Source organism: Hippichthys cyanospilos, chromosome 11, assembly GCF_059441005.1.
Source record: "Hippichthys cyanospilos isolate Australia breed blue-spotted pipefish chromosome 11, RoL_Hcya_1.0, whole genome shotgun sequence".
Classification (NCBI taxonomy): domain Eukaryota; kingdom Metazoa; phylum Chordata; class Actinopteri; order Syngnathiformes; family Syngnathidae; genus Hippichthys; species Hippichthys cyanospilos.
The window spans coordinates 5,645,661-6,092,500 of record NC_142379.1 but is presented as its reverse complement, the minus strand read 5'-3'; the positions used below and the strand labels follow the sequence as shown (position 1 = coordinate 6,092,500).

The window sequence follows — 446,840 nt, the reverse complement described above, 5'->3', positions numbered from 1 at the left end:
GTTAAGGAAATCTTCCTAGCAATGGTCACAGTAGCTGTGACCAATTCACGGTCACAAGTTGTGGGAGATGCTTGGAGGGTCATGCATTCTTTTGGAACAGCTGCTAACGATCAGGAATGCAAGGTGTCGTTGGAGGCTACATGCAATCCTGCAATTCCTGTTCAAATTATAATCTGTTCACAAATTGGCCATTGTGTGACCAGTGAAATGAGTCACTAGGTTACCTCAGGGCAATGTGTAAGCACTTCATATGATAAGTAGGGTTGTCTGTCTGTGTTCCTGTAGTTCTGTCCTGTGTGCCATTTATGTATACATTTGTTTTAACTTTGTTTTCCATTTCAGAATGGGACCAGCTAGGAGAGATCCACGTTACAGTGTGCAGGATGTGCTTGAAAACATCCTAAATGGAGAGAGTGATGTGGAGATGGATGACATGGAGACAAGTGATGAGGAGTCAGGTGATGATGCCTGTGTGGACAAAGAAAATACCACACAAGCTGACAAACAAACCCAGGCAAACAAACCCATCATGTCCCGTCACAGATATTGCTGGAAAAAAAAGGATTTTATCAGTCCCAATACTGATTTCTCTGGTCCGGCCATCACAGACGATGCACCTGTCCTCCACACACCACTACAGTACTTTGAAAAGTTTGTGTCAGAAGAAATGATTGGAGCTCTGGCAACAAATACAAACGAGTACAGCGTTCAAAACACTGGAAGATCTGTCAACACTAATACCAAGGAAATACAGAAAATGTTGGGGATGTACCTTAGGATGGGCTTGATACAAATGGCGGGAACCTCTATGTATTGGGACAACAATATACGTATCTCCCCTGTTGCTGATGTGATGCCACGCAACAGATTCCAATCTCTGTTGACAAGCTTACATTTTGTGAACAATTCAACAGTGTCAGACACTGAAAAGATGGACAAACTCTGGAAACTCAGACCGTGGCTTGAATCATTCAGAGAGAAATGCCTGCAGGTGGTACCAGAAGAGCATAATTCTGTGGATGAGATGATGATTCCTTTCAAGGGGAAGTTCAGCTGCATCAAGCAGCACCTGCGAGGGAAGCCACACCCATGGGGGTTCAAAGTGTGGGTGAGAGCTGGAATCTCTGGTATGATGCTGGACTTTGAAGTCTACCAAGGGAGCAAGAATGGAATACGAGTCAAATCTGAACTTGGATTGGCAGGTGATGTTGTGATGAAGCTGGCCTCCACACTTCCAAAGGATCAGAACTACAAGATATACGCAGACAACTTCTTCACCTCTGTTCCATTGGTAGTAAAGCTCCTTGAGCATGGAATTCACTATGTGGGAACAGCCAGGCAGGTACGCCTCCCTAACTGCAACCTTGAAGATGAGAAGAGCTTGAAGAAGAAGGGTAGAGGAAGCTTTGATCACAGAGTGGAGCGGGAACACAATATCTGCGCTGTCAAATGGTATGACAGCAGTGCAGTCACACTTGTGTCATCCTTCGCTGGCCCAGAACCCGTGGAGGTGACTCAACGTTGGGACAAAGCCACCAAAACCTACATTGATGTTAAAAGGCCTTACATTGTGGGTTCCTACAATAAATACATGGGTGGTGTGGATCTGTTGGATGCATTTGCATCAAAACACAAGTTCAACCTGAAATGCGGGCGTTGGTACATGTACATCTTCTGGCACACCATCAACCTTGCTGTGGTCAATGCATGGCTTCTCTACAAGCGGGACTGCAAAGCACTCAGGATGCCAAAGAAGGAAATACTGAACATGAGAAATTTCCAGGCACAGCTAGCAACCTCGCTCATTCTGGTAAGAATCTGTTTCTGCTTTTTGCCATTTTTTGACCTGTATCTTCATGCATTTTTGACATGTACATCTATTGATTATGTAATATTAATATTGATTCTTCTCTGTTCAAATCAGGTGGACACAACACTCAACACTCCGAAGAGAGGACGACCATCTTCAAGCACAAGTTCAAGCCCTGTGACAGCAAGGAGTCCCTTGAATGCTGGGAAGAGACCATCCTCAGATGATGGTTCAAACTGTCCTGTATATAAGAAATCATGTGGACACCCTCCCCCCCCACTGGATGTACGCAAGGACCAAACAGGACATTTCCCACAAAAAGTGAAGAGAGGACGCTGCAGAAATTGCAGATCAGGTTATACAAACACCCAATGCAGCAAGTGCAATCTTCGCCTCTGCTTTTCAGAGGACAGGAACTGTTTCTGGGACTATCATTGTAACTGAATGTGATTTTCATTGTTGTTGAAATAAATGATGGTTCATAACAACATGACTGAGATTGTTTTCTTAAGTTATAATGTTCTGGGACAAAAGCAAAAGCCTGCAAATGTGTCCTTTGTTCTCTATTGTTGTTCCGACAATGAGTTCACACTACAGGAAATTCTGCTCCCTCTCTCCCAATGTTGCAACATTACAACACTTCTGTAAAAACAAAAACAAAAATTGAAAACACTTCATTTTCTTCTCCAATGGCCTCCTACAACAACATCTGAATGGTTGAAAAAAGTTTTTGTGTGTTTTTCTAAGTTTGGGTTTTCCAGGGATATAGATGGTTAAAAAATGTTTGCAATATTTTTCTTTATTTGGCCCTCTGGGGGTAAAAGCAACTCACAAACAAACAAAGTATGTCTCGTGGTAGGCCAAACGATGAAGACAAAGATGACAGAGTGGATTCCAAGGAAGTGGTGAAAACACGAAAGACTCGAGCGTCTATTTCTTCAGAAGCTACCACTACCTCAGGCATACGGGCGGGACGTGGCAATGGTTTGCGCCGTTATTTAAAAGATTCAATGACATTTGATGAAGACTCTGATAGCGAATTCAGCACTGCCCAGGGGGCTTCATCGGATGAGTGGATTCCTTTTAAATCATCTCGTAAGAGATACTGGTCCACTGATAGCAACAGAGATTCATCCCCTGAAACTTCTGGAAATAACAAAGGTAAGCACAAACTTGCTAGCTAGCAAACATGTCACATTTGACTTCTTTAAATAGTGAGCACAATTGGACTAGTTCAGTATTATAGTGTTGAATCTCCTGGAAATAATGTTTTGGGCGGATGAGACTATTCAGTCATGCTTCTGTAAATGTGCTAGGTGTGTACTACTGCTAATTTACGGTTCAATTTTTCCATTCCGCGGTTACACTGAGTGCAGAGTTAAGAAAAAAAAAAAGTTAGTACTCTTAAAATGTAAAAAAAAAAACATTGATGCAATAGTTTTCTTTCCAGCTATTCCCAGCAACATAGCAATGTCTCAGTCCCCCTGTTGGAAGGGCAGAAAAACTCCTGTTGGCAGAGACAGAATACAGGAAGAAAAAGGTATGAACATAAAACTACTAATTGTATATATGCACAGACATTGGACCCCCGGGTTACGCCGTCCATAGCTTGTTTTTTTTTGTGTTTTTTTTTTTAATTCCATCCACTTGTTACGTCAACAACTTCTCTTGCGCGGCTAAAGAAATTGCAAAATTCAAACATGACGTTCAGAGGTAAGAGAGACGCTGCCTCTCTCGCTCTGTTCATCACTTGCTCAGTTCAGAATCTCGCTTGTTTCGTAAAGACTTGATCTCGTGTGAGTGTTTGTATTTTATTTATTGTGCGTTTTAGTGCCTAATTCAATCTTTAATTCGATAGCCATGGGACCCAAGATTCATAGTGCTGTTAAAAGGAGAAGAAAGAAGATGATTACCATGGAAACGAAAGTGGAAATTATCAAGAAATACGAAAAAGGCCTGCGCATCGTTGCTCTTGCTAAGGAATATGGCCGTAACCAGTCGACGATTGCTACAATTCTCAGAAACAAGGAAGCCATTAAAGCAAGCAAGTTTTCCAAGGGCATGACTGTTCTTGCCAGTAGCAGGACCTCAATCAACGACGAAATGGAGAGACTCCTTCTACTATGGATTCAAGAGAAGCAAATCGCTGGGGAGATACTCAAGCAATCGGTAATTTCGCGCAAGGCGAGCGCCATCTTCAGCGATCTCGTAGAAGCCCAGAGAGACGGCAGCGATGGACTGTCGCAGCAAGCCTCCCCAAAGTTCAAGGCTTCCCATGGGTGGTATGATCGCTTTAGGAGGAGGACTGGTTTTCAAACAGGCACCAGACATGGAGAGGGGGTCTGGGATGACAAGAAAGCATCTAACGAAGTCCTCACGAAGTTTGTGAAATTAATTAACCAAGAAGGCTACATTCCTCAGCAAGTGTTTAACTGTGGTGAAACTGGCCTTTTCTGGAAGAAAATGCCCCGTCGTACATATATCACAGCGGAAGAAAAGAAACGTCCTGGCCATAGACCAATGAAGGACAGGCTTACTCTTGCGTTTTGTGCAAATGCCAGCGGGGACTTAAAAATTAAGCCCTTACTGGTATATCACTCGGAGAATCCTCGTGCTTTCATGGCACAAAATATCAAGGACAGGCTCCCGGTATTTTGGAGGTCGAATGACAAGGCCTGGGTCACGAGGACCATATTTATTGAGTGGCTAAACGGCTGCTTCGGTCCTGCTGTCAAGAAATACTTAGAAGAGAACAATCTTCCTCTCAAATGTCTCCTGGTACTGGACAATGCCCCTGCTCACGCTCCTTGCCTCGATGCCAACATACATACGGACTTCTCCTTCATCAAGTTTCTCTATCTGCCACCGAACACCAGCTCTTTCCTCCAGCCAATGGACCAGCAAGTGATTACCAACTTCAAGAAGCTTTACACGAAGCATCTATTCAGAAGATGCTTCGAAGGGACGGAAAGTACTCAACTCACCCTCCGGGAATTTTGGAAGGGGCATTTCGACATACTTCAAGGCCTGCAGATGATTGAGAAAGCATGGAATGACGTTTCGAAGCGCACCTTGAACTCCTCGTGGAAGAAACTCTGGCCGGCTGTTGTGGCAGAACCCAACCCTGCAGAGTTCGAATTTTTAATCGATGATGAAGCTGTTGATGATCCAACCCTTGAGGAGGATATTAAGGAAATCATTTCACTCGGGAGGTCCATGGGCCTTGTTGTCAATGAGGCTGACATTGATAACCTTATCGAGGGGCACAGGGACGAGCTTACGACTGAAGACTTGAAGGAGTTGGAGGCCATGCAGGTGGCCATCATTGAAGAGGAGCAGCACTGTAATGGTGGCGTGAAGGTGGGGGAGACAGAAGAGCCAACATCGGCAGAAATAAGGAAAGCTATCAGTTGGTGTGCAAACCTTACTAGGTTCGTTGAAAAACACCACCCAGACAAAATTTTCACAGGTCGTATCATGGACGCTCTTCATGACAGGTGCATGAGTCATTTTAGAAATATTTTGAGTCGCCGTGAGGAAAAGGATTCTTTGGATAAAAACTTCTCCAAAAGAAAAGTGCCAGAAAGCAATGATAGAAGTGATTCTAGTAAAAAAGGTGAAGATGAAGTGCTATAGATCTGCCTCCGCCCACTACCAGCTCACACCATTATAAAGGTAAATACAATTATATTTTTCCTTTATGTAGTTTTTAGCTATAATATTTGATAATATACTGTACATTATATATGTTGTTGCTAATTTTTGATATGAATATAACGTTTTAATGTTTTTACCTGGGGTTTTGCTAGCATTAGCTAATTACGATAGGTTTCTATTGCCCACCTCACAACGATTTCGCCTAAGGATCTCTACTCCAGATCGAATTAATGTCGTATGACGGGGGTCCACTGTGTATGTATGTGCATATTTACATGTATATATTTCATGCTAACCGGTTTACATTCCTTCACAAGGTCACAAGAAACACTGTCAGTGCCATGGATTTAGCTGGAAACCACACACATTCCCCTTCACCTCAATTGCTGGACCCAGGGGTGCTGCAACTGCCTTGAAGTCAAGCCATCCAGTAGACTTCCTGGAGCTTTTTCTTACCGACGAGTTGCTCCAACAAATTGTTTATCAGACCAACCTATATGCTCGACAATGCCTCCAGGTGCACTCAGATGGGCTTCTGTACAGCCGAAAGAATACGTGGAAGCCAGTGTCTGTCGCTGAAATGAAACGTTTTTTCGGACTTTGTTTTCTTACTGCCCTGGTACCAAAGCCAAACCTTGCCTCATACTGGATTTCGGATGGGGATGATTGTACTCCACATTTCAACGCAACAATGTCAAGGAACCGGTACCAAATAATTTGGCAGTTCCTTCATTTCAACAATAGCGACAATGTGGATGAAGCTGACAAATTATATGAAGTTCGCCCCGTGTTAGATCACCTGCTCGAGAAATTCAAAGAATTATTTCAACCTGGACAGAACATTTGTATCAAAGGAAGGATGCTGTGGCGTGTGCGCTTGCCATGTAAAGACCACAATTCAAAGACTGTAATCTACAGCATAAAATCTTATGTTTTGTGTGACTCAGCAACGGGGTATTGCTTCAATATGCAGCCCTATGTTGGTGAAGCTGGTATCCAGTCAGACACGGTCTTCAATTTGCTTGATCGTCTCTCAGGAAATGGCCATACCCTCTACATGGAAAATGTGTGTTATTCCGGAGAGCTCTGTGATCGTTTACTGGGAGAACGCATCAACCTGTGTGCAACACTCAGGGCTAACTGGTGCGGACCTCAAGCAATCGCAGAGGCGAATAAGTCCAGCCTGGGGGTTGGCGAAACATTGGCCCTGCACAACAAGAAGGTGATGGTTTTGGCTTGGCACAACAAGCGGGTGCTGAAGATGCTGACAACCTGCCATCAAAATGAGATGCAGACAGTGGTGTTGCAGAAGGCACACTCAAAAAAAGTTGCCATAGAAAAGCCAACCTGTGTTGTTGCATACTACAAATATATGAATGGGATAGAAAAATTGGAACAAAACATTGCGTGCTACACCTTCATGAAGAAGACGCCCAACTGGCCAAAAAAATTTGTGGCCTATCTCTTCCAAGTGACCATGTTCAACGCCTATGTAATTTACAGAGCCAGAAACTCAGCGGAACCCTCGTCATTTTTTAATTTCATGCGCCAGGTGGTGAAGGTCTGGACAAGACTTGTGATGAACGAAGATGAAGAGGACAAGCACAAAACTCCGCGTTACGTGCCAAGTGCCAAGTCATGTTATACCGACCCAGAAAGCAGGCTGGATGGACAGTTTGCCAGCCACAAACTTATTTCCATCAAGCCCACCAAGTCGAAGACAAAGCCTACGAGACGATGTAGGGTTTGCACACGCAATGGCCAGCGCAGGGAAACCAGATGGATGTGCAAATCTTGTCATATCCCCTTGCACCCAGGACATTGTGCTACACGCTATCACTCAAAACTCATCTATTGGGCACACACGCAGTCATAATAATCATATTAGTAAACATTTGGTGAAATGTTGGAAGATTTTGCAGTTATTGCTCTTTACACATGCGTGCACACACATTCATGAAAATAGCCCCCAAAAAAATGCCGACTGGTAAAATGTTGGTGGCCATGCTTTATGCACACACAAACTTTCATGAAAATAGCCAAAAATGTATAGATGCAGATTGTTAAAATGCTGCTGTTCCCATGCTTTCTTTGCGTGCATTAATTATCTTCCCATCAAACACATTTTGTTCATGTTTAATAGAAGGGAAAGATTGTTAACGTGTTTGAGATGTCACTAAACTAAAGAAAGTGTCAAAATCACTGTGTGGCCCATACCTACTGTAGTAAAAGGTTTTTAGCACTGTCTTTGAACCCGTTTGGTCTGGCTCGTGACCTTTTGGGCCAAGCCACAGTGCTAAAGCAAAAAAAAAAGGCTTGTTCATAACTGGGGCCTCATGGTCATTCCCCATGTGGCTCTTTTAAATGCAAGCCACAGTTTTATATTAGTGCTTGTCTCACTGCCAATATTGCCTTAAAATGTTTTCAGTTCTGTCCACTGCCTTGTTTGAACGAAAAATAAAAATGCCACACCAGATTGCATACATGGGTTTTTGTTCATTTCCAGACATGTTAAGCCTCAAGGCGGCAGTACTTGGCCGTGTGGATGACAGGACAAATTGTTGAAAGATATTTCTCATTTAAAATAAAAGAAAAAACAAACAAATCATCCGTGAGTCAACATAGCTCGCGGCAGATTTTACCAAAGCCCAGCTTGTCTAATGAATCCGGGTCAAATAAATGTAGCGAACCCGACCCGGATTCGTCAGATGAGTAGTTACCGTCTGGATCAACGGGGAGCAGCCAAGCCTCATCCACAGATGCTCCTGAAAGGAATCGAGGTAAGAACTAGCTTGTTAGCAAGCTCATTTTTATTGCTTTGATAGAGGCATGGGCCAGTATCAGAATGTGACATACAAGGAAACAAAGCAAAGGTGTTCCGCTGTTGCAGTTACCATATTTTGCGATTCATAAGGCTTTTTTTTCTCCCTTGGTCAAGAATTTCATTTCCTGTACCAGTTTGTTTTCCTAATCTGCACTTCAGTGTCATATCACCCATTGGCCTTCCAACCCACTATATTAAAAAAAAAAACTGGGCTTGTTGATTGCGCCTGCACTCTAAAATCTGGTGCGTCTTATAGTCCTAAAATACGGTTGTTCTCATAGAAGAGCAAAAAATGTCCCAATTTGGATCCAAATGTTTACCGCAATGCACCTAAAGTGCTTTAAAAAGTCTCCGCGCTGGCTGCTGCATCCAAGTAGCTTAGCTAGCAAGATGCGGTGATGCTTCTCAATGGCCGAAGTTGGCCTACACCATTCGTTCATTGCCGTACAGTAACAAAAACTGCCAATCCCACTGATGATCGTTCAATTTTGATCTCTTTGGGTGGCATTCAAATCACCATAATATACCTTCCCAAAATTTCAACCTTTTTATAGAAGGAGATGAAACAAAATTCTTATGGATGTGGTTTGTATGGTGAAGATAATAAAAATTTTGTTGCATTTGCAGCTGTTTTAAAACCGGAATTTTTTATTTATTTTTTTATGCGGCTGTATACCTTAAAACAGGTAACCAGCCCATGCCTACTATACAAAGGGGATAAGGAGGAATCACTGAGTGATCAAAGCAATCCCCCCTTCTGCCCTTTGTCAAAGTCTCATAAATGTAATTTAGTTTCACTTGTTTTTATACTGTAACATTATACTGATGTGAAGGAATTTTCAATTTACACAGATCGTGCCTCCTGCAGGGGTCTCCATCCAGTTGGCAGTCTGAAGAGGAAAGGTAAAAAAAAAAATCTGCACATTCCATTATAGGGAAAAAAAATTCTTATGGTAATTGTTTCCATGTTTATATTTTGCAGTCGTGCGTCAAGCAGTGATTTCAGTCCGACATCAGTTCACGGCGTGGAAGAAGGTACAAAAAGATTTTTCCTTCACTGTCACCATTGCAATACAAAATATTTAAATGCTAACGGTGATTTTGCTTTTGTGTGTATAATTAACAGATACTGAAGAGAGCAGAGATCATGAGGAAGACGGTACCTGGCATGAGCATAACTGGCAACCAAACAAGTTCACCTTCACAGCATCTCCTGGACCTCGGAGTACTGCCGCAGAGTTGGATTCCAATCTGCCAGCTGACTTCCTGGAGCTCTTCCTAACTGACGAGCTATTTCAACTTATAGCAGATCACACCAACCTTTGCGCCACTCAGTATTTTCAAACACAGTCCAAGAGTCAGCCACATAGTAGAGTTTTTGCCTGGAAACCAGTCTCCGTCCCAGAACTGAAAACCTTCTTTGGACTGACTTTTCTCACCAGTTATGTCAAAAAGCAAACCATCTCACTATACTGGAGTGTAGATGAGGTAGACATAACGCCCCATTTTGGCCAGACCATGCCAAGGAACAGATTTCAGGTTATATGGAAGTTCCTTAATTACAACAATAGTCTGCTACAGGATGATACTGACAAAATGTATGAAGTCCGCCCAGTGTTGGACTACATTGTGGAAAAGTTCAAGGAGATGTATCAACCAGGGCAAAACATTTGCATTGACGAGGGTATGATGCTTTGGCGGGGGTGCGTATCCTTCAGAGCTTACAACCCAAAGAAGCGTGTTAAATATGGAATCAAATCGTACATACTATGCGATTCTGCCACCGGGTATTGTTTCAATATGCTGCCTGATCTTAGGGAAGCTCTTACAATGGCGGATATAGTCTTCTCTCTTCTTGATCGTCTACCAGGTCATGGTTATACTCTGTATATGAGCGAGTCGTACAATTCCATAGCAATGTGCGAGCTTCTACTGAATGCTGAAACCAATGTCTGTGGAACGCTGAAGAAGAACAGGGGCCAACCCGGGATCTTTTCAAAAGTAACGAAGAATAACTCTAGGGTGGACGAGAAGGTTGCTCGCCACAATAAGAGGGTGATGGTAGTCGCTTGGCAGGACAAACAGTTGGTGACTACATGCCACGAAGATAAAATGCAGAAAGTTGAAGGGTTTCCGAAGGGATACCCCGACGAGGGTCCCACGTTCAAGCCCGAGTGTGTTGTCGCGTACAACTCCTCCATGAATGGGGTGGATAAGTTAGACAAAAACATGGCATACTACCCCTTTGTCCGAAAGCTGGTTAACTGGCCCAAGAAGTTTGTCGCCTATCTTTTCCAAATATGCATGTTCAATGCCCACGTCATCTACAGAGCCAGGCACCCAGAGGACTGTAAATCCCTCTTGGAGTTCATGCGTAGTGTAGTGAAATCCTGGACGGTCAAGCAGCATGTGCAGCCCCAGGCCAAAAAGGAGGCGTGCGCAAAGTTTGGTTTGAAAAGGGCACCCTATCGAAGCGATCCAGACAGCAGACTGGACGGGCAAATTGGCAGACACAAACTCGAAAACATGAGGAAATCGAGCCCCACCGCAAATCCAACCAAGAGATCGAAAAGGTGCCGGGTCTGCTCTCGCAGAGGCCTGCGCAAAGATACACGAATGTGGTGCGTAGGCTGTTGTGTGGCCTTGCATCCAGGAGAATGTTTTACTGCTTACCACACCAAACAGAACTACTGTGAGTAGATGTGAAAAGCCAATTCCTTATTTTTGTGACAGGATTATGTTCAGTATCTGTAACACCTTCAAAGTTGTTTTTTTTGATTGTACAAATTGTTGTTTGTAAATAAATTATCACGTAACATTCCTTTGTCATTCATCATTTGCTTGTGTAGGCGGGAGATAGTCAAACTTGTGAGATACCTTAGAAAAAAAACAAAAATACGTGGTTGTTCCGTGCTGTGATCCTATAAGCCTCTCAGTGTGGTGTCATGCATGCATGGATCACTCACCAAAAAAATATTTTTTTTTTTCCATTATTCATGGTGTGGTTGATGATAGCACAATGCCCAACCTTTGATCCACGGGCCAGTTATCAAGTAAAACCTTTTCTACCAAACCATCGTTGACAGAATGGGCACCATAAGAAACTGTTGTGCATTTTTGGCGTGTGCTTTATGATGCGCTTTTGAGGGGTGCTCCTTTCAACCAGCTGGGCTTGACGAGCCCAGCTTTGTTTCCTACCAACCACAATATAAACAATTTTTGATACAGATGAAGCTTCACTCAGAACAGTTCCTGCCTTTCCTTGCTAGTAGTTGCAAGCCGCTTAAACTTAGCAGCAAACAGTTTAGTGCTAGCCAAAGTTACGGCGGCTAACCGTTATATTCCTCTTCAACTAGTATTTTTTTTTTCATGCTTTTAATACTAATGAAACTGATGCCTTGGCTGTACATTTCATAGCAAAATGGTCAGACTTTCTCTGTGACTTATTTGCAGGTATGCTAAATATGTGATCAATAAAGCAATTTCAGTCTTAAGAAAAGGGTAGAAGTTGATGGACAAATCGTTTTAAAACCTACTGCGTCCCAGTACAGAATAGAAAAAGTGACTTTTTTTCCTGATTTTCTTTTGCTTTTGTTAGTGTTTACAAAATTGTTAAAAAATGTCTTGTTAGGTTTTAAATGGTAAGCCAATTGTCTCAAAATTCTGTTAATGTTACAGTGTTATCAATGTTGTTACAACTAACCATGAAAATGTTTCTCTATTCTTAAGGTCTCGCACGCCACAGCCGCCAGCAGAAGATGAAGAAGAGAACATTGATGACACTCTTGTTACTATCGATACATGTAAGTGTTAGGTGGGGCTCATTTATATATTCCCTTAAAGGATACTCACTAAATTATCACTTTGCTTTCAGACAACTGTGATCTGCACTTCAAAGTGTCCCGAGATCGCTACAGTGGCTACCCGCTGACCATCGAAGGCTTCGCTTACTTGTGGGCTGGGGCGCGGGCCACCCATGGGGTCAACTGCGGACGCGTGTGCTACGAGATGAAGGTAAGCGTCAAAAATTGATACTGTCTTTTTCTAAAGAACTATCAGAATATTCAGCTTTTTTTTTTATTTCTGCACTTCAGCAGAATTTCTCCCCTGTAAGGGGTAAATGTAAATGCACCTTCAAGTTTGAAAAACTTTGCAGTCGAAGACATATTGTGCTCGCCGTTTCCCATGAATCACCTGCCTGTAGGCTAGTTGCAACTATTTTGGATAGTAAATATCCTCATTCAGTTATAGATTAAAGCAGACTGATCTTTCTGTGAAAGGGTGTTTTAAAAATCTACATTTGCTTTGGAAAACACATTAAAAATGTTGCCTTTTTTTTTTTCCTCGTCACGGACCAGTAATGAATCTTAATACTAATCATTTTTTATGTTTTGCGCTGTCAGTTTGAACAAATGTCCATTTCTTAATAAAGACCCTAAACAAAGATTTTTTTTAATCCAATTAATTGATCAATCAGATTAAACAGATGAATTAATCAAGTAAGGGCCAAATTCAACGTTTCTCTTTTCCTTCAGATCAATGAGGAAATTCCTGTCAAGCACCTTCCCAGTTCGGAACCGGATCCGCATGTGGTTCGAATCGGATGGTCACTCAACCACAGCAGCACTCAGCTTGGTGAGAGCAACCACCACGTGGTGTAAATAAGCCTCAAAGCCAAATCCGCAGCTGTTCATTCAAACTGCCCTTGTTTCTCGTCGTAGGAGAGGAGCCCTTTTCTTTTGGATATGGAGGAACCGGGAAGAAATCGAGCGACTGTAAATTTGCAGATTATGGAGAGAGATTTGGAGAAAATGATGTTATCGGCTGCTACATTGTAAGTGACAACAACGTCAAACATCAGCGGGTATGCCCAAAAAAAAGCTAACACCCGCCATGATATTGTCAGGACTTTGACCAAGGCGAAGAAGTACAGATGACTTTCTCCAAGAATGGCGTGGACCTGGGCGTAGCCTTCACGACCACCAAGGAAGAACTGGCGGGCCGTGCGCTTTTCCCCCACGTTCTGGTGAAGAACTGCGCTGTGGAGTTCAACTTTGGACAAAAGCAGCCATACTTCCCTCCGCCCAGCGGCTTCACTTACATTCACAGCGTGGCCCTGGAACAGAAGATAAGAGGCACAAAGGGACCTGCCAGCAAAAACGAATGCGAGGTAAGACACAGGCTGTTTTTATGTTTCTATTTGGGGAGCTATGTTTTCTTCAACTGAACCAGAGAAAGCATTGGGCAAAAATATCACTAGAGGTGAAACCTCCCCTGGATTAAATAATGTTAAAGTTCAACTACATTCTCACTGGTTTGAAGCAAGCCTTTGTTTCCATATAAGTTTTGACACTATGACAAGAAAACCTATTAACTGGTCTCTGGTGCCATCATCATAAGGAGTAACACACAGGTCATCCTTGAAATTTCTGTTCATTTATCTCGACCACCGCTCAACAGCGTGGTGGAAAAAAACTGCATAAAATGTTATATAACAAATAAGTTTAAAATGCAATGAAAAAAGCATGAACTAGAATGGGGTTTAAGTTGGAAAAATAACCATTTGTAGTTGAAAAATTAGAGCGCCATGGTGCAACAGTTTAGAATTTGCAGCACGGTTCTTTTTGGAGTTACTCTGTGTGAGTGGGCAATTGGCAGCTAGGCTTGTCTCACTTTTTTCAAGTTGTGTATTTTGCCGTGCGTTTCATTAGATGCGTGTGTAAACGTGTTCTTAGAAGACATTACGTTCACACATTTCTTGCAATTACTTTTCACTTTTCACGTGAGCATTCTTTGCAGGAAAATCATGTTGCAATCGCTTGCTGGTATTTTTCATTATTTGAAATCACGCAAGCTTGCATATTTTATTATTTAAAATAAAATCATGCACGTTTGTATCGGTTTGTTTGAGCGAGACGGGGCGGACAACGTTAATGTCGGTATCTCAACATCTATTTGAGGAGCATTTGAGACTTGTTTTCCAATCGACATCGGATTGGATAGTGACATTCTACTTGACCTTGATAACCGGTCGCTTCGCCGGCATCCATCGGACCCGGTATTCAACATACAAAGATGGCAGGCAAATTTTCTACTATGCAGGCGAGAGCGGCTATCGTGGAGGAAGGTGAGGTTTTTTTCCGAGTCTGCCGACGCATCTGCGGATGAGAGCCAAATTATACAAGTGAATCTTCCAATGAAGACGGGGATACTTGTGGGGATGAGGAGGAGGAAGTAGAAGAAGAAGAACAAGACGATCACAATGACGCGGATGAGCAGAAGATAACTTGGAAGTAAAAAAATCGAAAGATCATTTGGTCGTTGACCAGTGAAGTGGCCGGACACTTTGTACCTCCAAAGCTTCCAACTCCCGGTCCCTCTTGCTACGCCATCGCCAGGATCAGCAGCCCGGCCACCGCCTTCAACCTTTATTTCAATGACAACATCGTGGACACCATAGTCAAGATGACAAATCTTCAAGGGCAGCGGACCACCAGAGGATGGTCCAATTTGACAGTGCAGGAGTTTCGTGCGTACCTGGGACTGCTGATCCTGGCGGGTGTGTATAAAGCAAAGCATGATTCAACTGTAGATGTCAGATCTCTTCTGACATCAACCTCCAGATGTCAGAAGAGAAATGCTGGACCACTTTCCATCCTGGGAAAAGCGCCAAAGGTGCAGGCACTGCACAGGATACTTTTCCCATGTGCGCTGTGGAAAATGCAATATCCATCTCTGCCTGAACAAGGACAGGAACTGTTTTCATGCTTACCACATGGCATAAAAAAGTGAAGGTAGCATTTTGAGAATTGGGACGATGTTTTTGCCTGCACCGCTGTTTTTATTCATGGTTACTGTTGTTCATAATCAAAGGAAAAATAAGGTAGCAATTTGACATAGCCCAGGGTTCTTGTTGAAAATCGTTAATTTCTGTAATTATGTTTTATTAAAAAAAAAAGTTACTGTTAAAGGTAGGAGTTTGCAAAACTAACAAAGGCTGAGGTTATTTTTGTTTTTTCTATTCCTGATTTGACAATTATTCTTGCAAGTCTTTAACAAACCTCAATTATTAATTAATTATAGGTATGAATATGTAGGAAACAAGATGATTGGGACAGTCAACTGTCATGGAATAGAACCCATTTCAAAGTCATCTTAAATTAACCTTAAAAATACATGTCTCACATATGATTTAGTTTTAATCAAATGCCCCAAAAAGTGTGTGTGTTATCAAAACAGACATGGCAGCTAGCCCCTAATTGGTGCAAATGTGCCAACTCCAATTGAGACTCCTACTTTTGGTGTGCTTGTTATCAGATTCTGATGATGGTCGGCCTGCCCGCTTGTGGAAAGACCACCTGGGCTGTCAAGCATGCTGAGACCAACCCTGAGAAGAAGTACAACATCCTGGGCACCAATGCCATCATGGACAAGATGAAGGTGAGTGGAATGCAGTAAGCTCGAAAAAACAACTCTCCCCCACCCAAAAAAAAACAACGGCCCCCCGTGTTACAGCATCCCTGGCTTACGTTGTTTACATGTTGCGATGTGGAATATTGAGTTATTTTTCATCCCCCCTTTATGGTATTTTCCCAGTTTTGCGACAAAAACAACTGTCATGACCCTTGAGGCTTGGCTGTATTTGTGTTGTTTTGCAGGCGTTTTTAGGTAATTACACTTATTTTCAGTCGCCATCACATTTGCCTCCCTGCAACGCGTCACTACAATTCTGGTCTGCTATTGGTAGGCGTCTCCTCACGGAGATGGTGGTCTGATATTGGTCGGCCTCACTCGTTTCACTCTATTGATAAAATGCATTCTTATTACTACTTTTTTGTCAATCATCAGATTTCTATCATTTTTTATTTATTTTTTTCCCACGCACATTTAACATGGCGCTGCGTTGTTTAGATGATGGGCCTGCGGCGCCAGAGGAACTACGCCGGCCGCTGGGACGTCCTGATCCAACAGGCCACGCAGTGTCTGAACCGCTTGATCGAGATCGCCGCACGCAAGAGACGCAATTACATTCTGGACCAGGTAGCGTACTGGCGGCCGCGCGCACACTGTCGACACTCGCAACCGTCACTCAATGATGACTCTCTCTAATGGAATATCTATTTATTTTTCAGGGGGGCTCTGTGTATTGTAGAAGTAGTACAAGCCGCATTGAATCTCACCCTCTTTTTGTCACTTTGCTTGTCTTGTATTGTAAACCAAAGTGACAGATTATTTATTTCATGTTGTCATCCCTCGCTATATACATTTTTTGCACTTGCTATCTCCTGTCATAATACAATACTGTTTGTCTTGTGAACTGCGACAATGTACAAGTAGACCATGACATTGTAAAGATGTTGAGAAACAAGTAAGCTCTGACTCTGGTGAGTAAGAAAAACACCTTCTGTTGCTAATTGCTAAGAGAGAGCTTTTTCACTTTAAAAGCTGTTTTCATAAGTAGAAGTGAGATACATGGAACTGTTGAGTGTGTGTTTTAATGAATTGACCCCCAAGGTAAGTAGTGACTAACAGCGTTGAGATTTTCAGGTCCTTGGTAGCGGGGGCTCGGCAAAGGTAGGTAGGGTCAGATGGCGACGTTTCCGTGGAGACGTGAGTATCCGCAGGTGAGTTTTATCTGTGTTGTCGTGTCAAGTGGGACAAGAGCTCCATGGGAAACCAGGTAAGTCCAGGTAAGTCTAGGGGGTTTGAGGGGGACCCATCATCTTAAACTCGATCAAGCCGTGTTAAGCTTTGTTCATGAGGGCTTAATGTTTTCGTATTCTTTCTTAGTGCAAGTTATATGATCTTATTTTGCTTCATTATTGTTAACCACGATGAGATTTGTTCTTTCTTCCTGCCAAATTGTATCGCGGGAATTATCTCAATGCTATGGCAGGTTTGTCTCCTGTAACTACGATTCGCTGCTATTATGTTTTACCGCTACTAACGCCGGTCTTTTTTAAAAAGCCGCTGTGCCGTTGATGTAACATTTTTAAAATAATACAAATTAAATAAGTGTATTCTCTGCTTGTTTTGAAAAAAGCTTGTCAATTGTGCAAATTAAGTCAGATGTTTCCAACTTATATTGTTATAATACGGACTACATACTAATTGTCCACTTAAAGTACCTCAGGTGATTTCCGTAAATTCCGGACTCCGATATGCATTTGATTTAAAGCCGCAATAGCTAAATATAGTCATTAAACCTTATCAATTAAATGGCATATTTGCATTCAATTTGACTAACTTTTAGTTACTCTAAATACCATTTTATCATTTTTTTTTTCCTCTCCAAATAATGTCGATAATTACACAGGTCCCTTTTGTTGTTAAAAGGAATATTAGCAAAGAAATAGCTCACACAGGTACTTTTTTGCAAACTTTTATATATTAGGATTGTTTGTGACTTTTTTTGGGTATTTCATTGATCAGAAGCGACGAGACTGGGTAACCACTTGACTCTGTTCAGAAAAAAACCCACAGAAATAAACTATTAAATGCTGCAGGGTTCAAAACGTTGGAAAAAAGAGTCTTCCATTCTAATAATATATGCATTTGTGGAAGTTATATAAAATAATAACTTCCCTAAAATGGTGAAAACGATGTAAGTTTTTGCTCGTTTGCCAAAGCTTTCTTAGTTGTTGCAATTCTCAATTTTGAAAGCCTTGTTTATAACGCCAGAATAGGTCATCTCTTCTATTTCACGTAAAGCAGTCAAAGTTGATCACACACACCAACAAAAAGGAAGGAAAACTCATTTAATTCTATGACACACATTTGCACAGCTTGCTAATAGCAACGAAAAAAAATTGAAAAAAAGCATTACAAATTTTTCCAACTTTCAGTCCTGTGCACTAATGCCTCATTAGTGTTGTCTTCAGTCTTGTTGGTGACATACTGGCACTTTTCGTCATTGAATTCTTTGTAGTGGTTTTATTAGGAACAGTGTCACTTTCAAGATGTGCGTGAGACCTGCGTTGGGTAATTGTGTGTGTGTGTGTGTGTGTGTGTGTGTGTGTGTGTGTGTGTGTGTGTGTGTGTGTGTGTGTGTAAAATCGATCCGATAGCTTTTTCAAATGTCTATTTGCTTAAAAAAAGTAAGCTGTATCTTCGGTTCTTAACAGAATTCCTGTGCCGGTTCGGGCATTTTTTCAGGCCGATACTAATACTCAACTTTTGAGAAATCGTCGATACTGAAATTTGAGAAATCGTCGATACAAAGTATTTATATCACTTGCGACCGATCATTTTAAAGAAAAGCTAACCTGTTCCAAGATAACGTTTTCCTTAAAAATTCATGGAATAAATGGCAATTTTCCATTCTTCTAAGTTGTAGTTAGAAGTTTATCATAGGCTGCGAGTATTTTAAAGGGAAGGTAACAGCTTAAGACCAATACCTGCTATCAGTACTCGTCGATCCCTGATGATGGTGTAACACCAAATTGTATGGAAGCCGCTAATGTAGTGTTGGTCATATTAACAAGTTCGTGTAATTCCCTAAATATATGACATACTTTTTTTCCCCAAAAAATGAAAGCCAAAATTTATGGGTGTGTCCTATAAACCGTAACTTAGATTTTTTTTTTCAACACCATTTGGAGATGATTGATCTTTAATCCGCATAAGTTTTGATACACAGATGTGTATTTTTATACTGGCCGTATTCTTACAATAATTGCAGGAATGGGACGAGCTAGAGGAGGAAGTCAGTTGGCTGTTAGCAGCAAGTGCCTGTTGCAGCTAACAGCGGCTTGTGTTAGCTGAGGTTGTTACGGCATTATTTTCAATGAAAGAAGCGAGCAGACTGAACCAACGTCCGAGTCCCTCTTTGTTCACGCATAGGAATAGCACTAAAACGGAGAGGATTATGTAAAAGTTAGGATGTCTCCAGCTGATTCAAAGAAGAGTGCACCGGTGAGAGAACACTAAAAGGTATTCCGTTTGACTCGTTTATTAATTGATTTTTTTTTTTTTTTTTTTTTAACTGCGGGTATTCACGGTTAAATGAACTTGAGCTGCATCGCTAGGAAAATGAAAAACAACTTCGAGCACATTCAAAGTTCCACCGGCGAGGCGCTCACTGACCGCTAAAATGTGCGCAATCTGAAACACGCTTAACATGCAATAAATCTACAAGGTATAGACATGAACGCAAAAAACCATGAAGGGTTTACAAAAGATGAGGTTCATTCTGCCGTGCTATAGTTTTTACGTTGTTGCCAAAGTGTCAGTGCTTCTTATACACCGTAACAGAGAAAATACCTTAATTTGACCCCAAAATTATATTTGGTGAATTATGGTAATAATGACATGAAAACCATTTGTCAGGACAGTACATTAAGTGTAATACTGATCTTTGCCTTACATTTTTTTCAGCTAATGGTACAATGCTTTTACACCTAATCAATACAAATGTTTTTAGAATTTTGTTTGACTCACGTGCGCTAACCAATCGCTAAGGTATCTTGCCAGCATGGCGACTTATTTTACGTTTTCACGTTCAAACTGCTTCACTCACTAACATGGTTCAAAAGGGCAATGCGGTGTTATTGAAACGAGCCGTGATTCTTTTCTGGGTCCCCCCCTTTCCCTTTATCGGGCCACCCGGCGCGAAGGACAGGCGGCGGACACTGCAGGTAAGCCTGGCGAGCGACGCGGCCTCTAGCAACCGAGCTAACCCGTAGCCTCATCCCAGCCAAACAAACCTGTGTCACTTGATGATTGCAGGGTTCCAGCTTCCCATTCCAGCGGAACGCCTTTGCAAGTAAAACAATAACAAACAAGCTTCTACCTCTTTCTTGTCGCCATTGCTAGACAAATGTATATGGATCAGCCAGGAGACGAAAAATGCGTCCTTTTGAGGGTTTTCAACGCAAGGCTATTGTAATTTGTCCCACGGACGAGGATTTTAAAGAGCGATCATTAAAGCAAACCAATGAGCAGGGGAAGGATGTGCCCGATCATGCTGTGTTAGAAATGAAAGGTAGGACTGCTGTGGATACAAGCAACAAAACACCAGATCTACTTTTTGTTTTTCTGTGTAAAAAAAAAAAAATCCAAACTTGGAAGATGTCCCCCCCCAAATACCCCCTTTTCCATTCCCCCTGCCCCCACTAATTTATCAGAACCGGACATTTGTTTTTTTTAAGTTTTTTTTTTTTCTCTCTCTCTTCCAATGATCCTCTTTTTGCCTTTTAGTATGTGCTGCAAACTAAGTAGTGGCCTAATCCCGTTAATTTCACTTTCAGTAATCCCCGCTAAATTGGCGGTTAACTATCCATCCAAACGTTTTTTTCCCCCGTGTAATATATCCCCAGCTGTTTGCCATTTTTTGGCTTTTCTTAAGTTCCAGTTGAAAATACATGGCGCTCCATATTGAATTGTCTTTGAAAGCGGTCTGAAGGGAATGCCACATTTACAAATCTGACATGTGAAATAAGAGCAGGCAACTCATTGCGTGTAATTACCAATCGTAATCCCACTGAATTGAATCGGATTTTTCTCCCCAAAATTCAAACCTTGAATACCAACAATAATAATAATAACTCATGTATCGATACTTATCAACATGCCTTTTATTGGAGAGTTTCAGACTGTGCAAGTTTAATGTTTGATCTTCCCAATGGAAACTATTCAGCCAATCAGAGAGCTTCTCAAGTAGCAGACTTAACAAAAGTGTAGATGCACTCCTTTTCGAAACAAAGGTTTTATGCTAATTTGAAGGCATTCTTTTGGTACTGTAAATATTTTTATAGCTATCTGACAAAACATTACCTAATATGACCATTTTTCTCTCTGGAAAAAAATCCTAAATTTCTTTTTTCCACTTGAAGAAGAATCTATTTTCAAGTGGGCCGGACCAATGAAATCATGGTATATATTTATATCTTTAAAACAACAACTTAGAATTTTTTTTTAAATACTGTTCAAAATAGTACAATCACAATATGATATGTTAATGAGAAAAAATAACATGATTAATCAAAAAAAAAATAGTTTATCATTTATTGAGAAAAAAAATTAATTCTGGTAATTTTTATACTTGACATTATAAAATTATCTTGTGGGCCATAATACACCCACTTGCGGGCCAGAACTGGCCATAAATTTGATATTCCAGACTTACTGTATGTCGGCAGCTAAGATTAACCCCGGTTGTTAGTTTTCAACAGATAAACACACGCACTTCCGATACATTTTTAAAAAAAAAAAAAAGATCTTTTACCATTCATCAAAGCGATTGTTGCAAGTTTTCTTCTATTGAGCGTTTGAACGTCTAATTGAGGAAACTATAAACATGAATATTCCTGGCACCACCCTGTAAACTGGATTACCGTTGGTTTTAATTTTCTCCCACTTCACCGTAGCTCTCTTGGTTTGCAGCAGTCATTCTTAGCCCACCCGCCCCCGTTTCTCTCCTTTGTCGTTTACTCAAATGTTGCCTCCACGGAGGGAACGTTTGCTCCTTGTCACTTAATCTTTGTGCTCTTTCCGCCTCCTCTACGTGACACTAATTAGTCTGCTCTTTGTTTTTTTTGTCTTTTTGTGGTGTGGCTGCTCTTGTCCTCACTACACCCCCCCACCCCCACCCCTTTTCTGTCCTCCTCTCCACCCCCTTCATGGGCTTCCCCTCCCAAAAGCCAACTTCAGCCTGCCGGAAGCGTGCGACTTCCTGGAGGGGGTCACCTATGTGGAGCTGCAGCGCGAAGACGCAGAGAAGCTGGTAAAGCAGTACAACGAGGAGGGCCGCAAGGCGGGCCCGCCGCCCGACAAGCGCTTTGACAACCGGCAGGGCGGGTACCGCGGCCGCGGCAGCTTCTCGCGCTACGACAGCCGCGACTCCCCGCGTGGCGGCGGTGGCGGATATCAGAACCGCAGCGGGGACGGGGGAGGATACAGAGGTGATGAATCTTAATTTTTTTCCTCCCCTTTTTGTCACTCCTAACGTCAAACATATTTTCTTCAATGTCGTCTGTTTTCTGGATTCGGTCATGTGATGTTTTAAACGCGATAAATTAGCCCGTTAGATATTTACGGGACGACATTTGTAGTGGTCTTTTATTTGTTTATATCAAAAACTCGAGAAAATAGTTTAACATCTAGTTTTTCTGGCTCATCTGACTGAAAATTATTCTAAATGACAATACGCATCCACGTAAAACTAAAATAAGGCATAAGGTCTAAAATGGTTTGTGAAGGAGTTATTATAACATAGTTCAGCAAAAGGTTGTTTTATGTGCCAAGCAGAAAATTATTATAATGACAATACATATCTGTAATACTTAACAAAATTCAAGCATACAACAATGCTTCTTCCTGTTCTGATTAATTTCATCTCAATTTGAAAAGAAAGCTCTATTATTTCTGTCACCACATTACAAAAGCATTAAATATACTGATACCTGCAGAAACCCTGTCTAAATTTGGATTCTTCTGTTTGATTATTCTGGATTGATTCTTACTCCACAAATGTAATAGTAATATGAGTACAATGCTTGGACTAGTATAAGACTGTCTCTGTCGAATATTTGTATAACCAATTTTCCTATCGATTTTTCCCTGAATATTAAGATAAAAGTTGTGTTTTGGGGGGAAAAATGACTAATTGTTTTTTTCCCTATTTACTGTTTATTCACTATTGGTGTTTATCTAGTATTGTTTACTGATTTAAAAAACTGCAAAACTAAAAATTAAATTGATTATTGTACCCACAAAACTTGGAAATTTAAATCGGTTTGGTCAGTGATAAAGTCTGTTTTCATGAAGGATGACAATATCCAATGAATAATTACACATGCATTCATTGTGGATTCATCAATTAATTTTGACAGTTCCACTTGTGAGGACTTATTTTAGCAATCTGCGTATCTGGCATAAAGTTGTAGAAATGACAAGATGCCCGTGATCTCCTTGTGTCAGGCTACAATCGCGGAAGCTACGGTCAGAACCGCTGGGGGGGCAACAACGGCGGCGGCTACCGCGACGGCGGCTCCGACTCCCGCTCCGGTTACCGCAGCCAGTCGTCAGGAGGCAGCTACAACCGGCCGGCTCCTTACAAGGGTGGCTACAACCAGGTAACGCTCATCTTGTGCCAATTCACCTTTTTGCGCATTGTTTTGTGCAACTTAACCTCATCTACTTGCTAACATCACTAATATTTTTCTGCTCTTTCTGATAAGATTCCTCAAGACACCTCAGACTTGTCTAATAGGAAAGTAGTGATAGGTGTCAGTGAAGAATCTTGTGGTGATGCTGCTCAATTTTAAATATTTTAGTATTTTAAAATACTAAGATAGGGCATAGAGCAAGGTATAAACATCAAATAAGTATCAGAGCGCAGATATGAACTGTAAGTTGGTAGATTATGTACAGATGCCTACAATAATGTGCAAGATAACAACAGGAATGTGCAACTGCTCATGGAGGTTCAGATAATGTGCATGTTTTCATGACTGGTTAGGTACAGCTATTTACAAGTGGTGTCCATAAGGAGAAGTATGAATAGCGGAAAAAGAATTGTGCATATTCTTGGCATCATCTCGGTTGTATGAGATGTATGAGCGTGATACCATCAGCTGTATTGTGCTGCTAGTCTACTAGTTTTGCATTTCATATGACTTTACCTCTAGCCTGACGGGAGCAGAGCAAACAGTCCGTGTTGGGGGTTGGTTGGGGTCCCGAGGATGGACAGGTAACGAGAGGTGGCACATGAGAAGTTGGGTGAAACCATTCTAATATGTGGGAGAATCTTTCTTTTTGCAATAATGAAAATCAATAACCTTTTGTTTTATGAACTTCTATTTTCCTGAAACATTTAATTCAATAATTATTTTTAAAAGATTTTTGCATGTTTGTTAGTTCTTTTTTAAAATCTCCAGTACCCCCTGAAGTTCCTTTGAGTACCTCACTGCTATAAGCAACTAATTGAAGGAATCGTTTGTTTTGAGATGGTCAACCACAGTAGCAAATGTTAGCAAAAAGCACAACATGTATATATTTCCATTTCACAGGCATTTGGAAGGAGTCAGGTCTGGAACCACTTCACAAAAGACTCAGCAGGCGTTGGATGCAACTACTGCCATGCGCTAGTTAGCCAAGGTTCCGACACCAAACGAGGAAAGAATACGACAAATTTGTGGCACCACCTCCAAAGATGTCGCAAAGAGATATTTAATGCTTCAAAAGCCGAAGCGATTAAAAAAGCGCAGACGACACAATGCAACACTCTGCAAAAAGTAGTCAAGTCAAGAAGTTCACAGGACTTTGACAAACTCATTATGGAGATGATTGCGACGGATGTCTTGCCTTACTCCATTGTGGAGGGCATTGGATTCAAAAGATTGCTCGCACAGGAGAAACATGTTGTAAAGAGTGCAAACTATTTCCGTACTCAGGCCTTGTCCGACCTATACATGCAAGTTGTTGTGAAGATCAAAGAGCTTCTGTCTGAGGACAATGCCGGAATCGGTATTTCTTTCACCACAGAGTCTTGGCCCGGCTCCGCCGACGAGCTCATGAGCTTGACGGCTCATTTCATCGATCGAAACTGGGAGAAGGTCCAGCTTGTGCTCAACGTCAAAGCCACGTCGGCCTCCCACACGTCGGAATACATCCAGCAGGTCCTTCTCAGCGTGCTCCAAGTCTGGAATATCCACGCGCGGCGTGTCCACTTGGTCCTCTGCGACTACTACATCTCCATCACGAACGGCACGATGACGGCGGAAATTCGTGAAGCCAGCTGCTCTGCCCACATCCTCAAGCTGTGCGTCGACGAGGGGGTCAAGGCGCAGAAGAATGTAGCAGACATGTTGGATAAAATGAAAACCATCGGCGGGCACTTGAACAGCTCGGCCGTGGAACGTAGTCGTCTCGCCGCCACCCAGGAGAAAGTCTGCGTCCCCTGCCTCTCGGATATCCCCGCCTTGCCCGCCAAATGGACCTCAACGTTGCACATGCTCAACAGCATGCTGGAGCATAAAAAGGCCATCAGCACCTATTTCATTGACCACGGAAATTTCGTGGGTCCGACAGCAGAGGAGTGGGATTTAGCGGCCGAACTGGTCCAGATCCTGACACCGATTGAAGTCGTTTCCAATGTCCTGAGAGAACGTTCTTCGTCCGCCTGCATTCTACCCAATATCAGCGTGCTGAAACGGCTTCTTGAGTCAGAAGAAACCTCAGCTGGAAGAATCCAGACCTTCTGCGAGACAGTGCTGTACCACCTGGATAAGCGTTTTGCCAAAGTCCTGGCATCCAAAGAGGTTGTACTGGCCTGTCTCCTCGACCCTCGGTACAAGGAGCGCCCTTTGTCGCCGGAGATGCTAGCCCAAGCCACGGCGTGGCTAACCGAAGATGGGGGCGCACCTGCGCTAAACACACCAGCGCTAAACACACAACAAAACAAGGGCCCTAACAATAAGATAGCAGGAGGTGGTAGTTTGCTAGATGATCTCTTCGACCAAATGCTCAGCCCAAGTGGTCCGAATGAGGGTTCGAAGGGTATCCTGGAGGAACTGGGCGCATACCTGCAGGAGCCGGTCCTAGACCGACGAAACCAAATAAACCCGCTCAAGTGGTGGGAGCACAACTCCAAGCGCTTCAAGGGATTGGCTCTCCAGGCCAGGAGATACCTCTTGTGCCTGCCTTCCTCCGTGCCGAGTGGGGCTAATAGAAATAATTATGACGACAATTGGAGCTCCCTCGACAGAGAGAACGTCGAGAAACTTTGCTTTTTGCATTATAACCTGCCGTTATTAAAATGGCAGTATTGAGAAGAAAATTGCAACACTGGGAGAAATGTTTTTTATACCCTCAAACTGGTTCCTTGACATAAGGAGGACACAACTTTTTTTTTTTTTTTTTTTTTTAACCACATTTTTCCAGATATGAACTGCCTTTGACTTGCAAGAACAAATTTGGGCAATCCAGTTGGAACAAGGGATGTGCGTCACACTGGCCTGCTCCTCTCAGTTCTAGTCCACATTTTCTTGAAACAATCATAAAACCTGGACTCACATTTGGGCTCTGCTACCATTGGACCAAAAAACCACGGACAACAAACAGTAGCATCTGCATAGTTCTTTATGCTTGATTGCAATTCCCAGCCGCTACCAGTCCCGAAACTCTGAAATGATGCAATACCAACTTGTGACCACTAGAGGATGCTGATAACCATTTTAGCGAAAGGTTTTATTTGTATTTTGCATATAGTCGACTGAAACTTTATGTACAGTAGACAGGAAATGTCTGTGTGGAAGGCGTGCACGCTATTGGTGGATTTTTGACTTGACCTATTTTGTGGTCGACATGCCGAGGTGGGCAACGCTTTTCTGGAGCTTTAAATATCCTTCTGAGATCTATTCATTTGTGTCCACGCTAGCGGACATTAGTTTTTGGTCTATATCTTTTGACTCATTTGAGCTACCCACCTAAGTCCTAGTTTGCACAGTAGAGGGCGTCCCAGGCTTTCTTTGGGTAGAATTGCTGAGTCAAAATGAACAATGCAACTAAACAAGAGCTCAAAGAATGGGTCTCAGGATGATACAACACATTTCACAGTTATGCATTCTTTATCCTCTGCAAGGATCTGTGACAGAAGAGCTTAGATGTTTAGACTGTACTAACATTCTTGTACTGTCCACCTTTTTCATCCACCTTTGTTCTGCCCTCCTGGCACAGGAATGGATTAACTTTTCTGTTCTATTAATTCAGAGCTGTGATTTGAGATACCTGTATTTCAAGGCACTACTGTATAGGATCTTTAACGCTTTCAGTGCCATAGACGAGAATTCTCGTCTTTTAAAATAGTTTTAACTATAATAAAAAATTCTTGTCAGATACGTTTTTTATGGAGGGTAGCTGACAACCTTGGCCAATGTTTACCTAATATATAAGCCACTTGAGCACTGTAGTGATGGCAGTGTTTCCACACATGACATGCAATTTTAAGTAAGGAATGGAAATCATTCTTTCGTTGGCTTTTTTTTTTTTTTTCTTTTTGTATTGGATTTTTCTCGTTAGTTCCGGAGTGTTTTCATCTCAAGTGTGTATATTTACGCTGAAAGTACCAAATAAAGATGATTATTCTGAAACCTGAGAAATGTTCACTTTGTTGTAGAGGCGCTTTGCTAATCTCTCCTTTGACTTACCTCGCATACTTCCTCCCCCCGCAGGGCTATGGCCACAGCTACAACCAAGGCGGCTACAACCAGAACTACTACGGCAGCTACAGTCAGTACCCGGGCTACAGCCAGAGCTACAGCCAGCCGGCCGCCGCCCAGTCGTACAGCCACCACCAGCCCCCCCCTCAGCAACATCAGGCTCCCCCGCAGCAGCATCAGGCTCCCCCTCAGCAGCAGAGCTACAACCAGCAGTATCAGCAGGTGAAAACTTTCACTAAGCTGCACGAAAAACTGAGTCGTTTTTGGTAAATGGGAAGTTGATCCTAAAGAATGATTTCAATATTCTCAATGGGCCCGCTATTTACTATAGCGATACTGTAACATAATATCTGGGTTGTCACGTTGCAGACGATTAGTTGTTGGTGTATGGCGTAAGATCGCCGTCGACAAAATGTGAATGACTCGCATATAGACTGACTTTGCCTGGTAGCTTGGCGTGACCTCATCTGAATTTGCATATTCAACTCAAACCCCAAGGCTCAGAATCACGAATGCAAAAGATCAGACACGAATCCAAAGGAGAGATTCATGCAAAGACGTAGAGCTGCACGATTATGGCCAAAATAATGATTATTTTTAGTCAATATTGAAATATTGCTTATTATTCACGATTATTCATCATGTTTGGTCAAGCATATCGATTTATTGCCCCTTTTTTTAGAACAAGCAGTATATAAACAAGGCATCAAGGCTTGATTCTTATAAACAATAATCATAAAATAAAACATTCACCCAAGACATGGCAAAAACACAGGCAACACAGCTAACTTACTTGCAAACCAATGAAAAAAAACCAAGCTTACTTAGAACCAAGCACATTGTATACTTTTTAGCAAATTTGAACCAATTGGCAGTCAAAATTGGCAGTCATTTTTGGTCATTTCAAACCAAATGTATTCAAATTTTGGGTGTCAATTGACAGCTAGCACTGTATATATCAGGAAACAGTCGGGAAACAATTTGCCATTTCACACTGAAAAATATATTAAGGAGGCTTTTGTCATGCTAACATGTGGGAAACATTACCCCCTGGTGGTAGGGTGACAAAGTGCTTGATTTGACATGTAGGGTTAGGGTTAAATCAGCCTTTTTAAATATTAGTATCCCTGAGGATCATCTTAATTAATCATGGCGCCAATTAATTATTAATTCATCGTGGCGATTAACTGGTTCTGCTCAACCATTTGGTAGAGCACATTTTGAGTCGCTGTATCTCATTGAAAAGTGTGTTGAACTTAACCTGACTGAGCCAACTCTACAGCCCGGATTATGTGTGTAATGCTAAAAGAATCCCCTAGATGTCACTGTGTCATTACTTTCCCTTCTGACGGGAAGTCATCAACTACAATACAAAATCACTCCTGACACGAGGCCTCTGTTTGGTGAAAATTTCGAAGGTAAGCATATTTTTTTATTTTATTTTTTACATATTATGGTACCACCGGTTTAGTTAACAGAATTATGTAACTTGTTGCAACAAAAAAAGTGTAATGAGGGTCAAAAAATGTTTTTAAAAACTTGCGCTTCCAAACGGTTGATTTGGCATTTCATGGTAAAGATACCAAAGCCAAGCTAATGCAATGAAAATTGAGAATTTGCTATGAAATAAAAATGAATTTTGATCATTTATTGTTGGTAATATATATAGAAATCATTATTTACTGTCTAAAAGCATGCTTGACCAAACAGTTCAATTTTCATTTAGTGATAATGCTATTACCAAGATAGAAAATGTACAATTAAAAACTTGCTCTTCCGAACGGTTGATTTGGCATTTCATGGTAAAGATACCAAAGCCAAGCTAATGCAATGAAAATTGAGAATTTGCTATGAAATAAAAATGAATTTTGATCATTTATCGTTGGTAATATATATTGAAATCATTATTGACTGTCTAAAAGCATGCTTGACCAAACAGTTCAATTGTCATTTAGTGATAATGCTATTACCAAGATAAGAAAATGTATAATTTCTTTGTAATAAAAAGCCTGATGAACATTCACCCTTGTTAATGGCATACATTTAATATTACTGCATAATACATTTGATGAAAAAATTATAATAGTATGATTTTTCACAATTTTTTAGATGTTTTCATAGTTCCATAAATATAACTATGAAGAATACGTGGATGTATTTACTAGTACTGTTGATACTGTTAATTTCATGGTAACAAATTGATATATATTGTTATAATAACATATTAATAGCATTGTGGCTGTGCATAATTGATCATTTTGATTTTTCCTTTCTGTTTTAAAAATAATAGATGCAACCATTTTATGGTGCAAGGCCACGCACGCTTCTGGCCCTTGTACCAGAAAATCCTCAAGACTCTGATGCTGATCTGAGCGATGACGATGACCAAATTGACGATCCTGATTATCAGCCAGTACGAGCAGAAGACAGTGGGGACACTTCTCTTGAATCTACGGATGAGGAGGACGTTCCCTCAACAAGTATATCCTCTAAACCGTATAAGAAGAGAAGAAAAGGTCAAAACAGCCTAAAAACTGTTTCCTTGGAGGAGCCGGAGGACACCCCTGACACTAGTCCACCCTCAGGCCCAAAACAAAGCACTGGGAGAATCTGGAAGCATGAAGACATTGAGGCAACCCAAGTTCCCGTTGCAAAATTTGAACCCCCTGAAGCTGTGAAGACACCCTTCCAGTATTTCAAGACACTCTTCACCGATGAGATGATTGAACATATTGTTCATCATACCAATTTGTATTCTGCCCAGGAGTTGGGGGATCCAATCAACACTTGCCGTGAAGAGATCGAAGATTTCCTGGCAATGCTACTCTTCATGGGTGTCTTCAACTTTCCAGCGATGGATGACTACTGGCACCCCGAGTCACGTTTCAGCGCGGTCGCCGACATCATGCCGAGAAACAGATTCAAGCTGTTGCGTCGGTTCATTCATTTCAATGACAATCGGCGGTGCGGTGACAGCCCGGACCGATTCTACAAAATCCGTCCCCTTTTTGAGATGCTCCGTGCGCGGTGCCTCCTTATCCCATCCACTTACGAACACAGCGTAGATGAAATCATGGTGGCGTATAAAGGCACGAGGGCTGGAACTCTTCGCCAATATATTGCCAACAAGCCAGACAAGTGGGGCTTTAAAGTCTTCTGCCGTGCCAGTTCATCTGGCATTGTCCATGACCTACTACTTTACCAAGGGGCATCCACGTTTTTCAATGTTGCCCTAAGTGAGCAGGAGCAAGAGCTCCCTCTAGGGGCCAAACTGGTGACAACGTTATGCAAAACCATGGCGCCGCCACGGCTTTCGGTCGTCTTCTGTAACGACTATTTCACCAGTTTCCAGTTGATCCGGAACCTGGGCGCAAACCTGGGCGTCAAGTGCGTCGGCGCGGTCCGCTCGAACCGCACGGGTGGAGCTCCCTTGATGACCGACAAAGACCTGATGAAGAAAGGACGTGGAGCTTTTGACTACAGATCTGCTGAAGGGGTGATCGCGGTGAAATGGTTTGATAGTAAATGTGTCAACCTTCTGAGCGATGCCTGTGGGATCATGCCTCTGTCAAATGTCAAACGCTGGAGCAAAGAGGCCCACAGAAAGATCGCCGTCCCATGCCCATCGCTGATTTCCGCATATGATCAACATATGGGAGGCATTGATCTTTCTGACACGCTGGTACACTTGTACAAGTCCCCAGCCAATTCGAGGCGATGGTACCTCCCCCTGTTTGGATACATCCTGGATCTCTGCATCTCAAACGCTTGGCTGGTCTACAAGAGGGACTGCGGCCTTTTGAAAGATAAAACAATGCCTCTGAAAAGATTCCGACTGGCAGTTGCCCACAGTCTGAAGAAAGTCAACAAGCCAGCATCCAAAGTTGGCCGACCGCCACCCTCCTCTCCGCCCCGCATGAAGAAGAAACGCTACGCACCAAGATCCTCACAACCGCAACCGGATGTGCGTTTTGATAACTGCGGACATTTGCCGCTTCACTGTGACAAGCGGGGGCGGTGCAACCTCTGTCCGAAGGGGGTGTCAAGATGGAAATGCCGGAAATGCGACGTTTACCTGTGTTTGAATGCAAACCAACGGTGCTTCGTAGATTACCATGAAAAGTAAAGTGGGTCACATTCCCCAAAAAGACAGTTGAGCGTTTGCTCCGCCACACAGATGGACAATTAGGAGTTATTCCTGCTAAAGAACGGCATTTTATTGTACTTTTCAAAATGTTTTTGATATTTTCAAATGGATTTCTACTTTCACCGTGAAGAGCCATCTCGACTGTTTGGTAGAGGCCTATAATTAAGAAATAGTGTGGTCTGTTAAGTTATTTTTTTGGAGGGGAAATTTTTGTTATTGCCCCAAGGAAATAAAAAATGCAAAGAGATCATTTTTCTCTTGTTTTTTCTTCTTTTGTCATGCTAACATGTGGGAAACATTACCCCCTGGTGGAAGGATGACAAAGTGCTTGATTTGACACGTAGGGTTAAATCAATGTTTTTTTTAAATGTTAATGTCGCCGAGGATCATCTTAATTAATCGTGGCAGCCCAAATCATGATCGCGATTAAAATTGGATTTATTGTGCAGCCCTACAAAGACGTAAAGTCGTCTCTCGCAAGTCGTACTCATACGAACGGTGAAACACACGTACGTCTTTTTGACGGCGATTTTACTCAATAGTTGTGTTACCTGCTTTCTAGCTATGCTAACGCGGATTCCGGTAGCCCTAGCGGTAGATAGATAAAACCCCACCCCCGATGCCTCCAAGCTTCCATAAAGTTGTAAACACTTTCGATGCGCTATTAAAAAAATCTTTTTTAACAAACGATGCTTGACAACTTCCTAAAAGTTACATGTTGCTATGAGGAAATATTAACAATAAGAATAAGCCTTTTTAACAATGAATTCTTTGCCCCGACTTTTAACTTCAAATATCATAGCACTGACATTTGATGGTATAACATAAAGAAATTTGACAAAATGCAAGTTTTATGTATTTTTTTTGTTGTAGTATGCTCAGCAGTGGCAGCAGTACTACCAGAACCAGAGCCAGTGGAACCAGTACTACAGCCAATACGGCGGCTACCCCGGACAGGGCAGCCAAGGCTCGTCTTCCGGCTCCCAGTAGCCACCCGCCCGCTCCTGAACCACTTCCTGTGTGCTCCCAGTCACTTCCCACTATTTTTCACCATCTTGCCCCCCACCCCCCTCCCAAATCAGTCTTATATAAAGCGGTGGCATGGTGGTAGATGCTAGCTAGCCCCGTGCTAACGCTTCCAGCGCTTTGTGGATGAAGAAGAATGGTGCTTTGTAGCCGCGGGTGAATTGTAAGCAATTTAGATGGGGGAGCTTGAGAACAAAAGCATGCTTTTTACTTTTCTTTTTTTTTTTTTTTTGTCACATTGCCATTTTAGTAGCCGTCGTGTTAAGATGTTGACCATATTCAGTAAAGGCATTTTTTGAGTTTTTTTTTCCTCCTTTTTTTTTTAATCCTCTTGTGATTGCTGTAGTTTAAATTCGATTCCGTTCCCAAAAGATTTCTTTTGTACCAGTATGAAAAATCTGATCTGTTTCTTGTCTTTCTAAAAATAAATGCCGTTGTATACACCTGGATCCAATGTGTCGGGGTTTCGCTCATTTTTCAGGACAGTGGAGCCCTGGGTTACGGCGTCCCGAGCTTAACGTTTTTTTCACGTTACAAAGTGGAACACAAGTTTTTTTATATCTTTGTTTCGGCATTTTTTCCTGCTTTACGGCATCAACAACAATCACAGATTTCAAACTTTCACGGTGCAAGTCGCACCGTGTTCATACGGAACCGTATGCGTCACTGCATACGTCACTTAAGATGCTGGTCTGCTATTGGTCGGCGTCACTAAGACGCTGGTCTGCTATTGGTCGGCGTCACTAAGATTGCTTACGATATCGTATTTACAATGCATTTTATTGCTCAATTCAAACTTTGATTGGTTAGCCACGGGTCCCAAGATTGCGAGTGATGTTAAAGGGAGAAAATGATTACTATGGAAACGAAGTTGGAGATAATCAGGATAAAGCAGGCAAGGCTACCTTAGCTAGGGAATATGGCCATAATATGGAATATGGCTCTATTTTTTTTTATATATTTGTGATGTTAGTTAATTATATGCATGTATATTATATGTAAGTAGTACTTGCCATAGTACTTTGTTACTGTTTTTTAATATGTATATAAAATGATGTTTTTACCTGGGGTTTTGCACGCACTAGCTAATTAGCATAAGTTTCTATTGCCCGCCATACGACGAATTTGCCTGATTATTCCAAATCCGAAACATTCATTTCGTATGGCGGGGTTTCGTATATGAGATGGGATGTGTGCTGACTATAGAGATAGAGCTACCCCCTTAAAACAAGCTAATTTCAAGATGTTTTATTATATTATTAATCCTTCTGATGTTTTCACAAAAAATATGTAGCAAATTTATTAACACACATGAGAACTGTTTTAAAATGTCAAAATCCAAAGTTTTGTTTGTGGTAGCTGCCACACTTTGAAAATAAAAAAAAAAAAAATCATGGGAAATCTGCTTTAGTGTTCATTTCCCTCCACGGACTCAATCCTGGATTCGGAAACTGCTCACGTGACATTCCCAAGAAACGTAGCACCAGAGACAAGACGACAAGGATGTGACGGGCAAGGTAATACGACCGCATTGTCCTTAAATTAAACGGCGAGCAAAAATCCGATGAATGCGTTCGTTCGTTTGTGCGGTGGAACGTTCATCTTTGGCCCGTGGTCAATCAGGCTCCCGGTTCTTCTCCTTGCAGAGGTGTAGCTCCTCCAGCTTCTCCTGCAGGAAGGAAATGGGCATGGAACACCCGCGACTCCTGGAGGAGGGGAGCGTGTTGGCCTGACACACACACAAACACGCATTTGAGAAAAGCAGGTATTTGTTCTGACTGTTTTGAGGGTGTGCGCACTTTTGCAATCACATTTATTTGACATGTCCTAATTTTCGCAGAAACCAGATGTCTCACCTGACCAGGAAGGATGTGGTTGTACGCCCTGCGCTCCTTCTTTTCCTGGGGGGTCCACACGCCGGGGTCCGTCTGAGTGGAGCGGTCCCACAGACCCGCAGAGTCTGCGTTTTTCCTGAAGGGGGCGCATCCCTTGTGGAGTTCCGAGTCGTTGCCGTGGGGAAACACGAAGGCCTCCTCCTCAGAACCTGACGGGGGAGAACGCAGGTGTGGGCGCTTGGCGTTCCGAGTTGGGATGTCGGGGTGGGTGTGTTGTGGCACCTACTCCACATGTTTCCCTTGGCCCGAGAATCGGGGGTGCACGGGCACGAGCCGCTGGTGTTTTTGTGTTTCTTCAAGCACTCGATTCCCACCAGATCCCGGCAGTGCCTGTGACAGTTCATCCCGCAGCCTGTTAAGAAACGCGGCTTTAATTATTACTATCCTTTTTTTTTTATTTTAAACACTCATGCACCAAAGTCAATCTTGGGCTCTGAAATGTACATGTGATCTGCCTTTTGAGTTCTGAGACAGGCACCTTTTTATTCAGCTTTAATTATTATCATTTCTGATGTTTTCTTGGGTACATTATCTCTGAATGGAGGTGCCCTCTGGTCGTCGCTACAGTGCTCACAAAAGTCGAACAAATAGACGCATTGATACCCCCCCCCCAAGAAAAAAACCCAAAACAAGAACACACTGAAAATATAATTGATTCTTATTTATTGTTACTATTCTTTTCTTCTATGTAGGTTTAAAGGTAGTTAAACATATTTTAGTAGCTCTGTCGCTTTAAACATTATTATTACAATGACGTATTTTTGTCTTAGTTGCTATACTGAATGGACGTGATTCTAGCTTACCTTTGCAGTGGTAACCTTGTTTGATGACCCCCCACAGCTGTAAGACGATACAGCAATGTTTATTTTTTCATTGCTGATCATATTCGTATGATTTTTGTACCAGTGGAAAAGACTGACAAAACGGCCGCAGGTGTCGCAGAATGTGGGCCTCTTGTAGGTGTTCTCGTGAAAGTTGTGCGTGTCGTTGAAGTTGTAGCCCAGCTTGGCGCACACCGACATCCCCCGCATGAAGTATGACGTCATCTCCCCTCGGCTGATTTGACCCTCCCTGAGAGGCGCCGACATTTTATTTATTTATTTATGTCATTTTGTAAATGCTAGTTTAATCAAAAGGAAAGTTACCTGTCAGTTTGCTGCGTGCAGAAGGAGAAGGGGAAGTTGGCGGCGATTTTCTCGAAATCCTCCAGCGGGATATAACCGTCCTGTTTGTGGTCGTAGTTCTTCATGATGGACTGAAGGGGGCGACAAAGAGAATGGCGCGTTGACCACTTCTGCTTTGCGCTAATAAGGAAGTGAAATTTGTAGGTGTGCTAAAGGCCTGTCAGTGACATTGATTCAGGATTCCGTTTCACTAACATGGGAGATGATTTCACTAGCAAGCATGGGAGCACTGAAGTGTTTGAGAGCAGTTCTCTTTCATTTGTGCGTTGAAGGCATTCAAGTAGGGTTTGCTCTCAAACCCTTGTAGTGTGGCGAGAGAGCGTTTCAGTTTGGAGTTAATTTTACATTAATGTGCGAGAGAGCAATACAGTAGGCCGTGTGAGAGCATTTCAGTGATGCACGTGAGAAGTTTAGTAGTGTGCGTAAATTATTTTCACTTACACAGCAATTCTCTCTCACTACTTATTCTTTTATGCCTCCGCATGTTGCAGAAATGCTCTCATGTGAGCTACTGATACGCTGACAGAAACATATCCTATTCTCCAGAGCAATTAACTCCTCTCACACACCATGCTGTAATTCTGTCAAGACGCGACTGAAACACACAACTGAAATCCTCTTTCACGCAAATGAAATGGTGTCATGAAAATGAAATTCTCCACGCATCATACATACTTGCTTTCAAATAATATCCTGAAACCTCTCACGTATTCCTGAAGCACTCTTACACATAAGTGAAGTGATCCTTCACACTACTGAAACACTCTCATACTCAAATTGAAAACTATGCTGAAATCCTTGGACACACAATACTGAAATGCACTCATGGATACCACTGAACTGCTTTCAACTGTTTCATCATAAAACATTTCGCACACTACTGAAACACTCTTACGCATTGAGATCCTCTTTCACACTACTAAAACGCAAATTGAAATCTGCCCATATGAACTGACATCCCCCGCACATAATACTGAAATACCCTAATGATTCCACAAAACTGCTCCCATATATCATAAAAGCTCTCACATACTACTGAAACACTCTTACATATTGAGATCCTTTTTTTCACACTACTGAAACACTCTTACACATACCTGAAATCCTCTTTCACATTTTTTTAAACACTCTGAGATAAATTGAAATCTGCCCATACGAAATTAAATCCTCTCACACTTAATACTGAAATGCTCTCATGTATACACTAAACTGCTCCTATATAATATCATAAAAGCCCTCAGACACTACTGAAAGAATATCACACATGATTGAAATCCTCTTTCACCCGACTGAAACAGAGACAAATAGAAATATGCCTGTATAAACTGAAATCCTCTCACACAAATACTGAAATGCTCTCATGAATTTCACTGATCTGCCCTCATGTAACCAAACACTCAAATACAGAACATCCCAAATCCTGTGCCGTACTTACATCCACCATCTGTTTCACGTGTTTCGAGATAGTGTCGGGGTCCAATCGGGGCGTGACCCCTGACCCCCACTCTGCCACCACCGGCGGTTTAACTGGAGTGACGGGCTGCGGCCATGAAACAAAAAAATTCAGTTACACAGTTACACACACACGGAGTCACACCCCAACTTGACACTTTCATGTGGTTGTGTGATGGTTTCGTTTGCACTTTTCCTGCGAAGGGTTCACACCCACACTGCTGTGTGTGTGTGTGTGTGTGTGTGTGTGTGTTTTGTTGATCATGAAGGTGGCTGACCTGGATCTTGGGGTTCTTGGGTTCCTTGGTGTACGAGAGTTCATAGATCTGGTCCTCGGTGTAGTAGAGGTCTAGAGAGAGCTGAAACATTTAGGACATCAATGACGACGTTCCATGGGAACTCCTCGTTGTGGTCCGGGTTCAGGTCCGGGTCTGGGTCTCCTACCGTCAAGAGATGCAGGAGGTCTTTGTTGGCCTCGAAGGGCGGCGTGAGCGCATGAAGCTCCAGGAGTTCGTTGATGTTGCTGTGGAGATGCTGCAGCTTGCTCAGGTTGATCTTGTCGCCGTCCACGTAGTCGGGCAGGACCTCGTTGAGGGAGATCAGGTCCTTGAGGTGCACGCCCAGGATGGGGACCTTGAACCCGGAGCACTCGCCGTACAGACGCCGATAGTTGCTGTAGTTGCTGCGCGACGACAGGAGCTCCGTCATCTCGCTCAGTGCCTGACGTCGGCGGCGCACAAAGGGCGTCAACACCAGTCCGCTTTAGTCGGGTTTAAACTAGTTTAGTCTCATGTACTCTTGTTAGAGCTCGTCTCGTTTAGTTGAGTATTTTTAAGCCTCTTGTAGTTTAGTTAGATTAAGGACTATTTAGCCTTTTTAAGTCTAGTTTAGTTTTTCTAGTTTAGTCTCATTAAAATAGTTTTGTGTTTTTGCGTAGTCCATTTAAATCTTGTCTAGTATCATCCAAAGATGACTAGTCCGTTGTGTAGTCCCTCCTAACCTAGTTTTTTTGACTAATTGTAATCTCATCTAGTCCATCTTAATCCAGTTTGTGCTGTTTAGTCGTCGATCCAAATCTAGTGCAACTGTCCTGTCTTGTTTAGTTTTGTCAAACCTAGTCTAGTGTTGCCTCGTCTAGTCCAGTGTTGTCTCATCCAGTTAGCGTTGTTTTGTCTCTTTTTCATTCAAGTTGTGTTCAGTCTAGTCCAGTCGAGTGCAGTGTGTTGTGACATCTGTTTGAATCGAGTTTACTCTCAACCTGTTCTGTATTGTGTAGTTTAGTTTTGTCGAGACTCGGCTAGTCTCAGCCTGTCTAGTCTCATGTCTAATCTTGTCCATCGTTGTCCAATCTAGTCCAGTGATGTCTCTACTAGACTTGTCTAATGCAGTGTTTGTTTAATTTCTCCTAATTCCGTTTATTCTAGTCCTTAGTTCTAGATTTCCTTTCTAACTTCTTTGTTTAAGTATTGTTGAACCCAGGCTAGTTTATTTTTTTCTTATTTAGTTTAGGGTCATCTTGTTTCACTTCTTCTGTTTCAGTTTAGTCTCATCTTTGGTTCAACAGTTTAGTCTAGTCTAGTCTTGTCAGGGGTTGTCGTCTCATTGAATCAAGCTTAGTCATAACCTGTTTTTTTCTTGTCTAGGTTAGTTTTGTTGATCCTACTCTAGTCTCATCTAGTCGAGTTTTATGTCGTCTAGTACAGTATTCTCTCCTCCAGACTAGCCTAATCAAGTTATTTTTCTTGTTTAGTCTCCTATTTCAGTTTAGTTTCGACTTAAGTCTCTCAGTTACTTTTTCCGAATTTATCTACAGTATTTGAGTGTTGTTAAATCCAGCCAAGTTTATTCTACTCTAATTTACTTGAGTCTAGTCTTGTTCTGCCTTTTTTATTTCAGCTTGGTCTTATCTTCGGTCTAACGTTGTTACGTTAGGTCTAGTTTCTTCTAACTTTTTTTTTTAATATAGTCTTGTTTAATATACCTTGTCTTGTTCAGTCTTTCTGTATTCAACTCCGTTCTGCTCAAACTGTAAATCATCAGAGTACCTTGGTGACGTCAGGAGGCAGGAGGTTGTACGTGTCTTTGAGCCGGGAGATGGCGCTATGGCAGAGGCCGCCGGTGACCGCCATGAGCGTGTTGAAGTTCTGCAGCGCTCGGAGTCTCTGCGCGTAAATAACGTCGTGAAACGACATTGAAATCACGTCTTTGGGATCATAGTTGGAGGCATTTAATATGAGTGATGCTATCGCAATTCAAAGGCTTGATGAAAATGACTCTCGCTAGACGGCCCACCTGAGCCACTTGGATGAATTTGGTGAAGACTTGCGCCCTCTGCTGGGCGGTGTGCCTGTTGAGGATCATGAGCTGGACCCACTGCGATACGCCATTGCACATCATGACAGAGCGCTCCAGGGCCGGATTGTCCCTCACGGAGCCTCGAACCACGTAACTTCGGTAGTCCAGGAACTGACCGAGACGTCAAGGAAGAACACCCGTCATGTAAACGATCAAAAGTGGAAAAAGGTTACTCTCGTTCGAAATTTAATCAGGAGTACATCATTTGGCTCCAAAAAAAAAAAAGTAGGACGGAGTGTTAACCTCATGTGTTTTTGGATGGTAGTTTGTTTTTTATGTTGTATTCACAATTTGCACTGCTATAATTGAAATGTATCAAATCAAATGTGCTAAATGGGGTCTCAGTACCAATATTACTGTAAAAGTAAGGAGAACAGCGTAAAATTTAAAAAATGACAATTTAATGTGAGTTCTATACAATACGAGTTGATATTGTCAGAGAAGTAACGCAAATAAAACAACGGTCTCACCGAAACGCTGCAGAAGTTCTTGAACTCCAAATAGCTGAGGTGCTCGGCCATCTCGTCGGCTTCCATGTGGTCGAAGATGAGCGATACCTTCCTCTTCTTGACGGATGGCGAGCGGGCCTGTGACACGTTCACGTGGGGACTTCTGGGAAAAGAATGGCATTTTTTGAAATTATTATTATCACTATTATTGTATTTTACTTGCGATTTGTGATTGTAAAACTGCTCCGAGAGAGCCGTCGAGTGATAGGACGGGCAGCCATTGCAATAACTTGAAATAAGGCCAGGTATCGGCCAGATACCGATACTTGGCATTGGGACACACCCATCCCTCCTAAATTGTGTTTTAAAATAAAAAAAGGTTGATAGCCACTGTACTAGATTAACTCGAATCGGATTATTTGCGCAAGAACAGCAAGGACCAATTAGCAGCGAGTACAATTCAGAGTGATAGCTGCTAAAGGAAATGCAAGGATTTTGTTTCCCTTTCATTTTTTTGAAATGAACATTGAAAACAAATTCCAGTAATGGTCCCACCATGCATGTGAAAGTATTTTTTATTCAAATGCAGTTGAGGTGTCATTTTTTTCATGTATATTTTTATGACAGTTTTGGGAGATTTTACTGCAGGAAAATATGTAAAAAAAATATGTATAATAGCTATTCGAATCAAACTGAGAGTACTTTTGACTAATGCATTACGTCAAATCCAGATCGTGAGGTTCAAGTCAAAATGGGGATTGTTTATTTAAAAACAAGCCTGAGCAGAAGCGTAGTGTGGTAAAAAAAAAAACACCAACAACAACAAAGAAATAAAATCTCACGGGCACGACGTGTCGATGATCTGCGCCTCTTCCCTGTCGGAGCGCACCAAAGCCCAAAGGTCGCCCATGGTCTGCTCCAGAAGGGGCTCGGCCTCGAAAACGGCGGGGAACTCTCCGATCCAGGTCCTGTGGCCGCCGGGGCGCCACAGGAAGAGCGTGTTTAGTAAGCACAAAACAGGGCGGGAGCAAGAACCGGTTCTGTCAGGACTGGAGTGCTTGTGGCTCACCTGACCAGATGGCACACTTGACCCCGCCTCAGGCTTCGCTTGTCGGGGGTGCAGTCTTTGTATGTGAGAGATTGTCAAGAAGAACATATTCCTTCCAGATTTGTTTTTTTGGAGGTTGTTTATCCACTTCATGATTTCGAAATCTCACAAACATGACCTAAGTATCCAAGCAGTCATTTACAAATGATGATTTTTTTTTTACCTAGTTGGCATAATGTGAAAAAGTTCCCCTTGCTAAATCGCATTTTAGCGCTAATTAAGCAAGACTTTTTCATTCCTTTCGCCCGCACTCTCGACTACTGTCGTTACTGCCAGATTTGTTGAGTCAGGAAATGGCGTCTTAAATGGTACCCGTCAAGCTAAGTCAGTGCTTCTCAAATAGTGGGGCGGGCCCCCCTGGGGGGGAGCGGATGATCCCAGGAAAAGGCTTTGTTTTTGTCATGTATAATGTAATTGCAATAAAGTAATCATTTTCATCATTTTCTTATGGTTTCAGGCACTTTGGTGCACTTGCTTCTTTTTTTTTTTTCATTTTAGACTAAGCTATATTCCGTATAAACACGATGAAAATAATTAACTGTTGTTGAAAGTTGATTTATATGGCGTTTTTCAGTTGTTAATGTTAAAAAGGATACATGTGTAGGTATACTTTAACAATTTTCATCAATAATAATCTTATTTATATGCAGTGCATTGACTGGGGGGGGGGGGGGCGCAAAAGGTTTTCTCTTTTCTAGCGGGGGTCTGGCAAAATATAGTTGAGAAACACTGGGCTAAGTGAAGTGGGCTTCAGAATCGCAAAAACTAACGCGTCATACCATGAGCTGAAAAACCCAGACCGAAAGCCCCTAAAAACGGGCTCAGTGAAGATCAGTATTTATCACACAACCACAACAAAGCCACCCTGGAAAAAATGTCACCCGTGGTAGTGTTCCAAGATAAAAAACTAATGCTGACGTAAAAGCTCCTCTGGACGATTGCTTTTGGAGATTTCTTCTGTGGAATGAATATGCATTATATGGAAATGTATATTTTTCATAAATATAATTGTAAATCAGCATTTTATATTTACCTAGTTTGTCTTTGTGGATTATTTTTGTTTGTTTGATGAGTTGAATGTAAACAATGCCCAATACAAAATATGCATATGAGGTACAGTTATTATTCTTGTCCACTTGGGGTCACTATCGTTTTACACTATAGAATGTGTGAATTTGAAAGTATATGTTTTTCAAAAGATGAGCGTCAAGTTTGGCTGTCGTAAGCTCACGTTTAACCGGCTAAACCTTAGCAACTTGCATATATTTTTATTTTAGACATCCGAGTGTGTAAAATATGTTAGGACTCTTAGGATATAAGGCGAGGAGCTTCTGGGCGAAGGTCTGCGACGAGACCACCCAGCTGTGCATCATCAGCGTCATGTGGACCATCTGGGACCCTCGCGGGCTGCACAGCTTCCCCTCCGAATCTGGCGTAGAAACGCAACACATGGATTTAGCCTTGAAAATTTGAAGCGAATTTGGAAAACAAAGAAGCGATGTCGGAGATAGCGAAGCTGCGCCCGTTTCATTTTTAGGCTATTTTCTACGAAATTCACTGTTTTGAAGTGTACAACACGGAATATAAACGTACGAACGTTGTTTTACGTTTTTCTTGAAACGAGCGTTCCTAAAGCAATGGAGTTGAAAAATTTGAAAAAAAATGACACGTGAAAGTAACATATTACATTATTACATTAGCACTTTAGTACCGAAAGTAGGTGATTGCTTATAATACTTTTTTTTACCCAAAGTAATCAATTTCTAACATAAGAGGGTCCTGTCTGACCTAAAGTGATTACTTTAGTACTTGTTTACCTGAAATAATCAATTACTTTAATAATTACCTCAACTAATTGATTACTTTAGTACTTAATTAATTTACTATGAGCCATTTTAGGACCTTTTAGCCCAACAGTTGGAAAAAATGGAATAAAAAATAGATATGTACTTGGGATTGAATGTCTTGAATGTAGAAAAAATATGAATCAATAAGTACCTTGAATTGAATGTCTCTTTAAAAAAATGAATGAAATTCAAATATGTCTGCTTAATGTATATTTAGCAAGAATCATGACGTCAATGAACATGATTTGCATGTTCTGGCCCTCTGGCCTTAAGTTTGACACCTGCTCTTTAAAGGTTGATCAGTTTTTTGAAGTCTTTTGAAATATTCTCCAATGTGAGCGGTCCCTGTAGCCAAAATGTTTGAGAAGCCTTCAGCAGAACAAGAAGCTCCATTGTACGCCCCCCCGTACCCCACTTTGGCCCTCATTTACATAACCGTGTTGTGCTAGAGATGCGTGCCACTGACCAAAGCAGCTAAGGCAGCGTAGTATGAGCTCATCCAGGGTGGCGGCGCTGGCGCTGGGGGCCGACGGGGGGCCCTGCAAGGCCCGGCTGATGTCCAGGGGATTGGGACATGTGTTGCGTCTGTGCGGAACTTTCTGGCGCGGCGACTTCCTGCTCTTCAGCGCGCCAGGACTCTCGCAATTGGGCTTCCTGAGAACATAAAGGGATATATATATATATATATATATATATATATATATATATATATATATATATATATATATATATACAGTGATATTGGTGAAAATTGGTACTATTCTATTGTTCCTGAAAAGGTTTTCTCATAATAATGATATAAAATAAAAATACAAATACACTATACTTGTATTTACCTATAAATTTTACACATATTTGGTCCTTTGAGTTTAACTAAAGCGAAACACAAAAACACTTAAAGGTAATATTAATTACATTCGGATTGAGCATGTTGATGAATTATCCACCTTAATTTTTCAATTATATCATGATTTATTTCGCGCCCGATTGCTAAATCTTCCAGTATTTCACGCAACAATTTATAAACACAACAATATCAACATCCGAATATGCTATTGTTTTAGTGTCATATTTCATTAGATTTTGACTAATGAAAATTGTCAAACAGCGCGATTGCGCCTGCTTACCTAACAAACTGTTCTGTTTATGTAATTTGTTTGTCTCCTTCATATCGTGTAGAAATATGTGCGTGCACACACGTACGTGTGTGCAACTGTACTGCCGCTAACTAATATTGTGACATTATCAGGAAACTGTGCGAGTTCAGAGAAATGACGACAAGTTCCCTGAATGGCCTGATCTACATCCCCTTCTCTTACGCACACATGCACTAACGCGCACAAACATACACATGTTTACATGAGTGGTAGTGAAATATTATTTGAGTCCAGTGATATATTCATATTCACATTTTCAAAGAGATACTAAAATGATTTACTCATTTTCAACAGTGCAAATTTGTCTATAATTTGATAACTAGTATTTTTTTGTGTACAGGAAATACTTTTAAAAACAAATTTTGCCATTTTGCCATTTTTAGCAGTATAACAACTAAATAGCTTTCAGTCTGTTAGCTCAAAGCGAGCGCTAATTAGCCTCCCCGTTAAAGAGGTTACGCCACTCCTTTTGCTTTTTTCAGGAGTAAAAAGTTATTAATTTGATGAAAACAAAATTATTTACTTTTCAAGTATATGTAATACCTTTAAAAACAAATGTTGCCACTTGCTGTCGACTAAAAATGACATCACATGTGCTCTAGGCTCAGATAACGACCAATCATGAATCACTCGTTTTCTGCGTTTGGTCATGTGACGTTCGCTAGCAGAGCTGCAAACGGTTATTACCTGAGCACATGTAATGTCATTTTCAGTCGACAGCAAGTGGCAAAATTTGTTTTTAAAGGTATTACATATACTTGAAAAGTAAATAATTTTGTTTTCATCAAATCAATAACTTTTTACTCCAGAAAAAGCAAAAGGAGTGGCCTAACCTCTTTGACGGGGAGGCTAATTAGCGCTAGCTTTGAGCTAACAGACTGAAAGCTATTTAGTTGTTATACTGCTAAAAATGGCTAAATATGTGAACTACCACTTGAAAAGTTATTGCAACGCTGATGCTAATAGCACTGGTATTAAGCTAGCGGATTGAAAGTCGTATTTTTTCGCGCTGAAAACGGCTAAGAAAGCGGACTGGTGCTTTGAAGGCAATGCGACAGTGAGGCTAATTTGCGCTAGGAATAAGAGCAAAGTGAAAGGCTAAGCTATTTAGTTGTTTAAGTGCAAAAAATGGTTAAACTAGACTACAACTTTAAAGGGACAGCAAGCGCAAGACTTAATTGGCGTTAGCATTAACCTAGCGGACTGAAAGGCTAAGTTAGTTGTTTTAAATACTTATGGTTTTGGTGTCTTTCTTTGATGTTATATTTAACGACAAATGTAAACACACACGCATACAAAGCAGATGAGAAACATCTTGAGGATCAACTTGCGGCGCTCTGAATAGAGTTGCGACTGAGGAAGTTGTTCACCTTTTCCTCGTCTACGTTTTTCCTCTTTCTTCATCCCCCCGCAGTCTATAGAAGTCGGAAAACTGCTTCCCTTTTTCTCCCCCCTTTGGAAACCCCCCTTTCTTTTTCCCATCTATGTCGGGACTTCTGGCAACAGAACCTCACCCTCCCTCTCCTGCTTCCACACAGGCGGAGGGATATGCAAATTCCTGGCTTTCTGTCCTTAATTGATTAATTGAAGGCCCTTTGAAGGCAGATATTGTGTGCCCCCCCCCCCACCCCGGCCCCCTTTCAGCACCCTCAAAACCTGCATGAAGGGGACACTTCTTAGCCTTTCAACACAACACTAATGTGCATCAAACCAATGAAGAGGGGGACACAATATTTACTTTTTTGCCTCATTTTTCTATTTGAAATTGTTTTCATGGAAATTATTTTTATAAATGAAATGAAACTACCAGAGTTTCTTCAGTAAATCGACTATAGTTAAGATTGCTTAAACTAAAATACCAATTTTTAATATTTTACTTTGCAAAAACAAACAGGAATGAGATATCATAATTTCCCAAAATATAAGAAGCACCTGTGTATAAGATGCACGCTTAATTTTCAAATTCTAGTATTTTCTATGTTATCCCGTAAAAGATGCACCAACACTTTGGCAACAATATAAAAAATATAGCAAAGCGGAATAAATCTCATCTTTTGTGAGCTCTTCATATTTTCTTATGTTCATATCCGTAAGTTATATATTTGTTGCGCATTAAGTTAACTGTGTTTCAGATTTCCCACATTGTGAGCAGTCAGTGAACGACTCACCAGTGTAGTGAATGCGCTCAAAGCAGTTGTTTTTCCTTTTCTTCACGATGCATTTTTAGCACCCGTGTTTAAGCAAGTTTAGGATTGTGTGCATATGCCAAAAGACCACAATTAATAAACGAGTAAAATGGAATACCTTTTCACGTTCTCTAACCAGAACACTCGGCTGCATACCGTGCATACCTTCCATACTCTTAATTGAATCAGATGGAGATATCATAAATTTGACATGATCTTCTATATCTTAGTAATATTCCTGTGCGTGAACAAGGATGGACTCGGACGTTGGTTCAGTCTGCTCGCTTCTTTTAGTGAAAATAATGCCGTAACAACCTCAGCTAACCTAACCTCGACCTAACCGTCGCATGACCATAGTCTGTGAACTACTTTTTTTTTTTTAATCCATCATAGAAAACATATAAACAAAAAGATATTTGGCACCCTTTTAAAGTTACCTTCTATAGAAGAGATGCATGGTGGGATTCATGGGATATGAAGGGAGATTTACGCTAAATTACACTTACTGTAATGTCAACATAGAGAGAAAAAGGCCAAAGGTCAGAGGACAAGACAGGAACAGGTGTGAAGACAGCTATGTTTTTAACTTTTAAGTATGTTGTCATTTTATTGGTGCAGAGGTAAATATTTTAAAATGTCTATAACCTCTCATTTAATGAGAACATTTAAATTTGGCCTCGTAACTCGTGGGTTGAATTTTTTTTGGTGGCGCTTGGTTTGAGAACAACTATGTCCTCATGGAAAATATTTTTGGAACGTGCAGGCATGGGGAGGGCATGCAAATGCCACAATACAAGGTCAAACTGTTAACTGAGGGGCAGAAGGCAAAACCATCGATGCAGTGATGAATTTATTCAGGTGCGTAACAGGAAATAATACTCGAGATTTTAAGTAAAACAAACAAACGTGTAAAAATCATTTTAAAATAATTAGTGAATTAATTCATTGTTTCAGGAAAATAATATCATAAAACAAATTTTATGTTCAGTAGGTTATTCAATACAATCCATGTAAAAAGCCAGATTCTCCCCCACACTAGACTAGTTGGACCCAATTGTCATGTGCCACCGCTCGTTACCTGTCAAGTTCATGATTTATTTTTGTGAACACATCTCTACTATGATCCCAAAAGAGGACACTTTAAGTTTAATATTTTTATGTGGACAAATATTTATTTATAATTATTTCCTATTGAGAACAGGTCCGACAGTTTATGTTGATTCATTTTGTGGACACATTTATTAATAATTAAGTTAATGATTTATTTTTGTGACCAGACCTCTATTGTAACCCCAAAACAGGGTGCTTTATGTTTAGAATTTTTCTGTGGACAAATATTTATTCACAATCATTTATTTAGTACAGGTTTGACACTTTATATTGATTTTTTTGTGGAAAAATGTTTATTAATAATTCAGTTTCTTTTTGATGACAGATTTCTTCTATGATCCAAAAGAGGTTGATTATATTTTGTGGACCAATACAAATAACGTTTGAAGCGGTCTAAAGTATAATAAATCAGACACTGAAGGAATGCTTTAAGTCTTTTTTTTTTCCTACCCAAAAATGCTTTGCATTGGCTGAAAAGATATTTTCCAGGGGGTACATCACTGAAAAAAAGGTTGAGAAGCACAGCCCTAACAAACATAAATGATTTTCAATGAAAAATTATTTAGACAGTACTGTACTATGCCATACATGTTTGATTTAATATTTGTTTGATTTAATTTCTGGCTCATCTGCCAGAAAATTGCATCTTTAATGATAATGTGCATCTGTATCTGTAGGCATACAATGTTTTTTGTTTAAAAGCACAATTTAGTGATAGGTTGATTCATGCTGCAATTAATTTTCTCTTAATTTGAAAAGAAAACAGCACTGTTTCTGTCGCGGCAAGCCGCACATTAGATTTGCTGATTCCTGCAGAAACACTGTTCAAATTTCATTTGTCCCTAAAGTGCCCTCACCTGCCCCCAAGGGGTACACATACCCTCATTTGAGAACCCTTCTTAGGTGTTGCCACTTATACTGTAGCTTCCTTTTCAACCAAATAGGCCTAGATTTGACACAGTGGAGGTCAAAATATGACGGGATTGTCTTTTTTTTTCCTCAGTAAATGTACAAAATATCTGTTTGGCCGTGTGCCTTGAGAATTTGAAACGCATTATTTTCTTTTAGTACAATATTTTGAAATCAAAAAAGGTGACCTCGGTTGGCACGCAGAACTGTTGAATGTTGAACTATGAAGACAATGTGACATGTTGATATGCAGGTCAGATAAATTAGCTGTGACCGTGAGTGTGCGCGCGTGTGTGTGTGCATGTGCGTGTGTGCATGCATGCAACCTGGCCTATGATACTACTTTTGCACCGCAACACTTAAACGGCTGATGCAAACATAAAAACCCCCAAACAAATTAACACTTTTTTTTTAACCACACTGCCTTACACCGTATGAGTCATGACCTCAAAACCTCTGCTGCACACACACTCACACACAAGTTTGAACGCACTATTTGTGTTACCTCTTGGTCTTGTTCATTCCTCCTGCCCGGCATCTGAGCGCGGCGTTCCTACAAGTCCATACTTGACCCCTTCGCCTCCTCCTCTTCGTCTTCCTCCTCGAAGTGTTCACCTTTCAGCCATCCGCAAAACTGCCCCCCCGCTACCCCCGCCTCACTCAAAAAGCCCCTCTGCCAACATGTGCGGTGAGCGCAAATCAGAGGAGCCAGAGTTCATGCACCTGCCATCAAGGAGGTCAAAAAGAAAAGAAGGCCTCGCACCAGTGTGGGTGAACGGAGCGGCGGAAAAAAAAAAATCACTTGTTGAGTCTAGGTAAACAAGTCAGCATCTTAAATGGAGGAACTGGCTCTGGCAGATAGGGGAACTTGCATCAGTTTCTGTGTGTGTGTGTACAAGGGGGAGGGGTGAGGCCACGGAGAGAGAATGGCGCACAAATGCAACGCTTGTAAAGGAAGGAGGGGAGCTGCAGGCAAAGAGGGAGGGAGGGAGGGAGGAACAATCAGCAGTGGACCCCAGGAAGCAGCATTTGCTCGACTCGTCAAGGCACTTCCAGAGGAAATCGTGGAAATAGGAAAAAAAAAAAAGACGCTTCCATGAGCCAGCTGTTGCCAGCTTGCAAGTCGTTTTTTGATGGAGGTGGCTTTTTTATTACTGAAAAAATAAGTAATAAAAGGAGACTTTGTTTTGAATTAGTTTTCCATGCTGCCAAATAATCAGAATTTCCTGTTAATTATTTTACAATCTTTTTTACTAATTTTTTTTTCTGTGTATCCTTGTGCGGTATTTTGACCACATTGGGTCATTTTCCTCCACATTATTCTGGCAGTAGTGTAGTCAAGGGATGGCACGCTCTTAGCGGTGTGATGGTCGTGCTATGCTATGCCAACTTTGAGATGTTTTCACCATCTGGGTAAAATTTCAGCTCCCTAGTGTCTTCTTTCACTGCTTTTTTTATGTGAAATGCCTCAGATGTAAAAATGAAAGGATCGGACGAAATATGGCACAAGTGTAAACTGTGTTATCGGGGGGGGGGGGGGGGGGGGGGGGGCTCATTTTTTACATGTGGACACGTGGATGGTTGAAAAGCAATGTCTGCCTTTGGTGAAATTTCATACGTTTTTTTATTTATTATTACTTTCATCAAATTCAAGTTATTTCTGTGACTACTGAATTTTCTTTCATCAAATGAAGGCACTCACTTCTAGTTCTCAACCTTTTTTTCAGCAATGCACCCCTTGTGAAAATTTTCTTTTACCATTTTTAGATGGAGGAAAAAAATGTTAATTTTATAAAATATGGAACAAAATATGTGTTGGGATAAGTCCACAAAATGAGTGAGTGATTAACATCTTTGTTTTGTTTTTGTCTTGTTAATACTCGTCTGGCGGAGAATTGTGCCACTAATGACATTTGATGTTTTCGTCCTTCCAAAACAGCAGATTCAAATTATCAGCTCATCAGCAAGCTCAGCGGAAACCTGATAACAATCGTGCATATTTGTATCAGGTGCGTTGGAGGACGGAAATATCAAAAACATGCAGCGTAATGGCCCTTGAAAACCAGATTTGGACACACCTGCTATAAAACATAACAAAACAGGGAATGTGTGTTTACAAAGAAGGGACTATAGCACATAAGTGGTTTCATATTCCAATTAATTTGCTCTTAATTAAAAAAGAAACCCATACTGTTCCTCTTACGGCATTAAAATGCATTAAAGTAGATTTGCCGATACCTGCAGAAACCCTATTAAAATTTCTTGTACCCCCATTTGAGAACCACTGGGCTTAAATATTGAAACTTGAAACATGAAAATTTGAAGGGTTGAACCCAATCCGACCTATGACTCACTGACTTTAGGAACTTGTGTTTCCACCTGACGTGTTTGGTGTTATTTTGCAAAGTTGTCGTAGTAAACACTTACAACCAAAACATTCATGTATACAGTAATCAGGGCTGTTGAAAGTGGGGACCTGATGGTGGACTAATCGCAACCACGATAACAGTTGTTTGAATGTATTGTTTTTTTTTGTTTTTTTTACTGTCTGGATTTAGATATCAGACTGCCCTTTATGACCAAATTATGCAGGAATTCATGGTTTCACACTTTTGCCTCTAATGTAAAATGTTTAAGAACCACTAGTGTTATTGTATGTACTGTATGGATTCAATTTGTTGCAAATTATCATGACCACTTCTAAGCCATGGCTCGCAGAACCCCAAGGTTCCAGGGACCCCGTTTGGAGACCCCTTGCTCAACGATACCCATATCAGATTTCCCACTCTCATTTCGTCTTTCTTCCCCCCCCCCCCCCGCTGTCATGTCTGAGGGTGGCAAGAAACCTCACAGGGCACATAGTGTTTGCACTTGTGAATGTGGCCGTGCAGCTGGACAGGGGCGGCTCAATGGCATCCTTGTTTGAAGATGCCACCAGGAGGAAGAGGCCACCATACAGGGGACATTAATGTGCCCCGAGTGCGCATAGGTGGCCTCTTCTCGCCGCAGGAAGCTGACTGCCTTGGCACAGAAGGCGATATGGCATCGAGACCCAGGCAAAGATGCAGAGCAGAGCGGGGCAGGCGACCTACAGTCCATGCATGCCAAGTCCCACGCTGCTAGACTGAGGACAAAAATTGCTATTTACACTGCTCCTAAGTGGAAATCCTACAGGCATCTTGGAGGGGAAATATGATGGAAAATGGATTATTTTAAAAAAGCAAACTGTATTTCTATTGCATATTATTCTGTATATCATGGGATTTTGTGATTATTTTGCCCCATCTGTGATCTGATTGGAGGAAGTGCTTTGTTCTGTTTTTCCAAGTACAGAAGGTCGCTGTGCATAAGTCATATAGTTTGAAACATATGACGTAAGAGAGGTTGACTTCCAGCTCTTTCTGATACAACAATGCCTTCGTAGTACCACCGTTGCAGATGAAAATGAGTCCAATTCTGGTCAAGTCACAACATTCATTACAATGGCAGAGATTTTGGAGTCAGAAGCAGCCAAAAATGAGGTCGCCACCAATGGTTAATTGGCTTTATCTAGTATTAACTGTTTGTGCCTCTTTTGTGCCCATTGTGAGAAGTGTTATAAAATGAAATTATGGGCCTAATATTATATTCGTTTTGTCATTTTCAACTCAGTCACAATAATAAATAAATATTCTTCGTTTGAAAAAAAAAAATCTCATGTCTGTGTAGCTTGAGGCATCTGGTCTTTTAATTGGTTGTTCTGATTTTATTTTTATTTTTTAATTTGAAAAAGTTCAAATATGACTAAAATATGACACGTAACGAGCAACATGTACAGGTTAATTATTGTGATAATTTTGTTTGACGGTTCCGGTAGTGACCGGAAGTTACGTAAACCCTAGGGACTGACTAATTTATGTTTTTCTTCTTAAACCAACTAAATATTCGTGCACTAGTCGGCTGGTATTAAACAGCGATTCGCAGATTATTTAACTTAACAAAATTAAAACCACTCTTGTAATTTTTCAAATAGACGTTTGAGTTTGTTTAGGTGTCGTTGTGAGGCAAAGTTTGATGTTAGTTTTAAAATGACCCATCAACGCCAGCCTGTTACCACCATTCTTTAATTGCCATCTTTCCAATTCCGCAGAAAAGTGTTCCAGCCTGCCACTGAGCCCAAATATTTACACAATGTCGCCACTCGCTGGCACAGCAACGCAAATGCACTACAAGCAGCCAAGTCATGACTTGGGCATAAAATCAAGCCACCAGTGATGTGCTGCGCCTCGGACTTCAGTTCCCGAAATGCACCTTGAGGCGTTTTCTTCAGTGGCGTGCCATAGGCTTGTGTCGAGAGTTGTGTACCCCAAACGCTTTCCCCTTGCCGCAGTAGGAGATGGAGGAGAGGATAACAGATACCAGATGGATCCCGAGCAGGTAAGGACGTGTTTGAGTGTCCGTGTGTCTCCATACGTGTGCGCGTGCATGTGGTGCATCTGCGTGAGGACTTTGCCAATGACAAGCATGCAGGTCCACCTTTCCTAAATGCTATGTATATTCCAATGTTTCCCAACCCTTTTTGAGCCAAGGCCCATATTTTATATAAGAAAAATCCCTCCCATACAACAGAAATGACCCATTTGCTGGTACTGTTCTCAAATTCACCTATTCATGTGTTCTGGGGAACGTGTTGTGAACTATTTGCTGCAACTCACCTATTTGCATTGCGTTTTTTCTGTAACGCCCTAAGCTGCCACAAGATGCCGCCAAAACCCCTATATAATTGGAAAGAGATAGTTGATGTCAAGAAAGTCTGCTTAATTTACGTTTTGACTTTTTATGTTGGGCAGACGTCAAGTCCGTCCCTTCTCGTTTTAATTACTTCTACTCTGGGGCTGGTTTTCATCTTGCATTCACTCACGTGTGAGTGATTAAAAATCTTCACTTTTTACTTGTCCCTACACACTCTTTTGCAGACCACTAAGCTGTTCTGTTAATCTTGTGTATTTGAATAAAAGAAACCCTAAAGGACAATTTGTCTTTGCAGACTATACAACTAATCTCCACCACATTTATTTATAGTTTAAACTGCTAGAATTGCTAATTGCAAATTGGCATCGATTATTTTTCTTTTGGGAGTGTTCTGGGTAGTGAAAAAAAGAGCCTGTCTTAATTGATTCTCGTCTTAATTTTAAGAATAAATAAGTGTGAAATTTCTATTTTACAATTGTGGATATGTACACCCTCCCCCCTCCCCCACCCCTTCAATCATTTTTTTTTTTGCCTCAGACATGATGAAGGAGGGGAGGGAGAGAGTGAGTGTGTGTCGTCGTAAATGTGTGGCACTCCTTCTTCTACAAACTTGGTGGCATGGCAAAACGGGTGCCATGCAGGGGAGGGGATGCCCCTCCCTCCCTCACGCTCTCTCGCACGGCACTTTGAGAGTCGACCCGGACGGGTGCTGTCCTCCAGCACACCCACACGCTCTGACAGTGAAAGACACTGGCAGAAACGGAGAGAGGGGGAGAAGGGGGAGAAGAGGAGATAAAACAAAGCTAGAAGAAGAGAGAAAGCTAAGGGATCTTGTCTTGTCTTTGGAGGTGCTGCCAGTAACGAAGGATGGCGGAAGGGGGCGAAGGAGAGGAGGAGATCCAGTTCCTGCGAACGGTGAGTCCGCCTTACTTTTCACTTTTCTGCAAGACTGGAAATGGCCAAAAAGTGTTGAGAACGATCCCAGGCACGTCACTTGATCCAATCAGCAGTTCAACCTGTTGGTACATCCCAAAAAAAGGAAGTTAAGTTCTTGTCATATTTACGAGCTTCTGTCTTACTCATTTTGACCCACATAAAAAAATGACTTAAGTCATGAATGGGAGTTAATGAGCTAAACTTGGCATTGTGCTGTAGCAGAATCAATATCCAATAACATGACACAAGAGATATTGATTATTCAATGTATTCAGATCACAAGTGATTACAGATCACATTTGTTTGAAATTGGCTGTGTCAAGTTTTGCCCTGGACAACCAATAAGAGGACAGAAACTGCTGATGTCAATGAGAATGGGCTAGCTGAACAAATCAAAAATCTCACTAAAATGGTTAAAGGTACAATGATCAGCATTACTGTTTTCTGGCGGCACATATAGTTGAAGCTGCAATCTCATTGGACAACACCAAAAAATAAATAATCACTGTAGCAAGCCTGTGTGGACAGACAGACAGACAGACACACAGACAGACAGACAGACAGACAGTGGCTGGTGCATCTGTTAGCATGGTTCTCTATTTTTATCCAAAGAAAGCAGAGCCTGAGTGAGGAAGCTAAAGGGGCTGGAGGAGTCTGAGTAGTTAGCGTCTAGCAAAAGAGACAGCTGATATAGTGGATGCGTCCATGTCACACTCAATGGGGGGGGGGGGACCCCCCAAAAAAGACCCCAAAGTGCTGACCTGTTCGGTGTTTTCCAAAAGCTGAGGAGAGGATGCTTGAGGAGTCTAGCGGCCAGATGTTAGAGTCAGAGTGGAATCTCCAAAGGCTTTTGGTGGGCTTCTGATGTGTGCCGCGAGCTTCATGATGAAAGTGGTGGCGCTTTTTATGAATTTTTAATACATGGTGCGCTTCAAGTTCAACGGCGCAGTGAAGGTTCAAGGGCCAAAAACTCCTGAGTCTCTTTGAACTCCCATTGGTTTAGTCCTTGTCACATGGTCTATTATGGAGTTTAACGTCAACTGTACAGTACTATGTAATGTAATGAAACTTGCACTCATAATGCTTGGAAAAATTTCTGGCAGACCTTTGTACAGTATTTAAAATTGTATGTTTTATTCTACTATCGCATCAACTAAGGGGCCTTAAAAAAACTAAATTGGTGACAGGATATGCTAAACATTAGCATTAGCATTGATGCCACAAACTGTTTTGATTTGGATACTATTCGCATAAAAAAACAATATTATGTGAATGTGTTTCCTATTATATTCGTGTATTATAAATCGTGCATATAAATATTAATACGTTTATCATTTATATTCATTTACATCAACTCATTCAATGCCAGGGACGTATTTCCATGTTTTTTTAAGAGGGATCAGACTTTCAATCTCCGATGCTTAAGTAATGATTTAATAGCTAAGTATTTAAAAATTAAGTAGCGATTTAATACTTAAGTATCTGGGATTTAATGTCCGGACTCTTAAAAATCGTGAAAATACGTCTCTGGCATTGAATGAGTTAATTTATATCCACACACCATCTCTGGTTAATAGAGATGTTAAACAGCAGCTAGGTCAATAAGACTTGTGTACTAATGGCTAGTTGAACCCATATCCAATATTGATAACGGATAGATCTAGCATGTCGATTTTACTTTTGAATATTGCCTTTCGTCATACCTGCTGTTGTTGAATATTTTTTTAACAACATCACTTGATCAAGTCTCATTCAAGTTAAAAAATAAACGAAAGCCCGCGCCATATCGAATTGATAACTACATAGGACAGTATGTACTCTAGGCTGCAATATCGGTATCGTATCGGAAGTGAAAACATTTTTACACCGCTACTCACTTATTGCATTTGCATTAGTGTTTTAAGCAGAGACGTAACTAACCCACAAATCAGCTAGCTTATTCCTTTGCACGTTTTTAGAAAACAATCATAACAACCCAAGGAAAAAAAAAAAAAGACACTTAAAGTGACATTTTATCCAGATTTGCTTATGAATGGTAAGTAAAATAATCCGCATTGTATTCATACAACCGCCTCCTCATTTTTTTTTCTGAGGAAGTAAAAGCTGTGTCACTGTTAGCACTGTATGCCTCGCGCGGTCCACAGACGCTTTCAAGTTGTGTTTGAGTTTCAGTCTATAATTGAAGCCTCTTTTTATAGTTTGCCACTATAAGTGTGCGCCCTAGAGGGAGAAGCTAGAGCAGGCAATGGCCTACTTGCTAGCATCTTTTGGGACATATCCCTAAGTGTGTGTGTGCGTGTGCGTGTGTAAACACCTTTTATAAATTGACCTTAGAAGCATCTTGAGGGGAAAGGTTTGCATGTTGCACATACAGTATGTGCAAGTATGTCAACAACGTAACTGTTAGGTGTTACTTTCACTGCATGCAGAATTTCAAACTATAAGCCGCTACTTTTTTCGCTTGCTTTCAACCTTGTGGTTTATATTCCGGTGTTCCAGCCACCAGAGGGCAATCTCCTGGTAAACAAAGGGAGACAGAAGGACACGCTGTCAACATTTTCATTTTGAGTTTGAACCGCTATTTTAATAGCCACTAGGGGGCATTCTCCTCTAGTAAACACAAACAGGGATGTTACTGTTGTGTTGGTGCAGTAGTCTTAATTCAAAACATGCTGGCATGTTCAGTCTGTGTTGAGGGGCATGATGTTGCTGTATCCGAACAATTTGAAAGTTTTAAATAAAAACAACAATTTAAAAAAACTTCCATGTACCATCTGCTTAAATACCTGATGTTACAACCTGCAGTTTATAGTCCGGTGCGGCTAAACTCAAAATTCTTTTGCATATTTGTGGGTGCGGTTTATACTCTGGTGCAGTCAGAAAAATAAGGTAAGTTTTTTCTTGTGTTATTATCTGAAGGAGTTTTGTGTGTGTCCTTATGTAATAATGTGTTTTAGTTGAGCCACAGTACAATAAATATGTACGTTAATCCCCACCATCAATCCCTCCTCTCCTTGGCGTGATGACATTTTCATCTTCATTACTCAGACACTGCAGCGTTTTGTCTTTGCGTAAGCTGTTAAAGAAAAAAATACTCATAAAAAAATCATTTGACTGAGATGTGGATGCTGGCTTGATCCAGAGGATTTTGCTGGGAAAGCGGGGCTTGAGAAGCGTTGAGCCCAGCAGATGAACACGTGCATGCACACACACGACACCTGTTGTTGCGTCAGTGTTACATCATTTACACAATGAACAGGTGGGCTTCTCTGTCTGACACCAGGCTGATGAGATAATTGCCGTGGCATCTTGCTAAAGAGAGTCAACACTAGAGCCTGATTGATATGGATTTTTTAAAGTCCCTGCTGATTCTAATACTTCCTAGAATATTGTGCAGATTATTGCTTAATCAGCCAAATGATTAAAAAAAAAAACATAGATTGCCTGATGTTTGACTATTTGACCTAGCTGTATAAATTTCCGACATGAGTACAAAGTATTGATTTACTGGCTTTCTGGTTCATTGTCATCCATTTGAATTTACTGGTTGTCCTGAACTCGGTCGTGCTCCTAAAATGAGTTGCTCTCTCCCCTGAAGCCAGCGACCGAGTATCTGCTGGTCAGCAGAAGAAGGCAACGTGATCTCGACAGGTGCAGCCACCGAAAATAGTCGAAGCGGAGTGAAGGGCTACGGCCCGTAGCGCAGGGGAAGATCTGATGGAGCATAGAAAGAGCGAGAACAGAATGCATCATACTGCTCGCTGACGCATTTCAAAAGAGAAAGAGAAACTGTAACAATGTTTCAGCTCCATTAGGATTTTTTTCTTTGCTTTTTGGAAGCAGCATGCAGCACAACCTTTTAGTCACCTCTATGTGATGCATCACGGTAGTTCACCGCTAGATGAAAAATGAAATAAAAAACATAATAGTGACTAACACCTTCCCCTTATTTAACTCTTTCACTCACTCCCTAATACGCTTTCACACATTTTTTTAGGAGTCTAGAAATTCAATAGCTGATATATATTAATATGTATTATTTCCATTTTTTCTATGTAGGGCTTGAAGAGGGTCTAAAATAAGATGTTACGCTTTGTACTTGCTTGTATTAATAGTAAAAACCAGGTGTACATGAATGCATTCAGTCACATGAGATTTTTAAAGGCTCATGCAGATACCAGCAAATCCAATTTGTTGCTTTTTAATCCAGAGACATGAACAGAACAGGCTTCTTTTCAGATTAAGAGCAAATGAATTAGAATGTGAAGCAATGTATTGGTAGACTGTGCTCAAGCGGCTCCTTTGCAAAAGCTTACATGCCTTTATTTTGTTAAGTTTTATACAGGGATGGGTAAGCATTATTGCAGTATTGTTGCCAGGCAAAAACCTAGTCATTTACAATGACATGTAAATGCTAAGCAGAAAAATGCATGGTCGACTTTGTCCCTTTCATTCTTTGCCTGTACTGTATATACAGAAGAATGTACCCACAAAATTCCAGCTTTTATGGGCAGTCAAAGGTGCAGCGTACCTACCAGAGCTTGACGTCGGTGTTTATGTTGCGAATGAGAAACGCAAAGTGTAGCATGGCTGTCACAACTTGCTACGCATGGTGCTGACTTCTTACTCCATTTGAGGGCTTTACATGGCTTTCAATGTCAGTTAATCGCATTGTCTCCACATGCTCCGCATGCTTGCGCTCATCCAACAGGGGTGTGAGTAAGACCTGCTACACGTAAGGATTTTTCACCCTGCGTCATTGCTAACAGATGGGAATACTGGACATCAAAATGCAGCAATTACAATTCCATCATTAAATGTAGCTATCGGATTCCTGCTCAGTACTCTTATTGATTCTTAATTGGTGAGGAATATAATACAGTTTTATAACTAGGTTGTTTAGCTTTAACTTGTTAATATCTTTGAATTTGGAGAATAATGGAGCATATCCAATATACAATCGTAATTTTTAAGAGTAAACAAAGAAAAGTAGTTCACTTTATTTCTCAAGAGTCTTGTCTAGAGACAAAAAATCTGATTGCAGAGTTTGCATGGCGTACGAGATATTGAGTCCCTATTGGTCAGGTGAAAACAAAATATTTGGGTTTTTAAACGGAGTTGACGACAAATTTAAACATTGAGACTGAAAACAGTCAAAGGAAAGTTCTGTGTCTAATTTTTATTGACACAATATCGGATCTCTAGTTTTTTTCACTGTACAAGAGTATGTTTCCTAATATATGATGCATGGACATTTGAAAATATTTACTGTTGTAAATATTTTTTTTAGACAAATAATGCATTTTTGGATGACAAAAAGACCTACAAAGCATGCTGTGTCATCCGTGTCAATAAATTTTCTCAAATTTTTCAGCAAATTGCTGCACTTCAAATCTTTTCTGTTAGACTAAAGTAATTTAAATTAGGTTTTTAGGTAATTTAGATTTCTTGTTTTTGTCTTCTTTTTTTGTTGATAAGGATACAGTCTAATGTAGAGCTATAATTATTTTTACCAATTTCACAGACAAATTATATTATTTAGAGGTGGCATGGTTAAAAATCTTTTGTGCTTCTTGTGAGATCTTAACATAAAAAAAAATAAATCAATTTTGATTTACCTTGATCTAAAACGAAGCCAGACATAAAACAAAGGATGGTGATGAGTACTTCTTAGAACGTGTTGTCTGGGGCTGGCCCAGTGGGTCAATCGGGCGATAACCTGGACATCCTGACCTTCACTCAGAAACTTCTCGGCCCTTTCCAGCATGGCGCGATTATCAAATAATCAGGGCGTGTGTTTTGGCCCTGCCGCAAAGTGTCAACCTTCAAATGCGGAAGGCAGCCTCTATTAATAAAGTGATGAGTTAAGCTTCAGAGTTTTCACGGCCTTTGTGCCAGCAAGCTTTCCATGTGGTCAATTTGGACCACATTTCCTTGGTGCGCTTGTCATTCATTTGTTTTGGGGAGACATGCTTAGATGTTTGTGGTCTCACTTTGGTTTTACAATAAACTTCAAGCTCCTTTATTTAAAAAAAAAAGCCAAAACTCTCAAACTGCTTCTTATTTTGAATGTCGCCTGCCTGCAACCAATTTTTGCAAATTGAGTCATTTGTACGTCAAGGTGCAATCTCGCCATTGATGTTGCTGGTGTGCGTGGGCGCAATACTCCGCTCAAGAGGCGAGCAAACGTTCCGAAGCTGAGGAGGGATAGATGATCGTGTGTTTGAGAGGGGACACTCTTTGGCAAAAGCAACTTTTACGAGGTCACCCGTCTGAGTCACTTTCCATTTTCCCGCTGTGCGTCATAAACATGCAAACGCCCTCGACCTTGCTTTGAAACGGATGGCCCTGTACTCAAAACTCTGTGATAACGCTCCAAATCTGAAATGTCCTTACGCTGAGGATAACGGCAAAAGTGACGAATGAGAGCAGAAGTGAGCGAGAGGAACGTGAGTCAGGTTAAGTGGCGGATCTTCTTGCTTGTTTAATAGCTGAGTGCAAGCAACAGCTGAGAATGCCGAGTGTCAGGTGGGGAGGGGGGGGGGGGGGGGGGTGATTTGACAGGGGAGGGAGTGTTTATCGCTTGTCTTTTGCACCAGTCAAATTACCATCTGTTAGCGCTCCACTTGGTACTTGCACAAACTTTGCTTCCTTCTTTCACCCACGTCACAAAAAACCCCAAACCAAAACAGTACAATCTAACTATGAGGTATGTTCGATTCCCCCAAAGAAAGAATAAGTTCATCCCAAGTCATTTTTTTTATATACAGTAAACATGCTGCTATTCATATTTTTGTGCTTCTCCCGTAAGGCCCACTGATCGTTAGAGCTCATCGATCCCTTGTCTAATTAGGTTAACTATTGTAATCAGGAGACAAATGACTGATTACACCTAACAGAGTTTTTAATGGATGTCTTTGCCATGTTTACTTATGGTAAATAAAGTCATTTGCATTTTTTTCAAGAGTAATTTTGTCAGAGGAGTTTAACTTCAAATTATGTTGCAGGTGTATGTTTATGTGTGATAGACCAGCCGTTCTCAAATGAGGTATGAGTACCTCTGAGTTTATATGAAAATTTAAACAGGGTTCCGCAGGCATCATCAAATCTCAATTAATGGCGTGACAAAAACTATACACTTTACATTACAATGCATCACTTTTCAAATTAAGAGCAAATTAATTGTAATTCACGCAGTAGGATTTCAATTGGTAGGCCCAGGTAACATGAGATATGAAGGAAACATGGAAGGTCTCCACTTCCGTGTCAACAATTTTGGTAATGCCATTGTTTTGATCAACTCATTTTTGTGTACCCCACTTGTACAGGATGACCAAGTGGTTCTGCAGTGCACCGCCTCCATCCTGAAGGATAAACAGATTAAACTCTGTCTGTCCTGCGAGGGCTTCGGGAACCGCCTTTGCTTCCTGGAGACTACGTCCAACGCCCAGGTATCTGATTGTTCACATCGAGGAATCGTTTCCGCTGATTTCGTTAAGTCCGGCTCAGTTCAACTCATGTAATCCTTGTTCCTAGATTTTGCTTCCTTAGTCTCCGACCTGGTGATTATTTGTGTTTTTTTTCTTCCCAGAATGTGCCTCCAGACTTGGCAATATGCAACTTTATTCTGGAGCAGTCACTGTCGGTGCGCGCCCTGCAGGAGATGCTGGCCAACACGGTGGAGATGACCGAGGTAGGCAGACATCGAACAAAAGTTGCAATGGTGCCCAGGTTCTCACAAAATATTTTCGTATTTCCAAAAATAGTGTGCTGAAGTGTAAAGAGAACGCTACACTATTTTAGGAAACACGGTATTTTGACTATTTAGCATTCACTTTTCGGAAAATTGCAAAAAATTGCATACAGATTTATGCTTGGTTTTTAATGGTATTTGGACACCCTCCCCCCCAGGCAGTCGATTTGGACAAATGGGTATGTCTGTGAGCATTTATTTACTCTTATCTGTTGTTGACATTTCCTGTGACGTCTTCATGTTGCACATCTTGTATTGTACTTAAGATTTGTCAGTCACGTTTATTGTTTTTGTGTTAAACTTAATGCGTAGTATATTGATTACTTGGTGGAGTTCTTCCGTTGATGATGTTAATGTTATTGTCAACTTCAAGTCAGCTCACATCATAGCAACTACAGCAAATTTTCAGTTTATTTTAACCCCTACTACTACAAACAGTGCCAAGTAAACTAATTATCACTGTTCACTGTTGTGACATATTCAAGATTCAAGAGTTTTATTGTCATGTGCATAGCAATACTGCACATTGAAATTCTTATTCTGTTCATTTTCCCGGGCAAGCTACATTTCACAATCGAGCAAATAAAAAAGTAGGCAATAAAACAAAACAAAAAAAACAGTAAGACCAATAAGGGCAATAATGATGAACCACTAATAAATTAATAGACATTTTATGAGTATGATAGTACAAAATATCATGCAGTGCCAAATATTATATATTTAGCAGCTTTCCTGCACTGTGCAGAATTTGTAAGGTGCACATGTATGTACGGTTAAATGACTGGTGTTGAGTCTGATTAATGCGTGAGGGATTTGTTGTTTGCCGACCCCTTGCAAACCAAAACAGCAGCGCACACAACAGTCTCTCCGATAAATTCATGCGGAGTTTTGTCTCATATTTCGCATGACATATTCTTGAGTTTTCTTTCTGAGTTATGAAAAGCGGTTTAATAATCTGATACGCGGTAAATGTGATAAATATGCAAAAACAAGTCTTGACTTACTATGGCAATAATCAAGTTATTACTCGAGTTAATCTTGCTCAATTTGGAATACAGATATCTTCTGATTGTGGTTGCAAAATGATGCTAGCAATTTCTTTGCATAGTCATTGTTTTGCCAGAATCACATCTAGCTAACGTGCGTTACCCTTCATGCACATTCCAAATAGAATAACAAAACAAATAGAGGCAATATGGCGGCTTATGCAACGTAAGCTCTCCATTTGCACCATTAGCTCCATGTCGGGCATCCCAGATGAGGATTAGCAAGGCGAGTCGGAGGTTGAGAATAGCATGGCATGCGGCCCAGTGGTGTGTCCTGCCCACCTCTGTCCTAGGAGCAACAAGACACCCCCAGAGCCTCTCCAACACACATAGTGACAAAGATAAGCACCACCACCTGTTCTGACCAACTTAGCGCCAACGCTAACCGGAGCTAACAGTATGGCGATGGTACTTGACATACCTGCCCTCCGTGTGATCCTTGTGGATTAGGAACAGTTAACCCTGCGTAAAAGTCTATTGTTGTCACCCTATTGGTGGGGCTAAATTGTTTTTTTAAACAATGAGTCCTTTTATCATATTGAGAAAACAACTTGGATTGAAACGTCTTATTCATGTAAATATTATTATAATTATCAACAACGACGATTGTTATTATATTTTATACAGTATTATTATTTTATAAATAGTGTGTCTGTATAACTCATGAACTTTGCTCGTTGCTGGAAAAAAAACCCCACATTGCTCTCCTGTCTTATAGTTACGTATATGTCCATTTTGTTTCCATTCTTTGTAGGGCCCGATTGGCTAGCCAATCAAATCGGCCTTTCAAACATCGACCAAAAAGAATGGGACAGTTGGATGATATTTTTCGTTTATTTTTAACACGATAAATTTTCACCGCTATGCACTCTAACAACGGACAAGTTGTTAACATTGGTGTCATTATTTTTACGTATAAATCCCGTATACACATAAATCTTGTATCCTTAAATATATATTAGGAAATTCTGTGTACCTGTCATTCAAAACAAAAATTAAAAAATATCCTTCAAAGTAATGATTAGGTGAAAAATGCAAGGAAGATGTGCAAAAAAAAAATCATGAAATACATACCGGAACATAAATTAAGCATACACGTGTTAAATATAACAACTATTCAACTACTAAATTAAACATGCAATGCAGTCAGGGAAGCTAAAGGGAACTTTTTTATTTTAACAATATATTTACTGTTGAATACTGCTATATGCAGGGTTTAGGGAACAGGCCAACTCGAGAACAGTGAAAATCCCTATATAATTGACACCTATTGAAATGCATTGGGAAGAAACAAACGCTATATTATTCATTATCCATCCATCCATTTTCTATAGCCGCTTATCCTCACAAGGGTCGCAAGCTTGCTGGTGCCTGTCCCAACTGGTTTCGGGCAGTAGGCAGGGGACACCCTGAACTATCCACTTTTTAAGATGTTGCTTTGCTTGCCTGTCCTTTCCCCAGTCCTCTCAAGGTGGCGGTCATCGCACCTTGCTGTATGGCCACGCCATCCTTCTCAGGCACAATCATTCGGGCATGGTAAGTTAAAGACTCGTTAATTATCATGCTTGATGTCAAAGTTGTAAATCCAGAATCTCTCTCTAGTACTTGAGCTGTTTGACCACATCTCGCTCGCTCACAGACAAGCTGGCTTTTGACGTGGGCCTACAAGAAGATTCCACTGGTAAGTTGAAATTTTTGTTTGATTTTAGTTAACCTCCTCCTATTAACTGTTTACATTTTTGAGCATAATATATCATCTAAGTGAAATATCAAAACTGTTGTCAGAACTTTCCATGTTTGGAAGGACACACTGACTCTCACAGTGTGTTGCTGTGTATTCCACCAATTTGAATTTCTGTAATCTGCACACTATTTATTTTTAATGGTAATAATGCCAGATAGGTTTAACCCTTGTGCAGTATTTTGGCCAATCTTTACATCAAAAGGTATGCATCAAAGGGAAAGCATTGAAAGAAGACACTAGGGAGCTGAAATTTCACCCAGATGGTGACAACATGTCAAAATTAAACATGGCACAACCACTTTAGTTGTCACACTATCAGGATTTTCATAGGCTAAAATATTGCAAGAACAATGTGGAAGAAAATGACCAAAAAATGGTTAAAAAAAGTATTGAAGTATTTTGGGATCTCAGTTTTTTGTATAATCGCAGTTTAAATAACAGTGTGACAGTGGTCACCATCTTTTTTCATTATCTAAAAAAAAAAGTGGACTGAAGACGTTAAATGCATCTATAATCCTACACAAGAAATAAATTCAACAATAAATCTAAATTCTTTTCCATGCAGGCGAGGCGTGTTGGTGGACCATTCATCCTGCTTCCAAGCAGAGGTCCGAAGGTGAGAAGGTCCGAGTTGGGGACGACCTCATCCTTGTCAGCGTGTCCTCTGAGAGATATCTGGTGAGAGTCATCAAAATATAAACATGTTATATTTTTGTTGTTGATTTATTTTTTGCCAAAAACTGATCATCTGTCCTCTCTCAGCACCTTTCGTACGCCAGTGGAGATCTGATGGTGGACGCCTCTTTCATGCAGACTCTGTGGAATATGAATCCCATTAGCTCTGGATGTGAACTTGCTGAAGGTGCAAAAACACAAACACAGGCATATAAAAAAAAGAAGATATAAAACAAGTTTTTGCTGTTCTGCTTGATAGGTTCAAGCTTGTCACATCTCTGTTTTTCAGGCTACCTGACAGGTGGTCACGTTCTCAGGCTATTCCACGGACACATGGACGAGTGTCTGACCATCGCCACTCCAGAGGAAGGAGAGGAGAAGCGCAGGTGAAGCAGCGGAAAATCCAGTTTGCTTCATTTTTGTCTAACCTGTTTAGCCTGGAATGGGGCTCCTCCCACCTATGGAACCTTCTGAAGGTTTCTGTGTTTCCCCAAATTCGGGTTTTTGAGTTTTCTGCAGTAAAATAACGCAATAAAGGACCACATAGCTGTCAAGCAATATTCCTGATGCAAAACAAATAAAATGAGCATGGAATTCATGTTTGCAAAAACCCAACAATGATAATAAATTTACAACAATATTTGCTGTTTTGCTACATAATGTTTTCACTGCGTTTATTGCATGACAAATTTTACACCCCGTGCAACACTTTATTTGCAGCAGTTGATTTTAAAGTGTTGTATAGATACAGATAAGATGAGTATCGTGGAATTGACTATCACAGAAAATTGCCATTAACTTTATGTGATCTTAAAAGGGAAATTTGTGCCAAAGGCACCAGTGGTATTTGTACTTGGTATCAGTGACTTCTTAAGAATTGAGTATTGAGTCCTGGTATTGGTCTGAAAAAAAATATTTGACACATTCCTAGTTATTACTATTTTCCAAAATACATATCTTTTTATTGTTCACATACAGTATATTATTTTTTCTCTGGGTTTAAGCTTAATAAGCAGCATTTTTATTTTTTCATCTTCCTATTACCTCATGTCTCTTCTTGAATTATATGTGTGTGTTACCCAGAATGGCTCACTACGAAGGCGGCGCTGTATGCAGCCAAGCACGTTCACTGTGGAGGTTGGAGCCTTTGCGAATCAGGTGATTACTATACATAACAACACAATATAACGTAACTTAAGAAGAAATGAAAATCTTGCAAAGATGACAATTTATGCGATAATTGATGAGAATCATTTGGGACTTTTTACTTGGCAAAAAGCTGTCATGTTTGGAGGGGTAATTGTTTTATAAGGTTTATTTTTTTCGTGCACTGGTTCACAAGTTCATGGACCCACTTTGTCCAGTTCCCCCACTTTGTGAAGCAGAGCATTAAAATGCGTTTTGTGAATGTTTTGCTCTTTTGCCTCTAGTTGGAGCGGTAGCCACTTCAAGTGGGGGCAAGCTTTCCGTATCCGCCACATCACCACAGGCCGGTACCTGTGTCTGGACGAGGAAAAAGGGCTGCTGGTAGAGGACTCGGATAAAGCCAACACCAGGGTGTCTGCTTTCTGCTTTCGCGCCTCAAAGGTATGATATGACTTTTTTTTTCATGCTGTGTTTGTCATATGCGATTCACAAAAACTATTAGAAGTAATACAGGTGACCTTAATTTGGTTTTCTCCAAAGTTTCGTATGCATAAGTATTTAGATGCCATTCGGCTGGCTAGGCACACATACTACTGTATTTTAGAACCTGAGAATAGTGCCCCTTAGTGGGCAAAAATACACCTGCACTTCACATACATCTTTTTCGTAATACATTACATGCCTTGAGATTTGAAATACTGTATATGTGAATAATTTTTGTTAATATATGTTTCTGTTTGCTTGCCACCGAGCAGGAGAAGGTGGACGTGGCTCACAAGCGAGACGTGGAGGGGATGGGCATACCAGAGATCAAGTATGGAGAGTCCATGTGTTTCGTGCAGCATGTGTCCAGCGGCCTTTGGCTCACATATGCCGCGCTGGACGCCAAAGCTGCGCGTCTGGGAATGATGAAGAGGAAGGTGTGCTTATTTATACGGTTCAAATTTTGAACATGGAAGGTGATATAAGATCACTGATATTCAATGATGTCATCTTTGCTTTCAGGTCATCCTCCACCAAGAAGGACACATGGACGATGCCCTTACTGTTTCTCGCTCCCAAACTGAGGAGTCTCAAGCAGCTCGTATGATTTATAGCACCATGGGTCTCTTCAGGCAGTTTATCAAGTAGGTGCATCAACCCATCAACTTCATAATAAAGAGTTTTTTCACAGTAATTGCTCCCACCCCCAAATCTTATTTTTTAAAACGTTTTAGAATGTATTAAAGTTGAATCTGAGTTGCCTTATCTTTTTTTTTTAAACATTAACACAAACGTGGTTCTGGCAGCAATTCTAGTGGACTTATTTTGAAATCAGCAAACCCGACTTGACATTTTACCTCCCAGCCCTAATCGAATCCAAATTGTTTGCCGTGTCTCAGGGGTTTGGACTCTCTGAGTGGGAAAAACAAATCCTCTGGACCTTTGTCTCTACCTCTGGAGGGCGTCATCCTCTCCCTGCAGGATCTCATCTTCTACTTCCGTCCCCCTGAGGAGGAGCTGGAACATGAGGAGAAGCAGACCAAGCTCCGCTCCCTTCGCAACCGGCAAAATCTCTTTCAAGAGGAGGTAGGACAACTGATTAAACACTTTACTTACCGGCATATGTGTAGTTAAGTGTTAAAGTCAATTATCTATTCTGTTAATGATCTACAATACCTGTTTAGACAACTTGAAAAATCTCCTCAGCTTGTACTTGTTGTCTGCATTTTCTCTGTCAGGGAATGATTACTATCGTACTGGAATGCATCGACAGGCTCAATGTGTACAACACGGCGGCCCACTTCTCCGAATTTGCAGGCGAGGAAGCAGCAGAGTCCTGGAAGGAGATCGTCAACCTCCTCTATGAGTTGCTGGGTACAAAAATCACACACACTCCATGAAGACGAACAAACATGCTTTCAACTTGATTTTTCTTCCCCTTTTTGGGAAAGCTTCATTAATCAGGGGCAACCGCTCCAACTGCGCCTTGTTCTGCGACAACCTGGACTGGTTGGTCAGTAAACTGGACCGTCTGGAGGCCTCGTCAGGTATAACACCACTAATTCGAGAAAAAACGGAGCAGGATTTTGCATTAAAAACTTGGATACGTTTGTAAATGACTGGAAAAATCATTCTATTGGCTTTAAATTTGTTCTAATTAAAAAAAAAAGAGGCATTTTTATACATATATAATATTATGACTGTAGAAAACTGATATTTTTTGGTGACAAATGGTGATTTGAATATCTGACATTTCAAAAAATACTATTTTACAATATTGTAAGTTTTTCAACGTATTTTATATAATTTAACACCTAGGTATTCTAGAGGTTCTCTACTGTGTGCTCATTGAAAGCCCTGAGGTTCTAAACATCATCCAAGAGAACCACATCAAGTCAATCATCTCCCTCTTGGACAAGCATGGACGGAACCACAAGGTGTGTTCTTGTGATTTTATACCAATTTTGTTATTACATTTTAATCATGTATCTTTGATATTTGTATGTGTCACTTTTAGGTTCTGGATGTCCTGCGCTCTCTCTGCGTGTGTAACGGTGTCGCTGTGAGGTCCAATCAGAACCGCATCACTGAGAACCTGCTCCCGGGTCGAGACCTCCTGCTGCAGACCAACATTGTAAATTACGTAACCAGGTACTGAACTGTTTCCAGTAAGGCTGGATGCCACTATCATCACCAACATTAAAATACTGTCGCTAGCCTCTCTCCCCCTAAAAAACAACAACAAAAATAAATTGATTAGATTCCTGCAGATGGCAGGCTTCACAGCCAACAAAGTCGCCACCACATCCCATTCTCCAGTTACTCCATAATAGAGGAACTAGAAAAAAAATATAAAATAAAAATGTGCGAGTTCAGATATTGCACAAACATATTACATAAACAATAATAATTGCAAAAAAAATCAAATTCTCCCTCAAGAAATTGTCTTAAGTAACCTCCATTAGATTAGACTCTAATCTAATGGAGTCAAACATCATGCGTACATCTGTTAAACTGATGAAACAGAAGGCAAACCAAAATCCTAAAAACTAAAGTAAAAAGTATCTTTCGATAAAAAAACTATAAGTATAATTCATTCCAAATATCTTGAAGTAAATGCAACTGACATGTCCGGAATTGCATTAATACTCACCTCTGTCCCTATCATATTCCCCTTTAATGATAGATTTTTGTGCTAAACATTCCTGCTCTATTCTGGATCCTCATGATCTTGTCTGCGCTCAGTGTCCGGCCAAACATCTTCTTGGGCACGTGCGAGGGTTCCACACAATACAAGAAGTGGTACTACGAGATGATGGTGGACTACGTGGAGCCCTTTGTGACGGCGCAGGCATCACACCTTCGTGTGGGCTGGGCCATGACCGAAGGCTACAGCCCCTACCCTGGAGGCGGGGAGGGCTGGGGAGGCAACGGCGTGGGCGATGACCTTTATTCGTATGGCTTCGACGGCCTCCACTTATGGTCGGGTAAGAGCACATGCGTCAAAACCGGATTCGGCCTTCTATGTGGTTTTCTGTTGGTGATCTGTGATGAAAACAATGACCTGTTGTATTCTGTTCAACCAGGCACGGTTGCACGCCAGGTGGCTTCACCCAACGCTCACACTCTAGCTGCGGACGATGTGGTCAGTTGTTGTCTGGATCTAAGCGTGCCTAGCATCTCCTTCCGCATCAACGGACACCCGGTTCAGGGCATGTTTGAAAACTTCAACGTGGATGCACTTTTCTTCCCCGTCATCAGCTTCTCAGCGGGTGTCAAGTAAGAGCAATGCTTATTAGGCTGTTATGTGATTGGCTGATGACCACTCGAGGGTGAAACTGGCCACTCGCATAAAGAAAGCTAGGCTTGGTTCCATCTTACTTACCACCCTATTGAGAATAAGCTGTCTTCCAGAGCTCGCTTCCTCCTGGGCGGGCGCCATGGAGACTTCAAGTTCATGCCTCCTCCGGGCTACGCCCCGTGCTACGAGGCGCTGCTGCCAAGGGAGAGGATGCGTATCGAGCCCATCAAAGAGTACAAGCACGACTTCAGCGGCATACGGAATCTGCTGGGGCCCACCCTGTCGCTCACCCACACCTCGTTCACCCCGTGTCCTGTGGACACAGTCCAGGTGAAAAACATCTACTGTATGTATGTATGTATGTACTGTATGTATGTGCAGTATGTATGTATGTTTGTTTGTTTGTTTGTATGTATGTATGTATGTACTGTATCCATCCATCCATCCATCCATTCATCTTCCCTGATCTACAGTATCTGATCTATCACTGGCTTTAGATTGTTTTGCCGCCGCACCTTGAGAGAATTCGAGAGAAGCTGGCAGAGAATATTCATGAGCTGTGGGCGATCACTCGCATCGAGCAGGGATGGACCTACGGGACTGTAAGTGTGCAATTGGACTCAAAATATGTGATAGTGAATACATCAATTTTTACCCAATTGGTAAATGGTCCTTAGCTACCATTTCAGGACCATTAGATTGAGGAATAACATTTTGAATATTTCTTTGGCTGATGAGTTACTGACTCATCTTTCACAGTTCAGAGATGACAACAAGAAGCTTCATCCCTGTTTGGTGGACTTCCAGAGTCTCCCCGAGCCGGAGAGGAACTACAACCTGCAGATGTCCGGAGAGACTCTTAAGTGAGCTTCTTGTTCTTTCACTTAGTTGGAAGACAGTAGACCTGAGATGCTTATTGAGTCTTTGTGACTGGGACTTTAAAAAAACAAAAAAAAAAAAACACTTGACACTCACCTTTGACTTGGGAGCTTAAGACGTGCGATTGAAAGACACTTTTATTGACATCCACCTTTCCATCATCCTCCCACAGGACTCTCCTGGCTTTGGGTTGCCATGTTGGCATGGGTGACGAAAAAGCCGAGGAGAACCTCAAGAAAATCAAGCTGCCTAAGACGTACCTTAGCTATTATTATTGTATTTTTTTACGCTTATCACAAATATTTGTCAGGTGAGGCAAAAACTGATTTGTGCCTTCTGCAGCTACATAATGAGCAACGGATACAAGCCCGCACCACTTGACCTTAACCACGTCAAGTTGACACCCAACCAGAACCAACTTGTGGAAAAACTGGCGGAAAACGGGCACAACGTTTGGGCAAGGGATCGTGTACGACAAGGGTGGACGTACAGCATAGTGCAGGCAAGAAATTTTAATTTTGTAAATTAGTAGTCCACTTGGTGAAGCTGTGTTGAATTCTTCACTCTATTTTGATAAAAGATCTTCAAGCTCTCTGTGTCTTCCAGTATTGTTTGAATAGCAATTTTTATTAGATGTTGGTAAAATTGCCAGCAATAGATTATTTAAAAAGGTAAATACTCAAATTCTCAGTATACCTTTTCTTATTTGTCCGACCATAAGCCACAACTCTTTTTCTCATGATTTGAGCTCCACGGTTTATAATCCAGTGCGTCTTAGTGTCAATTATGAAATAGAATCGAAAAGATTTAAATCAATGGCTGTGCTCAAAAAGAGTTTTAAAAATATAGTATTAAAAACATGAGAATGACGTATAAATTGAATACAATCTTGTATAAGTATGTGATGTGTAAATGTAATATCGGTATATATGATTGTTTATGTGAATTATGTGCAATGTGTTTATATGTTTACCAAAATATCAAAATATTGATTTTTTTCAGTTTGAACTGCCTTTTAACATTACAGTATTCTTTCGGTGCTATGTTGAAAATATCCATTCTTTTTCTATAAATATTTGAGCATATATTTCTTATAAATATGTTGGTGCTAAACATGCCGGCATGTTCAGTTGAAGAGAGCATTTAGCTGTAAGCAGGCAATTAAAAAAAGTTTTAAATAAAATTAAAATTAAAAAGAAACCTTACGTATACCATCTTTCTGTGTAAACATCTGCTGTATACCGGTGCGTCTTATTCTCTAAAAAATACAGTTGCACTCTAATAAAGATACAGTATTTTACATTTGAGTGGAAAATGCCTTTATTGCATATTTCAAAATATTTCTCTCAGGACATCCTCAATAAGCGAAACCCTCGTCTGGTGCCTTACAACTTGCTGGACGAGAGAACCAAGAAGACCAACAGGGACAGCGTCAACAATGCCGTCCGGACGCTCATTGGCTACGGCTACAACATTGAGCCTCCAGACCAGGAAAGCAGTGAGTCATTTTCACACACTTAGGCCTACCTTAGATGTTTGGTCATGTTGGTGGTATGACTTTCATCCATTAATTTTGTCTTTGCATCTTTCCATGCAGCCGGCCACGGCCTGGAAAACATCCGCGGCGACAAGGTTCGACTCTTCAGGGCCGAGCGGTCATACGGCGTCACGCAAGGGAAGTGGTATTTTGAGTTTGAGGCCGTGACCACGGGCGAGATGCGAGTGGGCTGGGCCCGTCCCAGCGTCCGCTCCGACACCGAACTGGGAGCCGACGAACTTGCTTACGTCTTCAACGGCAACAAGGTCGGTGCAACTCTTCTGCTATTGCTAAGAAGGAGTGCACATCTTCCGATTTTGAGCATTTAAGATTTTTAAATGTGAAAGAGCATGCACATGACTGTGAGGTGTTTTCAGGCCCAAAGGTGGCATATTGGCAACGAGCCCTTCGGTCGCCAATGGCAGTCCGGAGACGTGGTGGGCTGCATGATCGACCTAACTGAGATGAACATCATGTTCACGCTCAATGGCGAAATGCTGATCAGTGACTCCGGCTCCGAGATGGCTTTTAAAGAAATTGAAATCGGGGAAGGTGAGTTTCTGGTATGTTACACAGTATTTCTAAAGGATTCCAGGATTGTGTGGTAGTGATTTGGTGGAAATAGAGTCAGTTCATTTGTTTGGCTTTGGACAGAATGCAAATCTTAAAGTCATTCTCATACTTATTTGTTTTTTAACTCCTCAGGTTTCATCCCCGTGTGTGCGTTGGGCCTGTCCCAGGTTGGAAGGATAAATCTCGGCCAGAACGTCAGCAGCCTGCGCTACTTTGCTATCTGCGGCCTTCAGGAAGGCTTTGAGCCGTTCGCCATCAACATGAAGCGAGACATTACTATGTGGTTCAGCAAAAGCCTGCCCCAGTTTCAGCCTGTCCCCACCGACCACAACCACCTGGAGGTAACAGCTGATCGGCACTTTTGATTGGAAAATGTTGAACACACAGCATCACAGTTGTGGGTTTGAATGCCTGACAGCTTAAATGCAATGTTAAATGCAATTTAACTCATTCACTTACATTGGCGGATATAGACATCAAAGATCCATATTTACTGGGCTGGCAGTCTATGTTAGCTGATTGTCATTGTCTGACGGCTATTTTAACTTGTCTGGCTGTGAATGAGTTAATATATTGCTGCCTTGATGTAAAAGTTTAATTCAATACAACAGTCTCTCAAATCATATTTTATCATTAAAATGAATTGAAATGCCTTTAATTAGTTCCAGATTTACTGCTACCATAAAAAAATAGACAGATCGTAGAATCACTCGTCTTTTGTGTAATCAATCCCTTAGGTGTCCCGCGTGGATGGGACTGTGGACAGCGCCCCCTGCTTGAAGCTGACCCACAAGACCTTCGGCTCGCAGAACGCCAATACGGACATGATGTTCCTCAGGCTCAGCATGCCGGTGCAGTTCCATGAGACCTTCAAGATCCCAGCGGGTACCACGCTGCTTACCCGAGCACTCACTATTCCCGAGGACGAAGTAGTGGTAGTGGAACCCGACTCTGAGTTTGAGGTCCTGAAGAAGTCGGCCAGCCGCAAGGAACAGGAGGAAGACAAGAAGGAGCCATCGGTACCGAAGGAGATCTCAGTGGAAAATGAGAAGGATGCCATAACAGAGAAAGGAAAGAAAAGAGGGTAAGAGTAATTCCTAATTATTATCATTGCAGTAATTGCGTGCATGTTTTCATTTCAGTAGTTATGAAATCTGTGTTCTCAGTTCAATACTTTTGTGCGCATTCTGCTCCATTCTGAGATGCCACAAGACAAAAGTCCAACTTTTGAATCAGAAACAGACTACAGTTGTATTTACGGGCATTAACAGGTTTAGCCTGGTTTGTTTTTAGAAGTTAGGAGACTAGCAGAATGAGACTGAAATAATATTAGTGTGGTGATGGATTGCACTGTGTGGTTCAAACAATATACTTTATGTAGGCATTCATTACTGTATTTATTTACTTGGTCAAAGAACATTAAACAGTTCTCCTGCCTGCATCTCAGATTTTTCTTCAAAGCCAAGAAAGCGGCCATGACACCGCTGGCGCCTCCCCCCGCCCCGCCGACCGTGCCCCGTTTGGTGGAAGATGTGGTTCCCGACGACCGAGATGACCCTGAAATCATCCTAAACACCACCACTGTAAGTTACAACATCATGCTAACTATTCAACTTTTTTCTCGTAGGGTTATTAAAATACGAAATCTGCTACTTGAAGAACTATGGTACGTTTGTTCAAACATTTCTTGTCATTTTCCTTCCAGTACTACTATTCGGTGAGAATCTTTGCCGGGCAGGAGCCAACCGGCGTCTGGATTGGTTGGGTTACTCCTGACTACCATCAGTTTGATCCGACTTTCGATCTCTCCAAAGTACGGAACGTCACGGTGACTGTGGGCGATGACAAAGGCAACATACACGACAGGTTTGTTCAGCTCAAGTTGCTATTTTTTTTTTTAAGTAAAGAAATAAAATAACATTAGCCCATTTTTGACTATTCCTTCTTATGGGTTTACGATGGTGTCAAAGTCTAATGATTTTGAAAAATCATTCCCCGACACAACTTTTTTTTTTTTTTTATTCGTGACCCCAAAAGGTCTATTGAAGATTGTGATTGAAAATGTTTCTGTGCAGTATGAAGCACAGCAACTGCTACATGGTTTGGGGAGGTGACCTGGTTAGCACTCAGCAGACCCGCTTTAGTCAGGAGGACATGGTGGTTGGCTGCCTGGTAGACTTGGCCACAGGCCTCATGACCTTCACAGCCAACGGCAAGGAAATCAATACCTTCTACCAGGTGAGGAGTTGCATGTCAAGTTTCATGTTTTTCTTGTATTGTCTGTCTATATACTGTATGTTGCTGCACTGTTTGTGTTCACATATCCATTGCCTCGCACCTCCACTTAGCTACTACTTGTTAGCGCGTCTGATTTTTTTTTTTAGAATGTGTTAGCAATGAACTAAAGGGCTTAAAGGTAAATGTATTTGTTTTTTTTAATACAAAATATGACTAATTTACTCTTGTCAGTGTGTTTGATCTTGTTTAGATGTTTTTTTTTCTACTGTGTCCTGTTCCCGTGTAGTAAAAGCACACATGATCTGTCTCAGGTGGAACCCAACACCAAGCTGTTTCCCGCCGTCTTCATCCAACCTTCCAGCCAGAACATGGTGCAGTTGGAGCTGGGCAAACTAAAGGTTCGATCCCGACTCCCACATTTCTCCTCTCACTTCCCCCAAGAGTCTCCAATCCTCTCCTCTTCCTGCAGAATATCATGCCCATCTCGGCCGCCATGTTCCGCAGTGAGCGCAAGAACCCAGTGCCCCAGTGCCCCCCGAGGCTGGATGTCCAAATGTTGACCCCTGTCATCTGGAGCCGAATGCCCAATCGCTTCCTCAACCCGGAGGTGGGCAAAGTGAACGAAAAGATGGGCTGGATGGTGGAGTGCACCGAGCCGCTCGTTATGATGGCGCTGCACATCCCGGAGGAGAACAGGTGGGATCGTAGCGCTGGCCGCAGGTCAAGCTTAAGTCGACGAATTGCTCAGCTCTAACTGTGAACATGCAGTTGTTCTAAAAGTCAAATGCATGTGTGTTCAGGTGTATTGACATCTTGGAGCTTTCTGAGCGCCAGGACCTGATGAAGTTCCATTACCACACCCTCATGCTCTACTGCGCCGTGTGCGCCCTTGGAAACAACCGTGTGGCACATGCGCTGTGCAGCCACGTGGACGAATCGCAGCTCTTCTATGCCATCGAGAACACCTACTTGCCCGGTCCTCTCCGCAGCGGCTACTACGACCTCCTCATCAGCATCCACCTGGAGTCGGCCAAGCGGGCACGCCTTGGCACTAACAGGGAGTTCATCGTGCCCATGACGGAGGAAACGCTCAGCATCAACCTCTATCCGGATGCCAAAAAAGCCCATTCCCTGCCTGGTGTGGGTCTCAATACCTGCTTGCGACCTAAACTGCATTTCTCCTCCATCAACTTTGTGGGCATGGATCCTGACCTGTATACGCTTAGTCCCATTTTCCCACTGCAGGTATGGCAAATTAAACACACTGTTCCTCATTATCTTGACAAAGTGCACTCAATTACTAATTTGTCTAATCAACTGTATGTTTTCAACGTACAGGAGATGATAGAGCTTTATTGCACAAGTATAACGCAAGGAAATTAACTAAAACATAGTCTTACAAATCAAGTCAAGTATGTTTACAGTAAATTAAACTGCTTTGAATGTTGCCTGCAAACTAATGAGTTTGACTAATCATCTTTCTGCATTACAGTACTAAGTCAAACCAAAAAGTTTCTTTTTTTCCCTCATTTAGGAGTTGAAGACTCTGGCGATTAGCATGCTAACGGAGGCTGTACTAGATGGCAGCCAGGCCATGCGCGACCCAGTGGGAGGCAGCGTGGAGTTCCACTTTGTCCCCATCCTCAAGCTCATCAGCACGCTGCTCATCATGGGCATCTTCAACGACGAAGACACCAAACACATTCTGAAGATGATCGATCCCAATGTGTTCAGCGGGAAGGAAGAGGAGGAGAAGGATGCGGGAACGGAGGAAGCGAAAGGAGAAGCGGACAAGGAGAGCGAGGGGGAGAAGGAGGAGGCCGATGAGGTCGAGCCGGAGGACGAGGGCATGGGAGAGGAGGAAGAGGAGCTAAAAGCTTTGGAGGAAGGAGAACACGAGGACGGCGAAGAGGCTGAGCCGAAGGAGGAGCCCGAAGAGAAGAAGGAAGAAGGCGAGGCCAAAGGAGGAAAAATAGATGGCGAGAAGGCAGAAGAAGAGAAGGAGGCAGAGATGCTCGAGGCAGAATTAAAAGAAGAAGAAGAGGGTCTGGAGGAGGGATTGCTCCAGATGAAGTTGCCAGAATCTGTCAAACTGCAGGTTAGTCTGACAACAAGAAACACTATATAAAAAGAAACAATATAAAGGTGAGTTTTCAATCGTCTTTTGGCGTCCTCTAGTGTCCGATTTCCTTACTGCTCGCCCTTATTGCCTGACAGTGAGCAAACAATTTTAAAACTGAATTGAGGTCTGAAGAGCTGCGTTTCTGCGAGCTGCAGATTTTTAAAGACATTGACAAGTGCAAGTAGTTACGTAGGATGGGTTGCAGGTAATCTTTTATGTTAAAAACGGATAGTTGAAAGGGTTTTGTATAGAAAGGAGTGCATCAACTATGAAGCTCACTTGCATACAAATGTATTCCCGCCCAAAAAGTATTTAACGCCAAACTTTGTCCCTCCTTCTCAGATGTGCGCACTCCTGCAGTACTTCTGCGACTGCGAGCTGCGGCATCGCGTGGAGGCCATCGTAGCCTACTCGGACAACTTTGTGCACGAAATCCAGAGCAACCAGCGCGTCCGTTACAACCAGCTAATGACGGCCTTCACCATGTCGGCTGCCGAGACGGCGCGCAAGACCCGCGAGTTCCGCTCGCCGCCTCAGGACCAGGTTAGGATCTTAGGAAGAAGTAATCTAATGCAAATAACAATTGCGAACACATATTATGTTGCCTTAGATAAATCTTCATGACAAATGTAAAAGCAAATTTATTTATGTGATTCTTTTGGGATCTATATTTATTTATTACTCACAGGTTCTTATGCTGACCAATTTCAAACACAGTCCAGAGGATGAGGATTGTCCTGTACCCGAGGAGGTGCGAGATACACTGGGAGAATTTCACAATGATCTCCTTCTTCACTGCGGTGAGGACATCTGGGAACTTCTCACTTTCTGCTTGTACTCTATACTTCTGTTCTAAGACACTCTTAAAACTACCCCTGAAGGCATACATATTGAGGAGGAGACAGAGGAAGAGGAGGTGGACGCCTCGCTCAGGGGACGACTCCTCAGTCTTGTGGAAAAAGTCAAAAGCTTGCGAAAGAAGGAAGAGGAGGAGAAGCCCGAAGCAGAGGAGGAGCCCAAACCTAGTAAGTTGACACACAAATATACAAATGTGACTTTTATGTTCTGTTGTGAATCATTTTCAATTTCTCGTGACGCAGGCACTCTTCAGGAGCTGATCTCCCACACCATGATCCACTGGGCCCAGGAATCGTTCATCCAGAACCCGGAGCTGGTGCGCCTAATGTTCAGCCTGCTCCACCGCCAGTACGACGGCTTGGGCGAGTTGATCCGGGCGCTGCCCAAAGCATACGCCATCAACGCTGTGTCCTACCAAGACACGATGGACCTGCTAGAGTGTCTGGGTCAGATACGTTCGCTGCTCATCGTCCAAATGGGCCCGGAGGAGGAGCGCCTCATGATCCAGAGCATCGGGTGGGACTGCTTTGTGTGCATGTCATTCATAGCTCATAAAAAAAAAAAAAAATCACTGATAGTCTTGTTGTACCAAGCTAACCATAATGGAAACTAAAACATGAGTATTTCTATTGCGTTACAAGTAAGCATAGTCTGTACCAGTCAGAAGTTCGAAAACAACTTAAAATTTAAATGGTCTCAGTGTGAAAATCTTTCCAGGTCATGAAGCATCATCCGCTTCATTAGGCTGGTGGAGAAAATACCAAAATGTGAAAAGTTGACATCTTGGCAAAAATTTGTCAAAAACTGAATTGCAAACTTCAGTTGTGTTATGAATTTAAATACTGCTTAATTTTGGATTTTGATTGGCATTTTTCAGGAATATCATGAACAACAAGGTGTTCTACCAACACCCCAATCTGATGAGAGCTCTTGGTATGCATGAGACGGTCATGGAGGTGATGGTCAACGTGTTGGGTGGCGGAGGAGACTCAAAAGTAAACATCCTCCCCAAAATATCCATCATGGTGTCTTGATGGGTTTGTAGCAGGGTGTTTTAATATTTCTTCCATAGGAAATCCGCTTCCCCCAAATGGTCACCAATTGCTGCCGCTTCCTGTGCTATTTTTGCCGGATCAGTCGACAAAACCAACGCTCCATGTTTGACCATCTGAGCTACCTGTTGCAAAACAGCGGCATCGGACTGGGTAAGTTTACTCTCTTCATCAATTGACTAGAAAATTCGAATCCGCAGAAATGTAGAAAGATGATATCCTTGTGATGTGTTTAAAATCACACTAAGACCAAAACGTGATCGAGTATCAAGTCCGACAAGACTAAGGCTTTTGGAGGTCAAGTCCACGACAAGGCTAAGACTGAACTATTAAAGACAAATCCAAAACAAATTATTCTATTTTGTGTTGAAAAAGTACATTGATATTAATCTCAAATCCAAGCCGTTTCACTTTTTCTACAAATGATGCAATTTCTCACTAGCTCATAGCAGTGGTGGTAGTGGTCAGAAGGTGATGGTCTTGATCGGTCTTGATTAAAAATCCAGAGTCTGCCATGTCCAAGACAAGACAGAGTAAAAATACCTTAGATTCCAAGACCTTTAAAAACTGGCTTTGAGACTGGTCTTGAAAAATAAGAAAATAGTCCCTTGCATCTAATTTGATATCAGTGAGCTGAATATTTTCAGGTTAACATTCACTGCCCTTGACAAATATAGCATTATTAGCATATTAGGATAGTCTTAGAAATTTCGTTTTCATTTGAAGTTGGAATATTCTGATGTGGTTTAGAAATTTAGAAAACACTCCAACTATTGACTATGAGATAAGATTGTGTATATGTGCTTAATGTTATTGTGATGAACAAACTTGTTTTTGGCTGGCAGGCATGCGGGGTTCCACTCCCTTGGATGTAGCGGCGGCATCCTGCATTGACAACAACGAGCTGGCTTTGGCACTACAGGAGCAGGACCTGGAAATGGTTTGGCAACAGAAAAAATACATACAGACACTCCCGTTATGAAACTGAAAGCCATTCTTATTTGAATTTTTGTTTGCATTTGACACCTGCTGAGAAAGTCAATCCAGTGTCTTAGAGGTTAAAACACTATTTTTAACTAGCATTGACTATACAAGTTGAATATTTCAAAGAAAAAGGGTGTCTTTACACAAAAAGATTAATCCATTATGTTATGATTGTAATTATTTGATGTAGGTGGTGACGTACTTGGCAGGCTGTGGCCTGCAGATGTGCCCCATGCTTCTGTCCAAGGGTTACCCCGACATTGGCTGGAATCCCTGCGGAGGGGAGAGATATTTGGACTTTCTGCGCTTTGCCGTCTTTGTCAATGGTAACAGCACCTCAGGTTTCCTCATAAAGCGCACTTATTCCTAGCTATGAGTGGCACATTTTGGTAGGATCGATTGACAAGTCTTCTGTAGTTCCACTCTGCTCTCGTAGTGCTCGTCGGTTGACTTTCTTGCCTTCATAGGCGAGAGCGTGGAGGAGAACGCCAACGTAGTGGTACGCCTTCTCATCCGCCGGCCCGAGTGCTTCGGCCCGGCGCTCCGTGGAGAGGGCGGCAACGGTCTGCTGGCCGCCATGGAGGAGGCCATCAAGATCTCGGAGGACCCTGCGAGGGATGGACCCACTGTCAAAAAAGACAGACGCTTCATGTGGGTTTCCATAATGAACCCAGTAGTCCACAAACCTTTTAGGCTCACAAGGAAATTGTGGTCATTTTTTTATCAAAAGGTTCGGTGGTGAAGAGCAGCAGGAAGAGAGCCGCGTTCATCTTGGAAACGCCATCATGTCCTTCTACTCGGCCCTCATTGACCTCCTGGGTCGCTGTGCTCCCGAGATGCATGTGAGCGGAGCCGCTTTTGATAGTGCTGCTTTCTCTTGCTCAGCAGATGGAAAACAAAGCTCTCAACGTGCCTTTATTTGTCTTCTAGCTGATCCAAGCAGGAAAGGGCGAAGCTCTGAGGATCCGAGCCATCCTGAGGTCTCTGGTGCCCATTGAAGATCTAGTGGGAGTCATCAGCTTGCCTGTGCAAATTCCTTCTCACGGCAAAGGTGAAAGAAATAGTTTAGATAAGACTTTGTTGTCAGTAAAGTCCCTCTTTGATAGTAATGTAATCAATTGTAGTATTAAGTGTGACCATTAGAATTCATTCATTGCTGCTGCTTCTGGTGTTCCTGACTTGCCCACTGGGGGCAGTATAATACAATTAGGCAGACACTTGATAAACTACATTAACTCATACACTGCTAGTGACAGTGATGACAGAGATGTTTGCTGGACTTTTAGTGAATGAGGTCATGTGGGTATGAGGTTTTGCACAAGATGCTATCCGTTAGCCCATCTTTTAGGCTGATTCCAATAATTGAGTAGAATTCTGATAATTGATGAATTAACGAAGGTTTAAAAGAGCTAAGATCGAGATGAACATCTGGAGATCCTTGTTTGATTTTTTTTTATTTAAAAATGTTTTTTCCTGTCCATGCTTCAGACGGTCAGGTTGTGGAGCCCAAGATGTCTGCAAGCTTCGTTCCCGACCACAAAGCCTCCATGGTGCTTTTCTTGGACAGAGTGTACGGCATCGAGAACCAAGACTTCCTGCTCCACGTGCTGGAGGTCGGCTTCCTGCCCGACATGAGAGCTGCCGCATCTCTCGACACCGTGAGTCCTTTGCGTACTCTCTCCTCACATCTCCCATTATATTCTTTCCAGCAACGTGCTTAGGCAAATAACTCAACCAAAATGGATATTCTTTTGGCTTTTCTTCTAGGTGGCCTTCAGCACCACAGAAATGGCATTAGCGCTGAACCGCTACCTCTGCTCAGCCGTCCTGCCTTTGCTCACCAAGTGCGCCCCCTTGTTCGCCGGCACCGACCACCGCGCCATCATGATCGACTCCATGCTGCACACCATATACCGACTGTCCCGCGGCCGAGCCCTCACCAAAGCTCAGAGGGATGTCATCGAGGAGTGCCTCATGTGGCTCTGCAAGTCAGTTGTGGGAAAAAAAACGGCCTACGTGGAATTGACATCGTCCTTATTCATGATGTTGTGTTGGCAGGTACCTCCGGCCGTCCATGCTTCAGCATCTGCTCAGGAGGCTGGTGTTTGATGTGCCCATCCTCAACGAATATGCTAAGATGCCACTTAAGGTTTGCCTTAATTTTTTTTTAATTAGTATTATTCTCCACCAACACAAACAAAGAATTAAAGGAAAATGATATCCAGCATATTGGTAACAAAGCTGAAGAATATCACACTCATATGTATCATATCGGTTTTTTTACAAATACTATAGAAAAAAGTACGGATATTGAAAAACTGCCAAATCTTCTGCCTTTTAAACATATATTTTTTTTTTAACTACAGGAATTGGTCATGAGTAATTAAAGCCAACCCAAAAAGGTGTGCAACCACCCATAGATGTCACAAGATGGCCGCAAATCTGATATTTTTTAATAGTACACAAATACTGAAATGCTTCACCACACTTCAATGAAATTCGTTGTTACCAAGCTGGTGCTTAATCAATATTTTTGAGGACATGACTGGTTGACTGTCGCATAATCATTTACACACTTGCACAACAGAATTTATACAACTAACTAACTAACTAACTAATAACTAACTGACTGTCTTGCAGCTTCTGACCAATCACTATGAGCGCTGCTGGAAGTACTATTGTTTGCCTAATGGCTGGGCCAACTTTGGGGTGACCTCAGAGGAAGAGCTCCATCTTTCCCGCAAACTTTTCTGGGGAATTTTTGAGTCTTTGGCCCATAAGGTGAGAGCCCACCATCTTCACCACTCATCTCTAGAAGCATGTGAAGTTATCTTAGTAATAGTAGAAGCAGTAACAAATTCATTAGACTTCCCGCTGCCTTTTGTAACTTTGCTTTTCTGCATTCATCCCCACAATATAGAAATTTGACGCCGAGCTCTTCAAGATCGCCATGCCGTGCCTGTGCGCCATCGCCGGCGCCATCCCGCCCGACTACGTGGATGCCAGCTACTCCTCCCACACCGAGAAGAAAGCATCTGTGGATGCCGAGGGCAACTTTGATCCCAAACCAGTGGAAACCACCAAGTGAGATGCAAGAAATACATTCTGAAAACATCCAGCCACAAAGACAAGAAATTTTTGTCCAGACTTTAATTTTTGTGTCTTTTGCCTGTCATTGTAATTCGTCATGGTAACTACGTTAGAGTACTAAGTTGCTAACCTTTGTCGACAGCACTATAATTCCCGAGAGGTTGGATGGCTTCATCAACAAGTATGCAGAGCATACTCATGACAAATGGGCATTTGAAAAGGTCAGTTCAAAATACATTGAAAAGTCAGTTCTATTTTTTGTTAGTTTTGTGGCATTATGTTACGAATTATAGAAAGAATGAATGGGAAAAAAACACGAGGGAGCTGAAATTTTCAGCAGATGATTAAAACATGTAAAATTTCAAAATGCAACTATTCTGACATTTCTCTGTGATTGCAGCTGAACGTGCAATATTTTATGTACAAAAATAATAATTGTCCAAATTTTGGACCATGTAAAACCCTTATAATTACAATTTTTGAGGTGCATTTTTATAGGATTCATGACATTGATTTTCCTGCTATTTTTGCAAGATTCCGTTGAGCGGTGGTCAAACTACGTAAGCAAACATAAAATTCTTTGTTGACTTGTGTTTCACCTCAAGACAGTAGGTGGCTGTAGAGACCAGTTACGGACTATTTTTGTGGCTAATACATGTACGTACATATGTATGGATAGAACTGATGCCACTGAACAAGTAGTTGAAAGAAAAAAAAATAATGAAGAACTTTCATTACTACGCCTTTAAAAGTACTGACAAAAAAAAGGAAAAATGCCATGTGTATAGTTTGCAAAGTGTGTGCACAAGGGTTTATATTGTTGTTTGAATTTGTTTCCCGGTAGATTCAGAACAACTGGACCTATGGCGAGGTGTTAGACGAGAACGCCAAGACTCACCCAATGCTGAGGCCATACAAAACATTTTCTGAAAAGGTATTGTGTATTTCTGATTCTGTGAGCAAGCTGAATTATAACTTTTGATCTGAGGCGCGCAACGTATGGCTCGTGGGCCAAATTAAGGCCCTTTTACATTTTTTTTTGTCTGGTCTGTTGAGTATTTACATATACATGTCTTTTGTTGTTAAAATATGAAAAAATAATAAATGGGAAAATATTTTTGGCCGTTTTGTTTTTCGATAAACTTTTGGGGAATTTACATAGCATGTCAATTATATTATATCAACAATCACATTGGTTCTAAATTTCAAAATGTCACATTTATACACAATTATTTTCTCACATACCTGTATACCAATGAGTATTTTTGCCATACCAAGGAAACAAACATAAAGAGCATTGTAGTTAAAAATACAAATGAATAATTTTCCCCTGTCCTCAGGACAAGGAGATTTATCGTTGGCCAATAAAAGAGTCCATCAAAGCCATGCTGGCATGGGAATGGACCTTGGAGAAAGCCCGAGACGGCGAGGGAGACGAGCAAAAGGCCGCCACCCGGAAAATCTCCCAAACTGCTCAGGTACGCTCAGGCAGTAGTGTGTTTTGTCACACGCAAAAGTCAAAGAAATAAACAATAAATTCTTGTCTCCAGGCCACGTATGATCCCAGCCATGGTTACAGCCCTCAACCGATAGACATCACAGGAATGGCTCTGTCAAGAGAGCTGCAGGTTTGTGTCAGATGTCACTTTTTTAATGATTTGAGCTGTATCAGATGAACGTATGTTTCTCTGTGCAGTCCATGGCCGAGCAACTGGCTGAAAACTACCACAACACATGGGGCCGCAAGAAGAAGTTGGAGCTTCAGTCAAAAGGTGAGAGGCTTCTTCTGTCACTGCACAAGCGGCACGATGCTAAGCAAAACAAACGTCTCCTTTCAGGTGGCGGCACGCATCCTTTGCTCGTGCCTTACGACACCCTGACTGCTAAAGAGAAGGCCAGAGATCGAGAAAAAGCTCAGGACGTGCTCAAGTTCCTCCAACTCAATGGATATGCCGTGACTAGGTCAGCAATTTTTTTTTTCTCTCTAGTGGTCAGGCCAGATCAAAACACCTATAATTTTGTGGCGTTCTAATTCCTCTCCATCATCAGGGGCTTGAAGGACATGGAGCAGGACATCTCATCCATTGAAAAGCGCTTTGCCTATGGCTTCCTCCAGAAGCTTCTCAAATGGATGGACATTGCCCAGGAGTTTATTGCTCATCTGGGTAAGCGAGACAGATACAGGTTGACAACATAATTGGCAATGTCATGTTTTGTTGGTTTTTTTTTTCCCCCAACAGAGGCTGTGGTTAGCAGCGGTCGAGTGGAGAAGTCACCACACGAGCAAGAAATCAAATTCTTTGCCAAGGTCCGCTAGTTGTACTAAGCACTAACATTATATTATATTATATTATATTATATTATATTATATTATATTATATTATATTATATTATATTATATTATATTATATTATATTATATTATATTATATTATATTATATTATATTATATTATATTATATTATATCTTTGTTGATATTTTATATATATCATGTTTATATTTGTAATAATTATAAATAGTATTAAAGAAATAATAAAAAAATAATATAATATGCAATTAAGTGGGGTTTTTTCCCACTATTCTACAATTTATTTATGTAATGTCAAGTGACTTCTATTTGAGTCATTTTTTTAAACCTTGTTTTTTTTTCCATAGATTCTCTTGCCACTTGTGAATCAGTACTTCAAGAACCACTGTCTCTACTTCTTGTCTACCCCTGCTAAAGTCCTTGGAAGCGGAGGGCATTCCTCCAACAAGGAGAAGGAAATGATCGCAAGGTAGCATTGTAAATAATGTATTCACCAAAGGACATTTTTATTTGAAATATTTTACATCTTTTTGAGTGAATCCAAACAAACAGACGAAAAGCAACGAGTGTGTAACGTTTCTGTCCTCTCCGTCTTTCACGTCCCTCCTAATGTCGGCTTTCCATGTCACCTCAAACATTTGTCCTTCCCTGGTTGTCTCCTCATCGTCCTCTTCCTCTTATTTTCTCCTCCGTGTCAGTATCTTCTGTAAGTTGGCTGCTTTGGTGAGGCACAGAGTTTCTCTCTTTGGTAAGCGATCTGCACGGCCCCTCCGCATCTTCTTCCTCTTCCTTTGTGCCGATCACATTGAGTTTGCCCTCTCGTGCTCTCATCTAATGCGAGGATTTTGTTTTTTGGCCACTAACAGCCTGAGTCTGATTTGAATGTGCTTTCTTTCATCACCGTTGTGGCATATGCTTTTTAGGGGCTGACTGACCACCTTCAGTTCTGTCAGCAGCCGCTTACATTTTTCATATTTACTTTGAACTCTGGGCTCCACTGATTGAACCGAACTTTACTGGGTTTTTTGTTGCATTAGCATTTTTTGTGTTCAAGCCCTAAGCCCTTCAATGATTTGTACACCAGTAGCAGCATTTTAAAAACATTTTTTCTATACAGAAGATGCGATTAACCTGTATGTACCCACTTGTTGCCATTCGTACAGGAGAATATTAGCTGTGTGTTTAAACAGGCCCAGATTTCACACTCATAAAGTACATTTGTGAGTCAATTCGGTAAACAAGGCAAGCTAACAAAAACAGTTGTGCTGCAGTTCGACAGATAGTGGAGAAGGATAACGCTAAGCTACCATCTGCTGTTTCCAGGAACTGACGCAAGCGCCGTGGTCAACTGCCTTCACATTCTGTCTCGCTCGCTGGATGCCAGGTGCGTCTTTTCTTGGCGTCTTCTTTAAAAGTCGATCCCAAAAGGGTTCGTAAATTGTACGTGAAGTTACCTGATGGGGTGCTTGAGATTTTAACAATTTTTATGCATCTATCAGCAAATCTAATTTCATGCTTTTTAATGCCGTGACAGGGACACTACAATTTTTTTTTCAAATTAAGAGCATATTAATCGGAACACTGCAACTTTTAATAGCTTTTTTTTTTCTTTAAAAATCCTTTGCTCTTTTTAGAGGTATTTGGGTGCAAAAATATTTCACAAGGGGGTTCATCCTTGTGCAAAGGTTGAGAACCAATCAATGAGACGGCAAACTCCACCCAATTTGATGCATCTTAGGGGGCAGCCATTTTGTCACTTGTTTCCAACTTGAAATGACCAACTGTCATGTAATTTTCCATCAACAGCCAGTGACAAAATGGCCACCCCTTGAGATTGATTAAAAACAAGTGGATTTTGGTGCTTAATTCATATTTGACAAATGTAATATTCATCAGGATGTTGTTTTTAGACTCATGGAGACACATAGAACATATTATTGCTCCCCATTAATGTTTGCCTCCAGTTCTGTAAATAATATGAAAATATTTCGGCATCCTCTTTTAGGACTGTGATGAAGTCGGGGCCTGAGATCGTCAAAGCAGGCTTGCGTCAGTTTTTCGAGAGCGCTGCCGACGACATTGAGAAGATGGTGGAGAATCTCAAGCTGGGCAAAGTGTCCAGCCGCAACCAGGTCAGAAGGCAAAACCTCATTTGAAACCAAGGTCCAATACAACACCAGCGTATATAACAATTGAGCCTGGCTGTTTGCCGTAGGTGAAAGGCGTGGCCCAAAACATCAATTACACCACCAACGCTCTGCTGCCCGTCCTCACGTCCCTCTTCGACCACATCGCTCAGCACCAATTTGGGGATGACGTCATGAGTAAGTCTACATCGCGTGCGGTTGTCGTCAGTACCTATCAGAGTAACACTTTTGTCCCCCTCAGTGGACGACTTGCAAATTTCCTGTTATCGACTCATGTGCAGCATCTATTCGCTGGGCACGGTCAAGACGCCGCATGTTGAAAAGTAAGTGGGGGACTCCGTCTTCACTCTTCCCCATCCCCCTCTTCAAGCTATTCTTGATTTTCCATATCGTCCTCATCGCCCTGTTCCTCGGCCTTCTGCGCAGACAGCGTCCTGCTCTCGGCGAATGTTTGGCCCATCTCGCAGCTGCCATGCCGGTCGCCTTCCTTGAGCCGGAGCTGAATGAGTTCAATGCGTTTTCTGTTTACACTACCAAGACTCCCCGAGAAAGAACCAGTGAGTTCATGGCAGCGAATGATCACACGTCACAAATGGTGAAATAATTTGATTGCTTTTCCAGTCTTAATTTCATGCTTTTTAATGCAGGAAATTTTAAATTAGGGGTAAATTAATTAGAACTTGAAGCGACTTATTGCTAACTTATTGATTATGACGCTTTCAAAATGTTGTATGCCTTTATTTTGTCTTATGGGCTCATGTCAGGAGGCGGCCATTTTGCCACTTGGCATTGACCGAAAATACAATGTTCAGTTGAAAGTAAATGATAAAAATCCCCTGAGGTGGACAAAAAAGGGTGAATTTTACTGCTTAATTCTTATCTCAGAACTCTTTTACGTCTCTGAACTGTTAATGTCAGGTTCAGGCGACCCTAGAACTAATAAACAACAAACAGGAAGGAAGTCAACTATTTTTTTTTCACGAGGAGAGCGGACAGGAACTGGTCTGGTTACACACCCTTGCCGCTCTGATATACTTATTGCAACAAAACAAATATGGGATAACCTATATACAATTATTCTAACAGTTTATGTGTTCTTCAGTTCTGGGTCTTCCGAGCCAAGTGGAAGAACTGTGTCCTGACATCCCCGAGCTAGACATCCTCATGAAGGAGATCCACGACCTGGCAGAGTCGGGGGCGCGTTACACGGAAATGCCTCACGTCATCGAAATCACGCTGCCCATGCTGTGCAATTACCTCCCGCGCTGGTGGGAAAGGGGCCTGGAGAACTTCCCCGAGCTGGAGGGCCAGATCTGCACCGCTGTCACCTCTGAGCACCTCAACCAGCTCCTGGGTAGCATCATGAAGATAGTGGTCAACAACCTGGGGATTGATGAGGCGTCCTGGATGAAGAGGTTGGCAGGTGAGCGGGATCTTGGGAGTTTTTGGGAAGACTTCAACAAAATATGAATCCATTTCATTGGGTTATTTATTTATTTTATACCTCACTGTGTGCAGTCTTCGCCCAGCCCATCGTGAGCCGGGCAAAGCCAGAGATGCTCAAGTCGCACTTCATCCCCACCATGGAGAAGCTGAAGAAGCGCACGGGTAAGGTGGTGGCTGAGGAGGACCACCTGCGCATGGAAGGGAAGACGGAGGTGGACAGCGAGAACGGAACTATCCGAGACGAGTTTGCCGTGCTGTGCCGCGACCTTTACGCCCTCTACCCGTTGCTCATCCGCTATGTGGACAACAACAGGTAGAACAATGAAGATTTATTGAACTATTTGGTATGTTTGGAAAGAAGAAGAAGGCGCCATGGTACTGAGACTCGTCATTCTGCAGAGCAAGATGGCTGACATGTCCCGATCCCGATGCAGAGGAGCTCTTCCGGATGGTGGGCGAGGTCTTCATTTTCTGGTCTAAATCTCACGTAAGTTCTGCCCTATTGGTTATTCCATTAATAATCATCTTGGTCACACATTTTTTTCTTAATAATCTACTGAGTTTGGACATGAATTGACATAGTCATAAAGTGAATAACTACTCATTATTTATTATCATCTACACAGAAAATGAAGTCAATAACTTCCTGTTCTTCCCTGTTCTTCGTCTCCTGCTGCTGCTTCTTCTTCCACTTTGCAATGATTAAACACTACCGTTGTCACTTTTTTTAGTTGTTAACGATCCCAAACTTGTAATTTCCTCCATGTAGAAAGCATGGCTTAGGCAGATAATTTTAGTCCACCTATTTTTTAAGTCGACACCCAACTTGGTCAACTTTTCCCCTTATCCCTAATACCCAAACATAGGTTAAACAAATAATCCAGCGTTTAAGTAAAGTAGCACGTTTTTGCGCTTGGCTTCTTCCCACCACTGCTGTCGACGTGTGCATGTGTACGATTGTCTTTGCAGAATTTCAAGCGTGAGGAGCAGAACTTTGTGGTGATGAACGAGATCAACAACATGTCCTTCCTCACCGCTGATAGTAAGAGCAAGATGAGCAAGGTGAGAGTGGAACACACAGATGCACAGATGTCCGCAACCAACAACACACCATTTTATTCACCATGCAGCTGGATTTACATTATATGGTTCAAGTAGCACAAACACACTTTTCACAATTTGGATATGGAATCCATAATATCTTCTGAGACCCAGCCTATTAATTAGTGTCCCCTGTCATGTCCATTTTGACATCGCTGGAAAGGCCGGGGTGTCCTTTGCTGAGTACACCAGGACTTAGTTAGGTCGCTTGAATGGGTCGATATTCTTATTTCCAAATCGGAGCTGGTAATTGATGGTGTAACTGTTAAATGACACAAATGCTTAGTGGTACTGCGTTAGGGATGCATAGACCATTACATGCGATGTAATGTGGTACACTAGAAGTGTAGCGGCCATTCAATTCAGTGTAAATGTTTCACATTAATAGTGCATATACCAGCCATACCAGTGGTTCTTCTGCCATCATGACTAGCATTAAAATCTAGTACAGTATCTTTGTATATTTAAGCTAACGTATGCACATGCAGATTCATGATGCAACATTTAAATCTAAGAATATTGACTTGAACATTTACCATTATTATAAATACTGTGGTGTAAGTACATGGAAATGAAAATAGGCCAAGAAATTCATCAAAAATTAGACGTGTAGTGTAAATCCAGCCAAAGTTGATTGAATCACTCCATATGGTGTAACACATTAAAAAACTAATCTCTGATCAACCTACTAACATTTGCACATGCTGCAACACATTCAAATCCTTCTCATGTCAGCCATGTGCATCTTTTCCTCTGTGGATCATAAGATGCTCACTTTGAACCAGCCACAAAATTGTGTGCAGCCAGAAAATAGTGACAGTGCTTCCTTTCTTACACATTTTGTTGTGCTACACCCTTCTTCCAAAACAGAATTTGTTCATTTTGGTCCTCAAAATTACGCACAAAAATCCCTATAACATTTTTTTTGTTCACCCACCATCCATAATCTTAACCACTCATCCTCGAGCAGTTGGCAGGTTACACCTTGAACTGCTTCCCAGCCAATCACGGGGGACACAAAGACAAACAAACAATAAGACTCACAAACCTACCATGCATGTTTTTCGAATGTGGGAGGAAACCAGAGTACCCAGAGAAAACCCATGCAGGCACGGGGAGAACATGCACACAGGAAGGCCAGAGCTAAAATCGAACCCACAACCTCAGCATTGTAAGGCAGACGTACTAACCGGTCCTCCACTGTGCAGGATAGGCCAAAAAGGCACCAAATCCAAACAATGTTAATCCCTAAAATAGTAATTGCTTGTAGTTGCCACAAGATGGCGGCAAAGCATTATATTTTTGTCTAAATGGAACTCACATCTACAGTTCTTTTTTTCATCATCGTTATATTGTGTTGTGAGTAGTTTTTATGAGAAAAAAAGTAATTTATTTTGTCAAAAGGCTGAAGCATAAAAAAATGCGTGTGAAGCACTGAGTGACTATTTTCCGAATGCACTGTCAGTCATGAGACGTGATTGATTTTCACACCACTAACGCGGCCAACTCGCAGGAGCGTTGTTCAGGGTCACTTTGTGGCGGTCGAGGACGGACGGCGGCGTGTTGCTAACTGTGCTCTCTCCTTGTATCCTGGGTCGGGGTCGGACGGCGGGCCGCTAGGCCGGAGACGGAGAGGTTAGACTGTGTTTGTGCACGAGCGCTGGGCTGACCGCATGGGCACCCCCGCCTGGGTTTGGGCCAGGCTTTTCGTCAAGCTTCGCGCCGTGGACCGCCGCACTTGTTACCACGCAGACCCCCTCTCACGTGCTCGCCTGCGCACATGCATATGCACACGTGCACGCTTTGTTTTTATTCAGAACACAACAAAAGCATTGCATGCGGTACGGTGTAGGAAAAAGCGACAGCGTTTTAAATGTATTTCTTTTGTTTATTTATTTTTTATCCAAAACATCACACAGAGAACAATTGCACACGTTTATGTAGTCTTGGATATATGTGTACTGTGTATCTCTAAATTGTGATTTATTTTTTTTTTTTTGAAACGCCAAAGCCAAAAACCCTTTTACATATTGATGCTGTCAAAATATATGTAACTAATTAATTGGAAAATTTTCCATAATTAATCTTGAGTTAACCATGGTAAACTTCCTTATTGCTTTTAAAAATGCTTTTACCTCTGACATCCCTTATATACACACAAATGCCAAAAATATATTTTTTAATCTTTTTTTTAATCTAATCGATTTTAATCATCATCAAAGTAATGAACCCAAAAAACACGTACTCATTTTTTAAACATTTTGTTTACATTTTGTTTTATTCAAAAAGAATCTTGTGCAAAACAATGATCTATATTGATTTTGAATCAGATTTCAATTGAAACTATAATATAGTTTAAAAAATATATATAGTAAAAATATTCACGTATAAACATTCAGCATTTATGCAAAAAAAGTAGCTATTCAGAATGTAGCTTGTGGAAAAACTTGCTTAATTGCCACAATTAAGTAAATGCGTCTTGTCTCCAATGAAATTCAAATTGTAGATTTTTAAAATAACAAATGAAATATAAGTAATTTAATTTATTGCCTTGCCCTGCTTATACATACACAATAATTACTGTATATATGAATAATTTATTTCTTGTGATACATGGGATGAGGACCTCAAAATATAATCACATATTAAATAACAATATTGAGGAGAAAATACAATAATGCAATAAGAGTATTTTTCCAAATGGGCCAACCCCGGTGTAAGTGTGTATGTGTTAGCGAGCGGGGGCCTGCAGTGGCTTGGTGGTGCTGTTGTAGATTGTAGTGGCCTGATGGGTGTCATGGCGCTCGGCTTAGCAGTTTCACGCCATTTTGAGGCGCGCCCGCCTGCAGCCGAGCGCCATCATCCCACTTTGTTTGATTAATAAAAGCCTTTGTCTGTAGATAGATTGGCTAAATGGGGGGGTTGTTTTGACCTCGAATTTCCTTCGGCTTTCTATGTCAAATGGTGGCGGACCAATTCGGCGACATTCGCCTTGTAGTTTTCCATGGGTGACCATACCAAAAAAAATATGAAACGATGACACGGCCACTTGGAAATGACTATTTCGGAATTTCGGACTATGCATGTGAGTCGCAGCAGCAAAGACCGAGAAAACGAATGCCATGGTAAAGCCGCACCGAACTTTAAGCCGCAGGTTGTAACATTAGATATTTATGCAGAAATATTGGTATGCGGTAATTTTTTTTAAATGTTTTTATTAATTTATTGTTTTTTTATTGTAGTTGTTTGAATATTAATATCCTGTTTGAATATTAATATTTTATTTTATTGACCGTATAAACACATTGCACTTTTACACAACTTGTGCAAATATTTTGTATTTTTAATACTACATTCTTAATATTATTTAATACTATATTTTTACACATCAATTCCTATTATTTTTTTATTTTATTCAATATTATACTCATATTTTATGACTTTATAAACACATTTTTACTTTTACGCAACTAGTACACATTTTTTATATTTTAATACTATATTTTTTAATATCGAATTATATAATTTTAAACTTTTGGAGCATAGCCATTAATTCCTTTTTTTTCAGTTCTATTTCATAGTTGTTAACACTTAGAACAGATTTTCTTTATTGGTGGTTTGCTCCCTGGCGGCTTGAAAAAAAATCTGCAGATAAGCCACATTGGACTGTAAGCTACATGGCTCAAATCATGAGAAAAAAGTTGCCGTTTATAGTCTGAAAGCTACGGTATTCCATATCAGTGATTTTGGACACTCCCTGTTGTATCTGAACTGAAGTCACATGATCCTGCTTTGCTCTCACCAAAGGAACCGTGCAAGCTAGCAATCTTGACGGTCCGGAGATTTAAAAAGCTAGCGTCGGCCACAGGTAGCCTCCGTTGCATTTACTAACCGGAAACCCTTCCCCCACATGTCTAATTCATTGACACTATTAAAAACTTTCAACCATTAATTGTCTTTGGAAAGAGCTCCAGAACATTGTGTGTGCAATGCATCCACAAACTATTCACAGCTCATTACTTTTTTTTCAAATTTATGGTACAGCCAGCGCCGGGAATACTTTCTTGTTACACTCCATGTGAGTGTGTGTGCGTGTGTGTGTGTGTGTGTGAGGTTGTTTCATTGTGTATAATGCAGCTTTGAGAGGGTTGCCTGCACTGAGGAACTTTTTTTTTTTTTTAATAAGTTTCTAGGTGCATGTTTTGTCACTTTGCATGATGTGAGTCTGGCCATCACATTGCAAATGTTTCCTGTTTCATTTTTAACACCGGGCACTTACTTGGGGGACTTATACACTGCCGACCCTTTTCATGTGATGTCGTTCAACTTCCAAGGTGGACGTTACAAAAATAACCATTGAATCAAGTTAGCTTTTATTATTAATAATCACTGAAATATAGTAGTATATATATATTTTTTTCCATTTACAGTTTTCTATATATATGTTTATATATATATATATATATATATATATATATATGTTTTACATTTATCATTTCATTACTATAATTGTTTTTTTTTTTCATTTACAGTATATATAGTTTACTATGTATTTTTTTATTGTATAGATTTTTTTCCACTTACTTCATATTTTCATCATAAGGGATTTTCAGCAGTTTATTAGCTTATTTTTATTATACTGTACGTTTTTTTCATTTACAGTATTTTTATTTTTTACATTTTTTTTTAATTTATTTTATGTTTCAATGCAGTAAAAACCTTGCCACAGAGTCCATCATTTTCTCAGATAGTCGTTAACATTCGGTCGGATTTCTTTTGTTTAATTTAATTCTCAAAATTCAAACCGTGACGGAAAAAAATCAGTGAAACTGTGAGCTTGCGAAAAGTACTATTACAATTTTTACCGTACTTTAATTTCTGTACTAAATGACAACTGTTGTTGCTTACCAATGGATATTCATCTACAGTGGTTATAAAAAGTCAACACCCACCCGTTTTTAGGTGGTCATTTTTTGTCATTTAAAAAAGATCAATTAACATCCATGTGACCTATAACCAATTACATTTTTGAAAGAAAGAAAATCAAACATTTTTGAGACAGGAAGTACAAATAGTCCACCGCATCTATGCCAGTGACTTAAGCTCACTTTAATTTCTCCTGTCCACTTGCTCAATTGTTGAACTCAAATCTTCATCTTCAGATTTAATATAAAAACCATACAGATGCTACTTAACCTTTTATTACTGATACACTTCAAAATTACAAATAACACAAGTCGAATTTGAATTGAGCGGAAGTGGTATGACGTGACTGAAAAGCGTCTACAGTGGGTAGACAGCAACGGGTGGGCGTGACCGTTTCTGTTTGCCCGTTCTAGTCCGGAGGCTCCGAACAGGAGCGTACCAAGAAGAAACGGCGGGGGGATCGCTATTCGGTGCAGACCTCTCTCATCGTGGCGGCGCTCAAGAAGATGCTTCCCATCGGCCTCAACATGTGCTCACCTGCCGACCAGGAGCTCATCAACCTGGCCAAGATCAGATATTCGCTGGTACTGCGACGTTGAAACCAAAAGGGAATCTTGGTACACTCAATTCGCTGGTGAAAATAATGTTAATAAAGTTCTTCTTTCTTGTAGAAAGATACTGATGAAGAAGTGAGGGAATTTTTACATAACAATCTTCATCTCCAAGGCAAAGTGAGTGTTAAGAATTAATCAGCAAAATCCATTTGTTTTGGTCCGTTTCGGTGCGGCCATTTTGTGCTACTTGCCGTCGACTGGGAATGACATCGCAGTGACTCGGAGGTCAGTAACAACCAATCACGACTCAGCTTGCGAATGTCACATGACCGATCGCAAAAAAAAAAAAAACTAGTGAGCCCTCAGCAACTGTGATGTCATTTTCAGGCAACAGCCAGGGACAAAATGGCTGCCTCTTGAGATAGATACAATTATTACTCCAGAAATGCAATTTTAAGGGCTCGTATATTTATTATTTTCACTCACCTTTCAAGGCCAACAGAATATTGTGTGCTATGTCTGTGTAAATATGGGTGCTGCCTTATGAATGATTGACTTCCATTCTTCAGTTAGAATTGATGCAGGTCATAGCTGTGTTGTAAGTGTGGAAACACTGCCATCCGATGGTCACAGTTAGCATGACAGTACTCAATTGGCAGCTCCTCTCCATAAAAAAACATTTTTGACCAATATTACATTTTTTATAATTACTCTTTTAAAAGATGAGAATTCTCGTCCATGGCACTGAATGAGTTAATAAGCAAAACTGTCTCCCAATAGGATAGCTATCTCACCGGAATGGGTCACGTTTGACCCAACAATCCAAAGTATGTTTCTTGTCCCTTTTTTTGTTTTGTTTTTTGGTATGTCGTTTATGCTTTCAAACGGTATTCTTTGGTTTGCTAAAACTTGCAAAACAGCGTATACTGTAAATGCACAAGGCTAATGTGTGACTTGCAGGTGGAGGACCCAGCCATGCGCTGGCAGATGTCCCTGTACAAAGAGATGTCCGGAAAGGCTGAAGATGCCGAGGACCCCGAGAAGGTGGTCAAAAGGGTCCAAGAGGTGTCTGCCGTCCTCTACCACATTGAAGTGGTGAGTACAAACAATAGAAATCTAACAGCGGGCGTTTCGTGGTGACTTTGGTGCTCGGAGCTTCACCAAGAACTTCATCAAAAGTCTAAGTGAAGGCTTTCTATTCATTTTTATTGTAGACCGAGCATCCCTTCAAATCCAAAAAGATGGTGTGGCACAAACTGCTGTCCAAACAGCGCCGGAGGGCTGTGGTGGCCTGTTTCAGGATGACGCCCCTCTACAATATCCCCACGTAATGATTCAGGGATTTATTTTTTATTAATAACCTGAGGCATGTCTCCATGATGCAAATGCAGAATTGATGCTCACGAAAAAAATCCCCCCACAGGCACAGAGCCACCAACATGTTCCTGGACGCCTACAAACGCAACTGGTTGGAGACGGAAGGCTACTCGTTTGAGGACAAGATGATTGACGACTTATCGGTCTGTATTTTGTACCCTGGAATTAGTGACCTAGAACATGACCCAAAAACATCGAATTGAAGCCCCTTTCATATTGACGTTTATTGTGAGGATATTCTTAATGTATGTGCACGGAAAAACGAATAGTAATCGTAAGCTGTGTTTACTAGAAAGCCCTGGAGGAAGAGGAGGAGGAGGAAGAAGAAACGGAGACCAAACCCGACCCGCTTCATCAGCTCATTTTGCATTTCAGCCGGACGGCTCTCACGGAGAAAACGTAAGGGCGTCCGTCTCGGGTTTTCGTGGTTCTTTTTGTGAGGCTTGTGTGAGACTTATTGGCGTTATCCTGCCACAGAAAACTGGACGTCGACCACCTCTATATGTCATACGCTGACATCATGGCAAAGGTAAGCTGTGCAGGACATACCTATGGTATAGTCAATTATTAAGTGATAGGTGGAGTGTTTAGATTAAAAACGTTAAAGGTTTGGGGAACAAAAATTATTTTCCACAGCATTCACACTCAGGTATGGCCACTTCCGCAGGTAACTTATGTTATTAATTTGCTGCATAACTGCAAAATGCTGCTTCACCATGTTTGCTTTGAACCCCGGGCTTTCGGAAAAATTCCTCCAAATGACACGTTTTTTTTGAATGGAACGTTCTGTTTTCTCCGTCGTCTCCTTGCAGAGTTGCCATATTGGTGAGGATGACGAAGGGGGAGAGCAGGAGGGGGAGGAGCCATCCTTTGAGGTGCGGCAGACAGAGATGGTATGGGGGGACCAGGGGAAGGGGAGACAAGGGAGTCAGCAGAGAAGCAGCTCCCCGCACCTCCAGTGACCACACGGCATCAGCACACTCGCACACGCAACCCCCAAGTCTACCCGCAACAGACAAAAATTACATCCGTCTTTTTTGATTGATTATATTTTAATCTCCACTCACAACATTTCCTGCGATGGCGGACTGAGCTGTGCATGCCTTCGCTGGATTCAGAACATCGCAGAGTTTTTTCTTGTTCATCCCCCAGTTCCAAGTTACAGGTCCAACCAAATGAAACTCACACCTCCTTCTTTACTCACCTCCTCATTGGAACTTGTCTTCACTTGATAACTAGAAAACTAACCGTGACATTCGTTTGATTTGATTTGTCCCACCTCCCCCAGTTTAAAACAACAACAACAAAAAAATCAGTGTTTTTGCAAGACTTCACATTACTCACGACAGGAAACGCATGCACAGCATACATTTGGGCTGAACGATTTTAAAAGGTATTCTGATTACAATTTTTTTTCTACACCTCAATATTGCGACTAAATGCACAATTGTTTCTTTATCAAGGTCCTATTAACTCATTGAATCCTAAAGATGTATTTTGAATTTTTTTTTAAAAGTCCAGACATTCAATTCCAGGTCTGTGTTTCTTTTTCTTTTCTGATTGCATACTTAATTTACTTAAGTACTAAGGTAATTGATTGCTTTTGTTCCAAAAAGTACTAAATTCATTCATTACTTTAAGTACAAGCGTGCAAAAGTAATTGATCACCTTTGTTACAAAAAGTACTAAAGTAATTGATTACTTCAGGTACAAGCGTTCTAAAGCAATTGATTGCATGAGATACTTAGTATTAATGTAATTTAGGTACTGGAAGTATTAAAGTAAGTACTTTAGGTACTACAGTACTAAAGCCATCAAATACTTCAGGTAATTAATTACTAAATTAAATTATGACTTTACATAATAGGTACTAAAAGGTACTTTAGGTTCTCAAGTAATAATCAATTACCTTAGTTCCCAAAATGAATAAATTCTATGAATAAATTACATGAGTACTTAATTACTAAAGTAGCTAAGTAACTGATTACTGTAATGTATAAAGTGATCGATAACATTAGTTCCTAATTTCCTAGTACTTTAGGTATAGCATAAACAGCCCAAATCAGATTCTAACAATAATGCAAACAAATCTGTTTTTTGCAATTCGAAAATTGCGTTGCACTACATCGTCAATTCAAACTCAATGAATGAATTGTTCAGCCCTTGTGCATGGTCCCACACACACTTCCCAACCCATACACAACACTTAAAACACACATAGCTGCAGGGTGAACCAAACGTGTAACTAAAAAAGAGGTTCAAGACATTTACAACTAGTCAGGTGTTTATTAGGGAGGGAGGATAGGGAAGGGGGGGTGGGAGTGATGTGGGTGGGTGGGTCTTGATGTGATGACCTGTGGGTGGATAAATGAATCATGGGTCTTGTGTTATAAAGTCTGACAATGTAGTGTGAGGCAATGTAATATAGCTGCATTATAATTAGAGTTAAAAGTGTTGCCTTGAGATATGAAGATACTGCCTCCAACTGGCCATATTGTGCACTCTAGAAGGGAAACACAACAAACTCGTATCTCAAGGCACCACTGTATGTTAGGGCTGCTTTGAAATGCTATGCAGCTATGTTTGGAACTACTGTGTTTCCGCATATTGTGGCTGGGAAGGTTCACGCAACTGTAGGAAGGTGGGAAGGCACACATTTAGGGGTACATATGTATTAGGGTTGGGAATACGAGCGGGCTATTGAAAAAATATGCCTCTCCTGTATCCTGGATTTAGAAAGTTTGAAACTCCTATATTAGAGGTACAGCCACTATTTGAGGAACTACGGTATGTCATTTCCACGTAATATTTTCAGTTTATGGTAAAACAAACAAGTTAAAGGGGAAATGTTGTACATTTAATGTGACGTAAATGACAGTATGTCCCCTTTAATTGCAAGAATTAATGAGTGATGATTCATGTTTTTGCATTATTGGAAGTCTGAGTTGCATGCAGGATGGAATGCATGTTGAACGTGTCGGTGTTTACGTACCGAATGTGTTTGTGTTTTGCTTTTTGTCCAAATGTCGGCTGCCGTTTGCGCAAGTTATCAAGCTGCTGGGATAGCTTCTGAAACTAATGCACACTGTAGAAGCGAATGTGTGTGTGTGAGATTGTGTGTATGTGTGTGTTCACGCAGAGTTGGCCCAAGGCATAGCTCAAATCAAATTTAATAAGAAAATAATAGCAATGAGGATTCACAGTTGGTGACAGACAAAAAAAAATCAATATCTCCAAACCCATTTAAATGATTAATTAATTTTCAAGTGGGGGAGAAGCGGCAACAAAACAGGCCAAAGTCTTGCTTTGGGCCCTGTAGCAACTTGTGGCCCGCAAGTAGCTCTGTGTGTGTGTGAGAGTGAGCGACAGTGAGTGTGGGGGGGCGGTGCACTCTGTGTGGGCGTGGTTACAGCCGCTCCCCTCCTGCTCTGCTCCCCATCAGGAAAAGGAGATGGAGAAACAGAGGCTCCTGTACCAGCAGTCCCGCCTGCACAACCGCGGCGCCGCCGAGATGGTCCTGCAGATGATCAGCGCCTGCAAAGGTGGGCTAAATCACGTGTACAAAAAATGTATTGCCCATCTTTCTTTTTTCTCTCTAGATACGCTATTTTTGGCAGCCATTTTAGCTTTCGTCTTATGGAGGAAAATGCTTATCTTCATCACGTTTGAGTCATGTTTATATGTGATAGTTTTAGTACAGTGTTAGAAATATCAGGAAAGTGTTAGTCAGTTTAGTATTAGTCCCTTTTTATTAAAATATATATTTTTTATAAAAGTAAAGTCAATAGGAAAAATTACAAAAATTACATGTTTTCAGTTTAAAAATACAGTACATCTAGGTATGAAGTAACACCCTCCTTAATACTCCTACTACTACTACTACTTAATACTTTTTTTGTGAAAAATGATTGATTTCCATTTTTTTTTCTTTTTTTGTCTCAGGTGAGCCCGGTGCCATGGTTTCTTCCACCCTCAAACTGGGAATATCCATCCTCAATGGTGGCAACTGTGACGTACAGCAGGTCAGCCATTGCTCAGTTTGATTAATTTGCCATTTTAAAATTTGAAGATTTATTAAATAGCAAAAAAGAGTGCCTCACTAGACCTGTACTAGACTCCTTTTTATTTATTTATTTATTTTAACGTTTTGCAGCATTTTGAGCATTTGGGGGTCATTTTACGCCTGGTAGAGTGATAACAAAGTCGTTGCGCCACGTTGGAATTTGACATGTTGTCGCCATCTGGGTGAAATTTCAGCTCCTTTGTGTATTCTTTCAATGCTTTCCCTTTGATGTAAAATGCCTTTGTTGTAAATGATCAAATGTTTGGACAAAACAAGGGTTAAATAAGATGCTACACATCATATTCTTTGTTTTTTGCCTCCTTGCAGAGAATGTTGGACTACCTGAAGGATAAAAAGGACGTGGGCTTCTTCCTGAGCGTTCAAGCTCTGATGCAAACCTGCAGGTCTCGAACGGTGTCCCTTTGTCAGAACTCCCACATGATATCCAGATGTGAAGTTAATTGCAGCTCCACCGAAGATGCCTTCTGAACTTTGTTGTAATGTTATTGCTAACCAAAACAGCAGCAACTACCAGGGACCAAGTTTATGGTATGAGTTGATGTGTGATAAATAATGGCACCAAAGTTGGTTGTCTATGAAAACGCTTGGAATACAGCCCATTGAGGTAAAAATGTAAAATAACTGGCGAATTATTTTTGGGCTGTTGTTTGAAGGGCCATCATCGATTTAATTGGCCGAGCCCTACTGCACGTGACGGATGGACGCGGATATTATCTGACCGACTGTTTGTGATCTGTGAACAGTGTTTTGGACCTGAACGCTTTCGAGAGACAAAACAAGGCGGAAGGACTTGGAATGGTATCAGAAGAGGGCACCAGTGAGTACAAATATGGATACATTGTATTGTATTAGATTAGATTGGATTGGATTGCATTGTGTTGCATCAACACACAAATTTCCCGAAACGAAATACAGTGGACTCCCGCCATTCAAAATTAATCCGTTCTGGAGTTGGGATCGCAAAGCAAAATCGTCTAATGGCAGGCAATAGAAACCTATACTAAAACCCCAGGTGATAACATCAAAATTTTATATACATATTAAAAACGAGTAACAAAATAGTATAGTATGTACTAATATAATATACATGTATATAATTAAATAAGATCATAAATAAAAAGATATATAAAGGATTTATTTACCTTTGAGTGACGCTTGTTATTTCCATATTCCCTAAATACATTAAGGAAAAATGAAGTTGAGCGAGTTACGGCTCTATTCCCTAGCGGGGTTAAAGATTCACGCGCCTTCTTCGTATTTCTTGATTATCTCCATAGTTTCCATAGTTATCATCTTCTTACTTCTCCGTTTAACATCACTAGCAATCTTGGGACCCATTGCTAACCAATTTCAGCTTGAATGAAGCACTAAAATGCACAATAAACACAATATGCTAAGCACTCCCACGAGATCGAGTCTTTAGCACGTCGGCATCTTAGCGACACCGTGACGCCGACCGATAGCAGACTCGCATCTTAGTGACGATTTGTAAGTATTTATAGTTGCCACAAGATGGCGCCAAAGAAATACTGGCTTGCCAAATATAGTCTTTAGGCTAAATCCCCAACTGCGTTAACGAGAAGACGGTCCTACTTCACAGTTCTCATGTGCATCTGTGTATGTCGGATAGCTTGTGCGTATGAGTGTTAGCGTGTTATGGAAAATGAACATTCTCTGTCCACTGACATGCACTCACCGCATCTCTTGTCTTTCTCTCTCCTCCCTCACGCGTCGCTGCCGTCAGATAAGAAGCTCGAACGTGGTAAATGGACGTCGCTTAGCCGCTAGCTGCCTTGCCGTGAGAAATTAATCCGCTTCTCATCAACCCGCTCAAGGGCATAGTAGAACTCAACTTTTTTTTAAAATTTGGTTTTGTTTTTAGCTTCAGCATCGTTTTAGGCATTATTGTCATCTTGCTGTTTCATTGTGTACTGACAGAGTGTGATCGCGGATCTACTGCAACTCAGACCCACAAAAGTATTTATAAAGTGGAATTATGTTACAAATTATGGACATTTTTTGATTTTTTTTAATGATATCCTAAAAGAATCAATGGGAAAAAAAAACACTAGGGAGATGAAATTTCCAGCAGATGATTAAAACATGTAACGTTTCAAAATGCAATGATTCTGACACTTCTCACGACGTGCGAGATTTTGTATACAAAACTGATCATTGTCCAAATTTTGGACCGTATACAAAATCTCGCACGTCGTGAGAAGAGATTCTAAAAGAATCAATGGGAAAAAAAAACACTAGGGAGATGAAATTTCCAACAGATGATTAAAACATGTAACGTTTCAAAATGCAATGATTCTGACACTTCTCACGACGTGCGAGATTTTGTATACAAAACTGATCATTGTCCAAATTTTGGACCGTATACAAAATCTCGCACGTCGTGAGAAGAGATTCTAAAAGAATCAATGGGAAAAAAAAACACTAGGGAGATGAAATTTCCAACAGATGATTAAAACATGTAACGTTTCAAAATGCAATGATTCTGACACTTCTCACGACGTGCGAGATTTTGTATACAAAACTGATCATTGTCCAAATTTTGGACCGTATACAAAATCTCGCACGTCGTGAGAAGAGATTCTAAAAGAATCAATGGGAAAAAAAAACACTAGGGAGATGAAATTTCCAACAGATGATTAAAACATGTAACGTTTCAAAATGCAATGATTCTGACACTTCTCACGACGTGCGAGATTTTGTATACAAAACTGATCATTGTCCAAATTTTGGACCGTATACAAAATCTCGCACGTCGTGAGAAGAGATTCTAAAAGAATCAATGGGAAAAAAAAACACTAGGGAGATGAAATTTCCAACAGATGATTAAAACATGTAACGTTTCAAAATGCAATGATTCTGACACTTCTCACGACGTGCGAGATTTTGTATACAAAACTGATCATTGTCCAAATTTTGGACCATATAAAACCATTATAATTACAATTTTTGAGATGCATTTTATTAGGATTCATTACATTGATTTTACTGTGGTTTTTGCAACATTCACTTGAGCGGCGGTCAAACTATGTCAGCAAACAGAAAATTCTTTGTTAACTTGTGTTTCACCTCAAGACAGTAGGTGGCAGTAGAGACCAGTTAATAGCTATGTCTTGATCTGTCATCATCAGATCACAGACCACAGGGACAGACCATAAAATGTTTCAATTATTTGTGGGTGTTAATAAATTAAACCAACACATGTATGGATAAAACTGATGCCACTGAACAATTTGAGTGATTGAAGGAAAAGAAGATATTCATAAATAATTTCAATTAATACACCTTTAAAAGCATTTACAAAATTAGGAAAAAAAGTTGACCAAAGTTTACCCCGTCGTGTCCGAATCACAGCATGTTTGTACGTTTTAGCCGCTACCGTGAACTGTCTTGTAATACTGTACATCTGCAGTCCATTTTTGATGATCTTAGAGAAATTTTTCAGAGTTGAGTAGATCTATCCTGCATGACGGCGTGCCCTCAAATGTCATTTGTGGTGTTGCATGTCCAATGAAATGCGGTGTGTGTCTCCAGTCAAGTGTCCATAAATGGATTGTATTTTGAAGCAAATGCTTAAAAAGCGGTTGAAAATCGCAACTCTAACACACTAATCCTTTATCGGCAAATTACGCTCATCAAGTCGCACGCTCAACACGGTGGATTTATTTGCAATTTGTTCCTTCAGATGAGAAAGTGATGGCCGACGACGAATTCACGTGCGACCTCTTCCGCTTCCTGCAGCTGCTGTGCGAGGGTCACAATAACGGTGAGTCACTTCCAAGCCTAAGTGTCCGCTTCCTAATGCCTCTATCTGATTATTGTTATCGTCCATATATTTGATTTGACACATATCTGCGGTCATTCACTAGACTTCCAAAACTACCTGAGAACCCAAACCGGCAGCACCACCACCATCAATGTCATCATTTGCACCGTTGACTACCTGCTACGATTACAGGTAAGCGCCCGAAAAACAATATTATTATTACTATTGTTAATTATGCTGCAAAATCCACCTCATTGAGCAACCATTTTGTTGCTTTCTGTCCACTGAAAATGACATCACAGTTGTTCAGATGACCACAAATTCATTCAACTTTGAAATGTTTTGCAAAGGAGTCTCAATAACAAACTATCGCGAAACATTTCTTCATGTTCCAATTCATTTGCTTTTCATTTTGAAAAGGAAAATGTATTGTTCAATTAGATCTTCTGATACCCGCAGAAACCCTGTTAAAAAGTACCTTCACATGCCTCAATTTGAGCACCATTTGTCTAATTCATATTCCGCAAAAATTTAATTAATTACATACAATAACATTTCTTCATGTTCCAATTCATTTGCTTTTCATTTTGAAAAGGAAAATGTATTGTTCAATTAGATCTTCTGATACCCGCAGAAACCCTGTTAAAAAGTACCTTCACATGCCTCAATTTGAGCACCATTTGTCTAATTCATATTCCGCAAAAATTTAATTAATTACATACAATAACATTTCTTCATGTTCCAATTCATTTGCTTTTCATTTTGAAAAGAAAAATGTATTGTTCAATTAGATCTTCTGATACCCGCAGAAACCCTGTTAAAAAGTACCTTCACATGCCTCAATTTGAGCACCATTTGTCTAATTCATATTCCGCAAAAATTTAATTAATTACATACAATAACATTTCTTCATGTTCCAATTCATTTGCTTTTCATTTTGAAAAGAAAAATGTATTGTTCAATTAGATCTTCTGATACCCGCAGAAACCCTGTTAAAAAGTACCTACACATGCCTCAATTTGAGCACCATTTCTCTAATTCATATTCCGCAAAAATTAAATTAATTACATACAATAACATTTCTTCATGTTACAATTCATTTGCTTTTCATTTTGAAAAGGAAAATGTATTGTTCAATTAGATCTTCTGATACCCGCAGAAACCCTGTTAAAAAGTACCTTCACGTGCCTCAATTTGAGCACCATTTGTCTAATTCATATTCCGCAAAAATTAAATTAATTACATACAATAACATTTCTTCATGTTCCAATTCATTTGCTTTTCATTTTGAAAAGAAAAATGTATTGTTCAATTAGATCTTCTGATACCTGCAGAAACCCTGTTAAAAAGTACCTTCACATGCCTCAATTTGAGCACCGTTTGTCTAATTCATATTCCGCAAAAATTTAATTAATTAAAATATCATGCACCGTATAGACTAGAAAGATTTTTGGGGGACCAATTATAAGCTTGCGAATGTAACATGTCCAAAGTCAGAAAACAATGAGCTTTGACAGGGGATGCTGTTGTGTACCTTACATTGAAAAGATGTCTCTGTATGACCTCTTTTCATTCTGTGAAGCCCTTTGAGACTTCGGTGATTTAGGGCTATATAAATAAAATTTGATTGATTGATTGATTGAAAACAGGTGAGCTGTGATTGGTTGAGCCCTAAGCAAATGTGATATCATTTTCAGTTAACAGCCTGCGACAAAATGGCCGCCCTGAGAAGGATTTTGCTGATTGATTCATTTTCACAAGCGGTTAGAGTTTCTGAGGGTCCTTTGTGGAATGAAATGTCATCGTGCAGGAGTCCATCAGTGACTTCTACTGGTACTACTCGGGCAAGGACATCATCGACGAGCCCGGCAAGAGGAACTTCTCCAAAGCCATGACGGTGGCCAAGCAGGTTTTCAACAGCTTGACTGAGTACATCCAGGTAGGACACATTCACACCAACATGCAACCAATAGTTGGAACCCAAAAAAAAATTGGAGATGATTGCTTTTCAGTCTCTACTTGCTTTACTTTTCCACAAGTTGAAACCGAACTTCAACTGTGACCGAGAATTCTACTTTTGCTGCCGCTGATGGCGGAAGGTCAAAGTTCAAACCCGTCTTGTTCATCAGGGTCCGTGTACGGGCAACCAGCAGTCGTTGGCGCACAGCAGGCTGTGGGACGCCGTGGTGGGCTTCCTGCACGTCTTCGCTCACATGATGATGAAGCTGGCTCAGGTGCGACGCATCTTTTTTACATAATTGTCATTTCATATTTGTCAATTCACATCTGTGCTTATTATTTTTTCTGGAACCTCTTCTCGAGACTCTTGTTTCTTTTTCTAATCCCAAAATTCTACAAGATCAGCCCATGGATGATCATAAAGTAATAATTGGTGTCAATGAAGTATGTTGAGATGATGTACGGTTTTAAATGATTTTAAAGTGTTTTTTCTTTTTTAAATCATGTATAGTTTGTGGTTTAAATTATCATGATAAACAATTACTGTATAATAGAAATGGGCAATGAATCAAATTTAATTGCTTAGTTGGCCATTTTAAAAATGTAAAATGTGAAAATGAGCTAAATCATGTCATTGATGTCTTGCAAAACTGGCAGAATGCTAGACAAGTTTTTTAGGTACACGGTACATTGTTCATGATTATGATTTTTTTTTTTTAAGAGAACTCATTTTCTTCAACTCTCTCTTTTATCCTGCAGACTAAAGTATGTATTTATTTGAATTATTACTATATAATTTTAATAACGCTCCACCCCCTCCACTTTCGTTACTAAGTTTTATTCCTGTTTTGTTTTTGCCAGGTTGTTATGGCCTCTACTAGGATGCGCTTTGCTAACTCAATCTCTACCGTTGACGAAAATAGACGTCAAAGATTCATTTTTTTTATTGTGCTGATAGTTAACAGAAAATGCATAAAAGCACACATGAGGAATCCATATCCTTTTTGGACATTTACATTGACGATGAAGTACATATTTATTAAGTTGTATGTTGATATTAATAGGCTGCCTTAATGCACGATAATTAAGTTCTTCATTGTCATTTAGTGAAGAACTTATTTTGGAGTCCAAATAGCTTGCATCCTGTAAAGATGGTCAAAACAACCTTAAATAATAATCTTAATTATTCAATATTTCTTGTTTTGAGTTTTGGGTCATGTTGGTGGTTTTTCAGTAATGCAGCTGGCCTAATCCAAGATGCTCCTGTGTTTGTGTGCTTGCTTTCTCTTGTGTTTTCATAACTCTTTCAACAAGCGGCTCATGTTTTTGACATGTGGTGCTTCGCTAGTATACCCTAAATTTCGGACTGAAGACCTATTGAATACTCCCGAGGAAAATAACGCTTCCAACTCTTGCTTTACTGGTGGATTGCCTCCCTGGTGGCACTTAAAAAACAAACAAACTGCAGATTAGCTGCACTGGACAATAAACTGCAGGGCTCAAATCATGAGAAAAAAGTTGCAGCTTGTGGTCTGAAATTTACGGTACTTATTAATCTTAAAAGATACATGAAAATATCATTTATTTATTACATTTATTTACCCTCTTAGGGATTCTAATCCAATTTAATTTTGAGGCTGATATAGGGATCATATAAACAGTGAAAATTGATCATTAGTAACATTTTTTGTATCCCTGATAGATGCATCCTGATCCAGGACAACAAAATGGCGTAAGACTCTTTTTGTCCACCCCCAGCAATGCCATCCCATTGGAAACATCTACTAAATGCTACATCATTCCATTCCACACCAGTCCACAGGTGTCAAAATACACTCCTTGAGGGCCGGTATCCTGCTTGTTTTGAAACCAACTCTCTCAAACACATCGGATTCAAACAATTAGGATACCGGCCCTCGAGGACTGGAGTTCGACACCAATGAGTTAGACTTTCAACTGCTTCTGCGTTGTTTACATGTATCCATTTCCCTTTTCCCATTTCCCCTCCCCTTTTTGGACTTAACACACCCAGTCAAACTTGTCATGGGTGAATAAATGGCTCAATAACACGAGGGCAGAGTTAAGGATAGCCATCTGATTTTGATGACTTTGTATACATGCTCAATTTAAAGAGGCCATTTTTGATTTTTAGAAGCATAATAACGTTCGAAGCCATGAGGATAGTTACCGCATAAAGGGTAAGCAAAATTGTTGACCTGGATCCCATTAGAAAAATACCTCCCAAAACATCTTTGTATCAGACACACCTGACCAGGTTTATTTTCTTGTGCTTTTGTCCATACCTTATGCTTTTGCTGCATTTTATGACCTGCCGCAGGTTTTTAGTAAGTCATCGATTTCACGATCTGCTTCCATGTGCTACGCGCGTCTTTCTTGCTCCCGAGCTTTGATCGGTTTCAGGATAAAGCGGAGAAGCTGGTGTCAGAATTCACAGTGTCTGTCTTTCTGTCCTACTTTCTTTCACGTGTGCTTTTTTTTTTTTTTTTTGCTGTGTTTTAAATGTATTCTCCTTCCTAATATCTGCAAACCCAGGATCATTTTTGGAGTAGAGCTCTCTGTGAGGTAGCGTCTCTCAATGCTTTACCTTCTATACTGATCTTGGAATTAACAACTCCTTCCGTAAGGATCTGGTGTATTCCTAAAAGGATCATCTCAAAGGAATATTTTCTTTCTACTTTTTTTTTCTTTTCTGTTTTTGGGATTCTCGTCAGGACTCCAGTCAAATCGGGCTGTTGAAGGAGCTGTTGGATCTGCAGAAGGACATGGTAGTGATGCTTCTGTCTCTCCTGGAAGGTAAGCCGTCACTGTTTAGGTTCTTAACAGTAGTGGAAAAAAAGACCATTTTTTTAACTCATTGCTTGCACTGTGATTGGCCGATTCGTCAAGTAAGTTTTTCAACAAAGGCATAGAAGACGGTCTCACAAAAAAAAAGAAACCAAAACATTGTTTCACTCTACATTTTAGTCAGAAACCAGCTTGTTTCTGGTGAACCCAAAGCTAGAAACATCCTTTTTTTTTTCCTGGTCTTTCTTTGATGTTTGCTCATATTGTCACCGGAGGCTACTGTAGATTCTGTGATTCTTGAAAGATCATTCAGATTAAAACAGTGAATGAATCCCCGCTCACGTGCCTCCCCCTCCAGGCAACGTTGTGAATGGCACCATCGCCAAACAGATGGTGGACATGCTGGTGGAGTCCTCCAGCAACGTGGAGATGATCCTCAAGTTCTTTGACATGTTCCTCAAGCTGAAGGACATCGTGGCGTCGGACGCCTTCCGCGACTACGTTAGCGACCCCCGCGGGCTCATCTCCAAAAAGGACTTCTCCAAGGCCATGGACAGCCAGAAACAGTACTCCCCCTCGGAAATCCAGTTCCTCCTGTCCTGCTCCGAAGCCGACGAGAACGAGATGATCAACTTCGAGGAGTTCGCCGACCGCTTCCAGGAACCGGCCAAGGACATCGGTTTCAACATCGCCGTCCTCCTCACCAACCTGTCGGAACACGTGCCGCACGACACCCGCCTGCAGAACTTCCTGGAGCAGGCCGAGAGCGTGCTGAACTACTTCCGCCCCTTCCTGGGTCGCATCGAGATCATGGGAGCCAGCCGCAAAATCGAGCGCATCTACTTCGAGATCAGCGAGGCCAACCGCAATCAGTGGGAGATGCCGCAGGTGCGGGAGTCCAAGCGGCAGTTCATCTTCGACGTGGTCAACGAGGGCGGCGAGAGCGAGAAGATGGAGCTGTTTGTCAACTTCTGCGAGGACACCATCTTTGAAATGAACATCGCCGCCTCCATCTCGGAGCCCGAGGGCGAGGGGGCCGAAGAGGAAGACGACGAAGAAGAAGAAGAGGAGGCGGCCAAGGAGGGGGACGCCGGCGAAGGGGAGGAAGGCAACGGCGAAGCGGTCGCCCCCGAGTCCACCTCGGCTTTTGCCGACTTCCTCGCCAGCGTGGTCAACTTCTTCAATATGTTCACCTTCCGTAACATGCGGCGGCGCTACCGCAAACTGCGCAAGATGACGGTGAAGGAGATGGTGATCGGCCTGGCCACCTTCGTCTACACCGTCCTCATGGGCATCCTGATGTTCGTCTACAGCATCTGCAAAGGCTTCTTCATGCTCATTTGGAAAGCGCTTTTCGGAGGAGGCCTTGTGGAGGGCGCCAAGAAGATGACGGTGACCGAGATCCTCGCCAGCATGCCCGACCCCACGCAGGACGAAGTTCACGGCGACTTGCCGCCAGAGCCCGGAGCAAGAGAGGTTCAAGTTGCGGACGGCGTGGCTGACTTGGATGCGGGCGGAGGCGAGGAAGAAGAGGAGGACGGTGAGGAGCGGGAAGGGGGACGCCTGCCGGGCTTCAATGCTCCTGGCGGACTAGGAGACTTTGGAGAAACCACGCCGGAAGAACCGCCCACTCCTGAGGGCACTCCACTGCTCAAGAGAAAGCTAGTAAGTAGGCATAACAACTCTAGTAATAAGACTCGTCAGCACAAAGATTGTGTAAAATCTATTAATAATTCGGGTTAGGAAAAAATAAGTTGACCAGGTCGGGTCTGACAACTGTAGAAATAGCTCGACTTGAAGCTCCGCTGGAATTGTGTTGGCGCCACTGTTTTCAAAACAGACCAGTGCTGTGACAGTTGCCAAAAAGATAGATGCATGCATGCTTTTGAAAATGTGGGAGGAAACCAGAGTACCCGGAGGAAACTTACACGGGCACGGGGAGAACATGAATATTCCTTGCAAAGTGGACCTGGCATTTTACAGCTGTACTTTGACTTAAACAGAAAACGCTCATATACAAAACCATCTTAACGCACAGGTTCATTTGTTGTCTTGGTGCACCACATAGTGGCCAAACGATCAATTCTATTTGTGTCCTTAAAACACATTTATATTTATTACTTAGCGCGGTATTATCCAAGAACATAACCTGTCACTGCAAACAATCTATTCAAATAAGACGTGGCAGGCGAGCATGAAGAAGGAGCAGTAGAAGAAGAAAACTAACAGGAAGTTATTGACCTCATCACCACACTTTTTCTCATGCAATATTGTTGACGCATCATCTTTACATGTGTGATGTGCATATACATGATGTAGGTGTGAGCAAAATGGGCCTTGAATTATTATTACTGGCGCCGTAATGTTAATCACAATTGCTAACCGTGAAAAAAATATTTAAAAAATAAAATATCATGTGTTTTTTTCCATTTTGGAGTGCTGCATGGGGGGGGCTTGATATGATAGAATAAACAATTTTAAAATCATTCGATAGTGACAGCCCAACTTTTCATATTAGCATGTTTTCTTAAATGGTGGCCATTTTGTGCCTTCATCGCCATAGCTGACTGGAGAGGGCGAAGGGCAGGAAGAGGAAGGCGTTGAAATGGCTCCAACTGAAGAAGAAGTCGTTCCAGAGACAGAGAAAGCAGAGTAAGTAGTGGACTGATTTCGTCTAACATTTTGTTTTGTGTCAATATTACGAAGCGTGACTTCAAGAAGTATTCATTCATTGAAAGTTATATGAAAATATGTTCGCAGCACCGAGAGCGACGAGAAGAAGGCCGAGCCCGAGACTGAGGCCAAGGAGCCAGAGCCGGAGGAGCCCGAGGAACCGGCGGTGAAAACCAAGGTGAAGAAAGAGAAGAAAATAGCAGAGGAAGGTTTTGAGCTGTGGAACGAGCTGGAGGTCCAGAGGAACAAATTCATGGTGAGCAATTTACGGTTCTTAAACTTAAAGACCGCTCCAGAGAGCCTGCGCTTATTTCTCCAATTTCCATCCAGAACTACCTCTCTAGAAACTTCTACAACCTGCGCTTCTTGGCCCTCTTCATCGCTTTCGCCCTCAACTTCATCCTGCTCTTCTACAAGGTTCGCTTAGGGGGTGACCTGCGTCAAAAAATCTTTGATTGGACGTTTTGGTTACTTATGAAAAATGGTCAAATAAATGACATTAATAGTACTAAATAAGCACTGAATGATCCAACGTCTCCAGGTTTCGGACAGTCCACCGGGAGAGGAGGAATTGGAAGGATCGGGTGTGTTCGAGGGCGGCTCGGGACTGTTTGAAGGCTCCGGCGCTGATGACGAAGGATCCGGATTCGAAGACGGAGGAGAGGACGATGAAGACGAGGGCCCCCTGTACTATTTCCTGGAAGAGAGCACTGGCTACATGGAGCCTGCGTTGGCCTTCCTCAGCATCGTCCACACCGTCATCTCCTTCCTCTGTATCATCGGCTACAATTGCCTTAAGGTGAAATGTTTGCCTTCTCCTAAAACGGGGCTCTCGAACATATGGCCCGCGGCCCAGTTCTGGCCCACAAATGGGTTTAATCCGGCCCGCTAAAATGTTTTTGTAATGCAAAGAATAATGAGCTGAATATGACAAACTTGAAATGTTTTATGATTTCATGAGTAATGTTAATGTTTAATGACTAATAGTGATGTTGCACTCGTGATATTTCGAAACAGCATTAACTCTTTCAGTGGCAAGGACGCAAATGCTCGTCTTTTAAAATTGTGATAACAAGAATAAATAATACAATTCTCATCAAATACGTTTTTTTTATGGAGGGTAGCTGACAACCTTGACTAATGCTTACCTAATATAAGCCAATTGAGCACTGTAGTGATAACTGTGACCATTGGATGGCAGTGTTTCCACATACATAACAAAGATATTACCGACATGCAATTTATGTAAGGAATGGGTTAGCATGTTAGTTAGTAGCATTTTTTTGTTTTTGTTTTTGCAGGTTCCGCTGGTTATTTTCAAGCGAGAGAAGGAGCTGGCCAGAAAACTGGAGTTTGATGGCGTCTATGTGACGGAACAGCCGGAAGACGACGATATCAAAGGGCAGTGGGACCGACTGGTGCTCAACACTCCGTAAGAGCAAATCGTTCATATATTTTTGAATTCATCTGTTGATTGACGGGTTAGGGGGAATTTTATGTAAAGAAATATCAGAACTGCCATGGCCTCAGAGTATTCATCAGCAGGTATCAGCTAATCTAATTTAATGCATTTTTCAAATTAAGAGTAAATTAATTGGAACATGAAGTCAGCGTTTGCTAAATAAGGTTCTAGTTACTCCATTGCAAAATGCTGTAAGCCTTTATTTTGTTAGGTTTTACACGGATGTGCGTTCTCAGTTTGGTTAGGGGCTACGTGGCTTTTTAGCGTAACATTTACAATGCAACACATTGGCTCTCAAATTTAGCTACACTTGGGGGTTACCTCAGATTTGAACAGTTTCAGTAGGCACCAGCAAATTTAATTGAAAGCTTTTTAGTGCTGTGACAGGAACAGTACATTTGTTTTCAAACTAAGAGCAAATGAATTGGAAGATGAAGCACGTTGCAAAAAAGTATATGCTTTTATTTTGTTAAGTTTGTTAAGTTTTGTTAAGTTTTATATGGATTCGCATTGTCATTAGTGATGCAATTTTTGCATGACTGTATTTTGGATTTGCTGATCGAAATACGCTTAGAAATACCATCACAAATAGTACTAAAGTTTAATTTTCAGGTCTTTTTTTTTTGTTTAAAAACGCTTTGCCCAAATTGTGGGATACTTGGCTGAAAAACTATTTGACATCATCGAAAAACGCTTGAAAAGTGAAAGTATGATTTGCAATCCCTCATTTTTCTATGATTGCAGAACTTTCCCTAACAATTACTGGGACAAGTTTGTGAAAAGGAAGGTGAGTTCTTTTGCTTTTTTTTTTTTTTTTTTCAAAGAACCGATTGTGAGAGGATACTTTTGCACATTTGTCAGGTGCTGGATAAATACGGCGACATTTACGGACGGGAGAGGATCGCCGAGCTGCTGGGCATGGACTTGGCTTCGCTGGACGTCAGCGCCATGACGCACGATAAGAAGCCCGAACCCGACAACTCGGTCTTCAGCTGGTACGTTTGCGCTCTCGAGCGTCTCGGGAGGGGGACTGGAGTCACGTGACTTTGCGACCCGCATGACCTCTCCGCAGGATAACATCCATAGACATCAAATACCAAATCTGGAAGTTTGGCGTTGTGTTCACGGACAATGTGAGTTCAGGAAAGCAAAGCGTCTGGTTTGCTGATTGAAATTGTGCCATGTTTTCGGACTCTTTTTTTTTTTTTTTTCCCCCCTCCACCGATAGACCTTCCTGTATCTGGTCTGGTACATGCTGATGTCCATGCTGGGCCACTACAACAACTTTTTTTTCGCCGCTCACCTTTTGGACATCGCCATGGGCGTCAAAACCCTGCGCACCATCTTGTCCTCCGTCACCCACAACGGAAAGCAGGTGACAAAAGAAATGCCGAGCGCTATCAGGGTCCCGGAAGTAAACTTTAGTATGTCTTAAATTATATTAATTTATATGCAAAATAACTACTGCATAAAAATTAAAATGGAGTAACAAAAGTTAAAAAAAAACGGAATGCAAAAAATTGTATTCAGTTGAATTTTATTGATTTAATATTAATAAAATTATTATAATAAATTAATTAAACTACATTTTATTTGAATTATTTATTTAAAAAACTGAATTTAAATAATACCAAAAATAACAAATGTTTAGTTTATTTTTTTTAATAGTAATAAAATGAATATAATAAATTAAACACATTAAACTAAATATAACTTTTATTTTTATTTAAATTTTTAGTTCCATTGATTTTTTTTTATTTTTTAAGTTGTTTTTAAAATAATTTAGTAAAATTAATGAAATTAAACTATATAATTTTTATTTTTAGTATAGTATATATCCACATTTTCTCAAAGGACCATGTAAGACTTAATAAAATAAATAATACAAATAATAACGATATTTTAACAGGGGTTTTGCAGCTATCAGCAAATCTTAAATGAGTGCTTTATAGCGCTATGACAGGAACATACACAGTTTCTTTTCAAATTGAGAGCAAATTAACTGGAATCTGAAGCAAATTATCACTAAACTGTCTTATAACGGTGAATGTTGTTTGCTTTTATTTTGTTAAGTTTATCACGAATTTGCACTCTCATTAGTCATTAAATTTTGGAACGCCATTTGTCGTGGTATCTCGAGGAACCCCCAGAATATACAGTAGATTTTCTTAGTCCAGACTAACTAACTTGTTTTTGATTTATGTTCGTGTCCTCGGCAGCTGATGATGACGGTGGGTCTGCTGGCCGTGGTGGTGTACCTCTACACCGTGGTGGCCTTCAACTTCTTCCGCAAGTTCTACAACAAGAGCGAGGACGAGGACGAGCCTGACATGAAGTGCGACGACATGATGACGGTGCGTAGCGGGCGCGCCCAGCCGTCAGCGCCGCAACGTATATTGTAGGAGATATGCCCTACTTTACCCAAACGATACTCCTCAAGGTACTAGAGTCAAATCTCGGCCTGTTTAGTGTTTAGTTTTATTCTGTTAAATGAACAGCAGTAGGGTAATAGCGCGTTATGCTAGCTAGCAGGGATGGGGCGAGATCTTGTACAACGAGATCTCGTGAGATTTCTGGTCTGCACAGCTTGAGATCGATTATTTTTTGGCGCTCTCCAGTACTCTCCAAAATGTTGCCAAACATGCTGAGAAGCTTAAAATAAACATTACCACGTCAAATAATATATATAATATCATATGTTTTTATTTTGTTCCCGTGCAATGACCAACTTGACTCACAGACAGTTGCTCCATGAGTGGAGAGTCAACATTCAAATCACGTTCAATTGCTAAGTGCGCTCAAATTTACGCAGCGTCCAACATAAATTAGCCGCTAGCTAGCAGCGCTCAATTGCTCCATAAGTGGAGAGGCAACATTCAAATCACATTCAATTGCTAAGTGCGCTAAAATTTACGCAGCGTCCAACATAAATTAGCCGCTAGCTAGCAGCGCTCAATTGCTCCATATCGCCTGGTGGAGCATTCAGATTACATTTCAAAGGCTTTTTAATGACGGCAAATTACTCACTTTAGGTCTGAAAGCCTGTAGGTTGCCGTTCATACTGATCACATTTGAACAAACCAAGCTGACTCAAATGTGTACTGGTTGTTATGTTATTTTATTGAGAATTATTTATGGGGAGAGAGTTGTCTAAAATCTCAATAAAGAATTGTAAATCGTCAAAAAAATTAGTTTAAAAATGGTGATTTATAATTGCCGTTGAATGTGAATTTTGGTCTTCTGTGTTTACGTTTGTGGGTTAGCAGCTAACATAGCTAGCCAAACGAAGATGTTGTTTATTATTCATGTTGAGTGTCCTGGCTCCTTTCCCTTGGCAGTGCTACCTGTTCCACATGTACGTCGGCGTGCGGGCCGGCGGCGGCATCGGAGACGAGATCGAGGACCCGGCCGGGGACGAATACGAGCTCTACCGAGTGGTCTTCGACATCACCTTCTTCTTCTTCGTCATCGTCATCCTGCTGGCTATCATTCAGGGTAGGAACTTCAGTGTGGTGCTTCTAAGGAAACTAAGCGCAGTGTGAAAAGTCTTTTTATTCAATTGTTATTTTAACGATCCCATTTGTGATCTTCCAGGTTTGATCATTGATGCGTTCGGGGAACTGAGAGACCAGCAGGAGCAGGTCAGGGAGGATATGGAGGTGAGTTGACGCAACTTACCGCTGGCTTCCTTTCGTTATTTTTTGCGGAGTCAGTCCTCAGTGATTTGTTTGTTTGTTTTTTCAAAAGATCATCACTTTACGGCAACGCCTACTCGATATATTGCAATAACACTCCCATACGCAGTCTCAGCGTGGAGTCTAAAGCCATCCAACAGCCTGTTAATACTCGGTCTTGTTCAGCCGCAAACAAAGGTTCTTTTGCTTAGAACTGAAGCAGATTTAGTCCCTCTATCTGACCGTGAGGTCAGTATGTTTATGGATGTGAGTGAGAGAGCTGTGCGGAGACGTACATGTGGGGGAGGGGGAGGGTGCGTGAGCGGATGCATGAGTTGCTTTGACACCGATTGTGTTCTTTGCCTGCAGTCTCTCGCATGAACACGGTCTTGCGTTTGACGCGGCGTCTCGTCTCTCGTCTCTCCCGCAGACCAAGTGCTTCATCTGCGGGATCGGGAGCGACTACTTTGACACGACGCCGCACGGATTTGAGACGCACACTTTAGAGGAACACAACTTGGCCAACTACATGTGAGAGATTTTTCATATTTTTGAGTCAACCGTATCCGTATGAGTGTGATTATTTACCAACGCAGTCCGCAATCCCCAAATTGAGGCAAGCCATGTACCCGCAATTTAGAACCGCTGAGACCAATTATTTATTTATTTTTATCCAATCAAATCATTCAATCCCAGGTACTTATAAATATATTTCTTATTTTGGTTTTCAATTTTTTTTTTGATAAAGGAGTGTCTAAAAATGTTTGTTACTAGATAAATTAAGCACTAAAGTGATCAATTACTTTGGGTAGTCTACTACTAAAGTAATTTATTACTTTACCTAAAGTAATTAATTTCATTGTTAATTTAACATTTAAGTAATTGGTACTAAATGTACTTAAGTAATCAATTAATGGTTAGAAATTCATTACTTTAGGTACTAAATTATTACTTTCGTACCTAAACTAAACTAACCCTAACTAAATGTTGGTTACTTAAGTACTAAAATTAAAAAGTAGAAAAAGTACAAAAGTAATTGTTTACTTTAGTGCGTAATTCATTTAGTATAAGCCCTTTTTAGTCATTCCTTTAGCCCAGCTAAAGGAATATATTTTTGAAAATATCCCCCCCATAAAAATTTTAGTCTACCTTAAACTGTATCCTGTTTAATATTAACAAAAGCAAAAAGCAATATAAATTAACTTTCAACAACTTCGTTTTGACTTTTTACAGCGTTTATACAGGTTACAGGTTAGTCTAAAACGGAGAAAAAGAGAAAACTTTTTGCACCCCCCACTCAGATGCTAAATATGATTACTATCTAAAAAAGTATACCTAAAACTGTATCCTTTTTAACATTAAAAAAAAACTTGACTCTAAATAACATAAAAATGGTCATATTCACACCATATTCAATCCCATTTTTTTAAATGCAGCTCATATTCCTTTTAAGTTTTTAACCAGCGTGTGTTAATTATTCCCTCGTCGTGGTCTCGCAGGTTCTTCCTGATGTATCTCATCAACAAGGACGAAACGGAGCACACGGGCCAGGTCAGCCAACCACGTCCTAACTTGCATTTCCCAGAATTTTTGAGCCGCGTTTGATTTTTTTTTAGGAGTCGTACGTTTGGAAGATGTACCAGGAGCGCTGCTGGGACTTCTTCCCCGCCGGCGACTGTTTCCGAAAGCAGTACGAGGACCAGCTGGGATAACGCCGACCACGGAACCGTCGGAAACGAGAAGCCTGCAACGCTATGCACGATTTGGATCCAAATTTCGGCAGACAAATGAGATGACGACAGATAGGCCTTTTTTTTTTTTTTTTTTTAAACGGTCACGTCTGTAGATTGCCTTGCTTCTACACTTGCGTGCAAACACACTGGATACTGTTGTTAGCGTCACGGCTCGTCCGCACTCCGAACTGTGCCTAAACGCATCGCGTTCATCAAACATAACCAATGTGACCGTTGAGATGACGTCTTTTAGTGCCTATAGCAAAGTCACTGCTTTTTTTTTTCTCTTTTTTTTTTTTACTGTTTAAATGGGAGGGAAGATGGTTAGGAAACAGGGCTTAGCAATTTTTTTTCACCCTAGCCGACCGCAACCAATGAAAACTACAGTAAATGAGCTAATACCATTTTTTTTCCATTTTCAATTTTCCAGGAGTGTAGAAACTCACTCACTGCAAGCTTAATTAAAATAAATCTTCTATAGCATTGGAGCCCAGTAATAGATTTTTGACGTCGATAGTCGTCAATGGCATTGGATGAGTTGCAGAACTCAAGGCAAAAAAAAGAAACAAAACAAAAACAAAAAACGTTAATAGTCCTGTACTGCCCTCTACTGGTGAACCGTGACACTTGCAATGCAAGTCGAGGGCAGTGAAGTTCAGTCATAGGCTTGGATCATATTGGATATTCATATTGCATTATATGCAAATAAATAAATAGAATTTAAAAAAAATAGTTCCGCAATAGTTGTTCAAGCATAAACATCCATAAACTATGTCAATATTTCATGAATAAATCTACTTGTCCTTACATTTACATGCAATTTTTTAATCCCACTTTTTGGATCTATTTTTTCCCATCTTTTAATGGACGTGGCCACCTCGTAAATGGAAATTGGCCCAGTGTTGCGTTTGGGAAATGTACCTTGTGACAAAGGCCCGCCTCCAAGTTTTCTGCCTTTTTACTTTAAAGTGATTTTAAAAAATAGACTTTGCCCACTTTTTTGAACCTAAAAGTTCATTAACTTTTCAGTCGACCAAATTCAATTGACTGTAGCTCATGACCGCTAACGGAGAAGCTAATTTGAGTTAAGGGTGAGTTCTAAGCCGATGGTTTTAAGCAGTTTAAAAAATAATCATAATAACTGCGCACTTCAAACCCAACTGTGAGTTGAATCTTAAAAATAACCTAATACGAGTTTTAATCCAGCAGTTTTAGGATGTAACAAAATTGTACTTTGGCGCCCTCAGGTGGCTTGTTGATGCAAGTACATATGTCGCATTGAGAGGTCGATTCTTTAAATCTGACTGGCTTTGTTCAAAGGACAAACACGCTTTGCTGCTATCTTGTGGCATCCCGAGACAATTACATGCTTTTTATTTTATTTTATTTTTTTTTGGGGGGGGGGGGGGGGGGGGGGGGGGGGTCCAGTCCCGATTCTCAGTTATTGAGGCTTGATAAAGCTTCAAATTTTTGCTTTAATCGAGGTCTGCTTTTTTATTATTTTATTTGTTTTTTTTTGATACAGCATCATTTCACTGCTGTTTTGCGGAAACCCAGTTTACGAAAAATTCTCACGGAGGAACGAGCATAGTATCATCGACGGTATGAATCAGCTGTACAGACACTTTGAAGTCTTATGGATTTATTTATTGTTTCTACGCCGACGCCCGTTTTGGGCGTGCAGGAGCGAATGTACGCATTAAAAAAAGGCATATTTTACATACCAGATATAAACATCTATTTATTTTTTTCTTTGGAGGACTCCCAACATTTCACACGCGGTTCGCCGCGATGTGTGTGTGTGTATATGTGTGTGTGTGAAGATGACTCTCAGGTGTGAAGACGCAATTTCGGCTGCCTTCAAACCGACATTTGACTGAACTCTGTTTTGCTCTCGCAATAAACGTGTTCACTCAGAAAGTAGACGTCATTATTTGCATACCCGTTACATTGTTTTTTTTTTAAAAATAAAAACAAATCTCCTGAATTTGTATTCCACAAATGCAAGGGAATGATACAAGAATGATTTGTAGCGAGTCCAAAAATTGAGCTAAACTGTATTTTTTTTTTCACTTATTAGCCTATTTTAGTCGATTTTCAGTTAGCAAAATTATAGAAACGACTTTTTACATCGGTTTATGTATAAGTGGGGGCGAGAGTAAATCTAGGAATGTATTTATTTTTAAAGGCCCAAAAGGTAACATAAATACAGCCAGTAAGAGAAAGTTTGTTTTAGATTAATTGGTTAAAATCGCTAGCCATATAAAAGGTGATATAACTTAGCGATGTAAAATAAATAAATAAAAGTAAAATACCTGAATATGTTGCTACTTTTTTTTTTTTTTTGAAAAAGATTTTGGTGTAATTTTGAATTACCCTTAGTTCTTATCGTTTTTTTTTTTTTTTTTTTTTTTTTAACACAAATGTAATTCTATGGAGTACTTTTGGCACAAAAACGCCATTTTCAAAATGCTGCCAAATTGGCTTGAGTGCACTTGATTTTCTTGCGCATTGATGATTTCTGCCAACTTTTGTGGAAATCAAACATAAGCTCAAGGTCAAACTTGGATAGAACACACGGTAATCAACGTGAAGATAAGCGCTTTTGTTTGTTTTGGGTGGACCGCATTCCACTACTCATACGCTTTTTTTTTTTTAACGGCACTTTTATCATTTACAAACATGCACAAAAAAGCCTTACTATACATAGCATTCTATTTTTTTTTTGTTGTTCTTTAGAAAAATGCCTTCCTATACAGTTTTTTAATGCCTGACTTTACATATGTCTGTTTTTTTTTTTTCCCAAGGAAAAGAATGACTTGAAAATGCCTTCTCATACATGGTTAATTCTTCTGGGAAAAAAAAAAAGTTGTCCTATGATCTAGTGGGGTGTGTAGTCAGAAGTGTTGCATATGAGGCAGAGGTTTAAAGCAGCGATCCCACCGCGGTGGCAAGCTCCCTCCGCGCTCCTCCCTCTTGACCCGCTTGCTATAAAACACGGCGCAGCGCCGTTGCGCTCACCCAGCGGTCGGCACGTCTCAACCATGTCCTTCGTGGCCCCTCCCGGTTACCAGCCCGTCTACGGCCCCGTGAGTAGACCTCTGTTTTCTTTGAGCGCTTTTCTGCTTTTTCGAATCATATTGATTCTTTTGTTAAAGAAAAAAAGAAGTATCACCTGTGCGCCCCCAGTGGACAAATTGAGCAAGCGCGGCAGACCAGATTAGACATAGCGACAGGCCAGTTGCGGCCCGCGGACCGTACATTAGACACCTCCGGCTTTAAAAGTTGAATTTACAGTTTTGATCTCTTGGGCTTCAACGCAGAACGATGTGAAATTGTTTCCAGAGCATTCCCTACTTGGGGCCCATCTACGGAGGTCTGAGGGAGGGAGCGTCCATCTACATCCAGGGCGCGGTTCCGGATCACATCACCAGGTGATTTCCGCGTGCTGACTTGTGGCAACGGCGGGACCGGGTGCGCCATTTGTTCTTTTCTTTCCAATGAAGGAAATAAAAGGTGCTTTTATCGCATTCCCCGCCCTTCGCAAAGTGGGCGTGGCCATCGGCAAACAGAGCAAGCCACATCTTTGGTTTAATGGGAGGCCCAACCCAAACTGTTTGCTTAGGGCACGGGTGTCCATGACTTATTTGCGGCCCGCTATATAACATATTGGATGATCTGAAATGATATGATATGGTCTAGGTGATAATGGTGAAAAATGTAACATTGTATGAACTAGAATGATGTGGATGATAGTGGTGAAAAATGTGCAAAATTATAGTGAAAAATGCGTAGTTTCATTGGACGAACTGATATGGATAGAACTGATATCCATAATGATATGGAGATGTGCAATACTATGGTAAAAAAAGGGTCATAATAATGAGTCATATGGAGTGATTTCAGATGACCTGAAATTATATGTAATGATGTGCAAACACAACATAACAAAACATACCATTATGGTGAAAATGTGTAATGATATTGGAAGAACTAGAATGGTGTAACGTGTTGATGTGGTGCAGTAACATATCATAATAAATGCAATGGAATAATATTGGATTATCTGAAAATATATGTAATCATGTGGATGATCCTGTTGAAAATGGTTAAAATAAAGTGCCATCCTATTGAATGATGTTGAGTGATACTGAAGATTTGGAATGATGTGAAATGAATTTGGTGAAAATGTGCATTGTGGTGGAAATGATATGAAATGACAGACTTTGAATGAAAGGTAATGGTGTGGAAAATATTGAAAAATAGCAATAAGGTAAAAAGTTTTGATACTATTGAATGATATTGAAATATATCGAATGATGTCAAAGGATATTGATTGAATGAAGTGGAATATTATGGTAAAAACTAAAAAATGATATTGAAAAATTTGGACACTGACAGATATGGAGTAATATGGGATGATGTGGAAGATATTGTGAAAAAGAGACTATACTCAGAATAAAATGTGTCACGATATTGAATGATAGGGAATGACATGAAAGAAATGGAATCATGATGTGGAATGATATTTATTGAATGAAACTGAATATTTTGTTTGAAATTGTGCAATGTGTTTGGAACGAATATATATCGAATATATCGGTAGACCTCCAGTGGTACCAAAAGATACGGAATGATGATCAATGATATTGAAAGATTTGGACTGAGTTGGAAAATCCTGGTTACATAATTTACGTCACCTCGTCTCCGACAGGTTTTTTGTCAATTTGGTGTGTGGACCGTCCGAGTCCAGCGATGTAGCGCTCCATTTCAACCCGCGCTTCGACGGCTGGGACAAGGTGGTCTTCAACACCCGCCAGAACGGCGCCTGGGATGCGGAAGACAAGATCCGCGACATGCCCTTCAGCAAGGGCAAAGCCTTCGAGATGGTCATCGTGTGCTCCGCCGAGGGCTATCAGGTCCGAGCGGATTCGGCACGCGCGTGCCCGACCGAGCGTCCGTAACCTTTGACCCAAATTGTCTCTGCAGTTCAAAATCAACGGGAAAGAATTCCACGTCTTTAAACATCGCCTCCCTTTAGCGAGAGTGTGCGGCATGCACATTGATGGAGACGTTTCCATCCAGACCATTAACGTCATCGGGGTGAGATGAATTTCTCTCTGCTGCTAGGCGAAACTAACAGCCCTTACTGTTGCATTGATGCATGGCGCCATCTACTGGTCAGGAAGACTTACTGAGTTCTGACTTCGTTTTTGGGCCTTAAGTCTTGGTGACCCTCCTGAGTAGTCGATACTTTGAAATAGAACTGTACAATGGCCTTAATTCCAGGAAAACCGGAGAATTACTTTCCCAAGAAATACATTTACATGCTATATGATAGATTGATAGATGGATGGATGGATGGATATAGTTAGCTTGCTAGCAGCTATGTAAAGTTAGCTAGCGAGCTTGCTAGCGTGCTAGCTCGCTATCTTGCGAGCTAGCTAGATAGCTAGATAGATAGCGTGCAAGCAAGCACACTTGCTAGCAAGACAGATTGATAGATGATACAGTTAGCTTGCTAGCAACTATGTAAAGTTAGCTAGCAGGCTTGCTAGCGTGCTAGCTCGCTATCTTGCGAGCTAGCTAGCTATATAGCTAGATAGATAGCGTGCTAGCAAGCACACTTGCTAGCAAGACAGATTGATAGATGATAGATACAGTTAGCTTGCTAGCAATTATGTAAAGTTAGCTAGTGAGCTAGCTAGATAGATAGATAGCTAGGTAGCTAGATAGCGTGCTAGCAAGACAGATAGATTGATAGATGATATAGTTAGCTTGCTAGCAACTATGTAAAGTTAGCTAGTGAGCTTGCTAGCGTCCTAGCTAGCAAGATAGCATGGTATATAATAGCTAGTTAGATAGATGGATAAAACTATACAAATCATAAGCGCATATGTGTAACTTGACTGGTGTTTTTTTAGGGTGGCGGCATGGGTGGTGGAATGGGGGTAAGTCCATTTTGAGGGAGCTTCTTACTATTATTGTTTTTCATTCCCTTACACTGATTGTTTTTCATATTGATATGTAAACTTTTCCCACATGCGGCAGCAGCAGGGAGGATACCCAGGAGACTGCATGGGGGTGCGTATAGTTCTTTATTTATGTACTTGTTTCTCGACTTTCATTTCAAAATAGCAGAAAATTCAGGAGCCTTGTAATCGTGGCCATAATAATGAATTAACACGCACACAAAATGCTCATTTGTAGCTTTGTTCCAATGAAAATTTGAATATCTCTGCACATTAATGGAGTGCACCTTTAAAAGAGAAGGGAATACGCTCCATTTGCTTACCTAACTGTTCAGGAATTCCATTAACGTTCCTCATCAACGTTTTGTGCGCACAATATAGATTTTTATGACCAAAAAAAGCATTTAGTGGAAACATCACAACTACATTGTAGCATTACCAATATTAAAATGATTTTTTACTGTCATATCTGAGGCTTCGTGTGTATATGTGTGCAGATCCCGTCAGACTTTTTTTTCATTTCTTCTTCATGTGTTTAAACACTTGAAAAAATAATAATTCAGTCATGAGATCCCCTTTTCTCATAGGGAGGATATCCAGGAGATTGTGGAGGGGTAAGTTTTACTTAAAAAGCTATTTGCGTTCACTAGTGCAGTATGTCCTGGCTGAATAATAAGGAAACGCATTTAATCATATTTTTGGTAATAATGTTGAATCATATTTTATACATTACAGCAGAAGACAAAGAAAATAAACTAGTTTTTTTTTTTCCTGGCAGGGTTGCTATCCTGAAGGCAATATGGAGGTAAACACATGTTTGATTATTTTTCAATCATGTTTCCGAAACACGTTTGGACTGGTCACTTCATTAGGTACACATCAGAATTGCTGATGTGGTTTAATGTTTATTTTACATGTTTGTCTTTTTTAAATCCTATGATTTCATGCACTTTGCCCAAGACTAATTTTCCCTTGGGGACAATAAATCTTAGCTTATCTTACCTCCTCACTCAATTATTTATTTTTTGTCAGGGTGGATTCCCAGGATCAAATCTGCCGGTGAGACCGCGTGACTGCATGTGTCACATTAGGATTACTTTTGTAATCTTTGTAATCTTATATCTGTCGTGTTACTGCAGAATATGGGCGGCCAGCCAATCTACAACCCTGTAAGTACTGATTGTGGTCAAAGGTCATCCTGTGCTACTGGTTGTTTGCAAAATCTGTTAACGGTTTTATTTTTATTAATAATTATTTTATTATTTGTAATATTTTTGTATCTATTTTTATAATAATTATTCCACAGGAAAATATCAATTGTTTTCTTTCCTTTGGCATCTTAAACAATCCATACCGACTAAAAAACAATTTGCAGCTCTGGGGGGAAATTTTAAATAAAAATTAAGAGATAGAGAGACCTAAAAAAATGCTTTATTATTTTTCTATTGTTTTTTTTTATCATTTTTCTTTTTTTTAATCTGAGTTTACTTGTATCTAATGAAAGAACTACTTAAAATCTTTTTCAGTGTATGCAGTGAACCTTTTTTCACCATTCTTATGTATTTTGTTCATTTAATAACTCAATTAACACACTAATCAATTAGAGCAAAGCAATACTACTTCAAAAAATAAGTTTGATGAGCAAATTTTAAGAAAAAAAAAACATTGTAAAGATTTTTGTACCAAAAACATTGAAGTATGGGAATAAATGATCACCTTGTTAGTTTACTTTTTGTGCATCGTGTGAGTTCTTTTGTGGTTTGCACCTTCAGCCAATCCCGTACTCGTGCGTGATCCCCGGTGGAATGTTCTCCAAAAGGACTGTCATCATCCGTGGTATGGTACCCTACAAGGCAAACAGGTACGGTTTTAGCCAATCTTCCGTAACAACATTCATCCAATTCCACTTCATTATTCCAAAAATGATTAACTTATCAGAAATAATGCATCCGAGTCCATCTCCGAATATCTCTGTCAGCGACGTAGTGTGACACAAGTTACAGTGAGCCTGTGTATCCAGTTCTAATCGGCTGTGACCACACCCACAGCGGTGCAGCCCTCCCTCATCCGCGATTGAACATGAATGAAGAGTAAGAAGATGTTTGTTTTAGGTTCAGCATCAACTTCCTGACGAGCAGAAGCGGTGACATCGCTTTTCACATGAACCCGCGCGTGAAGGATGGCGTGGTGGTGCGCAACAGCATGATGGGGGGCCGCTGGGGCACAGAGGAACGCCAGCTTGGGGACAACCCCTTCAAGGATGGCCAGTACTTTGATGTGAGTTTCCATCAAAACACGGCCCAATTCACTCATTTAATCCCCAAAATGTAGCTTTCTGTCTTGTGTTTGGCTAAAGGAGTGTATAAATATTCCTTTTTACTAAATGAAAATCATCAATTCCTTAGATAATCAAGTACTAGATTACTTTAGGAGGTTACTTTAGACCCCAAATTGATTGATTACTTTAATACTTAAGGACCGCAAATAATCAAATCATTCAGTATTTATTAACCAAAGTAATTGTACTCTAGCGACGTGAATTGTTGCATGAATTGTACCCTTTTGCTTCTAAAACCAAATGATCTTAATTCACCAATGTGTTTTAAATAAAAATTGTTGTACATAGTTTTTTTTCAACCGTCCTTTAGTAATCAAAACTTAGTACATAAAGATTAATTTAGTACTTTGTTTTTTGTTAATCCTCCATCTAAATGTAGACCCTTATTTTGCCAATTGAAAATGAAACATGAAAGTAGCTAGTATTGAATATCAGGAATCTTAAAAAAATGTAAAAATATATCTTCCGGATTCAAAGTTTTTACTATGTGTAGATGTAAAGTGCATTTTGCCTTTTGTTACAATTTGACGATGAGTGCATTAGTTTACGAAGACTCTGCCACATCAAATATGGCGGACATGCTTACGACCGGAAACGTGTTCTACGTAGCGATTTAACGGGATAGTTTCAAGATTACGGTCTTCATTGTCTTCATCGAACGCTTTCCTTGACTGCGAACCAAAATGAAACGAACCAATAATTCTACCTTTGGTTACGTTTATTAGCTGCATTTAAATGAAATGTTCACAATCACACGTATTTTACTGATCCCAGATCTGTTTGCGTATGGCTAGCTAAATTGGAGGTTAGTTTACCTGTCTGTGAGTTTAGTTGTGGTAAAGAAAAGCAGACGTTATCGCTGTTGAGTTTGTACTCTAAGAGTTGGAAACCAGGCGTTTTTTCTTCTTGTTTTTGCCAACGTCGTCGACTAACTCGAATTAATTTCTATCGCTGCTGACGTCACGATTTTACAGGTGGCGTCGATTGGGTTGCCAGATTAGAATTAATCAAACGAAATCCCTCTTTTTTTCTTTCTTTCCTTCCTACAATGGCAACCTGTGTTATTATTCCAAGCTAAAATGTCAAGTTAAATCATTTAGATCAAATACCGAGTCAAAGTGTTCTCACGTTTTAGCAATTAAGTCTTAAAAATGACTCAAGTCAAATGACTGTCAATTTCTGCCATCTAGCGATTAATAGTAGAATTACAGTTGATATAAATAGTTGTTTTGTTTTTGTTTGTTTTTTTTTTTTTTTGTCTTTTTGGGGGGTAGGGCGTGACAGTGTGCCTGAAATGCACCACAAAATTAAACTTTTCTTATTTTGGGGGGGCAAGTTGTCCATCCGCTGTGGCAGGGACCGCTTCAAGGTGTTCCTCAACGGGCAGCCGCTGTTCGATTTCAATCACCGCATGCGTGACGTCAACGAGATCGACAAACTGGAGGTGGCGGGCGACGTGCAGATTTCTTACATCCACTTCTGAAATCCCGGAAGTTCTATCACCATGGCAACCAACGCAACAACAACAAAAAGTGTGTCCGGAGATACTTTATCAAAGCGTGACAAATAAAGTCTGCTGTTTTCACTCAATGTGTGGAAGACTGAAGTCATCTGAAAATGGAAAAACGGATACAATACCTGTCAAAAGTTTGGAAACACCTTCAAAACCTAACGCTCATAAATATTTGCAAATGTTTTTTTCTTTTATATTTTTCAAGAAAAGGCTTACTTTACACGGTCGTTTAAAAAAGGCTTGACTATAAATGGTCATTTAAAAAAAAGTCTTACTCTTTATGGTTGTTTAAAAAAAAAAGTCTTAGTATACATGGTCATTAAAAAAAAAAAAAGCTTTGCAAGTCTTTTTTTTTTCTCACCCAAAAAAGCCGTTCGACACATGGTTGTTTTGTTTGTTTGTGTGTTTTTAAAGCCTTACTTGCTTAAAAAAAGCTTTTTATTTGTCCCCAAAAAGCACTTTACTATACATGGCGTTTAAAAAGCAAATAAAACAAAACAGCTCACTTGTTTTTTTTTAAATACGTGATAATTTTTTCTCATATATTAAAAAAAACATCCTCACTATACTGTTTGCACATGGCTAGTCTTTGAAAAAAAAATATCCTACTACAAATGTTTTATTAAGAAAATACATGATAGTTTATAAATTGGTTTTCAAGGGAAAAAAATACTAATGCTAAAAAAGTCTTACTCTTTGTGGTTGTTAAAAAAAAAAAGTCTTAGTATACATGGTCGATTAAAAAAAATAAAACCTTTTTTTAAATAGTCTTTTTTTTTCCCCACCCAAAAAAGCCGCACGACACATGGTTGTTTTGTTTGTTTGTGTGTTTTTAAAGCCTTACTTGTTTTTTTAAAAAAAAAAAAACACTTTTATTTGTCCCTAAAAACCACTTTACTGTACATGGTGTTTAAAAAGCAAACAAACAAAACAGCTTACTTGAGAAAAAAAATGACTTGAATATGCCTTATTATGCATGGTTAATTCTTCGGGAAAAAACAAAAGGGATACTGTGATCTAGTAGGGTGCGCAGTGAGAACTCTTGCCTATGAGGCAGAAGTTTAAAGCGCCGATAACGCCACAGTCGGAAGATCCCTGAGCTCTCCTCCCTCTTGATCCGCTTGCTATAAAACACGCCGCAGTACCGGTTCACACGTCTCAACCAGCGGCGCCATGTCCTCTGCGGCCACTCCCGGTTACCAGCCCGTCCACAACCCCGTGAGTCGACCTCATCGCTTTTTGTCGAGCGCTTTTCTGCTCTTTCGAATCATATTGATTCTTTTGTTCGAGAAAAAAAAAAAAGTGTCATCTGTGCGCCCCCAGTGGACAAAATGATCAAGAGATTAAACATAGCGACAGGCCAGTTGTGGCCCGCACGCCGTACATTAGACACCTCCGGCTTTAAAAGCTGCCTTTACGCTTTCGATCTCTTGGGCTTCAACGCAGAATGATGTGAAATCGTTTCCAGAGCATTCCCTACTCGGGGCCCATCCAAGGCGGCCTGAGGGTGGGATCGTCCATCCACATCAAGGGTGCGGTTCCGCTTCACATCACCAGGTGATATCTGCGTGTTGACTCGTCGCACCGGTGGAACCGGGTGGACCATTTGTTTTTTTTCTTTCCATCGAAGGAAATAAAAGGTGCTTCGATCACATTCCCTTCGCAAAGTGGGCGTGGCCATCGGCAAACCGAGCAAGCCACATCTTTGGTTTAATGGGTGGCAAAACCCGAACTGTTTGATTAGGGCACGGGTATCCATGAATTATTTGCGGCCCGCTACATATCATATTGGACGATCTGAAATGATATCAAATGGTCTGGGTGATATCGGTGAAAAATGTAACATTGTAGGAACTAGCGTGATATAGAATGATGTGGATGATTATGGTGAAAAAAGTGCAAATTGATGGTGAAAAATTAATTACATTGGACCAACTGAAATGATATATAATGGTGTGGTTGATACTCGTGAAAGATGTGCAATAGCATGGTTAAATTAAAAAAGGGTCATAAGAATGGATCATATAGAATGATTTCAGATGATCTGAAATGACATGTAATGATGTGCAAACACAACATAACAAAACATAACATTATGGTGGAGATGTGTATTGATATCAATGAACTAGAATGACGCAGGTAACGTGTCTAACAATTCATAATATTCAGTAAAATGGAATAATATTGGATGACCTGAAACTATATGTAATCGTGTGGATGACACTGTTGAAAATGGTTAAGATAAGGGCCATTATATTGAATGATATGGAATGATACTGAAAGAGTTGGAGCGATGTGAGAGGAATTTGGTGAAAATGTGCATTGTGGTGGAAATGATATGGAATGATGGAAAGACTTGAAATGAAAGGTAAGAAGATTTTGAAGAAGATATTTGAAAATAGAGATTATAGAGATGATACTAAGATAAATGTGTCATGATAGGGAATGATACTGAAAGAAATGGAATGCCGTGGAATATTTTGATTGAAATTGTGCAATAGCTTTGGAATAAAACTGAATATATCGAAAGACCCCCAATGGCACCAAACAATACGGAATGATGATTAATGATATTGAAAGATGCGGACTGAGTTGGAAAACCCTGGTTACATAAATCCCGTCACCTCGTCTCCGACAGGTTTTTTGTCAGTTTGGTGTGTGGGGCGGCCGAGTCCAGCGACGTGGCGCTCCATTTCAACCCGCGCTTTGAGGACCTGGAACATGTGGTCTTCAACAGCCACCGGAACGGCGCCTGGGATGAGGAAGACGCTATCGACGACATGCCCTTCAGCAAGGGCGACGCCTTCGAGATGGACATCGTGTGCACCCTCGAGGGCTATCAGGTCCGAGCGGATTGGCCCGCGCGTACCCTAACCCTAACCTTTGACCCAAATTGTCTCTGCAGGTCATTATCAACGGGAAAGACTTCCACGTCTTTAAACATCGCCTCCCTTTGTCGACCGTGTGGGGCATACGCATTGAGGGAGACGTTTCCATACAGAGCATTGACATGAGCTGAATTTCTCTCTGCTGCTAGGCGAGACTAACAGCAGTTACTGTTGCATTCATGCATGGCGCCACCTGCTGGCCAGGAAGACTTATTGAGCTCTGACTTCTTCAAAGCATGACAAATAAAGTCTACTGTTTTCACTCGAAGTGTAGAAGACTGATTTCTTCTTAAAATGGAAAAACCAATACAGTACCTGTCAAAAAGCTTGGAAAGACCTGAAAAATCAAATGCTCGTAAAAATGTGCAAAACCCGGGAAAAAACTTGCCTGTTTGCGAAAATATTTTCATATTATTTTTTCCTATTGTTGATAAAACGATCAAAGCAACGATTTTTTCCGAGGTTGACTTTGGAAAAAAAAAAAAAACTATCATGCACCTTTTTTTTATTTTATCATTACCATCATCATCCGGGCAGGTGCCTTATTTCTTCCTAATGTTGATAAGAATTAATCTGCTATTCATTTGTCGTTGTTGTTGTTGTTGTTGTTGTTTTTTAATAATGACGAACTATTGAATCAGATGTACAGTATTTCCGAAGTTTGGGCCGGAAAAAAAAACTATACAGTATTGTAGTTTCCAAATATAAACGCTAGAGGGGGCACGCTTACACACGTTCCATCATGCACTTGATATGTACCTATATCATATCATATATCATGCACCTATATTTTGTTGGTGAATCATTTGTGTTTTTTATCATCAAACAGTATACAATATCAGTGATTATATATAATGCAAAAAAATAAATATTGTAGTATTTTATCATCTGATGATAATCTTAATGATAATAAAACCTAAATAATCCTTATCAGAATTGCTGGAATGCAAAAAATACATTTATGAAATTGTTTTCTTAAATCACCACGCTGCTGCCCCATACACAGAGTCAGTCCACACACAAAAGGATCAAAACCCCAAATTATTATGACTATTTTTATTGACAGGTCGATTCGATTGATGTCCCGATTTCACATATGCTTTCAGTTTGTTACAAGTTTCCCAAAGTCGGTAAACACACAAAGGCAAAGAAACTCTCATTTAAAAGTGAGAGACATGCAATCCTAACGATATACTCTTTATTACTGTAATACAAGTTTAACTGCATCAAGCCGTCAGTTTGTTTGACACTCGATCGATATCGAAGAAAATTCATTTCACCCAATTTAGTTAGGAATCCTTATGGAAATTTTTTTTTCTTCAATGGAGATGTTTGGACGGCAAAATCTGAAAAGATCGCTCACGTTTTGGTCCCCTTCAAGCATAATAAGCCTGACGTTAAGATTAGAAAAATAAAGTGTATATATTTTCGACAATATATATGCAGAGAATAGCACCCTGATGTCAATATGTAATTGTAAATATAAGTACAATAATAGAAGATATTGTCACATATCCAACAAGATATCTTTGGCTCTTTCACTGTTGTAACCTCAATGTGTGTGTGTGTGTGTGTTACGTGACAATGATAAAGTTCGCAGCGCATCAAAAAAGAAACATTACAATGTCAGATATGGGAAAAAAAAAGATGTAACGGATCAAAAGAAACGTAAAAAGAAATGACAGCAAATGAACCATGTAACATTTCTGAATGGAAAAAAAAAGTGACAATTTAGCAATACATCATCACACCGGACATATAGTAGCAGTCAGTTAATCATCCCTGACTAATATTTGCTACATTATATTCATCCGAGAGCATCTTACGTATTGCAATTCATCGCGAGAAAACGTGCGGATATGGGACTTGTGCAGAACGATACAAAGACATTGCGACATTCGCCTCAGCGTAGAAAAATAAGAGCCACTCTTTTTTTTTTTTTTTCCGTTGATGCCTTTGTACAGTACAAGCGGGTTGATTGCGTCATATTCATAAAAAGTGCGGAGGAAAAAAAATGGATGCTCAGTGCAAGGGCCTCTGAGATGTCATTCACGCATTCAATGTTGCATTGAATATCCCTTGTGCGGTATTTTGTCCAATATTTTCATCAAAGGCAAAATGGAAAGCATTGAACATTGAAGACAGCAGGGAGCTGAAATTTCCCCCGGATGGTGACTGACTTACATGTCAAAGTTCAATATGGCACAACCACTCAGTTCTCACACTACCAAAAATGTGCCATCGCTAGGCCGAAACACTGCCAGAATGATGTGGACGAAAATGAGCCAAAAATGGTCAAAATAACGCACAAGCGTAAATCGCCAACATTGATTATTAAACGGGGTGGAATGACAAAATGACGGATATGTTTCCAGACATTCAGCTGTATGGAATTCACTACTGTGCTCAAGGAAGTTCATGTAAACTGTGGAGCCCGTACAATGTGAAAATGGCCTTTTTTTGTCTTTTTTTTTTTTTTTTTGTAAGATAGCACCACAAAGAAGAAGAAGAAAAAAAAAATGTACATGAGAACTAGTGAATATGTTTTATGCTTATTGTGATACACCAGAACATATTCTCATCACATTTGAATTGGACGAATCAAAAAGGCATCTCCGAATAGTCGTAAAAACGAGGTCCACCCATGAGCGACAAACGCGACTCACAATCGTCAATCTGACATTATTTGGAGCGAACTTCTTTTTTTCTTTATTAAAAATAAAGCCTTTTATGTAAACCGTTTTCCTTCAAATTACACATTTTAGTTGATCATTGAGCAAAATTATTAGTCTATTGTAGGGCAGGAAGATGAATAGATAACACGTTTTTGACGAAATTTTGACTTTAAGGTCAGTGCTTCCGATTTTAATGTCCAAATACACACGACTCTGAAGTCGAAATTCTGTTGGTAAACTTTAAGTGTGACTTTGGAGGAAAAAAAAAAATCGGAATTCTGAGAATCAAGTGAGACTTCGCACTTTCAATTGCAAATTCAGAAAATAGTGCACATCCTCTTGTCAGAACTTGAGTACAAAGTCTGGAATTTTCACTTTAAAAAAGGAATTTTAACATCAATTTAAAGACAGAATTTTGAGAATGAAATCAGAATTCTGACTTTAACCTCATCAGTCAAAACAAAATCTGATTTTGAATTCGGAATTCTGAGAATGGACTTTGAGAATTTTGACTTCTGAGAATAAAGTCAGAATTCTGAGAATCAAACAAGAATTCTCACTTTATATTGCAAATTTTGAAGCTGGTCGGAATTCGCTCATCAGAACTGAGAATAGAGTCAGAATTCTCACATCTGAGATTCAACTCTCACTATAAAGTCAGAATTCCCAATTCAACATCTGAATTTACACTTTAAAGTCAATCAGTAAAAAAAATAAATCCTGTATAAATTCTGACTTTGAAGTCAGAATTCTGAGAATAAAATTGAAACTGAGAATCCAGAATTTTTAGATCAAAGTCAAAATTCTGAGACTCAAATTCTGATGAAAATAGTCAAAATTCTTTCATCACAAGCGAGAATAAAGTCAGAATTCTCACTTTTAGGTCAAAATTCAGACTTCAAATCAGAACAAATTTTTAGAATAAAGTCAGTATTCTCAATTTAACATCTGGAATTCTCACTGAGGTCAAAATTCTGAGAATTGAGTCTGACTTTAAAGAATTCTAACTTCTGAGACCAAATTCTGAAAATGTCTAAATTGAATGTGGACTTTAAAGTTAGTTAGGGAATCGTCTGACTTTAAAGTCAGAAAAAAACATGGCGACTGTGAGAGTTCTGAATTCTGGGACTGTGAGAATTCGGACATAAAGGTGAAATCTTCCCCGCCTATTTTTCCCACTGGTCCTCCTTTTCAATTAACATTTTTGAAGAGAAAATGGCGGCATCAGTAGCTTTGGGTTAGACCTCACAGACAAAAATCAGACATCATCACAACCTTGGAACATAAGTCATAGTTACATACATACATCGAATAGTGCTTTATACTTTTTTCTTTTTTTTTTTTTCAAAACATAAATACACATGGCGAGAGGCAGTGACATCATGCTTCATGTTAATGAACAGGGCCGTTTTTTGTTTTGTTTTTAAACCTATCATATATATATATATATATATATTTTTTTTTTTTCATTCCCTTAGAAAAATATTCATTTTAAAACTAAATCTCAATAACATCCCTCAAATTTCTTCATTGACAAACGATCCCCATTGGAGCTGCAACATTCATGTTTGACAATCATAGCACATACACTTATATATATATATATATATATTTATCTTTATACATATAGGCATATAGACTTAGAGCATTTTTTTTTTTTTACTTTTGACACAAAAAAAAAACTTGAAGTGCACAGCATACCTCATGCTGCCGCATGAAAACACAAAAGGGAAAAAAATACCCTTACGATGCAACAATAACAAAGTGGGAAGGTGGGCTGCGCCGTTGTGGGGGCGGGTTATACAAGTAAAAAGCCAAACAATCAAATACATAAAAAAGACATTAAAATATGTAACAAATGTCACTGGAACGTACAAAAAAAAAAATGGCACAAATTCACAGGCAAAGAGAGGACGCCGGCGCCGCAAGATGGGCCCGGTTGTCATTTTGTTTTCCGGGTCAGCCTCCACGACAACCTCACTCAAGAAAGAAATAAACAGGCCAGGTGCGCTCAGGCGCACGCCTCGCGTTTAGAGGTTGTCGCCCTCTCCCGGTACAAGGCAAACAAGGTGGGGAAAAAAAGCACAATGCGGACACTTAAGAGCCACGTGGTCAAGCTTCAAACTGCACTACGGTGTCAAACTCAAGGCCCGGGGGCCGCATCTGGCCCGCCGCATCATTCTATGGCCGCCAAGGCAAGTCATGTACAAATTGCAAGCATTTTTTTTTTTTTTTTACAATCCTAATTTCAAAGAAACTTTATTTTCAAAACTGGATTCTACCGAGCGTATGTGATCATATGAGGGGTGGTGAATTTATGAGGATTCAAAATGGAGCTGGGAAATCATTCTTGGAATTGACTGGATCAATTTGCTACTTTAAAACTAAACAAGGTCCGACAAATAACTAAATCGTGTATGGCTGGGTTACAAAAAGTTTTTACGCTTATTTCTTTTCGGGGGGGGGGGGGCTACGACTCCTTGATCTACAAAAATTGTAAAAGTAACTACGCTGTATATTATTATATTTCTTATGTCATAATAAGAGTACTATGACTTTTTCAGACTTTTGCATTATGGGAGTCCAGGCTAAGCCAATCATTGAAGTCATTGAAAGGCTTGCAAATATCATTCATGGGTCGCTATCGGCATCTGGTGGTTTTGGGCTGTCAACACAAAAATTTCTATTGCGCTTCGTTCCATCAAAAACGGTCAAAATCACATTTTTGCAATAAATCTTTTGTAATCAAAATAGTGTCAAATGATTTTTTTTTTTGCCATATTGCCCAGCCCCATTTTAAAGTCATAATGGCCCTTGGGGGAATTCTGTAACTATGATATGACCGGTGAGAAAAAAATTTGCCGGTCCTGCTCTACACCGTTGCCAGAAGCTGGATCTTCTACATAAGCCGCAAAAGTCGAATTGAAGCGACTGGACTTTTCTCGCGTCTTCGGTTCTGAATTTTTGGCGAGAAGCTTTAAAGCATGAAGGCCCCATCCCGAAAAGATAACGTCATTTAAGGTGGAAGAGGGGCTATTGCAAAATGTTTTACGACAAATTTGATTCTATTGAGGCCACGCATTTTAAAAGTGAAGAAAAAAAAGGTAAAGTATCTTCAACAAGTCCATTTAGCTCAATTCAGCCCCTGCGGATTAGCGTGACTGAGATCAGTGGTTCTCAAAAGCATTTCAGGGGGTACCTGAAAGTTTAATGGCATTTCTTGGGCAGTGGGCGGGACCAACCTGGACCGATTGTCAGCCAATCGCAGGGCACACAGTAACCAACAAGCATTCATGAGCCCAATCGCACCTAAGGACAATTTAGAGTGCCAAGTACACCTGCAATGCATGTTTTTGAAATGTTGGAGGAAGGAGGCATGGGGAGAACATGCAAACTTCACACAGGTAGGCCGGAGCGAGCTGGAGTTGAACTCGGGGGTCTGAACTGTGAGGCAAACGTGCTAAGAATTTCAAAACTAATTGAATGTTTTTCAAACGCCGTGACAGGAGCAGCTTCTTTTCAGATTGAGAGCAAATCGATTGGAAAATGAGACCATTTACTGCTATGGTGAGTTAAATAGTGACTTTTTTCGGATATCGCTTTCATGCGTTTCACGGAGGTAAATGGTTTCACATAATTGGCATAAAAGGTTGAGAACCACTGAGCCAGACGAGTGAGAATCCTCACGTAGATCTTTACACTTGCATTTTTTTTTTTTTGCTTGCTTTGCATTTGGCTCACAACAACAAAAGCGCCACTCCAGAGCCGCTCAACATGCTTCGTCTTCATCGTGTCGACAATAGGCGCATCCCAAGACCGCCGCCTTGCGATTCCCTTTTTTTTTTGTTTTTTTTTTTTGTCGCAGCCCCCAGCGAAGGGCTGCGCCGCCTTGGAAATCCTGGTCCGGGTCGACACGGAGCGGTTTAGAGGTGTGTGCGAGTGTTATGTTGGGAGGGGGACCGGGTCACTCACTCAAGGTCCCAGGGACCGGAGGGGGTCTTCGGGCTCTCGGGCTCGGAGGACTTGAAGCAGAGAGAGGGGGAGAAACACAAGACAGAAGAGGAGAAACAGAGATGCTGGCGCGGCAGAGGAATGGTAAAAACGGCGTCCGAAGAAGGCGGGCGGGGCGGATGAAGGCTTAGCGCTAAGTGTCTCTCGGCGGGGGTGGAGGATGGAGGAGGGGGTGAGAGAGCCTCAGAGGGCAGCGGCCGAGCGCGCCGGAAACGCCACGCGTGTCCGAGTGCCAATTAGGAATTTTAGGCTTGAACTCAATGGGGCGAGCGTTAAGGTTTCAGTCAGAGCGCCAGCAGGGAAGGCGAGTTCAAGGAATCGGACGACTGCTCGCTACCGCTGTTCCGATGGTTGGCACTGACCCCGCAGGCTCCCTCTGGGTAGGTGAACACAAATGAAGATGTGTATGAAGCGGCGTGGCTGGCAGGGCCCGCGTCGTCATGGTTACCACCACCGCCGCCAGCAGCACCGTCGCCCATGAGGCAGGGCCCGCCGGGCGCCGCCGCCTCGCTCGGCCCATAGAAAGAACAAGAGAACTCTACCTCCTGGATCATTCCCGGCTGAGGCTGCTGGACCTGCGGCTGCGGCGGCTGCGGCGGCTGAGGCGGGATCTGCGAGTGCGCCGAGGCCGCGTGGCCCGAGTAGGCGGGAGGCAGATAGAAAGAGTCCTCCTTGACCGCCAGGCCCGCCATGGAGGAGGGGGCGGCTAGGGTTTGCGCGGGGAGCGGGCCCGAGCCGGGCTGGGGCTGCTCCTGGTAGAGGAGCTTGCAGTTGGGCTGGTGGGCCACCAGGACGAACTCCAGGCGCTCCTTCTCCTTCTGCAGCTCCGAGATCTCCGCCTCCAGCTCCGCCTTCTCTTCCTCCAGGATGTCCGTCTCCTGGGCGGGCCGAGCGACGTGGAACGAGGATGAGAGAGGGAACGCCGGTAGGTGTTCGCATCCAACTATTCTGGCCGCTTTAGCTGAGGTTCTTACGGCATTATTTTCGATAAAAGAAGCGAGCGGACTGAACCAACGTCCAAGCGTAATTGGAAAAGGAGACCTCTAGAGGGCCAGCATATCCAGCATTTTCGCTCATCTTTCAAGGCCGACAGAATATCGTGTGCTACGTCGATAAAAATATGGGTGCTGCCATAAGAAAGATTGACTTCCATTCTTCAGTTAGAATTTATGGAAACGCTGCCGACCAGTGGTCACAGTTATCACTACAGTGCTCAATTGGCCTATATTAGGTAAGCATTAGTCAAGGGTGTCAGCTCTTCACCGTAGAAAATGTATTTGACGGCGATTTTATTATTTATTATTGTTATTACTATTCTCAAAGACGAGAATTCTCGTCCATGGCAGTGAATGAGTTCATCGTGGTCTTTTGGCATATATACAAAATCATAAAATGAGAAAAAACTACTTGTATCTTCTCCAAGCTAACATAGAAAATACCAGAATTTGACCCTAAAATTAAGCGTGCGTCCTATACACAGATGTGTCCTACATTTGGCGAATCACAGTAATACCCCAAAATTGGGGCTGATAAATAATCACTGAAACCATCTACATAATTTGGTTCTTTTGCACTAAAAAGATTATTTTGTACAAAACAAATTTAGCACTAAATGAATAACTTTTTGGATTGTTCATTTAGTCCAGATTTTTGCAGGAGAAAAATAAAATCGGGGGGTATTAATTAAACTAAAAATGTTTTTTCAGACCGAGAAGTTGGGTTAAAAAAAAACCAACATGATATTGTTTCTTAAACCCCAAAACATTGGGTCAAATGAATAACCCAAAAAGTTGTTTCAAATGAAAAACAAAATGATGACACATGACTGCGACATTTGCCTGGTCACTTGTTGCTAGGTAGAATTTGGAAGGCATGCCTATTCGTGCCAGCCGAGACCAAGAGCAACAAAAACACACTCACGCACTTTTTATATGTGTTTGAATGACAAACACATCTCCATAAAATAGAGTCACAACTTTGGTCTGACTCATTTCGGAAACAAATTTTAAAGCTTAATCTCAAAAGATTGTGAAGGGGGGAAGAAATGAAAGAATCTTACCGACTGCAGCCTGTCCGTGAGTTCCCGTCGGCGATTTCTGCACTTGGCCGCGGCCAATTTGTTTCTCTCCCGACGGACACGTCGCTTCTCTTCCTCCTCGGGGGTTAGCTAGGGACGAAAGAAGAGATGTTAAAGTGTGCTCGTTTGACTTGTAAGTAGCCATTTTGGAATGTCTCCATGGAGTGAGTAGGTGATGCATTTATGTGTTGCTTCCTCTAAATTATGAATTAATAAACAAATGAGGGTATGGGGTACAGGAAGGCATTTCAAAGGGCGTGTGAGATTTTGGCACGTTTATGGTACCAGCAAACCAAGTTTGATGCTTTTTAATGGCATAAAATGACCAGTGCATTTTAATTTTCAAAATAAGAGAACATTGATTGGAACATGAAGATACTCCTTGCTAAATTGTGTTATAGAGACTTTATTGCCAGCGTTGCATGCTTTTATTTTGTAAATTTTCATACGGATGCATATTTAGTGTCGCAAATATCTGGCACATCAGCCAGAAATAAAACAAAAAACTGCCAAGCGATACCAAAACAAGTGTAGCTCCAAAATCGAATGACAGATGACAATGTGAATCCGTGTAAAACTGAATGAAACAAAGGCATAGAAAAAAATAGTCATTTTTAAAACGCAATCCAGCAATACGTTGCTTCGTGTTCCAGTTAATTTTCTTTTAATTTGAAAGGAGAACTGCACTGTTCCTGGCAAGACTTTAAAAAGCATTCATTCAGGCTTGCTGAGTCACAAAAGAAAAAAAAAATCCATGAAAATCTCACGCAGCCCGAAGTGCCTTCACGTACCACCAGGGGTACCCAGAACCCAAAATGAGAACCGTTTCCATCGGTAATGTGTAAAATGGCAACAAACACACCGTCCAAGCACACACACTTACTAACACACCAACATCTCCGTCTTCACTCACAGACTCTTCTCGGGCGCGGCGGCTACGGGTTCTGGTCTGGCGGATGGGGCCCGGCGCCGGGCCGGGGGCGTCGGAACTCGGAGGGGTGAACGCCGACCCGGCGGAGTAACTGGGGCCCGGCATGTCATAGGGGTCGACCAACGGCACCGGCCGGGTCACGGTGGAGGTGCCGGTGGTTCCGCTCTGGCCCGAGGCCTGGGAGGAGATGAGGGTGGGCGTGATCATCCACTGCAGGTCTTGGCTGGTGGTGATGGCGGTGACGGTCGGCACGAACGAGCCGGGCATCTCCCCGCCGCCGCTGGATCCTGGCCCGCTACCCACAATGCTCAAGCCAGCTGCGGCTGACGCACACTCCTGGGCAGGACACATAAGCGGGAAGTTCTACACGCCATTCGGGAAACTGTGAACTATTAGCGTGCGCTTGGGAACTTGATTTAATTCAAAACAATTTGGATTTTGACAATGATATTTTTAAAGCATACACACGGTATTCTGATGAATATCGAGTTTGTCGAATATTGATTGTTTCTTTCTTTCTTTCAAGCTGAGCTGTGATTGGTTGTTACCTGAGCCCATGTGATATCATTTGACAGCAATTGGCAAAAATGTGTGTTTGAAGGTAGTCATTGTACTTGGAAAATAATTTAGTTAACAAATTAATTCAAGAGAAATCATGAACTTTTTTAATGCTGAGATGTTGAGAACTTGTTGAGAACGATGCTTTTCATTCCAAAATATTTATTCTTAACTCATTCAATGCCAGGGATGTATTTTCACGTTTTTTAAGAGTCCAGACATGAAATCCCAAATATTTTAAGTAATAAATCAATACTTAAATACGTTAAGCATAATAAATCCCTGATACACGAGTATTAAACTGATACTAAAGTATTTGGGATTTAAGGTCTGCACTCTTAAAAAAAATGTAAAAATGTGTGCCTGGCAGTGAATGAGTTAATAATTATTTAATATGCGCCAATCGGAGAACTGCTCCAAATGTGGTTGTATACCAGCTTTACAATGACAATAAAGGCATTCTATTCTATTTTATTCCATATGGACTCTAGCTTTTGTTTTGTACATAATTTTGATCGGTAAAATGTACACGTTAATAAACAATTGAGAGTGAACTATAAAGCTAGACATAAAGTATTGCACAATTAAAACTACAAATTTAGATCCGTTTTATTATATAGTTCAAACAAGAAGTCTTTTCACTTTAACAAAGCGAACGTGAAAGTCCCACATTTTGATATAAATCGGTTACTTGTTTTGCTCGATTAACATGGCTGACTGTCACGAATGAATATTCAAAGCGGCGACGACCAATCGCATGCCTTCTCTCCTTCTCCAAGTCCCTCCTCCTCTTTCCTCCTCCCCCGTCACACCCCCGGCCGGTGTTCCCCTTGACAACGCGACGTAGCATTCCAAAATAGAACGAATGTACGTCACCGCCTCGGAGAGAGAGTGTGGACGAGGCAGTGGAGGATCTGCGGAGAGGGGCGGGGCTTGGATAGTGACGTATGAAGCTTGCAGCTGTGTGTCACCGGCACCACGAAGCGAGCACGCTTTCCGAGCCAGGAGCCGGTACAGCTTTTTTTTTTTTTTTTTTTTTGCACCGCGAACACACGCGGGGACGTGTTTATATAAGATTACCAACTTGAAAAACATTTTCTGGGAAAAAAATGGATAAAATCGACGCGAGGCGAGCTACTAGCTATTTCCGGGTTCAGCGACGTGCACATATATAATAAGGGAAAATTTCGCCACGTTTTCGGGCGTTCGTCCCGATTTACCTGCGGAGCACTGGTGGTCGGCGGGCTGCCGAAGGAGTCCACGGACGAGAGGTACTGGGACTCTATGGACGGGGACGAGCTTCCACGGGATCCGCTATCGGGGTCGCCGGGGAACCCTTGGTACATCTCCCCGCGGGGGGCGAGAGGGAGCTTGGCACCTGCAAATCATTCCGTACAGTGATCTTTCCGTGCGTTTATACGGCGCGTATTGAGGCAGCGGTTGTCGTTGGAATAAAGGCAAAAATCAATCAATCGATACATGAAATAAAAACAAGTAAACAAAAAAGGCGATGACTGTACGCATCCAAACGGGTAAACTCACCGTTACTCGTCTTGTTGCTGCTGCCCGGCGAAGCGCTCCTGGTGTCTTTCCAAAAAAGTTGCATGAAGAAGCTTTAATCCACTTCCCCGCGACCAGCAAGCCGGGGGAAATCGTCGTTCCGAACAAGCGTCCTCCTTTCCTAGTCGTCCGATCCGAAGCGCGATAGATCCATTAAGTCCGGTTGGTCGGCGCGACCCGGCGAACGCACGGCGGAATTACGGTACAAACAAGCAGATTTTGTCTTATGAATGAATCCTCCTCGAGTAGCCTACAACCGAGGCATTTAAGTCCCGCCTCGGGGTTCCGCTGACGTACATGCCCATATTTGTCCACCGCTGTTGTGTTTGGTATCCTTGGTGACGTCGAGGGATTCCCTTCTCGCGCTGGAATGAGCCAAAGCTTACCTCGCCGGCGGATAATAATAGACGATATTCTTTTTCTTTTTTTTAATCATTTCCAACGCGAAGGGGGGTATTTCTCACCGTCTGACTATTTCGGAGAGGAAACTTCTGGATTTTAAGTGTTTCAAGAGTGGAAATATGCATGTATTGGGGAACGGTAAATGGGTCAGCAACATCATACGGTTCAGTACTGGGCTTACTTAGGCTACGTTGATCACTATTTGAGTTTTATTCGAACAATAAATGCCTGCATGGACACCGCTTGAAAAGCATCAGGGCAGTGATATTTTCATTTACTCATTTTACATATATACACATATATAGACACGTATAAACACATAAATAGCATTTTCACCAAGTGGTCTCTTCCTCATTTACATATATAAAATTAAAATGATTGAGGACTCACCAAGAAGCGACGTGGAAGACAGTCAAGTTGCATCTGTTCATCTTTTAAGCTATTATCCACAAAATTCACATTTTTGAAGTGTGAAATACAGAATAAACTAAATATTATGCTGCAAAAGTTTGTTTTGCGTTTTTATCAACAAAACAAAGTGACATTTTGACATAAGGTTTAAAAAAAAAAAAAATCACCCAAAGAAAAATAATCACCAAAAGCTCCCGTTCTATTGGTCTATATTTATTTGGATTAGCTTTTGATAAAGTCGTTATCATTTCTAGGGATGCGTGTGACTAGTTTCAGTGTACTTTTGCACGCCACGTTAATCCCTTTTGTTGTCGTTCTCAGGACACACCCACGGGAATCCTGACAAGGTGTGACCTGCACAAAGGTAGATCCTAATCATTGACGTAGTCCGTTGACCTGGATGGCCCCAAGCCAATGTAATCCAGTAAGTGGGCAAAAACAACAATAACAAAAAAAAAACACCGTAGGTAAAAGTACACGGTGAATCTATTTCATTCATTGATTCAAGTTTATTGTTTCAAACAGTGCTTCTCAACAAATTTTCAACGATGTGAACTATTTCTTCAGCAAGAAGACTTAAAACAGATCAGTGTCTGATTTAAACGTTTATGAACTGAATTTGTAATGTAATCTCTAGGGATATTTTATTGAGGAACTCCAGAAGGTAGTTGGAGCGACATCATGTTTTATTTCTGGCTCAACTTTGGAAAATGGAGTCACTAATGACAATGCGCATCCGTTCATCACTTTTGCAAAGAAGTGTTCCAATTAATTTGCTATTAATTTGAGAAGGAAACTGCATTCTTCCTGTCATGGCATTAAAAACATTCAATTAGATTTGCGTTTACCTGCAAAAATCCTTGTAAATTTTCAACATACCACCCATTGGAATTGCTAGCATATAACATTTTATTTTTCTAATTCCTTGTAAAACAAAAAAATAAATATGCGATATAAATTGGAACTGAGAAGAAGGGTATTGGTCACAAATGCTAAGTTTAATTAATAAAAAAAAAAAAAAAAAATTAAAAAAATGGTTTTAAAAATGAGCCTTCAAGAAAATCAAGTCCCAACTATACATATTTGTCTAAAGCTTACATTTTGGGGATGAAGGGCTAGCTAGCTAGCTAAGCTAAGTGCATGTGGCATTTGCTACGCCACAAAAAAAAAAAAAAAAGAAAAGGAAAAACTGAAAACAGAGCTACACTATACGGTTACATATTTACGGTTTTCAGTGTGGATTTAAACAACAACCTTCAAGCATGTATAATTGATCAAATTTTCAAATTCCCTTATCAGGGTCTTTAAATTAAATCCCACAAAGAATCAGACAAAACGAGCGGAGCGTTTTTTCACATTGTGTTCTTTTTGACATGAAAGGTGTGAGCCAATTGAGCGGAACATTTCATAAGTCATGGTACCCATTTATACGTTGCAAAAGTAATGATTTATGAACATGTTGGAAAGTTAAGCACCGATGTATAGGCGTCCAAACCGCAAATATTTTGCCGAAGCCCCACTTGCACGACTCCACAGGAGAAAAGAGTTTCACAAAACTTATGAACCAGTTTGGCAGCTCATTTTATGATGTTCAAAATCATTGAATATTTATTGAATCTGCGCAGGTTGTATGAAATTTTCTACTTTTATTTACGTTCAGCACTTTTTTTTTTGGCTGTTTTATTTTTTAACGCACACACATTATCAGTAAGAAAAAAAAATAATTCCAGTTATTTCTGCTGCTTCAAAGTTTAGTAACTGAGAAAATGAAGCAAAGTGGGCGTAATCAAAATCCAATTTTTGTTGAAAAAAAAATCGTATAAAAGGCTATGTATATCCTCCTGATACACATCCTATTCATTTGTGTCCACTGTATTGGACATATGTTCTGGATCTCTATCTTTTAACTCATTCGAGCTACCCTACTAAGTCCTTGTGTGCTCAGGAGAGGACATCCTGGGTGGGATGCAAATAATTTTCTCTCTTGCTGAGGAGACAAATAGTACACAATATAGGCTAGGTATTAGGGTGACAATAATTCTCTACACACACACACACACAATATATATATATATATATATATATATATATATATATATATATATATATATATATATATATATATATATATATTATATATATATATATATATCACCTAGAGCTAAAAGGAACACAGTGAAACGCATGCATGAATAAACAAGAGCGTATGCTAATTTAAACCGGTACAGTGGGCAGCAATGACGGAAATCAGATTCCGTCATTGCAAAACACAAAAGTGATTCATGATGGTGGCCTACATGCGGACACCGGTGGGAATGCATCAGGGCCGGTTGGGTGGGAAGTGTGGGTTGGGGCTCCATCCGGGGAATTTGAGGTGGCAACTCATGAATGGGGAGTCAAAAAAGTACAAGTGATGTCAAACAAAGTAGTTTTGCAGGCAGGCGTGTGTGTATGTGAGAACAAGAGTGGGAGCGTAGTCACCGTTTGAACGTCAGAGAACAACGGAGGACGTGATTGAGGCCAGTCTGAGCCGCGGGCACCGGAGTGACTCCTCGTGAATCACCTCGTGATTGTGGCACCCCATACGAGTAGACGAAGAGAAGAACCAAACACACTGAGTGTTTTCACAAACTATCCCGAATAATCGGCAATATTAGGTTAAATCGGGAGAAACATGTGCCGCTGCGTTGCGCGTGCTTTTGTGTAGCGTACTGTCTCCATGGCAACACCGCCGTTGCCGCCGCCTAGCGTGTTGTGCCGCCCAGCAAACGGTTTCTATAGCAACGAACTGGCAACGACGCAGCGCACGACGCCACTTCCGGGTTCTCTCGCCCGTAAACTGAGCAGGTCGTGTTTTGTTGTTTTTTTTTTCTTTTTTTTTTTCATTGGACTACGCTTCTATTTTTTTCCTTTAACCCCCACGTTGCGTCAATGTAGATTTTCTTATTACTGTAATCGTTTCCGTGCTATAATTGTGCCAGCATGTGCGAAGCTATGGAGATAACAGACGGAGTTAACCTAGCTTGGGGCTATTAGCAAAGCCTTTCTACAGTTTTACAGATTAAAGAAAGCGATAGAGCGATAGATTAGATTAATTTATAGATAGATAGATAGATAGATAGATAGATAGATAGATAGATAGATAATATTACATTACAGATATCTACAGATAGATAATATTACATTCATATACTACCAATAAAACAAACAGCATATGAATATAGGGTTAATATATGACAGCAAAGGAGAGGAAATAAAATTTAAATCCAAGTAAGATAAATGCAATAGCAGCAAATAGCAGGGCATTAAAAAAACCTAAAAGAAATCAAGGTTAAGTAATTAATATGGTCATACTACAGATATGTTTGTTAAATTTCTATAGAAAGTGTAAGAATGATAACGCATGGTGTAGTATATGAGAAACCTGATATAGTTTTTATTTACTGTTCAATATTCATAGTTTGACCAGGTCTAATTCCTGTAAAGTGTTTTTGTTGTTTGTTTGCAAGCAGCGGTAGTCTAGACTCCAGCCAAACCAGGCCAGGTTCAAACAGACCCAGCAGTGTTGTCTTAATTCCCCCCCTCCCGACGTGCTTTTGTTTTGCTTGCTTCTCTGTCTCTTAGCATACTTTCGGGAAGTTACTAGCCTGCGCCGCGCTCGCAAGGCCAACCCCACGGCTTCCCATTGGAAGACCAGGCCGTGTTTGTCTGCTTTCCCTGCCCAAAATATGCGTTGCCACGCGACGACGAGGCCTGTCCCACTTCACAGACGTTTTGTTTACACCCGTTCTGGCTCTAACAATATTACATAACCCCTCAAGGCTTCCCCTCCCCACCTCTGCGAATGAAATATGACCGTCCCGGAGTCTTCAGCCAACCAAAATGTGCCGGTCCCTTTTTTTTTTTTTTGTTTTTGTTCCCCTTCACACTGCTGTGTTCACTCAGCGTTTTTCATGAGCTCCACTCAAACTGCGGTTATGATCTTAGCTTGAAGACGACTATTTACAAGAAAGCTTAACTTTGAAGTCAGCCTTTCATTAAATGTCCCATTGCAACATGATCTTTCGGGGCTAAAAATTCACAAGAACACACCGCTTGTGTAATAGCTGACACGATCGGGTTTGGGGAAACTGGTTCTGCTACATAAAGTCTCTCGATGTTAAACATAAATGTGAGGAGTTGTGACATAATTGTTTGCAGAAGGAAAAGTCATTGGGTTCATGTACCGCGAATTTACAGCGGCACTGAAGTGCAAATCGCAAAGAACTGATCCCCCCCCCAAAAAAAAGTAATTCCACACAAAAAGACTCAGATGCATGACAAAACAAAAGAGATCAAATCAAAACAAAAAGCAGACAAAATCAAATTTGTTGCACACAAAAAATGCCCCACAAAAGAAAACAACTGCAAATCTGGAATCACAAACAAACACAAAATTAACTGCAAACAAAAACACATGTCAAAAGATGAAAAACATTACCCCCCCCCCCAAAAAAAATATAAACAATATAGAACAAACAATATATAAAAGACAAAATACAAATAAGGTATTGCAAGCACACAAAAACACATTACAAAAGAAAAACACACTATTATGTTTTTTATCTTTTGTTTTTGAGTAATTTTTTTGTTTGCGATTGCCGATTTGCAGTTGTGCTTTGTCTTTTGTAATATGTTTTTAGTTTTTTCCCCAACTCATTTTCTTTTAACGTTCTTTTTCATTGATTTTTTTTTCTATTTGTTGTTTTGCCTTTTGGAATGCACGTAATGTTTTCTTGTTTGCAATCTGTTTTTGTCTGTCAATTTGTCGGAGCCACCATAGAATCAGTAGCCGTGGAAAAAAATAAAATAAAAGATCCACCGACGAACGCCGGTTAAAGCAATATAACATGATTTCGTAATGGAATCCTAATTATTTTCAATTATGTTTTCTGTAAACTCACTAGCATTAGATTCATCACAGCGGCTGGCATAAAGGGCGTTCCGCAGTGCCAGTTTGGGTGGTAACAAACAAGGCTCATGTTACCTGCCCTATGGCAGCGAAAACAATAGTCACTGATGGACAAGTATTTTATAAGTCACCAAAGACTCTTGTGTTCTTGGTAGTTACGCAGAATGACTACGCAAGCAAAGGTGCACAATTGCATTCTTGTTTTGCTCTGGTTCAGCCAAGTCAGAGCAATGAGTTTGTTCCGGAAGTAATTTTGTAACATGACTATTTTGGAAGTAGAGTGTCTGTTTACATGTAAATAGGCTAATCCGTTCCCAAACGCTCCTAAAGCCTTTCAGTTAATATTAATTGCAGCGGTTGACAATATGAATGCAGTTCGTTTGTTTGCCTTGAGATGGCGCTGGTGTGTCGGTGCGCGCAGAGAACTTTGTTTAGCTCGTTTTATTTGTACTTTTTTCATTTACATTTCCAGTGATCTCATCATCGTTTACAAATCCACCGGAGCAATAATTATTTTGGGATAATTTTGAGCATGAGAGCTTAGTTTAAGGTGATGCGGAGTACATCCTGTGATATGTTGTTCAGCCTTTTCGCTAACGTGCACGCTAACTAACGACTATATGTGTGTTTACGTCAACACTGTGGGCCCACGGTTTACGAGATTAATGCGTTCCGCGGTTGGAAACGTAACGCCAATTTGCCGTATGGCAGGCAATCTAAACCTTTGTTAATTAGCTAAAGCGTGTGAAACCCTAGGCTAAAAAAAACATCAAACTTGTACATACATATTACAAATTGGTATCAAAATAGTATCGTAAGTGCTACTTATATATAATACACATGTATACAATTAAATATCATAAATTAAAAAATATATAAAGGATTTATTTACCTTTGAGGATGCTTGTTATTTCCATATTACCTAGTTAGGGTAGCCTAGGCTAGGCTAGCTTTGTATTTTTTGATTATCTCCAGCTTCCTTTTTAAATAAATCATCTTTTTACTTCTTTCTTTAACATCACTAGCAATCTTGGGACCTGTGGCTAACCAATTTAAGCACTAAAATGCACGGTAAATAAAAGTTTGAAAGCACTCTCACGCAAGATCAATTATTTAGGCAGCCATATTTGTGACCCTGTGCGCCGACCAATAGCAGACCAGTATTTTAGGGCGTCGTGACGCCGACCAATAGCAGAACAGAATTGTAGTGAGGTAAGCAGTGACGCGTGTAGTGACGTATGAGCGCGTTGCCCCTAGTAGACACCTTCGCCCCTAGTAGACACGTCCGCCATATTGGAGAAGAGAAGTTCTTGGTTTTTTTATGTCGTAAGGCAAAAAAATGGCGTAAAGTGGGGACATAGAAACCTCGCGGTCCGCGTCTTAAGATGAATAAACCATACGGCAGGGATGTCGTAAACCGAGGGTCCACTGTATGTACTATGTTAGCTGTAGCTAATGTACATTTTATATCATTTAGTTCTACAGTACGAACTGTTCGGACCAGAGAAGGAACTTTTGTCCAAAGAGAAGTGTCGTAACCTGAGAGACGTTCGAAGAGCTACCAGCGTATCTGCTTCACTGTTGTATGACGAGAAATGCAAGATTGGTAGTCGGAAGTTGGATGACACTTATGAAGAAAGTGCTTTACTGAAAAAAAAAACAGCACAAAAAGATCGTATTCACTGATGTCATGAAATGACGTGAAATGACGTTACCTCGTGAGTCAGCGCCATCGTATGTGGCGTGGTAGAGTTGCTTCCCGCTGTGTTTACACTCAATGCTGTTTTCTTCCGGAAAATGTCACGCTCATCTTTAACATGACTTCTGTAAAGACGTACGCGGAAGGTTCGGATGAAAAAAAAAGTCTTCAGAGAGGCACACGTTGAATCTTTCTTTGATTCATGGAATTCATTTGAAACATTAGCCGATGTCCGGATTTTACGTCGAAATTCACCCCTGTGCCCTCGGGATTCGTTTTCTGCTCCTGTAATACAAAGCCGATACCGAAATATGCAAAAAAAATAAAATAAATAAATAAATAAAATTATATATATATATATATATATATATATATATATATATATATATATATATTTTTTTTTTTTTTTTTTTTTTTTTTTCCTGAATTTGGTCATGTGATGTTCGAAAGCTGAGATGTGATTGGCTATGAGAACAAGTCGTAAAGAATGCTGTGTCATCCCTAATGGTTTTATGAAATTTTGGAACTACATTTGTAAGCGGTGCGTTTTATTAAGCAACCCCAGAAATAGCTGGTCTAACATAAACTGTTTCATTTCTGGTTCGTCTGCCGGCAAATCGCATCACTTATAACAACGCGTATCCATTTACAACTAAATACATTAAAAAGTACACAGCGTTTTGCAAAGGAATCCCTACGATACAATTTAGCAATAAGTTGCTTCATGTTCCAATTAATTTGCCGTTAATTTGAAAAGAACAGTATTACAAAGAAATTATATTTGCTGATACTTATAGAAAGTCATTTAAACTCTCATGGAAACCTGAAGATCCTCTACGGACCGACGGGCGTACTTGGACCCCCATTTTAGAAGCACTGCCCCACTTGTCTAGACTGTTAGGTTAGTTGCGTACATTCCATTTCCACTACATCCGAATCATAAGCAGTGCGAAGATTTTGACATTTTCTGAACTTTGAGTCAAACATGCTAACTGCTGTATATTTTAAGAGGCACAACAATATCCCGAGCTTGCATTCAGATAGCTCGGATATCGGCGTTTTTCTTTTGCGCCTATTTCACAAGCGCTCTGGAATCTCAGACTCCCACGGACGCTCCAGGATCACCGAGTAAGATCAGTTAAACCGCCAACAGATCCAGGCTGACTAACGCAGGAACATTCCCATGGCCTGCATTGGACGTCGCCGAAGAAAACGTTTGCGCCGAGCGGACTCATTTGATTTTCCAGTTTTTCTCGTTCCCCGTAGGGCAAGTTTACTCGTGCGCCACTCGTGCGCTGTTTACAGCATCAAAATGTGCACGCGTCATAGCCTGGGTATGAGACAAAAAAAAAAAAAAAAATCGGTTTGATTTGTCTGGTAGTCTTCAGAACCACTGATTGATTTCTTCAGACGACTTTATGGTCCCCAAAGGGAAGCTTGTCTTGCAGACTGGATAAAAGCTGCTAGGATACTTTGTGAATGATGGAGTAAGAGGCATAACTCAAGAAATGTAGTCCAAAACCACCGTTGCATATGATGTAATGCTCTTAATGATGGGCTAGTGCAGTGCTTCTCAAATGTTTTACAACGCAATGCAGACCGGTCAAATCTGGAGGAGAGTCGCCGGCGCGAAGACAAGACAACCATGGATGTTTTACTTACGCTTGACTTTGATTATAAAACTGGCTTGATGACTCATTAGAAAAAACAATGTGCAAGTTCAAACATTGTATTATTCATAGCAAGCACAATACTCACCGTTTTTTAAATAAAATATTCTTGTGTATTTATGGATTTTACATAAATTCCAAAGATTTTACTCAAGATTTGTAGAAAATGTTGTTGATAAATGCGATTACTCACCCTTATATTTTGCAATTAAGTAGTTAAAAATGCCATCGCATGTCAGCACTAATATATATATATATATATATAGGTAATAAAAACTGTCTACTTTGATGAAGCTAACGGATAAACGGATCAAATATATTCTGTTTTGTTTGAAAAAAAATTCCAAATAATTTGACCAATATTTCATGATAACCTCAAAGACAAATATAAATGTATGACTCATAACCATCTAAATAATGTACAATAAAACACTGAATTAGAAGGTGTTTCCAAACATTTGACAGGTACCTGATGTACAGTATATACTCCACATATTCACTGCCATCGCAATTAAAATTGATCTTTGACTTCTATAGCTGTCAATGGAACAGAGTTCAAATGAATTTTTGAGCGTCTATAGTCGTCAACGGCACTGAATGAGTTGATATCTTTGTTTGTTGTAGCTAAGACTTTTTATGCTTCTGGATTGCGCGAGTTTATATAATGCCGTTCCGAGCCGAGTCTGATTTATTCAGGTCATGCGAAATCACTTTAATTCCAGCTACTTAGGAATGATCCCGTTGGCAAAGGCCTCTGGGTTACCGGAACAATACAGGATCAAAATAATCAGTGTGGGTTTTTGATCGTCAGCAGTGAGGCGCGCGGCGTCCCGGCGGACGGCCCGGCATTACCGTGCGCCGCGCATGGGAGTGGAAGGCCCCCAGTCAAACCGCATTCAGTGGTTTTGGGTCCTCGTGAGTCAGACAAAAGCGGGGCGTCCATCCTAGCCTACTTTCAAGCTAAACGCAGAGAGAGGGAATGAGATCAGAGCTGGAAAGCGACGTTTCATCATTTGTCATCCCCAAATCTTGAGCCGCCCCTCTCCGTGACCCATCTTTGACAGCTGACATTCAGACCCGTCACGTTTAGGCAAAAAAAGCGCTTGTGTCAGCATGTGATAGTGTGACAGCGGGCCAGCGCTAGCTGGAGGCCCTCCAAAGCTACGTAGCTAGCTGCTAAATTTATTCTGGCCATCTGTAGCCTTCATTATTTACACCTGCGCTCCAGCTTACCTTGATGGATTGTTTTTACTCATGCATTATGTAATTCTGGCCTCTTTCATTTTTCACACTGACAAAAAGCTGCACAGGTGCAATAAAAATCATCACGAGAGTTAAAGTCCTCACGACGAGATTTTAAAATGTCATGATGAGATTTAGTCGTTATAATTGAAAGTCGTCGTGATGAGATTTAGTTATGAAGAAAGTAAAAGTTGTAATGATATGATTTAATGTCATCATGACAAGATTTGGTTGTCGTGATGAAATTTAGTCATAATGATGAGATTCAATAGTTATGACTTGAAGTGTCGTGGATGAGAACGCTTTTAAAATAGTAATAACAATCATAAAATTCTCGTCAAATGTTTTTTTATGGAGGGTAGCTGACACCCTTGACTAATGCTTCCCTAATATAAGCCAATTAAACTGTGACCACTGGATGGCAGTGTTTCCACACTTATAACACATATTACCTACATGCGATTCAAAGTAAGGAATGGAAATCAATCTTTCATATGAAACCATCCATATTTACATAGCACATACTATTCTGTTGGCCTTGAGAGATGAGTGAAAACGCTAAACGCTGACGTCGAAAACAGGTTGCTCACTCGCCGATGTCATCGGGAGTTCCGTGGCTACAGGATGTTTGTAAGCGCACTTGCGCACAAGCCGACAAGTCGGGCTTGATGTGTTAATGAAGTCAGCAAGTGAATCTGCGGCGCGCCGCTGCGGGGCACGCAAGCATGCGCGCCTGACGACAGCAGCTTGATATTTACACTTTGCTCCATCATATCATATTTCTTCCATCTGAGCAAATTGACGCAGTCTGCGACACTTCGTTAGCAAACAAAGCTCACGGCGCTACCTTGACTTATGGTACTTGATTTTAATAAACATGGTAAAAAGCAATAAAAGCGAGCAATTACAGTAATGTAGAAATTGAAAATAACGGTACATCAAGACCTTCTGTTAAAAATGATGATAAATTAAGGTTTTATTTCAATCTAGTTACTCATTCAATGCCAAAGACGTGTTTTTACGTTTTGTTTTGTTTTTCTAAAGAGTGCGGACGTTGAATTGCAGGTAATTGTTTTTCAACGAACAATTATTTTACAAACAGAGGGTCTGAAAACGGCTGCTAGTAGGTAATTGATTACTTTGTATAATTGAGTACCCGCGTAATCAACTATTTAGGTAGTGATTCATTGATTGAGGTTTATGATTTAGGTATTTAAATAAAACTTACTTTAGGTAGTAAAGTACAGAAGTAATAGGTTACTTTAGGCAAAAACTAATCCATTACTAATGTAAATAATGAACTGATTGATTAGTAACAGCCGTTTTTAGACACGCGTTTAGCCAAACTTGACAAAAAACTCTGTCTATGTCTTTGGGATTGAATGAGTTCATAGTGTCAAATAAAATGCTCATTTACCTACTCAAAATATGTCTTTGGGATTGAATGAGTTAACACTGACTACCATCATACCTTTTATGACTTGTTTGAATAACGTTTCGGGACCCCCATCAAAATGTATTTTTAGCAAAAATGTGGGCCGCAAAAATGTGGGTGCTGGGCCGCAAATGGCCCCCGAGCCATAGTTTGGAAAATGTTTTCTACTTAAATCATATTTCCTAAATGAAATATTAATTAGAATACCGTAAGTGGGGCTGCATAGAACATATCCCGAAAATTTGGAAGTTGACCTTCTCTTTAAAACGCCCAAGTATTTCAATAGAAACACATTCAATACACTTTTGTAAACACTTGATTTTAACACCCGGACTCAGCTCCATGAATTCGAACCCGAATCGGGAGCGGCAAACGCCACCCGAGCAAAGACACGGCGGCGGTACCTTTAAATATCCGAGCTGTGACGAGCGCAATCGCGCTGCTCATCAAATTTATGCGTGAGCAAGCCGGGTCTAAATTTGCAGACAAGAAGCCGACTTACGCAATAGCGCCAACCACCTCCTGTCTTTACAATGGCTTCACGCTCGCACTTCCCAACAAGCATCGGCAGCGCTCCCCAGATGCCACCCCCACAATCTACGCTACAACTCCGACAAGCGCTATTCTGGTGGCGGCCCCCGCCTCTGTGGCCCCGGAATATCAGCCGCACCTCCAACAGACAACAGACGCCAAAGCTCGCTGTCAAAGCATCATCGCGTCCCACGGGACAGCTTGCACAGCGAGGCAGCAGGTGGAGGGATGAGAAAAATCAACAGGGAAAAAAAATAAACGAACGCTGAAACTCGAGCGTGACGTGAGGGACTTACGCCGAGTATAAAAAGTCTACACACCCCTCTTCAGATGCCAAGTTGTGTGGGGGGGGGGAAAGATGACAAGATACATTTCTTTATTTAACTTTTTCCACCGCTGCCAGTTAAAACGTAATAAACGGATGAGATCATGTGGTTGCACAAGTGTACACACCCTCTTACAGCTGTCTTTGGAATGAAACAACCACCATTAAGCTCATATTAAATGGGAGGCAGCTCACCTGCCACTTCTAACACTGCTTTTGATTGACCTCAAATTAAGTTCAGCTCTTCTAGTAGAAGTTTTCTGACATGATAAAAAGACAAGTCGTACCTCAAGATACGAGTGACCAGACACGTTTTTCTAGATCACGTTTCTGCTTAAACCTGGAGAGAAAAGTTGACCAAGTCGGGTAAACTGACCCTAAAAAAAATCATATAGTGTTTTTTTGTTTATCACGGGGGTTATGGTCGCAAAAATACCTTCAGGAACCAAAATTCGCAAAGTAGATATTAAACTTTTTGTTTTGCTTTTGCTCCTTTTTAAATTTCTCAATTCAATGATATTTTATTAATCCCTTGAGAGGATTCCCTCAGGGAAATTGGGCTTCCAGTACAACAAAGCACCACAGTAGTAAAGAAAGCTTGAAGTGCAAGCTCGTCATAAAAGAATAAGAGTAATAAATTAATCTAAAATCCAACATGTGAACATTACACTAAAAAAGCATTAGATTGAAAAATAAAATGGAGAGTTACTCGATTATTCAATGGAATAATCAATAGGATAAATAATTTTATAGATTTAATAAATGACGACCTTATTTGCTAGCACCACATGCAGTGAACTTCATCCAACTTGACAATTAGCAGCTGTTGAGCTAATCTTCAAGAATTGATAAAAAAAAAAAAATCTTCAAGTTGACTCTGACTTCATGTGGTGTCAAACCTAATATAAATCAAGGGTATAATGCAGTGTGTTCAAAACAAACACATAGCTTTGCCTTTAAAAAATCATCTTAGCCTTAGTTTAACGCTAACAAAGCCTAATGCTTGCTTAATGCTAGCAATTGACAAGAGATTAGCATCGCTAGTGGCAATTTTAAGAAGCAGCAGATATTTGAACACAAAGCAAGACATGTCAACAGATAGAAAGAGTCATTTTATTCAGAGGGGGGTTGTTTTTAAAAACTTGATTTTAATCCTCTTTTATTATTGTATTACATTTCACAATGGTTGTTTTTTATAGTTTTGTGACACTTAAGAATGTTTACGTTTTGTATTTCCCCGTTTTTTTTTTTTAATAAGACACTAGAGGTTCCACTGCATAAAATAAACTTTATCGAGCTGGATTTTTTTTTTTTAATCCTCTCCCCTCCACGCCACTCAGTCAGAATATATTTGCGGTGCATACTGACCTCATAATGAACACAAGGTGGTGTTAGAGCAGCAAAGGATTTATTAATAGCAGCATGTGTAAAGAGGGCATTGAGCGTGTAACAGGGAGGAGGATTCAAATTGTGCGACTCAGACACTAGAGAGAACAGGATGAGGATGAAAGTGGGTGTGTGTGTCAGTGTGGGGGGGGCTGGATGTAATGAAGGATGATGGAGGGACTGAGGGTGTGTTGACGCTGTACGTGGCGTCAGTGTGATAAGAATAGCGTGTAACGGTGCTGAGACATCACCCTCACATTCGCGCTATCTATGCGTGTGTTCGTGTGTGCCTGTGCCAGTCAGTCGGTGAGTTTGTAGCTATCAGCCAAGCTGTGCTCTTGAGGACATGATGAGTAAACTGTTGGGGCCGCGGCGCTGCTTGTTACGAGCTGCGTGATTAGCTAAGATGGATATAAAACGTCTTACGCGCCCCTGTACAAAAGCCAGGTTTCATTGAAATTAACTTCAAAAAAAGATCATTTCTAGAATATGACTGAGTGGGGAAACAAAAAAAAAGAATCACCTAAATTGAAGTGGTTGCAAAAGTCTACACACCCTCTTATAAATGTGTACAGAGCTGTTTGAAATTAACCAGTCAACATTCTAATGCAAAATAAATGGGAGACAGCACAAACCTGCCACTTACCTGCCTTGGATTGACTACAGATGAAGATCAGCTGTTCAAGAAGGCTTTTCCTGGTATTATTATAGTCACGTCCAAAACACAACACATCCTTGGCAAAACAGCTTTCACATCATTAGAGAAAGGTGTGAAATATGCATATAACGGAACATATTGACAAGTGGAGCAAAGTTAGATGGCTTGAACCTTTAGGGCATATTTCCAAAAGGAATATTTGGTGTGCAAAGGTATATCAAAATGATACTGCTCATTATCAAAAGAGAATCATATCTCCATACTCCTACATGATGTTGGCAGAATTATGTGCTAAGGCTGTGTTCCTTCAGTTTGAACAAGTGGGAAGATTTATACATTTTTGCAATTACCCAAACAGTCAATGTTAGTAGAAAACCTGCATACCTCTGCAAGAAGGCAAAAAATATGAGATTACTTTCAGAAACCTCATCAAAAATATTTCTCACGTTAAAAGTCACATAAATGGGAAAAACCGGGCATTTGAACAGGGGTGTGTAGACTTTTTCTATCCACTGTACGGGCTAAGCGATAATTTTTCCAGCATTTAAGAACATACTAGAAGTTTGATGGAGGTGCAGGGCGTAGAAAATGCTAGTAAATGTGAGTGCATGTGTGTATGTGTCAGTGTGTCAAATCAATGACGCTCTGCCAGGTCCACGCGGAGACGCTCGTCACACCAGCAGAAAACGAATGAGCCACTACGGTGGACAAAGCGTCCCACAGAGAAAATGAGATCACGCTGAGGCTCTCGTTGTAAGGTGCGCGTAACGGATACTCACAGCATTGATGCCTCTGTCTTTCACCTCGCGGTTGTTCTCTGATTCATACAGCGCTGTGGAAAGAAAAAGGCAGGAAATGACTTGTTAGAGAACACACAAAGAGTCGCAACCCTCTTGAAACGTTTGCCCGGCTCTTACAGGTTTCATTGAGAAACTCTTGAGCTTGAAGAAAAGACACAGTTGGACTCATTTTACATTGTGGTTGTAGTGACTCATGACTGAATAGGGTCGTGTTACTGATTGACATTTTTTGTTTTTTTTTAAAGTTGTGTTTCTCAATTGGGGTGCATGTGCCCCTGATTTCATTTCTCGCTTTTTAGACCCTTGTGCAGTACTTTGATCACTTTTCGGTTATGTTCTTATGCATCCGTTGTGTTATTTTTTAAAAATGATTATTTAGAAGCAAAATACTGCACAAATTCTGCTACACCAGGAACAGTGCGCATTTATTTTCGAATTAAGAGCAAATAAATTGAGTCAACCTATTGCTAAATTGTATATTAGTGACTTCATTGTTAGATGTTGCATGCCTCGTTTTTTTTTTTGGCGTTTTGCATTGTCGTTTGCGACGACAAGCCAGAGATAAAAAGGATGATATTAAAACATTGTCTATATAAACTGACTTGGCTGAAAAAAAAAAGAAAAAAATTTTAAAGGGACACATCATGGAAAAAAGCTGTTTCAAACGGTATGTACCCATTTAACTTTAATTTATCCAACTCAGGGGGCGGACATTTTGCCACTTGTTGCCTAAAAAAACGACATCACCGAAGCTCAGCTTGTGTCACGTGACCAAACTCAGAAAACAGGTGCCGCTGCTGTGCACAGTACATTTTGGCATCATAAAAAAAAAAAAAAGAATTAGAAAATGTGTGTGTTACCAAAAAGCTTGCGCAGACGGGTGACGCCGGCCACAAAGTCGTGGAAGGGCATGTGAAGCTCTCCGGATGCGAAGCGCTCATACAGCAGCTGGACGACTTTACCGTCACACTTCATCCCTGACACACAGGTCAGACAAGAGACACACACACCTATACGCACTAATAACTGAGCGTGTGTTTGTGCGTGCGTGCATACCCACGGCTTGCAGAGCTGCACTGAGTTCAAAAGGACTCATGGTGCCAGAAGTGTCCTCATCAAATTGGAAAAAGATGGCCTAAGACAAGAGAGAGAATCTTTGCGACAGATCGCTCGCACAATTCTGTGTTCAAGAAAACTGTTTAGTTGCGTGATTCCAAAATGAAAACAACAAATCAGGGCCCGAGGGTTGAATGTGTTTAAGCACTTTATAATAGACAGATTAAGATAGCGTATTGGCTGTTTGCTAGCTAGAGATAGATTGAAAGCTAGCAGGCTAGCTCGATAGCTAGCTAAGTCCATAGCCCTTATTCCTGTTGTCCCCTTAAGCTAGCTGGCTAGCTAACTAACCCTTTAGTCTTCTTGCTAAGTGGCACTTTTCAATTAACTTTATTGAAGTTTAATTCATATTGTTGATAAATGTTGGATTACATGCACACATGGAGAAATTGTTACCTGCAAGTGGCGAAGCTCAGAAAGCAAGGATTCCGTTTGCTGACGGCTCAGACTGGCTCGTCCTTTGGTCTTATCAATACAGTTAAGAACATCAAGACAACAAGGGTCCAAAATGAAAACCATATGAATGAAAGTGTTTATGTAAGCGGTTCTCCTTTTTTCACTGATACACCCCCTGTGAAACTTATTTTTTGGCTTATTTTTGTAGCCCAGGATTGCCTAATACGCACACTGGTTTTCTGGATGAAAAAAAAAGGCTTAGAACAGAGTTCTGTGCCATCTGTGTTTGATTTATTTGTAATGGTATCTCTCGGTATGCCCCCCAACAACTCCATAATATAAATCATGTTTTATTTCTGGCTCGTCAACTGGAAAATTGCATCACCTCTGACAGTGCACATTTGTATCCAACTTAACACAATAAAGGCAAACAATATCTTGCAAAGGAGTCACGTTTGCACAATTTAGCAAGGAGTTACTTCATGCGCCAATTGCTTTGCTCTTATTTTAAAAAGGTGCTGTTTCTTCCACTGCATTAAAAAAAGCATTCAATTAGAATTGCTGATTCAAAAAGGATGTAGGAGGTGAATCAATCAGTCATCCACCTTGGATGACCCAAAGTGAAGCACAATGGCACCGTGTGATCCCACTCGCCGTATCAAAGCTTCCCTCCATCACGGGGTAAATCGACGGTTGCCAGGGGGAACGTGCGTGTCCTCACCTAGCCATGAACGTCTGATGTTGTGTGACCAAAGCGGCTATTAATGGCGTGTGTACAAAGGACGTTTGCTATCACGTGTGTGTTGGCAACCGTGAAGGGCATTCAGGTGGCGTTCAGGGCCAGAACGGTAACTGTGAAAGTAATTTGCAACTTGGACGAGGCTTCACTGGGTGAAAAGGATACGTCCTCTCCAAAAATGAGCTGCCTGCATGTCTCCAGCGGCAGGTGGTAATCTTTGTCGAGGACTGACGGTGAGGAATTAAAAAAAAAAAAAAAAGACAAGAAGGGGAAACAATCATTAGTGTGGGATGAGGTGAGGATGAGGGCAAGTCTAGCCACAGAGTTACGACTCTGGAATAAGCTTGAGTTACGCCATGGACAGGAAGTGATGAGCTTCCGTCTAGACTTGTGACCTCTGTGACTCCCTCACACTAGAGCTTGTTGCTACTATGTCGTCACCTAGTGGCCAACCAGGACAGGCCAGCTTGGCTGCAAAAACAAAAAGGTACCTGAGTTGAAAAGCGCCATCAGCTCTCTGGGGTTCAGCCTATCATCCTATGTGAAGAAAAAGAAAACATTATAAGGGACTTTTTTCTGGTAATATATAGCAAATTTTACTTCATCGCTAAAAGTTATATTTGTTTTCAAAAGATTCTCTGGCAGGAGCATGCAAAGGTGGGGGAATCTACAGCCTCCCCCATTGCTAAAACATTGAGAAACACAATGGACAGTAAATTGTCTTCGGCTGGTATATCAATCAGAACAATTTAACTCCAACAAACTTCTGAGGTGTCATCTGAAGCACTGTGGTGTCAAAGCCAAAAGATAAGCAGAGCTGCAGTGTCATCACAGATTAGCGTTAGCTTCTGGGCTGGTCCTTGCATGAAACTGTGCAAAAAATATGCTGTCTAAACTGTGATATCATTTTCAATCCTTAGAGGCATTTTAGTAAAACGTATCACAAATGTTATTAAGACATGATTGGGAATTGTCAAGTCAGTACTTACTGGTCCAGCCTCTTCATCGAATGTTCTCATAACTCTCATTTTATCCTCTGGCGCAACAGCAGCGGCCATCACCTGTTTTGACGGAATTAATTAATCCGATTCAGTCAGGCCACTCATATGTCACAGCACCTCCGTGCATAAAATATGGAGGCAAAAATATTCTCACCGGGAGATAGCTCGAGGAGCATGTAAAATCCTGAGTCCTGAAACACGATGCGTCAAATCGTCAATAAAATCCATGAGGATTCTTAACTCATTCAGGTACAAGTTAAAGGGTGCATATTGTGCATTGTTTTGCAGCTTTTTAAAACATATTTTTGTTCAAAATATATTGCTCCTTCAATTAATACCTCTGACAGTATTTGTCAAATGTGAGAATTATCATCAATTTTGAATGCAATTCTATTTTCCAATTTTCAACTTTCTTTAGCTCACCCCAAACTGTCGGCAGTCTTGGAGAAGATGCGGACAAAGAACTCTCCGGGCTGGTTGGGTCGATAGGTGGACACCACAAGGACGTAGTGACCCGGCTCCAGGTGCACTTTCCTCCACACTGCCCTGCAGGACATTGAAAGGTACTGTAAATACACCATCGATGCATTATCATTTCAAAACAATGAAATAAATGTTCGGATTTTCAATTTGTACAAACTAAATATGAAAAGAGTGAATGCCAAACGCTTCCTTTTTTTTCAACATTTTAAAAATATTTTATAAGGCAAGGGACCAAATTCACTAACTTTACTCACTAGTTTTTCCCAGGCATATAATTTAAAGTAGAAGAAATCTCAGGGCAGTCCCCCAAACAAAAAAGCCACTGAAGGTGGCTATACAAGTTAATGATATAGTCTGCACCTTCTGCCATCTAGAGGAAGAACATTGAATTGTTCTGCTTGGCATTATCTCACTGGCATAGCTAGTTAAGTGGAATTTGATAATATCCCACAGTATAACTGCACCTGCAGTTATGGAATATTTTGATATTCGGATAGCTTACTGAAAATTCTATAGATTATTCAGCTAGAAAAAATGATTACAAGTGTGGTACAGGAGACATTAAAACACATTTCCACACTATAATAAATTTTAATTTGCCATTTTTAGATAACATGTGACCTATTTTGCTATCAAGAAACATTAGTGAGATTTTGGTCAAACATCTCCCCATCCGATTTATGGAAAATAGTGACGTCAACCGCAGCAGCAACTTTGACAGTGTTTGCTAAATAAAGCAGTGGCAGAAATCCCCTAACCGTACACATTTTGGAGGTCAAAGTGTTTCTTCGCGTAAACGTATTACCTTTGAGCCCTATATTTCCCTGAACGACCAACTGGACGATTTTTCATGAAGAAGTTGCGGTCCAAACACACACCCTCAAGCTGCATGGAATGATTTATGATTAATACATGTATATATGATTAGTGACAAAGATTGTGTGGAATCTTAGACAACCACCTCAGGAGGAACCTGAAAAAACAAAACAAAATATAAACATCTAAGTTCCGCAAGTGGAAGTTGGATCTTTGTAAAGGGTGCAAATGAGAACCTTGTAGATGTGAAAGCCCATGTAGAGGAAGTGGACTTTGTCCTTGCGCCTACGGTCTTTCTGCAGGATTTCCACCAGCACCGTGCACTTCTTGGTTTTCATCTTCTGCTTGTCTGTCTTCCTGCCCTCGCTGGGGCCGCTTTCCTCCTCCTCCTCTCCATCTTCCTCGTCCTCCTCATCTTCCTCATCTGGCTGGTCCTGCTCCGTAAGAACAAGCGAAAACTGAGGGTTTTTCCAAAAGGAGCCTGAAAAGAATCAAGTGATGAAAGGAGAAAAACTCAATGGATGAAAGTGTCGTTTCTCAGACAGCTCTCAAAATTATTAGTCAACATTTCCTCAAATTTTTTCCAGAGCTGTACACTTCATAAAGAGGTCCATACGGTTGTATTTTCGGCTTCCTCCGGCGGAGCTCCCTTTTAGCCACAATCCTTCATGCTCGTTGATGGTCCATTTAGAAGCGGCGAAGGAGGAGGAGCTAATGGCCTCCGCTGTTTTTCCTTCCAGAAGGCTGTCGGGATTGATACTGCAGAGCTCCACAAAGTCAAACTTCTTGCAAAAATCATCAGCGCTCATCCTGTTCGGGAACATACAGTACACGAGAGGACGTTCTCGCAAGCAAAATGAGTATTAGACTCTGTTTCTCATGCTTACCAGAACTCTCCATCTTCCCTATGTTTTATTTCAAGTCTCTCTTTCTCCTCTTTGGAAACATCATCCCATTCTTTGCCCCTGCAGAAGTACACAATGGGAGAAGTTCAACAAACTATTTATACTATTGTTTAATATGCAGTTCTTTGTTTGAATATTTACTTGTTTTTACTAAAATGTAATATCAATTTGAATGTGATGAACATGTTCACATGGTGTGTGGCCTCACGTGTCACTCCAGGGCCCGCGGTACTCAACAAAGCCCCAAGGGTTCCTCAGCCGGAAGAGAAAAATTTCCTTTGCTTCATGCTTCACCTGGAAAAAAAAAAAAAAAAAAATCATTAAGGATGTCCAAATCATATTTTAAAATGATGATATTAGGTAGATTTGAAACAATGATTATAAATGACATCATCGAACGATAGGATGGTATAATCATAATAATGATGTGGTTAAAACACAAAAAAAATGTTTGATTAGAAAAATCATCAGATGCGATGTTGAAATTAAATGTGATGAGAATTAAATTCTTAGATAAGATGTAATTACAAAGTCTTATGTAAGATTTTAAAAAGGTAAAATCTCAAAAATGTGTTCATTTGGAACTATGAGCTCAGACGGATGGATGAGATCATGAGATGAAATAAACAGATAATGTGGCACTCAAATTATGAAATAATTAGATGTGGTTAGATGAGGTGAAAATTAGGAAATGATTAAATAAATGTGAATAAGAGATGTAATAAATTATATTAACATGATAAACTAGCGGAACTGAGACAAATAGGAATAATAAATTGATATGATAAAACAATCAAATTATACGATGGGACATATCAAATGATGAGATGATCTTGATTAAGATTATAGATATTATTTTATAGTTTCTTAATATAAAATTTGTATTTTTTTCAGTTATTTATTTTAATTTTATATTTTTAAACTCATTATTTAATTATTACTTTAATTATATTTTAAATCATTTATATTATAGATTAAAGATTATTATTAGCCCATATTATGAGCTAAAATAAAATCATATTACAAAATGGATGAGATGCATTAAATTAACAAATGATAAATTAACAAATAAAAAAACAAATGATAAAATGAGATGCTATCATTAGGGGCCAGGCTGTTCGTGCTGAAAACTTGGGATACTTTCCTGGTCGGTGTCAGTGATGGCGTAGGCGTGGCCCTTTATCAGCCCGTCCTCATTCACTTCACTAACTTCCTTGTAGTTGTTGGCCTGTGGAGATGGGGGGGGGGGGGGGGGGGGGGGGGGGAGACCTGCCTGTCATGTATCGTAAACTTTCACGTCTTGCCATCCCCCGCGTACCTGAATAAAGCAACTGAGCAAGCTGCCCCGCGTGAGGGCGGCTGTCAGCAACCTCCAGAAGACGCGAGGCGAGTGCGAGGAGGCGGGCAGCGAGTACGCGATGCCTCCCGTGAAATCCTCCATCCCCTCCGAAATATTGCCGCCTCTCAGACTCCCGTAGGAGCCCATCAACCTGCGAGCGCGTCGGGGAGGAAGCAGAAAAGGGGCGGGGCCGCGTCACACACGACCTGGCGGGCATATGCTCGGCGGCGCTCACTTGGCGTAGGCCTTCTCCACCAGAGCGCTCCAGTACTCGTTGCGGGTGTGCGAGTAGCTGAAGAGCAGACGGCCCTCTCGCACTGGCAGCCTGTCATCCACGATCACCTCCACCCACTCGCCATACTGCCAGAACTACACGGCGGCGTTTAGATGAATCATGCGCAGGAAATGGAGAGAAAAGACTAAATAGCAAGCGAGACACCCTGGGGACAAGCGTTTCGCCGCTTATGCCCATCTATATTTGTTCGGAATATAATGTCAAATTGCACACGAGTGCCTGTGAAAGACTGGCTGTTAAATGAGTTAAGAGCTTTCAAAAGCTCTAAGTGCTTGTGACTCACGGTGTGTTATCCACACACCTGTGTGTGTATGTGTGTGTCAGTGGGTATTTACAACCTGCATGCCTGGACTGCTCTCAAATCACCGTGACAGGGCAAAATGAGTTTACAGTCCCTCCGTCCTGCAAGTTAAGTCAAGTCGCATTCTCGTTAGGAGTCTCGGGAGGGCCTCTGCCCCCCCCCCCTTCCCCCCAGAAAACACACCGTACAGCTAATACCGCTGAATTCTTCAACAATCTCCACTAAGAATGTGAATGTGCCTGTAGTCGCCCAGCAATCCCGTTACATAAGCTTCTGTTGATTGAAAGCATTCTTTTTTTTAGGTAGGTAGGTTCAGTAGATACTGTAGTTGGTTGCTAGGTAGGTAGATAGATAGGTTGGTTTAGTGGATGGTTAGGAAGGTGGGTTAGGTAAGTAGGTAGGTAGGTGGGTTAGTTAAATAGATATGTAAATATATAGGTAGGTAGGTAGGCAGGCATCTGTGTAGGTAGGTGGGTAGGTGGGTTCAGTAGATGGTTGGTTGCTAGGTAGGTAGTTTGGTTCAGTGGATGGTTGGTTGCTAGGTAGGTAGTTTGGTTCAGTGGATGGTTAAGAAGGTAGGTTAGGTAAGTAGGTAGGTAGGTGGGTTAGGTAAGTAGGTAGATTAGATAGATAGGTAGGCAAGCTGGTTCAGTGGATGGTTAGTAAATAGGGTAGGTAGGTAGGTGGGATGGTTGGTCAGTGTGAAGGAAGAAAAGGAAATTTGGTTTTGTGGTTGCTAGGTAGGAATTAGGTAGGTGGGTAATTAGCCTGGTTGGTTTGGTAGTTAGTAGGTATGTGATTTGATTGAAATGCATTGGGTAGATAGTTGATAGGTAGGTGTGTAGGAAGGTAGGTAGGTATGAAGATAAGGAAGCTGTTGGATATGTGGATAGTTTGCTCAGTTGTCAGGATACATGGGCACTAAAATATGCCGGTTATTTGATGAGTCAAAGCAGGTACAGATGAGACTGCAGAAAGTCACGGTCACAGAGGAACTATCCACACTTATATTTGCTTGTGTAATTTGGCAGTGACAAGCTCCAAAAAAGGAGCATGTCTCAGCTGCTCTGACGTCGGGGAATCTCATAATGAGCCGTCTCTCATTGGGGACATGAAAGGAGGACCCTGTGGGGTCTCTCCGCTTCACTGCATTACTCACCCTGAAATGGAAGATGCCAGCATAAGACTTGGACAGGCTTTGGTTGGGCGGCACCACCTTGACGAAGAGTTTGGGGTGCATGGTGAGACAGGACAGCGCCGCCAGCAGCCAGCAGTTACCTGGGGACACAAATAGTCAATTTGTCCAGCAGCCAACTGGAAAAAGTTTCAAATAAACGCTTCCCCAAAGGGTCCAGTCTTGTTATTGCCAATCTCTAGCTCCAAACACACACACACAAAAATAATAAAATCAAATCCCAATCCAAACATCTGTTCCAAGTTGGTTTTTGGTCGATATTACAGCTTGGTGGGAGTCTTTTTGGTCTTTCCCCATCTACATCATTCCTTACATACTTACCGAGTTGACCTTGGCAGATGTCAGTGGTGCCAATGGTGCCCTCCACAAACACGGCATTCTCACTGATATCCTTCATAAGTAGGGGGGGAAAAAAAGACAGTGTGAGGGTAACAAACAAAGCGATGAAATGTCCCACTGAACAAAACAGAGGAATGTACATACACTACCTGGACATGTATATGTATAAAAAATAAATCACTAAAATAATTAGACAAAATATAAACATTTTACTGATGAAAATGGTTGAATAAGATTACTATTCTTTAAAAAAATAATAATGGTCAAACCTTAAGAAAAATGCTTGTAAGAAAATGCCTTTTAAATCCATGACATTTTAAGTTCTATTTTGAGTTATTTTGACGTCTCTTTTTAAAATTATGTTTATTTTGGGTGGGGGTTTGTGTAAAAAAAAAAGTAGTATTGGTACTTGGTATCGGCAACAACATCGGCAACAAGTTGAGTGTTCTACATTTGCTGGTATCAGTTTGGGGAAAAAGTGGTAGCAAGAATCCCTACATAACAGTTAGATACAGCAGCACTGTAGTCTCCTTTCTAAAAAAATGTTTCCTGGATGAACTAAAAAAGTTCAAACAAGCTGCAAGCATACAACTATGTTTTGTTTTGAAATATTTATTTCATAATCATTCAAAAATGGTGTAGATGCTTTTTGCATTAATATTCTTCATACACCAGTGGAGATAGACTGCATATCAGGCTTTTAAAAATCACATATCTTTTGATTCTATGAATACATTAGATGCTTTTTTTTTATATATAGGGAGCGGTGGAAGAGTGTGTCAGGTCTACCTTGGGTCTCTTCCACTTGATGGCCTTTCTGGGGTCGTCATCCTCCGGCATGCCGATGGACTTCTGCTGGGCCGGAAAGATCTGATCGCAGAACATCTCGCCGGACTTCAGACACTTCTCCAGGAGACTGTTGAAATCCTGATCCTTAAACTTGACGGGGTTCCGGAAAGAACCTAAAGGCTCCGGCGTGCCGTCCATGCTTGGCAGTAAATCGTAGGCGTGCTGCAATCAGCTGTTGAGCGCTCAAGACGGAAAGCAAAGAAAAAGAGGAAGCTCCTGTAACGGCATGCAGCCTCTTCAGTGCTGCCCCAGCCCAGGAAGGTATGTGGATTGCCGGGGGCGATGTCGAGCTGAAGACGACGACGACACAGTGCCAGGAGCCTCTTTGATGGTTTAGTGGTCAGTAGCGTTCTTGTCATAAAATTTAGTACAGTATTTAGAAATGAAATGGATTCAAAAGTCCATGTCAGAGCAAAGCTTTCAAGGACTTGAACCCACAAAATATTTTTTTTCAATTACTTTCCTCTCAAAATGTATGAAATAAATTATTTAAGATACACAGCATTTGCTTTTGTCATATGTTTTTTAAATTTTATTTGAGGTTAGGAAGTCTGGCTGTCCGTTCCCTAAACCCACCACAAGATGGCAGTGTACTCCAGCTACACTTGCCATGAAGCTTGCTGATTGAAGGTAATAAATAAAACAATGAATGGGAAAGTATGTAAATAAATAATATCGAACATTTGAATACACCATCTATAAACTCATTTGGGAGCCCCAATCCCGCTATTATGATAATGACGTTTACAGTTTATTAAAATGTACAGTACAATGGAGAAGAAAATCTAAATATGATTTGGTGCAATCCTGCGCAACTATATATATATATATATATATATATATATATATATATATATATATATATATATATATATATATATATATATATATAATAAATAAAGATATAAATAAATACAAGTAATTTGGCTCCTGGCACTACATATTATGTCTTGTCTGAGGGGTGGCAAAAACCAAAAACCAAAACTGAAAGCCAATAAAAGGAAGAAACCCCTTCAGATAAATTGATCCCAAACAAAACTTTGCAACTTTTTCCCTTACGATGTCATCACTTGTTTTTGTCTTTTGTCGCCATGGGCCGTCCCAAATGGAGGAGGAAGGCCTCTCTATAGAGCCCTTGTGAACTTTTCTCTTCATCCAATTTCAAGTAGCCGTCCAATTACCGCCCCCTTTTGCCCTCCACCCCCTTATACGGGCGCCATTCATGACGGCGAGGAGGATATCTATCTCCGAGGGACCTGTTACCCCGCTGCGCTGCCTCTCCATCACACGCCTGATTACACGGCAAACTTGAGAGTGACCGGGACTAAACAAACAAGAAGAATAGCGACACGGATCCGCCTCATGGTCACCATTTCAATCCATTGTGTCCGCATGCTCTTTGAGGCCCCCTGATTATACGAAGCCTTCAGTGACAAAGGTCAGAGGGCTGAGCAGACACTCCCACACCTCCGTGACCCGCTCTGATCCCACGACCCCGACACCAGGAGCCTTCGGGCCCCGCTCGCTCTCCCCGCTGGTTAACCGGCTTTGTCCCGGCCGGTTTTATGCTGCATCACTCACGCACGTATTGAGTCCGAGCCGTTCAGGGGACGCTAATTAGCCTCGCTCACAATATGACTGAAATGACTTGATGAGAATGCAAAATTCTTTATTTGCTCCTGGTTGACACTGGAGTGGTGTCAGAAAAGTTCCGGGACTGGGGTCACAACCGTTTGCGCTTGCTTACAATGCTCAAAAGCTTCTAAAACTTCCTGTCTGAGAAGTACATCACCGAGCTGGAACAACTTCCTGATTCCCTTGACTGAGGCTCCATGAGATTTTTTTTTTTCCTCTTCAAATTTCAAAGGGCGACCAAAACCCGTTTTGAGGAAAAGTAAATGAATAGCTTATATGAGAGAGAGAGAGAGAGAGAGAGAGAGAGAGAGAGAGAGAGAGAGAGAGAGAGAGAGAGAGAGAGAGAGAGAGAGTATAGAAATTGGCAGACTTACAGCAGTTGGAATGTTTACAAGTTGAAATCTATAGTTTTGAGGGGAAAAATGTTTTGGCATATTCATCTTTCAATAGTGTACATCATCTACTAATCCCTTACTTTCATACACTTTGATTATAATTTGAATCTTTTGGTTGCTGGGGGATGAAAGTCAAGACCTTAAGGGACAGTGTGCAAGATTTAGACGTTTTTTCATTAAAAAGAAATAAATTAAATGATTGTAAATTTCAAAATCCTGCAGATGAATGTGTTCTTAATGACGCACAGTATGTTTAAAATATAATCATAGGTCTAGGTCTCATTAAATTATATTACATGAGGGGTGGCACTTCTTCGGAGGCGGCCATGTTTGTTATAGCTAAAGACAATGGTAAATGCAGCACCTGCAGCTCCTCCTGCAGTCCGTAATGAAAACGGTCTAAATCTTACACACTATCCCTTTAAGGAGATTGTTTTGGGTGTCATCTTTGCTGAAAATTTGTATTTTAATCACTAAGTCAAATCATTTCACTGGCACGAGCCTGGTTTTGTGGAAACGCATCACATATACAGATTTATGTAGTTAAACGTTGACCCTTTAGAGGGAGCTGCGCCACGGTTGGAGGAAGCCATGCGACTGTTGTTTTGTGAACGCGACATCCAACATACGTGAAACATAACGCCTGGCCTAGATGAAGCGAGCTGCCTTCAGGCCAAGTAACGCATGAAAAATTTGCTCTCCTGCCACAGGATCAAACTACCACCTTCTGACCTTACAGCGCACGCTATCTGGGACAAACCTCTGACCCTGACATGTGCATGTGTGTGTGGGAGTGTTTGACCGTTTATGTGTGTCTGTAAGAGTGAAGGGGTTGGTTTGCCGGGAGCATATGTTCAGATCCAGTTTTCTGGCATTTTTCTTCCGGTCTGGGTAGGGCATGTAAAAAAAAAAAAAAAAAAAAAAGAGACTGTCCTGAATGTATATCAGTGTCAGCGAGTGTATGTGTGTGTGTGCGTGTCAAGGTGGGTCACCAGGTGCAGCCAAGTGAGTTATAGGAGAGGACAAAGTACTCAGACTTTTCTTTGGAGACTTTAGTTGAGGCTAACAAAAAAAAAAAAAAAAGCTATTAGTGCGTGGGTCTATGGGGGCATGAATGTTTTAAAGTTAAATTATAAGAATCTTTTGCAGTGTCGGAGGTGTGTGTGTGTCAATGATACTGTGAAAGAAAGTGTGAAGAGTGAGCATGTGTCAAACTATGTGACAAAGAAATGTGGGTGTAACAAAGAGTGTATTTCTGTGAAAGAGGTCTTGTGAATGTTTGTGCTCTTGTATTGATTGTATAGTGGCATAGTGTGTGAGTATATATATATATATATATAATGTATTGTATGATTTACGGCTATATCGGAAACTGTGTTTTTGTGTGTATGTGCATGTGTGTGTATTTCTGGTATTCCTGTCCCTAAGGACACACCGTAGATGTATGTTTACAAAGTGGCACCAAGGAAACCTTTTGCTGTGTAGGGTACTAGGGACCAAAATTCAGGAAGCCCCAGAATATAAATATAGGTGTTACTCCAAAAGCACCCTAAATTTTTGGCGCTTATGCCGATTAGCGTGCGCATGTTTACGTCTTCATAGATCTTTGGGGACATAAATGTGTTTACCGAGTCACACTGCAGGGACATGTTACAGTACTGGGACCAAAAATAAGCAATTTCAAGAATACAAACACAGAAACAATTATGACCATGGCAATTTTTTGCAATGGCTATTTGTGTGTGTTTGTGTTAATCAGTCTCATGTTTTAGAAGAGTTTTATTACTTTTATCATCACCCACACCAGATAGACATTAAAAACCTTTACCGGATTCAATCTGTATTTTTTTTTTCCTGTTTCATAAATTGTTTGTTGAGCAGTGCCTGACCACATCCAAGTGATTGTGCAGTTCTATAGTATTAAGGAATAAAAAAAATCCAAATGGGGAGATATTGGGACGGCATCGGCTAATATTGTACCGGCAGGTATCAGAAGCAGTATCGGGGGATTACTATAAAAAAAAATCACAAATCACTCTTTGATTTTTATATTACCCGAGACTGTATGCAGGCAGCGACAGATAAATGCTCCCATTTGGCTTCAAATGTCCCCCCTAGCTCATAACAGGCCAAACTCCCGTCTTGGTGATATTTAACCCCGCCCATAACAAGCTCCCCCCGCTTGTATTGAATGGCCGAAAGAAAGAGCAGGCATTGATGAATAGCTGCCCGTGTCGCTTCTCACCTCACTCTCACTGGGAAGGTGAGGGCAAGCGGGCCTAATTCCAACGTTCAGGTTTCACTCTGCGGTCATCCGGGGGGGGGGGCAACAAGGAGAACATAAAGAGCTGTGAGGGATTCCTGCGGTCTGTCCGATCGCTCCCCAACGCATCCTTTCTCTTGCGCTGATGATATCACCCAGAAAAGTCCACCCCCACCCCCACCACCACCCTCCAACTCTTAACTTTAATGTGTGCCGCGTCAGGGAGGGTAAACAGGACAAGGGGCCCGCAGAGATAATTTGGGGGCTCCACACAGTGCAAGAAAAAAAAAGTAATTAAAACTCCCAGTTAATTGGCTTTTTCTATGATAAAGCACAATCTCCTCCTGCATAAGTGAGAGCCTCTTCTGGCCACGGGCCAGGCCCGCAGGAAAGTAAACATACAGCTCATGCATTCCCTTTGTTGTGCAAGTTTTAGCGCTAATCATCTTAAATTTAAATCGGAATTACCCAGCGCACCACTCATGCCAGAAAAGTGTGTGTGTGTAATGACCGTGACTTGCCACGAGGCTGCTGGGGATCGCTTTACTTGGCAGCGTTGAACAGGTTAGTGTACTTTGCGGCTTCGGATATCACGTTGTGACTCAAATATGGTGGTTCTTTGCAACACATTTCCACATTGTTGAAATTCTGAATGCTGGCGTACCACAAAGCTCATCTCCAGGTCCCATTTGGTTTGCCTTTGTCAAACCTGCCTTTGTCTTTCTTATGTAGGCGATAAGTTGTTTTTTTTTCTTTGAGGCTGATGCCGACATTAAAAATATCAAATAGATTTTAAATCTTTAGGGTGTGATTGACCTTTGCCCTGCCATCCCCCAGCAACTCAAGCATAAGGAGCCCAATACAAATAGATCAAACGGTAGAGCGAAAGCATAAATTTAAGATTAATAATTGGATTAATATGACTGAAAATCAATGCTTTAACTCTGTAATTAATTGATAGCAACCAACCTGTTAATAATTTATTCATTTATTTCCACATTTATTTTTCAAGTCATTTTTAATTGTTGAATCATTTTTAAGTGACATTTTTATTTTTTATGTGTTTGTATATTTTTTCAGGTTTTATTTCCATGTATATTTATTTAATTTCAATTTTCACTTTTATTTATTCACTTATTGTTTGGGGGGGGATATTTTGGTCATCCGTGATTGATACCGTTCTTTGTTTGAACAGCATCTCTTGGTTAGGTCTCCTCTAACATTTCATACAAAAAAAAAACAATAAAAGCCTACAATATATCATTGATGTTGATATCAGATCGATATTGGTATTAGCCTGCCCTCTACGCTGCAGTATCGGTATCGTGTAAGAAGTGACAAATTCTCATCGGGGCCACACACTATTTTTCTTGCATTTCCTTTACTTTACTGACCAACAACCGCAATTTTCTATATTGTTTTTTGGATCAGATTAGTCGTGTGTTAAACGACCTTTTTCATTGACCTGAACGTAACATAAGTCTTGGCAGTTTATGGTTGTAGGCGTGTGTAGCTAAAATTCAAAGTCCACCTTACCTGAATCGAGGTCGGCCAACTGGTCAGAAAACACGCCCGACCGGAGCGCCACAAGCCTCGCTCTCCTATTGGCCCACGATGCATCCTGGCCCTGTGATTGGTTGGCGGCGGCAGAAAGGCGCGCGCTTCCGACAAAGACAAAGGCCAGTCAGGGATGCCCCGGAAAAGATATCCGGGCGCCGTGCGGGCTGAACAAGCCTCAGGTTTTCGCCCGTATCGCCTTACCTTACATAATTGGGCCGGTACGAGCTCCAAACGGCGGCGCCTCGGGGACAGGGAGGGCAGAGTTTACCAGAGGGAGCCGCGCAGGATGTTACCTGTCACCTCCTCCTTACTTTAGGTCTCTGTGGAGTAAAAACGGAAAAAACTGACTCATCGAAGTCGGAGGCTTCTGTCTTCATTTCCACTTTATTTGCAATAACACAATGGTAATTGGTAGGAGTGGGCGTGTGTACATCTGGTGCAATAACTCACACCCCACCCCGACCCGACTCGTCCTCGTCTACCCAGCCCCCACCTTGTTGAAAGCTCATTAAAAGACCTGCTGTTAATGAGCTAGCGGGATCATAGAACTTCATTTTCATTAGAGGGAGGGGCGGGCTGGGGTTTGGGCCCGAGATGCTGCTGCAGAGGTTTTTATGTCCTTAAAATAGAGTCAGCAATTATCCCAACCCCTTGACACTCCCCATTCACCCTGCACTGCCTCCCAACATGCCCGCAAACAATAACCAAACTGCCCCGGCACCCCCTTTGTCCCCAATTTCGTATCCCTGAGAATTTTTTGCTGGCCGCGTCCCATCGTCTGCGGCGGCCCGCGGGAGGACGCGGACGCGCTCGATGCACACGCGCATACATACAGGCCACTAAAAATGCATGACGGCGTCTCGAAACAAAGGCGGGAACATCACAAGGATGTAAACAAGGAGCGAGGGTCCCTAACCCAAACGCTTACATTAAAAATTAATAAGTCAGCGCTGACTGGGTTCCTCAAAGGAAAACAGCCCGCATCGGCTGAGAAAACACTACGCCGCTTAAAAATACTTTCAAAAGCTTTGTTGCAACTCCCAAACTGCAAGCCCGAATAAGAAAAAAAAAATGTAAAAGAGGACGCAGAGTAGAACAAAGACGCTGAACGGCAGTCAACCAAAGCAGAAAAAAATATATATAGCGACGGGCCGACTTGTTTGTGCTAGCATGCTACTTCCTGGTTTACAAAGCATGACTTGAAAGGATATGAATGTTTCATTTTGAACTCTGGGGTTCGGAAGTAGTTCTATCGTCCTTAAGCAGTATTTTCCGAGTTGGGAAAAAAATATATATATATATTTCTATTTTTAGGGATCAGACTACTTCCTGGTTAACAGAAGATGAGCTACGACGATGGAACCTGTATTAAAATTGTGGCGTGCCTCATTTGTCTATAAGCGAGCAAGTGTTTTTCACAAAATTCTGATTCCAAATGATTTGAATGTACTCATGTTGGATAGTAACTTGGGATGCAGGTGTCAAGCATTTTTAGTAATGGTGTCTCAATTATTTTTTTTTTTTTTTTTTTGGACCCAGGTCCAAGTCACTTGATTTTGAAGATCTGCAGATACAGAGTCCTGATTTGATACCTTGGCATTGTATTAAGAACAGGAAAAAAAGCGTACTCAAACTATCTTTTTTTTTTAATGTTCTTGTTTTAAAATGTATTAAACCTTTTATATGGGTAGTGTTTAAAGTTAAGTTTAAGTTAAGTGAAGTTTAAACCAAGTCGGATAAGAAACTTGAACATACTCCCTGTGGCTGAGGCTGCGTTTACTCCCACAGTTTCCATGTTGCAACGTTGCATATCTTACACATATTTTTGTTTGTCAATATTTACTTTTGGTGATATCTGTGTACTTTTCTAGCTCTTATAAATGAAAATACATAATATCATGAAACTTTCTGTACCCTGAACCCCCCCCCCATTCCAACCAGCAGAAAATGTTGTGATATGGCCTGAATTCCGATCACATGACATTTCTAATTTTTGTGATGCTCATATTCTACAAAAAAATTGAATTGAAAATCAAGTAGTCAGATAAATGTGGCGTGCTGCACTTGTTTGTTAGCTATCAAACTAGGACCCACAACATACATTTCATTTTACAGACCTGATAGAGGGCAATGAAAAAAAAAGTAGTGTACTTATGTTTTACATGATGGGCTATACTGGATAGCTTCTGTTGAGGGGATTTTGCTGATGATGATACTGTTGGAGATGGGCTGATTTGGACCATGTTGAAGCTCTGAAAGGAAATGTGTGAATGGTTAAGTAATATGAACGCGTATTGCTTCACTCTGAATTATCAGATGTAATTGCTGACACTTGCTGAGACTGAAATTCTGACGCTATGATCCAATGCTTGTTAAACAAACTGATATTTCATACTACAGAAATACATTATGAGAAGTTTGCTCTATGGAGTTAATGAATAATTTTCTTCCAATAACAACGTAGTATGAATACATGTACAACACATACATGCACAAATAGATTACTTGTCACGTGTCGCTGTTTTAAATCAAATGTCAACAAGGTGGATTAAATTACGAGACGTGTCTTGCGCGACTTTTTTTTTTTGCATTGAATATTAATCAGTTTTTATGAAAAAGCAACGAGTTATAAGTTAGTCCTTGGCCCTTGTGTACTGTAACTACTTAAAATGAGCAATTAAAAACGGACTAATAAACTTACCGGTGGCAGGTCCTGATTGACGAGACAACCGTGCTTCCAGTAACACATTACGTCATGAGAAAGAAACTCGTGACCAACGGTAGTTTAACTATAACAATTATAAGGGATACCAAACGTGTGTTATCATTTTTAGCAGCAAAATATTTTGTCGAGTTTGCCAACATTTTTTTTAATATTTGCTGTCGACTGGAAATGACGTCACATGGCTCAAGGCTCAGGTAATGACCAATCATGTCTCACCTGTTTTCTTGGTTTGGTCATGTGACTTTCACGAAGTGTGCAGTCATTGAGTAGTTCCTGGACTTGGTGTACACGTGATGTCATTTTCAGTCGACAGCATAGTTAATACATTTATTAGCTTTTTATGGATAAAAATGGCTAAAAAACTTGAGCTAAGTTCATTTAAATCATGACCTGTTTTGAAAGGCAAAAAAATAAAACCACGAAAACAATTTGTACCGTTTTTTTTTTTAAACCTGAGGACTGATCTCAAGGAAAAAAAAATAAACTCAAATCCTGTCGAGATAAGAATAGACGTGACAATGCAAAAATACACCTCAGCTCTTTATTGAGGCTCCTCATGATAAGGTTATAAAACAGTGTCAGACAGGCAAGTGTTGAGTCTAAAAGGAGACTATCAGCAGGAGACGTTTGAGGGCATGTAACAGCGACAGGCAGTTAGTCCCAATAGAATAACAACAATCATAATAACTACAACAGCAAGATTGTCAATTTATGTACAAAATATGATCCCTGAACAGTTACACTGCTTTTACACATATTGTTGGTTTTGGTGTCCCTGATATGGATATACAGCGGTCACACAAGTATGCACACACGCTTAGTCACTTACAGATACACAAATCTTTTTCACTCACACACTCACCCTCGCCAATTCTTTCTCATGTACTCGCATTTCTCTCGCACACGGCCTCTTCTCACACACACTTGATTTCTTGGAGTAAACATGTTTGGCGGGCAAACTCATTCATGCAAGCTAAATGACAAAAGCAGCATTTTTTTTCCCATGGTGTTACAGGGCATGCTCATCAACACTCATTGTGGCATTGTGGGAACAATTGTTATGGTTTTAGCATTTAGCATACAAGTATGTTCTACAAGTATGTTCAAATGTATTTCACAATAAGTCTGAATGTATTAGCAAGGAAGCTAGAGCATTCTTGTATGCTAAATGGTAAAATCACCATTTTTTTTCCCCCCTCATCAACACTGTGACATTGTGGAAACAAATGCTATGTTGTTAGCATTTAGCTTACAAGTACATTTGAATGTATTTTCAAGTACATTCAAACTGTCTCACAGGGAACTGGCTCTCTCACATATACTGCCTTACGGGAACAGTCACGCAATCTCACACACACTTGATGTCTCTCACACAAAGCGTGGAGCTACCAATGTGGAGTAAACATTTTTTTCGTTAAATCCATTTGAACATCTTTGAAAACATACAGATATTTGCGAGCATATTCAAACATACTTGCAAATCCCCTTAGTTAAGTTAAATGCTAAAACAACATATTTCTTAATGCTACGAGAGTATGCCTGTTAGCGTATTAGCTATCTTATATGCTAATATGTTCACATGTATTTGAAAATACATTTGAATGTAATTTAAAATATGTTCAAACACATATCCAAAAAAAAACTCCGCATTGGCAACACCACGCTTCCATACTCTCACACATACCGTCTAACAGTGACGCAAGTTACTCTCACACAAACGATCACTCTCATTCGTACTGTCTCACGGGAACAAGTCACAAACACACAAAATGCACACAGTTTGCCACACAATCACTCAATGGCACAAGTGCACACAGACAAAGTTTGAGTTCTGGACACAAAATGATCCAAAAGGACGCATGCGGTCATGGGACACAATTTAAGTACACATACACACAAAAAGACATAAGCAAGTGCTCGCTCAATCAAGTGCGCCTCTCCAATCCCTCGCTTCCAACAACCACCAAGGTGCAGCGTTCATAAGTTACAAATTATTTTAGAAAACACACACAGAACAAGGAAATAATAACAGCGGCAGAACATGCGCAGGCTCCGAACAGTTGGACATTTTACAAATGTAAACAACGAGAACAGAAAAGGTCATTTACAATACACCCGTTTCGCACGCATGGGGAAGAGAAGTACAGTTTTGCTGCATAGAAAGGAATCCCGTCCAAGCTCCGCATTGGAAAATTCTATTCACATTTGTCACAAGGAGGGCAACCTTGGCCTTGTAAACACCACGTTTCCAGCGCCTTTCGGAAAAAAAAAAAAAAAAAAAAAAAAAAGAGTTGACGCACGGCAGACAGTTTTTGCGTTCACCTTCAAAAGGCAAAAGAAAATCTGCACACATTGATATGTTGACCTTCAGGATGTGTGAGGACCGATATCGGTATCACTGTTGATATCGGTCTTATTTCAAGGTATCGCAATGGCAGCCGATACCGGCGGTCGTTTTATAATAAGGAAATAGAAATTAGAAGAATAGAACATTGACAGTTTTTTTTCTGATATTCTGTATGTTTGTCTTTAAAATGAGTGGTATCGTTACTTGGTATCGGGGACTACTCAAGGATAACTTGTACTGGTAAGGGATTGAAAAAACATCCTTAGTTTGGCATCATTCATGAATCTCAATGATGCGAAAGTCGCCCGTCCGTTGGGTCACATGAAAGAGTGGCAAATGGCGCCTTCGCATCACCGTGGGTTTCCCCGTGTTGGCGTGGACTGTGCTAGCTCACTTCCTGTTCTGTTGCGCTGGTACTGTCCCTGTTGAATGTCACCATTTTTTTCTGTGGTCACACAAGTAGGCACTTTCTCAGCCTGCGGCTTGGATTTATTATTATTATTTTTTTTTGCATATCTTCTGAGACCCAGCCTATTCATTTGTGTCCACTCTTGTGTCCATTTTGTCTTAACAAGACAGCAAAGTTAAATGCACCCCAACAAAACACGGGAAATCATCTGAAAGGACTGAGTGTCCTCAACTGAGCACACCGGGACTTAGTTGGGTAGCTCAATTAAGTCAAACGATGTTGACCAAAAATAAATGTCCACTACGATGGACACTAATGCATAAGCTGCCTCCCATTTAGATCACATGACACATCAACGGAGAGACTAGGATGTCCTCTACTGAGCACACTAGGACACAGTAGCGTAGCTCCAATGCGTCAAAAGATGTAGCACAAAAACAATTATCTAAGACAGTGGACACAAATAAATAGGCTAGGTCTTAGGAGGATCACATGAGACATCATTGGAAAGGCTATGATGTCCTCTACTGAGCACCCAAAGACTTAGTAGGTGGCTCAGATGAGACAAAAGATATAGCCCAAAAAACAAATGTCCACTAGAGTGGGCACAAATGAATAAGCGGGGTCTCAGGAGGCTCACGAGACATTACTGGAAAGACCAGGACGTCCTCTACTGAGTCAAACGACGTAGACCAAAAACAAATGTCCACAACAATGGACACAAATGAAACGACTGGGTCTCAGGAAGACTCGATGGATTAAATTCTGCTACTGTTCTAGTCCAGTTTGGTTTTATTGTGGGTGGGGCCAGCGGTTGAGTTTGAAGCGGGGGCGGGTTGAGTTTGAAGCGGGGGCGGGGCTCTCAGGTAGCAGGAGTCAAAGCCACGCCCCTGTCCGTCTTTGCCGGACTTTCCAAGCTCCCCTCCTGGTGATGTCCTTCTTTCTCGGAGCTGGCGATCAGATCCAGACTGGCTTCCTCCTCCTCCATCTTCACAACCACGGCCGCCTCCTCGGCCTTCATGGCGGCCAGAGTGTCGGCGGCGCTGGCCTGGGCGTATGCGCCGACGCTGGCGTGGCTGAGCCCATGCACCTTCTTCAGGTGCTTCTCCAGGGTGGCGTAGACGGTGAAAGGCACGGCGCAAAGCTGGCACACAAAGGGCGCCTTGGCTCCCTGGGCGCCGTGCGTCTTCATGTGCCGCGTCAGCTTGGAGCTCTGGGCGCAGGCGTAGCTGCACAGGCCGCAGCGGTACGGCCGCTCGCCCGTGTGGCTGCGGCGGTGCACCGTCAGGTTGCTGCTATTGCGGAACTGCTTGCCGCAGTACTCGCAGGCCTCGTCTTTCTTCTTCTTGCCGGCCGAGGCCGCCGCGGCGCCGCCGGCGCTCCGCCGCTCGTTCTCCCGTTGCCACTCCTGCACGGCCTCGCTGACCTTGGCCGAGCTGAAGTCGACGATCTCGGGACGCTCGCTCATCTCGGGCCGCTTGGGCGTGCAGTTGCCGCTGGCGATGCCGCTCTCGCCGCTGCCGCACGTCTCGCCGCTCTCCAGGGAACCCTCCGAGGGGCTGGCGCAAGGGGAGCTGTGCCGGGGCGCTTCGGCTTCCTCCTCGCCGCCGTCCCTCTGGTTCTGGTAGAGCCTCAGCAGCTCTCTGTCTGCGGGTCGGACCTGCGAGGGGAGCGGCATCAGGCCCGAGGCCACGGCGGGGTGCTTGGGCACCGTCAGGTCCATCTCGGCGGGGCCCGGCGCTCTCGCGTCCATCATGGCCTTCCCCGGCTGTATTTGAAACCTCCCCCTGGCGGATTCCACGGGGATCACATCAGCGGATTCGTACCCGCTCCCCGCCGCCTCCCGGTGGTTGGATCTGATGTGGCGGGCCAGCTGCCCGCTCTGGGCGAACGCCTGGCCGCACACCCCGCAGTGGTAGGGCCTCTCGCAGGCGTGAGTCCGCCGGTGGGCGGAAAGAGCGCGCGGCGACTGAAAACTCAGGTCGCACAACTCGCAGTGGAAGCCGCCCTGGAGGACGCCCGTTTGAGGAAAGGGGGACGCCGCCAGCGGGGAGGAGGACGGGGACGACGCCAGGCCTCCCGGCGAGCTGACGGCGGGATTGTTGTTGTTGGTTCCCTCGGCGAGACCCCGCAGCAGGTCGGAGAAGTTCAGAGCCTGAAGGTTGTTGAGGGGCGGGGTGGCGGGACACGGGCGGGGGAGGGGAAGGGCGGGCTGGAAGGCGGAGGCCAGCGCTTGGCTCAGGTGGCGAGGGTCCAGCGTGCCCGCCACGGCTTTGCTCCCCTTCAGGCTCCCTCTGGCTCGGACGTCCTCCTCGTCCTCCTGGTAGATGCTGAGGGCGTGTGCGTGCTGGGCGTGCTGCAGCAGCGCCCAGGCGGACGGCAACACGCTCTCACAATGCTGGCAAGTGAAGTAGGAAGGCTCCTCCGATCCTGGAAAACACGCAAACACGGCACTTAGTGACGCACGCAACGGTCACGGCAAAGTTGGAGCCGGTCCCGCTTGACTCGGGCGAGACGAAAGTTCCCAGGTGCCTTAACATGTCTGTGACACACTTTTGTGAAAAATACCCGCAGGATTAAGAAGCTTTTTGTTTTAGAGCCTTGCTGAAATTAGCCTTTTGAGGGGGCGGTCTCATGCAAATGAGGCACTGCTCCCAGGCTTGAACATGGACGTGAAAGACGAGACTCAATGATGTCTTCATGTTTTTTGGTGTTCACTGGTTTTACGGTATTTATAATGTATTTGTTTTGAAGTTCTCTTTGAATATTGAGGTCTAAGTAGTCTAAAAAAAAAAAACCTTAAGCAGATACGCAAGTCTGCCTTAAAAATAACCATCTTAACTTAATGTTAACCTTTATGAAAAACAACATTGACAAGCTAACAATTAGCATCCATACCAGTGTAGGAAACCTTTGAAGGGGAAGTTAACTCCCCAAATTTTATTTGCGCACCCACTAGTTTGTGGAAGATAAAATAAGTCCTTTTTGTCCACCTCTTGGGCGGCCATTTTGCCACTTGCAGTCGACTGAAAATGAAAGACTCAAAACAGCCACCTGAGATGGATAAAAACAGGTAGATTTTGCTGCTTAATTCATATTCTATAAAATACCTTTTTTGGATGAGTTGGGTCACCTCGAACATTATTGGAAAAAAAAATTGGTCTTGACTTCCATTTTCAGCGACAGATATTTGAACTCACAGGCGTACATTTTTTGCTTATTTTTACTTAGCGAAAAACGATTGCAACTGCAGCATTTTACTTAGTCATTTTACTGCATAATCGTAAAAGTAGACTTCTTTATTTACATCTGTTGCTGTAATGTAGTGTACTGCCTCCCGGAGGCCAAGGTGAGTACAGCGCAATAGATTAGATTACGGTCACTAAATCATGATGCACAAATGTGATCAGACTAAATGTTAAATTATTCACATTCTATTTAAACATATTTTTTCGGTCTGTTTCGAGAAAGAGCGCTGTTTTTTTCTTAAAAACACAAATCACTTTTTAAATTGTGTTTTACGGGGAGGCTGGAACAGATTAAATGCATTCCCATTCATTTGAATGGGAAAAGATTATTTGAGGCGATAGTTGAGTTATACAAGCAACTTGAATCCCCAAAAATGCTATGTGACGCGTGCTATTAATGTTAGTACTATTTTTTTCAAAATCTTCTATTCAACGACCGTCGACGCCGAAGACGGTGTTTTCCACGCCGGTTAAAGAGGAGGCGTGTTGCCGGGGCCATCTTGCAGATATTTTTATACGTTGGATAGCTTTGTCTCCTAAGCGAGAAGCCACTTTCCAATTAAGCTGCAAATTGCTAATTAGCAGAACGTGGAAAAGCAATGCTTTATGCAAATGAGCCACTGACTCAGCCCGCTTGACAAATGAGGGCTTTTTTTTTTTTTTTTTTGCTTTAATCAACACTGGAGAGACGATCTTCAAATTGTAGAAAGGGGGGAGAGAGCGTGTTATTTTTTTTCTTTCTTTTCGCGAGAGGTTCAAAGCCGACTGCTATAAGCCTCTTTCATGTTTCCTCAAGTCAAATCCTTCTGTATTTTACTGGAGGGGAGGAGGCGAGAGATGAAAAAGAGAGCAACTGTTTCTCCGTTTCTTCCTCCCCTCTTTTCTGCCTGTGCGGTTGCTCATGTCCTTTAACCTAGCCCGAGGAGGGAGCCAGCAAAAGTTAGGATAAAGAAAAAAAAAAAAAGAGAAAAAAGGGTGGGAGCAGGAAAAAAAGAGATAGGTAGGTCAGGGCTCGGGAGATAAAAAGGAAAATGAGATAAAAAGATTATAAAGTAGCGCAAGGGGAGGGGAGGACAGCGTGAAAATATGTCACCCCTTTGGATTGTACTTGAGACCCATCCTCCAAGCCCTCCGCCCCCAAATCTACCCCTGAGGGGGCGGCAGCGGGGGCGGGTGGTGCCTTCCATGGTGGCTTTTGTCTTGTGGTCCCGAAGTGAAACACAATACCCAGCCGCTCTTCTCTCTCTCCCTCGTTTCTTTTTTTTTTGGTGTGTGTGTGTGTGTGTGTGTGTAAGGATTCCCATTTGGCCCGGGGTAGCACTTGAATATTAAGCAGAAGCAATAACTACTAATTAAAAATGCAGATTGGCTGGGAGCACTAACGAGCAGCAGGCAGAATCTCCGCTCCCCCGGGAGGCCGAGACGGAGAGGGGAGGCGAGAAATTGAAAGAGGGCGAAGCGAAAGTGTGCTGAAGACGGAGGAGGAGGGTGGCGATGGAGATGAATCAAAAAAAAAAAACAAACAAGGAGAATAAATAAAAAGGAACGAGACAGATGCACGAGGCTCTTCAGTAATCCATCCCCACTCTAACCCCGCCGTTGCGCGCGCGCGCACACACACACACACACGCGCGCGCACACACATCTTCCTCGTATGCAGAGAAAGAAAAGGAGGGACGTGTCTGCTTGCGGGATAACCGCTCTCTCACTTTCACTCAAAACAGGTCAGCATTGAAAGCTTTACAAAACAGAAACTCGCGAGCTCAAAATTGCTCTTAATTATTACTGAGGTGTCGTTGCACTGACGTTTATTTTTAGTATATCGCATAGGGCTGAACAATTTTGAAAATTAATATCGCAATTTGGTTACGTCGATATTGAGATGTATTTATTTTTTAATCCTTGTGTATTAAAAAATAAGCAATGAATGAACGAATTAATCGGCATGACGATGCACAATATCAGCTATATCAGACATGTATTTGCGTGTGTGTTTGTGAGCGCGTGTTTGTGATGCGTTTTCATAAAAAACTGGTATATATCTCAGAAATTGAAAATTGAGATAGCTAAATATTTTAGTTCGACACTTAATTTTCTTTAAAATGATAAAAGCATATAATACATGGACATAGATAGAAAATTGACAAAGTTACAGCGTTTTGAATGTTTGCCAAGTTGAAATCTTTAGTTTTGAGAGAAAAAAAAAAAAAACACATTTAAAGTGCTGAATGACTACTGGAGACAGCGTTCCAATAGCAGATAAAGACATCATCAGTGATTTGAACACTTTAAAATCTGGGGAACGTTGATGTCTCAACAGATGAAATAGGGCAAAAAATTCTGTGTATGTGTATCTGCTGTCAAGCAATTAAGATTTTTAACAAATTAATCACACAACTTTCTATAATTAATTGTGATTAATCCGTTTTCTACAATTTTCTTGGAATTAATGTAAACTCATCATATAACTTGTTTTTTGAGGCAGCGTGTATGCATGCTCACTGTACAGTATGTATTTATGGAGTTTGCATGTTGTCCCTGTGCCTGCCCGGGTTTTCTCCAGTTACTACAATGTACTTCTGTGCTTGTATGGTTGTTTGTCTTTGTGATGGATGGAATCGATGGATGGATGCACATAAATCACATTAATGAATGTTTCTCTCTTAACATGACTTTTAACAAAGTTGTCTTTTCACTTTTTCAGATAAAATATTCAAGGCATGCAATTTCACTTCAATTCATAAGATACTGAAGCTTTTGCATATGTATTATTGATACTATTGATTTGACATGTAAACTTGACTCTGGTTGATGAGGATGAAAAAAAAAAACAGACCGTTGTAGCTGGACGGAAATAGTGCAGGCAACACCCCCCCCTCATTGTTGCACAAAGGAAGGAACTGCTAACGTGTGTACACGACATCGGAGGTTTCGACATGGGCCCGAGGGACGCGGGTGTACCTGCTGCAAGATGCTATGTCCGTTTCATAGTCCTAAAGACCTCAAATGATCAGCTTGAGCATGTTGGAATAGGATAAAACATTTCTCTTTGTTGCTTTTATCTTATGAGAGGGATAACTGGCTAGCATTATTAACTAATTAGCCTTCTGCAGCAGTAAAAAGTGAATATTTTGTCTATAAATAACAAATTCGTTGCCAGCTCAGCATAATTTTTTTTTTCTTGTATAAAGCCGTCAAAGGTAGTGAATGAGTTCATTTGGGTTTTTTGTCGTATAGATGCTATTTGTTAGCTTCTCTATGTCGTTTTGCATTATTGTTAGCATTGAGCTAAGGTGGAATCGAGAAAATCTTGCATATATAAAACATTTTTTCACATACAAATAATTCCTTTCAAACACATGATTCTACTTAGCATGGACTGAAAATGACATCACCTGTGCTAGTGACCAATTATGGCTCACCAATTGGTCATGTGACACAAATGGTCATTACCAGAATACATTCTGCTTTGGCCAACACTTTTATTTGTAGTTTTCTTGTTTTATTTTCGCGACTGAATTAAATAAAATATTGAAATGAAATTAATCTGATCACCTGAGCACATGTGATGTCACAGTCAACAGGAAGTAGCAAAATGTGTATTTAAAGTACGGTTTTGCATCGTATTGCCATTAAATAAAAAATACATGTATGTTCAAAGTTATTAATTGTATATTAAAGACAATTTAGACATAAAATTTACTACAGAACCCAAAATAACACTTTTTTTGCTGAAAATCGCTTTTAAAAAATGCTAGAATTCTCTATTGTAAATTTACACTACCGCTGAATCCAGATCAGATCAGGATTTATATAGTTTTGACATGAATACTTCCTCCATAATCTTTGGAAAATATGGACATGATTTTGAAAAAATGCAAGAGATTTACTTGGGATAGTTTGATCACTCGCACTTTTAAAATGTGCATCTACATTATTATTAATATTAAAAGGGATACGTACAATTCTGAGCCATGTTGTTTGAAAAAATTAAAAATGTGGATGAAACATTGGTCACTAATTAAGTACTTTAAACTAAACAGTAAGTATGTCTATAATATGTAAATCCCTTCGTTGTATTATAACGATAATAACGAACACACAGTACAGAATCATCTAAAAAAATGCAAACATTTTCAGTGGTTCATTTCAAACACAGAGAACTAATTATGAAGAATGAGTATGTACGTATAAAGTGTTTTTAAGTTCAGGAAGCATAGGTCAAAGGTTTTATGAGATAGCCTTCGAGAAAATGTCCTCAGTGGGCATTTTGTGGAAGTGTCCCGTGTTTTCATTCCTTCCTCAAGGCACTTGACTTGTTCATGCTTTCCATCAACAGACCTTCTAATTACAGTCCTATGGAACAACCTCCTTGAGTAATTTCCCTTTAATTAGGCTTAGCTAGGAAACCAATTATCAAACCTGTTTGAGATTCATATCGCTGTTCTTTCCGATCCGACCGGAAAACCAACACACGCAAAAAAAAAAACTTCCCCAGAAAAACTACATACAGCAAAACATTTTGGACGCGCGTCGTTCAACGGGCTCATGATGGCGTTATGAACTGTTTATAAAGCCGTAATAACTACTTGTGAATGATGACAGTATTAACACTTGGCAAGGGGGGTCTGTTTTTACCGATACATACTAATCTATAACACGTATATACTGTACAATTAATCTCGTTTTAAGTTATAATACATATTATTATTGCTTGTGTTGGTAAAAAAAAATGTGGAGTATCTTGAGGAAATATCATAATTAAATGTATTTTCAAAATTGTTTATCCCCTACATGCTACAAGTTTTTTAAATCTTTTTTTCTGTTATAACTGTTTTCCTGTTTATCGCAATCATTTTTCTGTTATTAAAAACAGTATGAAAGACGGGGGGAAAAAATAATAATAATAGGAAATAATAATCAGAGAAATAAAAGCAAAGCCCCAAAACAAAAAGATATTTTTGGGGAAAACAAACAACAACAAACAAATTAGAAAATCAAAATAACATCTAAAATACAGACGACCTGAACTTGGAATCTAGCGGCAGACTCCTTCTTGCATAAAGCTTAACAAGTCACCGGGGAGTTCACAGGGAACTGTTTTTATTTTTATTTATTCCTAAAGCAGAATATTTTTGTTTTTCTTGTGATTAATATTTTCCGAGTTTTTCTTTTGTTTGCATGTTTTCATTTTTTTTTAAATGACACAAAAAAGTGTGAAAAAAAACAGTTTTTTGTTGTTTTCCACAAAGCAGATTTTTGGGGGGAAAATCGCAACCAAAAAACCTACTCGGTAAAACAAATTCCCCTAAAAAAATGCAGTTGTCACATTAAAGTTATTATTATATATGGTATATTAATATTTATTATTATTATTGTTATCAATTTTTTTTTTTTTTGCTGAGGTTCTCCAAAGGTTTACAGAGAGAGTCTATTATGACAGGTAATATGAGGGGGGAAAAAAGGCTCAATATTCCACAAAGGTTTTGACTGTTTTTGCGTTTGTGGAGAGCAGACTGCAAATATACAAGTACTGTACATTTGTATGACGTAAAAGCCCGATTAAAAGAGGTCTTAAAAACTGTTTTATTTTCGACGCAAATAAAATATTCTTTTGTATTACAGATCCTCTCTTAAGCTTCTTCCATGTTCCTTACTTATCCCGAGAGTGGGAACATGTTTACCTGGTCACCTCAGAGACGAGCGGACAGGGGATTGTTGGCGAGTGGGGGGCGGGCATGGAGTTTTGGAGCTCAGGTGCTAGCGTAGTGGCGAAGGAAAGGGTGGGGGGCGGGGGGGGGGGGCCCTTGGGGGCCCCTCCGAAGCCTCCTGACGCCATTGCTTTCTGCACAATTAGCTTTTGCATCACTAACTCACTAAGGCTCGCTAATGGCAACGGCTAGCTAATGAGCCGGACTCATACGGGAAGGGAGGGGTGGGAGGGGGTGCAGGGGGTCAAGGAAAAAAACAGGCTGGCTAATTAGCAAACTGCCTTTTTTCCTTTCTTCCAAGGACTCACCTGCTTTGCCGGGCTCCACCTTCACCTTCACTCCGGGCTCCTCCCCCCAGGCTCGCTCCCCTGCCGCGGCCGCAGCCTCCTCCCTCCTCAGCTCGATGAAGCCGGGCCTCGCGGCGGCGGCGGCGGCGCAGTGATGCGGCGGGGCCCGGTAGGCCGGCGAGTGCGGCGCGGCGCGGGCATCGGCGGCCCGGTTTCGAGGGAGGCAGCCGCCCTGTTTGTGCTGGATGAAGGCCAAGATGTGCGCCAGGGGGAAGGCGCGGCTGCACTGGCCGCAGGTCAAGAGGTCGCCGCCCCCGTCGGGGGTCAGGATGTGCGGGAACGCGCCGCGGTCCTGTGGCGGGGGCGTGCTTCCGGCCACTCTGTCAGGAGATTCTAAGAAAGACGGAAATACGTTTACAAGACGTGAAAAAATTACTATACATATGAATAATATGAATGTCAAAAAAATGCTCATTTATTTTATGTTATGTATTTTAAAATATCACTGTTGAGCAGTAGCTTATGTCGTATAACATTATACTGTTTTTTTACATATTTCATTTTATTTAGAAAAGTATTAAATTCAAATAATGTTGAGTACAGTATGTGTATATAATAAAAGAATTTTTTTTTAAAAATAATACTTCCATGAAATGATTTATGATTGATGATTTAACTAATAAATCACATTTATTCTAAGTATAATAAAATAATTCTGATTCATTGCAGGCAAATAAAAAAAAAATCAACTAGTGTTTTCTTGGAAGTAGTTAAAAACATTTTCAGCCATTGTTTTCTCGGAAGTAGTTCACAGAGAGTAATTTGTGTCACTTAAGTACTTAATGGCAAAAGTTATGTAGAGTATGCTATATACGTCATATAGCTAAACTGTTTAGAGCTAAACTGTCCCCCTCATATTTTTTTATAAGGAGGCAAAAAAAGGATGAGAAACTGATGCAAAACGAACAAAAAAAGAACATACAAAAAAAAAATGAAGCGGTGTCGGTTTATATTTCAAAATTCATGGTGTTGAAGAATGAAACTTTGTGTTTTGTTTTTTTTTCCTGGAGCTACGGAGTTCATAGATTTGTTAAAAAAAAAAAAAAAAAGAGATTTTAACTGGATTTCCACTGAACAAAAAAGACTAATTAATTTTCACACTATTTTCTGTAAAAGTGTGAAATAGTAAGAAAACAGAATATTACACTGCAAATGTTTTTCTCAAAATTCCCAGTTTGAAGTTCAAAAATTTGTCGAAAAAAATACATAGATGAAACGAGCTTTTGATCTTGGGTTTTCGTTTTATTATTTTGCTATGTCCAGCAAACAAAAAAAAAAGCATAAAAAAAAAACATCAAAGAATGTCGGTTCATTCTTCACACTTTTTTCTAAGAAATTCACTGTTTTATAAATCCTGAAATTACAAAATAAAACAGAATATTATGCTATAAAATGTTCTCAAAAAGAGGGTTCCCAGAGTTATGAAATTCAAAAACTTATAGCAAAAAAAACGAGATTTCGACCTTGTGTTTTCTGCACATTATTTCTCTGTGCATAACGACAAAAAAAAGTTCAAAAAACAAAGATCTAGGATTTCGCATATATTTTTATGGAAGTCTGATTTCTTTTCTGAAGTCTTTTATGGAAGTATTGATTTCTTAGTTCATTATTATTGCCCTTATTGCGCCATTACTATTTTTATTTTATTGCCTACCTTATTATTTGCTCGATTATGGAATGTAGTCTGCTCGCGGGAAGTGGACAGAATAAGAATTTTATTGTAATATGCATATGAAAATAAACTCCTGAATCTATGTATGGTATACTAAAGAGTCCATAGAGGACCGAAAGGAACTTAGTTATTGATAATATTATGAAGTTAACGTGACTATTATGACGCACTTTAAAAATGCTTGCTTTTCAAGTTCTTCAATGCAATCATCTGCTTAGGTAGGATAATTTTAGACACGTGGAAGCCAATCTGACAGGTATGAGCACCGACTGGACACGATATAAAATACACTTTGGTTATGCCGAATATCAGAAGCAGCTTAAAACGAAAAAGAAAAAAAAATCAAATTGGTCTGAATCTAGGCAATACTAAGAATATCGCTCTATGATGATGTTATTATCGTCATTTTGAATGAAATGAAAGCTAGTAGCAGGTGTCAGACGTGAAAAGAGCACACACGCACAACATGTCACTTTGCGGCTGATTTCAAGCGCTCGTGTCAGTCAAAAGGAGCGTCGCAATGAGGCCAAACTGCTCACAGGCCACTGACCACTTCCTTCAAGCAACCCAGAACTGATCAGCTCCTTCACTAGACCCGCAGAGACACAAAGGGGAGGGGGAGGGGGATGGGGGGGGGACATCACCTCGTTCACCTCAAACAACGAATGACATCTTCTAATGCGGAGGTGGAGAAGCTTTTTCAATTGTTTTTTTGATTATATGATGAGCTTTAGTGTCTTTGCTGTTATTTGGGTTTTTTTTGTTTTTTTGGAAAGGGGAGGGGTTTTCTATGAGTTTTTAATTGCTATATAGAAAAGGATCAAATGTTCCAGTGGGTCCACAAGTGTGATTTTAAGTCATACGGCATCACACCCATCTTCATATGTGTGTTTTTTGGGTTTTTTTTTTTGGTATGGTTTAAAGCAAGAGAATGAGCAACAATTCAAAACTTTTAACTCATTCAATCCCAAAGACATATTTTGTCATTTTTCAATGAGGCGAGACCACTGGTGTCAAAATCACGGCCCGGGGGCCGGATCTGGCCCACCTCCACATTTTATGTGGCCCGCAAAATACCAAATATGCAAGTTGTCTTTAACGTTTAAAATTTTTCTACATTTACCGGCCTCTGATTTCAAGACTAGGTAAATATGTGACAGTTAAAATTCATTTGATTTCACAGAAACTACAACGTGGCCCGATGACACCCCTGGTCTAGACATTCAATCCCAGGTACTTCATTCATTCATAACAATTTCAATATTTTCTAAGCTAAAACAGTATAAAAAAAATATGGCCGATAATAAATGTACAAAAGTAATCGCATAATTTAGATAAGTGCAAAGAAAATCAATTACTTTATGTATGACATTACTTTAGGTTCGAAAATTCCTAAAGTAATAAATTAGTCTAGGCGTCTATTTTCTTTCATTCTTATTACCTAACTAAAGAATTACTTTAGTACTTAATTACCTAAAGTAATCTGTCTTTAATTTGTTGGTACTTAAAGTAATTAGTTACTTTAATATGTAATTAATCAATTAATGAATGTCTTCATGTGACAAACTATTAAACTCACTTCTGCAAACATCTCCGGTGTTTGTTTTTACTTCCTTTTTTGGAAACATTTTTGTTTTGTTTTTTTGTCCCCAATTGAGGTGTACAGGTAGTATATTCTTGCGTATTATACAGTAAAACCTGGCATTTGAAAAGGGGTGTGTAGACTTTTTCGAATCCACTGTTTTCATACCCGAGACTCAAACCGCAGAGCGTTTCTCAACAGGAAGCGGAATGCAATAAAAGGGGGAGCAAAAAAAAAAAATGACCGAAGGTGTAAGATAAGAGGTGCCCGGCCTGCCTTTCTACGTGCGTGTGTGCGTACGTGTGCGTTTGAAGCTCACAAATGTGACATGTGACCTCATACCTGACACATGTGGTTAGAGCGAGACGCGAGAACTTTGAAACCAGGCCAAAAGAGTGTCAGTACGTGAAGCAGTCGGACAAAAATTACTTTAGAAAAAAAAAAAAAAAGGTTACAGGGAGCAGTAGCAGTTTGACATATTGTCCGTAAGTACATTGAGATAATGAGAAATACAGTCGACTATTTTTTTTTTTTTTAAGTGTAGATTTGGTTTTCATTTTTAATGGTATTAATTTTTATGGACACCACTGCCACCAAAAATTGAAGGATTGGGGTCTAAAGCTGATATCCTGTCTAATCTATTATCTCTTGAAAGATGGTAAATAACGTTGAAAACTTAACCACTAGCAAGGCTAGAAAACAATGTTAAGTGTTAAAAAAAAAATCCAATTTGGTACAAAACAAACATGACACTTTTTGGAATATATCATTAAAAAAAAAAAAACAGTTAACGCTGCTTTCAGGTTTAGCAGGTGCATCATCAATTTTTCTCAATAGCTAAAAGTTTAGGGCTAGCGAGGTAAGTCTGAAAATCTTTCAAATCTATTGGTAGTTCTTGAAAGATTGTAAATAACATCAATATTCAACATGTTGCACATGCACTGCTAGCCAAGCTACAAACCAGCGCCAAGTGCAATTACAGATTAGCAAATTCAGTATTAATCCTTGATTATGACCAGCATTCATCTACTCATTTCAGCGCATGTTTTTTTAACGATGCAAAAAAAGATGGATTAGCCCACTGCAGCTGTGACAAAACGTGAATTAGTCAAATCTTCTTGTTAATGGCTAACGCCACTTTTTTTTTAATTATGCTAGAAATGGTGCTAAGTATTTTTAATGGAAAAAAGTGGGCGTATTAGTCAACCCGCTCTCTTTCTTACACAATACTTAAGTTAGCCATATCTAGTTGCTAGCAGCTAACACAATTTTTGTCACTACGCTAGCCATGCTAAATACCTTGCAAAGTGTAAAAATGGACCATCATTTAGGATCAAGCCATAATTATGTCTAGCTTACATCTATTCATTTTTGCACATAATATTTTTAATGACAAAAAAGTATTGGTTCACTTCTGCTCTGCTGACACAAAACAATGTTAGCTAAAGTTAGCAGACATTTTTTGTCATTATGCTAGCAAAGCTAACAATGGTGCTCAGTGTAATAATGCGCTATAATTTAAAACTAAACCTTGATTATGACCAAAATCATCAATTCATTTTTGCACGTAATGTTTTTAATGACAAAAAAAACCCTCTCTTTTTAGTACAAAAACTGAGTTAGCCAAATCTAGTTTGTAGCGGCTAACACAATTTTGTTCATTACACTGGTCATTATACTGGTTCTCACCTAATAACAACCACTAATGATTTAGTAATAGCTGCTAAAATCGGATATTCGGTCAAATCTAGTATTTCATGAAATATAAATAACCTCAATGGTTGCAAATTCACTGCTAGCCAAACTGACAAAAACTGTGCTAAATGCAATAATTGACTATTAAATTTAGTATTAAACCTTGATTATGACCAATATTCATATTTGTACATAACAGAAGAAAGAAAGAAAAATTGATTAGCGCGCTGCAGCTCTGACACAAAAATTAAGTTAGTCAAATCTAGTTCTTATCGGCCAATCTTGTCATTAACCACGATTTAAAATTTCACGACTATAACCCATTAAAAGTTTAATAATCGTGGACATTGCCAAATTTGGTAAAATTTCATGAAATATGGCAACATGCACTGCTAGCCAAGTAAAACAACAAAAATGGCTTCGTACAATAACAGCTTGCAAGAAATGGAACCAAACCGTGATTGAGTCCCGTAGTCCTCTATCCATTTCTGAAAGCAACTTATACAAAAAGAGTTAGCCGAAATCTAGTTGAGTCTCTGGCTCAAATGGTGAAAGCCCATTCAAATTCTCAGAGGCTAACTCCATTTTAGTCACGGGCGCTACAAATTTTTCTTAAGTGGTCTAAGTCCAAACTGCAAAGTCGCTTCAATGTCAAAATATTAAAGAAATGGACGTAGCCCACTGTAGTTTTTCTAATGGCTCCATTTTACATATTTAAGCAAACTAAAAAGACATACTTTGGTTGTTATGAAGTCGGTACGGTCTTTTAAAGAAAAGTGGCCCCTGTTGCTCAACACCGGTCACCGGCACACCTTGTTGCCTGGACCCGGGCCAGCCGCATTGACTGCAATAGAATAGGCTGGAGAGCAGGACAGGTACAGACAGTACAGTGTGGAGCTGCATCTCGCCAGTTGTTACACAAAAATGTCACCTTTCCTGTTTCAGAGCTGCGGCTGTTTGTGCAGACTTGCAAGGCGCGGCCACGCTCGCGCACGCGCACGCACGCGAGGGACTGTGGTCACACAACGCGCGCACTTATTGTGTCGTGGTTAGTTTTTAAATATTGAAACGCTTCAATTGAAAAGATTCATCGTTTTCAATCACGACTATTTTGAGATTCGATGGAGCTGAATTCAAACTCGTATTCGGTTATAAAAAACAGTCATGTTCACGTCAAAATAAGTAAATGAAACTTATCAGGAACTCACAATTACTTTGGATGAATAAAAAAATACGAGCTAGCTTTAAAAACTACTTTTTGTGTAGACGTCCTGTTTCAATATTGACTCTAAACATTACAATCGTGCGCGGTTCCGTATGTGATGTCAACAAAGTGTCACGACGACATTGAACGCATCATTTCTTTAATCACTCCAACAGACGCACATCAAACATCAATTTATCCGCCACTTGGGGTCCACCCCAATGGTGCGTGGTTCTTACCGTGAATTGCACTCAGGTGCTGCGGTCTGCTGCCAAGTTTGCGTCTGGACATCGCGTCGATGTCTCGGCGCTTCCCCCCTCAAAAAAAAAAAAAAAAACTACAATAAGACCCACAAAAAGCAAAAACGGCCAGAATAAAAACAAACAAAAAAGGGGTGAGGGGGGGGGGCTGGTTCGGTCCAGGTGCTCGCTGTGTGATAAGTGGACCAGCGCCGATAAGACGGACTGGCCTGTGCGCGCGTTAGCAGTCTCCTCCCCTGCGTGGACTGGACTGACAAGGCTGCGTTCAAGTTCACGCGTCTTCCTTCTCCTTCACTCAGCCGGCTCGCGGAGGGCAATGCGGGGGCGTGGCCGGGTCAGCAAACCACGCCTACAAAACGACACATCCGCGAACGCGCTGGTCAAACACGTGTCTCCGTTTACGACGCGACGTAATAGATCATTTAAATTGAGGTCAAGAAAAAAAAAAAAAAGATTAATACATCCTCCGTGGCCCCTGTAGTCCAAAACAATTTTCTGATTGATATTGTTTTTTTTAAAATACAAATTAAGCAGGAAGACTAACCGTTTAAACCCACCTTAGGGCGGTCATTTTTGCCATTTGCTGTCGACTGAAAATGACATCACAAAACAGGTGAGGTGTTAGCAACAGAGCAACAGTGATATCATGTGGATCAAAGAGGTTGGCTTTTGCTGCGTAATTTAAATCACGCAAACGCATTATTAACCAGGATACTGTGTCTGGACTATTGAACATGTTTTTGTAAAGAAAAATGTAAAAGGTAGACTTTGCTTACATGAAATATGAACATTGTCTTAGTCAAGAAAAACTGTCAAATCTTACATAGTGTCCCTTTAAGGGGAAGCCACCTTAAGAAATTCATTCTATAAATAGGATCCATACAAAAGTTTAAACATGGCATTTTGATTAACGTTACACTAATGGAATGTGACTTAATAAGCACTTAACATGCCCATTTTTACCCATCTTTGGGCAGATATTTTGCCACTTGCTGTCCACTGAAAAAAAACATCACAGTTGCTCGACTTAGTTAACAACCAATTACAGCTCATCGGTTTTCAAAATGTGGTCATGCGACAATCTGACCCGTGATTGGACATTTTCAGTTGCCCGCAAGTAGCAAAATGGCTGCCCCCTTGTGATGAATAAAAATGGGGGAATTTTGTACTTTAATTCATATCCCACAAATGCGACATTAATTCTAACACCAAACAAAATTTTGAGCTTGACTTTCCTTTCTCGCAGAAAAACCCAACCATTTGCATCCACCACTCGACGGCCATTTTGTCGCTTGCTGTTGACTGAAAATGACAGTTGCAGAGGGCTAAGGTAACAACCAATCACGGCTCACCTGCTTGTTTTACATCCTGCCATCTCCTGCCTTGGTGCGTGCGTAACTACTCACCCCTCCCCTAGAGGAGGGGAGCAAAAAAAAAAAAAAGTTAAAATCGCAGGTAAAAATTAGATTTTGCACGGCTTATGAGCCCCCGCCCCCCACACTTAAGTCATAATAAGCTCATGCCTACTTGTATATGAAGGTGTTGTATTCCAGCAACAATAGAACATCCACCCATCGGCCCATTTTTTTTTTAGAGCCACTTATCCTCACAAGGGTCGCAGCAGGAAGCCGGAGGGACTGGAGAGAACCCACGTTGGCTCGGGGAGAACATGCAAACTCCACATAGGAAGGCCGATGTACTAACCGCTGCGCCACCGAGCCACCCACAATAAACACAAATTTTGAAAAAAGTGCATCAGCTTATTATTACACACTAGTAAAGTCGTAAAGCCATAATTACAGTAAATTGTGTTCAAGACACTTAAAGGCCATAAACAATACATTCATGTAGTCATCAAGCCATTTTTGCAGCTGCACAAACTGGTTGACCGTGTCATTCCAACCACCCTACATTCAAACTGAGGAACCACATGTACTTTTCTATTTTTTGGCAGAATTTGAACAAATACCTGATTGAGCCCATTAAGTTTCATTTTTCAGAGGAACTACTTTTGGGTATCACAGGTGTCCCCACAAGACGATTCACTTCTGCTTTTTTCTTCACAGCACTAAGAAAAAAACATTCATATTTTGATGCAATTGTAGTTTTGCTAAAATTGCAAAAAAATAAATGTAAAACCTTGTTTCTAACCTAATAAAATTGGACAACTGCTGGTTTTTGAGTACTTAGGCTTAAGCAGATAAGGCGCCATTAGCCACATTTGAAACTTCCTAACACTACAAGGACTGTCAAAAAATACACACAGGAAGTTAATACAACTTTAGTGTTACCAGAAAATTAAGATAGTGATTTTTTTTTTTTTTAATATCTCACATTTGTGCCCAGTTGCTTACCTGTAGAGTTTTCTTTTAATGTCAAAGTTTGAGGCAGGGTTAAAATATGTTAGTTCCTTTAGGTAAACACCATCCTGAAATGAAAGCAGTTATAGTTTTATGTAACAATAACCCCCCCCCCCCCGACAAAAAAAAAGAAAAGTCAATACAGCTCTGAGAGACAATAAACAGCAACATAAAACACCATTTTGCTTCATGATAACTTTTATTGGGACAAGGCAGAGCAAGGACCATTGTGTTTATAGAAAGATCAAGTTAGACATTTGATGCAATCAGGAAGATTTAGCATTTAGCGCAGAAATTAAGTGTAAAACTCCAGAGTGGAAGACGTGTATTTAAAGTGAAATACAAGGAGCATGCGGTGGTTGGGGGGGGGGGTCTTTTCAATCCACACACACACACACACATTAAAAAAAAAAAAATGGCAGAAAACCCACAAGGTCAGACATACATGTGTGTGTCTTTGACTTGAGAGAGAACAGGTTCTTTACATTTTGTACATGTTGGAGGTGTTTGTGTGTCTAACAACAGTCACCTTGGCCCTATGTTCTGCTTGATTTCAACTCAGTATCTGCTGTACGGGCTTCTGGAGCGAGATCGGGACCGGGAACGATATCTCCTTAAGAAAACAAAAAGAAGAAGGAAACAAAAACAAAACGATTAGAAAAATGGACACCAAACCTAACAATTGTTTGACTGCCTTGCAAGATTCCACACCGATGGCTAACCAATATTGTGTTGATGACCTCATGACAAAAACCAAAATCACCGACACGGCACTTGATAGGAATCGTGATAAGTCATTTGAAGCTTGCTATTGTGTCGTTTGAGTCTCTTCAATTGATTTCCTCTCACTCATCTAGTTGCGGCTTTCAAAAGGCGGGCCCTGAACTGGTGAGTGACATGGGCGTCAGAGTTGACTTTTCATGTGTTCAGTTGTGTATTGTGTATGAATGTGCTTATTACATGTTTTTGAGTTATTTAACTGCAGCTGCACGGCATGTGGTAGGCTGTTACACTAGCTACCTTTTGTTAGCCTTCACAGGCTGTTGGGGTTGAGAGAGAATTTTAATAAAGCATAAATAATAGTGAGCTGAACAGTATGAGAAGAGGAAGAGGAGTCCACACATACCTCCTGGATGAGCTGGAATCTCGGCCTGAGGGACAGGAGCACAGAGAGGTGGCATTAGAACACACTTGATTAAGAGTAATTCCACCCCCCTTTTATTTTTTTTAAATAATCTACTAAATGCGAACGTGAGTTGTAGCGAGTGGATATAAACTACTCAATAATATACATTTTTACACTGAGAAAATTTGCAAATTAGCGATTGACATTACCATGCTAGTGATTACCGTTCAAGGTCAACAAACACAAAACTATTTAGTTCATACAAACATAATGTTCTATGGACATTACATATGTAATAGTGTCCTTAAAATCTCTTCCAGACGATGAGTCAACAGTATTCTTGGAGAAAACCTAAGAGTGAAGCTGCTTGTTTGCTACTATGAGGACAATAACAGGAGTTTTTCTCCTTCCTCTTCTTGATTAGCAGGCTGGGCGCATTTCATACTTGACTGCCCCCTACTTTTCGGAATTTCAACAACTAAAAAGGTTGAAGTCACAAGTAACATTCTTGGGTAATACAGACCGTGTGCTCTTTTGAAAAGCATGCCTTTTACACTTTGCAATAATTGTACATTATTTTTGTTACTTCCTTAAATTGAAAATGATCCCAAACTTGTCCCTTGGCTGGTACATGTTTGCTCTGTCGAAGAGGCTGACCCTGGCAGTCTTACCATATTTGGAGGGAGAGGGCGAGTTGCTGCTCTGGCGTCCGTACTGGCGCTCCCATTCATCCCGCTCTTTTTCGCGTCGCTCACGCTCCCTAAACAGAGAAGCCTTGAGGTCAGACCATTGCAACACCCTCAAATACCAAACGGTCCACCTGCGTACACAGGCACACATGCTCCAAACGCGAGCGCGCGCGCGCACGCTGCCTTACTTCATGCGTATCTTGCGTGCCATGGCTCGTAGTTCTCCCTCTCTCTCCTATCAAACAATCAGAGGGCAATTACAAAAAGGGCCTTTTTGACAAAACTAAAGTTGTTTGTTTCATACGTGCGTTTTTTTGGTGGATTTTTAGATGTGTTTGCATGCCACATAAAAAAAAAAAAAGTGAGTGATATTTTTATTGTTTGTAATTTCGTTCGAGGACAAAAAAAACAAACAAAAAAAAAAGACCTTGTTCCTCTATCCCTCTAATATTGTATTATCCATAGACAATGAGAAAGCAAGACACGTATGCATCACATACTAACAAATACGCAAGCAAACAAACACATGACAAAGCAAAAACATAAATGAACACATGGGAACACACAAGGCCAAACAGACACACAAATAGACAAAACATGAAAATAGACAATCATCACAGAACACACTAATAAATCAAATAAAAACACATGAAGAAACAAAAATATGGGCGAACAAACTCACGAACCGACACACACAGAAAAAAACAACACAAAAAACACCCAAATTAATGAAAACAAACAAAACAACAATACAGATGAACATGCATAAATACAGAAAAAAAATATATACACAAACATAAACCCATGTTCAAACATGGACAAACAGGCAGAAGCACACAAACACACGCCACCATAAGTACATGAATACAAACAAAACACACATGAACGTTCACAAACAGAAAAGAACATGCATGTATAAATACACAGAGGGAAAAAAAAAACAAAAAACCCAAACACACCTGTCGCTTGTGCTCCTGCTGCTGAATTTTCACCTGAGCCGCTTTCTTATCCGCCTTGGCTGCGGGTGGACACAACAATCAGCAAAACTTGCCTCATAAGTAATAGGTCTCACTTATTGTGTCCAGATCCAATATTATTGACTATAAATGAATAAACTTCTGCAGATATCTTGGACCTAGATAAGGATCGGACAGTTCTCTAGGCTCCAATATGAGAATTGAAAAGTTGTATGGTTGTTGTTGTTGTGTGCACTCACACTGCCTGTTGAGGGCCTTCTGCATTCGGAGCTTGAGCTTCTCCTGCGGCGTCAGCTTGGACTGCGGGCGACACATTTGTATTAGCAACTTGACCACAGTGTGCTCAAAACAATTTGGAATTTGAAATAATCAAAGTGTGCAACAGGTGAATAAAGTACATCATGATATATGTAACTGTTCCTCACATGTGGCCTTAAAACAAGTGTCCAGCAAATAAGGAATATACACAAAAAAAAAAGGCACAAAGTGTAGAGGGGCGGGTGAGCTTAATGCGCGAGGACAGCCGAGGGAGCAGCGAGGGCCGCTACGTGAAACGAGCAAGTTCAGGTCCAGCGAGTTCACTAAAGAGCCAGTGGCGCTTTGCCGCCGACACACCCAGCAGTGGGCTGTTCAAACCTGGCCAGGCAAGAAAAACGGCAGGTCACAACACCGCAGGCGAGTCTAACGCGGGAGGGCGAGCGCAACTCGGAGAGGCCTGCCTGGCGTGTATGCAAAGCTTCGACGACTCTTTGCCAGGAAAAGTTGAACAAGCAGCGGCGGAGGGGAGGAGCAGGAGGACAGTACAAGAAAACAAAAACGTCCACGATGATTGACAGTAAACCACTATCACACTCTGTGATCTCACAGTTTAGAACCGTAGGACATTGAAATTTGTTCATTTGTTTCAACAAGCCCAGACGTTTGTCCACACCCAGCAAAGTCGTCATGGCTTGAGTTGGACACACTCATTAGCCGGAACAAAACAAAAATATGAGCAACATGCACACTAAGACAATCAAGTCCAGACCACTGAAGCACTGACTTGTTTAAAAAAAAAAAAAAGCCTTTGACTAAAAAGGGCTATGTGTGTGGGATTAAAAGAGAAGAAAGATTATTTTCAAGGGGTTTCTACGTCGGCGCGTGGTGGACGGACGGCGGCCACGTCTGCCTGTCAGGGATGAGGGAGGCGTAGTAGGCTTTAGCAAGAAACCTCTGCTACATCAAATTCTTACTGACTTTGGCAGCTCCCGTCTTTTTACCACCAGCTGTTTCAGGCCTGCGGGGGCGACAAGGAAACGTGGACAAGTTAGGACAACAGACAGTGGACGTCCGCCATAAACGTACAGTAGAAGCTCTCAATTTGAAGGTGTATAATTTGGATGTGAATCCTTTTTGAACTTGTGCTCAACGTAACGATGCTGTGACGGACATTTGATTTATTTTTGGATGAAATAAACAAATAAAATATATAATAGTTTTCTGATTTTTTAAGCTGGACTGAAAGTGCACAGGGGCGCGCGTGTAATCATGCCTCTCCAAAAAAGGTATACAAAAGACTAGTTCAATTCAGAAAATGCCACCATGGTCTTACTTTCTTAGTTTGTCTGTAACAGCGTTAGCAGAAATAGGGGGTCCTCTGTTGTCAGGAGAGGGGCTGTGGTTTTGGCGGTCGGGTGACGGCGAGGGACTGCCGCTGCTGCTCTCGCCCCGCCGGTGACCGCCGCCGCGGACGCTTCGCCGAGAGGAACCCCCCTGCCGTGAGCTGGAGCGGGATCTGAAACCCCATAGGCGGTCAGGTCATGGACGCACCTGGTTAGAGATGAAAGTCTAATGAAGGACGCGTCTTCACCTTGTCCGTCTCCTTGACGAGTATCGCCCCCTCTCCCGGGCTCGCTCTCTGGTTCGTGATCTAGACCGCGTCCGCTCGCGTCTTCTTCGGGAGCTTGCTCGGTCCCGCGAGTACGAGCGGGAATGTCGTCTCAGGCGGGAGTGGGTCCGGGAACGCCGGCCGTCCCTTCCTCGCCTTGCTCCGTGATGTGAACGGGAGGACGAAGACGAGGACCGTGACGAAGAGTCAGAGGAGGAGTATGAAGGAGAACGACTCGATGAAGATCTTCGTCTCCTGGACAAAATGAGGCAAAGTTTGCCAAAAGAACGGACCAGCACCTAACCTAAATGTTTCCTTCTATTTAAAAGGAGTACAGTTGATGACTCTATTACTCTGATTGATTGATGTGATTGCTTGTAATATGTCATGCAGCGTTAGATGCTTAAGTCAAATCACTATGGTGGCCATGTTCACACAAACATGCATATTTCCTCTGCAAAAATCTTATTTTTCCTATGCATTTTGGTCTTTCTGCAATACGCAAATGTAGGTCTTTACAGAAGTAAAGCCTCTATGTTGAGCAAGGAAAAAAGGAGCCTTTAGACTTAGGATTATTGGAAATGCGACACATGATCTCATTCCTGCCATCCCAGTTAAACTGCATCTTTGACCTATAGAGCTTGCTGTCATCCCAGTAAAAAGTGATCTTGAGCCTGATCTTGACCCTAAGGCCATCGATGGCAGTGAATGAGTTTAAGGGGAAATATTATAAATATCTTTGAATTTGCTTTCTACAGAGTGCTAGTATAGCAATCTCTCTGTAGATCAGGGGATGCTAAATGTGCCAGTTAGTTTAGCATATGTACTGTACAGGCTTCAAAAGTACTTTTAAAGCACAATTATTTCATGTAGTAACACCTGGTCGCCTGCTAGGGGCGACAGTTAGAAAGATTTGACAATATTTAAATGAAAACGTCACTTGTTTCTCAGGTGCAATGTAAAACTAGAACTGAGAAACAAAACAGAAAATCACTTAGTTCCTAATTTTATAGTACTCAAATTCTCTAAGGTAACAATATAGAACACCTAATAAGGGGACCAAAAATATTAAGAACTGTTGCAGAATCAACAGTGATATCTACATAGCTTAAAATAACACCCGCGCTGAAAAATTTAATAAATAAAAACGGAAATTTCAATCCTGCAGGGCAGTATGCATTCAGTCATACCAGATTGCCAGACTGTGTGGGTGCAGGACATCCCCAAATTTAATCATTATATTTATAAACAATGGACATTATGAATTCTGACTTTTGCCACTATTACCACCAGCAGTTAAATGTCAAAAGGACCCCCCCACCCCAAGAAAAAAAAGATCGCAGGAGGTTGACTGCTGGAAAAGTAGACTTTGTGGCAGGAAAAACAAAAAGTACGCCAAATACGCCCGATGTAAATGATATATGCACATACAATACTATGTCTTTTTCCTTCATGTAAGATGATACGATTTGCGTATAGCAACAGGCCTCAGGACAAGTAAAACCAAATTAGTGAACGGAATGCACGAGAGCCAAATGTGCTTTTGTGCAGAAAACATACATTTTGGGAAATATTTCTGTTTGTGTAGACATGGCCTAAATTTCTTAGTACAACATGCTTATCAATGTCTTCTGAAGATTAATGAACCTCACCTCCATTACTCAAACAATAAACAAATAAACCAGCACTGAATGAGAGGAATCCCCCTTTGCCAGCGATCATGTCAACAGACTAACCAATTAAAAGCCAGGAGGAGGGAAAGTTACCGACCGGGAGCCCCTGCTATGACCTGCGGGGTGCTGCGCGTAGGAGCCGTGGCCGGACTGGGGGGTGGCGGCCTGTGCTGCGGCTGCCGTTGTTTCGTCGTCGCTGCCGCCGAAGCTGGTGATGAAGGTGATTTTTTCCAGACCGGGGGTCCTGGAGCGCGAGCGTGAATCAGAGCTGGATTCTGACTCCGGCCTGAGAACGAAAGAGAAAATCATTGTTAAAACAAAATGGAGACTAGGACAACATTGTGGGGGAGGAAAAAAAAAAGAAGTGAACGCACCGTTTGTAAGGATCGTACGTTGGACTGTCTCTTCTGGCGTAGCTGATGGAGAAGCAAGAAAATAAAAAGTGAAACCTGCTTTGTTGAATCTATTATACGGCTGCTATACCTATTTAGCCCTTTTAGCTTAACTGAAGTAATTTTCTTGTAAAACCTATACCTTTAAATATACATTGCACATTAATAATAATTGGATCCAATTAGCAAAAACTATTTCATTCTTAAAAATGATACATAAATGTAATCTCTCTTTATTCTTCAGTTTAGTAGTGACAATCTCTTAATACATCAAACATACTGTTAGATCAGTTTCTAATTACATAGTTAAAAAAAAATAAGGAACATGAAAAACAAAAGTATAAAATCTAAAAAAAAATTGGATAACAGAATATACATAAAGTTGTGTACCTTATACAGATATGGATTTACCTGGGTGGGCTGATTTGCCGTCCTTTTAGTCTTTTCTCACGAAACTCTCGCCTTTGTCGGCGAGAACGACGGCCCTTAAATCAGCGAGCATATCACATAAGGTACGAAACAAACACACACAGGCATCTTGCTATAAGAGTCTTCCCCGTACCGAGTACATGGCTTTTTCCGCCTCCAGCGCCTTGGCATGCTTGATGGCCTCCACCTCCTCTTTGTCCTTCCTCAACATCCTGACGGGCACAATTACCATGTACGTTTAAGTCAAGCTCAACACCTTCTTAATGACATTTTTACTGCTGTCGAAAAATAAAAGCGCAGTGACAAACCTAACTGAATGCCTTAAGCGACGTCAGACCTATAAAATTCCCTCGTTACTATTAACACGGCAGAGTGTGAAAATGATAGTTGAAAATGAGTCAGTGCTGTTTACAGAAAGTGTCATCAGTTATTTTTTTGTGTTAAATATAAGAAAATGTCATCATGGAATCCAGGCTCTTCGGAAAAACATTGAAAAGGTGCAAAGAATGGAAATCTTGATCGTCATTGCTCTAAATGTACTCCATATTTACATATGGACTGTACTTCAATGTCAAATCCCCGAAGTGGCCAACCAATAACCTAAAAGGCAAGGAAACCACTGCATTAACAGAGTGAATGGCGCCATCTGGTGCCAATGATAAGAAATAGAGAGCGCCTATGAATTAACAACTGCGTTATTTTATGAGGCAGCGCAGCACCCTAGTGCAGTGGTTCTGAACCTGTTATCAACGATGAACCCCGCGTGAAACAGTTTTTGCGAAAAAGGTAAAGTAGTTTTGGACGAAAAAAAGAAGACAAATAATATCATTAAAAAAACAGTGTGCATCCGTATAAAACTAAGAAAATTAAAAGTTTATTTTTGTGAACAAGTCTCTTTAATACAATTTAACCATAACACATTTCAACTAATTTGCTCCTAATATGAAAAGACAACTATACTATTGTTGTCAGGGCATCAAAAAAAAAAAAAAAAAAAAAAATTGCAAACCTGCAGAAACTATGTAGAGTACGTTAAAATTTCATGCAGCCCCAACTGAGAACCAACGCCCCGGAGCCAAGTATTTGCTCTCAATCCTAATTATTATTCATTTTAATTGAAAAACAGTGATTGTGGATTTGAAATACTACCTGACAAAGTCTCCTTCAGCCATTCCGTAGGGAGTGGCGGTTTTGTTGAGCTCCGCCTCCTGTTCGTGGTTCAGCTCGTCCACGTCCACTTCCACATCTGCCGCACCGGCACACAAGCTATTGTCACCTCTTCACTTATTTTGCAACCATGCTTGTCATGCTCAATTCATTAGAGAGCTGAGAAAAAAAAACTGAGACCATAGAATGCTTTGAATATTACTGCTCACCAATATCTGGGATGACCTCATCTTCTTCGGATTCGCTGTTCTCCGAGTTGTCTTCGTCTTTGTCTGAGGCAGGATCAGGTTCTGTCACGGTGCTGTCCTCATATGTGTAACCAATGGCAACCTTTTTCTCGGCCAGCCTGCGTCCAAACAATTGCCGCTCTTAAACGTTTCCTCTCTCGCGGCTACAAACATTAGATATCTACTGAACACACTTTTTTTTCTCTTCCTCGTTTGGCTTCTGTAGGCCACCGTACAGCTCATCCACATAGATCTGGTACAAACACTGCTCCTCAGAGACTGCGCGGGGACACCAGAGAGTTTAAGCACAGGATTGCAGCAAAATCCTATCCTCTAAAAGGCCCCTTAATGGAGAGTTAATATTGTTCATCATGATCTTGATGCACCGAGACAATTATCATTTGCAGTTGTGCTGGATGTCAAAGAACATGTGACTGACTGTTGGCAAAGTCGTTTTGCACCAAGCCTCTGTAGCGTTCGTAATTGCACTTCCTCTCCTCCAGTTCCTGTTCAGGGGTTCTGCAAAAAAAACGGAGGTGATAAAACAGTGTTTCTTGTGGGACAAAACGAAACAAGGATAAAAGAGGTAGGAAAAATGTCAAATGAGCTGAACTCACGGCGCGGTGATGAGCGGAGGCGTGTAGGTGGGGACGTAGTCGAGGTGAGCTCGCACGTCAAAGCGGTCAATCATGTTGGTTGCGTCACCTTGCCAAGGCATCCTGCAAGAGGACACACACCAGAAACAGTCAATCGCCGTTAAAATGCTACCAAAAATAAAATGCACAAGTGATTATAGTTTTAATGTCGTTATACTTTACTAAATTAAAACTAAACTGTTTTTTTCCCCCAGACCTATACCAACATGAGTAATTATCCGAGTACTTACCGATCTGTACTGATAGCACTAATACTAATTTTTGTAAAGAAAGACTTCTTCAATTCACCGATGTGTCAGACCTGTGTGTAGGATCGACTACTGTAGAGGACTTGATGTCAAATTTTCTTTTGCCTGAAGTGTCATAGATGATATCTAGAGGAACCTGATCCTATATAGGTCCGATTTGAACACCAAAGAAAAATACAATATTGGATTATATTGGTCAGATTCCTGATATTGTATTGGATCAATATCGATATCTCTAAGTGAAAAAGTTATCTCGGGACAACCCCACTGGTATCACCGGCCTTCACATGTAAACAATATTTGGAGATAAGGATCGGCCTGACAGATAATATAGTATCGGTATACCCCACGGATAATTACTGATATAATATTAAAACAAATTTCAAAACCAACTTATACAGGTTGTACTAAATAACAACTACAACAAAACTGCATGAAAATAAATTATCTTAATTTGGATGCTTGCTACAACATACAGCCTATTTCACAAAAGGAAGACTGCACACACATTGAAAAGAAAAAAATTATATATATATATTATATAAAATCATTTGTGCCAATTTGGAAGATCACTTAGGCTTATGCTTTCTTTGTCCCCTCACATATTGATGGGAGCCTCCGCAGCCAGCGCCACAGCAGGATCCAGGTGGATCTTGTAGGCTCGTCCATGAACCTGGAGGAACTGGGCCGGATCTTTTTTCTAAAAGGAAGAGCAGAATGAGCAGAAGTCAAAAGGCCGTAACAGTTGTGTCAACTTTGCTCCCATGGCAGCTCCGCTGTTACCTAATGTTTAAACTTTTACAAAGTGAAATGAGTCAGCTCAGGTCAACACAAAGTGGCAGCTACAGAACAAGTCAGAGGGATGGAAAACGAGGAGCAACGAGGCAGAGCTCTTATCACGCAAGCAAGCGACATCATCGCTTGAGATTAAGGGTGGAGAATATTCAGTAAATTTTCATTGAAGGAAGAGCCAGGGAATTTTGTAAATCTTTGGAAACATCACTATAAGTTATCAAGCAACAGGGTAATTTAAAGAAAAGGAATAAATCCATAAAAAAGGAGAGAAAAAAAACAAGCAAAATATAATTTTTGTATTAATATGATAGTTCCCCTTAATAGCCATTGTCTAGGTTCCCAATTTTGAACATTTTCAACTCCACTTACAATCTTCTCGTAGTACTCTCGACGGCGCTCGCCACGTCGCTTGTAGTCGACCATCATGCCACGGAGCTTGCGCTCGTGCTTGCGGGCCTCCTGCCACATGACGGCGCCGCTGGGCGTGGGGGCGCGGCGGGGCACGGTTGCTGCAGTGAAGAAAAGGACAGGAGAGAGAGTGAGTTAGTATTCTTTTATTTTTTTTGGAGGTTCCATTAGGCCTTGGCGTCCGACCTAGACGTTGGGCCAAAATAGCACAAGTCACACTCTGTGTGGAGTCAATATTCTTCGAAAATGTATACTATTGGTGAGTCCACACGTCAGTATCTACCCATTTTCTTAGTTGCTTATCCTAACTAGGGTCACAGGCATGCTGGAGCCTATCCCGGCAGTCTTCGGGGTACTCCTTGAACTGGTTGAGTGTCCAATATAACTACCAAGCATGTTTTATGGAATATGGAAGGAGGCTGGAGTAACCAGAGAAAAAAAACTGGGCACAGGGAGAACATGCAAACCCCACGCAAGAAGACCGGAGCCAGAATCGAACCCACTGCCTCTGCATGTGAGGCAGATGTGCTAACCAGTGTTCCATGTTTTTTTTTTTTTGTTTTTTTTTTTTTACTAACAATTACCCAATTTAAGACTTGAAAATGGCTTGCAAACTGTCATGATGCAATGCTAATGGTTGAACACAACATGAAAGGTGATGATTCTAGAGATGCAAAGATTCCACTCAATGCCAACAAACTAAAATTTTTGCTAGTTAGATGCAGGTACTAAAATTATTGCCTAATCAAAAAGTCTCATATAAAGGCTAAATTTGCCCAAATCTTTGCAACTTTAATATAGATTTTTGCACGTTTTATAAAATAAATACTTCGACAGAAGGCACTACATGACTATTAAAAGCAGCAGGTGCTATTACTTAATCAATTACACTGCGAATTATCGTAATTTTGTGAACCAAAAACTGCTGAAAGAGAATCACGGATTGTACAAGTTCATCAACAAATATCAGATTCCATCATCTATTATTGCTAGTGATTTGAGTACGTGTAAAGCAATTTATCGTACGATAAATGTAGAGGAGTAAGCACTTACCACCAGATTTCATTCAAGTTGAAAGTGGGAACGGGTAAATATAGCTTGCCTATTTGTATTCGCCTGACATATTTATTTTCTAGTTTCACGTCACTTATAAACAAATTCTGATACAAAAAGAAGACAGGAAAAATGTTTTCAGAGCACGTAGCGTTTGTCGGGAGGCTCGGCGAATTGACGGCTAGCGCGTGTAGCCGCAAACGGGCCTCTTCACCGAGAAGCTAGTTTAGCTTAGCTTGGCCAAAGAGCAGCTAACAGCACCACAGCGAACGAAAAAAAAAAGGTTTGCGTAAGGAATTACAAAAATTAAACTTAATGACATTTACCATGGACATGGCTTACCTATTTTTTGGGGCAACAAATATAAAACTGGGTTGTTTTCGCCGAGTCAAAGCTGCCAGCGTACACGCCTTCTTCCAAGCTGCTTTTTTTTTTTTTTTTACTTCGTGGTTTTCGGTGGGCGACAATAGCGCCCCCCGCTGGTCTGGATGATTTCTAACCTCATCATTACAGCTTGCAAATTGTAAGGATAGTGATGATTAAACCAATAAAGACAAAACATCTGCAGAGCTTATAATTTTTTAAATAGGAAATAACACAAATGCTTCAAAATGCCAAACTTTTTTTCAAGGTCAAATCAAGTTTTCGAGGATAATAAGGCGTTCACACAACTTGAACAAAGTTGCACTTAAGATTTTATTGCGTTTAAGGTTGAAGCGCTTGCCCTGCGAGCATACATGTTGTCACATGTGAGATCCTGGGGCACACAGCAGGTGTAAAACGTGCGCTGTGTTTCCTCCATTTCCTCCTGAGTATGGCGGTTACAGGAAGCCTTACCGGCCGGCTGCTGTTTGCACGGGCCAAAGTTCATGTTTGTCACATCCATTAACTGTTGTCTGCATCCCTGTTGTCGACAAAACGCCTTTCCTTTCACACAGTTACTAAATTGCTGCACAACCAACACCACTTACATTTATTCAGCAATAATTGTCCTGGTCAATTTTTAACAATTGAAATATTTCATTCACTTCCTACTGTACCACATTTAGTTAAAGCTGATTAGGAGACTAATACAGTATGTAAAATGTCCGACTTTAAATTGTGTTGAGTTTGCGACTTGAAAACTTGCGAGTGCAAGTTATTATATATACGTATGCACCTAAAGTAATAGTGGTACCTAAATTAATTGCTTAATTTAATAATTACATGCTTAAAGTAATAGTACTTCTATTCTTCATTCACCAGTCATTTTTAGACCCTCATTGAGACAAACACTCGAAATTCAATTTATAATAAACCAGTCAGAGCTGGTCAGTAGAGGGCGCTAAAGCATCGCCCAAAACCACCTGAGTCGCCTTGACGAATAAGACAAGTTAACGTATAAAAAATGAACTTGTAAAAAATGAAGTGTAATAATTAATATTTTCAAAATGCCATATACTTATCCGCTTCAGATGAGAATCAATAGTATAGTTATTAGAGTTAATAAAACAAATAATTTGATTTGTTCTGCAATCCAAATTTGGCTGACCTCACTTCCGGAACTTTCCATGATAAATTTACTGAGGTACGTTCGACTGAGACATTATTGCGATAATATTGGCAAAATTCCATAGGGATCACAATTAGAAAAATGAAAGTCCCATTCTCCAGCTTTAAAGTCTCAGAAATACAAACTGTTAAATGCACTTTTATTACGGTCAAACAACAGAAGTAATACTCTCTGACTGACCCACAGTACAAAATAAAAAAACAAACAAAAAAAGCGAGGCATCGATATTTACAATAGTTATGTACAAAAACGATCTTACTGGTGGAATAAAAAAAATGGAGCATCACAGAAACAAAACAGGCAACAGTGTATGTTTGTTTTTTGTTTTTTAAATCCACGAGGCCTTGAAGCACAATTCTGAGGATTGTGTCCTATTTCATATTTTGTAAAGTCCTTCAATCACAAATGCAGGTCCAGTTCAATGTGTTGGAAAGTGAAGCCACCCCTTTGTAAATATAAGAATGTGTGTGTTCGCTGCTTTAAATAATCTCACATTCACCCAGTTGTAATTTAAATAATCATCCATTCATTCGATCATCAACAGTCCGCACAGATTCCGTCCTGAATTTCGGCCACTCGGAAATCACTGCGGCACATTCCCACCAAACTCTGGAAACTTTTGAGGACTTGTGTGTCTAGAATGTGAAGCTATGCTTAAAAAAAAAAAAAAAAAAAAACTTTGGGCGTGGTCTATAGTGCTGAACAACACTGATTGGATCGTTTTTTTTGCCATTTTTTCACCTTGTCTCCATTTGTAGTCTAAATCTGTTCGAAATTCATGATGGCAATTCGGACCCCCAATTCTCATGGGTTACTCACGATGACCAATACGACACACCACATACATCACATGACATCTCCATTGACAGTTGCGCGTCTTCTCCTTCAAAGCAGTTTTGTGATAGTGTCATAGTACCGGGACTACTAAAAGTCCTTGGAACTTTAGATGGAAATGCAGCTTGAGTATCCAAGCTCACGACATCGCCTGAAGAGTCCCCAAGACACGATAGGCCAAACAAGAAAGGTGGACCCTGTGAGCGAGAGTGCAAAGTACGCAGAATAAAATAAGAGTTAAAGGGTCACACTTGAAGCTCGTGGTTGTCTGTGCAGTGGATGCGGTTTAGCTTTTCCCGTTCACGGTTGGAAATATCCAATTTTGGGGCGCGGCCCTGCTTTAGCCCAGGGGACGACGAGTGCGAAGGGGCCGGAGACGGAGGGAGTGTTAGCTCGATTTCCTCATAGCAGTGCGGGCTCACGGCAGCGGCTGTGGCCGTGCTCGGCGGCGTCTGAACCAGGGGGGCGGCGGGAGGGGGGAGGTGCGGGGGGACGAGGTTGTCCAGGTTTCGGATGAGGTTGACGTACTCCCTCTGGTTGTTGATGGCGCCCTCTTCGGACGGGACGGCCTGCTGCTTTTTCCGCTTGTGCTGCAGGTGGGAGAGGACCAAGGCGCACGCAGTGCAGCAGCAGACTGTTACCAACGCCACGATGCCCAACAGGATCATGTAGAAACTGATGCCTCCTTTGGTGTCTGACATGGCACCTGGAGCCGCCGGCAAAATATGTCATACATGAATCAAATCGTGTCAAAAAAGACACACAAAAAACAGTTTGGGATTTTCCCTTGTAGTCCCTCCATCTATTTCATTTAATATATCCATCAGATGCAACCAAGCGTCTAATCCGTCCATCCGTCCGTCCAGCCATCCATCCATCCATCCATCCATCCATCCATCATCCATCCATCCATCCATCCATCCATCCATCCATCCCTCCATCCATCCATCCATCCACTGACCTGGACAGTGAGGGCCAAAACAGGGGCTCTTGAGGCTTAGGCATTCGTTTCCATGGTAACCCTCCGGACAGGCACACATGTACCTGCCATCAATGTTGTGACAGGGCATCCCCTGCAAGCAGGGATTGGGGTTGCACACATCCAATATGTTCTGTAGTATACAAAGGAGTAAAAGGAAAAGAAAAAGTGAGCAATGCGTGCGAATAGAGTTGTATATTTTAAAGGTTACATTTGTACATTTTTTAGCTTTTTGGTTTTAAAGAAAAAGTGTATATTATTTTAGATGTCGTTTTCAAATTTCCCCTAAATTTTATGCAAGAATAAAGTCATAATCTATAAAGAATATGTTTATATTTTTTTTAAAATGTTGCTTATTTAAGGAAAATACATTGAATTTTCTAAATATAAAAATCACATGCTTAAGACAGAAAAGTAGTATTTAATAAAATTAAATTGTTTAGAAGTTAAAATTGGTATTTTGGAGATTACAGTTGTGTACCTTTTAGTTTAAAATATCTTCTCCAATAATAACTCAAAATGTGTTTCATATATTCTGGACTTTTTCAAATATTTGAAAGATAAAAAGTAGAATATTTTCTCATAATCTCACAATAAGTAAAGTCAAAAGAATTAATAGAATTAACTAATAGCATTTTAAGGGGAAACCATTTAATATTGTGACAAAAAAATGCATGTTCTATTGAAAAAAACAACAACTTTTATTAGCATTTATAAAAGTAAAACTGAATTTTAGAGGGGGAAATAACCATATATTTGAGTCTTTCCAATGCGCTATGGTGTTCTACCAACCTCACAGAAGATTCCAGAATACCCCAAAGGGCAGTTGCAGGCGACAGTGTGTTCATCCCTCTCCGTGCATTTCCCTCCGTGCAGACAGGGGGCACTATCGCAAGGGCCGAGGCGAATTTGGCAGTATTTTCCTGAGAAGCCCGACGGGCACACACATCTGGACCCTGACTTCTGGTCCTACATGGAAGCAGTTTAAAGTCTGTTTTTTTGTTCAGTCTGTGAACATATGCAATTATTCTGAAATATATTCACTCACCTCACAATGTCCGCCATTGAGGCACAAGTTCTGACAGGTGTTGTTCCCTGATACATTAAAAAAAAGTCAAATAATTGCATAATTATTTACAACTAAATGCAATTTTATAAATGAATGAAAGAATGCCTAGGCTTGTGGCTGTGAAACCGATAAACGTCAAACTCACTGATGTCACAGTTTGGCCCCGCCCATCCAGGAAGACAGTCACACAAGTATCCACCAATCAGGTTGCGGCAAGAACGGGCATGAGCGCATATTTTCATTTCACACTCATCAGCATCTGAATGGTGGAAAGATGACATCAGTTGAACATTTTTCAACCAATACCAAAAAAATGAAAAAAATGGACTGACCCGACCTTTGGGTCAAAAGGACTTAAAAAGTTGGGTTGGTCCCATTTTGCTCAGATTTCGGTTATTTAGTCAGATTGTAAAAATTGTTGAATAAAAATTATACTCTCCAACAAATGGGTAAAAAATGATCCAAACTGTATCGAATAAATGGTCTGAGTTGGGTTAAAGGAAAAACTTCAAAAGTCAGGTTTGCCTTTCAACCAGATTTGGGCAATTTTTGACCCAACTGTTTTACAGTGTACAAATTATTGGTTATTAAAAAATGACTCTCTAAAAGATCAAGCATATTTTACTCACTTGACCTTTTGATCAAAAATTTGACCTTAAAATTGATCTATATATTCATACAAAATAATTTCACATGTTGTCTAAAATATATAGGTTTCAAAGATATAACATTGTCTGTTTGACACCAATAAGTAGAAAATAATACTGACAGACAAATATGTGCTTATTTAGAAATATAATATACGCAGCGGGCCATTTACAAATGAACAGCGGTCCACAAATGGCCCCAGTGCCTTAGTTTAGACAGCCCTGACCTCCAGTATAAGATCAAATCATTTATCACCTGACTTTGAAAGCAGTGTGTGCAGCTACGGGGGATTATCAAGTGTCAGAGTTATGTATCACTTTAACACACTTGTGTAGGAGGATTCATCACAATGAAAAATTGATCTTTTTTTTTATGTTACAATCCCCAGGCAGCTAGTGAGTGTAGACAATGTGTGCGTGTGTGTGGCCGGACTGTACAAGCATCCAACACACGAAGGCCAGGAGGTATCCGCGTGTCGGTGTGAATGATGCAGAAATTCAGCGAGAATGCAGCAAAAAAGATCCATGGTATGAAGAGATCATGTTTCAATCGTAGGAAAGAAAACAGGTCTAAATAAACTCGTAATTAGCGGTTTTAAATGAAGGATTTTGAGAAGGGTGCTCCACGTGGAGATGGATGTGAGGAGGCTCTGAGGCTCATTAATGAGAGTTGTTCTAAAATCAAGTGCGAGTTCATCTGAAGGGCGTCAGAACTTTCATTTTGAACTCGGAAAATATAATCACGGCTGTGATTACGGTTCGCATACGTTACGTCTGTGATTGGTGTGGTATTTTTCTTTATTTGTGTGCAAGTGATTTGACCGTAAAAAAAAAAAAATCTTAAAAATTAATTTGAATGTTATTTAAAATTAATTTTAAAACATTTTTGGGGGTATCAATTGAACCCACAAGACAACAGGAGGTTTGAATGGCATTATACAAGTGTCCAAAATGAAACAGAAATTTAAAATGCAAACACTTAGTATATGATTTTATTCTACAGTTTATCCTACTTTGTGTTTTTTTTCTGTGATGTTTGATATTTTCAACTTTTAAGACAACCTTTATTTTGAAGACTTATTTATATATTTTGCATACAATAGATCCCATCCTTCACGGGTGATCCAGCAAAAAATTAAAAAATTCTACTAAAAAGCACTGAAAAAAATAAAAGTAAACAAAAATGCCCCAAGAAAAAACAAAACAAAACTGTTAAATATTCAGCATTTGTTTTCCAAAAAAAAAAATGTAAAAAAAGGAAAATTATACATGACACAAAATATATTGTTTGCAACATAGCATTATTGCCAAAGTCATGTTTCAATGTTTTTGGGAGATAATTAATTTTACTTAATTAACTTATTTAGTTAACTGTTTTTTTTTTGTTAGAATATAACCAAAAATGTGTGTTTTAAATGTGTGTATAATATGACTTAGGTCATTATTCTGTATGGTCAAAGATATACAAATATATATATATATATATATATATTATATATATATATATATATATACACACAAATATATATACACAAATATATATACACACATATATATATATATACATATATACATATATACATATATATATATACATATATATATATATATATATATATATATATATATATATATATATATATATATATATATATATATACATATATATATGTGCACGCGCATGTGTGTGCACGTATGTAAGTCTCGTAAGCTCTCAAATTGAATGCCTCACTCAGAAGCATTCCAAACATGCCTTCTTGCCCGATAAGGTTTTAATATTGACCCACTGACCCAGCTGGCAGGTTCTGCCGCTCCATCCAGGCGGACAAAGGCATTGGTATCCTCCTGGAGCCTCCTGACAAGTCGCCCCGGGTCCGCAGGGGCTTCGGTCACACTGTCTCACCACTGCGAAGAGAAAACAACATCCATGACCTACTGGCCAGCGAAATGCTTGAAAGACGTGTATTGCGTGTGTATGTGCATGTGGCGTGTGTGTGTGCAAAGGTATGACTGTGAACCATGCACTGGTATGCGGTGGCTTCAGAGGCCTTAAATATCTTCTGCTTCTGCAGTTTCTGTGCAAACAGTGATAAAGGCAATCATCTGCTGTGTACACAACGCTGGCACTTTCTCATATGCAACGGCCGAAGAGGAGGAGGAGCAAATGTGTTTAAGTAATAGAGGGAAATGAGATAGGGGTTAAAATGTCTTCTTCCACTCATCTCAAAACAGGACAGCTCCAAGGTTTGATTAAAGATTTAAATATGATAGTCCACTCCAGTACAGTAGATGGCAGTAATGGTCATTAGAAATTAGGTAAAAATGTGACATAATGCAAGTTTGTTTTTTTTGTTTTTTTTTTAAAGAAATTCAGCTTAGCATGAGGATGTCACATGATGAAATTCCGAAAAGGTGAGTCACTATCTGAGCGCGAAGCAATTGTAATGTCATTTTCACTTGAGAGCAAGTTAAAAAATAAAATGGCAGGCCACTGAGATGCGTACAAATAGATTTCCTGCTGTAAGGGAAAGTCGACCCCTTTTTAAAAGTTTGACAATAATATGTTACATAAACCCTTATTGTGTAAACACAGTTTCATTATTAATTTTGCATTTGCGGATTATGAAGCATCCACACATTTTATCCATCTCAGGGGGTGACCATTTTGCAACTTGATGGCGACTGAAAATGACATCAGAGTTACTCAAGCTTCAGGTAACGACCAATCACGGCTCTGCTTGCAAACGTTTCATGACTAAACAGAAAATAGGTGAGTCATGATTGGTTGTTATCTGAGCCTTGAAAAAAATTTTTTTAGAGGGGATTTTTTTTCCCAAGATTCTATTCAATGCAGCCGCATTAGTTTAAATGTTTAAATATTCTGATTAATATTGTATTTTTGCAATACGAAAAAAGCCACCTTGTTTTTAGCCATCTCGGGGAGCGGCCATTTTGCCACTTGCTGTCGACTGAAAACGACAACAGTTTCTCTGAGCTCAGGTAACGGCCAATCACAGCCCGACTAAACTCAGTAAAGTGGTGAAACGTGATTGGTCGTTCCTGAGCAACTAACCTCATTTTCAATCTGCAGCGAGTCAGAAAACGGCCACGCCACGTGATCAAATTCTGCTTAATTCATATCTTGAAAACATAATGATGTGGTTAGACTGGTTAGACTTTTGAACTGTATAACCTACAAAAGGCAAACGGCTGAATGTATGGATAAATTGTGTACTCTGTATCTTTATTTAATGTTCTTGGGAAGGTTATGTGTTAAGGCAAATAACTACATAACGACTAATTAATTGAGTTACATAATATTTTCTATATATTTATAAACAGCGGATGTCCAGAAATGGACCATGTTTATTTTTCTGTAATATAGTCATAAAAAAAAGGCACTAAAATCTTGGTTCTCATACATAGTTGTCTAATAAAAGCCTTCCTGTATCTCTCCTAAGCTTTTTCCATTTACGTAACCCAACAACCATTTTCCACTAGCCCTAACCAGACTTCAACCGCGCACAATAATAATCCAGCCGCCGCTCGGACAACTCAACAGGCGATTCCAAACAAACATATAAGACTTTAATTAATATTGCTCGTACTGCATTTTCGCCATTCAAGCAACAAACAAAACCAAAATTAAATGCCCTCTTTGTTGTTCTGCTCGTCTCGCTTTTGTAATAATAACAAAAAAAAAAAAAACATCTTGTTGTTTTGTATACACGCCGACAAATCCTGATGGCGATGAAAATCGGGGATGTGGAACGTGTCTTGTTTACAGTCTCGGCTCTGACGTACACGATGAAAGCGCCGCTGTGACAGCTCGCTTGTTACTCCGCCAAAACACGCTTGACCTTTCTTCTCGCTTCACGGCGCGGACGCAGACTTTATGAGGTGTGAAGGCAAAGTGCGGTAAAGAGCATCTTTCTTGGAAAAAAAACACATTGTGCTCTCTATTTATATTTATGTAGTCTGCTCTCATCATTTGCTCTTAAAGCCAATTATGCAAATGTTAAAAGAAGTAGCCACACAGTAGACAGCGTAGCGCGGTAGGACAGGCATCCATAATCCCCCAAAAAATAAGAGGGTGCAAGGTCCAATTTGATTTTTTTTCGCTTTAATTTATCAAGCACACCAAAATCAATCACTTTCATATAACGGGCCCATATCATGATATTTTAAACTTTCCACAGTGACATATATGCAAATAAATTACATTTGGCGATTTAATTTCTTGTTGAATATGAATTTTATAGTACCAAATTTTATAACCAGGAAGTGAAACGTCTGGTTTACTGAAGCTGCCTCGCCCCTTCATGACGTCGTTCAATGCATGGCGGCCACAAAACACTATCTATCCATCAGCTTGACTGCTTATCCTCACAAAAGGTCACGGCATGCTAGAGACTACCCCAGCAGATTGAACCAAGGACCAAAACATGTGTTTTATTGACATTAAAAGAAAACTGGTCAAGTTAGTCCCTTGGAAACCCAATATTCTTGACAACAGTTCTGCCAACCAAAACAAAACTGGCAGCTCCTTCATTGAACGGCACCTGAATCCCATCTCTTCATTCAGAATCAAAACGTAGTCATTTGTTGTCATTTCACCATTTTCAAAAAGTTACTTTCAAATCATTCGTGTGATATTTTCACATTTTTGACCTTGAATGAGCTGAAAGTGGAAAAAGTAACTTTGCATCTTTGCAAAGCTCTATAGTATATTTAACAAACTAATTAGTAGCAAATTTTATTTTTAGGATAAGTCGAGGTCCACTTAAAAACGGACTGAGGGCCGCAAATGGACCGCGAACCATAGTTTGGACACCTCTGCTTTAAATGTACTGGGGGAAAAAAATAACGGTGCTTTGACTGGCTACTTCAACTGTTTCCACGCTCCATACACCAGAAACACAATTATTTCCACAGTTCATTTTTGGTTGTTTTATTGCCTACCTTATGATTTGCTCGATTATGGAATTTCATTGTGTGGTATTACTATGCGTCTGTCAATAAAACCCTTGAATCTTGACTCTAACGCTAACGTTAGCACGTAACATTGGTATTTACCATTCGCGCAGGTTTGCCCGGTCCAGCCTTCGGCGCAGACGCAGCTGAAGCCCGTGGAGTCCTCCACACAGGTGGCGCCGTTCACACAGGGCGACGACACACACGCGTGTTCAACTGACGGGAGGAAAGAGGAAGCAGACAAAGAACAAGCCCTTTATTAGTCCCTTGAGGGGAAGTTGTATATAAACTGGCAGATTAGACCGAGCAGTGTGATAATGTACTCGCAGGGAACTTCATCAGATGTACAGGCATCCCATACCAAAGTCAAGAAAGTACCTCCAATAACAAAGGAAGCTTCTATGTGGTTTTATATGATTCATACATATTTAGTTGCTTTCTATATATACCTATAATTTCTGTATAGTATAGAATACTGTTCATTTGCAACTGCTTAAATAGTATAAAGATTCATGCCAGTAGTTTATATACTGTAGAAGCAGTATACCGGGTATCGGATATTGGTATCGGGCTGATACCATTTTATGGTATTGTGTTCTTAAAGAAGCCACCGATACCAGTCACCAAAGGCTAAGGCAAAAGTCTGAGATTTGAATTAGCATTGCTCAGCTGTAATTGGCGCTTAACTCATCATCTGCGTCTGAAAGAAAGGTCTTTGTTTACGATTTTATGTCATTGTGTTAATATCAGATTTTATGTACTAAAAGGTCAGAAGTATTGATCAATATTCAAAGACTGACTTCTTGTTATGGCGTTGCCCTAAAAAAAGTGTTTTTGATACATGTTCAATATAGCTTTTATGCAACGTAAAATGCTCCTCGCTGTTCTATCTGCAGTACAAATAATTTTATGTATACAAAGTAGTTAAACAAATTCCACAACCCCCCTGTTAATAGGTCATTTTTTTTGTGATCGCGAGATAAATCATCAAAAAATTGTAAATAAATCATTTTTTAATATTTTCGAGAGACAAAGTAAAAAATAAAAACACAAAAATGTGTCTGCAAAGTTTGGAATCAACCAGTGATATTCAAACGTGTTAAATGTGATAGTTCACCTTTTTAGTCCTTTATAGCAGTTAATATTGTGTCGATGATTATTTTGATGACCCCATTATTTTTCACGTACAAATTGTTACAGTTAAAAGCCACTTGCTCTCGCATAAAAATGCCATCAACTGTGCTCAGGTATCGACCAATCACGGCTCACTTGGTAGTCATGTGACATTCAAAGGCTGAGTGTGCAAAATGTTTTTAAAAGTCTTGATTGCACATTGTAAATATTTAATCAATTATAACAAAATAATAATAATAATAAATAATAATAATAAAGGGACTATCCCTATAAATAAATCCTTCAATTTTTTCTAAAGCCACAATTTCAGCTGACTAAAAAAGAAAGACCACATGATGCTGGCACCACCATGCTTCACTGGTGCTCTTTTGGTGACGAACAATGTTGTTTGCCCCAAACATAACTTTTGGAACGAGAGTACGGACAAAAAGTAACCTTGGTTTCGTGGGACCATACCGAAATCCGGTTCTCCTAATAATCAAGCCGAAGAAAAGCTTGTTTTGTTTTTTTTCTCACCGATGTCACAGTTGCGTCCACTGAAGCCTTCCTGGCACTCGCATTGGTACTCGTTGGGCTCCGTATTGGTGCAGGTGCCGCCATTTTTGCAGGGCTGGTGAGTCCCGCAGTAGTTCAGGTCTGAAACATACACAGTGGCTCGTTTGCACGTTGAAAAAAAAACAAAATACGAACCAAACAGTGTATCGAACCATACACGATACATATACACAGAGACCTCTGTTTCTTTTGTCTTGACCAACGTAAGGACCCCACCTACAGTTCCAGGCTCACAATGGCCGTACCCAAGGCTATCACCTTTCCCCTGCACAATGCGAGGTCCCACGGGTAGAGCGGCCGGGGTCCCGAATTCCCCCTCCCACGCCGTGCTGGGAGGAGGCGTATCCTGGGATCATGTTGAAGGATCTTTGTAAAAGGGTGATGGGAAAGGGAGAGCAAGAGGAAGCTTTTCTTTGTGGTGGGGGAGGGGCTTAAGAGGGCGTGACAAGAACCCCACCTAGGGTGCTGTTCATCAAGGTGAAATTTGTTTGAAGATGCATGTTGGACAACCTTGTAAGTACTACTATCAGGAACAAAATAAAATACCAATGCGGATGATTATGGAGGACCGAAAGTGCCAAAATTAAATAAATAAATGTTGAATAACTAAATAAAATTGTCATTAATTACATGTTTCATTAATTGAATCAATGTTTTTGTAATTAAAAAAAACATGGAATTAGCTATATCAATGTTAATAATTAAATGTTTTATTAATTGTTTCGTTAATTAATTAAATTAACAAGCATTATATTTAAAAAGATATACATAATTAATTCTCCATTTAGTTAATTATCAATTCATTATTTCACGGTTCTGTTTTACGCGGTTTCACGGATTAATTTCCACCTCTCCTGTCAAAGTTTGATGAGCTGGTCCTAACACCTGATTGGTTACCCTGCTAACCAATGTGGAGTACTTCTTTTGTCACTGGGTCAATGTCGTGATCACAGAGTGCGGAAAGTTGCTGATGCCGTAAAGCGGAAAAAAATGCCGTAAAGGGGAGACGGATTAGTATTCCACTTTGTAACATGAAAAAAAACAATGGCGTCTACCTTTATCACACAGCAGACCTCCCCAGTTGACGTCACAGACACACTGCCATGGTTCAGTGCAGCTCCCGTACACACAACCGGGAAAAGTCACACACCGGTCGCACAAAAGACCCGACCAGCCGTAGTGACACCTGAGCAGAACAACGCAGACCATAACCCACTGCAACATTACGTACAGATAAGTCTAAGCAATGAGGGGGGGGGGGGCACTCACGTGCATTCCCCTGGTTCAGTGCAAGAGCCGTGGGCCTGGTGACATCCTTGCCTGCACACCGCTGCACAACAAGTGTACACACATACATTAGAAATGCAAAAAGTAGTGCAGCAACAACTTGGGGTTCCTGTTAAAACGGACGGAAATTTTATTAATCCTTTCAAAACACACACACAAATTTCATGATTAAAAAACTCATCAATAACTTGTAGTAATATTTGTGATAAATAGTATTTTATAAACAAACAAAGAAACAAAATAAACAACATTGCATATCGTTATCCTGTCCACTTTTCCATTATCTGTTAGCATTAAGCTAGCAGACTTAAAGGCAAAGTTTTGAGGTTTTAAATACAAAAAGTGTTATCTTCTTTGTTTTATGCTTATTTACAGTAATTTGATTGTAGACTTCAACTGGAAAGGAGAATAAACACTCGAAGGATTTGTTTACGTTCACTAGTTGCAAATCTTCGCTTATTGTTTTTATTTTGAAAAATTCTTAGGCTGTCTTTTTGATTTGAAGTGTACTTTAAAAGTGACCCAAAACAAAATCAACTTTTTATGTTTAAAAAACAAAACTTTCATTCAAAACTGAATTTGATATAATAAAGGTGTGCTAGCTTAACGCTTCAGCGGGAAACCACAGACATGCTAATGAAAATTAGCAAAGACTTACTGAGAACAAGCGACAATAAACAAAAGTATACACCCAAAATCCCCTCCAATTCATCACAATTAGGCGTTAAAAGCGCCGACACTAATTTTTGAGACTTCCTGCATGTTAGCGTTCCAATCAACGACCTGCTGAGGAGGAAGCGCGATGAGGCGAGGCAAGGGCGGCTGCTAATGACTGCAGGATGTCCTAAAACTGCCTTTCACGGTTTCCACTTTGGTTTCCTGCGTTCGTTGCGACACAGAAGCAAGGTCCCGCTGGTCACAGAGTTCATATCCAGCTGATGAGTCACACTCACACAGGTGGACAATAAGCCGTTCAAATGTAAATGCGCTATTGAAAATGGTTACTTTAAATGGTGCGAAATGGTGAGTCATTTACTTAATTAGGCGACATACCAGGAAAAGCACAACGGGTGAGGTACTCCGCTTGACAGTAATATTCTATAGAGGAATTCAAGTAGATAAAGGGGGGTCAAAATAAGGATGTTTGAAAATTCACTTTGGAAATATGCAAAGGTAGGTGTGGCTATTTGTTATTTTTAAATTTTTATATATTTTAAAAAGTAGCATATTTTCCGCACTGTAAGGCGCACCTAAAAGCCTTATTTTTTTTAATTAAAAAGCTGATGGTGCGCCTTATAATCAGGTGCACCTTATACAGGGATCAATATTGAGATTGGGATTGGTAGATGGGGAATGAACTGATAAAGTAAGCTTAACCTGTTTCTTTTGTGTGTTAACAGTTGAACAAGGTTGCTCATATTGACATTGACTTATTATGCTATTGAGAGTTTAGAGTTATTATTTGAGTTATTATTATTATTATTACTTTGAGTGTTACTATATTGTGATTGAAAAAGTTTTAAAATATGTCATTAATTGAGGGTGCGCCTTATATTCCGGGGCATCTTATATATGGAAAAGGTTTTAAAATATGCCATTAATTGGGGGGAAATTTTTTAAAATTTCATCACAAGCTCAGCTTGCGAATGTGAGCCATGATTGGTTGTTACCTGAGCCCCGGGCAACTGTGATGTCATTTTTAGTCGACAGCAAGTGACAAAATGGCCACCTCCTGAGATGGGTAAGATCAGTTGTATTATGCTGCTTAAATCCTATTCCGCAAATGAAATATTAATCAGATTGCCTTGTTAAGACGGAAAGAATTTATTATGGCGAAGAAAACCTTCGGCCTGACTTGAACTAAAATCTCTGACGAAAATAAAATATCAGCAATGTGGCGGCGCTCCTGACCTTCTTTGCACTCGGGTCCGGTCCAGCCTTCCTTGCAGACCTTGGAACCACTGGGGTCACAATTGAAATGGCCGAAGAAGTCGTCGCGGGGCCGGCAGAATTTGTTGCAGAAGGGCCCGTAGTAGTTGGAGTCGCAGCGGAAGCGCAGGCGGTACTCCAGACTGAAGGAGCGCCCGTGGTGGCGATACGCCTGCCACTGCTCTCCGGGATTCAACATGGAGGAGAGAAGAACACGCTCAATCAGCTGATCTGAGGGAGTAGGGGGAGAAGAAGAAAAAAACTCTTTAATGACTCACAGATGCTAACAAGTCTACTGAACTCGAAAAGCTTAGATTAAAAACATTTTTTATTTTTTTACAATTTGACAGTTAACAAAGGTAACTTCACCTAAAATTGAGCTAAAAAAATATTGTTAGAAAGCTATAATAGCATTGTGTGTGTGTGCAAACTCTGTTAAGAAAGGCCAATTCAACCTGAGTGCAACACAGAAAAAAATGACTAAAAATCGGACGAATCGTTCTGAAGAAATTGAGTTTTGTGTGTAAAAAAACCCAAAGAAAATCGAATATATTCTTTCACATTTTTTCCTCAATACGTTCATTTCTGACACTCATGTAATCCTCTTCGAGGGGCTGAAAAATTTTACTTAAACAATTCCACCAGTTTGTTAGGCAGATGAGAAGGAGTAAAAAATAGAGTAATGTTATTCAAACACAGATTTGATGAGAAGATTTTGAGTAATGCGGGTATAAGTCAACCCCCCAATATGGGCGTTGAAAATAAGGAGAAAAAACTTGACTTGTACACAGAGAAATACGGTAACTATCGCAGGTGGAAGATTATCGATGTGAAAAGCAACTTAGTCAGCAGAACAGGTTATATAGAAAAATTCGGCAGGTGAATCTATTTGTTATGGGGGATTTTGGAATCATTTGAAGTCCTCATTCCACATATTGTTTTTAATAAAATTCCACAAAAATAGTAATACCGCACAAAGCATGCTGAACTGCAAAGACGTATAACCACGCCTTTGGGATTGAATGAGTTAAAAGCAAAAAAAAAAAAAATGATGTTGTGTTCAGTGCGCTTGTTCTGACATTGCCCGTTTGCCTTTGTACTGCTTATTAAATCCCAAGTGATGAAAAGTTGAACCCAATTTAAATAGCCCTTGAATAATAACACCGGGCGCTATCTTCTTCAAAGTCATTGTGTCCTCCAAATACTTAATGCCTTTCCACTATATATCATCAAGGGCAGTGGAAGAGGTACGGCCAGTAATCCTCTTTGATTAAACGCCGGTCCTGCCCCGCTTGCAGGACGCCTGGTGTTAGGCCGGCTGCGCCGCGGCACAATAGCTCGGGTGACAGAATGGGGAGAGCTGTCGGGAGCTCAGATGGAGCCGGTGATGACAAGGAGACCAGAAGAGCGGCGGAGGAAGAGCGAGGCCTCTCCTCATTATCGTTGCTATCTCTTTGGGATGAAGCCTTGCCGCATCCGCTGGTGCCGCGACGGGGGAAGGAAAACGGTGGGATGAAACTGTCAGCAGGAATAAAGACTATATACTGTGTGTGTGTGTATATATATATATATATATATATATATGAGCAAAAAAACCTTACTGATTATCAAAGGTGTTTTGCCTGGTTTTGTCTGGTTTTGATAAGCAATAATAGGAAAATATAAATCTCTTATTGAGATCTTGTGGGCACAAACGCACGAATAAACACAGTAAAGAAAGTGTATGTACCGCACCTGGTTGCGATGTGCTGTTGTCATCATCATGAGCCTCCAGCACCAAAGAGAAGGATTTCTGCACAGGAGAAAACAACATTTTAGTCTTTTTTTTTTCCCCCTTGTAAAGAGTCACGTACAGTGTTCCAAGTGAAATTTAAAAATCTATTATTATTCATGGCCGTATGTGGAGAATGGAGATAGAGGCCCACTTTCTATTGGTGGCAATGAGCTGGAAGCTATATCACACAATAGAGATAAGAGAGGCCATGCACTCTTTTCTGATAAATGCATTCATGCCGCAAAAGGCATGCGTATGACAAAAAAAAAAACTGGAACCAACATTTGTTATTATTCTGGGATTGTCGTCCCCAAAGGGCTTCGATGTGGTCACGTCTGGAGAGCCGGTATGAGGAGAAGTGGAGAAAAGAAGATAGGATGGAGGTGAAGGAGGACACTGGAGTGCAGGAGAGAGATGTGGAAGGTGCGAAATGGCGATCGAGAGGTGAAAATTGCTGCGGAACACCTTTCATATGAAAGACAAACAGAATCCAAGGTCATTTAAACAGCATTTTATTTACATGTTTACAGGTGTACAAATGAACTCCCCAAAATTAAATATTTAGGGTCTCTATTTTTCAGCATCTGCACTTTCCGTCTCCCTTCAAAGCATCTCCTGAGGACATTAAAGAAATTGTCATTCTGTATTGAACTCATTCAATCCCAAAGACGTAATTGTACGTTTTTTCAGAATCCGAACGTTCAATCCCAGGTATTTTTTTTCCCAGAAAAGGAAAAAGAAAAATTTAGAAAGAAAGGTGGAAAGGGAGAAGTAAAGAAAGAAAGAAAGACAAAAAGAAAGAAAGAAAGAATGAAAGGGAAAAAAGAAGAAAAAGAGAAGAAAAAGAGAAGAAAAAGAGAAGAAAAACAGAAATTAGATGAAAGTAAGAAAAAAGAAAGAGAAAAAAGAAAGAAAGAATGATAGAAAGAGAAAAAGAAAGAAAGAAAGATAGAAAGAGAAAAAAGAAAGGAAGACAGAAAGAGAAAAAAGATAAAAGAAAGAAAGAGAAAAAGAGTAGAAAGAAAGAAAGATAAAAAGAGAAGAGAAGAAAGAAAGAGAGAAAAAAGAAAGAAAGAAAGAAAGAAAGAAAGAACGATAGAAAGAGAAAAAAGAAAGAGAGACAGAAAGAGAAAAAGAAAGAAAGAGAAAAAGAGTAGAAAGAAAGAAAGAGGAAAAGAGAAGAAAGAAAGAAAGAAAGAAAGAAAGAAAGAAAGAAAGAGAAAAAGAGAAGAAAGAAAGAAACAAAGACAGAAAGAAAGAAAGAAAGAAAGAAAGAAAAAGAAAGAAAGAAAGAAAGAAAGAGAAAAAGAGTAGAAAGAAAGAAAGATAAAAAGAGAAGAGAAGAAAGAGAGAAAAAAGAAAGAAAGAAAGAATGATAGAAAGAGAAAAAAGAAAGAAAGACAGAAAGAGAAAAAAGAAAGAAAGAGAAAAAGAGTAGAAAGAAAGAAAGAAAGAAAGAAAGAGAAAAAGAGAAGAAAGAAAGAAAGAAAGAAAGAAAGAAAGAAAGAAAGAAAGAAAGAAAGAAAGAGAAAAAGAGAAGAAAGAAAGAAAGAAAGAAAGAAAGAAAGAGAAAAAGAGAAGAAAGAAAGAAAGAAAGAAAGAAAGAGAAAAAGAGAAGAAAGAAAGAAAGAAAGAAAGAAAAAGAAAGAAAGAAAGAAAGAAAGAAAGAAAGAAAGAAAGAAAGAAAGAAAGAAAGAAAGAAATATTATCTCTAACTATGGTCTCTAGACAAGTCAGGGATTGAACGTCTGGACCCAAAAACATCTAAAATTGGCATTAAATGAGTTAAAAGAAAATTTGACATCAATATAAAAGAGCTGATGGAAAAGCTGGCGCAAAGCCCTTTTTTTCCCTCTTTGTCGGACTGCAAAGGAGAAAAACGAGCGGGCGCTTTCCAATCGATGATAATCACCTGTAGGATGTTGAGATATGTGATGAATGAAGAGAACAAAGAGGTCAGAGGGAGGAGAAACAAACACGCCGAGATACAAGAGGGCGCAAAGATTAGAGGGGACCAGAGAAAAGGCGGCCCGCCGGATAAAAGGCACGCACGCCGCTAATGAGACATGCGGGGCAACAGTTCATTAAGGGCCAAGGAGAACAGGAAGCTCGCTGACCGACCGCCTATTAAAATTCATCATTCCGCACTTAAAACTGGGGAGTCCGCGCAGTGGAATATCATGAATAAATAGCCCGGGGTCCGACAAGTACCGCCCTGAAAAATGATATCATTTCGCCTTAAAAAAAAACCCATAAGATTCCATTTTGTGTTGTGCGCTTTAGATTCAGTGATGAGCCTCAATTGTCCAAAGGCGCAAATATAAAAATGATATTTGTTTATACAGTATGTCTCATGTGATTGGCTGGAGGCGGGCACGGAAGGCCTCTGACCCTAAATCAGCTGGGCTAAGCTCCAGCTCACCTCAAACACTAATGAGAACAACCGCTACGAAAAAAAAAAAAAAAAAAAACTGAACTGAAATGCTGTAAAATGTGTTGCCATGCCAATGTGAGAAATACACTATAAAAGATTTGAAATGGGCAAGAAAACTGAAAGCTGGTATAAAGTACTCCCTCGATTATCATGAAAATACAAATACTGTACAGTAGTAATCCTTTTTTTTTTTTTTAGTTTCTTTTGTTAAAAAAATGTCTTCTCCAACTTAGGAGGAAAAACATCAAGAAAAATAGAGAGGTAAAACTGTTAATAAATAGTAACACAAAAAACAACAACAAAAAACATTTGTTTTGCTTTGTCTCCTTTTTTCAGTTTGTTTCTCTTGTTAAAAAAAAAACACATTCTAAACATTTTTTTTGCCTGGTGCGCCTTACAAGTAGGAACAATACCGAGGAAAATCGTAAGGCAAACATAATCATAAATTAAAATACACACACAAAAACATACATATTTATTTGCTTTTTTTTTTTTGTCCGGCCTGACTTACAAGGAGGAAAATCGCTAGGTAAAATTCTAATTAAGTTACGGTCATAAATTTACATACACCAAAAAAAAGTTCGATTTTTTTTTTTTTTTTGCTTTTGATCCCTCTTTTAGTTTGTTTCTTTTGTAATACATTAAAAACAATGTTTTTGTCTGTCCCAATTTAGAAGAAGTAAAAGTATCAAGGATTTTTTTTTTTGTGTGAGGCAAACCTGCAATAAAGTTATAGTCATAAATTAAAATCCACAAAACTAAAGTTTGAATTTTTATTCTTATTTTGTTCCCATTTTTTTAGTTTGTTATTTTTGTTGACAACAAAACAATGACTTAAAACTAGGTAAAAAAAAAACAGTAAGAAAAAAACTTTTTAGAAAAAGTTATCATAAATAAAAATCCACAACAACCAATCTAGAGATTTTATTTTGACACTTTGAGGAATAGGTATATTTTGAATTTGGGATGATTTCAATCGGTTGAAAACTGTGGAATTCGAAGGTAACAAATCCGAAACATAATCTCTTAATTTGGACATTTTATTTTGAAACTAAAACTTTTGGAGTTTTTGGAAAGTTGAAAGATTTCACTCGGTTGAGACTTGTCAAAAAAGCACGTCAAAAAACGTTTCCACATCATTTTGGTGATTTAGCGATTACGTTTAACCCCCAAATTAGGAAAAAAAAACATGACAAAAAAAGTATTCGCGACATGTTACAATGATGTCATTGCTCCAGGAAAGGCAGGTCTCGGAAATGTTTTTATTTATGGTGTTTTTTACTAAGTTTGGAACCTCCTCAGAGGTCACGCTAACTACGAGTCCCGACAAGAACTGATAAGAGAATAAAAAAGGTTAGCGCACGCTTCCTTTCCAAAACACACAAGCGGCCATTAATGAGGGAGAGGACGCAGCGCAGACGGGGTGAAAATAAATGTTCAAAAACAAAAACGTGAAGCACAAAGAGCGCGAGGGAACTTGTAAACAAAATGTGCGGCTATCCCGATTGGTGAGGCGATATCACACTCGCAGTTCTCTTGTCTAAGTGGGAAATTACATCATGGGAAAATGTGTGCGTGCGTAGTGACGAGGAACCGAGCAGACAAAGCTGCCTGTCAAAACAAGCTAACATTAGCACGGACCTACGCCAAGGCTTCGATTCTGTCACAACCGGGCCCTCACATCTCGATAGTGCCGATGTGTGAAACTCATGTAGAATGATATGGGATGAAACTGAATATTGTAAGCAACGGAATGAGATGGAATTATACTACAAGTTTTATGCAATGTTGTAGAAAATGCTGAATTATAAGGAGTGGCATGGAATAATTTTGGTGAAAAAAATTCAATGTGTTCGTAAATAAAACGTGAAACCATATGTATGATATGGAATATTGTGGAATGATTTTCATGGAAAGCTGGAGTGATGTGGAATGATGATCTAACTGAATGAGATGGAAAACAATCCAATGATTCGAAGTGATTATGGTATTGTCCGATACAGTAACCCGCTGAATGAAACGGATTTATATCTTAAGTTATGGAAAGACATGGATATCTACTAAATGATACAAAATGACATGGAATAGTTTTTGTGACAAATGTGCAACATGTACAGGTAAGTGAAAAAAATGTAACAATTGTTTATGATATGGTAGGTTATTGAAAGATATGAAATGATGTGGAATGATTTTCATTGAAGGATGGAGTGATGTGGAATGAGGATCTAATTGAATGAGATGGAAAATAATCCAATGATGTGGAGTGATTATGGTATAGTCCGATACAGTGACCCGCTGAATGAAACAGATTTATATCAAAAGTTATGGAACGACATGGATATCTACGAAATGATACAGACTGACTTGGAATAGTTTCTGTGACAAATGTGCAACATGTACAAGTAAGTGAAAAAAATGTAACGATTGTTTATGATATGGTAGGTTATTGAAACATATGAAATGATGTGAATTGATATTGTCTGACAATTACATTGAAAGACATGGAATCATTTCAAATGATGATATGGAATGATGTTGAAAGATATGGAATAATACTCAATGTAATGGAATGATTTGAAAAAACATGATTTTAGCAATAAATGCAATGAGTAAATGACAAAATGTGGAACAATAGTGTATGATATGGAATTATGTGGACCGAGATTGTCTGATAATGGTTTTGAGAAATACAGAGTGATGTGGAATGATGATGAAATGGAATGAGACTGGAAGATGAATAATAATGAACATGTGGAATGATGTTGAAAGCTATAGAATAAAAAGGAAAAATACCAAATGAGGCGGAATAACCTGAAATGACGTGCAATGATTTTGGTTAAAAAAAAAAAAAAGTGTAACACGTGAGTTAATGATATGAAGGAACGAACGAGGAATTTAAATGAAGTTGAAAATGCTAAGAATTGTTGTGAACATGTATGTGAACTGTTAGGAAGGTCCAGACCTGGATTTGAACCTTCCGGCCATGTCTCCTATAGAGCTCAAGGTGTGCTCGGAAAGTCTAAGCCCATCAAGGCTAGACACATCAGGGAGTTTTCAAATCAAATAGCAGACAATCAGAAGTGGGCTCTTCCCTCAGGCTACGCTAAAGCCCAAGAAGCGGCGGATTACGCACTCTCCGCTCATTGGAACCTTTATGGACAACGGGCCAAATTCTGATTTAATGAAGATCTGAGAAGACTCCACGTAAAGCTGTCGGTGAACTACTGCTATTCCCAGCATCAAGTGTGCCCCGCCCCCTCCCCCTCCTCCCCCCCGTCCCGCATGCGGCTCAGACATGGGCCGGGTAGGATATCCCGACAAAGCCAGGCTGTACAAACACAACTCTGCCACAGGAAGAACTCCCAACCCTGAGAGAGGAATTTCCCTTCACCACGCATGTCCGACATGCGACACACACACAATATTTTACTGGCTCTCTATTAGGACCAACAAAAATGAGTCGTTTTTCAACACCGCAATCGGACGTTTGGACGGCAAAAAATAACTCAGCCAACAATAGGGACCACTGATGGAGCGATCTCGCTGATTGGCGATACGGACCTAAAATAACGGCGCCATATCTTGGGAAAATTGGTGCCATAATAAAATTGTGACAACATGACAAAGAGCCGGACAAATTACAATATGGGAACGAGATTTGGTACCTCAAAATAGGCACCAAACTGTACTGTAGTAAAGTGGACCCCCGCCATACAAAATTAATCCGTTCCGGGGTTGGGACGGTAGGGCGAAATCGCCGCATGGCGGGCAATAGAAGCTAATTAGCTAATGCGTATAAAACCCCAGGTAAAAACTTCAAAATTGTATATACATATTAAAAAATGGTAATAAAATAGTCTAGTAAGTGCTACTTCTATATAATATAAATGTATAAAACATCATAAATACAAAATATATCAAGGAAAAATTTAATTTGATTTGCCTTTGAGTGACGTTGACTTGAGCTGCTTACGGCCATAATCCCTAGCAAGGGTAGCCTAGCCTAGCCTAGCCTTGTTAGTCAAGATATTTTAGTGACATTTTAGTGACACGGTGACACCGACCAATAGCAGATAAGCAGTGACGCGTTGCAGCGCAGGCAGTTGACCAGAAAATAAGAGCAATTACCTTAAAAGACCTGAAGAGGGAGGCAAAACAACATAAACACAGCCAACTCCAAAACTCATGACAGTTGTTGAGGCTGTAAAGAGGCTGGCTGTAAATGTCGTAAAAAGGGGACGAAAAAATTCAATTTATAACCCGGGGGTCCACTGTACAACTATGTAGTGTGAATCATAAAAAGATGTGAGAAAAAATGTGAAAATTATATTACAAAATATGAATAAACAAAAAATATATATATATATATATATATATATTCCCATAACCATATTATATCATATAATTCAACTATCAATCAACTATACCAACCAATTATTCAATCGATTATTTTATTGGTCATTGGTTATTTTATTTTATTTGAAAAAATAAATCCATAGAAGGAGGGAAAATAAGTAGAAAAATAGCAAGGTAAATCTGTAATAGATATGCTCATTAATGAAATTCCATTAAGTAGAAGCTCATTTTTAAAAAATAAATAAAATTGCTATTTTTTTTTGGACTGGTAGACTTAAGCGAAAGAAAAATCAAAACTAGCTAGAAGGTGGAGTTGGAAGCATTTCTTAATTCACCTGAAATCTTATTTTAAGACTTTAAGAGCATTTCCCTTCATTTTTTAATGGACTTCATGCTATGCCGAGACCATGAGAAATGGGCGTGTTTCTGCATTATGTATTCATTTAAGCAGCGGATGATTAGATTCTTGGCCGAGGCTCCGGCGGCATTAAATTACTGCGAGAAGGAAAAAAAAATGGCAGCGTGAAGTCTTCCCTCCATAGGCCCCGACATCAGCGTGTCTAATGAATTGAAGTCAGTTCATTAGCGTGTCGCACGCACGCTAGCGGAGGAGGCTAATTGACAATTAAACATGCGGGCGTGTGCGCCGTCCGGAGTACACTGCAACTTTTTCCTGACCGCGAGAATATGCAGCTGCTGTATTTCACAGAATCGTGGACCTGCCAAGTCTCTCTCGGAGCGTGAGGAGGCCCAAGGCAATTAGGAGCGCGCACATATGCAAACGGCGAGACACACACAGTTGTCATGACAGCGGCTTCGCCCGAATCCGATTGGACAGCGCACGCTTCACCTGCACGCCAAATTAGTGGCGGAGCTAACGCGCGCCGCATGGAGTAACGGCTATTATTATTCTGACAGCGAAAGCTCAGACTTGACGTTAAAACATGCAGGGAGAGCGCAGGGTCGTGGCACACAATCGAAATGTGCTAACACAAACAACTGATTTCACTCTCACACAACTCAAATGTTTTTTCTAGCAAGTGTACGCACAAATGTTTGATACGGAAGCGTGCATCTGCCAAGGTGGAGCTAACATTAGAAAACTTGTTTGAAGATTTTTACAATTGCATTCTTACGCATTGAAAGAAGACACTAGGAAGCTGAAATTTCACCCAGGTGGTGACAACGTGTCAAAGTTCAATGTGGCACGACCGCTTGATTATCACACTGTCAGGTGTGTGTCCCTTGGTTAAAAGACTTTGAGAATGACGTGGAAGAAAATGACCCAAAAATGACTAAAATACTGCTTAAGGATTAAATAGTAAATACTTTTCACTTTACTTGCAAATACTGTAAAACATGTTCAAATGTACAGCACTTTTTCGAGTATAAGTTGAGGTTTTTTTGCTTTGTTTTTTTTTTTGTTTTTTTTCGTAGGTTTGAACCCCCATATCAGGGACTTGCCTTATAATTTAATAATTCAAGGGCCAGACCAATTTTCTCCACACAAATGTAAAATAAGTCATATAACACATCACCAATATAGTACAGCGACAATAATACATCAATAACTCCTCTTTTGCAGTCATATCCATTTAGTAAACAGCATACTAATTAAAATATAGTTTTAATCACATCTGCTTTTAAACAGGAAAGAGTAAAATGACCCAGGCGGGATAGACACCTTTTCCAGGCAGTAACTATGTGACGATTTTTTTTTTTCAGTAAATTGAGTCAAAAGTGCAACGAGACATACAGGAGAATGGATTATAGTAAAACAGACAAACATTACGAGGAAGCCAGCCAATGCTTCAAAATAATCTGGTAACATAACTAGTCATTTATGACACAAACAGCCTTGGTATGCTCTTATTTTGAAAATCTTCCCAGAAGCATAGTCATGACAACGGTCTACTTGATAATCATGCATGCTTATCAATCATGTAAACTGCACAGTGTTTTCTTTTTCAAACAACGTTCAATTTTTCAGATTTTTTTTCAAAAAATGCAACCAATAAAGTCAGTCAGTCGACTTATACATTCTTCGGATCGACTTATACTTGAAAAAGTATGGAATTATGAAAACTTACTTGCATTTGAACGCACTTACTAATACCTTCGAACGTACTAGCAAATACATTCAAACCTACTTGCACATACGTTTGAATGTACTTAAAAATACTGTACATTTGAACCTACTCTGAAATGCATTCAAACGCAATTACAAATATGTTGGAAGGTGAAATAAATTCCCCTTGTGTGAATTGGAGCATTTCAGTAGAGTTCGGTAGTTAATCCTGAAATATGTCCCTGAAAGGTCTTACATGCACGTGTGTGCTCTTATTTTTTTTTTTTTTCCAATCCATGTCTGACACGTTCGGCTCAAAAAGCTTAAAAGGCACACGATCGATTTCCACTCCGATGAACTAAAATAAAATACAACGCTATCAGGCGAGCGAGATTCTCAACATAAAGGTCCTAAAACGCACAAAAGCTCACTCCCGCTAGACATGATTGTTGTCGTGTTGATGGATTTTTTTTTTTTTGGCGACAGGAGCAAAGAAAAAAAAAAATCAATGTCAAGTCTTTGTGTTTTTTTTCTTTTTTTCAACTGGGAATAGAGATTTCTTCACGGTTGCTGATTCCTAAAATGTTAATCTGAGAGTCCAATCAAGAAACTAAAAACAAAAACCAAAAAGAACCTGCTCTCCTGACCAGCAGTTCTAAAATGGGCCAGAGTGCCCCTGGAGGTACGTGGGGGTACTGCAAAATGAGAATTTTCTTGTTTAAACAAAAAAATCTGCCAATGGGGAAAGATTTTTTTCTCACCTTGATAATCTTACTGAAGACTTTTTTTCTAATCATTTTAATGACTTAATATACACAAATGCGAGACTTATATTTCTTTTGAATGGGTCAGTTTGACCCGCGACGTAAACGGAAGAGCGTGCGATGTTCTGATTACGTGATGATTATGAATGCTACTATAATTATTAGTGCTAAGCAGAGCCTCCCACCCAAAACCACCTGTGCCCCCTCATCTCACTTCCTGTTTCTTAACATCCAGACCTTCCCCTCCCTCACTTCCCCGCCCGGTCGTCCCCCTTCCACCCAGCCAGACTAAAAAGCCCTGGTCTCACCAAAAGAGTCGTTTGAGCTCTGAAACTTCCGCAGGAAATTACCTTGTCTTGTCTAGTCGCTTCACATCAATGTAGGCACTTTTAGGAAAGGACTTTAATGAAGACAAACTGGGACGGGTGGGTCTGGAAAACTCTGCATGCATGTGTGTGTTGAGGGCGGGGGGTCTGGGTTGTATAGCAACCACACTGCCTGTAAAAGCGGACATTTATCGCTTCTTATCCCCTGTTGCTTTTCTGTATGAAAGGCGTAGACATTTTTTTTAGAGACTTGTGGTATTCGAGTCAAATAATGGCCCTGCTCCTTTTGGAACATTCTTTTTTTCCATCCATGCATTTTTTTTCACCCTTTTTGACAACAAAAGTCCAACAAATGGACTTGCACTACCAATGGGTTAAAAATAAACTTTTCAGCCGGTAGTTAGTGTCAAATGTGTTTTTTTTAAAACGTATTGTACATGAAAAATAATTTGGTTATTACAACAATTATGGAAAAATACATATTTCACCCCTTGGGACCACAAAAGTCCAAAAAAATGGACTTACACTACCAATGAGTTGAAAATAAAATCTTCAACCAAACAAGCAAGAAATTACATATTCTAAATTGTGTAGTTATTAAATTAAATACTTTCTAAACTTGCTTTCTGTTAAAGATAAGGCAGATTAGGATTTTTTTTCCCCCACATTTAGAACACAGCCTACCATCAAATGTTTCTATGATGTTTGCAAATGTCAAAATGTAGCTTAAGTATTTACCGCAGGCCGCGAAAATATGGATAGACGGCCGCAAATGGCCCCGGCCGAGCTGCAGTTTGGACCCTGCATTCATTGTACACGCAAAATATTTGAGCTATCAAATCAATTCTAAACAAAATATTCACTTTTTACTGTAAAAATCTGACAAATACGCTAAGTATTCCTTTCAAATATAACCAAAACTTGTTAACGTGAAATTTTGATTGATTTTTTTCTTAAACAGCGCGCTAATGCTAAAACTGAGCCGATACACGCAAGTGACCGCAAACATTTCATTCAACTCAGCCTCTGCTCTTTCTAAGCCGCAGAGAAAACAATAATAAAGTAGCTCAACATCACTACAGGGTGAAGGTATCCCAACGGCGGCGAGATTTGGCGGCAAGTCGATGGCTGGCAGTGAAAGGAAAACATCGGCTGTAATTACACCTGTGTAAGATATTACATCTGTGACTCGATATATGGCACAAACACACACAGTGCAAGCAAAGCTCTTTGCCTGATTTCGCTCGCAACAAAATCCAATTTGCACACAAATGAAATCATTAAGAACGCAGTCCCTTGAGATGATTGCGCGACAGTTAGTTCACTTATCTCCTCAGCGCACAACTCCTCCAAATCCTCGAGGGAATAAACACTTGGATGTGTGCGATCGATTTATGCGCTCTCGGTTTGGTTGCGTCTACAGAGGGGAAAACCCAAACGCAAGGGGATCGGCGTGCATGCAGGTATGCGGCGAAGGCGGCGTGGGAGAGTCAATTAGAGCACAAAAGGGTGAAAGAGAGACTCGGCCGAGAGAAAGAAAGCTCCTCTTCTTCAGGTTTGTCTTGGTTGGCTTCACATGATCACAACGTCAACGCAGCGTGACTAGAGCATGCGGGGCTTCCGTTCCGCTAGATCCACTTTACCATGTTTGCTTTTGGGGCTTGAAAGTCACCAAATATTGGCCCGAGTCAATAACTCATCAGCGGTGCTGTATCTGAGACCCGGCCTGTTCATTTGTCCACTGTTGCGTCCATGTTGTCTAAGCAAGACAGCAAAGTAAATTGCGTTCTACCCGGACACGTGTATTTTGACCATTCGCCATTATTTTGACCATTTCGGGTCATTTTCTTCCACATTATTAATGATAACGAAGCGGCCGTGCCATGTAGTACTTTAATATCTGGGTGAAATTTCAGCTCCCGAGTGTCTTCTTTCTATGTTTTCCCTCTGATGTAAAATGCGTTTTATGTTAAGATCAATGGATTGGACAAAATACCACACAAGGGGGAAGGAAGTGCCCTCAGGACCAGGACATTTTCAATTTTGAAAAATGTGTATATGTAGGAATTATAATTATGAGCATTATTGTTGGTGAACTTTGGAACTACATTTTAACAAACTGTTAAAATGTCACGTACCCTCTTTAGAGCCTTCATGTATCCCATTTGAGAAGCACTTCACTACACCATAATCCTGTGACCCAAATGCATTTCCCTTGAGGTGCACCAGCATCTGACAATTTGATGGCTGAAAGTAGATTAAACTTTACACCAATAAGGAGCTGATATGGTCTGCAAAATTCCCAAAACTTAGTCTAACCTACCCCTGCATAGATTTACACCACACGCCAAAATTTATACTCCGCTTTAGCAGCTAACGTTGCACATTAACGGTTGTTAACCTAGCTTAGTCTTGATTTATATTTTTTTTTATATTGAGACCTTTTTTTTTTTTTAACTCTGAAGGTGAGTAGAGTTATTTCATTCGGAAACAAGCTCTTTTGGGGGAGGTAACTAATACTAATTGCCCATTTGCTCTTTTATGGAGACCCCAAAAGTCAAACAACTGGACTGGAGCACTACAATTCCCAAAATAGAAATGAATAAAACACTGTCTCAGCGTGAGTGAAGCAACACTAGGAGCAGTTTTGAGTACAGATTAAAAAAAAAAAAAAAAAAAAAGATGATAAGCTAATAGGTTTTTAATTAGGAAGCACAAACAGGATATGTGCAAATTACAAGAGGATGTTCCTATTTGGAGGGACCGAAACTACAAAGTTGGACTTTAAACGCAGTTCTCACAATCAAGTCGTGATTAGAGCTTCGTATATCAGCAACACGCTACATTCTCACAGCACGGGTGTACAAATTTAGAAAGGGAAGCCTGCATAGGCCACTTTGAAATGTTTTACCTAAATTTATTCGACATGCACAATTCAGAATTTTTTTTGTTATAGCTGCCAAATGAATCGATAAATTGACTATTTTTAAGCTAAATAAAAAACAAATAAAAACAAGAGCTGGAATCTGCTTTTACTTTGAAAACAATGACCATTCTAGTATCCAAAACGTCTTAACTTCTGAAAGAAACGTCTTGATTGTTACCGCACAAAGAGAAATGTTGCTATTTTTGTAGTGTCTTTGTGTAACTAGAAAAACAATCTTTATAAATGATCATAATTGATGTCTGAAAGTATTTAGGCTCTGGGTTCTCAGTGACGAATAATCAGAAAGCCAAGCTCGCAAGCTGACATGTCATGCTGTCTTACTAGTTTCTTTCGGGGTCTAGTTTCTGAGTCTAAGTCTTCATTGTCTAGTTTACGAGTCTATTTATCCAAATTCCGCTCGTGTGACATTTGTACAACAAATGATCTATTTATTATTATTTAAATGAATCCAACAAATATAACAAGTTAATGTAACAACTTGGTGGGCAGATTAAAGATCGGATCGAGCCATTTGCGATCTACCGAGATCCAACTAAAATGCGACAATTACATCAGCGTGCGCAGCAAGCTCCGAGCTCACGTTTCCCACGTGAGAGAAAAGAACGAGATTGCGAGTGAGCTCACCTTTCCTCACAATAAGTACGCTCACCCCCTCACCTGAGGCGGGGGCTGCGGGAAATCACATCCCCATTGAGAGACCCGCCCAACCAGAATGCATTGACACTTCCATGTCTCACATCTAACCCATCTAAAAAAAAATGTGGCCACAAAAGAAAAAAAACACACACACAGGAAGGTGTGATGCACAATGCAATCAGTGCACACTAACAAGGCTAATCAGCTGCTAGAATCAATCAGCTAAACGGGCGGACGTGATTCAACAAGGGAAAAAGTTAATTGTGATTAACAATGCGGAGTAGCTGCAAAGACGTGTCATACATTTTGCAATTCGGTGTTGCTTTTTGCAGTAAAAGTAAGATAGAGTGGGTCTAGGTGTCTTTTGAATAAAAAGGTAGACTGGTTAGTTGACCAATCAATACATTTCCTGGTTACACATACATGTATAGGTGGCCTATAACGGAAGATTAATCACGTTGCTCGGATAGACATGAAACACGAAAGTCAGCAGTTCAATATTACACCGAGTTGGGTATTCTGTGATTTTGTACCCACTGTATTGTGATCTCTAGTGTAACCTTGGTATTGCCTTTTTAACGGTAAAATAAACTTTGGAAAAGTCCACCAAGTATACAACTCTCAACCTGGCATCATGAGACAAACAATTACAGTGAGGAGCTAATTCAAGGGGACAACGTTAGCAACAACATCTTTAGCATCGTTTTGGTAGTACCAATCTGCAAAGTGTAATTTCTTCGTTAAAATAATTGAATAAACTAGAATATGACAAACATATACAGTATTATGGGTAAAAAAAAGCATTGAGACACCAGAAATTAAACATCAAAATCATTGCTACAGTGAATTTTCATGCTAGCAACTGTGGGGGCTACATTTAGCAAATCCTTTTTGGTAGCAAATAATACTCACTAAAAGTAAATTTATGGGTTTTAAACTTATCCAAAATTTGGATAGCGGTAATGGAACTCAACGTAGCTGTTACAAATCAGTTCAAACTAAAATAATTAGTCTAATGCTAACACGTTCTCTGTGACAACACTGGCCAACAAATGATAAAGCATAAATTGTAGAAAATACAAAAACAGCTCTGGAGGTCAGGTCTTTACCAAATAATAATTCCACACCGAGCACCATGGGACAAACAAATGCAGCGAGGAGCTAATTCAGCGGACAACGTTAGCGACAATATCTTTAGCATTGTTTTAGTATACCAAAGGTGATTGAGTTCAAATAAATAGATAAATAAAGTTCACTGGAATGTGACAACCACATATTTTATGAGAAAAGTATTGGGACAGAGGCCATTACACTTCACAGTAGCGAAAATGGCGGTAAGTACAGGGAATTGGGTACCCCTCATATTTCCAGGAACTTTTCATTCTTGTTAGTGGGGTTGTGAAATTACGACTTTGAAGACAACTGCGAGGCAGGCAGGAGAGGTAAGATTATTTATAAAGCGGTCCCGCAACTTTTGGACGCAGTTCAACCCCTGACTGATTCATTAATTGATTGATCGGGAGGTGTGTCGAAATACTTTTGTCCGCGCCGTAAATATTTTCGCCGCCGCCGATGTTTACAACCGCGGTCCGTTTTGAGTCAGTGGCAATTTCTATTGCGAGTCAATTAAGCGAGATGGACCTGAGCAGCGTTGGTCGCTTGAAAGGGAATTTCCCGCGAGCAGATCGAGTGATAAAGCCTTTGTGGCCCGGCCCCGCTTGCCAGGGAGGGAAAGAAAAGGAATCTGAACTCTGCCTCTGAGGGTCATTGTTATTCCAGCCAGCCTTGTTTGAGTGTATTGTTGTGCTTGAAGCTTAGGCCGTTACCTTGGTAACCCCACAGATAACCAGCTCTGCCCCTGTACTTACTGGCCAGGCGTATTTGAAGGGAATGACAATGAGTCCATTAGCCCCATCATCTCCTCCTCCTCCGTTGTGACCGCGGTGGTGGAGCGACTGGGAATTTCCTCCCAGGATCCCCGTGCCGCCCGAGCCGAAGGTGCAGGATCCGGTCGGGACCACGCGGGCCTGGTACTCCTTGAGGCAAGCTTGGAAGAAAGTGTCGCACTGGTCACGGGACGAGCAGCGTTGCCCGTCGCCGAGCGCGAAGTCGCAGCAGTCTCCGTTGAGAAGGAGTCCGTTTGGGTTCTGGTAGTGGCGGATCTGGAGTTCGAACATCCCCACCGGGCGCACCGCCTGAAAACGAAGAAAGACAGAAAGCTCTTTCACGCTACGTGTCGTCGGCGCCGTACAAGAAAATGAGCGCATAAACGGTTTAGTGGTGTTTAGCATTAAGCTAGCAGAATGTAACGCTAAGCTAGCAGTTGTCGGACATAGACAAAGTGTCATTTTCTTTGTTTTATGTTTGGCAGTAATATTGAACACGGAGGGTTTTATTCAGGATAGGGAACGATAATCAGTTAACAGGCTCAAACTGTCCAAGAAACACAAAAAAAACAAATAAAAACAAACGGAAATACAGAACAGTAAGGCCTGTCGGCATGCAGCTGCAGTGTACCGCTACTAGATCAGCGAAAAGGAAATCAAAACATAAGGGGATGAGGAGGGATATAGCAAGAGCCTGGAAAAAAAAACTTGAATACGTATAATTTGTAGCCCATATTTTGTGAATTGTTTACTATTTGCAATTCGAGTTGCGTTTACTGCCACTGTACTGTATAGCACTCGGCTTTCAAGTCAAAGTGAAAAAAATATTGCTCCAATCTTAAATCAAGACTAAAATATGCACAGATGTGAATATTTATGTGAGTAAATGTCAAAATTTGTCCTGTCACCTGGTACTTGGAAATAGTTTAACATTAAGCTAGCAGACTGACATGCTAAGCTATGTGGATGTCGAACATTCACAAGTTCTATTTTTTTGTTTTGTTTTATGTGTAGTTTGATGGTAAAATCGAATTTGGGGATATACTAACCCTTTCTTTCCATTCCACATGATTCTTGCAGTTTTTTTCGCCAAGGGATGGCACACCGCTGCTAGCGTGATAACAAAGTGGTCGTGCCACGTTGAATATGGCATCTCAAGAGATTTTGTGGACATTTTAATGAGCCAAACCACTTATGTGTCATCCTATTTTGAAGGTTCCAATGTATGACGATAATTATAAAACGGTCTTTTTTATTCAAACTGTCAGTGCATGACAAGAAAACGACTAGCTTACTGGAGGAGGGGCATTATTTTTAGTGAGGCAACAATCAATGAAATTGATTCTCTAAATGACACGATGTAAATGATTTTAATATCGCTAAAAGTGGACATTAACATCTACTAGCGATCTGTTTTGTCCACATTTTAAGTGCTTTTTATGTTGGACTGTCAAACAAAATATAATAACATCAAGACTACCAGAATTGATGATGTTGATCATCCCCAGCCTCATCACCAAACCAATAATAAACAAAAAACAAACAAACAAACAAAAACCTCACAAAACTTTGGACGACATTATGCAATACGCTGTAAAGTGGCTAACAAAAGTAGCGGCGTATTGTGGTGCCAGGGGTGCGGTGCCATCGAGAATTTCCATAACATTTATGGAAGGTGGGGGCTCTTGTAGGGGCCTCTACACTGCTCCATACCACCAGTGCAAGAGTAAATACACACCCACCTTATCCAAGGAGCCGTTGACACTTTTAATGTCGTTTTCATTCTAAGGTTGGGTAGGAACGATTTAGCACGGAGTCGGACAATGAAACATTAACGTTTGATTTATTGGTTATAAAATGTTACCGTCGAAAATGTGTGTTTGGGAAAATATGGTTGCAATTCACATTTGCAGTAAATAATTCACCCGTGGGCGGAACTGTTGTTATGAGTAGTGGTTTCCCGAAGGTGATACATAAAAATACGATAACACAGGTAACTAAACAATACAAACTGGAGCGCTTGAAGAATTCTTAACACTGAACAAATCTCATCTTGATGCCAGTGTTTGTCAACACTCAGAGATTCAGACGTTTAGTCGGTCTGCTTGATTCTTTTAATGAAAATAATGTGGTATAACCTCAGCTAACAAGGTTAGCTGCTAACATCCAACGGATACCGTCCGCTTCCACACTCCCACTCCCTCCATTACCGTAATCATCATGAGAAAATGTTTGATATAAAATCGTCATTTCAGATGTTAAGAAATAGTTTGTGGCTACCAGTGTCGTCTTGTCAGTGGAGATTTTGTCAAAATGGCTCTCTGAATGTTAAAGGTAGCCGACCCCCGCACTAGAAACATATACTTCGAATTAACGACATCAAGTGAGTTCCAATTGAGGAGCAAGCCATCCAAATCATCAAGAGTGGCTGCCGTGCAACATCATCCAGTGATTATCTTTTTTTTCTCCTCCGCTGTGTCACAACCGCACCCTTCATAGTTCTCACCCTCCTGTTAAGGGAGGCCGCCTCCTCCTTTCTCTACATGGGAACAAACTCCTGTCATTTCTCTTTCTCTGGCTACACCGCTGTGTCACCATTCTTCTTTTCTTCCAGCTCGAGATGGGTGGAGGACACACACGGGCAAGAGTTAATAAGACCCCCTGAGAGTTTCGCAGCAGCAGGGTAGTGTGTATGCGTGTATGTGTGTGTGTGTGTTATCTGTCTAGCGAGGGGAAACAATGGCATTGCCAACAATGTCTTCACAAAGACCCAAAAAAGTATCAACACCTCATCAAACATCACTGAAGCGTTCTTGCGCAACACTGAACTAAAGATAGTGAATCACTGTTTATGCGTTGTTAATCACACACAAAACAACACGATTTTCGTGTCAGGTGCGAAACAACTGCCAAGCACGACATGAGATGTTTAGCATTAGGGTTACAGTAGGAGGGAGTCCTTTAAGGTCCCGAAGGGTACAATTTGGAATAATTACGGCCCGAGCGTGGGGTGAAAATTGCTTGCTTTCTTAAGAGAGGTAAATTAGGTAAACACACAGGAAAGCTGCTATTTTGGTTTCAAGAGGTTATTTTGCGGTCACGTTAACCATTTAAAAGAATCCTTCAGAAAAAAGGACTTGTGCTGGAGATTTTTTGCTGGATCTACTTGGAACTTAACCCATGGATTTCCGCAGGTATCAGCAAATCTAATTTCCTTGATAGGAACAGTAGGTGCTTCTTTTCAAATTAAGAGCAAATTAAATGGAACCGGGAGCATCTTTTCGCTAAATTGTTATAGGGACTTCTCTGCCAAAAAAATTGCACGTCTTTCATCGTCATTAGTGACGCAAAATAATGATGTATTACTATTTATCTTCTGGAGTTGTTGAATAAGATACTACAAATGTTGTTGTTGCACAGTACACTGTTTTTAAGTGTGTTTCTATGCACTTAATGAGGCCTCCAGCTCATCTCCATCAGAAGGCTTTCATTGATACAGTAGCGCTCATCACTCTGCATCCTCCTTTTCTTCCTATTCTCCCATCCGTATCCGTGTCATTCCTGGCATTCCGGCATGTCAGCGCTCAATCGGACCGGGGAGACATGTCGGCCGTGACATCTCCGCAACAGAGCCAATCCACCCGTTCATTTTTTATTCGGTAGCAGACTACATCTTGGACTGGTTGCCAGTCAATTACAAGGCACATACATATTAAAAACCTCGTGCGGTATTTTGACCATTTTTTGGACATTTTCTTCCACATCATTCTAGTAGTATTTGAGCCAAGGTATGGAGCACTCCTGGTAGAAAGATTACTAAGTGGTCATGCTGTGTTGACCTTTGACGTGTTGCCACGATCTGGGTGAAATTTCAGCTCCCTCGCGTCTTTTATAAATTGCTTTCCCTTTGATGTGAAACGCCTTTGATGTAAAGATCAAAAGATTGGACAAAATTTACAGTACAGAATGTGGTGTTTTGTCTGTTCTTTTGATCACTTAGTTAACCCTTGTGCACATATTTGCAAACGATACACATTGCATTTTTTGTCCTAATTTTGTAAATGTTTTCAAAGGTGTATTAGTTAAAGTTATTTAGGAATATTTTTCATCTTCAACCACTCAAATTGTTCAGTGGCATCAGTTCCATACACAGATCCATACATATGTAGGTTACATTTATTATTATCCACAAAAAAACAAATGGAAAATGGTCTGGTTTGTCTTTGTCCTCTGTTTTTGTCAGCGAATTTTCTGTTCGCTGACATAGTTTGGCCGCCGTTCCACAGAATGTTGCAAAAATCGCAGGAAAATTAATGTCATGAATCCTATTAAAATGCATCTAAAAAATTGTAATTATAATGGTTTTATATGGTCCAAAATTTGGACAATGATTATTTTTGTACACAAAATCTCGCATGTCCAGCTGGAATCACATTGAAATGTTGGAATTGTTGCACTTTGAAATTTTACATGTTTTAATCATCTACTGGAAATGTTTTTAGTGTTTTTCCCATTGATAATTTTCTGATATCATAAATACTGCCCAAGGGTTAAACCAGACTTGTGAGCCACGTCAAATATCATTTTTACTTTATGCCGTTGAACCCTCAAACGTAAATGGATGTCCGCAAATGTCCCCCGGACTACAGTTTGGACACCTTTGGAATACACAAACACACACATGTATCACTAACACAATCAGCTCTTCAGAGCAGAGCATAGCTAATCAAAACCATGCAAATAACTAAACAAATTCAAAGGCGAGAGCAGTCACGGCGCAGCATCTGGTTAAGCCCGTCAAGCAGGTTACAAGCTCTTCCAGATGTTTCAAACAGGACTCTATTGTCAAAGGAGACTCCACTCCTAGTGACCACCTACACTCACGTGTTCTTCAGAAATCCATCTCCCCAAAGAGGCCATTTATGTGGGACTTCATTCCAGGAACGAAAGTCAGCGATGTGAAATACTACATCGCCAATGGCCTGCTTGAACATAATGCAGCAGCCATTTTTTGGACAGTGGAGATAACTGGAGGCTTCAGGGCACACACATGTTTACAGAGAGAAAAAAGTATGATAATGTTTGTCAAAGATCTGAGTCCTTTGAACGACTCTTTATTGTGAACGGTGGGAAACAAGTGTTTCTAAAGAGCCGTTCATCCCTCCTATGGCCTTTATCTTAGCATATTAGCATACATAGCATAAATTGTTGGTCTTCTAAGCTCTGGTACGGAAAAAAAAAAACCACACAGGGCCAAGTGGAGAGGGAAGGAAGGGTAGGGCAGAGGTGGAGCGGAGGAGCTGCTGAGGCAGTTGTGAAGACATTAGTGGCACACAGACCAAAATTTACTGAAATGATAGTTTTTGTCAAAACATTTCAGAGGTAGTGTACACACAAATGCTGGCTAGCAAGTGTGTAAAGTGTTCGATGTGTTTATATTTCCTAATGTTCGAAAGGAATTAAGAACTTATTGAATGTTCACATTTTTAGACTTTTCCATATGTCTAAATCAAGGGTGTCAAACTGATTTTTATCGTGGGACACATTGTACTCATAGTGTCTGTTAGAGGGCCGGAATCAATCTAAAAATAGTCTAAAAAAGCTTCAATTTTAACGTACCCTTTTAATTTCTCTAAAAACCTGAAAACTTAGGAATTAAAAATAAAAAAACATGTGTCTAATAAACACCGTTTTTGCTGGTTTACGTCTTTACCTAGTTTTGAAAACATAGGCCAATAAAAACTGTTCAGAAGATAGATCGGGAACAGAAAATGGTTATTTTTGAAGACAATCTGCAAGTTTAGCTAGAAACTTCAAATCAACTCAGCATTTGGCGGGCCACATAAAATGATGTGGCGGGCCGGTTCTGGCCCCCGGGCCTTGAGTTTGACAGCAGTGGTCTAAATGAAGCCATGTTTAGCCCAATTCCCAACAACAACAACATATTCAATCCCAGGTACTAATTTAATTTTTTTCAAATATTAGGGTAAACGAGGGCAACTAGTTAGTTTTTAGTATAATAAATACATAAACAAATGTATATATAAATGTATTGATTTTTTTTTTTAAGCCAGTTCCTTGATCGACTCTTTTAATGAACTGTTTGTGAATGAACAGTTTCTTTTAAAGTCTCATCACAAGAAAAATACCTTACATTCAACATTCACATTCTTTGGAATTTCTCAGCAGTGGCCTTGGTTCTTTACGGGTACACACACACACACACACCTACACACACACAGATGTGTGTCCACTGTAGGTGTGCAGCACACATACATATACATGGAGCACCTCTGGGCATCCTTCAGTGCTTGACAGCTGCACAGTAGAAAGTCTACATTTCAGGAACATTCTCATTTTTCCAAGCAGATTTTTTTTTTCATATAAATCTCTCTATTAAGCAATATGATGACCAATAAGTCATGAGTGGTATTAACAATAGATGATGCATCAAGCAGCCGCAGGCAACATGAGATCATCAGCCAGTTCATGATCGAGATAATGTTTGTATATTACATTCATGGGGATACAAACGATCCTTCTTGGAACTATGGCGAGACACCTGGATATAAACTGGAGCACGGGAAGGTTACATGTCAATCTGTGGCCTGGAAGCTGTCTCGGCTGGTTTTTAGGAGACTCCCTGGAATGGTCGCCGGGCTATATGTTGGAGCAACAACCTGACACATTGTGGATCAAGAGGCTGCACCGTGTGACATTTGCATATCAAGATGTAAGCTGGAGACTTTCGGCTGACTTTGGGTGGGAGGCAGAAGACACCCTGGACTGGTCGTCATCAAATTGCACAACCAGAAAGCTGTGTAAATGGCTTTGTGGGTTTAAAGAATGGTACACAGGACAGTTACATGTCTGCAATGCATGTACAGTATCCTTTAGTGTTTGCATCTGACTTTGGCTGAAAGGTGGGAGACACCCTGGATTGGTCGCCCTCAGACTGCAGGTAAGTGTTGGCATAACAACCTGGACAAGAGGTCTTTTGAGATTGGAACACTGAACATCTCAGTTGACTTTAGGTGAGAGACAGGAAACACCCATGATTGGTCGCCAATCAATTGACGGCTGTTTAGTAGCAACAACCGGATACCTAGACATTTTGGGTGTAGAGGCAGAACCACAGGACAGCTGCAAGTCTGAACGTGTCCCAGGTTGTGGCTGGGAGATGGGAGACACCCTGGACTGGTCGCCAGTAGATTACATACTACTGAATGTGTTGGCATAACAACATCAGGCATTTGGTCATGTAGCCTTGTGGGTTTTGAGGCTGGTACACAAGACAGCTAGATGTCTGTATGCAAACTTGAGCCTATCCAGCCAGGTGTGAGGTTGACCCCCCTGGACCGGTCGCCAATCATTCATGGTCTACTGTAAGAAGTTGGCATAACAACCGGGCAGCTGGAAATTTGGCTTCTGAGACGGAACCCAGAACAATTACATTTCTAATATGGATGGAGTTTATCCCGGGTGACCGAGTGAAAGGTGGTACACCTTAGACTGGTCGCCATCAGATTGCAGGCTACAGAAGGTTGATATAACAACAGGGCACCTGGTCATGAAGCCTTGTGGTTCTTCAAACTGGATCATAAGACAGTTACATGTCTAACATCGATGGAACGGAGCTCAGCTGACTGTAGGAGCGGTAGGACACACCCTGGATTGATCGCCACCAACTTTCATGATACATTATCTGTTGGCATAAAAGCCACACACCTAGACAGCTGGCCTTGTGGCTTTTGAGAGACGTAACACATAGACTATCCTCGCTAACTTTGGGCAAGAGAAAGAATGCGCCCTGGAATGGTCGCCAGTCAATCACATGGCAAATGCAGATGAACTAAAATTCACCTACATGGACAATTTAAACTCTGTAATGAACCCTAAACGCACGTTTTTAAAATGTGGATGACAGATTATTTGGGGATTGCAAACAACATGAGAAAACATGCAAGCTCCACCCCAAGAATTCCAGTCAAGATTCGAACCGTGCACCACAAAACTGTAAAGCACATCCAAACATCGAGGAGATGCCAGGAACGCAAACCCGTAAACCCACCCAAAAAAAATACACTGATGAAGTAATCAGTGGGTATGTTGGAACCTCATTAGATCATAATAGTGTCGAATAGGTCGATTAACTGACCACTATGGTCTAGTAGATTTCCTAGGCAGAAAATGTGCATTTAAAAAATGTGGATGAGAAATGTGTTTGATTAAAAAAAAACCTAGAAAGCAATCCTCGTGGATGCAGTAAAAGCAGAATTAGTGCGGTTCTCCGAGTACGAACAACAGGTGGGCAGAGCGCCTCACAAGCACAAGCACAAAACCGGATAATTCAAAGAAAACAATAACGTGCAAATGCGAACCGAAACAAAAGTCGAAAGTCATGTGGCGTGCTGGAAATAGCGCTTAATCGGCGGCTTACCTGCGGTTGCATGACGAGCGCGACGAGGAAGATCAGAAGCCGCGGCAGGTGGAGGCTCCCCGGGTGCGCGGCGGGCTCCGGCCGATTTGCGCCTTCCATCCCGGCGTCGGAGCTGTCGATGCCGCCCACCCCCACCACTCCTTCTCCGAAACGAAGCTTCGACACCCCCTTCTGGTTCCCGCTTACTTCATCCCTGCTTTAATTGGCACCCATCGCGGGTCCACCTGCGCCCCTCCTGAAAGGTGAGCGTCCGTAAACGCACCACCGGAGCGTGGCTGCGCGTTCTCCTTCCTCTTTTAAGCGGCTTTAAAGGTCCAATCTGGCGGCGAGCTGGACTTGAACTCTCATCCCAATTAGGTCACTCTCCCTCTCTCTTCAAGGCTGGTCAATCAAGCCCCGAAGCAATCGAACATCTTTTCGATTCTAGCCCATTTTTTTGGTTGCGGCTTGGCCTAAAGTTTTTTGTCCTCCTTTTGTGCGCGTTTCATGCAAAAAAAAAAGAAAAAAAGAGCGGCTGGTCATTTGTCAAGCGCACACGGAGCCTGGCGGCGAGTCAATGTGGGAGACAATGAGAGAGAGAAAGAAAAAAAAGAGGGAGAGGGGAGAGAAGAGCGCACGGAGGGTGTGTCCTGAAGCAGGGACGATCCGTCTTTCAACGCCGGTCCGGAAGATTCCCAGCTCTGACAAAAGCTCCACTTTCTCTCCCGTTACTGTCTAACTTTGCTTCATTGCGAGTCTCGGTCCAGATTATCCACGCGTAAAATCTTTACGCAATCCTCTGCTTGCCTCCGTTTGTTGTCCTTTGACATGAAAAGCTTCGCCTTTGTGCCAATTAGCAAACAGGGCCGGGGATTTACACCGGCTGGACACCGGGGGCCCCATGTGTTCCCCCCCCCCCCCCCCCCCCCCCCCCCCCAATCAATTCATTTAGAAGATGAAACAATTCATTCGATGTATTTTAGTGTGACCCCTTTTGCTGCCACTCTAATCTAATGCAGTGCTTCTCAATCTTCAATGATATCCCCCGAGGGAAATATTTTTCAGCCGAGTACCCCTGCAGCACAAATCATTTTTGGATTAAGAAATATGACAACAAAAGAGTGCTGTGCCATCCGTGTCAGATTGGATCGACTACGTTTCAAGTGGTATCTCTTGGTGTATTTTATTGAGCAATTACAGAAGATTTTTTTTTTTAATGTTTCAGGCACTTTTTTCAGTTTTAGACTAAGCTGTAACCCGTATAACCGCTGTAAAAAATAATGAAGGGTTGTTGAAAGTAGATGTATATAGTTCTTTTTCTTTTGTAATGTTAAAAAGGATACAGGTTTAGGTATACTTATACAATTTTTATGGTGTATAATCTTATTTATAGTCAGCACGTCAAGTAAGTGTGTATGTGTGTGTGTAGGGGGGGGGGGGGGGGGGGGGGATTTTTTCTTTCCTTGGCAAAATATCATTGAGAAGCACTGCCGTAGTTTGACAGTACGTTTATGGCGAGCAAGTTGCCATTATTCTACCGTAAAACAGTGGGGTAACATCATGTGTTTTATTTACAGCTTGTCTGTCATAAAATTGTTTTGCCACCAATAATGTACGTCGATACTAAACAAAATAGACATTTTGAAAAGGAGTCAGTAGAGTATAATTCAGAAAAGTGCATGATGTTCAAATCAATTTGTTCTTAATTTGAAAATTGTACCATTTCTGTACAATCATTCAATATCCCTCCACATGATTCCACAGTCTTAAATATCATTCAAAATTGTTCAATTATGTTCCATGATTCCAAAGCATTCCACATCATTCTTGATGAAATACATGTATTTTCTATATTTTAGGAGGTTGTACATGCCATGAAAAGCTTGCCAACTTTTAAGGTATTTGTGATTTTTTTTTTTTCCATGAATGTCTCATTGAATTGTGCAAGAGTTATGATCAGCTTGTGTGCATCTGTGCCTCATAAATCACGATTGATTATTTTCAGACACGCCATTATAGTATGAACGATCTCGGTCACAATACTACAATATTCTAACGCGTTCATTTTCTATAGCACCTCTGTGTGAGCTGCAGTTGACTTTGGACTCCTTATCACATTTATTTTTTTTTTAAGTATAATTTCACCTTGACAGTTACTATGGTTACAGGCCGCTATTGTTAGAAGTGCTGTTTTCTCATTATCGTCGCCATCCATGTAGTATGTTTGTCACTAACCGGTTTTGTCTCGCCAGCTCTCGTGCGGCTGGAGCTTCTCGCTTCAAATTTTCATGCATGTTATCGCCGTTGTTGGTGAAGCTGCTGATAGAGGCGTTGTCATCACTGGGGTGTTGCTGATGCTGATAGGACTGTTGTTGAGTCCATTGTTCTCTCGTTCTTTTCCTCCATCATCCCGGTTTGAGTTTTTTTTTTTTCTCCGTAGGGGGAAGTTCACACTATCTAGTTTCCTTTATGGCGTTTGGGGAGTCCAAAAAATATAAAACATAATTTCATTGGTCATTTGGAGCAGAGTATTCCAACCTTTGCCTTTTAATGCTGGACTATGTTTCTTTTCAAATTAAGAGCAGATCAATTGGCACAAGAAGCAACTTCTAGCTAAATTGTTAAAATGACTTGTTTGCAAACTGTAGTATGCCTTTATTATGTTGCGATATGTAGATATTTTTTTTTCAAATTTCAATTATTTTGGAGTCATATATATATATATATATATATATATATATATATATATATATATATATATATATATATATATATATATATATATATACACATACACACACACACACACTTTTGGATTGAATGAGTTACTGTGCTCTCAATTCGAAATGTGTTTGTCACTATACATTGCTGGTAAAGATAGATGATAGTTGTAGTAGGCAAAAAAAATATATATATATTTGGTCCAAAAATGATTCATTATAAAGAATGTGCATTTGTTCATCTATTCATGCCTGTGATCTATAGTAAGCAGCCGTTTGGAAAATGTTTGTTTGGTTGGGTGTTTAGCGTAAAATAATGTATTACCCCTGTCAGGCACTCACTGTGAAATCCAAGTGAAGCACATTCCACATCTGATAATCCCCCCAAATATGAACAGAGAGAAGACATAAATGTAAGAGGAAAATGATTTTCAGAATAAGTGGTCATGCACATGGCATATTTTTCACACGTGTCCACACAATGTACCTTCTTTATCCTCGATGGTGGTCTTGTTGCTCAAGAACTTCCCTGACAACCGCTGGCGTTTTCCTCGGCCCCCGGCGCTCGCCGTTGACCCCCCCAACCCCCCGGCAACAGAACAGAGAGGACCCTTGAGGAAGCGGGGGGCCTCGATTTGCATGGCGGGGCCGTGACCTCTGCGCCCAAGATGAATTCTTAACCAAGGCAAGCGAGAAAACGCCAATCGTGTGATCCCGAGCGTTCTGTAATTCACCTTAAAAAAGAAATATTGAATAAACCAGACTCTTTTGGAATAAAAACACCCTGACTAATTACAGATGAGGTTAAAAAATATTTTCAGCCACAAGATGGCAGCAAAGGACAACTTTGTCTGCTACATGAAGCTCCTCAACTCACTTCAGCTCCAAGATGCTAACAAATGACCACAGGGCTGTACAGCTTTACATGTTTTTGGATTATTATGCACTAAATGTAATTCTAGTAATAAAATAATCAATTCACGTAATAAAGTGTCAGTCTTTATGTACTAAAGTAGCAAAAGTAATGAATGAATGAAGTAATTGATTAGTTTAATGAATTAAGTACTAGAGAAATCGACTACTTCAGTATTTACAGATGCATACTCAACTAATCAATTATTTTAGGTTGTAAAAGTACTAAAGTACAAAAAGTAATTGATTACTACAAATGTATAAACTTTAGACTTTTAATGTCTATATTATAGATAACGTGTGCTTGCTTTGTTAATGTAAGGGTGTTTAATAGGTTTATGTAAAAAAAAAAAAAAATGGCCCTTACGTCTTCAATTTTTCTGAATGCGGCCCTCAAAGTAAAACATTTGGACAGCCCTTCTAAAAATGCAGTGTCATGAATAGTATACTTTTCTTTTCAAAATAGGAGCAAATCAATTGGAACAACTTATTGTGAATTTGTGGCAGGGCACCTGTGGCAAAAGCCTACATGTCTTGTCATTGGTGCATTCGTCAAAGAATTTTACGGTAGGTGAGCCAAAAATAAATATATTCCGGATTTGTCGCAAATTGACAGCCCATTTCCTAGAAGTTAAAAACAATAAAGCTAATTTAGACTATAGACTAGACTATGTCACGTTTTAAATGGAGTTGCAAATGAGTTTAACATACAGCTATATCAGAGATTTTGCTAGTTATGATGTTTGCTAGTGACTAGAGCAGGCGTGTTAAACATCTCTTTTTTTTTTTTAAATCAAGTACCGGTAATCTAAACCGCGTCCACCATCAAATGTTTTTTTTTCTTAACCCATTTTTGGGCCCTGACCCACCAGTTGAGAATCATGGATTTCGCTTAATAGTTCTTAAATACTTTTGTAGCGTTATCTCTAGGCATGTTTTATTCAGCAACTACTAAAATAGATCATGTAAAATCATTTATTATTGGCTGGTCTGCCGGAAAATTGTGTCAGGACTGACAAAGCACATCCGCATAAAACATATCAGTATTAAGACAGAATGTTTTGCAAGGGAGTCACTATGACATTGCAAAAAGTAGTTTCACTGCACATCAGTCTATTGTTCCAATTAATTTGCTCTCAATTTGAAAATAAAATTATACTGTTGCTGTGATGGCATTACAAAGCAATACATTAGGTGATACCTGCTGAAACTATTGAAATCTCACGTACCCCCCTAAAGCGCCATTACAGGGGTACTTGCACCCCCATTTGAGAACCGCTATATTAGATACACAAATATGCAGGAAAAATGGCGCTTGACTCTATTGTATATCAATTGCCGTAGTTTTGTGATGGTATCACATCTGTGCCATTTACAGCCAACATTCTCCAAATAGAGCTGCCCTTTACAAACAAGTGTATCAGAAAGGAAGCAGACAGAGATAGTCTGGAAAAAGGGCGGGGTTTAAAAAAAAATCAGCGAGGAGATCTCTACCGCTTTTTCTTTTTATTTGACTGCGAAGTGACGTCAACAGCCTCCCACACGCTCTTCGACAGATAAGTCGCCTTTTCAGCCCCTGCAACTATAAGAACACTGGTGAGTAGGAAGGCACTCGGCATGTTGCCAGGAGCATGCAATACACACACACACACACACACACACACACACACAAAGGGGGGTTTTCTGTCATAGCAGGGACATGCCATTGACATTATGCATTTCCTAGCCCCAAACTCAAATTTAATTATCAAAGTAGATTGTCCCACCCTAACCTATACCAAAATCCAATCAAAACTTACTCAAAAGTGAGTCTTGACACTCAAAAAAACGTCTGACCTTGAGGGTCCACACAAGTCCAACATGTCCCCACAAAGACAATTAAACCCAGGATTTGGTCCACACCTCGGAAAAAAACAGGATCGCTAACACACACACACACACACACACACACACACACAATTTTTACTAATCATAGGGGGACATGCTTTTGACATGATGCGTTTCCTAGGCTCTAAATCCAACTCAAACATATACACTAAAAGTAAGTCTCGGCAAGTCCACGAGGTCCCTACAAAGACAGTAAAATCCGGGATTTGGTCCACACCCTGTAGCAAAAACCTAAGGCACACACAAACACACACACACACGGCGCCCTGGTGGCTAAGGTCAGCGCTTTCTCAAGGCAAAATAAGGGAGTGTGGAAAGGCTTGGGAAAGTGACGCAAGAATGTGCATTTGTGCGAACACAGTCGAGGCCACCTAAAGACAATAACTCAGGGCACAGTTTAAGTCCACAAGGGGGGCGGGGGGGGCTCCTGTGTATGTGTGTGTACATACAGTGAGTGCAAATTAAGCCTAACTCGCACTCAATCCACTCAGTGTTTGCACCACATAATTACGCTGCACAATAAGCGAAGGCCAAGGAGGATACGCTGGGCAAACAGGAATTGTACACGTACTAATTGGCACACTACTGTGAGCACAAGTGGCTGTTAAACTTCATTAGGAGTTTGAATCAATACAAATTACTGTTGATTTTGTTTTTTTTTCTTAAAAACTTTCCAAGGGAAGGTTCAATCGTAAATTGCGGTTTTGTGGTTAAGGCTCATTACTTTGTATGAGGACTACGTATCCGAGCGTTCCGATATCATTTCGTAGTCTAACATCATCGCCAAATCACCCTCAAATCATCATAAATATTAAAAATGTGATCGTACTGACCAGATTTAAAGGGAAGTTGAGTCTCTTTACTCAAATATTCTTTGCTACTTACTGTTGACAAAATAAATAATTCACATGACAGTTGCTCAGGGCTCGGATAAATGACCAATCACAGATCACCAGGTTTTTTTTTTTTTTCCGTTTGATCATGTGATGTTAGCAGCTGAGCCATGATTGGTTGTTACCTGAGCTTTGCTCAACAATGGTGTCATTTTCAATTGACAGCAGGTGGCAAAATGGCCGCCCGGTGATAAGATTAAAAACTAACTTTTGCTGCTTGATTCACATCCCACACATGCAATTTTAACATCAATACAGCTTTTTAGACTAGTGGGGCGAGCAAAATGTCAAACTATTTTTTGGGGGTTGGTATTGGTTCCAGTTTTGTAAATTGGCAACATAATGAGATAGTGATTAAACGTAAATTTCTGTACAATGTTCAAATCCCAAATTTATCACCAGAGAAAAAAATAAATTTTGTATGACTATAACTTTTTTGCAAATTTTTTTGCTTACTATGAATCTAATGCCTACCTTCAGAGGGAGGTGGCCTCCTGTCACTCAACTCAATATCCGTGAAAACGGCGCCATCTGCTGGGCTTGAGAACACTCAATGATTAAACACGAGACAGTACATTTGAGAAAGTTTTTTTTTATTGTAAAAACAAATTAAAAATAATAATAATAAAAAGCTCCAGGTGTGATGTCTGATATTCCAGACGCTGGGTGCAATGCTTTTGCAAAAACTTTAAAGAAAAAAAAAAAAAAAAAACTAGTAACGACTGAAAAAAATGGGAAAGGGGGGGGTTGGAGAACCTTAGTTTGTGTGACCGCTACAAACACACCTGGTCATGGAAGTAGCAAAGCCGTGTTATTTCTTTGCGAAGGAGATCTTCATGGCATTGCTCTGCGTGATCTTGAAGCCTTGCAACGCCTCCCGTGCGGCGCCGGCCTGCACGTCGTTGTCAAACTCCACGAAGGCGATGTCGTGCCGGCCGGGGACCAGACGCACTTCCTTGAAGCCCGGGAATCTGCGGACCAAAAGACAGATGCTCCATATTTGCCATTTGGATTAAAAAACAAAAAACGCATGGGAGTTTTTACTGACTGGTTGAAGAGCATGGACAGCATGAGCTCGTTGGTCTCCTCGGGCAAGTTGGTGAGGAAAAGGATGTGGTTGGGAGGATTCTCTGAAATCTGGAAGAGGATTTGTCAAAAAAAATCTTAGGTGTATTTTAACAACGTTTGACTCATATGCCAATATTACGATTATGACTGTGCGATAACCATAAGCAAAAATATCATTGTATCGCGGTATTAAAATTACAGCTATTTCCCTCCAATGACCGCAATCTGTTTATAACATATATATGGTACTTAAATAAGCGATTTTCAAGAAAAAGACCTCTAGGTTTAAAAAAAAAAAAAAATGCCATCTGCAACTGCAGCGTGTAAGTAAACTCTGCAAGCAGCCAATCATATTCTGCTCTGTTTTAACATTTTTAACAAATACTGCAAAATAAAAAGACCTCATTACCATTTCTAGACAGTTTTACCGATTATTGAAACCTTGACTTTTTCACACTACGGTAACCCGTCAGCCTGGTTATCGTTCCATGCATAACGCCATTGTTTCTAAATATGACCCAGTGGACTTAAAATGTTATATTACATTGAAGATACAAATGACATGTCCTCCTAAAATGCCATTAAAATACCTGCTGGTGCATCTGCCCCTGCATCATCTGACCCATGCCACCAGGGGGCATCTGACCAGGTGCCATCCCTGGGGGCGGCATCATGCCTGGTGGGGGCATGTATGGCGGCTGTCCTTGCATGTGCATCATGCGGCCTCCTTGGTTCATCTGAGCCATGAACAGAGTAGATGATGGTTCTGTGATTAATTTCAGTAAACTATGGTAAAGCTTACAGATCATGAATATATCTTTGCGCATCTTACAGCCATGGCAGACTTCTTATTACTGCTCCCCTCCGGCTTCGCAGGCTTCTTTTTCTCCTTCTTACGATCGCGTTCCACATAAGTGCCTTTCATTTTGGCAATGATGTCTGAATCTGTATTGGCATACTGGATTCGCTGCAGAAACAATTGATCACCAAGATCATCATTTTTAGCAGGTACATGAGCTCAAAAAATTACCATTGCCAAGGACATACCATGGGTTTCTCATAGAAGGGAAATCCCTGCATGGATCTGAGAGCATTGGAGGCACTGTTAACTTCTTTAAAGATAACAAAAGCTTGACCCTTCATTTTCAAAGTGCGTGCCACTAAGATGTCCAAAATTTGGCCAAACTGTGAGAAGATGGCATATAAAGACTTCTTCAACTCTGGGGAAACAAAACAGAGACATCATTCATTCACAGTGCACACAAATGTAGATAATTATTCTTAAGAGTCCTACTGATTTTGATCATCTTTTTTGGTGAATACTTTAATAGAAAAACTATATAGCCTGGATAAAATCATCCCCAAGTAATATTGCAGAAAATGTTTAAAGTTTATAAAATAATCAATGAAAACCACTGTGTATTATTAGTCGACGGTACTCACCATCTTTCTTGATTTTCTCATTCAAGTTGTTGATATATATTGTGTGATTGAGCCGAACCTCTGTCGTGGCCATCTGGAAGTTCGAAAACAACACATTTTAAGTTGAACTTATTTGACAAAAAGGACAGAAAACTACACGCGACTTTTTGAACAGTTAGCATTAGCGACTACTATTCATTTGAACTGCGTGGAGTTAGCTTTAGCCACATAGCTAAACCTAAAAAAACATTATTACACGATAAACCTATATTCTGTTGCCCGGAATCATTCGAACCACTTTAAAAAGAACAAAATCAAGCATAGCCACTTGCGCCTCCAGCGAAATTAGTGACTTATACATAAAACACCGATTTAATGTAGCTGAGTTGTACGTACCTCGAACGCTGAATGAGACGCGGTTGAATCCCGTACTCAAATCTCGCGATAAAAGCAATTTTCTTCTTCGTCGTCTTTTTGTCAAACAGCTTGCTTATTGCCATCTCTAATCATTTCCAGATTGCATACTTTAAACAAGCGGTCGTATCTGCGAACTGAACTTAAAACATCAATTTAGTATCGTGAATTAGTGAAATGAGCTCTTAGAGATGTCAGGATTCTCTGAAAAATAAACAAACGAATAATAAGATTTTCCTACAGAGGGCGACAAAGAATATTTTTATCGAAGGCGTTCTGCCAATTACACGAAGAAGAAAAGGAGGAGTTGCCAAAAATGGTCATAAACACCGGCTTCGCAAGTCAGCTCGGCTTCTCCGCGAAGTGAGTAGGCTCAAAAACTATGCATGTGAAATATAATAAAGCATGCGAATTATAATTACGGATCATACTCGTCAACAGAAGATTACCACAATTAGTAGTGATCATCTTCGCGGTAGATGCAGGAAGTTGGATAAGCGATTTTTATTGTACAATGCATTGCAATAGTTTACAGCAACGTACATAAATGTGCAATATACAAACAAGTATCACGATCACTGGCAGGATATCTACGAAAAAAAATGTCGGGGTACCCCATGCCCTCTCTTCCTCCACCTCCTCTGCCGCCTCCTCCTCCTCCAGCACCTCCACATTCAACAGTTGAAAAGAAGAAGTTGTATCAGACGATAGGAGGCAGCAGGAGACCAGTAGAAGGAGACAACACGGAGCCTCTCCTGCTCATCAGTCAGAGGGAGAGCAGGTGACCGATGAATCATAACATAAACAAAACCTTTACTCTATTATTATTAAATATCCAGTCTCCTGCATCAGATTGTTCACACGAGATTAAGATCTCCTGCATCAGATGGTTCCCATGAGATTAAGATCAACTGCATTCGTGGGATCTGATGCAAAACATCACAAGAATGCACAACAATATGATAGCGCAAGAAAACAAAAACAATGAAAGATGTAATTTCATAAAGAAAAACAATACAGGGAGAAAAAGACCAACAAACACACTCTGCAATTGGTTATTTTTTTCCCATTTAAGAAAAATGGTTTTAACAAATAAATACATAAAAATACAAATGGCATAACTCGGGATTTGTTATTATTATTAAGAGTGGTTGTTTCGTAGTTGTTTTAGGTTACTTAAACTTTTATATATTTAGTAAGGCAATGGACAGCAGCAAAATGTTTTTTTTTAAATCTACAATAGTGTAATTGTTTCTATTTTTTTGTTTACACAAAAAATACATAAAAATACATATTGCCTAACTTCTCATTTGTTATCAATAGTGGCAATGTTGTAGTTGTTTTAGATTACTCTTAAACCTTTATACATCTGGTAACCTTTACTCAACCTATATATGTGGTTAATTGATAACAACAAAATTAGTTTTTAAAATCTACAATAGGGTATTTTTTTAATTTAAGAAAAAAACATTGGTTTCAACAAAATAATACTTAAAATCACATATTGCTTATCTTCTAATTTGTTGTTAATGTAGGTTAGTATTAAACAGTTTTAAGCAGGTTAAGAAATGACAACTGAAAAATATATTTTTACACCCGTTTTATGGCATATAAAATATTTGAAATGTCTTGTTTATTCTTGTGTATATTTTCTCTTCTTCGTAAATCCCCTTAGTCGTAAAACAAGCATTCAATCCTTTAAAAAACAGAACAAAAACATTGTTTACGATTAGCATGAAAGCAGCAATTGAATGCTAAGTGTAATTAATCAGTTTTTTTGTTTGCTACAGTTTCAGCCGAGCTCTCCACTGGACTCTTGTAAACACGTACGTGCCCTCGCTCATCCAAGATGGTCCACAGTAAGTGCGGAATGCTCTTCAAGTCCCGTCATGCTCTGCCTTTGACTGATAGCATACTTATGTAACGCTGGAAACTCTCGAAATGCTTTCACATTCACGTCATTATTAGACATACTGTATTTGCCTGGGTGTGACTGTACACCAATGGCGTTTGTTGATCTTGTAGGTGCGGCCTGGTGGCCTTGTGGATGGCCGTTCACCCGCTGCGGCCGACCCTCCACATGGAAGCCGTGATTCAGGCTGCGCTCGCCCGAGGCTTCACGGCACAGGGTGAAATGTTCTCAGGTAGCGAAAAGGAAGAGGGATTGGAGGGGCGTTTGTGTAACAAGCCGCCATATCAGTGGCATTCCTCTCACACATGCAACCGAAAAACTGTTATACAGATTTCCAAAACACTAACATGTAAACACACACACTACAGTATCACACTTACTCATTAGTGAAATACTAGCAGAAATGAGTGAAACTCTCATGCACATGACTGAAATGTTCTCACACAAACTACTGTCAGACCTTCACACAAGTGAAATGCTCTCTGCAATTCAAAACTCAAATAGTCACATATCATGTATAATATAAAGTCATGATACATGTAGTGTATGTGAGGATTTTTCAGTGTGAAAAAAAAACACTTAGGTAATATGAATGAGAGAGTTTTAGTAGTGTGCATGACATCGTTTCAGTGTCTATGTGAGCGCTTCATTAGTACTCAAAAGTATTTTTGTAGCGTCAACGAAAGTGTGTTAGTAATGTGTGAGAGTTTCAAAAGTTTGTGTGAGAGTTTTTCAGTTGTGAGTGTTTGAGCATTTTGGTAGTGCTTATGGAAGGTGTTTGAGTTGTGCGTGAGAGCATTTCATTCTTGCATATGAGAGCATATGTGAGTAAATTTCAATCCTGAATGTTTGAGCATTTCAGTTGTGTATTTCAGCTGGAAACATGGCGTTGCTGGCCGAGGAGCTGTGTGGCTGCCAGGCGGAACTACTTTCAGGCGGTCTGTGTGGCCAAAACGCCACCAGGATCATCGCACATTTGTGGAGCAGACAGCCTGTTCTCATACCGTATCCATTTTTTCCTCTATCCATGCTGACCAATTATTAGAGGGGTTTCGAGCGCCTGTAAAGACAATAACAGCAATTTTCGTATGTGGCACTTCATACACTGTGAATGTGGTGTGTGGTCTGAGCACAACTAGACATCTCAAAATGTCAACAACTTTGCAGAGTAATCTAGTCAAACAAAATTGAATGCAGGTCTTCTTACCTTTTGGCTTGGAGATGATTGTAGAACTCACAAGGGGCATGTGTTTATTTATGCATTACTGTATATTATTTCAGTGACAGGCGCTTGAAAGTGGCTCTGGATCTTCACTCTGCCTAGCTAATATAGTGGGTGGGGGAATTCTGTGTTCGGATGATTATTATGCACATCAGATCTGTTGGCCCAAAAATATTTTTCAAAACAGACAGATGTACCGTAACACTGACCATCTAGATATGATGAAGACTACAACCATGAGCCTTGCATGCGTGGCGGCCACAGGGCGCACTGGGCCGTGGCTTCAGGTAAGACACGGGCACCAAATGGCAACGTGCCATCTGGAATTCATCACTCCCCAATCAATGGTATACCCTTGATCAAATAATATTTAAATGAGATACATCAGAGATGCAGAGTGTTAAATTTGTGCACATAGTGCGTGTGTGTATACTGTACATACGTGTGTGTGTGTGTATATATATATATATATATATATATATATATATATATATATATATATATATGTGTACAGTGAAAAAACTTTCAGTTGGATTATAACAACATAGTGGATTATTTCAGTATTTTTTCCTAATCAGTTACCTTATAGTACTGTACTTAATTAGCGAAAGCACTTGATTGACTTCCTGCTTAATTACCTCAAGAGTTTTATTATCATATGCATAGTAATACCACACAATGAATTTCATATTCTGTTCACTTCCCCGAGCAGACTACATTCCATAACCGAGCGAATAATAAGGTAGGCAATAAAAGAAAAACTAAACAGTAATAGAGCAATAAGGCCAGCAATAATGAACCACTATATATATATATATATATATATATATATATATATATATATATATATATATATATATATATATATATATATATATATCTGGGATTTCATGTCTGGACGCTTTAAAAATGTAAAAAAAATCTTTGGGAAATAATGAGTCAACTTGACTTAACATAACAGGAGGGTTAAAATGGATCTTTGATGTCTATTGCCGTCAATGGTAGTGAAGGAGTTAATACTATTTAATTGAAAAAAAAAAAATACAATTGAGTTGACCACCCATGACTGTTCTCACCTTCCAGGTGTTCTCCTTGGTATGATCCAGGAAAACGAGAGTACAGAAGCCACAGAAACTGACCCCACTGTGCCGTGGATTCATCTGCGTGGACAATCCAGCCCCTCGTTATGTCCCACTTTGGACAACTCGCGTCTGAGAGAAATTTACATCCTGGCCAAGCAGGGCAAAAGTCTGCGCTACCAGCTGTGGAGTCTGGACTGTGTTGCCCGTAGCAACGAGCAGCTCAGGGAGATGGACCCGGAGAGACGCAAGGACGGGACACAATACGTGCTTCCTGAAGGAGGGATGGAAACCGGATTGGCTGGCCAGGCGGTTTTACTGCACCTAAAAAGGACAGAGTGTGATAGTTGAAGCACAAACTTAATGATTTATCTTCAGCCAATTTCGAAAAAAAAAAAAAAAACAAATCTGTCAGAAATAATAACAGCCCAATCTCTGAGGTCTTATTTCCAGTTTATTGCAATCCGTTACCTTCATGGCAAAGAAGCAAATAAGATTCCATATCAAATGTAACCTGTTGTTGCAGTTTCTCCACTTAAAAAATACACTTGTGCTTGTGGAATATGAACATTATTATATTCAGTTTCCTCATATTAGGAAGCACCCGGTTAGGAGAAAGGGGGAGGCGGGGCTGAACTTGTTCGCTGGTACGCATGCATGGAAGAAGTAGTACAATACTTTGTAAACAAGTCAATGTTGACTTTTCAGAGATAACTCTGATTTCTTGTGTGTAATATCAAAACATACAAACACACACGGTCAAAAACGCAAGGTCGTTTGCCATGGTACGTCAATCATTACTAAGCAGGCATAAACGTATTGATGCTGTTTTTCACGTACAGTAAACCCATCATCCAGTTTAAAGATCAGGAGACAAAATGTTAAAAAAAAAATGATAGGGTATCATTTTCATCAACGTTCCAGTTTTAAGTGTTCCTTGAACTTTTGAATAAAACAGTTCAGTTCTTTAGCGCGTAAACCTGACTGGATTGAAAGAGGCACGGCTCGTTTTGATCGATGGCTTTTTTTTTTTTTTTGAGGGTGCATAGTGCAGCAAGTTCCAAATAAACATGGTTGCTGCTTTGATAGGCAGGAATGTTCTTTTTAAAAAAAAAAAAAAAAAAAAAGTAGGCACAGAAATTGGACAAGGCGGGTATTATAAAGGCAAGAAAAATTAAATAAATTTGTATTTACACAACATGGTTGAAGAACCAGTGTTTTAGTGTTGCTGTGTGTTTTTATCCTCTTGAAGACCCAAAGAACACAAACGTGGACACAAATGAATCACTTGGGCCTCAAGGGAAACCTGCAAACCTTGGCGGCTGTGATGTCTCCAAAAGAGATGAAGACACGAAGAACGAGACCGAAATCCACTTAGCCATAAAAGTCCTATCTTGCTTCAGCGGAGTGAGTCTTCATATTTTTTTCTTCCAGTTTTATCACCCAAAAGTGTCTCCAGTTCAGGACGTCTGTGGCAGCATGGAGGCAAAAATGTCTATGAGATTGTCCAGTCCCCACAGGTAGCCGTCCTCCTGGTTGCCCTCCACCCAGGGGGTCCGGTGGTCCAAGGTCTTGTGGGCGGGCAGCGGTACCGTCTTGCCGAAGTCGATCATCCACACGCGGGCGTTCCCCGAGGCGTCGTGAACAAACAGTAGAGAGCTGCCAACCACCTGCAACGTCATTGGTGACAAAAGTAGTTACATACTGTACTCAAACAAACTCGAGGATTGAAAGACTGGTGAAAGTACAAATGACAATAGGCATTGAGGCTTGAAATAAAAATGTGCTGTTAAATTCTTAATACTGTTTAATTATATTTTCCCTTATGTTATTTTAAAAATACAGTAAAATATCAGTCCTATTTTTTAGACAAAGCTACAAAATTTGTGCTTTTTGAAAGGATGGAACAGATTCATGGCTTTTCTATTCAATTCAATGAGCAAGGGTGGTTTGTGAGTGAATGTTCTGTTTTACGAGCATACGTAGGAGCACAACATATTAAAACTTAGACCGATCTGCAGTTATAGTCTACTTGAATACATTTTTCTTCCTTTGTTACTTTGCTGCACTACTGGCAATGAAAAAAATTGCATGAAGTCAAGTCAAGGAGACTTATTCTATGCCCAAATTTCAAAACTCGGTTGACAGGTTTAGGATTGTGTGTGTGTGTGTTACCTCATGTGTCTTGAAAAAATGAGAGTGCTCCAGCACTGACCGCAGCTCCTCCAAGCGTTGCATGTACAGCTTCTAAATGAAAGGAAAACAAATAGACGGACAAAAGGTTGGATACATCTTCTTTATTTTCATGACTATTTATATTGTGCAATTAAAATTATGAAATGAAGCTGTGAATGAACACATATGAAAAGAGGCTAATTTTAGCAAAACAAAACTGCATGCAGTAGCACTGAAATAAATGCGTTGTGCTGCTGCCATTTGTTGTGACGGGCATTAAACATACAATGCAATGTGGCGTTACTTGTTCCACGTCTGTCGCCACACAAAGCCAAACTACTGACGATACAACGGTTCGCTTTCTTTAGCCATGGCCATGTTGCACTAGCCTACTGTTTGGTGTGAAGGAAAAGAGAGGAATTCGGAAGCTCATGAGGGTGAAAGATGCCGCAGCGGCGGGAGAAGAAAATATCGATTTTAGGTTTTCAGTTTAAAAAAAAATATCCATATATCACCCAGGCCTAGAAATAATATGTCGCTTATAAAAACCCACCAAGGTCTGAGTGTTTCCATCAACAAAGTCCTCCAAAGCCTGCATCACTTGCTCTCTGAGTTTGGTGGTCTTGAAATTGGTATTGCAGGTTCCATCAGCTTTCTACAGAAGAGAGGAAACATAAAATGTACTGAATACACATTCTTTGTTACAGCCTGATTCCAAAAAATGTAAAAAAAAACAAAAACCAATACAAAACGTTGTTGTTTTCGCACAAAAAATGAGATGACTGACCTTGATCCCCTCGATGCGGAAGCCGAGCGTGGCGGTAGAGCTGAGCGTCTCCCTCCACTGCATGTACCTGGGCTTGAGAACGCCCTGCTGGACCCGCTCCTCTTCGGTGGGGGCCGCGGGGTCCACGGCTACCATCTTGTCGTACATGTCCTTGCGCAAGCGTGGGCGCTCTCGCGCTTTCATCAGCTCCTCCTCCAGGTAGGTCCTTGAAGAAGGGAGAACAGAGCAAATTTAGTTCAGCATTTCAACCACCGAGAAAACAAGACTGACAGATGTGCAGTCTAGTCCCAAAAATTTTGTTTCATGGGATGAATTATCCTTGTGAAAAAGCACATGTGTCACCATGGTTTGTTAAAATGAGATCAGTAGGAACGGCAACGTCTATCACGCCAGCCTATATGGAGCACTTGAGTGCTGTTCGCTAAAGGGTAATTTATACAAGAAGAAGCTATAACAAAGCCCGAGTCACCAGCAAATACTGGCAACAAGTGCTGTATGTCAATGTTTGCATAATTTGTTTTTTTTAGCGCCCAGAAATGGCGATTGAAGGTGATTCTGAACAAGTTTGTATTGTTGGCATCGAGTCAAGTTGTTATGTGGCGACACACGGCTGGGAAAAACTTGAAAAGCGTACCAAGGCATTTATGTCCACATATTTCGGTACACTAAGGTTCATTTTGAAGTCGGCCTTCTCACTGCTTTTGAAGCAAGTTTAACTGTCATGCAGAACATTAACAATTGTCGCCGCAATTGTTTTGACAGATTTTTTCTGGCATGTGCACTAATATGCGGGCAAGAAAAAATGACCTCCAGCATTTTTTTTTTCTTGAAGTATTCTTGAGGTATTCAAATGACTTGGGGACTTGTTTTACCACTAGTTAACAGTTAATATTTTGTTTTTATTTCCGACACAAATATTTTCCCTTTTACTAAAAATGAATATTGGCTATCAGCCTCCGTGACCATCTGTATTATAGCGACAGCAAAAAAAACAACCAAAAAAAAAAAACATATCGGGTCAATCCGCACTGAAGATGTAATGGCTCTCTAAAAGCGTTGTTCTGATGTAAACTATGGCAAGAATTCTAAGGTTAAGCAGAGTTTTTAAATCGAGGTGATTTCCGCTACAGTGACCTTCATACATGGAATGTGCACAATGAAGTCTTTTCTTCTCACCTGCTGCCCATTTTACAGTCCATGATGGACGGCGAGTCAAAATCAGCCAGCAGATCATCCATCAGGTTGTAGTCCTGGTCATCCCTTTGCACCACCCCATAATAACCGGGCACGTACGGCTGCAGAGTGTCCTTCATCAGCTTCTGGAGACATTGCTGCTCGCACTCGCAGTAACGCTTCAACAGGCGACCGTTCTCGCCGGCCTGGAAGTTACCTGGACGGATACGAGCGGACGGGGGATTAAAAATCCTCCGTGTTGCAGGACCGGTCGCGCACGCGGTTCTTGGACGTACCCGCGTGGCCGGCGAGCTGCACCCACGGGTAACGCTTCTTGAAGGACACGACGAAGGGGGACCAGTGCACCATGGTCTTCAACTTATGCCACGATTTATTCTGGAAGAGAAGCAAAAGGGCGTCATTGTTGAGATCTAAAAAGAAAACACTGGCGGCTCTGTTAAGCTTCGCACGGAGTGGACAAAAATGCACACACACCTTAGTAGACATTGGTCGGACCCTCCCCCTTTTGGGCCAGGCGAGGCGGACTGACAAAGCCCATTCATAAAACATTTACTAACGTTGTAAAACAGAGCCTTACTGTCTGAAACGCTGTGTTTTATCTGTGGAGCAAGGACAGTTTTCCGTTGGGGCTTTGACGCAAGCAACAGATTAGAATGCGTATGTGTGACAAATCAAATGGACACAGCGTGTGTGTGTGTGTGTGTGTCACCATTTATTTTGACTAATGCAATCTCCGCATTTTGAAAAACCTAAAGCGATTTGGAAGTAACGTTGCACAAGACATAACATGAAAACCAGCGGTGTGAAAACATGAAAATAATCTTGAAAATTTATAGTTGCGAAAACCGCGGCGACGCCTCCCCCTCCTATCGCCGTCGTGTTTACATGCCGGCAATATCTCCGCTCTACTCGCAGGCATTCTTTCCACAGCTGCTGTGTGGAAATTCTGTCACAATAAACCAGTCGCCGCGCGGCAATATCCGCGGTTGGGCGGAAACAGCAGCACTTTTGTTTACCGGAAAAACAGGCTGGATTTGACTTCTGCTTTTTTGTGTCATTCCAAAGTTGTAATAAATCCGTCAATCACTTGGCGACAGTTAAATTTGAGCTGAAGGATTCGATGACTACAACAGAAAGCCCAAAGTGGAACGTAATTCATTCCAAAGCAATTTTCCAATACGGTGAAGTGATTTAGTTCATTGCTGGTTTCAACTATTACAATCTTAAAACCTTTTTTTATTCGAAGGATTATTACAATTTTGTTTGATACATGCTGGTCAAGGACAATAATTGGATTTTATTGTGATCTATTCTTTATAAAGGATATTTGGCTGAAATAAAATTATCATGAAATTTATTTGGAGGAGCAAATATGCCAAAATTCACGAGAGCCCTCCAAAAGAACACACAGAAAAGGAAAATAAAATTAATATTGGTGAACCTCATCTAATAGATCTTATGGATTATTTTTTGCACTGATTCCAAGTAAAAGAAACAAAAAATATCTTCAAGGGATGTCAGTTACATACTTACTGACAAATGTTTTGCTTTAGTCAATTTAGAAAAATCATAATCTATACCAGTGGTTCTCAAATTTAGACATATTTTTTTTTCAAATTAAGAGCAAATGAATTGGAACATGGAAAACACTGTATAGCAAATGAATTGGAACATGGAAAACACTGTATGCATTTGTTTTGTTGGTTTATACTGATGTACATTCTCATTAGTGATCCAAATTTCCAGTGGTCGCGCCAAAAATCTTACTGCATAAAATACACTTTTAAATAAAGTTCAAAAGTTTTTAAAACAGGTACGGATGGCACATTACTCAGACTTAAAACCTTTATTTTTTTTTTTGTGATTCCAAATGTGTTGTTCTGGTTAAAACAACAACAAAAACAAGTTTGTCAGTAATCAGTAACCGATGTAGCCAAACAATCAGTGTTTTTGTTTGTGGCTTTTCAGACAGCTGTTCAATGTCGGGGAAGATTCGGCCGTGACAAATTGCGGGAGGGACTCGGGGCCACCTGTGGACTTGGCCTTGCGATCGCATCCTCGGATGAACCTCGACAAAGCGCGTCACGGCAGAGAATGCTGACGAAAGGCACGCGTGTCAAACGTCTTGCAGAATGTTTTGCTGAAGAGGATGATTTCCTCTTGAACTTTTCACACTGACTTGTGACCGCGGCTCCAGCACGCCATGACCCTTCGCTCACCCTTACTAATCAGGATTGGGATTTTCAATTTGCAAAATAAATTCCGTTTTGCCTCACTCGCTTGGAGTTGTCATTACATTAACTTTTACAAATCAATTTATATTTTAGATTTCTATTTTAGTCTATTTTCTGACGGACTAATCTGCTTTTGTTCGTATGATATTGTCTAAAATAAAGCCGGGCCAGAAAAGAATTAAAATGGACTTGACAAATCAGGAGATCCAAACATCACTTTGAAAACAAACTAAGGCTGCGACTAACAATTATGTTAAAAATCGTTTTTTAATAGCTTGTCAATTGATCAGATAAAGAAAATGATCATTTAAATTCTTTATTAAGAAACATTTATTTTGAATTGACATGAATCAATGAGTTATGCTTCAATTACTAGTTGTATGTATTAAAAAAAATGTTGATCATATTCCAAAGAGAAGACTTTCATTTCAAAGTTCAACAATTACAGCTGTGAAGCTGAAATTCCAAGCATTGTATCCATTTTAAATAAAAAGAAAAGTATGCCCACGATTAATTGATTAACATAAATGATTACCAATTAATTTGATAACCATGTGTTGATTAACCGATTCATCGCTGCACCTCTAAAATAAACTATTATTAATAAAAACCTGTTGTTAAAATATCAAATAATGACAAAATTATGCTATGTGGACGATAATTTGTTAAATAGCATTAAAACGCAAAAGTGTCACCACTTATTTTTCTGTCATTCTCTTGTTTTATTCTACTATTAACAGTCAGACAAATTATAATCCTTCAGTGTGACTCCAGTGCTAGAGAATTCATCTCTAATTTGGAGGAGGGCAGGCCAATATGCTTCAAAAATCAAATCTAACCCAGTCTTTCTGGGGAATTTGGGTATTAATTGATTCTAGTGGAAGAAAGAACCCAACCGACATTTCTTTTAAGTAATAAAAGTAGTAATAAGGGTTATAGACAAAATACTAACTTTTTACTGCTCAAAATGCCTAAATAAGCGGGCTATCCTTTTAAATGCCACAATTATGTCGTTAGTATTTTGCGTAAACATGTCTTGAAAAGCACCAGCATTTTGCCACCTATGCAAAATCTCCACTAAGCTCATTTTCAAATCTTGATTTTTTTTTTTTTAAATGTCAAATCAATTGAACAATTTCAATTGACCAATTTGCCGTCTTCCCCGAAGGCCATTGAATAAGAGGCAGTCTAAACATAAGACTGGTTTTTAGTCAATGACAGGGCAGAAACAAAACAATTCACCTTTTAGAACCTACAATCTAGCGAACATGCATGTTTTTGGAATGTGGGAGGAACCTGGAGCAAACCCTTGCAAGCATATGCAAATTTCACACAATGAACAGCCTGAGGGGGCGATTTAAACCCAGAAAACCTTTGACTTGGAGGTGAACGTATACAAATGAAAAACGTTTTGAAATGCATGGTTTAAAATCAACCGTTGCTCAGAAAAGTACGTTTTCATTTAAGGGAATACAGACAGACATAAAACAAAACATCTCCTTCACCGTTAGTAAAGCGTCTCCAGTATTGGGCCTCAGCAGGGAAGTGCGGCACCCTATTGTCCTTGAATCCTCTCCAAACATCTTTTTGTCCTCTCTTCCCTAGATAGAGCAACTTTGCCTTGTTCTCCCAGTCAACATGTGCAGACTTGCGTTGCCTGCTTCATAATCCTCCTGTCAAATCTTTACACGGATTCCCTCCTGGCTTTTTTGAACTTCCGAAGACTATTGGTTGCCTTCCAACATCCCGTCATGTCCTAATGCTAAATCGGGGCTCCATATCACCCGAGCCCGCTTTGCTCCTTTCTACAATCCGTCCTTCTTTCTATTTCTTTACCGTCTCTCAGTCTTCTTTGTTCGTCCTCATCCCCCCCCCCCCCCCCCCCATGCCGAGCCCCCCCACGCGGAGCCAATAGCAGATATACGATGAGGTGGGGGTAGGAGGAGTGAACCTCCATTCCCTCCCACTGTGGCAAATTCCACAAGGGTTTGCAAACCTAGAGAGGACTTACGTACCGGTGCAAAATGTGCAACAGCGATAAAAGTTATGCAAGCGTTAAGAATCGAGCGGAGGTTGCAAGAAGTGATTGGAAGTCGATGTTGTGTACACCCGAGCGATGGAAAGATGTGCGTAAGTATGCGTGTGCGCAGGACCTGTCAGGCAACTGTCACCAGTGAAAGGAGTGACTCTGGGAACCGTTTGCACACGGGCGTATATGATCAAAACCACACCCCCTTGCCCTAAATTGTCCAAACTGTCAAGTTGCCAGAAGATCATGCAACATCATCGGTTTTATTTCAATTTCATTTGCCGGAAAATTGCATCACCAATAAAGGCAAAAAAAAAAAAAAAAAAATCCAAACAAACCCCTATAACAAAATTTAACAATAAATCTTCCAATCAATTTGCTTTTAGCTTGAAAATGTACTGTTTCTGTTGCTGCATTAAAAAGCATTGAATTACATTAGCTGATATCTGCAGAAACCCTCTTAAAATCTCATGTACCTCTTAAAGTGCCTTCAGGAATCCCCAGGGATACTTCTAGCACCCTTAGAGTACCACTGGTCTTAATGATTCATTTCCCAAACATCTCAGCATCTGCTGCATAACAATGCTGTATGTTATTTTCAAGGCTGACACTCTCAAATAGATTTAGAATCAATTATTCTATCAAATATTCATTCCATCGATTAATCTTATAGATCTGATTTTTTTTTTACTTTTTTTCAAGTCTGTCCCTCTATTTCCTACAGGTGCTTCTCCTCACTAGGATCGCTGGCTTGCTGGTGCCTATCAGCTGTCTACCGGCAGGAGGCGGGGGACACCCTGAAGTGGTTCCCAGCCAATCGCTGGGCACGCAATGACGAACAATCCTTCACACACCCAATCACGCCTAAGGACAATTTAGTGTGTTTAAGACACCTGCCATGCATGTTTTTGGAATGTGGGAGGAAGCAGGAGTGCCCAGACAGAAACCACGCAGGCACAGGAAGAACATGTAAACTCCACACAGGAAGACCGGAGTGAGCTGGAATTGAACTTGGAATTCTGAGCTGTGAGGCGGACGTGCTACCCACTCTTTTCCTGTGACGCCCAATTTGTTTAAAGTGCACTGTATTACAAAATGAGCCCCCTGTTTACTTACCAATTTCATGTTATTTTAATTATAAAGTGAAAAACAAAACCATTTAAATAGCAATTAGGTCACAAGGAAATGCTAAATTGCAGAAACAGCACATTAGTTTTTAAATAAGAAAATGTAACAAAAGTTGAACATATGAGTATAATATAAATGTGATGCGTTTTCAAAAACGAGGCTAAATAAAAATAAAATCTTGACTTTCATTTCCCAGCATCCAAAGGGTACCAATTGTATCAAAGTGGATGAAAATAATGGATTTGCAGACGATGCACACACACGCACGTTTTAGGGATTACAACTTGGCAATGAAATTGCTCTAACTGTCGATTTTTGAGCTGCATTCAAATAGCATCTTTTGAGAAAAAAAATCCTATATATTTTCCTTTAAGAAAATAATGCTTGCCATTCAGACTGGCATCCACTTTTCCTGTCAGCCACGTTATAGACAAGTTTGCGGGCTGAATTTGCTGCTAAGATGACTTATCAGACCGCGTTCGGAACTTTTCATCATCTTAAAAATGTCTAAATCTATAGAAATACAGCCATGATTGGAACAAGTCAGATTTACCACTACGGATAAGCGTGCGTCATGTCACAGCAAAAATAAGTAGATCTCAGCTGTGTTGCCACAGGGTCTTTTGTTTGCTTTTATAACTCATTTCATGGATTTCAATGAAGCCAGTGGGAATGCTGAAATTGCAAAACCACAGAAACCAAATCTGGCTGTAAAGTATGCATTCACGTAAAAAGGGAAGCATCACATGCATGCAACATTTTAAGTTTCGGTGCAGTGTAATCTTATCTCGGTTTACAACATTTTTCCTTTCGTATTTTGTTCCGCTTCGTATCTTGTAATGTTCAGCGAGAAAATATTACTTTTACTAAATGCTGAAAATGCAAAGGGGGCCTATGTTGTCATTTTATCACAAATACATTAGCAAATACACGCCTCACTTGTGTCGGGGATAGGATAGATATTGGTGCCAAGTTGTGCTCAAGACCTGGGGAAGAAAAAGAAGTACCATATATGGCAAAGACGTTGCCTAGCAACCAGCTTTGCCTTCAGTTCAATTTTCCATGACACACGCACTCAACTCATACGAGACGCCATCACATTGACGGTGTGCGTGTGTGTGTGTGTGTGTGTGTGTGTGTGTGTGCATCTACATGTGTGAGCAAGTTCCTGCAGCTTTCAGAGCGTATCGACTGTAACAGGTTTGACGGCGAGGCCGAGGTTTTCAGCAACCGTGACACACGCCCTCTCATTCTGGGACATAAAGTCTTGTTTTTTTTTTTGTTTTGTTTTTTTACTCAACTGGAAGGAGGACACAATGTGCCTATTAAAGATCAGGCTCTTATCAGAAACTAACGAGAACACGTCATCCTGTTTGTTACAACAGCTCAAGTGTGTTCAGGTTGCTCATTTCCTGCCTGTGGAAGTACGAGCCAGTAAATGACAGCGTCCACTCACTGGCTGGAGACACCGAGCGCTACTTGGTCGAAACGTGTTGGGAAATGGTCAGGGTAGGGCTGGGCGATATGGACCAAAAATAACATTTCGATTTTCACTGGTCATTCTGGAAGATTATGATTTTAATGCATGTTTATTGCTGTAGTAAACCCAACAAATATCGATTTGAAGGTTTATTTAATAAAAAAGTATGTCAGGAAAATATCCAGACAAAATAATGAAAATTGATTTAAAATCAGTTTGAATGCAAAAATTAATATTTATAGCTTGTGCTAACTTGATTAAAGGGACAGTCTGTTTTGCCATTTTTAGATGTATAAAGCTGATATTTTGTCTTTGTAACCATTTTATAACAAAATTATTTTTTCATGAACATCTAATACCTTTAAAAATAAAATTTTCTTTGTGCTAATGACTAAAGACTTATTTGGACGTTCAAAGACTCAAATATGATTGATTGCTTGTTACCTGAGCCATTAGCACAAACTGGGGGAAAAAAAAGATATTTTTTTAAAATGATTAAAGTACTGTATTGTATGTGGAAAAATAGTTATCAAGTCAACTCATTCAATCCCAAAGACCTAATTTCACATTTTTAAGAGTCCAGACAGTCATTTATCCAAATATTTTCAAGTGTTAAAGAATCAAAGAAATGAGCCTGTAAAAAAATTAATTCACTTGGAAAATCCTCACTTATTAAAACAAGAAGCACACGTATTGAAAGTTGTCAATAAGGGAATCCAATGATGACGTTGGACCTTCTCATACACCAGGTGGTCTTAAATAATACCTAAGTGTGACCAAAATATTGGCCATCATTTCGTAGACTAATAACTAAGTCTGTAACGTGAGTATCAAAACGGAAAATCAAATTTTCAGACAGGTACCAGAATAAGTATTCAAACAGAGCACTTACCAATATCGCAACTATTTTGATATTAACACTAGGGATGGGTGAGTACCAAAACCGGGTATCCCATCGGTGCTGATACCACCTCAATATGAATGTACTATCGGTACTCACAACAGCAGCCAATCCCATTATCGGGCTGCCCACATGTGGCTAATTTACAATCAGAAACTATGCGCTTCATTGGGGATTTTTTTCTAGAAATTAAGTATCAAAAGTAGCGGTGATATCAGTACTTGATGTTGGCGAGTACTCTAAAAAAAAGACAAACAAATTGTGAGCAAACTCTTCTGACAAATGATTACTCATGGACGTGACAATCTGCTGTAGTATAGCGCCAACTACTACCGAATTACTAACTCCATATCCGATTATTTTTTGCATTCAGTATAGTGCCGTATATTGTCAACATCCATAAGTATGTGATACCTCAAAATGAGGCCAGTACAGTGGGCCCCCAGGTTACGAACTTAATCCGTTCAGCGGCTACGCTCGTATCTCGAATTGCTCGTATAGCGGGCAATCCAAACCCATGTTAATTCGTGAATGCGTGCAACGCGCGCCGAAGCCTTAGGTAAAAACGACACACTGTATACATATATTAAAATTGAGTGACATAATCTGCTGTACACTTGCATTATATAATAAATACAATGGATAAATAGCTTTTACCTTTGCAACGACGAGACTTGAGCTAGGTGTAAGCAGAGGGGGGCAGAGTTCAACGCTCAAAGTTAACACGGCGACAGATATGCTATTGGTCTTACAGTGTTACAGTAACTCTTTCAGTCAGGGTGCAAATCACGCAGATACTAAAACATCATCCTCTTATTTCTTTCTTTACCGCTGCTAGTAATTTTAGAAGCTATGTCTAACAGATAAAGTTTGCAAAGTCTTCACAACATTCCGTTTTTCACTAATTTTCTCTCCTTCCTTCCATCCTGTCCCATCAAGCTAGATAAAGGCGTTCGGCCAATAGCATATCGGCATTTCTGTGATTGACGTGTGACGCCGGCCAATAGCATCTCCGTGAGTGAGACCGGGTGACCTTAATCGACCAATAGCATATTCGCGTCTCCGTGACTGACTGATAATTATTCGCACTTTTTTTTTAAACGGTTGGAATGTATTGACAATTAATTTAAAAAAAAACACACATTTAAACCAATGACAATTCTTTGTCCTGCAATCGGCACATTTAATTTCATGTCAGCTGTTTTTCCCTTAAGCTGTACAAACACTACACTTAAATGGTAATATATTTAGACACCGTGAGTGAGACAGTCAGTGTGACGTTGTAAGAGCAACAGCGTTCACGTTGCTGCCACATGTATCTACTGATGATTAATGATGTCGCTACTGTTGATTTTATTGACGCAATTAAACGAGAACATTTCTACATATTCAATGGCCGGCATGTCGAATTGCTCGTAAGGCGAGAGATTTGTTCGTAAGCGGAGGACAAAAATCTCCCTGATCCACGCTCGTAAGGCGAATTGTTCGTAAATCAGGGTGCTCGTAAGCCGGGGGCCGACTGTACTTTAATTTAAAAAACATAAGGCATATTTCTTCAGCAAGACTTCTCCATCATGTTCTGAGTCGACTTCACTAACCCCCTCAGGCTTTTTTTTTTTTTAAATTCATTTTTTTGGTAACAGTTAAGTGTCATTTCTAGAGGAAAATACACGTGAAAGGCATTGTACTTCCTTCGGCTGAAAAATGTGCCCGGAGCCTTTTGTGACTGTAAATGCACTTTGTGGTTGCGTTTAAAAACACATGTAAGGTAAACTGCAACTGCGCTGATTTGACAAAGTGAGTGACAAAACGAGTCAAACGTGTATGAAACGTAGTCGATCAATGACATCATATGTCACATAGGATAGCCAGCCTTCTACTTTAGTTCAAATCACAGTGTTTCAGGTTCTTAAGTTTCTACATTTAGTTTGAATCTAGAGTTGTCAAAATTAATCGATTAATCGGCAATTAATCGATCAAGTCGAACGATCACTACTTTAACAATCAAGTAATTGTTTAGAGCGATTGCTTACCTTAAAATTGTGCAAATATTCTGATTTTAGACTGTCAGCAGTAATTATCTGATTCATGTCATCTACCATTAGCAGACTGATTATCTTTTGTTTTCGATCAAATTTGGCAAACGTTTGGTTTTTACTTTGGAAAACCCTGACCGAACGAGTAACTCAATCAGTTAAATCAAAAGAAAAAAAAAAGGTGAGTACAACGTCAATTCATCTTGTGTGATGTTGGTTTTCCCCCACTAAATGATACTAAATAACAGTTTTTTTAATAAACGATAATTATGAGAGAATGGTTTTGCAATACACTTCAATGCAAAATGCATTTTTTTATCCAATTATTTGATGAAATATCTCAGCGATAGCTCTAAATGAATCAGAACACAGTAACTTAAATCAGTCTGTACCAAACTACTTTTCAGCTCACATTGATCAGAAATCTCATTCCAAATTGAATCGAAATCCCGTCATCAAAAGAATGACCTCAGGCGTATTTTAACTGAATGTCCATTGCCAAGTCAACAGCATTTATGTAACCATACAGCGATCACGCTGCATGATTGTCATCGCAGTGAATGATGACGTTCTACGAAACAAATTTGAACTTTTATTTACCCTTGAACGATGGTTAAGAATGTTCAAAAATGTGATGATGGAAAAAGCTGACTCACACCGAGCGTGTCTCTTTTTTTAGAAGAAGGGTGGAAACTGTAGTTCTGGTGTTGAATCTCAGAAACCTGTATACTTGAACTTACAAAGTAAGCTTTGTTAGGCTGCACTTCATTTCCGCAAATACCCTAATGAGAAAAAGTGATGGGAAAGATCGACTAAATGGTCTCCTTATTTTACAAGGGTCTCGAGTATGTGTTTGACTGTATGATAATCTGATTGGGCTACAAACAAATACGAATGGAATGCTGCTAGGGAACCGAAATATACAGTGTTATTATAAATGCATTGGTGCAACGTGGACGCTGATGGATGGGTAGATTGTTTATTCATTCCCAAGGGGCGTTTACTTGGTGAAAGTAATAATTGATCAACAAAAATCGTTTCTAAAACATAAACACAGGTGGAGTTTTAGGAAAGGGTAGCATATGCATCAGCACTGCTATCAAGATAAAGACGCTATGATGTCAAGATAGTGTCGATGATGCAAATAATGCAAATCAGGCTATCCCACAATTAAATGCAACTGTGCTGTGATATCGTGTAGGCCTTCCTTTTCTTAGGTCAAGTTACATTTGTGAAAATGCAGTTTTGAGGAAGTCATAAAAGTGACATAGCTGGTGTGTCCCTGTTTAATTAGTATGACATCTGAGCCATGGTTTCACAACCTGCACATTTAGCATTTTTTTTAAGATGGGTTACCCTAGCGATTTGCAAATGTTCGGTTGTCTATAAAATACACAAGTGCATGTCCGAGCCACCAAATCACACACACATAGTGTGTGTGAATATGAATCTAATATTTATGTATATTTCAATGCAGTTATGCAGTGTGGCCCCTATTGGGACAACGACACACTTTAGCATTCGCAACAATCAGAATTTGTGTTCCTTCAGTGAAGAGTTGTGACACGAACCCTAACCCTAACTTCAACACACTTTCAGACTGATCCTCAGAATTGAGTCAGATTTTTCCCGAGACCCAGACTGTCCATTTGTGTCCACCGTAGCGGCTTTTGTTTTGCTTTGGTCTACATCTTTAAACGCAATTGAGCTACCCCACAAATCTTAGTGTATTTGTGGGCTGTAATTAACTTTGATGTCTTACTGAGACAATATGGACACAACAGTGGCCACAAATGGACCGGGTCTCTGGAGGATATGCAAACCACTAGCTCATTATGTTTGTTGCCACGCGTTTCAATGGAATAACAAATGTACACTAGAAATATTTTAGCAAGACAAGACACTTTGTCACTCACCGCAGGACCGTCTTCCGGAGTGCAGAGGGATCGAGTCGGGGACAAGCTGGACTCGATGTCGCTGCCCGTATAGTCGTCTTCTGACTCCTCGAAAGACGAGGCGGAGGACAGGCCGAGTGAGGACGAATTGGACAGTTTCCTGGGCGAACGCATCAGCGCCGGGGACCCACCACAGCCGCTGTCCGAGCACGGGGACTCGTCGTCCGGGTGCAGCTCCGAGCCCCAACCGGCGGAGAGCTCGGTACGGAGGCTGAGTCGGGTTGACGACTCCTCGGAGCGGGTGGGACTGGGGTCTCGGGTGATGATAAGTTTTGGGATAGGGCCGCGATACGATAGAATCCGGGGGGGCTCGTCACAGTTATTGTCCTCGGGTGGACAGGGGGGGATAAACAAATCACTTTGGGCCACTGTCATCGAATCGTCCATTTGATTAACACAATCTCCCGATTGTACGCTTGTTAAAGTCCGCTTTGAGTCCGGCTCATCCGGGCTCAATTCTCCCAATGGTGCCGTGACATGATCACGGTTGTTCTCCCCCAATGGCTGGTACTCCATGGCCGTCTCCGGGGGGTTCGAGGCATTGTCCTCCCGCCCGGTATTCGCCTCCACGCAGCCCACTTCAAGCGACCGGTTCTCGGTTACACCGACCGTCGTCTCCCCGCTCACATCTCGCTCCGGCGTCGGCGCCTCCAACAAGCCAGCCGCGGAGACCCGCTGCTTCTCTGCCGCCGGGACGACTTCGTCCCTGGGTAACTTTCCCTCTCGACGTTCCTGGCGGGCGGCAGGCTCGCCCGCGTCGCTTCCGCAGCTCGGCTCCGCTCTCGTCGGGCTGGAGTCTCGCTTTCGCCTTCCCAAACACGACAGCACTTGTCTTTTCATCGGGTTCCCGTTTATCCGGATAGTGCGGCGCTCTCTCTCGCTTTTAAGTTTACGAGTATCGAGACGCTGGTCCGCCTCGCCTGCTTGCCATGTTGCTCTGTCGTGGGTGAGTGATTGCGAGGGAACCGAGCGAGTTTGGCCCATCTCGCTCGCCGTAAAAGAAAAGAACTCCGGAGACACTCCCTCGGCTGTTAAGTATGATTAAGAAAAAAAAAAAAAAAAACGGGGACAGAAACCTAATGTGCAGCACGGCTCTCAAAAAACGTACAGCAAACTATTAGTCATACGGTCCTGTCCTGGAAATTCTTACACTGTTCCTTCCTTCAGTCCAGTCGTCTTGCTTAAGAAGACTGCTCACATCTGTGGGAGCAAAGAGACGCTTGTTCACTCTGATGACGCGCTTGAATCAGGCAATACATTTGGGCACCAAAACCAATTACAGCGTGAGCTGGAAATTTTATCCAAAACCCCACGAAGTTTTTACAGTAACGACCGTACACTGAAACTTAAAGTAAACGTTTGTGTGGGAAAAGTTTCTCGGGGAAAGCTGATCGAACTTTGCAATTGATCGCCATTGTGGGCACAAGAGTTTTATTAAAAGTGAAGGAGATTTGATTACTAAAAATATGTATTTTAAACCATTGTGTAGTATTTGACCATTTTTGGATTAATTTCCACGTCACTGTCGCAGTATTTTATCAAAGGAATGGCACATTTCTGATCGCGTGATGATAACTCAGTGGTGTGACATGTTGAACTTTGACATGTTGTCACCATCTGGGTGAAACTTCAGCTCCCTAATATCTTCTTTCAACGCCTTCATGTTGATGTGAAATGACTTTGATATAAAGATCAAGGGATTGGACAAAATATTACAGTACACAGTGGTTAATACTGTTGTATTTTAACATTAATTATGCACTTAAAAAAATCGGACATATGTTTACAAATAAATGTACATGTGTAGGCATTCAACTACCACAATAAGAATTATTGTTCTAAGGCAGCAGTTATCAGATGGGGAACTGCAGCTATTGGCATATCTACTTGAACATTGTTTAATCTGTGACAGGAAAAGTACATTTTTCTTTTCAAATTCAGACCAAATTAATCGGGACGTGAACAACTTTTGTTACAGGGCCTCTGTGGCAAAACGCTGTATCCCTTTATTTTGTTGCGTTTTAAGCAAACGTGCATTGTCATTAGTCACACAATTTTTGAGCAGGTGATCCAAAAAATATTTGTACCTATTTTTTTGAATTGATGCAAATTCATGACACCTTCCGTATAAGAGCTATAATGCACAAATGTCATGACAAGAACAGTACAGTTATCTTTTCAAATTAAGAGCAAGTTAACTGGAACATGAATAAATGATTACTAAATTGTGAAATATGATTTAAGCGCAAAATTAATTATTTTTGTCCGTCTCAGTGGGTGGCCTTTTTGCATCTTGCCGTTGAGTGAAAATGACATTGGAGCACGTGGCATTCGAAAGCAAAGTCGTGATTGGATTCTGATCTGAGCCCTGTGAAGTATGCATGTTTTTCTGCGCCATGCATTTGGCCGTCAACCAGTACAGGGTGTATCCTGCCCTGCTGAAGTTGGCTCCAGTGTGTTTTCAATTCAATCACTACAATTAACCGAGGAATATTCAAATGCGGGTAAAAATTTGCCAACTAAGGCAAAATTTCTCAAATTTTGCAGCGTGCCACTTTTAAGGGTCCCGCCAACATAAGACTGCCCACCTGTGTTTGGATACATCATTTAAATAAAGTCATTCATATTTGAACGACCAAAAAAAAAAAAAAACATACAGTATGCTGGATTTCAATAATCCTAGTTTACAAGACGCTAAATGAAAGAAAACACAGTATGAATCACGATAGGCACACCTGCAATTATAGGGTAATTTAGCGAGGCAATAATTGGTGAGCAAATACCTTCCTCCCTCTAATGGAACTGGATAAACAACTGTTTGTCAGTTTGAAGAGAGAATACGTTGACAATTATTTATTCAAATAACACCCCTAGTCAACTAAATTAGGCTAAGTGGAAAGCAGTCGTTGAACTGAAAATAACCGGACACATCTATAGTGGTGCGTAAGAATAAAAGTATAAGATTAATAAAGATATGTATGTGTATCCTCATTCTAGTAAAAAATCTGATTTAGTCAAAAATGAACAACTTTTTGGAAAACTTTTCTCTGATGAAAAATGCTTTTTTTTTGTATAACTCTGTTCCTACAGGACTAGTTTGATCACTTATTGTTTTGTTTTTCCAAGTTGGCTCCACTGCTCTTTCTTCTGACAGGACAAAAAATCAGCATGTGAAACAACACGGCATGAAAACACATTTACGTGTTTAAAAGACATCCTGGAAGACTTGAAACACTTGCAGGATTCATGCGCTCGCCTCGCTGTCGTGCGCTGTGACGGCACAATCACCCTGCCGTCAGGAAGGAATGTTCGCACAGCGGAAAAGAGACAGGAACGATAACAATGGAAACAACAGCTCACTGCGAATGAAACGCAAATTTATGCGCGTACGCACATTCTTAGGTCATCAAGATGAAAAATATTCCACAAAATTGAGTCAGGGTGAGTTGGCTAATGAAGAGGGGTGGGTCCTGAATGCAGCACTGACACATTACACATTTTTTTAGGAAGTTTAAAGGACATTTATTTTACATTTAGATTAATAGAACGGGACAATTTATGTTTGGTCAGTTTGTCAAATTTGCTACTGTTCAAACTGTGCACAGTATAGTGTTGTACAATAATATTAAGAGTCATTCTCTGCCAGCCTTTTTAGAACATTTTGACATTTTCAAGACTCACAAAATATTGTATTCAATCATTATACCTTCACCGTGTCAACCGAATTAAAGGATAGACTCTCACCTTTCACCAGGAAAAAAATCATTTCATTCCGCCTTTTTCTGTTCTTTCATAATCAGCGGTAGAACAAAGGTTGCACAAAATTAAGCCATTTCCCCCAGTGGCCACACAATCTATACTAATCTCAAATCTATAATGGGGTTTTGATGCCATCTACTGGTCACTGTGCATCAGTAATGTTGTTTACAATCTGAAATTTACATCGGAGTTGCACCAAAGCCCGTTGAAAAACGCAACTGACGAGTATTCTTGTCAATGGCAGCGAAAGAGGACGAAAACACCTGCGTTTACTTTGCTATCACATTTCAAGATTCAAGAGATTTATTGTCATATGTATAGTATTATTATACCACAATGAAATTCTTATTCCGTTCACTCCCCGAGTAGCAGACTAGATTCCATGTTTGAGCAATAAATAAATAGCAATAAGAATAGCAACAATACAACAACAGAAAAAAATTGTGCTAATAATATAGTGCTAATATTATGAATAACGTGAGAGATTTGTCGAGAATCAGGAAGGCTTGTGGGTAGAAGCTGTTTGCCAGCCTGGCAATAACATTTGAATGCTATTTATGGTTAACTCATTCACTACCCGTGACGGCTATACATGTCAAAGATTTAGCTGGCCATTGGCAGCTATATAACTTGAAAATCAATTTTTAACTGAGCTGGCAATGAATGTCTTAAAGATTTCTTTATGTGGTGTTGTCACAACAAAACATTAAGAATTTACACTTGAAAAGATAAGACTGAGGACATAATTTACTCATTCCAAAGGTTCAACCACATCAATCCTATTCCTGTCAACTATGAGCCGATTCTGTTTAATAAAATATACTCTATTTACTTACAGTGCCCTCATTGTTCAGGATTCTCCAACTTATTGCCATGTTAGGTCACTGTCTGTCAAATCCATTTGATTGATTGTAGAGAACATCAGCTGTTTGTTTACGTTCAACCTTCAGTCACAGCATTCATGCATGCTGTGATCACGAGGTTACAATTTCAATGCAGGTCAGTTGAGGCTTCAGTCACGTTCTTTTCTCTCATCGACAAACAATTTTATACAGTACGTTGACACTTCTGTTGTTCCCAAATTGTGAAGTCCACTTCTGTTTCAGACTGTTATTTGAAAAGTAACTCATAACAAATGTTTGGGCAGGCATTCCGGATGAACTTGATCATTTAGATTTGTTTTTGTTTTCAAAACAGTACATGTTTATGACTCACCATATGCCACACACCATGTGACATTTTGTGCTAAAATGTCCTATTGTCTTTATGTAAAACATTCTGACTTGTTCAATATTTTCGGACTTTATTCTTGAATAAAATATGACTCACATTACAAAATAAGGGACGTGGTGACAATTCACTTATTGTGCTGCACATAATGAATTGAAACTATTTTAAATACAGCAATTAGGTAGGAGTTGGCTTTCTGAAATGTATTTTCCATCAGCTGCTTGAATCTATACAATGAATGACTTTCACTTTTAGAATATAACTACTGAAACGAACATTTCATCAATATTGTAATATATTCAGAAGCCACCATATTGGAAATGCCGATGCTATAAAACGCATACGTATTCCAATTTAATAACAATTCAAAGATGCACCTGCACTACTTTCCAACGGTTTTGATGTTTTAGACAACTTGCGTCAAATATTGTTCTGCTTGTATTAAACTGAACGTACTTTGACACACAAGGAGCAACCCGGACAAACAGCATGAACGCACGTACATCTCTGTGAAAGTTAAATTGACAAACTTACCGGAGATCTTGTTCTAGTATGCCGGCGGCAGAAAAATTGGCCGATTTTAAAAGTCGCTAGTTGGCGTGCCTGAAGCATGATGTGCAATAAACCACAATGCGTCCGTCTTTTGTTCCAGGTTGCCTATGTGGTAAATCTGAAAAAGGAAACGCCTGCATAAAAGTTAGCTAATTCACGTTTTGTGGTCAAAATTACATCAATTAGGGTTGGCTTAACCTAACATCCCCAAAAATTATACGTAAAAAAATCCTAACGCCTAAACGACGACATTCCGGAACGTATCGTGATACTTTGAAAAATACGCGTTACTTTAAACGCGGCCGCACAGCGACTATAGTGGCAAGCGGTTTACATTTCCGGTCACGTGATTTTAAGCGTGCCTCCTTTTAAACGCCCACGTGTTCCTCCCCACGTTAAAATGTATAGTTAATGTAGAAAAAAAAACATTAAAACACCTTGTCACACTAAGTGTGACTTATCATATATCATTAAGTTAACTAAAACATTCTTTCAATATTTAATTTCAAATACACATATTTGGCAATAATTACACGTGAGTGTGATTTTAAATATGGAAACATAATTTTTCTAAATTTATTTATCGGAATAACTAAGTGTTTACCCAAATGTTTGACATTAAAGCAACACAAATGTCGATGTAAAGTGTGTCTTTTCTACTTTTGGTACGTCTCCCTTTCCGTAGGACCCGGAAGTCGTGTTTCACAACCATCTACGCTCCAGCGTGACATTCACCGGGTTTCTGTATTCTTGAAGCGCCACCGAAACACATCGCTGGAATGAGACTTCTTCAAACGGCCCTATGCTTGACAAAAAGACACTCTCTTGCTCCTGGAGGTGTCACTCTCAAGAAGGTAACACATTAGCGAAAGCTGGCAAGAAGGTGGAATCCATCATGGAAGAGTTTAATGCCCCCTGTGTCATTGCCCCAGGTACTCATCGACAGCTGCCGGTCATGCTCGTCCGATGTCGTCCCAAACGAAAGGATCCGCAACATTGGCATCTCCGCGCACATCGACTCGGGGAAGACCACCTTGACTGAACGCGTGTTGTACTACACCGGGAGAATAGCGGAAATCCACGAGGTTTGCATCACATGCTTTCAACTCTTCGCATTTTGAGTGTTTGCTGAAGTTGCATCTTCTCATCGTGTGCTTGCGGTATTAGGTGAAGGGGAAGGATGGCGTTGGGGCCACCATGGACTCCATGGAGCTGGAGAGGCAAAGGGGCATCACCATCCAGTCAGCTGCCACCTACACGATGTGGAAGAACCACAACATCAACATCATTGACACACCAGGTACACGAGATCTTTGTAAGAAAGGAAGGGTAGAAGATGTAATTCAAAGGCACATATGATCAAAGGTTATGTCAAATAAAAAGTATCATGTTTGGTTAAACAAAACAAACTAGCAGAAAAAGCAATTCAACTTACTCTGATGAGCACTTCAAAACAATTGCTTATCAAAGATATTGATGACGTATAAAGAGAGTATCGAAAATGTACAAAATAAATTTACAAATACACACAGTGTAAATGGAAATTGAGTCATTGAAATTAGGTGAATGTGAACATAAGAATATGGAATAGAATTTAATAGAATTTAAGAAAAAAACACAAATGCACAGTCCCTGATAACTGCCCGGACTAGCTATTCTTTATTTGTTCAAGATATTAGTAGTTATAATGTATAATAACATTAATAGTCAGTTTCGAAAGTATGCCCAGTTCTTAATAAGGGTCTCCTGATACATTTTTTTAGGTCCGGGTCAAGACTGATATTGTGACCTGAGTACCACCCAATGCTGTTATCGATCTCAAACAGGAATGATACATTCTCTTATTTATTTTTAGTAAGAAATGTAAAATGTGTCTTGATCAAGTGATACTATTCAATACTACTATACTATACGATACTATAACAATTGTCAGCAACAGTAAGTTTGAAAAAAAATTCCATAATTAATTTATACCAAACGTCTCTAAATTCCCCTCACAAGTCCGTTTTTTGTTGTTCAGGTCATGTGGACTTCACCATTGAAGTGGAACGAGCGCTGCGCGTGCTCGACGGCGCAGTGCTGGTCCTGTGCGCCGTGGGCGGAGTCCAGTGTCAAACGATGACGGTCAACCGGCAGATGAAGCGCTACAGCGTGCCCTTCCTCACCTTTATCAACAAGCTGGACCGCATGGGCGCCAACCCCGGGAGAGCTCTGCAACAACTGAGGTGACTTTACAGCAAACATCCTCCAGTGTGACTTGTGTTCTTATGAATGTTTTGTAATATTCTGTAGGACCAAACTGAACCACAACGCTGCTTTTGTCAACATCCCCATGGGTCTGGAAGGTGACATGAAAGGCATCATCGACCTTGTGGAGGAGAGAAGCATGTATTTCGAAGGACCCTTTGGGTAAAAGATGCTTTTTTTTTTGCCTCATTATTTGGAAGGATTTTATCTCAACCAATTATTGAGCATGTCACAGTAATAATAAAAAAAAAAACACATCCAATAAACCCTCTGATAATTGTCAGATAATAATATAAGAAAAGAAAAACATTTATGTACATTTTACTGTAAACATTATTTTAAAAAAAACTAACCTACATACAGGGATATTATAGACCAATTTTGAATCAGTTTTAATGTAAACTTAATATTCATATATTTTTTATGATTTACTTAAATGTTATAATCGACTTATTTGATTCCAAAGATGAATTTTTACATATCTTTCATGAGTCTAGGTCTTTAATTCGAGGTATTTATTTTCTTTTATTTTCAATTTGGGGTAAAGGAGGGTCTTACAATGGCTAGCGCTTCAAATGATGAATTAATTGAAGGTGTTTGATTCATTGCCCAAGAAAAAATGTATAATTCAAAAACAACAACATATCTTTTCTACTTCCATAAGTATAGATCAAAATCTCCATATTTGCAGGCAAGTTATCCGCTATGATGACATCCCAGCTGATTATCGCGCGGAAGCTGCGGACCGCAGACAGGAGCTGGTTGAATGCGTGGCTAACGCTGATGAAGTCTTAGGAGAGATGTTCTTGGAGGAAAAGGTTCCGACCAATGACGACTTGAAGGTCGGTTGTGTCTGTTGTCTGTTATGCATGGGCAAGAAAGCGAGCAGGACTCCTATTAAAAGCATTCGAATATCAGCGATAATTTCCACACTGTGGGACAAAGATTCCAAAACACGGAACGTGATTGGACACTGTAAATTGTCCCTAGGTGCGTGAATGGTTGGTTGTCCTTGTGCGCCCTGTGATTGGCTGGCACCCAGTTCAGGGTGTCCCCCGCCTATTGCCCATGGACAGCTGGGGTAGGCACCAGCAAGCCTGCGACGCTAGTGAGGACAAGCGGCTCTAGAAAATTGATGGATGGGACAAGGACACACTTTGTGTATAAAACGTCAATATACTGTAAATGTTTGTGATCTTATGTGCCAGGCTGCCCTGCGTAGGGCCACAGTGCAGCGTCTCTTCACACCAGTGTTCGTGGGCTCAGCGTTGAAGAACAAAGGTGTTCAACCCCTGCTGGATGCCGTACTGGATTACCTGCCCAACCCCACCGAGGTCCAAAACTACGCCATCCTCAACAATGAGTAAGCTCCGACTCGTCTATATGACAGGCAGCCATCGATGCACGTTTTCTGACATCTTTTTGAAAATGTAGGAATTCCAACGAGACGTCAAAGATCCAAATGGACCCGACAAGAGATACTACAAAGCCATTTGTCAGTTTGGCCTTCAAATTGGAGGTGAGGGGTTCGCTTAAGCTCCCATGCGCTCACCTCTTACCATCTCTGACAGTGCTGTGTTTCTATCTGTGAGCAGGCAGGTCGCTTTGGTCAGCTGACATACATGCGGGTGTACCAGGGTGGCCTGAAGAAGGGCGAATACATCTACAACACGCGTACCAGCAAGAGGGTGCGCGTGCAGAGGCTGGTGCGCTTGCACGCCGACCAGATGGAGGTGAAACCTGTTTATGATTGTCTTTCAATATATTGGAGCCTCAACCTAAAACAAACATAATGAAACATTCTGGTTAACCAAGCAACAGAACTTTTGAATGGATATTTATGCATTTGGAAAACGTGATTTCGCTCTCTATAACCATCCAGGTTGGTAGAGTAACCAAATGTGGTTTCTTGCCGTATGTAGGGTACATATTGCAAATCACAATGTCTCATGTGACACAACTGCAGATATTGTCCCGTATTATTAAATACTTAAGAGTGTTTTGTCATTTAGCATGACTAAAACGTCGACTGTTTTCTCCACATGTTGTGATCTCCAGGACGTAGATGAGGTTTATGCAGGCGACATCTGCGCTTTGTTTGGAATTGACTGCGCAAGTGGAGACACATTCACATCCAAAACCAGCGAGAATCTCTCGATGGTGAGTCCCTCTATGTATTGTCAGCTCCTGCTTATCACTGGGGATATGTTTTAAATTCACCTGCCATCGGTGAAAATTTACAATGAGAAACGTATAATCTCACAGGGCGACCATTATACGGTTTGACGTCAACTGAAAATGACATCACAGTAGCTCAGGGCTCAGTAATGACCAATTACGGCTCACCTGTTTTCTAAGTTTGGTGAATTTGATTGGCTGTTAACTGAGCAACTGTGATGTCATGTACATAACGTTACAAAAAAAAAGAATTACAATTTTAGGGTACATTTACATCATCTGCCTTTAAGTGACCATCACCTCTCAACTCTCACCAGAGTATATTAAAAAAAAAACATAGCAAAGTAAAAAAAGATGAACCACAAACTTTTTCTATATTTTAGTGAAAAAAATGTCTTGCTCTCACCTACAGGAATCTATTCACATCCCAGAAGCTGTCATTTCTATGTCCATGAAGCCAGCCAACAAGGTAAACCCAAATACGTTTAAGAGACCACACCCTGTAAAAAGTCAGCTCTACATTCTTTTCTTTTGGAGCAGAACGACTTGGATAAATTCTCCAAAGGCATCAACCGCTTCACCCGGGAAGATCCGACCTTCCGGGTTCACTTTGACACTGAAAGCAAAGAGACTGTCATCTCGGGCATGGGCGAACTGCATCTAGAGATCTACTCACAGGTACGGTGCAGTAATAACTGAGTAACTAATTCTTTTTGCCAAACGATGGCGCTAAAGTACTACTTATTAGATAGGCGTTTAGTGCCATCTTGTGACATTTTAGGGCAGTGGGTCTTCCACCTAATTTCAGCTCTGTGATAATTAAAACAGAGTGCTTGCATCATCAGGGTCTGATTAAACTTTAGTACTACATTTGAAGTGCTATCTCTATGCATGTTTTATTCAGGAGTGCCAAAACAAACTGCGTCAATAATGACAATGCTCATCCACATAAAACTGAATAAATGAAAGACAAATGCTTTTTGCAAATGAACATGCACATGAACAGCACCAGTCAAAAGTCTGGAAACACCTTTGAACTGAAATGGTCTGGGACACATTAAGAGGTCAAGAAATGCGCAAAGAAACACTTTCACCCTTTCTCAGAGTGTTCCAGAATAATCTTTTCAGGATCGATTATACCCTCAACTTCAGTAGCAAATCACGAATTGGGTAACCACTATTAGGGTTCCTTTGGAATAACTTTTTATTTTCCTTTTTGCTTGAAAATTCACCAGTTTATTCTGCTAAAAGATTTGTATTCTAAGCCACCCCTCCTTCCCCATAAAACGGATAAGAGTTTTAAGTCTGTCCTGCTTTGTCCTTCCAGAGGATGGAGCGAGAATATAACTGCCCCTGCGTGATGGGCAAACCCAAAGTGGCTTTTAGAGAGACCATCACTGATCCCGTGCCGTAAGTGCTCTCCACCAACACACACACATTTACACGTAAGAGGCAACAAAGTGTGTTGGAATATATATATTTTTTATTATTATCCTTCAAGAGTTAATGCGGCTCAGTACTAAAGCCTTTTTCCGTTTCTCAAGTGTGGGATTTACAACAGTGTAGTTTTTAGGTCATTTACGATGTATTCTCGCTTCTCCATCTTCAGTACTTTGACTCCACTTTGAGGAGACCAGGTGACCAGCACCTTCCAGGCAATGATTTCCTGTAACATCAGCAAAAAAAGAAACTTTAGTACCCTTTTAAATACTTAATTGTCCAATGCTATATCCTGCCTTTCCATGGATAATTTTGCTGATATTTAGTTAATATTTTTTAGATATGAGATTGAATACAACATCTTGTGGGTTTTGAAGTTGTGGGTCAGTGAAGTTAGTAAGCATCCTCAGGCACCAGTTACAGAAAAACTGTTTTATAAGGCGTGTGTACCTGTGACACCATCTCGTGCAGTAGTACATCATATTCATACTTCAGCAGATCGTCGTTACTGGCCTGAAGTACATAATGGAATAAAGAGTCAAACCAGAGCACTTTTCAGGCCATCCATGAGCCCAGAGAGTGTAGCATACCAGTTGCGTGACGTTGGCTACTTGAGCCATGTTGTACAAAGTGTCTTCAGTGGATTCGCGGAACATGACGAAGCTGGACGTGACGGCCCCGAGGTGCCAGAAAGGCACCAGCTCTGGCTCGATGTGACCGTTACTGTCTGAGGATGATAAGTTAAGCAGGTTTTGTTTTTGTTTGTATCTACGCATGATTGCATTATATCACAGTTATGTCAAACTCATTTTTATTGTATCAATTAAGTGCAGTTTTTTTTTTTTTTTTTTTTTTGAGGCCCGACCGATTATGTCCATTTCAAATTTGGCCCCAAATTAATCAGCCTAATTGCCGTTTATTTTAACTTTATGCATGCTAACCATTTACGCAGTTAATAGCTGACAAAGCATAGTGAGATAAGTAACATTCAATAGCACAAACTGATGTGACACCACACAAGAGCAAACAAATACCAGTTGAGGGTTGGTTTTTTTTTTTGCCATGGTTTGTAGATAGCAAAAAAGGGCTTACATACCTGGAAGGTTTTGTGCAAATAGCAGGCAGTGTTTGTTTTTGTATTGCTGGTACAAGGCCTCTTCTTGAACGCTCGCGTTGATTTTCAAGAGGTCATCACTTTGTAAAATGATGACCTGCAGTGGCGGGTGGTTCGCCTCTCGAGGGAATAGAACCGTTGCCGAGCAGTTTACGGTGGTCTGTTGCCGCATAGAGAAGTGGATGAAAAGGAAAGAAGACATTGTGTCTTAAAAGTCAAAAGTTGTACTTTTAAAATCAGGAAATTTTAAATGTTTTGAATCCTGTACAGTTCAACACTTGGAGTATATCGTGCATGAATATGCTTTGTAAATGAAACAATTGTTTAATGATAATGAAGTTGGGCTGGGTCAGAAATTACAACAGTTATTTATACAGATTTTAAAATAAACGTAATGGTCATAGCTTGTGCAAAAAAATAAATAGCTTTAACTTGTGCAGTAACTTAAAGTAAATGCCCCAATTTAGTGATTGCATCACCTTGTGATTTTACCAGTAAACAACATTCTGAGCCTCCATGTGTTGCGGATGAACTCATTCAATCCCGAAGACGTATTTTTTTAAGCATTTACAAAACATACATATTCAGTCCCATGTACTTTTTTTTTTTTTCCTCTTTGAAGTAAGAAGGGTCTGAACATAGCTGGCACTGAATGAGTTCAAAAGTGTTTAATTGTAAACATAGCTTACTTTCTCAACCATCTCCTGCACTGAGAGCTCCAGCTGGTACTTTCTCCCAGTGCCAGGCACATCCTTAAAAGAAAAGCACACGCACATCACTTTTGGGCCATTCACACACGGCGGTGACTAACTTGCCTCTGCATGTGCGCTAAAAACCCTCTGCAGTCCAAAAACTTTGTATGGCGAGCCGTGTTGAGAATTCAGGTAATGCTGGACCACCTTGGCTGCCCTCTGAGCAGGGTAGTGATTGGGGTTCAGCTGTCCGGTTTCCATTACTTCCTCTGTTGCCACCTTGTCATCAGTTGGTTGTCCCAAGAAAACAGGAAGGGGAATGAATAAAAAAACAGCTAGAAAGGAGGCTACTTGGACTTTGTGTACTGTACAGTAGGTGTAAACTGGGTAGGGCTAGTTTGTCTAGAGATAAGATGGAGCTATTGAGAAGAGAAAAAAAAAAAACAAACAAGAAAAACCAGAGAAGTTATGAATGCTAGTGAAACCAAGTTTACTAATGGAAGGCTTGCACAAGCTTGACTAAAGCGATGAATCCACTTTTTGTCTGTTCTTGTTCAGTTGCGTAGTCCTCATGGAAGTGAAGGACTTACTTCCTGTTTGACAAGAGACCCACCCTCTTTTAAAGAAACAGTGTTCTTAAGGTCTTCCCAAGAGTGGCTATCATAAAGTGCTATGTAAAAGGCATTTCAGGGGGTTTGGATTTTTCTTCATATGCAATTAATATATTTTCCTTCATATACAATTAATACATGTTTCCACTAAGACTGAACCATTCACAGCTCAGCTAGCAAATGTCACATGACCAAACCCAGAAAACAGGCAGGCTGTGCTGTTATACATGAAATATAATTTCGTCATTCAATTAATTAGAGGTAAAGTTTTTCCACTTAAATATAGACAAAATAAAATCTTTACTGCTCAAAATGGTTAAGTGATATATGCAGGTATCCGCTAATCTAATTGAATGTGTTTTAATGCAATGAAACAAACTCATTCATTGTACAAACAAATTAATTGTAACACGAAGCAACTCATTTCCAATTTGCGTTGTATTGATTCCTTCGTAAAATATTGTATGCCTTTATTTCGTTAAGTTTAACACAGTTGTGCATTGTCATGAGTTGTCTTATTTTCCGGAAATAATACAGATTATATGACACAATCTTTTTTCTGGAGTTGCCAAATAAAATACACAGAGATACAATTAGAAATTTAGCTCGGAAGTTAACAATTTAATATGACATTAATGCCTCTGGGCAACTTAGTCTTCAGTGAACCTAACATGCATGTTCTTGCGTCCTTTACCGGTGCCAACTTTTTACTCTTCACAATGCTCAATTACCATTGGCCAATAGAGAACTTTGAGGTGCTTGGAAAGCACAATCATTTCAACAATGAAAAAAACAGATTTGTTCGACCCCAATTGAAAGCCAGTGCAACTTTTCTCCACGGTGTAGGTTTGACTTCACTCACAAGAAGCAGAGTGGTGGTTCCGGCCAGTACGGAAAAGTTATCGGCGTCCTTGAACCTCTGGAGCCGGAACATTACACCAAGCTAGAGTTTGAAGACCAGACTGTGGGAACCAACGTTCCAAAGCAGCTAGTGCCGGCCATTGAAAAGGTTTGCATCATCTTCTGTAGCTTCACTTGTACCGTCTTCATTGCCCTTGTTTTATCACATCATGCAGGGCTTCAGGGACGCCTGCGAGAAGGGACCTCTGAGTGGCCACAAGATCTCTGGAGTGCGCTTCCTGCTCGAGGATGGAGCTCATCACATGGTGGACTCCAATGAAATCTCCTTCATCCGTGCTGGGGAGGGCGCTCTCAAGCAAGGTGAAGATCTTTTTTTTTCTCTCTTCGTACCTAGCATAGTTTGCTAATTCTTGTTCTCCACAGCTATGGAAAAGGCCAACGCCACCATCCTGGAACCCATCATGTCGGTGGAAATCGTGGCGCCTCAGGAGTTCCAGGGCATGGTTATCGCAGGGGTGAACCGCCGTCATGGTGTTATTACAGGCCAGGATGGAGCCGAAGGATACTTCACGCTATACGCTGATGTGAGTTGAGTTCGGGGACATTCCTCAGTGTCACCGCCGTCATGTTATTGGATTGAGCCGATTGTTTCCCCTTCTGACAGATTCCACTAAACGACATGTTTGGCTACGCCACAGAACTACGCTCTTGCACTGAAGTAAGACAACCCGTCTCAGCTGTGTCTGGTACCTTTGCGTAACTGCAACCATACAAAAAATTTAAAACTAATAAAATAGGCATGGGATGAGGTCAGAATATGACGGTATGATATCCTTGAACAAAAATATCACTGTGTTGAAATTGCAGCTCTAAAATATATAGTTTAAAATCTTTTGTTTGGTAAATATCCATTTTTCTAGATTATATACAGTTTTATTTTGAAACTAAATATATATTGTAATATGGCCTTTGTTACAATAACAAACATTTACCATGCATAATAATATTAATATAAATATAAATGCACAATATTTTGAAAAATTGACTTGAAGTTAACAACCGTCAAGTGCTAGTTCAGTTTAAATCAATCATTCAACTATGTGTAAATTAATAGTACAATATGGATTCTGTCATTTCATGTCAACGAAGATTCTCTTTCTTGTCCCACACTTTAGTTTGACTGCTTGCGTCCTACCTCGAGTGACATCCATAAAAAGTAGCATAAGCATGGATTTTGCTGTTTTCATATTCTATAAACACAATATTAATGTGCAATGTTCAGACTAGTAAACATATGTTAAAAAAGGGGGTTGACTTAGTCAAACATATATACATAACAAATATAAGAAATCATCCTGAATTGTTCATGACAAAATTATTGGAGCTTCAATGCCCATGACCTTGAAGATAATGTTGATTCGCCTTAACATAATGTCTCTTTTAAATCAGGGAAAGGGCGAGTACACTATGGAATATAACAGATATCAGCCGTGTGTACCAAGCACACAGGAAGAACTCGTCCATAAGTACTTGGAGGCTACGGGCCAACTGCCAACTAAGAAGAAGTGGAAGAGCTGATTTCTCATCATGGTAGAGTTTTCTAATTCAATCCCCTGGACTCCAACTTTTACACTGTACATCATGTAAGTCATGTAAGAACCTTCTACCTGGTTTAAAGAGACTTAATTTATTATTATGACCTTCATATGAGCGTTAGAGCTTCCGGTATTCCAAACAATAACGGCAAGATGCATATGAAGTATTGTTTTTCTTCGTTAGTGTACATTGCTTTGTTTCTTTTACCTAGCAAGACAGCAAAGTGAATTGAATCCTACTCAAACACATAACATCACCGGAAAGGCCAGGATGTCCTCTACTGAGCACACAGGGACTTAGTAGGCTTGTTTTTAGTCGTTAAAAGATATTGACTGAAAACAAATATCCACTACAGTGGACAAAAATGAATAGGCTGGATCTCAATAGGCTATAACAGCAAAGCAAATGTGAGGAATTCCTGTAATCAAACCCATTTCCTTTGGGGATTCAATCAGAATAAAACAATTATATATTACATATTATACAGTTGTGCTATATTATGTTTAAATACCTTGTGAGAATTTGTAGGATTTTGTATAGAAAACAGTTATTGTCTTTAATATGATTTCATTTAACCTGGCAAACTCCATTTCATTGAAAAGACAATGACCACTTAGATTATTTAATTTGTAAAATAAATTGGATACAAAATAAAAACAAACTTAAATTATTTAAAAAAAAAGTAATATCAGCCAGGTCGGCATTTCAAGAGTGAATCCGCTCAATAAATTAACAAAATATCTTCTAAACCATTGATAGTTCACGAATTCTGACAGGGTATATAAACTTATGACCACAACAGTATGATAATGAGTAGAGTATTTAAATAGTGTCCTATTAGTGATGTAAAAGAAAAACAATATTTTTTCAAGTGTTGCCTTGTTTTTTTGTACTATGTACAGAATGACCTTGATATCATGACTGCAACAAATACATATATAAACAATGAATATTTTGAATTTCTTCTTTATTCACTCACAGCATAGTTACAGTATTTTATATATTTTTTCAACAGCAGTCAATGAATTAAAGTAATCATTAGCAGTCTGGTAAAAAGTGATCTTTGACGTCTTCGGCCATCAATGGCAACAAATTAGTGAAATAACACATTCCCTTTTACGTGCATGGTGAAGTCTCTCACCTCACAATCTTCAAACGTAGCACCAGAGGAGACTGTCCCAGTCCCGGTTATGACCCTGCTGAGTCCAACCATGACCAAGAAGACCCACAAAATCATGTTGAGGAGCTGCTAGGGAAAAAAAAAAAAGAATTTAAACTGAAGAAGAAGTATGAATACAGGCAACGAGAATGAATGACCTCCTGTCGGGAGCGCTTTTATAAACCAATGAGGTGGGCGGGGCAAGTGACTGAGGGAGAGAATGTCCAGTTTCCTGACTTGCACAATCTATGTGTACTTTCTACAAACCTCAACATGTTTGGTATAATAAATAAATAGTAAATAAATTCTTAAAAAGACTTCAAGCTAGTCGACTCTAAATCAACAGTTGCGAGAGGAAATACACAAAGTTCAATTTGACTTGACAACGGGGGGGCAACCAACCACGCACACGTTTATATAACCAGGCTTGGGCCCAATTTGCTAGATACACGCTGACTTGGCAATATTAGGCCAAAGGGGGGCAAACAGGTCGTCGGCGGGGAAGTGGACTTGAATGTGCACAATTCCAGGAAGGATTCTAAAGCGTATGCCTCTATTTTTATTATTCTTAAAAGTTTCCAGCAATTCTCTTTGAAAAAATTCATGGAGGAATGTTGGAAACTTTATAATACAGCAGAACCAAAACAAGTTATCCCTGTAATCGGGACCTAAAGAGAAGTTAACCACTTTATAATGAAGCTAAAGTAAGATGGCACATGGAGGTTTAAATTGTTTTTTCTTTTTCCTAGTTACAGCAACATCATGTCTTCAACACAGACTGAACAAACATTTTCAACATAACACCATCACACTTAAGATTGTTAGAATACTGCACCAACACAACAGCAACATGCCTGATTGAGTATTCTAGCTGTGAGTAAAACAGCAAGTTCAAAACCAATACTTTGATAGCTTCAAGGAAGTTACTTTTACTTCCCGGTGGCAAGTAAAAAAACTGCAAGTAAGCAGCACTGGCAAAAAAAAAAAGTAAAAAAAAAATTTACGCAAAGTTATGGAACGTTTATGATCATTTAAAGGACTCAAAAGCAAGCTGATGCCACTGAGAATAAAAGAATAATAATTTTATGAACAGAAAGCGCGCGACCAAGCAGGACAAGTGGATTCTATAACATAAAGAAAACAACAACAAAAAATGTAAACAGAATGTACTTACTCAAAATTCAAAATATCACAAAACGGAACAAGAGAGGAGCAAACTTAAAAACAACCAGGAAGTACGACAAAAGAATTATCCAGCAAGATCCATTTGACCCTGCTGGATAAATACTCAGCTGATCAGTGATCATCCCCAGGTGTGCAGCAGAAGACTCCGCCCCCCCCCAGGTAAAGATCAGGAACTCTACAAAGAACACAACACAGGGAAGCCATGTCACATGACCAAACTCATAAAACAGGTGACCAATGATTGGTCGTCACCTGAGCCCTGAGCAACTGTGATGTCATTTTCAATCGACGAGTAGCAAAATGGGCGTCGTCTGAGATGATTAAAAATGGGTGGATTTTGCAGAATATTAATCATGTTGATACGAGTGGGAGTCACATAAGACATATGGTTTAAAAAAAAGTTAAGCTTGACTTCCCCTTTTAATAATCTTTGCAAAAAAAGAAAAGCAAAAAGTGAATTTTTACAATATTGATCCCTTTTGTAAAATTCTACCCTATTTTCAGTCATTTCAATATTACAAAATATACAAGAAATCATCCTGAACTGTACATGATAACATTATTGGAACTCAAATGAATCACAAAATTGATGTGGCCATGACCTTAAAGATAATTCTGATTTGTCTTACCAGAATATCTCAGTTTTATCTCTGTTCGGTAATCAGGGGTGAGCACACAATGGAATGTAACAGATATTAACTACGTAAGAACATTTATCGGCTGACTTCCCTGTAAAAAAAACAAATAAACAAAAAAAACCTACCGGTATATTCAATCATTTAGTACAAAAAAAAAAAAACATTCACATGAGACTCTTTCATGCAATTTTATTAACCAGCGTACTAGGTTAAATAACAAGCTAGCATCAACTAGCTTCACAAACAATTATTTTTTAAAGTATTGTAATGACAAAGTAGACTACACTAAATATATGCGGGAGGATATATTTTTTATTTATTTTTATTTTTATTTTTTTGTGGAGGGATGCGCATAAACCCTTGTGCGTTATTTTGACCATTTTCGGGTCATTTTCTTCCACATCATTCTGATAGTATTTTAGCCAAGGGATGATAGTGTGATAACTAAGTGGGTGTACCATTTTGCAATTTGATATGTTGTCACCATCTGGGTGAAATTTCAGCTCCCTTCTTTCCTTCTTTCAATGTTTTCCCTTTAATGTGAAATGCTTTTGATTTAAAAATCAATGGATTGGACAAAACACTGTCACCAAGCTTCCACCGGATGGCGCCAAAAATACCATTATTTCTTTTTAAACTAACAGCAGAGGACAGATTCGGAAACATTCTATAAATTATGATTGGACGAGCTACATCGACGAAATTTAAGACAGAGAACAATTAGCAAGCTTGCTCCTCTTCTTTTTCACGGGTAGCACGTCACGTCCACCCGCGTTGGCCTCGGACCCTCGCCGTTCGTCGCACTTTCCGAGGTTCTCGCCCGGCGGGAGATTATCGATGAGCTCGTAGAGGGTGAAGATGCAGAAGCAGATCTGGTCGTAGGCCGTCTTGGCGCCGCACTCCAACAAGCAGGCGAAGGCCACGGCGGGAGGGGAACCGGGCGAGGGCGGCAGCTCCAAGTACGCCAAGTCGGAGTAGGCGCACGGACCCTCGTAGATCACCCAGGGCCCGCGCCAGCTGTCGGGGTCCCGGGGGTAAAGACTCAGGAAGACGCCGAGGTCCTTGCGGGCGCTGGTCCACGTCGGGTGGGAGTACACCACCCATGTCGGGGTGAGGAAATCCGGAGAGGCGTTTTTTGCCGAGGGGTCCGGGACGATCAGGCGCAGCGGTGCCGGGAAGCCCACCACGCTGCCGTGACAACCGTTACGAGGCTCCACCAAGCGCGGCACCAGTTGGCCCCCTTGAAAAGTGGCCCCCCCGTCCAGACTTAGGGCCTGCACCCTGAAGCCCAGCCGGCTGCGCGCGTTGCAGTACAAGAAGTTGCCCCCGTCCTCCTCGTCCACCGACACCAGTTGGCACTCCAGGCTCTCCGGGCCCGGAACGGTCTGGCCCAAACGCCACGTTCGCCCGTGGGTGTCGCTGTGGAAGCAGAGGGAGCGCGGCGACGTCTGGCACAGTTTGCCGAAGCATTGCCTGCATTCGATGTGGTAGGCGTAGGCCGGGACCAGAAGGCGGCCCGACTTCAGCTGGATCCCGTGGCCCGGGCCCAGGGCGAAGGTGGCCCATTCTAGAAAAATTTGCCAGATAGGAGCTTGTCAGAACATTGGGGCACTAGAGGGCGCTATTGTGGAATCACAACAGTACCAACAAGTCCCCACTCTTCGTAATTGCCGTAGTTTTAAGAGGGTTTTAGAGTTTGTTTTTAGTAGTTCAAATGTTTTTAGTTCAGGGTTTATCAGTTAAATATATGGCGTATTTGTTGAGTGCAAGGCTTTTCATGATACTTCAGTTGTAATCAGTTTGTGAGAGGGATTGCGGGATAGTTTTTATAAAAGCTTTGTTAAAGTTATTTTTACTAGCATTAGATTTAGATTTTTGTATCAAGTATTTGTTGACTTTCATTATTGTTGTTGTTTATTGTGTTTTTATTAATTGTTTAGTTTTAATTGGTGGATTTATTGATTTTTCAATTAGAATTAGTTTGAGTTATTTTTATTTCATTTTGTCTTTTTCAAATTTCAAGTTTATTTTTGTTCTAGATTATTTCCAAATGTGTTTTTCTAAGATTTAGTATTGGGTTATTAGAAAGAAAGAGAGAGCAAGAGACAGAAATTTTATTGAGTACGAGCAACTTCATTATAGTTCTGTTTTGACTTCTTTTTTAAGTTAGTTCTTTATAATTCGTTTTTCGTGGGCTTGTTAATTTTTCTGTCGGAAAAACAACATGAAGCGGAAAAAAATATCCTCCCCGATTAGGCTGCATATATTTAGTGTCGTCTACTTTGCCATTACAATACTTTAAAAAATAATTGAATGTATGTTTGTGAAGCTAGTTGATGCTAGCTTATTATTAGATTTTGAAAATCATCCAGGAGGTGGCAGACCTTTGAGGGTGTCTCCTATAACCTGCTGCGTAAGGTCAGTAGCCGGACTCCACGTGATTCCGTTATCTGTGCTAGAGACGTAGCAGAGGCGCGTTAAATTCTTCCCCGTGGCCAGCTGGAAGTACTCTGTGGTGTGGCCCAGAATGGCGATGAAGAACAGGAAAAGTGTGCCGGTGAAGTCGTCGTACACCGGGCACGGGTTCATGGAGCGGTGGCCCGGCAAGTACGCCGTTCCGAGAGCGTTCATGTCTTCCCACTGAAAATAAAGAGGAGAATGTCATTTTTATTAAATGGGACAAGGTGACCTTTTGGATGTTTGTTGTAAATCAGGGGTGTCAAACTCATTTTAGCTCAGGGGCCACCTGGAAAAATGTTTATTCTGTTTTAAAATCATGGCGTAAAAACAATTACTGTGACTTATATATAGATATTTCCTTTGCATGTCGGCCTGGTACCAATTCCCAGCGAGTAGCAGCGGTAAACTGGAAATTTTGTGTTAAACTTCCTTTTTGGTCCCATATATATTCCAACAAAATGCCGTTCCTTAAATTGCATGAAATGAATGAAAACATTCTATTTTCATTGTCAGTTTCTTCATTAAATACATTTTATGTGAATCAAAGACATATTATATCTACATAAATGAATTAGTAAATAAACAAATAAAACATATAGAAGGAAAATGACCCAATCAAAGTATGTGGCAGTACAACTTCTTTTCAAGGAGTACAGTGAAGTGCAAAGAAATAAACGCATTACATTTGTGCTGTAGTGTCTTGTTTTGGACACTAGGTGGCGCCCAAGTCACAACATACATGACAGAAGCAGTTTAAAACTCAAGAAGAAGTCATGATATTACTTAGAATGTGGAAGTGTTGTATGCTAACTACTGAACTGTAAAAACACAATTTTTAAAAGAAACACAAGATTGATCGTTAATGAAGCAACACAGAACAAAGTTGTCTGCTAATTGTCTGCTAATGTCCCAGATGGCAACCCCTGTCTGTTGTGAATCCCTTTGGTAGGATTTTACCTGCGCTGAGCAGTAACACGACGAAGCTACATGCTAATTCTAGATGCTAATGCTAACAGCGTAGTGTTTTTTTTAATGCTTTATAAAATCATCTTGCGAGCTCGATTAAACCTCCTTGCAATCCGTATACAGTACGTTTGACACCCCTGATGTAAATAAGTCAATTAATAGCTCTCGTCTCACCTCAACATAGTTCCTGTAGAAAGTCCCTCTCCTCATGACCAGCAGGTGGGCCTGGGAGTCTGCCGGGCTGAGCCTCTCCTCGCAGAAGGCCAGGAAGGAGCTACATCGGGGCAGGTAGACCAACGCCGGTACTCGGTAGGTCACCCCATTGGGTTCTTTGCTGAAAAGAACTGATCTCGCTGGAAAATATTTCGTCCTCATCGCGCGTAGGCAAACTGTAATTATAAAAACCGGTTGCTTCGGGACTCTGCCCTGTTTTGGATAAATGGAAACAAAGGAGGTTACTTACATTCAGCTGCTGCTTGGTTGCAAGGCTGTGTGCTGTTTAAGTGGGATTTTTGTTTAGTGTGATTTTGGGTGACAGGGGGCCCTCCCCTCCCTTGCGTGCTATTCAACGCACCAGCTTAGTATGCTTTTCACTGACCCAGAAATGGACCGCACTCATCAAGTCTACAGCTTTGGATGAATCAGCGGAGAACGGCCTTTGTGGACATGAAAGGTCATGTGCTTGTTTTGGGGGCATGCTGATTAAAGATGGGATGAGCGGGAGCACCCTGCAAGGTTTTCGGTTTTTACTTTGCACACAATCAGTACACGTCCTTACAAGCTAATGAGATCAGTGGAAAAGCTGAGTCATAAATGGTCTTTATAAATAATGACAGTTACTTTATTTCTTATCTCTATACAGGATATCTCGTATTTTTATGTGTACTTGTTTAAATTTACCTATTTAAATATATATGTTCTTCAAAGATGTATTCTGATTTTATTTGTGTAAAATATTTATCAATTTAGTTTGTATTTGTCACGTTTGTTTGAATATTCTGCTTTATTTTAATAAAAACACTGGAAATATTCATATATGACTTTATTGGTAACTGGAGATATTTTTATAACATGTTATCACTTTTGATGAGGAAATAAGAAATGATCCCTCTGCCCAAAAGCTTAAGCTCAACAAGCTGTCTTCCTCAGGTCACTGATGGTCAGTCATATCCTCCTCAAGATTAAATATTGTTCCTTTTTCCGTAAACAATCTTTTTGCCTTGTTTTCTTCAGATATGAAATTGTCCTCAACGCCAAATCCCTATCATCCCGTAAACATGCCTGAGATCGACATAACATAAGATTGTTAAGTTATCTGTTCGTACAAATTCTCAACTTCAGCAAAGTTCTTCCGTAAACATATACTTCGTTCAAAGTAAAATACATCTACTTTCATATTGTGTCAACTCAAGCTCCTTTATTCATCGGACTACAACCGATAGCTCGTATGTGTGACGTCATCCCTCCGCGACTAGAACACCCACATGGTAGCTAAGCTAACTCCTTGTTGGTTCGCTCGTTTCGTCTTCTTTCGTCAAAATAAAACCGTGCCAACACTTAAAACAAATACCATGGCATGCTAAGATTAGCTGCATGCGTTTGGCTCCGTGTGACTGTAACTTTAAACCGTTGTTTTATAGGTAAGTACAAACTGGCATGTCGTGTTGTGTCTTTGGGGAGGGGTTGTTGTTTGATTGAGTGATTAGTTTGGAAAGTAACGTTTGACACGAGTCCCTAAAACAGCTTCCGTCATATATGTGAAAACCATTCATGAAATAAAGATGACTATTTTGTTTTGAATGTTTAATCTGACAACATCAGAAAGATAAAGTATCTTGGTCGAGGTAAACAGAACAGTCCATAACCCTCGAGACAAATTTCTCCGTTTTTTTTTCCCGAGTCCTTGCCGTTCACACTATAATCTTTCATGCATCAATGTATCATGTATTAATGTATATTTCTTTTACACGGTCTTTGGCAGATGGCCAAGCTGTGGCATGAGGGCCACTCCACGGCCATTTTGTGTGTCTGCGCGTCCCCAAGCCCTGAGGAATTTGTCGCCTCAGGTTCAGAAGGCGGGGAAGTTGCCGTTTGGAGCCAGGAAGGATGTATCTTCGGTCGCCTCAACCTCCCCGGGGACGAGGATTGCACCAGCTTGGCGTTTTCTCCCTTATCACCGGGCCTACTTTATGTATCACATGGCAACACTGTGAGCATGCTGGACCCAAGAAAACTAAATGGTGTGGTGGAGGAGTTCGTAGGAGCAGGGGAGGAGGAGATCAACGCATTAGCCCTGAATGAGAACGGTTCGACTCTTGCGCTGGCTGACGACTCAGGGGCGGTGCGGCTACTGGAGCTTCCCGGCGGGAAAGTGTGCAGGACGCTTCGCAGACACACCAACATCTGCTCATCTGTCACATTTAGGCCACAGCGTCCCAACAACCTGCTGTCTGCTGGACTGGACATGCAGGTCAGAAAATCGCACACAATAGAGTGGTCCCCTCTGCTGCTGGAGCTGCTAATTTTAAGATGTATTTGTTAGTTTTTGTACAGTACGAACAGTAAAACTAACAAACATAAAACTGACATTACCTACGGCTAATATTGTACATATTCACATAAGAACACAACATTTACCACTTTGGTCTACTGTAAACAAACCATTGGAACACTTCCTCTTGAATCGCTTGTTAACTATAGTGTGCTGTCGGGTCTGACTTTAGCGTCACTAGCACACCGTTAGCATAACACAAGATGTTCTTCACATAACCGTAAACTAAGTGTAAGTAAACTTAGTAAAATAAACGCTCAAAATTATCCCAAAATAGTTATTGCTCCTGTAGAAACCTAGATCACTGGAAACGAAAAATAAAAACATACAAATAAAATGACCTAAACAAACTTCTCCACACACACTACCAATACTTCATTCATATTGTCATCTGCTATATTTAATATTATGAATTTAAAGGGTTTTCTTTTTTAGTGGGGCTTGGGACAGATTAGCCTATTTAAATGTAAAAAGCGCCTCTACTTATGAAACTTTCACGTGAGGAAATTACATCTGGAATTAATTTTAATAAGTCGAGGCACCGCTGTATCAGACATGATAGATAGCCAGTGATTTCAATTGTATGAAATTTATTCCTGCAATCATTCATGAAAGATTCACAAGCTTTCCGTGCAGGTGATACTGTGGGGTCTGCAGAAGACACGGCCCATTTGGACCGTCAGTCTCCAGGACATAGCGGAGGAGGAAGACAACCACCAGCAGCGTCCCGGTCAGCTTTTTAACCCTCCCCTGGCCCACTGCATCTCAGCGGCCAGCTGCGGCAACATCGTGGCTTGCGCCGCCGAGGACGGCCGGGTACACTTGATGCGTGTCGGCGCCGGCTCCAAACTGGAGCAGCAGGGGGCGCTAAAGGCTCACTGCCAGGGCGCCTCCCAAGCTCATTTCATCCCGTTCCTATCGCACCCGTACTGGCTGGCCACGGGCGGCAATGATGGCCACGTGGCTCTGTGGGACGTCAGCAAACACCCCGTGGTGACTCCAGAGGGGAAGGCCAAAGTCAAGGGCGTGGCTGCCCAGCAAAGGAAGGGCAAAGGCAAGGCGAAGAGGAAAGGAGAGGGGGCGGGAGGAAAAGATGAGGCTGAGGTGGAGGTGGCGGCCAAACCTGGACCCAAAGTGAACATCCATCACGGGGATAAAGTCAACTGGCTGTGTCCTGCTTTGCTCAAAGGAAAGGCCGGTCTGCTCGTGGCGGATCAGACCTCAAGTCTGACTGCCTATCTTCTGCCTGAGTCCTAGACAGTACCTTATTTTTTTCTATAGCCTCAACCTTTATTTGGCTAAAACACATTTTTATATAATAAGAAAATAAGAGTTGATCAGTCCACATGGAAGAAATTGCTGACCAATTAAGTGATGAAAAATGGCTTCCGTTCATTCACAATGCAATAATGGTTTTGAACATGTACCCTTTTTGGTGTCTAAGGATATATATATATATATATATATATATATATATATATATATATATATATACATACATATATACACACACACACACACACACACACACACTGTATAGAGCATCAATCTATTGAGGTGAAAAAAAATTCCATTGTAAATATAGACTTCAATAAATCATGTTTTTGGAATGAGTTGTAGGAGTAAAACAGAGTATTTAATAAAATTGAAAATGAAATTTGAAACAAGACATGCCAACAACTAGTCCAGCGGTTCTCAAATGGGAGGTAGGTGATAAGTTTCCCCAGGTACTAGCAAATCCGATGCTTTTTAATGCTGTGACAAACAGTACATTCTTCTTTTCAAATTATAAATGATTTAATTGGAACATGAAGCAAATTATTACTAAATTGTGTTATGGCCTTTTTACAGTTTTTTTTAAATGTTAAGTTTAAAATGAATGCATATAGTCATTGGAGACACACTTTTCCAGCAGACAAAGCAGGCAGCATTTTCTTTTTAATCCAAAAATGTCATCAGGGGAACTAGAAATGTAATCATGTCACTCCTTCAGGTAACTTTACTTCCGACGGTTATGAATATTGTTTGACTACGCAACAAAATGAAATCAAATGAAGCCCCATGAAAAGCCAAGAAGTCTATATTGCCATTTTGTATCACAAGCACATTTTTTGTCAGGAATAAATTATCTGTTGTTACAAACGGCTTCTTCACAACAATCCCACACATTCAAGCTGCTCTAAAAAAACATTTTTGTCAGAGTATCATAATAAAAAGGCACCTCCCTCCATGTCCATGATGAAATGACAGTACATTAAAGTGATTGCTTTTAAGCTGTCCAAAATTTTGCAATAAATGTTCCAATAATTGAGCCTTAACAGTCATGTTGATTTGTACTATTCCAGAATTCTCCTCCTCGCTAAGTTTCACAGTCTCACTGAATGCTTGAGTGAGTGGTCATCATTTCAAGTGTTGTGAGTTTGTTGCCTTTCACATGGATGGTGGGCTGCATGCGAGATTTTTTTTTTTTTTTTTTTTACAGCTTAGCCAAGCAGTTTTCCAAGGCCTGGATGTCCGCTTCAGCGTCTTCCCCTTTGGCCCCGCGGGCGCTGCACTCCAGGAATTCCACTTTTATGGGCAGCTGGCTAAACTCAAAATCCTTGCCTTTCTTTCCCAGGTATACGCTTCCGCCCGCCGATCCATCCTGGGAGCTGAGGGCTGCCGAGCGAGTCACCCGCAGCGTGCTCCTGCGACAGGGTTCAGGCTCGCATCGAGGAAAACGCAAAAACATGCAAATAAGGTAAGATACTCACAGTTCCTTTTCCAGTTGTTGTTGAATCAGTTTGGCTGATTTTGCCATGGTGACATCTGTCAAAATGATACATAAGTTTTGGATGATAAATTGGCAGGGGGGAGATGTTGCAATCTGGCTGAGTGTAGTTTGCACCTTGTTTGTTGCACGCTACCAGGAATGTGGGGTTGTTCTTGCAGACAACGGCGTCGGTCAGAAGCATGTACAGGAACTCGGCGACATCTCTCACTTCCTTCTGGAAGATGGCGCTGTCCACCACGAACACTATGGCTCTGGAGAGATGAAGGGAAGTTGAATAATTAGTCATTTTTGACTTTAAGCATACACTATTCAGATGCAGTCTGGACGCAAAAAGGTCCAATACTTGCGAATTAATGCACAATAGTTCTCCTTAAAATCAAAATGTGCTGCTCTCACCTGGCCGCCGACTTGAACTTCTCCAAATATTGTGAGCGCAAACTGTCGTGACCAGGGAGATCTATCAGAGTCCAGACTGTCTTCTGATCAGGGACAAAACAAAAACATGCAAAGTTAATGTAATAATCAATCAAACCACTGACAACTAGACTGGGCTAACTCCATTTTTGTTAAGTCAAATCCCCCTCCGCTCCCTCCATGTTTATGTATTCAATCCTGATAGGTTTGATGGAAGACTAATCATCACTTCTGCAAACTGGCAAAAATGGAGTTAGCCCACTCTCATTGGCTCAGTAACGATGATAACTAATTGATAAATACCCACCCTATCGTTTTTCACTTTATAAGGAGCACTGCTGTCTGTAATGGAGGTCTGAGTCCGTTTAAACTTGCCGGAGAGCAGCTGAAAACAAAACAGTAAAAAGAATAAATAACACAATACTTTAAGGACCAGTCTCGTGCCAGCTCGAACTAGTGTTCCCTCACTACGCTGTGCTTTGGGCTACACTCTTTCACGGATTTTCATTGATGGCCATAACTTTTTCTCCTGTGGGTTTTACATCGTTATTTTTCTTGCAATTATTCTTCCTTTTATGTCAGAAATGTTTTAAAAAAATAAATAAAAAACTGACACATAAAATAATTAACTACATGGATTTTTATTTATGATAATATCTCTTGCAATATTTTCCTTCCCTTAAGTTGAATCAGACAAAAACTGTATACACTTTATTTTTTCTTTAAAAAAAATACATGAAATTTATAAATTTTAGTTTTTTTTAACAAAAAGAATAATTAAAAAAAATTTAAATGTCTACTTTGGGGATTTTGATTACTGCGTATATTTTTGGGAACGCATCTCCCGTGATAAACGAGGGAACACTGTTATGAGCTGGTGATGACAAGCTAAACACAAAGAAAAGCCTGAAATTGGCTCCACTCACTCGGCTGAAGAGAAGCGTCTTGCCTGCGTCGCATAGTCCAACCAAGAGCACTGCACTTTGGACAGTTTTAGTGGTCAAAAAGTATTTGAAAAAAACTGCAAACAAAAAAAAAGACACGTTAATATGTCGAGATGGAGACAACGTTCGAGTAGCAGATGCAAGCAAGTGGGAGGGACGGTATTTAGCCGTTAGCTTCCCCAGAAAAAAAATCAGGAAAGTGGACACGTATATACATTTACAAACATTAACAATTCGATTTCGAAATGCAAACGTTTTTAAGTTAGACTCGGCAGCCCCACCACAAAAAAAAATCCTGCAATTACGTCTTTAGTCGGTTAGCATGCTACCGTTAGCCTAGCGTGCTTACACAGGGAATGCTAACATTAGCCTAGCATGCTTATACCGGCAATGCTAACGCACCAAATGTAATGATCACAACTGCCAAAGCGACGAGGACCCCGATGAGAAAAAGAGGGTCCTGGTCTTCCAGTTGCTGGCGCACGGACTCGATGTAAGGCTCCAGCGAAATCCCCGAGTCCGCTATTCCGTCCATGTTGCCGGTGATGTCCTCCTCCATCGACCTGTCTATCAGTTAAGCTCGTTAAACGTGGGCGCTCAATGTAGGACACGTCTACTTCTTGGGTAAAGGTTGTACTGGCGCCGTTCAACCTGTTAGTGTCGCTGCTTCTCAACACTCATGTGACGCGAAACGCACATAATGGTACGTAAATATTTTTCCCACTCAAAATAATTGCTTCATTTAGATTTGGATAAGCAAGAAATTAATGCCTTTTGTGTCACAGTAGTCACGTGAATCGCAAGAAGTGAATTTTGGTTCTCATGTTCATTCCTAATGATATTGGTTTTCTCTAATTAGAAGATGACTCTGTCGACTTTCCGCACCCAAATTAATTTGTCTATATGAATTTATTTTCGTGAAATTGATGCCTTTTGTGTCACATTAATCAATGACAAGAATTAGTTTTGGTTGCCACTATTCCTAGAAAATATCCTTTAATTAGGCAGTTGCTTAGTAGTGGCGTTTACTTTTTTAAACGAATAATTAAGTAGTACATTTTTATTGCGCTATAGGCGTGGAATTTGATGCGTTTTTTGTCACAACAGTCCCTAAAATAACTAAAAGTGGTTTACGTTCCCACGTTCATTTTATATGAGGTTCCAGTAATTAGACGTTTACTAAAGCACTGGGTGGGTTTTTGTTGATGTTTTCAAACTCATTAATCCTATTTTATGAGTTAATAAGGTTGAAATTGGTGTCTTTTTGTCATAGTCTCGGGAATGACAAACTGTTTTGGTTCCCACGTTTATCCCTAATGCGGTTCCTGTCATTAGACAGTGACTTAGTAATGGCTTTTTACGCACCGCACGGGTTCAGCCCTTGACTCGCATCCAATGCGCCTTTTACGCACGGTGGATATTTGACTCCGCATAATGTATCACACGTCAGAAAGCCGCATTGTACTACAGTATATAGGAAGAGACTTGTGTGACAGCACCACTTTGTTTCAAACCGGCGAACTACATGTCATGACCACCGCGTTGAAGATGATTTTTTAACTCGCTCGGACGTCTTGTCGCGGCATTGATTTACATCAGGGATAGACTTTAAAAGAAAACGAACAAAAAAAATGGCTTGGGCGTTTTTGTATGCGCTTTGCACATGGACTTGTTTATTCGGAGTCTCGCTCGGAACAGGTTTCGTTTATCGGCTCCCTGCAGGCATTACCGTGCAGCGGCAACGCATGGTCCCGATACAGGAGCTGAGTGCCCCGATTGGACCGCCCGGTAGCGGATCCCAACAAAGGTGAGCATACCTGCACATCTCGTAATGCACGTATTTGTCTCTTTTAGTACACCCAAGGTGATCATCTTAGGGCATTTTATTGTTTTTACTTTTGAAACAACGTTCCCTGCCACTGAGAAAGCAACAGGAAGTAATCAATGGATAATTACTTCAAATCCCAGGATGCACTGCCACAAGACCAGATACTTTTTCAATAAATAGGTGAACTGTTAAAGGGATGCTAAAGGTAATTAGCCATTTTCAGCAGTCAAAGTTAATATCTTTGTCTATAAACAAGAACAAATGATATTTTATGCCACTTGAAATCACAAGTTGTGAACATCACATGACAAAGCCAAAACACCTTGGGCGCATGTGATGTCATTTCACTTGACAGCAAGTAGAAAAATATTTTTAGGGTATAAATTGTTTGTAAAAAATAATTTATTTGTCAAATTAATTGTTGACAAAAATGCGTTTATTGCTGAAAATAGTTAAATAAGTTCTTTATTCTTTTAATTTTGGATTAAAAAAATATTTTGGTGATGTTCTTTTCTTAAGAGGCATCGTTTAGGAGAAACCCTAGGTCAGAATTTGAGCAAAATTGGGTAATTTTCTTTGCACATAATAGACAGAATGCTTTATTTTAAAGTGTAAAAAGTATCCCTCAATAATTACAACATGTTATTTTTTCAGGGAGACTGCTCAGAAAATGCCATACAATTTCTCCTGTCACAGCTTTGTGTTATATCTTCAATTTTTAAAAAAAGTTAAATTAAAAAAAAATTCTACTCTACAGTACTCTAGAAAATATTGGGAAATTATGACTTCGTAGAAGTGATCATTTGAAAATGTAGAGACTCAGAGAGATTTATAAAATTGAAGTGCGTATTGAGATCGAATTGAATATTCTACATGCAGCTTTTTTGTCATTGTTTTCTTTAGGAACTGGTGCCAGTTTACAGTTTCCAAGACCGTGTCCTGTCAGGTACACAATGGGACTCAACCCACTGTGCAGAGGGTGCTTCAAACCTGCCGCTGGCCTGCAACTTGTCCCAAAGTTCTCAGGTACCGTAGCCTTATGATTCTTTAATGCTTTTCCTCTTTTTTTTTTTCTAATGTACACATTTTAGGTATGTTCTTGTAATTAATATATATATATTTTTAAATCAGCTACAGGACAATCCTGAGACCATCGTTCATGGTTTCCTACAAGCAGGTGACTGCAATTGAATGGAGGTGCTGCCCCGGCTATTTTGGCAAAGATTGTCGTGAAGGTGAGTGGATTTTTTCTTTGTTGCTCACTCTTAAAAAATACAATCTAGGAAGAGCACAGCATGGATTTAAGAGTGTTCCATGGCTACATCCGACTTTTAAGCAGTTTCCTGAGCTTCGTTTCATGCACGCTGGTTTGTAGCTTGCTAATTGTGCTACTGTACTTGTGGTCCCGCCAGAATGAGCGCTGGTTTTAATCAACTCTGTTTTGAATTACCTAGACGTACAAAAAACGTTTTCTCGACTCTCGCTGCATACGCAGCACATGCAATATACTCCTCTGTGAGACATTGATATTATTGGACTGGAATGAATGAAAAACACAGTGGAATGTCCAGCAGAGCAGTAAAAAGAGTTGTGGTAGAACACTTTAATGATGGCCGCTGCTGCTCTCGGATACCGCAGAACACAAACGGTGCGCCCACTAAAGACCAAGTCAGTCGGCGTGACGAAGGTGTGGAACAGTCTGCCGGTTATGCACAAGGTACACTATACGGTTGATTGTACAAACACGATTCCACTCGCACGTCCATCAAATACCTGCAAAGAACAATCAAATTGGAATTGAAGCGAAATGAATTCAGATCAAATACGCCGCAAAACGTCCAAAACAAAAAGTCCTGACATCCGGTAGAGCATTTTGCTATTCCTTAGTGATTTTTGCGGTACTAATGCCAAAAGACAAAGCCTCAAAAATGAAGTTTACGTCATGCAAGTAGTGGGACTCAAGCATGTCCCATATCGACTTTCCGGTTTTACAGAGTTATTTTAGCGCCATGTCAAATTGAAAAATTGCTAATGCTTAGCCACTAGTCACACAGGCTGCCCAGGTGCTCCATAATTCATCATTTGTTATCACAATTACAATTGTGTCGCTTTAATGTTTGAGATGATCACAAGAATGTAGTTTTAACATTCATTATGTCGGAAAACCTATTAAGAAACAAATGACAGTTAAGAATCTTAAAATGTTCCATCAAATATGCACACAGGAGTACGTGTTATTAAAACATGGACACAGGGGCCTCCAACATGTTTCGGGGTACTTGTGGAATATGACTTATGCAGCAATTTCCACTCGTTTTCTTTCATCTTGCCACAAGCTGTCAAGTGGTAAAATAGTGGTTCTCAAATTGAGGTACTAGTACCCCTGGGGGTACTTGAAGGAACTTCAGGGGTACTCGAGATTTTAAATAAAACAAACATGCAAAAATCCTTTAAAAATAATTATTGAATGAATTTATTGTTTCAGGAAAGACTAAGTCCATCAAACAAATGTTATGTTCAGTAGGGTATTCAATTTCATTTTTGTAAAAAGCCAGATTCTCCCCCATACTAGAATGGTTCGACCCAACTTGTCATGTGCCACCTCTATCAAGTTAATGACTTATTTTTGCGAACACATCACTACTACGAACCAAAACGAGGACACTTTAAGTTGAATATTTTTCTGTGGACAAATATTTATTCATAATTATTTCTTTATGAGAACAGATCTGACACTTTATGTTGATTCTTTTTATTTAATTTATGTTCCAGATATTAATGAACAATTTTGCTGTTTAATTCATATATATTAAATAACGTTTAGACGAGTGTGGTGCATACCGCATGAATTGAAATTGGTTAAAGTACGTGAATTTGCAGTTTATTTACCAGTGACAACATTTTATGTTAATTAGATGTTTATTAGTTTCTATGGGACAAAAATGGAGGTTAACCAGCATCCCAACACAGATTGTGTTTAATTTAGACGTTGCATTCAAATTGTTAGGAAAAACACACACACACATGCAGTTGGGATATTTGAGCCAGTGTGTAATGGCTGTTACATAATTGTGCTCTCAAAGCGCTGGCATGGCCTTCCCAAAGTTGTAGCCAGTGACCCCAAAACTCAAATTTTGCTTGTTGGTTATAATTAGCATTGTTTCACTTGGAAAGCCACAATTTTGGCCAGCTCAAAGAAAGCACACATTCGCTAATGGAATCAAGAGAGACTTTATTACAAAGCCATTGGAAACGATTATTTATGTTGGGCTGGATAGTATTTCACACAAAGATTAACACATGGCTTTATCCGCTCTTTCTGTAATGCTAGCGATTATGGTTCACTTGAGACCAAAGCGGCTGCAGAAGTGTGAAGAAGTATTATGGCTGTTTGTTTAAGGCTTGGCTAAACTGATTTACGCACTCGAAATTACCAATGAGCGGATGGGAAATGGTCACCATATGGACGGCTGGCACGCTATGTTGGATTTTGTTAATTACGCCTTTTAAAAAAAAAAGAGGCTGATGTCATTGACAATTGGGCAGTGAGGCACGCTGTGTGGATGGCGAAGGAGGAGGGGAGAAAGACATGAAGGTGTTCCAATGTGTCGTAGAACACCACTGCTCCAAAAAAAGAAAAAAATATATCTGGCCTCACTTACAGTTAGTTGTACAGTACTTGTCTCTGTAGAAAGCAAAAAAAAAAAAAGAAACGTCCATGTTAGGGCCATGAGCCAGCAGTTTAATCAGGCTCATATCTTGTCCGATGAAGATGACCTCATCGTCTCTGGTTCTGCTTTTGGGGGATTTTGGATTCACTTCTGACACTCCCAGAAATGCAGAGAGTGAGAGAGAGCATTTTAGTGTTTTCATCCCTCACATTGAACAATTTCTGATCTTATTGTGGATTTTATTTCCCTTTGCTGAAGCAAATGACCATGACGTGATTCAAAACAATAGAAATTTGCTTAATTTTTCCCTTATACCAAACAAGCATTGAAATATATATATTTTTATTGGCATTAACTTCAATAAACTGCTAAGAAATTTTATATGTATATGCCTCCGAAAATGAGGATTGACATAATGTTATGTTCTCACTCTACACTTAATTCCCTTTAAATTGCTGCATAATGCATGGAGTTTGCTTAAAATTAGATGAATGTTGCCAAGTTGAAATCCCTAGTTTTTAGTTTATCGTTTTGGCACATCTTTTCAAACTGTTTTATTCCAATTTGAATCAAATCAGGGCTGCAAAAAAAGCCAAGGCCTTAAAGAGGTTATTTTTGGAGAAATCCCAAAATGGACATAATTCGTATTTTCGTCAATTACTCAAAACCGATCTAATGAAATTGATTCTGCCCATGTTGTTTTTCAGTTGGAATTAAGGTTCCGAGTGCTTTTTTTACTGAGTCACCAAAGTGGTTGGAAATGTGTCTAAATATACCGATTAATTTGGTAAAGTTGTAACTGTGCTTTTGTAAACAAGCCCCTTAGTTCACCACCATTTTATGAGTGTAAGTGCTGCTTTTTAGCTTTGAATTAAGGAGACAAACAAACATTGCTTGGTGGTGATTTTTTGTTTTGTTTTCAATCCATGACGTATCATTTTATTGTTTGACACTTCTATGTGATGACAGCTGGTCGTGCGAGATTTTGAGTACAAAAATAATCATCGTCCAAATTTTGGACCGTATAAAACCATTATAATTACAATTTTTGAGATGCATTTTAAGAAGATTTATTTCATTGATTTTTTTTGCGATTTTCGCAACTTTCCGTTGAGCGGCGGTCAAACTATCTCAGCGGACAGAAAATTCTTTGTTGACTTGTAGTTGGTAGAGACCACAGTAATGGCTGTCTTAAAGTGTCATCATCACTTCACTGGCTACAAAGACAAACCATACCATTTTTCAATTTTTTTTGTGGGTGTTAATAAATTTGACCTACATATGTATGGATAGAACTGATGCCACTGAACAATTCGAATGGTTGAAGGAGAAAAAAAATCATAAATAACTTTAATTATTACGGTTTTAAAGGCATTTACAAAATTAGGGTGAAAAAACAAGGGTTAAACAAGGTAATATGAAGGGTTTTTGGTTGGCCTTGAAGTCTTCCCAAGGAACATCTAGAGGACAAGTTGATCATGGGTTTGGCCCGAAAAGACGTCTTTGAATTTGATAGCATCTGGTCGATAAATGTGTTAAATATAAATCAAATGAACCCTGAGATATCTGCGGCTTGGTTGTTTCTGTCCAAAGTATTCCATCGAGGTTATGGATAAATTCTAAGGACTAGCAGACCTAGGTGGCGGTTCCCAATTATGAGGTCACAGGACTGTATCAATGATCACAGTATCCCATTGCTCCACTTTTGTCGAAAGCTTTAAGTCTGGAATGGATTCCCTGTCCGATTCCTGACCTCCAGATTCAGAAGAAACAATGCAATTTCCTTGCTGCCTTTCACGTACTCTACCAAACTTCCTATGTCCTGTAGATAACCTTCTCTCCGCTCGTTATGGTAAAGCGATAAAACAGATGCGCATCCACACATGTGCTTCTGTAGACTTTGACAATGCGAGGATATGAGTGATGCCTCTATTACATCTCAGTTGCGCTCGCATATAGGTCAGACGTTAACCTTTTACTTGCTAAACCTCGAACGTTCCCGCTCATGAGCCTGATGGATGATGTTCCTCTCAGTGCTCCTTCTGTGTTTTCCATTTCTTTCAACGAGTTCTCATTGGATCCATCAAGCGCCTAAGGACGCCTTTCTAATTCAGTCTGTATTCACTCGCGTTAAGCTGGTTAAGTTCCCCCAAAAAGATTCTTGGAAACGTCTATGAGAATGATAAGAGCCATATGTGTCCATAATATGTTATCTCAAATATTTTTTTTCTTGTAGTCAAAACAGGCTGGGAACTTTGCCTGTTTATATGTGAGGGAATTGTTTGGTGCTTCTAACGTCCTTTGGAAAACTGATGCGTCCTAGTTGTTAGTCACTCATCAGGCTTTTTGACATAGTCCAACCTTCATCTTAAAGAAATGAAATCCATACGGACTGTAGGTGCATTTTATTGCTGGAGAGCATTCCCCAGGAACTGGAAACCTTCTGAATAGTCAGTTGTGACCGTGGGAGCAAGCATAATTTATCTGTCCCTCAATAAGTCCCTCAACGGGGGATTGTGCTGTTGAAAGGTTCGGAAACCTTTGGTACGAGCAGCCAAGCAGGTTTATGTTTGAAAACTTTGTTCTCAAGTACAAAGTAGAAAAGAAAATATGATAAAGAAAAATTTGTGATTTTAGGGTGACCAGATCTTCCAATTTGTTGTCCGGTTAGCAGTCCACTTGTTTATGTCAATACACAAGATGTCATCGCAATTCAGTCAATAAACCAATTTAACTTTTAAATGAATTTCTATTTACTTTTTCAAATTCACACCGTACCGAAACTAGAGCTACTTCCTGTCTCCATGCTTAAAAATCTTTCGAAGTGTAAACAGATCAAATGCTAGCTGAACATTTCTGGCGACACTTTTCCAGTACTCCAGTATTAAGTATTAGCTAAAAAAAATAACAACTGGTCACCCGATTGCTAACAGATTAAATTAGTTATAAATAGTTCCTGGTGAGATTTTATTCTATTTTTGATTTTCAATGAAGAAAAGGACCCAAAATGATCAAAATACCACACAAGGGTTAAAGGCGCAGTCTTACCTTGGACACTGTATTTCTATACCACAATTTCCACCTTGCCACCAGTCGCATTTTGGATGAATTATTTTTCTTTTTAAACAAGAAACCAATCATGCTGTCGCTCTTGTTATTATTTGTCCCATTTTGACTGATGTTTTCACTACCGTGTGGTTTTTGGGTTTCGTGCTGTACTTGTTAGACGTGAAAAACAGACCGGCCCAAACCCAGCTGGGGTGTTGTGTAGTTAAAAGCAGAATTTGTTCCTTTTGCTCAAATTGTGCCTTTCTGACATGAAAGTAGATGTAGGGTGCCATTCGTTCACGCTTATGTCTCCACCCTTTTAAATGACAACATCAAATCAATCCGACCGCAATAAGCTGGCCTTTAATTGCATTCTGTAATGGCTGCTGCTCCCCCGCGGAATCACGCAAGATCGCGCCATTAAAAGACGATGAGTGCACGTCTGCGCCGTCAGGCCCATCCGTCTCATCCTGCGGTGGCGGGACGGTGCCAGATGATGAGATGATTGGCATCGGGGTAGTTTGTCATTGCAGCGCGTCTGACAAAATGTTTGTGAAGTTTCCTTTTATTGAAATGCTGTGCGACCTGTCAAGTGGCGTCCTGGCGCCGATGCTCAACGATGGCAGTGTGGTCTTCCGGGCATCCCGCGTTTCAGAAATAGTGCTTTCAACTCTGTCACATTGCGGGCAAAAATGGGTGTGGGACCAAAAGAGTTTGTGACTGCGTGATTTGTGTTTGTCTGTCAGGATGTGTGTAGGTGTGTTTCTGCCTTGATGTGTGGTTGTGTGTATTGGTGACAGCTGTACTTGATGGCAAGCAATAGTTGACCACTTGGCGGTCGGGGCCTCTGTGGGATGCAGCCAGGCTTCTTGGAGGTAGTCTGCGGTTCTCTGATCTATATTCAGGTCTGATGGAGCAAATATTGAAGCCTCAACACTATGGGACAGGGTGTACTTTTTCACCGCATGCACTTGTTCGCTCCAGATTCCGATGCAGCGCCACTGATGATGCATCCAATCTGTCGAGGGCTGAGCGATATGGCCCCAAATATTAAATCTGCTATTCCAGCAGCGTGCAAGGCCGCATTTTTTGTAAGGAGCCATTGTTGATATCTGAATAATCAGTATAATAATCACATTTTCCATACTATAAGGCGCACCGGATTATAAGGCGCAGCCTCAATTAATGACTTATTTTAAAACTTTTTCCATATATAAGGCTCACCGCATTATAAGGTGCAACAGTAGAAGCAGTCAAACTTTATTAGTAGATTGCAAACCAGCTTTCTGACAACTCCATTCACTCCCAAAATGAATAAACAACTGTCTCATGTTTTATTTTATTAGTAGTTCCGTGACAGTTTATCTTTTAACAGCAAAGTATAACATGTAGTGCAACATTTGTATCAGGAACTTTTCCTCCAGTGCAATCACAATATAGTAATACTCAAAGTAATAACAAGAATAACTCAAATAATTAAACTCTCAATCGCACAATAACTCAATGTCAATATGAGCAACCTTGTTCAACTGTAAACACACACAAGAAAAAGGTAAATCTTACGTTATCAGTTCATTACCCATCTACAAATCCCAATCTCAATATTGATCCATGTATAGGGCGCACTGGATTATAAGGCGCACCATCAGGTTTTTAAAAAAAATTAAGGCTTTTAGGTGTGCCTTATAGTGCGGAAAGTACGGTAATTAATATCTCCTCTATTGCAGTGATATCAATAAACATTCTTTGGTAAACACAGTTTAGGAAACAACAGTAAACAACAGGCCCAGAAGTGCAATGAGAGATACAGTAGAATGCTTTGCCTGTCAAGCCACTGTATTGTAGTTAAACAGTCAAATGTTGTGAGAAAGTCAGCCAAAACTTTAAAACAAAGTATAGTGTCAAAATAATGCATCACATGAATGGCAGAGCAGATCAACATTAAGTCCAGTTGTTAGCTTCCTTGGCTAATAATAATCTGTGTCTCCATCTCTAGTTTAAAGAATCGACAATCATTCTTTCTCTCTGAGGGAAGTAAGGCCCGATTTTCTTTTAGCAGCATATCACCTTAGACTAACACCGATCTGATTGATTGTTCTATTTACTTTGGTGGTGGGCAGCCTTCCTCTTGTCTTTGTACTGTGGAAATTGTTCTCATTTGTTTTTCAGTGTCTCGCTGAACACAACCCAATCGGAATTCTTTTCCCATGATTTGAGTACAGGCCAAAAAAAAATAAAAAATAGTGCTGTCCTCTGTTGCCTCGGTGTAATTATGGATCCAGGCAAGACCCTATAGCTGCGGTCTCATTGTAAACATCAGCATGAGCAAGGGAACTTTGGTTTTCTAACCCGACATAATTAAATCCCAACCCCGGAAATGGAAATCCCTTCGGAAAACATACTGCCTTTTTTCCCCCCCTCTGTTAAAGATGTACATTTGGTTGAGTTTTTTTTTTTTTTCGTGTTGTGCTGCTGGGTATGTTTTCATGTTAAAAACATATGGTCAGCTGATTCTTGTCTATGGACAAGACAAGTGAGCCCATTAGCAGTGACGAAAGGGGCTTAAGTGGCCTGCAGAACAGAAATCAATCATATTGTAGGTGAGGCCGAGACGCTTGTTTCTCTTGATCTACAACTCAGCTGAACTTGAAGGAGAACAGACACAAGCTTGGGGGAAAGGGGGGGGGGGGGGTGCAGTGCCACTGGGGTCACATATAAAGAGTCAGAAACTTTTTATTCTAATCATATATATATATATATATATATATATATATATATATATATATATATATATATATATATATATATATATATATATATATATATATATATATATATACACCTTTATCTTCAATTTAAAGTGTTGGTGGTAATGTTTCAGATCATGCATGTTTTGCATCACGAGGAAACATAACTGCTTTGAGCGCGTTCAACATTACACTGGCGCAGCGTTCACTGACCGCTCACAATGTGGGAAATCTTAACTAATACATAACTTACACATATGAACGCATGAAAATATGAAACGTTTAGGAAGATGAGATTTAGTCCTTTTTGCTTTACTTTCTACATTGTTGCCAAAGTGTTGGTGTGTCTTATAGAAAATAGCTGAATTTGACCCCCAAATTAAGGGTGCGTCCTATACACAGGCGCGTCCTTTAATTGGGGAATTGGGATAATTCAGAAGCACTGGAGTAATCCGTCAAAGTTTGATCAATTTCGGATCTCAAAGCCACAAACCGGTTTGCAACCTTTTTCAAGCTCTTTCAGCCATATGACAATTTTCGGACCCTTGCGGACAACCACAACAAACAGCCAACATGGGGTCACCCCCCTCCCTCTGCTGTTGACCAGTCTTCAGTGTTTAGCTTGATGAATTCTTCGCGATGCGAGCCACTTGAGCTTTTGATTGTCCCTTCCGCTTGTGGCCGCGCTCCGAACGAGAGATCTTAAGAGGTCGAAAGGAGGCAAACCACACCTGTGAACATCCAGAACGCCGCAAGGGCTGGATTTACATGCCGGGAGAGCCATAGACGCAGGGGTACACGGCGTCCTATTTCAGCCAAGCAGAAACCTCAGCGGCCGCTGTTAGCATCCTGCCGGCTGCGGTTGGAAACGCCGATTTAGGCCGGGCGCAACCCGCCGGGGTCATTTTTGCTGTCGCGATATTTATGAGTGCCAGTTGTTGCTCGTTTCTGCTTTCTCTGCTATGACCACAATGTGGGCGGCTCCCATCTTTGGGACTGACAGCTGACATTCCGAACGTGAGCCAAAGACCAAAGAAAGCGAAAAGAAATGTACGGGTTTCCTGTTATGTACTCATATACGTAAGTGATCCATGTTAATAAACAATGTAAAGCTGTCTCTTCCAAGTTGGAGAAGCAGCTTGATAACATATGCGGTTGCTTTGCTGTACGTAAATGGAAATTTGCAAAAATGTACTCATTATTCCTGCAAAGGAGAGAAAAAATAGGAATTTTTACCTCTTCATTTAAAAAAATAAATCATCAAATAATGTGTAATAAATCTAAATGATATACTTGTATAAATGTAAATGGAAATTTGCAAAAATGTACTCATTATTCCTGCAAAGGAGAGAAAAAATAGGAATTTTTAACTCTTCATTTAAAAAAATAAATCATCAAATAATGTGTAATAAATCTAAATGATATACTTGTATAAATGTATAAATACGCTAGTTCTTCATTTAACGTAGAGGCTCCAGAACTGCCGGGCAAAATACTAAACATATATATTTATGTATCAAAGCTTTAAAAAATATCAATGTTAAGTATTATTTTCATCTACTTAGGGTCTATGTGACTATAAAAGGCAAGGCCATGCTTACAATTTATTCTAACTAGCTAGTAAGCGATTAAAAAAGGGATATCACACTTGTTATTTTGTCCATAGTTATTTTGATAATTAAATAGTATTTAATGTACAATTAATCCTGTTTAAAACACAATTTTCCTGTTGAGATCAACTGAAAATAACACTTCATGTCCTCAAGACTCAGGTAACGATGAAAAATGGCCTATCTGTGTTCTGGGTTTGGTCATGTGACACTCACAAGCTGATCCTCGATTGGTTGTTATCAGAGCCTTGAATACATGTCATGTGAAAGATTTTTTTTTCAGCCAAATGGCGGCTAAACTGGGCAAACCATTTTCGGATGATAAACGATTTGAAACCGTGCTGTGCCGCATTTGTGAAATTTTAGAACTGCGTTGGTATTTTTCGGCGTATTATAGTCAGGAATGTAATGTCATGTAAGAAGGAAATTGCATCTCTAGTTTATGCGCATCAACATAAGACAAAATAAAAGCAAAAAAAAAAAACCAACAACAACACACAATTCAGTACTAATACATCCATGTTTCAATTAATTTGCTTTTAATTTGAAAAGAAACATGTCCTGTCTTGCTTTTACGTATCCCTTTTTAAGAACCGCTGACAAGATAAGTAACAACTTATGTGTTACGACATACCCCGATTATGGCACCGGTGCATCGAAAGTTTTGTTGTCCGTTCATTAACATCGTAAATGTCATTGTATATTTGTCACTGTATATTATATTAATGATGACTCAGTGGCACTCACCAATAACACCCATTTATGTTTAAATCATGTGCCGTCAGTTGAACTCAGCGGTATATTCGATGAAATTTCACCACACTTATTCTTGAGGACTTTGCCAGGAAAAAACACCTCATTTGTTTGAACCCTGCCTTTAAATATATGTTTTTTTGTTTGCCTTGCGGCCATGCAAAAATATCAACGAATGCGTGGATGTGGGTCCATGTGCTGAAAAGTTTTTTGTTTTTTTTTGAGCACACTGAAAAGGCGCCAAGTCAGGAGACAAGCAGGTGTGCAGGCTGGGCTTCGGTGGATTGTGTTTAAAAAAAAAACTGCAAGAAACTTCTACTGGAATAATATTTATCTTGCGAGTGAGTGACATGATTTTAGGAAGAATTCCCAATAAGCTCTCTCGGGTGTGTGTCTTGGCCGGATTTCCCAACAGAAGGGAGTAAGAAATGAGAATAAACACATTTTTTTTTCTTCTTAACCAACCAACTGCTCTTTTATTCTATCTGCAGAGTGCATGAACTGCACCTCATACACAGACATGAACGTGAGGATCAACAACATCGAGTCACAGGTAAACCACCGCCGAACTGCACATGGAGTTTGTGAGCGCACATGAAATTAATTGTTGTTGGTTTTTGTTTTTTCTGCACCCTCTGTTACAGCTCAAGATTTTGGAAGACATGCGCTTGCCATCACCGATTGTCCCCAAGCCAACACAGGGACCAGCTGATAACGAGGTGGACCGACCGCTCCCGACTCCGCCAGGTATCAAAATACATCATTTCAATCTTTTTTTTTTTTTTCTCTTTTTGCGGCTTTTATAGTTGAAGTTTGAGTACATCCTTTCTAGTGTGAACTGCTTGTAATACCAATAAGTCAGACTGGTCTCCACCCCCCCAAATACAATATATAATTATATCAGAATGTATCCAAAAATCTCTGATATTATCATGCATATACACGCAGTCCATTCTAATTCCATTCCTGTTATTCCATCTAGCAGCGTCTGGATATTGTATGCAGATTTTAATTTGGAATATTTCATTTTCGTTTAAATAGTATCACTTGATTTTGTCTCTTCTAACATTTCATACTAAAAAATTACACAAATGCATGATGATATATTGGATTGGAATCGTATCGAACACTACGATATTGACTAAAAAAAGTTGAATTGAGACATTCTTAATTTTATTGTTTTTTTTATTGAGTTGAGTTGACAAAAGCAGAAGATGTTGCAACTTTTATGATTCAAATGAATAATTGTTAAGCCTGAATAATTGGTCAGGCAGATTTTGTAGATGTTCTACTGTTGTCTACTGTTTGCATTTACAATATGACTGCAAAAAGTGCGCTTGTTTATAAAAGTAGTCAGCGTTGTGATTTTTCTGCCCCCTGTAGGCAGAGACGAGTCATTTGATTTTTTTTTTGTCTAATAAAAATTGTGTTGTCCTTGTTGCCTTGCACTGCTTGCATGAACAAATTAACGTGACCAAACACAATGGTGCTCTTTTCTAGCACTTTTAGTGTTGTGGCCTATTTGTCAAAATGGCATTGTTATTTATCTATTTATTTTAATCAAAATTGAAAATGAATATTTTCATGAAAAAAATCAACCTCTGTTTCAAATTGACTTCCAGCATAACAAATAATGTAACTTGAAATAAATCATTAGCATCGTCAAACCTTTATGGGCCTTCTAAGATCACTACTGTCACCTAGTGGCACTTTATCAGTATTGCTGGAAATATTTTGCATAATCTATATTGCACACACACACACACAAAGGGCTCCCCACCTGACACACCGTAAACAGATGTACCTGTTGAACAGCTACATGTACTTGTGAGGGACTACCAGGGCCTGTCGGACCACCAGGCAGAACCGGATCTCGAGGTCCACCAGGGAGATCAGGCCTTCCCGGAGTCATCGGTAAAACTCGGTCCAAATTTGATGTGTTTTTTTCCAAGATCATCTGTTTGACTCATTAACTGTTGGTGATCAGGCCCCAAGGGGGACAGAGGTCTACCCGGCGAAGGGGGTATCCCCGGCCCGCCTGGCCCACCCGGTCCTCCGGCACCTCCTTCCAGGTCTTCGATCGTACACGTGAGAGGGGATGTGTTTAAATTGGATGAAGAAGGTGAGGAGATCACACTTGTCAGTTCTCAAATGTTCCTACAGTTCGTTCATTCATACTCCGGGGTGGGGAAAAAAAAGCGTATGAATGGAAAAGAATTTACCGGTGCAATGTGTCTCGCTTTTAGCAAAGCATCCCTTTACTAGAGAAGCGCCGGCGCTCATTTAGTTTAATTGTTCCCGTGTGCTCAGCTGACGTAAGCCGTGCCACACTTTACAGCAGCCCGATTCGGGACCACCGGCAAGACAGTCGGACGAAATTTCACATGCAAGCTTAGTGCGGGAGCTCCGTTAGATGCAAACGAATCTAGTGGACAGGGCCCAGCGATTTTGAAAGATAATACACACACTTGTGCGGTATTTTGTCCAATCCTTTGATTTTTACATCAAAAGCATTTCACCTCAAAGCGAAAGCATTGAAAGAAGAAACTAGGGAGCTGAAATTTTGCCCATATGGTGACAACATGTCAAAGTTCATCATGACACACTACCAGGAGTGTGCCATTCCTTGGCTAAAGTACGATGGGAGTGATGTGGAAGGAAGTGACCCAAAAATGGTCAAAATACCGCACAAGGATTAATATTGTGATTTTATTATAATTATTTTCTTTCGGTTTATTTTTTAACAAGCTCAAGCAATGAATGAATCGGCCTTACAAACCCCAATTCCTGGACCGTTTAAAGGATGTTTTTTTCTTGGCTAAAATACTTCAAAAATGGAAAAAAAAAATGACCAAAAATGGTCAAAATACTGCGTAAAGGTAACACTGCTTTTTATCATTATTCTTTTTCCACGTATTCTATTTAACAAGCACAAGCAATTAATTAATCAGCCTTACAAACCACATTCCTGAACTGTTGTAAAGGTTGTTTTTTTTTCCTCTTTAATTATTTATTATGGTCATACTGTACCGAGCAGTGAGGACATGTTTACAGGATTTCCACATCGCAGTAAATTCCACTTCCAATTCTCAGTTGGTTATCATCATATTTATTCTGATAGATATCACAGGTATCCTTCTTTGGGGGATTTCCACAAAGAGTCAGCGGAAAAAAAATGACCACATGTATTGTTGTTGTATAAATGGAGAAAGTTCTGTATCATATTATATATCCAATCAGTTCTTTCAACTACGATACTTAAGTACGTTTTCATTAATGAAAAGGGGTAGCATTATGCAATCGTTAGCCTGCCCCACATTCCAAATACACATTTGCTTAATTTAAGATTTTAAATAGTTCATACATGTGAATGTGAGTGTGGATGTTTGTTTTTGTGAATGTGGCCCGGGTCCAGGTTTCGTCTTGCCCAGTCAGCTGGGATCCGCTCCAGCTCACTCATCATGACCCAAATGAGCACAAATGCCAGAAAAAGGATTGGATAGTCTTTTACACTACGCCGTCATATCGACCTACATTACGAAAACTCCCACAAAAATCATCTTCAAAGTGCGGTACGAGCACTAAAGAATGAATGCCCAAGTAACGTTCGATTACATTTGAATGTATCGCATAATACATTGGCATTCATTCAGCTTTTGGATTTCTAGATTTTAACTTGTTCGATACCACTTTTTTCAGACCGATACAGTATCAGGTTTTTGCCCCCTTTCAATAACAATAATAAGAATTGCAAATGGGTACATCTTAATAGTTGGGTTATAACTCTGACCACTAGAAGGCAGCAAAGAGCCATTTGTCACTCTCCTGCAGTCGACTTGCTCTGATGAAGCTGTGTCTGCCTCTCTGGGCCCACAACTGTGTCTGCGGGTCTGGAACAATGCAGATTCGGGTCTGCGGGACCATGTTAGCTTGAGGGGGAATCAAGCGGCTGTAAATCGGCCCCAATTTGTTAGCTGTCAGCACAACAGTGTGCGTTTCGGGGAACAAGCCGTGGCCCGCAGCCAGTTAGGGGAGGAGATGACCTGCCACTCATGTTCACTTTCTTGGCGGGGCCTCCATGTTGGAGCAGAGTGGAACATAAGAAAATGACTTCCAGAGGAAAAGCTGCTTCTTTTTTTTTTTTTTTCCGGCGTGGACGCTAGCCATCATGTAACAGCGCTGCATCAACATGGGGCAAGCTCAGCATATGCTTAAGTGAAAAAGAAGTGGGAGTGTGGCTGTGTGTGTGTTAAGCTTTTTTTTTTTTTTTTAAACACATCCTACATGTTGAGGACAAGGGCCGCTTCCAACTCTCGCTTGTTTTCTATGAAAACACACCATGACCGAGTGTCTAATACAGAGGTCTGCAACCTGCGGCTCCGCCTCTTTCATCCTTATGTTGCGGCTCTCCAGGCGACGCATTTGAATCGCGGTCAATGACGTTTGGGCGATTGGGTAATAGGGCGACATTTACGATGCGTGTTCTGTGCGATGGGACACAAAACGTGACTCGAGACAGACAATCTTTTCCGCGAAGTTAAAAACAGGAAAGCGAAATAGGATGAGGCCTACCAGATTAAAAGCACACATTTTCAGAGTAAGATATAACTGAACAGGAAAAACTAAAGCGCTCGTAGAATCCCTAACACAAAATAAATGTCATCTTAATGCCCCTGCGTGTGAACAAGGATGGACTCAAACGTTGGGTCAGTCTGCTGGTTCTTTTTTGAAACCGAAAAGGTGGCAACCTTGGTAACCACAAACACCGCTAAAAGCTATATTTAGCGTTATGGAGAACGCAAACAGGAAATACAGAGCGACCTTCCAGATTAAAAGTAGATATCTCAAAAAAAATAAAATAAATAAATATATATATATCTTGGATTGTCCCTCTGCTGCTGTCAGCTAGTTTCACACCGCGAATAATAATGTAATAATAACATCATAATGATATCATTCCTATTATCGCAAATGCACCGTTATCTCGATTAAAGTTTTGTACCGTTACAGAATCCACTTTCCGTCGGCCGCGCACAACCCGCATAGAGCTTTTGATCCGACCCGCTGTGTATTTGTAAAAAACAAATAAAGCCTCTGTGGACCTTCTCGGAAAAGGCCAAAAACATACAAGCCACAAATGATTATAATATATAATAATAAGCACTTGACCAAACCTTGGCTGGCAAATGTTAAAATCCTCCTGTTTTCCTTTCCTCCTGTCAGATTTGTTTTCAGTAATTAGTCATGCACAAAAATAAAAGTTAATAAAACAGCCCACGCTTGGGTGGGGTGGGAAAGGAAACTATTGGACTGTCGTGAAGGTTCTTTTTTCGTCACTCAACCGCGCAGTTGCTTGCGCGACATAATTGTGGAGCGATCCCAGGTTGGGATTATTTAGCTCCCCTGGGATGTCATGTGATACACCTGGACTGTGTGTAGTAGTAGACCTGCTATGGCAGTTTGAAAACCTCAAAGCTACAGACATACATATGCCAATATACGCTACGAGGTGTATTAATACCAAAGTTTCCCTGCGTATTAAACCTTGTGTGTGTGTATTATACACAGATATTTTTGGAAAATTGTCACTATCAGACAATTTAGCAAGAATAAACATGATGAATATACATAAAAATAAACAAAATGGATTTAAGTGCACAAATTGCTTAATGTTCCAGTCAATTTGCTCTTCATTTAAAATGAAAAATGCATTGTTGCTTTCACCAATGTCCAACGCGTATATGCAGTCAGATGCGGGCATTAAATTTGTTTAAAGTTGAACACAGAATCTCTGTTAAAATCTCAAGTGACCCCTGGACTGCCTTCAAATACTCCCAGGGGCATTTGTACCCCCATTTGAGAACCAAAGTCCTAGATGGATGATCCACGCTAAATGGCCGAGTGTTTTTCTCCACACCATCTAATAAAGGTGCAACGCGGCGTCAAGGTTTCATTTCTGCTCATCGTTTCTATGCAGACGGCGAGTACATCCGTCTAAATGGCCCCCCCGGTCCACCTGGCCCACCCGGCCCACCTGGCTCTCAAGGTACAAATGTCATCCAGTAGCCTCAACTTCAGTATTAACAATGTGAATAATTGCAACCAGGTCCTTTGGGACCGAGGGGCCCCGTTGGGATTCCAGGCATACCGGGACAAAATGTGAGTAATCTTTCACAGAATATCCATCAATAAATGAGGGGAAGTATCATTAATATACTGTCTGGCGTTTTACACAAGGGCAAGGACGGCGACCCCGGCCATCCGGGGATTCCCGGACCGAGAGGTGACCCGGGGCAAAGGGTGAGGCTGATTTATTCCCGCCGAATGTTTATTTTCCGATGACTTGTGGGGCTGAACAAATTGATTGGATATTATTTCCAAGTACGTGTCATGTGACCTCAAAGGTGAAACGGCCTTTCTTCAAAGGCTCAGTCCGGTCCGTGACTAATCCTCCGCGTCCTTTGTCCAAGGCCACTCCGCTCCCCTCTGGAGTGGGCCTCCGCCTTTAAAGCTGATCCCAGTGCAAAGATTTAAGACCGGAGGTCTGCTGAAGACCGCAACGGTTGGATGAGAACAAGGGTGCTAAAATCTCTGCTTTTTTTTTTTTTTTTTCCCCCTCCCTCTATCAGGGGCCTCCAGGTGAAGCAGGTCAGCCGGGCCTCGCCGTAAGTACACGTTGCGTTATATTACGCAGAGACAATACAGACGTGACAAGATGATTGTCTCGTTCACAGGGACAACCGGGGCTCAAAGGAGAGCCAGGTGAAAGCTTCAAAGATGTAAGCATCTGATACTCTACCTACATTCTAGTACACCGGTGTGAAACCCGAGGCCCGGGGGCCAGATCCGGCCCGCCACATCGTTTTATTTGGCCCGCAAAAATGTTACTTACGACTTCAAATTTCAGGCTAAAATACCAAATTTGCATGTTTTCTTCAACATTTACACTTTTTAAAATGTTAATAACACCCGTTTTGAACAGTTTTTAGCGGCCCCTGATTTCAAATGCTGTCAAATTTATTTGACTTCCCAGCTATAATGGCCCTCCGACAGAAACTATAACTACAATGTGGCCAATGATAAAAATGAATTTGACACCCATGCTCTAGTCATAAGAGGATTTTTTTTTTTTTACCGAATTGGGAAAAATGCAAGAACACGTTGTGATGTAATTGGTAAAGACTCAATTTAGATTTTATGTAACAAACGTCACATTGATACATGAAAAAAAAGTAATTTTTCCAGAAATAAATAATTGTTCTATATATTAGATTTTGTTCTAAGGTAGTCATAATATAATATAATATAATATAATATAATATAATATAATATAATATAATATAAAAATAAAATTACATGAAAAATAGAATTTTACCAGAAATGAATCATAATTTTATTCGATTTTCGACTAATCTGATCTAATATAAAATGTATGATACATTACAATACAATACAATTCAATACAAGAAGAAATTGTAAAATTATCGGAAAAGACTGTTAGATTCTCTGTGACAAACATAATTACATGAAAAATGTTATTTTACCCGAAATAAATCATAATTATATTAGATTCTCATCTAATCTAATTTGTCACCGTTTTACCAGAATGAAGTCATAATGTTGTAAGAATTCACTTTGTTTTGGTGTATCCAATGAAAAAGAAGACCTGTACTCTAGTTCTTCTAGAGTAATTAAATTACAGGACAAATTAGTATTGCAAAAATGAATGTCAATAATGCTCAGATAATATTGATTACTATTAGATGAGATGGGTTGTATGGTTGCAAAGTCCCAATATTGAAAGAATATTGCGCAAGCTCTCCCCTGCTAACTGCGAGCTTGTGAATTGAAGCCGGAGGCGGTGCCACAACTAAGGGAGGCTTTGAAGATCCTGGCCGAAAGGGTCCTGATCCTGGAACACATGATCGGCATTCACGGTGAGTCCCAACACAAAAACGCGACAACTTGTACACAACTGACAACCGAAAAAAAAAAAGTGAGGGCTCATCGAAGAAAATAGCTGAGGGTTGATTTTATTTTTAATATGTAGATCCAATATTACCGGGGGTCTCTGTCAAATTCTTCAAATTTAGAAGATTTACACTGCGGTTAACTTCAGAAAAATGTACATCTGAATAAAGCAGCAAAACCCATTCATTTTTATCCGTTTCAACGGGCGGCCATTTTCCTCTTGCTGTTGTTGCCTGAAAAAAACCTGACCATTGCTTAGAGCTCAAGTAACAAGCTCAGCTTGTCGTCACATGACTAAAATCTGGAAACAGGTGAGCTGTGATTTGTTGCTACCTGTGCGAATCAACTTGTCGTCACATGACTAAAATCCGGAAAAAGGTGAGCTCTGGTTTATTGCTACCCGAGCAAGTGTGATGTAAGTAACAAGTAACAAAATGTTCGCCCCGTGATATAGATAAAAACAGGTGGATTTTCTTGCTTAATATACATATATATATATATATATATATATATATATATATATAGTTAGAGTTAGTTGGCTGTCTATCATGCACAACCGTGCGAATGACGCGTCCTTGTCCCCACACAGGAATCCCGGAGGGATCCGGTTATGACGTGATTGTGGACCCCCTGTCCTTGACAATGAGAAAAACCAAACGCCGCCATAGTGGGCCCAAACCCACACCGCCGGAGATACAGAAACCATCTCCCGTTTAAGGCTGGATGTTTCTTCAACCCCCCCCCCCCCCCCCCCCCACTTTTATTGCCTTTTTATCGCCGTAAGCATCCGAGTGAGTTCGATACGATACTTCATAGTTCCTTTTTCGGCGCGGCTGTTGCAGGATTTCAGTCGACATAAGTGTAGTAGCAGCGCTTACATGGTGTCACGCAGTGAAATATAAGCCCATAAAGTGTTATGAGGGTCTTGGCTTCTTTCTTCCCACAGATAAAAGACGGCCTAGTAAACACATCAGTTCGCGCCGGCAAAGCTCCCCAGGCCGCCGTACGAGACTTTCCCGAGAGCCGCGGCCCAAAAACGCACCGTTTGGTGTCCGACGCTCTCTCGCCATTCATCGGGCCTGTCAAAGATATTTCTTCTTTTTGCTAACTCTCCTCTCTGCCTCGTTAAAGCCCAGATGCAAGACGTGACGGGCTGCCAGCGGCGTCCGCTTAAAATGATAGTTTCTCCAAAAGAAGAGTACATCTGGAGAGCGAGCATCTGGAAAGGAAGTTAGTTGTTTTTTCTTTCCTTTCCTCTCGCACAAACTGACAGGATCACATCTTTGTATCAATATTGCAGGTCCCTCAAATAATAACGTGCGATGTACAGTAAAGGCCAAAATGTCTTTATAGGCTAGCATTTTTAACTGTTGATTTAGGTTAGTGGTTCTTAACCTTTTTTCTGTGATGTAGCCCTGTGAAATATCTTTTCAGCAAAGTACCCCGTAACCAGTGCAAAAAAAACAAAAAAAGCCGTCAAGTGTCGGATTTATTAAACTTTAGACCTTTTCAAATTTAATTTGTGTCCTCTTTTGGATCATATAACTTCAATATGAATAAATATAAAAATTAGAAATAAATATTCGTCCTCAGAAACATAACTAACACAAAACATCCAGTTTTGGGGTTACATTTGAGATCTGTTCACAAAATAAATCATTAACTTAATAATTAATAAATATTTGTCCACAAAAAGTAATCAACTAAAAATGTCAGACCTGTTCTCAAAAAGAAACAATTATAAATAATAATAACAAATATAAATACTTTTCCACAGTCTTTGAAAAGGACTGCCTGTGTAACCTGTAAAAAAAAAAAATAAAACACTTTTTCCACTTTCTTTTCTCATTTCAAGCTGGATGACAAGAATCACAAAATGTGGCCAAGTTCTGACTCATTTTGGCCTTAACTGTACATACATCAACTTTTTTTTTTCCCCCAACTTAACATCGTGCAATAATGACAAATACTTTTTACTTTTTGGGGATTTTTCCAAAATAAAAATGGTCACTTTGTGTATTTGAAACTATTCTGTTGGATGTTGAACAGCGCTGCACCACTGCTTACAAAATCTTGCACCTCTCTCCCGAGTTCATTGACCTTACCAAAATATTGGGAACGCGACATTTCTACACCACTGCAAACTATATGCACAATAATACATGTTAAATTAATATCTTCAGTGAGTGATTTTAACCTAATGAAATGTTCTGTGTGAATATGATGTATCCTTAAATGGGCTGTCATTTTCTTGTTGACATCTTTCCATAATTAAAAACAAAAAATCTTACTGACTTGAGTTTTTGTTTTCTACGACCCTGGTTTGTGCCATACTTCAATTTTCTTTCATACCTAATACGGTTTAGCGTCTGCATCTGTGATGATCACGGAGAATAACTCCTGCCTTATCCCATCGGAAAAAAAAGCGGGTAGTAGCTATTAACAGAAGCAAAGGACGGGCCAAAAGGAAAAGCCCACTGCTGACGGTACCATTGAGCAGAACCAGATGCGGCACTTCAAAGGAGGTTCAATACAGAGAGTGGATCAAGTATGACTGGCTGTCTCTGTCCATTTGTGGAGCTGCAACAGCTTGCAGGCCTGTAATGTTCATGGAGCACAACGCCATATCTTCCTTTCCTTGTTTGTTATTCTACAGATACTGCTTGCATTCAGAAATAATACTCATTTTTTTACTCATTAATAAAGAAATAAATGCTCTTCTTTACCTTAGCTTTAGAGGGGTACATTAAAACGATCTAATTTTCAAATATGTGGGCGGGGCTAAACGTTTGAGCCCACCCCCCAAAACTAGTCAAAATGGCCTTTTTGAAGTCAATTCTGGGTGCATAGAAGGTCGTAAAACCCCGATAGCGTGTCCAGTTTCTTCAGAGGGCCTGAAAATCGAAGAATCCGTGTTGGTTCTGATTGTGTAAGCCATTGGGTTCAAAAATTGCATCAAAAAATGTCCACCATACAGAAAATGACTTGGTTGTGTGCAGTACCAAAGATTTCCAGCAGAGAGCGCACTGCGTAGATGATTGAAGTGTTTGTTGTTCAATAAAGTGTGTAAGCAAGTAAATATCTTCAAAGCTGCCAAAGAAGTAGTTCATCAAAAAAAATAATTTTATAGAAGAGCCTAGGCAAACATTTAGTGGGCGGGGGTCAAACATTTGGCACCACCCACACGTTTAGACATACCTCGAAATGACTGCAGGCCACATATTCAGGGCCCAAGATCAATAGTTGATGTAGTACCTTGTATGGCCTTTAGAAAGCAGCATAGTAGCACAAGGACATCAAGACACCTAAAAAATACACACAAAGAAGATAGACCACTTAGTCGAAGAAGAAGTAATTAGCTAGTTAAATTGGGAAATGGCCGTCGCAATCACTAGGGTGGAGTAGCCAACAAGTGTAGTGTGACTGCAAGTAAAAGTAGCTCAAATAATTACTAAAGTGTGTGAAAGAACGACACGAGTACCGAGCAACTGTTGGGTGAGTAATTTCTTATTAATTTATTTCGAAGTAGCGGGAGCCCGCCCAAAAATAAAATATGCAAAATCGGATATGGCGCAGCCAAAACATACTAAACCAATTTGGTATTCGTCTATAAACTAAACAAAGCTAATTCGGTCAAGATATAAACTTTCCTAATTGAATGCATTTATCAATGTAAAAACTGCACAATATGCTCAACATACCGATGAATTGTTATAATCGCATCTAACTCATTTAACTTGCACGTCGATATTCCTCGGAAACGATTTGAGATTTGCATGCATCAATTGCTTTTGTATTGGCGTTCTTATAGTCTGATATTTTGATGTTTTGTTTCCGTCCTTGTCCATCGTATTCTCTACGATTGTGTCGCTGACGTAATTGACTCGATTTGATTGGTGAAACAGTCACGTGACAAGTCTCTATCAAACCAAAACAACTCGCAAGAGATAATATTTGGATGAAAATACAAGTAGCAAGCGCAATGTAGTTCAATGTAATGAAAAGATTTGATTTAACATACTCTGCTGTTGGGCCAGAAAATCAGGCCTTGACTCACTTTGAATTTTTCCTGATAGTCAGCATCGCCCTCAATAATATCACAATATCTCCTGTAAATATTAGTTGAGCACACGATGCCATTTATGACTCGTAAACGTTGAACTTTGAGCATTTCTTCCATTTTGCCATGAAGTGATCCAGACCGTATGAATCTCGACATCTTTGACCCAAAAGGCGCAAGAGTGATTTTTCTCCAGATTGCTGTACAGACCCAGTTCGGTATGTCCATGCAGGGGGGGGGGCTACGACTACACAAACAAACAGCATGCACACCGCCACTGTTGCTAATCTATGGTCCATTTCAATTCCTTTTCTCCATCTCCTGCAGGATTAAATATTACCTTGTGTCAGCCCCTGACAACTTTCCTGTGGCTGAGGTGAGTTGTTGCCTAGCAACAAGGTGAAAAATTGGATTTATCAATATGAGATTGAAAAAAAAAAGGGGGGGGGCGTACTGTTAAACAGGCTGATGGTGTGCTGTGATGAATACTTAGATTCTAAAGCAATTTCATTAGATTTCAATCCATGCTTCCTTTTCATGCCCCCCACTTTTTTTTTTTTTTTATTCCCACCCCCCTTTAGACTAAACTGAGCTGTTCATACGGCCCCTGCGGGCTTGAGACCCACTAATCTCATTTGTACAGCAACAGATGTTTCTCCTCAAAACATCCGCCGACTGGGGAGTGAAAAGTGGGCCCGGCAGATGAAAGATCCTCGCGTCATTTCGGCAGACGTATTGACTTGCCGTACGCTTACGGAGCACTCCCACGTAACCGGGTGTGCGCCTCTTACATCTGTGCCAATATAGTGGTGCCTTGAGAAACGAGCAACCCGCCTTATGTTTTTCCAGCTGTCATTGGAATTGTAATTTTTGACTTGGGAGCAGTCATTTGAGATAAGAGCATTATAGGCTGTGAACTCACTTAATGGACAATTCTTCAAAAGAGGCTTCCTGTTGAAGTTTACCGCCAAGCTAAACGGGAAATTATACATTGTTTATTTGAAACAACCAAGCAACGTTGCTTCCCGATAGCTTAATGCTAACACACGATGCAAAATGCCATAGGCGGGCTAACAAATGACGTTGATCGTTGCGGGAATTGTAAGCCATTGGTGAAGGACTATTTGACATATAAAAATACTCAGGCTTTTTTTTTTTTTTTTTTATAATCATTTGCACAAAGCGACTAATATCACTAGGGTCTGATTCCAACATTTGCCCTTATAAAATTCTGAAAACTGCGTAATTTAAACTACATACCGGATAAAATAACTCATTTTGTGCAAAGGACAATGAAGATTTTAATTATATTTAGAAAAATTAAAAAATACTTTAGGGTTTGTTAAAATCTACAGCTGAGAAGAATCGGCAAAAAATTGCAATTTTTTTTTTTTGCCATTAAATGCTAATTTTGGGGCTGTGAATGTTTTATTTAAAATAGCCATGTTCAAATGTGTAAAAAAAATACATATATCTGCAAATTTGAGCACTAATATCAGCTGATAAAATCATCCTGCTGAAACCCAAAATATTGCTGTAGTCTACTGAGTCACAGTAGTTTTGAAGGTCGTCTTTTTTTAACTTTATGATTGTCGTATACTGCCTCCTGGTGGCCAAATCACATACACTAGGAGTTGTGATTAATTAATGGTTGAAAGATGTTCCATTTTTAAAATCCAGCCTTTGGACTCACCGTAAGCAGTTTTTTTTTCTTATGCTTAATGATCAAACGAGTGAACCTTTTTTCTTGGGTTCCCTTTGACATTTTTTCGCATCAGGGTTAAATAATTTTTCTTTTTGTTTTATGAGGAAACAAGGAATGAATTTCCGTAATGTTCACTGCCAGCTCGTTAAAGTAATTTTTGACTTTATATCGGTATTCAACTTCAGTGCTTGCTCTGTAAAAGTAGATTTTTGACGCCTAAAATCATCAATGGCATCGAATGACTTTATGAAACGCAGATTGGTTTTTCTAAGTGGAAGGGCCGTAAGATGGGACGGATCGATGGCATTTCCGTTCATTTCAATGGTGCAACATGATCCGCGATACAAACTTCTCTTGTTCTTGCCCACGCGCGCACGCGAAACAGCAAGCAATGGCCTCGCATATGAACGAAGGCGACAAATAAAAGCCCGCCGCGCAGTAATCTGACGGCTGGTTTCCCATGGCTGTGTCTCGCCGGCCCGTGAACCTTCCACTCTGTCTCGCTGATGGCTCCTGCGTGATTGCGATCATCCATCTTACTGTCAGCGGCAACAAAAAAGGGCAGCAAAGGGGAAACGCCGCACATACACACAGTCGCGCGCGCCCGCCGTCCAAACAAGCCGACGCAGTATTGCGAGCGGCGGTATAAACAACGAGGCGCTTCAATCGGCTCTACGTCGGGCGCGGACGTGGGCGTGCATCTTTCGGGGTCGTCCGCCGCTGCCCATTATACTGCATGATCAGTCGGCGGATTGTACGTGGGGGCGGGGGAGTGGGGGGGAGGGGGGGGGGGCGACATGTCTGATCTTGCAGCTGATCAAAAGGCACCAGAGACTTGCTCCCTTGTGGCGGCCGTGCGAGCGGGGCCTCATAGCAACATGTCTCTGTTCAGTAGACAGGAAAAACAAGAAGAAAGAAAAGGGGAGGGAGGGCTGATTGGTGGTTTTGAGGGGGGGGGGCAAAAAGCACTGATGAAAGTAGACCCAGGAAGGCCCCATCGAGTTTACGGCAATGATACATAACTGCGCTTGCATGTTTGTCGAGGTTTAAGATGTCAGCGTTAATAACCTCCGACACAGGAAGTTGTTGTCGGACTTTTAATGTTGTAACGTAATCGCCACAGCTTCCTTAAATAGTTGCCTTGGGTGTTTATTTAGTCGATTGTAAAGGGAGGGGCGCCCTGTTGATCAGGCTCTCAGCTTTTACAGTGTTTAGTCACTTAATTCCAATTGAAGTACCGTATTTTTCTTATCATAAGGCGCGGGTAAAAGCCTTGAAAAAAAAAAACAGTGCGTCCTACAATGCGGTTCATCAAAATCATCAAAAAAAAAACATTAATACGCATATTGTGTATGCTGGCAGCGATAAATCAATCAGAGAACATTACGTAATACATACAGTACATACGCTGGCAATGATTAACCAATCGGAGAACATTACGTAATACAGTACATACGCTGGCAGCGATAAACCAATCAGAGAACATTATGTAATACAGTACGTACTGTATGCTGGCAGTGATAAACCAATCAGAGAACATAATACGTACAGTACGTACGTTGGCAGCAATAAACCAGAGAACATTACGGAATACACACAGTACGTACTGTATGCTAGCAGTGATAAACCAATCAGAGAACAACATGTAATAGGCACAGTATGTATGCTAGCAGTGACAAACCAATCAGAGAACATTACATGATACGTACAATACGTACATTGGCAGCAATAAACAGGAGAACATTACGTAATACAATACGTACTGTATGCTAACAGTAATAAACCAAAGAACAATATGTAATACGCACAGTACGTATGCTAGCAGTGATAAACCAATCAGAGATCATTACATAATACGTACAGTACCTACGCTGGTAGTGATAAACCAATCGGCGAACGTTACGTAATACACATAGTACGTACTGTATGCTAGCAGCGATAAATCAATGAGAAATTTACTGTATGTAATACACACAGTACAGTATGTATGCTAGCAGTGATAAACCAATCAGAAAACATGACATAATACGTACAGTACGTACGCTGGCAGCGACAAACCAATCAGAGAACATTACATAATATGCGCAGTACATATGCTAGCAGTAATAAACCAATCAGAGAACATTACGTAATACATGTGTGCATTACATATGCAGACGGGGATAAATTCGCCAGCAAACGAGCCAGAAATAAAACAGTTGTTACAGGAGCTGCCTGCTGGTGTTGTTGAATAAAATACACCAAGAGATAGCACTGCAGATGCAGTTCTGACGTTTTGTTTTCGTCCGAAAATGTGTCTTTGTTTCGGGTTTCTTTTCCCAATTAATTCAATTCATTTGCTGCTAGGCTCCATCTCAGGGCCCCGCAAATAGTTTTTACTGTGCATGAGTAGTCCACTCCTCAGGACTGGAACCATCCAGTCAAGTCGTGGACCACGTGAGTGTGTCCAACGGTCCTCCTCAAAGCCCTGCAGGCGGTGCAGTAGTGTTCTCCCCAGAAGGCGGGCTGGCGCAGTTTGAGACCCATCCTCCAGCGCAGGTGCCCCATGAGCCGGGCCGGGTCCCGTCTGAGCACCAGCAGGTACCGGGCCAGAGCTTTAACCGAGGGGAAGTCGTCCACGTGGATGAAGGCCTCCGGTGGCAGGAAGCGCTCGTAGTCCTTCCGGGTCGGACCCAGGACCACCGGCACGGCTCCGGCCAGAACGGCGTTCCACAGCTTCTCCGTGATGTAATCGGTGTGCTGCGAGTTCTCCAGGGCTAAGTAGAAATGGTAGCGCTTTAGTAGCCGCGCCACGCTTCCGGGACCTTCCGGGATGCTGCGCCCGGCTCGGCCGAACACGTCCACCTGGATGTACCGACTGAGCTGGTAGTAGAAGGCCACGCGGGCCTGCGAATCCACCCAGTTGCTCACCACCCACGCTACCAAGCCCGGGCGAAAAGTTCTAGTCGGTTCTGAGAGCGGCTGCCCGCCGCCGTGCTTTCGGACCAGGTAGCCGTACGGGAGGAAGATGTCGGAGTCCGTGCGGTAGCTCATGGTTAGGTTAAAGAGCCCCTCCAGGCGCCACAGGGCCGGCGTGTGCGAGGGCGACTCGTAGTTGAGCCATATCCACTTCTGGCCCGGCGGCCGACCCGCTTCCGGTGGCAGCTCGGCGCTTCCCGCCACTACGTCTCGGTGGTGCACGAGCACCCCGTCCGCGCTCGCGTAAGCGCGCGCGTCGTCTGTCAGCGCGCAGCCGTCTACGCCGAAGCGCGCCAAACAATCCGGAAGTGGCTGCTTCCGCCCGAACGGATGAGTCCAAATTAAGAGCGTCACCTCGGGAGCGATCGCCGCCGGCTCGAGCGCGCGCGGCTCGGGTAAGTGCAGCAAAGAAAGTCCCAGGAGGACCAAGAAGGTGGCTGCCACTAGGCCCGCCGTAAGGAAGTGGCCGTCACATTTAGACGAAGCCGGGCGCCTCTTTGAGCATGCGCGGTTCTCGCGAGCGCAAACTCCCATAAGTGCCCTTCACCCCCGAACACAAGCGCACCTTGTAGTTGTCTTCATGGCAGCCTTAAGCCCGCAAAAGCGATAATCCTGCTCGCCGTGGTCCAATCGGGACGCCGACACTTTAACGTGGCAAGCTCCTGGCGGCTTCCACTTGCCAGCTGCCGCTCAATGAGCCTTCTGTGACGTCCGCGCGGCCTCCCGAGCAATTAGAAACTGAGTAAACAAGCACACCGCAGCTCGGGAAATAAGTAACTTTTTATGACATTTATCATGCTCGCGTTCATTGTATATTGAAGCTTGTGTGAAGAAAGATAGGGTTCAAAAATTTACTTTGGAGACCGTGAATGCATAATGCGGGAAACTGCCCCAGTTTATTAAAATACATTAAAGGGGAAGTCAACTTAAAAGTATGCAATATTTTTTTTATGCCGATCCATTGGTCTAAGCATGTTAATTTGGTGTTTTGGGAATATGAATTAAGCTGTAAATCTACCCCTTTTTTGTCCTTTTTTTTTGCTGTCCATCTTTTGCCCATTTTTGTTTTTTTGAAAAAATGACAGTTGTTCAGGCCCCGGCTATTGACAAATCTTGACTCACCTCTTTTGTTTGGTCATGTGACCCTTACACTCTGAGCCATTATGGCTGTTACCTGAGCCCTCACCGACTGCCTGTGAAAAATGAAATAGCCGCCCCCGATATCGATAAAAATGAGTGGATTTTGCTACAAAAGTCATATCTTACTTATTATTATACTATTATTACTATACATCAGCAGCCTGCGACCCTAGTTAGGATAAGCGGCTATAGAGAATGGATAGATGGATAATATTCAATTTATGTTGAATAATAATACAACATATTGAAAACTATTGCAGTAAAGGCATATTCGTTATTTTATGTATTAGAGATAAATGTTTTTTTCAGGGCTGTTACCGATAATTAGTAGTGAAAATTAAACATTTAATTTGTATTTAGTATTTTAGTAAAAGGGCAGATATTGGCATCTAAATGTCAAAAATAAAAATATCCAACTCATAACTTTGTTGAAATGTCTTTAAGCATATGTTTATTGACTTTTCAGATTTGCACAATGTTTATTTATTTATTTTTTATGTCAACACACATCTTTGTTGTAAAATTGTCACAAAAAGTTCAGAAAGTTCCCAGGCTCGCCAACATGTCGTAAAAAGATAAATGTAAACAAGTAAATACCTACAGTTTTCCATAGACATTTTTTTCCTCTTAAAAATGAAATGTTAAGATTTCAAAATCAGCGGAATCTTTTACAAATTCAACCCAAAAGTCAATTGGTTCAATAAACGGATTTATTGGTAATGAGATTTAAAAAAAAACAAAAAAACTTGCTGATATTAATCAAAATACTGAATACCAGCTGAAATTTAGTCAATGCCTATACAATATATTTTCTATATTCAACATTTACGTTTATGTTAACTTAAACTATTTGTTTTCAAATCGAATTAAATAATTAATTTAAAAATGATACTTTTTCAAACCGATCACTCTTGCTAATTGCTTGTCCTCTAACACTACCGCGTTCTACCACTAGGTGTCTCCATACACAAAGCTGGGCTGTAGATTTCATGGTTCCGGCCTCAATGAGGAAGGAACCTGATGCAGCTTTTCAGTCAACTGACTCAGTAGAACTATGATTGGGGAGGAGGAAAACATGCATTATTAATTTTGCTAATAAATACATATTCAGAGCTTTGAATTAGCCATGTTTTGCCGTCACACTTTGAAACCTCGGATGTTTTATTCAGCGTGGAAAATAAACAAACACAAAGCCTTAAGTTTTGAAGCAAGTGGCCAAAAAGAAAAAAAAAAAGTAGTTCCACATGTTGTTCGGATGTTGTGCTGCTGGTGTGAAATGCCAAAACATCTGCGTTGCTGGCAGGAAAAAAAGCACGCTGTGTGTGTCTTTGGACGTCATCCCCGCAAGACTTTGTCATGAATCCCGGGTGGAAGCGTAAAACATAAAGCGGTGGGAGGAGATGAAGCGAAGAGCATGTGTTACTCCGCTGGGTCCTCCTCCTTCCTGTGACATCCATTCACTTTTCCTCACTGTGGGGTAAAAAAAAAAGAAAAAAAAACGGTGCGTGTCTGTGCATGTCTGCTGTGTTTGAGATCAGCTAACCCCGTAAGAGGTTTTGTATTCTTTTTGCATTATTTATCCCCCCCCCTCCTCCTTCTTGCGGAACCGTTCTATTTTCAGCAAATTCTTCATGTGATGTTCAGCCTGGGGGGGGGGGGGGGGGGGGGGGGGGGGGCTTATCTGGGGCTAGCGAGAAACATCAGCAGTCTGCTTCTAGTATTATTAACACATGTATGTCTCGCCGCAGAAACAGCGGAGGTTAGCGTGGTCCGGGAGTGACGTGTGACCATCTTGTGCGGTCTCCGTTCTGTTTTATTTATTTATTTTTTTTTTCAAATGCGCCTTTGTTGCAGGAGAGCCAGAGCAAGGCCTCATCTGCAGATAACCTGGGCTATTTAACTCCTTGGTGTTCGGGGATTTTTCACTAGCCTGGCCTTATCGTCTACCAAACTTGGGCTGACTTTTAAAGGGTCATAACATCGGCAAATATAAATATATTTATTTACTTTCAACCCCTCAAAATGTTCTGTTGCAGCAGCCCTATCCAAATACTCTACTACAAATATTTTTAAGGGGGGGGGGGCTACGGCTTCTATGTGGAAAAACTGTAAAAATGCAATAAGAACAAAAGTAACATGTATATTTCTATTTTTATGAAATTGAAATCGGAATATTTATTATGACTTTTGAAGACTTTTGCATTACGGGAGTCCAGGTTATTCCTGCGTTCATCCGAGTCATTCAAGTTTTTTGTTTGTTGCTTTTATTGCAGTTCTCTTCCTTGTTTTCTTTTGTTCATCTTATTAACTTCGTATTTTTGAGCGCACCTTCCCTGCATTGGGGCTCACAATTTCTATTACCTCACCCACCATGTTGAAACACAGAAACCATTTGCAAGACCCCGACGTAGCGAATGAAACCGTACTATGCAGATTAGTATAGCAGCATTTTTTTATGTGTAGACAAAGCCTCCAAGTCAAACTGCGGCGATAGCATGTATAATTTGAAGCCTGCCCGCCGCAGTCACTTCCTGTTTGGTCGAAACTTCATCTTGATACTGTTAAAAAAAAAAAAAAAAAGTAGCTGTGATGCTTTTGGGGGTTTTGTTTGAGGTTCCTTATAATGCACTTTTTTGTTTTCTTTAATCGAACCGCGAAAACATAACGTGATTGTCAAGGCCGAGGCGGGTGACCACATAGAATAAGAAATGCGTTGGTTGATACATATTTACTGATTATTTTCACGTTTTACCTTAATGTACTCTGTTTTCTCACACAGCGTGCATCATTAAAAAAGGATGATAACAACTGGTCTATAATGTAATCCTAAGATGTATTTTACCAAGCAATTTCTCTTATCTTGATTCCCTTATATTAAATTGCCTACGGACCAATAGCAGGCCGCGGATCGGTGTTTGAGGACCCTTTGTGTAAAGTATAGTGAGACATGAGAAAAAAAAAAAAATAGCAGTAAGGTGATGGCTTTTACCGTCAGTGTAAAAGTGACATGTTGGACTCAAGTAGTCCACGGAGAGCGCGGTAGTCTTTTACGACGGGACCCCCAGGTCATCACTCATCTTCCCTATTGATTTTCTCTTTTCGTGTTCTCGGGGGACAGGATGTCTCAATTGGTCCCGCCTGGTGTGGGAGTGTGAGCGACAGAAAAAGAGATGAAGATGAGCGAGTAACGCCGAGTCTACGGAAGGGGCGGGGGGGTGACCCGTGACCTTCATCGTGACCCCGGGGGTCACAGCGGAGGTCAGGGGTTGTGTGAAAGTGCCACCGAGGCGATTCACTGCTACTGCCGGGCGCTGATGATCTTATGCAGCCGTGCCGGCCTGTCTGGCGTGATCAGCGTTGCGATCCGCCCGCGGGCCCCCGAGGGCCACACTTCCGTGTCCTACGCGGCCGCATGAGGCCCCGCTAAAAGCACCTCACAGGCACGGCCAATGAGCTTCAGGAGAACGGGGACATAGGAGGAAAGTGCCAAAGCTAGACGGCAACACAAACAATATGTCCTTTATTTCATGTTTTAAGGGGACGTGCAGCATTTTGAAATAGTGACTTCAATACGCATAAAAATTTCAAGCAGCGCTTGCATGCAAATAGTTCAAGTGTGAAATTAAATAGGGAACATGTAATATTTACGTTTCTCTGCCAATGATCAGACAGTTAGGCTGGGTGAAGATCCAGCACCATTTTGAGACTTTGTACTAAGAAAATCTAATGAAATAAAATCTTCGTTCCCCACAGGTGCCACGCCCCTCGATAATGAACAAGGCAGAAGGTAAGCAAAGCTGCAAGTATTGTTCAATTACGCAGAATAACGTCAGCCAACATTGATAGTTTTCGATAAGCAGCACAAGGCTGATTGCTCGGCGAATTTGATAGCCGAACTGACAGTCGAATGCTCCACCCTGGTTGCCATGGAGATGAAATCCACTCTTTCACGATGCGATGACGTGCCTCCAACCTGAAAATTAAGAACCGGGTTAGAACCTCCAAAATGTTTTAAATTGCTTGAAACTTCAAACACCCTCAATGATTTGGGATTTATTTTTTCCCGCTGGAAATAGATTAGCTTTTTACACCTATCGAAATTAATTTGGGGGAATTATGTCAAACATAAGAAGTCGCATGAAAACGTCTCAAGGTCCCATACCCAAACTTCAATAAGAAGTCGGCCATTTTGGTTTGAAGCAGCCATTTTGTGGGTAAATTCTCTGAAAAGATCCCTGGAGGTTTAGAGAAAAAAAAAAATCCACCAGTTTCTCCGGATCAACAAAAAATTGGGTCGATGTGTCCATCACAACAAGATACATTAAAAAAAAAAAAAAAAAATCTGCCGCCCACAAATCAAGAGGAAGTCGGCCATTTTAGTTTGAAGCAGCCATTTTGTGGGGCATTTCCATAAAAAAAAATGGAAATCTGGAAAATTTGAAAATAAATAAGCCCACTACTCCAGTTTCTATGAATGACATAAAATTGAGTAGTAATTTTCATCATAAGACGCATAAAAAGTTCTTTAATACTCAAAGTTGAACAGGAAGACAGCCATTTTGTGGGAAAACGTCACTTTTACCGATCGCCATGAAAATTAGCGATTGGTAAAACGTAAAAACAATCACGTCACTCAATCACTCAATGTACTAATTTCAGCAACACAAGCAAAAGGGTGTGTAAAGTGGTTGTAATTCTTTACCCTATAGCGAAAACTAAAACACCGGCCGTAAATTTTGAAATTATTAATATTACTACCTTTAAATCTACACGAGCTAAACACTGTCAACAGAATTTTTTGGTTTTGGTTAACTTTGGCTTTGACTTACTGAAATAAGTACATCATCAAAAGTGGAAAATTGAAATTTGATTCCAGGTCGAACAGCCGACCATTTTGCTTTGAACTACGTTATAATTTCCCCTGTTTGAACTAGTCGAGAGTAAGCAGTAAAGCTGTCAAATGAATGCAGTTTGAACAGGAAGCACATCAAAATTTACTTATGAATGGCACTCAAAAAAAAATTCTCACCGGATTTGCCTGTCTTGGCTGGTGCGGATACCAGGCGTGTTCAACTTGTATTGTGGGTTCATAACAATTTGTAGTTGGATGGATAACTGAGACAAACTTGTTTGAAAACGAATGCCCCCCCCCCCGCCCGCATCAAAGCAAAGGGGTAAAAGTCGAACAAAGTGACGCTCTGGAAAAATACTGCAGTGGTAAAATGTTAGTTGCACCGCATGAGCGATTTTCACAGTTCTAAGGTTTAGGGGTTAAAATCCCGGCTCTGGTTTTTCTTTGTGGTGTCAGCAAGACGCATGTTTGGAATGTGAGAGGAAGCTTAAAGTGACCACGAGGATCAATGAAAAAGGTTACACCTTTTGGCAAAACGTACTTAAGTCATTTGTCATCTTAGATGATCAACATGTTGTTTTTTTCCAGTTGCGTCAACGTTTTTAGAGCAAGGCTCTTTTTTATTATGTATTTAGTATAAAACCCCAACTGTAACAAAATCATATACACACATTCAGTTCGATGTTAGGAAATACACCGTGTGGCTTAAGTCCAACCCGTATTTCAGGTTTGACTTAATGATAGACTGCATCATAAGTCATGCGGGCCTGTGTAACAAGGATAACATTTATCAGTTCGCACACAACATTTTGGACTTGAACTTTGCTTGTCAGCAATGCATAACAGGTGAAGCCGACAATGTCATGTAGTTACAAAGATGCGGTATCGATGCTATCGCTATTACCGTCTTATTAGGCCCTCTTGGAATCGCTATCCTTCTGACAAAACAATCACATGTTTAACATCCCTGAAAACATTTTGCAAGCCTACAGGACCCCCATAAAAATCAGGGATCCCTGGAGGGGGAGGGGGGAGGGGCTCTGATCGACACCACATTGGGTTGACAGTCATCCTTTGGTTTAAAGTAGCTATTATGAGAACAAATTCAGAGAAAAAAAAAATCCCTAACGTCAACCCCGGTTTCACCAATCAACACACAATTAGGAAGGCATTTATATCATAACAGGAAGCATAAAAAAGTCTCAAGGACTCATGCCCAGTATTCAACAGGAAGTTGGCCATTTTGGTTTGAAGAAGCCGTTTTGCGAACAAACTGAGAAACGATCCCTATAAAATTAGAAAATAGAAATTTAACAATTGATAGGAAATTAGGTGGGTGTGTCTATTATAATATGACACATAAAAAAGTCTCAGGGGCCCATGTCGAATAATCAACAGGAAGTCAGACATTTTGGATTAGCAGGCATTTTCGGGGCAAATATCACGAAACAAATCACTGGAATGTTAAAAGAAAAATTAGACCCTCACACCAGTTTTATTGATCCACACAAAATTGGGTAGATCTGTCCATCATTACAGGACACATAAAAAAGTATGAAGGACCCGTGAACAATATTAACAAGAATTCAGCCATTTTGGATTGAAGCAGGCATTTTGAGGACAAATATGAAACAAATCAATGGAAAGTTAAAAGAAAAAAATAACCCCTTACACCACTTTCATTGATCGACACAAATTTGGGTGGATCTGTCCATCATAACGGCATATTAAAAAAAAAAAAAGTCCGAAGAACCCGTGGCCAAAAATCAACAGGAAGTCAGCCAATGAACTTTGACAAACTCTTCTGACATAATTTGCCGGTATGAGCGGGTATCACAAACAAATGAGTGATACTATTTTTTGGGGTTTGCAGAGCAGAGCAAGTTTGAAAATGTTTTCAGTTTGAAATTGCGACAGCTCCTTCCTCACTGTTCATACCGTTAACTCTAATTCCGTGGTTGTTTTGAATGAAAAAAAAAAAAAAACGATAACTGGTGTCTTAAAATGATATATAAAAGAAAGCGCGGCTATTTTCAGCTGTTTCACTTATGGGAGCAATGGGCGTCATTCATATGAAAGGGGGCATAAACGGCTTACAAACCCCAAAAGGTGCAGTGAAAGAGGGGCATTATCTATGCCACATTCCGCGTGTTATTTTTAACAGGAGGCCAGTGAAGCACAATCGCTGTTTGGAAACAAAAATAAATCTGGAGTAGTATATTTTTGCTGCAGATGGAGCCGATAGCCAGACTGCCAGCTCTGTGTGGCTTGCAAAAAAAAAAAAAAAAAGAAGTAATTTCACCCAGACGGACCTCACAGCACCCTTGACACACCGAAAAAAAATATGAGATGTTGCAGAGATAAAGCAGAGCAGCTATAGGGCCCCAATACGGGCAACGTATGGCACATATAGGCCAAAAACGGATTGGGTCGCAACGCCATTTAAAAAACACACATTTTAATCAAATTAAGCTCTCATAGGAACAAAAAAAGTGTTTTCATGAGGCTTTTACCACGTAATTAAGAATTCTAGCACACGGTGGAGGCGCGGTCAGCGGCAGTGACGCCTCAGGAGCAGCTGGGGGTCAACCATGTATAGCTGAAGGTCAGTTTGACAACAGCGACATCAAAATATGCGTAGTGACGTGCACCCACCCAAGGACTCGGTTATATGGGTATATATGGCCATATTCAGCACTTTTCAGGAGGGCTGAACCATTTTGACAATTTATCTAAATACAGTACCCCCCCCCCCCCCCCTTTTAACAACTGTGATTTAATATGCAATATTATATTATGCATTATTTTATTCAAGGTTGTATTTAAACTTTCTCATACATGTGGACTGCACTTTTTAAGCACTGAACTTGCAAATCAATAAATCAGTTTACATAAATATATATATATATAATTTATGAAAATGTACATTAAAAAGTAGGCACTATTGGAAAATGGACCTGACGATTGCTGATGTGTTTCTTGTGCGAATCGTTCAAATATATTTGCGTACGCTCAGTAAAGTTGGTTCATGTCCTGTTGTTTTAAAAATGACCGCCATCAAATTTTTGGCCTGCATATCTCCTTTGCTTTGGTCAAGCTTGGTCAGGGGTAACCTCAGCTAAAGGTGGGTTAAAGGTTACTTCCAGGGACCTTTCCTCGGCATTTTTAGAATTCTTTCCCTCAAGCACTTAGTCACGGATCATCTTGCGAAGACAGGAATGGAAAGTTCCTCAGCAAAAAACAGAATTTGTAATGGCCCAGAATTTCACTCTCTATTTATTTATGTACGTGATCTATCAATTTGTCGATCTCGCTAACTACAGGAAACTTTGAAAAGGTACGGCCCCCATTAACAGTCTCTGACCAGCCCTCGTACTTTTATTGACGGTGAAATAAACATACTTTTATTCTGATATGCACATGGGTGCAAAAAACAAGCTAGCAAAAGCTAACTTGTGTCTGCGATTTTGCTATAATTTAGTCACTGTTCCAAGCCTTCTAGCAACAATTTTTCGCAAATAAAAATGACAAGTAACAAGTAGTCAACAGTTTCAGATTTTTCAGATTGGTTGTCAATTTTACGCTTCACACTGATGACAATTTTTGGAATGTTTTCTTTGAAATTATACTTGATATTAGTTTGCATTAGTTATGTAATCAAATAAATTAAAAAGATAATTCTAACCACCTGTGCGCAGCATAACACACACATAGATACTTTGATAGAGGCTCAGCTCCTCTCATATTTTCTCAGTACAGCGGTTATATTTTAGTTTCCTCAGAGGATAAAAAGATATCAGCCTGTGAGTATTCATTGTTCTGTGTATAGGCTATGCGTTGCAGCACTATTTGTGTTTAGGTATTTGTCATTTAAAGGTCACAACATTGCCACAGACAATTTGACACTTTCATCAAGAGATTTACGTCACTCATTAGTTCGTTCAATTTATCTCTATTTTCAACACTACGTTAATTCCCATAAAATCCATATTTTCAACGAGCTAAAGAACATTTATAAAGACTATTATTCCATGTTATGCCATTTCTCAAAATCATTCTGCACATGCACTTTTTTTCGAATGTCATTCTACACGATTCCTATCCATTCATTATTTTTCCATGTGATTGTTATTATTATCCCGTCATTACAGCGCTATAGCATAGATATTGCCATTTCCAAGTTTTGATGTGACCTTTCCTTGTCGTATCTGATAAGAGACTATTGAATAATACACATAACAAAACGACCCTGAGGAGAAATTTTGGTGTTGTAAAAATAAAAAAAAATGGTTCGGTATTTACCTGTGTATTGATAAATGCTACTTAAGCAATTATAATGGCGTTATTAAAGCGACAATCCCGCCGCTCGACTCCGTTCCTCCGACAGCCCTAATCCAGGCAAGGGGCGGCGGGACTCCAGTCCGGGTTTCCCCGCCGCCCGCTCCCCTCCACTGAACTCCAACCCCCGCGCGCTCTATCAGCATCTCATTCCTGTCTCAATATGTCTCAAGATGGCGGCCAATGCAGGATCGATGTTTCAATATTGGAAGCGCTTTGACTTACAACAACTACAGGTCAGTGGACGCTCTCTTCGGGCTCGCTCGGCCTCGCTTCCGCGAGGGGCTCGCGCCTCTCTCCCGGGCGGCTTTAGCGTGTGTTTTTATCCCGCTGCCACCTCGTTCGCCCGTTTACGGAGGGGGAAAGAGCCCGGAGAGCTCCCCCTCGCATTGATGAAAGTGGCTCCTCTCGCTGATCAGAAATTGATCCTCTTTGTTCAATTCCACATCGATCGGACCACTGCGACCGGGCTACCGGCGGAGGCGACGCCGCCGGGATGCGGTGAAATAACAAAGCCCCCCAAGCTCCGAGCCCCTTCGAGCCGCCACCGCCGAACGATATGGGCCAGCGCGGGGAAGCTTTTTCGCCTTGGCCACCTTTTTATCGCGTGTTGTTCAACTTTTAGTAGCCGTGGTTAGCCCGACGCTTTAGCCGCCAGCAGGCTACCTCGGCTGGGGAGGGAGGGGGGGGACACACACATACACACCAAGTGGCTGTGGTTAGACGGTGGCGCTGTGGGGGCACCCGACGTGGACCGTACACTCGACAACGCTCACCTTTTGGGGCGTTTTGGAGCAAATGAGCAAGTTTACTTGACATGTTAGCGAGCTTTTCGGCTAGCGGTTCGGAGGCAGTTTGACGTCAAGTGGCGGTTTGCTCGGCAGTTTTATTCATCACTATTTAACACTTGTTCTTCCTTTTTTTTTGTTTTTGGATGCTATAAACATTTACGGTGGTAGTTTAATGAAATTCTAAAAATGCTTGTGGAATTTTTTTTTCTTTTTACGATGAACTCTGGAAACGTGCGCGCGCGCGTCACTAATCGTGACGTGCGCGCGCCTGCAGAACCGGGGCCGAATATTGGGCCCAGTGAGTGCGTGTGAACGGCCGCCTGTGTGTACATGCGAGCCGGGTTGACCTATCACAAGACACCAAGACAATGGCACTGTTGTGTGTGTATATGCGTCTGCCCCCCCCTTCTTGTGGCATTTAATGTAGCTGGACTTCCAACTTGATCACTATTAGAAGAATCCCGCCCGGGTTATTAACATAAAGTGGCGTTTTCTAAAGACTTTTTTTTTCTCCCCCCTTTAAAATTTGCATGGGTTCAGAACTTTTAATTTGGGTCACGCAGACAAAAGGACAGTGGACAAGTCTTCTCGGTGGCCTTTGTGTTGCACTTATGCCACATCATCAAGGCTCCACTTCTCCTATTTATTTGATCCTACCCCTGCCCCCTTGTTCATGCATTATGTAAAAAAATGTGCCTCGCTATCGGTCTCCCTCCCCCTTCCTGTTCGCCATCCAATCTCTCGCTGCCACCCTCCCCTCCTCCATTTTTATTTTTTCCTCCCCTCGCTCCTCACTGGCCCTTCACCCCGCTCTCACCCATTTCTCCCTGTTTGAACTGTGTGAATTTGTGCGGGATCAGTCTTTTTTTTTTCTCTCTCTCTCTCTCCCCCCTTCGCTCTCCCCTCCCCTAGTAGATGGGCTGCCAGCATGGACAGTGAAGGCAGCGCCAGCAGCCAGGACATGAAAAATGCATCGCATAAGTTTGTGATAAGGCCCTGGGTAATTATGGCAAAGGCCCCTATCACAAGCGATTAGTCAGGACAGTGAATCTGAGCGTGTGCAAAAAGGCTGGCGCTTGGCAGGCCTGTCTGCGGGATAGGAATCAGTCAGAGCTGGTGTGTGTCTGTGTGTGTGCGTAGAACTCCTCAGAACGTTCACTGTCTATTATTGATGACATCTTATTTACTCTCACTCCCACCAAGAGGCTCCTGGAGGAAAGCCCTCACAGAAAATCCTCGTTCACTTCTATCTTTCTGCACATTGTAGTGGATTATGCTGTGTTCGGGAATACTAAGAAGTGTAAAATTTCACACCTACGTCTAGGAAAACTGCATAGGAATGTTGCTCAAAGTTCCCTCTGGCAAACTGGCTGTCCCTTGACTTTGCTGTTATGTAGATACTGTATCTGTCACACTTCAAAATGATAAACTACAGCCTTTGTTTACGAAGGAGTCTGTCATGTGTTTCTCTAGGCTTCAAAACAGATAGTGAAGACATTTTTGGTTCGAAAGTGGTGACGTAACCCAAATTTGTGCCTAAGTGCTAACGTGCCGTCATCCGTCTCTAATCGGTTGCTCTCTTTTGTGAAGGCACGTTCAGGCTTACGGGAGATTTTAACAAGGTGTCGAATTTAGTGCTGTGACATTTTCCTTTTCAAATTTGAGACCAAATTAATTGGAACATGAAACAACACATTGCTTTTGACTCTTTTGTGTGTGTGTATATATATATATATATATATATATATATATATATATATATATATATATACACATCGTCACTAGAGACACTATGTTCCGGTAGATGAGCAAGAAACAAAACGATTCATGTTCCACTATCTATCTTTTGACGATCCTGAATAAAACACAGTGACAGATACCACTACAAATATACTGTGTAGTTCCAAAGTTTCGAAACCCAGACATGGATGGAACAGCACTCTTTCAAGTCTCTTTCCCAATTCAAAAATGCTTTGTGCTGGTTAGGGTTGTACTTGGCTGGAAAAAAAAAATATTTCACGAAGAGTATGTCCTTTAAAAAAGATTGAAAACCAATGTATTAACCTACGCTAATTCAGTAGCTAGGTCGTATTTACAGCATATTTTTGAATGCTATGCATCTCAAGATCAAGTACCTTACACACAAATGAATAGGCTGACTCTCAGGAGAATATTCATCAATAAAATAAACGCCACGCTTCTACGTCTGGAGCGACAGAGTTCAGAGAGTAGCTAAACGTGTATGTTGTCATCGGCCACTTTTATAAAAAATATTTTTTTTTACTGTCGTCCTACCCACCCTCGAGAGACATTAATAGGAAGCGTGATATTCATGTTTATTACACTACGACAATTAATATTTTGCAAAGCCCTCCCCAGGAAAGAGAAATCATCCCACCAACCATGAATAAGATTATTATCTATAAAAATTGTATAAATATACCTAAAACTATCCTTTTTAAAATTGACAAAAGGCAAAAGCAGTATAAACTGAATTTCAACAACTGTTTGTCTAAGCATAAAAAATCCCAAGTGCATCAAAGTGCCTGGAAAAAAAAATGCTAATCCTTATTTTATCTCAATTACACTTCACATGGCAAAAAAAATCAAATAAACTGAATTTCAACAACTGTTTTACAACATTTATACAACATTTTTACAACATTTTTACAGATTAAAGGTTTGTCTAAGCATAAAAAAACCCAAGTGCATCAAAGTGCCTGAAAAAAAAGAAAAATGCTAATCATTTTATCACAATTACATTTCGCATGGCAAAAAAAAAAAAATTCCCTGGGGTCATCCGCCCCCCCCCCCCCCCCCCCCCCCCCCCCCCGCCCCCACTATTCGGGAAGCACTGCACTACGACAACTGGCGTTCCCACAATGTTGAATTGTGCAACTCTCGTAAAAAGTAGACACGCATGAACAGTTGCCGTGAAAATTATGAACATCTTCCGGTTCAGACCAGAAGTGGCGTCCATAATTCACGCCAAGGCTGACGGGGCTCAGAAATGAGGTGGATGACTGCATTCCAGAAGACTGCTAAGAGGGAAATTGACCTCCTATGACAGAGGGAAGCGCTGAGATATACCGCCACAAGTCTCACTCGTAAACTTGATGCACCTCAATTTCCACGATGAAGGATTTTGACGTCACAGGCGGCACCCGTGCAGATGGACCGAAATACTTTATACGGTTTCCAGACACACGAGACTCTCAACGTTATTTTTGTCCGTTTTATTTCTCCCACGATTTCAATATTTCAACTTTGGACTAACCCTAAGCCTCACATTCTAAACGTTTGTCCCCGTGTGAAATATTTTGGTGGCCGTGACAAAGTTCGCCGGCGTCAAATTTAGTGGTTTTCGACATGATCGGCTGTTATGTTCCGCTAAAAGACATAGTTATTGCGGCCAACCGCATACTGTATTTGTTGTCTACTTTCAACTGGAACACTTTGAGGTCGGACCTCGGAACTTCCAAGTGGGATATTTGCGACTTCTGGAATGCAGCGTAAATCATCGCTGTCCAATCAAAACTTCGTTTTTATGCTGATTTAGATGTTTTAAGATGATGAGATTCTCCTACATGCCAAAATCAATTTTCAGCCAAAGGAAAATGATTGGTTAGGGTTTTTTAAACACTTTTTGACGATATATATTTGTTGTAAAATTCTAAGAAATTCTCTTTTCGTCTTGGTATTGATCTAAAGTTCTAAACAGTCTTTTAATGTAATCAAATGGTATTTTTTCACATTCTTTTTTCCACAAATCTTCATTCTAAATTTCTGATTTTCTATTAATAAAGTTTGACTGGCTTATCTTATTGTTTAAGATAATGCACCCCAGCCACTACTGTCGCTTCTATTCTATGCACCTTATAATGCGGTGCGCCTTTTATATATGGAAATAGTTTTCGGATTTTCCCCCAAAAAAAGGCCAAGATTTATAATTGTCACAATACCAACCATCGTGCCAATAATTGCATTTGGGTAATATGTTGCCAAATTATGGCAAGCGGATGAGATCATACAACACTTTTACGCTGATTTGTGCTTGTTTTGAGTCGCGCCGTTTGGCACACCGCTTTTCACGACTAGCGCCGTCTGAGACTATGACGTTTTAGACGCCTAGCGCGACTGACATTTTTAAAAACGCCAAACGTTGTCTGGACTCCCGCGTTTTACTCCTGATGCCAACCGTGGTTCCAAACGCCCCTCTCAAGGCTTTCTGGCGTTTTTCAAATTATACGTCGGATATCTCGGACTATGCCAAGCGTAAAAAAGTGCCGTAAAAAGGCGTTCTATGGCGCAACACAAAACAGACGCGGGTTAGCATTGTGTGATCTCATCTGTTGCCCACCTTTGGCAAGCGTTTTCACACCTTTGGCTAGTGCTATAAGAAATGACGCCTCGCGCAAACACGTCAACGGAGAAATACCAACCGACCTCAATCGATGGACGTAAACCCACTTCAGTCGGTGTTCAGTCTGTATATTTTTTTTTCGGAAAAAGTGCTATTAAACTAAGTTAAAACAACCACGGCGTTGCGCAGGTAAACAAAGTATTTTCATCGATATGCCAAGGTTAAAATCAAGTCATTAAATTGAATTCTGCTCGTTTGGTAATAAAGAATCAAAGCATTCGGAGCTTATCGCAGCTTTTCTCAATCAAAACAACTGAAGCAAAATAGGAAAAAAGCTTTAAATGAGATGTATGCTTCTTGTGCTAACGCTGTCTAATAAATGTGACATAAGGTTGTTATCATTGGCGCGCCGCAGCATTTTTATAATTCCGTATGTGCTGCGTTTCTTTCTCACGGCCCGTTATGTCTTAACGCCCAATTTTGGTGCTCGTTATTCTTTTGATGATGAAAATCCAAGCCAACCTAGATGTCATTCGCTCTAAGCCATCACAGCCTTATTCCTCCGGCTCCAGCTGCTGATGTTCATTAAAATCTTATTTGATCAGCGTGTCCCATTCCCCCCGCGTGAGGAACCGGCTAGGTGGTTGCTACAGGACAGAGAGTGCTTTGAAACAGCGTCGCGAGCTGTTAACTTGTCTTCTATGCGTGCAGGGTTTTTTTTTTTCCTCCTTTTTTTTTCTTTCACCCCTTCCTTTATGCCCCCTCCCGCCGCACTACTTGAAACACAAATGGGTGCAACAGTGATGCTTTTAGCAAGGTCTTGCACACTTGCAAAATGGATCAGTGATTCAGAGATGACGGCAGGATGACTGTGAATTACAGATGGAGGAGGTTTTAACGACTAATCCCTGTCCGTCCATTACCGAGCGGAGTTTCTTTAGAGGAGCTCATCAGTCTTTTCTCCTATTGTTGTTGGGTTTTTTTTTTCTCCCCTCTTTTTTTCATTTGACCCAGTCAAGCAGTTTGCTGGGAACATTGTGTCTTTACTTAGGAGCGATGGGAGATTGCGCTTCATCATTGGCAAGTCCTAATAAGATATGAGATGCCAGTATGCTTTGGATTTTTCCGCGTAACCTTGGAACGGTTGGAAAGAGAACGTTAGCGGTGTGCGATTTATTAGGCCTTCTTCCGGCCTCCGCAGCGTAGAACTTTGTTGCCGGGTTAGGCAAAAGTCGCTTCATTGTTCGAGTCAAAGAAGAAACTTTGACATGTTGACATTATGAGACGAGGACATTTTCCTCAATATATCTTGGACGTGAAAATGGCCGTGATCATCGATTAAGTGTGAACGACTTCTTTTGTCTCTTGTGTGATTAATGTTGGTTGATTAATCTTGTCTGTGCTGAAACTAGCTAGCTAGCTCTTAGAAGTTGAACTGCATCCTTTTAAACATTTTTTTTAATGGTGCAATTTCACCCTCAAGTACAGTATTGAATCAGTAGTTTAGAACTAATACTGCAACTATGCAAAAAATACTCATTGAAAAAAATCATTTACAAAACAAGGTCAAAGGAAAATCTCTGCTATGATGCTTTTCTGCGATAATTTTTCCACTGCTACTTTCTGTCACTGTCGAATCATTTCACTTAACAATAGAAGTGGACCATTGTGTTTTTTTTTTCAGGGTGGATACCAATTAGTAGTTAAGGAGGCTGATGACCAATATTTAAAATCCATATTAATTTTCATGTAAAAGGGATTATTGGTACCATGATAAATAAGCGGTCGTGCCATGTTGTCACCATCTGGGTGAAATCTCAGCTCCCTAGTGTCTTCCTTTAATGCTTTCTCTTTGATGTGAAATGCCTTTGATGTAAAGATTAAAAGATTGGACAAAATACAGCACAAGGGTTAAGGAGATTATTTTGCACGACTGTTTTTTTTTTGTGTTTGTGTGTGTAAAAATTCAAATAAAAACTTGAGGGAGACCATAGGATCATCAGCATGCCTTCAAAAGTTCAATGAAAACTTAAGTAAATTAGCGCTCAAATGTTAGACCGTAGACGTCCAACTCCAGTCCTCGAGGCCCGGTATCCTGCAGCTTTTCAAATTTTCTCTGCCCAACACTCCCGATTCAAATGATTTGCTAATTAGCAAGCTCTGTAGGAGCATGAAAATGATCCTAATCATTTAAATCAGGTGTTTTTGAAAGAGACATGCAGGATACCGGCCCTCAAGGACTGGAGTTTGACATATGTGTGTTAAATATCCACTGAAACAGAAACAAAAGATGCAGTTCACTAAAACTTGATATAAATAGTTCATGAAATTAGCACCTTTTATCTTAATCTTTCGTTCCAGGATTTGTCGAAAGCCATATATCGGTGCGGATAAAATATCTGTCTGTCCGGTACTTAAAAAGCGCCATATAAATGAAAGGCAATTTACCACATAACAGGAAAGATGAAATGTGTACCACAACTCCACGTCTACAATTGTTTACTCACCGGAATGTATCAGCGTTAGCTAAATTATTATACGGCCTCAGCGTTAGCATACTTGATATAGCCTCACATCTTTAGTTGTAACGTTGTGATGCCCTGCATTTGGACACCCATAAACTTAGCTGCCTGCGCACTTCAATTGCTTTATTGAACCACTAAGAAAATAAAGGTTCTCATTTGCAGACGCCCACATAACTCCCCAGACCAACCATACGCAGTCAATGTTCCACGTAAAACAGTAAACGTGAAAACGGACAAAAAAATGACGGCTGGATGTGACGTGCGTTTTATTTTGTGTAATCGCGCCAAATATTTTTTTTCTGGTTATTCAGTTTTCTCCTCATACCTTTCCAAATAATTTGTCGATTGACAAGTCAAGGTAATTTAGCGACTGGATGCGCACCCCGAGTAAAGTCTGGACTTTGGCGGCGGGTTTTCACGATTGATGGTTTATAATCAGTGGATCGGCCTTGGAGTTCTTGTCTGTTTCCTCTATTTGCGGGCCTCGCTGTAGTAAGTTTTCTGAAAAGTGATCTGTAGTTCATTCTTATTCTCCGTCTTGCGGCGGGTAAATTTAGTCAAGGCTTCGGTAAGATGATCCCGGCGCGGCGGTCGGCGGCAACCCGAGTGGTTTAAATCTCTCAGCGACCGGCCTGCTGTTGTTGTTGTCTGCGGGAGTTTTACTGTTAATTTATGAGCCCGGTTGTCTGAAGGCACCGGTCGGGATATTTTTACCCCTGCTGTTGCTGCACAGGCCGAGGGAGCGTTGAGGATGGGGGGCGGGGTCTGGGGGTGGCATCACGTCATGCTTTCGCTGTAGCCAAGCAGCCCTCTGCCCAGTGACAAAACCTGGCACCGGGACTGAGCTTGCACTGTGTGCTTGTTGGGTGTTGGCGACTAAGCGTGAGTCAGAGTCGGGCGAGTGCGCGGCAGGTCTTTGCTGTCTGCCGCTCGCCCGACTTTGCTCTCGCTCTCTGAGAGTTTTTCCCCGAGACGACCGGAAAGACTCGCCGACCTCTCCTGGTATCTGGACAGAAGTTTTCCTCACCTTGCGCTCTTCCTTTCTTCACCCTTCAGCTGCAGAGGGGAGTGTCAGCTACACCCAGTTTAAGCTAATTTAACCGAAAAAATATATATAACTTGAGTCATAATCTAATAACGCAGTCAAGCACATTTTACACCGCGCTGGAAAGTTTGACCAGCTACTTTTGGGTAAAGATAAAAACAGCTCGGAGCAGAAGTGGAGCCGCAGATGGACTTGGAAGTGATTTGAGTGTGCACCAAACAGAACGTTCAATAATTTTTTTTTTAACATTTTAGTTATGTGTTCCTTTTGACATTCCACACAGTGAATGCTGCGACAATGTAACTTAGAATGCGGTCAAAACGTTTGTTTTTCTTTTTCCTCGCTACGCATCTCGAGTTCATTTTGCCTTCAATCCCTGAAGTTGTGTGATAAACGAGTCAAATGGAATACATTTTCGTCTTCTCGAACCTGCGCGAGTCATCATAACCTTTACGTGATCTTCTCCGTTTGGTAATATTTCTGTGTGTGAACAAGAATGGACTCGGGCGTTGGTTCAGTCTGCTTTCTTCTTTTATTGAATATAATGCCGTAACAACCTAAGCTAACACAATCTGCTGTTAGCTGCAACAGCTCGACAGTAAATATTCAGAAATTTCCTTAGTTTTCCATGAAAGTTTTTTGATGAGCGTGGTGAATAAAAATAATATATTTAGGAACATCTGCTTTGGAAACACTATGGAAAGCAGTTAGCATTATTTTAACCGATTTTCTGGCATGTGTTCTGACATTTGTTTTTATGTTGCGCACTGTCCATTTGAGAATTTTTCTTGTTTCAGTATAAGCGTGAATTTATTTAATGTGTTTTAAAAATATCGGCTATATATAAAATAAGCTCATGTGTCTTGTGGCATTTTGCACTGCAAAGGTTTAAATGCCAAAATGTCTGTGTTACCTCAGCAATATATTTTTCACAAAATTGGTTTATATTGTGCGTATCACTTGTTCATTTTTTGTCATAAGTTTGTAGCATGACTGATAATTATTCAACCAAAAAAAAAAAAATCTCATAGGTTTTTCATTATCATTAGTCTTGTACACGATAACTTGTTGATAACTAATTGACATCTTAGTGCAAACCCCAATTTTTATCCGGGTCATTGATGGGGAAAATCAAATGTGGAGAATAATTGATTTTAAAAATCTCGGATAATCTCAGCCATAGATTCAAACATGTTTTTTTTTTCCACTTTGGAGGCATTTCTTTCCATTTACTGCTCAATTTTAATCAAAAGTTTGGAGTTGTCTCGTTGATTTCTGCCATTTAGCGAGCCATAAGCCAGACATGCACCCCGCAAATGGCCACAAGAGTTTTCCTTTCAAGCGCCCGGGGATCATTTACAGACCCTCTCGGAGTCGCTCACCTCCAGCATCATTGAGTTTCACCAGCTCTCGTGACAGAATCGGCCATTACTCCGCTGCTTTCAATGGAAACGTCACAGCATTTACTAACCGGGCAGCGTTTTTGGGGGGTTCACTGGGGAAGGCAGTAAATTGACAAATGAGGTTTGCTGGAGAAAATAGAAGAAGAAAGTAGACTCCGCTAAAAATGTTTGATATGCAAAGTACCAGTAAAATTGAGAAGATTGGATTACTTGTACTTTTTTTTTTTTAATATCAGGACCCCAATTTGGGGGATTACTCGAAGTGGCGGAACACACCCCACACTCTGGCTCCATTAGTACTCACATAAGTTGACTTTAAGACCCCTGATTTATAGAATCCAATTCAAACGTCGGCGTCACCATGTAAGGGATAATTGCTCCTGAAATTTGTAGAACTGTGTGAGAGGGCAGTAAAAAAGTTGAAATTGAACCATTCTTTAAAATAAGGACTCGTGGAAGTTATCTTGATTAGAATTTTTTATGGGCAGTCCTTTGTGAAAGATTCAATTTTACATTGTTTAAAACACAGGAAAGCCCAGGAAAACAAAAAGCAACTGTGTGGTGCTTTTTATTTGGGGCAGAGAGGGGCAAAGTGATAAGTGGCAAAGCAGTCATCGAGTAACGTGACTCATAAAAGCCGCGTTTTGTTTTTGAAGGAAACCTAACGCAACAATGCTCCATTGTTTTCCAAGTTATTTCGCTCCCCGTGTGCAGTATGTTCAAGAATATGAGGTGAAAATAACCTTGAAGAAATGTCAGCTTTTGCCGAGTTGCCTGAAAGGAGCAGTGGAAATTTAAAACGCTAACCCGTTTTGATCGGTTGTGGAGTTTCGGATTTCGAGTGTGACCTTTTGAAGCCCCCCCCCCCCGAAAAAAAGACTTTAACATGGAAATATAAACAGAAGCAATGGACCAGAAAACGAAATGGAGTCCCATTTCCGCAAAGTACCACATTGTGATCATTTGGACCAACTGCGGGCGGTCACACTTGAGGGGCCAGCGCCGAAGTTTGCATGAGCGCTCGGCCGGGTTTGGATGTAAAACGTCGCCGGGTCGCGTGTCCTCCCGCGTAAACCTAGCGTAACGTGTTTCCGAGGCGAAAAACCCCGCGCGCCGTTCGATGATTGAACTCTGCGCCCTTCCTTATTTTAGCCTTGTTTATCGCACCGTTATCATGCTGTCTGGGCTAAATAAGGCGGGAGATTCCCTATATGCTCGACCGATCCCATATCAGTCCGCGGCCTCCGTATCGCTGTCCGGTTAAATCATTGACAGTCGGTATTGAATTCTAATAGGCCTATTGGTGGGTCCTAATGGTCCTCATATTGAATTATGATATTGGCAAAGGCTGATGGCCTCGGGATTGAATTATGATATTGGTGCGCTGCAGACTAATGCTTCTCAGTATTGAATTATGATATTGGCGCACTTTGATGGTACAGGGATTGAATTATGATATGGCTGGCTATCTGCTAAAAGCTCACTCGGTGTAGTTCTCAATGTCAATCACGACCTCAATGGCTAGATCCATTGGCGGCCTTCAGGCTCAAGCCATCATTCAAATCAGAATCCTTCAACCTTAAGCCTCACGCCGCCGTTCAATTTCTGCCACTCTACTTTTTTCTGTTATTTATTTTTTTTGCCTTGATGTCGCCTCACATGGACGGCATTAGCTTAAAGCAGGGGTTCTCAGATGGGGTGGTACGTGAGACTTTTGCGGCGTTTCTGCTGGTATCTGCAAATCTCATTTAGTGCTTTTTAATGCCCTGATAGGAAGTGTTAAGGTTTCTTTTCAAATTGAGAGAAAATTCATTGGAACATGAAACAACTTATTGCTGAATTGTATTATACAGTGACTCCTTTGGTAAATGTTGCATGCCCCCCTCCCAAAAAAATGCTTTGCACTGGTTAGAGAGTATTTGGCTTCAAAAAAAATGAAAAATAAAAATGGCAACTACCAATACCAATTATGGTTATCCGGCCAATGCCTGGCCTCGTTCTAAGTTATCTCTACTTGTGATGGCAGCTAATACTAGTATCGGCCGCTCACTTTGAGCAGCTTTATGAACACCAACTAGAAATAACAAATTAGAAGAATAGAAAAGAAGAAAAGAAAACGCCTTAATTGAAATAGGAAGGTTTTTTTTAAAAATCATCAATCATTATTTTTGGTAGGCAGGACTTGAGTGTATTAAAAGCACTAGTACTATCGTTACTTGGGTCTGTTATTACTCAAGAGTTATGTACTTGTACTGGAATCGGTATGAAGAAAAGTGGTATTGGGCAAACTTACCTCAAAAAAAGGTGCTGTAGACTGCCTTAAAGCGTACCTGTGGTGCTCGGAAGGAAAAATATGTATGATTTATTAAGAAAAACATTCAAATGAATTTTTGGTTTTGCTGGCGAGCTTAAAATAGCTCAAGCAACCCATTTGTTGAGACGCCACGCACACACGTATTCCTACAGGAAGTGGAGACCTGATACGGAATTGTCAGCATCTCAGTTGGTCTTCTCTCCCTTTCAACACGCTGAATTTTCTCGGTCAGATTCTGACGAATCTGCGCCAGTCTTGCATTTTTTCACGTCTGGAAAGTACGGCGCATCAACGTTCATGGCGTCTCGAGAAATAGGTTTCGCGAGATTTCATAGGTTTGCTGTAATACTCCCAGCGAAACAAACCCACAAGTCATTCCTTCCGCGCACCACAAGTATGCTTGAACGTGTAAACGGTTTCCTTAAATAATGCAGAATCAAGCAGATTAACGTGAAATTACATGGAAATCTCCTTTTGTGATTTGGGCTAAACGCACCATATCGTACTGATTAAATGAATTGAAACTCTCGCTGCTGGGAATTAAGTCTTATTAAGTCAATGTATTACGGAGGTGGGTTGATACCACTGAAGCATTTGTATACGCAGTCACAAGGCGCCTAATGCTAAAGTAATGGAAGTGTAATGACTGCGAATCTGAGCTAATTCAATTTTACCAGTGTCCACACCTCCTCCATGTTTATGTTGAGCTCATGCCCATTTTGGTCAGTTGAAAAGAACCCAGAGTGCTGATGGTCCCCCCCTGCCAGCTTGCAGAGTAAATGGACGGCCTGCTTCTGTGTCAGCCCTCTAAAAATAACACAAGACTGCCGGCTGGGCTCAGCACAAAACTACCGCCGATTATGATGATTCAACTACCCTGTATTCGCAGGTGTGCGTGCGCGTGCATGTGTTGCACAAGGCGTCATTTCTGCTTAACACAGTGTTGGCCTGATTGATTGATTTTGGTGTGTTTCAGAGTGCTCTTGCTGTGAAGTGTGTCTTTTTGCTTTTTGCATTTATTGTTGGGGAATCATTTGAAGGCGGGCGAAGCGATTGACCTTTGCAAAGCGCGGTTTCGCAATCGTTTGCTAGCTAGTTAGCGTGATAACACAAAATATGTTTTTTTTAAATGGGATCCAGTATGCGGTGGTAATCCAATGATTTTTTTTTTTTTTACTCTCGCCACTTAAGAACAATTTTGTGGGTTGGAAAAGTCAAACCTACAATTATTCTTAACAATATGTTCCATGCAGCGCCACTAATTTTAACATAATACATGTTTTGATTAATATCGTGTTTGGGGATGATAAATTGAAGCAGATAATTCCGTCCATGTTGTCTCGCGTTGTGTTCTGAACTCCTGTTTCAAAGTCAGCTGCGCAATGATCACCTGCAAGCTGAGGAAGGCTATTGACTGTCAATCAAAAGTCAAAATTTGTAGGGTATTATATATTTTTTTCCTTCTCCAAAAAAAGATGAACTGATTCAATCCCCAAAACATATTTTTTAGACCAAAAACAATAACAATACTTTTAAGAGTCTAATTGATTACTTTAGCTACTAAAATAATGCATTTTTAGTACTTTAATACATATTCACCTGACGTAATTGACATATTTTAGATCTTAATTACCTAGTCATCCATTTACTTTAGTACTCAGTTAGCTACTATTTGATTAGTTATTTACTCAATTTGCTAGAGTAACCAATTTCTTTAGAACTAAACTACAGAAAATTTTATGTGTGTGTGTGTATATATATATATATATATATATATATATATATATATCTATATCTATATCTATTCCAAGCAGATTTTAACCATCGATCTTAAAGGAATATTAAAAATTTCGGTTCAAGCACTCGGCAATCCGAGATGCTAGCTATTATCCCAAGGTGCTAACGTCCGTTAGAGTCGTCCTCAGACAGTACTTGGCCCCTGCCGAACCTTTTGACCCGAGCAGCTGTCAGACCGGAGTCAGGGTTCAGGAGTGGGCTGACCCCGCCGGCCTCTCTGTGACCCAGACCGTCTGACTGGCCCAACAATCGGCGCAAAAAGACGACCACTTGGCCATCTGGCTTTTCCGTTTAATACCTTCCAACCCCCTTGAACTTGAACTCGAGGTGCGAAGGAGCGAAGGTCCAAATCGATTTAACTATCAGCCTCGTCCCGCGTCTTCCAAGTCTAGACTTGTGGAAGCTCCGAGGCCTCGTTCCTCAAAGTGAAAGTGGACCACTGGTGAGGAAGAAAGCGGGGGTGGGGGGGCGCTTAGTAGACACAGGCTCATCCGCTGACTGCCGTCTGACCCCGAGTTCAGCGCTATGGTTATTAATAGGCCCGGAGGCCTCTGCTTCCAGGAGGCCTTCTGATCAACTCCAGATGTGCAAGAGAACAAGTCCAAATGGGCCCGGCCGTGTTTCACACGGAGCGCAGAGCAGGCACATAGACATTTTGTCCGGGCTGATAAAGAGCGAGGGAGGAAAGGGAGGGACGGGAGACCTTTCCACAGCAGGAGCGTGTTTTCTGAGGCTTTTTGTGCTCGAGGACCATGTGTGTGCTTTACTTATTACACTCTCTGCCCTGAGACCGAAAGACCATAAAAACGTATGGCATCACCATGGCGACGGTAATAACCGCCTATAAAACAGCGTGTAAACGGTGAAATAAGACAAACAGAGCAGAACAGCCCTGACTGAGTGACTGGCTGGCTGGCTGGCTGGCTGGCTGGCTGAATGGCCGCCTTCCGCCATAAAACTATTTGAGAGCCAGACTGAAGGAATGCCTCGGAGGGTGCTGTGGCTGTCACGACACATGAAAGGATTAGGCCCTGTGTTTTATCTCCTCTTTATCTGATGGTAATGGATAAGCCTGAGTGTAGCCTATCATCTGACGCTCGGGCCCGGGTTTCATGTTTTTAGTCGGCTGACGGTTTGTTGAGTTGACCGCTTTGGTCTATTGATTGCCATTTGATGGTTTTGATATGTAGGCTGTGTTGAACAGGTCAGGTCTTTTATGCAGTCAAGGCTCCAAATAGCTTTTAGCTGTCCTTCACGCCCCCCCAACCCCCACCATCACTTTAGAGGTTTGTTTGATGTTTGGATCAATCAATAGAAAGCTGGAGTTCTTACACGTGCCCCGGCCTACTTTCATTCCGCTTCCTTTATTCTCCCCCCTTTAATATCAAAATTCTCTCAACATAGGCCGATATAATTACAACCTATTACCGAGCTAATTATTCTGTCATTTCTGTGAGGATAAGCTATGCTGGTTGTCTCTTTCTCTCACTGTTTCTTCGCCGTTCTTTCTCCCCCTCCACAAAGTCATGCGAATGGTGCAGAAAACTCATAAAGGCTGAGTAAGATTTAGCCTGCAGACACGCTCGCTTGATGCTGATCATATAGACCTCAAATGTCAAACTTAGTCAGAGGGGCAAGCCATGCTAGAAAACAATGACGGCATTAGCCTAAATGCGCTCTTGCTGATCGTTTGGACCCTGCTGCTTATATTATACTGGTAACAGGAAAACAGACATAAAAAAAAAAATGAGTCAGCATGGCTTGTTAAAAAGTGATCAGTAGGAACGGCAACGATGTTAAAGTTGTCAAGGTCATTTAAATCACTTACGCCAGCCTATATGGAGAACTCGAGGGCTGCTAGATAGCCGTTAATTTAGACACGGTTTTAACGGATTCGGAGCCGCCAGTGAGCAGGCAACAAGTCCCGAATGTGAGAATAATTGAGTCGTTTGTTAGCTGCCTAAATTGGCATTCCTGTCGTGCTATAATTTGGCAAACTTAGGTTTGCCACGCCATGTTTCCGGCGTGTTTTGATTGGCTTGACATATTTTTTCTTGACGTGAACACTTAATAAGCGCTAACCCGGGGCCAGGAAAAAACTGCTTCAAGCATTTTTTTGAACCGAGGTACTCTGATTACTTGACTACTCATTTTAGCCCTACATGGTAATGCAGCCGTTCTCAAATCGGGGTACGTGTACCCCTGGGGGTATGTGAAGGCATGTGAGATTTTAGTCATGTTTTTGCAGCAAATTCAATTTAATACTGTAACAGGAACAGTAAATTTTGCTTTCAAATTAAGAGCAAATCAGTTGGAACATGAGTAACTATTTTGTTTAGACTGATGCACATTGTCAATAGTGACACAAATTTTCAGCAGGACATATTAAAATGATACATAATATTAATGATAGAGATACCACGACAAATTTAGTTCCAAAATTAAATAATAGTACAACGCTGCGCTTTGTTTTTATTATTTTCATCCAAATATGCATTGTGGTGTTTAGGAGGTACTTTGCTGCTTTCACAAGGGGCACATTATGGAAAAAAGGTTGAGAAGCGCTGATCTGAAGAACATGACATCATGTCTTTAAAACGAACCCACATCCAGGCAGACCCCTTTAGACGACCAAACACTGACCTTGTTTTAGGAGTTCAGAACATCGAGTTTCTCCCATGTTTTTTTAAAATTCCTTCAAATCATGGCTGATTAACCTTGACCACCAACCGTCAAAACAAACACAAACAAAACGCTTATGTGATTGTTACATGTCCCCACAGACAATTAAGGAAATGTAGTTAAAAGCCCAACCCTGGTCAATTAAATGACACACTGTTGGGTGCCATATTACCTCGGTTTGACTGCTCAGCCTTTGGCACAAGCATCGATCGAAACAGTAACCCTTCTATTCGCTGCCAACTTTTGTAGCGAGCAAAATAATGAGTTTTCGGTTAGCTAAGTTCACCATATCAACAGGGTGCACCGTCATCTTGAAGAGCTGGTTAGATGTGTTGAATTAACATTGGGAATTAAAAAGTGCCGCGTTGAGGTTTTGTTGTCGTGCTCTTTCAGCTTGATCCTCACATGTTGCGACACGAGCATTTTTTGCACCCATACAATACAGTAGTGTGTTAGTAAATGCTAACACGAATGCATATCGTAAACTTGTTTTTTTTTTTTGAGGAATTCAAATGGGAAAAAAATGCCTTTATAGTGTTCTCTTTTTGCCCTCGCTCGTCAAATTATATTTGGATTGATATTGCATTTGTGGGTCACGGCTCAGCTTTTCTAAGTTTTAGTCATGTGACATTCGCAAGCCGATTTGTGATTGGTCGTTTCCTGAGCAACTGTGATGTAATTTTCATTCAGAAAACAAGGGTAAAAACTGCAGAAAAGAAGCCAGGTTTCTTCTTTTGACCTTTGTGGATTACAATGACCCAGGTGATTCAGATTCTAAGCAACCAATAAGGAGGAAGCGGTTAGGCTCTGACTAGCAGTTATGCTAACAGGATATATCATCTATGCTTGGGCCAGCGCCATATTTTGACAGTATATGTGAGTAAGAATATATGAAATACATCTATAGCTTTTAGTTTTTTGTTCTCATTGAACAAATTTTGCCCCGCGCTAGTAAATTGAAAAGAAACGTTCATTCTTGGTTTCATTCACTCGCTAATTCTCACGTCGCTTATTTTTCATTGCTTTAGCGAGTTTTGTGTTAACATCAGAGATGAACCCAAAAGTTAGCCAGCTAGTTAGCTCTTTATTGTCCTCTGTAGCAAGTCTAGTAATTATTTTACCAAACGTAGACGCTAATTGTTATGTCTGATTTCTCAGACTTTGCTAGTTTTGAGTGAAGTAACATCAGAGCATAAACTAGCTGATGTTAGCCATGCTAATTTTGTGTCCTCCATTGTCAAAAAAAGATCTGTTTTGTAATTGTGAGATTTTTTTTTAAATCTGATTTCCTTACACCTGGTGACCGTCAAATGCCTAATAGCAGTACTAGCAGATGTAATCATATTAATATAAAAAAAAAGCTTAACAAGGCACCCTCAGCAAGGCTATTTTTAACTGGAGTGAAGAGCCAGGATTTAATGTTCCCGAGGCGTAAGAGTGAGAGCGTTTTGGATTTGAGTGTCCCGCAACTGAAGAAATATCATAAAGTTGCGAAAGACTCCATAAATGGAATTTCCTAGTGAATCACAACAAATCATATTGTTTAACGAAGCGAGGACAGATGTAATCTTTACCAAGTTCCCGCGACTTTGGACAAGCACTCTATTTTCCGGGCCGGTAGTCTCTAAAAGAACAACACGAGTGGATAACCAGCATCCAGGCTCCGATTGATTTTTATTCCCTCGTTGACTTTATTGCCCACCGCAGGGGGCAAATTATTTTTTGTGGCCAGCCTGCCCCCTGACCTGGTCATTATCCACCAGTGATTACTTGTATGCGCATCTGATGTCATGTAATAGATAGCGGCGGTGTCAAATGCGCGTCCGGTCCTTGGGACCCCGGCGTCTCCATCGAGCATCACCGCTCTTCGGCCCGACTTGATTAATCCCCATCACCCCTCTTCAAGATCGCCGTTTCCATTTTTTTTTTTTTTTTTCCTTCTCGCTCCGTATCTGCGCACTCATCCTCGGCCCAATCTCCTCTCCCTGGCACGGAATGGCTTCCTGGTAGAATGGAGGCATTAATTCAGGGATGAGAGGTGTGATATACTCTCTCTCCCTTTCTCCCTCTCTGTATCTGTGCCGTGTTTGTAATGCGTGGCCTTTATCACGGCCGAAACAGCTCACTACCCTCTGATCCTATCTCGGATCTCAATATCCTAGCCGTTCCACCCTGTAAACGCAAGGATGAAAAATCTTGCCCTTTTACACCCCGCCGTATCAGCGGTACCCCCTTCTCCTCCCATCGCGCACCCCACACCACTCACCCTTTGTGACACGGGCCTCGGGCTGAATTCAAACTCTGCGAAATGAGAGCGAGCCAACTGCACTTCCTCCGTGCCACAAAGCATCTTAGTCTCATTATATTTGTATTTAGGCACAACCTCCCCTCTTCCCTTGTCAAGACAATAGGTCAGGCAAAATAATGACTCGCGCTCGGCAAGCTTCGGGAGAGTTAAGGCCGGGATGCCGGGGGAGATAAAACAACAAGAAGTCTCTCAGCACAAAAACACGGATCAATATAAACGAGGCTGCCGCTTAAAACGCCCGCTTTTGATCCGGGCCTCCATCAGCGTCAGCGAGGTGAGTCTTGACAGCTCTCGCGCCGCTGCTAGATATGGATCCATACCTAAAAAAAAAAAAAAAAAAAAAAAAGTAGCAAAACGCTCAGAGACTACAAGCTTCTTGTTAGACTCCAACCACTCACTCCATGGTTGTTTCAGGTTATAAGATCATACTGAAATTCATGAGGAAAAAGTCCGTTTCGTGCGATAGAAGCGCAACCATTAAACGACAAATCGTCGAGTATTAATCACCGATTGTTTTTGATGATATATGTAGATGATGAATTAATACCTTTTTTTAAATTCAAAATTGTCCTAATGCTCAATTGTCATCGGTAGTTATTTTATAATCTTTGTTTGCTGAATAAAAATAAAAAACATATATAACTTTAAAGAAATATCGATTTATTCCAACGTAAAAAAAAAAAAAAAAAAGGTTCAGGAGAGTGACTGTTGAATAAAAAAAACAATCAAAAAACACATATTTTAAAGAAATATCAATTTACCCCAATGTAAAAAACTGGTTCAGGAGAGTGACCGATACTGATATGGGCTGCCATCAGGATTGCTGATACCGATACTTGTATCAGTGCTCGCTCATCCCTAACAATAATCGTCAACTGACATACACGACTAAAGAAATTTGACAATAGTTCCAGTTGAGAGGCTAAAATTCTGAGCGTTTTGACGCCTCTTAACTATTACTCCATTATCAAAAATGACAATCAGTTTGGTTATCAATTACTTGTGGATTAATCGATTGATCGTTGCACCTTTAACACCTTGTGCAGTTTTTTATTATATGACATCAAAGGGAAAGCATTGAAAGAAAACACTAGGAAGCTGAAATTCCACCCAAAATGATGTCAAAGTCTAAAATAGCTCGACCACTTAGTTATCACGCTAGCAGGAATGTTGCCATCCCTGAAAGAAAGCGACCCCCAAAATTACCCCAAATTGCTGACAATACTACGCAAGGGTTAAACGTACACAAACACACCTGCGGTAGTGACAAGCGCTCAACAAAACATTTGCTGGCTTGCGGCTAAGAAATCTCTTTGCCGCGACTCCAAAATTTGAGGATGTGACTCGCAAAGAGCGCCGTGCGGTTTGGGACACGCCGGCGTATTTAAAGCCCTCCCGCTTGGAAGGTAGGCAGGCAGACGAGCAGCAAGGATGGCGGCCTCTTATCTGCGCCGCTGTTGCTCTGTGTTGTGAGGGGGTGTCGCCTGTGATCTGTGCTCATGTAGCGTGTCGCCGAAGCGAGCGCGGCTGACGCTCCTGACTGAGCCGCCAGCCCCGCGACTCCTCCCCCGCACGGTAACTACGGCATACAGAACAGTCAGCCGCAATGTTGTCAGATGCTGTCTGGGGTTCGGCGGGGGAGGGGGGGGGCGAAAGGTAGACCTTATAGATTCCAGATAAGGAATCTTTGCAGACGCCTTTTCTGTTTACAATCATAACCACATAACCGCCTCAGACTTGGCAGCGATAAAAAAGACAGATTAGCGAGAGCACAAGCAGCGCGCAGAACTTCATCTCTTAAACATCTGTTGCAGGCTTCCAAACGGCTGCCCACGTTGCAACACAAATGTTTTATTTTAAAATACGAAGCGCCTTTGTAGTGTGACTAATATGTTGTTTGTGTTACCCCAGAAGTACTGAATGTATTGTCTACCTCCCCCCTTTTTTTTTTTTTTTTTAATAGCTGGCTCCAATTCAAAGGCGGCACTTTATTAGATGAATGTGTGAAGCTCACGGCAAATGCGGAGCTGCACCTACATTGTGTTTGGACCGGAGCTGGCATGGCCGACGACTTGGCACGTCCGGCTGGCCAAACGGCGTAAACAAAGTATTTGCAGCAGTTACAATCCCAATTACTCTTCCGAGAATGAGATCTGAAGGGTGGTGTTCTCGCCCCTTACCGCGTGCCCCCGCCGGTTACCATAGCAGGCTGCGGATCGACTTTATACTGTGTACACAACAATAACTTTGTTGTCATTCCCAAGGCCTATCTGTCTCTGCATCGCTGGAGCATGAGGGCACAAGAAATTCCACTAAGTAAGGATAGCCGTCTGTCGCCCGCTTATCTCGTTCAGCTCCGAGTCAATATGATTGGCATAATCAGACATGCCTGATTGGGTGCCTCCCACTTAATTAATCGGGCTGGCTGTATCGTCACCTGTGGCTCATTGCCGTAATTGGAGCGAATTAGTCGAAAAGAAGGCGTCGCTCGCTCGCTCTCTTTTTTTTCCTGGGATTAAATCAGAGCGGCGCTTCTCATTGGCGGATGTGAGCTTTTAATGGGTTCGGAAGGTATCAGCAAATCTAATTTCATGCTTTTTAATGCTGTGATAGGAACAGGGCAGCTTTCTCTCTGAATTAAGAGCAAATTAATTAGAACAAGAAGTTGTTGTTTTTTTTTTTTTATAGTTACTGCTTTCTAAAATGTCTGCCTTTGTTTTGTTACCTTTTACATGGTTGCACATTTTCATGAGTGGTGCAATTGTCCGACAGATGAAGGGAGGTACTTGAAGGGGTATGTGAGATTTAAAAAGTAATTGGAGCTTGAAAACAACTTATTGGTAAGTTGTGTTGCAGTGACTCCTTTACAAAATGAACCTTTATCTTGTTGGTTTGTACACGGATGCACATTGTCATTATTTTCGGCAGATGGGGGTGCACGTGAAGGCACTCAAAGGGGTAAAAAGTTCTCTGCACGTATCAGCAAATCAAATTTAAGGCTGTGACAGGAACAGTACGTTGTTCTTTTTCAAATTAAGAATAAACTAATCGGAACAGCAAGCCACGTGTTCGTTTTCAAATTAAGGGTAAAATAATTGGAACATCAAGCCACTTATTGCTAAATTGAGTTTTATAGTGTGTGCTGTCACTTGAATATTTTTAGAATGGATTCTTCTGTTGATTATTTAATCACTTATTCAAATTGGATCAAATTTGAGTTTCTATTAAAACCGTTGTTCCCCAGTTACTTTTTATTTTGTGGAAAACTTAGAAATGCCACATGAGAAGGATCGTTGCATTTAAATACTTTTTTTTTCTACTTTTTAAAATCTGATTGTTATTGGTTTGGTCATCGTTTTTCAAAGTAAAAGCTGTTATTTGCAAAGGCCTTATTTCGCTAACACACAAAAGATGATTGGTCTGCTTGAAAGACGACAAATCAGATCGATCACTGCTTGGAGGCAGAAACGGGAAGACATAAACAATTAAGTCAAACGGTAGCTTTAATGAAGTAATTTGATAATCGATCAAATCGATTGTGACCGCTTCAGTTCTAGTAACTCCCCAGGTATTAAACGAACACACTTTGTCATTAGCGAAACCATTTTTCAGCAGATGAGCCGGAAATCGAACAGATGACGCTACGCAATGTTTCCTCTGGAATTACCGAATCATATACACATAAAGACGCCAGCACAAATGCCGTTCCAAAGATTAATAACTCCGATCCGGATGGCACAGCACTCTGTTTAAAGTCATTTGCTTTCATCCAAAATTGCTCTGTGCCGGTTAGGGGATACTTGGCTGGAAAAAAATCTGTCGCAGGGAGTAGATAATTGGGGAAAAAAAAAACAACAAAAAAGTTTCGAACCACTGATTCGAGCGCAAAAATGTTCTTCTTTGTTTTGATAGCCGGCTATAATAAGATTTATTTACCCGTGATGATGATCAGTGGGTACGCGTAGGTCCGTATTAGTTTGGCCCGAGCGTCAACGCTAGCACAAACACTTGCTCACTTTGCCAGACTGGTCAGGACAAACATGTTAGAAAGGCTCCGAAGAACGTGGAAAGCCCGGGCTCCCCGACTTAGCGCGGCGGCTCGCGCGTTCATTCATGTGCGAGCACACGCGTCGCGCGGGAGGCGACTTGGCCAAGGCCGCGTTGGAAAGTCTCTCTGGGGAGTGTCGGCAATCTGTTCCAATCGTCTTTACAGCTGACCAGACGACCAAATGAACCGGGGCGGGAAACGCTGCTCCGGGCCGGGCCCGGCTCGGACATGCCGGCCTACTGCGGCGGCCGCGTGGACCTTTTCCGCCGCTGACCGCATCCTAATTTGCGCAGAAAGAATAAAACACGTCAGTTGTTTCTGAGGAGTAGTTTTTGGTGGGTTTGCTTTCATGTTGGGAACGTAGCCCCGTGTTTAGAAGCCGTAATCCATTCCTAGAACTCTAATTTGGGCTGTTTGATACCACCTCTTTTTCAGACCGATACCAGTAGCGCTTGAGGAGTCACCGCTACCAAGTACAAAGACCACGAATGTTTTCGATACGCAAAATTTCCAATGACAGATCATTTTTGAAAACCTATCCAGTATAACATTATAACACGCTTAAAATTGTACTTCAGTCATACCAGCCCTCTGACACAAAGTATAACTACAATGTGGCCAAGTTTGACACCCAAGGTCAACATCCAAAATCTCCAATATTAGCGCTCATAAACAAGCAATCCATTCCAGAAAATTCCAGTCCTGCTCTTCTATCCAACAGTCTGGATCTAACATGCAGATTTTAGGTTAGATGATTGCATTTTCTTATCCCTACTCCTGATTTCTTTTGTTTAAATAGTTTCGCTTGATACGGTCTCTTAACATTTCATAATTAATAAATAAAAGCATAACATTTCATAATAAATACATAAAAGCATCTATCATGTCACACTGGCTCTCGGTATCGGACAGTACTCTCGGCTGCAATAAAAATATCAAAAGTGAAAAGGTTAAATCGGGACACCCTTAATTAAGATTACAGCTCTAGATTGGATTCATTTATAAATGTTTGGGAAAACACACTCCAGAGGTACGTTAATAAACTTAAAATAAACGGAATAGTCGCCACTTCTCTGCTTTGAAGTCAAATCCAGCACAAACGTATTAGCCATGCTAGTTAACGCGTTATCTGCCTCGCAGATAAACTATCATAGCTGGCTGCATAAAATAAAATAATCAGAATGAGTGGCTCTTCTCCGCTTTGAAGTAACATCAGAGCAGACAAAGTGATGTTAGCCATGCTAAGCTAGCAATTTATCTTTGCCATGCTAGCTAGAATGTTAGCTGTCCCGGGAGGAAGTTTTATATCACAAATTCAAGACTAATTTTCTAGCGTATGGCAGTTTTCATTTTACGACGGGGGTCGGAGATGTGAGTGATGTTTTTGTAAATGTTTTGGACTCATAACCTCCTTTAGCATTTGCTTTTCGCAAGCATGTTTTGCATGTCTTACCGCTACCAAGGCGTAGTACCCGAAAAATTCCCTAAGGAGTCAGCTTCTTTGACAAAGGGAAAACCCAAACCCTCGCTTAAGTCAACTGGGTCAAACTTCCAGCTCACGCATGCTCTTAGGTATAGAAAATTGGTAGATATTAACTTTCTTTTAATTCTGTACGATCATGAGTGATGGCGATTCAACCTTAGCTGTATTGTTTCCGTAAAAAAAAATTGGATCTGTTTTCGAATTATGGCTTGAGGGGCGTTGTGGTTTCACTGTATTTTGGACTTGGTGCTCACAGTTATAATTAAATGTAGACTTTGGCTTGTTTTAGAACTTTGATTGTTGGCGGTTTATATAATTGTGTCTGCTCCCTGTCAATGGCCTCATTTATCATTACCACGTCTGCGTCTGTCAAGTCCGGTTTCCATGACTCGGTACAGTTCTTGTCAAAATTCGTTTCGATTTTTATTGTCAGGAGTCTTACAAGTTAGCTAATCAAAGTCAATAAGTTTACTAAATCATCAGTGGGACGATATGGCTGGACTACACTAGCTTTCAAATAATTTGGGTTGGTTGGAAAACAGGGAAACGGATTTTCTATGAATCGAATAATTGAGTAAAAATATTTTCAGCATAAATGTTTGACCAAACTTTATTTTTTCTCACCAGATCACTGTTGATTCATGAATTATTATTTGTGATTGCTTGGTTGTAACAAAAACAACAATTATAATATCTCATTAATCGGATTGATGTATTTAAGAACCTTTTTGAAAGTTGATTCAGGTCCTGGTTCAGTCATTGTTTTCCGAAATCAAAAGTCTCAATTTGATTAACACAAAGATAATCAGTCTGTTTTAAAGAAGCACAAAAACAACTGAATTAAATTAATTAAGTTAAAATAAATGCTTGTAAAGACAATTTGATTATTGAAACGTTGTCAAATTAATAATCGATTCACCTTTGATTAATTGATTCATTTTTTTCGGCGCTATTATTATTATTATTATTATTCCACCCTTGAAATGAGGTAACTCAAGAGTTTCTGATTGTGTTTTTTCTTTTTTAATATTCAGTCTTCACATGCGCCAGAGATCAATCACAACAGATGGGAAAGTTATCTCCGATTTGCTCTTAGCTATATTTGGTTTTTTAGATCGTAACTTTAAATGTGATGTCATAAGGTTTTATATCTGGATCGGATTGCCGTATCGAATGGGCTGCCGTCACTCTCAAAGAATTTCTGAAAGTTTTCCAATGCTTGCTCGTGTTTGAGAATTGATGTTACGAGTCTACCACGGTCACATCATAATTTTGTCGGTATTTTAACAGCCCACTATTCCAATTGTTTTTTTCTTTTTGGGGGTCGTTTGAAGCAAGCGGAGCCCACGTCGCGGTACCACCCGGGACCTGTTTTCCTCAGCCGAGGCCTAAAGGAGCACGCCGATTTTGACGATGGAACGGATAATCGTCTGAAATGATATTTTGTGCGTCAGTGTATCGTGCGACCTCCCGAGTGGTCACTAAGATGTGATGTGGGTGAACAGCGGGGAATTGTGCACTTTGGGATGTTACGCTCTATCAGCAAGATGAGTGTAAAGTCTGCCCGTGTGTGCTGATGTGGGCAGAGACTTTGCTGCATAGACAAAACCCGACCATGTATGAGGGCCCCCCCCTTCTCCCCTCCGCACACGTTTTAAACCGAGATGGCGGCCATAATTACTCGCACTCTTGGAATCCGATCAATCCTCTTTTCATGTGCAACGTGTTTATTTAGCTTAACAGCCAGAATAGTTTCAGCCAACGGGAATTTTGGTAACACACTGGGATGTTTGCTGGCCGTGGCAGACGGACTGGCTTGAATGGAGTGGCATGCGTTGAAAATGACCTCCTCAAGCACAACTGGAGCGGTGGAAAATCACTTTTTTTTCCCTCAGAAATTGAGCATTATCAATGAATTGATTTATTTTTTTTGTTTTTATAATAAAAGGAGTCCAGGCGATCAATCCCAAGTATGTTTAAATATACTGTGTGTGTGTGTGTGTGTGTGTGTGTGTGTCTGTGTGTGTCTGCGCGTGTGTGTGTGCATATATATATATATATATATATATATATATATATATATATTTTTTTTTTTTTTTTTAAATGGAGGGCTATAAGTGGCAGTTGGTTAAGGATTAATTCCTTCAATCACGCATAGTTTTATGTTTTTGTTTTTTAAGTTTTAACAATAATTTTTCAGTATTTAATCATGCTTCTCAATTTTTTTTTAAATGATTTAAGGATTTGATTATTTAAGTATTAAGGTTGTTGATTACCGTTGGTAACGAAGTGCTTTAAGTTTTTAGGTTATTGATTACTTAAGTAAGTAAACTTAATTTTTTTAGTACCAGACATTTTCACATCTTTAGTGACACACTTGGACATTTAAAAAAAAAAAAAAGTACCTGTAATTGAATGTTTGGACTGAATGAAAAATGAAAATGGAAAAAAAAAATGTCTCTGGCATTGAATGAGTTAATAATTTTGTATGGATGACGAGATTGACTAAATGTTAAATTCCTCTTTGCCGTTAACTTTTAAACTTTGGCAAATTGGATCCGCATGTTTGTTCAAATAGCGCACAGTCGGCTTGCTAGCTGTGGGCAAGCTCACATGCTTTACTTTGTTGTTTGCGCAGTGGGAATACTTGACAAATATGCGCATTTGTAAAAGAAGTATATACAGTACACTTGATATAATAAGCAGCTGATTAGTCTTGATTAGTTAAGCTGCTGATTGGTATGTTTTTTTGCATCCCAATGTTGTATTTCGAGGAGCAATACCATATTGGAAGTCTTAGGCAGGTTACAAGACATAACGATGATTCGAGCAAATTTGTTGTGCTGTGTCGTATGCGTGTCACCCGCTTTGGTCAACTTTCCATAGTTGATGTCATTTGTTCTTCTTTAGACTGCAAACTCACCGAGGTTGAGTTGCGTGCCCTGCTTCTTGCCACTAATTTTATACAATATGTTACATTCAGTTTTGACTTGATTGATGCTTGAGTCATAACACATTTCCCCCGTATATATTATATATAACTACATCTTTGGAGTCTGTGGTTACACAAAGAAATAAAGTGTACATACACTGGAACACTGCTAACAATTCATCGCCTTTAGCTCCTCCTGGTCAATTTCGGGCCTTCTTGTTCTGTCACATGGATGCTCAATATTTACACAAGATATTCACAGAGGGATTCGATATTTTTAAAATGCCGTCTTTGTGCTGAGTGGATACACTCAAAATACTTGTTGCTATTTATGTCCTCTTCAGTGGATTTCAACAGAAACGTGTCCATCATTATTTGTACATCACTATCTTGTCAGTGTGTGAATTTGGGGCGGTTTGGATCTGCCCGGATCACTCGCATCAAAGGCAGCTGAGCAAACAGCTACATTAAAAATTGCATGGAACGTGTGTAGTGATGTTCAGTACCACTTTTTTGAACGATTCCTCAACTTTTGAGTACTCATTGATACCAAGTACCGACACCACTAGTACTTTTAATATACCAAATCACCCCCCCCCCCCAAAAAAAAAACAAAAACAAGAAAATGCCATGAAATTGATTGCAATTTTCTATTCATCTTTTCTAGTTTGTGATCGTAAAATTGCCCCAAAAAAAGTGCCCGCTACTGGCACAGACACCTTGAAATAATGCCAACGTCCTACACAAAGTCCTTTGTGTCACAAAGTCCTGACACAAAGTATTGGAACTTGCCCATGCTTAAATGTGTTTTGTTTATTGGAGTTGAACCCAACCAGGCTGTGTAGACTTTACTACTCTGCCATAACTAAATATGATTGTGTCTAATAGAGTTGCAACGAATAATCGGCAATCTGTCGAGTATCAATTTCATGGACAAATCATTTTTGATTATTATTTAGTTTGATTTGAAATGTCAATTTGAAACGTCCTCTTTGCTGTAACCGAATGAACGGAGGTGTGTATGTGTGTGTGTGTGTGTGTGTGTGTGTGTGTGTGTGTGTGTATATATATATATATATATATATATATATATATATATATATATATATATATATATGAATTGAGAAAATTATCTTTCAGATTGGGCCAGTGCATCCAAGCCTGATGGAAAGAGTGAGTGAAAGACAGTTTAATGTCAAAAAATATATCAACGTCAATCACGCCCCCAAAAATCTGAAGCCGTTCACGCCCTGGTTATAAACCTTTGAAGTTGGTTTCTCTCAACCGTCCGAGCTTAGACAACCGTAGCCCATTTTTACCAGTAGTACAACATCCATATTTTTTGACAATGACTGTAACTTGATTAAAATTTATCATGGCCCTTTTTTTTTTCTTATCAAGCGTACAAGCTCCTGCTCACGCTCGAATTGACTAACACACAGAGCAGCTGCTCCATGGCCACGGGCAGACAGGCTGCTACATCAACTGCTCCATGGGCAACGAGAGCACGAATTGAGCTTTTTCATTTTTTGTTCTCATTTTTTTTTTTTTTCGTCCCATGCTGCTGCCGCATTAACCGCTAAAGGAACGCTTGACCAACTTCCGTTATTGTGTTTTTCTTTTTCTCCGTGGTTTGTGGATAAAACAAGATCACGTCTACTCTGGGAATTTGACTTAATGCTGACGGAGGGGGAAAAAAAGCTTCTAATTAGTACTTGATCACACAATTTCTTTCGTGTTATCGTGGGAGGTGGGCAATGTGTGCGCGAGTGTGTTTTGGGACCTTGTCAGCAGACGGAGCCACGAGGGCCCCTGTGGTAATGTGTGTATTAAATGATTAGTGTGTTAGTTAGCATAACGGCCCTTCAGCAGCGTTTAATCACTCTCAGGGGTGGGCGGCCTCACAGGACGCGGAGGAAAGCGTGGAGGAGGGGGAAGAGGAGAATTTTAACGGAGCGCTGCCGTTCGGATGATGAGTGTGGAGAGGGAGGGGGAGAAAAAAAAAACGTGACAGAGGGCAAGAATCCAACAGCAACACGATCCGAGCGCGGCGAGATACGATCTTTATAAGGCCTTCAACGTCTTGTTAATGTCGGCTCTTGGCTCATCATCTTCTGGAACCGGCGGCCATAAATAACTCTTAATAACAATGCGGAATGGATCAAGACGGCTCGATGGCACGCGCTTATTGTGCCGAAATGCGCCGCCGCGATTGTCGGGCGGGGCCTTCCGGCGGCCGGCGGTCGATAATTGCTGTGAAAAGCGCACGCCGGAGTCGCGGCCTTTTGCCAAGGCTCGCACAGTGGCGAGTGATGATTGCGCCGGTTAACTCACTAGGCGGGGTTTCCCCTCCTGGCGGAACATGCATATTGTGGTTCTGTTCTCGGCTACGGCAGCATGTTCTGGGAACGCGATATCGCCAAGCATATTTCTTCTATTAAAATGAAGAGCGTCCATCTCCACGAATTGCTTTAATTAAGGGTATCCTGATCCAACAATTGCATCGGATATTGGCCTGATGTTGGATAGTCGATATTAGCGCCACATTTTCGAATCACTTCTAATATTTAATACACCAAATTAGCGGTTCTCAGGGTGGGGTCTGAGGAGCCCCGGAGGTCCGTGGCCTGACTGCAACGAGTCAAATCAAAGTGCTTGGCAATATACTTGTTGTCAAATTGAATATGTTTTTGATTTAAAAGAGCATGTTTGGCTTAAATGATTTTGTTTTGTTTCTGCAAACATCTGCAATGGGGGTCCTTGGAAACTTGTTGTACAAATACCAGGCTTTTGACCAATATGTTGTTTTTTTTTTTTTTGCAAGGAACAGCAATTACTCCCGTGTCGCTTTGACCCGCGGCGTATTTAATCACACAAATATCTGCAATCCAAATTCATTATTTCATTTTAACCAGTGTTCTGTTCATTTTTTTAAGAACAGTAATAATGTCTCTGGGTCAATATGACCCAGAGGTGAGTTTGATCGTCTGAAAAGTGTCAAACTTTTTTCTTTTTCATGGTTGGAAACTCACTTAGTAACAAAGTAATAATTTGAAGTTAAATTTGATGTTACATTTTCCACAATAGTAATAACATCCAGGGTCATTTTGACCCAGGGTGATGTGTAATTAACCAAAAGTTTAAAAACCTTGTGTTTGTGTGTAACCCTACCAACTAACAAATCTAGTGATTCTTTTTCACTCCTCCGCAAAAATATCCCTGGGTCATTTTGACCCGGGCTTTGCTTATTCATCAAATTACAGTTCAAAAAGCATTTCAGCCAAAATGAATTGACAAAAACCTGAACGAATGCTTTGCTAACCAGAAGTCCCGCATCAAAAAACTACATTCAACATTCCCTTTCAAACGGGTCAGTTTGACCCTGAACGCAACAGGAGGGTTCAAACGAACAAGATGAGGGCGAGCTAACAATTTTTCCTTTGTAAACCATTGATCAAATACGATGTCAACCCTCGCCTCTTCTGCCTAGATTCAGCCCTTTTCAGGCGCTCTTATGTCAAGTGCTTTGCGTTTGTGTTGCAGAAAGAACTCGATGCCACCGCCACACAGCTCGCCAACAGACAGGACGAGAGCGAACAGTCCAGGAAGAAGCTCATCGACCTTAGCCGCGAGTTCAAGAAGAACACACCAGAGGTGAGCTGCCGCCTGCCCGCGTAGCCTTCGCCGGTCGTCGGTTGCTCCTCGGTAAACGCGGCGGTGATTATTTACAGAGAAAGCGCGGCATAGGAGGAGCGCAGAGATGTGGGCTTGGCTCCCAAAAATAGGCTCTCCATTAGTTTCCCTGAAATCCTAAAGAGACAAAACAGAAAAGCCCTCAGGGGTTTGTATTATCTGACCTAGTTTTTTTCTGCGTGCAGAAAGTGTGGTCCGTGAGTGTGTTTGTGTGTGTGTGTGACCGCAAGAGCGGGAGAGAGGCAGAGAGTGTGACAACGCTACTAAGCGGGATCAGGGGGGAATTCGGTCCTTTTCCTGTGTTCCCATCCCTCCTCCTGGGAATATTTGTTTCATCTCTGTTACCCGGGCAACGCGGTTTTTTGAAGCACACACGCGAAAACAAAGTATTGTTGTGTTATTATTGGTAATGTCACCATGGTGAATTATTGATGGTCCAATGAATTATGTATGAACGCGGTAGACGGCGGGTAGAAAATTGTCAACTCTCGACGGAGTTGATCGCAGGCCTATTATGGTTAACACAGGGCGAAGATTGCCGCTATTGACTTTAGCTCGGAGCACACCCGCTTTTGGCAGATGATCCTCAAGAGGAAACGGCAGCGGAGCTCCCAAAGTTGTACAATCGTCTCTTCTGTGACAGTGCAATTCTAGATCTGTTTACATTTCAGTCCAACATTTTCCATCGACTCATTCAACCTCAATTCGTGCGTATTTACAGAATCCGGAATTCAATCCCAGGTTCCTGTTTATGGTATTTTTTTCATTTATTAAAAAATCAAAGAATGGATGGATAGCTTTAAGGTATTTAGGCGAAACCTGGCCTTATTTCATTAAAATAGGATGCTTTTTTTTTTCCATTGTAAAGCAGATATACAACAAAATTAAGTTATCGGTACTCACGATGGAAGCCGTAATGGCTCCTCTCTTACTGCGATTTTATGATCACGAACAAGAAATTACTAATTACAAGAATATAAAATTGTAATTAATCTCGTGAAATTTAAGGAGAAATAAGTGTTCTATATATAATATTTAAAATGATCTGTCGTTGTTTTGAGGGGGGATGTTTGTGTCTAAAAAGTGGGATCGGTGACTACTTGTTCTGACTACTTAAAAAGAGTGGTATCAAACCCGATCCCTGTATCATACATATTATGTCAACAACCCTAAAATGTCCATTTTTTTTTACTATTTCTCTCTTAAAGGTCGAAATATTTTAAAGCTTTCAAACGTTCTGCCTGTAATTCCTGTCGTTATTTTTGTAAATGTCAAAAGGAAACTTTTTCAGCTGTTTTCAGCAGTGCAACACATTTTGCCACTTACTGTCGACTTAAAATGACATCACCTTCGCTCAAGGCTCAGGTAACAACCAATCACGGCTCACATTCTGGTCACGTGACGCTCACAAGCTGAGCTGTGATGCATCGTTACCGAAGCCTTCAAATCATGTGATTTAAGTTTAATTTTTTGTGTTTTTAAAATTCAGTGCACATGGGCGATAATTTAGTTTAATTAGAGACGATATAATAACTTTTTACAGCGGAAAGTAAGTGGACTGTATCTCTTTAAGGCATTGACGACTACAGGCGTCAAAGATCCATTTTATTGGGCTCCACTGACAACCATACAAGCCCTCCATTTTAACAATGACGGCTGTGAAAATACGTATTTTGCTCATATAATGTTTTCAATTTATCGAACAATTGATCGGTTATGTGAATTTTACTCATCTGGCTCAAAAGACATAAACAAACAAAAAAAAAATCAAGGTATTTGCTATTTGGACCTTTTCCTGTGCCAGTTCCGCTCAAGCCTACCTATTCATCTCCAGTGTCATTTTTTGTTTTTTTTTTAAATGTAACAGTTGCAGGAGGAAATGAGGCACACGTGCTCAGGGAAGGAGGAAGTGTTACAAACGCACACTGAACACACACATACACACAGACACACGGAGGCAGATAACCAGGCAAAGACATTCATCACTGTTACAAGGCTGTGATTTAGGAAGGCTCCTCTGGCGTCTGCGTGGCCCCTGGCATCTCCCTGGTATGCGGAGGAGGAATCTGAACCCAGCCAGTCTAGCGACAGGATTCATTACAGGGCTGTAACGCCACTAAAGAAGGAGCCTACGAGCATTCATGTGGTCTTTACCAAAAAGGCTGCTTCGTAAAGTTTCATGACGCGGCCTGATTAAAAACGCCCTGATTGTGTGAGTGTGTGTGTGTGTGTGTGTGTGGCCCGTCCTATAGAGCGAGCCCGTCAGCTCTTTATGGTCCGCAGCAGTCAGCGCAGATCACAGTCACATCAGATCAGACTGCATTAGGCTGAGCGGGAGTCCGTCTCTGATCCATAATTCAGCAAGCAAGAGCCCACGTCGACCGCGTCTCGTCTGCCGGAGCCGTACTCGCCGTGAACCGCGCGCGCGCGCACGCGGCGGCTTTTGTAACATTTTAAAAGTAGCAGAAAAAAAGCGTCTGTAAAAAAAAACAATGTTTTCATTATTCATTGCGACTGACACACTGATTTTTCTGTGTGTGCGCGCGATCTGAATTATTCATTCTCTTCTTAATTTTCCTTTTTGAGTTCATCAAGGCTCCCCGAGCAGGCTTTTCCAAAGGCCGGGGTGGCGACGCTTGTAAAATGCCCCAAAGATTGCTAGCCAGAGGCGGCGGTAGTAAAGCAACCCCGTGTGTTCTTGTGTGTGCACGTGCGCACGCGTTTGTGTTTAGCTGCGGGGCAGACAGACAGCGAATGGGAGTTCCATATTCCCCGGAGGCTTCCTCGGGCTGGCCTGTCTGCTGTCTGCCGGCAGCTCACACACCAGCCATCCATCTCCTCCTCCTCCTCCTCTTGCCTACACACACACACACACACACACACACAAATTGACCATGCTGTGTGTGTGTGTGTGTGTGCATTGTTATGTTATATGGTCATAAATCTTTGAAAGTGGAGGGGGCCAGTGGGGAAACGCGCTGGAGAGATGACCAAACGGGTTCAAAGCAGGCAAAAAAATGGGAAAACTTGTCTGGAAACGCTTCCTTTATTAAGTGTTTGTTTTGAAATCTGCTATTATTACATCTCATCGTTAATAATTCCGACGTTCTTTTATGCAAAGAACGAGGGGGTTCACCAGAAGTTTATTTGAACAAAGTTGGTGTTTACAGCACTGCGACGAGGCCGGATTGCCTTATCCGGATGTTTCTAGGTTTACCGCAGAGATGTCAAAAGTCATAGATTAATCGACAAGCGATCAATGACCAAGTAATCCATTTTAACGAGCGCAAAATTCGCAGCGGTGTCAAATTCGTTTCAGCTTGCAGGGAGGAAAATCCGAACCAATAAAATCATGGTTTATATTTATCCATCCATCTTCTAGAGCCGCTTATCCCCACAGGGGTCGCAGGCATGCTGGCGCCTATCTCAGCTGGCTTGGGGCAGTTGGCGGGGGGCACCCCGAATTGGTTGCCAGCCAATCGCAGGGCACACAGAGACCAACATAGTATGTCTAATAAGTATGTTTTTGGAGTGTGGGAGGAAGCCTGAGTATCCGAAGAGAACCCACACGGGCTCGGGGAGAACATGCAAACTCCACACAGGAAGGCCGGACTGATTATTATTGTGTTATACCGAGGTAAGATATTTGCAAATATTAGCTTTTACAATGGATCAATACTTTTAGCCTATTTTCTGAAAAGTTACAATAATGAAAAAAAATCATATAATTTCTGCAGTGTCGTGTTTTTGAGTAAAGGAATTGAAATGAAAACACTTTATCAGATTAATTGATTAATGAACAAAATCTGAACAGATGAATTGATTTTTAAAATAATGAATTGCACCTAAGGCTGGGCTATATGACCCAGAATTTAATTAAGATTTTTTTTTTCTCCCCATTCTGGACAATTTGAATTAAAATAGTAATCCCAACACTTATTATTTAAAAATAAATTATGTTCAGACTACAGTATTATAAAGTTTAATCGTCTGCTTAACATTCCCGAGCTTGCACAAAAAATGTAAAAGCATTTCATAGCTTTTGCACGACTTTAAATCCCACAATTAAGTATTGGTTAACTATTGTAAATGTGTCTCAAAAACCACCAGCATCCTTCATTTCATTTTGCTTATCCCCAAAATATCAATTTTTAAAAGTTGCTCCTCAATAATACATAATAGTAGTCGGTTAATAAATACTCATCTTGCTGTTAAAAAAATAATAAAGGTATTGTTGCTTAAATGCGAACCATAATTTTACCCAATCAATCAACGGAATAATAGATTCCAAAAATATGTGCGAGCGACAGGCCTAGTTTATCGCACGCCCTTAAAGTTTGTTTCAAGTTGCAAGTCAGTGAAAGCAAAGTGAATGAACGGCGGATTCAGAAATGGGAAATTAGAATCTAATCAGAATCTATTGCAAATGAGAGGAGACGCTCCGCTCTGCTGTGTGTGTGGGTGTTTGTTTTGTGTCTGCTTATCTTGTGTGTGTTTGAAAGGGGAGGCGGCGGGTGGGGGCTGGGGGGGGGGGGGTGAAGGTCATTATCCCTGGCAGGGGAATATTGAATTGGTCCAGACAAACAGCCACGGTGACCCCTGATGAGGTAACAATAGAGGCGGGTCAGCGAGGTCGCGACCCGCCCTCAGCCTGTCTGGACCGACCTGGGATGGGGCCAGACGCCGTTCCCGGGTCAGTTTGGGCTACGCCGTCTCGTCGGCGCTTTTAGGCCGAGGTTTCCAGTCTGCGAGGCTCACATCTGTCGCCCCACTTCACATCTTCATTAGGCACTATTTTTTTTTGTTGAACAAACGTGTGTGTGTGTATTTTGCGAGTGTGCAAATCAAATGTTCCTGAACAAAATGTCCTATTCTGCTACGCTTTTTACCGTACGCTCCAGTTCAGTCTGTCAGGATGTAGGCTCAGCTAACAGCGCGCTGATTTGCATGTTCCCCTGATACATAGTCCACTGGCTATCTAATCGGAAACCGCTGACTCGCACTGGAAAGTCATGCAATGGGACTCGTACGGAGAAATAAAAAAAAATACATATATATCCAAATGGGTGCGCGGAGACTATTTGCATTAAGTGTAAGGCCTACTTTGCGGCTTATGTTGGCGCCTCGCACGCACTCGCGGCCCCTCTGGGTGGCCCAGGTGGTGCTGCACCTGCTCTTGTGAGAAGCTCGGTCCACCAGGGCACCCCGGGGTGCAAACCTGGTCTCATGCTCATCTCTCACACGCGCGCCGCTCGTTCACTATCGGTCGTGGGGAGGGGGATTTTCTAAGACGGTCTAATTTGATCGCTGCAGTGGAACCTCCCATTGCACTTTGTCGTTTGTGGATTGGGAAAATATCACTGCAATTCCCCACCTTTGAATAAAACGCACCCCTAATTTTTGGGTCAAATTCTGGTATTTACTATGTTACCGTGTAGTAGACGCACCAAAACTTTGGCAGCAATGTAAAAACTCCTAAACGCTTCATATTTTCTTGTGTACGTATCCGTAAGTTCTATATTTGTTGCGTGTTAAATGCGTTTGAGATTTCCCACAGTGTATGCGGTCAGTGAACGCCTCACCGGTGTAGCGTTGAATACGCTCAAAGCTGTGGTTTTTGCTTTTCCTCGCGATGCAGCGCAAGGTCAACTTACCATGAATACCCGAAGTTGTGCAGCATCAACGTTTCATCAAGTTTATGATTGTTGTATATACGCGCACATGGTGGAACTTTGGCAATGTGATTCAGTCGTCAAGCTGGCTTTTTATTGTACTATTAGGCAACTATTTTATATTTTTGTTGTGTTGATATATCACTATGACAGATTGCATGACATTTTTAGAGACGTAGCTTAGTCTGATCCATGCAAATTTATATATATATATATATATATATATATATATATATATATATATATATATATATATATATATACACACACACTCACATACACATTTTTGGTTCTCGCTTGTATGGATTTTGTGTGACTAGTTATTCTAATTTCATAGAAGCTAACCTACTACCATCCTTCATTTTTCAGGACTTTAGGAAACAAGTCGCCCCTTTGCTCAAGAGCTTCCAAGGAGAGGTGAGTGCTCCCCATTCTTCTTGTGATCAGCATGCTTTACTGACCGCAGCCTTTACCCGGCGCCATTTTAACAGCCACTCGCTTAGTCTTCCCTTTACTTCTTTCTCCCTCATTCCTCCTCTTCTTTCTCTCGCCACTATCTCATTTCCCCTCCCACTTTTTTTTCTCTCCCCCTCCTCTTGATTTTCCTGTCCTATTCATGAAGTCCCGTAGCCCGAGGGTGTGTTTAAATTGCATCCTGCAACAACGCACGAAAAAAAGGAATCACAAAACCCCGACTTGAGCCTGTCGCAACTCAATGAATGCCGTTTCCTCTGAATTTGTTTTTTTCGACATGTCTGACTGGGATATTTATTTATTTGTTTATTGTTGATGGGGTGAATCACAGGCCATTGCTCTTCATTATAACATTCATTCACCCCCCTCCTCCATACATTTGCATGTACCTTGACCTATAAGAGGCGAATGTGTGTGTGAGTGTGCGTGCTTATATCACACTCCCATACTTGCAATCCTCCTCCATCATTTTGGCCTATTTCCATGCTGACTCCTCCTCTCAGCATTCCCAGTTCACTCCCATATGTGAGAGAGGCTAAGAGTGGAAGCGGCTGTTTTGGACTCGGGCATTATTTGGGGCTGGAGTGGGTGGACACACACACACACACACACACACACAGGCGCTCGCAATCTCTGTACACACAATCCAAATCATGCCAATAGATAGTGACAGAGCTGCTGTGCTACTGGCCATAGAATATTACAGTTTAACACTGGGTTACTTTCCATATTCTTTTGTTGGTTGGGGCAGCCACCACAGCCAGCGGTTGTGTTGAGAGAGAAAAAAAAAAAGTGCTATAGCGAGATTAAAAGTTCGGGCACACCAAGTAAGAATTTGTGTTAATGTTCTTAACAAAGTCAAAGAAAGATGGAAAAAAAAATTCAAAAGGCATCCACACAGATGAGACTTCTTGTAATTACACTTTACACAATCAGGATTTTTGTTGTTAAACGAGCTTATAGCACCAAGTAAATACTGCAAATAAGAAATTACTGTTGTCTTTAAGCCCAAAACCAAAATACCAAAGCAATATCAGATGCCAATATTATTTGTTCAAAATAATTAAGAAACGGTGGTCATCAGGACCAGTGGAAATTAAAGCAAGAACTGCAAGACAAAAATATGGCGGACACAAAAACAGTATTCACGCAAGAGCTATCAGAAGAAAACCTCACCATAAAAATCAGCATTTGAAGTATTAAAAAAAAAAAAAACAGATGGACAAGGCCGGTGCATTTTGGAATTAAGTTCTATGATAAATCAGAACATTTCGGCCGGAATGAACAAAGTTACGTTTGGGGAAGAAAGAGTACAGAAGTGAAATAAAAGAACCTCTGTCCGACTGCTAAGCATGGTTGTATTATAGCCCGTGGCACAGGAAACATTTCATTTGTAGAACAAATATGGATTCAAATTGAATTTAGCAAATTTTCAATGCTAACTTGACGTAACCTGTGAAAATGCTAACGGTACAGAGAGGATGGCTTCTACCAATGGATCCCAAACACACCTCAAAAATCAGATAACACCGTGGCGTAAAATGTTTTTTTGGCACGGCTTTCGCAATCTCAGGACGTAAACAAGAAGTGAAAAACATTTTGTTACAAAAAAAGTTTACAAACTGTCCAGAAGGGCAGTACAAGATAATAACTCTTACATGGTTAGAAAATCGCCCCAAACTAATTTTATGGACTATATAAGTAATGTGATTCCTTTTAGAGATTTTTTTTCCCCCCATTTCTCCTTGGCTTCGTTATGCACATGAATACAAATTCGAACCAAACTTTTTGCATAATTCAAAATGGCCGCAGCATGTTCTGCTGATGATCCGCACTCTATTTCGAGCGTCGAAACTGCAGCGAAGTAATTGGGGTTTTGTCAGCTGTTTCCACCGCTCTGGCGGCGACACACCTCAGCGTGCACAGCTCAACCAAACGAGGCCGCGCGGTGGGTGGTCGGCCGGCCGAGGAGACATTATCGTGTGATTATTGAGATAATACAGTACACCCGCGCCAGTCGAGGAGCGGCCCATCAATCAGTCGACTATTCTGCTTGGGCCGGCGTGCCGCGACATGAGCCGCGCCGGGAGTGTGTAATTTTTAGCCCGTGCTTTGTTTGCTTTCCCCGCCTGGAGCCTTTTGATCGAGGACAAGACAGCGCCACGTCTTGGTTGCCCGTCCTCCGGCAACCGTCTGGATGTCGGTTCCAGACAGAACTTTGAAGTTTGGTGCGCTTTGTCATTGGAAGGTGGATGCCTGCAGGTTGTAATTATTACCAATAAACGGTACAGTTTCCACAAGGCCTCACTTTGGCGTGTGTGTGTGTGTACGTGAGTTTGTGTGCGTATGTTGCATGCTCAGTGTTCCTTGTTGGTCCATCGATCAGATAAGCTTTTCCATTATCCAAGGCTTCAGTCTCTGCTTCCCATAGCCTCCCCTTATCAGACTCCAGTGGGGCCCACACACACTTATACACACACAACACACCCCACGCACACAACGCACCCCACCCCCTCATTCACAGACACACCAAGCACTCAGGTGGGCCTGATGCCCTTCACACAGGGATACGGGAGTGAGGTAGTGCTGAGTGACGGTCGCCCAAGGGCGCTGACGTACGTACGGATGTGTGCTCGGTAGGGCTGAAAGGTTTTACAGACAAAAAAACTTACAAACATGACATCACACCAGCAAAACATTAAAAGCTGTCGCTATAATGCATAGGTGTCGAACTCCAGTCCTCGAGGGCCGGCATCCTGCATGTTCTCCAGTTTTCTTTCCCCAACACACCTGATTCAAATGATTAGCTCATTAGCAGGCTCTGCGAGAGCTTCAAAACGATCCCAATCATTTGAATCAGGTGTTTTTGAGGGAAAAGATTTGAAAACATGTAGGATACCGGCCCTCGAGGACTGGAGTTCGACATCTGTGTAATGTAATGCAGGGACACTAAAAACTTTCTGTGTGAGAGGAAGTCCCTTTTACTTTTTTTTTTTTTTTTAAATAGTTCAGATCAGGCAAGACATACTGTACTACTTGCCTTCATGTGTAAATTTGCTCTGGAAAGGCACCCCAAGTCAGCAATCGCTATTTACTTTGAACCGCCAAATCAATTGCCGCTGCTGGATATACAGTAACGTATAGCGTTGCTATCTTTTTTCCACCATGTTTCGAACCCTGTGATTTTGCTGTGATGCGGTTTATTTTCCAAATTTGACCGTTCAAGCCGTCAATACGTTCACCCAGTCTCGTCACATCTGACCACTAAAAATTGCCGAATACATCGCAGTGAACCAATGAAACTGTCCGAGTCCACTTTCCTCCTGAATATTTATCAATCTGCTTCAATCACGCGAGACAACAAAAATAAGCATTTTTATATATAGTTATATTAGCTTGTGTTTCCAAGGCTCAATCGAGCTTAGCGCCTAGGATTGCCTGGGGAGTATGGGTGACTATGTGATGTAAACATGCCGATTTTCGGAAGCGGTTTAGAAACGCTTAGTGTTTGTCGCATGTTGCTGATGGGTCAGCTTCGGCAGCTCTGACGATCTTGAAATCGCGTAGTTTGAGCCCGCTATTCAAAACGATTAACCGTTCAACCCTTGCGCCCGTCTCAGGAATTCCTTTTTTGCAATTGCAAGCATGTTCCCCCATGCCGGCGCGCTATCATTTGTGTCACTTCATTTGTTTTGAGCCTGCGTGCAGGCGGGTATGGGGGCAGGGGAGGATGTTGGAGCAGATGTGATCGGGATTGGTGGAGCGCACTGCACTTTGGGAACCGCAAGGGTTGTATTTGCAAATCCTGGGTGGTCTCCTAATGGCTCTGGTCCTGCAGTTAACCTGCCTCTAACTGTAGGGTGTGTCCTACATTAAACGTCTATTTCCTGCCTCCCATGTCGGGCTATATAAAGCTGCCGTACCACTGACCTTGGCCCCGTCATTGTACAGTCATGCAGCTGTCTTCCTTCACCGCCTCTGCAAGATAATATATGTGTATCAGTTTGTGAGCGTGCATGTTTTTACCCCCCTTTCCCACCGCTCAACAACCGCCATTGTACGTAAAGCAGCATAAACTATTCAAATATAACCGATGGCCCTGGCGCAATGGTACGGGGCTCCCGAAGTTCCCGGCAAGGCTACCAGTGCAAATTTCATGACTAAAAGCGATGAAACGGACACAATTCGCGTTTTAGGTGTTTAATAGGGCTGTGCATATCTCAAGAGAATTTGATGCGGGTTCGATATGTTCCGTTTTGTCGTAACAGTTCAAGGTCGGTTCAGATTGAAAGTGGAACGACTCTGTTATGCTGTTAAATAATAAAGTCGTTTTTGTTACACCCCTAAACGCCCAAAGTATATTATATATATATTTGTGTGTGTGTGTGTGTGTGTGTTTGGTATAGCGAGGATTCACCAACTTGAGCACAAGTAGCCACTCATGTGACATCACACAAATTTAGAACTTTTATGTAACATAAGAGGTGTTTTTTTTCCTGTTTTGTTTTTTTTAAACATTGCTGGAACTGTTCAACAGTCCACTGTAAATGCAAGAGCTGTGTGAAATCAGCTGAGTATAATAATTCCGAGTTTTGATTGTCACATTGGCAGAGAGGCGGTTCGCTTCACGGAAGCTCGAAAACCGCAATAACGACTTACAGGTATTAGGTATTGAATGACTCAATCTTATCTTGGCGTCAATCAAAACAGGCACGGAAACGTTGTTGTGTTTTTGCGTAGCTAATGTTAAGACCAAGGAGTGGACAGAGTAACTGTTCCCGAGCGCAGTGTGTCGAACAGGTTTGATTGTGGTGTGTGAGCAGTATTAGTCCCCAGCATCCGTAATCTCCCATTAGTGGCCGCTCAATAGACCATCCCAATCACTCCCATCATGTCACACCATGAGGGCAAAGTACACAAGGCCGCGTGATATGAGAATTATAGCGGCAGGATCGCGTTTGTGTGCGAGCGTGCATGCGTTTTTGAGACACGTCAGACCTGTCCATCCGGAGCTTATGAGCGAAACATGAGAAGCATGCGGGAAAGATTGATAGCTGAAAAAAAAAATGGACGAGAACATGGAAGTGACAAGAGGGAGAATTGGAAAGAGAGAAATAATGGAGGGGGGAAGAGGGAGGGCTGCTGGCACCAGCCGACCGAGGGCCAGATGTTTTGCGGCTAAAAAAACTCGAGATGAATCAAAGCCATGTGAAGAGATTTATTAGGTTCCCATAGGAGCGCAGGCAGAATTACATGTATCCCACTTTGTTTACAGTGGCGAGAACCTCTAAACCACCCATCAGCAACACTACTGCTTTGGCTGGGAATATGAAGACTTAATATTTGGACTTACATAGGCTTTTGTCTTTATTCCTCTTTTTGTTTTTTTTTTCTTTCCCCTGCAAATGTGCTGCCGGAGCTGGAAGAGAACCACATGCCTGTTTAGTCTGAGTTGCGTGAAGCACAGTAGTCAGCTGTAGCGCTGCCCAATACAGTAGCAACATCTGAATGTCTTTATTTGGCATCTGTTTCCCTCCATTTTTTTTTTTTTTACTCAACTTCAGATGTGTTGCCGGCCTACTGGGCCGCCTCCTCTTATCGAAGCGTGACAGTGAGTCTATCGCCGTTTCGCCATTGACAAGCGTATTAAACGACCCCTGTACGATATCAAAATTAATCCCTTATGGATCCATCCTAATGCCGTCCCATTTCGATTAATATCGGGGATGGGATGCATGCCGCGTCCTCTCGTGTTAATGGCTGCGTCGGTAATGGATCCTCGCTGTATTGCCGCTAAGAGCCGACTGAATAATCTGCCCCTGCTGTGGCTGGAAAGAATGAGCCAGCTGTTTAATGATGTCAGCGTGCTGGAGGGGATACGACCGCACTCGCGCTCGCTCGCTCAGGACGGACACAGCGACACGAGTACACGGCAAACGGAACCTGTCCGTCGCCGCCTGAACAGCTGAGCTGACTACACGGGAAGGAAAGGCGACAACAACAACTTTGGTTACACGCAACATACCAACAAACTGTTTCTGAAGCCGCTGAGCATTACAGTTTTGTCTGTTTTGGTAGCCATGGTGCCTTTAGGGACTGTGAACCTTAATCTGGCGCGTTTCGGATGCGTGATAGTGATTCTACAAACACTACCGACATCAATCAACCCTATTTCAGTTGTACATGACGTTTTGTGTTAGCGAGTTAGCGTCCATTTTGCGTAGCCAAAGCTCAAAATTATGAGCAAAATGGTGGCACATGCAACCTTGTTTTTTCAGGGTGCGCGAATTAACTTCTCATTCGGGCCCTTTGTTCTGGTGTTGTTTTGAACGGTTCGGTAGAAAGTCCACTTGTGTTCAGCTTCCGTTTTGTGTAGCCAAAGATCAATATTGCGACCAAAATGGTGACCGTTATTTTTCAGGGTATGCGAGTGAAAATTTCATTTATTGTTTTGAACAATTTGTTTGAAACTATTTGTATTTAACTAAGATTTTTTTTTCTAGTCAGGTCTTGAAATTGTGACCAAACTAGTCAAATTTTTCTTGGCATGTGTTTATAAGCGTCACATTTGCACTAGTTTTTGTTTTTGGCCCCGTATTATAATGTATAATAATTGGATTAAAAGCCCATTCATTTGTGTTCACCTGCAATTTTGGGGGGTCAACTCAAAACTGACGCCCAAATGGTCGCACATGCAACTATTTGACCTCTGAATAGGATTTTTATTTGGTTTATTATCCATAGTTATTGTATGTGCATCCACAGACTGCTCTGGACTGCACATGGAACTCAGATACCGCACGCTTGCTCCATTTATAACATTCTAAATTCCAGGGTTCATGTTGGCACGTGTTCCAAGCATGTGCAGTACTCCATGCATTCCCATCGATAATCCAATGGACCATACGAATGGCAGCGCAGTAAGCATTTCTCATGGAAAATGACAAATCAGTTTCCACGGTCAACATATTTCAAGCTATTGCGATTGGAAGAAAAAAAAATCTTGTGTTTTACCATTTTAACACATACAAGTGCAGGTTGCAGGCGGACAAGTTTACTTCCTTGCACTGGCTGGCCAGCTGCTCTCGTTACAAAACTCCTGTCATGGGGATCAAAAAATTATTGATCCTCCTAGTAGTATTTATGGTGCTTTATTTTACTCATTGTTAGCTGCATTTTATGTTTTCACAACCGCAGTTTCATTCTGTTTTTGCCCTTCGATGACAAAGCCTTTCTATTTCCTTCTATTTATGTTCAGTTTTTATGTTATAGCTCTGGTTATGTTTTTAGGGTGATCTATAAATAAAATTAAGAGTTGAGTGTCTCCAATATCAAGCCGGACAAGTCTAAGTGGACACGGGCCTGTAAACGGCTTGTTAAATCAGATATGGATCCTTTAATCACTTCACATTACTTGGATAGCTGTAGAAATTCGAAAGCCTGTTGATCATGATTTATTACACGACGGGAATGAAGTGGGCGACAGAGCTCAACGATGTTGGTACTTACAGGCAACTCCGTCGCTGCCCGGTTGGAGTTCGTCATTTATTTTGCAGAGCGTAATTGGCAGTTGGCTAACAAGAACGTGCCTCCACATGATTGACATGCATGTCTGTATAAAGTGTTGATACTGGGTTAGTATTTGTGCAACATTACTAGCCTAAACTGCACCGCTTGGCGAAATCAAGTTTTTTTTTTTTTTTTTACCCTGGGAGTTCAGGTGTCGCAGGGTAACCGTGAACTCAAATTGATATTGCATCTCACACAGATCTGAAATGTCCTTGGACCTGCTAACCCTTCATTTTTATTTTTCCAATACAGATTGACGCCTTGAGTAAGAGGAGTAAAGAAGCAGAGGCCGCCTTCTTAAACGTGTACAAGAAAATAATAGATGTCCCAGGTAAGACGACTCCTGGCGCAGTATCTCGTGTCGGTTTGGAGCAATTGTTTTCAAATGGGGGTACATGAAGGCAGGGGGGTATGTGAGATTTTGACATGGGTTTTGCAGGAATCTGCAAAACCGATTTCATGCTTGTTAATGCCATGGCAAGAACAGTGTTACAGTAGTGTGTTTGTTGTTTGGCTGGTTAAGAGGTCTAGATCATTAGTTTTCAATGTTTTTTTTTTTTTTCAATTATGTAACTTCTGTGATTTTTTTTTTTCTCTGCAAATTACCCCCTAACTAGCGCATAGCATTTTTGGATGAGGAAAAAATAAAATAAAACAGACTTCTGTGCCATCTATGTCCATTTTGATAAACTTTAGATATATAGTAGGTGTATCTCTTTAAATATTTTATTATTTCCAAAAGATAGATTTTTTTTTTCCTGTCTTGTGTGCTGGAAAATTATAGCACTACTGACAATCTGTATAAAACTGAACAAAATAAAGACATGCAACCTTTTGCAAAGGAGTCATGATAACACATTAGTAATCAGTTGCCTCACGTTCCAATTGATTTGTTCCTAATTTGAAAAAGAGGAAAAAAATATACATGTATAGTTCCTTTCACAGCTTTGCAATAAATTAGGTTCGCTGATACCAGCAGAAACCAGTTAATCTCACATACCCCCCGAAGTGCCTTCACGAACCCCCGGGGGTGCTCGTACCCCCGTTCGAGAACCACTGGTCTTGACGCATCAGCAGTCTGAAAAAAAAAATCGTCAGGGGGACCCTTTCATGCATGCAGGCAGTACCAACAGATGAGGAAGGGAAAAAAGGCATGACACCATCCCTCTGGTGCTCCTCTGCGGTGCATCCAGGCGTGCTGCAGCGCCCTAATATGTCCACATGAGATCTCGCCTCCACCGGTGTTGCCTTTACAAAGCTTATTTAAGAAAAAGAAAAGAAAAAAGTCGCCCTCATGCGCTTGTATGTGTCAGCGTGTCGAGGTCGAAGAGGGACACATGCAGCAGAGTCACACCGCTGGTGGGAGATCTTCACGAGAGGCCCCAAAGGGAGCCGCGTATGTCGGAACTAGATGTTTGGAGTTCATCTATAGCGTAAGGAGGTCATCATATTCCCACACGGTTAGACCTACAGTAATATCTTTGGATTGTACTGCTCCCAATAAGTCAGCTGCGGCACTGACGGGGGGCTATTCTTAACTTGCAGCGAGACAATGATGTAATGCCCGATGCACACAGCGGCAGCCTGACTAATGCAGCGCTCTTGAAAGTGGAAACAGTGTGTTTTGTTCTGTCTTCTATCAGCTGAAGGCCTGGTTAGTCAGCCCAGTGTGCTCTGCTGTAGATTAAAGGTGTCTGGCCAGAGTGTTTAGCAGCAGTGGCCCACAAGTCAAACTGCTTTTAACTGGCTGTACAGTAGATTTGAAGGCGGAGGGAGATTGGGGGGGGGGGCGGTAACGTTCTATGAGAAGGACAAAGGCTCGATAAGACACAGAAAGTTACATTTCAAGGGCGCCAACTCGGAGGCAGATAGGAGTCTCGGTTCAGGGGCGCCTGGCGCTGTTTCTCAATGTTTGTTTGCGACGCCGACGCACGCGTGCGCGCGTGTAGCCCCGGCCCTGCGTGGCGTGTCACCTTGACAGCACGGAATCAGCATGAAATTCTCCCAATCGTTCTCCGCTGATCTCTCATTAGCATAGTTAAGATATCTAACTGTGTCAGACATGAGGCGCGCACACACGCACACGCAGCCCTTACCCCCAGCTGTAAGCTGTCAGTTCCTCTTATCTGCACCACGCACACATACACATGCATAAAGTGCTCTTTTCGCTGGCATGCTGATGAGCGTCGCCCGCGTCTCTTGGCTGCCTGTCACCAGTCTGCCACCCATGAGCACCAATCAGATGTGATTGGCCTGACTGACAGGGCTCTCTTCATCACACTGACAGTTAACCCTGCTGTGTATTCAGACATGTTGGGAAGATGCCTCCAGAAAGTTGTCTTTCTTCCCTTTTTTTTTTTTTGAATTACCTATTCGACGCCTTTCCTTGTTACCTGGCGCGCGCGAGTGTGTGCTGTCAAGCACATTCTGATGAAATTATTGACTTTGATCAAGTTCACCTTGTTGTTCACCAGCGTCACTGGTGGCTATCCATTAGCCACTTGATTGCGACATGTTAGCAACAGTCACATTCAATTCTACGTCTGAGGGCATGTCAATTAGAAATATGTATTAATTTGTCTTTTGAGATTCAAAACAAGTCGCAAGATATTGAACTGTAAAATGGATAAACAAGGGGTGTCCAAACTTTAGCATGTGAGGGCTACTAAGAGAAAAATTGAAGGTTGCGTTTAAATTCAAACTGGAATCAAGCTAGCTATTATTCAAAACTGCTACATAAGCTTTATGTTCAAAATGAACACTTTAGGATTTTCAAGATTTTAAGGTGACGTGGGACAGTCGTGGACTGAACAACAACCACATTTTGGACCGCTTTTGAAAAGAAAGGTGACTTGCGATTAATATTTTGTTGTAAAAAGCTCATTTTTGTATATTGTATGCCGCGAGTCGCAGGCCACAAATGGCCCCCGGTTTGGACACCTTCTGGATAGACCGATCATGTGTTTAGACACCCCTGGGATAGACCAATAATTGGCCAGGCAGAATATTGGCACCATTGTTTGCGTTTTTATGAATATCGGCATTGGCCTTTAAAAAAAAAAAGGGAAAAAAATGTTAGTAAATCAATTAAACTGTTTTAACCTCTGGGAGCCATTTATTTAACTAATTCACTGCCAAATCAGTTAAAATGGATCTTTGGCCTCCAAATTTGTCAATGGAGCCAAGTGAAAATGCGTAGTTGACGTCTATAGCCGTCAATGGCACTGATCGAGTTAAATATTCAGTCAACATAAGACATTCTGCTGACCCCATGAACACTCCTTTTGTCTTTATTTGAAATTACTAAAAACAAAAGAGCTTTCCAGAGCATTTTTCCCCCCTATGTGTAAAAATAATTTGGCAGCAAGGCAAAAAGAAAGTCTGTAAAATTCAGTGTCTATCCAAAGTGCGCTATTATATCACACTGAAAAAGAAAAAAGAGAATAAAGTGCAATGTGTACGCCAACAGCAGACGCTAACATTGTTAGCTGATTTCATGTAGCCTACCATGTCCATTCAAAATATATTTTTATAGCACCGCAAATAGTCCAAAATAGACACAGCCGCAGGCCTACTGTCAGCCCCTTTATTGAGCAAACGGTAAGAAAACAACACGTAATAAGCACATGAATCCACGAGCTGCCGATGGCCACGACTCACCCAGAGTAACTCAGCACGCTAACAGCTAGCTACCGCTGCTATATTTATGAGTGTTAAAATGTTGCTTAAATGATGGCCTTTAGAGTTAATAAAGGTTTGACCTGGACTAATTCAATTCCAATTGAACGGTGTTTATTCAGAAAATTTGAATTACATTTTTGTATTATATTAAAATAATCCCTCAAGAGGAAGTTGAATTTACATAGCTGTACATTTCACATGCAAAGCGAGTCGATGTGGATGTGCAATTTGTAACCGCGTCCCTGAGATGAGTTTGGCTCAAATGTTTAAGGTTGGTTAAATTACATGACGACATTTCTGATGGGGGAAATTAATTTTGAAATTTAAACAGTATCTTCGAGTTTTCTGGTTTGTCATAAAAAGGAACTATACAGCTCTAGCTGTTTATACCAGTAAAAAGTTAATTTGATAACTGTTTTTGATGTACAATTAATACATTTAAAAAATATATTTTTTCACACTTTGTCGACTCAAAATGACATCACATGTCATGTGACGGACGCAAGCTGAGCTCTGATTGGTCGTTACCTGAGTCTTTGAACATGTGACGACATTTCCGGTCACTGGCAAATAGAAACATGTATTTTGAGAGGTATCAATTTCGTTGTCAAAATGGTTCCAGACAAAATATTAACATTTCACCGCTGAAAATCCCTTTCAAGGTAACCAACTACTTCATGTTTTTGTTCCGATATTAGTGTCACTTTAATTTAATATCCGTAGATATTTACGGCAGCAGTTTCTCGCGAGTCCCACCGTACTATTACAACGCCAGCACTTGCAATATCATTTTGTCCTTGACGCCACTAGCGGTTCTCCGGAGAGGGAGCAGAGGTCACGGTCGGCGGCAAAATAATGTTCTCGCAGCCGTTCGAGATTCATCGCCTTGCTCAAGGACGCCTCAGCTGGGGGGGGGGGCAAACGTTCGCTCTCACGGGGCCCGCCGAATGCGGTCATTGCGTACTCGTGATCTGCTTTGCGCCCCGCGTTAAATGTTGTGCCCGTACTCTCGTGGCAGATCCCGTACCTGTGTTGGAGCTGGCTCAGCAGCTGCAGCTGAAGCTCCAGAGGATGCACGACATTGAGACGGAGAACACCAAACTCCGAGAGACGCTGGAGGACTACAACAAAGAGTTCGCAGAGGTCAAAAATCAAGGTTAGAGGAAACCAGGTGAAAGCGGCAAATTTTGCCGTGCGAGCCACCGACAACTTACATGATCAAAATCCCCTTTTTGTTGTTTTAACTCATTCACGACCATAGACGCCGTCAAAGGTCCATAATTTATAACGGAGCTTTTTGCGTTTTGACTAATGGGGACCCAAAAAACGTTTTGTTTAAAATTAAGAAAAAACAAGAAACATTATGTGTTTTTTTAATAGAGAAAACAGAAGAAAATAATAATTGTAGGTTACATTTTTAAGAAAAAAAAATACAATTTCTGCATATATACAGTATCTTTATTGGGATGCATACTATTTCAGTTGATTCATTTTATTAAATGAACTCATTTATCTGTTTCAACTTTTTAAGAACCTTTCCTCTCTACTGATAATGTAGCTCATCATTATTTCTGAAATAAGGGATGTATTTGAACAATTTAATGGCAGGTAATTGAAAAAAATGAGCACCTGCCATCCAATTTTGAGCTTTCTGACTGACCCTGGTTTGTGTGTTTTCAATTTTTTCAGACCTTTTCTCCACCCTTTTGATTAAAAAAAAATACATATGTGTATATCTCTCTATATATTTATATATATATATATATATATATATATATATATATATATATATATATATATATATATATAGAGAGAGAGAGAGAGAGAGAGAGAGAGAGAGAGAGAGAGAGAGAGAGAGAGAGAGAGAGAGAGAGAGAGAGAGAGAGAGAGAGAGAAAGAGAACAATCAACCTTAGCGCAGAACAATATTTTCTTTTCACAACATGAAAATGATGAAAAGCAAAAGTACCACCGGGGAGCATGTTAATCAGATTTGAAAATAAATAATCTATCTTGACATCACAAGCAACTTGAGAGCCGTGTGCCACTTTGAATTACGGCTTTATAAATCTTGAGTGTGATTTGGAAATGGTTGCAATTATAATTAAAAATAGATAGCCCGACAAGTCCATGCAGTGAAAATGCGAATAGAATCAAGTGCTCCTTTTGCATTAGCGCTCTCAGCTCCCAAACATTAGCGTCACTATGTTGATGATATTTTTATAGCGGAGAGAAACCTGCGCGGCGGACATTTTTAATCCGCATTTGGAAATTTTTTGAATGGCTCGTGCATTATTGAAAGCACAAAATGTACAAGGTTTTACTCTTCCAATTAGGTTTTCAGGGGGAAAGAACATGTGGCACATTTTCATGAATAAAAAACGACAGGCTACCTCGGGGTAAAGAAAGATGGAAAAAGTGACAAAGGCGGAGATGAGCGAGAGGGAGTTGTAAAAGTGGTTTAATTTCAAGTCCAGGGAAAGGGGGGCGGGGCGGGGGGGGTCGCACGAGGAGAGGAGGGAGGGCGCGGGGAATGTTTTGGAATCTCCCTTTTCTCAGCGAGGGTTAATTGGAGCAGCTCGATAGCGGCAGGGTTCCATTCTGCCATTGATTTTCCTGTTCCCTCATCCTTTATCCCTCCTTCCCGCCTCAATAGATTGGGGGGGGTATTTAAACCCCCAAAACACGGCCTGGAACTCCCACTCCTGTTAAACTCACACACACACACACACACGCTGAGCTGCACACGCACATACAAATAGTGCAGGGGCCATTGATCCTTGCAACCTAAATGTTTAAAGTTCAGTTAAGCAGTTAAGGGGTAAGAGGGCTCTGAGGGGACTCTCCTCTATCGATTATGTGTCAGGGTAGTGAGACTGGATTTTAAATCACACGCGGCGCGTCCAAACACACACATGCGTGCTAAGAGGCCTCAGTCAAAGGCTGCAATGCTCTTTATCACTGTCTTGGCCATTTATATCTTTCTCTGAGAAATGCGCACACATACACAAGAGGCCTATTTATTACTCCAGTTATGTGTTAGATTTATTTCCGGGCCGCCCCGCGCAGAGCTGAGCCGTCAGCGGGTTATGGGGTTTCAGCGCTAATGCGGTCCTAATGAATACAACGTATCTGCTCTCGGAGAGTACCGGTCTACCCTCCGTTCGCTTGGGACGGAAGGGCCGGGCGGGAGACGACGGAGCGCCTGCAGCAGGCCCTCGTCTCCGTTGACCTGGAGAGAACTCGCGTAAAATTGTGAAGCCGCTAAATGATGCCATGGAAATACATTTTTCTTTCTTTTTTGTACCTCTTTGCATTAGTTTTAAAAAGTGCTCTAAATACCGCTTGTGTATCAACCGCATAGCTTATTCTTTGTTTGCTAGCTTCACGCTAATGCGAGGTTGTAAGTAAGCAATTTCGCTGTGTAAATTTTGCGCTTTGCGCCTCATGTAAACACATGGACTCATTAATCTGAGAATCAATACATTTTTCTTTCTTTTTTGTACCTCTTTGCATTAGTTTTAAAAAGTGCTCTTACGCCTCAAAAAAAAAATACCGCTTGTGTATCAACCGCATAGCTTATTCTTTGTTTGCTAGCTTCATGCTAATGCAAGGTTGTAAATAAGCAGTTTCGCTGTGTAAATTTTGCGCTTTGCGCCTCATGTAAACACATGGACTCATTAATCTGAGAATCAATACATTTTTCTTTCTTTTTTGTACCTCTTTGGATTAGTTTTAAAAAGTGCTCTTACTCCTCAAAAAAAAAATACCGCTTGTGTATCAACCGCATAGCTTATTCTTTGTTTGCTAGCTTCATGCTAATGCGAGGTTGTAAATAAGCAGTTTCGCTGTGTAAATTTTGCGCTTTGCGCCTCATGTAAACACATGGACTCATTAATCTGAGAATCGATACATTTTTCTTTCTTTTTTGTACCTCTTTGCATTAGTTTTAAAAAGTGCTCTTACGCCTCAAAAAAAAAATACCGCTTGTGTATCAACCGCATAGCTTATTCTTTGTTTGCTAGCTTCATGCTAATGCGAGGTTGTAAATAAGCAGTTTCGCTGTGTAAATTTTGCGCTTTGCGCCTCATGTAAACACATGGACTCATTAATCTGAGAATCAAGCGCCCGCCGACAGTGCCAAATGGTGTTTGAAAAACATTCATTTGTGCTCGAGCGTGCCAGGCTTAGTTAGACTTAATTGGTGATCCGTACGGAGAAATCGCCATGGTTCAGGCCGCTGTCGGGGAACGGGGAGTAAGAGTAGGATCACCTCCGTAAGCCACCTTTTACCCTTGAGCACACGCTTTGCAAACTATACATTTCCACAAAAAAAAGAAAAATGGTATAGTCTGTCTTTGTAGTCTCTGTGACACGACGGTTACACTTTAACTGGTCTCTACCGCCACCTACTGTCTTGATGTGAAACACAAGTCAACAAAGAATTTTCTGCTTGCAAAAAAATAGTTTGACCGCCGCTCAGTGGAATGTTGCAAAAGTCGCAGGAAAATCAATGTTATAAACCCTATTAAAATGCATCTCAAAAATTGTAATTACGATGGTTTTGTATGGTCCCATTTTTGGGCAATGATGATTTTTGTACACAAAATCTTGCACGTCCAGCTGCAATCACATAGAAATGTCAAAATATTGAAATTTTACATTTTGATCGTCTAGTGGAAATTTCAGCTCCCTAGTCTTGTTTTCCCCATTGATTATTTTATGATACCATTCAAAAAAACTCTAAGGAATTTCCATAATTTGTAACCAACAAGGATTAAAATAAACACTCACAAAAATTTAAAAAAAAAAATGAAGCCTACTTACAACCAAGCATTTACTTTTTTCAAATTTTAACCAATTAACAGTCAACATGTCATGTTAGTTTTGCTGCACTTTATACTCTGTGCCACTTTGCTGCAGGATTTGCTCGCGTTGCCCCCTGGTGGTGGGATGGCAAAGTGTTTGATTTGACATGTATGATAGCCGGCTTTTTAAATGTTAATTTGGCCGAGGACCATCTTCATTAATCGCGACGGCCAATATTGTGATCGCGATTAAAATGTGATTCTTTGTGCGGCCCTACATCCATACTGTAGCACTTCTTTGCTTTTTCCAGTATCCTTTCATATTCAATATATAATAGTGATTATAATTGTCATTTTTCCCAACAATACTTTCTACGTTGCCTGTTTTTTATGGCCTCCGTTTGCATGAGCGGTGACCCGTACCTTTTTCCTCCCGCAGAGGTGACCATCAAGGCCTTGAAGGAAAAAATCCGCGAGTATGAGCAGTCGCTGAAGAACCAAGCCGAGAACCTGGCACAAGAAACGCAGCTCCAGCTACACAACGACTATGCAGAGAAGGAGAGGTGCGTGCTCCCGATCCTCGGATGATGGTGTTATATTTTTATTAGATTTCCCGCAGCAGCTCGTTTCTTTCTTTTTTTTATAGCTATTAAGCCCCGGCATTCAGTCTTCATCAGTTTAATCAACCCATTTGTATTGCGTTCCTTATTGCCTGGGCCCTTTTAGATGAATAGCGGATTGGAAAGTAAAACAATGGCTGATTTCTCCCATGGCTGTGCCACTTACCTTGATTGGAATCAGCCACCTCAGACTAGCCCTTTTCTGTCTGGGTTTGATGTTACACATGGCTCCTTTTTCTGGCTCCGGGTGTGGAATGAAACCCGAGAAATAACTCGATTTGATACGCTTAAGATTAGCGTTCATAATTAATTGTAATGGGCCACTTCCTCGTTGAATAAAAACCCATTTGGATGTCTTTTTTAAAATGGCGTTTTTTGGCAGGAAACACAGGGCGCTTGACATAACGAACGATAAAACACACATCGCCGTCAGATATTTTATCAGTGTAAAATGTTATCTTGTGATGGCACATTAAGTTAAATTTGTCAGGGGCATGTGTTAAATGCGGTTATCCCGGACTGTGTTTGTGGCGTTTCGGAGTTGAAAGGGATGTGCTTGTTCTTAGAAACAGTATGAAAAGTCTCGGGCGTCTTGTGCCTCGAATTTGATATACAAGAAACCACTGTACGTGAGGAAAACTTTTTTCACAGTAATTAGGACAAAGTTGTTCAAAGGATTTTTGTTTGTTTTTTTTTTCCCCAATGGATCGTATCCTGAAGCATGTTTCAGATGTAGGATGGAGCCAAACTACACAGCAAAAACGGACGCAAGCGTGCAGAGAATGCGATCAAATTCAAACAAGGTCGTCCGAGCCGGGATTCGAATCCGGAACCTCAAGAGCTGTTGCCGGGCAACCTTAGTCAAAATCCCAAACCAAAAAAAGTTTCAGATTGAATATCGCCACTGTCTAACTTTGGTCATGTGACATTTGCAAGCTGAGTCGTGATTGGTTGAGCCCAGAGCAATTGTTTTCATTTGATAGTCAAAATGGCATGAATAACAAGTGGCTTTTGCAGCCTAACTAATCTTCCACAAATGCAATATTATTAAGACGTCTGCGCTTGGACTTGTGGGGGCAAACATTTTATTGTTAAAAAAAAAATGGAGTTGACTTTCCCTGCTCATCTTTTGGTCATGTGACATTCGCAAGCTGGCCCGTGATTTGTTGTTTTTTTGTTTTCGGTGGACAGCAAGTGGTACAATGTGTTTTAAAAAAGTAGTAGTTGTACATATATAATCAAATTAATTAGACAAATGATTAATTTTTTACTTCAGGCATTGCAGCTCGTTGTTTGTTTTAAACCCATTGCCCGATTTAAAACATACAGACGAAGATGAGTTGTCCCGTTTGCATTTCCTGTACGTCAGTGTTTTATGGCCCCCTTCCTGTCTGACTGAGGGCCCACTTCCTGCCTGTGAGGGGAAGGGGGGGGGGGCAGTAAATGGATGGCACCTCTGATACGTGGCTTCTTCAAGGAGCAAGTGAAGGAGAGAGATGAAAGGAGGAAATTGAGGGCAGGAAAAAAAAAATGGAGATGACAGGAGAGACGGCTCGGCGGAGAAGGGAGGGGGCATCAAAGAGTGCCATAAAGACGCTCTTTGTGCTAGATTATTGATGTTTTTACACGCGGCGGCAATTTCTCAGCAGAGACTAACTTTTTATATGCTAAGAATGAATCTATTTTATCCTTGTGGTTTTTGTAGGCCCACGCCTTCCCCCGCCCGCTTCCTCGACGCTCTTTGCCCCGCCCCTGGGTGCCGAGTGCCCCAGTGGCTAGACATTCCTGCCTAATAGGCCTGCTTAATGAGGAGTGGGTTGCGTTGGAGGGATTTTTAGTTGGGGAGGGGGGGAGGCACTTGAGGAATGGTGGGAAAATGGATGCCGCAAAGTGTGAACCCCAGGATTTATGGACGCCGTGTGACTTTCTAACATGACTTTTGTCTGCCCTGCTAGGAAACTCCAGGAGAGCCAAGACTCCATGTCGTCGCGGTTGGAAGAGGCCGAGCACAAGGCCCAATCCCTCCAGACAGGTAATCCCAAGCTTTAGTTGAAAACCCAGCATTTTATAAATCAAACTTTTGAAAATTTGCAAATTCGCGTGATTAGATTTTGAAAAATTGGCAGAGTACTGAATAGGTGCTTTATAAAACATATTTACAATGGTTATTGACCACTGTATTGATATACAGTGTATATATATATATATATATATATATATATATATATATATATATATATATATATATATATATATATATATATATATATATATATATATATATATATATAGGGAGAGTCTACCCATTTTTAGCAGTAAAAAGTTCATATTTTGTCTGTAATTAATGCTTTGTAGTCATATTTTTTTTACATTACTCTAGCCTTAACACATTAAAAATATTTGGAAAAAAAAAATATGTACCTGGGATTGACTAACTTGACTTTTAAAAATTACGTTTTGAGGGCTAAAAACACATTTTTTCATTGATGACATGTTGGCCGATCAATCAGTTCAGCTTGCGAACGTCACATGATCCAACAGATGGGCCATGATTGGTGGTTACGCTTGCTTTGAGGACAGGGGATGTCATTTTCAGTTGACAGCAGGTAGAAAGTGTGTTTTCAAAGGTATTACTTGTAAATGAAATATAATTTAGTTTCCAAATTACAGTGTTCCCTCATTTATTGCCAAGGTTATGCAGTAAAAAACATCTAGAATTAAGTTTTTTAGGACCAACATTTCTTTAGCCTAACACTTGAAAATATTTAGGGGGAAAAATGATTTAAAAACGTAAAATTACGTCTTTGGGACAGAATGAGTGAGTTTGATAACATACACACAATCAATAGTATTAACTGCACATGAAAAAGAATTTACACACATTATTACCCTTTTACTGCTAAAAATGGCAATATGTTTCTTTTTTTTTTCAATGTTTGTTGGGTTTATTTCCTCCATGAAAATCGTATATGTCCAGAATGCTTGAAGAAAACATTTTATTTTGTATTTATTTATTTCTTGCTGTGTGGGCCACCCCCAGCTGAAAGCGTATTCACCAACTCCTCCGATTTTGTTTTCGCAGCACTTGAAACAACTCAGGCCGAGCTCTTCGATCTGAAGACAAAGTACGACGAGGAATCCTCGGCAAAGTACGTGTGTTCCCCCCCCCCCCCCCCCCCCCCCCGCCCCCGTTGACATAATCATCCTGTTTAGCGCACCTTTTTGCTTGGGAACTCCCTCTGCTTGGGGAACAGCTGGATTGCCTCCCACAAGGCTGAGCCAGCCTCCAAATCCCGCCGCTGGAAATACTGACGGGGACCGCGATGCGTTTTGCAGGCACAAGCAAGCGCGGCGTTTCCTCGTCGTGTATTCGTGTCAGGCTGCGACCCGACGCGCACCGAAATCCTAAACTTACTGAAACATCATCTGCGGGGTGGGGGCGGGAGGGGGCAGAAACACACAGATGTGAACACAAATATCTAAATCAGTTAGAATTTGGCATGGTGATCAAAAAGTGGATTTATTGAAAGAGTGTGATTTTAATTTGATCATCCCATGTCCCCAATCCTGCCTTTTTAAATGATTTCAAAAAATAATGGATTTGCGGGGGGGGTGAGCTCGAGGCGTAATAGCATTACAATACATAATATGCACGCCCTTCTTGTTACTTCCACATATTTGGGAATGCCACTATGTAACTAGGGAATTTTATTGAATTTAGGGCTGGAACTGCTGATTATTTTCAAAGTGATTAACCATATCAATTATTCTGATGATGACATTAATCCGATTTTAAAAACAGAAACAGCGCGCTGACAAAAGTGAACTCATTCAATGCCAAGGATTTTTATTTTTATTTAATTTTGGTTGGTCATTATGTGAGGTCATTATGTGAGCCTTTGCATGTTTTTCAAGTATTAATTGATACTTATTTATGCGAAAAAAAATATTTAGATATCAAATTAACTCAATCAGTTCTCAAAGAAATATTTTTATGCTTTTCAAGAGTCCAGATATTCAATCCCGGGTGCTGATTCATATTTCTTTAAAAAAAAAAAATAGTTCGGACTGAATGAATTTAGTTATGAAATACTTGAGGTAATTACTAACTCAAGTAACTAAAGTAATTGATTAGGACCAGCCATTTTCAAACCCATTTTTAAACAAATACTTGATGTTTTGGGAGGGTGGTATCAAGATTTAAACTTTTTTATAACTACAGTTATATTTGCATATAGCATTTTGTTAAGATTTGCTAATGTCACTAACATTGCGTATCCGTATGAAACTTAGATCATTGTCTTCTTACGCGGTATACAAGGAAATTAGGAGTGCTGCTCCAATCGGTGCATACTAATAATATCAACAATAAATAGAATAAGTAATAAAATAGTTTCGCAAATAAATCAGTATAGCAGAGTGTCACAATAATTTGCTTCAATTAATTTGCTCTTTATTTGAAAAGAAAACTATTACTGTTCCTGCAGGAAACCTGTTGGGAGCCTGGATTAATTGATGATCAAAAATAGCCATTGATTAATTTGGTGATTGATTAGTTGAAGTTTATTTTGTGAGGGGGGGCTTTGTTGTCAAAATTCTTTCACCTTATTTTAACTGTGCACATCTAAACATCTGCTCTCCGTCAGTCTCACCTTTTTCCATCAAAAATCTGCACAGAAAAGCCACAGCACGCTCTGTTTACACAATCTTAGAAAATCCACTAAAGATTTATTGGCAATCCTTATTTCTAACCATTTTTTTTCCATAACACATCTGCACATCTCATGCTGTCTGCTATATGTGCCCAAGGCTCACCTATACTTGTGATTCATGGCGGTTGTGACTGATGAAGGACCTGTGAGATCAGGTAGCTCCGATACTTGAGAAGCGACAATCCATCAGTATCGATCTCGGGTGCGTTGGCGAAGATGAAAACAGAAGCTTTTGCTTGTCAGCACTCCACTCCGTTGAAGTGGCACTTTGACATTCGCGCCGCCACGTTCCCTCGGGTGAGGAAGTCCACGAGACCGTTCCCAACGCCACAAACCCTCGTCAGAAATGTCACTTACTCTGCGAAAAACAAAAACTACTCCATTCCTTTCTCTTTTGAGATGATCTACAAAACGCTCTACAAACGCATAAAACAGGGCGGATTAGAACCTCGGCTTTTCAGGGTTTTCTTTTTCCTCCTCTTCCACCTTGGCCCAAATTTGCGGCGGCTGTCCATTAAGAGAGTTGTTAAATTGACCGGCTGTTACAAACAAATCGATCCAACTCATCCTCGCACTACTTCTTTTTTTTCCCCCTTTCTACTACTCCCTCACTCGAACGCTATCTATCATCTGTTTATGAGAGGGAAAGTCCACAGGAAGATTACACAATGCAATGGTGCCAATCAATACCTTCTATAGACTATCTGCAGTCACATTTTCTTTAGCCCGCAAGCCAGGTTGCACTCTTTTTTTTTTTTCCCCACTCATTTCTTTACATTTCCAATCCTCCCTTTTGCCCCCTTTTACGTGGCAGAAAAAACACATTTTTGTGTAGAAGGCCCCATTTGCTTGCAAAGGCTAATAAACACATGCCTGCCCGCATCGCCACGCACGCTCATGTACACATTTAAACACACACACGCGCGCGCGCTCGCTCACTTGTGAGCCCGAGGCAGTCAGGGTCCTTGACTATGTGGCGTGCTGTGATCTGAAATTTTAATGCAACGCTTTAAAGCACACACAAACCCTCTCTAACCCTGCACCCTCCCAGTCCTTGGAGTCCTTCCCCCCCGTTTACTGCTTGGCTGAGCAAATCGCCAGTGTTTGGCTGAACACAACTTTTAACCCTTTCACCGCTTCACAGTTTGGCACCGCAAAAAAAAAAATGCGTACATACGTGCATGCTTTCACACAAGCGCCCGCATTTGGTACGCACACGCACTCTTGCGCTGAACTTGCTGCTAAGGAGGCCATTGCGTGACAAATCTCCCATCCTCTTGGTGCATTTGGGTAATCTGCCTTTTAAAACACACACACGCGCGTTCTGAGAATTTGTTCGCTGACTGTGTGGAGCGGTGGTTCTCAAAAAGGGGTACGTGTTAGTTTAACAGGGTTTCTGCAGGTATTAGAAAATGTACCAGATTTTTCGGGCTATAAACCGCACCGGATTCTAAAACAAAAAACTGGAGAGGAAATTGGAAGTTTTTTTACATTTTTGATTCAAAACTTTCTTTTCAAACTGCCTGCATACATCGACATCGTGCCTTCAAAAAACTGAACATGCCCGCACGTTTAGAAACGTATTTTCAACGTAACATCGAACCACTCAGATTGTTGAGTTAGAATTTGTTGTTATTATGTATTATTTTTAGAATGCTGCACCAACACAACAGTAACATCCTTGTTTGTCTTTACTAGAAGAGAGGGCCCACTAATGGGAAATAAAATAGCCGTTCAAAGTCAAAATCAAAACTTTGATAGTCTTCTTTTGTTTCCCTTTATTTACTGTGAGATTGTCCTCTTGTGGCTAGTTCAAAAAAAAAAATGCAGATAAGCCGGGAAACGTTGGAAAAAAGTAGCACCTTATAGTCGGAGATTTACGGTAATCTAATGCTTCTTAATGCAGAAATAGCATATTATTCTTTTCAAACTAAGTGCAAATTAATTGGAACATGAAGCAACCTATTGCAAAAAAGTTAGTTAAATTATTCCAGCAAGTAATTAATCCCCTTCCCAAAAAAAGAAGAAAGGTCAAGAGAGTGTATTTTATTCGTTTATTTCTAATCTACCTTAAACATGGGTCAGAGTGAGTGGCTATCATGACTCATTGTTAATTTGTCATTGTGAGTGAAAGTAGCTACTCATTTTCATGTATACACACCATTTTTTTCTTCATTCGCTTCTGGTAAGCAGTTGGCCATCATGATTAGCATTAACGCGCCAGCGATTACATTTAAGGTCAACAAACACTAATAGCTCGATTTTTGCAGTTGACTTACCCGACTTGGTTGATATTTCTTTCCTCCAGTCCTTTTACAAATATAGCACCAAAGTTTTATGAATCAGACAAGGATTGCATATTACTCAGTTTGAATTCCCCTCCCCCAAAAATGTTTTGCACTTATTAGTTCTTTTTGTGTGTGTGTTTTTTGTTGTTTTTTTTTTAGATTGGGTTTTTTTGTGTGTTTTTTTTTTTTTTTTTTTTTTTTTTTTGGGGGGGGGGGGTGAAAACAACTGATATAGTGTGGCCCCCTCCCCGCGTTAGCTCTCTAAGGGTCTGCCCGGCCGCCTTTTACCCGTTTAGTCACCATTAAAGATAAATGATATATTGATCCACGGTCCTGCTGGGTGTTTGTGTGTGTATGCACACACGTGTAGTTTAATCAGTGTGTAAAGGCTTGAGGGTCCATTTGAGGAGGAACAAAATTGTAGGTGATTAGGGAGCACTTTGTACATATTTCCTGTTTGCATATCAAATACACAAACACACACACACACACAAGCGCGCGCGACTATCAAGTGGCCCAAACGATACACACACTGCCACACTCTCACAACCAGCCTCCTTTTAAGCCTCCTTGAAATCCCCAAGGTAACGCACTGTGAAAATGCAATGTGGAGAAGGCGAAGGAAAGAAAAAGGGAAATGGAGTGATGAAAGCTGCGGGGCAAAAAAAAAAAAGAGGGAGGGGCAAGCTGGGGTCTGAAGGCTACTGCGAGGAAGAAGGGATCAGAGTCCGATAGAGGGAAATGAAAATCTAAATCGGGGAATATCCTGCTGGCACAGAGGACACGGACTGGAACGTGGGGGGGGGGGGGGGGGGGGGGGGGGGGGCAGTAAAGTGGTGGAGTTGAAGAAAAAGAGAGCGGCAGGCATACAGTTGCGCGGGAGATGAAAATGGCGGAAGTACAGTAACGGCTTAAAGGCTTTTTTAGACATCTTCCACTGATGTCACTGGGTGCATCCAAAATGTTACCAAAAAAAAAAAAAGTGCTCTTTAGCGCCTTCATGTGGCGGTAGTGGTTCATCTTAAGCTTTTTTTTACAGTGATGTTCCTCTCAGCCAAGTATCATTAGTATCACTAATGATATTTTGCGTCCATATAAAACTTATTAATAAACAAATTGAAAGCAAATAATTAAACTTGAGGACTGCATTTTTACTGGTATCTTTTTGTGTGTTTTATTGAGCACACGTAATCTCCTTTTTTTTTTCCTTCATCTGCCAGACAATTGCGTCACTCATGACGAATCCATCTAAAGCTTGACAAAATAAAGGCATTTAACGTTTTTAAAAGGTCCTTCATGTTCCAATTCATTTGCTCTTAATCTGAAAATGCACTGTTCCTATCATGGCGTTATAAACCCATAAATTAGTTTTACTGTTCCCTGCCGAAATCCAGTTTAAATTTTCACATAGCCCAACTTGACAAAATAAAGGCACCCAACCTTTTAAAAAGTTATTTCATGTTTCAATTCATTTTCTCTTAATTTGAAAATGCGCTGTTGCTCTCCTGGCATTATAAAGCCCTAAATTAGTATTAGATGCCCACAGAAAGCCAGTTAAAAATCTCTCGTTTTCCGTCTTGACAAAGGCACGTAACCTTTTAAAAAGCTACTTCCCGTTTCAATTGATTTGCATTTAATTTGAAAATGCACTGTTCCTATCATTATAAAGCCTTAAATTAGTATTACTGATACCCACAGAAACCCGGTTAAACTCTCTCATACCCCAACTTGACAAATTATACCTTTTAAAGATTTACTTCATGCTCCAATTCATTTGCTCTTAATTTAAAAATGTATTATTATGTCGCATTAAATTAGAAACCCGGTTAAAATCTCCTGTACCCCTGAAGTGGCTTCACGTCTACCGATTTGAGCACCGCTCCTCTAAAGTTCGGGCTTAAAAGAATTTTTACCTTATAAAGAAAGCATTCCCCCCTCTTCCAACATTTTGGGTGCAAGCATGCGTCGGTCACGGTCCGCCGCTCTCTTTCCCTCTCCCGCCCGCCCGGCCAACCGTCGGAATACGCCGAAAATCCTTTTCCTGTGATCTGCTTTGGCCCTCAGCCTCTAGCTTTGCCTTTATAATTCCCAAATAAAGCCAAATCCAAAGGTTATTTAAGAAGACTTTGTGCATCTGTACTTTGATTAAATGATCACATTTGGAGCGGGCGCACTTGGGTGTATTTGGGTTGCATTACGATATCCATAAACGCTCTCCATTACAAGCTTTTCTGGCTCGTCGGCGCTCTGACCTCACATTTGTGCGCGTGACAACGCGGAGGCCCGCCGGCGCGCGTACACTATAGCTTAAGACAGGATAAAAGCTGGTGAGGTAGTGTACTATTATGTTGCCTAAATGCACACTAGATCCTTTTAACTCTTAGCGAAAGAATAAAAGTGCAGAGTGAAAAGCTCCTCTACCCTCATCTGACTTTTTTTTTTTTTTTTTTTTTTTTACCGCTTTGCCTTTGGCACATTGTTGACCTAATATCAACTTTGTCTGTTTTGTTAAACACATTCAAATCAGGATGTTGGAAAGCCTATGGGAGATAACACTGTTCCTCATAGTGTGACACACAAACACAAAAGCTGCGTGGGTCTTTGGCTTCGCTATCAAAAGACGCGGCGCATAATGGTTGCACGGCATGCTGTTACTTCTTTGTGCTCGATGCTGCTTATGCAACGGAGGCGGTGGGCATAGACTCGTGTACAATTAAGCCTGTAACTTGAGTTGCTGATTTTTTTTTTTTCGGAATGAGTTTTGGACAAGGGAAAGATGATGTTATGTTATAGATTTTATTGTTATACCGACCGTACAAAATTTACCCCACCGAATCGTTTTAAAGAAAGACAATATTCTAGCGTTTTATTTAGAATATCATTTTCAATTTTCATTTTTTTTTGTCCTTTTTAAATTTCAAGCACTGATACCTTGAAATAAAGTCAAGTATCGGCCCAATTCCAATACTTGTCATCCTTACTCGCCCATCCCAAGTGATTACCATTCGAGCCCAACTGATATTAGACATTTTTAAATCAATTTTTTTGGTTCCTTTATTTTTTTTTCAAAAATATCTCTTTTAAAATTAATGAGATACAAAAGAAATACGTATTTCTGAGTCAAATGTACTGCCTTTAATTCATATGTATCCTTTTAAAATGAATTGGCCATTAAATAAGCTATCCGAAATGTATTTGATCAAATGTCAGAATTGGCATGTGCCTCAAAGAAACTAAAACCCCATAGAATGGTCTAGAATATGGTTTTGAACACTAACTGTCAATCTTTTTTCAATTAAAGTGTCTACGCGTGAAATATTTTTTCAGCCAAGTACCTATTCAACAGCACAACACATTTTTGGATGAGCAGGAAAAATACTCAAAAAGCTCATCCAGAACAGATACTATTAAACTTTGAAACGATATTTGTAGTTTTATCTCTAGGCATTTGTTTAATTTCTGGCTTGTCTGCCAGTAATTGCGTCACCGATGACCATGCGCATCCATATAAAATTTTAAAATATAAAGTCATGCAGCGTTTTGCAAAAGTCAGGATATCAAAATTTAGCAATAAGTTGCTTTATCTTCCAATTCATTTGCTCTTAATTTGAAAAGAAAAGCGTACTGTTTGTGTCACTAATTAAAAACGGTTAAATTATTTTTTTCTGACACTGCAGAAACCCTGTAAAAATAATGTTTTGTTTTATATATTCAATAAAAAACACTAAACCCCTTATTTTTTAAATTTTTTTCTTCTTTTTTTTAGTATTTGGTTGAAGGTTCAGCTAATCAATTACTTTAGTACCAAGTCGATTACTTTTGTACTTTAGTACCTAAAGTAGAGACTTTACTACCAACATCATTCCTTTAGCACCTAAATTAATTCCCTTATGTTTGAAGTATGAAAGTAATTGTTTGTTTAGTAGCGAAAAAAATGGATCAATTTTGTCACCCGATCACCCAAAGTAGTCAATTAATATTATACATCCATTTTTTGACCCATCTTTGCGTGCCCATCACAAGAAAAGTTCATCAAACACTTTTTGTCCAAATTGACAATAAAGAGTCCGCATTAAGGACGTCCCGCTGTCTGACCTTTGGCAAGTGAGAGGTGAAGCGTGGCCTCCATGCAGACCATTAGTCAGACACAATCTCACAGCTTCATAGCAGATTAGTCTGCTGTATTAGGACTTAGAGCTCTATTAATGTTATCCCTCTGTTTTAGTGTGGCCGAGGTTTTAGCGGAGGCTTACATGTGCGCATAGAAACACACGCTTAACTACATGCGTGCGCGCACACATACAAGCTGTTGGGGTTATGGAGTTCACAATCAGTGGATTAAGGTGAAATTTAGAAGGTAGCTTAATGGACACGACACTAGCATTGTGTCAATGTGAGTTTACTCACACGAATGAGGGTTTTTTTTTTCCTCCCTTGCGGGGAATTTTTTGTTGTTTTTCATTGTGGACGTTTGCGCGTGTGCCGTCTCGTTGAAGTCACGCTTTCGCTGCGCGTATTAACTGAACGTTTTTCCCCAGGGCCGACGAGATTGAGATGGTGATGACAGACCTTGAACGAGCCAATCAGGTAAACACGCTGACCTTCGCACGGACGAGATTGCGCTACTTTGTTTCACTTTGGAATTGTTTTGTATTTAAGAAGAAAGCAAAAGTCAATGCAGTAGTTATAAAGATAATGGTGTTTCAAATTAAATTTAAAACACACTGAAAGTTTTACAGGTGAATATATTTTTATTTGAATTACTATTGTTCAGAAATATTTCGCGTTGTTTTCATTAGGGGTGTCCAAATCCGGTCCTCGAAGGCCGCTCCACTGCCAGTTTTTGCATGTTTCCACCCTCCAACACACCTGATTGAAATGATCAGCCCATCAGCGATCATAACGATCCTGATCATTTGAATCGAGTGTTTTTGGTGGACGGAATGATCAAAAACCAGGTTTGGACACCCCTAGTTTTTACCATTATTTAGGAGTTGTTTTTTTAAAAAGAAATGTCAAAAACAACATGACACAAAATGCTTCACATGCTCTGATTAAAAGTACAAGTTCAAACGTGTTAGAGAGTTAAAGAGAAATAAATGCAAACTAAATATAAATATCTGACTAAAAATTTATAATGCAAAAACAGGAAAACTAAAAGAATTACTTTTTTTTTAAATCATTGATTTTACTCTAGATTTACGGGATATTATAATTGGCTGTGTTATTAATAGGATTCTTATTTGTATGTTCTTTTCTCTTAGTCGCACTTCATTTTGAAAAGCCTTGATTACAATTGCTGTTTTCCCCAAGCCCAATTTAATGACAATTTTTTTTTGTCTTTGTCACAATGCCTCAATCAGCATCTAACAACTACAGTAAGAGCGCAAAGCCTACACTTGTCTATCGATTTCCATTCTTTCCAAACAGAACCTTGAAAAATGGGCTTCACGGCAGGCCTATATTTAGCGCAATGCTTTTGCCAAGGCTCTTGTTTGTTTTTAATTTATGACAACGCCAGGAACCCCATCCAAGCAAAACAGGCCCCTTAGCGCGCCCTCTGCCCTTGTGCTGTAAATATTCCCGTGGTATCTGTTAATGTCATTGTTGTTAACTTTCATTATTAGCCCACGAGTATGATTTGTGGCTAAAGGGTTAGCATGGGCATGTAATGTTAATATTAGCCTAAAGGTTAGCGCGCTCAACGATAATGCCGCACGCACACACACAAACGTGCACTATTCACACTTGTGATTTGAGGTTTACTGAGAATGACAGCATGGCCTCCAGCTCAGCCACAGACTTTTTATACGCTTTTATAAGGAGAAAATGGAAAACAGCGTTTTGCTCTGGCGACGAGGCAGTCCGGCTCCCCGCCCTGTCAATAGCGCCTCCCAATGTGGTAGCAATTAGGAACGCCGTGGAATCGGCTGCCTGTAACTCCTAATGATGGCGTGTTTACCCCGTGTTACTGATGATTCCCGACTGGAGCATGGCAGTTTGGCCGTAAAAACAGGCAGCGGGTGTCATCTCAATTTTCCCAGCCAATGTAATATTTCACTTTATTGAACCCAAGGAAAAACCCTTCCTCCCCGTGGTGTAACTGTGTTTACGCTGGAAGGAATAAGAATTTGTCGCCGTGCGGACTGGAAGACGACATTTTGAGATCTGCTGATTTTTACAAGTTTTGCACGATATCCTCGAAATCCGGAGGGAATAACATGCGTTAATGAATAGTTCCCGAGGATGGGACGGGACGCAAATTCCACGAGGCCAGATTGACTCCCTGAGGAGATTTTTGCAAAATTGGTTATATGCCTTCATGTAGAATTTCCAACAAAAAGCGAATTTACCAGCTCGCGTGCAAATACTCTGGAAATACATCATCTAGCGTTCAAAGGTAAACACGCAAAGAGAAATCCATCCTTTCTTTAACTGCAAAAACCAAAATGGAGAACTGCAGCTATCTGAGCATTTTGCTATTCACAAAAAAAACAAAAGTACTTAAAAACAAATGTAACGTTCTTAAAATTAATTAGGAATTACCAATTTTTTTTTTTGACAATCGACATTTCTTTATTATACATAAATACGAACGGAGATTTCACCATAGATAACGGTCAGTGAAACAAAGTTTGACGACCACGGTCACATTTTGAGTCAGCCTGGCTTGTTTAAAAGTGATCAGTACGAACGGCAACTCACAGGCTGAGCCTGTTAAAATGCTTTTGAAAAGTAATCCGATTGCTCTCATCAAACAATATGGAGCACTAGAGCGCAGCTTCTAATTTATGCCCGATGTTGCGAGAAATACTTTTTAATTTAAATATTTATTTTAAATAGATTTATTTTGGAGTTCTCGCCACTGCTGTGCAAAGCATTAACAGCCGAGCGCAATCTCCTGTTTACCTCGTGTCAAAAAAACAACAGCCAAAAGAACAAAGATCTCGTAAGATATCTTCTTACGAGATCCCGTCCCATCCCTAATGGTTACATCAACAACATTGGCGCCCCTCACACAACCCACCGTGAAATAGTAGCCCCAAGGCAAATGAATATTATGTTAAATTAGCGGCGTTCTCAAAACAGAGACTTGCTTTGAGAAAAAGACAAATAAAACACATGAATTCAGATCCGCTCTGCATAAACATGAGACTAATGGTGTTTGACCTGAAGAACTTGGTCTTCTCCTCCTCCTTGCAGCGAGCTGAGGTGGCGCAAAGAGAGGCTGAGTCACTGCGGGAGCAGCTGTCCTTGACCAACCAATCCCAGCCGGCCGGCAGCCCCACAAACAAGGCCGACCCCGACACGGTAACGCCCCTTTTGCCTCCTCTCTCATATACCGCCGACTCGTTGAAGAACTAGAAATGGTTCCTTCAGAGGTGGTCGCCTGATCACAGCGGCGCTTAATTGATTACTGTTGTCACCGGTCACCGAGGTCATTGACCAAATAAACGACCGAGAAATAAAGGACCGAGTTGCGGGCCTCATTATTGCTTCTGTAGTGTGTCGGAGAAAGACCTTGGCTTAGATGGCAGATAACCCCAAAAAGTAAACATCAGAAGTTAGCTCGGTTCTTTAATTCGGCCCGCCCAACAATTACATTATGAAAAATCCTGTGGTATTTATTGCAGTAATTTGCAGTCCTCTCTAAAAGAATTGGAGCAGCAAGGTCAACTCATTTGTTTTTGTTTTGTACGGGATACATTTTGGGTTTCAGATTGAAAGGTGAATATGAAGCAAATGTTCGGAATCCCAGCTTTTATTTTCACGCTGTCGATGTGTCAAACAACTCACGACAGAAGCAGAAGCAAAAGTATTTAAATGGACTTTAAAAAAATTAACTTAAATTCAGTAACATATTCCACTTTTCACGTTTGTGTCTATCAATGCAGTACACAACATTCCGATCACATTTATTGCAATGTTTTTTTATCAGCAAATCTTTTTTTTTTTTTTAAGGACATGGTAGGAACAGCACATCTTTCTTTTCAAATGAAGAGCAAATTAATTGGAACATGAAGCTAGATTTTGTTATATTAACCCCTGTGAAAAACACGGAAAGCCTTTGCTTGTTCATTTTTTTTACGGATGCACAATTAGACTTTTGTTGCATTTGCTAAAATCAAAGCAATTCAATGGAAACATCTTAACAGATCAGATGACATTTAAGATTAGACATTCATATTTGATGCATCTTTGCCAATTATACATCCATTGAGTTTGTGACTTTTTGGGGGAAGCTCCTGTTCAAGATTTCACAATAAAATACGACTAAAAAGCGTAGAGTGGAGCCTTCTGTCACGGAAATGCACACGCGCACTCTCCTCCTTTTCTTTTCTTATTTCCTTCTTTGTGTTTTTATCATGTAGCTACAGCAGCATCTTTCTTGACAGCTATGCCATTTTGTTTGTGGTTTAATAAAAGGAAATACGTGAGTGTAAAAAGTATCCTAAAAAAAAAAAAAAATCATACAAGTGAGTCGCTGTGTCAACGTAAGCTCATAGCTTTTCCATCGTGGTGAACGTGTGCTAACGCCATGGGGCTAGCTGTTAGCTGAAAGCGTGGTCGTGGTTCCGGTCTTGCAGGATCCCGCCGTTGAGGCGGCATCCCACTCCAGTCTGGAGGCGGAGCTCAGGGCCAAAGAAAGGGAGAGCGCACAGCTGGTGGAGGACGTCCAGAGACTGCAGGCCAGCCTGACCAAACTCCGAGAGAGCACCAGCAACCAGATCACGCAGCTGGAACAGCAGCTCAGCAGCAAGGCCGCCGTCCTCAAGGTGCACAGACGACATTCCGCTCGGATTTTGGGGTCCGGGATTCTAGCGTCAGGCTATTATACCTTCAGTCCTCTGTCATCCGCAGGAACTTGAGGAGAAACTTGAGAAGCAAGCGGACTACGAGGAGGTGAAGAAGGAGTTGGGGTAAGGAAGTTGAAAGAAATGAATTGCACGCGGTCGACGTCGTTTCAAGACGAGGCCTGAACGTCTGCCGCTCCGGCCGCGTAGATCGCAGCCTATCGTCAAATACGTCACTGTTATGTGTAGTATTAATACTGGTATGTCTCTGTTCTCAGTATTCTGAAGTCAGTTGAGTTTGGAACATCAGACTCCGTGCAGGTAAATTTGTCTCATAATGGCATGACTCCCCTGGCGCTTGTTCCATAATTAGGACATTTGATAATTGAACAAGTATAGTAATTATGCGCTTTTCAATTGGGAATTGCAAGTTTTTTTTGTTTTTTTTTTAAACTTCATCCTCATCTTTCATCATCAGGATTCATCCAAACCTCTTGAGGTGCTCCTGCTGGAAAGGAACCGGAGTCTTCAATCCGAGAGCGCCGCACTGCGCATAGCCAATGCCGAGCTCAGCGGTAAGTTTAGGAAGGTCTCGGCTACTGATGGGAAAATGAAGCTTCATGAAGCACTTTTCTACTGCTCTTGGTTTGAAAAGAAATGCCAGTGCAGTAGAACTGTATTAAATTTCTCGTGCATCTTTCAGCTAAAAGTTTCATGTAGGGGAATGAAAAAATAAATAAGTGTTTCATGAAGGTTCATCAAGGTTCATGAAGCACTTGTGATTTATTTATTTATTTTTTTTTACTGCTTTTGATTTGAAAATAAGTGCCAGTGCAGTGTAACTGTATTAAATTTCTCTTGCGTCCTTCAACCAAGAGTGACATTTAGAGGAATGGAAAAATAAATAAGTGCTTCATGAAGCTTCATGAAGCTTTTTTTTTTTTACTGCTTTTGGTTTGAAAATAAGTGCCAGTGCAGTGTAACTGTATTAAATTTCTCTTGCGTCCTTCAACCAAGAGTGCCATTTAGAAGAATGGAAAAATAAATAAGTGCTTCATGAAGGTTCATGAAGCTTCATGAAGCTTTTTTTTTTTTTTTTACTGCTTTTGGTTTGAAAATAAGTGCTAGTGCAGTGTAACTGTATTAAATTTCTCTTGCGTCTTTCAACCAAGAGGGCCATTTAGAGGAATGAAAAAAAATAATTAAGTGCTTCATGAAGGTTCATTTGGGCATCCCACCGCATCACTACTCTCAGCCCACCTTTCACAGCAATCGCGGAGTCTATTTGAGGGGGCTGTGGGTAAGGCGCATGTGAGAAAACGTCTCGCTTCTTTTTCTCTGAGAATACTTAACACAAGCTTTTGTTTGAACACATGTCACACAAATTAGCTTTTATCGAGCCCACGCTCAAAAACGAGACATCTCCAGTGAGTTTATTCACCAGCAGGTCAACTTTAAGAGCAATAAAGTTGCACAACAGCAAAAATGAGGACACCGTACTATGCCCCCCCTTCTTTGCATCAAGACCACCGCAACAGTATTTATGGGTTTGAAATGTCATGGCTTTAGGCTTGAATAGCCGAGTAGCTCTGAATTGATTAACATTCACAGCGAGGGGAGCCCACTGTCTCGCTCAATCATGTTAAGTCTCAACGCTTATGCATTTGAATAATATTACTCGCCGCGCCGATCATAGAGATGGATTCTTGTAGTTGAAAAATATGAGGTGTGTGTGGGGTGGGGGGGGGGGGGGGGGGATTCTTTGCTTTTATATATTTGTTTTGATGAATGTGAAAATTCAGTCTGTTGGAAAACCTCGACCTTCACGACGAGCGTGTAGACCTGCACGCGCTTATTTGTATTCCTTTTAGCCATAAATATTGCTTTCAGACTTTTTCCCCTTGGATGTATTTAACAAACTAAGGACTCGCTACCACATCTGGGACAATGGCGTGGTAAGGATCTCCGCTGCCTCATGGAGGAGGACATCTGCACACAGCGTTTGACCGCTGTGGCCCTCAACTTGAGGAACTGTGAGCCCCTGGGCCAAGCTAATCCCACTCAGTGGCGCGGCGTCCATTGTTTGAGTTGTCCTGTTATTTTTTTTTTCTCCCCTTCCAGGCTGTGACTTACAAGAAAGGTTGAAATCACAAATGCATGGGCATATTGTCTGGGGGGTTGGCAAAAAAGGAAAAGACTCGGGGTGTCCCCATTCAACGTTTTCATTTGAAAATGGTATACCGATATCGTCCCAATATGATATAAGCAAGAATTGTGCATGGTTTTTAATAGTCCTGACAAACAAATATTTTTTAATGCATTAATCACAAGCTTTTCCATAAATAATCACATTTTTTGCATTTTAATACTAAGTTTTTAACATATTTTAGGAAACTCTTGAAATGAATGTATATTTTTTTGATCCTTTCAAAATTCAACTCGAGCAAAACTATCACATTGTTGCAGTTTTTTTTTATATATATAGTCTGTTTTGGAAACAATTCTTAAGTCGTTTTTACTTGACTAGATTTTAGTTCTTACTCATAAGCACCATACTCCAGCAGCATCTGCAAGGCCCAGGAAATGTAACTTGAGCAAGTGCTTTTCCTCTGAGATTTTCCGCCCAAAAATGTACAACTAATCCAGTGTTTGAATTTGGCTTTGCAAAAAAAAAAAAAAAAAGTTTCCAAAGAGCTATCAACCAACTTTTTTTTTTTAAGTAAAACGTAAACACCTACCGTATCTATCTTAAGTTCTGTTGGAAAGCTAGGTAAACCTCAGCTGTTACAGGAAGTTTATAGAACAGTATTTTTTTCCCTTTTTTTTTGGGAACACTGAAAAATAGTTTTTATAAAATATAACCCAATTTTAAAAAAAAGGGCTACATAATTCAACCTCAAACATGAGGAAATACTGCACTTGAATAAAATAAATCCAAAATAATGATGATGCCTGCAGGATTTAGATACTGCTGGATGGAAGAGCAGGAGCGGAATCTGGAATGGAGCGGTGTATTCATTTGTGTCCATTGTAATGTCTGTTTTATATACTGAGGACTCGGTAGGTTAGGTTGAATGAGTCCAAAAACAAATGGCCACTACAGTGGACACAAATGTATAGTCTGGCTCTCAAAAGAATATGAGTATTAATATCAGAAACTTTGGACATAGAAGTTATGATCCAATGATGTTTTTTTTTTTTTTTTTTGGAGGGGGGCGGTAAATGATATCGTATCTTTCGAAAGGGGACACCCCTAGAAGAGACAAATCTGGAAACGACTTAAGCTAATTTCCTTGATCTTTTCTGTTTTCGGAACCCCTTTTTTGTTGACTCCCCCCATAATGCACGGTGTGTTTGACCTTTCTTGTAGGGCCAGCCGGGCGGAAAGGGACAGAAGAGTCGACCCCCAAGGAGGAAAGCGGCGAGCCTTCTTCTTCGCCCCCTCCTTCCTCCTCGCAGTCTCGCACTCACACGGATGCCCTCAACACCGCCGCCACCACCGGCGGCAGCGGGGACCCGCACCCCTTTGCTCCCACGGGCATCGGACAGGACTTTTACTCCCCGGTCTTCCCGCTGGTAGGCGGCAAGATGGCTTTGAACTCGTTGATCCAGCGGCAGCTGCTACAGACCTTCTACTCCAAAGCCTTGCAGGAGTCGTCCGGGATCCCCGGCGGCGCTCTCCTGTTCACCCCCTTCACTCCGACCCTCAGCTCCATCCCTACCTCCACCCCCGGCTGCGGGTCCGCCGCCATCCCCCTGGCGGCGAGCAGCCCCCAGCCGCCGCCGGCCAGCCCGGACATGGCGCCCGTGAACGGGAGCAGCACGGCCGGCAGCGCCCCCTCGCCCTCCCCGAGCCACTCGGACGCCACCACGGGGAGCGTTCTGGACGGCGAGGACATGGACACGGCCGAGATCGCCCGGCAGGTGAAAGAGCAGCTGATCAAGCACAACATCGGCCAGCGCGTCTTCGGCCACTACGTGCTGGGACTCTCCCAGGGCTCCGTCAGCGAAATCCTGGCCCGACCCAAACCCTGGAACAAACTCACCATCCGGGGCAAGGAGCCCTTCCACAAGATGAGGCAGTTCCTGGCCGACGAGCAGAACATCCTGGCGCTGCGGAGCATCCAGGGACGCCAACGAGGTGAGCGCTTCCATATCCGGCGGCCGGCCGAACCAACGCGTCCGGCATGTGTGTGCGCGGATGTGAACGGGCCCTGCACAAAGCTATTGATCAGCTTGTCGATGAGAACCGGCTTTCATATTTTTCTTCTTCTTTGCTAACTCCCATCCCGCGCCACATCTGTGTGTCCTCACCCAGTCGGTAGACAAACGCACGCGCTCGTCCCGGGAGCCTCTCCTAGCCATCGCGCTCGATACGGAAACCTTTCACGCGTCGATAGCATTGATCGGCGGCAACTAGGAAGAAGGCTGAGGTAGCGCTAATCGCGGGTGGATTCGATTAGCCCGGGCCTGCTTTTGTTCACGCGTCAGGTCGTTTCTGATGGAAGATGGTCTCGGCAGTACGCGGAATACGGCGAGAGTTTACCGCCTGGTCTTAAAGAGCGTCTGTCCGAGTGGGGCCTCAGTTAGCGAGCGGGAATTGTATCTCACGCTACAGTCGCAGCGGTCGAATTTTGACGCTCCGCGGAGGGCTCGGATTCCCGCCGGGGCCGCGCGCAACGGCGCTCGATATGGTTTCCGAGCGCCGGGTAAAAGTGTCTCCCCGCGTTGAGTTTGTTTGTTTGGCAACTTTGTACAGCGGGGTAGCCGGGGGCTTCCGTGCAAGATCTGCCCGAGAAAAATCTGAACATTTTCAACCAAACTGATTTATTGAATTTTGGCGTACGTGTTGGTAGTGATGGCTTGACGCAAAATCTAAGTTTTGCGTGCCTTTGTATCTCAGAAACGTTCATAAAACTGAATTTGACCTTGAAATGGACCTTGACAACATTTTTGCTGCTACGTCGTTCTCTAAACTGTTTTCAGAGATGTAATTGTGTTTCTTAACAGTAATAAATTGGAATAGATGAGACTATGAAATATATTTAACTCTTTCAGTGCCGTGGATGAGAATTTTCGCAATGTAAAATACTTAAATTGTGTACCAGTGACAAGAATTCCTTGCACCGGTTTTGTTTGTTGAATGAATGTCAGATGACACTCATCTCCAATTAAAATGATTCAAATCGAACACTGTGGTAATAGAGTTATACACATGCACCTTTTGGCATTAAAAGCGTTGAAAGGTAGCAAGCATGCAAAAATCCTTCAAAAATAATTGAGAAATTATGTGAATATTTCAGGAAAATATACTGTAAATTATTATTTAAAAAAAAAAAAAAAAACTTTTATAGTCATTTAATTATTCTTAAAACAGTTTCCCCCATATCACAATGGTTTGATCTAATCCGATCTTTACTATGATCCAACGGAGGACACTTTATTGATTTTTATGTGTGCAAATGATGATTTTTATAATCGAGTTTAATTGAATAAAATTCAACCCAAACAAAACTGCTTTGCGCGAGTTAGGGGATACTCGGCCGAAATAAAAACGATCGCATCGGATTTATATCAATGAAAGATAGGTTGAAAACCTCAATTTAGAGAGTACTTTTCACAAAAATGTTCACGTTACTAAAATACGCACCAATCTTCCAAATCATTGAAATCTTTCCAACAATATTTGCTATTTGAGGTTCGACCAATAATTCCTTCCAGTTCAAAGAAATCTGGCCACGCCCCCTTTTGCCCCCAAATGTAAACATTTGGCGGCCCGTTGCTCCCACACCCCTGCTCCAATCGAACTAAACGTTGAGATTTTTTTCCTCCGTCGTCACTATCAACAAGTCCACCGAGTTTCGTCAGAATCCAAACGGGCTCGGTTTAACCCGGCGGGCGTTTTGGCACGGAACGGGCCACCCGTTAGGAAATCACCCCGCAAGTTCTGTAACATAGTGTGTGGTATATTGTTTTTAACAGAGGGCTCGGGCCAGCCCCAGCTTAGCCGAGTGTTTCAGGATGTTCCGAAGCGGAGAGCCCTCTCCAATACAGCTTCACACACAGGTCTGTCCCCTTTCACACACAGATTGGAGCACGTTCTGTCCGTGTGGCATGCTTGTGTAAGGGTGAACCGTGTGCCTGCGTGGATGTGCTTTTAGGGTTAGCGGACCTTTAGTGTACCGTGGCGGTTGCGAGCGCAAAGCCGGCATGTGCGTTCAGGAGTTTGTACCGGTAGAGTAGTGCGTTTGCATGCGCGGGCTTTGAAGGAACCGCCGGTGTACTTGTTCTTTGTGCAGTCACAAGGTTAATTAGAAGAATTGAATAATCCATTATTCTCTTTATCTCCAAATAGCTGGGTTCCCAACTTGTGTTAATCTCTTCCTGTCTGTTTTTTTTTTTTTTTGTCTGTTCTCCCAGGGAACATCACAGCCCGTGTCCGCACTCAAGACGCAGGTTCAGATGAGGCCATCAAGTCCATTCTGGAGCAGGCCAAAAGAGAGCTGCAGGTGCAGAAAGCCGGTGAGCACAAATCTCTTTACTTGGTGGCGTCCTGGCAAGTAGTCATGATGAAGATAAGAACTAATATTAGCTAGCATGTTATCCACAGTCACAAGTTGTTGGATCAACAAACTCAATTTTGGCTATATTATCAGACATCGACATTCTTCAACGAAAGTACAACCAGATTTCACAGAGACAAAGAAACGTGTGCGTTACCGAGTGTAATATCAACAGCGGCCAGAGGCGGCGCCAAAAAGACCAAGCCAAACAAAGCACACATGAATGAATTGAAGCGAATATTTAATGAAATTCTGAAGATTTTCTCAATTTTAGCTTTATGAACAGACTGCATGAAAATATTTATCGACTTTGTTATTATTAATGATGATTAATGGATTAAAGTAATCCATAAATTGTCACATGGACCTGGAAGTTATTTTAATTATCCTATTTTTTTTTTTCAACTGAATCAAATGTTTAGAAATATGTTTGATGTGCTTAAATTATTTTGTTGCCATAAAATTGATCAAGATAGTGATCTACTTTCCATCGTAAAGGCAGTTTGTAAATAACTTATATGGAGTTAATACAACGATAATCAGTTTAGCGGGCAATAGAAATCTGAGAATGCAATTTTAGCTTTTGATCAATTTTCAATTAGTTGTCGATGAAGGGGCTAATCGTTGCTCCTCTACTTCTCCTATCGCTGCAATTAATACTTATTTGAAAGATCGTTTCATCTTTTGACTATTTTTGTTTTTAATGAATCGGATACTTGAAGGCGCCTGAATTTCCAAACCCACATTAAAAAACAGGCCGATTCGTCGAATTTGAACCACACCGATTATTTCCATCGTTGGACGAGTTGTTTAATTTAACCGTGGCACCTCCTCCCCCCCTGACCAGATTTGTCGCACGCGCAACCCTCGTACGCGGGCCTGAAAGGAGGGGGCGGAAGCGGGCTGGGAGGCGGCGGAGGCAGCGGGTCGGACGAGGCCATCCGCTCCATCCTGGAGCAAGCCCGCCGAGAGATGGAGGCCCAGCAGGCCGCGCTGGAGCCCATCCTCAAAGCCTCGTCGTCCTCATCCTCCCTGGCGTCGCTGTCTCAGAGGGACCTCATGAGCTCGCCCCTCACCGCCCCCCTCCCCCCTTACAACCCCCTGGCCCTCTCTCTCAAGAAGCCTCCCAGCTCCCTCTTGTCATCCCCCTCCTCCCCGTCCCCGGTGCTGGACTTCAGCTCGGGCATCAAGCGGGAGGGCAGGCCCTCTTCGGGGATGGACATGTCATCGGACGGCGCTCTCAGGCACGCTCGGAGCTCCGCCTCGGCGGCGGGAGGCGCGGGTTACTGGAGGGAGCAGTGGTGGAGCAGCATGGCCACGGACCCCCGCAGGACTTCGGCCGGAGATGAGAACCACAACCTGGAGGACTCCAAAGAGGTGCGTGGAGGTCCGGCGTCTCAGCCCTCCTTTTCTCTTCCCCTGACCTAATAAGTTCCCTCCCGCCCGCTTCAGGGAATACTGAGCGACAGTCTGCCTCGGAACAAGCCGTGGAACAAGCTGAACCAGAGGAACCGGGAGCCGTACCTGCGCATGCAGCCGTGGCTCAACGGAGACCAGGGGCAAAACGCGCACGTCCAGCAAGCTCCCAACCAAGGTACACCAAATCCGCCGGCGCGCATCTGTGATTCACACAACCTCTTTACTCAGAAAGCCCCGATTAGAGCTCGCGGCGAGTCGCTAACGTCCATCTGCCAATCACTCAATCTTCCCTCCATCCCTCGCCCGATCTGACCTCGCATCCTTCCTGTTAACTCCTCCCCCCGCCGCCGCATCCACTGTGCTGTGGCAGTGTCAGCCAGCAAGCTGCTGGTTTGTCATGTCATAGACAAGTTAGTGTTGCGGCGCCAGATGGCAGCTCCGTGCGTGCGTGCGTGTGCGTGTCTCTCTTTCTCTCTGGGGGTGTAAACAGCAGCTAATGTACACTGACAGCTCCTCATGACTGCTCTCTTCCAGCCTGCTGAGCTGCACAGCGCCACTACGCAGGCACAGACAGGGAGATGAAAGAAGCAGCAGCCAGCCAAAAAAGCCTCAAACCCCAAAACTTAAAACACCTCTGCCGTTCCTTAAATAGGATTTAAGTCGATTGTAAGGAAAAAGGAAAAGTGCCCAAGCACGCCCCCTAACAGAGGCCATCTTTGTGTCTGTCTCCCGCAGAAGGTACTCCCAAAACGTCGGCGAGCTGCAGCCCCGCCCCGGAGTCGCCGCTCAGTTCGGCCGAAGAATCGCTCAACGGCCTGGCCGGGGACCTGCTGGGCTCGCAGTCGTCCGGGCACAAGCCCTCCTCCGACGAGCCGTCGTGCGGGGACTCGCAGCCCGGCACCCCGCTGCCTCTGCCCGGCCACTCGGGTCTCAGCATTCAGGAGATGGTCGCCATGTCGCCCGAGCTCGATACGTACGCCATTACCAAGAAGGTCAAGGAGGTGCTGACGGACAACAACCTCGGTGAGACGCCCGCAAAGTACTGTGCCGCTCCAGACGACATGGAAATTTACGTTCGCTTCATGTATATGCATATTTATATATATGAAGCCCTGTATATTGATTTTTAGGACCCTCGTTTAGTAAATGAGCGACGCCTTCTAAGATGGGCGCTGAGGTTCCTGTTCTCGTATCCCAACCAGGCCAGCGCCTGTTCGGGGAGACCATCCTGGGTCTGACGCAGGGTTCCGTCTCCGACCTGCTGGCCAGGCCCAAACCCTGGCACAAGCTGAGCCTGAAGGGCAGGGAGCCCTTTGTCCGGATGCAGCTCTGGCTCCAGGACCCGCACAGCGTGGAGAAACTCATGGACATGAAGCGCCTGGAGAAGAAAGGTGCGTTTGAAAAGCTCGACCGGGCGCAGGCACGCGCACGGGAACCCGCTCAAACATGCGTTTATTTGCTAAACGCACGCAGATGAAAGTGCGTTTGAATGTGCGCGGACCGTCTCCTTTGTGCGGGACCGCCGAGCATGTTGTGCGGATCACAGTCATCTTGGTGTGATGTCAGTAGCAATCGGGACGGCGGGCATCACGTCCTCGATTGGATGTGACAGCTCGGGGACCGCCGCGGGCCTGCTTACTCACAGTCATCAGCGCTCCTCTTCATCATTGTCATCATCGCAATAATCAGCGGTCTATAAACTCGGATTTTTAATCTTTCTTCCCAGCCTCTATCGCGTCCGGGTCCTTTCTCGCCAACGCTGCGGCGCCGAGGTTCTTTGTTTTCTTTTTGGGAGATGCCGACCGCCCCCGGGTCGGCGATCCTCAAGTCAAATAGTGAGGATTCGCGCTATTGGCTTTTTCCTTTGCATTTTTGGGGGGCTGCAGGCGGATCATTTGTTTGGCTGTAGTTTTATAAATACAGGAAGTTCCGTATTTCTTGAACTTTACTTTTAGTCCAGTGTGGCTTATCTTTTTTTATTTATTTTATATATATATATATATATATATATATATATATATATATATATATATATATATATATATATATATATATATATAAAAGTGTTAAAGGGAGGTCTAAAATGGTTGGTACTAAATGAAAAAAAACTACTCAATTAAGATTTTTAAGCGCAAAAGTAATTGATTAGGTAATTAAGTAGTATAATGTTTTCAGATAAAAGTAAGCAATTATTGTAGGTCATTGAAAACTAAAATAAAAAAGGAATACATTATGTTTTAGTTACCTAAAGTAATTGGTACTTAATAGCCCTTAAGTAATTGATTCCTTTAGATGATTAAGTACCAGTGTATTTGATTACTTAAGTAAGTAGTTAAAAAGCGTATTACAGTAGTACTTAATACATACAGGTAATAGACCTTAATAGCCTAAATTAATTGATTTACATTAGATAAATAAATGCTAATAAATTACTTAATGTAATTAAGGACTAAAGTAAAAAAAAGAAATGAATTACTTCTTCTTAATTTCCTAAAGTAATTAGTACTTAACAGCCTGGAGTAAAAGATAACTTTTGATGACTAACGTAATTGAGTAGTATTGCTGAAATGACTATTATTGTACTTAGTAACTTAAAGTAATTATACTTAACAACCGGAAGCCATCGATGGAAAAGAAAAGATTTGAATGGGGGCATTTTTAATATTACAAGAGCAGCACCACGCTTTTCATATTTGCCATTATAAATTTCGATGTCCTGAATTTTTATTTCGAAGCCACTGCGGAAAGATAAAAAAGCCACGGACGACTCTTGAACCGTGGGTTGCAAACCCCTGCGCCAGGCATCAAAGCAATGCCACTTTGGGGGTCACTCTCCTTTAAGCTTCATTTGAGTTCATTGACCCCAAACTAAAGCATCCCGGGAGCGACACGCAATAGTTCTGGCCCAGAGCAGAGCCACGAGGAAAGACACCAGCCCGCTCTGGAACTGTAACCATGTTTGGCCCCTCACCTTTGCGGTACCAGCCCGCGAGGTAGTAGCTCGCCTTTTTTTTTTTAGTTCTCTAACCTTGCTCCGAGGGCCTCGCCGCCGCTGCTGCTCTACTAATAATGACAAAATGTCAAACTAATGTGAAGCTGCCGTGAACTGTTCATTTTGTGCCGCTGGTGCCCGAAGGGAAGCCGGCTACAGCTGCTCTTTGTGTACGTACAACAAGGCGTCATTGTTACCTTTTTGGGGAAGTGCAATACCGCCATCTAGCGTCAGCTCCGGGTGCCTGCCACCATATTGTTGGTTTATGGAGGCCTGTGTCTCTGTGTCGTATAGGGGTAAATAAAATTTGAACAGTTGAAAGTTGTAATGGCTTGACTACGAACAAGAATTTCAGAATTGCAGTTGAAAAAAAAGTGACAATTAGAGAGGTTTTGTGGTGCGAATGAGGAATTTTGTTATGTGTGAAATTTTTTAAGTTTGAAAATCTTAACGGGAAATGAGTCATCTAAATGTTGGGAATAGGAAAGCTTCAAATGTCCAATTGGGAATGAATGGGGAATTTGGGGTGAAAAATTGCAAATTCGGGGGAAATTTTTGAATGTATGAATTTTTGGAATGTTAAAAATCATCCCTAAGGTGAAATGAATGAGCTAAATGTTGTCAATGTGAAATGGGAAAGGTTTAAATATGAATGATCAAATCACCCATTATACTTTTTGAATGGTACTTTTTGGGTCGGAAAATTGGGAATTGTGGGAAAACCGCAAATTCTTGCAATGCCAAAAATACAAGCACTCCTCACGTAAATATGTGGACCGTTTTAGATTCGGAATAATGTGAATCGGATAAATCGGAATTGAGTTGAAACGCATCAAAAACAGGCAGAATTTAAAAAAATTAATGGAGGAATTACATGTGATGACGATAGTCAAAATGGCCGTCTCCTGAGATAGATTCAAACAGATGGACTATGCACAATAATAATCGCAATGCCGCGGTACATCTAGCACTCTTTCCATGGAACGTGATTTTTTTTTTTTTGCAAGAACCTCCTTGACCCTGCGGTTCGCTCTTTTTCCAGCCTACATGAAGAGGAGGCTAAGCTCCTTGAGCGACGGGCATTCTGTGGACGGGGCCCTGGCGGGGCCGGACTACGTGCAGGGTTCTCAGAGTCCGGGGCCCCAGCAGCAGCTGAAGAAGCCCCGGGTGGTACTGGGCCCCGAAGAAAAGGAGGCTCTGAAAAGGGCGTACCAGCAGAAACCCTACCCCTCGCCCAAGACCATCGAAGAGCTGGCCTCCCAGCTCAACCTAAAGACCAGTACCGTCATCAACTGGTTTCACAATTACAGGTCGGTGTTTTTATTTTAACTTTCAACAAACATAATGATCTACACTATCTCATATCCCTGTGCCTCAAGAATATGTTATCGTGAAGGAGGCTCTGAAAATATCTCGCACTGAATAAGTTAGCTAAACTGACCTAAATGTCTGGAAAGGGATGCCACAGGGGTCTGTTGTAGAACCTCTGCCATTTTTTTTTCCTTCCTTTTTTCCTGTTAAAGAGTGGCCTCGGCCTCAAAAACCCCATATCTGCCGGGCCCCGGTATTCGCACGGCCAACTGACGCGGGGCCTCTCTTCCAGGTCACGCATCCGACGAGAACTCTTCATCGAGGAAATCCAGGCAGCCGGAGGAGTGGTGCCCGGCAGCGAGGGCGGCTCCCCTTCCCTCCGCGGGTCGAAGTCAGGCGAAGGGGACAGCTGCGACGGGACAGAGTCGGAGGGCACGGTGGAGGCGCGCCAGGGCTTCGGCGCCGGCCTGGAGGATCACAGGGGAGCGTGCAAAGACCACGACATGGAAGCCGAGTCGGAGGCGGGGGGCTCCAATAACTCCCCCTGCCAGATAGACTGCATCCCGCCGGGTTCTAGCGGACTGGGGCTCTTCAGCCTGACGGAGGCGTCCCCCGGCAGCTCCGCCTCCAGTACTAACGTCCCGGCCTCCGGCCCGGCCCGAAACCCCAGGGACAACAATCTGCGCAAGAAGAAAGCGGCCAACCTCAATAACATCATCCACCGGCTGGAGAAGGCCGCTAGCAAAGAGGATCCCTCGGAGTGGGAGTTCTAGCCCCGCCCCCCCACACGCACCCCCCGCCCCCTTCTCGTCTCATAACCTCACCACCTCTAACCTTGGACCCCTCCTTCTCTGTTCCAGTTGGAGAGTGGACACAGCCAAAGTCAAGCTCAGCAGCCATTTTTACTTACATAGCTTTCCCGAAAGAGGAAAGCGCGGTTGGCAAAACCCTTCAAAAGAAAAAAAATTACTGAAAACCTAGAAGAACAAAATAAGAGAGCTTAAGTGTCTCTCCTTTTGTTTTGTTTTTTTTTTTGTTGTTTTTAACTGAGTTTTGTTTTTGTACTGAGAAAAAGCACTTAGCCGTCCTGCTGGCCTCTGGCCCTGCTGTACCTCCCCCCTCCCCCTCCCCCATCACCAGCCACTGGTGCACCAGAACTGGTCGGTCCCGAGCCGGGGTCTGACCCGCGGCGCGGGGCCGCCGAACCCGGACCGGGTCAAAGACGGGCCAGGCCCGTCGCGGCAGTGACGCACACTGCTTAGATGATAAGATAAGAAGAGAGCGCAAAGAACTCTCAAGTTTGTTCTTCTCACCTCCCAAGTGTCCACAAACCTCCCCTCACTCAGTGAGACGCCTCATTTTTTTTTCACACTGTAGAGTGACTGTTACAAACCCTTTGCCTTTTTCACTCACTTGGCGTGCGCGTGCGTGTGTGTGTGTGTGTGTGTTCTTTTTTTAGAGGTTGTGTCAGTGCGCCCCTGCTGGCGCTTTTTTTTTTTTTTTTTATGTATCTCACTCCTAAGAAGGTAATAATGCGCCTGAGCTGCCATGGTAACTGATGTACGAACTTTGACCTGTCGTGTATCCGCTCCCGCCCCTCCTTTTCCCCGTTGTCCTATCTCTATCCTGCTGACAGCCATGTGATGGCCAGAAGGATCACGTAATAATTTCTCGCAAACACACACTCGTCTCGAAAGGAAGGAGAGAAGGAATTAGGTCCTTCTTGAAGGATGAAGGACCATCTCGTTATGTTTCTTTTTTTTTTTTTTTCCTGGGGAATTCATATTGCAATTTGGTTGCCAATAAGAGATTGCACAGTCTTCTGACTCTAAAGATAACAAAATAGGGAATTTTTAGGAAGCATTTTAATTAGTACAAAATAAGCAGACAAGAGAATAACAAGTTACTGGTTTTATTTCTTTAAAAAAAAAAGCAAATTAGGATGGAATAATGTTGCATTGTTGAAAATACGATGATTTCACGTAGTACTGTAGCTGATACTTTCCGTGTCTTTTTTGTTTTGGTTTTAAAGTTGTGCACGTCAATTTGACCCAGCACTGGATCTGCTCGGGTGTGTGTGTGGGCGTGTGTGTGTGTGCGCTCACTACCAGCTTATTTCCTGTTCACAAACACACATCTTTTTATAGGCCAAATCAGGAAGTGTGTGTGTGCGCGCGTGTGTGTGTGTGTGTCTCATGTGCATTTGTATATTTGCCTGCATGTCAGTCAGGGTCGAGGTCAATTCACTCAGAGTTCAATTTAAATCAAAACCCTCAAGAAGCTCCTGATGGTTGGATTTTCTTTTCTTTTTTTTTTTTGGCAATGTACAGTACTTTTTAGAGTTCACTCCAACCCTGGTGCGAGTACTTACACTCTCCTCCAGGTTTTCCCCTATATCCAGGGACTTTTTTTTTTGTTTGTTTCTCCGCGTTCAATTCTACTGTATACACTACAAATTTGAAAGCATATCACCTCGTCCTCGTCCCACACAAGCCCTCAGTGCCTGTCAGCCCACTGCCTCCCCTTTGCGCGTGTACGTTTGTGTGTGTGTGTTTCCAATGAGTGTGTGTGGGGGGGGTTCATACTTCGTATCTACTTGCACACACTACTAGTGCACAACTGACACCCTTCTTTTTAAGCTGTTTGACGCGTTACCATTACATTAATCTTCCACCACGTAGTTTAATACGATGATTTACTGTAGCTCGGTTGTATTGCTTTTTTTTTTTGGCATTTATAGTTTTGGTTTTTATTCTGCTTATTTATAGGTGCTGTATTTTTTTCATCTAATGTCTTATGATTTGAGTTGTCTATTTTGTAAGGGATTATTATACTGTTCCTGAGGGCAAGTAACATTTTTACTAGACGTTATAGACTGCCGGCAGTATTGGTTTAATATTTACAGAGACGTACTAGTTCTCGTTTGTTTGTATATTCATGAAACGTTGTGTCATTTCAGTTCCTTCTCGATCGAATAACGCTTTTGCGGCCACCCCCTCCCACTTCTAGCTATTATGCTCGAGGATAAAAAAAAAAAAGACATATCAAAATGATTCAGCGGCATATTGTCTTTGGCTAGGTCTCATCCCCGCTTTTATCGCCATCAACTTTGACGATCAGGTCCAAGTGTATGCTCGTTGTCAAAGAGGTCAAATGAAAAGATGAGAATACATGTTGAAAAGAGGTCATATCTGCCAAATTGAGATTAGACACGTCGTACCAGCTAGCGCCTGTGCCCGGCCACACAGAAGAGCCAGCCTATGATTATGCAGAATTGTAATCTATCGCAGTCCGTACAGCAAAGCACTTAGTAGGACAGGGTCTGGAAAACACTACGCCGGAGTTAGCATCCCGGGCTCCTGGGAAACGGATGCCTTTTCTTTGTGGAAGTGGTTGAGAACCAAGCGCGCACTCCCGACACTAAAACGGAAACAAACCTTGGCTGTTTTTCTTCTTTTTGGCCCCCCCCTTCGTGATGAACGCCCCTTACACATAACCGCGTGCGACAGAACGGGAACACGGCCGGTGTGGATATAATTAGTAAGCACCTGATTTGGTTTTCCGGCCCGAATCCTCTTCCTCGAGCTCGATGTTTTCTTCACGCGCATAGTTTTTGGTTCCCTTTTGTCGGGCAGAAAAGAGGAAAAAAAAAACATGAAGCGGTCAAACGTAACACGGGACTTGAAATGTGAGGCTTGGCTATTTCCGGGGTCGCTTTGCTGCATCAGGCACCGGGTGTCATCAATGCATGCAAGCGGGGCGCAATCAAATCTCAAGTCTCGGTCTCAAGTCACCCCAACGAAATAAACACCAAATAACTGCAGCTAACACATTAGCCTGCGTTAGTATTTTTATTGGCTTTGCGCTCTGATCTAAATCCAGTCGACATTTCTCTCGAGGAAAAAAAAACAAGAGGCTCTTTGTCGAGTTTGGGTCAAATTATGTGTCAACTGTCTCTACGCGATTACATCTATAAAAACAAAACAATATTATGAGAGTCCTGTTATTTCAGCTACTGTGTTTTTTGTTTAACAAAAGGGTACCAACAATTTTGCGGAGACACTATATGGACAAAGTATTGGGATACCTCCAAACGCTTTCCTCAAAAGCAATCGACGCTATCGTTAACTCTGGAACCTACCAAAACAGCGACATTTGTTTTGTCGTTTCGGTATTCAAATAACACTCTCAACGCAGTCGAATCCCTTTGAAATGTATTGTATACTGTACTGTGTGTATATTTTAACAAAAAAACAAACAAATAATAATAATAATAATGATTATACGTGCCTTTTCTGGAGTAAAATTCCCTCTCGCCGTTTGTTGAGCAAACACCCACTGATGCTAAGTTTCTAGCTAGCTTAGTAAGTGAAAAATGAAGGGCAATGCTAAGCTAACGGTCAAATGTTTCTTTATGCATGATTAATTTGCCACGGTACAAGATTTTTTTGAATTACCGTTAGAATCTGCACAGCTATAAACAAGTTTCTAGCTAGTACCTGAAAAATGACTTTAGCAGTTATGCTAATATGTAATCTAAATATTACACGCTTGCTACAGGTGCAATTGCGGGCATCATTTTTTAAACATTTTTGGAAAACAAAACCCACATGTACAACAACAGGAAAAACAAGATATTTTGCCTTGACTCAAGCTTTGCGAATTAGCATGAATGAAAATCTAGCCTCTAGCTAGCCCAGTACACGAGTAATGACTACAGCAATTTGGTGAGTAGGTTAACGAAAAAATGTTCGTTAGATGTTTATATATATAGTTACTGAAGTCATTTTTGATTGTTTTGAACAGGTTTCTTTCTAGTTTAGTACCTGAAAAACAACTTTGGCAGTTATGCTAATAATCGAAAGATTAAACACTTGCTACATTCGTAATTGCGGGCGTCCTTTTTTTTTTTAACACTTTTGGAAAACAAAACCCACTTATACAGCAACCGAAAAAAATATTTTGTCTCGATTCAAGCTTTGCGAATTAGCATGAACGAAAATCTAGCCTCTAGCTAGCCCAGTACGCGAGTAACGACTTCAGCAATTTTGTGAGTAGACTAAAGATAAAACGTTTGTTATATACATAAATGCTGAAGTCATTTTTGATTGTTTCAGCTATGCTAGGCTAACAATTTAAAAAAAAGGTATTTAAACGTTAAATGAAATTAAGTCAATAAACTAGCTAGTCTGTAGCTAGCCCAGTATAATGTTTGTTTTATACATAAATCAACCTTTGCCAGCCCACGTAATTATTAGGCTAACAATTTTTATGTTTAATCAGATTTAGTCTGAAGTAAAGACCCTTGAAAAATTAATTTCTCGATTAATCCACGTATCTCACTACTTCTGTCCATATGGTCAAACCTGATCCAATGCACTGCATTTAAATAAAAATAAAAAAATCTTCAGATTATTGTCCCATGGACGCCAGGTGTCAAACATCCGCGTCCCTTCAGAAGGACCGCGCTGCATGTCTCGTATCTCTACTGTAACGAAGCACTTAACTCATTTTAGCCATCTCTTGGCTCACATCTCCCCTTTGTGGAAAAAAAAATAAAATAAAACGCCACCCCATCATTAGATTTGTGCCTTTAACTGCCAAGCAGGGCACCGAAACGTTGTGATGTCGTCGCCGTTCCGCATCGATTCCCTTCCGGATTTCTCTCGTGGAAACGCCGGCTGAAAAAAGGAGATAATGAGCTTGTGTTCTTAACGACTGACCCATTTGGGGTTTTATCAGACAGTTACTCCCCCTTCCCCTCACTCCCCCCCCACTTTGACGTTGTACATACCGAACAAGGAGAACGAAGGAGGAAGCACGCCGAAAAACACACTGTAATAACACTGAATTTCATAGGGCATTTGGGGGGGGGTTGTCGGGGTTGTCTTCTCCTTCTGTTCCGTGTCAGGTTCGTCGTGACGTCACTGCAGGTATGGAGATGACGCGTGCCAACTATTTGGAGAGGCTTAGAGAAATTGTAAATAATACAAGTCGAGGTCAAGTAGCTACGGAGTCACTTAGTGTCACAGTGTGCTTTTTTTTTTCTTTTTTTTTTTCCTTTTTGGAAGGCAGGACGAGAGAAGGGACGATTCAGGACTTTTTTTCCATGATCCACAGATATTTTTCTACAAATTTAAAAATCCAGATGATTCTATACACTGTTGAATAACATTGTAACAGATGCTGTATATCATATCATGTTTTCTGAAGTCGTAAAGCTTTACTTGTATGATCTGTTTTGAAGTAGTGCTTATTCTTTTTTTTTCTTTTTAATATTATTGTGATGGAAGCCTGGACAGCAGCACTGGTCACCCTATTCAGGAAAAAAAAAACAAAAAAAAAACTTAACGGAGAAAAAAAAAGAGAGAAACCTCAAGATGTTTTTTGTAATAATATTAATACTTTTAGAATATATCTTATGAAGTGGGTTTTTTGTAAGGAATGACTTTTTTTCCTCCCCGCCTCCTGACGCAGCGATGCTGTACGCATAGCACACACTCGGTAGACGTTACACACCTAAATACAGCACAATGCATCCATCTTCTTCACTTTTGCTCGTGCGTTTTCTTGACGTCATGTTCCTCGCTCCGTTTTCCACGCTCAACATTTCAACGTAAGACACACAAAAAAAAAAGAGGAAGCAAAAAGCCAAATAGTTGATGTAGTCGTCCACCTTTGTTTGCTACCTTGCCTCGCCCTCGCTCTTAGCCCCGCCCCCTTTCAGCGTAGACTGCCTTGTTTGCTACCTTGCCTCGCCCCCTCCTGTAGCCCCGCCCCCTCCAAGTGTAGACTGACAACCAAATGACCCGGGGGAGAGATTTTCAAGGCTCCCCCAACAACTTTGGAAAGCTTTAAGATGCTTGTTGAGGCTTTATGTTCTTTTTTTTGTTTGTTGTTTTTTTGACACCCTGTCACCAACAACGTGGAAGTAATAACGCTTTCCCCACCGCTTGGAGTGTGTGCGCTGTGCATGACTGTAAAAGGGACGGTTCCCTCCCTCCCTCCCTCCCTCCCCCCCCGCCCCCTCTTCCCGTCTCAGCACTCCCGAGATGCTATTTTCCTCCATTTTTGTTTTTTTTTTGGTTTCCTCATGTATCATTGCTTTCTTTATATCTTTCTATTTACTAAACGTATCATGTTGTTTGTTCTCAGCACTGTAAAACAGTCCCCCCCCCCCTCTACAACATTGAAAAGCAATATCACTGTATGAAACGTTCACAATGTATTTGTTATGATTGACATTTGATTCATTCATCATCATTATTATTATTCACATGCACCCTAGGTGTGATAATTGAAGTAAATCTCTTTTATACAAATACTAAAAGTGTACCGTGGGAGTTTTTTTTTCCAAGTATTCTCAGAGAAAAAAAACAAGTTACTTTTAAAGATGTTGGAGTGTTTATGTCATTGACAGCCCCCCCCCCCTTCCACAGGTGAGTGCTTTGCGAATAAGACAAATGAGAAATCCAAATGGTTGATGTGGAAAAAACGATGTTTGCAAACTCCGCGTAGGTCGCTACGCCGAGCTGCAGGGGGAGTTTGGGGCGGCGGTGCGGATCGGCGCCGAGCAGAAGGAGCTGATCGTGAGGCTGGAGCAGGACCTGAGCACCGTCCAGGCCATGTCCTCCAGGTCCCGACCCGGGGCCGACGGCGCCGAAGTCATCGACATCCCCGAGCCCATCAAAGAGGCCACCGCCACGTTTGCTGGTTTGTTGTGTCGATCCGAAACTAAAGCAATTACATGTCAACGATAGAATAAGAATAGAAAAAAATCGCATTATTTGCACACTTCTAACACTCATCAAAAAATGTTGTTACTTTTTTTAAGTAGTATTACAGGCTATTTCAAAATCTATTTTTCAAATTTGCTTGGGCCCCCAAAATGTGGATGAGGGGCCACGGATGGCCCCCAAGCCGTAATTTGGACACCTGAACTCATTAAATCCCAATGATATTTTTTTAATGGTTTTTAAGGTGTCCTAAGTATTCAATCACAGGTTGTTGTTTTTTCAGTGTTTGACCAAATTAGGCTCCAAAATTAGCTGTTACCAAATACATGAAGAAGTAATTAATTACTTTTGATACCGTTGATTAAGTAGTAACCAATTACTTTAAGTATTTCAGTACTTAAGGTAATTGTTCTTTTTTTTAGGTACTAAAATCAATCACACCTTTTAGGTAATTTTTAGGTTGAGTTTTGTTTGTTTTTTTCCCCGCTAAATCAATCACAAGTAACAGATTTTTTTTTATTATTGTATTTTTTATTTATTTATGTATTTATTTATTGTACTAAAATCAATTACTTCATTACTTAAATACCCAAAGTACTGTAATTGATTACTACTAAATTATTGATAACCTAAAGGTAATGTTTACTACTTGATTACGGTGGCTAAAGTAAATGATTACTTATTAATTTATTTAGTAACGGCAAATTTTAGATCCTCTTTAGGCCAATAACTATTTTATCATTACTTTAGGTATTTGAGTAAAGTAATTGATTTTTCAAGGTACTTAATCAATTACAAGTAACGGACTTTTTTATCATTAAAATCAATTACTTTAGTAGTTAAATACCTAAAGTATTTTAGGTACACTTAAAAAAAAAAAGTCAAGAGTCTTTCATTACGTCCACAGATACAATTTAGAATGTTGCTAATTTCCAGTAGCCTACCAATGGCATTTTGCATAATGTGTTAGCGTTAAGCTAGCAGGCTTTCGTTACATGGCTTGGTGAACATCAGTGGGATTTTTTTTTTGGTTTTTTTTTGGGTCAGATTCAAGCATGAGCGTCCATGCCGAGCTGCCCCAAGGTCAGATGGACTCTCTGCTCTCCATCATCTCCAGCCAACGAGAGCGGTTCCGCTCCCGCAACCAGGAGCTGGAAGCCGTGAGTCACCGTCACACACACACACACACTTGACACGCTTTTTGTGACCCCTTTTGGGCGGTTTGCAGGAAAGCCGCTCCATGCAACAGACCATGCAGGCCCTGCAGAGCGAACTGGACAGCCTGCGCGCCGACAACATCAAACTCTACGAGAAGATCAAGTTCCTGCAGAGCTACGCCGGAAGAGTATGGCGCTTTTTTTTGTTGTGTGTTGGACCCGCTCTTTTTTTTTTTTTTTCCCCCCGACCGGTCTCATTTGTGCTGCAGGCGCAAGGCAGTGACGACACAGTGATGCGTTACTCCTCCCAGTACGAGGAGAGGCTGGACCCCTTTGCTTCCTTCAGTAGGAAGGTACATCACACGCTTGAAAAGTGGAGGAACCCCCGAAATGTACTTTTCTTCACTTTCAAACGATTCCTTCAAACGTGCCGCGATTTCTGTCAACAGGAGCGTCAGCGGCGCTACTTGAGTCTCAGCCCCTGGGATAAAGCCACCCTCAGCCTGGTACGCTTTCACACACACACACACACACACACACACACTCATATATGTGTGTTTATCATCGTAGTAAGGACATCCCAATGGCATAATTTCCTTAACTAACATCCAATCTATACTTTAAAATACTCTAAATCTCTAAAAGCAGGCCTTGACCCTCAAAAAAGCTCTGAACTTGGGGGATCAACCTAAATGCAATGTGCAAGAGGTCTTCTCAAAGCCCCCCCCCCCCAAAAAAAATGGAATTTGGTCCTCACCCTGCGGCAAAAACAAGTACGCACACACTTGTCAGCAACTTTTTTTTTTTTTTCTTGTCCGTCAGGGCCGTGTGATCCTGTCCAATAAGGTGGCACGCACCGTGGCGTTCTTCTACACACTCTTCCTGCATTGTCTGGTCTTCTTGGTGCGTCAAAGTGTCACCGCTCTGCTCAAAAAAAAACAAAAAACAAAAAAAAAACGTTTGTTCATTGATGCGATGAACTGATCTTACCTGTGGTTAACTTTGGAACAGGTGCTGTACAAGACCGCTTGGAGCGAGAGCATCGGCAGAGACTGCTCGGCTTTCTGCGCTAAAAAGTGAGACACCATTTTGAATACATTTTCTTTCTTATTTTATTATCTCACGTATTTTTTTAGCTGCAAATATATTTACGCACAATGATTATTACCTTATTTCCTCTCTAACTCTCAGGTACTCTGACCATCTGCATCGTTTTCATGAGAACGACCAAAACCTCTAAAGCGGTGACGTCACCCCCACCTTTACGCTTAAAATGAATTAGAAGCGAGATTTGCTTTTGTTGTTGCAGTTAGTGGAAGCCTCCGCTAGAGGACGGTGTTGCTTTGCGTTTAACTTTTTTCTTTACAGCTTTCTTGCGTTGCAGTCAATAAATAGACAAGACATAAGCGAGACAATAATGTGCATCGTGATAATAGTTTGCGTCATTTAGTTAATTTTGACTATATATCAACAAGTGTATCAATGAAGGAAGAGTTTTCTGATGAGAAAAAAAAAACGTGTTGTCAGCTGGGCAAAGCTGACTTTATTTCCTCCGATTTATCAAATAATTTCGTAGGGGTGTTTGCAACGTACAAATTACTTTGTTACGCTTGATTGTTGTAGAATTTAAAAATCAATTAGCTCCTTAAAGAGTGAATGTGAGATTAAGACGCCATCTATGGAAGCTAGTCATCTTTAGATGAATATTATATGTAATTTTACTCATGCTTCTCTGTATTGCACATATATTCCAATAAAGGCTATGCAGCAAAGTGTGCCATTTTGATTTATCTCGTTTCCGACGCGGTTGCTATTATGGTGGAGGTAGAGCTGCTAAAACACGGAGATACAATTCATAATTGTTCATAATTTATAATAGTTTCCATGGGAAGTCATGGAAATTGTAAATCGTTCAATTTTCAGGTTGTCTAAAATTGAAAGTGCAGACATATTTGCACTTGCTTTCACTTGTGATCAGGTAACGACCAATCAGGGCTAACCCGCTGGTCATGTGACATTAGCAAACTGGGTGCTGATTGGTAGTTACAAGCCCTGATGTCATTTTCAATCCACAGCAAAATGTGTTTTATTAAGTATTCATTCTATATAAATAATGATAAATAAATAATGAAATAAATCATAAAATAAATAATGAAAAAAAAAATTCATGTATGCAGCACTTTATACACCATGCTGCATGTGTAAAAGTATTTTCATTCATGGGCGCAGCACTTCACACACTACACTTTGTGCATGTGGCGCATATCACTGCCAATCAAATGAAAGCTAATTATGACTAACAAAATGAATCGCAGCTCTGCTTACCTATTAGCTTTCGTGTGCTAGCAGGGGAATGGCGCTGTAAGCTCAGCCGGAACTACGCCTGGAGGGAATTATAAACAGTTTATGGTAATTAATGTTTGAAAAAAAAAATACTTGAACTGCCGAACTTTATTTTTATTTATTTGTATTTATTCAGCCACCTCCCTATTTATGAGAGCGTGCAACCACGTGATCTCAGTCATCTGCAGTTACCTCTTAACCCGAATGTTTTCCCAGTATTGTGCCCCCCCCCCCCCCCCTTCTAAAATATTAAAGGCCTAATGGCTTCATGTTATTTTGGGGGAGCCGTCGGGTGGGCGTCGCCCCGCAAGGCTGCCGCTGCGTCACCTTTAGTGGCGCGCGGCGTATCCAAGCGCTTATGTCATCATCCCGCAGCGAGGAAGCAGAAGCGCAACGATGGATTCTTTCAGTCTTTTGTCTCCAGGCCTGAAGTTTGGTTTGGTTTGTCATGCAGGAGGCCGTCAAGTTCTGTTTTTATTATGAATATGAATTATTTAGTAGATTTGACATGCGCGCTTCTCTGTGGGCTCCCGGCTTTTCTCCCACTCGGGTGCGCAAACGCACGCCACGGTACATGTGGCCACTTTTCATGGCCGTCTGGTCAAAAGCATTGATTTTCTCTGCATCCCAAAGACAAAACGGCTTTTGCTTCCGATATTAAACGCTTCGTTGATACGCGCGTTGAAGTATTATTCCTTGTTTTTGATTTGGGGGATTTATTTATTTTTTTTATGTATGATAAATGTTGTTTGTTAAATGTGTTATTTTCTTTACCACTACAGTATTGGCGCTTGCAGCAGTTTGTACAAATTGATGTCATGTCTTTCTCATAATTTGTGCTTTGATTCTTTTTTTTTAAACTTTTCATTTTTTCACTTTTCTTTTTTTTCTTTTTTTGGTTCTTTTACTCAGATTTTTGTACATTTTATCCATTTTGTTTGTATTTTTCTTTTAGTTTTCCCTTTCTTTTTTTTAAGTCAGTTTTTGACCTGTTTTATATTTGTATTTTCATTGTTTTACTCACTTATATTTTTTTTAGGTTTGTGTTTTCTTTTTTCCCTTTTTTTATTTTGTTTCTCTTTTTTCCTTGTTTTAGTTTTTTAATTCATATATTTTTGTTTATTGATACCCTTTCTTTTCTTTCCCTCTACAGTAATACGTCATCTTATTTTCAATGGCACTTGCAGTGTTTTATACAAATGATGTCATGACTTTCCTAATAATTTTCGCTTTTGTTTGGCAGGCAATCCCCCATTCCAGCCAAAGGCCCGATTGTGCTAAGTTGTTATAAAATCCCCATTCATTCATTCATCCATTCATTTATTTTTTTTCTTCTTCTTTGTGTGTGCCTGAGAAGCTGAGCCCAACACATGCTGAGTAGTGTTGCATGGATACGAGAGTTGAGCGCGCGCACGTGTGCGTTCATTCATTTGATTCCACCTTAGTACCAATTCAGTTTCCAAACTATTCCTCCTCTTCTTTTCTTCCATCTCTTTTCTTTCCTCCCACGTTAAACGCCCCCTCCTATGCCCCCTCCCCCCTCCTCCCCGCGGGCGTTGCCATGGAAACAGAACCTCTCTGTCAGGTGGCTCCGTTTGTTGCTCTGCGATTTGCTCTGACATGGCGTCTCGCTGAATCACTCGGTCACATGCTTCCGGGATCAGCCATTGCCCCCCCCCACCCACCCATCGGGGGTATGCTGCCCAAAAAAGTCCTTACATATTCTCAACGTTCTCCTCCGCTGGAGATTTATGACCACGCGAGACCTCCTATTAATTTACCAGAGGGCGAAAATGAAGCTTCATTGTTATCAAGTTGAATTCGATTCCCATTCACCGCACGTTCCTCACGTGTAATATTTGTCTGGCGAAGTGCTCTCCCTCCCTCGTTGTGTACAGTCTTGCCGATGTTGCTGTGCTATTTCGGGCCGAGCTCGCTGAAGTTCATGTGACATCACTGCGTGCATCGGGCATCATTGGCGAGCCGGCGAGTGGGAGGGCGCAATACAGCATAAACTGTCATGTACGGGTGTTAGCGGCAACGCGACCACTCCTAACATAACAATGAGGAACCGAAGCTGCAATTTTGAAGAATGGCGAATGGCGTGTCAGCATCAACAAAACCACTCCTGACATAACAAGAATGCACCCTGAAGCAATGTGAAGGAGAATGGGGCACAGTACAGTATGTTCCTGGATGAATACACAAAGGTGTTGGCGGCGACATAATGATTGGCGGGCACGTAATGACTCCTAAAATAACAATGAGGCACCCCAGGAGTAACGTAGGGGAGTAAAGAGAGATTCATTGTAGGGTACAGGGCAGTTTATACTTGTATGAATACACAAAATTGTTGGCAGTCAATTTATTACTCTAAGCATAACAATAATGCAACCGAGGAGCAATGTAAGGGACAAAAGATTGAAAACTTTCTGGGGTACTTCCTGTATGAAAACACAAAATAATTGGCAGCAACATAACGAGTCCTAACAACCAGAAGGCACCCGAGGAGCAATGTAGGGGAGGAAAGAAAGAAAATTGTGGGGTGCATGGCAGTATGTACTTTTTGTATGAATATACCAACTGGTTGGCAGTAAAATAACAACTCCAAACATAACAATACGGCGCCCAAGCAGCAATGTAGGGGAGGAAAGAAAGAACAATTGCGGGGTACATGACAGTATGTACTTCTTGTATGAAGACACGCAAGCGTTGGCAGCAACATAACGACTTTTAACAATAAGGCACTCAAAAAGAAATGTGAAGGGGAGAGGGCGAAAGATTGCAAGAGAGGTGGTGGGGAACAGGACAGTATGTATGAGTTGGCAGCAACATATTGACATGTAACGTAACAATAAGGCAAC

The 446,840-nt window shown here is 40.9% G+C and overlaps 21 protein-coding genes, 3 long non-coding RNA genes and 1 other non-coding gene across 34 annotated transcripts; 12 read left to right on the top strand and 13 right to left on the bottom strand.

Moving 5' to 3' along the window:
• Positions 1–7,704: 7,704 nt before the first annotated feature.
• On the top strand, positions 7,705–7,846 carry LOC148415601 (small nucleolar RNA SNORA50). Its single transcript, XR_015867342.1, has one exon. It is a non-coding gene; the product is annotated as a small nucleolar RNA SNORA50 (small nucleolar RNA).
• A 26,011-nt stretch (positions 7,847–33,857) lies between these two features.
• On the bottom strand, positions 33,858–49,134 carry rasgrp4 (RAS guanyl releasing protein 4). Of its 2 annotated transcripts, none has more exons than XM_088427418.1 (17): positions 48,782–49,134; positions 43,381–43,568; positions 42,385–42,496; positions 41,029–41,091; positions 40,802–40,927; positions 39,981–40,119; positions 39,448–39,621; positions 39,201–39,317; positions 37,600–37,875; positions 37,434–37,514; positions 37,139–37,243; positions 35,665–35,774; positions 35,440–35,590; positions 35,323–35,359; positions 34,746–34,871; positions 34,481–34,668; positions 33,858–34,353 (listed from the first exon to the last, which is right to left on the bottom strand). In XM_088427418.1, exons 1-17 carry the CDS (start codon positions 48,796–48,798, stop codon positions 34,240–34,242), a joined length of 2,124 nt encoding a protein of 707 aa, XP_088283544.1. In that variant the 5' UTR covers positions 48,799–49,134; the 3' UTR covers positions 33,858–34,239. The 2 variants fall into 2 exon arrangements, with proteins under 2 accessions (XP_088283544.1, XP_088283543.1); XM_088427417.1 differs by having other exon boundaries at positions 39,981–40,122; positions 48,782–49,133.
• Positions 49,135–52,617: 3,483 nt separating this feature from the next.
• On the top strand, positions 52,618–120,859 carry ryr1b (ryanodine receptor 1b (skeletal)). The gene is made up of 108 exons (XM_088428281.1): positions 52,618–52,692; positions 53,856–53,922; positions 61,272–61,394; positions 61,535–61,657; positions 64,204–64,278; positions 64,345–64,423; positions 65,052–65,164; positions 65,249–65,348; positions 65,451–65,547; positions 66,245–66,319; positions 66,592–66,748; positions 67,063–67,227; positions 67,313–67,434; positions 67,690–67,876; positions 68,029–68,164; positions 68,242–68,337; positions 68,609–68,727; positions 68,808–68,941; positions 69,536–69,777; positions 69,877–70,069; positions 70,205–70,421; positions 70,589–70,693; positions 70,851–70,954; positions 71,143–71,226; positions 71,313–71,472; positions 72,321–72,468; positions 72,568–72,773; positions 72,885–73,059; positions 73,213–73,421; positions 73,818–74,164; positions 74,528–74,663; positions 74,786–74,946; positions 75,156–75,318; positions 75,630–75,716; positions 75,788–76,014; positions 76,119–76,563; positions 76,853–77,416; positions 77,783–77,983; positions 78,129–78,240; positions 78,322–78,465; positions 78,541–78,814; positions 79,176–79,293; positions 79,371–79,503; positions 80,196–80,290; positions 80,525–80,660; positions 80,802–80,985; positions 81,065–81,176; positions 81,265–81,385; positions 81,823–81,992; positions 82,102–82,322; positions 82,393–82,483; positions 82,975–83,115; positions 83,255–83,418; positions 83,567–83,645; positions 84,269–84,358; positions 84,765–84,902; positions 84,975–85,052; positions 85,121–85,196; positions 85,263–85,386; positions 85,474–85,589; positions 85,665–85,732; positions 86,080–86,201; positions 86,431–86,480; positions 87,056–87,116; positions 87,738–87,864; positions 87,948–88,056; positions 88,121–88,202; positions 88,306–88,436; positions 88,982–89,302; positions 89,398–89,638; positions 89,725–89,812; positions 90,295–90,387; positions 95,766–95,936; positions 96,024–96,083; positions 96,867–97,001; positions 97,121–97,233; positions 97,330–97,426; positions 97,576–97,682; positions 97,761–97,812; positions 98,096–98,176; positions 100,726–100,825; positions 101,226–101,305; positions 101,674–101,750; positions 102,111–102,184; positions 103,112–103,129; positions 105,071–105,151; positions 105,255–105,343; positions 106,962–107,090; positions 107,281–107,385; positions 108,813–108,842; positions 109,664–109,693; positions 109,843–109,924; positions 110,274–111,580; positions 112,479–112,567; positions 112,676–112,844; positions 112,919–113,005; positions 113,130–113,387; positions 113,890–114,020; positions 114,795–114,837; positions 114,912–115,045; positions 115,123–115,183; positions 115,279–115,425; positions 116,270–116,404; positions 117,389–117,545; positions 117,645–117,709; positions 118,155–118,255; positions 119,224–119,275; positions 119,341–120,859. The coding sequence occupies exons 2-108, from the start codon at positions 53,875–53,877 to the stop codon at positions 119,434–119,436; spliced, it is 15,276 nt and encodes a 5,091-aa protein (XP_088284407.1). The 5' UTR covers positions 52,618–52,692; positions 53,856–53,874; the 3' UTR covers positions 119,437–120,859.
• Positions 120,860–122,395: 1,536 nt separating this feature from the next.
• LOC148415598 (galectin-4-like) lies at positions 122,396–129,357 on the top strand. Of its 2 annotated transcripts, none has more exons than XM_088427530.1 (13): positions 122,396–122,546; positions 122,803–122,891; positions 124,172–124,376; positions 124,447–124,560; positions 125,382–125,408; positions 125,512–125,541; positions 126,017–126,043; positions 126,208–126,234; positions 126,462–126,488; positions 126,569–126,598; positions 127,202–127,290; positions 127,541–127,706; positions 129,104–129,357. In XM_088427530.1, exons 1-13 carry the CDS (start codon positions 122,502–122,504, stop codon positions 129,248–129,250), a joined length of 1,023 nt encoding a protein of 340 aa, XP_088283656.1. In that variant the 5' UTR covers positions 122,396–122,501; the 3' UTR covers positions 129,251–129,357. The 2 variants fall into 2 exon arrangements, with proteins under 2 accessions (XP_088283656.1, XP_088283655.1); XM_088427529.1 differs by having other exon boundaries at positions 125,509–125,541.
• Positions 129,358–130,417: 1,060 nt separating this feature from the next.
• LOC148415597 (galectin-4-like) lies at positions 130,418–132,436 on the top strand. Its single transcript, XM_088427974.1, has 4 exons — positions 130,418–130,498; positions 130,749–130,837; positions 131,919–132,123; positions 132,186–132,436. The coding sequence occupies exons 1-4, from the start codon at positions 130,454–130,456 to the stop codon at positions 132,297–132,299; spliced, it is 453 nt and encodes a 150-aa protein (XP_088284100.1). The 5' UTR covers positions 130,418–130,453; the 3' UTR covers positions 132,300–132,436.
• A 773-nt stretch (positions 132,437–133,209) lies between these two features.
• Positions 133,210–144,195, bottom strand: fosb (FosB proto-oncogene, AP-1 transcription factor subunit). 3 transcript variants are annotated; one of them, XM_088427250.1, is made up of 6 exons: positions 143,963–144,195; positions 143,641–143,798; positions 141,815–142,198; positions 140,914–141,021; positions 139,397–139,732; positions 133,210–139,230 (listed from the first exon to the last, which is right to left on the bottom strand). In XM_088427250.1, exons 1-6 carry the CDS (start codon positions 144,024–144,026, stop codon positions 139,165–139,167), a joined length of 1,116 nt encoding a protein of 371 aa, XP_088283376.1. In that variant the 5' UTR covers positions 144,027–144,195; the 3' UTR covers positions 133,210–139,164. The 3 variants fall into 3 exon arrangements, with proteins under 3 accessions (XP_088283376.1, XP_088283374.1, XP_088283375.1); XM_088427248.1 differs by having other exon boundaries at positions 133,210–139,732; XM_088427249.1 differs by having other exon boundaries at positions 133,210–139,732; positions 141,845–142,198.
• LOC148415595 (uncharacterized) lies at positions 143,379–169,722 on the top strand. Its single transcript, XR_015867188.1, has 4 exons — positions 143,379–143,691; positions 145,115–145,217; positions 163,161–163,305; positions 169,176–169,722. It is a non-coding gene; the product is annotated as an uncharacterized LOC148415595 (long non-coding RNA).
• Positions 158,038–177,961, bottom strand: capn12 (calpain 12). 2 transcript variants are annotated; one of them, XM_088427246.1, is made up of 26 exons: positions 177,819–177,961; positions 177,280–177,369; positions 175,319–175,437; positions 175,094–175,218; positions 169,205–169,615; positions 168,398–168,467; positions 168,041–168,159; positions 166,521–166,654; positions 166,265–166,436; positions 166,095–166,174; positions 165,155–165,244; positions 164,929–165,006; positions 164,658–164,851; positions 164,278–164,522; positions 164,187–164,198; positions 164,031–164,110; positions 163,166–163,288; positions 162,897–162,933; positions 162,731–162,802; positions 162,233–162,278; positions 161,907–161,968; positions 161,003–161,071; positions 160,547–160,625; positions 160,351–160,467; positions 159,470–159,522; positions 158,038–159,388 (listed from the first exon to the last, which is right to left on the bottom strand). In XM_088427246.1, exons 5-26 carry the CDS (start codon positions 169,400–169,402, stop codon positions 159,362–159,364), a joined length of 2,157 nt encoding a protein of 718 aa, XP_088283372.1. In that variant the 5' UTR covers positions 169,403–169,615; positions 175,094–175,218; positions 175,319–175,437; positions 177,280–177,369; positions 177,819–177,961; the 3' UTR covers positions 158,038–159,361. The 2 variants fall into 2 exon arrangements, with proteins under 2 accessions (XP_088283372.1, XP_088283373.1); XM_088427247.1 differs by having other exon boundaries at positions 169,205–169,446.
• A 408-nt stretch (positions 177,962–178,369) lies between these two features.
• On the bottom strand, positions 178,370–196,570 carry znf296 (zinc finger protein 296). The gene is made up of 3 exons (XM_088428426.1): positions 196,297–196,570; positions 189,866–190,237; positions 178,370–183,028 (listed from the first exon to the last, which is right to left on the bottom strand). The coding sequence occupies exons 1-3, from the start codon at positions 196,346–196,348 to the stop codon at positions 181,461–181,463; spliced, it is 1,992 nt and encodes a 663-aa protein (XP_088284552.1). The 5' UTR covers positions 196,349–196,570; the 3' UTR covers positions 178,370–181,460.
• Positions 196,571–198,857: 2,287 nt separating this feature from the next.
• clasrp (CLK4-associating serine/arginine rich protein) lies at positions 198,858–210,837 on the bottom strand. Of its 2 annotated transcripts, XM_088427857.1 has the most exons (21): positions 210,727–210,837; positions 209,293–209,432; positions 208,731–208,828; positions 207,842–207,943; positions 207,664–207,743; positions 207,419–207,503; positions 207,207–207,343; positions 206,980–207,076; positions 205,964–206,042; positions 205,813–205,886; positions 205,384–205,425; positions 205,107–205,295; positions 203,319–203,591; positions 203,061–203,243; positions 202,706–202,745; positions 201,709–201,769; positions 201,452–201,510; positions 200,681–200,727; positions 200,475–200,563; positions 199,804–199,828; positions 198,858–199,290 (listed from the first exon to the last, which is right to left on the bottom strand). In XM_088427857.1, the coding sequence occupies exons 2-21, from the start codon at positions 209,389–209,391 to the stop codon at positions 199,236–199,238; spliced, it is 1,914 nt and encodes a 637-aa protein (XP_088283983.1). In that variant the 5' UTR covers positions 209,392–209,432; positions 210,727–210,837; the 3' UTR covers positions 198,858–199,235. The 2 variants fall into 2 exon arrangements, 1 of the variants encoding a protein (XP_088283983.1); XR_015867234.1 differs by lacking the exons at positions 198,858–199,290; positions 199,804–199,828 and having other exon boundaries at positions 202,702–202,745.
• Positions 210,838–212,058: 1,221 nt separating this feature from the next.
• Positions 212,059–251,663, bottom strand: LOC148415591 (uncharacterized). Its single transcript, XM_088427852.1, has 14 exons — positions 250,976–251,663; positions 242,518–242,844; positions 227,079–227,136; positions 225,327–225,575; positions 223,398–223,458; positions 223,184–223,314; positions 222,090–222,209; positions 220,542–220,655; positions 217,257–217,370; positions 214,964–215,077; positions 214,798–214,844; positions 214,542–214,718; positions 213,732–213,882; positions 212,059–213,476 (listed from the first exon to the last, which is right to left on the bottom strand). Exons 1-14 carry the CDS (start codon positions 251,072–251,074, stop codon positions 213,016–213,018), a joined length of 2,223 nt encoding a protein of 740 aa, XP_088283978.1. The 5' UTR covers positions 251,075–251,663; the 3' UTR covers positions 212,059–213,015.
• LOC148415590 (uncharacterized) lies at positions 250,996–254,578 on the top strand. The gene is made up of 3 exons (XR_015867231.1): positions 250,996–251,217; positions 252,814–252,852; positions 254,009–254,578. It is a non-coding gene; the product is annotated as an uncharacterized LOC148415590 (long non-coding RNA).
• A 3,364-nt stretch (positions 254,579–257,942) lies between these two features.
• Positions 257,943–260,382, bottom strand: snrpa (small nuclear ribonucleoprotein polypeptide A). The gene is made up of 7 exons (XM_088427550.1): positions 260,253–260,382; positions 259,878–259,950; positions 259,482–259,654; positions 259,267–259,401; positions 259,025–259,171; positions 258,415–258,503; positions 257,943–258,337 (listed from the first exon to the last, which is right to left on the bottom strand). Exons 2-7 carry the CDS (start codon positions 259,948–259,950, stop codon positions 258,178–258,180), a joined length of 777 nt encoding a protein of 258 aa, XP_088283676.1. The 5' UTR covers positions 260,253–260,382; the 3' UTR covers positions 257,943–258,177.
• A 191-nt stretch (positions 260,383–260,573) lies between these two features.
• On the top strand, positions 260,574–265,838 carry actmap (actin maturation protease). 2 transcript variants are annotated; one of them, XM_088426725.1, is made up of 7 exons: positions 260,574–260,633; positions 260,856–261,051; positions 262,061–262,129; positions 262,296–262,414; positions 263,058–263,187; positions 263,621–263,691; positions 264,488–265,838. In XM_088426725.1, exons 2-7 carry the CDS (start codon positions 260,873–260,875, stop codon positions 264,832–264,834), a joined length of 915 nt encoding a protein of 304 aa, XP_088282851.1. In that variant the 5' UTR covers positions 260,574–260,633; positions 260,856–260,872; the 3' UTR covers positions 264,835–265,838. The 2 variants fall into 2 exon arrangements, with proteins under 2 accessions (XP_088282851.1, XP_088282850.1); XM_088426724.1 differs by having other exon boundaries at positions 260,604–261,051.
• On the bottom strand, positions 264,920–286,255 carry itpkcb (inositol-trisphosphate 3-kinase Cb). Its single transcript, XM_088426722.1, has 8 exons — positions 285,926–286,255; positions 280,364–281,602; positions 268,915–269,014; positions 268,622–268,835; positions 267,446–267,650; positions 267,212–267,313; positions 266,659–266,730; positions 264,920–266,153 (listed from the first exon to the last, which is right to left on the bottom strand). The coding sequence occupies exons 2-8, from the start codon at positions 281,384–281,386 to the stop codon at positions 265,944–265,946; spliced, it is 1,926 nt and encodes a 641-aa protein (XP_088282848.1). The 5' UTR covers positions 281,387–281,602; positions 285,926–286,255; the 3' UTR covers positions 264,920–265,943.
• A 382-nt stretch (positions 286,256–286,637) lies between these two features.
• On the top strand, positions 286,638–297,632 carry gfm1 (G elongation factor, mitochondrial 1). Its single transcript, XM_088426721.1, has 18 exons — positions 286,638–286,797; positions 286,876–287,028; positions 287,111–287,243; positions 287,964–288,168; positions 288,236–288,352; positions 288,882–289,032; positions 289,399–289,553; positions 289,625–289,709; positions 289,786–289,923; positions 290,249–290,350; positions 290,781–290,837; positions 290,909–291,046; positions 291,696–291,778; positions 295,072–295,234; positions 295,302–295,446; positions 295,510–295,670; positions 295,751–295,804; positions 296,536–297,632. Exons 1-18 carry the CDS (start codon positions 286,723–286,725, stop codon positions 296,662–296,664), a joined length of 2,244 nt encoding a protein of 747 aa, XP_088282847.1. The 5' UTR covers positions 286,638–286,722; the 3' UTR covers positions 296,665–297,632.
• lxn (latexin) lies at positions 291,830–297,999 on the bottom strand. Its single transcript, XM_088426726.1, has 7 exons — positions 297,824–297,999; positions 293,738–293,893; positions 293,612–293,674; positions 292,905–293,082; positions 292,399–292,535; positions 292,259–292,321; positions 291,830–292,034 (listed from the first exon to the last, which is right to left on the bottom strand). The coding sequence occupies exons 1-7, from the start codon at positions 297,917–297,919 to the stop codon at positions 291,921–291,923; spliced, it is 807 nt and encodes a 268-aa protein (XP_088282852.1). The 5' UTR covers positions 297,920–297,999; the 3' UTR covers positions 291,830–291,920.
• Positions 298,000–298,140: 141 nt separating this feature from the next.
• Positions 298,141–303,629, bottom strand: neu4 (sialidase 4). The gene is made up of 4 exons (XM_088426723.1): positions 303,554–303,629; positions 303,265–303,479; positions 302,049–302,304; positions 298,141–301,231 (listed from the first exon to the last, which is right to left on the bottom strand). The coding sequence occupies exons 2-4, from the start codon at positions 303,463–303,465 to the stop codon at positions 300,369–300,371; spliced, it is 1,320 nt and encodes a 439-aa protein (XP_088282849.1). The 5' UTR covers positions 303,466–303,479; positions 303,554–303,629; the 3' UTR covers positions 298,141–300,368.
• A 934-nt stretch (positions 303,630–304,563) lies between these two features.
• wdr53 (WD repeat domain 53) lies at positions 304,564–307,952 on the top strand. Its single transcript, XM_088427800.1, has 3 exons — positions 304,564–304,730; positions 305,072–305,560; positions 306,278–307,952. The coding sequence occupies exons 2-3, from the start codon at positions 305,072–305,074 to the stop codon at positions 306,896–306,898; spliced, it is 1,110 nt and encodes a 369-aa protein (XP_088283926.1). The 5' UTR covers positions 304,564–304,730; the 3' UTR covers positions 306,899–307,952.
• On the bottom strand, positions 307,563–310,412 carry srprb (SRP receptor subunit beta). The gene is made up of 7 exons (XM_088427801.1): positions 310,175–310,412; positions 309,755–309,849; positions 309,136–309,213; positions 308,811–308,893; positions 308,529–308,665; positions 308,395–308,449; positions 307,563–308,328 (listed from the first exon to the last, which is right to left on the bottom strand). The coding sequence occupies exons 1-7, from the start codon at positions 310,329–310,331 to the stop codon at positions 308,118–308,120; spliced, it is 816 nt and encodes a 271-aa protein (XP_088283927.1). The 5' UTR covers positions 310,332–310,412; the 3' UTR covers positions 307,563–308,117.
• On the top strand, positions 308,519–333,694 carry col26a1 (collagen, type XXVI, alpha 1). Of its 2 annotated transcripts, XM_088427799.1 has the most exons (15): positions 308,519–310,475; positions 311,495–311,579; positions 312,504–312,626; positions 312,732–312,835; positions 323,921–323,982; positions 324,074–324,176; positions 325,245–325,343; positions 325,417–325,551; positions 329,407–329,475; positions 329,536–329,588; positions 329,667–329,729; positions 330,059–330,094; positions 330,164–330,208; positions 331,282–331,366; positions 331,990–333,694. In XM_088427799.1, the coding sequence occupies exons 2-15, from the start codon at positions 311,518–311,520 to the stop codon at positions 332,115–332,117; spliced, it is 1,167 nt and encodes a 388-aa protein (XP_088283925.1). In that variant the 5' UTR covers positions 308,519–310,475; positions 311,495–311,517; the 3' UTR covers positions 332,118–333,694. The 2 variants fall into 2 exon arrangements, with proteins under 2 accessions (XP_088283925.1, XP_088283924.1); XM_088427798.1 differs by having other exon boundaries at positions 308,519–311,579.
• Positions 333,695–338,289: 4,595 nt separating this feature from the next.
• On the bottom strand, positions 338,290–341,005 carry LOC148415580 (alpha-(1,3)-fucosyltransferase 4-like). The gene is made up of 2 exons (XM_088427548.1): positions 340,979–341,005; positions 338,290–340,861 (listed from the first exon to the last, which is right to left on the bottom strand). The coding sequence occupies exon 2, from the start codon at positions 340,655–340,657 to the stop codon at positions 339,566–339,568; it is 1,092 nt and encodes a 363-aa protein (XP_088283674.1). The 5' UTR covers positions 340,658–340,861; positions 340,979–341,005; the 3' UTR covers positions 338,290–339,565.
• A 3,751-nt stretch (positions 341,006–344,756) lies between these two features.
• Positions 344,757–346,404, bottom strand: LOC148415579 (uncharacterized). The gene is made up of 2 exons (XR_015867128.1): positions 346,293–346,404; positions 344,757–345,236 (listed from the first exon to the last, which is right to left on the bottom strand). It is a non-coding gene; the product is annotated as an uncharacterized LOC148415579 (long non-coding RNA).
• Positions 346,405–350,555: 4,151 nt separating this feature from the next.
• cux1a (cut-like homeobox 1a) lies at positions 350,556–440,070 on the top strand. Of its 2 annotated transcripts, XM_088426859.1 has the most exons (23): positions 350,556–350,689; positions 381,688–381,798; positions 387,879–387,926; positions 395,805–395,883; positions 400,252–400,389; positions 404,480–404,603; positions 406,616–406,692; positions 407,743–407,809; positions 416,199–416,247; positions 418,864–418,971; positions 420,249–420,437; positions 420,523–420,581; positions 420,734–420,776; positions 420,934–421,030; positions 423,826–424,596; positions 426,438–426,521; positions 426,876–426,977; positions 427,866–428,395; positions 428,471–428,612; positions 429,173–429,460; positions 429,640–429,828; positions 432,472–432,739; positions 433,033–440,070. In XM_088426859.1, the coding sequence occupies exons 1-23, from the start codon at positions 350,627–350,629 to the stop codon at positions 433,511–433,513; spliced, it is 4,107 nt and encodes a 1,368-aa protein (XP_088282985.1). In that variant the 5' UTR covers positions 350,556–350,626; the 3' UTR covers positions 433,514–440,070. The 2 variants fall into 2 exon arrangements, with proteins under 2 accessions (XP_088282985.1, XP_088282986.1); XM_088426860.1 differs by lacking the exon at positions 426,438–426,521.
• On the top strand, positions 434,273–442,713 carry cux1b (cut-like homeobox 1b). Its single transcript, XM_088427780.1, has 8 exons — positions 434,273–434,291; positions 440,259–440,453; positions 441,524–441,636; positions 441,705–441,821; positions 441,903–441,986; positions 442,083–442,139; positions 442,456–442,536; positions 442,645–442,713. Exons 1-8 carry the CDS (start codon positions 434,273–434,275, stop codon positions 442,711–442,713), a joined length of 735 nt encoding a protein of 244 aa, XP_088283906.1.
• The last annotated feature ends 4,127 nt before the right edge of the window (positions 442,714–446,840 follow it).

What these genes read in the sequence shown, in the direction of transcription:
- clasrp (XM_088427857.1), bottom strand. Translation starts at nt 209,391, where the DNA reads ATGTGGCAGGAGGCCCGCAAGCACGAGCGCAAGCTCCGTGGCATGATG. An exon ending in CGGAAAAAGCCATGTACTCG is followed by an intron (nt 205,887 to 205,963) that starts GTACGGGGAAGA and finishes CGCTGATTTAAG; the next exon opens with GGCCGTCGTTCTCGCCGACA. An exon ending in GCCCTCTCCCTCCAAATATG is followed by an intron (nt 199,829 to 200,474) that starts GTAAGACTGCCA and finishes CCTGTCCCTCAG; the next exon opens with GCCGAGATTCCAGCTCATCC.
- actmap (XM_088426725.1), top strand. Translation starts at nt 260,873, where the DNA reads ATGTCGGGGTACCCCATGCCCTCTCTTCCTCCACCTCCTCTGCCGCCT. An exon ending in ATCAGTCAGAGGGAGAGCAG is followed by an intron (nt 261,052 to 262,060) that starts GTGACCGATGAA and finishes TGTTTGCTACAG; the next exon opens with TTTCAGCCGAGCTCTCCACT. An exon ending in ACAGGGTGAAATGTTCTCAG is followed by an intron (nt 262,415 to 263,057) that starts GTAGCGAAAAGG and finishes TGTGTATTTCAG; the next exon opens with CTGGAAACATGGCGTTGCTG.
- cux1b (XM_088427780.1), top strand. An exon ending in TTGCTTCCTTCAGTAGGAAG is followed by an intron (nt 441,987 to 442,082) that starts GTACATCACACG and finishes TTCTGTCAACAG; the next exon opens with GAGCGTCAGCGGCGCTACTT. An exon ending in ATAAAGCCACCCTCAGCCTG is followed by an intron (nt 442,140 to 442,455) that starts GTACGCTTTCAC and finishes CTTGTCCGTCAG; the next exon opens with GGCCGTGTGATCCTGTCCAA.
- LOC148415598 (XM_088427529.1), top strand. Translation starts at nt 122,502, where the DNA reads ATGTCCTTCGTGGCCCCTCCCGGTTACCAGCCCGTCTACGGCCCC. An exon ending in ATCCAGGAGATTGTGGAGGG is followed by an intron (nt 126,044 to 126,207) that starts GTAAGTTTTACT and finishes TTTTCCTGGCAG; the next exon opens with GGTTGCTATCCTGAAGGCAA. An exon ending in ATCCTGAAGGCAATATGGAG is followed by an intron (nt 126,235 to 126,461) that starts GTAAACACATGT and finishes ATTTTTTGTCAG; the next exon opens with GGTGGATTCCCAGGATCAAA.
- rasgrp4 (XM_088427417.1), bottom strand. An exon ending in TGCACGCAGCAAACTGACAG is followed by an intron (nt 35,591 to 35,664) that starts GTAACTTTCCTT and finishes GGCGCCTCTCAG; the next exon opens with GGAGGGTCAAATCAGCCGAG. An exon ending in GGCCAAGGGAAACATGTGGA is followed by an intron (nt 34,669 to 34,745) that starts GTAGGTGCCACA and finishes CTCCCCCGTCAG; the next exon opens with GTTCTGAGGAGGAGGCCTTC.
- wdr53 (XM_088427800.1), top strand. Translation starts at nt 305,072, where the DNA reads ATGGCCAAGCTGTGGCATGAGGGCCACTCCACGGCCATTTTGTGTGTC. An exon ending in CTGCTGGACTGGACATGCAG is followed by an intron (nt 305,561 to 306,277) that starts GTCAGAAAATCG and finishes CTTTCCGTGCAG; the next exon opens with GTGATACTGTGGGGTCTGCA.
- LOC148415580 (XM_088427548.1), bottom strand. Translation starts at nt 340,657, where the DNA reads ATGGGAGTTTGCGCTCGCGAGAACCGCGCATGCTCAAAGAGGCGCCCG.
- capn12 (XM_088427246.1), bottom strand. Translation starts at nt 169,402, where the DNA reads ATGGACGGCACGCCGGAGCCTTTAGGTTCTTTCCGGAACCCCGTCAAG. An exon ending in TCAAGTGGAAGAGACCCAAG is followed by an intron (nt 168,468 to 169,204) that starts GTAGACCTGACA and finishes CTACTTATGAAG; the next exon opens with GATATCAGTGAGAATGCCGT. An exon ending in GCTCCTCGAGCTATCTCCCG is followed by an intron (nt 162,803 to 162,896) that starts GTGAGAATATTT and finishes CCGTCAAAACAG; the next exon opens with GTGATGGCCGCTGCTGTTGC.
- znf296 (XM_088428426.1), bottom strand. Translation starts at nt 196,348, where the DNA reads ATGTCCAGACGCAAACTTGGCAGCAGACCGCAGCACCTGAGTGCAATT. An exon ending in GCACCTGAGTGCAATTCACG is followed by an intron (nt 190,238 to 196,296) that starts GTAAGAACCACG and finishes CGTCTTTCTTAG; the next exon opens with AATCTCCTGACAGAGTGGCC. An exon ending in GGTGGAGCCCGGCAAAGCAG is followed by an intron (nt 183,029 to 189,865) that starts GTGAGTCCTTGG and finishes CGTGTTTTCCAG; the next exon opens with GATCGGAGGAGCCTTCCTAC.
- ryr1b (XM_088428281.1), top strand. Translation starts at nt 53,875, where the DNA reads ATGGCGGAAGGGGGCGAAGGAGAGGAGGAGATCCAGTTCCTGCGAACG. An exon ending in TCATCCTAAACACCACCACT is followed by an intron (nt 74,664 to 74,785) that starts GTAAGTTACAAC and finishes TTTTCCTTCCAG; the next exon opens with TACTACTATTCGGTGAGAAT. An exon ending in AAAGGCAACATACACGACAG is followed by an intron (nt 74,947 to 75,155) that starts GTTTGTTCAGCT and finishes GTTTCTGTGCAG; the next exon opens with TATGAAGCACAGCAACTGCT.
- gfm1 (XM_088426721.1), top strand. Translation starts at nt 286,723, where the DNA reads ATGAGACTTCTTCAAACGGCCCTATGCTTGACAAAAAGACACTCTCTT. An exon ending in GAATAGCGGAAATCCACGAG is followed by an intron (nt 287,029 to 287,110) that starts GTTTGCATCACA and finishes TTGCGGTATTAG; the next exon opens with GTGAAGGGGAAGGATGGCGT. An exon ending in TGCACGCCGACCAGATGGAG is followed by an intron (nt 289,924 to 290,248) that starts GTGAAACCTGTT and finishes TGTGATCTCCAG; the next exon opens with GACGTAGATGAGGTTTATGC.
- neu4 (XM_088426723.1), bottom strand. Translation starts at nt 303,465, where the DNA reads ATGAGGACGAAATATTTTCCAGCGAGATCAGTTCTTTTCAGCAAAGAA. An exon ending in TCTACAGGAACTATGTTGAG is followed by an intron (nt 302,305 to 303,264) that starts GTGAGACGAGAG and finishes CTTTATTTTCAG; the next exon opens with TGGGAAGACATGAACGCTCT. An exon ending in TATAGGAGACACCCTCAAAG is followed by an intron (nt 301,232 to 302,048) that starts GTCTGCCACCTC and finishes AAATTTTTCTAG; the next exon opens with AATGGGCCACCTTCGCCCTG.
- cux1a (XM_088426859.1), top strand. Translation starts at nt 350,627, where the DNA reads ATGGCGGCCAATGCAGGATCGATGTTTCAATATTGGAAGCGCTTTGAC. An exon ending in GACTATGCAGAGAAGGAGAG is followed by an intron (nt 404,604 to 406,615) that starts GTGCGTGCTCCC and finishes CTGCCCTGCTAG; the next exon opens with GAAACTCCAGGAGAGCCAAG. An exon ending in GAAGCGCCTGGAGAAGAAAG is followed by an intron (nt 429,829 to 432,471) that starts GTGCGTTTGAAA and finishes CTCTTTTTCCAG; the next exon opens with CCTACATGAAGAGGAGGCTA.
- LOC148415597 (XM_088427974.1), top strand. Translation starts at nt 130,454, where the DNA reads ATGTCCTCTGCGGCCACTCCCGGTTACCAGCCCGTCCACAACCCC. An exon ending in ACCAGCCCGTCCACAACCCC is followed by an intron (nt 130,499 to 130,748) that starts GTGAGTCGACCT and finishes AATCGTTTCCAG; the next exon opens with AGCATTCCCTACTCGGGGCC. An exon ending in GCACCCTCGAGGGCTATCAG is followed by an intron (nt 132,124 to 132,185) that starts GTCCGAGCGGAT and finishes TTGTCTCTGCAG; the next exon opens with GTCATTATCAACGGGAAAGA.
- itpkcb (XM_088426722.1), bottom strand. Translation starts at nt 281,386, where the DNA reads ATGGGCCAAACTCGCTCGGTTCCCTCGCAATCACTCACCCACGACAGA. An exon ending in TCCGCATCGAGGGGATCAAG is followed by an intron (nt 267,314 to 267,445) that starts GTCAGTCATCTC and finishes TCTCTTCTGTAG; the next exon opens with AAAGCTGATGGAACCTGCAA. An exon ending in ATGGAAACACTCAGACCTTG is followed by an intron (nt 266,731 to 267,211) that starts GTGGGTTTTTAT and finishes CCTTTCATTTAG; the next exon opens with AAGCTGTACATGCAACGCTT.
- lxn (XM_088426726.1), bottom strand. Translation starts at nt 297,919, where the DNA reads ATGATTTTGTGGGTCTTCTTGGTCATGGTTGGACTCAGCAGGGTCATA. An exon ending in TAGCCAACGTCACGCAACTG is followed by an intron (nt 292,322 to 292,398) that starts GTATGCTACACT and finishes TATGTACTTCAG; the next exon opens with GCCAGTAACGACGATCTGCT. An exon ending in TGCACGAGATGGTGTCACAG is followed by an intron (nt 292,035 to 292,258) that starts GTACACACGCCT and finishes CTGATGTTACAG; the next exon opens with GAAATCATTGCCTGGAAGGT.
- srprb (XM_088427801.1), bottom strand. Translation starts at nt 310,331, where the DNA reads ATGGAGGAGGACATCACCGGCAACATGGACGGAATAGCGGACTCGGGG. An exon ending in AGTTGTGATCATTACATTTG is followed by an intron (nt 309,850 to 310,174) that starts GTGCGTTAGCAT and finishes TTTTGTTTGCAG; the next exon opens with TTTTTTTCAAATACTTTTTG. An exon ending in AGACGCTTCTCTTCAGCCGA is followed by an intron (nt 309,214 to 309,754) that starts GTGAGTGGAGCC and finishes TTTTGTTTTCAG; the next exon opens with CTGCTCTCCGGCAAGTTTAA.
- fosb (XM_088427248.1), bottom strand. Translation starts at nt 144,026, where the DNA reads ATGCAACTTTTTTGGAAAGACACCAGGAGCGCTTCGCCGGGCAGCAGC. An exon ending in CGACCACCAGTGCTCCGCAG is followed by an intron (nt 142,199 to 143,640) that starts GTAAATCGGGAC and finishes TGTCCTGCCCAG; the next exon opens with GAGTGTGCGTCAGCCGCAGC. An exon ending in ACGGAGATGTTGGTGTGTTA is followed by an intron (nt 141,022 to 141,814) that starts GTAAGTGTGTGT and finishes TTTCGTCCCTAG; the next exon opens with CTAACCCCCGAGGAGGAAGA.
- LOC148415591 (XM_088427852.1), bottom strand. Translation starts at nt 251,074, where the DNA reads ATGGAAGGCGCAAATCGGCCGGAGCCCGCCGCGCACCCGGGGAGCCTC. An exon ending in ACTGAACCAGGGGAATGCAC is followed by an intron (nt 223,315 to 223,397) that starts GTGAGTGCCCCC and finishes TGTTCTGCTCAG; the next exon opens with GTGTCACTACGGCTGGTCGG. An exon ending in TTTTGGCCCTCACTGTCCAG is followed by an intron (nt 213,477 to 213,731) that starts GTCAGTGGATGG and finishes CGGCGGCTCCAG; the next exon opens with GTGCCATGTCAGACACCAAA.
- snrpa (XM_088427550.1), bottom strand. Translation starts at nt 259,950, where the DNA reads ATGGCCACGACAGAGGTTCGGCTCAATCACACAATATATATCAACAAC. An exon ending in TGAGAAAATCAAGAAAGATG is followed by an intron (nt 259,655 to 259,877) that starts GTGAGTACCGTC and finishes TTGTTTCCCCAG; the next exon opens with AGTTGAAGAAGTCTTTATAT. An exon ending in ATAAGAAGTCTGCCATGGCT is followed by an intron (nt 259,172 to 259,266) that starts GTAAGATGCGCA and finishes TTCATGGCTCAG; the next exon opens with ATGAACCAAGGAGGCCGCAT.
- col26a1 (XM_088427798.1), top strand. Translation starts at nt 311,404, where the DNA reads ATGGCTTGGGCGTTTTTGTATGCGCTTTGCACATGGACTTGTTTATTC. An exon ending in GAGGTGACCCGGGGCAAAGG is followed by an intron (nt 329,730 to 330,058) that starts GTGAGGCTGATT and finishes TCCCTCTATCAG; the next exon opens with GGGCCTCCAGGTGAAGCAGG. An exon ending in CAGGTGAAAGCTTCAAAGAT is followed by an intron (nt 330,209 to 331,281) that starts GTAAGCATCTGA and finishes TGTGAATTGAAG; the next exon opens with CCGGAGGCGGTGCCACAACT.